The sequence below is a fragment of the Crocodylus siamensis genome, chromosome 14, assembly GCF_052110815.1.
Source record: "Crocodylus siamensis isolate JL-2025a chromosome 14, ASM5211081v1, whole genome shotgun sequence".
NCBI classification, from domain to species: Eukaryota; Metazoa; Chordata; order Crocodylia; family Crocodylidae; genus Crocodylus; species Crocodylus siamensis.
The window spans coordinates 1,399,508-1,891,736 of NC_143408.1; the positions used below are offsets into that span (position 1 = coordinate 1,399,508).

General features: G+C 59.2%; 32 protein-coding genes and 1 pseudogene across 78 annotated transcripts in view; 15 read left to right on the plus strand and 18 right to left on the minus strand.

Annotated features, from left to right (window-relative positions):
• HAPLN4 (hyaluronan and proteoglycan link protein 4) overlaps positions 1-7,695 on the minus strand; it is an 8,035-nt gene extending 340 nt beyond the window's left edge. The window contains exons 1-4 of the mRNA XM_090027902.1: positions 7,569-7,695; positions 6,545-6,907; positions 4,779-5,081; positions 1-1,674 (exon numbers count right to left, since the gene is read on the minus strand). The exon at positions 1-1,674 is cut by the window's left edge and continues 340 nt beyond it. Of these exons, the coding sequence (XP_089884028.1) occupies positions 1,337-1,674; positions 4,779-5,081; positions 6,545-6,907; positions 7,569-7,695 (1,131 nt within the window). The 3' untranslated portion in view covers positions 1-1,336. The remainder of the gene's footprint in view (positions 1,675-4,778; positions 5,082-6,544; positions 6,908-7,568) is intronic.
• A 3,271-nt stretch (positions 7,696-10,966) lies between these two features.
• Positions 10,967-16,163, minus strand: TM6SF2 (transmembrane 6 superfamily member 2). The gene is made up of 10 exons (XM_090027297.1): positions 16,000-16,163; positions 14,799-14,902; positions 14,377-14,474; positions 13,922-14,025; positions 13,330-13,412; positions 12,972-13,096; positions 12,652-12,753; positions 12,435-12,527; positions 11,669-11,788; positions 10,967-11,301 (listed from the first exon to the last, which is right to left on the minus strand). The coding sequence occupies exons 1-10, from the start codon at positions 16,089-16,091 to the stop codon at positions 11,095-11,097; spliced, it is 1,128 nt and encodes a 375-aa protein (XP_089883423.1). The 5' UTR covers positions 16,092-16,163; the 3' UTR covers positions 10,967-11,094.
• A 4,497-nt stretch (positions 16,164-20,660) lies between these two features.
• On the minus strand, positions 20,661-49,091 carry SUGP1 (SURP and G-patch domain containing 1). Its single transcript, XM_090027296.1, has 14 exons — positions 48,911-49,091; positions 41,362-41,533; positions 40,514-40,617; positions 39,856-40,083; positions 37,799-37,922; positions 37,010-37,113; positions 35,158-35,281; positions 31,809-32,152; positions 26,882-26,988; positions 26,036-26,213; positions 25,609-25,715; positions 24,436-24,581; positions 22,843-22,972; positions 20,661-21,755 (listed from the first exon to the last, which is right to left on the minus strand). Exons 1-14 carry the CDS (start codon positions 48,933-48,935, stop codon positions 21,729-21,731), a joined length of 1,920 nt encoding a protein of 639 aa, XP_089883422.1. The 5' UTR covers positions 48,936-49,091; the 3' UTR covers positions 20,661-21,728.
• Positions 49,092-49,282: 191 nt separating this feature from the next.
• MAU2 (MAU2 sister chromatid cohesion factor) lies at positions 49,283-76,736 on the plus strand. Its single transcript, XM_090027274.1, has 19 exons — positions 49,283-49,678; positions 50,834-50,851; positions 51,315-51,380; positions 52,066-52,161; positions 53,488-53,582; positions 54,442-54,469; positions 55,042-55,197; positions 56,147-56,293; positions 57,449-57,539; positions 58,190-58,293; positions 59,588-59,665; positions 60,295-60,360; positions 61,259-61,342; positions 62,380-62,429; positions 62,889-62,966; positions 63,461-63,572; positions 64,724-64,814; positions 70,347-70,474; positions 71,763-76,736. Exons 1-19 carry the CDS (start codon positions 49,298-49,300, stop codon positions 71,835-71,837), a joined length of 1,944 nt encoding a protein of 647 aa, XP_089883400.1. The 5' UTR covers positions 49,283-49,297; the 3' UTR covers positions 71,838-76,736.
• Positions 76,737-81,840: 5,104 nt separating this feature from the next.
• On the plus strand, positions 81,841-166,467 carry GATAD2A (GATA zinc finger domain containing 2A). 11 transcript variants are annotated; one of them, XM_090026760.1, is made up of 13 exons: positions 81,841-81,991; positions 122,584-122,661; positions 130,717-130,860; positions 134,171-134,442; positions 150,051-150,180; positions 150,941-151,072; positions 153,212-153,301; positions 154,287-154,418; positions 155,683-155,850; positions 156,796-157,075; positions 158,718-159,007; positions 160,779-160,965; positions 161,927-166,467. In XM_090026760.1, exons 4-13 carry the CDS (start codon positions 134,180-134,182, stop codon positions 162,055-162,057), a joined length of 1,803 nt encoding a protein of 600 aa, XP_089882886.1. In that variant the 5' UTR covers positions 81,841-81,991; positions 122,584-122,661; positions 130,717-130,860; positions 134,171-134,179; the 3' UTR covers positions 162,058-166,467. The 11 variants fall into 11 exon arrangements, with proteins under 11 accessions (XP_089882886.1, XP_089882885.1, XP_089882882.1 ...); XM_090026756.1 differs by lacking the exon at positions 81,841-81,991 and adding an exon at positions 82,504-82,633; XM_090026758.1 differs by lacking the exon at positions 81,841-81,991 and adding an exon at positions 99,790-99,938.
• A 2,805-nt stretch (positions 166,468-169,272) lies between these two features.
• On the plus strand, positions 169,273-171,574 carry NDUFA13 (NADH:ubiquinone oxidoreductase subunit A13). The gene is made up of 5 exons (XM_090026764.1): positions 169,273-169,507; positions 169,578-169,656; positions 169,744-169,815; positions 170,703-170,772; positions 171,348-171,574. Exons 1-5 carry the CDS (start codon positions 169,414-169,416, stop codon positions 171,465-171,467), a joined length of 435 nt encoding a protein of 144 aa, XP_089882890.1. The 5' UTR covers positions 169,273-169,413; the 3' UTR covers positions 171,468-171,574.
• Positions 171,575-176,062: 4,488 nt separating this feature from the next.
• YJEFN3 (YjeF N-terminal domain containing 3) lies at positions 176,063-187,679 on the plus strand. The gene is made up of 6 exons (XM_090027644.1): positions 176,063-176,133; positions 181,062-181,170; positions 183,894-184,004; positions 184,144-184,257; positions 185,671-185,821; positions 186,853-187,679. The coding sequence occupies exons 1-6, from the start codon at positions 176,078-176,080 to the stop codon at positions 187,050-187,052; spliced, it is 741 nt and encodes a 246-aa protein (XP_089883770.1). The 5' UTR covers positions 176,063-176,077; the 3' UTR covers positions 187,053-187,679.
• A 798-nt stretch (positions 187,680-188,477) lies between these two features.
• On the plus strand, positions 188,478-222,729 carry CILP2 (cartilage intermediate layer protein 2). 3 transcript variants are annotated; one of them, XM_090027776.1, is made up of 9 exons: positions 188,478-188,624; positions 191,523-191,648; positions 212,149-212,415; positions 214,745-214,927; positions 215,178-215,336; positions 215,934-216,248; positions 216,593-216,701; positions 216,892-217,049; positions 217,548-222,729. In XM_090027776.1, exons 1-9 carry the CDS (start codon positions 188,564-188,566, stop codon positions 219,857-219,859), a joined length of 3,690 nt encoding a protein of 1,229 aa, XP_089883902.1. In that variant the 5' UTR covers positions 188,478-188,563; the 3' UTR covers positions 219,860-222,729. The 3 variants fall into 3 exon arrangements, with proteins under 3 accessions (XP_089883902.1, XP_089883903.1, XP_089883904.1); XM_090027777.1 differs by having other exon boundaries at positions 191,526-191,648; XM_090027778.1 differs by lacking the exon at positions 215,934-216,248.
• Positions 222,730-225,711: 2,982 nt separating this feature from the next.
• LOC149853093 (uncharacterized) lies at positions 225,712-231,688 on the plus strand. Its single transcript, XM_090027903.1, has 5 exons — positions 225,712-226,035; positions 226,427-226,497; positions 229,726-230,488; positions 230,567-230,649; positions 231,132-231,688. Exons 1-5 carry the CDS (start codon positions 225,712-225,714, stop codon positions 231,355-231,357), a joined length of 1,467 nt encoding a protein of 488 aa, XP_089884029.1. The 3' UTR covers positions 231,358-231,688.
• Positions 231,689-231,835: 147 nt separating this feature from the next.
• CCDC194 (coiled-coil domain containing 194) lies at positions 231,836-235,436 on the plus strand. 4 transcript variants are annotated; one of them, XM_090027735.1, is made up of 5 exons: positions 231,836-233,619; positions 234,068-234,164; positions 234,336-234,468; positions 234,792-234,872; positions 235,306-235,423. In XM_090027735.1, the coding sequence occupies exons 1-5, from the start codon at positions 232,342-232,344 to the stop codon at positions 235,313-235,315; spliced, it is 1,599 nt and encodes a 532-aa protein (XP_089883861.1). In that variant the 5' UTR covers positions 231,836-232,341; the 3' UTR covers positions 235,316-235,423. The 4 variants fall into 4 exon arrangements, with proteins under 4 accessions (XP_089883861.1, XP_089883862.1, XP_089883860.1 ...); XM_090027736.1 differs by lacking the exon at positions 234,792-234,872 and having other exon boundaries at positions 235,306-235,436; XM_090027734.1 differs by lacking the exon at positions 235,306-235,423 and having other exon boundaries at positions 234,792-235,245.
• A 1,446-nt stretch (positions 235,437-236,882) lies between these two features.
• PLVAP (plasmalemma vesicle associated protein) lies at positions 236,883-243,020 on the plus strand. The gene is made up of 6 exons (XM_090027738.1): positions 236,883-239,581; positions 240,303-240,399; positions 240,849-241,492; positions 241,702-241,840; positions 242,217-242,307; positions 242,539-243,020. The coding sequence occupies exons 1-6, from the start codon at positions 239,201-239,203 to the stop codon at positions 242,543-242,545; spliced, it is 1,359 nt and encodes a 452-aa protein (XP_089883864.1). The 5' UTR covers positions 236,883-239,200; the 3' UTR covers positions 242,546-243,020.
• Positions 243,021-245,422: 2,402 nt separating this feature from the next.
• On the minus strand, positions 245,423-248,938 carry GTPBP3 (GTP binding protein 3, mitochondrial). 4 transcript variants are annotated; one of them, XM_090027531.1, is made up of 8 exons: positions 248,385-248,938; positions 248,241-248,302; positions 247,784-248,050; positions 247,625-247,697; positions 247,342-247,485; positions 246,769-246,934; positions 246,210-246,494; positions 245,423-245,905 (listed from the first exon to the last, which is right to left on the minus strand). In XM_090027531.1, the coding sequence occupies exons 1-8, from the start codon at positions 248,797-248,799 to the stop codon at positions 245,674-245,676; spliced, it is 1,644 nt and encodes a 547-aa protein (XP_089883657.1). In that variant the 5' UTR covers positions 248,800-248,938; the 3' UTR covers positions 245,423-245,673. The 4 variants fall into 4 exon arrangements, with proteins under 4 accessions (XP_089883657.1, XP_089883659.1, XP_089883656.1 ...); XM_090027533.1 differs by having other exon boundaries at positions 247,907-248,109; positions 248,216-248,302; XM_090027530.1 differs by having other exon boundaries at positions 247,784-248,109; positions 248,216-248,302.
• Positions 248,939-251,560: 2,622 nt separating this feature from the next.
• ANO8 (anoctamin 8) lies at positions 251,561-267,950 on the plus strand. 2 transcript variants are annotated; one of them, XM_090027528.1, is made up of 18 exons: positions 251,561-251,797; positions 258,077-258,187; positions 258,358-258,490; positions 258,575-258,713; positions 258,882-258,978; positions 259,444-259,560; positions 259,775-259,902; positions 260,041-260,202; positions 260,316-260,468; positions 260,832-260,958; positions 261,199-261,254; positions 261,492-261,566; positions 261,930-262,073; positions 262,604-263,326; positions 263,497-263,688; positions 264,199-264,330; positions 264,665-264,775; positions 265,070-267,950. In XM_090027528.1, the coding sequence occupies exons 1-18, from the start codon at positions 251,701-251,703 to the stop codon at positions 265,748-265,750; spliced, it is 3,378 nt and encodes a 1,125-aa protein (XP_089883654.1). In that variant the 5' UTR covers positions 251,561-251,700; the 3' UTR covers positions 265,751-267,950. The 2 variants fall into 2 exon arrangements, with proteins under 2 accessions (XP_089883654.1, XP_089883655.1); XM_090027529.1 differs by lacking the exon at positions 261,930-262,073.
• Positions 267,951-272,955: 5,005 nt separating this feature from the next.
• Positions 272,956-283,461, minus strand: DDA1 (DET1 and DDB1 associated 1). Of its 2 annotated transcripts, XM_090027535.1 has the most exons (6): positions 283,324-283,426; positions 278,677-278,752; positions 277,018-277,098; positions 276,455-276,506; positions 276,016-276,077; positions 272,956-275,199 (listed from the first exon to the last, which is right to left on the minus strand). In XM_090027535.1, exons 2-6 carry the CDS (start codon positions 278,707-278,709, stop codon positions 275,089-275,091), a joined length of 339 nt encoding a protein of 112 aa, XP_089883661.1. In that variant the 5' UTR covers positions 278,710-278,752; positions 283,324-283,426; the 3' UTR covers positions 272,956-275,088. The 2 variants fall into 2 exon arrangements, with proteins under 2 accessions (XP_089883661.1, XP_089883663.1); XM_090027537.1 differs by lacking the exon at positions 278,677-278,752 and having other exon boundaries at positions 283,324-283,461.
• A 4,538-nt stretch (positions 283,462-287,999) lies between these two features.
• On the minus strand, positions 288,000-288,745 carry MRPL34 (mitochondrial ribosomal protein L34). The gene is made up of 2 exons (XM_090027538.1): positions 288,595-288,745; positions 288,000-288,508 (listed from the first exon to the last, which is right to left on the minus strand). The coding sequence occupies exons 1-2, from the start codon at positions 288,648-288,650 to the stop codon at positions 288,229-288,231; spliced, it is 336 nt and encodes a 111-aa protein (XP_089883664.1). The 5' UTR covers positions 288,651-288,745; the 3' UTR covers positions 288,000-288,228.
• Positions 288,746-289,144: 399 nt separating this feature from the next.
• On the plus strand, positions 289,145-300,378 carry ABHD8 (abhydrolase domain containing 8). Its single transcript, XM_090027534.1, has 5 exons — positions 289,145-292,277; positions 296,181-296,913; positions 297,804-297,974; positions 298,212-298,428; positions 298,669-300,378. The coding sequence occupies exons 2-5, from the start codon at positions 296,189-296,191 to the stop codon at positions 298,819-298,821; spliced, it is 1,266 nt and encodes a 421-aa protein (XP_089883660.1). The 5' UTR covers positions 289,145-292,277; positions 296,181-296,188; the 3' UTR covers positions 298,822-300,378.
• Positions 300,379-300,395: 17 nt separating this feature from the next.
• On the minus strand, positions 300,396-309,218 carry ANKLE1 (ankyrin repeat and LEM domain containing 1). Of its 4 annotated transcripts, XM_090027524.1 has the most exons (9): positions 309,147-309,218; positions 307,922-308,074; positions 307,257-307,362; positions 306,843-306,939; positions 302,752-306,603; positions 302,066-302,228; positions 301,563-301,722; positions 301,119-301,277; positions 300,396-300,951 (listed from the first exon to the last, which is right to left on the minus strand). In XM_090027524.1, exons 1-9 carry the CDS (start codon positions 309,197-309,199, stop codon positions 300,571-300,573), a joined length of 5,124 nt encoding a protein of 1,707 aa, XP_089883650.1. In that variant the 5' UTR covers positions 309,200-309,218; the 3' UTR covers positions 300,396-300,570. The 4 variants fall into 4 exon arrangements, with proteins under 4 accessions (XP_089883650.1, XP_089883649.1, XP_089883651.1 ...); XM_090027523.1 differs by lacking the exon at positions 309,147-309,218 and having other exon boundaries at positions 307,922-309,114; XM_090027526.1 differs by lacking the exon at positions 309,147-309,218 and having other exon boundaries at positions 300,633-300,951; positions 301,119-301,248; positions 307,922-309,114.
• A 406-nt stretch (positions 309,219-309,624) lies between these two features.
• Positions 309,625-314,675, minus strand: BABAM1 (BRISC and BRCA1 A complex member 1). The gene is made up of 9 exons (XM_090027492.1): positions 314,554-314,675; positions 313,943-314,300; positions 313,731-313,789; positions 313,139-313,259; positions 312,793-312,871; positions 312,128-312,152; positions 311,461-311,590; positions 310,765-310,851; positions 309,625-310,280 (listed from the first exon to the last, which is right to left on the minus strand). The coding sequence occupies exons 2-9, from the start codon at positions 314,216-314,218 to the stop codon at positions 310,080-310,082; spliced, it is 978 nt and encodes a 325-aa protein (XP_089883618.1). The 5' UTR covers positions 314,219-314,300; positions 314,554-314,675; the 3' UTR covers positions 309,625-310,079.
• Positions 314,676-315,166: 491 nt separating this feature from the next.
• On the plus strand, positions 315,167-322,618 carry USHBP1 (USH1 protein network component harmonin binding protein 1). 2 transcript variants are annotated; one of them, XM_090027491.1, is made up of 15 exons: positions 315,167-315,800; positions 316,443-316,600; positions 317,419-317,519; positions 318,002-318,150; positions 318,358-318,618; positions 319,239-319,370; positions 319,744-319,880; positions 320,124-320,264; positions 320,349-320,431; positions 320,548-320,671; positions 320,783-321,056; positions 321,238-321,444; positions 321,592-321,683; positions 321,905-322,027; positions 322,258-322,618. In XM_090027491.1, the coding sequence occupies exons 1-15, from the start codon at positions 315,792-315,794 to the stop codon at positions 322,430-322,432; spliced, it is 2,166 nt and encodes a 721-aa protein (XP_089883617.1). In that variant the 5' UTR covers positions 315,167-315,791; the 3' UTR covers positions 322,433-322,618. The 2 variants fall into 2 exon arrangements, with proteins under 2 accessions (XP_089883617.1, XP_089883616.1); XM_090027490.1 differs by lacking the exon at positions 315,167-315,800 and having other exon boundaries at positions 315,839-316,600.
• Positions 322,619-330,518: 7,900 nt separating this feature from the next.
• NR2F6 (nuclear receptor subfamily 2 group F member 6) lies at positions 330,519-339,757 on the plus strand. Its single transcript, XM_090027498.1, has 4 exons — positions 330,519-330,994; positions 334,938-335,032; positions 337,151-337,675; positions 338,296-339,757. Exons 1-4 carry the CDS (start codon positions 330,723-330,725, stop codon positions 338,568-338,570), a joined length of 1,167 nt encoding a protein of 388 aa, XP_089883624.1. The 5' UTR covers positions 330,519-330,722; the 3' UTR covers positions 338,571-339,757.
• A 2,963-nt stretch (positions 339,758-342,720) lies between these two features.
• OCEL1 (occludin/ELL domain containing 1) lies at positions 342,721-359,059 on the minus strand. 10 transcript variants are annotated; one of them, XM_090027406.1, is made up of 9 exons: positions 352,996-353,392; positions 351,707-351,803; positions 350,454-351,207; positions 349,011-349,169; positions 346,798-346,955; positions 346,159-346,368; positions 345,784-345,955; positions 345,172-345,213; positions 342,721-343,655 (listed from the first exon to the last, which is right to left on the minus strand). In XM_090027406.1, the coding sequence occupies exons 3-9, from the start codon at positions 351,147-351,149 to the stop codon at positions 343,554-343,556; spliced, it is 1,539 nt and encodes a 512-aa protein (XP_089883532.1). In that variant the 5' UTR covers positions 351,150-351,207; positions 351,707-351,803; positions 352,996-353,392; the 3' UTR covers positions 342,721-343,553. The 10 variants fall into 10 exon arrangements, with proteins under 10 accessions (XP_089883532.1, XP_089883535.1, XP_089883531.1 ...); XM_090027409.1 differs by lacking the exons at positions 351,707-351,803; positions 352,996-353,392 and adding an exon at positions 353,858-353,949; XM_090027405.1 differs by lacking the exons at positions 351,707-351,803; positions 352,996-353,392 and adding an exon at positions 353,423-353,535.
• Positions 359,060-360,725: 1,666 nt separating this feature from the next.
• KCNN1 (potassium calcium-activated channel subfamily N member 1) lies at positions 360,726-388,017 on the minus strand. Of its 5 annotated transcripts, none has more exons than XM_090027364.1 (9): positions 387,779-388,017; positions 374,235-374,708; positions 373,340-373,435; positions 370,962-371,380; positions 366,501-366,642; positions 365,959-366,069; positions 365,641-365,768; positions 363,080-363,149; positions 360,726-362,854 (listed from the first exon to the last, which is right to left on the minus strand). In XM_090027364.1, exons 2-9 carry the CDS (start codon positions 374,625-374,627, stop codon positions 362,555-362,557), a joined length of 1,659 nt encoding a protein of 552 aa, XP_089883490.1. In that variant the 5' UTR covers positions 374,628-374,708; positions 387,779-388,017; the 3' UTR covers positions 360,726-362,554. The 5 variants fall into 5 exon arrangements, 4 of the variants coding, with proteins under 4 accessions (XP_089883490.1, XP_089883489.1, XP_089883487.1 ...); XM_090027363.1 differs by lacking the exon at positions 387,779-388,017 and adding an exon at positions 380,464-380,799; XM_090027361.1 differs by lacking the exon at positions 387,779-388,017 and adding an exon at positions 376,397-378,905.
• Positions 388,018-389,359: 1,342 nt separating this feature from the next.
• On the minus strand, positions 389,360-403,762 carry CCDC124 (coiled-coil domain containing 124). 2 transcript variants are annotated; one of them, XM_090027504.1, is made up of 5 exons: positions 403,612-403,762; positions 401,862-402,033; positions 391,784-391,967; positions 391,444-391,558; positions 389,360-390,909 (listed from the first exon to the last, which is right to left on the minus strand). In XM_090027504.1, the coding sequence occupies exons 2-5, from the start codon at positions 402,018-402,020 to the stop codon at positions 390,705-390,707; spliced, it is 663 nt and encodes a 220-aa protein (XP_089883630.1). In that variant the 5' UTR covers positions 402,021-402,033; positions 403,612-403,762; the 3' UTR covers positions 389,360-390,704. The 2 variants fall into 2 exon arrangements, with proteins under 2 accessions (XP_089883630.1, XP_089883631.1); XM_090027505.1 differs by lacking the exon at positions 403,612-403,762 and adding an exon at positions 402,491-402,846.
• A 966-nt stretch (positions 403,763-404,728) lies between these two features.
• On the minus strand, positions 404,729-410,401 carry SLC5A5 (solute carrier family 5 member 5). Its single transcript, XM_090027092.1, has 15 exons — positions 410,048-410,401; positions 409,453-409,518; positions 409,249-409,300; positions 408,741-408,808; positions 408,093-408,247; positions 407,531-407,671; positions 406,979-407,108; positions 406,657-406,745; positions 406,455-406,567; positions 406,286-406,356; positions 406,113-406,199; positions 405,762-405,967; positions 405,566-405,666; positions 405,340-405,455; positions 404,729-405,153 (listed from the first exon to the last, which is right to left on the minus strand). Exons 1-15 carry the CDS (start codon positions 410,399-410,401, stop codon positions 405,004-405,006), a joined length of 1,899 nt encoding a protein of 632 aa, XP_089883218.1. The 3' UTR covers positions 404,729-405,003.
• A 2,480-nt stretch (positions 410,402-412,881) lies between these two features.
• JAK3 (Janus kinase 3) lies at positions 412,882-423,035 on the plus strand. The gene is made up of 25 exons (XM_090027089.1): positions 412,882-413,582; positions 413,795-413,917; positions 414,257-414,459; positions 414,655-414,778; positions 414,968-415,079; positions 415,285-415,430; positions 415,564-415,849; positions 416,128-416,250; positions 416,355-416,512; positions 417,122-417,233; positions 417,453-417,639; positions 417,783-417,904; positions 418,046-418,177; positions 418,411-418,495; positions 418,852-418,985; positions 419,168-419,306; positions 419,575-419,726; positions 419,803-419,953; positions 420,116-420,255; positions 420,508-420,697; positions 420,792-420,916; positions 421,285-421,457; positions 422,073-422,190; positions 422,272-422,382; positions 422,487-423,035. The coding sequence occupies exons 3-25, from the start codon at positions 414,270-414,272 to the stop codon at positions 422,601-422,603; spliced, it is 3,327 nt and encodes a 1,108-aa protein (XP_089883215.1). The 5' UTR covers positions 412,882-413,582; positions 413,795-413,917; positions 414,257-414,269; the 3' UTR covers positions 422,604-423,035.
• On the plus strand, positions 416,686-416,770 carry LOC149853110 (U2 spliceosomal RNA; annotated as a pseudogene).
• A 558-nt stretch (positions 423,036-423,593) lies between the features above and the next one.
• Positions 423,594-425,278, minus strand: INSL3 (insulin like 3). The gene is made up of 2 exons (XM_090027904.1): positions 425,104-425,278; positions 423,594-423,781 (listed from the first exon to the last, which is right to left on the minus strand). The coding sequence occupies exons 1-2, from the start codon at positions 425,276-425,278 to the stop codon at positions 423,594-423,596; spliced, it is 363 nt and encodes a 120-aa protein (XP_089884030.1).
• Positions 425,279-426,238: 960 nt separating this feature from the next.
• Positions 426,239-429,354, minus strand: B3GNT3 (UDP-GlcNAc:betaGal beta-1,3-N-acetylglucosaminyltransferase 3). Of its 2 annotated transcripts, XM_090027091.1 has the most exons (2): positions 429,323-429,354; positions 426,239-427,977 (listed from the first exon to the last, which is right to left on the minus strand). In XM_090027091.1, the coding sequence occupies exon 2, from the start codon at positions 427,969-427,971 to the stop codon at positions 426,817-426,819; it is 1,155 nt and encodes a 384-aa protein (XP_089883217.1). In that variant the 5' UTR covers positions 427,972-427,977; positions 429,323-429,354; the 3' UTR covers positions 426,239-426,816. The 2 variants fall into 2 exon arrangements, with proteins under 2 accessions (XP_089883217.1, XP_089883216.1); XM_090027090.1 differs by lacking the exon at positions 429,323-429,354 and having other exon boundaries at positions 426,239-428,912.
• Positions 429,355-435,028: 5,674 nt separating this feature from the next.
• Positions 435,029-450,504, minus strand: FCHO1 (FCH and mu domain containing endocytic adaptor 1). 7 transcript variants are annotated; one of them, XM_090027445.1, is made up of 28 exons: positions 450,484-450,504; positions 449,332-449,390; positions 448,016-448,100; positions 444,582-444,673; positions 444,166-444,240; positions 443,672-443,813; positions 443,268-443,420; positions 443,060-443,164; positions 442,833-442,931; positions 442,569-442,665; positions 442,449-442,493; positions 442,143-442,215; positions 442,025-442,046; positions 441,784-441,841; positions 440,473-440,651; positions 440,320-440,344; positions 440,166-440,216; positions 439,945-439,999; positions 438,714-439,678; positions 438,202-438,326; positions 437,683-437,788; positions 437,457-437,568; positions 437,196-437,351; positions 436,985-437,117; positions 436,595-436,794; positions 436,133-436,197; positions 435,869-436,033; positions 435,030-435,720 (listed from the first exon to the last, which is right to left on the minus strand). In XM_090027445.1, the coding sequence occupies exons 3-28, from the start codon at positions 448,040-448,042 to the stop codon at positions 435,698-435,700; spliced, it is 3,348 nt and encodes a 1,115-aa protein (XP_089883571.1). In that variant the 5' UTR covers positions 448,043-448,100; positions 449,332-449,390; positions 450,484-450,504; the 3' UTR covers positions 435,030-435,697. The 7 variants fall into 7 exon arrangements, with proteins under 7 accessions (XP_089883569.1, XP_089883568.1, XP_089883567.1 ...); XM_090027440.1 differs by lacking the exon at positions 450,484-450,504 and adding an exon at positions 449,505-450,000; XM_090027444.1 differs by lacking the exon at positions 450,484-450,504 and having other exon boundaries at positions 435,031-435,720; positions 438,714-439,379; positions 439,587-439,678; positions 449,332-450,000.
• Positions 450,505-452,862: 2,358 nt separating this feature from the next.
• On the minus strand, positions 452,863-464,919 carry MAP1S (microtubule associated protein 1S). The gene is made up of 7 exons (XM_090027485.1): positions 464,770-464,919; positions 462,326-462,427; positions 459,932-460,014; positions 459,646-459,786; positions 455,748-459,003; positions 455,012-455,229; positions 452,863-454,660 (listed from the first exon to the last, which is right to left on the minus strand). The coding sequence occupies exons 1-7, from the start codon at positions 464,891-464,893 to the stop codon at positions 454,505-454,507; spliced, it is 4,080 nt and encodes a 1,359-aa protein (XP_089883611.1). The 5' UTR covers positions 464,894-464,919; the 3' UTR covers positions 452,863-454,504.
• Positions 464,920-469,073: 4,154 nt separating this feature from the next.
• LOC149853115 (uncharacterized) lies at positions 469,074-472,045 on the minus strand. 2 transcript variants are annotated; one of them, XM_090027958.1, is made up of 3 exons: positions 470,441-472,045; positions 469,947-470,030; positions 469,074-469,730 (listed from the first exon to the last, which is right to left on the minus strand). In XM_090027958.1, the coding sequence occupies exons 1-3, from the start codon at positions 470,909-470,911 to the stop codon at positions 469,623-469,625; spliced, it is 663 nt and encodes a 220-aa protein (XP_089884084.1). In that variant the 5' UTR covers positions 470,912-472,045; the 3' UTR covers positions 469,074-469,622. The 2 variants fall into 2 exon arrangements, with proteins under 2 accessions (XP_089884084.1, XP_089884083.1); XM_090027957.1 differs by having other exon boundaries at positions 469,074-470,030.
• A 161-nt stretch (positions 472,046-472,206) lies between these two features.
• Positions 472,207-476,171, minus strand: LOC149853116 (survival motor neuron protein-like). Its single transcript, XM_090027954.1, has 9 exons — positions 476,017-476,171; positions 475,457-475,528; positions 475,108-475,311; positions 474,670-474,867; positions 474,299-474,490; positions 473,905-474,039; positions 473,024-473,140; positions 472,725-472,814; positions 472,207-472,406 (listed from the first exon to the last, which is right to left on the minus strand). Exons 1-8 carry the CDS (start codon positions 476,062-476,064, stop codon positions 472,731-472,733), a joined length of 1,050 nt encoding a protein of 349 aa, XP_089884080.1. The 5' UTR covers positions 476,065-476,171; the 3' UTR covers positions 472,207-472,406; positions 472,725-472,730.
• Positions 476,172-480,591: 4,420 nt separating this feature from the next.
• On the plus strand, positions 480,592-482,267 carry GADD45B (growth arrest and DNA damage inducible beta). The gene is made up of 4 exons (XM_090027962.1): positions 480,592-480,751; positions 480,835-480,936; positions 481,065-481,281; positions 481,525-482,267. The coding sequence occupies exons 1-4, from the start codon at positions 480,708-480,710 to the stop codon at positions 481,636-481,638; spliced, it is 477 nt and encodes a 158-aa protein (XP_089884088.1). The 5' UTR covers positions 480,592-480,707; the 3' UTR covers positions 481,639-482,267.
• The last annotated feature ends 9,962 nt before the right edge of the window (positions 482,268-492,229 follow it).

Below are 492,229 nucleotides of genomic sequence, written 5' to 3' on the forward strand. Positions count from 1 at the left end.
GAACCCAGAGCCAGACCAGGTGCTCTTACCACAGGCCCTTCGCTTCACTGTCTGCCTGGCACGCTAGGTCTGGGCCCGCAGCCCCTGGCAGGATGGGCTCCCACACGACAAAACCCCGTGGTCCTGGTGCTGGCTATGGCAGGGGTCTCAGAGCTGGAGCCAGGCAGATGGACCCAGAGCAGTGACTGACCCTGCAGAGCTGAGCCCCATGCAGGCCGTGCCCTTGGGGCAGGGAGGCTGGTGCTGTGCCCGGCTGTCACGGGGAAGTCAGACCTGATGTCCAGCCCTTGGAAAAAGCTCTGTGACCCCTGGGTGTAACTCGGCCCCAGGAAGCTGCAGCCAGGCCACCTGCATGGGCCTCCCCGGCGGTCATCCTCTGGGTCCTGCTCTCCGGTAGGGCAGCACTGGGGAGACGGGTCCAGACGTGCCGAGTCTGCACCAGCGGGCAGTGCCCATCCCCCTCGGAGAGGGGGCAGCAGGCTGAGCTTCTGCCATGGCTCTGTGCCCCCTGGCAGAGCACTGGCCTGGCATGAGCACACCCAGGGTCTTCCTCTCTCTGGGCCTCAGTTTCCCCCTCAGCTTCCTTTGAAGAGTGCATGGTGCAGGGCAGAGGCACGGGGGGGGAGGGCACGGGCAATGTCCCAGCGGGGATTGTGCCACGCACGCTTCTCCGGCTCGTCCATCCGCGCGGCATGTCTGGCCTCCAGGCCACGCTCAGTGGAGGGTCGTCACCAGGGCATGGCCCAGCCCACCAGGCCCTGACCCCACAGGTCTCTGAGAAGCACAGCAAGGTCTCTGCCAGCCCCAGCCGCAGCGCTGCCAGGTCTGCCCAGCCCAACCTGGGGAGATGAGGGGGCTTGGGAAGCTGCAGGACAGCGGCCGGGGCCAGCCTGGCCCCTGTGCAAGCAGAGGACGCCTGGGAGGGGTCCTCCAGGCCCCAGGGCAGGAGCGGGCAGCCGCAGAGGAGTCTGGCTGCGCGGGCGATGCAGGGCAGGGCGGCGAGGGGCAGCGGGTGCAGAATGACCCCCCCGCCCCACGCGTGGCACCTCGCGGCCCTGGTGCGGGGCGAGGACCCCCTGCCAGCGCCCTCCTTGGCCTGCTGTGCCCGGGACCGCCCCTGCCCCGGGAAGCGGGAGGGGGCTCCCATCGTGCGTGCAGTGCTGACAGCCAGGAGCCGGGTCCCACCGCTCCGTGGCCAGGGCCGCGGTCCTCCCGGCTGGGGGCTGGGGGCTGGGGGCTGGAGGGGGCAGTTGCTGCGGTCGCCGTCTCCCACTGGAGCACGTGTGTGGTGGCTGCAGGAGCAGCGCTGTCCGGGCTGGGGGGCAGCCCCTGCCCCTCACACCCAGAGAGGCCTCCCCTTGCTGGACACCTGCTTGGGGGCCACCTCGCCCGCCTTCTTGAAGCAGTAGACCCCGAAGAGCTTGTACTTCTTGTCCGGGAAGCCCAGGTTGCGGACGCCGGGCTCACGGCCCCCGCAGCGCGCCCGGGGGTTGACGATGGGGTAGCGGATGCTGCCGTCCTCCACCCAGCCGGCCTCGCACCTGTCCAGCAGCTGGATCTTCCAGGCGGCGTAGAGCTGCCCCACCTTGGCCACCACTGCCCTGTTGTCCTTGCAGGCCTGCACGGCCTCGGGGTAGCTCAGCTTGCGGTAGGTCTTCAGGAAGTAGACTTTGCCTGCAGGGGCGAGAGCAAGCGGCTGTGAAGGGGGCTGGGGGTCCTCACACCAGGCTGGGGCACCAAGCCGCCGGGGCCTGAGCCCACGTGGCCTTGTGCCTGCTGCCCTTGTGCGGGAGGCACGCGCGAGTGCCTGATGCTGCCAGGGCCGTAACCAGCCCCCCTGGGGCCCAGAGCTGCCGAAGGAGCGGCATGGGTGGCTCATCTGCAAGCAGCCCCAGTGCTGGGAGGAGACGACAGCACCTGACGCCTGGCACGTCCCCCCTCCAGTTCGCACCCAGCCCCGGTGCCCACCCTCCCCAGGGATGCACGGGGCTGGGAGGGCTCTGCTGGTTTATTTATCCGAGCAGGAAAGAAACACCAAGTCTCCCTGTGGTGAGTGATGAGCATGTGGGAAGGAGCCCAGGAGCCGGGCAGGGCTGTGGAGCGGTGTCGCGTGGCTGGCGCCGTGCCTCAGCGGTGCAGGGAGCAGTGCCCATGGGTTGCTCCGTGGGAGGGTGCAGGCCATCGCTGACCGCCCAGCCTGGGCACAGCTGGCGGGCGCGTTCTGGGCTGACCCCACGCCCATCTCTGCAGCCCCACGGCCCATACAGGACCTCCACACGGTCCCCGAGGCCCCGTCTGGGCCCTCCTCCACCCCAGCATCACCCGCACAGGTGCAGCCTCCCAGCGGGTGGGCCGGAGCAGCGCGGACTCTGCCCCTCGCCATCAGCCTGGGCAGGGGCTGGGGAGGGGCGCAGAGACCCCGGCCGGCCTGGGTGCACTGCAGCGAAGGCAGGCCCGCAAGCGCACGCCTTGCTGCAGCAAGATTGATGGGTGCCGTGGCACCGCGGCCTGGCCTGTGGCTGCTTTGCCCGCGATTTATCCTGCCTGCCACGATTAAATAAACATCTGCAGAGCCCCCACGGTCGCCCGCCGCCCTCCCCCACGGTCCCGCCAGGCCGAGTAATCTGTGCGCAGGGGTGGTCCCCCCGGCTCGGATTTGTCTTGCTGGGCTCGGGCCCCATCCATCATCCCTGGCCTCTCCACCGCAGTCCCTGCTACTGCCCCTTCCCCTGCTTCCAGCCGGGCAGGCAGGACCTTGCACTGACTCGAGCTGGGCAGGTCTCAGCCCAGTTCCTGCTGGGACCTGGTGCAACTGGTCTCCCAGCGAGACTGGGGCTGAGCTGGAAGGGGGCATTTGTCATGGGGGCAGGGAGATGAGGTTAGTGCAGAGAGAAGCCCAGACATCAGGCAGCTCCAAGGTTGGATCCTGGTGCCCCCGGGGCGACCCTCCAGCTTCCTGGCCTCCCCCTGCTCCAGAGAGGGGGCTGTGGGATGGGAGGAGGGGTCCTTCCAGAGCCCCCAAGCCAGGGCCCTGCCTAGCTCACCTCTGCACCGACCTCTTGCCCTTCCTGCCCTGACCTGTGTGGTCAGGGATGATCAATGCTGATCACATTCACCCCAGAGACATTTGTAACGCGGGGATTTGCTCGGTAATAATTGATAGTGCTTGTGGGGGGGGGCGGGGAGGCTGCCCTGGCAACTCACCCACCCTGGGGGCAGCTGGGGAGGAGCCGGCAGGGACTTCCCTCTGTGCATGGGGCAGGGGTGAGGCAGGCTGCACCCCGAGAGCGCAAAGGAGGGCCCCCTGGGGTGCCCATGCATGGAAGGACCTCACGTGTCCCCTCCATCCTGTGAGCAGTGCATGCAAGGCTGGGGTGTAACCCTCACCTCAGGGGTCCCCATCACTGCTGCCAGGCCCCGCTCTGGGGCACCAGGTCCCCCCCACCTGCTCTTCTACTGCTGCTGCCCTGCAGCAGCTGGGCTGAGACCCTTAATGACCCTCCTCCACCTTTTAGCACCTAATTAATCCTCCACCACCCCTTCCTGAGTGCCCGGCCCTGGGCCAATGAGCAGGGAGGTCACGGCCTCGCCTGGGCGCCGGGTGCTGCAGGCAGGGGATAAAGTCCCAGGGGCCTCCAGGCTTCTGTAATGGGGATGAAGCATTTCTGGGGGAAGGTGGCTATGATGCAGGGTGGTGGGAAGCATAGGGCCAGGCCAGGCGTGACATGCCTGATGGGTAGAGGCAGGGATGTGATCCAGTTCAGTAATTCCTGCAGCCCTGGGCAGAGCAAAGCCGCAGAGAGATGAGCTAGCGCCCACGCGGCACGCTATGGGGCCATGTGGGCCTGGGCAGGGCAGCCAGGGCTCTCTGGGGAGGGGGAAATCACCAGCATATGCACGCGTGCACACACGCGTTTGGGGCTGGAAGGGAGCCGGTGAGATCCACCCCCTGCTCTGGGCAGGAAAGACTGCAGGGGTCAAATGCCCCCCGCACGGTGTGCGTGCACACGCTACCTGCCGCGTGCCGCTCCCTGGCAGTGCCGAGCTGGGCCTGGCTCTGGGGCGAGGGGCTGACTTGCAGCCTCTTGCCTGGGGCTGGGACATGCTGAAGCCAGGAGCTGAGGGGGAGATTTCTGGTTCTCCCAGAGCAGGATCTGCTGCAGTGAGCAGCACTGTGGCGGGGGGGCGGGGGGCAGGGGGCTTGGACACCGGGAGCAGGAATCACTCTACTCTTGGCAGCTCCAGGGGCTGCTTCTTCCTACGAAAAGTCTTGACGTTTTCAGCAGGAGCAATCGCCGCCCTACTGCAGGGTCCTGCCGGTCGGGAGGGAAGGCAGAGGTGCCAGCCTGGGCAGGGACTGATGGAGAGGCAGTGCTGAGCGGGGTTTGGGGCTGGTCCCAGCCCCTGGGACCCACTTCTGCAGGCACGGAGGGCCCTGAACCTCCCTGTGCCCTGCTCCGTGAGCCAGGCACCCAGACATGCCCTCAGCAATGCCAGGTGCAGGGAATCGCCTCCCTGCAGGGTCCATCCCCATGCTCAGCGTCTGGCAGGAGTTTGTGCATGGTGCCATTCCCCCATGCCTCAGTTTCCCCTCCCTACCATGACCCTTCCCCACCGGCACCTCAGTGAATTAAGCACCGTATCTGCACTCAGCCTCCTCCCTGGGGTCCCTCCAGCCCTGCCTGCCACCCGAGAACAGTCCCAATTACCAAAGCGTTGCCCTCTGGGCCCAGACATGGGCCCTGCCGCCCCAGGCCCAGCGAAGATCAGGGCCTTACCGTTGAGGTTGGAGGTGAAGCAGAAGGCGTCGTAGCGCTCGTCGTCCTTGTGCCGGTAGCCGTAGTTGCGGACGCCGACGGGCGTGTCCTTGCGGCCGCACTGCTCCCGGGGCCGGGAGATGGGGTACTGCACGGAGCCGTCGTCCAGCCAGCCCGCGTTGCACCAGTCCAGGCCCTCCAGCCAGGCCTGGTGCAGCTGGTCGTAGGAGGCCAGGATGCCGTCCTGCTCCAGGCATGCCTGCTGCGCTTCGTGGTAGTTGAGAGAGTAGCGCCCGAGGCGCGGGTGGTAGGGGAAAATCACACCTGCCGGGGACACCGCACAGCCATGGCGGGGGGCGCTAGCGCCGGGGGCAGAAACCAGCCCCTCAGACCCGCTGCCCGGGGTGCGCTGTGCTCCCCCTGCTCAGCTGCAGTGCGGGACACCTGCCCAGTGCTTGCCCCTGCCGGGGGCACGATGCCAGACTATGGCGCCCCAGGGGCAAATGCACCACATGCTTTTGCTCCAGGGGGTGCAAAATAGTTGTGCCCATACTGCATCAATGGCTCTGCCACCACAAACACCAGCCAGCAGGCAATTGCCCACCTGTCCTCGCACTCTCAGCCTTGCACCGCGGGCTGGCCGTGCAGGCAGGCTGCCGGCTGGGTGAGGAAGGAAGATTTGCGTGGGGGGGGGGGGGGGGACTTGGCCCCCTCCCCTACTCTTCTCCCTTTGGGGGCCAGGTCAGAGCAGTCTCCTCGTGGTCCTTCATGGCGAAGCCCAGAGCTCAGCTCCATTGCAGTTGGGGGAGACAGCTCAGGGTGGCAGGGCCAAGGCTGCGCACGGGACACCCTCATCCCCACCCCCTTCCCACCAGCCGCAATTTGCTCCACACTGCCCGCTCTGGCAGGTGCTTTATGAGCCTGCGCCGTGATCTGTTTCTGGCGTTTATGAGCTGCTTGCCCATAAACCTGGAGCGACAGTAAAAGCCAATAATAGGCTCGATAAACCACGCCGCAAGTGCCCGAACAGCAGCCTGCCACGATGGAGGGCACGTGCTGCCCAGACATCGCTGCTCACTTTGCCCCAGCTGTGACGGGGCGCTGGGATGCCAGCTCTCTGTGCCTAGCTGGCTACTTGCTGCCGGGTTAGGCAGGGGGGAGAGAGCCTGACCCAGGAGAGTTTGCAAACCTGGAAGGCTCAAGCGTGCGCAGGGCAGGACCTGGTGCGGGGAAAAGCCTCGTAGTACTGGGACACCAGGGTGGAGGTTGTGACCTGCCAACTTTGGGGTCCTCAGCCCCACACTCCAACCTGCCCCGCATGGGGCTGGGGCTCCTCTGCCTGGCAGCCCAGGCTCGCGCTCTCCGAGGAAGTAGGCCAAGGTGAGCAGCGAGGCGCCTGCCCGTGTCCCTGGCACTGTTGTCCTCCCATCCCTGGGCCCCACTCCTGGGCCTGCCAAGGGCTGAGCAAGAGAGTGGGGATGGACCGCGGGGCTCCCAGGAGCACGGCAAGGGCTTCTCTCCCCCAACAGCTCCCTGTCCCTTGGCCTTGTGACTGTCCCGGCCCCGGAGACAAGGCAGCCCCAGGCCAGGGGCTGTCACCCTGCAGCAGCTGCTCTCGCCCTCTGGCCCCAGGCTCTGCCCGTCCTGCCTCTCCATGGACCAAAAAATCCTCCCCCGGGGATCTGCCTGCTGTTGTGTCTGGGCACATGCGAGGCATTCGGCACCGGCTTTGGGCCTGCACATGCCAGCTGTACGTGCCACGGGGCAGGCCCGGGGACCCCCAGTACCTTCCAGGTCCAGCTTGACCATGCCAGCGTCGTCCTCCAGCTCGTTGGTGACCTCGCACTCGTAGCGCCCGTAGTCCTGCAGCGTGACGTTGCGGATGATGAGGGAGGCGTCGCCGGGGCCGTCCTCCTGCAGGGCCGTGCGCCCCCGGTAGCCCCCGAAGGCGCGGCGCTCCTTGCCCATGGCCACGAAGACATCCACGAAGGCCATGGGCTCCGTCACCTTGGTCCACTTGAGGCGGATCTCGTCGGGGTCGTGGGCCGACACGTCGTAGTGGTAGCGGCAGGGCAGGATGATGGTGCCGCCCCGGTGCGTCACCACCTTCCCCGGGGCCGTCTGCACCACCACTGCCCCGCTGTCGTCCTCTGGGAGCACAGGCGCCCGTCTCAGTGCCCCAGAGCCCTCCTGCCCAGCACCCGACCCGGGGACCCCGGTGCTCTGCGCTTCGAAGCAAAGTGGGACCCCTCCGAGTCCCCCGCGTGCCTCGGCCCCTCTGCTTTGCAGGGTCGGGGGCTTCCCCAGGGGACGCCTCTCACCTGCAGCCCCAGCCAGTGCGGGGGGGGGGGGGGGGGCAGGGGGCCCAGGAGTCCGGGTCCCACGCTCTGCGCCATGCAGCCAGTCACTGCAGGTCACAGGGTTTGCAAAATGCTGCGACGGACACTGCGGAGCAGGCCAGGGCTGCAGGCCGTGCTCGACCCCCTCTCGCCAGGCCAGACTCTGCGAGCAGAGCAGCCCCTGCTCCCACGTTAATGGGGGTGAGCGCTCGGTTGTCTCGCACTGGTGCCAGGGGAGGGGGCAGAGCAGGCTGTGCCCAGGGGCGGGGGAGCAAGCGTGGCCCTGCACCAATTAGGGGCACCCCCCAGCTCCTCCCACCCATGTGCTTTGGGGGTCAGCCGCCCGCCCCCTGCCTCAGTTTCCCCGCTCGGTGCAGCCAGGATGAACTTGGGCTGGGCTGTTTTCACGGCACCCGCAGAGGTGAGTCGGCAGCCCCCCCGGGCAGGGGTGTGGGACGCGGCCCCCACTCACCCAGTACGTGGACGACCTTCTTGCGCCCCCTCTCCCCGAGCGCGGGGCGGGAGGAGAGGGCCGCGACCAGGAGCAGCAGGGCAGCAGCGCGGCCCCCGGCGCGGGGGCAGCAGCGTCCGGGGCGCATCTAGCACGGGGAGGCGGGGAGGCGGCCGTCAGGTCCCGCCGGCACGGCCCGCGCCCGCGCCCGGGGGTGCGGGGGGTCGCGGTCGGGGGACGGACAGAGGCAGGCGGCCAAGCCGCGGGGAGCAGGGCTGGAGGTGCCGGGGGGCGACCCCCGCGCCCTGCCCCGCCGGAGCCCGGGCCGCCAGGCGCTCGGGCACCGGCGCCGTGAATACTTCACGGCCGCAGCGCCGGGCTCGCTCTCGTCAGTGTTTGATGGCCACGCGGGGACGTGTGTAACCTGCGTGACGGCGCCGGGCTGCGGAGCAGAGCCCCGCCCCCTGCCGTGGCTGCGCCCGGCCCGCCGCCCCCGGCCCCGGGCCCGCGCCGAGCGCCCGGCGCCGGGCCGGGCCTGCAGGGAGCTGGCCCGAGAGCCGCCGCGCCACCGACGGCTCCTCTCTGGGGACGGCTCTGGCCGAGACCCGCGCCCCGCGCCCCGCGCCCCGCGCCCAGGCCTTGAGCCTCCGGCCCTGCTGGGCTGCTGCTCGCCCGCCGGGGCTCTGCCCGCGGCGGCGCGGGACGCGGGGCCGGCCTGCCCCGGCCCGGGGAGATGCCGCGGGGGCCAGCGCCTGCCCTGCGCCTGTGCAGCCGCGGCCGGTCGGGCACGGCGGGTCTTGGCACAGCCTCGGTCAGGCCGAGGGCTATGCAGGGGAGGCGGGAGCGGCTCGCCCAGCCCCTGCCCCTGCCCCTGCCCCTGCCCCTGCCCCTGCCCGGCCATGCGGGCAGCTCAGTGCCGGATGCGCTGCTGGGAGCACAGGGCGCCGCAGCGCCGGGGCCGCGCCGGGGGGCCACATCCGGAGCTCTCGCCCCGGGCCCCTCTAGTGCACGCAGTCCCTGTCGTGTGGCTGGAGCCTGCGAGGGGGGCAGAGCAGGAGCGCGCAGGACCAGCCCCGCTCCTCTCCGCAGACCCCGGCCCAGGCTGCCGGGGGCCTTTCCTGCCCCCCCCCCGGCCCCCGGGGCGAGGACAGCTCAGGGTCCCCAGCAGCCCCAGCGCCCTCCCTCTGCTCTCTGCCCAGGGGCCGTCTCTAGCTCCAGAGCCGCGGGCAGGGAAGAAAAAGTGACTTCATCCCCCACCCGCTACCCGGCGCGCAGCCCCGCGCCCCGCGCCCCGCGCCGCAGCCCCGGGCCGGCCTGCCGGCAGCGCGTGCGGCGCTACATTGCAGCACAGAGCAGGAGCTGCATTTCCAAGGTTACAGTGCGGAGAGCAAGAACACCGCAGCGCAGCGCCCGCTCACTCACCGCTCCTCCGCGGGCCTGGCCGGGGCCGGCGGGCGCAGGGCACGGCTGGCACGAGCCCTCGGCTGGCACGGCCGGGCGCGGGCGTGCACGGCGTTAGGTGCCGCCTTGGCCCTGCCCGCTGGCTCGCTCCGGGCGCCTGGCCCGGCAGGCTGCCTCTTCGCCCGAGTCAGCAGCGCTGGGGGAGGGAGCCCGGCTCCGGAGGGCAAGTGGCGCCGCAGGACGGGGCGGGACGCGGCGCCCAGCCCTCGGTGCCTGGGCAGTCACTGCTCGAGGACGAGGACGGGCTGCGAGAGCCGAGCGGGGGGAGGGAGTGTGGGAGGGATGGGGGGGCAGGCGATTTTAAAGGAGAACAGGCAGGCGTGCGAGCGGGGCTCTGAGGGACGCTGGCAGTGCCGGCTGCTCGGCCCGTGGGGTGGAGGATGCCGTCATGTCCCCGGGGCGCTCGTGCGACGGGGCCGGGGGCCGACGTGGGGGCAGCCAGGTCCTGCCCCCGAGAGCTCGCAGCTGGCACAGGCCGGCGGAGCGGGGCGACCCGTTCTCCCTCCCTGCAGCGGGGCGGGGTGGAGAGACGCTGGGATGCACCCAAGGGCACACGGGGAGTTGGTGGCGGAGGGGGCACTGAGTCCCTGACCCCAGCAGCACTGGCACTCTGGGTCTGCCTTCCCCAGGGCCCCTCTGCATAGACCAGGCAGTGCCAGAGCACCCCCTGCCAGCCGATGGGCCCCGATCTACCCCCACGCCGCTAATGCTGGAGCATCGTGGCTGCAGTCCCAGGGGCAACCACCGGGGGGCAGCAGGGTCCCCTTGAGGGTGGGTCCAGGTCTGGGCTGGCACCCCCCAGGCAGGGGCTGGGGCTGCCCTGGCCTCTCCCAGCACTTCCCACGGCTGGGCCTGGGGCCCAGGCACTGCCCCGCACTGAGCGCAGCCCGGGAGCCTCTGGGCCGCTGCAACGGCTGCAGCCTTGGTGGGGGAAGGGCAGAGCTGCATTGCAGGGGGGCAGGCCTAGTGGGCAGTGCCGCAGGCGGGGGGCAGGACGCCTGGTCTGGGTGGGCCGGGAGTCGGGCCTCCTGGGATGGGCTGCAGGGCTGCGAGATCTCGCCTGGCAGTGGCGGCCAGCGCTGATGGCACTGGGAGGACTGGCCTGCTCGGCCGGCTGGGCTCCAGCCAGCTGCTCTGCAGCCGCAGGTCTCTGGCCTCCTGCCCCCCCCGGCTGGCGGGCACGCTCACCTCCCCTGCCGCCCACCGCAGGCTTCAAGGCGGCACTCCCTGGTGCTCTGCACCCCTTCCCCCGCGCTTACATAAGGACGTTCAAGGGAAATTCATTCACACATGCGCAGGCACCCAGAGCCCTGCCGGGCACGCAGGCCCTTGTCCTCTCACACGCGCTGGCACATGCACACATGTGCACATACATGAGCACGCGCACATGTGCTCGCACACTTCCCCCAAGGGCTGGCCAGGCTCCGTCTGCCAGCCCCCAGCCCCTCCCATGCCCCTGTGCAACAATCCAGCCACAGCAGGGTTAAAGCAGTTTTATTTGTAAACAGTCTGTTTTGGTAGGGTCCCCAGAGCAGGGAACAAGCCTTCCCCCCGCCCCCCAGGGCCCACAGGCCTTGCCAACAGCCGGGATGGACCAGCAGCTCCTGCGATGGGCAGTCTCTGCAGAGCCGGGGACGCAGCTGCGGCCAGGCTGGCAGGGGCCAGGTCTCCGAGGCGGATCCGACCCCGCAGCAGGCCCAGGCCTTCTGCCTGCACCCGAGCGGGAACCCATGGGGGCCCCCAGAGCCCGACCCTGCGGAGACCCCGGAGTCACAGCCCCATCGCAGCCGTGCAGAGGGGCTGCGCCAGCCCGGAGGCCGGTCCCTCCTGCCAGGGGGCTGGGAGTGTTGGCAGCACTGTCATGGCAAATGCCGGCGAGGGCCTCAGCCAGGCAAGGGGCAGGGCGAAGGGGGCGAGAGCCGATGGGGCGAGAGCCAGCTCTGGGGGGCAGAAGGAAAACCTTCCACGTCCTCGCCCCGTCGCCACCTGGCCCCCCTCCGCCAAACCAGGCCCTGCACGGCATGCGGCCCGCCCGGCCCGGGCTGCGCTGGAGCTCCTCGCTGCGGGGCTGGGACCGGGTCCCTCCTCACTGGCGCTTCTTGTCGGGGGGCTGGGGGCCGGACACGGGCGGCTGGAAGAAGCCGGGGCTGCGGAGGCAGCGGTAGGCCAGGAGGTGCGGCCCCAGCGCGTACAGGCTGTTGGCGAGGAGGACGCTCCCCCAGGCCTCCTCGGGCGTGCGGTACGGGTACGGCGTGTGCAGGTGCAGGGAGGCGCCGACGTGCGAGAACTGGGCCTGCGGGAGGGGAGACGGTGCTGTCCCCCCGCCCCTCACTTTCCCACCCCCACGCACCTGCCCCGAGGACCCCGCCGGGTCAGGGGGCTGCCCTGCACACGCCCCGGCGGGACGGGGCATTCACGGCCCCCGCGGGATGCAGCTATGGCCCCCGCCCGGCCACGGCTCCGTGGACCCTGGGCAGAGTCCCTTTCCATCAAGCTCAGCTCGTTGCCGAGGAAACAGCTCCACGCGCTAACTCCGGGATGGGGACCGGGGCTGGACGCGCCTCGGCCCGGAGCACGGCCCCCAGGCACCAGCAAGGGACGTGCCAGCCCAGCCCCATGCCAGCCGCGGGGCCAACCCCAGCCCAGCCCAGCCCCGGTACCTGCGCGATGGCGCCCGCGAACACCAGGGCCCAGTCTGGCATCCAGGTGCAGCCGGGCCACACCAGCCCGTAGATGCACAGCCCCACGTACGGGAGGAAGTAGAAGGTGTAGACCAGCATCTGGGAGCGAGGGGAGAGTCAGCAGTGCCGAGCAGGATGTGCCCAGGGCTACAGAGGATGGGCCCGGACCAGCCGGGGGTCCAACGTGCCCTGGACGGGGCAGCCACCCACCGCGGCTCTGCCAGGACCCGGGTTACGGCCAACTCCTCTGCCCCGCTCCCCAGGGCACAGGCCACAGCGCCGGGGTGCCTCCCGGCCGGCGGGCCGGGGGACAGGCGGGTCCCCCCTGCAGAGGCGGCAGCAGGGAGCTCAGCGCAGCGGGGCCGTGCGCCCGTGCCAGCAGCTCCCTGCACTGCCGCCTGGCACCGAGCCCCTGCTTGGACGGGGACAGTTCAAGGTCAGAGCCAAGAGCAGCTGCGTCTGCATCCCAATCATTGCCGCCCAGCATCTCGTTAGCAAGGCCCCCTCCCCCCCGGTTCCCCCGACGCCTGCCTCGGCAGCCCTCGCTGGGGGGCACGGCGCGCAGCTGACAGGACCGGGCTTCCCTGTGCCCCCGCGCCCGAGGCCTGACAACCAGCTGCCTGTGCAAGCGAGCTCGTTAGCCAGCGAGCCCAGCCAGAGGCAGCGCCCCCTCCCCTGCCCGGTGCTCAGGACAGGGAGTGCCCGGCGGAGACCCCCCCCCCCCGGCTGCGAGCCCCGCGCTCACCTGCACTTTGGGGTAGGCGACGGGGTCCCGCAGGCACGGCTCGTACTGGTACATGTAGTTGAAGCAGGACTCGGACGGGCAGTCCAGCACCACCTGGGGCAGGAGGCAGAGGGCCCATGACAGTGACACCCCGCACTGCCCGCCGGAGCCCCTTCCCCGGTGCCCCCATGCCCAGGCCGGCCAGCTCCCGCCCCGGCCCGGCTCACACCGTCCCTACCAGCCCTCTGAAGAGCGTGAAGGCTCCAGCCACGAGCAGGAACAGGATCAGGCCCAGGTCCAGGGGCCGCTGGTGCAGGCCTTTGCGCTGCTCCTCTGCCACCTGGGCGAGAGGAGGTGCTGGGAGTGCAGCCGCCAGGTGCCGGCCCCCGAGGGGAGCTTGCAAGGGCCGCCCTTTGCTTGGTCCCCCCCCCGCACCAGCCCCGGCAGGGCTCGGCTGGGGCAGCTCGGCCCCAGCTCCAGCAGCCAGGAGGAGGATGTGGCGATGGGGCAGGATGGGGCCCACACCTCGGGGTGCAAGCAGCCTCCCGCAGCACTTACCTGGTCGGCTGTGGAGCAGGGCAGGGGCTTGGGCTGCCGGAAGAGCCTCCGCCCGGCCCAGATGGGGAGCAGGAGGTAGGGCACGTTGAGCAGGAAGGCAGGGCGGATCTCCGAGCTGTACTTCCCTGCAGGACGAGAGAAGCCCGGGTTGTGCCTGGAGCCCCCGGCCCCAGAGACCGGCGGAGCGGGAGCTGCAGGGCAGGCATCTCCCGCAGCTGGAGCCAGGGCCTCAGCCCTGGGGCCTCTGCTGGCCCCCCAGGCGCAGGCCCGTTGGTGCCGCTGCTGGCGTGGACCTGGCTGCCCCAGGGCGACCTGGACAGGTCCGACGGGCTGGGGCTCGTAGGCAGGCGGCCCTTACCTATCAGGGTCCCCGGCAAGAAGACGATGATGCTCATCACGATGGAGCCCAGCCAGTAGAGACCCAGGCTCCGGTAGCTCTTTCTGGGGAGGCAGAGAAGATGAGACGCCTTCCCAGGGCTCAGACCCTCCCACCCTGCCCCCACTGGCCCCAGCCGCTGGGCTCCTGCCACATCCCCAAGATGCCCCCCACCCCCCGGCGCCGGGGCGAAGAGCAGCCTCCCCTCACACACCCGCTCCGGGATAGGGGCCCCCAGCACTTACGCTGGTGCCACTCGCCGCGGATTTGTGCCCTGATCCCGACTGCCCCGGGATCCAGAGCGGACACATGCCGGCTTACCCCAGAGCAGCGCAATGCCCAGGTGGCAGGAGCAGGTACCAGCGAGGTACTCCAGCCCTTGGGGCTCCGGACACATGAACTTGCCCCGGAGGAAGCTACCCTAGGCGTGCTGGGGGCTGACTTATGGCAGGATAAGGCTCTGTGTCCTGTGTGCTCCACTCTCACCCCAGAGCAAGTCAGATCACCCTCGGGACGCTACTTAACGCCCTGAAGGCACCTCCTCCTCTGCGGGTCTGCCCTCCCCGGCCCCTACCTTTGGTCAATGGCTGCGACCATGGCGAGGTAGAGCAGGTAGTGGATGATGCCGTCCCAGTAGCAGATCATGATGCCGTAGGCAGTGTGTAGGTACGGCTCACCCTGGCGACAGGAGAGGCACGGCGTCACCCCCCCAGGCACGATGCAGCCAGGAGGTCGCGCCGGAGATGCCGCGGCTCTGCTTAGCGCCCAGGACCCGGGCCCCCGGGCTGCTTGCACGCCCCTGCCCTTCCCGAGGGGCGCCGGCAGCGCCAGGCCATTTAGGGGAAGGAGCTGCAGCCACATCCACTTTCTCAGTCCACGCCCCAGGATGAAGCATGGGGGTGGAGGAGCCTGGGAGACGCATCTTGGGGGGGCTGGCAGCGTCTGGCACGAATCCTGCTCGGAGCAGGGTGCAGGAGGGCAGAGGACTGGGACAGGGCAGGGCCCGGCTGGGGGGTCTGGCGGCGGCACCTCCTGCAGGTAGAAGTCCATGTAGCCCTGGATGTAGCCGTCCTGCTCCAGCGCGATGACCAGGTCGATGACGGAGGTGAAGGAGAACACGGTGAACACTGCGGGGCAGGAGGGGCAGGCGGCTGAATCAGCTCCACGGGCGCCTGCCCCCCCGCCCCGGGCTTGCAGCTCAGGGGCACCGCAGCGGTCGCACCGGGGCAACCCCCCCCCCCCCGCGCTTCCCAGGGGCTGCCCAGCAGCCAGGGAGGGGGCCGGCCGGAGGCCGCTGCCAGCTGGAGGCGGTGGGCCAGGGCAGCGGTCCCCGGGCATCTCCGAGTGGCCTGGCCGGCTCTGACGTGGGTTAGTGCTGCGTCCTGGCCCCGGCTGAGCCCCTGTGCAGCTGGGGGCTGTGGGCAGAGGGTGCCAGGGAGGCGCTGACTCACCGTAGTAGAGAGGGTCGTGGCCGGCGCTCCCTCCGCCCAGGACAAGCACCATGCAGAGCGCGGCCAGCAGCACCAGCGCCCCCGTCACTGCCACCGCCGCCGGCCTGGGACCAAGCAGACGGGGCCGGGGTGAGCCTGACCGCGGCGGGTGCAAGCCTCTGCACCCTCAGGATCCCGCGGCCCGAGTCTCTCTGCCAGAGGAGTTCTGGGCCCCACATTGTGCACCTCCCGACTCCGAGGCAGTCCTGGCAGCAGGCGCCAGCCGGGCCGGACCCGCGGGGCCGCAGCGCCGAAGAGCGGGGGAGCCCTGCCGGACTGCGCCGCGGCCGCCGAACCCGGGGCCGGGAGCCGAGGCCGGGAAGGCTGCGCCCTGAAGCCCTCGGCCCGGCCGCCGGAACGAGGGGGCGCGAACGCCGCGGCCGAGCCCGCAAGCGCGGGCTAGCGGGGCGGCCTGGACGGCCCCCGCCCCAGCCCTGCTCTCAGGGCCCCGCAAAGCGAAGGGGGCTGCCGGCTGCCGGCCCGGCCCACAGCACAGGCGCCTGGTGCTGCGCCGGCACCCACGCAGCTCGCCACCCACGCCGCCCACCCGGGCCTCAGTGCCTCGCAGGGGTGCTCCTGCTACAGAGCAGGTCCCGTCCTGCCCCTGGAGCTCCTCCCTGCCATGCGGTCAGGAGGTGATGAGAGCAATTGCCCCCTGCCTCCTCGTCCGCCTGGCCCGGACGGCTCCGAACTGCCCTGGGCACGGCGCTGCAGGACCCCCCCGGGCTGGGGCTGGGCCACAGAGGACCGGGGGAGCCGGGAGCCCCGCGGGGCCTTATCCAGAGCTCCGCCGCCACCCGTCAAAGGTGGGCAGGAAACAGCGCCAGGCTCAGCGAAGTGACATTTAAAACACTGCGGTGAAATGGAATGAAATCTTAGAACTGTTTTCACGGGTAATTGCTAAATATGCAAATAAAGGCAGGCTATGTAACTAAGGCCAGCAGGCGCGCCAGGAGCGGAGCTGGCCTTGCTCCGCCGCGCGGGACGCGGGACGCGGGACGCGGGGATCCGGCCCCGGCAGCGGGCGGGCGTGCGCGGGGCCCAGGCCCAGCTCCTCCGCTCCCCCCGGCCCCGGCCCCCCCCGGCCCCGGCCCCGGCCCCGGCCCCGGGCGGCGGGCGCGCGGCGGAGCGGAGCGGGGGGAGCGGGGGGAGCGGGACTCACCGCGCCGCGCCGACCGCGCCGTCCAGCCCGGCGGCCAGGGCCAGGGCGAGCGCCGACAGCGCCAGCGCGGGCGCGCCCGGGGGCAGCCGCATGGCCGGGCCGCGCCGGGAGCGCCGAGCTCGGCGGGTGCTGCGCGGATCGGCCGCTCCCTCGCCCCGGCTCGGCCCCGCCCGGCGCAGCTCCAAGGCCGCGGACTTTGCCCCGCGCTGTTTGCTCGCGGTTGGGCAAGTCGGGCTGGAGTCCGGCGCGGGCTCCGCGGGCACGAGGCGGGGGCCGAGGGCTGCAGACCGCAGGGCTGCCCCGATCCCCGCGGCCCCTCCCCTCGCTCGCCACGCTCCCGCAAAGCAGCCCCAGTGCCTGCGTGCGGGCGAGCGGGGGGACGCCGGACCACCTCCCCCTCCTGCTGGCCCTGGGGAAGCCCGCCCCGCGGGGTCCTGCGCACCAGCGCACTGCCGGTGCCCGGGCCCCGGGGTGGGGGTGCCACGGGCAAGTTTCCAGGCCAAGACCGTCGCGAGGTGCTGGGCAGAAGGGGCCCCTCCGCGCGCTGGAAAGGAGAGAAAGCCTCTCGCTTTGGAGGTGTCGACACCTCTCCCCCCTTTGATCCGCGTGGGGATTGTCACCCCGTGGGCTTGGAGGATCGTCTCCTTAAGGAACCACCACTCTTTCTGGACTCCCAGCTCCCGCCCTCCGAGACCTCAGTGTCTCCCCAAGTAGTGTCCTTACCTCATTGAAATCTGCCCTTAGAGTTACAGTATTCATTATTGTAACTTCGTCAGGGCTTTGGGAAATGGACCTTGGCTTCCTTTCTCCCCTTTCATCCTCCCTCAGGTGGAGACGGCACGGCAGCCAAGACAATTAGCCTCGTACTATCCTTGACATCCTAGCACTGATGCAGAGCATCTGACTCCATTCCCTTAGCTCAGAGTCATAGAAATGAGGGTGGAAGGGGCCTCAGGAGGTCGTATCTAGACCACCCCCCTGCTCCAAGCAGGAGCAGCCCCACCTACATCATCCCAGCCAAGGCTTTGTCTAGCCAGGTCTTAAAAACCTCCAAGGATGGAGACTGCACCACCTCTCTGGGGAGCCTGCTCCAGTGCTTCACCACCTTCCTTGTGAGAAAGTTTTTCCTAATATCCAACCTCAACCTCCCTTGCTGCAGCTTGAGCCCATTGCTCCTTGTCCTGCCATCTGCCCCCAATGAGACCAGTCCAGCTCCATCCTCTCTGCAGCTCCCCAGCAGGGAGGTGAAGGTTGCTGTTCAATCCCCAGCCTTGGTCTTCTCTCCTGCAGACTGAACCAGCCCCAGCTCCTATATGAGGTCTCCCAGCCCCCAAACCACTTTTGTTGCCCTCCACTGGACTCTCTCCAATTTGGCCACATCCTTTCTGTAGTGGGGGTCCCACAGCTGGACACAGGATCCAGATGTGGTCTCCCCAGTGCAGAACAGAGGGGAGGAATCACTGCCCCCCATCTGCTGGCAATGCTCCTACCAACGCAGCCCAGGATACGGTTTGCCTTCTTGGCAACAAGGGCACACTGCTGATTTTACCGAGAGCACCAGTCACCCCACCAGCTTCTGGCTGCCTGTGAGTAAGGAAACAAGCTACATCACATCGGTGCAGGGGTGTAACCCTCAAAATAGAAGGGGACGGGACAGCAGAAAGGCCCCTGGTCCTGGAAAAGTCTATTCCAGTTGGTCACCTTGTTGGTAGTTCTTGCTGGGATGGCATGGGTCTTTCCTGCATGTCAAATGCTGGGTCCCTTTCAAGCATGGTGCCCCACACATGCACCACCCAGTCGAGGATGTTGCCAGCATGACCCCAGGCACCGCAGCAAGTGGCAGTCCCATAGCTGGGGAGAGGGAGGAAGAAAGAGCCTGGCACAAGGCTGCACAGGGAGGTTGAGAAAGATCCAACTTCCCCTTGTCCCCAGCCAGCCCCTTAACCTCATCCTTCCTCCTTCCTGATTTTCTAGGCCTGCTACCAGCTGTGGAAATACTATTTATACACAATGGGCTTGAGATTGTCTTCTTGAGATTCACATACAGCTGCTGTTATGGCAGAAGCAAATGCAGTCCAAAGGTGTTTGGAAAAGCTCAGCGACTGAACTGCTTTTTCCAATTCATCCTGGAAATCTTAAGCATTTAAAAGAGTCAAAAGAACATGCGTCCTCGGGTTGTGAAGGACAGAAGGGAGGAGGGAGATGGAAAAAGCCCAGGGATACCAACACTTTTCACACATCTTTAATGCACCATGGAGATCAGGAATTTCAAGGTCTCTGTGTCCAGCTGAGATTGGACCATTATCACAGCCTCTCCCTTTTAACCTCCCTTCTCAGCTGCATTTAGAGCCAATGCTGTGTGCGGGATGGGGGTGGGGGGGGCAGCCAGGGCAAGTGGCAGGGCTCGATACGTGCCAGAAGCTTCCCAAGCAATGAAGCACCATTCATCAGCTGTTAGCAGGAACAGAAATGCTGTCATCTGACCTTTCCCCTCACTCACCGAGGCTGCACTGGGGCTCCTGGGCCGCGCTCCCGTGTCAGAGTCCGTGGATTGAATTACCTGGTGCGCACTTTGCCCTGCACGATTTCCTTGCGTCTTTTTGCAGCCGGGCAAGTGGAAGGCACTCCACATGCATCCCAAGGGGGGCTTTCACTGTACTGAGCCATAACACAAAGTGCAGATGGTGGTGTATGCAGGCGTTTCACACCCTTCTCTTTGCGCATGGAAGGAAGGGGCTCTGCCTTCTTGCACATCTGTGTGTGCAAGCACTGCTGACAAGTGCTGGGTTATCAGGCTCAGAGGCCACAGCCCTGCACACCCCACCAAGCACGATTGTGTAAGCTTACTACCATCCCTGCCCTCTCCGTGAACCTCTGCCCCGCAGTGCAAGCTGCACTCTTGAACCAAGAAAGGGAGTGTGTGGTCTCCAGGGCTGAGACAGAGCCTTGACTGGGCCTGCAAATGGAGGACTCCTCACCGTGAGTGCAACATGAAGTGGAATGAAACCAAATGCACTTTGTAAAAGCTGTTGAAAAAAATTCTGTGGAATAGTGTCTTTGCCCCAGCCTCCTCCAGGCCCTCAGCCTCACTCCCTCCTTAATGCCGGCATATCTTCAGCATCTTCGAACGTAACTTCTGTGCAGACAGTGAGCTCTTCAGGGCAAGCACTGGCTCCTGAACTGCAGGTCTGTGCAGTGACCCTGCCAGGGGGCCCCAACCCTGCCTGAGGCCCATGGACATTATGGGCCAAATAATAAAATAATACTGGCTAACTAATAGATAGGAGGCACGTCGAGCCTACAGTAGCATACTTGGGAATGACTGTTCTAGTCACGAGAGGAACTTTTCCTGCCCTCCAAACTTCCATTTAACATTGCAAACTTACCCCGTGCTAGCAAAGTGCAGGTCTTGTCTTCTGGGCCATACAGCCACAGCTGGGGTCACCCGGAGTCACCCGTGCTGTAACACAAGGTAGGCAGCTACCAGAGCATTTGCAAAGAGAATTCCAGGACTCTGGAACTGTCTCTTCTCTGGTCTGAAATACTCCTGCTATGGGCCTACTATGAAAGCCACCTCTGCTTGGTGTGTTTGCGGAGGCGGCCGAGGGTGTGCTCTGCAGAACACGAAGGGACAGAGGTGAAGGTGTTCCTGCGGCCTGGCTGGCTGGGGTCCTGCTGGAAGGATCACTTCATGCTGCTGAGACTTAGCCCTGTTGTTGAAATGAAAAAAAGAGCCAGCCAGAGGTTCACACTGTAATGAGGAGGGCTGGGTTTCAGCCGGCACCGATACAGAGGATGCTGTATTGGAGACAAAGCCATTGCTAGACTGGCCTGCAACAAAACAGATCTATACAGGGCTTTTGCCAAAGGAAGAGCAAATGCAAGCGTCTCTCGCATCCAATTAGCTTTAAAGATTCCAGCAGAAATATATGGGGACCCTGTAGAAGCACCAAGCAATGCCGGTTTTCAAAATGCAGAAGCCAAACAGCTGGGCTTGGAGAGAGAGGGGCTCCCAGCACGCTGCTGCACAGCTTGGAGAGAGTGCCTTGGTCACGCTCCCATGTCTACAGGCAGCTTCACAAGCTGTGGCCATTGGAGGTGGGGTGAGGCACCAGCACACGCAGATAAAGTAACTAACTGGAATTCGTTACTGTTAGGTGCTGGTGGACAGCCCAATGCCTCGCAGTGGACAAACTCTATCCCTGCAGCACTTCTGGTCTTTTCTAACTAAAGACACACAGTTAAGAAGCTCTGCTTTGATTTGCTTGTGACCGAATACCCTGCAGTGGGGTAAAGATCCAAGACCACAGCCACACTCCCCCGAAGCCGGAGGCTCATAAACTAAACAGACTGGCTCCTTAATTCAGCAGGCAAGTCTGACTGTTGCAACAGCCTTAATAGTTTTGGGACAAGCTCAGTCTTACCACTGGCCCTGCCAAATTTCCTACCTTTATTATCTAATGTTTCATGGTTATTGCCCATGCGCTGATTAGCCACAGCAACTGCAATACCCCAGTGTGCAGGCTGTAATAAGCACACCTGTCACACTGGCGTATATCACTGTCAGGAATGGATCACATATTTCTCAGCTGCAGGCGTGACTGCCTGCGTTTCTCAGGGACTCATACATTTTAATTTTCCCATGATGAACTCATATCAAGTTGACCTTTTTTTCCCTTTTTTATTGAAAGCCAAGCCATCGATTCTACATCATTAAGAAAAAAGTTAACAGAAAAGTGAATCACATACTAAATGGCAAGTTTGATATTGGGGCAGGGGGAAATAAACAGTACAAACAAAAAAAAAATCATACAGCTTCTATGAGATGTTCTGAGGGAAGGTGAATGCCACGGCTGTGTCTCCACCCCTGGAAATCTGGCTAAACCACTGTTTCCAGTTGGTAAATGTTTAAAAAAAAAAACCTACTAAGGAGAAAATAGATTTTATTTACAGGAAGAGCAGAGAAAGGTGGTGTTTAATATCACCACCGCCTGCAGCTAACTGGTGTCTGAGGGCCTGATTCTTCACCCTTCCATGGTTGTAGGCCTCTCATATCTCCAAAGGTTGTGGGTGAATTTAGTGTTTAAAAAAGCAGGGAACTCTGCCTCTGGGTTTGGACTAAATTCCCTAGTTACCTCAACCCCCCCATATGATGCTCCGTGCATTGTTCTGGATCTCATCCTCCACTGAGCACCAGTCAAACCACAAGGCTGTTCTTTTGCAATGTTAGCTGGAGGGTCTGCTGGACTGAATACGGTGTTTGAACCCATCTTTTGGGAGGAAAGGCCAAAGAACTCAACAACAGCCCAGAGGTGGGGTTGGGAGCTGTCCCTTGTACATATTCTTTATAAAAACATGAGACAGCCAAAGCTGCCTATCCGAAGAGTGGAGGGATCTGCAAATACACATGTCTTGGCAAGTAACGTGGCACTGAGCAGCAAACAAACAGAGTCCTATTAGCACCCTTCCATTCAGGAGGGAACCATAAAAAACCCTCCATTCGGGCCTGCTCTCCTCTCCCTTATGAATCCCATCCCAGGCCTTGTTAGGATGCGGTTGTCATGGCACTCGAGTGTGCAGCAAGCACACTCACCCTTCGCTCTGGGTGAGAGATGGTGCTGGGACTTTAATAAATTTACAATATTGTAGGGGGGGATGCTAATGCAAATTTGTAACGTTTCACAGTAAAATTACAACGGTATTGAAAAGACTTTGTCCTGAAAACACCATCAGTAGTAAGGTCGCCTCGGATTGTTCTGCAGGAAAAGGATTAACAACAGAAGATTAATTAAAAATTGCAAGCTGAAGCCTTCTGATGAGTGTTTGAGCTCAATTAATATTAATCGAAGGACACCACTGAACACGGGGCTTGGAGAGGTAGAGCAGGAGATTCCCCTTGCGAAATGACAAATGGAATGCACCTTTCTGATAGCGCTGGCCTGCTGGATGTGACGGTGTCAGACGCAAACTGATAACGCTTTTTGTGGTGAGGAGAATGATTATTCAACATAAAACCTGCTGGGATTCAAGGACAACCCGGCAGCATCCTTTGTGTACAGTGCTCAGACTGGGCAAGTACAGGCTCAAGCCAAATGCCAGGAACTTTTCTATTAAAAATAAGAGCAAGGAGAGCTGACTGCCAGGGTGTTGTAGTAATCATGATTCGATTCAGCACAAGAACAGCATCAAAAAGAAAATCTCTGCATGAAGGGTAGCAATCATTTCCTTGTGACTGTTACCTTATTTACTCTATTCAAATGGGACCTTGGGAATCTGAAGGACTATGTGATGCAACTTTGCACTTACGTTGCACCTTTTATCAGAGGACCACTAAGTGCTTTACAAACAGCAAGTACCAGTCACCCCAGGGGTACATAAGCCTCAGCAGCTCCATTTTATGGGCAAAGAAATCAACATGCAGTTTTACCCGAGGTCCAAGTGAGCCAAGAGTGGAGCTGGACACAGCCTTGTGAGGCACATTTCTCCATTGCCCTGCCCTTGCAGTCATTTAACCAAGGCAGAAAAGCACAAAACCTCAGCACTCTGATTGTGCACGATTTCAATCCCATGTTGCGCTACTGTATGCAATTGTGCAAAAGGCTGGCAAAGGAGGCCCCAAGCCCTGACTCCTGGTCCCCCACTCTCACCAGAGCATTCTCCTGCTTGAGAGAGGCTGCGAGGATTAGCCAGTGTCTGGACAGGAAGGGCCACAACACGGCGCCTTTCACCGTTCTTATGCAAGGCAGAATGTGCCTTACAAGGTAAAATACTAGGCACCCCCCTTCTCAGTTATGGGACATGGGCATTGTCAAGAGGTCTACGGTGCTTTGGGAGCCACATTACCAAAGGGTTGGGGCGGAATCTGTAGGCCAACATCATTCTTTTACGGAACGCCTCGTACTCGTCATCCTCCTTGCTCAGCTCGGCTGGACGATCAATTCCAAACCCAGCTCCATCCACGGCAGTCGTCCCCCTGGATAAAAAAAAAAAGCACTCCCAGGTAAGAAAAGGCCAAGAGATTGTCCTCCTGCTTATCAGAAACGCATACCACCTCTCAAGATCCACCTTCTCTGGGGAGCTAAGATTGAGGAACACTGGGGACCCATTCTATACCTGTATCCAAAGGTTAGTCAGGCTGCTGTACAGTCATCTACTTCTGACTGTACAGCAGCACACTATGATTATGTTCCAGCCCCATTCCTCCACTGCCAGCTGGAAATACTCTCTCCCAGAGCAGCAGCAAGTGCAGCTGCAGTGCACATGCATGCTCGCTTAACGCTTTGTTGGATTAGAGCTGTAGCAGGGATAACTATGCTGCGCACTGCCCTGCTGATAAAACTCCAGCAGCCATGGTGGTCAAATGCACTGCACTGAAAGTGCCTGCCTCCCATCTGCCTTATCAGAGGTCCTGGGATGTGGCAGCAGTTTTCTGCATGCATCAGGCAGCTCCCTTACAGGTTGCAAAGTCTGGCATCAGCAGTGGCAGAACCCTAGCAAATGATCCCTTGCACAGCCCTGGGCAGTGGAGGCATGTTCCCCACAGCAGGCCCAGAAGCTCCATTGTTCTGTGCATCATGATCTTTTGCCACATGTTGGGTTTGAGCACCCCCACCCCCCAGACAGACTCCCCAAGAAGCTAAGCTGGTTTGCAGAGACACTTCATCTTTGCCTCACAGTGACGTACACACACACTTGTCACTGGTAAAAGGGACCGCCTGATGGGAAACATTCTGACTTGCTCTGATCATCTGTATACAGTTTTCCTGTAGTTCAGGAGAAACTACTAGGAGCTGATCAATCCAGTCAGTTTGGGATGCAAACGCTGCTTATATCAAACTATTATCCCTAAAATGCCCACAAGCAAGAAAGCATCTCTGCCGAAGAGCCTGATGTCCAGCAGGATTCAGGATCACAAACAAAGCGTTTGGCTTCATTTGGAACTAGGTTTCAAAAGCAGTTCGAGGAGTACCCTCTACTGGCAACTGCACTCTATGCACAGTGTGCCAGAGATCAGCCAGGCTGCAGCAGAGCTCTCCAGCTGCAGAAGGTATGGACTTTATATCCTGATAGCAATTGCATACAGCACTTTACAAACATCAGTTAAATCCTTGCATGGCTGTGTGCAGTAAGCCAGCATTATCTCCATTTTACAAATGAGGGAACTGAGACAGGGAGCAAGACGGTGGTGTCTAAGTCACAGCTCCAGCTGCAGCTGGCTTGTGCTCACATCACAGATATGTCTGGTGAAAACTAACAAGTCCGATCCTGGCAGAAAATAGAAATTATTTTTTCTTTACTGAAAGGATTCCACGCACTGTCCAAATGATGAACTGCAGTCACATTCGTTCCAGCTGCTTCCAATAGGCTGTGATAGAAGCATCAATTATTGGCATGACAGAAAAGGACTGAATCAATAGGAGGAAGAATTTGGCTTACTTGCTGACTGGGTTTTTAATTCCCTGTCCTTCAGTGCCGAGCCCCTCACCCTCCTTCCAGCCCATCTTCATCAGCATCTGGTAGCCGATGTTCTCCACAGTCAGTTTGAATTCCTTGTATTCAGAATAATCTGGCTCACGACCTTCCTGCAGGGCAACAAAAGGTGACACTAGCTACTTCACCAGAGACAGGGACAGAGCAGGTATCAGCTTGTGCAGATTATGGAGAGATCTAGCAAACAATAAGGAAAAGTCAATCGCTAACAGTTTCTTGGGATTTTCTTTCTACTTGACCACAGGGCAGCAAACAGGGAAGGGATGAAGTGCAGCAGAGCCCCGCATATGGTATAATGCAGTCAGCAAGGAGTGGGGAACATTGCTGTGAGACTGCGCTGAGAAATACTAAGTTCCCAAATTCAATGTTGCTAAATGGCTTGGCTCCAGATACAGCTCTTATTTAAGCCAACCTCTCAAGGGAGTTTCAAGCCTTGGGCTGGCTACAAAGAAGCACTATCAAGCATAGCAACACCCAGATGCTGTAGGGTTTAGGGAGGGCCGGCAGTTCTCAAAGGCTCTGCATTAGCTCTTTTGTGAGCTTTATGCTTCTGCTTTACTATAACTGCCTAGATAAAGCCTTGTCTCCCTGCATGCTGTTAGCAAACATGCATCCTGCTCCATGACAAGAGCTGCACACCCAAGGTAAATGTCCAAAAGGTGCATCTGTAATTATGGACAGTGCCCTGCCCTGTTACTGACAGGCTCTTTTATAACTTTGTGCAACCAGGCTTCTGTGGATTGCACAAATTGTGCCCTCCTCTCCTCCCACAGCAACAGCACCCTGGGGAATGAGGCTATTTCCCATTGTCTCCAGCAGTAGAAGAACTCCAGTGTCCTGCAGTGTCCCACAGATGAACCAAACCAGTGTCCTGACTCTTTTTAGGTTCAATTCTAAGCACAGGTATTTCTGATGGTGGGGGGGAAGCTTGCATTGGGCTTGATGCGTCTTAAACAAGAACTCCTCTATAAAGGTATCAGTAAGAATAAGTGGCTCTCAACGTGACAGGCAGACAGCACTGTCTAGCACGAGGCAGAGAATGCTTGAGCTCTACCCCTCCTTGCCATCAGGCAGATCTGAGAATCTCATTGTGGCCTGTGAAACCCTCACTCATGTCACCTTTAATGCCTTGAACGTCTCCATGAATTTCTCCAGCTCATCAGGTGGCAGGAAATCTCCAATGAAATGCTTTCCTCTGCCCATCTGCGTCAGCTGCTCAGCCCACTCTGCTCTCAACATGAACGATAAAAACAAAATGTAGAAACGATCAAACATTGCAGCTTTGATCTCAAAGTGCTTGACAAAGCATTAAGCTTCACAACCCCACATGTAGTGGATATGATCTCCATTCTACGGACAGAGAAAATGGACGCCGCAGAGGTGAAAGGATCTGCCCAAGAGCATTCAGCAAGTCATCAGCAGAGGTGGGAATGGAATCCAAGAGTCCCGACTCATGATCCCCTGCTCTGACCAGAAGACCCACTCCGGAGGTCTCTGCAGAGCAGCAAACTAAGTGCAACCTCACTGCTCCCCCTTTCCCACGCACCTCTGGTCTTGTCCATCTCCATTCGTCGAAGCTGATGTTCCCACGTCCCCAACTCGCTGTCCACCTCCTCATCGCTGTCATAACCATGCTGGTGCTGCTGAACTGCCTTCTCCCACATGATCTGCATTTCCTGCATGGCTCGCTTATGTTTCATGATCATGTCGTACATCTGCTGCATCTAGGGGAAGAAAAGCAGCAGTCTTCTCAGCTAGCCAGAGGTCCCTGGGGTTCTACAATACAGCCTGTGGCTGCCTCACCTCTGTACTATGCAGGCTACAACACTGACAACTCCCAGCAGGCACTGCTGTAACTTGATCCAAGTAGCTGGCTGCTCCAATAAACAGGAGCATCATCTGCTGGCACCTTTGAGAGCTGCATCTCTATCTTAAAAGTTGAAGGCAGCTGCCATCTGATCTTCAAGTAGTTTAACTGAAGCTCTGGATTCCAGCAACTGGCCAATTCTACTACGGCTTATGCTTTCCCTCAAGTTATAGCAACAGCGATGTACAGAAGCAACAATAGCCTTTACAGGGTTTCAGCTGGAAGGGGAACAAAGTCCCACAGGAAACGTGCAAGAGGAGACAGGGCTCCTGATATGTTTAGTGGAGAAAGCGATGGACTAGACTTGACTTGCATCCCTCAATGTCCTAACCAGCATCATTGTTGATGCAGCATCATGCATGTCCGAGGAATGCAGTAAGATTCCTCAAAGTTTGCTGTTCAGGCCTCTGGGAGGAATCTCTGCTTTTGCCACCTGTTTATTCCCACACCCCCCACCTCCAAATGCCCAAATGCTGCAATGCAACAGGCTGGCATACCAAGTAGCTCAGCAATACAGGGCCTTACCTCCTGCTGCTCCTTCAGCTGCTTCTTCTGGGCTTCAGAGAGCTCTGTCACACCCACCAGTCCAACCGGCTTCCATTTCTCATAACCGAGACCCTTGAGGTCCTGAACTGTAATAAGCAAATGTTAAAAGGCTTTAAAAAAAAAAGTGAGGCAGCTGTTTAGGATGGCAGAGCTGTGTCCCAGGATCCCTTTGGCTGAAATCCCTGCAGTCTCTTTCACAGCACAACCCCTGGTAGGACACTGCAGAATTACAGGAGACCCATTAGATGAGCCTCCCCCTCCTGGCAAACTCAGAATTGTTCCCTTCTTCAGTTTCTCTACGGTTTTGTCCAGTTTAATCTTAGGAGCCTGGTCCTCAACTTGTCTTGGGAAGTTATTCCACATTTTTAATCATCATGCTGACAGGAAGTCCCCCTCCCCCAAAAGTCCCAAGTTGTCTCTTCTTCATTTTATCTTATTTCTCCTAATTAAACTCCTTCATAAACGATTTCTCCCCCGACAAAAAAAAGAAAAAAAGAATGATATTTTCAGCATGAAGTCCCAAGCAGATTTCGGCTCATCAGCACACTGTTCAGCCAATCGGCATAGAAACTGTACTGTGTTTCCTATGTAAACAGCTACTTCATTCAGAACGATAGGCAAATGACGAACAAAGAGAGAGAGGCAGGCATTATTCTTTCTTGGAAATCACTGTTCCCAAAGGCGTTTTACTTTCTAATTTACAGAGCTCAAAGGGAGCAGTTCCAAGCATGTCAGCACTCCTGCCTTCAAAGAGGAGACGCTCTAAGTCTCAGCTCAACGATTCCATTGATGTATTCCTGTTGTGCTGTGCCTGAGTCTGAAGACCCTGCTTTGAAATTATTTTACCTGCTGCTGTATTGGGCAGGCCCCGAAATTACGTTTTAAGCTTATCCAGGCAGGTATCCATCCCACTGATTTGAAATGACCGTGCAGCACTGTGCGTTCGGAGGGGCATTTTAAAGAGTCCTAAATAGGCATTTAAAAAATGTATTGCTGCAGCATGAAATAAAATAATAAAAACATTGCTGGGGCTGTGGAAGAGAGATTTACAGTACAGAACTGCTTGCAAGCTTGCTCCATTTGTAACTCTTGGGGCCAGCAGCTCCCTCTTTGAAGCATGAGAGTCAAGACTAGAATGGTTTAAATATTTAAAGGATTAAAAAAACCCCAAAAAACCCCAAACAAACCCTCACACAACTGCACTTGAAAGTACCTTTAATTTTTCAGTACAAGAAGAAAGATTTCTTCTTCCTAATGGCTGCACAAACCTCAGTTCTAATGTAAGTCCAGGCTATGGCTAAATGATGCTTCATTAATTATTCACTCTCTATTAATTATGAAGCTGGGTAATAACAGGATCATTGTTCGTGACACCAAGTGTCTGTGCAGCATGCTAATTAGGCCCCTAGGGTCTTCTCTCCCTTTCCCTTATCCTCACTTAGGGCAATTGATCGGAGCACTGTTGCCTGCCCTCCCTCCCCAAATGCTCTCTGCCAAGCACATCACAACCTGGAAAGTAGCTGCCTTCATGCTTGCCTCAAATGAGAACACAAAGAGATCTGGCTGTCCATGCACACGCAGCACATGTTATAGGCACTCTTGTAGCCAGCTTCAGCAAGGAACTATGAGAGCAGGAGAGAAGGTTACAGAGCTGGCCGGGCCGGTCTGGGCCTGATCCTGTGAAGTGCTAAGCACCCACTATGCCCAACAATAATGAATGAGAAGTACAAGCCTAGCCATCACATTACTGAGAAATAAATAACCTGGTTCTCCCATACATGGCGAGATTTACAAGGAGCTCCACTGTGGATTTGGGATTTTTTATCTTATTTTATTTGCCTGGGTCCACAAAGAACCATGTTATATGCAGACAAAATTGTCAGAAGGAAAAGGAGAGGCAGGCCCCAGATGTTTCATATCCAGGTGGTTAGGTGGAAGGGCCCCCCCACTTAATAAGCAGGGGGTTGCTAAGTGAAGGACAGGCTGCACGGCTGCTTGCTGCAGCTTTACTTCAGCAGGGAACTGCTTCTCTCCCCAGTTGGAGCTCATGTCCTGGGCAGTTATTGGAAAGCAACACTTTATTTGGAAATAAAAGTTGGAGCACCTTAGTGGAGCTGTGCATTGGTTTGCTTTGCCTCTATATTTTTCTGGATAGCTCACAAACACTCACCCTTGTGGGAGGCTAAGGAACCCAATCCTACAAAGCTTCTGGGTCCTACTGCATAAAAACAGATTATGGGATTTAAGAGTTAGTGGCATCAGGCTAGAGTTATGCCAACAGCTGCCAAAGGACAAGGCACATCTCTTCCACGTCTTCTTTCTAGAAAAATCTGGGAGGCAGGGAAAAAGTGCTTTCATTCTAGGAAAAGCATATCCTTGCAAAATATAACCTTGGGGCACAACAGGGTTAACAGCATGAACGGTAGCCACAGCGCTGGTAGAAGACTATCTGGAGATCTACCACTGCCGATAGACCTGGAGAGAATCTTCCGCCTTCCTCATGCTGGGAGTGTATTCCCATTAGGGGCCAAAGGAGCCCTTTTTGCTACAGACGTAGCTGCCGGACCTTGGACGCTAAGTCTGCAGAGCACGTTAATTAAAATGAGGCAGATTCAAAACAGGGCCCCTCCCCCAATCCACTGCTAGGTTCTGATGAGTCTCGACACTCTTCATAGGCTCTCCCACAATGCAGTGGACCAAGTAACTATATACATATTCTACCAAGCATCTCAAGTACATTAGGCCTGTCAGGATGTAGGAAATTAGGTATTTAAGTATCAATATATTTAAGAAGAGCCTTGTTTCTGTCCAAAAGAACAATATTCCCTGCTCTACATGATATTGATTTACTACGGAAAGCAGACAGGAAAAGAAAAAGAACAGCAGCCATAAGCTAGACATACAATGCTCCACAGCAGCTATGGAAATGGGGCTAGGAAAGTATGGATAAGAACAAACAGCAGCATATCTTGTGCCTCTTGACTGCAGTGGGGCCACGGCTATGATATGGCCCTCCATTCACCTGCCAGGTCAAAGAATGTGAATTCTGGAAAGGGACTATTCCAGCTGACCCAATACTGCACTTCCCCTGCAGAGCATTAACACAACATTAATGGTTGATTTCTTATGGCTGGCAGATTGTTTGCTGTCCTTTCCTTTAAGCTGACACACTGCCCTGTGGAAAGCGACCGTGAACTACAGTGAGCATGTCACTGTCTAATTAAGTGGAAGCTGCAGCAAAAAGTGAGGGGAGATTTCAGCAAGGTGGCACACTGGGGAACACAGCTGCCAGACCCTAGCTGCAGCATAATGAGCTAGGTTGGAATTTGCATATTTTACTTTGATGGTGTCTGCTCAACTTTGGTATTTTACTTCTTAAAAATAATACAACAATAGAGAAACCTAAGGGGCAACAAGCCATCTAAGCCTGACTTTTCCTCACCAGCCCCACTGCAACTGTTAGTAGAGCTGCTAATGGCTGCAAGGAGAGGAGGACTCTGCAAGTCAGAACACGGAGAGAATTCTTCATCTGAAAGCTGGCTCAGTAGGAGCAGGAATACAAAAATCACCCTGGTGGCACATCAGGCTTGGTACCCCTCCTCCTGCATCTCTAGTGAGCCGTGTAATCAATTTTCCTGTCTTGGGCACCAGCCAGTATCTGAAGCTTTAGAGGAAAGAAACCGCTACAATATACCCCATCATGTCAAATGCTGAATACAGGGTACACGCAAGAGAGAGATGGAGGGCTTCTTCCTTTGCCCTTCTGGTGTTCAGCTGCCTCTATGATGCACATCGCTTACCCTTTACCCTGGTTAGGCATAAGGACCAATGTTATTAATAGCCACGCAATTATCCAGTCTCTAAAAACCAAAGCACAGGACTTGACTCAATGATCTGTGTGGCAGTGGCAGCCTGAATTCCAGAGGCTCACCTTGTGCTTAGAGAAGTACATGCGGTCTCACTCTGCACCTCAAAACAAATCAGTTTACTTTCTACCATTTGTCCTGTTTCATATCTTCTCCCTGCCTGTGGCAAGGAGGCACTGGCTGGAAAGCGAGGACTCCACCTCCCTGTTTTTAGACATCTGTCACTACTTCACCTGTAGTTTGTTGGCTGTTTTATCTTTGATCTTTTTCTTCATTTTCTCTCACATTTCCATATCCCTTCCCCTTGACACATTAGCTGGGCAAAGGATCCCAGACAAACTTTCAAACTGTATCTGGAAAATGTCTGCATTTGCCTGTTGTACTTGAAAGGCTCAGATTTATGTGAGCACACCTAGCACAGGCATATATGGGACAGGAGGGAAGTCATGTCCTCTGGTATTTGGTGCAAACTGCACTCTAGAAAGAGGTCTGGGCTGTGATGTTCCAACACCAGAGGGGGATAACGAACCCAAAGTTCAGTCCCACAAACTGAAACGGGCTCTGAAAGTTGGTGACTTGTATCCCTGAGCATGAGGAGAAGAGCTATTTACATGTAGCGACACTTCTGATCAGTTGAGGATGAAAGTGCTGTTTGAGGATGGTGGCTTGCCACAGGGAATAAGCACAGTTCAGACTTATATTTGTTTTCTAAGTATCCCTATTCCTGCAGTGAAATAGATCTAAATAGTGTAGAGGCTGAGACCATAATGAGCTACAGTACAGTGGGGTTTTAAAGATAGCTGAGGGATGATAAGATCCAATCCCCAGTGTCAATGAGATAAAGTGCTTTATCTGGGTTTGCACACAAGGAGAGTTAGCGGCTAGACTCAGCCAAGAGATAGTGGGTTGCTGACTGGGAAGATTACAACAACAGATAGACTTGCTGGGTTTCCTGTTTAGAGATCCAACTGGTCTAGGACAGAACACAGCGCAAAGAAAAAAAAAAAACCTCAACCAGCCCATACTATAGAACCACTAACCTGACAGTGGGGAGGGGGAAGCACTCAGGTCATGCTGGGCAAGCTCTGGTGGGGGCAATTCGACTTTCTCCTCCTCCGGCCCCCACCTGCTCTTCCTTTTCTTTTTGGAAGCGGTCACTGGGGCTGGTTTAGGAGACGTAGAAGCAGCTGACGACAATGATGATGGCAATGATGACGACGATGATGACGATGATGATGATGGCGTTGCTTCAGGAGCGATCTTGCGTTTCAAACTGGATTCCAGAGCAAGTGGTGCCCCTGTGGGGCTGCTCTTGGCTTTCCGGAACTCCTCCAGCTTCTGCCGGTAATACTTGTAGCCTTTGCTGTTTGGCTCATATAAAAACCTATGGAAAAAAAGAAAGTTTGCAGATGAAAGTTAAATTCAGGCCCAAATCCCATTCTGGCCCAGATCTCTCCTCTCTGTATCTTCCTTGTGCTGGGCTGATGCATGTTACACTAAGCTCCTCTGAGCATAGACCTCATCTGTTTGTAAATGGACCACAGCATTTACAGGGCTCTAAATACATGCAATCCTCATAAGATAGTGATTCTAGTTATTATTCTGCTCCCTTTATAACCACACGGTATTGCTTGAACAACAAAAAGTTCATCCTGAGACCATGTTCATGTTGTGCATGCTGTGTTTCAGTTCACAACAGAAGCATGGGCTTCTTTTACAGTCATGGATACTTTGCTGTGTATGCCTCCTGCACACAGGAGCACTTTCCTTGTGGGTGGAGAGTGAGCCCCGTCTGTGGGAGGAATACGAGGTGCCTGCAGTTTGACAGCTACACGGATCAGACACGCTCCAGTTTGCTACAAATGCATTTGCCACTTCTCCCCCAATTTAAGAATCTTAACAAGATTCGTAACAAGAATCTTGCCTCCTTTTAGCTTCTCCCATACCTCATTCAGAGGATCAGCTTAATATGGAATATATCCTCCTAGCAGGAATCTGTCTGTTCTTGCAGAAGAACATGCTCTGCTAGGTAATAGATTTTTACTGCTATGATTTTACACAGGTGCACAGGCACATGATTCCAATGCATTCTGAAATCTACTGGGGGTGTGATCTTCTATTCCTTAACTCAGATAAGAGTGCCATTAACTTCAGTGGGAATTGCAGCAGGACAAAGAATACTGGATTGGGCCTTCCATGAGAAATATCTGAAGTAACCAATAGAAGAGTTAAAGTTTGACCCCAGCAGGGCTTTGAGGGAATTAAATAATGAAGAAGCTCAGACAATAGCATGTGTGTTTGATAAGTCTTTCAACCAAGGGGGGTTACACAGGGCTGGAAAGCAGCCAATGAAATGTCAAGATTTTGAGAAGGAAGAGGCTAATTTAAGATTGGTGAGCCTCACTTCTCTCCCAGGGAACATATTGGAATAATTTATAAGGGCAGAAACAACAAGCTGCTTGAGTGGGCCAGAGAAAGAAGCCAGACAGTTGCCAATAGGGGGTTGTGAGGAACAAGGCCTGTCAGATAGACTGAGAGACATTTTTCAAAAGGTGACTTAACTATGGAGGAGGGACCCTAGGTGAAATCCAGTTTAGGAACTTTAAAAGGTGCTACAGGGCATTCATCACACAGAGGCAGCTCAAACACAGCAATAAATGGAAGGCCTGAATGAAAGCTGGCTGTAGGGAGAGATGCAAAGATTAGAACCAATGTCAGTGCATGTCATGGATTGGGCTAGCTAGTGGATGTACATTTGGGGAGGTGGCACTGCAGTAGCAATGCCAATCAGTTGGTTTTGAGTTGGCATGTACTCCTTTTAAGCAGGATTAGCCTAAAATCGCCATTTTAAAGGCATATTGAGGGTGCATGTCCATACACGTGCTGTTAGTGTGCCTTAAAAATGGTGATTTTAGGCTACTCCCACCTAAATTTGATACGCGATTAACTAAATTACATTAGCCCACGTTTATGCAATTTTCATGGGTGCTTATGCACATTTACACATAGACGCTTTACATGCATTAAATGGACACATACTATGTTAACGTGCATTAGCGCATTTGCATGTGGGCTAATGCAACTTAGCCAATCGCACCTAAAAGTGAATGCGCCTTAATGCACATTAGCGTCCACATGTAGATGTGCACCTAAATTACCTTAATGCACCTTAAGCAAAGGTGCATTAAGTTTAGTTGTGTGTAAACACACACCAAGACATGCCCAGTGTTTTCTACTCAGAAATCTCAGTTCTGGGCTGCGGGTTCTGGGATTGGCCAGCTGTAGAAACACCCTGGAGCAGGCACTGTCCTGTGGGTTCCTTCACTGGCAGCACGGTGGCCTCTCCAGCACCGGGCAGAGCTTTTTATTATTTTTCATTATTTGTAACAGTGGGGAGCTTTTTGTCAGGGATGCCACAAATTAAGCCCCATGTCCTCCCCTAGTGCCACTCCAATCCCTTTCCCTTATCTGATCTGCTGCTTTCTGCTCCCTGTCCTGTCTGCCACAGCATTGCATGTTCCCTCCCTGATGTTGTGTGCCACAGGCAGAGGCTGCCCACAGCACATGTACTGTAGGTTGGCCATCCCTGATTTATAATGTGGCTGATGATGCTAGCAAGGCACACACATATACTGAACAGCCCTGTGGGAGCAACAGCTTCTGCCCCTCTGCTCTAAAATTTTGGCTCTTGATCCTACATAGCTCTGTGTGGGTGGAGCCCAGATGGACTGGGACCTACAACAGATTAAGGGTAATGGAAAGAGATACAATATATACACCAAGCACCCAAACAGAGGAAAGGCATGGTTCCAGTTCCACACCCTCTAGTACAAGTGAAAACAAAATCGACACAGTTCAGTGTCTGCAAGGAACGAGTCCATGATTAAAGATGGAAGCAGAGGAGAGAGTAACAGGATTGGGAAGAGCATTCTGGGCAAAGAAAGTAGCAGGAAATTGAAGTATAGAGGTAGCTGTAGAAGCAATAGACAAACAGGACTTCAGGGCAGATAATGGAAATTGCAAGACAGAGAAGGTCTGGATAAGCAAAGGACAGGACAACTAAGCTACATCAGGCACATGCACAAGGGTGGTATATCAGGTGCCTGCACAAAGGGATGAAGAATTAGGACTCCTGGGTTCCATTCACAGATATAACACTAATTCTCTTTGAGACCTTGAGCCAATTACCTCTCTGAACTACAAGGCTTGATTAACATCTGTAGAGCTCTTCCTGGTGGTTGGATGAAAAGAAGCATGTAAATGCAAGATACCAGTGCAGTGTAATAATTCTGTCAATTGTAACTTAAATCCTACCATGATGGTTTGCCTATCACCCTTTCCAAACAACTAACACGGCAAACATGCTCAGTGCAAGGCTTCATCCTTTACCTGAAAGCATGGTTCTCTCGGTTGTTCTGCAACGCAATAGCTTCCACCTCTGGACCCCCGTCTGCTATGAACCTGGCCAGTTTCTCAGCAAAAGTCTTTGTTTCTTCATCCTCTGGGGGTGAAACTTTAAGCAGGCTGTCAGTACTGGGCCCAACTCACACAACCAACAGTCAAAAGCCTATCTGTTCTAAGAACCCCAAGGGTAGAATAAGGGTAAGAGGAGGAGTTTATTTTTAAGAATGATGTAAAGAAACACAATCAAATTATCAGTAATTCATAACACTAGGAAAGCAATGAGGTCTCAGCTAAGGCAATGAGGCAATAGCTAGGGAACTGGTGGGTAGGTGGGAAGTGGGGCTGCCCAGAACCTTTGCTCATTTTCTTTGTGACAGGGATAGGAAAGAAGGGGTTAATAACAACCCAGTTCTCTCTCTCATACACCCACATTTGTGTTTATCCTCCTGTGTTGGGTATTTGCCCAGAGCACAGAAATATGAGGTGAATGGTCACCTCTAATTTAGGGCTCTGCTTCTGACATCACTAGGAGGTTTGCCCTGATGCTAGGAGTCCTAGGACATGAGCACGGAAGGTAATACCTGCAGAGGGCGTGCTGTGGGTTACTACCATCAGTGCACTTCTCATGGCTGTTTTCCAAGGGGGCAGCAGGCAGTGCTCCAGATGGAGCCCAGGCCCAACCCTAACCCTAACCTGGAAGAGGCAGCTACTGCTGCCCTATTCCAATGGAACTGAGAAGGCTCTGATCATGAATTAGATAGAATTGTCCCTCATGCAAAGCCAGACAAGTTTATTATTTAGCTACAAATGCCTTACACAGCAATTCTGTGCTACTGGCAGCGGAGTCTAGCAGAGCCAGGGAACCTGACTCACTGCACAACCTTAAGCAAGTTGTAACTTTTCCTCTGTTCAGTATTGACTATCTGTGAAGTGTGGAGAATATCACCCAGCCCCCAAGGTGGTGTTAATATCAATTAGTTGATGTTTGTAAAGGACTTTTCAGGTCCAAACTCTATAAAAATGGTTCGCACTGGGTACATGTTAGCTAATTAAATCTCAGCACCCCCTATATGTAGATGGGAAAACTGACACAGAGGGTAAGTCATTTACTAAGGCCACACAGTAAATCCAAGGCAGAGACTAAACTAGAAATGAGGAGTGCCTGGCTCCTAGACAACACTTAGCTCATTAGATTGTTCCTTCCTCCTATGTAATTACATTTTGCTGCACTGGGTGTTAGTTCATTGGCAGATCATCCACTCCAACAGCTTTCCCACATGAAGACGTAATCCCCAATTTGCAACAACCCAGCTGTTCATCATGGATTTAATTATGTAGCAAGCAGAAGGTAATGGGTTCATATGGGACTAAGTAGCAGAACCTGGGGAATGTTCAGACCATTTTCATTCAGACCTACCTACAGTGAAGATAACAAACCAAATAAGAAAAGCTAAGAGAGGAGGCTTGTCCTAAGCCTGTTATCATCCAGGCCTGAAACTCAAGGTAGAATTCTCTTTCTTGTAGCTCACTCAGATTTTGGGGTTGTATCAGAGAACTCTTCTGCTGGGGCAGTGCTGCCATCTCTCTGTATATTGAACTGTCATCAACTTCAGTAGGACTTGCATGCACAGCAAGTTTGATACCATAAGGTATCACATATTCCCCTTTTGGAACACTGCTTTACTCACAGCCAACAAGGAATAAAAGTCACATTTATTCCTCTTAGATCAGTTCTCAATGCATCTACCTAGTAATTATGGAGAACACTGACAAAAAAGTGTCACCTTCATTTTGTGGCTAAGAATGAGATTCCCCAGCCCCTCTGACCCCCATTTACCTTTCTGAGAAGAGGATGTCTGTGAACTCTGATTTTCTTTTCTTATCTCTGCCACTTTCTTTCTGTAGTAAAGGAATTCCCTGCTGTTCTTATCATGTAAAAATCTAGATTGAAAAAGAGAGGAAAATGGGCACAAACCATTTGTTAGTGACAAGTAAGCATAAATATTAAGACTCTGGAATTTAATATCTAACTCTGAATTTAGTTAGAATGTCTATAATCATAACACGCGGAGCCTGTATAATACTTTGCTTTATATGCATAAATCTCACAGCACTTTACAAAAGAATATATGCCATGTTATCCCATTTTACCAGAGGAAATTACTTGTCCAAGGTTACGTAGCTGATCAGTAGCAAAGAAGACGGAACAACATGGCCTTTCGAGTCACAATCCAGCACCTTTATTTCCTCGACCATGCTGGCAGAGACAGTCAGGACTCATGGGTTCTGTTCCCAACTCCACTTTTGATTTGCTATGTATTCACAGCAGTGTGATTGACAAGCTTGGGCCTCAATTTACTCCACTATAACACAAGGACAACTGAGTGGCATTCCTTCAAAGGAGATAATGAAGCTTTAACTGACTAGTGTTTGTAAAGTGCTTTGCAATTTATGGCTAGGAGAGTATTCAGGATACAGTAGAGTTTTCTTAAGCTGCTTTGTGAAAATAGAGGAAACTGCACAACACAGCTCAAAACCACTGAAGAGCTTATGCATACAGGGCCAAAGCTCTTCATGTAAACAGACAGAACAGTGACTTGGAAAATCAAGGCAAGAGCACACTTACGAAAATGCTGGATTATCCTTGTAGTCTTCCATAGCGACCTTCTCTAATTCTGGTCCCCCTTCAGCCACGAACCTAGCCAGCTTTTCCACCACTTTCCGGGTCTCTGCATCCTCTGGGGGTAAAACTTTAAGGAGGCTGTCAGTACTGAGGTTCAACTCACACACCAAACAGGCAACAGGCACATTACCTCTAAGAACCACAAGTGGCAGACAAGAGCAGAACAGGGATGAGGAGAAAAAGGATGAAATGGAGGAACCAGTCTTACACAGCAGCACAAGTTACAAATCTAGACTACGGTAAAGCTTTACAGGTGGGGATGTCCATGCAATATGGAGCTTGGGGCCCCACAGCTCAGCCTGGGGCTGCCTGTGTGGTACATGGCCCTTGCTGGTATAGTCTATGGGGCATGTGGCCCCCACCTGCTGTTGGACAGTCCTGTGCTGGGTCCTTAGTTTCTAACAAGCTTAATGCACACCATGCACAAAGGGATGGAACATTGTTTCATCTTCTCTTATATAAAAATATTGCTCATGAAGGATTACAGAGTTCAGCTCCCAATCCACCATTATTTACCCACAGAACACAGTCAGCCCGTGCAGGGGAAACGTAAGCTCTCCCACATTGCATGTGAATGTGGGCCTCCATCAGAGGTGAGAGGAAAGCTGCTGCTGGCAGCTAACAAGAGCACTGATTTATATCAAATGTGGTGCGGAGTCTGACGTAGGACATGTGTTCACTGGAAACCAGACAAGACCAAACATTTCACAGACAGCTACTATGTGGGAGCAGATGAATTTGTAATCCCCGACTCTGGCTACAGTTGGATTCACAACCTAAGGGTAAAAGACACTGCAATCTAGCACCAAGGTCCTTAGCAGACTGGTCTTTCCCCATACCTATTTTTCAACTGTTGCAGTTATTAATTCCTGCTTTGGGTTCAACTGTGTCAGCATGTACAGGTCTGCTTGAGGTTTTGCTTTCTGGAAGTTCAGAAATAGCCTTAGCAAGACATGATCTTGATGTATTGCAATTTCACATCACTCGCTCACTCATTCACTCACATACCAAGAAGCCTACATAGTGGGTATATAAGTATCCTAAAGTTAATTCTACTCCTAAACAGTTAGCAGATATGAACAGGAATTCAAGGTAGGAGCCAAGAAGCAGGGTTTCTCAGTGAGTCCACCTTACAGAACCTGAGCAACTTTTGGTTATTTGATATGCTCAAGCATTGTTTTTATTATTATCCTTATTGCTACTGAACTCAGCCATGGGGCAAGGAAAGCCACAGTCAAGATGTTCCAGAGAAATGTTCTAACAAAATTCTGGGCAAAAGGACAGAACTTGCTTTTACCCAATTGCCATAACATGGCTTGTGTTTAAACAGCTCTCCCGAAATGGGAACCTTTCATTTTCACCCGATTCAGTTCCATTCTAAATTTAGGGGTTTAAGAGGAATTATGCATCACCCAGGCTGCCTTCCAGCTGCAGAAAGGCAGACTCCCTCTTACCATGAACTGCCAAATCAGTGTATTAAGGACTGGGGGAAGACAGTTATTTACAGGGTGAACTTTGTAATGGTTAAGGGTTCTGGCTTGGCAGCCCTGGAGAAAGAAATCCTCTGTCCACAGACCGGCTGTAACACAGCAGGGGGAAAAGAAGCTTTTCCAATGGCTGTCAAAATTGAAACAGTTCCAAACTGGATAAGCAGCATCAGGCAGTGAATTCCAAGTTCACTCTCTATGGTCCATTCAATCTTTGGCCTAATGAACCTGGAAGCAATGGGGCCCATTAACACCGACTGTGTTTCTATTTTACAGTGCAGATGGCACAAACAAGACTGAGAACCATGGAGTCACAGCACACAGGAAAGCAGGACCTTGACCTTTTTGATGGGAAAGCATCAGGCAGTAACTCTTCCCCATATGAGGATTCTCAGCAGAAATCTGAGGAAGTATTTCATCAAGCCCAGTTTTCCATGTGAATCCCTATTGCTAATCTAAGTGACACTGCATACAAAAATCAACAAGGGCACAGTAGAGCTGCATGTAACTTACCTTTAATTTCTAACCACTGCTCATAATCCTCCTCTTCATCATCGTCAGGCGACTGAAACACACTGAGGCGGTTAGCCACTGGTGTCTGTTTGGAATGGGAGTAGTTCTTCATTTGGTTCAGCATGCTGCTCATGCCCAAGCTGGGACGTTTTCCAAGCAGGATGGGTTTCTTCCCAGCACTTGGTGCAGAGGTACTTGCGGGGACACTGGCAGAACTAGGAGAAGGATCTCAGAAAAAAAAAAGAGGAAAGTTAATTTCTGTATGTTGTTTCTGATTGAGTCTCAGGAAATTACACATAACATATGTAGCTGCATTACTGCAACAGTGGATTCTTTTTAGTGTAGACAAAGATATTGCCAAAAACCTATCCAAGAACAATTGCACCATTTGGTGCAATTTTAGAAAGTACATTTTATGCTCAAATAATATACTTATTTATAAAATTGCATCCTTGCCTATCACAAAGCAGGTACAACACGGATGACAACAATACAGGATTTCCTATTATCATCTGCCTCACTAAAATATCTCAGCCTCCTCTGTGTTGATGTTTAAAGAAATGCTGGTAACTATTCTACAGTCTTGCATATTGAGCATTATAGCATCTCCCATAATGGGAAGGAAGAAATGACTCCTGTTGCTCAGGACTTAACTTACCAATATTTGACTTTTCCTTCTGCAGCTTGAGGAACTGCTGAAGAAAGCTGCCGTCATTGGCAAACTTGTTGGAAACTGAGGCTTCGTTTTCAGCACTTTCATCTCTAAACAGAAGGGAAAATGACAACACTTGATCATGCTTCTCTTGACAGAACACCTGGTAAAAATGAGAGTACTCACTAATCTCTCAGGCAAAAGAGAGGCACTGTTCTTAACTTGTCTTAACATCAAATACTGTTTAAAAGATTTTTGACAGATGAGATGTATATATTGGATTTATTTATTAAGCTATGCCAGAACACTGTTAACGATTTAGCAGATGGAAAAGTGAAGTAAAAAAATTAAGTTACATGCTCCATGAAATTAACAGTCTGAGTAGTGGTCAAAGCTTAGGTTAAAATTTGGGTAGTTCCTTGCCTTGCTGTCCAGGGCTCACACCATGTCTCTCAGCTACATGAGATAACATTTCCAGGCAGCAGAACCATGGAGTTTGTCTGCTATGGAATTACCTACGTGTCCCACCCACGTCATTCCTTGTCCTTCTGCTTGCCGGTTTTCTGTACCACTTTTCTGAGGAGCATGGGCATTTATTCAGAGAACTGTGCTAAGCATAAACCACTTTCATTATACAGGTATCCAACAAAAAGTGCCAGGAAAAAAGATGCCAGACCTGCTTACGACAACATGCTTAACTGTTCTGACTGTTTCTGTTAGACTACAACAGAAAATCCCTATCCTAGCAAACATTCTTGTTTAACTACATTTAAAAAAGGAATGTATGATCCCAGTCACAAATGTAATGATTCCCTAACCAAAATTTAATAATGAGATATGAAGTGAATACCCACTCATTGGGCCGAGGGGGGTGTTGAACGACCAAGTGATTCTGTTTTGCCTGCTGCTCCAATTTAGCCTCAATTTCTTTCTTCTTTTGTGCTATCAGTTCCTCTTGATGGAGGATGTTCATGTTCATCTTGGCAGACTTGGGTGTTGTGACCCCAAACCATCGGCTAGCTTTCCCTGGAGAAAAAAAAGTAGGTTAAAGGAAAGAGTCTTTTCACCTTGAAGTGGGTGCTGGGGATTTCTCACAGTGGATGGCCAATCACTGGAAGGGCACAAGGGAAATCAAACCAGCCACATGTTACTTGTGCCATGCCTGATTTTTATGTGAACACCCTACTCAGGAATGCTGGCTCTGTCCATGAGCAGATCCAGGGGGGAGACAGGGAAGGTCCTAGCGCTTTTCCACCCCTCATTGATTCCTGCTACACCAAAGTTTCAAAGCAACAGCCTGGCAGCAGCAGCATCATTTCTAGTCAGGAAGTGCTCATGGAGTTGACTAACTTCATGGCTCATTGTAATCTTCTGGATCCCTACTAAGCTCTTTATTCCACAGGTGTTAACGGTCCTCTCTTCTTTTAAACCATCTTGATGTTCCCCTAACCCAGCTACTTTGTGTTCTGCCGTCCGTTCACTGCTCCTGCTCACAACACTCCTATTTTACAGCCCTGCAGCTTGTTTTTAACTCATTACAATGATATTCCAATTGGTTTTTGCTTCAATAGGACACCGAATCACACAGCCCTCAGCCCCTTGTGTATCAGTTAAGTTAGATTATTTTTAATTTTACAAACTGGTTGGGGGAACCAGCAGGCATTGGGGGAGTCCCTGTTCTCTCGAGCACTACCAGGAGTGACAAGAAATAATGGTCACAAGCTGGCAGGGGTAGATTTAGGCTACATATCAGGAGGTACAACTTCACTGTCAGGGAGGCTAGGATCTGGAACCAACTTCCAAGAGAAGTAGTGCTGGCTCCTACCCTGGGGGATTTTAAAAGGAGGCTGGATGAACACCTTGCCAGGGTTGTTTGACCCCGTACTCTTTCCTGCCATGGCAGGGGGTCAAGACTGCAAGACTGCTCCGCACTCTTTCCTGCCACGGCAGGGGGTCGGATTTGATGATCTGCTCAGGTCCCTTCTGACCCTAAATCTATGAAACTATAATTGGAGAAAGAACAGGTATAGTTTTATAGGCGATACACACAGCATACCTCACCCTCTCCATCCTCCTTTTCCAAATTCTCCATCTGCCTACAGCTGTGCCCCTAACATTCAACTGCTCACACTCCCCTTGTAGTGTGTGTGTATATATATCTATATCTCTCTCTATACGTGTGTGTGTGTGCGTCTCTCTCTCTATATCTATATATGTGTGTGCGTCTCTCTCTCTATATCTATATATGTGTGTGTGTGCATCTCTCTCTCTATATCTATATATGTGTGTGTGTGCGTCTCTCTCTCTATATCTATCTATATATGTGTGTGTGTCTCTCTCTATATCCATGTGTGTGTGTGTGTGTGTCTCTCTCTCTCGCTCTCTCTATATCTATATCTCTCTCTATATGTGTGTGTGTGTGTCTCTCTATATCTCTCTCTATGTGTGTGTGTGTGTCTCTCTCTATATCTCTCTCTATATGTGTGTGTGTGTGTCTCTCTCTATATGTGTGTGTGTCTTTCTCTATATATATCTCTATCTATATGTGTGTGTGTGTCTCTCTCTCTCTACATATATATCTATGTGTGCGTGTGTGGCTCTCTCTCTCTATATATCTATCTATCTATCTATCTATATGTGTGTGTCTCTCTCTCTATATATATATCTATGTGGGTGTGTGTCTCTATATATCTATCTATATATCTGTGTGTGTGTGTCTCTATATATCTATCTATATGTGTGTGTGTCTCTATATCTATCTATATGTGTGTGTGTCTCTCTCTATATCTATCTATATGTGTGTGTGTCTCTCTCTATATATGTGTGTGTGTCTCTCTCTCTATATATGTGTGTGTGTGTCTCTCTCTCTATATATATATACATCTGTGTGCGTGTCTCTCTCTCTATACCTATATATGTGTGTGTGTGTGCGTCTCTCTCTCTCTATGTGTGTGTGTGTGTGTCTCTCTCTCGCTCTCTCTATATGTGTGTGTCTCTCTCTCTCGCTCTCTCTATATGTGTGTGTGTCTCTCTCTCTCGCTCTCTCTATGTGTGTGTGTCTCTCTCTCTCTCGCTCTCTCTATATGTGTGTGTGTGTCTCTCTCTATCTCTCTATCTATAAGTGTGTGTCTCTCTCTATATATCTCTCTATCTACATGTGTGTGTCTCTCTCTCTATAGCTCTCTATCTATATGTGTGTGTGTGTCTCTCTCTCTATCTCTATGTGTGTGTGTGTCTCTCTCTATATATCTATATATCTGTGTGTGTCTCTATATATATCTATGTGTGTGTGTGTCTCTATATATATATATCTATATATCTATGTGTGTGTGTGTCTCTATCTATCTATATATCTATGTGTGTGTCTCTCTCTCTATATTTCTATCTATAAATCTATGTGTGTGTCTCTCTTTATCTATGTGTGTCTCTATATATATCTATCTGTGTGTGTCTCTATATATATCTATCTATATATGTGTGTGTGTGTCTCTCTCTATCTGTGTGTGTGTCTCTCTCTCTATATCTATGTGTGTGTCTCTCTCTATATCTATCTATATGTGTGTGTGTGTGTCTGTGTGCGTGTCTCTCTCTGTCTCTCTCTCTGTGCGTCTCTCTCTCTCTGTGCGTCTCTCTCTCTCTATGTGTGCGTCTCTCCCTATATATCTATCTATGTGTGTGTGTCTCTCTCTCTCTCTATATCTATCTGTGTGTGCCTCTCTCTCTATATCTATCTATCTGTGTGTGTGTGTCTCTCTCTCTATATCTGTGTGTCTCTATCTGTGCGTGTCTCTCTCTCCTCTCTCTATATATATCTGTGTGTCTCTCTCTATATATATCAATGTGTGTGTGTCTCTCTCTATATATATCTATCTGTGTGTGTGTCTCTCTCTCTATATATATCAATGTGTGTGTGTCTCTCTATATATATCTCTGTGTGTGTGTGTCTTTCTCTATATCTATCTGTGTGTGTCTCTCTCTATATATATATCTATCTGTGTGTATGTCTCTCTCTCTCTATGTATCTACATGTGTGTCTCTCTATGTATCTACGTGTGTGTGTGTCTCTCTATGTATATATATCTATATCTATGTGTGTCTCTCTTTCTATATATCTATATCCGTGTGTGTGTCTCTCTATGTGTGTGTGTCTCTCTCTCTATATCCGTGTGTGTGTCTCTCTCTCTATCTATCTATGTGTGTGTGTCTCTCTCTCTCTATATATATCTATGTGTGTGTGTGTCTCTCTCCATATCTATATCTATGTGTGTGTCTCTCTCTCTATATATCTATCTATATGTGTGTGTGTGTGTGTCTCTATATATCTATGTGTGCGTGTGTCTCTCTCTATCTATGTGTCTCTCTCTATCTGTGTGTGTGTATGTCTCTTTCTCTCTGTCTCTGTGTGTGTGTGTGTCTCTCTCTATCTATATGTGTCTCTCTCTATCTGTGTGTGTGTATATGTCTCTTTCTCTCTGTCTCTCTGTGTGTGTCTCTCTATCTGTGTCTCTCTCTATATCTATCTATGTGTGCGTGCATGTCTCTCTCTCTATGTGTGCGTGCGTGTCTCTCTCTCTATGTGTGCGTGTCTCTCTCTCTACATCTATGTGTGTGTGCCTCTCTCTCTACATCTATGTGTGTGTGCCTCTCTCTCTACATCTATGTGTGTGTGCCTCTCTCTATCTGTGTGTGTCTCTCTATATATATCTATCTGTGTGTGTGTCTCTCTCTATATATCTGTGTCTCTCTCTCTATATATCTGTGTGCGTCTCTCTCTATATATCTGTGTGTGTCTCTCTCTATATATATATCTGTGTGTGTCTCTCTCTCTATATCTGTGTGTGTCTCTCTCTATATATATATCTACGTGTGTCTCTCTCTATATATCTGTGTGTGTCTCTCTCTCTATATATATATCTACGTGTCTCTCTCTATATATATGTGTGTCTCTCTCTCTATATATATATCTATATCTATGTGTGTGTGTCTTTCTCTATATATCTATATCTATATGTGTGTGTCTCTCTCTATGTGTGTGTCTCTCTATATCTATCTATATGTGTGTGTGTGTCTCTCTCTATATCTATCTATATGTGTGTCTCTCTCTCTATATCTATGTGTCTCTCTCTATATCTATCTATGTGTGTGTGTCTCTGTCTATATCTATCTATATGTGTGTGTGTCTCTCTGTCTATATCTATATGTGTGTGTGTCTCTCTCTATATATATATCTATGTGTGTGTGTGTCTCTCTCTCTATATCCATCTATGTGTGTGTGTGTCTCTATATATATATCCATCTATGTGTGTGTGTGTGTCTCTCTCTATATATATCCATCTATGTGTGTGTCTCTCTCTATATATCTATCTATCTATGTGCGTCTCTCTCTATATATCTATCTATCTATGTGCGTGTCTCTCTCTATATATCTATCTGTGTGTGTGTGTGTCTCTCTATATCTATGTGAGTCTCTCTCTCTATATATGTGAGTCTCTGTCTCTATATATATCTATCTCTGTGTGTGTGTGTCTCTCTCTATATATATCTCGATGTGTGTGTGTGTGTCGCTCTCTCTCTATATATATATCTATATGTGTGTGTCTGTGTCTCTCTCTCTCTATTTATGTGTGTGTGTCTCTCTCTCTATTTATGTGTGTCTCTCTCTCTATTTATGTGTGTGTGTCTCTCTCTCTCTATTTGTGTGTGTGTGTCTCTCTCTCTCTATTTGTGTGTGTGTCTCTCTCTCTCTCTATTTGTGTGTGTGTCTCTCTCTCTATTTGTGTGTGTGTGTCTCTCTCTCTATTTGTGTGTGTGTGTCTTTCTCTCTATATCTATCTATCTATGTGTGTGTGTGTCTCTCTCTATATCCATCTATGTGTGTGTGTGTGTCTCTCTCTCTATATCCATCTATGTGTGTCTCTCTCTCTATATATATCCATCTATGTGTGTCTCTCTCTATATATATCCATCTATGTGTGTGTCTCTCTCTATATATATATCCATCTATGTGTGTGTGTGTCTCTCTCTATATATCTATCCATCTATGTGTGTGTGTCTCTCTCTATATATCTATCTGTGTGTGTGTCTCTCTATATCTATGTGTGAGTCTCTCTCTATATATATGTGTCTCTCTCTATATATATATCTATCTGTGTGTGTGTGTCTCTCTCTATATATCTGTGTGTGTCTCTCTCTCTCTATATACCTATCTGTGTGTGTGTGTCTCTCTCTATATATCTGTGTGTGTGTCTCTCTCTCTATATACCTATCTGTGTGTGTGTGTGTGTGTCTCTCTCTCTCTATACCTATCTGTGTGTGTGTGTGTGTCTCTCTCTCTATATATCTATGTGTGTGTGCGTGTCTCTCTCTCTATATATCTATGTGTGTGTGTGTCTCTCTCTATATATATCTATGTGTGTGTGTCTCTCTCTCTATATATCTATCTGTGTGTGTGTGTCTCTCTCTATATATATAGCTATCTGTGTGCGTGCGTCTCTCTCTATATATCTATGTGTGTGTCTCTATATCTATGTATGTGTGTGTGTCTCTCTCTATCTGTCTCTCTATGTGTGTGTGTCTCTATATATCTGTGTGTGTCTCTCTCTATATCTGTGTGTGTCTCTCTACGTGTGTGTGTGTCTCTCTCTATATCTATGTGTGTGTCTCTCTGTGTGTGTCTCTCTCTCTGTCTCTCTCTATATCAATCTCTGTGTGTCTCTATATCTGTGTGTGTCTCTGTGCGTGTTTCTCTGTGTGTGTGTGTGTGTGTCTCTCTCTCTCTATCTGTGTGTGTGTGTCTCTATATCTGTGTCTCTGTGTGTGTGTGTCTCTATATCTGTGTGTGTGTCTCTCTCTATCTATCTGTGTGAGTCTCTCTCTATATCTGTGTGTGTCTCTGTGTGTGTGTGTGTCTCTATATCTGTGTGTGTGTCTCTCTCTCTATCTGTGTGAGTCTCTCTCTATATCCATCTATGTATGTGTGTGTGTCTCTCTCTATATATCCATCTATGTGTGTGTGTCTCTCTCTATATATATCCATCTATGTGTGTGTGTCTCTCTCTATATATATCTATCTGTGTGTGTGTCTCTCTATATCTATCTATGTGTGAGTCTCTCTCTCTATATATATATGTGTGTCTCTCTCTATATATATATGCATCTATGTGTGTGTGTCTCTCTCTCTCTCTATGTGTGTGTGTCTCTCTCTATCTATGTGTGTGTGTCTCTCTATCTATGTGTGTCTGTCTCTCTCTATATATCTATCTATCTGTGTGTGTGTCTCTCTATATCTATCTCTGTGTGAGTCTCTCTCTCTATATATGTGTGAGTCTCTCTCTTTATATCTATCTATCTCTGTGTGTGTGTCTCTTTCTATATCTGTGTGTGTCTCTATATATCTATGTGTGTCTCTCTCTATATATCTATCTATCTGTGTATGTGTGTGTCTCTCTCTCTATATATATCTATCTGTGTGTGTGTGTCTCTCTCTCTATATATATCTATCTGTGTGTGTGTGTCTCTCTCTCTATATATCTATCTATCTGTGTGTGTGTGTGTGAGTCTCTCTATATATATATATCTGTGTGTGTGTGTGTGCGTCTCTCTCTCCATATATCTATCTATCTGTGTGTGTGTGTCTCTCTCTCTCTATATCTATCTATCTATCTGTGTATGTGTGTGTGTGTCTCTCTCTCTATATCTATCTATCTGTGCGTGTCTCTCTCTCTATAGCTATCTATCTGTGTGTGTGTGTGTGTGTCTCTCTCTCTCTCTCTATCTGTGTGTGTGTGTCTCTCTCTCTATATATATATATCTATCTGTGTGTGTGTCTCTCTCTCTATATATATCTATCTATCTGTGTGTGTGTGTTTGTAGTGTGTGTACTGCTCCGAGGTGCAGCTGCCCTCTGGAGATGCTCAAGGCAGGCGCTCGAGTGACACAGAGCAATGGCTGTCCTGTCCCCAAGGGTTGCAGACAAGGGGGGGTGTGAAGGGACCTCGGGAGGTCGCATCTTGCCCAAAGCAAGACCAGCCCCAGCTACATCACCCCAGCCAAGGCTCTGCCAAGCCAGGTCTTGGACACCTCCAAGGACAGAGACTCCCACACCGCCTAAGCCGCCTGTCCCGGCGCTTCAGCACCCTGTTACCTAATACAGCATCGCAGACAAGGAGGGTTGAAGCGATCCCAGGGGGTCCCATTCCAACACCCCCCTCCCGCCGGTTCTTTCTCCCGCTGCGACGCCAGATCCCCACGAGACCAAGCCCCCAGCCCTGGCTCCGTCCGAGGCCATGGATGCCCCGCCCCGGGCAGCCTGCACCAGCGCTCCCGGTGAGCGAGGTCCCCGACATCCCGCCCCTCGCCCCGTCACAACCCGGCCCGGGGGCGCCCGCCCCGCAGGCCGCTCACCTGGAGCATCCCTGGGGTGGTCCATTTTGAGGTCCACGTCCCACAATGCACCGCGGCTGCCCGGCTGGGGAGGGGTGGGGGGGGTATGTTCCGCCGCGCCCACTCGCGTCCGCGGCAGCCCGGGGAGCCGCCAGGCCCAGCTCTAGGCCTGATGTGAGGGGCCGGACTACAACTCCCAGTCGGCACCGCGAGAGAGGAACTAAATCTCGCGCGGCGTGTGGATTGGGGAAGAGGATGAAGTTTCCCAGCAACCTCTGCGCGCCCGGCCTGACTGGCTGGTAGGGGGAGGAAGCCTCGCGAGATCTCGGGCTGAGGGGAAGACTGTGCGTCCCATGAGCCTCTGCGTGCCGCCCCCCGCCCGGGCCCTGTGGTGGCGGCGGCACTGACATGGCGGCGGTGGCGGCGGGCGGCTCGGGCGGGGCGGGCGCCGCGGCCCCTCAGCAGCCCCAGGCGCCGCCGCAGCCGCCGCCGGCGGGCGGGGGGGCGGGTGCTGGCTCGGGGGAAGCAGGCGGCGGCGGCGGCGGCGGCGCGGGGCCCGGGCCCGGGGCGGGCGGCGGCGAGTCGTGGTACCTGGCGCTGCTGGGCCTGGCCGAACACTTCCGCACGTCCAGCCCGCCCAAAGTGCGCCTGTGCGTGCACTGCCTGCAGGCCGTGCTGCTCCGCAAGCCGCCGGCCCGCATGGAGGCCCGCACGCACCTGCAGCTCGGCTCCGTCCTCTACCATCACACCCGCAACGGCGACCAGGCCCGCGGACACCTCGAGAAGGCGGTGAGCGGGGCCGTGACACCACCCAGCCCTGAATTGTGGGCCCTGCCATGACGTGCGAGGGAGTGGATAGACCCCCCCCCCGGCCGGGTTTTGGCTCGAGCTGTTCCAAAGGCAGTGTAGGGCATCTGAACAATAGTAAAAAGTTCTTGTAATATGTCAAGAATAGACCTAGACACAGCCCTGCTGTCATCGTTCCTGGTGGGTTTGTTCCTCGGTGCAGAAATAATCCTAAAATTTCATGAACGTCCATCTTTGTGGATGGTTTTTACCTTGCAGGGCCTAATCGGGTGCTTGGAGGAGGTGGTAGGCGGAGCTCCATTTACCCAGCCGCCCCTTGGGGTTACTAGGCAGGATGGCCATGAACTGCAGGAGAGAAGGTTTAGGTTAGACATCAGGAAAACCTTCTTTATGGTCTGCAATGGGCTTCCAAGGGAGGTGGTGCTCTCCCCTATCTTGGATGTCTTGCCTGGCTGGGGTCGTTGTCCTGCAGGGGGCGGCGGGTTGGACTTGATGACCTACTGAGGTCCCTTCCATTGAGGGGCGAGGCAGCTGCATCGTACTTCTCAGATGCTGAAGGCTGGAAACTGCGAGAGGGGGAAGAGCAAGGGAAAGAGCCTTGGAGGGACCAAGGCAGACAAGGTTATTTTGCATAGATGCTATATCTTTTATCAGAGCAGCTCAATCATTGGGAAAATTGTTCTTTGTGCCTGAAACACCCTTCATGTGCCTGACAGCTTGCAGAGAACAATTTTTCCAGCCTATAAAAGATACCATGTTTACCCAACGAACCTTGTCTGCCTGTGTTTTAGACCCGCAGAGCTACAGCCAGCAGCCCTTGCTCAGACCCAGATCGCTCTCACTTTCAGCATCTCACATGGGTCGCGCAGGCAAGATGGACCTGGTCTGACCCAGTAAATGGCAATTCTCGTGTTCAGGCAGCTGTAGCTCCTTCCCCGCCAGCCATGACAGCCTGTGGGTGTGGGAAGTCATGGGGGTTCATTCCCCTGGGGTAGATGCCCCTGTTTTTAGGGCCCATAGAAGGTAGAGGCCAAAGAAATCAACAGCGAGGGAGCACAAGTAGGCCTCGGGGCAGTTCAGTTCAGTGACTCCCTTGGTGTTGCCAGCTGCCGACTAACCTGTCGTCTTCTTTTGCAGTGGTTGATATCACAACAAGTATCCTTTTCCAGCTGCCTGGTCAATAGCCAACACTCAGGGGCTTCATCAGGATTTAATGCAGAAAGCTTTTGCCAGGAAAACAGGCGGTGCTGGTTCTGATGGGACTGGGGCCTTGGCTACACTGCCAAATTAAAGCTGGGTACAAGCCAGCACATCTTCATGCACTAGCTTTATAGCTGGTTGGCTCTTTTTATAGCTGGAAAGTCGTTTTTATCATGTGATGATTATTTTGGATGTGTGGCTGGCCTGAATTTATTGTGCGATTTACCAGTTAATTGCATAATGTATGTAATGTGTAGCAGGGGCCTGGTAGATCTTGTAGGGAGCTTTGCCTAGTTCCTTATGTGTGGTCTGCTCCCTCAGCCTTCTTGTAATTCATGTTGGTGTTCGGAGCAGGCTGTGGCAGGGTAATGTTCTGTGGTCGCAAAGCCTGATAATGACTTAACTCTGAGGCTGCTAGATTCCACAGTTTGAGGATGTCAAATTTGAAGCAGCGAGCCTCCTGTCCGAACTGTATTGTCAAGAGGTAAGCATGTTAAGGCCAGTTCTAAATCATGTTTGTTGACTGTAAGTGGATTAGCTCTAGAGCCAAATAGTCATTTGCAGTGGTGCTGTACCTCCTTTTATACCGGAATATCTGTGTAAACTTCAATAATGATATCTAGAAAACATTGAGCATGGTCACACTTAAGCACGCTGAACTTCACACATAGTAATATGGGATAAAATTTCCAAAGTGCTTCATTCTGTTAGGCTGTGCTAGTTCTAAAGAGTTAGTTAGGCCGTTCTGTGACAAAGTAAGTTTATTTTCTCCTTATTCCATTAGCAGCAGTGGAGACAAAGGCAGGCCAACTGTTTTGGTGTTTCTTGGGAGGCTTAAGTTGTATGCCTTTATTATTTTGTGTAAAACTTCCTGAATGGCGTGGAGTTTTTTCCGAGCCAAAGCAATTTGCACCATGTAGGATGTGTGTTTCTGCATACATAAAGGGTGTAATGAATGCAGTGAATAACTTATACACTTTTAGAGGGCTGAAGAATGTGGTCACTCATGTTGAATACTTGTTTTCGGTGTTCTTTTATTGTTTTAAGACTCTTGGCTCATTTAATTCCTCCCCCCCCCTTAACCAATGTGGACTTCTTGCCTTTGTTACTGAAAGGTTTTTAAACAGTTTGTTTTTAGCGTTAACCGTAACTTAATATTTCTGTTTCAGAATTCAGTCGATGCAGCAAAGCCTCTGTTACGTAAAGCCATCCAGATTTCACAGCAGACTCCTTATTGGCACTGTAGACTACTTTTTCAGCTTGCAGTAAGTATTGTACAAGGCTTACAGAGCTTCATGAAGGACCGTGAAGATGATCAGAGGGATAATGTGGCTGTAAAATTTCTAGTTTTTTTTCAAAAAATGAGGGGATGTGTTTAGTGGTGCGAGGAAGGGCTCAAACGTGATGTGGTTCTGAGGCTGGAATCAATGCAGCAGTGCAGTGAAACTCTGATATGTTTTGTTAGGGATTATTTGACAACATTCTTGGGATTGGGACGTGCCATTCATGTTTTGCTGTCTTTGCTGCTTCTGTCCCATCTCTTCAGTGCATGCTACTTAGCTTTTCATTTTGATATGATATAAGGTGCGTCTTGTCTTCACTATCCAAAGAGTTAACAGACAAGGCAAGGAGTGAGAGAGGCTGGTTAGAGTGCATTTGTCAACGATACCTTTCTGGCGTGTGCCTTTTCTCTGCAGCCTTCCAGAAAAGCCTTAAACAGTCAGACAAGGATTATTGAGAGAATTAGTTTTTCTTTTGAGGTACTTCCCTTCAAAGTAAACTTGACAAACTTTATCTTCTTGATGGATGGTTTACACTCATTTCTATTCCTTTTCTACCGCCAGCCTGCAAAAACTTAACTAAATGGGGCAAATTTCATGAACTGAAGTTGTTATACTCCTTTGTATTTTTGAGCTGTAGTTTCCCTACTAATTAAGGGAAGTGCTTACTTTACAATGAATAATGGCTGTGTACTTACAAAACATAACCTCCTTGCAGAGCCTCTGCATAGTATTCTTCTTAGAAGCCCAAAAATGGTGTATATTTTAGGTGGATTGTTTACTCATGGTTTTTGTTTAACCAGAGGGCCTGCTGCCTTTATGGATTGGTTTTTCAACTAGAATTTGGAGGAAGTTGCAGAAACTAAGGGTGCTTGATGGAAAAACTCTATACCTCTTCTCTTCCTCCCTGGGGTGCTTGCCGACTTTACTTCCCAGGCTATCCCATGGAACTGCTCCATCCTTTTTTTTTTTTAACTGCATTTTGGTTCAGATTTGATGAGGGCCAGCTCTACTTTGTTGCAACAACCTCTGATTTTAAGTTATGTTTCACATCCATGTGAAAGATTTCCTCTGAAATTTTGAATAGCTTGAATAATCAGCAAGAAAAGATTCCAGAGGAAAAGGGTCTTTATGTTCATGAGAGATGTGAAGAGGTCTTGTACACAGTCCTGTTGCTTAATCACTCAACATTCAGTTATTGCAACAGGAGTAACAGCATCAAAAATGTGAAAATTATTTGTGGCTTTGTCCATAAAAAGTGCTGTGTGGAAAATTTTAGTGAGTTTTCTCTCTTTCTCTCTCCTTCTTTAGCAACTACATACACTCGAGAAAGATTTGGTATCTGCCTGTGACCTGCTAGGAGTGGGAGCAGAGTATGCCCGGGTAGTAGGATCAGAATATACCAGGTACATGTTTCCTTCACTTCATGCCCAGAAAAATATTTTTTGCTTGTTCAAGCGTATACAGAGGTTCAGGTAATATGTAAATCCTGCACTATCAGACCAGTACTTCATGGGAATTCTTTGTTCTGACTGTAGATTCCATCTGAAGCAAGTGTTTGCTTTCTCTTACAACCAGCAATGCGTGCAAAGGCTTTTGGAGGATATTTTTCAATGTTTTCTTGTTTGACACCCTGATCCCCTAAAATCTCCCTACAGACTGTGGTTCCCCTGTACATGGGAGCCTTTTGCAGCCTCAACTAAAGAGACAGATATTAATCCTTGCACAGTGATCAGACTGTTCTTTAAGTCTGCTCCCCTTTAGTTGTGCCAGGGTTCTTGTTGCTGCTTTGAAGGGGGCCTCTGAGGAAGAGAGCACCACATATCTCCTGTCAACGGGCCTTGGATGTTGTGCAGTGTTGTTGAGATGTTGCCACTGCTGGGGTGAAGGACAGCATCCATCCAGTGCATGCAGTGTGGCACAGAGCAAGGAAGGGGGAACTGACCATGGCCCCTGCACTCCAGCAGATGGGTCACGGTGTGGCATAATGAATTTCTTGGTGAGGTCTCATTTGAAAAGACCTTTAGGTGGCCTGCCTGATACTCAGCATACATTTGAAGTGGGGAGAGCTGAGTTGATTCTGTCAGAATTTTGACCTGTTTGCTAATGTAAGTGGGAGGCTTAAGCCTCCTTGCCTGTTTCTTCCAGCATGTGTTTCTTGCTATAGCTCTTTTTTTAGCAGTCCACTACCCTGAATTTTTGCTTTTGCTTATACAGTGTTGTTCCTTCTTAGAAATGTTACAGGGTTTTTTTGTTCTATTTTAGGGCACTGTTTCTGCTCAGTAAAGGGATGGTAAGTTCATTATGTTAAAGTATAACAAGTTACTGTTATTTACTTAGTACATACAGAGCACAGAATAGTGTAAGGCTATTGGTCTTAAAATTAGATGCTTGGTTTGAAAGTCTTTCGTATGCCTACTACCGTGTTAACCAGGTTCTGCTTCATTCTGATAAGAGCATGGGGTTGATGCATACCTCAAGGCACCTTTTAAGGCTGCAGCATTCTTGGCTAGTTGCATCCCTCTTACTTGCTCCCAGCAGTGTAGCACTTGTTGCTTCATGGAGAAAGGATAACCTTACTTGATTATAGTAAAGTTATTCCAGACCGAGGTAATTGATTAGAATTAGCATTGTAGGCCTCCTTTTATTTTTTAAAATTCAGGATGAGAACTCCAGTACCATAAATTGGCCAATGCTATAAAGAAATAAAGGGGGCGGGGGGAGGAGGGGTTCCTTACAGTAATCCCTTTTTCCCCATAATGAAGTACCTAAATAAACCAGCTTTCAGGTCCTGAGCACTTAGCACTTTCCCTGTGCTTGTTCAGCACAGAATTCGTAACTAATACTTCTCTTTCTTTGGTTTAGCTTCTTCTAATGGAGCGAAAGCTGCAGGAAGTGCACCCGCTCCTCACTCTTTGTGGGCAAATAGTTGAAAACTGGCAAGGAAACCCTATCCAGAAAGAATCCTTACGTGTGTTCTTCTTGGTGCTCCAGGTGACACATTACCTGGATGCCGGGCAGGTGTGTGAGAATGGCAGCTCTTAGCAATTACAGTTGGGGCATCTGGGAAAGTTTCCTGGCTTAAAAGCCTGCTAACTTGTAGGCCCCATCACTGTATCTTGCATTTTGTTGGAAATAATGTTGAAAATGTACAGAAGAGTCAAGTGGATGAAAAGGCTTAGGGATTGTTTTGTTTTGTTTTGTTGTGGGGGGGGGGGGGGCGGTTGGCAAGAAACCTAAAATTTTACTTATTGCATGTAGGGAAAATCAGGTACCATGAGACTATCTCAGAGGATCTAGTGCTGTGCATCTTGTCTTCAACTGAGTCATTTACCTCTAGGTGCTTTTTTTTTTCCCCCTGTCATTTTAATAACTAAGTGCCACTACAGTTGGTTCAGAAGTAAGTAAATAGGGAAATCTTGTTTCCCTGTAGGTATGTTACTAGTTACATGGCTGCTTTGCTGAATAAATACAGCTTTAGTTACATGGAAGAAATAGTTTCAGAATGTCAGCTGTTGGGCCCTACCCCTTGGTTCATGACATTTTAATTTCTATCTAGCATCTAAAATGAAACAAAGTGAGCGGACAATAAAAAGGCACTAACGCTGATGCACTCAGGTACACTCAACACTTAATCTGGTACATTTATAATACTTCTACTTTTCTTTCATACATGTTTCCTATGCCCATGGAAACCATAGGTCATGGTCTGAAATATTCCAGCTGTATAGCTGTTTTTCAGACTGGACTTTCCAGGGGATTCATCTCTGCAGGGGTTGAGGATAGGTTATTGGAATACAGCTAGAAGGCCTGTTCTGCAGCATGTTGTGATATTGCTGTAATAACTTATGCATTAAACTCAGCTCTTGCAGGCATGAGTTATAGTTTGGCACATCTGCTGAACTAAGTATTCAGATGGTGTTCTCTCAGCTGACAGTTGCCTACATCTGATACTAATAATCTTTCTCAGGTAAAAAGCGTGAAGCCATGTCTGAAGCAGCTCCAGCAGTGCATTCAGACCATATCAACTCTGCATGACGATGAAATTCTACCCAGCAACCCTGCTGATCTCTTTCACTGGCTGCCCAAGGAACACATGTGTGTGCTGGTCTACTTGGTAAGCAGCTGTTTTACTTGTGTATCTGTTGCTAGCTGGTGAGAGTGAGATGCTGGATGAATGTGCTGCACCATTCTAAATGAAGGGGAGATCCTCTTTTAAGAGCACGATCCAGTGTGCAAGCAAGCTTACTTCTCAAGTGGTTGTGTAGTTTGTCATTGCTCTATATGGGCTGAATGCACAGTGTAGAATGAAAGGAGTTTGTTTGGCTTCCTGCAAACGCATATGTTTTTCTTGTGCTTGATTCTTCATAAAGCGGAACTATGTTGTTCATTCTGTAAGCACAAATTACTGAGGTCAGGGTGTGGGGGTTTACATACCTTAAAATAGTCAGTAGTTTGTAAATGTGATTTGAAAGCATTGGCTAGGAGAGTTTGCTGTCCCCCTGCCCTGTTCTCTGCTTAAATGCATTGTCCTTTTGCAGTATCCAAGTACAGTGTCCTTTTGTTTCTAGACACCAGAGTAAATCCTAGCTCTAGCTACAAGCAAGTATGAATCTGAAGCACTCAAATTTAGTTCTGCTGATCACAGGTTGCCAGGTGATATGCCACAGTTGGCATTTGAGGACTTTGAATAGCAGTGTCTAGGAGACTTGGAAGAGCAGTCAACACCCTCAGATGACATTATAATGGTAGCATCATAGTTATTATGTAAGTGTTCACATTTAGCAGATCTGCAGTCTAAGCATGAGGTCTGAAATCTTGATGGTTTTTAGAACTTTTGTGTCATTAGTATTAACAAAGTATAATTTGAAATTAATGGCTCATGTGTAATGAAAAATAGCACATGGTCTGCAGAACCTATGACAGTTTTTTCATTGCCTTCACTTAGGTTAATATTTGAAGAAGCTCCATAAGAAATCCTGAACAGGACTATATCAGTACACAAGCTAAAGAAAATTTAGCTCATATTTCTGGAGTTATGTTGTTTTTTTTTTTCTTCCCCCCAGGGCTGGCAGTACTCTTTTGCTAAAGTGAACAGATAAGACAATAAGCTATTCTGTTTTTTTTAAACAAACTAGATTCCAAATTGTTGACATCAAAACTCAGTTTGAACTGTCTTCAGTTCTGGAGTTTGGCTCTGGACTTTCATACCCTTCCTTTCAGTAAAGGTTTGTGGGGTTTTTTTCCCTGCCTTTCCTGTGCTCTGTGGCAGGTGACTGTGATGCATTCCATGCAAGCAGGATACCTGGAGAAGGCACAGAAATACACGGACAAAGCACTCATGCAGCTGGAAAAGCTAAAAAGTAAGTGTGGAGGTTAAAACTCCTGGTGATGTGTATGGTTTATCTCAGGCTGACACAGCGGTGAAGCCACACCAGTCTGCTTGCTGAACAGACTCCTTAAAGCTCTTGCTGTCTTTGGGACTAGTTCTCTAAAAACATTCAGAGGATTAATAGCACAGATGTAAGAATCCTTCTTTTTTCTGAGTCCAGAAGTAGATTCTTTTCCATACAGACTTACTACTCTACATGCTGAATTTGGATAATACAGAAGTGAATTTACCAGGTTCTGACAGTGTTTCAACTGTTTAATGGAAACTTGAATGTCCTGATCAGTTGTATGTCCAAGATTGCACTTACCTGGAACAAGGTTGTGTTTCCCAGGGGTCCAGCAACATAAAGCATGGACTCCCATTCTTCACTCCTTAAGAGATGTTCTTTAAAAACATGTTCATCTCTTCTGATGCAGCTTGAACAGTTGATGGCCAGCCACTGACACGCATGGTTCAGCAAAACTTCAGCATAAAGACCTCTGTGCAGAAATCATTGTGCCAGAGTTTTTCAGACCATCTGGCACCAGAGAAGCTGGTTACTGTAGTACCTGGATGGGGGTTGTTAAGGTGTTAGTGCACCGTTTAACTTTGCTTCCTGAACTATTTTCATTCCCTCTTCAGTGTTGGACTGCAGTCCCATCTTGTCATCTTTCCAAGTTATTTTGCTGGAACATATTATCATGTGTCGGCTTGTCACGGGACACAAAGCCACAGCATTACAAGAGGTAACACTTTACTCTGATCTTTTCCCCACTGCTTTAATGTTTTTGGACATTCACAAAACTTTGCAGTAAGAATTGTTAAAAATATGGAAGTTTCATTTCCTAACAATGCATTCAAGCTGTAACTGGAATCATAAGCAGTGTCTGTGTAATCACTAACATGCATAACAATGTCTGGAAATCTTCAGCGGGACATTGCGGGATTCAAGGAACCTTGCCAATAATCCCTGTTCCTTGGCTCATTTGAAAGCACTTTAGTTAAGAAGGTGGGGGCTTTCAAACATACACATCTTGCTAATTAATGCTCAGAAGTAAACTCTTAACATTTAATCCCTGATCTTCCTTTCTGATCGTCTCCCTACTCCCTGTCCCTCAGACTCGTGGCTGGAAGTTTTCTTTAACACTTCCCTTTCCATCGCTTCCAGTTTAGGCATATTTTGTCGAAAGATGCCTGTGCTTTTGCAGATCTTTTCTTTCTGTCCATCCAGTTTTCCTTTCTCATTGACTGACTGCTTTCACCTTCTGTTGTCCTCTGATTATTTATTCAAAATGCAGTTGCTCTGATTATGTCAGTCCCCTCCTTGAATCCTAACAGTGGTTCCTCCTCTCTCTGGTCCTGGATCAGACTTTCTTGCTCTTGCCTTTATTCCTCATCTCTACTCTTTTCTATGTATTTTTGTCATAATTTCACTCTTCTTTCCTCCTCTGACATTAGTACCAACATGTTTTTTCCTTTTGTATAATTCTTCCCCTAGTGCCTTGCACCTCCTTCCTGCCACTTCTTTATTTATAGGATGTGGTCTCAGAATTAGTCTCCTGCCATTTCAGATCCTTTGGTAAATCCCCCTGCTGTTGCAGATAAGAGTTTGATACCTGATAATGGTTAAATAAAAGAGTTTTTGGCAATAGTTCAGACCTTTTTACTAAACACCCGCCCCTCCCCAATTTCCCACCTTTTGTTTGTTGCGTTCTGTCTTAGATTGTGAGCAATTTGGGACACAAGCTATCACTTCATGTGTATGGACAATGCCCAGCATGTGGTGGAGCTACCAAAAAGGAAACAACTGAAAACCAGCTGGTGCACATATGCCTGTGTAGAGAGCAGTGTGCATACAGACCTGTGTGTATTGCTCAGGGTGAAGCAAGTCTGGGCTCTCTTGTGAAGGTGCCAGGCAGGTTAATGTAGACTGGAGCTAAGGCAGCAATATGCCAAATGGCTCTTAGCATTCAGGCAGGTGGGGCCTGAGTTAGCACAGAAGTAATAAAGAAATAATTTTAAATATTCTTCCTCTAACAGATCTCACAAGTTTGTCAACTCTGCCAGCAGTCCCCAAGGCTGTTTTCCAATCATGCTGCTCAGCTACACACGCTGCTAGTAAGTATGGACTAGTACTAGTGAACTCTGGCTTTTGCATGCCACCAAAGTGTCACCTTAATTGTTTTAGATGATTGCTTGAGGTGTAACAAAGCAAATCTTAGCCAGTAGTTTAGACTTCCACTGACCAGTAGAATCTCATGTAATAATCTTGTAAAACGCTTAAATTACAGCTACCTACCTTTTATGCTAACCTACAGTAACTTCACAGAATGAGAGTGACGTATTTAAACTCTTTCTTAAATGTAGCAGATGTGTGTGTGGTAGCACTTAACATGAGAAACAAACATGCAGAAAATAAACTGTGCTTTAGGCAGTGCACGTTGGAAACAGACTAACAAGCGCTAGATTGATTTTTGTTGTGGGTAGCTTTGGTATTAATAATGCTCGGTGGAACAGTGTCTAAGGAAGAATGAACTTTACAATAATGTAATGGCGCAAAGCTGGTATTGCTGCCCTTTGTCAAGTGTACCAAACAAAATTAAAGGTCAATTTTGTCCTGGTAGATGTTCAATTACTTTCCTGCTACTGCTCTCTAATTCCAGGAGATTGTGGACAGCTTTCCTTGTAGGGCTCCAATTTTGCTAGTTACTAGGAAGCTTAATTCACAAGGTGTTTTCCCTTTTCAGGGACTCTATTGTATTTCTGTTAATTGCATGGACAATGCAGAAGCACAGTTCACCACAGCACTGAGGGTAAGATGTATTTTTAAGACTACTTGCTATAGCACTGCTGAATCTTTACGAGCAAAGAGGTAGTGTAAGAGTGACGTCATAGCCATGATGACCTGAGGCAGTGCCTTGCATTTGAAAGCTTATCTTACTCTATCCCAATTACATAGTTGGTCCAATACAAGATACCACCCTAAAAAATCCCTGCTGGTTTGCATAAGAGGGAGGAGGCGGACTTGCTTTCAGTTTCACTGTGGTCTGTCCTCCATTAACCTTTTTACAGCAGGTCATAGAAGTTCCTCTCTCTCTCCTTGCATTATTCCTCATGAGATATAGGCAAATATTTGGGGGGACAGATGTGTGCAGAACCAGAGTGCTTTATTAACTTTAATCAGCCACCTATCCTTACTAGAATGGGTTGTTGTGTACCATTTGAGGCAAGGTCAGTGGAACCAGTGCTCAAAGGGCAGTCAGCGTCCATGCCCATCTATGCTGAGAATATTTTGGTATGAAGAGAGACTTAAATAGCAAAAAATAAATTGTAAAAGTTGGTGAAGTTTGGCATAATTATAAAGAAAGCAAAAGTCTCAAGTTGGGAATGTGTGTAACTGCCATACTTATGTATATCTTGCTCTAAAGGTTTGCATCTTTTACAGACTTGTAGAGGGCAACATTTATTGAGTTTGTTAAAAGCCTGCAGATGAATGCAGTGTAGAACATCTAGTTGGCTTGTGTTGTCTGAGCTGAGCTATTCCTTTATTTGTGACAGATGTAAACATGTTACTTGCGAACTGCTTCAAGTGGCATCAGTTACTCATTTTGGTGTGTTGCTGTTATAAAGAAATGCAGAGTGAACCAGTTCAGTGTTGTAGGCTGGGATATTTTTATCTCACCATGGTTATGCTGTGGTCTTCTGTTTTAGCTCACCACGCATCAGGAATTGTGGGCATTTATTGTGACAAACCTGGCCAGTGTGTACATCAGGGAAGGCAACAGGCATCAAGAGGTATGTGACTGACTTCTGAGCCTGTGAGAGACCTGAGCATTTATAAGAAAGCTTTAGTGCAGCACTTTGATTATTCTTTCCCAGTTGTTTTTCTATAAGAGGGGAAATTTCCTACTTGGTCAGTTTGGTGCCATTTAATATTACTTAGAAGCTGAGGGGTGAGTTGGCTCAGTGTAGATCACTAAAGCAAATGGGAGTATTCTGGATGCCACAGCGAGGTATGATCTCACTGTCTGAGAACGCCAGCGGGAGCCAAAAATGTCCATGTACTAATCCCAAGTCTTTCATCGGTTCCACCTGTGATCGGGAACCAGAAATTCCTTCTGTCCATTTCAGATTCCATCTACCTAAGAGTGATTTCTAGATTGCTTGGATTTGATGAGATGCAATTAAATGTTTGTTCAGGGAACCAATTAATCATCCTCCCAAAGTAGCTTTTATTAAGTACATAACAGTGTATAGCAGCATTTCTGCCTTCATTTTTTCCATGAGGCACTTGATGCATCTTGGCCTTTGTAGTTACATTTTAGAAACAAATACTTGCAAGTGTTTAGTGTCTAGTAAGCAAATTGTAAATGGTCTGTTTCAATAGGCAAAAAACCATGAAGCACACTGAATAAATAAAAAATTGTGGGGAGTGAAAATACTAGTCAGTGTCAATAGTTTTGGTTAGTTTATGGTTTTTCTTAACTAGTAAGTTGGTCACCTTTAGGTTGTAAAGGGGACAACATTGTAGAAGTGAAACCTTTCCAGGGAAGGCTTTGAGGTTCCAGATAATATTTGCTACGTCCAGGAGGAGTAAGTTCTTTTTTTAAACTTGATTCTGGAGCCAGAATTGACCTCTTGGTCTTGTCATTATTTTGAAAATTCCATCTTGTGATCTAGCCAGTCGCAGCAAACTTCTGCAATGTTTATATAACGTTGCAGTATTCTGTTTGACGTGGTGTTCCCATTATGCTGTTTGTTTCCAGTGCTGTAAGCTAATGTTTGCTAGAAACATTTTTTTTTCCTTTTTTTTTTTTTTTCCTGAATTGTAGCTTTACAGCTTGCTGGAAAGGATAAATCCAGACCACAACTTTCCTGTGAGGTAAGGATTCTGGATATCTCCTTGATGCTGATGACTTAGGAGGGTGGTGAAGCACTGGAATAGGTTACCCAGAGAGGTGGTAGAGTCTTTTTCCATGGAGGTTTTTAAGGCCCAGTTTGACAAAGCCTTGGCTGGGATGATGTAGTTGGGACTGGTCCTGCTGTGAGCAGGGGGTTGGACCCTGAGGTCCCTTCAACCCTCATTTTCTATGATTCTGTGACTTCTGCCTCTTAATGTTGAGAAAAAGCATAGCATACAAAAGCAATTGGCTTATTGCAGGGAATGGGTTTGAATGCATCTTAAATATGATTTTTTTTTCTCCAATCCTTGACACTGACAAATCTTGATTTTTGTCATTTGACTATGACATAATGGAAAATAAATGCCTAGAATGTACCTATATAATGTATCTTAATTGCTGTAAAAAGCCTGGATTTAAACACATTGCTTTGTCCCCAGCTCTCACTGTCTCCGAGCAGCAGCTTTCTATATCCGAGGGCTTTTCTCCTTCTTTCAAGGAAGGTACAACGAAGCGAAGTGAGTTTTAAGTCAAAGAGGGATTTTTTTAATGTAGAAGTTCAAAATTGATGCCTTTTTTCAGACCTGACAGAATTCTCCCTTGGATTTAATCTGGCTAGTTTCATAATTAAGGTTTTATCAAATGAGGCAGACTTTATAAATTGGCATGTTCCCAATTATTTTCTGCTTACAGCTGTGAACTTCTGGTAATCACAATTCTAAATTCTTGTAAAGGACTTTTTTGTCAGGAGATAAACACTTTACAGAGGAAATCAAAGTTTTCCCCATTATACAAATGAAAAAAACTAAGGCCAATGGTGAAGTGACTTGCCAAAGGTCACCCAGCAATCTCATGATAGAGCTGGGAGCAGAGCCAAGATATCCTTGTTCCCTATTTGCCTCGTGACCTACACACCCTACACACTTGTTTTTTCTGTACTGGTGTCAACTTGTTGCATGCTGCAAAGACTTCACTATTGTTGTGAATGGTTTCTCTCTGTTCTGTTTTGTAGACGATTTTTGCGAGAGACACTGAAAATGTCAAACGCAGAAGACTTGAACCGATTAACAGCCTGTTCTCTTGTACTCCTTGGTCACATATTCTACGTGCTGGGAAATCACCGGGTAAGCCTATACAGTCTTTGGTGTTCCTACTGGAGATACTGGTTTCATTGTCATTTACCAAAACACTGGCAGATTTGGGAAATTAATTTATATTAAGAGTTCCACGTTTAGCATTATCCTGCCTAAAGCTGGCAGCGCATTGATTTATGAATTTTTCAAGTTGTCATTTGCATGTTTAATGATAGATTGACAAAGCAGTGGCGTTTGTTACCCTATTTTAGAAGCTTGGATTTCCATATTGTTTAAAATCACTTGAAAAGAAGATCTTAGTAAGCCAAGGCACTATAATTAAAGAGGATTATTTTGAAAGGGGTTCCAAATTCCCATCCTCATGGGAATTGTTTTGTTTTAAAATCCTTATGCAGTGGCAGAGTGGTACATGACGTATTTTTTTTTTTCTGTTGTACACAATATAAGCATTTGGTCACTGTCTTACTGCAGAAAGACGCACCATGTTCCAGCCTGATAGTGGCTGATTCATTGGTCATTCAAGTTTTAAACTTGGCAAGAACCAAAAGTGACTAATTTTTGTATTTTGGAACAGTCTTTATGAATAGGTCACCAAATTTAGTTACTGGTCTTAATTGGCCCCTCCTTTGGATCTAGTTCTTCTCTCCATTTGTCCTCTTTCATTCATCTTTAGCTCTTTCAGGTGCTAAAGAGCAGTGCGCGTTCACTTTGATTTCCTAGCTACAGAGTCACAATCTGAGTCCTTCTCAGTGGCAGTATAATACACTGCTTCCCATACAGTGTGTAGGCTACATATTGGTGTGTGCAGTCCTTTCTAAGTAAATCCTCCCATCTGGTGCTTGGATTTAGTTTGTTGTCACAAATTAGGAACAGATTAAATGAGTAAACGGAAGTTCTCAACAAGGATTTTGCATGAGATGGGCTGTTCCAGTCCAGGCATGGCATCACTTGTCATGTCTGGTTGCATTGGTAAATATTGTGCTTAGTGGTTCATACTTAATGAATGAGAACAGCATTAAGAGCGTGGATAGCTGGCACGTGAGGAGCATTCCAGGCCTTGTAGTTAATAGCCTCATTGAAACTCGTCACACACATCAAGTTCTAGAACACTTGTGTGTCTTCACAAGAGGAAAAAATGTGGACGAATAGGAGTTTTGATCTTAATATTTGTTCTTCACCAGGAAAGCAATAACATGGTAGTCCCAGCCATGCAGCTTGCGAGCAAGATCCCAGACATGTCCGTGCAGCTGTGGTCTTCTGCTCTTCTGAGAGGTGAGCTGGCAAAGTGCCCATGTTGCATTGGCTGGAAAAGGAGCAGGAACTGAATTCTTGGGAATTGTAAAGAAGGATGGTGTTTTGGGGAGGAGACTTCTCAGTCCTAATGCTCTCAACAAGGAGGACAGAGTAAATGTCTTACATGGTCATTATCTGGAAGACAAGCAGGAAGGATTTTTTTCTTGACCAGAAATGCTTACGTTGGAACTGCACTGGAAATGGGTACTGAGGACAGAGCGTCTCTGCAGAAGGAGCAAATTTAATGGTCTGATGTTGGACAGAATTTTGTCCAGATTCTCAGAGTTGAGCACGTGTCCAACTTGACTCTTAAAGGAAATACAGAAAGTTCTGAGAACTGTGCTTTGAGAGAGAGGGTCCCATTTAAAAGGCGTCCTGCTGGGCATACAGAATTGCTGGTTACTTCTTAAAGCCTTGGTTGTCTGTGGCACTGACAGTGTGAACAATGTAACAAATATTTTCTAGACTGGCGCACAGACTCTGAACTGTTTCTGCTGTCAGTCAGTTGGTCAGGCAGGTCTTACTTGCTTGGGAATAACACCTCCTTTCAGCCCTTGTCAGGTTTTGTTTGTTTTTTAAAGGAGCAAGGTCAGCCTTGCAAGTTGATTGATGGTAGGAACAGTTGGGAGACAGTGCAAATGGTCTGAAAGAGTGGGAGGAAATATTTCTTCAGTACTTCCTTTCTGGCACTTTGGGAAAATACAGCAGCTTTGGTGGCAGGAGTGATAGTCACTAAACTAGAGACGGTTACTTTCAGAGTCAGATGAGAGTCTAAGATAAAGAGGTGAAAGTAAACTATCAGGAAGAGAGAAAACACAGTCCACTGGCAGAATAGAAGCTATTCCTAGGTAATGGAGGTTGCCAAAGGGAGTTCCTAGAGCCCCTTGATCTTTGACTGGTCTCAGGTATTTTGGATTCTGAGAACTTCCCTGCATGCTTTGTAGTTCTCAAATCATGGGCAGTCAGTCATGTTGCTGCTGCTGTTGTCTTGGGAGCGCTGTGTAAGAAGACTGTGGAGAACACCGTGGATAGCGTAGGAGGAGCAATAATCTAACCCAACGTGGTTGATCTGGTCCTTGGCTGAAAGGCAGGGGCTAGCCCTTTTGCTGGGCTGAGGGGACAATCTGCTTAAAAATCCTTTCTGTATGTAGCTGGTGTGCACACAGCATCCCTTTTTGCCAGGCAGTTGCTATGCTTTGTCCTGTCCTGTGTTCCTGATACTGCAAGCATTTGGTTAAGTTTCACTTAGTTGTTTCTGCCACTGTGAATGAGCTTTAATAAATAGTGAGGGGGGAGACTGTTGGACCACATCATACATAAATATTGCTTAATTTGACTTGCATAGGCCCCAGGATGCTTTGTTCAAATATTGACTAGCTTCTTGGCAGACAATCAGTGTTAATGCTACAATTGATTTCTTCTCACTGGAAAATAAAGCTGCAACTCTACCCTTTCCCAAGAACCCTACCCTGCAGCTCCAATTTAATATAAGTTGTCACGTTTACAGTGAGTGCTGTGTTGCACATTAAACACGGCAGGTGAGAGAGGCTGGGCTTGCATTCTCCCGTCTTCCTGCTGCTTTGGTTACAGATTTCTTCCAGGCAGCTGAAATACTCCTGCATTTGTGCACAAATTGGAGTGTCAGTGTAAGGGGTGTCACTGGCCCTTGAGATGGACTTGATGTTTATCCACAGACGGGGCACAGCATGTTGGTAGCTTCTCCCTGCATCGTCCCATCTGTGGACCCAGACTTATTCTCTGTGGCTTGCTTAATGGCCAGGACTGGAAGTGGCTTCCTAGGTAAGGTGATCAGATCACATCAGGCAGGCACGTCCCATTGTGCTCGTGAATGTATACAGGGCTTCTTGAAACCGCTTAAACAGTTTGCATTTTGCCACTGCTGTTGGGATGCTGTGACCCAATCTCACTGTGCTGCTGGTTAGAAATCTCATTTCTGCCCTAAGCTTCATGTCCAGTTTATTCATTCATGTGCTGTACTCTAATAACTCTGCTCCTCCCTCATGTTGGCCCCTTCTCCAATGTATGGAGAGCAGTTGTGTCCCACAGTTTTGCTAGGTAACAAAGTCAAATGTTTTGGACTTCTCCTGTGAGAGAGGTTCTCTATTCTCTGGTCGTCCTAGGAGCTCTTCTTTGCACCTGTTTCAGTTTGAATTAATCTTCCTTTCACATGGCTGACCAGACTTGTACCCAGTGTTCAGCTGAGGTATTACCAGTGCCTTGTACAATTGCTTTAATTCCCTGTTCGTACAGGAGAAAACCCCTCATGATATGCCCTTGAGTTTTCATTTCCCTTTTTCTTGGCCACAATATAGCGATGGCTCATGATCTGCTAATATGCCCAAGTCTGTCTGCCCTGTTGTTCCCTGCTGAGCCCCTGTTTACAGCAGGAATTCTTGTTTCATTAGTTGCCATGTACATGATGTATAAGTGTCCAGTTCTTCCCGATTGACATTGTGATCCTCCTCTGCATCGCTGATGCCTTGCAACTTTGTGTCAACAGATGTTTCATCAAAACCCTTTTCATTTCTGTGCCAAGGTCACGGAGTAGACTAGGTTCCAAGGCTGATCCCTCTAAGTTTCCTCCAGCCTGATAGAGCCCCCATAGAATCATAGAAGTAGGGTCGGAAGGGACCTTGTAGATCTTAAAGTCTGACCCTCCGCCTGGGCAGGAGAAAAGACTGGACTCAAATGAGTCCAGCCAGGTAGTCATCAGCTTATGCTTTGTCTTTGCTGTTGCCAGTTCCTTGCGCTGTTTCTGTGTCTCTCATTCCCATCTTCTCTAGTTTAATTTCCTGCTTGGCACTGGATCAGGTGCTTTCACCAAGTCTAGATAGATGAGATGTACTGCATTTTCCTTGCCTAGAAAATCCACTATCGTATCAAAGAAAGACAGTAGGTTAATCCCAAATGATCTATGCTCAGTAAGTCCGTATTCCATTTTGTCCCATTTTTCATTTATTTCTAGGTCCTTAGTTGCATTTTTTCCCCTCCAAGATGTGTTCTCAGGCACTGCAGTTACTTCAGTGTTGAGGCTCGTCTGCTAGTACGTGAATGCTGACCCTGGTAATTTATCTCAAACAGAAGTCAGCTGCTTGGCAGTAACATTTTTTTTTTGTCACTAGTGACCTGGATTAAGTTTTCCCCTTGTGTGTGGTTACAGCTCTTTCATGATGTGCTTCTTTCAAGGAGAGAGCAGCCACCTTGAAACAGGTTAAAGCTCTTTGCTAATGGCTTGTACAGAGAGGCCCTTCCTGGGTTAGCATGCTAGAATGTGAGAAGTTGCACAGAAGTGAGGTGAACGCAATGGGAATGTGCAATGGGAATGTACAGTTCTCCCAGGTTCTTTATCTTGGCATACTCATCCTTGGTAATTTTTCAGGCAGATTTAATTAAGGTGCTTGGCAAGCTTTATAGCTAGTAAAGTATATTTACTGTGGGAGGCTGCTGCTGCCACCTCAGGTCTCTGATAGATTATTTAGGACTTTCTTTTCTCACTTAAGCAGAGATTTGGACATTGTCGTGCAGTCCACGCCTTTTCCTGTTCCCTCTACCCATCTCACACTGGTCTCTTCCTCTCTAAGTGTTCATAGTGTTAGCAGGGTTTAGGGGGAGTATCTTCTTCACACTCAAACACCTTCCTATATATCTGCTTCCATGATTCTCTTTGGAAAAATGTATTTTCTCTTGCCTGTACAGCTTCATTGAACTTCAGCTTTGTTTCAATTATGGAACATGGTTGAGAGAGAGAGAAAAGTACCAGAGCTGTCATATGCTGAACTAGTATGGCTTGCTGTGTTGTCTATTAGATACCAGCAGCAGCAGTACAGGCACCTGTGCTGAGTAAGTACCAATATCCATTTTGACTGGTACTTTTAGGACTGGAAGAATCTTCTGCATCAGATGAAGTACTCGATGTTGAAGATCTTTTTTTTAAACCAAAAGTAGGGCAGCACAGAGCATAGCATGGGTTGCGTTTGCTGTTTAGAGGTAGAAGGGAGATCTGGCAAGTTAGGCAGAAAGTGAGCTCTGATATTAGGGAAAGCAGAATGTGGAGTGGGCAATGCCAGGAGCAGGGTGTTTATGTGGCCGTGACTGGTCCATTCAGAAGTGCCAAAAAGAGACTAGTGACATGTGAGGAAAGACCAGCAACTGGCAGGGGCTGGGTGCCTTAGCCTCTGGGTGCAAATAACCTTCCCCTGGTTTGGGGGCAGGGAGCTGCTGTGCTGCACCACACAGTGTTTGTCACTGCTTGAAGTCAAACCCACGTGGTGTTTGTCTGAATGTGTGAATTGAGACTGTCTGAAGGCCTTTGAATGATCAGGTGTTCAGGGCAAGGCAGCAGTGCCTGTTGTGAATTCAAACAGCACAGTTCTGGAGCCCCACAAAATTGGGATCTATACTGAAAACTCACAGCTTGCAAAACCAGCTCTGCTGCCAGAACCACGTTGTGGCTTGCAAATATAATGGAGACCTGCAGTGCTGCCCTCTCCCCACAAGATGGTGCTGTAAACCCACTAGACTAGACCCTCCTTCCAAAACACAGGAGGGATGCTTTCTGGTCTGCTGAGAAGTTTGCCTGTGGCTCCCTGCCGAGGTATTGACCTATTGTCTGCATGGCTGAAAGTTTAAAAAAAAAAAAAAAAAAAATCGGCTTTGAGGAGCATGCAGTTGAAGACTTTGGGGAAGGGGAGAGAGGTCCACACAACAGGACCAGTTTTCTTTTTCTGTTTTTCTTCCTATTGTGCAGAGTCCATAGCACAGAAGTCAGCATGATGTGGTTGCTGTAATAATCCTACTGCATGTGTTTTTAAACACAATTGGTTCTAAACGGTCTCAAATCTGTCTGCTCTGGGATGCATGGGCATGTTTTCCCTGGGGGACCACTGGAAAGGAGTACAAGGGGGGAGAGTAGATGGCATCAGATGTAACATTAAGGAACACATCCAGGCCTTGGTCCAGTTCTGTCTAACGCCAGCCTTTCCATTAAGCAGCTGAAGTAAAAGCACTTGCAGTACATCTTATTGCCATAGACATTATCCCCAAATACATCAGAATGAGTCGCTAACCAAGAGAGGGGGAGGGGGTTTTGTTACTGGCAGTCATTGACTTTGAACTGGCCCTTGTATCCAGCTGCTCTTCTCAAGGACTGTAGCACCAGTATTAGACTGCTATTTAGAGACAAACTCTTTACAGGGAGCAGTCCCTTCATGCGAGTCTTTGGGTTGAGTGTTCCTCAGAGATGTGAGTTGGGAAGCTGCTGGTAGAAAAAGGATTGGACATGAGGCTGTATATGTGACCAAGGGGGCGTAGAAATGCAGGTCTTGAACTAAGGGCTGTCTGGGTCAGTTGGCCATGTAAACTTGCTTGCCACAGTAAGTGATCATACCCATTAGGGAGGGTGGTATTTTCAGCCCTCAATTTTGTGTCAATTTGAAACCAGTGCATGGACTGTCGATAACATGGGAACATATCATGCTCCCTCTCTTCCAGATCTGAACAAAGCCTGTGGAAACGCCATTGATGCTCACGAGGCAGCGCAGATGCATCAGAACTTTTCACAGCAGCTTCTTCAGGACCATATTGAAGCTTGCAGTCTTCCAGAACACAACCTAATCACGGTAGGCAGCCTTCCTTCTCCAGTCGGGTATCCTGTGTTAGAGCAGCATACAGTCTGGCTCCAATAGCTGGCTGATTTTTGTTTTGGTTACAATAACTTTCAACAGCAAGATGATGATGAAGGTCTGCCTCTGCTGTGTCGCTGAGGGGTGGGTATCCTGACTGCCTTGTACAAAACTATCGTTTTCAGATGCACTGCTAGAAATACTGTTGTTTTTGACAATTCTGCTGCCCTTAAATTTTAATTATCTGAAAATATGTTTTTTGGAGCCACAGTAGGTTTTAGTTTAATCTCAAGTTTTGCCTCTGTACACACATTGCTATAAGCTGTACCTTTTTCACTTCTTCACATTACTATCTTTCCACGGTGAGGTGCACTTCTAAGAACTAAATGCAGATTAGGCAGTGTAAAAGGTCTTTTAAGTGGAAGCCAAAGAATAGAAGCATTTGCATGACAACCTAATTTTGAGTGTTTTATCACTCTCAACATGTTCTGACACCTTGAATTATGTTTGAGAGAGGCAAAGTCTTTCAAAAATCTTACAGCTAATTCACTCCTGGGCTTTGTTGTGTTTCTTTGTTTTGTTTTTTTTCTTTTTGAAGGGGGGAGGAAAGGAGAGGAAAACCCGATGGTCGGAAGAAAAGTTTTCCTTGCTTCGTGTGCAGTCAGTCCCTTCAGAGATTTCCCAGGGGTGGGAATGTTTGAGATGCAACCTCTTGTTTATAAAGATGCCCACAGCAACTGTGTGATTCCCAGGTGCATGTGTATATAAATATGAATCCAATCTTAGATGGCCCAGATTTCAGCAAGAGAGCTGTATTGATGTTCAAGCTTTTGATGTCTTTTACCTCCATTGCTGGATTACTTGTAATCCAGGCTAGTTGAATACATAGAATGGAAAAAGTTAAAATACAAAATTATAAATTTGTGCATCTCAGCAAATCTTGAAAAAAGCAGAACTGAGGAAGGGATTAAGGTGAACAAGAGGTGGAGGCCTTTCTTTGAGTTTTTAATCTTGGTCATAACAGACGTTTAAAATTAAATTGGATCCAAGAAAGAAGGGAAGTAGTCTGTGTGAGAGACAGCGTTCTAGTAAGGGGGGAGATCCTGAAGTAAGAAAACAAACCAGGCCTTGACCTACCTGATGTACAGCTCTTCTTGAACAGCTCATTTTTGTTACCTCAAAACAAAAAATGTTGCATGGCCAGCTCCTCTCTTGTGACCTTGGCTGTGATTTGCCCCCGTTCTGGTCGTAATATAGGATTTTCACACTGTGTGTTGTCTTTCAGTGGACAGATGGACCCCCTCCTGTACAGTTCCAGGCTCAGAATGGACCCACCACCAGCCTGGCCAGTCTCCTGTGAGAGAGAAGCTACCAGGACAATGTATAACAGGAAACAAACAAAGCCAAAAAAGGAGAAAAGTTCACGTGGAAAAGTTTTTTCTGCAGAGAAAAGATGGCAAATTTCCGTAGTGCAGACCTTTGTAGAGAGGATGGCTTAAACCCAGCATGCATTTCATACTCGCAAAGTGAAAAGGGCATTTTAAGCTGCTTTTACCTAGTGTGGGAATATACAACTAGCGTGTGTACATACATCCTGGTTTTAATCTGTTCTCCTTTTATTCAGAATTAAGGTTTAGACAGAGAGATACTTTTCTTATTGGTGGAGTTTGTTTTAACAAAAATATATATTTTCACAAAAGATGAAGAGAGCTTGCTTTGATTATAAAGCTGATCACCTGCGAAACATTTAACCCTAGCTGAAATGTGCTGCTTTTTGAATGTGCTTTCTATGCCCCCTCTACTCCCAGGAGCAGGTGGAGTGAATTGTGACTGACCATAGGGTACAGCAAGCTTCAGAGCTCAGTTCCTGCATCAAGTATTTGAGTGCTGGAAATGCAGTCCCATGATGAAGGTGATTAGATCAATTTGTTGACTCTTGCATGTTGATTTAGGGGTAGTCCTTCATGAGTGCAGGAGACCCTCACCCAACCCTGTGCTGAGGGGTTTGGCTTGCACTGCCGCCTGAGGGGCAGGAGAATCCATTTTACCTCCTGGATGCAAAGGCCTCTTTGCATCACTTGTATGTGGGGTACCACCCCACCCTCCCAGCTTCTCTGGCAGTTTCCCACAAGGTAGGGCAGGACCATGACCCCACCTAAGTCCACTACCTTTGGGTGATGTGCACCGATGGAAGACTAGGGAGGGAAAAATTCCTTGGTTTCTGCTTGTTCCTCACAGGGGCTGCCCAAGTGGGAGAGGAAAGCACCTTCTGTCCTCCCCACTTCATCCCAAGAGTCAAGCAGAATCAGTCTCTCTCTCATTCTGCTGAAGAGAGAAGCAAAATATAATGTATATCTTGGAATAAATTCAGCCCCCAAATTCAAATTCGCATATCTGCCTGGAGGAGAAGCTTAGAGCTGGCTAAAGCATTGTGGAAGCTTTGAATTTCCAAAGTTTTCCATGTTAGGTGGCTTCTGGTTTTGCCTCCTTTTAGAAGCCTGTTTCTGCAAAAATGTTCTTTCCTTCTCCAGATGTGCAATGCAGCTGTCTGTCTGAAGAAGAGGGGGAGAGAGCCCCAGATTGTGGCCTCTTCCATTCTGCAGAGCTTGAGAATGGTCAGGGTTGTAGATGGGAGACGGATCTGCGTGGGGGTTGGTATGCAATGTGGTGGAAAGCTCACTAGCTCACAGGGCTCAAGAAATGGTTTTTCGTGTTGGCAGATCTGTAAATGTCATTGAAGAAAATGTCTGTCTGTCATAGTGGGAATAACAGGGGTCTTCTAACCAGATGGGTACTGTGGGCTCTGCAGGCTTTTAGGTGATGCTAATAATTTAGGGGCAGGCCTTTGTCCCTGAAATCTTAATGCTGTTTCATTTTGTAGGAATGTTTGAGCAGTCTGTCTCAGGGGGTAGTTCCCTTCAAAGACTAGCAAAACGTTATGCCGCTGCTTTGCTTCTTATAAGCAATATGACTACTGAGTGATGTGGAAAGGACAAAGGTCCTGCCCAGGTAATAGGCTGAGGTGTGTTCCCTCTGCTGGCCCAGCAGCAGCTGTGTAGAAACCCTGGTCTTGGAGCTGGAGTGATGTGACCCCAAGCAGGTTTCAGGCTCCATTTAGATCTACGTTAGGGAGCTCTGTTTTCTCCAAACTTGATAGAGAAGAGACTTTAATTTCAGGCTTGCAAAAAAAAAAAAAGGGGGAAAAAAAGGGAAAAAAAGAAAGCTTTGTGCAGCTTGCATCTCTTTACTTCTTTCCAGATCTCAGAGGATAATAGCGTTTCTGGGAGTTGTGTGCTGGTGGTACATTTTAGGTATTTTATGCAGATTGGAGCCCTATGCTCCTAACAGATCATTGCAGGTAGAAATTGCTCTGTGACGGTTGGGACCACGCTCATTTATCTGTCACCTGGTCTGAGTGGCTGATGCTGATGTGCCCTTAGAACGCACAGAGGCTTATGCCAGCTGACTGTGGGGCACTCAACTGCGTGACTTTGAACAACAGCACTGCCACTTAGTGCTGTGCAGCACTCCCATGACAGGTGCCAGCGGGACAGGGCTCCACATAAGACTGCCTTGGCAACAGCATTACAAGCTAGTGGTATAGTCTCAGAGGGTCTGTCCAGATCTAGGCAAGTGCTGGCATTTGATAGGATTGCCACAAACTCGTCAGAACATGGACATTAGTAGAGCTGGCAAGAGAGCAAACAGTCATTTTGTATAGATCCCATAGCTGGCATGGCCAGTTGCCATCTGGATTTTGACCAGGGAGACTCAGAAGTGACCCTGCTCCTGAAGATGCCCACAGTCCTATGTAGGGGTGGTGAACTCTAAGGTTGTTTTAACTCTTGGGCAGGAAGCAGTGTCTCTTCACACCCCTACACCCAGCTTTTCAAAGTGCTTGGTGCATACCCCAGGGTAGATTCCTCACACCAGATATTCAAAAGAATTCAAATCCCATTGTTACACTAGACAGAATAGCTATTGTGGTGGTCACTGCTCAGAATCGGAGCTACTTGGTGCTGGTGTTTTTTAGAAGCATGGTGCTAGCTGCAGGTGCTGGTCACTGGAGTATCCTGTGTTTAATGCGTCTTGTTTTAGGTGATCAGTGCTTAGGGTTGGACGGAATATATTACGAAGTGGGATGGGAGGATGCACAGCCTCTGCTGCAGGTAGGGAATGCTTGTGTTTTTGTTCAGAAACTGTCCAAATTAGTGGGGGGGTTTTATACATGTCTTCAGAAAGAGGCACAGACATTTCTCCTTCCCTCCTACGCTTCTGCCAAACATACTCAGCCCTTACTTTGCCCATCATGTGTTCATGCAACCAAAAGAAAATCATTTAAAAAGTTTAGGCAAACTATGCACCCCTCTGGACAACTTACTAGAGGATTATGGTTTGTCAGTGGTTCAAGGGAAAGGTCTCCACAGAAGCCAGGCATATTCAGTAGAGGTCAACAGGTAGGTTGATCATGTCTAGAGAAGCAATCTCGAGGTATTGGTATGTAAAGTTGAGCAGGGTTCATGCAGTATTCCATTGTAGTGGCTGCTTTCTAGTTTCTTGTTGGCAATACCTTAGTGCAGGTGAGTTGCTTTGCAGATCAAATCCCTCTGTGCTCTTTCCCCATGAGGGCAGACGTGGTTTGGGAAAGACTGCAAATTTGTGCTGGCCTGTTACTGGTGTGCATGTGCTTCCCAGTCCTTAACAGGAACCACTGACTAGAAATTGTAGCTAAACTTCTTGTAAGGTCATGGACAACAACTGGGGGGGTTCCTAGTCTATGACTGGCTAAACTGCTGCCTCTGCAAGGGAGGATGGAGCATCTTGTCTTCCACTCTCCTTGGGACAGCAGTGCCCTTGGTCATGTCTGCTGACAGCTGAAGTCACCAATCATACTGCTCTCTTCCAAAATCACCACCCCCCCCTTGCTGTTTCCTGCACCAAATTTCACAGCTTGTGTACATTTGAACTAACCTGGTACTTTTCTGTCTCTGGATCCCAGTGTACATTTGTTACAATGTACAGTGCTTTTTGACTATACTTGTATATTAAATTATTGAATAGTTGTTTGCTTTTCAGAACTTTTTTTATGTAGCACAGATTTGAAATGAGGATCTTGTCAGTGAAGTTCTTCCTAATTTTAATGTGCATACAGTGTCTTCAGTCATCTGTATGTGAAGTTGAACAGAAAACGTCAAGTTTACAAATAATGTTTTCCTAAATGCTCGGTGTGTCCAGCTTAATTTGAATAACACTTCATATTTCCAATTTCATGCTGTCCTTTAATTCTCTGTATGATGCACAAAATCTTTTTGAGTTTCTTAAAAAATATTCTTCTGAAAACGATTTGGAAAACTGTACAGTTTGTCTTTAGCATTTTTAAACGAATAGTAAAACTTAAACAGAAGCATTTTACTCATGTAGATAGTGTAAAAACTTAAATATGTATAGAGAATACAATCTGAAGAACAGTGTGTGCCTGTTATACTTCATTTCCTGCAGTATGAACTTCAGAGAGGTTTGTATACATGGGAAAGACCATTTAAATTGGCTTACAATTTTTTTTGCAGGGGGAAGATGTATGGGGGAGAGATGTGAACTGTAGCCCCCAGTGTGCATGCACACAACATGATACCATGAGCAAAAAAATCTATGTTGGAAAAGTCAAATTAGAGCCTTGAATTATGCACCTATGGACACACAGCATTTGACACAATGCTAGATTGTTTCACTGTTTGGATTTCAATCAGTTTTTCAAGTTACCCAAATGGGATAGTTGATCTTTTTATGATATAAATTCTAATTAATGTTGCATTTTACTTAAATGTACAAGTTGCTGACAAAACTCCCTAACATGTTTGAGTATGTATTAGCATTAGTAACGTGTTGCGGTGCGTGCCACAGTTGTGCAGCTCTTGAGTGGAGAGGGAAAGCAAATCCATGTTTTGGTCTGTACAGAAATCTTTAATGAAATCAGCATGTGAAATAACTCTCATCTGTGCTCTTCTACTGTCTGTTTTAACAAGTGTGTGTTTGCTGCAATGAAACTTTAATGATATGTCAGGTGTGTACAATGTGTTATTACATGTTTGTAGTTCTTCAGTAGCAGGACATGTACCCTCTGCCAGTGCTTTTTATCCCAAACTGTAAATACTGCAACTCATGTAATGAGACTTAACCTTAGGCATTAGCTCGTTGTGTTGGTTCTTCTCATTTTCTATGTTAGAATTTTTAAATAAAGTTCAATTTTGCCTTTTAATAACTTGTAAAATAATTCCTTAGTGGAGCAGGTGATTGCGACTACCTGGGGCCTGTCCCAGTGTCTCAGCACATCCCTTAGATCTACTGTGGAAAGTTGGCCCAGGTGTGGCTGGCTTTGGGACAGGACTGCAGTGTTGAGGGCTACCCACAGGTGATGTAGCAGCACTGTTGAGGGGAGCACGGGCAAGTGTTGTATTGCCCCTCATCCTGCTGCTGTGCTGGGAGCTCTGGTCATGGAGCAAGAACTGAGGTGTTTGTACTGCAGATACTCAAGCTAGTTAACACCAGTGCTCATGCTACAGTGCTGGGATGGTTGCTGGAAAGCGGGCACCATGCTTTCTATTGTGGGTGCACCTCTAGAGATCCTGTAGATGCCTGTGGTAACACAAGCCCTTTCAACATGGAATGGTTCCCTGGACTGGACAGAAGTGTTTTGAGGCATTGCAGTTGATGGAGGTGCGGTATCTCTTTCATCTTCCCCCACCCCAAAGACTAGAGGGAGTCTGATTTAATGCACACCTTTTATAGTCCAAGTTCTTTGTTGTGTAATTTGAATGCTTCTGGCAGTTGCCTGCCCAATGTGACCTTTGGTCAGGCTAGGGATTTCTGTGCTTTCAAATTATAGTTACTATGTTTAAAATAGTTAATTTTAATTTGAAAAATGCATCTCTCTTTCCAGAAACCACTATCAGTGTAAGCTGCTGTCCTCAGTCCCTGCAAAGTTCTTCATTGCGATGCAACCTTCTTAGCTCCTTAAGTTGTCTTTTTGGGTGAGTGTTTTTTTGTTTTTGTTTTTCCCAGTGAAACCCCTAAACCAGAAGGCAGCTTCCTCTCAGATAGCTGTCACCATGAGCCAGGGGTGGTAAATTTGAACCTGAATTCTAGTTTCTTAATTATCCTTGGTTCTCTTTGTGAAACCAAGAATTTTTTTTAACAAAAGTCCTGAGTGACCCTCACTCTTGCTCTTCTGCATCCACCCACCGGCCAATCCGGCTGCAAGAATGACTCTGAAGCATCCCTTTGAGGGCTCTCTGGATGAGTGCTCTTCCATGAAGCAGACCTAGAAAAGCACCTCCATCTCTTGAAGATCATGTTATTGGGCTATGGCAAGCACAGAAGTGAAGGCTTTGGCTTTTCACTTGCTTAATAAACTTCCCTGCAGTCACTTCCAGGGAAGATCCTATTTGCACTCCTGCATGGAGACCTATGACATAAGTTGACATAACTTCATTTAAAGGCCAGTCAGGCACTTTCCACCTGCTATAGGATGGCTTTTCTGTTAGTAGGAGGGATCGTACACACACTTAACTTTTTACACTTAACCTCTTGACATCCCAGATGTCTAGCTATATATATATTTGGTAGTCAGCTAATCTCAGAGACCCTTTAGTCCATTATCTATATCTAATGGACTAAAGGGTCTCTGAGATTAGCTGATTACCAAAGCTACTGGAATGTGCACCTTGACACCTGGAACCTCTTTAGTATTTGTTATATGGGGTAACGACTTGACAAAACAAAAGATACCTTTTGCTGGAAATATTTTTTTCAAACAAATGGTGATAAGTGATCTGGGCTAACGCACCTTGAATATCTATCTTCCTCCTAGCTCAAATGAAAATTAATGAGACTCACAATCTAGGTGAAAACATAACTTATCATTTTTGGTAATTAGCTATAAGGTCCTGTATGATGTGAGGTGAAGCCAGAGGCACCTAGTACTTTAGGAAATAATTAACTATGTTAGCATAGTTGCAAGTGAAATACTATTATTAAATGCTTAATTGTTGTCTCCTGAAAGGGGGAAAGGCTGCTTTAGTGCTACGCGAGGAAAACATGTCCATACTTAAGGCCTATTTTGCAAGAAAAAAAGATCCTGGGTGGTAAAGAGATGAAGGTGGGCTCTTGAGTGAATGGGTGTGTGTTTTGAGCAGAGGCAGAGCTTGTTCAATGTCCTGTTCAGCTGTGGAGCAGTAGATGCAGTCTGATTCAGTAGCTAGATCACCAGTGGGACTGGGGAGGCCTGGATACTGTCACTGGAGCTGTGGCTGGCTTCTTGTGCAAGTCTGAGTGTGTCACTTTGCATTTTTCTTGCTGTCACATGGGAAGACTGCTCATCCACTTTAAGTTCTGAGATCTATGGATGAAAGTTTTTTAGATAAGAGCTACGTATCAGTACTTAATCCTGTTCTTTTGAAACAACACTCAAATAATATGCTATAAAGACAGGTATAATGCCATGGAAGGCCCTGGTGATTGTGTCTGCAAAGTAGTTTCAGTGCATAAAAATAAGAGCTGCTGTCATTTTTCTTGTTGTTGGTTATCTTTGCCTCAACCTACACACATGCTTACCAAGCTCATCAGCCAGTATTTAAAATGCCATGCAGTTGGTCTTGAAACTCATCCATGGGTCTTTTGGGGAGCACTGAGAGCTAGAACATTTACCACTTTTTCTCTGAGCAGTTGGTGTAGATGCTACAGGTGTACAGGAGATCTTGTAAGGGATGGTAGCAGAGGATCTGCCAGACTGGAGAAGACCAGTTGTCTCTAGTCCAGCATCTGGTCTGTAATGGGGACTAGTACCAGGTAGCAAGAGATTAACCTGCCTACAGGGAAAGCTTCTATCTGATGTACAACAACTAGAGGTTGGCTCATGGCCCAGAGCAGAAAGGTTCCCTTTCAAAACTCCTGCTGGAAAAGGAGTGTTGGGGCCCAAATGAAGAGGCATGGCTGACAGTATGAAAATATCTGTGATCCCCTGGCTTGGTAAGAAGAGGACATGAGGAGGGTGAATTGCTAGCTAATGTCAGCTTCTGCAGTCTCAGCTGTGTTTCAGCCCTGTCGAGGGTTGCTGTCCCCCCTCAACCAGTAGGTGTTGCTGTGGACTTGACATCCTGAGGAACATCTTTGAGCTTGCAAGAATACTAGCCACGCCGGCATGATTACCAGCTTTAATGGCTTCCTGAACACTGAAGTAACTGGAGAGAGGGCTTCAGCACTTATAAACAGACCTGTTAATGGCTTGCTACAGCTCTAAAACATTAAGAGGAATCCTATAATCTATTGGGGAAATGCTAAAAACAACTACAGTGCTGAATGACATCCCACTCGATGGAAAACAGGGTTTCTGTGTTGCATATTGTGAAGGACAGCCTCCCCTGAGGCAAGGGACTGATGCCAGCATCTTCCAGATGTGTCCAGAGAGCCACATACAGATTTAAGAAAATCTTACAAGTTACAGTGACAATAACTTTAATTTCCCAGTACAGCTGGGAGATTAACTAGGAATGTGGGTGTCCCAGCATCCACCTCCTGCCCTAACTACTTAGATTCGCTCTCTGTTGTAGTCCAGATGCTGCTCGCTCAAGTGTCTGTCTTTAAAGAAACATTATGGTTATTCAGTCACTTTACCTGAATGTTCACCCAGAGCTGGCAATGGCATGCTGTTAGGAAGAAAGTTTTTCCTGATGTGGACAAAGGAGGATGTACTCTGAACAGGTTTGCTCTTTGCCTGTCGTTTTCTCATGCACTGAGCTTACAGCGTAAGTAGGGGGGGATGCAGTCGGTCACAGGGAGTACAACAATATGCAGCAGTCTCCCAGACAGTGGTCCTAGTATGCTAACAGCCACTAGTAACGACTGTTGAGTTTTCTGTAGGCAAAAATGTAAAAAGCATAATGTGGTGGCTCTGTGGGTGTTTGCTGCATAAGAGAAGCACAAAGGTGCATCTGAAGGAGGTTGATCTTACAGGCTGCTTGAAGGTGGGAACTGACCTGTCAAAGAATGAGGGCATGGAGAAGTTGTGTAAAAAGGCTTTGCAAACAAGGGCAACTCATCATTTTCAAGAGAGAGAATGGACCATGAGGGGTGATATCAAAGTAAGAGGCCGAAAGATGCAGAATGCTGGTGTGTTGAAAACCGTTCTGGATGGATACAAACAGGGCAAGGTGGCATTTGTCAAGGACTGGGAAAATGACATTGCAGTAATCGATCACCAGAGCCTGCGTGAAAGGTTTTGCAGTGAGGATGGACAGGAGATGTGACCATATCTGGGTGATGTGAAACGGAAAGAACCTGTAAGGCTTAGGTTTAGCCAAGATGCGACGGGTGCAGAGTGAGGTCCAAGTAGTAGATGATGCCAAGTGATGGTCTGAGACGATAAGACAGTCTTCAATGACTCGGAAAGGAAGCAGCACAGAGGGCTCGGAGAAGAGGCTGAGGTCTGTAGATGTGCCGCTGGACAGGAGACAGGCGTGCAGCAGAGGTCAATCTGCGAGTCGCTGCCGTAGATGTGATGGATGAATTAGCGTTTTTGGTGGAAATAGAGAAATTAGGGAGGGAGGTAACCAAAAGAAGACAAAGTCACAGAAGCCAAAGGCCTATGAGACTTGGAGAACTTCATCAACAGTATCAAAAGCAGCGAGCATGGAGTACTGGTTTTACGGTCGCACTAGGAAGCGCTCACAAGATGCACGGAGAAGCGTTTCTGCCCCTCGTCCTCCTTTGCAACCAGACTAGAACAACTAGAGCAGCACAACGCCAGGCAGGGTTTTTAAATTAAAACTCAGGTTTCCAGGCACCAGAGGCATGAGACTCTGGAACAGTTTTCAGATGGAATGATGCATGTTAACAAAAGGGGTGATGGGATATGGTAGCATGCAGTGATCAGTGCCTGACGTACTCCTACGGCTACAAAAACTGTGGCTACGGGCCTGGACGAGCCCGTCACGCAGAACGCATTTTTCCTCGTGTAGAGGCAAAGTGCGGTCCTGTTGGAGGCAGGCGTTGATCCTGTCCTGTCGACGTTCAGGGCTGTGATGAACGTGGCATGCGGTTTGCTCGCTCTCGTTCTCTCTCTGGGGCGAGAGTCCAGCGGGTTTTTTGTGAGGATTAGGGGGTGGGGGGGGAGGCTTGTAACTACGTGCCCCTCTCCGTTTGCAGCCAAGGCAGTGGGTCAGAGACACCCGCCTCGCATGTAGCGCAGGGTCTCGGTGCGAGTGGCGCCGTGGCCCAGATCCCGGCACGAGGTAGGCTCCCACGGTGCAGCCGGTGCCTTCACGCTGCTCCGGCAGTGGCCCACGGCCTCGCCCTGCAGGAAAGGGCGGCGGGGAGCAGGAAGTGACTGACTCGCCCGCCGTCCCACAGCCGGGCGGGGGCAGGGCCTGGCCGTGCCGCCTCCTGGGGTCCCTGGCCCGCGCTCGGCCACCACGTCTCCTGCCTGCCGGGGGCTGCACGAGGGACGGCGACCACACGGACGTGAGTGACCCGTGGTGCCCTGGCTGCCCCCCCCACCCCCCACTGCCCTCTCAGGTTCCCCTCCCCCCTCACACTTCCTCCCCCCTCCCCCACCCGCCCCGCCCCGCCCCGCCCTCCGCGCCAGGTTCCCACAAGCGCGCCTGGCACCGCTCCCACCCCGGCGGGAGGGGGGAGGGGTGGGGCCAACTGTTCTCCCGCCCCTTTTCCAACCCCAGCCGCCGCCCGCTCTCCCGCGCCGCCATTGGTCGCTGTCCCCGCCCATTTCCCACCCCGGCCAGGCGGGTCGTTCTTTCCGGCCGGGTTTCGCCCGCTGATTGGCTGGCGGTGCTGTCAAGCTCGGCGCGTCGACCGGCGGAAGGGGGCCGTGCGAAAAATCTGCCTAGCAACCGCGCGGGGGGGCGGGGGCGGGAAAAAACGCGGCGAGGGGGTGACGGTTGGTGGCGCGTGCGCCGCCCTGCTCGTCCCGCGCCGCCGGTGGGGGGCGGGGCTCCCTGCGCGCGCAGCTCCCTCCCCTCCCCCCCGCCTCCCTCCTCCTGTCAGTGGCCACCTGAGGGAGCCGCCTCCCCTCCCCCCACGGCCCCAGTCCGGCCCGGGCCCCGCGGAGGAGGAGGAGGAGGCGGCTCTGAGGGGGCGAGGAGGAGAGTGAGTGATTCCCCCCCTCCCTCCACACCCCACCCCCACCCACCCCCTACCCCGGGGGGTGCAGCGCAGTGGGGGCGCGGGGCCGACGGCGGCAGCGGCGGGAGGAGGAGGAGGGTCCGCGCGGGCGGGGAGGCCACGGCCGGGCCGGGCCGGGCGGGCGCACCAGGAAGTGGAGCAGGGCCGCGGGGGGAGGGGCGGCGGCACGCGGGGCAGGCCGGCCTGAGGAGCGCTGCCCGGGGTGGCCCTCATGGGGGACAGGAGAGGGGGGACTGACCTGGTTGGGGAGGGGGGGTGCGTTAATGGGGGGCTGAGGAAGTGCCAGGGGGCTTTATGTGGGGTTACCAAAGGGGCAATGGGGCTGAGGTGTGGGGTGTTCTAATGGGGGGGGTGAAGAAGTTAGGGGGCCTTGCCCTAATGGGGGGGGCTGAGGAAGTGGGGGGTTGTCTTAATGGGGGGCTGAGGAAGTTAAGAGGGGCCTTGCCCTAATTGGGGGGGAAGAGGAAGTGGGGTTGACCTAATGGGGGAGCTGAGAAAGTATGGGGGGACCCCCTTAATGGAGGGCTGAGGAAGTTAAGTGGGGTTGCCTGAATGAGGGGGCAGAGGGAAGGGTGGGGGAGTGTAGTGGCATGTTGGGGGAGGGAGTGGGGGATGTCCCAAAATGGGGCTAAGGAAGTGCCAGGGAGGAGGGCGTGCAGGGGCAGGGCTGGGGAGTGGGCCCAGGGAGCACAGGGTGGTGGTGACCCAAAAAGAAGCTGAGGAAATGCCAGGGGGGTGGGCACGTGGGGGGGGCGGAGAGCCCGGGTGCATGGTGGGAGTCCCTGCCGGGCATGGCTGCCCCTGCGTGTCGGCAAAGCCCAGGGCTGATGCCGGAGGTGGGGGGGAGGGGGCTGTGGGGGAGGTGCAGGTCCAGAGCATGGGGTATCCTGGGAGGAACTTGGGGGGAGGGGGGATGTGCCTGAGCAGGGGCTAGAGGCACTGGGAGAGCAGGACAGATGGCACTTTTCACTGTGACGAAGGGACCAGGGACTGGCACTGGCTTCAGCAGTGTATGCTTGGTGGGGCGGGGGTTGTACGGGAAGGGGCGGCGCAGGGAAAGTGTGGCTCTAGAGGTGGGGAGAGCTGCCTCCCGGGGCACCAAACCCCGGGGTCTGGGTGGGCGTGGCCACTCCAAAAAGGTCCCTAGCAAATGGGCACAAATACCCGTTGTTTGCTTAATAGTGTCAGACGGGGTGAGCTCGTGACAAAGCTAAAGATGGAGGTATATTGCGGGGCTAATGCCAAGGTTAGTAGCTGCACATGCTTAAGTAGCCATCTACGGACACATGTGCAGAAGTTACATGTGAAAACTAGGCTGCGTTTGTCATGTCGTTTGAAAACCCCTTCCTTACTCATTCGTCTGCTCCTCAGTGACTCTCTTTGGCAGTGTTTATCTCTGTATTAACTTTCAGATGCATATAGTTTGTCTGCAAGGCAAGCTGTTTACAAAATAAAGTTGTATACTGGCCCTGGTCTGCCACCTTCTGAGCCTGAGCTACCGCCGGCATGCAGGAAAATACTTATCAGTTACTTTTCAAAGAGTCTTTATTACATTTTCTGTTTTCTCTCTCTTCCCCCCCCCCCCCCTTTCTCCCCCTCTGTTCTTGTTGCATCAGAAGAGCATCAAGTTATTAAGGAAAAAGATGTTTCTGTATGTCAGGTCTATCTGTAGGAACGGCCATAGTTAAAAGAATACCAGTAACTCGCTTTTTGGGAGTGACTAATTCGGTACCGTTTCTCTCAGTTGAGCACTATATAAACAGCATGCCCAGAACTGAGAAAAGAAAGGTTTAGGAGGAAAAAAAATGTATGAAGGCTTTTCACCTATTCCAATGATGGTTTAAGTCTCTTCAACTTGTATAAACAGGTAGCAAATGAAAAAGGGATTATACAGAGAATTAGTGATACTGTGTAAAAGTGCTGTCAGATGCAAAGTAGAGCTATTAAAATATTTGAGAGTGTTTTCTGATTGCTTCCTTTTTAGTAATTTTAGGAATCATTTGTCATAGTAGGTACAAAATGAGAAGAAAGAAATTAAATTTGCAGGCGAGAGGAGAGTAGTTTTAAGACGTAGTTGCAACTTTTGTTTAGTCTCACTCTTCATACCACAGATTAATTTTTTTGGAGATGTTTGAGGACAAAGCTAATGCAAGTCTGAAAATATGCCCGCAGTCCAAACAGCAACAAGTTCAATCTGCCATGGTATAAGCTGCTATTTTCTCTTACCTTTGCCTGGTAAGATGCTACTTTTTTTATGTTAAAATTCCAACAAACAACTCACGTATGTTTGTTTATACCCACCTGTCAACCCAGAACAAGCTTTTATCCATTAGTTGAGAGTGGCGTTCCCAGCCTTGCAAAGTCTGAATATCACAAGGCACATGTACAGCCTGTAAAAACCAACTGTTAGCCTCTTATTGCAGCAGAAATACAGCTGTACTGGATAGATGGAAGATGATTGGTTGCTTTCTCTGTTAGTGCCTATTGCCTGCATTCAGAGAGCTCATTAAGTCTGCTTGCAGGAAGTGGCTTGTGTGCTATCACAACTTTTTAGACACAGGTAGGAAATTCAGTAGTGTTGGTGGGGCCTGGCTAAGTGGTCCTTACAACCTATTTTAGCAACCCTCTTGAAGGCACCCGGAGAGACCAGGCTAACTTTGTTATTAAGTAGTGGAAACAGAGTTCAGGCTTTTTGCTCCCTAGGTCAGCATGCTCTGGCATTGCAAATCTAGTATGCGTTGCCCCAGTCAAGAGAAGACCTTACATCTCTTGACACTTGAATCTCCACCTCAGGCTTGGAACAGGATTGAGGGGATTAAGCACATCAACAGTATGAAGCATCTCCAAGCAGCATTGTAAGGTAGCATGGGGGGAAAGAGAAGAGAGAAATTTCAAAAATAGTTGGGGAGGAGGGGGAATGTCCTTGAGTCTGGCCTGGTTGAGAGATTTTTCCATTGCCTTATGGGATATTGGAATCTAGTGTTTTGCAGTCCTAGATAAGGGTGTTATGGAGAATAGTTTGCTTCTCACGTTTACATTTCTGAGGTGATTTGAAGCATCATGTCTCAGTCGTGGTACACAAGCTGGAAACCTGAATGGATCCAGGGTGATACTTTATAAGAATAACAGCACTTTTCTGGCCTGTGTCTTTATTAGTTCTTCACCCCACTGAGCAAGAATGGAGGTACTTTCCTGCAAAGTTCCTCAGCCTCGTTAGTAGCCTAAGCCAAAGGAATGAGGGCACAGAAACCGTTGCTGCTGAAAAGGGGGGCTGATAAGAACAACCAAAGTTATCTTTCCTTTGAGGCTCTTTGCCAACACCAGAGGAGTGCCAGTATTGGGACTGAAACTTTACTTGTTGCATTGTGCTGCTACTAGTTTATTTTCAGAGTAGGGAAACTAATGCTTTGAGTTGGGTCCCTTCCAGCCCTAATGTCTATGAAATTGTCAGAGCTGAATCAGCAGACTGTGTTCCCCTGACTTGATCAGAGGAGAAGAAGGGGTTGTGGTGAAGTTGAAGGAGGAATCTCAAGTCAACATAGCGAAGGACAACATTTATAGTTACTTTAACTGAAGACTTCATGCCTTTTCTCTTGAGTGATAACTTTTGGTAAGACAGGTTTCTAGATTAGGGAAAGTAGCAAATGAAGATCAGTTGTGCAACAAGTTCTGTAGAAAACTCCATTCCCCCAAAACAGAACAGAGCACATATGGGACTAGAACATCTAGCACTTGTATTTGTACTTCTATATTAACCATTTCAGTTTAAAACAACGTTAAGTCAGCCATGGCATCAGTTCATCTTCCAGAATTGTGTTGCTTAGGGCAGGTTCATTGCTTTGTTGGCAAAGCTGTCTTCTGCCGCTGCATGTAGGTACTTGGGGGTGGAGGAGCACACTGCTAGTGACAGGTTGAAATACTCGTGTGGTGTCGACACCCTTTGTTTCTTTGTTGCATACCATGGCGAATCAGTGTCTTTCCTGAAAGAGCAATTCGATAATTTGGTTCGTTAAATGATCAGAATGTCTCCACTGTTATTGGGATTGTTACTGGAGCATATTGTAGCTTTTCCACCATCATTCTTGTTGGACAGAAACCTGCATCTTCTGTTTCATTGATTATCAGTGCATTCCTTACTATTCCTTACTTTCATTGAGCTGAACCCTAGCCCTTGGGCAAACAGTGCACAGAAGTTGAAGTTGGTGGGGGTGGGGGAGGAAGAAGTCATACAATATTGTGCCTTGCCTGGGAGAGGACCCCAAGCAAGTAGTGTCAAAGGGGCCCAGGTTTTCTTGTTTCACTCTCACTGTTATCTACCATGTGGTGGACTTGTACCAGGATGAACAACTCATTTTACCTAAGAAATAGTTCTACAATTTTTGTAAATACTGGATATATACATATATTGAAAGAGTCACATAGATCTAGCAGTGTTAAAGTACATAATACATTGTATCCAGTTACTGATAATTTATTATCTGTTACTTCTATATAGATAAGTAGCTCTAAAGACCATCTGAACTTTGTTATAATCATTCAGTTCCTATCCATAGCCCAGTGAACTATCCTTCAACAATCAATTTATACCACTGAAATAGCTGGGGAAGTGAGATATTTCCTTCCTTTTTGGATACAATGCCAAGGATGTTAAATCTCTCGAGACCCATATGATAAGAATATGGGCTGTCCTTTTTTGGAATTATTTAAACAAGTATACAACTATCCATTCAAGAGGGTAGTGAAACTATGGGATTTGATTAGTTTGAAATACCTGTCCTGTATGTTCCTGCCCTCTCCATTTTAGGACAAGGCCTGTTATATGCTTGGAAGAAGGCAAGCATCCTATTAAAAAAAACCTAAGGGTGCTGTAGGACTTGGAGATGCAACAGGTGTTGCTGTGCTCTCGGAGCCAGCATCTCAATATATTATCAGATGTATCATTTTCATAGATTTCATAGACATCTGGTCTATAAGCTTAGTTTTCCCAAGCAAATGCAAGCGAATCGTCTTGCAAGCAAGGGTGCTTGGCTTTGGTGTTCCAGCAAAATTCCAGCTTGGGTAATTACTGCCTACCAAAGTCTGCCTTTCCTGTCCATAACTGTTGTATATCAGTTGCTGTGCTCTGGGAAACAGTCTATTGCACCATGGAGGGGGACTGCTTGACGTGTACAGTTTTATGAAGTGCTAAGTAAGTGTAAGTTCCTGTAGGGAGATGCAAAAACAACTATGGTATCTTTTTCTAGAAATTAATGACTTTTCTAAGCCATGTAGGTTTAGTTTCCATGATTGTTCATAACACCTAATGCAGATATCTAGTTCAGGAGTTCTGTAGCCTCTCTAAGCACTGGTAGTTGTAGTTCCAATGTGAAATCTTTGAAATCTGCCTCTTCCCACCCTGAAAGCTGGGATCAGACATTAGTAATCCTAAATGTAAAAAATGAATTCAATTTATTGTTCAGTGGCTTGTTCTGTCTTTTCTGGGAGGTGACTTTCTAACACTGAAGTAGGTGTGTACTAACTAGTTTTGAAAAGAAGGTAGTATTTTTCCTAGGCTGGTTATGTTATATGTCAGCGATTCGCAGCCAGGGTGATGCATCGTTCTGGAGTTCCTTGGATACTTTCAGGGGTGCTGTGGGGTGCCAGACTATGTTGGCACAGTTAGATGTACAAACAGTTCACACAATAAACCCAGAAATTTCCACTGGGAATCCATAGTGTTAAAATCCTTGTAACTTGTTGCTGGGCTTGCTGAGTTCTTTGCAACAGAATAATTGTTGTTGTTATTTTATTATTTTTCTGTAGTCAAAATCAAAGAGAAAACTACGAGCTGGCATTTCCATGGGTTGTTTTGAGTCAGTCATGCAGTGCCTCAAGTCTGAAAAGGTTGCGAACCACTCTTATACTAGGGAGAATGATGTTGGTAAATTCTTGTGATAAACAGCAGTTTAAGGCTCATATGACCATCATAAAAGGATAGCACTTTTTGGTAGGTAGCATTTTATTGAAGTATGCTCTGTGTCAAGTCAGAGTCTTACTTAAATCAATATAATCTGGCCATGCTTTCTCAGGTCTCCATTTGGATTAGCACCCAACTTTCCTTGATTGTAGGTAAAGTCAATTTTACCATGATGGCCTATTGACTTTTTACAAATAAAGTCCCAGAAAGGATTCACTGTTCAGGCATGACTTCTTTTAAAGTTTAAAGAAGAGCTAACTGGGAAAAGTAAAATTGGAAGATTTAGTTGTTTAATTTTTAAAAAGATTAAATTTATCAGTTACTTAGTTTAAAATGTGTCCTAAACTCTAAGCAGCTTGTTGCCTTTAAGAAAGAAGCCATGGCTTGAGAACTACATGGTTGGGTTTGACCCAATGAAAAGTCTTAAAGTGGTAATTGCAAATAAGGATGACTCTTTGTCATTAAAAAAAACAGAGGCAGCAGGGCTAGTACATGCTCTTGTAATGTGGCAATCGTCCTAAGGAAGTTTGAGTTTGGTGTGACTTCATAGATAAATGTGTTCAATATCGTGCTCCTTGACTAAGAATCCTTGCTCAGTGATCCTAGGGTCTGAGTAGAAGTAGATGAAGCATGTTGTCACCACTACTCCCACCTAAAGAGAATATACACATGGCGGAGGAAGTTAGTTGTTCTCCAGCTCTCCACTCTTTATAACTTGTTCTTGAAGCCTGACCCAAAATAGGATCATATCTATGCTCCCATGTTATTAGTGGGGAAACAGGTTGAGTGAGTTGCACAAACTAACTTATGACGTATGTGACCAAATCCAGGTGAGAGATGCCCACAGGCCTACACTGTCTTGTCAATATGACTTCAAAACTAAGTTTACTAAAGCTGTTTAACAGAGGGGATTCTTCTTAAAAGCATTTCCAGACTATTACTCTTAAGATGTACATGCAGTTTTGATCTCATCTCATACCTTGAAGAGTAGTGCTCGTTATAGCCTTGTACACATCCTCTCAGATGTTAAGCATTTGCGTTCCATTATATTAGAGGGACTTTAAACTATTTACTTTTCAGCTCTATCATTATCTAATTTCTTTTCTCTTGCCTTTTTATCAGTGTCTCTTTTTTTTTTTTATACAAAAGTTTTAACTTGCAAAAATGAAGGAATTAACACATTTCTGAAGCAGAATACAATTCTTTGCTTCACAGGCCAGTTACCCTTGGGCTTTTTTGGTCCTGTTTATCAGTGTAGCTTGATAAAGGTTGGTCACAGTAGGTTCAATTGGTGCCCCTCTTGCTGTACACCCACATTCATAACTGACCAACAGCTTCCATATTTGGATTAGCTTCCTCATTGGTGATGTTGTTTTGGGTTTTATCTGAGCAGACAGCAGTCCATTGATAAATCTTTACCTGATTGATAACAGCACGAATTCAGTTGAGAAGTATGTCCTTAGACTGAGAATAAGCCACTGAGAATCACTCTAATGCATCTATCTTCTGGAGTTTAGAAGAAATTCTTCATTCCACACATGCAAATCCATTTATCTTGCAAAAAAAGAGATGCCAAGAAATCGGAGATCATTGGCTTGCAAGATATCAATCCCAAATAACAAAGGCCTGCTTTGAGTACCTCTTTGCAGCTATGTGCTGATTACTGGCCTTTGACTGAAGTGTTTGCGGTTCCAGTTAAGGATAGTGCTGTACCAGTAATGGCAGCATGGAACTAATAGCACTTTGAAAGCTTCCAAGATGGTGGTAGACCACCTTGGAGCCTGTGAGGGAGCATGTCACAAAACCATTTCAGTTCAGAGTTTGAGATTCTTGAAAGCATTGGGCACTGCCTGGCTTTCAAAACCCCTTTCAGGGCAGGAGCAGATCAGACACCAGTATAAAAATACGTAGGGAAAACCTTATTATTGTCAGGAGAAGCTAATGTTTTGGGCTGGATGCCTGCAGTGCTGAACCAGTATCGGCTCCATTTTGCAGTCTTCTTGGAAAAGTTTCAACAAGAAAACAATAAGCAGCTCAGTTCCCTGAAGGTCACAATGGTTGTATCATTTTTCTAGAAATGGGGTCATCTATGAATATTCTTGCCCTGAAAGATGTAAGCTACTTTAGCTCTAGAATTGGTAAAAATCATGGGTTCCCGACAGTGCCATGCCTGTCTTTTGTCCGTTACTTCTTATTTAGAGGTTCATGGGGAGCAAACAACAACAAGACCCAAACAACATTTAAACTGGAGGTGCTACCCAAGCAATTCTCGGCCCAGTTGGAGGAGGAGCTTCAGGTGCCAGATCTAGGTTCCCTATTGCAAGTCAAGATTCTCTATTTCGATCTCAAATCTGTGACTGTACACTTGATTGTTGTAGATTATGAATTTAACTTCACTGGAAATTTAGAAGAGAATTCTTGGGAGTTAAAAATTAACAAAGAATAGTGTATTCAAGCAGAAGAGTTCATTATTATCCTCAGAGAGGAAACAGCCATCATTACAATTAATTGTATTCCAGCAGCAAGGAGAAGCCCTGTATAGGATCTAGTCCCCATTATGTACGCACATAATGCCATACCCAGCCATACAAGCCTACAATCTAGTTGAGACGAGATGCAGCAAGTGTGCAAGAGGTATGACTGATAAAGATAAAATGGAATCACCTGATTTTATAGTTATCTATTGTACAACTTTGAACCTTTCAAAAGGATTTTCTTAATCTTAAATGATCAACTCCCCAACTCACGCATGACTACAAAACTGCTGGCTGACAGACTTGTAAGTTTTTGTAACTCTTACAGGATGCTCTATTCCTTTACATTCAGAGCAGCCTAAGGTTTGACCTACAAAGGGACTTAATTCCAAAGAAAAGATTTGTAGATAATTGCCAAACCATGTGTTTTATGAGAGAACCCATCAAATAGTGTGGTGCTTTATTAGAATAGTAGACTTCATGGGTTTCTCTATATGCACATGAATGCCAGACTACAGATGAGCCATTTAAAAATATGCTGTCAGGTGTAGATGTTCTAAGTTTGTGCTTCTGAAGTAATGAGGAGACATTAAAATATCTCTTCCTTAGAGGCAATCAGTGATTGGAAGTCCTGCTTCTCATAGGACAGTTCTGGGTAGATAGAATATGTTGGAAATCAGTGCTTCATATGAATTCTTTTGACCTATGGGTTATCACAGGATGTGCTGACGTACTCTTTTTCCTTTAATCGGGATCAAAAGGTGCAAATCCTAACTGCCTAGGTGACTGACTAACCAGAGATGCTTGTTCACTACCATTTTGTCCGAGTGATGGCATGCCGTGATTAACCCTCTCTTTGCTGGCAAAACTTGGTTACCCAAAATAAGTTGCAGACTTCAAGACTAATATAAACAGTCTCTGAGGCAGTGTGATGCACTTGTTTTCAGAATGGGAAGCTGCCTGCAGATCTTTACAGTATGCATCAATGCTCGGAGTCCTAAATTTTGCTCTTAAGTGGGAGAAAATAGAAATTCAATGAAATGCTTATTAAACTAAAGCAAAGAGCTTCCTCTCTCCTTTTCCACTGATAACATTACTGGTGAGAGGGATGAGACAAGGTCCAGGTGACTCTGCTCCATCTTGAGCCAGGCAAGATTCATCCATACCCACGTTCTAGCTCTTTTATGGGAGCCTCCAGTTGCTGGTGGTGATGGACAGTTTTGTTCCAGGAGGACTGCCTCATCTCTTGTCCTAAACTGAAGTCATTTTACTTCACTGCTTGGATTATGGGACACAGATTATTTTTGACCTATCACATCCCACAAGTTGCAAAGTATCTTCTTGCCAGGCAGAAGAGATTTCACACCAAAGTGTTTTATTCTCTTTAGGCATCAGATAGTCAACTAAGTGCAGAGCATAGAGATTGTTAATTGAACATGAAGTGTCTCAGCTCTTCCATGTCAAAACATACCTGTGTTCATCTCACCATATTCTTGTACTCTTTGGCAAATAACTTCTATCTTATGGAGGCCTAGGGTAGCCCACACTTGCACATGTTTTTGGCATGTGATTTAATTCCCCATTGAGAAAATCAGGCAAGTGTTTCTGGTCTAAAGTCTAAGGAATTCTTTTCATGCTTAGCGTAAGCCATCTTAGAGCTGCACTGTTATGATTCCTGATACTGTTTCACTGGTTGCATCATGCTTAAAGTTTTAGGCTTTTTCCCTTTAGCTGTTTTTAGAGGTATCCTGTCAAAACCAGACTTGAATCGTTGGCTAAAAGAGAACATATTTTCCAGTTCTTCACTTGTTTCTCTTAAAACATAAATAAAAGTTAGTTAAAGTTGCCTTTTTATTCCAAAGTCATACAGGACTCTTGGATATCAGTGGCTAGTAAAACTTTCCCAGTCTGTCTCTTGTAAATGTGTGTTGGAAGTGAGGGAAGATCTAATGCACATGAGAGCAAATGAGAAGGCCAACTTCAGAAATAGCTGCATGCCTATTTTTTTGATTAGCTGGACCATTGCATAACTTTGTGGTGCAGTTCCTATCTTTAACAAAAGACTTTTGTGAACCCTAGAGAATATTTTTTCATATCTGTTTGCTGCTAATATTATGTTTCTGGAGTTCTTGTACAGGTAGCTAGTTGTAATGGTGTATTCTTCTATGGTAGATTATCTTAAACCAACCCTAAAACTTTAGCTCTGAAGTTAACACAACTCAAGTACTAACTTTGCATGGGCCTAATTTGATTTAAGTGTAAGTAGTTGGTTTTACCACAGCCACATGCAGAAGATGCTCTTTGCCAGTAATGATGGATGGAAATGGATATCAGGCAGGAGATGTACTTCCTGTTCAATACAGTACTATTTAGGTATGCCTATTTATCCCCTCCTATACAACTACAGTAGACTTTCTTAAAAAGTCACAAATCGGGACATTATAACTGGCAATAATTTTAGAGTAGCATAAGTAATCCTATCTCCCTATGGAACTGTTGCCAATATCTTAAATGTACAGAAGATGCACTCATCGGTTGCATGAACTAAATACTTCAGTTTGAATGTTCTGGAGGGGAGTTATATGGGGTGAAGAGCATCAGACTCCGTGAACATGTGAATGTAGCACATCAAACAGTTCCCAAAAAAAGTACAAACACAAGACATAACCCCTAAAAGCAGCTTAGCTCTGCATAAAAGTAGCAAATGTGCTCGGAATGAATTGGAGATAAATTTGTTATGCTTTCAAATGTTTGCTTTCAGTGTGCAGCCTGCTCATTTCTTGCACTGTCTGCTCTCAGGTTCATACTACAAACTTCCGTGTTCATCATCTCGAGGCCAGTTAGAGAGCCAAATCCTGTCATCCCTATTCTGATTGTGGGGACAGTTCACAACTCCACAGTCCGTAAGCTAACAGGTAAATTGAAGATGCATAGGCAACTTTGGAAGCGGATACATAGAGCAACTGGCTCAGCCTCACTTTTCCTGGTGAAGTCAATATCCCTTAGAGCAACCTGTGGCAGTGGGCTAGTGGTAGAAAGTATTGGTGAGGTAGGGAGGCTGTGACTCCTTCTTTAGTACAGGTATAAGATAACACTTATCTGCACTAGACAGCTAGCCTAAATCTACAGAAAATCCCCTCACTCTGCACTGGAGGCTACTGCAGCACCTGTAGAAGACAGAAGAGTGCAGGTACTTCCACATCCATTCTACTTCCATATTCCCTACCAGACCTAGGGACTGAAATCTAGTTAGCTTACAATATTTGGGGAGCAGGAGGGGGCTGAGATAAACGTGGTCAGGAATCCTAACACTTGTCCCTACTGCTCTGGATTCAGATTAAAAGCCAACAGTAACCTAAACTGGTATAAAGTCTTTCACAATTGTTTTTTATTTAAACCATCCTGTTCTTCATCACCCTTTTTTTTGTTGGAGGGGCAGGGGGCAAATAAGGAATAATTTATGAAAGTATAGCTCTTGAGTGCAATGGTGCCTTGAATTTGACAACTGGCACCACTTGTCAGGCTTACTTTTCATGGGACTTTCTGGGGCTTCATACCTGAAAAAGCATGCACTTTGAATGGCACTGTTAGATTCACCAGCAAATTAGAGCTTGCCTCTGAACTATACGTCTTTCTTTCCAGACCTCAATATTTAACTCTGCTCTTTCTTCAGCAAGAAACGGCTTCCATAATTCAAGATTTGCTAGGATTTTGGCGATGAAATTATAAACTGGCTGTGTAAAATTGTAGTGCAAGTAGGCTGAAATATTGGAAAATAGGGGAAACACTTGTAGCTGATGAGAGCCAGTCTTTAGGCTTGGTGGTTGAAATAGGGGAAGGACCCTGGGGACAGCACTGTTTAACAGCAGGACTTTATGGCCTCAGCAAGTCATTTTACCTTCTTAATTAGGTGCTGAATGGAATCTGGATCATATTGCATCAGGTTTGCTCAGAGTAAATATGTGCCATTTACCCTGAGCTATACCTGCTCAGAAACGAGACTGGCCCGTCTTGCCTTAGCAGCAGTGAGCTGGGATGAATGGGTATTTTAAGATATTTGCTAGTCCTGGTTCTTACTGAGAGCTGGTGATGGCGGGGGGGTCCCTCCTATGAGCTACTTGTCCCACTTGCCTAGCTAGAAAGGTTGGCAGGTAGTGCCTTCCCCGTGGGTGGCTCCATCTATAGCCAATCCATGCACCAGTCCACAAGGGAGTGTCATTAATACAGTGCAGCTGGTGCCATTCCCCTCACAGCATCGTCACCCTAGTGACACACCCAGGACGTGCTAGCCCAGCAACTACAACCCGGATGGGTTGCTCAGTCTCTTCTCCCAGCTGACCACGTACTGCTTGTTCTGCTTCTACTTATTTTAATACATGTTAATAAAGCAGAGCAATTAGGTAATATCTGACTGGCATTACTTTAGGATTTATCGCTAATTTACAAGACCACTGTCTGAAAAATATAGAGGTTTGCTTTACTGAAATGGCCTTTCTGTGGTCTTGTGCTATCGGATTTTAGATGCATCTTAACAGTTCAGATACCAGGTTACAGATACAGTTATCCTGGAAGGATAGTGACAGGCAAAAGTCTAGAGCAGACCTGTCCCGTTCTCTGACCTGTGGGACTTTCATACTAAATCTAAACATTTTGTTTATCCTGAAGGTTCAGACAGTTAAGTTTTATGTAAGGCCAAGTGGATCCATTCACAAAACTTGATTGAAATAAGTATTTGTTAGGCTCGTGCCTTTATGTATTGACCAAAGTACATAGGAAATCAGTGCAGTGGATCAAAATAATGCTAGCCTGGCTCCAATACTGGTTTACACACGGTTTTGCAGGACCTAAACTAAATTCCTGCCAGACGGTGGTTGGTTATAAAATACGATTTGAGTTCACGGCTTAAAACAAGTGACCTTATTTGTCAGGCAATATTTATCACAGATCTCTCGAATGCAGTAAGAAAATGAGAGTCCTGAAGGAAATGTAGTGCTGCAAAGTCTTTATGCCCTTTCCCCCCCACGCAGCTTCAGCAGAAACTTTTTTCGTGGACGTTGTATTCTCTTTTACCCTGAAATATCCCCAACCATATTACCTTTTAGCTAAGCTATATACAAAACATTTTGCTTGTAGCATGAGTGATATGCGGAAACCTCTGCTGTTAAGTTTGAACAGCACGTAACACGTGGCGAGACAAAATTAGTTGTTTCTCTCAATGAAACTGCAGGAGAAACGTGCAAAGGTCAAATACAGTTGCTCAAGTTGAAGTCTGACTCAAACTCTGGAGCTCAAGATCTTTATGGTTGCGAGAAGTACCACAGTTGTGAAAAGGTCGCACATGGATGTGACCTTCGTGTTAATCACAACCCCCCCATTCTACGTACCAATATTAGGTTTAAGTTTGGTAGTGACCAAGAAATGTGGGGTTCGAAACATTGCTGCTTGCACCACTTAGGTGTTTAGAGACTGCTCCGTGTGCTGACTGAGCTCAGCTCTGCGTTGTACGAGAGCAAAGCAGCATGGCTCCAAGCATGAACACTTCACTCATGTGTTTTTAAAGTGCCCGTACAAGAAGCCCTGCTATAAGCAAGACTAACGCTTACAGAAGCATAACCAAAGGAGTTCTTGCAGTGGTTTAGAGAAGTCCCATGTCTCAGCACACTAATAAAGGCTAATGAGTGGTTACGAGCTGAGCTATAATGATTCTAACTGCTTCTATAATAGCGAGGCCAACGCAGAATGACTCTGCAAGTGTCCAAGCGCTCAGTCAGGAGGGCCACAGAGCTAATCTGATCAGAAAGGGCAGGAGTACTGCAAGGAAGTCTACTTAAACATGATGGAGCTTATCATCTGGAGTTTAGGATGTGTTTTGAAACACCAAATGCATGCCTTTGAATGGCTCTCCCTGTTCCACCTGGAAAAGTTATTCAGGTCCCCTAGATGTGGTTAGTTTCTCCTGTGAGTATGACTGGCATTGTTTTGAGGGGCAGTTTTGCCTGCCCTCACCCCCCGAAAGAGCACCCTAAAGGCCAGCAGAACTCCTGCCGCCTTGCTAAGATTACTGAGAGGTATTCAGTCTAGCATCAAATGTTTTTCTTCCCCCTGGAGCTATTTTGAGAGGTATCAGCACAGGTTACATTCAATGCAAGTGTTTGGGTACCAAGTTCTCATAGGTGGATGTATATTTATTTAGCTAAGCTCTAGCTCCTCCTTTTTCTTCTCGTGGGTGTTTCATAAAACTTTCCGACTGATCCTGGCATGTCACTTCCTACCACCACGTGGCCCAGATGGGTTGGGAGCAAGTTATAGCACCTGACTGAAGTAGCATCACTTGGGCACTTGCATTTCACTTCTGCTGAGGGCACAACCAACTTGTAACACTTTTGGGGGGAAGCGGTGTTCTTTAAATAGTGACAGGACAGAACTTCAAATCGTAACTCTGCCTGATCCTGACAATTAGCAAACGTGAAAGAGAAATCCTATTGCTAGTTTGCTTCCCCTACCTTTTTTCATGTGGCAAGAGTTAAGGACCCCCACTTCAAAATGAGAATCTTTCTCTTCTCCCCCACCCCTTACAATGACTGCTAATTAAAATTCAAACTGTTGCCCAAGGGAAGCAGGGCTCTGAAGCATCCATCTGGTCCCAGTGCCAGATTTCCAACACCAAAATCTGGAATGAGAGATCTTCCATTTTGAATGCCGTTGTCTTCCTGGTTCACCGTTCCAAGTCCTTGTTTCTTTCACGCGAGGGGAGTGGTAGTCATGTGAATGGATGTGACCCATTGCTCTTTGGATAGCAAACTTCTTCCGAAGAGTTTGGATTTCCACCTACCTGAGAAACAAGGCTGCCACCACCAAGCTGGCAAGACTCTCTAGCTTGGGAGGTGATGTAGGCTAGAAACCAAATGTGAGTGAGCCATGGGAAGAAACCACATCTCGGACTCAAGTTTTGACCGGTTCTTTGTCCCAACTCTGTGGATTTTGACCTGCCTCAGCATGCAGTCACCAAAAATGCTATTCCTGGGAGAAGCAGGAAGAGACTTGGCAGTGCAGTTAATCGCACCCTGATAAAGTATATTCCCAGAGGTATGTTTCAGGGAAAAAAAAAAAATCCTTTCCCCAAGTCCAGATCTAAAGGCCACTCCTGTTTAGGTTGCCAGGGGGTTTGGATCAGTGAATAGTTAAAAACCCCACACCTTCCAGCCCTGGCACTACAGCAGAGACCATCTTGCTGCCTGATCGGGGTCAGCATGCTACTGAGGACTGGTGAAGTGCAACACGGACCCGCTACTCAAGTCTCCAATCTCCTGTAATCGCTCTCAAAATTGCCCTCTCCCTGGGGTTTTGAAAAACAAGTAGCAGAAGTTTGAACTCAGGAGGAGGACACTTGCTCTTCTGAAGAAAAGGAGAGTCCAGCTGTAAGCTGCTCCACACTGCCTCACTTGGCCCGGTCCATTCATTATATCCTGCAAACAAGGTGCATTCAGGCGCTGAGCTGCCAGGAACAGCAGCAGAAAATTCCCAGTCCAGCAATGAGGTTAACCGGAGATTTTAAGGGCTGTCTGCGAAAACACTAGCGACGTTGGCCTGTCGTGGGAGCAGCGCCTATTCAGGGCAAAGCCAGGTGAATAATTTGTCTGCGGGATGATTGGGTAAGCCTAAGAAGGTTGATTTAGTCACTCCACCAACACAGGCTCTCGGGCTGGCTCGGCCAGCGCTGCAACCCGTCCCGGCAACCATCACAGGGGTGGTGGAGCTGGGCACCTGTGTGAGGGGATGACGATGTTTAGTTGGAGCCGTTACAAAACCAGTTTGAAGTTTCCGTGAAAGCTTAATGCGCGTGACCTGACAGACAGGATTTGGTAGCGTACTGGTTCGCTGGTTGGTGCTTTGGTGTTCCTGGAGTGGTGGTTTCGGCGGATTGAAGGGGCCCGGCCTTCTTGGGGCGGCATCTCTGTAAACCCCGGGCTGGATGTGTAACCAGAGGCAGCTGCATTTTGCACCCTGCAAGCGAAACTGCCCCTCCTTTGTGTGTAAAGGACACCTCTCTGGCCATGTCTCACTTCTGATGCAACAAACTCTGCACATCCCCACGGAGCGAATGACCAATATTGGGCTTCAGTTTGGTGGCTTGAGATCCTCAGGGAGCTCCGATTCCTCGCCTCACCTTAGCCCTAGATCTCCCATCTCCCCTCTGTTCCTCGCCTAGACATCAGCCCTTTAACTCCTAGTTTCACTTGCTGCTTCCCATCCAACAGCTGCTGCTCCCCCAACCTCCTCCTTCACGGTATCTGGGTTTCCTGAGATTGCTGCCGCGTTCAGTTCTCTTCCACCTGTATTTGTAGCTGCTCTTCCCTCTGCTTCTGCTCCCTACCCCCCTTAAAAAGCGACCTTACGATCCCCACTAATCAGCACAGCAGAGAAGGGAAGCACGGGTGGATGATGATCCTTTTTAATGGCAACTTTCAGACGAAGATTTCCAGGAGTTTCTAGCCGGGAGGACTGTGTAAAAGGGGTTTCCGCGCTGTACGGCGGCCGCGTTGCGAACGTCCCGGCCCCGCCGGCAGCCCTGCTCGGCTCTCCGCGCCCCGGCTCGCGCCTGGCCTCGGGCAGAGCGAGGGGTCGCGCGGGGCCGAGCCGGGCACCACGTGGCGCCGCCGGGGTCCTGCGGCGGGCGGGCGCGCCGCTCCACGTGGCCCGGCCGGGGCGGCCCCGCTCGGCTCCGGGGGCAGCGGCGGTCCGGCGCGGGCGGGCGGCGCGCATGCTCCGGGGAGCGACGCCGCGGCTCCATGTGAGCGGCGCCGAGTCGGGCGGCGGGGCGCGGGCTGGGCCCCCACGCGTGAGTCGGCCGGGGGGGCGGTTTTCTTCCGGGAAAGTTACTCCCGCGCCTCCTCCGCCTGCGGGGGCGAGCCCGGGGCAGGGGAAGGCGCGATTTTAAAATGCTCCGGCGGAGGGGCTGCAGCAGGCAGCAATGTGCGTGCAGGGCGCGTTCCCCTGGAGCCGGGGGGCCTGGGAGCGTGCCCCGGGCAGCGTGCGGGGCGGGGCGTGCCCCCTGCCCCCTGCAGCGCGGCGGTGGGCGTCTGGGTGCAGCCCCAGTCGTGGCACTTCACCCGGCTGGCAGCCAGGCCGCCGCGGTGTCACAATAAGAGTCTCTGCTTCCCCCTCTGCTGGGGGGGCACCGCTGCTGCACCCCTCCTCCTGCTGGCAAGCCCCCTGGGGCTTCCAGACCCCGCGGGGGGTAACCATGTCTTCCTTCCACCCCCACCTGGAATGCACCAGCCGCGACTGCACGGATCCCTTTTAAAAAAAATGTGTCTGTCTGCAAGCAGTGGGTCGCTGGTTGCAGCCCTGTTGGTCCAAGGGCATAGGCAGGGACGGCTGCGATCTCCTTTATGGGCCTCCCCGCGCAGCCCCTCGGAAGCGAACGGGCTGCCCCCCACCCTCTGGGGTGAAGCACGCGTTTTAACTGGGTCCAGGTGGCACAGGTATTGCACCTGCTTTGGTGCTCAGCACGGTTTGTGTTCAAAGTGGTTTAAACAAACAAAAACCAGAGTGCTTGAGAGGTGAGGAGCAAGTATCCCCGTCTCTTTTGGGAGGAAACTGAGGCTATGTGGCTTACCAAGAGCAGGGGTGTTGGTTGTACCGTGTTGGTCCAAGGACAGAGGCAGGCACAGTTCTTTGGGCAGATGTGATCACTTTTATTAGAACAACTCAATAACTGCAAAAAAGTTCTTTGCTTTATTTCCAGCTACTTGGTCTAATAAAAGCGATCACATCTGCCCGAAGAGCCTTGCTGTTTAGTCCTGGTCATTTATCTGTGACTAGAGGAGAGGGTTTTTTGTGAAAGAAAAGTGAATCGCGGCTTGCACAGACATTCCAGACGAGCGCGTGCACCTTCATTTCAGGGCAATTAGACTCTTACATTAAAGCCTCCAAAGCGAGGTTCTTCGCTTTTACTTTCTCTTGTTTCTTCCTTGTTCCCCTTCCCTTTCCATTTCTGGGTGTGTAGTAGATTCCCCTTTGCAAAGTAAAAGGTTCCCCAGGCGTTGTCCGGAGTCCAGTGGGGAAGGCAAACCCCACTGAGATTTTCCTTCCAGCTGTTTCTGCAGGTGTTGAGGATTTTTCACACTCACCTTTGCATCTGAGGCCTAGAAATGCAACTGGAAGGAAAGAAACAGCCTCCTGCCTCTGCTAGGGACCACTGCTGCACAGGAAGAGAAGAAACAAGAGCTGCCTCGGGGACAAGAGGGCACCAGTGGGACTGAAGCAGCTTGCCATCGGGAGAAGAGAATGAAACATCTGGGCTCAAAAAGATGGGGGAGAGAGAGGAGGTTGCAAAGTGCCTGGGATGCATGAGGAGGGGGGCGGGTAGCAGGGACGCAGGTGGCCCAGGTGCGAGCAGGCTAGCAGAAGAACAGAGCAGATGGACAAGGAGATAAAACCACACACTGCACATTAAAGACATGACAAACCATCAGGTCTCCTGAGGATCTCGTTTCTCCCGCTCTGCCAGTGTTGTGTGACCACAAGGGTGTTGTGTGCCTCAGGGTCCTCCTGTGGACCCCGTGGCCAGTCTGCCTGCCCAGCAATGGTGCAAATGGGGCAGGCTCCATAAATTTGGGAGTCCCTGCTCCAGATTTTGTGGAAGCGATGCCAGAGTGACACCTACTGGCATTGGGAGGCAGAGATGCAGGCAAGCCCTGTCACTGGACAAGCAGGGGCTGTGCTCGCCAAAATCGAGGTAACAGCTCGGAAATATAGCCGTGCGTGCTGGAGAGAGAACGGCATGAGACTTTACCCCCCGTTCATTTATTAAGTTATGATACTCGCTGCTCTGTGGGACTAAGTATAGTTGAATGCTTCCACTGCTGCTATTTAGAGGTTGTGCTGAATGCTTCATGGGTGCATCTCAAACCACAAAGCAGAACTGGGTATCCTTGTGCCCATTTGGCAGATAACACCCCCCCCCCCCAGTTAAGTGACTTGGCCAGGGTCATGCAAGAAATCAGTGTCGGGGCCAGAGAGAGACCTTCTCTCTTCCATGTCCTCCTCCTGAATTGTCAGTTTTGAATGATGGATTGAGAGGCAGAGGGGCTTGCTTGGCATGTGACTTGGGACTTGAAGTGATGTTCAAAGCTATTCAGGTACCACTCGTGGTGACAACAACCAGCTGGCATTGTGTTAGCTTTGTCTGGGGAGATGCAGGCATCCTGACACCTGGAAACCAACTGAATTCTTGCTGTTGGGAAGGGCGAACTTTGCCACCCAGACTGCCCTGGGGAAGGAGCTGTGTTTGCCCTGATCAGCTGCAGCGAAGTGGGACAGGCAGAAGGCAGCAGGAACGTGCGGGTGTAAGAAGAGGCCGGAGTTGCACTGTCACGTCTCGATGTTACATCAACACACTGATGCAAGCATGTTGCACCCAGACCCTCGGTAACCCGCCCAGCGTTGCAATGCCACGTGGCTGTTGTACAGCCCGCGGATCACCTGTCCACCTGGGTGGCGGGACACAGAGCTGCTCTCCACGCCGCGGGTTCAGCGCGCTACCATGGATGTGGTTACCGTCTGATAGGTCCATGGCCAAAGTGAAGCAACTGGATGATCTCGGATGGTCTCTTGCCAAACAAGGCCTCACGTGACACTTGGCACTCGGGCTGATGACTTCATCACATGGTCGGAGAATTTGGTTGATAAGGAAACTTGCCAGGTGGGGGAAGGGCCGGCTCACTGGCCTGGAAGGTCCTTGGTGGGCTTGCTTTTCTTATCTAAATGGCTTCTCTTGTGGGATCCCTCCTGCACAAGGGTTCGTGTCAGTGGCTGGGCAGAGCGCTTGCATTACACCCTTTTACCTGGTCTGGCTTTTAAAAAATCATGGTGAGCAGCCCTTCTAATAGCACTAAGAGCATTCTTCAGGGCAATTAAAAGCAGGCAGAAAATTGCAAGTATAACAGGTATGCTTTGCACCTCAATAAGGAACTTCAATGAACAGAGCCCAGGTTGGAGCCCATTCGAGAAAAAAACAAAGTTATGGCATATTGTGCCTTTTTGAAATGGTGTCCGTGTTGTGAGGTCCCCAAGGCAGTTGCTAAGCAACTGGAGGAGTCCTGGGTGACTCCCTCTCGAGAAATTTGAAGTCAGAAAGGCTGAGACAACAGGGTGGCCGTGCTTTGAGCACAGCTTCAACTCGCTGCTGGAGTGGGAGAGTGTCTGTCCTCTGGCACTTTGCTATTGGAAATCGCTCCGGTGCGTCCATCCAGCAGAGAGCTCTTGTACCGGGGCATTTGGGCTTGCAGAAGACAGGTGCCACTTGCAGATGCTGTGGATGCCTTAACGGAGCAGATGTGGCTGCTTAATTGTAACGCACGTAGCTTCGGGAGCTCGGGTGTGCGTATTTAGTATCTTTCGTAAAATATATATTTACAATTCGAAGTAAAGAGAAATCCCAGGTTCTGCAATATTTCCAGCTTATGTCACATACAGGAAGGTCGGAGATGCTTTCTTTTCGAATATAGCACAGAGCTGCATTGTACTTGGGCTCTTACAACTCTTCTGCTAGGAGAAGAGGCTTCTCTATCCCTGTGCCATGCTGGGTGGACCCACACAGCAACAAGGTTCGTGGTGCTTTGGTTCCTCCTCTTCCCTTTCCTTCTCCTCCCCACCCCCCTTAAAAAGATATTTTATAAAATTCCTCATGTATAAACCCCATATAATTTGCACAACAGAAAAGCTAGAAGGAAAGCGTGGATATTATGCATTTGTATGGCACCTTTCACATAAGGATATCAAAGAGTTTCTATTACAGAATATTTAAAACTGGTTCAGTGCTGTATTCTGGTTGTGAAACTCTTTTCAGTTTGGTGTAAAGAGGATTGAAATAATATTGTTGGGCCCGTCGTGATCTAGGAAGCGTATGGAAGGCAAGGAATTTTTGTGATCCCTTTTACTGGACCAGCAGTGTAGTTAGGAGAGCTGTTGGCTGAGCGTTCAGGCACCAAGCATCCTTCCTCAGGTGTTAAGAAGAAACGTGGTCCTTTTTTTGGCAGGGTGTATGGGGTTTTGGATCTGTCGAGAAGGACTGGCAGTGTTTCCGAAGGCCAGCCCACGGGGTCTTGGGAATACTTGGTGTATTTCATTCTTCTAATACTATACTGTGATGTCATTTATTTATTTATTTTTAAAGCTTATGAAGAGACCCAAACATTTTCTTGTGTTCCTGAAGCCATAATTAGCAGTGTGTGGTTCCTCGCTGTCTGAAAATAGAATAGGTTTGTCTTTAGACTAAGAGGAAAAAAAGCTTGGTCCTTTCACGTCCAAGGCATTTTGCAAAAACGCCAGTGCAGGAAGCACAATGCAGTAGCAGCCTTTCAGTGTTAGATATTAAAATGCTTTAATGACCGAGGAAATGCCCCCCTCATCCCTCCGTGTGAATGCCATGTTGTGTCTGTTTTATACTAGAATGAATGCTTGGGCATGGGCTTCAGCTTGGTATCTTGTCCAAAAGTCAGCTGCCCCTTTCTCTGCCCCACTCCCAATATGCTGCACCTCTTGGGACGCAATGGGAATGAATTCAAGGGCTGGGCTGAGACTTGATCCTGAAACACAAGTCCTGCTTGACTTCTTTTCTTAAAAAAAAAAATATATATATATTTATATGTTAAATACCTAACAGTGTCTTCTCTTTATGTGCACATGTAATTTTTGTCATTTTTAATGGGAGTGAGGGTACAAGCCAATGCTGAGAGGTGAATTTAACTGTTGGTGCACCACAACTTTTATGTGTAGGTATTGTCATTGGAAAACCACGTGGTTCCACCCCATCACCCAGCTATGTATAAAGTTGAATCTGAAAGGGTTGTGATGACACCCAAACATCCTGTGACACAAGTGTTGTCTAGGCTTCAGCTTCCAGCACTCAGAAGTTAGGAAACGATAGACTCCCGGCTGTACAGACATGCTGAACTCTGCTCCCATATACATATGCATTATGATGCAGTCTTAGGCGATTGTACATTTGTTTTTCACGGTATAATGGCCTCGCTTACTGCACCCTATTCAGTGGCTGCAGTAAACTTATGAGGCTGGAGCGGATCTCCCAGCCCATGAAATCAAGTCCCCACACGTTCAAAAGTAGCTTTTTATTCCAAAGTGTCCACATTGACATCCACTGTCATCCCTTTGCATCACACAGCCAGAAAGCACCTAGTGAAAAAATACCTGACGTATGTGACAGTAAGAGAGTAGGAAAAAAAAGGTGACACCAATGCCTAGGAGATTAGAAATAGGGAGTTTGTTAGATAAAATATGCTCAGTTGGTCCTGAGGAAATGGACCTCATCTAAGCTGTAGAAGGGCAGTCACCCCTCTCCATTGCTCCTCCACAGTCTGGGATACTAATGTGCCCTGATATGGGACTATTTCTTTCTTCATGGTCTCTTTTTATGGCACTTACCACCAAAAATATCCAAATTTAACTTCACCATGAGGGATAAGAGAGTATTATCCCCATTTTTTTTTTTTCAACCAGGAAAGCTAGGACATGAGATTTGCCTGGGGCCTGCTGGTGCATCCCTGGCCCAGCTAGGACCAGGGTTTGGGAAGCTGCAATTCCCCACCGTGTACCCTGTTGCCTGGGTGCTCCTTGACTTCAGCTGCAGCTCATGGGACTTGAGAGGGGAAACCAGAAAATAAAAAACAAGCAGAAAAAAAGAAATATTGGTCATCTGCCAAACTTCTCATCTAAGTGACTTTCCCAGCCCATGGCTAAGGCAGGGATGTATTGGAATTCCTCTGAGCAGCTTTTGTGGGCCTTAAGCATAAGCCAGGTTAGCTGGTATCCACCCTCCCCCACTTGTAGTTCCCTGCATTGTTTGCTGTGCCTCTAACATTGTTCTCTCATCTTCCAGCTTCTAGAGCAAATGAGACTGGGATTTTACAAGTATTCGCTGCTTAGCACTCATTTCCTGAGCACTGTGTCCTGGTCAGTGAGGAAGAGGTCCTGTGGGGAGGAGGAGGCATGTGATTGAAAGATGGTATCGCAGTGCACATCCCAAAGAGGCAGGGTTTAGACTGCCTGTTGAATCTTAACATGGGCATTTCTTTTTAACTAGTCGAGTGTTGATGTAATGCCCGAGTGCCTTCTTCTGCACCATCTGTGAAACTTCTTGTGTGCGTTCCTTCTAAATGAAGAATTCGGGTATGTGCATTTGCAGCTATACCACCGCCTCCAGCCCCATTGTTATCATCATCAGTGACATCAACACTGATGTGCATGCAAGGAGCCACGTGTTCTTTCCAGGTGGTTTGGGGGTGAGAAGGGCATAGAGCTCTTTCCTTCCCTCCTCCGGTGCATCATGTGCTACGGGGCATCTGACTTAGTTCTTCTCTCCTTTTACACCCCAACCCAGGAGAAGTTGCCTGCTTCCTGGCTTTCTAGTGCAGAGGGTTTTTTGTCAGCAGTGGCAGGAACCCCATCTTAGACTAGACTGTTCACGATCAGTTGTAGGATTTTGGGGCCCAGCCAAACATTTCTGACATCTTGAAGCGAGGAAAGGTGAATGACAACTTCCTCCCTGCAGGAACGCTGGTTTGAGATTTTTGCCAAATCTGAACACGATCACGTAGCACAAGTAAAAAAACCACTTATTTTATGTTAAGATTTTTCTCCTTACCCCATTTTTAAATGCGTCTGATGGAAACAGCGGAGGCGTCATCCTTTTTCTCACTCCTCTTCCACTCCCCAAAGTTGTCTGCAGCCATTTTATTATGAGGAGTTTTGGACAGCCTGACTATAGTCACCTGTGTAAAGGATACAGAAGCCATAATAATAAGGCCTTTTGGGAATAAAGGATAATCGGGAAAACTTGGTGACCTGTGGAGAAAGGTAGTGCTACTCGGGAAATTTGGGTTCTCTTGGTTTTGCTACTGACTTGCTATCCAGCCATGAACAAGTCAATTAAACCTCTCCCTGCCTTGATTCTCTTATGTGTAAAATGTTTGATGATTTTATGTGTTATACTAAGGTCATTATAGCATGTAATGACCATAGTAAACCTTAACTATGTGCTGAGAACAGAAATGCTTTCTAACACTGCTTTTTATTTTCTTTAAATGTCTTTTATAAAGGCATGAAAAGTCAACCTGTATCCTGCCATCATACATATACTTTCTGTGGTCCTGGGATCATGAAGGGGTTTTTTGTCCTTCCTTTACACCCCCTCTGAGCAGTAAATACTAGTACAGTTTTCAGTTTTCTTTTTACAGGCTCAATGAATTCACCTTGTAAGCTGTAATGAATAGCTTGTCATCTCAGGAAATTCAGACCCTTGAAGAATATAGTGGAGACATGCATCAAGACCCAATGACTTGAATGTCGTTGTATGTCAAGGAAGCTAAAGCCAAGGAAATTCAGATTGGAGAGGAGGAGGGCCTCCTTCTTAACAGTGAGGATGGTGGGATGATTGTCCATTGTTGACCAAGCAGTCGGTTTTTCAGCACTTGCTGTCATCAGGTCAAGACTGGTGGTTTTATGGAAGACGGGTTTGAGTCCAGTGGTTCTTAAACTGCAATCTCTTGGTCCAGAAACTTCGTAAATCCTTTCTTCGTTAAACAGGTCAACCCAGGGGTCACGGGCTGCATTTTCTTGGCTTCTGAAGGGGGTCAGGCTACATGATTTCATTAAAGCTAGAAGGGGCCATAGCTACGACCCTGTAGCACCTACTGTGTCTCTGGTTGGAGATGACTTTTCCCTGTTTGTAGCCAGAGTCCTGTTTCTTTTCTGGATGCTTGACTGCACAGTCTTGAGTGTTTCCGTATTAAACACTGAGCTACTGAAGCGTTAAATTGTTGGAGATCTGTGGGTAGAAGAAGTGTGCATTCAGACACACCTAATCCATATGACATGTAGAAAGATGAAGTAGTTTATTTGGATGCAGGTGGCATGGTTATGGCATAAAGAAGTTTTCTAAGAAAAAGGCAGTGGCTTGTTTCTCTTGAGGCACAAATGGCTGTTTTGGGGGACCAAAATTCAGGAGGCCGCTAGGAGCAACAGGAAACCGTGACAGCAGCTTCCAGCCCTCTTGATGTCCCGGGGTACTGTGCCAGCTCTTTAACGTGAGGTTGTTTGTCACCTGCTCCCTGGGCTGCTTTTTCCTCTGTATTAAGGCTTAAAAAAATCTGTGGCTGATCTGCATATAGATCTTGTCTCTGTCTCTCAAAGCTTGAGCATGTGCTGCTGACATGAAACACATGAAGCTCCTTCAAGTGCTGATTATGTCTTGGCTGGTTGATAATTGCTGCTTCAGCACTGTTAGCTTGGGGGTGGCTTTTAATGCATACTCCTAACTTGAAAATTTCGCTACAGCAAAAAATGCAAAAGTGTAGATTACAAATCTCCTTCCCAGAACAGTCATTTGATTTTATTTACTGGCATTTAACAATTGAGAAAATTGCTTTATATACTCAAGATATTTTGAACTTTGAGAGATTACTGAATGTACATTCGGTGTGGATTTGTTCACACCACAAAACTAGAAGGATGCCTGTGACCACAGGTCTTATATGCTCGTTTGGGAGTGTTGGATGAAGAATGGCTTTGGAGCATACCCATGTCTTAAGAGAACAGTTATTGTAAGCTATGGAGTAAGTAAGCTTCCTCTCCTCCATGTCCTCAAATAAATACTGTTTAGCGTGAGTAATTAAGACAGGTGTGTGTATCTGCGAGTGATTATTTTTCTTCCATTTGAGTAACCAGCCACTGTAGCATCCCTCTGGAGTACAGAGCTGCTTACAATGTCGACACACGAATTGAAATTTGCTCCAAGTGAAGTTGGAGAAGGAGCCAGGACTTGGGGACAAGAATCAGTTCTTCGTTACAGCCATGTAAAAGTGGCAGTCGTTAGCACATGCTGAGTTTAGGTATAGAAATGTAATTATGCAACGCTGGTCTACTTTCATTTGATCAGCCCTCTCTGCTTCAGTCTCAGCACAACCTGGGTTGCCAGTATTGACGTGAACACTGACCTGCTGCTAGCCCCAAGTCCTTGAGCTGGTAAGCCACTAAGCCTTTTCCAAGTAGTTGAAATGGGGCAAACCAGCCCCATTTACATCATTCTTCTTATCCCGTCTGCATGGCCAGTTCGGCCATTTCTTCGTTCCCTCGGGAGAGCCTGTTTCACATGACCACACTCATCAGCAGGTCTGTCTCCTAGTCTGTTTTATGCCAATAATATTGAGGACTCCCAGAGTCTCATAATGAGATTAGCCTATGAGCTGCTTCATTTAAGTCTCATGCTAATAATTGCTCATCTATGAGTCAAAATAGGAGTAAGCCCATAGCGATACAGTCAGCTCACAAATCAATACGAATAAAGATATAGCACACTGTCGAAATAGTCACGTGGCTAGCTGGCTTTAGATTTGCTTGCAAGAATTAAAGAAAGCATTTATGTTTGTAACAGGATCTCAGCAAACCCTGTCTCAGAGAAAACACTGGGCCTCAAATGTGTGTACAACCCTAATATTAAAGTATAGGGAAACACTTGAGAAACCACTACTATTTCAGTATAAAAATAGAATTTCTTCTCTCTTGTCCTCATCAGATAGTGAGTAAAAGATTGCTGTGCTTGCCCTAGGCAGAGCTATGTTAGATTGCTGCTTCCTAAAATGATACCTGATGTGGCCTTTCTTTTTCACTTTTTCGTTCCACTGAGGTTACCGCTTCTCCAGTTTCTGGACTTTCTTACACTTCTTCACGTGCTGGTTTTCAACCAAGAGGATATTATCAAATGTCTGAAACTTTCATTATTCCAATACAAATGTTTTCAGCCTCTTCAGGTCTAAGGTTCGATTTTTGATATTTGCTTTTATTTGTGAGGGTGGGAAGGCTGTTTAATCCCTTCACCTTCTTTTCATCCAACCTCAGTCTGAAACACTTTTATCCAATAGCTGCGATGGTCAGGAAAACTTTTCAGTTGTTTTAATGCTGTTGTCATCCTCCTATCCTCAGCCACCTAAACTCCCTGCACGTGTTTAAAGAAAGGTGTGTGGGGTTGAAGCCATTTACTTGTATAAATTACTTTTTTAAAAGCATTTTCATCCGATTTTGTTCCTTAGAAACCCTGCTAGTGCTGAGGCTGGGTTACATTGCCTTCTAGATCTGGAGAAGGCAGGGTAGATTTGTACCTTGGAGACTAAACATAGCACGAGCTTCCAGGGGCAGAACCTCCCTTCATCTCATGAAAGCTTGTGAGGTGGACTAACCAGCACATGTGCGCGATGTGAATCTGTCCTGCCTTCTGCTTGGCTTGAGATTACCTGCAAGTAACTGTCTTTCTCCTCCCAGCTCTCAAATATCCTTCAGGGACGGTGACAACTGCCTTGAGGCAGTGTTAGGACATGTCTGCGCTAGGAAAAAGTGCTTTCACACTAAACTGGACAAGAGCCTCAGGAGTCAAACTCACGTAAAACTCACAGAGTTTCCCTTGACCAGCGAATGGCAGAGTTAAGGTTTGTTTGCCCTGCAGTTGTAACACATGTCTTTAATGTACATAGTTTTTTTTTTCCCTTTGTGAAGACAGATTCTTAGCCAGATAATACCACAACTAGTCTTCAGTGGGTCATGCAATATAATGCCTGTGGTTGCTTCCTCAAATGCTTTCTGAAAGGCAGGGCATCAACAAGAGGATGCTATGTTTGCCAATATTAGGAAGATGCTATTGATATAACTAAGCTTTACCTCGAGCTTTTGTAGGAATCCTCCGCGTGGAGTCGGAGGGTGCTGCTTTCGTCAAAACTTGAGTGTCTGTAACTGCATAAGACACAGTGATGCTCGTTATATGGTTTAGGGTGACTCTCATTCCACACTTTTGCACCTTGGGCAAGACTGTCTGTAAAGGGATGCTGCTGATTATCTCCGACAGGCGCACAACAAAAGCGTACCCTCTTCTACTAGAAAAAAGTAGTCTGTAAGCGGTACGGGACCCTCTTCAGTTTGGCTGTGCGTTCGCAGTTGTCGGTGTAGAATGACACTTTGCAGTTTCCAAGTGTTGCTTATGATCCTGGAAAGCTCTTTCTACAGCCTGTCTTGCCTTCATAGACAGCTGTCCAGAACGGGAAAGGAGCTTGCGGCATCTGCGAGAATACCCTCACCGCGAGTACACGTGCATCTTGGCACAGTAAAGGATCTTTCATCTGGAAAAATTAACATTCAGGGATGTGAATTGAAGAGCAGGTTTTACATTTGTTACTGGACTTGGCACTATCGCAGTGAGCACGGTTGCCCATTTTACCGCACCGTGGATGGAGCAGCAGGAGTCAGAAAGCTCCCTAGGACTCCCAGTGTGACTCTTGGCATCCCAGGTGTGTGCCCGCCAGACCTGCTCTGGCAGCGTGGCTCACCATCACACTCAACAAAGCCCTCTGGGTTGTACAATAGTCTAGCGCCTAAGTATCAACTACCTTGTCATAGCAGGATTCAATCATGCTAGGTGGCAGATGGAAAAAGACGTGTGTTTCCTGTCTACCCTGTCACCTCTACATCTGAAGGAGTATCTTGGTCCTTAGCTGGTGGTGTAGATAAAACCTAGCAGTTCAACCGTTTTCCGTGGGTCGGCTTTCTTGTGTAGATGGGGCAATTGAGTCACTTCTGGCAGAAAGGTGCCTGGTAATTTGTTGAAGTTTGCTTTCTGTTTTGTGGTTGGCACCAAATGCCACAACTTTGGTTCGAGTCGTAGTGCGCTGAGCATCAGTGCATTGCCCGTATTTCCCATGAATGTTGCATTTAAATGCTGTCTCTAGAAAACGTTGCCTCGACCTGCAATTCTGTCGTCATTATTTTGAGTCTGACTACCCTCAGGCTGGTCTCTGTAAAGGGACGCTGGCAAGTTTATCGCTGGCAATTTGAGTCTCTCAAGACAAAAATACTAAGTCTTGGCAGCAATGCTGTTGCTTTGGAAAGGAGGGAAGGGAAAAGTGCAGACAGGTGGTCCAGAGGTGACCCCCAGTCCTCCCTCCTTCCCTCTAATCAAAAGGTAATTAATAACACTGCAATATAAAAAGGTAGTGCTTCCTCGTGATATAAAGGAAAGCCCTCTGAATCAAGGTGGAACACTGTCCTGGATCCCTTGTACTAGTGATGGGAGCTACCCTCGGCTTCATTTAGTGCAAATATGTGTGGCCCTCTGGTTCCTGCCAAAATGCAAATTTGACTCCCTTCATTATTTCATCCACCTTCCCCACCCTGCTGTAATTTGAGTTGGAGTTTGCTAAACTAGAAGAGTTGCTTTAACCACCTACAGATTAGTAATTAACCCTCTAAAGTATTCATATACTCATGATGGCAAAATTCTTGATTAATTAATTAATTTATTTTTCTGTAAAGTGCTTAGGCTCGGTTCCAGAAAGCTTGTTACCATGTTTTAAATGACCAGCTGTGGAGCTGGATGGGGGGAGAAGTGCATCGAGCCAGATATCACAAGGAATTGAATGGTTCGTAAAGTTAGATGAAAAGATGGTGACTGAGATTGTGCACCATTTTAACCAGTGTCTGACTGGTTTGTTAAAGCCTTTGCTTACTGAATGCCAAAAGCTGGATGGAGAGCATGGACCCATTGCAGCAGATGTCAGCGGGACTAGTGAAGGAATCTTCTTTGGAGGCATGGGAGTGAAAATCAGTCATTTTACTTGCTGATTTAAAGAAGAAGGAAAAAAAAGGATACTCTGTTAGGCTTTGCAATAAGTCTGCCACCTGCTTTGGATGCTGCCACCCTCTTCAGCCTTGCACTAGTGTAAGAGAGACAAAATAGACAGCTTTTCTCGAGCTCAACCTTGTCTTCCGAATAAGTGATACATTAAACGATTGGCTTTTACACACTGCCAAGTCTTCTGCAACAGCTTTTTATGTCACACTCACAATTGTATGTGTGCATGCTTAAAACAAGATGCACCTCCTTCTGGCAAAAATCAAATGCACGCTCCTGAAAACAGTAACTCAGGTCCCAAAATACATTTCCTCCCCTAGAGCTGCCATGGAGGACTTGTCTCTCTAGATCTAGCAAATGATGCTTTCCTCAGCACAGTGCGGTGAAGTCAGCAGCTGGGCTGGGGTCAGTTATCTAAAATGAATGATAAAAGGTTGGAGACCATTGGGGGTCCCAAGAACAGCGTTGTGGGAGCGTTTGTCGCAGGTGCCATGCTCGTGCGATGAGCCCTGTGCACAGATCCCCCTGCGCACACGCCTGCAGCTCAGGGCGGGATCAGGGTCAGTATGATTTGTAGGCAAGTGCAGAATAATCAATAAATAATCAGATTGACATTCTGGCCCTTGCTTTACATAGATAGCACAGTCCCTTTTTTTTAGTTTCGTCTGCTTTAGCATTGTGTTTAACAAAATACATTGGGATGTCTTTAAATCATTTTTTGCTGTTGAGGTCTATTCATTAGCTCTTAGCTTCCTGAGTCTCGTTTTTGCTTTCATGCAAGCAAGCTACTCGGTAAGACAGCTCAGTGACTTGCATTTCGTTGCGGGTGTATTTGATTGCCCATGTACGTGGCTGTTTGGACCTGGATTTCACCTTTTTGAAGATGCAGTGCAACTTTTGTCTCGGTCAGTGTGTAACTAAGGAATTCCCCCTTTTCTGGGGGCTAATAATAACAGTGAGAGAGTTTTATTCTGCATATTTTACATGTGACTGCATCTTGGTGTGAAACTGTGATTGTAAAATTAGCACTGAGAATAAGACTTACTGTAATTACATGACTCTTAAAAATTAATTTGGAGTCCAACATTTTTGTGAAACGCATAAATGGAGATCTTGGTGTTCCTCCCTCTGGGGGAGAGAGTCCCTTCCTTAGTGATAACCGGGCAGGCTGAAGGCCTCTTTGCAGTTAGTTTTTAAGAACTGGTTTAAATGGAACAGCTTGGACAGAACCAATCTGTGCAAAAAAACAAACAAAAAAGCAGATTGCTGTGAGATTATCTTTGCCTTTAGACATCAATTTTGCTACCCTGACAAGGGGAAGAATGACGCATTTTGCAAATTGTTGTTACTCGTTGTCTAACTTGAGCGTTTTGCAATAGCAGTCACAGTTTCTCATGGACTATTTAGGGGCCAAGTTAGGAGTCCTAGGAAAACTGTTTCCCCACTTCAAGACAACTCGTTTTACGGGTGTAAAACTGATTTCATGCTTTTGTTTCTGCTGGAGCATATGGAGGCACCACCAGAGACAATCAGGGGTGTTTCTATTCATGAGTAGTCAACCAAATGGTGATCTGGGATTTGGAGCCTGCCTGATCTTCTGAATCAACCTGCAAAGAAACGCACTCCATTTTGTGCTGACTTAGGTCTCCATCCAGAGTCCGTGTTGCATTTTTCCACATGGCATCTAAACCCTATCAGTTTCTCTGTGTGCCTCAGCTTTGCAATTTGCTGACCAAAGCAGCAGCCCATGGGCATCCCTGGGTTTCTGGAACCAGAGCTAGGCATGCAAGACTTGAATCGATGAACTTCCAGAGAGCTCCAAGTGTTATTTCCCCTTTCTTTTAAGCTGTGTTTACTCTCTTTCCCCCTTCCAAATACTTTCATTTTAATTTGATTTCTTGGCAATATTTGACAAGCATTCTAGTTAAATACACTGCCCTAAACATTCCTGTTTTAATCGGGTTAGGTACTCTGCACCACCACCGATTTTCAGGAGTATTGTGATTCAGCCCTAAATTCCAAAGGGTTAAATATGACCAATGATCTTGTCCAAGAAAGGCTCCCTGTGAGATCTTATACCGGTCAGTTTTGCAAGTTGTTGGGAATGCAAGGGGCAGGATCTGAACCAGTAACCAGTAGGCACGATCTCTCCCCTCCTAGAGCTAGAAATAAAGGACCTTTGTGCATTATCGCTCATGAGGTTGGCACCCTTGGCATTGAAGCTTATGGGGTTCATGATGGGGAAGTGCCAATGCCAAGAGGGTGAATATGCACAGGTGACCCAAGAGAACAAGTTACCAGCAAGGGACTTTTCTCCTGTCCCTGCTTCCCTTTGCCTAACTCCATGCAGCTGTTAGTGTAGCTGAAGGGAAGGAGTCATATGAAGGTTAAGAGTCCAAAAAATCTGGTTATTTGATGGACAGAAGAAGGTTGTATATGTGTGTATGCAAGCTGTATATTATTTCTATCGTTAGTGTGAAAATCCTGGATTAACTGGGAGTTGACTTCTATATTACAAAATCCTTTTTCTTAGCTGCAGACTTGGATGGGATGTTTAATATTTTATTGTAGCACTTGTAAGAGCAGCTGCTTTCACATGCACACTCAACAGGGTGGGTGGGACAGTTCACTGCTTGATGTCTGAAAGTGAAGCTGAAAGTTGGGATCTTCCCATCTTTTTGCACAGGCAAAATGTCAGAACTTGCCTTATTTGCAAGAACTTGCATTCATGGCGGTGTGACACCAGCACATGTATGGTATCAGGTACTTCACGATATATTCATAAGAAGATTGACAGCCTTTCACCTTTATAGGTCATCATAAGGAAGAATTTCTTTACTGTCCGAGCCCCCAAGGTCTGGAACACCCTGCCATCCGAGGTGGTTCAGGCACCTACATTGAACACCTTCAAGAGCAAATTGGATGCTTATCTTGCTGGGATCCTATGACTCCAGCTGACTTCCTGCCCTTTGGGTGGGGGGCCGACTTGATGATCTTCCGAGGTCCCTTCCAGCCCTGATGTCTATGAAATCTATGAAATCAGTCCAAAATCCATTTTATTAGAGACTAAAGGTCGTTCCCATCTAACAAATGTGGATGTGTAGAGGCCACTGTGACATGAGATGGGATCCTGCCTCCAAGGTTACAAGCCAGCCATTATGCCTTGCACTAAGATGCTTGGGATTAGAGGCTTTTCTCCATTTTGTCCTAGGAGCTTCACAAACAATAAAATAAAACCAAGGGGAGATGGGAGGTGGAGGGGCCACTAGCAAGATGTGCCCCAGAGTCAGAATTGCTTCCCTGCCATTTCATTTTGCCACATTACACACAGCTCTTAACAGCTCCATGTAAGAAGACTTGCACACCAAAAGTGAACAGCTGCCTCGCTTTTCTCCTTTCTTCCAGGATTTGCTCCTTAAGGCATTGTTCATACCTGTCCTGTTGTAATCCAGTTACCTCTGGTCTATACAGAGGACATGAAACTGCACTGCAACACGAGTATTCTCTAGGGAATGGAAACCCTTTCTGGGAGAGACACCCCTTCTTTTCTGAGAATTTTAACAAGAAATCCAATCCTGACTTTTAAACTCCTGAATTAAAAATAGATTTTTCAGATAGGAAGCCAAAAAAATCTTTACCTGCCCAAAATGGAACAAACTGGTTCAATTTACATAAACTACCATGGTGATCACTTACATTATCTTAATGCATTCACAGTAGTTGCACTCTCTCTCCAAAGCGCTCCCACTGGAATTCTGGCTTGAAAGAACATCTCTTTTTTGGGGGGCAGAGGAGGGACTTTTACTTCTTCTTCGTGTGAGTATAGTATATGGGTTAGACTGCAGATCACATCCGAAGTAAGATGGTTAAACTTGATGCCAAGTGTCCCTCTGAGTGCAGGAGAGAGCTCTGAAACGCTCACACAACTGTGAATCATAGCCAAGAAATTCCATCAAAAAGTCATCCAGTCTGAAATCCAAAATTGGGTTAAAAACCCTGGGTAGGCTTACTGTGTCAACTGTCTGTGTGTATTAATTGGCATGTCTGCAGCAACTTTTGGGGAGTCATTTTCAGATGTGCACTGGGACATCTCAGGTGCTCCTGTGTAATAATTGTTAGCTCTTAGTGCATCTGTTTGGAGACTGGAAGTATGATATCCAACTGAGGATTTTTCCCCCTGCTAACCAGGTCCCGTTAGCATTCTGAAAGCTAAGACACCTCTTGTGTAATTTTAATTGTTTAATGGGAAAGCATACATAAGCAGTTTTCCTGAACTGCAGTGCCCCCGTCATGTTTTACTACACTATCTGGTATCATTATTCTTTTCTAGCATCCATAGCCTCTACAAGTTCTGCATTTGAAAAATGCTGCCTTGCCTATTGAGTGTTCTAGGATTTTAAAGATACAACTATGATGTTAACTGCAAATATATATCTTTCCGCATAATGAGTATGAAACCTATGTTTTACCTTCTTAAATCCATGGATGGAGCCTTTGTTCTCTTTGCAAATCCAAGTATTTTTCATTTTGTCGGAAGCAGTAAGCTGGAGATGTCATGTTACATTTTATTCATTTCAACCAACCTGTAAATTATCTCTTTAATGTAGAATTTAAAAATATTTGCAGTTTTTTGTTTCTAAATATCCCGTGTAAATCTTGAGTGGATGGAGCAAACATGATGGCATTAAAACTACAACAAGAACAAGTCAGGTGTTTCTGCTTTCACTGAAATAGTGGTTGCCCTCCTTGTTCATATTATCACTAGACTCCTCTATAGTGTCAGTATTGCTATAGAATTAATGTGATTTTTATTTATGCCTTTTCATATTTGTATTTTTGTTGAGCACTGGGTCCCAACATTTTCAGATATGAGTAAAAAAAAAAGAAAAAAAGAAAACAAGTTCACTTGAGGTTAGCAGCTTCTCTTGATTCTTCCCCCCCCCCCCTTATTTTTCTTCTAAAATCTAAATTCTGAAAAAACTGATGGTGCATAAGCCATGTGCAAAATGTTGTGTGGCAGTTCTGCAGCTTGAGCAGACAATCTGTCCTCCTCAGTTTTTTGGTTAAAAATAAAATAAAACCAAAAATATAGGTACTATTCAGTCCACCTGTCAAACTGCAAGCTAATTTCCATTCTGCTGTACAGTGTTCCTTTCCTAGCTGAAGTAGTACTAAAGATTTACTCCATGTTGTTTAAACAGTATATGTTTGATTCTGATTTTTAACTGCTTCGTGGCTGACCTCTGCAGTTAACACCCACTGGGCATGTCAACACGTGCATTTACACACGACTGAATTTAATGTGGAATAAGCTAATGCACATTAAGTGCTTTTTGGCAGGTGTCTACACATGCGGCAACTTGGCACTAAATCAGTGCCAAGTCCCTGCAGCCTTGCCATGTGTCCCTAATGGCTAGGCAGACCTGGCACTAAAGTCAGTGCTGGGTCAAATCTACATGTGTTAATGCGCTTTAACTAGTGGCGCCTAAATTTAATATCTGTGTTGCAAGTATCAAATTTAGGTGCAGTTAGCCTAAATTCGCTATTTTAACATGCATTTAGGGTGTGCACATGTAGACGCACACCCTTAATTCGCATAAAATTAGGGTAATACACGTAGATACACCCACTAAATTCTACTGTAGTTCTTCTTCAAAAATTAAAAAAAAAGAATTTTAATTAATTGACTTGCAGCATGTTGCTGAGAGGTATCATTCTCATTTTTAGAGCTGAGCAGGTTGGGGGCACCTGAGCCACAAAACAGCTTACAGATTCACCTGAGACTTTGAGGGACCCTTTGTGAAAGCCAGAATCAGATTGTGGACCGCTATGAACCTCTCTGGACACTCCTGTGCCAGCTTTCCCTTGACATTTCGGTGGAAACTTCAGGGTGCCTGTGGATTGGAGTGAGGCTTTCTGTCTGTCCCATGTATTAATTGTGCCATGCAGCAGTGAAGCTGCTAAACTGCTTTATTAGGGTCCTAGCAAGAGGAAACCTAGGTTCACCGTGCCTGCTGGATGGGAGTTTGGTGACAAAAGTCACCAGAGTTGGAGGATCAAGTGAACCAGCAATGTGAATTGGATCCTGGGAAAACCATGCTTCCACGGGGTCGGTGGGTTGGGACTTGGACCTAGTTTGCTCACCTCCCTGTGCAGTTCTCTGATACTCGGGTTGTTTTTGCTTCTTGCAATAAAGACTCAGTGCAGCAGGGTCCGATCTCTTTAAAAGAGAGATGATAATACTGTGTTTCTTCCTGGGATGAACTGTGAGTGGATTTGCACGAAAAGTGAGACTGCATCCACCAGCGCATGCTGTGAAACCCCAAAGACTCTGGGGCATTTCATGCGATGTTTCCTGGTGCTGAGTTGGGCTCTAGTAATGGATAAATGAATTTCTGTTGCCTTGTGACAAATTGTAGCTACCTGTCCTTCATAAATTAACAACTGCTGTTACTATATTTCAAGGCTCTTTCTGTGTCCCTATTGTGTGGTATTGTTTGTAGTTTTTTGAATGCCAAACGATGCTTGTTGCCATCTGAGGCAGATGCTTGGGAAGCAGCATGGGATACTTTCAAATCTTCCAAGGCAGCTGATTTCCCTGTATTTGGTACAGCATTGCTGAAACCTTTGAGAGGCTCGGAAGTGACATGCTAGCAATGATTTTCAATTGGCCACTAATTAGAAAAGCATTGGACTAATTGGATGAGCTATACTTAGTAAGGGTCTGCCTTTTAGATGGTTAGTCAGGTCCCAGAAACAAATAAATGCCTGTCCATATAGACAGGGATTTCTAGCTGTGCTTCCATAGCTGGCTGCTTAAACTGTATGCGTGTTTGTAAGGGTATGCACCCCCCATCCCACGCACACACGCTCCCTCTCCAATTATTAAAGCAATCACTAAGCGCCAAGCTTGGGTTTTCAAGGCTGGGGACCCCTGGGGACAGCTCATTTGCTCATAGACTAATGACGTCTGCGGGTAGGGTCTGTGCAGAAGCGGGCATTTCTTTTCATACCGTCACAGAGAAGCTTTCGAATCCAGGGAGCAGCCGGGACAGAAGAAAATGGGTCTGAAGCTTTTGAGGAGGGAAATGACTCAGAGATCTTGGTGGCTTAGCAAAAATGAGAAGCCGAGCTTCCAAGGAGTTGTCTTGGCATAAGATGTGCATGAATTATCATGCTCCACCTCCAGTCAAATATCGACGTGCTTCGCTTTGGGAACTGATACCAGTGCAGTGCCTGTGAACAGGCTGCTCTGTAGTGCTGTACTCCTGCCTGAATTTGCTGATTTATCGTCTGAGTTTTGTACTGTGTACTTCATGGACTTGAGCTGTGCGTTTATGAGGGGAGGAAGTTTTGATTCAACTCTAATCATTTAGGTGCACATGGTTGCAACCGTTGCCTTTTATTTTCCCTAACTGAAAAATGGGTATTGGTTTGTTATGCTTTATAAACTGTCCTTTTCTTTTATTAGCTGACGGACTCGTACTACGTGAAGGGTGCTATATATATATTTAAAAAAAGACTACCGCAACTGCATTCAGATAGGGCCAAGTGGGTTCTGGAACGAATTGCCTTTACAGAACTTGCTAGGGGATGTTTGCACTGGATTGGGGGGATCCTGTGGCAGTCTTCATATTTAAGGTCTAGGGAGAAAACATTCGTTTTTTGCTGGTTTTACATGGCTAATTCTTTTTTTAAATGGTAGTGGGGGGGGAGTGCAATACAAGACGCTGGTGTCGTCTTTGACCCTTCCCACCTTGCATATCTCCCTGTTCGCTCGCTCCTGATTGACTGACCGGTATTGCCTTCCCATTAGCAGGCTCTACTCAAGTTAGTAGGGAATGCATTAATGTCAGGCCTGCTACTGTTCTGGAAATGCGAGCCCCTCGAAAGGAGCATGAGCTAGCATTTTGTCTTTTCTCCGAGGATGAGGAAGCGTCTGTAAGGAGTCATCCTGTCCACCCCCTCTGTTCTGGTTTGTATGCAATACAGTGGAAACTCCCCCAGCAAGCTGGCCATGGTGCCCAACGTGACTAGTCACAGATAACCTGCATCTGTTTTTGGATGTGATGTCAGGTGAGCCATGCAAGATTACGTTAGCAAATTTTCCTTCTGGTCTTGCAATTGCGTGAACCGTGGCAGGCGGAGAGCTGAGAGAGAGCCTGTCCTTCAGGCTCATCAAGCAACGAAAAGCTGTGCGGTTAAGTCCAGGCTCCCTTCCCTTTTGTTTTGTCCTCAAGAAATTCCTTAAAATCTAAGGAGCTCTTGTTATGGGATGGAAAATTAGCCTATTTTCTACCATGGGCAATGCGGCACCAGCAGAGTCTCCCTCTGCCTGAAGAAGGGCATTTGTGCCTGAAAGCTTGCGAAGAACAATTTTTTCCAACTGTTTAGTTGGTCTAATAAAAGATATCACGTCGACCCAAGGAACTTTTTCTGCCAAGGAACTCTTGTGTCATTTTCAGCCCTTTTCATGTCACAGGCCTCAGTGGACTCAAGTGCCTGGGAGCCCACTGGGCAAGTATTGCTGTGCTAGCTGCCTCTTTCTTACTTGTCTTGGCTATTAAAACACTGGTCTTGTATGTCCACTGGCTCACTGGGTACAAGAAAAACTAAAAGCAGCTGGAAACCTTGAAATCATTTATTGCCTTTTTTGTGGTGCCCGTGCCTTTAACAAGTGTGGTGGTGGTTGGAGGGATGTGCTGTGGGCCCTTTCTGAAGACAAAACGAGACTCCTTTAAAAAAGGGAGCCCCTATCATCTAATACCAATCTTCTCACCCTTACCCCTCTCTGAATTGCCATGCTGGATTAGCCAAAGGGAGGGCAAGCGGCTGGATTGTGACACAGCTGCAGAACGTCTCCACAACAGCTCCCATTGTGCTGGTCGTCGCTGGTGTGTCTTTCATGTGCTGGCTTTTGCACCTCGGGGAAACGGCTGGTCAGAAACCAGGACCGCTTCCAACTGCAACAGGTGTTTGGATGGAGCAGAATTGTCGAAAACATTTGGGCTGCGTGCTGGAATGTTAACTGAACGGCGCACTGCAATTTCTGCAGTACGTGGCAAGAAATAAAGCGGCGTCTAAATCTATATAAGAACTTTTGACTATCGATCTGAGCATAATATCGACGTTGCATCTGCGCTCAAAAAAACAAGATGTGTAATTTCCACTTTTAGAAACTGTAATGTGGGAATGGGTTGGATATTTTTGCTTCCCTGTTCTGTAACACTTGGATCGAGATGGCCGAACCTGAGAATCGCTGCCCGCTTTATGACCATCTCTTATTGCTTGCAGTTAGCTGTATGCAGAGAGGTTAACGCTTCACCACTAGAATTAGAAAGATAAAAGCCGATAAACATGCTTTTGGGTCCTTTGTTTCAAGCATGCAGTAGCCAGCCCTGGGCATGTCTACATGTGCATGATGAATACGCTGTAATTACAGCACATAAAGTTTAGTATCTGTAATAACAGGTTCTAACTGCACTGTAATTGGTGCCGGTGCATGCCTCGTACGTGACATTAATGCGCAGTGGACTAATTCTGCTGCGCACTAGCGCATTAGCACCGCTTTCACTGTGACGTGCTAATGCACAGTAGAATTGGTCTACTGTACTTGTAGCATCTTGTGTAGATGCACATACTTTCTCATCAGCTTACAGGAATGAAAATAATGACTCAGAATAATAGCTTTCAGGGGAAAAACTTATATATTTTTGGTGGGGTCTCATCAAAAAAACATTTACAGTACACCTCATCCAGCATGCACTAAAATACCTTTCCTTCCTTCCAGGTTCCTTTTTGCAGTCATACTTGCCAGCCAGGACTGCCGGAGAAGACTCCCTTTGGAACCCATGAACTTCTCTGACAGGTAAGAGGTTTTTTTATTGTACAGCGAGTTTTCCGCAAGCACCTCTCAAATATTGTCCGCTTCACAGGGGTGTTAAATTCTGTGCGTCTCAGTTCCCCATTAGACAAAAAAAAGTTTAAGCAACTTGTCCCAGGTGACAAAAGGATGCAGAACTAAGCGCTGGATCAGGCTCTTCCCAGTCCAATGCCATGACCATATGGATATCCTATCTCTCTAGCTGTCCTCTCTCCATGGTACAGGAATATCTCTTTTGGACAAACTGAAGTTTCAGTGGTTTGTCCTTTTCTGCTTCTTCCACTTGGACAAACTGCTGCAGTTGCATGGCATATTCTTGTATTAGTAGCATGAGAAACGGGAAAACAGGCACCTAAACCTCCCAGCCCCAGTCTTGATGCATTTTGCTCAGAATAACTGATGTAGGATGAAAGAACACGCAGTAGGACTTCTGGGTTCTTAGCTGTACCGGTGACTTGGCTCTGTAGCTCTGAGCGAGTCATTGAAACATTTTGATTTGTTATTCTCCATGCATTAGGAGCATTCCCCTACTTTTATTTTGTTCATATTAAATTATTTGAGGTTATAAAGCCCTGTTCAGCAATTACTCTTCTTTGTGCAGGAGTTCGGGTTCGAAATGGAGACGTTGTCTTTAAGATTTGTCCATTTTGACGCTTGTTCCCCAATCTGGTTTTGCCGTGTCTAAGATGTTGGTGATTCTGGTTATGAAATCTGGGACTCTGATTTACTGTGAACTACTTCATGCTGTTGGAGTTAGCAACAGGGCCTGTTTTTGTTAGAGAATGTAATCCTCGGCTCTCAGTTACCAGGGCAAACCTTAGCCACTCAGGCTATTGCTAGGTTAAAATGGCTGAGACCTGTCATCTTAAGAAAATAAGTTTCAGGGATTTTTTTTCACACACCTGACTGCAGGTGCATTACAGATCGTTCTGTTCCCAGTTCAACCAAGCACATGCCAGATGCTGTCATCTGTAAAATAAAGATCATTCTCATATTTCTAGTGACTTTAGCTTTGTACCAAAGCCAATTTTAAAGCCAGTGTGATGGTACAAGCAAGCTAACAATCCACATGATGTGATTTCCCCCTGCTGCCTTGAGCTGCCAAATCCTGGAGGAATCTCCCATGAAGGCAGCCCTTTTCCCGGGTGTCTGCACGTCCTCTCCTTTCTGTCTTCATGTGCATCTCCTACAAGGTCTTAAATACACAAACTTTATAATATATAGTGGCCTTTCAGTGAATCCTAAATATGTTACCTACCACAGAGTCCTCGGTGATACTAATGCCATATGCTTGAGTCAGGCAGAATTCACATACGCAGAGAAATCTGCTCCACCAACAGGTTCATTCCCATATTCTCATATTCTAAACTACAGCATGCTAGCACGTTGATATTGTAGTAATACTTTGACTCCACTTTTGCCTTGGCACTTTTGCTATATTTGCCTACTCCTGCAAGAGTCTGTTGAGATGCTAATTGCTTTGATCTCCCATAAAGTGAATGGATGGACATAATGCTCTGTCTTGATAGTGTGCTTCTCCAATAGGGAAGTGTGAGTTTAAAATTGTAGGAAAACATTTGACACTCTTTTTTTTGACATAGACCTTTTCAAAGCACAACATTTTTAGCGTAAATTTCTTAAAGAAGCAAAAACCCAGCTGTTCAGAAAACCGTAATGTTTGTAACCTGTTCTCCTTGGTCATTAAAAGATACTGGTAGGGAATTCCTCATCTTCAGCTTGTGAAAGAGAAAAAGGGTAATCCATTGACACAAATTGGGCAATGTAATCTCTCTCTTACAGTACCTGCTATAGTACAGATTTAGTTTTGATGCCTTCGCTTTTTATCCTCTGCATCCCCCCTTGTAAAATTTGGTTGAATGTGAAGATATCCACAAGATGGTTGGGGGTGAAGTCTTCTTTGATAAAGTTGCTTTCTGCACACTCCTGTTTCCAGCTTCCCGTGCTGTATGATTTTTAACTACAGATATAAAATTCTCCTGGGCATCGTGTATAGAGCGGTGGGCTTGTCCTTGGTGCTTTTACCAAACAGAGAAACAGTATGGGGGTGGAGATGTCCATGACGTGAAAATCATAGGTATGAATCGCTGTCTCAGCGTAGGAAAACCCCCGGCTCATTGCGATCCAAACCAAAGAGTCCGTGTGAGCATGCCAGAGCCTTTTGAGTGTGTGTTTAAAAATGATTGAGTGTTGATAAGATGTCTCTTCAAAACGTCTTGGAGAAATGCCTCTTAATGATGCGAGTTGAAAACTGGATAGCTGGAATATCAAGGCACTTCCTAAAGTTAACATACAGTTTAGCGGGTATCGGATGGATTCTTCAATTGAAATGCAAAAAAATTGCTTTGTCTGATACAGATGCTAAAAACAGAAGAAATCTAGTTTTCTGTTAGCATAATTCCATACCTAGATGCTTGGTAGAGTATAACTGCTTCTCCCGGACGTGAAACCAAACTGTGTTTTCAATATACTATTTCAGTTTTGGGGAGGACGTGCCAGTGCAATATGGAGAACAGAATGGGAATGTGGGTTGTGGTATTGTGAATTCTTCAGGGGTTTCAGCTATATAAGTTTCATTACCACTAGTGGATAGAAATTATACAGCTGAAGATCTGATCTTGATTTGAGAAGATACTACTTAGTGTGTCTGAGAACTTTTATTGTTTTTTGGGAGGGTTTTTGGGGTTTGTTTTACTTGTTTAAATCATCTGCTGAATTGCTTCATATCTGGGCGCACAGTGCTTATTAACAGCCTGCGTCATGTTGCCTAATCACTATGATGAAACTCTAAAACCAGTTCTGAAAATAGAGAAAAGCAAGGTATGGAATGGCTGGATTATCATAGATGCTTGCTCCAAAAATAAAGCAGCGAGGTTACTGTCATGAAGCTTTGGTCTGAATTCTGCCCTAAAAAGCATGCAACCCTGCAGCACGCTTTCCTTTCGCTAATTTGCCAGGCCGGCGTCGCTGCAATGCTCTTTGCCATTATCAAAACCGAATTGCTACCTGCGGGTTTCCTACTTTGCTACCAAACTGGTGGCAACTTTTCTTCTCTTCCCTTTTTTAATGCATCAAATGTGCATGGCAACTTCCTGAGTTGTTTTATTTGGGGGGTTTTGTTTTGTTGTTTTTTTTTTACTTGTAAGTACTTTAATGAGCCTAAACCAGCTCATTTAGCCTGCCCTGAAAACTATCACAATTCCTAGTGCAAAAGGTGCAGCAATTCCCTCAGCAGATGGTGTGCTCACATTGGGCTCAGGCATGCTGGGAGCACGGGGCACAAAGGGTTAAGGTCTGCCATTTTGTTATGTAACACCCTTAATGGACATATCAGTGAATGGCACCAAAATGGCAGGGCTTAACCCTTTGTGCACTGCATGCCTCACACTCAGCTGCATGCTGCTGGCAACTCAGGCTTGCTCTTCCCCACTAACCATGCATTGATTATTATTGGTATTAGGATTACTCTTATTTTAATTAAGAGGAGCAAATGGCCTGCTCCCCGGTGCTTTGGCTTTTGTCACTCCCATGCAAGAACAACTTCACTTGTTTAATTCTTTGTGGTTTTTGAGTTTTTCGAGGTGGCCATTCTCATCCTTATGGCATAGGGCTGAGCAGCTGGTCTTTAGCTGCTACTTTTTTTCTTGCTCCTGAGCTGATAAAATAAGGGACTGGGTTTCATTTACCTGACTGCATCCACACACTGCTGTTTTCTACACTCTGAATGACCAGTATGCTGTTCCTGGCCATGACGGACTGAGAGATTTAAAAAAAAAAAATCCTAATCTGAGTTTTTTTTAATGGTTCTTAAATGTATTTTAAATTAAAAAATAAGCCAAGTCATCCTGTGGTCAGCAGTTTGGCTTTGGGCTTTTTTTTTTTTCTTTTTTAACCAAGTCTGAAAATTAGCTTAATGTGGTTCTGTTCTTTTCTTTTTTTGACATTGCTGTTCATTTGCTCTGGAAATTAAAAAAAAAAATAGTGGTCGATGTATAACAAGAGGTTAAATCAGGGTGAAACTCTGCCTTGCTGCTGTTGTGATTTTCCTAGGTAACGTGTGTGTTGGGGGAGGGGATCCTACTCTCTTTGGTAAATTTTGGTCTTGTAGGATGCACTCCAGAGGACGAGCTTGCTGGCTTTGAGTCCGGGGTCTTGCCAGATTTGGGTCTGGGGTCTATGACAAAATGAAAAGTCCATTCATTCATTTTCATCAATGACTAGTCCCTTTTAGGAACCACTAAGCCCATGTAGTCACCATTGAACACTTGCATTTGGGAATGGAAACCTGCGCACACCTTGACCTTGCTTCTTTTTTCCTGCTTCCCCCTGCCCCTGCCTCCATGAAACGTTTCCAGGGATGGGGCCTGTGCACAGATGGGAAACTTTCTTTTATTGACTGTCAAAAAGAGTAAATTCCACACAACTTGGCTTTTACTACATGCATGTTTTAAAAACCAGCCTGACCTCCTTCAGATCAAGATCAGGACGTTGTTCTCATTTGAGAAGTTGTAGAGTCTGCGTTGCCAGGATCTGGCTATCTTAAGGTTTTATCATTTTTCCCCCAGGAATTGTTTTTCCCTTTTATATAACTGGGTAAGTTGGGGCATTTTATAAAGGCAACACTTACGTATTGGCAGGAGAGACTGTCCTGTGGATAATGTGATGGTACAGCTTGTGGATTTGCGAATTATTACGTGTTTCAGAGATGTGCCTCCAGCTGCAGGAATCCAGTGGTGCAGGGCTGGCCTCTGCACTAAATGAGGGCTGGAGAAAAGGCTGGAAGGTGTCGCACCTGCAACAGCACAAAGAGATCCTTAAAAATGCCAACGTGTTTTAGATCATGGGTGTGTGTAGTATCTACATTTATGACACACTTTTCAAATCATCAGTCGCTGGTGTCATGTTGGTACACAATGATTATGATATATGTACAATTTCAAGTCCTCTGAGATCCTGCATTGAGCAGCTCACTTGTCTAGCCATTTTACTGGCATGCAGGAGTGAAGTAAAGCAGCAGTGTGTTCGGATAAATACTTCTAAAAACAATATGTCATGGCAACTTTGCAAGCTGTTCTCAAGGCATGTATTGTGAACCCGACTTCCTTCGGTGTCCTTCCCTCTGCTCGTTTTAGTCTTGACTTCTTGCTCCAATGCGCTGAGCAACGCTTGGGTCACTTCAGGGAAATGGCAGTGCTCAAAGGGCAAGGTAGGCAATGCACTGTAGGTTTCGTTTTTTTTCATACTTCCTTGTCAGGCAAAGGGTAATGCTTTCCCAGACTCTGCAGGTTGAAAACTAACTTCCTATTTTTCTGAACCTGGTCCTGTTGTATGCTGTGGGCATACACTGGTATCAGTGATGATCTCAATTTTGTTTTTCTGCACCATCTTCTTAACTATCGTTCTTAATGTCCTCATCCCCATCCCAAAAAGAAAAATCCCCCCCCCAATAGCATCAGAAACACGTGAATCCTTTTTTTCCCTGCTCAAATACTGGGAACCCAAACACATTGCTCTCCACTGCAAACTGGTTACTCCAGCTCTTGCAAACCTGGCTCACAATGAAAAGGGTTTGAATGGTATTAAGTGCAGACTTAAAACTATATTGCATCTGTGAACATTTTAAGGATGATTATTTTATACATCCATGTTGGATTCAGTGATGGTTCCTACAGTAAACACCTCTTCTGTCGTATCAAAACATTGGTCTTTGAGGCTAAATCTAGGGGAAAGTTAAAACAAAGTAAAAACGAGTAATTTAAGCAAGGCTTCAGAGCCTTTTAAGCTCCCCCCCAGTCACCTTCATCCTCCAGACTGATGTTACAGGATCAACCGAAGGAGCTCTTAACAGTGAAGAGCCAGAGTTTTATTTTTGGGTTGACAGAACAATGCATTTTGGCTCCAGAATAACTCTTTAGGTTGCATACGTCTGGAAAGGAGGGCTTGTAAAGAAGCTCATCCTCAGCTATAAATATTACATTACCAGGCTTCTCTCTAATAAGTGAAAATAGAAAGTTAGGCTTGCTTCTGGTTTGTCGGTGCGCTTCATTGTATGATCAGAATTTGACCATATGAATTTTAGCCTTGGGCTTATTTTTCTGGACCCCTAAATATAATTTTTCATGGGCTTAAAAGTGTCCCTGAATCAGTGGTACAAGAGGGAAGGGAGAGAATGTATGCCAGACTCTTCCCAATCTTAAATCTGAACCTTCCCAAATCATGATTTCTGAAATACTTCTCAATCTGCAGCTGGAGAAAATATTTTATCCTGAGCAAAAATAAATGTTCCATATGAACTGCCAGATTGCTTCAGTGCCATTCGCTGGATCCCAACCTTCCTTGCATACATCTTTCCTTGTATTTGTTAGTAGTGGGAGCCTCCCAACATTTGGGATGTTTGGCATTTTCTAGCTATCGGAACCACCACTTTTGTCCTGGGATTATATAGAAAAGATCCTTGTTAGACCCTACCTGAAATCCCCAGTGCTAAAGCGTAAATTCAGACGTTCAAGGTAATGTAGCCAGGGGAAGTATCAGTCACTCTTGGCCCTTGTTTTGCTCCCCGTATGTCCTTGGCTTCAGTGGATGTGTGTGGACTTTTTTTCTAGCCTTTGCAAAATCATCGTTTAAAGTTTGATTATGAGCACAGTTGCACAGGGTTAGCTCAGCTGTTCCCAGGCTGTAGTCTTGGAAGAGCTGCCGAGTGCTTTCTGGTGGTCTGCAGGTCATTGCCTGCTCCCATATTGCTGGCCACTCCTTATTTCTAGCTGCTAAAGTGCACTAAAAGACAGCTAAAAACAAATTAAGTACTTTCCTTATATGTTACCGTAAAGCAGTTGCTCTGCTTGCTACAGAGATGTTGTGACTCCCGAGTGGGAGAGGACATGGTCTGTGGGATCATGAGTGTAGACAGGCGGTCGACAGGATGGCGCGTTTTCAAGAGGATCTGCGCTTTGCGGGCAGAAGAGACGGATTTCTGCTTTGACCTTTTGTGACAACCTGCAAACAGCCTCCTCTTCCATCATTAGCCCCAGTTGTTATCCCTTCCTCGCCCTTTTGGTTTAAGCATGCTCCGAACATTGTACATCTAGCTGCTGCTTTGGCCTGACTCCTTGCGTGGACCGGTTACTTCACTTTTTGAATAGGTTTTTCCAAGAGCATCTGGCCCAAGGAATCCTTTGATGCTTCAGAAAGTATCTTTCCATCCCTGTCCTCTCCCAGTGTTGGGCACTGTGTTGATCCCACACTCCTCATTTACAGCTTGCTAAACAAGCAGTGAAAACGGTTCAGGGGTGCTGGGTCTAAAGACCTAGGCAGACATGGTTCTTCGGGTAGGTAGGTGCGATATTTTTTATTAGACCAACTAAATACTTGGAAAAATTGTTCTTTGCAAGCTTTTGGGCACACCCTTCTTCAGGCAGAGGAAGAGTCTACATTTGGGATCCCTCTGCCTGAAAAAGGGTGTTTGTATCTAAAGAACAATTTTTTCCAGCTATTTAGTTGGTCTGATAAAAGAGATCACATTTACCCAAACAACCTTGTCTGAAAATTGTATAGCATACAAAAGCAGCATGACTTGCTGACTAGCAACTTTAAGGTTTTGGGGTGCAGGGGTGTGACACCTGTTTTCAGCTAGTGTAAATTTGAAATCCTCCATTTGAAATGGGCTGTCACCAGGGTGGCTTTTTGCCTGTCACCCGGGAGGCGTAGTTGCTGGAGGTGAGATCTGGCCAAGTCTCCCCACTGCGGACCCAGGTATTCAATGATGTGATCATGGCATATCTTTACTGGACTACTCCGCCGTTCCATGTTGTTGCTTTGTTTGGGGGTGTCGTATAGTTTTGGTTTGTAGTTCACATTTTGCAGGACTTAATCTGTTTGGAGATCATTGCAGACCTGCTACCAGGAACCTGGCCATTCTGGGCTGGACTGCACATCTGGAAAAGCTGGCCTGAAAGAATGAATTTCCCAAATCTTTAACTGGAACTTACCAACTTTTTCCTGTTCTGTAACTTTCCCCTACAGTGGCAAAGGAAAGCGAACAGATAATTGTTCCAGCATCTCCCATCCCTTTGTCATCTTTGCAAATGGGAGGCGTTCTGGGCAGTATGGGATAGGAGTTTGTCATACACATCCCTGTGGGAAAAGACACTGGCTGAATCAAACCAGGTTTGTCTTTTTCGGTTTTGCTTTCTTTTTTTTGTGGGGGTGAGGGATGGGGGGAGAACTTTTTGTTAGGTTTTTGGGGCATTTCTATTGCCACTTTTTCCAATAGGGAAAAAAAGCACCCTGGTATTTGACAGGCTGGTATAGAAAATGACCCAAAAGAGGGTTTTTGGTGGTTTTTGGTTTGTTTTTTTTTGTTCAATTCAAGGACCATTGCATTGCTCTGTGCAAATTTGTGCATGTCATGTACACACGAGCTGTAAGTCTGCATCCCAATATCCTGCAGATCATTATGCTGTTTTCTACTTAAAACCTTCAGTGGCCCCTTACTAGCTTTTGAACCCAACCCTTGCTTTAACCTGCTGCAGGGCTGGTTCGCACTTGTGGCTGTGGGAGTTACCGTTCAGACCAAGGCATTTCCACCCTGACCTCTGCCCATCATGGTAACGAACACTTGTAGGTTATATAGGAGAGTGAGTCTCCCGATGATGTGGGAGAGGAAACCCTAGGACCTGCTTTTTAATGTAGATGTATTGTAGATACAGATGTTGAATTTCATCGCTGTCATCTAGCTAGACCCTGCTGGTCACAGGAGACCCCGGAAAACGATCCGTGTGGTCTGTGTGGGGCTGAGGAAGGGGTGGGAAAGCAGTCATGCTGGGCTGGAATATGGGACCACTTGGGATGTTAGCTGAGTTTTGCCATTCTCTCGCCATGCCCACACATGAACTAAAAACTCGCATCATACATCAGGGCTGTCCGAGTGCCAGCCTGAAAGCAGCATGCAGCCCGCGTGTACGCCCCCCCCAACCTACACCATGTGCTCAGGCTCCCTTTTGGCTCCCCAGGCCATGCCCCCCACCCTCCATTGCTTAGCCTGAACTTCTCTCTGCCTGCCCCCACTCCAGGGGCATGGCCGGGGGCCAAAGGGGAGCCTGGGCACATGATGCAGCTGGAAGGTAGGGGGTGTGCCTGGCATGGGGGGGAGGCGGGCAGCAGGCACACAGTGCAACAGGGATTTTTCAGATAGAGATCCACAGCTGTGGTCTTTCAGAGGGCTTTGCAACAGGAAAACTGCTGTATTAGTTTTCATTCTTTTTTTTTTTTTTTTGACTGCAGAAAAATAAAAGCTGGTATTTTCCAAGGGACTCAAACTAGGGGTTGGGAAACCACTGAGCAGGAGTGTTTCACTTGAGGCCATATTCTGTGCTGTGGGATGGGTAGTCTTTATGCAACTGCTTAAAAAAACTATAAAATTGCCTAATAATAATAATAGTAATAAAGCAACCACCAAGAAAGCTGGCATGTATTTTTTTTTTTTTTAATCCTGGGGAAGGAAAATCTGTAAAGAGGCTGATTCAGTGGGTCACTGACTAGACCTTTAAAGGCGGTGGTTCAAATGGGTCATCAAGGGGTTGGGTAATACTGAGTCTGTTTGCCCGTCACTAAATCATGTCTTGTTATCGTCTGAGCAGCGCTTGGAGGTGTTGTGATGAGTGGGGTAGGGGTACTGTAGGTACGAGCTGCAGTGTGGTGAGGCCCATGGCTGGAATAGCAGGGGCTGCTGCATGTCAGGACTGAGGTGTATTGGCTAAACTATGTAGAAAATCTCAACAGCCCCTGGCTTGCTGCCTAGACAGTGCTATTAGTCCCTCACTTCCATGAGCACCAAAATTAACCCAGCCTGTTCTCCTTTATAAGAGCACTCCCCCCCTCCCCCCCATGGATTTGAATGTTTAAACCTGGCCTCCCCACCTGCCACTCTGCAATTGCAGACGCAACTTTTTTTTTTCCAGCTATCTTATATTTGTCCTAAACAATTGCATGCCAAAGAACCACATTTTTCCAATTATTTTACCTTTTTTCTAAACAATTGCCGCCAAAGAACCACTTTTCCCCCAACTATCTTAATTTTTTTTCTAAACAATTGCACGCCAAAGAACTTCTGTGCTGACTTTTGCACAGAAAAACTTCTTGCAGGTTCTCCTGCGATTACAACTCCTGTTCCCATCAAGTCTGCAAAGCCGAGCCGGCGATGCATTATGGGTCCAATGCCCTTTCCCTCCCTTCCCCCCCCTACACACGTCCACAAACCTATTAAAAAAGCTGTTTGAAACTTAAGTTCAACTCCTGTGTCTCCTCATTTTTGGCCTGCCTCTGAATTCAATGTTTAAAAAAAAATCTTCCCCCCCCCCCTTTTCTTAAGACAACTTTTCCCAAAGTGACAGGGGTGTCGGGGGAGCACACGAGCAGTGTCCCAGGCGCGTGCGGCGTGTGCAAGTGCGGCGCGGTCCCTTTAAGAGCAGGGATGCTCTCCCGGACTTGTGCTCTGGAATGCCAGCAGCCGCCTCGCCGACAGACACTGCTGCTGCTCCTGCTCCTGCGGCTGCTGTCGTGTCTCAGCGAGGGTTAACAACACTTCAGCTTGTTGTCTGGAACCGGTTCAGACTGGTTTTCGAGAAAGTGCTTTGTCTCTCCGACTGAATCCTGGGAAGGGTCATGTGGAGCCCAGTGATGTCATGGGATCAAACCCTGACTCAGCTGTTTGGATCAGATATGTGTCTGCAGGTACAGGCTGAAATGCCAAAGCTCACCCGAAAAGCAAAAGTTTCTGTGACTTTGGCACACAACGAGTTAAGTGCGATCCCGCAGGAGTTAAGCACTTCCTGTGCAGCGAGTGGAAAAGCCTGGCTCATTCATTAGGAGGGAAGAAACTATCAACTTGAATATTACAATGGCAGTGTCTTAATCTCTAGTGGCAGACTATCAGGAAACATGGAAGACACTCTTCACTCAGGGTGTGGTAGTCCTTTTTCCCCGTAACATCAGGTTTCTGAGACTTGCAAGCAGATACAGGTGCTGAGAAATCCGTGGCAGGGAATCCCAGTAAGGTTCTAGTCCAGATGATGATGATTTTTTTAATATATAATTATTTTTTATTTGCATGGGAGGCAAATGCGTTCCACTTTCTTGAGAAACATCCAAACTTTTATTGCAGCTGTGAGTCTGTACAGTCCTGGGTATCCTGCAGGATATTTTTATGGCATGCTTCTTCCAGCTGTAGTTGCTTTAAACTAAAAAGTGCAACTACAGTAATGCTGCATAGCTCCGTAAGACCTGGGTCTGAAGTTCTCTTACAATAGGGTGAGCGAGCAAACTGTCAGCACTTTTTATTGCACCCTCTCAGGATCTCTTCATTTGCAGCGACACCCTACTTTGTCCTATTTTGAGATTAAGGTGATTGGATTTTTTTTTAATTGCTCCCCCGTCCCTTAAAATGCATTTAACTGACTTTTCTCTCCTTTTTTTCCAGAGTCTCACAATGACAGAGGAAGCATGCAGGACACGAAGTCAGAAGCGAGCGCTAGAACGAGAAGTAACACAAAATGACGTGGATAGTAAAAAAATAAAAATGGAGAAAGGACTGTTGGGAGCAGATATAAAGACTGAAGGTGACATGAAAATAAAGGCAGATCCTGGATCTGGAAAAGTGCAAGGATTATTGAAAGGAGGGGAGGTAAAAGCAACCATTAAAGTTGAGGTGCAGACAGGAGATGAGCCTGTGGACATGAGTACCTCAAAAAGGTGAGTGTAACCAGGTGCTGCCAGCACACTTCACTATTCAAGTTATGTGCACACCAAAATTGAAAAGCTCAGTGAGCAGACACTTGGAAAGACCTCCAAGCTTCTCTGCGGGATGGCTGCAAGCTGTAAATACACATGCAAACTGCTGAAGGAGGTGCGGCGTTGTAGCTTCAGTATTCCTCCTCAGATCCAGCTGCTAGTGCTGCATAGTCTCGAAGTAGCTGCTGCTTTATTTTTTCCCAGCTTCGTCTTCATAGCAGCTTCCGTGGGAAATGAACCTCTTTAAATGAGGAGATGTGGTCGAAAGTAAAGGCATGAATGTAGATGGGGTATGTACTGCGCTGCTTACTCTCGAGGTCGCTCTCATATGGTAAGGCCTCTTTGCACCTCATAAGCATGAATGACATAGGAAGGGGCTAAACTGTCCTTGTGACCATACGTGAGAAAGTGGTTTTGATGCATCTTAGCCCTTGTGCACATACTGCTGGGACTTCAGAGAAGTTGGGGGGAAAACCTATTATAAAGGGGCTGATGATTTAAGGTGCCTCCATTTTTCATGCCCAGTCTAACACCTTCAAAGGGTATGGTTTTGTTTGGGTTTTTTTGGAGGTGGGGAGGAGAAGGGGCTGTTGTTTGAACTAAGTTTGATACCCTAAAAATGGAAACATCCAATGTGACCAGCCGTTTTGGGGGAAAATTGCTCTTGGTTTACTAATCAAGGTTGTTTTTTTAAAAAAAAAAAATACAAAACACATGTAGTACTGAGACGCAAATAAAGGACCTCCAGCACATGGAAACGGTGCTTTCAAAACCATCACCCAAAAGTTGGGTTACAGATTTTTCAAGTTTCTTCTGCATATTGCCTGTCCCGCAGTCTGGTCAGGTACCGGGATTACAGGTGGTGATCCTGAAAATTCACTTTTTTTCTTCTCAGAGAAAAGACCTGGAGCAGACTTACTTTGGGATGCAGTGTGGTGTGGTGTTTGGTGCATAGTAAAATAAGTCAGGACTCCGTAAGTGTAAAACTGTTATTCCTGGCTCTGCCACTAATATCAGGGAACTAATGCACCAAAGCAGAAATGATTTGTCCATTTGCAAAATAGGCTAAATATTCCCAGAGTTGTTGAATGTCTTAAGAGTATAAAGTGTAGAGATCCTTGAATAAAAGATGGTTTGTAGCAGTTTAGATTTACTACTGCTTCACTTGTCAGAACAGAAACTAGAAGTTCCTGTTGAGTATGCAAATTTGTATGTATTTAAAAAGCAAGAAAGAAAACTGTAGAGGGGAATAAAATTAATCTACCCTCACTGTAGAACTGTGATGAATTTGAGTTATCCACCTATTCCTATGCTCTGCTTCCGCTTTTTCAATAAGTAGTTTTACTGCTTGTTTTTATTTTGTCTGGTGATACATTATATCACTTTGGTACATCCAGAACAAATTTCTTGCAACAACTTGGACTTAGTACGAATTCCTTGGACCATATTCTTTCCTCTGTAAACTCACTGGCAACCGGGGCATCTTCCAAGGTTGCTCAAGGTGATCTTTCAGTATGATTGGTGATGAAGACAACTTTTATCAGCTATGAGTACATTATTGATGTAGGAAGAGGGAGTAAATTGATAACTCCCATGCAAAAGAATTTTGCTTGTTTCTCAGAGAATGAGGAAAAGGATCCAGATGATTAAAAAAAAAAAAGATGCCCTTTTTAGAAGGCAGTTATGCCTTCTAACGTTATCCCAGCTTGCTAACTAGTGTAACTGCTTGAAATGCTTTCTCCATGGAAGAGAAGATATGTGGGTTCGGTTCCCAGCTTTGCAGCGGATTTCTTGCATTCACCTGGGCAAGCTAGGGTTAAAGGGAGAGTCTTAGCAATCTAGCAAAGTCTTTTTGAAAGCATTAAATGTTGGGGCGCCTCACCCACCCTGAGCCAGCTCTGACCTCACAAGTACAGTTTCCGGTTCTTGTCTATGGGCATCCACTTGCCTCTTGCACTGTGGGACTAGTATAAGCCAGACTTTGAACAGGAGCATTCATGGTTGATTTTTCAAAGAGCCTCCATAGAAGATGCTACCATTTAAAAAAAAATTGAGATGTGCTCCACCCCATGCATGCTGTGTAATAGCTCTGCTTCTGAATCTAATAATTGTGATTTCTTTGTGGGTATGGAAGAAAGTTTACCTGTGTAAGGAGGTTGCAGTCTGTAGTACCCGGATCTGAAACCTAATGAAATCTGTTCTTCGCCTGGCTTTGGATCAGGCCTTTGGTTTCCAGTTGGGGATAGAATTGTGAAATGTCACTTGTATCTGTTACGATCGTGGTTCAGAAGGGGAGGGATAAAACACTGGGGTGCCCTGCCTGCGGAAGAGGAGTGTAAATGATTCTGTGGAAGGTAACTACATCCCCAGGCTTCCCCTCTCTGCTCCAGACTGATGATAGCTCTTTGCTTTCAATATGTGATCAAGTGTTTGGGCACTCAGATGGTCGTGAGCAGCCTGCTTAGGTATATGGATCTCGGCAGAGGCAATAGGTGATGAGATGCATGGGGCCATAGGACAGATTTCATCCCTTGGCTATGTCAAAATCCAAATGTCATTTTTGTTGGTGGCATTGAGACCTTAAAGTATCAGGCTGGGCCTCTTGGTTTGGGACTCACGTTTCCAGACTTTCGATATTTATGAGCCCAGAACACAGTTGATGTAAGACCCGCATCTTTGAAACAGTTGATTTGTTTTGATAACTAAATAGAACGATTTCTGATCTTAAAAAACCTTCTTGCTTGGGTTAATCTCAGTTTAGTATTTTAAAACTTGTGTTAATGAACACTGAATTTTTTCCCCGTTGGGAATGTTATCAGTTGATCACTGAAGCTTTACCCTATCTCACACTGATTATCCATTCATTCCTTATGAATCGAGTTTAAAAAAAAAATTGAAATCTGAACCTGATGACACCTTTGGGTTTAAAGAAAGGAAAACAAAAGAAAAATTTTGGAAGTGTTTCTGACTTCTAATCTCAACGTCTAGAAAAAATTTTAAAAAAGGAAGTTAAAAATAGTATCTGGTTTCCTTCTGGCATCACAGAACGAGCTCAACAGAAGAGAGTCTGTGGCGGTAAAAAGTTTGTGACGAGAGGTCGTACAAGGCCAAACCAGCGTCTTGCTCCTGTGTGTGTTTCCAGCAGCGTAGCTCGTTTTGAGAAGTGGACCAGTAGGCCAGATCTGCCGTGGAGAGTAAAAAGGGACCAAAAGTGGCTTGTGCCTGTGCTCTAAATGATGCAGAAATGTGACGATCATCTTATAAATGATACTAGAGAAATAAGCATTGATGGACGGGGAATTGCTTGGCAGGGTTTGACTCAATTCAGCTCCTTTTTAAACAGATGAACAAAGCAGTTAATAGCACAGTAATTCAGAACAGCTTCTACCTAGCTGCGATCACCAGACTTTTCTCGGATTTCTTTCAGTATTTTTTTGCAGTAGCTTTCAAGCAAAATCAGTAAGGGAGCTGCTCCACTTAAGAAGTGTAAACCCCCACCTCCCTCTTCCCCTTGCAGGGATGGAGACCTGCAGAGGCCCTGCTGAAATACAGCATCTTCTGGATTATCAAACATCAGCTCTCCAGCACTGTGGTACTGACACTGCTCTGATATCACCACCTTGGAAACTGTGCTTCTCTGCAGAGTTTAAAAATACCAGCAAAGAGCATGAGAGCTGAAAGAAGTTAGCCAAAGAGTATTCTGTCTCCTGATCCACTGCTTTTTGGCTCAATGGCATTTTTAAGTCAGCTTAAACTTGTCATGGCCCTTTTAAACTTCCTGGCTCATCATCCTGTAGCAGTTTGGTAGTATGTCATATTCCTGAGTCCCCTTTTCTCTCCTTTGCTGGGAAAGACCTTAATAAACTGCCACAGGGAAACAGTAAAACCCCTTCATAAAATATAGCTTAAAGTTGTCAGTGGCCTTTTTATTATACCCAGGAATAATAACACCATGGACTAAAATAGATGGTATGTGACTGCAAGGACTTCTCTGCCTACCTCCGAACATGCAGTTTTTACAAGGACTGAAACATGTCCTGTACCACGGGGGTCCGACTCTGGGCAGCGTTCCTCCCCCATGCTGGAGTGGCAGAGATAACCAGGTGATAACCTCTGTGCATATCTGGTGTCCGTCTTCAGCATGCAATGAGCCCGGGTCAGTGGTGCCCAGGTGTGGGCACTCCCAAACCAGTACCGTACCCACACTGCTGTGTTCTCGACACTTGCACATGTCTTGGGGTGTCGGGGCCCACCTGTGGTGCAGGCTGAGACCCTGGAGGGTTCATCTCAATCAGTTGTAATGCATTTTATATTTTCCAAAGGGTAAGTTTTGGGTGGGTTCTTTGTGAACCAGCAGCACTCTGCAGTGAGCATGCTGGCAAAAAGTCACAAAGCAGGCAGGTCCCATCCTTTCTCAAAGCCTCAGCCCCTGAATCCAAGTTACAGGGGGTTGTGCACAGCATTAGGGGTGTTTGAAGTAACAGCCTAGCTCATGGCATAGTGAAGATGTACATGAACTAGGAATCCTGCCTTTTTCTGATTTGAAACAAAAAAAAATCCAACATCCTCTGCTTTACCCCCCCCAACCCCACATTTTTCTCTGATTAAAACAAAACACCACTATATATTATTTGAATTGACACAGTGTTTTGTTTAATAACAGGAAAATGTGGATTTGGTGTGGGGAGGGTTAGAGCAAACAATTTTGTTTTTTTTAAATTGGACAAAACCAGGATCCCTGCCGATGACTCTGCCTTTATGGGTATCTCCCTGGCAAGCCCGTGCACATTGACGTAGCCTGTTGTCAGCTAGCACGTGTGAGCTGCCATTTAGTTGCTAGACTGTTAGGACTTGTTGTGCTCCTGCTTGGGACAGCTACAGAGTGACTTCTTCCACAAGGATCCCCTTGCTAGCTAGCACGGACTCTAATGCAGCAAGTCTGATTCCCATTGCCGTGCTGGCAGGTGAAAGAATTCGTGTTGTGCTGCACGCCATCCTGCTCACATAGGATCAGACCTTCATAGTAATGTGTTCAGGTCTCATAGGGATGGTATAAATTCTGTTAATCCAAAATAAAGAGAAGTGTCTGCTATGAGAGATGCTCGGATGCAGTTTGTACACCCAGGACCGTGGCGTGTCAGTCTGACCGTATGTACTGGGGAGAGTTGGAAATAAAGCCCGAGAGAGTCTTTTGGGGTGTGCAGGCAATGGGCCGTTTACATATAGCTCCTCCAGCACATACCCAGCTCTCGGGGATGTTGTTGAATATTCCCTGCTCAGTCTCTCGTTACGCAATCCGAGGCAAGCAAAAGAGAAATACCTTTCTCTTTCAACTGAACTGGCCTACCTCTGCCAATAGCTTCACTTAACACCAACGGAGATGCATCTTAACACCTTTTAGCTCCGTTTTTTGGAGAGGCTGCAGGTGGCCTGGTTTGAAACTAAACCTGGTGAAGATGTTAAGCAGTCTTGTTTCTACGTGAGGCTTTCAGTGGAGTTATTTTGAGATGGGAGAACAAAGGTGGCTGCTTTTGCAGGTGATGCTCTTGGTGGTAGACTAGGGTGCAGCCTCAGGTCCGGATTCTGCGTTCCCGCTCCTGGGCCATGCATTATGGCCAATAAAGGCAACGATGCCGAAGATAAATTGCTGTCACCCTCTCCCTTTTTCATATTTCCCTCTCCTTTTAAATATGCCTGAATGCTGATTTTCCTTCCAACTCCACTCTAGTGGCTTAATCTTAGTTGAGTCCATGTATTCCCCTTGGTCTGAAGAAGAATCCCGCAACCCATACCATTATCAGTGCATTAAAGGCTATAGGGCTTGGCTCTTTCGGGCTAACATCATTCTTCCTCCAGTAAAAATGGGAGAGAGCTAAGCCGTCACATTTACTTGCTTTTGATGCAGTAAGTGATTTTATGGAAGTTGATCTCCTTAGGAGCAAACCTATTTATTATTTAAATTTCCATGGGCCATCCCCATGCTTTTCAGCTCCAGTTCTTTCAAAATTACATGCAGGCTGGCTGGCCTTAGCCACTGCTTGTTTGTTTTAAGTGAAAATTGCCAGGAAAAATGAGGGTGGGGAAATCTGTAGGCTTCCCTAGAACGATGGAGTCTTGCCAACTAGTCTAATCACAGAAAGTTGTTTTTTTTTTTCTGTGCAACTCTTCCAGCATGTGGTTTGGGGAACGTCGCTCTTGTCCCGGAACTACCCATTATGGTTCCGGGAAAATTGCATTAGCAGGGCATCATGTCCTCCTTTTGTTGTACAACATCACTAAAAATAACCACTTGTGTTTTAAACTACTTGTGTTTTAACTCGCCTGTTAAAGTTACGTGCTCTGAGCTGTGTTGTGGGGCCCTTGATGGAGAATTTACCGTTGTCTTTTTCCCATTGGAAAAGGGAAAACTTTTCGTGGTGGTTCTCCCATCCTCTCCCAAAAAAGTTTTTCTGCATTGGCTCATGTGGCTGGGCCATGATGGGAATGTATCTAGAGCATGTTCTTAAATGTGCCTTATTTAATCTAGGATGGGTCGGTTGTTCCTTACCTGTGATGGGTCGGCTGTTACTGCTTTGGCTGGAGCCGTGCGTGAGCTGAACGCAGTGCAGGTTCCAGGGCAGTGTAAATGGGGCTCTGCCACATTTCACGTTTCACTCCAGTGGTCGAGGGGTAGCCCGGATGTGGTGGGGCTCCATTACAAATCAGGTGTGCAGCAAAGGTTGAGTAAAGGCCACTGTGGCAAGCCCAGGGGGCAGGTTTCTTGCTTTTGTGAATTTCTTAACTTCAAAATACAGGCCCAGCTCCATGAAATCCTTCCCCCTCCAAAGCAGCAGCGTGGGAGAAAGGAAAATGTAATCATCTTGTTTCTGTTTCAGTAGTGTACCAAATCTGTCAAGATTTCCATTGATGCTTTTTGGAGTCTCGTGGATATTTGAAATCTCTAAAAGTCTGCTTTCCTTTATTTTCTGTCTTTTCTCTTCTCCCTCCTTACCTTCAGTGCCTTGAGGGGAGAATATATGGAGGTCATTGGATAAAATAAGGAAAAACTTATTCTCACCCACACTCATGTTGTGGGTTAGGGATTAATCCTGCAGGGCCATAGTTCTCATACCTGCTTTACTTCCTAGCAGATGGAGAGAGACTACCTAGATGTCAAAGGATTGCAGCTTGTGGGATGAGGAAGATGAGACGCTACCCAGAGAACCTTGTCCGAAGATTTGTGGAGATGTGATATTTTTTTCCAGCTCTTTAGTTGGTCTAATAATGTGGTATCTTTTGTTAGGCCAACTAAATAGTTGGAAAAAAATTGTTCTTTACAAGCATTCGGGCACAAATACCCTTCTTCAGACTCTCCTTATGCCTCAAGAAGGGTGTTTGTGCCTGAAAGCTTGTAAAGAACAATTTTTTTCCAATTTAGTTGGTCTAATAAAAGGTATCACGTTTACTCAAAGGACCGTGTCTGCCTATGTCCTTAGAGCAATATAGCTATTACCAACATCCACAAATCTTCACACATTATAAGCATGGAAGACTTCTTATTTTTATTTTTTTTTCCAGGCTAACGTATGCCATTGAGATGAGCCCAACCTGGATAACTGTTCAGTTAATTGTGGTTTTTGTTAAATTCCTATTTGGAAAAAAAAAATGCTTTAGCAATTTGTGCTGGCTTTAACAAGATAATCTGTTATATTGCTTCTAAGGTCAGCTAGGCCAAAAGGTAATGAGTCAATGTCCGTCTGAGTGGGGCCAGTCTGTTGACCCAGGGCAGGCTTACTTGCATGGGAGCGCTTGTAGCCTACTGACACTTCAGGAATTATCTTTATAACCACCTCAAAAGTATTACAAAACACAATGACAGGCTGGCGCTCTGCAGCTCAACAGGCAGCGCCGAAGTCTTGGAAGATGCGGTTCACTGTAAACATCGCCAGTTTGTTTTAACACAAGATAACGGGGGGGGGACAGCTGGGAGTGCAGAATCAGGAGGTGGACATTTCACAGCCTTTATGACGAACAAGGGCTGCAAAAAAGAACTATTTGCATCACAGCCATGACACTGAATGATGCTAATAAACTATCCTAGACCAGAGAAGTAGAGAGGCCCAGAAAAGTGAGCTCTCTAGCTGGAGTGCTTCCAGAAAATGTTTTGGGTTGGGGTTTTTTTTTAGTTTCCTTGAATTTTAACAGAAGCAAAACTGCCAGCCAGCTACATCTTAATGGCATAAAACTAGGTTTTTATAGATAACCTCCCCAAAAGCTCCTTTGCAATAAAGTAGGATTGCTTGGACGCACTTCAAAACATGCGACTCGCCATAAGGCATCCTGTGTTTTAAGGCAGGTAATATTGTTAGCCGGCAGGCGATTCTGGTCTCGTAGGTTTGGGAGTTGAGTGCAACCTGCACCTTGCTAATAAAGCTCAGCTCTCCTGTGCTGCGAGCTGGAGCGTCCTGGTTGCTCTTCTGCCTTTCGCCCCAGCTGCAGATGAATGTGTCAGGAGATGGTTAGTTAGAAGAATGATGGTGTTTTATAGCAGGGTTGGGATCTCTGTCGTCCCAGCAGAGTCTGTTTGGGCTTATGCTCCTGTACTGGTGTGGAGAGGTGGAAAGCATGCTTGCTAACTCTTGAGGTGCTGGACCTCTTCCAGCTGCATTTCTGTCACCTCTGGTTCTGGACATAGTCTTGCCAGAGAGCCCTCTCCTGAAAAATAAACTTTCTGCATCAGACCCAAGGGCTCCTACATTTTCTTTCTCTCTCTCCCCATCCCAGCTCCTAGCATAAGCTTCATAGCTATGCTTTTGTTCCTCGTTTAGTCTTAAGGCATGGAGATGGAGGAATTCTAGCAACTCCAAGGTGAGATGGATTTACGTTTGCAATACGTGTTTGTGTCTGCTGCTACACCAGGGCCAAATGAAAGCTGAACTGGGGCAGCTACAAGCATGCTACAGTACCACAGTTCAGCTTCTGCTGTCCACGGGATAGGAGCAGCTCCGTCCATTAATGAAATCTTCAATGAAAAGCTCTAGTACGTGTTTGCTTTATTGCACAGACTTGAGAGTTTTCAGTCTGCAGCCACATGGTTGGAAAGGGTCTGTTCCTGATAGCAGGCCTCTTAGGGAAGTGGACCCATTATGACAGTTGCGTCTGTCCCAAGGTACTTTGGGCCTCAGATGCATCATCTTCAAGACAAAAGCATAATTAATCTTCCTCTGTCCCAACTAAATGGAAGGCAGCCTCCAAGGATAGCCTCTGCCACCTGAGGTCTATTGAATTGGATGACCCCCCCATTTTGTTTTATGTGTTTTTCCTGAAGTCAACAAATATAGGTTGGCCCCAGTGGGAGCTGTGGGTTTTAACTGAAGAGTGGATGTCTACCAAATTCATGCTGGAGCAGACAAGATGCTCCAGGATCTTTAGAGGGAACAACCTGACCTTGTAAAACGAATGGTGCAAGAGGGAGGGTGCCCTCATACTGACGGTACTTGGCTGTGACTTGGTAGGACCAGGATCTCTGCCTCTCTCCGCTACAGACTGACTGACCTTGGGTAGAGCAGTTGATATTCCTGCCTCTTCCCCGCTAGTAAGATAAGCTCTTTACAATACATGAATGCTTTAATGGTAAACTCTTAGATTGATGTTTATCAAGCCTTTTGATTGCTGCAAGTGTTTCTGGAAGTAAGTGAATATGGAGGGTGAATGTCTTGTTTTTCCCAAAGTGGTCTTAGGAAGTTAAATTATCAACCATTATATCTTTGTGCGTCTCTAAATTAACTAAACAGATTGAAAACTCAACTGGAAGCTTCATTCCACACAATGTTAGAGGGCTTTCTTTCAAAGCATTTTAGCAACTGTTGGGATGGAGAGGGGGTTGCACAACACGCAGGCTATGTCCCCATTGCCTGCGTAAGCTGGGAGACTCATACCTGTGTCTGAGCTGTTCGACTAGCTTAGTCCAGGTGTGAACACCCCTGTAGCGAACCCTTACGTTGTCTTTGTCTCTTATTGCATTGGCGGTTTGTGTCTGGAGATGTGTCCTGTGGCTCTTTGTGTAGCAATACTCTAGGGAACTTTCCTCCTCTGTTATCAGTTGCAGGGCTTGTTCTTTGAGAGAATTGCCAGGTGGGGACTGGAGGATGGTCCGCACTTGAGAGAGTCCCCTCCTTCCCCTTTTTACGTCCTCAGTGCAAAGTGGGTAGACTCTAACCAGAGTTCAAACGAAAGATGAGCATGAAGCACCTCCAGTGGTCAGGGGTGCTGGTTGTAGCCTTTGTGGTCTAAGGACCTAGGCAGACACGATTCTTTGGGTAGATATGTGATCTCTTTTATTAGACCAACTCAGTAGTGGGGAGAAAAATGTTCTTTGCAAGTTTTCAGGCACAGACACTCTAGGAGAGTCTCCCTCTGCCTGAAGAAGGGCATTTTGTGCCTGACAACTTGCAAAGAACAAATTTTCCAACTATTGAGTTGGTCTAATAAAAGGTATCACATCGACCCAAAGCACCTTGCCTCCAATGGTCAGAGGTTTTGGTATGCGGATGGCAGGTGTTAGCTAAAATGTAGGTAAGAGCTAGGTTAAATCTGCATAGAAGATACCAGTATATTCTACCATGGTAACCAAACAATTGGGAAGGCACAAGTTTTGGAGGGACAGTATAAAAGTGACCTTGCCTCAAAGTCCTGTATACTCGCAAACTTTCATCTACTAATTATTTAATGAAACGTCCTGAACACTGAATCTATGTTTATAGCCCGTCACATTGCTAGTCAAAAATGCGAAGCAATGCAGAATTTCAGCCTAGTGTGAATGCAGCAATCGGTGCGTGTCTCGAACACATAGCTTGTGAGAGCTTTCTTACAGACATACTGGTGGGCAGCACCTCGAAAAAGGAAAAAAATCTTTTCTGTCATCAGGTTTCCAAAACTGTTCTTCATGTCAATGAGGTAACCCCCTATTTCTTGGTTACTGTGCCAAAGTCTACAGATATCCTCAGTGGTTCTTTAGATGAGTTGATGCAGGTAGGAATAGAGAGTGAGAGGTTTTTTCCCCATCACAAGACTGGCTTTTAATACTCTATCTCTTTCCCATGGACCATATTAAATCCATTTTTTAATTATGATTATTCAAGGTATCTCTTCACAGCAGAGAACCTGTAATGCTTGCTTATCTTCCCATCTTAATCTTGTTAAAGAGATGTTACCCAAATAACCGTGATGAACGTAGACCTCTGCAATAAAGTGTGTTCAGTGCAGGTTTGATCATTCTCAGATCAGCTAACATTGTATGCTAATTAAATTAAAGCTGCTTTATCGTCACATGTCGGATGTGTCTTCTAGGCTGTCCGTCCCTTTCCCCATTCTTCCTCTCCCCTCTCTGAATTACTTAATACTCAGTGGGTGTATCTATATGTGCACACTTACTGCACAGTCATTTAGGTTACTGTGCGGTAACTATGGCGACTTATGCCACTTGGGCATAGATTTGCTACCTGCACGATGCAGGTAGCAAATTTACACCTGTGTGTAATTACTGCGCAGTAACGCATGTGTAGACACATTAGTGCACAATGTGTATGGACTGACTTGGAACTAACTTTACTCCCAAGTTGGTCCACACACAGCGTTACTGTGCTGTAATGCCCGCACGTGTAGATGCCGGCTTAGAAACTGCAGTAACTTACTGTGCAGTAAATGCACATGTAGACACTCCCAGTGTGCTTCAGTTTCTTCTCTGCCTTTGATTTTCACTTTGTTTAAAAGTTGGAAAAGAACCATGCACAAGCAAGCACTGTTTTGGCTTTTTTCACTTCCCCCCTCCCCCCAAGCAACCACTTCTCAGGATAAACTTTTTAAAAAGTTTAATGAACTGAGGGTCCCTTTTTTTTTTTTAGGGCTGTTGAAGCCGACCGGTGCATGCATTTGCAAACTTTTTTAAACTTTGCGAAGTAAAGAAGTTGAGGCTGTCCCGGTGCTGCACTGGGGGTGTTTGCAGGGACTGGCACGAGTGGACAGCTGCTCCAGCAAGCTCCTGCTGCCCCTGAACTTCAGAGGCTGCTCCATTTTCTCACAGTACCTGCACCCTACCTCACCTCACAAAATGAAGGCTATGTGTCACAAACCGGTTGGAACTGGCTGTTGCCATGGTTTTCACGGTGGAAGGAACAGTTAAAGGGTCACATGACTAGCGAGGGAAATGCCTTTGTCACATGACTTTTTGGTGGCCTGATTAGCATACAGGAAGTTAGCTCCCTGCTGCCTGTTATGATGCTGTGATAATTGATGGGGTGACATCACCCGTCTAAACACACACATTGATTATCCTCGGGCTCGGCTGGAACGGTTAAACCAGGACCTTGCTGCCGACGCAGCGCCCCCAATCAGCACCATGGTCTTCAATTCAACTTCCTTTTGACACGTCACTTTTTTAAGTTTCTTCTATTTTAAACACAACAGTTGAAACGTGGCTAATGGTCTCGGAGTGGTGCAGCCAGTTTCGGACTGCTGCCTCCCGTTCTTCCAGCCTGCCTCCGCTTCGTGCCCACATGCGTGCCCTATATTTTATCCCTTGCGGAGGGACCTAGTTGGGATAAGGCCTCTTCCAAGAGGATAAAACGAGGATAATCCTTTTGCAGCAGACTCAGGCGCTGCTGAAATCTGCACTTGGTTCGTACAGGTTCATGTCTCTAAGCCACATTGATTCTTGCATGGAGATTGCATACAAGCTGATGTTCTTGTGTTAAATTTGCAATGGCCCACTTAGAAGCTTAGCTAACTTTATTTCTCAGCTACAGAGAGGGATGAGTCAGTAGCCGGCAGATAGCTTTACAAAACTTTGTTCAACTTGCCAAGATTGTGTGGCTCTTAGGTAGTTTATGGCCTTTTAGAGCAGATAGGGAGAATGTCAGCTCTGCAATACATCATTCGTAGCCGTAGTGAATGAAGCCTACAGGGAACCAGGCAGTAGTGGGGTTTGTAGGAGCTGCTTAAAGCATGCTGCTCCCATACGTACCTTATAGCTTTACCCTCTGCAGAAGCACGGTCTATCAAATACTAAGGGTGGTGCTTGAGAAGGTCCTTTGGACTTGAAAAATGTCAGGTTGGGTTGTCCGTGCAGAAAACTTTACAGCCGGTTCCTATCAATATATACGTTTTGGTAACCTAAGTACAGAAATTAGCTGCTTGGTTAAACACTTCTTTTTTGGCTGATTTTATATATACACATTTTAACTGGTTGGGGCAGTAAATGTTACTGGGGAAGAGGGTATTGTCAGATCTTTACTAAGAGCTTTTTCAGTTGCATTATTGCTGAAGTGTGTATTTCAGAACAGGTGCCTTTTTCCTTTCCTTGTCCTGTTTTACTCCAGGCAGCCCATTTGATGCATTTTAATCAGACAAGTTCTAGCTTTAAAACTTTCACCTGTGCCCCTGGTGTTTTGAAATTCCCTTCCAGAGCCAAGTCTTTCACTGGCTCGCTGTGCCCTCTACAGGACACTTAAATTCACTTTTCTGCTCTGTTGCTGTGGTGGATGCTGCATGAAGTGCAGTATCGACTCTACAGAGATGAGGCTGTTACTTGGTAATATCGTGGAAACTTTGGACTAGCGTGGATTTTACTCTGCCTTTGCACGTGTCCTATAAACAGCACAGGAATAAAGGATACTTTGCAACTGGGAAGTTAATTTTGAGAGCATTAGTACGCCTGGTATCTGTTGCATCATTAAGTAAAACATTACTAGTTTTAAATAAGAGTTACTTGAAGAATCCAGATAGGTCAAAAAAGGGCAGTTAATGCCAGAATCATAGAAATGAAGGGCTGGAAGGGACCTTGAAAGATTATTGAGTCCAACCTCCCTGCTCTGGGCGGGAATTTGTGACTTAATGTTGGAAGAAAACTTCCTGATTTTTTTATGTGCTAACTTACCACATTTCGTGGTTGCGACTACAGTGATACTCGCCCTGCAGTACAAATGAGAGGTGGATAGGTTTGGTTCACAAGAGATGCTTTTTTGAATGGCTGTTTGGATATATACTTCATTTGGCTTTGTTGGTTTTATGAGGTTGTTTACAGACCAATATAGTCAACAGTGCACTTAAGATGGCTTGGTTCACAAAAAGCTTATTACAGTGCTTTCTTGCAAACGTCGAAATTGTAGGCAGGAATGCAAAAAACAAAACGACTTAAAGATTTCTGCTAACGTGATGCTGAAATACTCCATGAGACACAAACCTTCCAGTAGCTGTAGTGGAGGCTGCATTATTTGGGCTTGCCTGCAAAATGCCTCTTAAATCCCTGTTCTTGCAGTGTTGGCAGTCTTGCTGCAAAATAACTTGCGTCTAAAAATCCCAAATCCTAGCATCAAAGGGTTGCCACAATTGCTCCGCTGTGTTTTGGTAAGGTCTGACTTCAGCCTGAGATCTTATTTCGCTTGGGAAATAGCCTCTTCTGGACGTCTTGAGCCAGGAAGACTTTGCAAGCAGTGTAAGTCCAGTCCAAAAGCTGTCCAGCATGGCAGGATGAACGGCACTAGTGCACTGTGGCACTGTGACATGTCTCGGTGCATTGTTGCCAGCGTGGTCGAGAATTCAGTCCTGGTATGACTGGTACGTGATGGAGTTCAAAGGTAATTCACGTCTCTGGATTCAGCATGGGCTCCGGTAAAGCTCAACCAGAACAGCTAATGGCAGGGCTGCACTCTCTGAACACTGTCCTGTTCAAGCTGCATCGGATCTGTCTCTGAGTGTGTTCATTTGTTTTTGTACGATGGGGTATATACCAAATGGAGGCATTTTATGTCCGCTTTAGGCTCTTGCAATTTGAAAGTAATAAGAGGGCACCTGCCAGGGATAGTAACAGGGGTCTTGCATGGAAAAGTCTGTTTAACTGTGAGAGTGTTTCCCATTTGCTGCACTGAAAGGATTGCAGCTGAAATGCACCCAGGATCCTTAGGACTCTGGCAAACAGTCCTCGTGCGCCGGAGTTACTGTTTTAACCTAGACATTTCCAGAGGGAGGGGAAGTACCTAGATTTAAGTGGTATTCATTGAACCCTGGCGTATTGCAGGTGTTGATCTTCCAGTTCTCACGCAAGTGCAACTGGAGAGCGGGCTGGCTCTGGAGATGAGCTCTGGGTTATGGATGGCTTCTTACAACTCCAGGTCGTTGCTTTGCTTTCATAGCCTTGGTCCTCAATGACTGAGAGATGTTATGTTTGCATTTATGAATGAATCGACAGGCTCTGGGCAGTTCCTGTTGGGAACTGAATAAACTAACATCATATTTATCATCTGTGTTTGAGGCTACCAAAGCCAGGGACATAAGGGCTGGTCTCAATTCTTTGATTATTCAGTGTACCATTTCATATGACTTGTTTATTGCTCTCATCATTTTTATTTAGAAATGGGAACTGGAGGCAAACTTTGGCCTGTACTTAAAAACTTCATTCATAGTTGAGGTGTTCAAAATTGATCAGCTAGTAAGAGCTGAAAAAAGGAACTTTTGTTTGCTGCATGGGGGGGAAGTCGTTGTTACTATTATTAATTAATCTGTGTGTGTAACTGGTCTTGCTTCTCTGTTTACAGCGATATAAAGAGAGAAAAGAGAGTCCCCTCTCCTGATGTCATAGTGTTATCTGACAACGAACCTTCAAGCCCTAGAATGAATGGTTTAACAAAAATAGCATTAAAAGAGACCAACACAGAGGCACTCATGGTGAGTCTCATCTTGATGTCATCTAGGCTATTGCCTTTTAAATGTACTAGGATGTAGGGGCTGATTCTTTTGATCGCAACCATTTTAGAGTACAGGATAGACCAGTGATCCTCAACCTTGTTAGACTCGAGGCACTTGTTGGAAAATCGTCACTTGGTTCTTTGACTACAGAAAAATAAAGTAGCTATTTGCAGAGTACTCAGAAAGACCCCAAGAGGGCAGAATGTTTTTAATATTACAGCTTGTTTGAAGTTGCTGGGTTTATCTTGCAAACTGTTTTTCCACACCTAACTAATAGTGCCAACACTGTGCTAACCCTGCAGCACCCCTGAAAGGTACCCTGTGGCACCCTGGTTGAGAATCACCGGCATAGAGTATTCAACAGCTATTTTTACCAACTGGTGCACCACTTTAGGCAGTCTGGTTTATGGGAAGCGAGTTTCTTGTAATTGAGGCTCTACTGAAGATCAAAGTCCGGGCTTCTGTCTGTTAAATGTTCTTCATACCAGCTTCATCAGCCCCTGTTCTTCTCCACAGAAACAAGAAACTTTGTAGAGATCTGTTTGGTATTTAATATACACAGCATGGCACAGTTGAAGTTTTTTGTTTGACAGTTCATTTTGTCATCTATTTCCTCAATTAGAGGAGGGATTTTAGAATATGCTTTTGTTTTTAAGAGCTTTCCTTAGCTTTTATGTCCATGTGTTGTCATATAAGCTATATTCTCTTCTCGCCCTTTAAACCTAACCTGTCCTTACAGAAAAGCAGTCCGGAGGAGCGTGACAGAATGATTAAGCAGCTAAAAGAAGAGTTACGGTTAGAAGAAGCAAAACTTGTTTTGTTGAAAAAGCTGCGGCAGAGTCAAATACAGAAGGAGACCACTACTCAGAAGGTACCTATTTTGCCACAGATGTCTGACAGGTGGCTGTGGTGGGTGCTGTAATCTGTGGTGCTCCACATCATTTTCTAATCAACGTAGACATCTCTTGGAAGAGTTGCTGTTTATTTCCTGTTAGAACTTTCTTTTTAAATTCAGGTCCTTGTGTTTCAAAATGTGCCTGTCTGGTAGATATCTTAAAACCCATTACTTTAAAAGTCAAACCCATTTTGAAACTTTGGTGTTTTGGGTTTGGGGATTTTTTTGTTTGTTTGTTTCTTTTCCTCTCTGCTAAATAGTTTCATATGCCACGTAGGCACCAAAAGGCTCATTATAGGTTTAATGCTATTCCTTGTTTTAAATATAGGTGATTTTATTCTGGAACAGATGGATGCCTCTTTTAAAAGACTATTTAAATGAGTCCTTTATATTTACAGTATACATCCTGCAACTGGTAGCATGCATGCTCCCATACCCTTCCTCATGCACCAAATCACCAAAAAGGGGTTTTTTTTGGTAACATTCATATAGTACCACCCAGACAGCTTTATGGAGGCATATCACAAAGTAGAGAGGCATGCATGTCTGTGCTGTGACTTTTCTTGAATGAGTGCTTTGACTTCTTTCTCTCTACTACTACCGCATTTGAAAGACTTGCCTGATCAGCTACGTGTTAGAAACTAACCTCAAGTTCTTAACGTATTGTATTACTAATTCAATAGTTTTTTCCACAGGTGTTAAACCTCCCCCCTGAATTTAAGTATGCATTTAAAACAAGAATTATGCACTATCTCTCTCTCTCAAATGATATACGGTGGATTGCCTGAACTCTGCTATTGCATATCTGGTTCTTCCAAAACGTTCTTTCCAGATTTTTGATTTCACTGTTGTCTTTAGTCTTCCTGTTCAAGCTGCCAGTCAAATCAGTGTTATGTTTCATTTTGAAGACTTTTTGGCCGTTTAAAAATGTTACGTGCATGTGGTATGCTTAAAATAAGGATTTGCAAGATCTTTTTTAGTCGTTATGCAGCATGCATATTGTCAGAATACATGTAATAGGTCATCCTGAAATGGCTCCTTCACCTGTCAGCACTGAGATTCAGGGTTTCTGACATTAAAAAGGTTTGAGCCATGAACAATCAGAGTTGGTGGTGAAGCACTGTATTCTTTAAGTTGGTTTCAGAGGTGTTAAAAAGCTCTGGCTAGGGACACTCAAAATCCTGAATCCTAGTCCTGGCAGGCAATTTTAAGAAAAATAAATTTAAACTTTTTTTAATTTCTAAAATGCAATTATGGCTTTATGGAAGGTAAGACTTTGTACAGGCTTGTTTTTAAAAGCATTATGGTTCACACTGGAAGCAGATTCATAGAAGTTTTGGGCTGGAAGGAACCTCATGCGATCATCGGGTCCAGCCCCCCTGCTCAGGGCAGGAACGACTTCTGGGGTCAAATAAACCAAATGGGCAGAAGTGTATTGCTTCCCTATTTTTTTGGTGGTTTTTCTTCTGAATTTTTTTTAATAACTCTTATGTGCTGAAACAGTCTCAGTGTTGGGTACACGCATTGCACAAGGAGAAGTAAGAACTTTGGATACTTGAATTAACCAAGGAGAACAAGACAACCTTGCTTTTTGAAAGCCTTTCCCAATATCTTGAAGCATCCCTTTTAATCTTTTGTGATTTCACAATGCAAAACAAGGTGACTTCTTCGACTCCACCCTCCTGGTTTGAGGGATGATTGTACCACAACAAGAGATGATGTGGGTCTTTGGATCCTAAACTTTTCCAACTCATGAAAATGGGGAAGGGGAGTAGGGACATGAATTTAGGAGAAATCCATCCCTCAAACCAGAATGTCCTGTTTAACCAGTTGTGACTAGTCACAGTGGACAGTAAGACCAAATTAAATTAAGCCGTCTCACCAGATTAATGGATTTATTATTTTTTTAATTACCTAATTGCTACTCTGTGTTTTAATCATAGTTTTCCATTCCTGTGGAAACAAGCAAGTCGATACCATCTTATCTACTTAAACATATCTCAAGTGCTCTGTGGGAAGGGGATGATGTCTTGAAAGACTCTCCTCCAAGGCCCAGGGAGGTTACTCTGCTGTACTTCTGCCCTCGTATTCATGCTTTCTGTTGGTCTCTTCCAGCCGGCCGGTTCCTCGGGGAGTGCTGTGGCTACGCCTCCCCCCTTGGTGCGAGGAACGCAGACTGTTCCTTCTGGCAAGCCATCCCTTCAGGTCAGCTCCTCTTACCAAGTTGCGGGTGTGCAGGGGAGCTGACGGTGCATTGTAGCCAAAGGGAGAAAGTTGTCACCAAAATAGTGATTTGGTTCTTCAGATATCTTTCTTGTTGTTTAAATCAGTGGTAGCCTTTGCAATCAGCTTTTTAAAATTAAGACCAGAGGGGAGGGGAAAAAAGCTTATTTTGGTGGGTCATCGTCTCATTTCCTGGAACCAGAGGAGTTAAACAGCACTCTTGAGACCAGCGTGAGCCATGTGTGACATCTTCAGAAAGAGAGTGTGAGACTACAGTCAGTTGTCTGGGGTAGAGCAGAACAGGGAGCTCCTGGATCGCATTTTGTCTGATTGAGATGTACATCTGGAGCGAGTTTGCGTAGCTTCTTTATCTGTTCACTGAAGTATTGCAGTAATTCCTGGGTTTGTTCGGAAGATTAGCTAATAACTGCAAGCTGCATTTGAAGTCTTTCAATGAAAAAGATGTTAGGAGTGGGTAGAGCATTAAGTTCCCCTCACTTTTCAAGCTGTGCCATTTTATTCCCAAAAAATGGGGAAAGCAGAAGTCTTGCGTCTTGTGAGATCCTGAACTCATGAACCACGGTCAGTTTGGGCCTCTCAGATGAACAGGGAGCCAGATGTCCAAAGCTGTGTTACACTGAGTGAAATAAGTTGTTACCACAGGACATGTTGTTAATGAGACCTGTGAATTTTTCTAACTGGAGCAGCTGGAAAACCTTTTTTTAACCTGTATGTTTAGTGCTTGGTGTAAGACACTGCTTTGCAAGAGCTTTCCTGTAGTTACAATCACAAGAACGCTGGAATTGTAGAAAAAGTCAAGAGGAAGAAAGAGAAGACAAAATCAAAAGGAAACAATTATTCATGCAATGATGGGGTATCCAATGCAGTCTCTGGATGTCTCTCTAATTTTGTTAGGCTGAATAAAAGTATGGAAGAATTTAGAAGTTAATGCCTTTCTGTTTTTCAGACCTCTTCTACACGCATACCAGGCACTGTTATCCCCCCTCCATTAGTCCGTGGCGGGCAGCAGGCATCTTCAAAGCTGGGATCTCAGCAGAACACACAGATAGTAATGCCGCCTCTTGTTAGAGGAGCGCAGGTAAGAGGTGGTTCCTTGGTACATCCCCTTGACTTCTCCAGATGTTTCCACTTCTTCCCCTTTGGCCTGCAAATTCTCACTGTTCTCCTCTCCACATCTGCATTCCACCTTCAAGGCTGCGTTTTGGGTACCACCATCCCCCTTGGCCTGAAAGTGATTCTTCTAGGAACTTTGCCTTAATGGACTTGGATGCATTATGACCACAACCTCCTTCTGCCCCATGCTTGCTAATGCAGTCTGTTGTAGCACCCTTAATAGACCAAGAGAAAAGCTCAAACTCGGGTCTTGTGCGGTGGCACAGAGCACTGTCCCCTTCTGTTAACCCTGGTGCTGTGATACAGCCAGTGCTTCTCACTGCAGACAAAGGGACCTAAAAGCAAGACTTGGAGCCTACTGCCTTCGTTCAGCAGAGCAGCATAGAAAACTTAAAGCAATTGTGTGTTTAACTTCTTTTCCCTCCTCCTTCCCTGTCTTGTCTATTGTGACTCTTGTTCAGATGATAACATTGTAGTTTTTCTCAATACCTGACTGGCTTAGTAGGCCAGTAAATGAGGTGACCAACTGGAGAACTAGAAATCTGGTTATAAAATCTCATGCCTACTCCCATTTGCCCCATATTGAGGAGAAGGTAGTGATTCCACTAGGAAAGCAGGGGAGGGGAGGTAGTTAAATCTGATATGATCCATTGGAGACTGTCACCACTGTGCGTTACAAGGGAATATTGATCTGGCTCAGCAGGGATTTATTTTGCAACCATGGGTCTGCTTTTTTAATGTCTGCTTGCTCTTCTGACTGACGTGAAGGAAAAAAGTCTGGCACTCGGGATTTCACTTGCTTTCAGCCCTGATTATCGTGCAGAAAGCATATTCACTGTACCATAAAGTAACAATAGCCACACTAGTAACTTTAAAACAGGAGATGTAGGAACTACATGGTTAAGAAAAGAAATATGGACTTGCAAGCTTGAGCCAGAAGTGTAGCCAGCTTTGGTGTTGAGAAACGCAGTGGCCTCGGATTTTAGCATCTCTTTCTGATGTTGCATTCTACATGGTTTCTCTTCGAATGGGTTTTCGGTCAAAATGAAGCTGCAAGGTTGGGCTTCTCTGTTAATATTTATTGCGTGTGTTTTGTCCCTTGTCATGCTTCATTTCCATAACATCCTTTCATCCCACTTAACCTGCCACCCGCTGTTTCCCATCCCCTAACCGCCCCCATCTCATCCTTCATGGTACCATTGCATCAGCCCATTTCTGTGTCTCCCCAGCAAATCCACAACATCCGACAGCACTCCAGCACGGGGCCACCTCCACTGCTGCTGGCACCACGGGCATCCGTCCCCAGCGTACAGATTCAGGGGCAGAGAATTATACAACAGGGTTTAATCCGGGTGGCCAATGTCCCCAATACCAGCCTGCTCGTCAATATTCCACAGGTGAGCTCCAAAAGTTGATGTGCACCAAACGTAACACGTCTCGAAAGACCAGAGGGAAACAAATACAATTGCTGATTGTCCGGTTGCTTTATCTAATGACTGGTTGGTGCCTGCTCTCTTCTCTCCTAACTGCTTGTTATCGCTACTGCTCTGTTCTTTGTTCTTTCTCTAGACAGTGCTCTCAAGATACAGTGCTCTTAATACATGGGGGGGAGGGGGTCAGTCCCTGCAGTCTTACCTTTCTTATTTTTTTTACATAACTTTTAACAGATTTTTATTGGGTCCAAAAAATTCCAAGTCAGAATTGTATATTTTCTGTGAGAAGACAGGAAATACTTCATGCTTTGAGAGACTTCCTCTAGGACAAGACTTGGACAGAATAGAAACTTCTTCCAGGCTGAATTTTGGAGCTCTGCAACTGTGTGCTTGACATTTTCACATAAATTCATGTCCTCCAGAATCTGCGTTTCTTTTCTCTCTCCTGTAACCTTCTCCCCACTCTTCTCCCTAAACAAGCATTTTATTTTTGCATAAATAGAATGATTACTGCTTTATGCACAATTCAGAATGGCCTTTGCACTCCCTTTTAGGGAACCCATGAACAATAAGCAACTTGTTCATTCTTAATGCTGATATTGATACCTATTCTAGCAGAGGAGTGGCATGTCGGTTTATAATTTGGAAGAAACACAGGGTAAAAGCCAGTAGTTTGACACTTAAGGAGTATAAGAGAGGGAAGGACTTTTAAATAACTTTTTCAAACTTCTCAGCTTTATTGTTCGCTATTTCTGCCATTCGAGTAAACAAGTGTCTGTGTTGCACTGTTAACAAAGTTTATCCTTTTCATTGTCTGTCTTCTTAGAAAGGACAAGTTAGATTAGGCCAGAGGGATTGAATAATTTGGTAGCTGTCATTGACCCAGAATACCATGTTTATTTTTTGAAGGCCTCACCAACTTCAATAAAAGGTACAACCGTGACATCTGCTCAGGCTAACGCCACCACTACCAGCGTTGCTTCTATAGTGAACTCCAATGATTCCCCAGCCAGCCGGCAAGCTGCTGCCAAACTTGCACTGCGCAAGCAGCTGGAGAAGACGCTGCTAGAGATCCCACCTCCAAAGCCACCTGCACCAGAGATGCATTTCCTGCCTAGTGCAGCCAACAATGAGTTTATTTACCTGGTTGGATTGGAGGAAGTGGTGCAAAACTTGCTAGAAACTCAAGGTAAGCTCATGCAGTCGATGCCTGAGGCCTAAATCCTGAAGGTTTTGAAATAAGCTAGAACCATCAATTACTCTGAAGGCATCTGGCTTTTTTACTATGTTGCATCTGCGCCCTACCTCATTTGAAAGCTCTTTAGCATGAGCGTATTAAAGTCGAGACCAGGCACTCTTGCCAGTTCTAAAAGCAGCCTGGCTATTTAGTCACGAATGTCAGTTAATCTTAACTCAGACCTGATGCTCCTTAGTTCCTCCAGCTTTAAAATGAGGATAACCTTTACCTCTTTTGTGAGTTTTAAAATAGAAAGTGCAGTGGGAACTGCTCAAACTGCTTTTATTCACTGGTCTTATACACTGCTGAAAGCCTCCTTCCTCTCGGGTAAAGGTGGCCCTTCCTTGCTGCCTCCTGTTGTTTGCAGCAACAGTACACACTTATTAATTCAACTTCTGGCTAACCAGTGATCTGGTCGTGTCCCCTTGAGAGAACCCCTGTTCAAACCCTATCTTTCTGAAGGGTGGAATGCCTGAAACCCTTCCAAAAATTGCATTTTAAAAACTTTTATACAGAATTTGTAAAGCAGCGTATGCTTCCCCTCCTCCCACCCCCAATAGAGCTATCCCCTCGAGAGGTAATTATAATTCTGATCAGTTGAATGCAAAGAGTATTTAAGTAATACTTTGAACAGGTTGCTTTGGTGTCACAAGTTTGTATGATATTTTAAGGGAGAAGTTGACTGGTCTTGAATAGATCGGACCTACAGCAATAGGTGATCAGGAATGGAAAGAAGCATGATTTTATGCATGTTTTGTTAATTAGCACACTATTTAAAATGAACATGTGCATCCGTGCTTAGAATGAAGGCTGGGGTGGCTCTCAAACAAAAAAGGGATATGTATAAATATACGCTAATTTAACAAACATGTCAGAATGTGCATGGGTCTTAAGTAAGTCTATGACTTAATTAGCAAAACAAAAGGGTATGTTAATTATCGTTCCTTGTAATGACCTGTCTAAAATTGGACTCCAGTCTCCAGGAAGCAGGGACTTTTGGTATCCGTCATATGTCTAACAGACTTTGAGGCATTTAAAATAGTATATTTCTGTTTTCATTTTGAGTCATAGGAAAGGAGCAAGGGGGTAAGAACTTTATCCCCTGGGTAATCATTTGGTCATTAATGGTACTTGCATTAACAGCTCTCAATGCACAAGAGGAGGTGTGTGTGATTTGAAGATGTATTTGATTATAGGAGGGAAGGGGCAAGAATTTATCCACTGTAGTCATTTATGGGTTTTGCATAGAAATATATTTGGAGAATAATCATCCCCCCCCAGTTTAATATTTTTTGTTTTGGGAGGAGAGGGGTTTCTTTAAAGTTGGTGCCTCTGGGGTTCTGCACTACTTGCTGTGCAGTTTGGTTAATCTTGCCAGCAACCCATTTAGACTAGCTCGGTGTGCAGGGATTGCAATGAGCTCAGAACACAATTTAAAATAGTTAAAGAAACTAGGACTAGGAGGATAATTTAAGAATATACCGCATAATAAAGGCTTAAATCACTTTTGGACCCCTGCATAGGGAATGGGGAATAACCTTAACTTCTGCACAAGCCAGTACTGAGTTTGAACTAACTTGGCTGCATGTTGTAGGTAAAGTTGTGATTGCTGCATCATCACGTGAGCCCTACATGTGTGCTCAGTGTAAGACTGACTTCACCTGCCGTTGGAGGGAAGAGAAGAATGGAACCATTATGTGCGAAACTTGCATGACTTCAAATCAGAAAAAGGCCCTGAAAGCTGAGCATACTAATCGACTGAAGGCTGCCTTCGTAAAAGCTTTGCAGCAAGAGCAGGAAATCGAGCAGCGGATACTGCAACAGACTGCCTCTCCTGTACAGACCAAGTCAGAATCCATAGTCCAGCACCACTCGCTCAAACAGGTAAGAGACCTAACGAGTTAGACTTGCAGTTCATTATAACCAGCGAAGGCTCCATAGCTGTACACTCACACTGTGCACGGGCCTTGTCTTTGAAGGAACACATATGAAAGTTGATATGTACTACTTCATTCTCTATAAACTTGTGACAAGGGGCACAGATGTACATAGTCAGAAGGTGAAGGGGGGCTGCTGGTGCCCAGGGAACGAGAGTCGATCATGTGCTGGTTCATTAGAGCCACCTTCTTAGACCCACAAGGCAGGCCTTTTTGATTATGGCACAATGGTAGGGCTCAGCATTGCAGACAATTATAAATAATTTCTGTAACAATAGAAGAGTTTTATAGTCCATAGTTTCATAGTTGTTTAGGGCTTGAAGGGACCTTACAGATCATCGGGTCCAGCCCCCTGCACTGAGCAGGAAAGACTGCTGGGGTCAGTTCTACCCTTGTTAGTTTTCATGTTCATTTAGCAGGACGCTGAGTATCAACAGGCAACCTGGGAAATGCTGATCTTAGTTTAAAAATCTAAATTTCAAATAGAGTTCACAGTTGAAGCAAGGTGAGCACATCAACTCCAGAATGCCAGACCAGGGAGCACAAAGGAGACCTCATTCGTTTAATAATACAGTTGAAATACCTCTGGCATCTGGTAACTTGGACTTGTAATGTGAAAACGAATAACCTTTATATATATAAACCCAGAAGTAAAATTTATTTATTTATACATAATAGATGTATATAAATATGGACTTGTAATGTGAAAGCGAATAACCTTTATTTATTTTTTTATATATATATATGTATATAAATAAATAAAGGTTATTCGCTTTCACATTACAAGTCCGTATTTATATATATCTATTATATGTAAATAAATTGTATTTCTTTATTGACAATGACAAAAAAACAATGCAGAACAGTATGTGTTCAGCTAACTTGGTTGTGGCTGACTTTTTAAGTGGTAGGTACAATAAGTATCACTAGTTTTAAATGAAATAAGGATCTATTTGTTATTCCCAAGCACCGTATTTGGTACAGAAATGTAGCAGGAGCAGAAGATTGTTCTGTTCGATACAGTAGAACCTCTGTGCTTCGTACTGTGCCTTTTAATAATTCAGGACTTATCTAGATTGGAGAAACTTGCTGTGGTGCAAGTGGGTTGGTGAAATTTTATGCCAGTACAGGTTTATTGCATCTAAACAAGTCCGTGCTTGAGGTAATTGCAACTAGTGGACACCTTTAAAAACGTAGTCCAGAGGTGTGAGCTGGGAACTCCCAAAAGCAGGATGTGCAAGTTGTTGGCCATGCGGTGGGTAACGTGTCTGAGGAACCGGGGCCCAAATACAGACTCCTTTTATAGATGACAGTGAGTCACTCGGGCTCCTCCTTGCCCCGTTTCTATTTATAAGCCATGACAAACCACAGGGGCATTAAGAGGGTGCTGCAGTGCTGCCTGGGACTAGAGTAGCCAGAAAGTTGGTGACATGACTCAGGATTGAAGTGTTGCAACCATGTCTGGGGGAGCTTACACACTGTCTCTCTTGCTGCCTTAGTCAGTGAGACTTCCTGCCTCTTACAGACACTTACTTTCAAAAATTGAAAGATGTAGTGATGTACATGCAGAAGGCGGCTTTTATTTTGCTTCAGAGGTGAAAAACTCTTTCCAGCCTTACGACCACCAGCCAGCAGGAGGTGGGGAAGGAGGGAGAGGGACATGGTACAGAATGGCGACACTTGCATTCCAGTGGTCTGATTGCGTGTTCCCTTGCTAGACTCCTAGCCAGATGTCTCGAGGTCCTTCAGGAGCCCCACGAGGAGTGTTGCATGCATTTAGCCAGTCACCCAAGTTGCAGAATGCATCCTCTGCAGCCGCACTTGGTAGTAGGCCAGGTAAGCATGCTGAGAGACCTGTCAGCAAGGGCAACGCTACCAGCTGGAAGAAGACTGCCATCAATACAGGTAGATTTTTCTCAAAAGTTCTTTTCTTTGTATTTGCTAGCTGCCCTCTGTCCAACAATCCTAATGCTGTGGGTAAGAATGTTTTCTCTTTGGCATTTCCCTGCTTGATGGGTAATTTGCCTCTGATGATGCCTTGCCTCCCTCTCTGTATGGTCATTTATACCTGTCGTGTCCAGAGCAAGTATAAAATGCAGCTGTGTGGGGGATAGCACTGTTAGTTGCCTGCCTTGCGTGGGTGTGAATGAGCACAGTGCTCCGTGTATGCAGTCAGTACGGTACTGTAGGCATCCAGCACCACTGCCCTCATCACTCATTCGGTCTCAAGTGTTACTGGTGTATTCGACCTCCAAGGCAGGTGGTAGAGAGTAGATCTTTCTGCCTTAAGTAAGGCTACAGCCTGCACCTCCTGCTGTGCTTCACAGAACGCTCGGCTCTGAACCATAGCTGCTGTTTTGATGCAGACGATGGATTTTACCTGTTTTTTGGGAAGGACCAGAGTTGGGAGGAAAGCAGAAGAGTCTTTTAACTAATACTTAGAATCCCTGAGAGAGGGAGGCTGTTGCAAGTGACTTGTCAACTTTTTATTTTGCTGTCTATTATTGAACATCCCATCTCGACCACACACACCCTCTCCCCCTCCCTCCCCCTCCAGTACAATTTCACTTAAAGTTTATCAATCTTGATTATTTTTCTGGACAATTGCAATGGCTTAAAATTGTCATCGAGCTGATGGGGAGGCAGGGCAGGAGGTGTATATGTTACTCAGACTTTGTCCCAGTTGTGCAGGTGGTCGTGGAAGCTTTCCTTTTTGCAAGGCTCTGGACTGCGATGCGTGGCAGCAGTTAGCTCTTGTTCCTATTCGGAGAGCGGGTGCTGCGTTGAGTGGTATTTTCTCCACTATTCTTTTCCTGTGACCCAAGCGTGTGGTGACATTTGTCTTTGTCTCCTTCTGTCTTGTCAGGCGGAGCTTTACCTTTTGTTAACCCTAGTTTAGCTGTGCACAAGAGTTCTTCAGCAGTAGACCGTCAACGTGAATATCTCCTGGATATGATTCCGCCGCGATCCATCCCTCAGTCTGCCACTTGGAAATAATGCAGAGGAATGCCTAAGAGGAAAGACTTACCTGTTTCTGCCATCCTTTTTTATACCACAGTACAGTGGAATCTGCTTTAAACCCAGCTGGATATGCCCAAGCTTTGTAGGAAGCAAGAAGACCACTCCTCATCCCATCGAGTGCTGCTGTCCTTGCCACAAGAAAGTGACACTGGGAGGGTGGAAACAGACTCCAGCTCGTTTGGCTGTTGAATTCTAATGATTGGCTGATGATGAAGGCTGTCGGGAGGGGGAAGAATAATCCTCTTTATTTTTTTTAATTATTTTTTTTTTGGCTTTATGTATTTAGTTTGGGATTTCTCTTTTGTTTGTCACCAGCACAAAAGGAGGACTGAAAGGACTCGGTCTGCTTTTGGTTTCTTTGTATTAGTAGCTAGCTAGTCACCACAAATACACTGTTCATTGGCAATCAAGGATGCAAGCTGCTGTAAGAAAAGTGGAATCTGAACACAATGATTGCGGATACGTTTAGCAGGTGGACTTCACGTTCGCTTCCCCTCTTCCCCCACCCCAGGAGGGCAATCGACAAATTGTCACGTTTCAAAATCTCCTGATAATGAGCTAATGATACCGAAGTGCAAACTCCAGTTCCAGTTGGGCACATCTTCTGATGGACTAGTCGTTGCCTGAGCAGGGCAGGACGTGAGAGCCAGGATGGGCCTCTCTCACTTTCGCCGGATATAGACTTTGTGAACATTTGATGCTCTAAAACCTTAAACTACTGAACAGTAAACGAATAGCCTTGTTCAGTCTCTCGAGCCCAGCACAGATCAGTCGGCCCTTTCAAAAGTTCCCAGAGATTTAAAACGATTTTTTTTTTGCGGGGGGCAGGGGAATGGTGTGGGCTCAGTGGTTCTTGCCAGAGCTTTTACTCAAACTAGGAACTCCAGATGCCGCGTGCAATCCGAGGGCGAGCGCAGGGAGCAGAGGGGTACAAGGCTGCAGTCAGGCGACAGGTTCTTTCCTCTGTTCCCGCTGGAGAAGCCGTCTTTCCTAGCCTACGCGTTAGTGGTGTGATGACTGGACAAGCTCATGGTGGGCATGCTTCGGCCCCTGCTGCCTAGCCCTGGTCCCCCCCGTTCGAATTCCGTTCTTCCATGCATACCGCGCATGCTCCTCTATCACGTTGCCTCCGTATTTCAGTTTTGGTAGAGCTTTGGCTAACCCTGCTTTAAGGACAGGTCTCTACATGGTTTTCATATATTTGTGGAATCCCCCAAATATTTAGAAGCATCAGGTCTGTTTTTTGGCCCCCTACCCCTTTCGAATTGGTTTCAAGTGGCAGAAATGTATGCCTTACTATTTGTATTGCATATTGGTACTAGAACTAGTGCTGATATGAATTATTTGCAAAATTATATATATATCTATCTATAAAGAAGGAGGGATACTATTTGGGTTCCGCTCTGAATCTGGTATTTTCTTAGCAGCTGTAGTTAGATACTTAATTTAAAGCAGTTACTGTATAGGGTGTCCCTCTTCAGATCCAGCTATCACATAATAATAAAAAAATCATTTAACCCCCTCTTCTGTTGTGTGAATATCAATATTTAGATATCTTTTTTTAAAAAACAAAGTCCAGTAGTGTAGAAGCTGAGTTGTTTTGCAAAAATGGTATTTGTTGGTGTATAAAACCCTAGAAGTTCAATTTGACTTTGTTTTGAACCTATTGAGATAGATCGGGGGTGGGGGGAGAGTGGGTTTTGTTGGGTTTTTTTGTTTCGTTTTGCTTTATTTTCATTCCAAGGTTTTTGGACGGGGAGGTAAGGAGAGAAATCGGAGTGCATTGAATCTTGCACTGTGAAACAATACAAGAATATTTCAGTTCAAGTGGGTTGTTTTTTTTTTTTTTGGTTCTCTGACAAATACCTGCCTTCCCCACACGCTGATGCCTGCTTCTGTTCAACGGCCCGGGCCAAAGCGTGTTTCTGAGTCTTTAAATCTGACCCCTGGAGACAACATTCCCATATCCTCAAATGGCTTTGTGGGAACCTAGGTTATGAACAACACCAAAGGCTGACAGGTGTACCCTTTGCGGTGTTGGGGCAGCCTGGGTTTCAGCCGGCGCTGTAGAAGAAAGGGCAGCAGGAGGGGGAAGAAGCATTAAAATTGCCTGTTAAAAGCTATGTCCAAACCTTTTTGGTAAGTGCCAGTTTGTTCCAGCAGCGTTTAAACTGGCGTTTCAGTGGCACGGATAAAGAGCCAGGTAACTTAACATTTGTATTTGAGGCACACGCTGTTTCTGAAGAGTTTCTAGTTAAAAAAAAAAAAAAAATGCATCAGAAACAGATTGACATGGCCTGCTTGCGTAAGGGTCAGACGAGTTGCTCGGCCCGTATGCAAGCAGTCTAGCCACACGTTCACTTGGTTTGAGTGCTCTACCAGGCTAGTTCAGGTTTCATACATTGTTTAAAATAATAGTTGAAGACACTTGATGCAAAACTTCCCAAATGCCTTCTTTCTCTTCCTTACCTGCCCTTCCCTTCCCTGCCAAAAAAAGAAAAAAAAATCAATCCTAAGCCTAATTTTAACACTGTGGTATTGTGACATAAAGGTAAAATTGCTCGGGGACATTGGAGGAGGGGACCTGTAGGCATATTTGAAGAACAAAACCTTTGGTTTGTATTTCATCCTGTCATGCTTGGTGTTCCTGCCCCCTCCAGGCTGCTGGTTTCTGCTGAGATGTTGCCCCGCGCGGTGCAGTGCGCTGCTTCACTCCTAGGGCCCTTTGAAAGAGGCAGCGTCCTCATCCCTGCCCTGGGAAAGTTGTAGTTTTTGCTTGAAGCTCCCTCTCGGAGCAAAAGACTGAACGTGCTGTTTGACAGGATGGACATGCAGATCAATACCCCATAGGTGGTCCCTCATGCCACGTGCCCCATGCCCTGCTCCTTGTTCCCCCAACTCTGCACTGCTTCGCTGCAAACGTCGCATGAGCTGGTCTGACGTGGGTCGGAGGCTGCTCGTTTCCCCCCCTCTCCTGGGGAGAGGGTTAGAGCAGCGTTGGTTCTTGCAAGCCATATAACCTCTTTCTTTGAGACGTTGCAACTACCAGATTTTATAATACAGTAATAATGAAAACGACTAACTATTGTACTTAGATTTTAGCAACTTGTGAAATAAACCCCAGACTTTTATTTGAACCAGTGTTGAAATTTGGGAGCTGTGTGGTTTTTAATTTTATTTTTTATAACCTAATTTATTATCTATTTTGATTTTATTGGGAGGGGAGGGGGGTGTAGAAGAGGTAACTGTTCTGCTCAGACATGAAAAGTGGCCTGGTTGAACCTTTTAATTTTTTATGGTGGAGAACATTTGGGCAGCTTTCCAGTTTGCATGAAGTTTGGCCTTGCTCATTTTTTTGTTGCAGGGATTCCTGTTAATGGCATTCCAGCTGTGATACGGAGGAGAGGTTTTTTTGGGTAATCGTAATTCAGGATAGCTTTGCTTTTGTTTTTTTACAGATATTTTGTTTCTTGTTTTAGGAACCATTCGTTTACCTCTGAATGATCAAACTGGGTCATGTTTTTGCTTATGGAAAGAAAGGATTTACCAAAGTACAGCTAAGAAAATGGCAATGGGGAGACAGGGACACAGCTTAGAGTCCAGTAGAGGAGAGAAGGCTCATACCGTGGTCTCATCAGAAACCCCCTTTGGCTCATGTCTGGGGGTGTTGGTTTTAGCCGTGTTTGTCCACGGACACAGGCAGGGGAGGGTCTTTGGGTAAATGTGATCTCTTTTATCAGATCAACTTAATTGTTGCAAAAATTGTTCTTTGGATACAATACCCTTCTTCAGGCAGAGGGATCCCAATGTAGACTCTCCCCCGCCTGAAGAAGGGCGTTTGTGCCTGAAAACTTGCAGAGAACAATTTTTCCAATGATTTAGTTGGTCTAATAAAAGATATCACACCTACCCAAAGAACCGTGTCTGCCATTTGGCTCATGTCACCTTCTCCTTTCGAAAGGAGGGCGCAGACGCAGGAAATTACTTTTTTTTTTTTAAAAAAGATATAAATATATATAATGCAAAAAGACCTCAAGGAACCGCAGTAGTGTTTGTCTGCTTAAGGCAGAGTTACGCTGTATATTGCATTTAGTGAAATAACTTGCATTGTGCTTTTTTTTTTTTTTAAAGAAAAAAAATTTATAATCATTTAACAAAGAAGAAAGTGTAACAGAGTAACGTTACGCCAGCGCAGGGTATGTTTTTGTCACTCGTATTTATTGTGACTCTAAATCTTTGATAATAAAACAAAAATTTTTAAAAAAAATGTTCCCACTAAAACCTGATAGTCGATTTCAATGGAAGACGAACCTGAAAAATCAATAACTGTATATTGTATTGTGAGGGATTTTTAGTATTTGAATGACAATAAACAAATGGACAAACTATCAGGTCTCCTTTTTTTCTTTTCTTTCTAAATGCTCCGGTTTTGGGGAGCTGGAAAGGCCTGGCGCTAGGACATGGTGCAGCCCCGTCGGAGCAGGATCCCACCCGTGACCGTGCCGTTTATTTGTCAACAGCCCCGGGATCCGCACGTGCATCCAGAGCAGATTTGGGGCTTGCATGTGTTCGAGACCGTGCATTGCAGAGTCTGGTAAGAGCGACCGGCAGGTACAGCCTGAGGCCCGTCGGTACCACCCCTGTCTGAAACGACCAGCTTTCTTTTGTGACAGTACAGGAGGAGGACCCGGCTTCCAAATCTTGCTGTGGCAAGGGAAACCGTGGCCCATGGGATAAGACCAGGCAGGTGGTGTTTTCCTCTAGCCCCAAAAACACCTCTTTCCCTCCCAGCCCCCCAGGTCAGGTGAGCGGGGCGGAGGGCAGGGCTGGGAGGGAGCGAAGCCTGTGCGGGCTTTGTGAAACAAGGTGCTGTGTATGGAGAGCAACTGGTTTCAGGAGCATGTTTCTCGTCAGCACGTACTGTCCGGGGGGGGGAAGCTTGGGAGTGTAGGGTAGACACTGCAGCCAAACGCATTTGCCACCCAAAACCTCCGCAGCGAGGTGCCAGCATCAAACCGACAGCCCAGAAACACGACGGGGAAGTGCCCCGAGCCTTGGGAAACCTGGCTGGATTTCTGGCCACCTGCGGAGAGGGAAGGGAGCTCTTTCCAGCCTGGCATGAGCATGCTGCCCGTGGGTTTTGCCCCTGATGCTGTACCTGGGCTGGGCTATGCTGAGCTGAGCTGGAAGATGAGGGAGACAACTGTACACCACCTTCATGCCCGCAGGGGTGACTCTTGGTGCCCTGCGCTGGCTCGCTGGGTATCCCCACAAGGCTTGTCCCTGTGCACTCAGCCAAGCTCAGGATTGCAGTGTTTTATCCTAAAAGTGCCGTTTAGTTGGAGAGGCTTTGAAAGAGCAGGAAATGCCACTTAGTCCTTGCTATACAATCCTGTTTAGAACTAGGCAGAAGACGGGGCAGGATGGCACCTTGGAGACTAACTGGTAAAACACATTTGTAGCCATGTACTGTGTGCGTGCGTGTACATACAAACTTTTTGGTTTGATTGTGGCTTTCACCTGAGCCAAACAAAGAAAATACTCTAAGCCCAGACACTCTCCCAGTGACCCCTTGTTTCTGCCTACAGGCGAGCAACTCTCACAAGACTCCCTGCAAAAATCGGCTTAATGCAACAGTGAAGCCGTGTCCTGCATGTCGAGGTCAGCAGCACCTTGATGTGGGGATGCCAAAGCTGGGAGGTCTGCACACAATGCACAAGGCACTTCGAGGCGCGCTTCATCTGTGGTCCTAACCCAGCCGAGCCTTGTCTCATTTACTCCATGGACAGCTTGGCTCGTAGACAGAAGGAAGCATCTCATTTAATGCCACAATTAAAATGGACTCTTACGGCTTTACTGAGGGCAACATATCTGTCTTGAAGTTGCTGCAGCGGAGGAGAAAGGTGGAAGGATGTTTCAGCCATGCCGGATGTCCGTGGCTTCGCCCTAGCAGAACGGCTGCTCTGCAAACCAGGACCACGTGTGGCCCTTCGCCCTGGCCTGCCTGGGGATCGATACTCTGAGAATGGGCTCAGCCTTGCCTGGAGGGGTCTGGTCTCGGCTGTGGGCGACACTTTAAAGGGTGAACCCGTGATGATCTCTAGGAGCAGAAAGCAGCGACGTCCACTCGGAGCCAAGACCATCTTTCAGGCCTGCATCATCTCCTTCCACCCTTTGTTACTCTATGTGCTAAGGCCAGGGGGTGCAAGTCCTTTCGCTGCTCACTCTATTCGGCTTCCAAAAACCCTTCCTTTTCCAGCACCAGGAATGTCTCTCTGACCGGGTCCCTTGACTCCAAAGTAGAGTCCCGCTCGTCTAGTGAGGTGGCCCCGATGCCCACTGGAGAGTGACCGGCACCGCCGCCGGACCTGACGCAGGAGCTGGAGACCCAGCGGCCTGACACAAGCCCGGAGCCGGTCGCGCCGTCTGGGAGCAGCGGAGCCGCCGGACGTGTTTCGCGCACCAGACGCTGTGCCGTCCGGCACCCGCCCCCCGCCCCGGCGTCGTTGGCGGCCAAAGGGCTAAGCCGCAGGGCACGGACAGCACGGGTGCAGTGCCTGCCTGGTGCGTTTCTTGTCCTGCACGTCTGGGACGCGGCGCTGGGAGTTGGGAAATTCGGAGGAGGGCGGCCGCTGCCGGTGTCACCGCAGGTCTTCACCCTCGGGGTTGGGGCCCCGGCGGGGGCTAGGCCTCGCCCGCCCCCCGCAGGACGGTGCCCTCTGGCCCCTGCCCTGGGGGCCGCCCCAGAAACCTGCGGCGGGGCCGGGCGGCGGGAAGCCCGCGGGCACGAGGCCCGGCCAGGGCGGCGGCCCGAGCAGCCCGGCGCCCGAGTCACGGTGCGGCCTGCCGGGCCGGGGCTCGTCCTGACGGCGCTCGGCACAGGCACACGCGCGTGGGTGTGAGCCCATGTGTGACACTGTTGCACATACACATCTACACGCGCTGCGGGGTGAGCGGAAGAAGTGAATTATGCATTACGCGCACACACCGGGGGGGTGCAACAGCCACCCAGCAGGGTTGTCTAGAAAGAGTGCACGGGTGTGTGTACACACATACGCACGTGTACACACTTGCGTGGGCTGTACACACGGCGCGCCGCCCCCGAGGTGCACACCCGCAAGCCGGGGGGGCGGCCCTAGCAGGTCCCCGCCTATCACGTGACCCGCGCCCTTCAAGATGGCGGCTGTCCTGTAACACCCCCCTTTCCCCTTCTGGCGACTGCTTCCGGGATTGGCGCCGTGACGCGCCGGTCGTGACGTCAGGAGCCCGCGCGCGCTGGGGTCGGGGCCGGGCTCGGGTTCGGGTTGGGGTTCGGGGCCGGGCCCGGCTAAGATGGCGGCGGTGAAGGTGAAGCAGGACGTGGCGCCGAAGGGCGGCTACGGCCCCATCGACTACAAGCGGCACCTGCCGCGGCGGGGCCTGTCCGGTGCGTGTCCGGGGGCGCGGGGGTGCGGGCGGGGGCGCGGGGCCGGGTGCTGAGCGCCGCCTCCCCGCAGGGTACAGCCTGTTCGCGCTGGGCATCGGCAGCATGGTCTACGGCTACTACACACTCTTCAAGTGGAACCGGGAGCGCAGGTGAGCCCGCCCGGCTGGCCGCCCGCCCGGCTGGGGCACGGGTCCCTGGGGCACCCGCGGGCGACTAACCGCTGCCTCCCGGCACAGGCGCCTGCTGATCGAGGAGCTGGAGGCCCGCATCGCCCTTTTCCCCCTGCTACTGGCCGAGCACGACCGCAGGTATGTGGGGGCCGCGCGCCGCATCCGCTCGCACCGGGTGCGACGGAGCCCGCAACGGCTGCCGACACGCTCGGGGCGAGGCGGAGTGTGGGGCCGAGCAGGGATGGCAGCGGAGGACGGCGAGGTCTCAGGGAGCAGCGCCCAAGGGGGAGAAACGGCCACCAGCACCTGCCAGACCGATTTGGGCTCAAAACCTCTTTGTGATTGGCATATGGACTATGGAACGAGCTCCCCGTGGAGGGGGTGCAGTTGCCAACCTTAGAAATCCTTGAGAGGAGACTGGACGATCACCTCGCCGGGGTCGCGTGACCCCCGGTTACATTTGCTACTGGGGCCGGAGGCTGCACCCCACGATCTTCCCAGGTCACTGACAGCTATGGAATAACCCCCAGGCGCAACAGGGCCTCACTGCTTCCCTGTGCGCCCATTAGCGCTCCGCACTCTTGGCAAAGAACAGGCCCAAGGGCCGACTCCTGGCACTGCCTGGCCGCGGAGTCCACCTGGGTTCCTTTGGGCCTTGTCAGTAGAGATGAGGGTAAAAGCTTGTGCGGGGTCTCCTGCCGGGCGGATCCCCAAGGTGCTTTGTTCCCGTGCGTTTCTTGCCCCCAAACCAGGCAGCACTGCACCCGTGCTGTCCGTGCCCTGCGGGAGGCACAAAGATGTCTCCCACCTTCCGGGCTGCCCTGCCCGAGCCAAAGTCGGCGGGTGTCTGACCCGCTGTGCCGATGCATGCTTTTTTAACATGCCTCATGACCTCTGGTGCAACAGTCTTGCTGCCAGAGGGACCCTGAGCATGGCTTGGTCTGGCCATCTGCGCAATCGCGGTGCAGAGCCTGGCTTGTGGGTGGCTGCTGCGGTTGCAAGCTCTAGGTTGGCTTCTGTTTCAGGACCCTGCGGCTCTTGCGGGAGAACCTGGAAGAGGAGGCCATCATCATGAAAGATGTTCCGGGCTGGAAGGTTGGTGCCTCGGCTGGCAGCCCAGGGAGGGAGGGAGTGGGGTCTGCAGCCGATGCAAGAGCTGCTGTGATCCCCATGTGCATTGGGAGCACCCTGAAAGGCCCCTGCAGCCTGCTGCTGCTTTAGTTTGCTCCAAACTTTACCAACAGGCTCCAGCCACCCATGTTGGAGGCAGTGCCAGGAGCCAGCTGGTCGCAAGGGGCATCTGAGCCCAGCTTGTTGCATGGGAGCAGGGTCCTGGAAGAGCTGTATTCCCTGGGAAGCAGGAGCCGCAAGCTCTGAGCCCAGTGCGGTGCCACAAGCAATCTGTGCGGCCATGCCTGGAAGGGGGCGCTGATGTATTTTGAGGTCTCCACGTTGCAGCTGCAGCCGCGTGGGGGAGAGTTGCCCCACCTGCATGGGGCAGCCGGTCTCTGCTGCCACTGCCAGTGAAGGGCGGGGGGAGCCACTTGAGGCTGACCGGCCCACAGGGTCTCAAAGCAAAGCGGGTAGTGGGCTTCCCCTCAGCTCTGATGTTGGTGGCAGTGTTTGAGGGGCTCCTGGGCCACGGTAACACGCTTTCTCCCTCTCCGCAGGTGGGCGCATCCGTGTACCACACTGACCGCTGGGTGACCCCGTCTATGGCTGAGCTGTATTACCTCCGGCCGAAGCAGGAGTTTGAGAATGCCGTGCATGGCTTTCACTGGTATGTCTGAGGCCTGCAGGCAAGAGGTCTTTGTGGTGCAAGCAGCAGGGTCTGCGGGATGTGCGCTGTCCAAGGTCTACGTACTGCAGCATGTGACATTAAACAGTCTGGAAACGAGACGTGGTGCAGGTCTTTTGCTAGGGCTGCTTCTCTCCTCGCACCCAGCCAAAGCCTCCTGCTTTAATGGGCTCTGGGCGAAGCAGTTCCAGCTTCACCCGGCCCCTTGCTCTCTCCTGCCAGTTCAGCCATGCACTCCTCCAGGGCAGGGGAAAGGGAGATCGGAGCTGCGGGATGCATCAGCCTTGCTGATCTGGGCCCCAGGACAGGCGCTGACCCTGTTCAGGGCCCTTTGACAAAGGGAAAGCTGCCGCGGGTCCCAATCGCCTTCACTTCTTGACAGGCTTTGAACAGCCCCAGCTCTGGGCTGCCCTGACAGTCAGACTCTGTATCGTTGGGGGGAGCGTGTCAGTAATCTCTGCACTGTTCAAATCATTGTCCAGGGCACTGGGTGAAGCCAGTCAGCTGGAACAACCTTTATAGCTTGAGACCAGAAACTAACAAAACATGAGGGTGGGACGGGACCTCCGGAGGTCACATCTAGTGCAGCCCCCTGCTCCAACCAGGATCAGCCCTAGCTACATCATCCCAGCCAAGGCTTTGTCTACCAGGGTCTTAAACACCTCCAAGGATGGAGACTCCACCACCTCTCTGGGGAGCCTGTTCCAGTGCTTCACCACCCTCCTCGTGAGAGAGCCTTCCTAATATCCAACCTCAACTTTCCCTTGCTGCAGCTTGAGCCCATTTTGCTCCTTGTTCTGTCACCTGCTCCCACTGACACTAGTCCAGCTCCATCCGCTTTGCAGCTGCTGCTGTTCAACCCCCCTTTCCTCACAAGTCACGTCCCCCATCTCCCAAGCCATTTTTGTCCTCTATTGGCATCTCTCCAATCTGTCCACATCTTTTCAGTTGTAGGGGGCCCCCTCAGCTGGAAACAGGACTCCAGATGTGGCCTCCCCAGTGCAGAATGGACGGGAACGAGGTCTTGTGAACTGGGGCTCCCGGAGCCTTGGGCACTGCCAGGGCTTGGTGCCTGCTCACAGCACGGAGAGCATTTGACCTTTGACTGCCGTGAGGGAACGGGGCCCCGGCCCTGGCTGAGCCCATTCTCCAGGGCTGCTGTAGACCTGCAAGGCAAGCCGTTTGGACTGTGTTCATAGATTCATAGATGTAGGGTCGGAGGGGACCTGAGCAGATCATCTAGTCCGACCCCCCGCCCTAGGCAGGAATGAATACTGGGCTGATATGATCCCTACTAAGCGTAAGCTCAAATGACCCCAGCTAGGTAGTTATCAAGCCTTTTAAAGACCCCCAGGGTAGGAGCCAGCACTACTTCCCTTGCAAGCTGATTTCAGATCCTAGCTGTCCTGACAGTGAAGTAGCACCTCCTGATGTCTAGCCTGAACCTCCTCTCCATCAGCTTCTGGCTGTTATTTCTTGTTACTCCGGGAGGTGCTCGGGGGAACAGGGACTCTCCTGTTCCCTTCTGGTCCCCCTGGTAAGCTTGTAGATGGCCACCAGATCCCTGCTCAGCCCTCTCTTGTGGAGGCTGAACAGGTTCAGGTCCCATAGCCTCTCATAGGGCCTGCCCTGCTGCCTCCTGATTGTGCGAGTGGCCTCCTCTGGACCCTCTCCATGCTGTCCACATCCCTCCTGAAGTGCGGCGCACAGAACTGGACGCAGTCCTCCAGCTGCGGCCTGAACAGTGCCGCACAGAGGGGGAGGATCACCTCCCTGGACCTGCTCGAGATGCATCTGTGGATGCATGACAAGGTGCGGTCGGCCTTCCTGACTGCGTCCTCTCATTGGCGGCCCGTGTTCAATTTGGAGTTGATAATGATGCCAAGATCTACTTCTGCCATTGTGCTTTCGAGAAGGGAGTTCCCCACCCCACAGGTATGCTGCTGGCTCTTCCCTAGGAGTCCAGTGTTGAATCCCATCCTGTTCTTATCTGCTCACCCCGTAACCTGTCCAGGTCCAGCTGTATCCCATCCCTCCCTTCTAGCATGCTCACCTCACCCCAGATCTTGGTGTTGTCCTTGAATTTGAACAGTCTGCTCTTCACCGCCTCGTCTGAGTTGCTAATAAAGAGATTGAGCAGTGCAGGCCCGAGGACCGAGCCCTGGGGACCCCACTGCCCACATCCCTCCAGGTCGAAAATGACCCGTCCACCACCACTCTCCGGGTGCAGCCCCCTAGCCAATTTGTGACCCATCTCACTGTGTAGGCATCAATGCCGCAGTCATCTAGCTTTTGAATGCGAATGGGGTGGGAGACAGTGTCGAAGGCCTTCCTGAAGTCCAGAAAAACTACATCCACTGTGACATGTGCGTCCAATGATTAAATATGTCCTCACACTGCGTGGAGGGAAGGGCCTTTCTACCTCAGTCACCCAGGGGGCAAGTCTCCAGGCAGGGGTTGGGAGTGGCTTCCAGAGCCCGCCGGAGGAGGAGAGGCTTTACCTCCCTGGCACCCGGCTCCATTCTCGGCCCCGAGCATTTGTGGATGGCTCGACTGCCTGCAGCGGAGCCCAGCAGGAAGGTGGCAGCAGCCCCAGGGACTGGGGAGCTCTGAAGCCGGCGCGGCAGCCAGCACCAGCTGTCCAGGGCCGAGCGGTGGCACTTGGCTGGGAGCCACCTGGCAAAGCCCAGGCCTTGAGATCCCTGCCTGAGGCTGCGTGCCCTCGCAGGCAGCTGCGTGGTTGCTAAGTAATCCTGGCTGGCAGCACAGGGGCTGCAAGCATGCAAGGGAAAACCAGCACAGGGAAGGGCCCAGCAGGAGCAGCTGCACGGGCCTGAGCCAGGGGCCTCCTGGCTGCCCACTCAGCAGGCAGCGAAGGTGCAACCTGCCCTGTGGCCTTTGGCAGCTACACAGGCTGATTAAACAAGCTCCCTGGGGTGACGAGGGAGCTGAGCGGTGCATCAGAGGTGTTGCTGCTGGAGCCACGGAGCCGCAGCGTACTGCCGAGTGCTTACCAACCCGGGGAAAGCCTTCAGAGGTGTCTGCAAGGGGTCCTGGGGCTTGGGCAGGGCACAGCCAGCCCTGGAGGCTGTGCCCACTGGGGGCGCTCCTGGCCTGCGGAGCTGCACAGCAGCGGGGCTCCTGTTTGCATGCTCCCAGCAGGCAGCTGGAGACCTGGCCCAGATCATGTCCCCTCTCTAATGGGCAGCCACGGCCCCCCTGGGCACGGGGCAGCTTGCTGGGCACAGCAGCCTCTTGCCACCACACCTTAAGGCTACTACTAGAAGAGCCCAGCCCTGCCGGCCCAAGCCTTGGACAGGGACTGCATGTGGGAGCTGCCCAGGCAAGGCTTCCTGAGGGAGCAGGGTGCAGGCCGTGCAAAGGGCATCTGGCAGCTCCTGTCCTGTACGGGGTGCTCCGTGGTGCTGAGCCACTCGCCCCGCTCCCGGGCCAGGGTTCCCTGCGCAGCTGACCTGTGCCCTGGGGCCAAGCGGGCAAGGAAGGGATTGGAGCTGAGGAAGGAGAGCAGGTGTTTGGGGCCAGCTTGGACGCGTCTGCCCTGAGCTGTGGTGCAGCCATGACCCCCAGCTCCGCGCACCCTAAACCCCGGCATCCATCGCACTGGTTGGAGCCTGGCTCCTGTGCAAATGCTTCCGGCTCCAGTTCAGCAGAGTCTCGGGGGCTGGGTGCAGCTCTGGGCGGGCGCGGGTCCGGGTGCAGCATGGCAAAGACCAAGGGAAAGACCCTGCCCTCCCAAGGACCTGACAGCCAGGGTGGCAGGATCAAGTCTTCCTTCTGTGGGTGAGGGAGTCATGGTGGGGATGGGCATTAGAGGGGGGACAATTACAGGGTGCAGCCAAGATTGGCACTGCACGACTGCCCTTCCTGGCAGCTGGCGCGGCTGTGGGGGCCCCGGAGAGGCGAGGTCTCCCCCTGCCCATGGCAAACCACAGGCATGCTCCACCCTGGCATTGCCAAGCTGCGGGGCGTGAGCAAAGAGGTTGTGTGTGCCAGGAGAAGGGTTGCACCCCTGACCCCTTGCATGCCCCCGAGTCCACTGCAGGAGTCTCAGACGGAGCCGAGCAGGGCCCTGAAACACCCACGTGGCTGCCCCAGCCCAAAGGCTGTGCGGGCCCGCCACTGTCTACAAGGGGCACGGCAAAGCGTGAGGGCACCACGGGGCGGTCTCGCACGCCCAGCCGGGCCACGTGCCTCCCCAAGCCAGATGCTGGGGGCACCCCACCATCTCCCCTGCCCTCACCGCCACCGTGGCAGCATGTCTCAGCCTGCCTCAGGAGCGTCTTGGCGCTGTGACCCGCTCAAGCCCCTCCGGGGAGATGATGCCCAGGGCATGCCCCGCCTTCAGCCCCTCTGGCCCTGGCACCTCCAGGCTCCGGCAGCCACTGGCTGGCACTGCAGGCTGCGACGGGTTAACCTGATTCCCCACCCAAGCGCCCCCCCCGCCTTTCGCTGCATGGCTGCTCGCTCCTGACTGGCTCCGGTGCCTGCCAGGCGCTCCTGCCAGGCGGCTGCACGCTCAGAGCTGCCGGGGACCAGCCGGGAGGCAGCCACGCAGGGAAGCGACCCGCACCCCCAGGCAGGATGAGCTGCCCGGGCAACCCAAGCGAGCAGCCACTGGCCCAGCTCAGGTACCTCAGGTGAGCAAGGCGCTGGGCACGGGGTGCCCAGGCTGGGCTGGCACTGGGCATGTTGCTACTGGGGTGGGAAAGTTTCGGCAGTGCTGGTGCCTTACTGTCCTTCATGCTGAGACCCCCCCCCCCCCGCATGCACAGGTGCCAGGGTATGGGCATGACGCTGGGACCGGGCAGCTCCGAGCCCCCGTGGGCACCGGAGCCCTGGGGGCACCTGTGGCGGGGCTCAGGGTCACGGGAGGGAGGAGGGACCCTGCCCCGCTGCTGCACACCCCCTGCCAGGGCCATGCAGGCAGCCTCGCCCCCCCCCTCGCCCCCCGCCACCCTGCCCCGGGACCGTGAGTCTGCTTGGAGCCCCCCAGTGCCTTCTCCTGCGTTTCCAGCCCTGTCTCCCCCCGCCCCATGCAAGCTGCCCTGCGGAAAGGGGGCAGGTCTGTGCCTCCTGCCCCTGCCCTGGGTGTGCAGGGGCTATTTTTAGCACTGATTTCCCAGGAGGTTTTTGGGGGAGGGGGGAGCGAGCAGGGCAGATCCTTCCTGCAGCATCCACCTCACCCCCTGCCCACGGCGGTGCCAGGCGGAGGAGACTGCAGCTCCAGCGCCCGGTGCACCCTGGCACCCAGGGCAGGGCCGTGCCCCTGGAGCTGCATCGATACAGGAGCCTGGACCCCGTTGCGGGGGGGACGACAGATCCCAGCAACTTTCGGCAGAGATTTTTATAATGCATCGCATTCCCGGGGCACTGGCAGCAGCAACCCGCAGTGGGCTCCAGCCTGCCCCTGCCTGGAGGGGGCAAAGAGCGGGGCGTGGGGTATTCCTGTGGGATGTGAGCTGCCCCGTCCCACATCTCCGAGAGGCACCTGTATGGGGAGGGGGGAAGAGCCACACATGCAATCATGCACACATATGCACGTGCACACCCAGATACACAGCGCGTGAGTGTGTGCACATGCATGACCTACGGGCACGAGGATCCAGGTGCCCAAATGCCCATGCCCAGCGCTGCGCTCTCCCTTGGGTCCTTGTTGTGTCCCGGCTGTGCCCGCTGGCAGGGCAGGACGGCGGCTGGAGCCCACTCAGCACAGTGAAGGCTGGGGGCTGGGCCAGGCCCCAAGTGTGAGCTTGGGGGGGAAGCGGGGGTACAAGGGTTTGTCACGGGTGCGTGGAGGCAGTCGTGCGGCACTGCCGCAGAGCAGCCGCCTTGCACGGCTCTGCCCAGGCCTTGCACCACGGCTGTGGCAGGAGGCAGCACTGACCCGCACACAGGACAGCTGGTGGATCCCCAGCAGCTGAGCTAGACCCCCCCCCCATTGTACCTCATCCCCATGTACCCTGGCACTGTGGCCCCCAACCTGCAACCCCCAGCTGGGGGGGGCCTAGGTGTGACCTGTATGGCCATAGCAGGAAGGCAGAAGTGCCCCCCACCCCAGCAGTGCTCACTGAGTCGGGATTCCCCCCCAAAACCTGGGGCAACCCCCCCCAGTGCCCTTTGCCCATGTCCTTGAGGCATGAAGGGGGGGGGGGTGCAGGGATCACCTGGACCCTCATCATTCACCCCAAGCCCCCACTAAAACCGTGTGTGTGTGTGTGTGTGTGTGTGTGTGTGTGTGTGTGTGTGCACCCAGGGGTTGGGTGAGCGGCAGCTTCCAGACCCCCAGCACCTGAGCCAGACACTTCCCCAAATGCCCCCACAGATTTGCATAAGTGTAACCAGGGGCAAATTTCTGCCCCCCCAACAACCCCCCCCTGTTACTGGGGCACGTGCTGGGATGACCTGGCTCCTTGAGCACCCATTTCCCCCCCCACCCCCCCACCCTTTCCCCAGGCAAACCAGTGTCATCCGTTCCCCCGCCATAGCCCTTGTCCCAGTGTGTGGGGTGGCAGCGCTGTGCCCCAGAAGCCCCCCGCCAGCCCCCCGCCCAATGACGGTGCCCCATGGTTGTGCCTTTGTGCATGCCGGGGGGGCAAGTGGGAGGGCTTGGCATGAGGGTGGAGGGGGGCGCTCATGTGCCCCTGGCAGCCCTGCGCCCACTGGCAGATGGCGGCCGTGCAGCTAATTGCCGCGCGTTTAGCTGTAATTGTGGAATTAAAAAGCAATCGGGGGAAGATGGATGGCGGTGGCGGGCGGGCGCCGCCGAGACATCTGCTGGGTGGTGCCGCCGGGGGGGCCTGTAGGCCACAGCTGGTGGGCAGCAGTGCCCGGTGTCTTTGCCAGGGCGGAGGGGAGCAGGACACGGGCAGTGCTGCTGGGCACGGCCAGGGCTGGGGCAGCTTCCCACGCGACAGCCCCTGTTCACGCAGCTGCCCACCTTAGGCAGGTCGGGCTGTGAATGCCCCCTCCCCACCCCCACCCCCCGCTTGAAGGGGGAGGGTATGGGAGACTCCGGGCAAACAGGCACCGCCCCCCACAGCCCAGCACCAAGCTCCAGCTGCTCTGACCCCGGGGGCCGCTCCGCGCCTGGCACCAGCCTGGGGGGGACCGCGTCCAGCCTGGCAGGGGGGCCGTGCCATGGCTACCGCTGCAAGGGCCCGATCCCCAGGCCCTGGAGCCAGAAGGAGGGTTTGGCACCATAGCAGCCACTGTTGCCGTAGCAACTGCATCCCAGGTCTCCATGGAGGCAGCCTGGACTGTCTGCTGATGGTCCCTCAGGGGCTGGGGGGGCAGGCACCCCACGTGGTGCCCACCTCCCCTCCCCATCCACCCCCAAGCCGGGGCAGGGCCTCTCTGGGCCACGTCAGGCCTCAGGGCACCCATGCGGCCACGCGGCACCGGAGCAGAGACGGGCGCAAGCGGGTGACGCCGTTGGAGGCTGGAGGAGGCCTCGTCCCTGCTGGCTGTGTGTGCCAGGCTGCGTGCGGGGGCCTGGGAGGGCCCTTGGGGGAGCGGGCGATGATTGAGGGATTGTTTTATTGCTGACGGTGATGATGACTCTCCCCAGGCGCCATGCAGGCACGTGCGCCCACCCATACACACGCCGCCCTCCTTGCAAGAACGTGTGCGCACAAGGAAATGCCTCATGCACTCAGACACTGGCGCCCCTACTTGCAGGAACACATGCAAATGCTCTCACACCAAGGACGCCACACGTAGCAAGGAATAGCAAATGCCCCACATTACATACACATGGATGTGCCCTGCCTCACATACACATGGGCACACACACGCCCCACATAGCATACACACGTGAGCACAGCCATGCATAGTGCACACACCCTGCATAGCGGGCGCACACGTACGCATATGAACACACACAAAACACCATGCATAGCATAATTGTGGACACACAAAGCCATGCACAGCATACACACACACACACATGCACACAGGCTGTGCACAGCATACAGAAAAAACAGGTGCACAAACACCAGGAATAGCAGACCAGGTGTGGCCATGAAGCCAGGCCTAGCATACACGCATGCATAAATACACACATGCATCGCACCCACCATGGCTCACATGCACGTATGTGCATGCACCAAGCCGTGCACAACACACATGTACACACACACAGCCGCGCATAGCGTAGCCTGGCAGGAAGCTATGCCTATTCTCAGTTATGTATAGTGCGTGCGGGCACACACACACACACGCGCGCGCGCGCGCGCAGGCATCTCCCCACAAAGGGCGGCCCGAGAGCGCGGCTCGCCCATTGCCAGAGCCTTTGTGCCGGTTGCCACAGCAACGGCGGTGGGCGTTCTCCAACTGCCAGCCCCAGACAGCGCGCTCCGGGCCCGGGGGGGGGGCGTGCCCCTGCGCCGCCTGGACGCGGGGAATCCCCCTTGCCCCGGGCGGGCCGCCGGGCGCAGACGGGGGCGGGCCGGGCGGGGCCCGGGGCACGGCCCCCCCCGCCGCTGCCAGCCCGGAGCCCGCTGCAGTCTCGCCCCCGCGGCCGGGCGGCGGGCCGGGGCTCGGGAGGCGCGCGCGTGCCCCGGCTGTCTCGCAGGCTCCGGGGGAAGGGACGCAGGCCTCCGCCCCCCTCGGCTCTGGGCCCGCTCCCTCGGAAACCCCGCGGCGGCCCGCAGCAGAAGCCGAAGGGAACGGCCCTCCGGCCGAGAAGCGGCGCCGTGTGCGGGGCAGCGCCCGCGCAGCCGCTCTCAGCTCCGCCGCGGCACGGGCCCGAGGCAGAGGAGAGGCAGCCGAGCCGCCGCCGGCCCCGAGCCCCCGCAGCCTGCGAGAGCGCCGGGCGCCGCGCCGCTGCCTTCGCGGCCGCTCCCACGGGCGGTGGCCCCGGCCGTGTCGGCGCGCGGAGACCCGCAGTGGGGGGTGCGGTCGCCCCCGGCGTCACGCCGCCCGCGCAGCCCACCCCTGCCCCCGGGGACCGGGCAGCGCAGGCCGGCCGGGCACAGGGCCGAGCCGGGACACGGCCGGGGCGGGAGCTCCGGGGCGCCCGGCCGGGCAGACGAGGCAGCCGGCGGGAGAGCGGAGGACGCGTGTCGCCGGGCCGGGGCCGGGGCCGGGGCCAGCGCGGGACGTCTGCGCCGGCACGTGCAGCCGTCGGCGCGACGCGGGGCCCGGGACACAGCCTTTGGGGCAGGTCCCGGGCGGGGGGGCGCCAGAGGGCACCGGAGCACCGGGAAAGGCCTGGCTCCGGCCGCCGCAGCCCGGCCGGTGGGAGGGGGCCCCGCTGGCCCTGCACACCGGCACCCGGAGCCACCAGGACGGCCCGGGCACGGCGGCGTCTGCAAGCCCGGCGCCGGCCGCGCCCTGGGGGCTGGCGTCGCGCAGGTGCTCGCTCTGCGGCCCCCGCCGGCCTCAGCGTCCCCAGGCACGGGGGGCTGTGCGCATGCAGCCCCCGGAGCCCCCCGCTTCCCCTGCCAGCCCCGCGGGGCCGCAGCAGGGGGGGCCAAGGGCGGCGGCTCCGGAGGCCTGCCCTGGAGCCCGCGAGGGGGGGGCTGGACCCGTCTGCTGGCCCCAGCCTCTGCCTCTTGCTTTGCAGCCGGGAGGAGGCCGAGGCGCTGGAGAAGGAGCTGCTGGAGGATTACCGCTTCGGCTGGCAGCAGCTGATCGAGATCTGGGGCCATGCCTGCGCCCTGGCCGTGACCAAGGTAAGAGCGGGCCGCGCTGGGCAGCGCCCCTGCGGCGGGCACCCGCTCCCGCAGCGCCTGGCGAGACGAGGGGCGAACCTGCCTGAACCCGGCGCAGGCCCGGTCCCCTCGCGGCTCCCCCGCCGCGAGCTCGCGGGGCTGCTGCAACGCCGCCGCGGGGAAGAGTCAAGGCCCACGTCCCAGCAGCCGGTCGCAGCGCCTGGCCCCTGCGCGCCAGACCTGCGGCCACACGACGCCGGCCGGCCGGCCGTGGCACCCCGCGCGCACGGGCTGGAGACGTCGCTCCTCCAGCCGCCGACACGCGTGCGGCCCTGGCGTGCAGCCTGCCTCCGGGCCGGCGCTGCGAGGCCTCCAGGTTCCCGAGTCCCGCGGGCGGCTCCCCCGCGCCTCCCGGCTCCTGCAGACAGACGGCCGCGCCTGGCGTGGCTTCCCGAGTCCGAGCCCCGTGCCTGGGCCGGAGCCGCCCGCTGCTGCCACGGAGCCGGGCCGAGAGCTCGCGTGCCGCGGGCGTGGGACCGCAGTCCTGCCAGGCACCTGCGGCCCGCTGGCCCCGGGCTGCACACCGCGCGCAGGAGCTGGGATGCGAGGACAAGCGATGCCTGGCAGGGGGCGGCTCCCGGCCGATGCCGGTCCAGGTGCGGGGGGCTGTGGCATCGGAGGCCGCGGGCGGCCCAGAGCCCCCCCGGCGCGCGCGGGGGGAGCCGGGACGGGGCCCGCGGGAGCAGGCCACGCCGAGCCGGGCGCTTGGCTGCAGAATCGCTCATCCGCGTGGAAACCGAGGGCGGGAGCCGCCGTTGCTCTTTAAATTAGCAGCAGCTCCCGTCCGGTTTGCAAAGGCCGGGGCCCAAACCGCTTTCACAAGCGGCTCGGGCTCACCCCGCGCCGGGCCCGGCGGCGAGCTGGCGAACACGGGCTTGTGAAGCAGGCGACCGGGAGCAGATGCCGGCGCCGAGCCGGGCGGCTCCGGCCGGGGCAGGATTAGGCGCTCATGTCAAGCGCCGGCAGCGAGGCAGCGCAGGCTCGTCTCCGCTGCACAAGAGCTGGAAAATTCAGGCCCGTTTCCAGGCGGCTCGCCCCAGGCTTGCACCCACTGACGAGCTGCCAGGTGAACTGCTGCGGCCTCGGCCTGGAGACCGCGGGCTCGGCGCGAAGCTCGGAACCCAGAGACGCCCCGCCAGCGCCGAGATGCTCCGGGCAGGGCTCAGCGCCACGGGGTCTCGCTCCCCCGGAGGCTGTTGCAGAGCCGTGCGCCCCCCCCGGTAGGAAGGCAAGGGGGAAACCCGGCCCCGTCGCTCTCAGCAAGCCGGAGCCTTTCCTGAGCCACAAATCAGACAGTCGGGGGCAGCAAGCGGGACCCGAGAGCAGCCCAGACGGGTCGTTTCTCGGCCTTCGCCTTGCCGCGTGCCCCGGGCTGGAGTCCGTCTGGCCGGGGCCGGCGGCCCCCAGCACCGCCGCGGGGCAGCCTCCGTCCGTCCCCCCGCTCCTGGGCAGCAGGGACTCGAGGCCGAGCTCCCGGCAAGCCCACCCTGCGGCGCGCGTCGGCGGCCAGAGCCCACGGGGAGCCGGCCCGGCCGGAGCAGCGGTCAGCCGCCTGCCCCCAAGCCCCGGGGTGCGGAGGCCTGCCCTCTCCTGGCAGCAGATTCACCGGGGGTTGGGGCACGTTTCTGGAGCAGGGCACCCGGGGCAGGCTGGCTCCTGCAAAACCGACAGCCCGGGCTGGATTTAGCAGGTCCTCCGTCCCCTGCCTGTCAGCCGCCTTCCCCCCCGCTGGCTCCCAGGGGCGCGAGTTCAGCAGCTTCGGGCCTCGGGCCCTGCCCTGGTGCCGGCCCCGTGGCCGCGAGCATCACCGCTGGTCCGGGGCTCCTGGTGCCCCCCAGCCAGGCCGGGCCGCAGCGGTGCAGCCGGGCGGGGGCACATCTTCAGCTGCACCCTGCCTCCACGCTGGCACGTGGCTGGGTCTAGCCCCGTTGAACCCGCGCCCCGCGGCGCTCGGAGCTGGACAGGCGGAGCAGAGAACAATTCAGGCCTCCTCCAGCCACTCGGGATCTCAAAGGCTCGGGGGCAGGAGGCGGCGAGCCCTTGGGTGCGGCGTCCCACCCCTGGCCTGGCTCAGCTCGAGTTCTTGCGGCCTCAAGCCCGGGGCCCATGCGCCAGGGGCTGGGCGCGCAGGCTGCCCAAGGCTGCGAGCCGGGGAAGGCCGAGAGACCTGCCCCGGGGAGCTGCCCCGTTACCGTGCTGGGATCCCGCTGCCTGCGCACGGGGAGGGGAGCCAGCGCGGCTCTGCAAACACGGGCCCAGCCGTCTCAAAGGTGGCTTTGTAGCGAGGGCTTGGCCGTGCCTCGGTGCTTCCAGCCCCAGCTCGAGGGCACGGAAACTGTTTCGGGAAGAGGACGGGGAGCCCGGGGGGCACCGGCTCCTGCCAGCGTGTCCCGGCTGCCTGCGCCCTGCTCCAGGCACCCGGAGCCATGCACCCGCCCCAGGCAGAGCCCCCCGTGCTGGTGCACGGGGGCAGGGGTGGCTTCCCAGGTCGCCTGCCCGGCCCCAACGCGCAGGAGCACCCGGGCGTCGCTGCGGTGCCCCAGCCGTCCTGTCCCAGACCGCAGGGAGCCGAAGGGGACGCGTCTCCCCTGCAGACTGTGCAGCTCCTAGGCTGAAAAGCCCAGGGGCCCTGGCAGGGTCTCACCGAGGCCACGGGAGCCCCTGACCCCTCCGTCTGCTCCCAGGCCTTCCCCCTGGCCGCGCTGCCCAGGAAGCAGCCCACGGTGCTGGTGGTGTGCGGGCCGGAGAAGAATGGCGCCATCGGCCTGGTGTGCGCCCGGCACCTGCGGGTCTTCGTGAGTATCCCCGCGGCGCCGGCCCCACGGACGGGCCCGACCCGCGCCCGCGAGCAGCTCGAGGGCGGGAGGGAGGGAGGGAGGGAGGGGGCGCCGGGTTTGGGCGTCCCATGCTTTGCATCCTCCCTCCCTCCCACAGGAGTACGAGCCGACCATCTTCTACCCCAAGCGGTCCCCGACCCCCGTGTACCAGGACTTGACCACCCAGTGTGAGAAGATGGACATCCCCTTCCTGTCCTACCTGCCGACCGAGGTGAGCGGTGCCGTGCGGGGGGGGGGCGCAGCTCCCTTCCCCTGCCGCCCCCACGGCGAGACGGGCCGCGTCCAGACTCGCGCCCAGCCACGCTACAGCCGCCGGAGCCCAACGCCCCCAGCCGGGCCCGGGTGCCGTGGGGCAGGGTTCAAAGCTCAGGCATCAGCGTGGAAGCGGGTTTCCTGGCCGCAGGCCGAGCGCGGACCCGGGCAGGGGCAGGGGCAGGGGCAGGGGCATGCAGTCCTTTGCCTGCCAACGGTGCAGCTCCTCGAGGCCGGGGGTGCCGGGGGCCGCATTTCCACTCGGGCTCTGAAGGCTGATGGCTTTTTTCCGGGCTTCGGATCCAAGCAGCACGATTCCAAGAAGTCCGAGCCGAGCGCGTCACGGGCTCGGCCCTGCAAAAGGCATTACCGCGGCTGCCACCCCCTCCTCTTTCTTCCGTGGAAACCTTGGCCTTCCTCGGAGGAATGTGACCTCAGCTCACTGTCCCGGCCGGCTCCGGCGCACCGCAGCTCGCGGCCCGGGCTTGAAAAGCCCTTTGTTTCCCGAGCCCAGCGCCGGAGCGAGCCCTGGCCCCGCGCCCCGCGGAGACGAGACGCGTCGGGCTGCGAGCAGCGCGCCCGGCGGGGGTGGCCGGAGGGCTCGGGCAGGCCCGCGCCGCCCCCCGCCGCCGGCTGGCGTGGCTGGGGCACGAGCTGCTGCGGCTGCAGCGCCCGCTCAGGCCTGAGCGGAAGCCCCGCCGGAGGCCGCTGGAAGACGGCCCCGCGCATCGGGACAGCTCGTGCCCCGCTCCAGTGCCGGCCGGCCGCGCACGAGCGAGCCGTGCTCCCTCCCCTGGGCGCGCTGTGCTGAGGGGCAGTGGGGGCGCGAGCGTGCCCGCCGGTGCCAGCTCACCTGGCAGGTGGCTGGCAAAAGCCCCCGTGGGCTGAAGTCCAGCACGGGGAGTCTCTGAAGCCCCCGACTAAAGAGTCTGGGGTGGAGGATGCTTGCCTGTAGTATCTGGGGGCACCTCCGGGCTTGGGCCCGCACGCAGGAGGCCTGCCAATGGCTGCGGGAGCCGCTCAAGTCCCGGGGTGATGGCTCGGGGGTGGAGGATGCTGGCTGGCTGCAGCGCCGGGCACGGGTCTGGAGGGACTGAGCTCTGCCTGCTCCATCCGTGGGCTTTTTGGGACAACTGAATTTCTGCTCAGATCGATACAATTTGAAATGGATTTGGCTAATTTGACCCAGAAAACAAAATATATTAAAAAAAACCCCTGCGCTGTGGACTTGGCGAATGGTCCCAGCAACCAGGGTGGGGAGACGGGTGTTATTGGGACCCACAGCCCAGCCCACGACGCAGGCGGGCTGGGCGTCGATGCTGTCCGACAGAGATGGGGCATGGGGCGGCTGATGGGGTCTCGCCCCCTCCAGGTCCAGCTGATCAACGATGCTTACAACGTGGTGATCGACGCCATCCTGGGCGTGGACGCCGAGCCGGAGCAGGTGAAGGAGCCCTACACCGGCATCCTGGCCACCCTGAAGCAGATCCGCATCCCCATCGTCAGCCTGGACGTGCCCTCAGGTCAGGCCCCAGGCCATGCCCTGCGGGGAGGTGCCAGGGCGGGTCCCCGCCGCACCGGCCATCCCTGCGCGACTGGCCAAGTCGAGAGCGGCGCTGGCGCTTGGCTCCGACACGGCTAAGGCCTCCTTCCTTGCCCCCCTGGCACCTGGGCTGTCCTGGGGGCCTGGGGTCCCTCCGCCCAGGGCCAGTGCCCCCACTGCCACCAGCTGCTGCCCCTTGCTGCTCCCGCGGGGCCGGCTCCCGGGGACAGTACCGTCTCCGGACGCGTTCAGGGCACTGCTAATAAATAACACGCTCCCCGAACTGAGACATGATGTCATCTAAAAACACATCGGTGTCTGGGGCCAGGCCTGGGATTGCCATCAGCGTGCACCGAAGGAACCCACCCGGCCCCGGGAAGAGCAAACAGGAGCCCACGCGGCGAACGCCTCCAGTCCCAGCGCGTGCAGCCGGGTGCCAGGCGCTGGCCGAGGGCAGCCCTGCCCCCTGCCCAGGCTGGACGTGGCCGTGTTGCCCATCCTGACCCCCCCAGTTCCTTCAGGGGATGTGGGGGGAGGCCGGCTGCCGAAGGGAGCTCAGCCCCCAGCCTGGGCAAGTGCCGGGGGTCCGGGAGCCACAGTCCTGGAGCCATTTGAGGGCCGAGCCTCCGTCTTGGCGGACTCGTTGCCCCCCTTCTCCTCCCAGCCGGGTGCAAGGTGCTGTGCAAGGGGGGGCGGGCACCTTCCAGCGGAGGGAGCTGCCGTCGGCCTCTCTCAATATCCCCCCAGTGTACACGCACCTTCCTTCCCCCTTGGAGGTGTTGCTGCGAAGCTGCCAAGTCCCACCCTAGAAGCAGCCGCATTTTGGGGGCACAAGGCCTGGCCCCCACCGCCCTGGTCCCAGCCAGAGCTCAGCATTCAATGTGGTCCTCTGGGATCACCGGGGCTCTTGGCACAAGGGCTGGAGCCCCAGAGACTTGTCAGGCAGAGGCAGGATCGGGGCCCCGGGGCCGTCGCCTCGCCCTGACGCCCCCTCTCTCCCTTGTGCCGCAGGCTGGGACGTGGAGGCCGGGAGCAGCGAGGGCATCAGCCCCGACGTGCTGGTGTCGCTGGCCGCGCCCAAGCTGTGCGCCGCCCGCTTCCTGGGCCGGCTCCACTTCGTGGCCGGCCGCTTCCTCCCCTACGACGTCCAGAAGAAGTTCGAGCTCAACCTGCCCGAGTACCCGGGCACCGAGTGCGTGGTCTCCCTCTAGGAGGGGAGCCCGCGGCCCCGGGGGTACGCTTCGGGGCGGCATCAGGGACTCGGAAGGGGCAGGCAGGCATCTGCCCAGCTCGCAGCGTGACCCACCGGCACCGGGGGCCTGGCACTCCCCTCCCCAAGCCCAGCCCAGCCCGGGGCCCACCTGCTCCCTGCCCTCCGGTTCAGGCCGCCATCGCCCTGCACCAGATTCGCAGGTCGGTGCTGTACGTGGGGCGAGTCCCTGCTGCTGTAGCCTGAGGAGCTGGGGCAGGGGGAGAGGGGAGGACAGGAGCGGCTGCCGCTTGCCCGGGCCCCTCCAGCCCTGCAGCTTTGTGGCAGCTTTTCAAATCGGCGCGGACGCCTCCGCCTCCGCTCTCCGCCGTGGCACCATGCTGGCTGGGGTCCGGCGTGCCCGGGCGGCAGGGGGGAGCAGGACGCCGAGGCAGGGGCCGCCCTTGTCGAGCAGGCGGGGCAGTGCCCATCCCCGGGAGGGACCCGAGCCGCCTGCTTGCAGGGGGTCGGCCTCTGGGGACCCGCCGTCAGGCCCGCGAGTGCTTGAGCTGTCGCTCACACGCATGCTGGGAGCAGGCAGCCGGAGCCCCCGGCACAGCCCCGCAAATAAAGAGGGCCTGGCACCATCTGCCTGGTGTGGGGCTGTTCATTGGGGCCACGGAGGTGGCAGGGGGTGCGTGCCACACGCGGCCTGGCAGACGGTGCATTGCTAGCGCTTCCAGCCCCAAGCAGGCAGGTCTCTGCCCTCTCCTCGCCCTCCATGGGCGCTGCGGATGAGTTAGAAAACTCCTGGCTGGGGGTGCGGGGACATGGGGGTGCCCCAGCCTGGGGTGGCAGAGCTGGGCTCCGGGCACTGACAGGCCGGACACAGATGGCACGAGGTAGAGCAGCCCCTGGGTGGCTCTAGCTCACACAGGACGGGCATTGCTGGATGCTGAAATAATCCAAGACCCGGAAGACTTCAGCCTGAGGAAGGGGGAAGGGGTGGCCCGGCAGCCAGGTCGTGCTGAGCACCCCTGGGTCCAGACCCCGTGTCCCCTCCAGCTGCCGCTGGAGCCATTCCCGCTGCTGAGCGGGGCAGGAGCAGGGCTGGGGTCGCTCCCCAGGGCTCCCGACCCCCTTCCTGCGGCGCTTCCCCGGAGCCAGCCTGGCACCACGCGCTCTCGGCCCCCCCGCCACATTCCCGAGCGCATCCAAGTTTAGCAGCTTTGCACAAACACGGCTCCCGGCTCCCTTGCACGGGGCAGCACCTCCCAGCTGGGCTGCTTTTCCTCTCGACATCCCTCCAGCCCAAACCACAACAGCCCGTGTCCTATTTCTGCCGGCTCCCGGCACAAACCAATGGGGGAGCGAGCCAGGGAAAGGCCTCCTATATAGACCCGCGGCGCCCGGGACTTTCCAGTTCCCCATCAACCTGCTGCGGGACTGCACCGAGGAAGGGGAGACGAGGCCAGGCCGGGCCACGGGTGGGACCTGCGCCGCGCCGCGCGCCGAGGCCCCGGGGCAGGCGCGATGGTGGGCCTGGCGCCCGCCCTGCTGCTCCTGGCTGCGCTCCACTGTGCGGGGGCTCGAGGTGAGGTTGCCCGACGCCCAGCGGGGCCTGCCTCCTGCGCCCGCCTGCACGACTGCTTCGGGCTGGAGGGGGCCGTGGGAGCCAAGTGCTGGGAGCTGAGGACTCCTGCCCCATCCCTGCAGGGCCAGCAGCAGACCCCCGCGCTCGGGGCTGCACGCAGCTGTCTGGCTGCGGACCCTAGGGTGCTGTGCACCTCGGCCCTGGAGCCCCTGGCACAGGGCGAGAGGTGGTGCGCAGCAAGGGCGAGTCTGTTTCCAGTGCCACACGCAGTGTCCGGGAGCAGACGGGGGCTGTAAAACAAGGCCAGTTGTCTGCTGGCTCCAAGGGACCCCCGCGGTGCAAGGAGCCGCAGCCAGCCGACGTCCCTGCCAGGGCTCCGGCTCCCGGGGGTGCTCTGCCACACCTGGAAGCCATCTGGGACCCCCCACCCCGAGGAGCTGCACTGGACGCCTGGGTCCAGGGTCCAGGCTGGTCACCCGGCCTGGGAAGGGTCACTTGACCTCCCCAGGCACCTGGACCAGGCTGCAGGGAGCAGTCCCCCGGGCAAGGGCAGCTGGCAGGGCACTGGCATTGCACCTGGCACCGAGAGCAGCCCAGAGACCTGGTGACAGGCCACCCCGAAGCTCAGACTGGGCACGGGGGTGGCTTCCTTGCCCTTCCCTGTGCCCTGGTGTGGAGGGGGGGATGCTGGTGGTCAGCGTCTGGAAACACGAGGACAAGCTGAGGTTATTTAGTCCGGACAAGAGAAGACCGGGGGGGGGGGATTTGACCACAGTCCTCCAGTACCCAACCTGGGGTGACGGAGAGGACAGAGACGGGCTTGTCTCTGTGGCCAAAGGGGACGGGCCAGGAGCAGGGGCCTCAAGCTGCAGCCGGGGAAGTAGAGGATGGGGGCGAGGAAGCGCTTCCCCACTCCGAGGGGGGCCGAGCTCGGGAACAGGCTGCCCGAGGGGGCTCTGGCATTTCCAATGCTGGAAATTTTCAGGAGCAAGCGGGACAGAGATGTGGCCGGGCTGCTCCTGCCTAGACGTGGGCCCCGAGGACCCTGGCAGCCCGACCTTCCCGTGCCGGCGGTTGGGTTCGCAGCGCTCTGCACATCCATGTTCCCCCTACTTCACATCCCTCCTTGTTGCCCCCTCGCAGGCAAAGACCCGCGGGTTTTGCAGGGCGTACTATTTGCATGTCGTATTATTGCATGCATACGACTTCGCGTCGTCCTCTTCGCAGCAGATCCCTGTGGGAGGACACCCGTGCGCACAGCCCGGGGCAGATACTTATTCTGCTCCAGGCTCTCACCTTCTCTGTTTCTTTTGCCCCATGACCCTGTCCGCTTTCGAAGGCAGTTTCCCTGCTGCTCTGCCACCGGGGAGCCGTGGTCAGGGGCTCCCCAGGACTCCCTGCTCCAAGCACAGCAGCCCTGGGGCACCAAGGTCAGCCCCAGCCTGGCCTCGTCAAGGCAGGGCCGGTCTCTGCGGCCGCGCTCAAGCAGCCCCGTTGCGTCGACTGCAGGGCAGCGGAGTCCGTGGCCGGCAGCCTCTCCTCGCCCCTGCGCCAGGCCCCCCCCTTTCCAGCTGGTCCCAAGTCAGGAGTTTTCCCAACTTCTTTCGGGTAGGTTTGGGGCAGGTAGGTTTGGGGCTGCCGGGAGAGCTCAGGGGGTGCAATGCAAGCAGGGTGGTTTCCGGGTTAGAATAAGGTGCTCTCTGCTTCATGCCCCGCTGCAAAGGGTTTCCGTGACTGGGCGCCGTGCTGCTCCTCGTGCCCGAGAGACTGGGCAAGGCTCCATCCCTTTCCGCGGCACCAGCCCACTGGACTCGGCGGCCGCCCCTCTACGGACCGCGTTCGGCCTTTCCTCTTCTGCCCAGGGCTCGGCTTCCAGCCTCCGCCGCTCCTTGTGGCAGCGAGGCCCGCGAGCCGGCTCTTCTGTGCAAAACAGCCCTCTCGCTCCGGTTCGTTTTAACCCCCATCCTTTCCCGTCAGCTCTCCTGCTTCCAGGGTTGCGCGGCACTGCCAACCCACATCCCCCATCGCCCTGGTTGCCTTTCCATGCCCCTTTTCTGGCTCTTCTGTCCTCTTTGAGGTGCGGGGACCAAAGCTACGCACGGTATCCAGGGGGTGGCTGCACCAGAGGTTTAGAAAGGGGGAGAATGAGAGTTTCCGTTCAGTTTGCAATCCCCCGGGATAACGCCCCCCGCGCCTGCCTGCTGCCGAGCGCCGAGCTAAGGGTCCACGATGCCTCCCAGAGCTCTTCCCTGTGCGGTGACTGCTCACGCACAGCCCAGCACCAGGTCCATCTATCTGCGGTCGTTTCCCCGCCCCACGTGCATCACTTCGCACTTATTAGCACTGGATTTCCTGTGCCACCGGGTTGCCCATTCACCGAGGCACCATTCGTTAGCTCTTCACAGCCCGCCCAGGGCTTTACCGCTCTAAATAACAGTTTCATCTGCAAACCTGGCCACCTCGCAACCTACCCCCTCCGCTTCCCAGGTCAGCCGTGACTATATTAGCACAGGTCCTGCAGACACCACCGCTCCCTGTCTTGGGGCTCTGAAATGTGACCGCTTTCCAGCCCGGACCCTGCCGCCCCATCCTGGGGGCTGAGGCTGCATCGCGGCTGTGGCCGAGCTCCCGGGGGGCTGGTGCTGGGGCTGGTCGGCTCATGCTACAGATGCAATTGCTTGTCTGGATTTGAGTGCCGCACCTGGGATCCTGCAACCACATCTTCCCAGGCCCTGCTTTTATCCAGAGGCTTAGCATTTGTGCTCCTGGCTTGATAAAGCCCCCAAGGCCAGGCCCTTCTCGCCTGGTGATCAGATTTTGGGAGGGGGAGAGGGAAAGGGGGGGCAGGGTGCAGCATGGGGGGAAACAGCTGATGCTTTTGCACTCTACTTCCTTCAGCAGAGCCCGAGGAGAACGACTCTCACCTGGCCAAGACCAAGACCAAGACCAAGACCAAGACCAAGCCACTGGGAAAGCACAGGAAAAAGGTGCCCAACGGGACTAGTCCTGACATGGACACAGCAGGTAACCCCCCCACACCTTGGAGATGCTGGCACGATGTGGCGGGTCCGGGCCTGGCCCTGCTACGGAGTCACTAGGCATCCTGGCCAGGGGAGCGAGTGGGCACCAAGAAGCATCTGAGGAGCCCCGGGGCTGGGGGCACCAGCAGGGCTGCGTGGGGTTGGGAGAGCAGGGGACTGAGGGACACCAGCTCCCTCCTACCCCTGCCCCTCTCAATTTAACCTTTATGTATTTAAACAATTGAACTTAAAACCCAGCTCTGAAACCCTTGGGGGCTCCCCGTCTGCAGGGACAGTCCCTGCCCCGGTGGAAAGCCCCACCGCTCCGTGCATGTGGGTGCCCAGGTGGACACTGCTCCCTGGAGCCGTCTGTGCTGCAAGGGGCCCTGGAAGAGCTGTCTGAATGCATCACTTGAGCTGCATTTGCACCTCGAGACGGGGACCCCAGGGTGCTGGGAGAGGGGGTGGTCTGGCCACACCAAGTGGAGTCCCGCTCCCTGCCCCAGAGCGATCGCTGCGTGCACGTGTGCCGGTGGCAGCCCGAACTGGACCGAGGCAGCGGCACGAGCTGGGCTGGGGGTGTCAGAGGGAGGCGGCTGGCAGGGGCATCAGACAAGCTCCCTGGAGTGCAGGAGGGCTTGCTGGGCTGGCACGTTGGCTAGCCAGACCTGGCTGGGTGCTCCACTGCCTCCCAGGTACCAGCAAGAATTAAAAGCACCCTGATCCAATACTAGCATGGGCCCCAGAGATGCCCCGTGCAGACCCATGGGGTCCATGAGTCTCTGCAAGGGGGCCAGCAGACCTGCCCTGTCCCTCATCCCCATTTGCTGCAGCCTGTGCTGGGGGATGAGGGACTTGATGAGGCTGGAGGTCTGCAATGGCTCTGTTTTACCTGGGAATAGCCATACAGAGCTATAGGCAGCACAGAGGCAATGGTCTCGCTACTGCCCTTGCGATGGTCTGGGGTCTGCCACGCCAGCCCCAGCCAGACTGTCTCTGGGGTACCTGGAGACCCCATGCTCCCGGGAGCACTTTCTCTGTGTCACACCTTCCCCTTTTTATAAAATGTCAGACTGAACGAATGCTTTTCAGACAGCAGCCACCCTCGCAGACTCAGACCGTCACCTTTCCATCAGTCTCTTTGGCCATGTCAGCAATCTTCCAGCTTTACTGCATCACCAGCCCCCTTTATCCTTGTCCATATTTCAGTGTGCCCCCAGGTCAGGTTGTGGGTCTCGTAAATGAGTGTCAGCTGGTGTCTCTGGTCCAGTTTTGTTCACATCCTCATGGTCAGGGATTTTGAGCAGATGCTTGTGATGCCTTCATTTGTGATCTCTCCTTTTTGGTTAGCACAGCTTTAACTGGCCAATGTCCGTCTGGCCAAGGTTGCACTGCATCATATTTGACAGTGAAAGAGGTCTTATCCCTTTGCAGCAACTCTGCATCTGACTGTACTTGCCCGGTCCTTTCCGCATCATCACAGATGATTTGGCACCTTCATTTTGGACCCGTGTCAGGGAGCGAGTTTACACACACATTGTAGCGAAGTCCTGTGCGCGACTCTCCACATCACAGGGCCGTAGCGGGGTGGTGCCAAGCAGAGATCCTCTTCCCCCCTTGCTTTGTTAAGCAGGTTCTTCGCTTTGTGCCGGTCCGTTGCACTGGGGATGTTTGGGGATGGATGGTCTCACGACGCTAGTGATACGCTTGAGCCAAGTCTCAAAATTCCCGGGTTTGAACCGCGGCCCATGGCCAGTAATTCCAGCTCTTGGGACACCACGGCACGCAAACGCAGCTGCTGTACGCCAGACGGCTGGTGTCGCTGGGGTACCTCAGGCACCGCTGCTCCTAGGAAATGTAAGTGGCCCCTGTGGCGGGCCAGTAGGGGGCGCTCCTGCGTTGAGCCGCCCACCCCCCTGCGCCCGACCCCCTGCCAGGTGCCGAATGCCTCCCTGGGGCGCCTGATGCTCGGCCGGCCCCTCTCCCGGAGCACGCTCGCTAGCCTGGGGGTAACGTGCCGCCACCACCCCGAGAAGGGACTGTCTTGGCCCTGTGTCCTCGGGAAAACACAGGCCTAATAGTCCGACGGGTACTCGACCCGGTACAGGCACTTGGGGCACTTCCCCAAGTCAGGGGGCAAAGAGTAAAGTCTCCCTTAGTCCGCAGACCTAAGGGGTCTCTTAGGCGTAACTTAGACCCACCCCTCAATAAGTCTCCCATACCAGTCAAAAAGGAGAACTTTATTGATTACAGGGGTAGGGGAAACTAGGGTACAGGGTTGAGCAATATCTTAGAAATCCTAGAGAGCAAACAGTGTGGCTGAGGTAGCCTTTTGATCACGCATCTGTGTTACTGCCTGCTAAATATCTAATCCGATTGAGTAGCTTCCTCACAAGCATCTTCCAGAGCTCTCCAGTTTCCCCTCTGGAGTCTGGGGGTGAGAGAGAGCTCGGTCCCGATGGCAAGGCTCCTCTGTCTCCCCTGCTTTGCTGCTGCTTCCCCTCATGGCCCAAGAGAGAAGCACGAGCCTCCTCCCCCCCCAACCTATACAGCCCCCCTGACCTCACTCACCTGGGCCAGTGGCGGTCAGCCCCAGTTGGCTGTCAGCCAACCAATTTGAAATGCATCACCTGTTACCGGGCAGATCCCAGCTCCCCAGGTAGAAACCCCCCACCCAGGTCATTGATGCCAGTCGCGTGGGCAGAGGGAGCAGGTCCCCCCCCCTCAGGACTGCAGCCAGTTCAAGTTACCTACAGAGACCGGCCAGGGTGCGGTCCCCTCCGTGCTGGCCCATCTAATCAAATGGTTGCTGCTCAGAGATTTTAGTCACAGTGACACAGGGCAGAGATTTTGGGGAGAAACAAGGTGGCTTTCTGCCACACTTCCCCCCCTCCTTTAAAAGCTTGGAGCCGTAGCTTCACAGAGGTATGGAGACAAGCGTGCTTGTGCTGGGCCTCTTCATGCTGGGCCTCCCGCTCCATCCTTTTCTCCTCCTGCTCCGTCCTTTTCAGCTCCAGCTGAGTCTTCACGTGCTCACGCTGGGCCTCCATCTCCATCTCCATCTCCATCTCTGCCTTCTCCAGCTGTGTCTTTCCACACTGGGCCTCCATCTCCATCCTTTTCAGCTCCAGCTCATACCTGAGCTTGCCCTTTCGCTCCTCCGGAGGGGTTGATTTCCCTGAGGACTGCGAACTTGGCGTGCGGCGCTGTGATTCTGGGGAGGACTCAGGAGTTGGCGTGTGTGGAGGTTGCTCTATGGCTGAGTCATTGTCACACAGGAGTTTAATCAGTTCCTCCTTCTTTAGCCCTTTCTTCACATGAAGACCTCTCTCTTTCGCCAGCTCTTTCAGTTCAGGCACGGTCTTTTCAGTGTACTGCTCCGCCATCCTGGCTATCTACACTATCCAGTCGACCCGATGCCAAATTAGAAATTGTTTGCTCAAGGGATTTCAGTGACTCTATTACTCTTCCCAAATTATGCCTGTAAAGCTGCAAGGTATTCAGATCCCTCCCCTGCCACCACATGTGGTGGGTGCAGGGATCCCACCTAGGTAAAACAGCTGGGTATTCGTATCCCACCACTGCCATCACGTGTGGCAGGCCAGTAGGGGGCACTCCTGCGTTGAGCCGCCCACCCCCCTGCGCCCGACCCCCTGCCAGGCTCCGAATGCCTCCCTGGGGCGCCTGATGCTCGGCCGACCCCTCTCCCGGAGCACGCTCACTAGTCTGGGGGTAACGTGCCGCCACCACCCCGAGAAGGGACTGTCTTGGCCCTGTGTCCTCGGGGAAACACAGGCCTAATAGTCCGACAGGTACCCGACCCGGTACAGGCACTTGGGGCACTTCCCCAAGTCAAGGGGGCAAAAAGTACAGTCTCCCTTAGTCTGCAGACCTAAGGGGTCTCTTAGGCGTAACTTAGACCCACCCCTTAAGAAGTCTCCCACACCAGTCAAAAAGGAGAACTTTATTGTTTACAAGGGCTAGGGGAAACTAGGGTACAGGGTTGAGTAATATCTTAGAAATCCTAGAGAGCAAACAGTGTGGCTGAGGTAGCCTTTTGATCACGCATCTGTGTTACTGCCAGCTAGATATCTAATCCGACTGAGTAGCTCACTCACACGCATCTTCCAGAGGTCTCCAGTTTCCCCTCTGGAGTCTGGGGGTGAGAGAGAGAGCTAGGTTCCGATGGCAAGGCTCCTCTGTCTCCCCTGCTTTGCTGCTGCTTCCCCTCATGGCCGAAGAGAGAAGAGCGAGCCTCCTTCCCCCCCAACCTATATAGCCCCCGTGACCTCATTCACCTGGGCCAGTGGAGGTCAGCCAACCAATTTGAAATGCATCACCTGTTACCGGGCAGATCCCAGCTCCCCAGGTCGAAACCCCCCACCCAGGTCATTGATGCCAGTCGCGTGGGCAGAGGGAGCAGGTCCCCCCCCCTCAGGACTGCAGCCAGTTCAAGTTACCTAAAGAGACCGGCCAGGGTGGGGTCCCCTGCCTGCTGGGCCCACCCTAATCAAATGGTTGCTGCTCAGAGATTTTAGTCACAGTGACACAGGGCAGAGATTTTGGGGAGAAACAAGGTGGCTTTCTGCCACAGCCCCTTGTCACATCTTCCCAACAGGTCGATTCCTACTTTGCCCCATGGAAGAGCAAGTCGCTCATGAGGCATTGTTGGTTGTTCTGGCTGGGCACCCCGTCACCCCATCCTCAAGGTCACTATTTATCCAGGGCCAAAAGACATCTCTGGCTCTGCTCATCACTTGGTCATTCCCAGATGCCCTTCACGTATTCATTCAAAATGTGCCTCTCTCTCGCCACGGCACACATTGCAATCAATCTCTGTACTGTTTATGAGCAACTTGTGAGATCCCTGGCAGCTCATTTTTAACGTTGCGAATATGCAGGGGGAAACAGATTTTTTTTTCCTTGTTCACGTACTGCTTGTATCGTCTTTGGCCGTTTCCATCACCAGCTCATCTCAAGTACCTGGAGATGCATTGCATGAGGCTTTGTTCATTTTCACGCTTATGGATTTTGGTCCAGATCAGTCAAGCTGTGGACTCTTTGATGGGCGGCATGCTCTTGAAAGCACGTCTGCTATCATTAAGTGATGTTCAGGTTGTAAGGCCGGGGTCATTTCATAGACATTGGGGCTGGAAGGGACCTCGAAAGATCATCGAGTCCAGCCCTCTGCCCCAGGGGCAGGAAGTCAGCTGGGGTCATAGGATTATCACACTTCTGCAATCTTACATGTAGCCGCTGCAGCATTTCATGCCTGACCAACCTTATTTCCATCTATGATAAGGTGACGGAGTCTGTGGATGGGAGTAGAACAAGGCTTTCAACACAGTTTCCTACAACATTTGCATCCAGGAAATACAGACTAGATGAAAGCATTTGTAAGGTGGACGCAAATGTGGCCGGCATCATTGCATTCAATGGAGTAGTCAGTACTAGTTAGGAGGAGGTATCAAGTGGGGTTCCCCAGGGGTCTGCCTTGGGTAGGGTATTAATATTTTCATTAATGAATTGGACAATGGGACCGAGTGCACACTTCACAAATGTGCTGATAACACCGAGTTGGGTGGAGTTGCAGACTCCGCAGGGTCGGGCTGGGATCCAGGATGACCTGGGTAAGCTGGAAAAAACAATCCACAACCAACCAGATGAGACCCAACAAGTGCAAGGCTTTGCACTTGGGACAGCAGAATTGCAGGTACAAATACAGACTGAGGAGCAACTGGCTGTGCTGCAATACTCCAGAGAAGGACCTGGGGGTTGGTTATAGTAAACCATAAGCACAATATGAGCCAGCAGTGTGTTCTTGTTGCCAAAACCCCAACAGCAAACGGGGTTGTATTAATAGAAGTGTCACTTGCAATCAAGGGAAGTGTTTCTTCCGCTCTGTTCAGCAGTGGAGAGACCTGGGGTCCTGCATCCAGTTTTGGGCCCCAGATTTAAAAAAAAAAAGGTGGACAGCTTGGAAAAAGAGTCCAGTGCAGAGCTGCAAAAATTATTCAGGTCTCGGGAAGCTTGGCTTACGAAAGAAGCTGAACACTGAGGGATATTTAGTCTGGAGAAGAGCATGTGGCACCAACAAATTCTACCAAGGCAAGCAGTGGGAATTTAGACCAGGGGCTGGGAGACACTGTCTGACTCTGAGGGTGATCCAGCCATGGGACAGGCTGCCCAGAGAGGCTGCAAAACCTCCATCCCTGGAACAAGGTTCAGAAGCAGCTTAGACAGACCCTTGGCTGGGCCGATCCTGCCTGGAGCAAGGGCTGGACTAGACATGACATCCTGAGGACCCTGCCAGCCCTGCTTTCCCACCATCTCCAAGTCCTCTTTTGGATATTCCAGCCCAGCGCCGTGAATATCTGGTCATAAAGTCATGACATCTTGTGCATCCATAAGCCTGTCCAATGGTCTCTGTTCAAATTTCGGCATACAATTTCTCTGCAGCCAACTCAGCCCTGGCTGCACACAAGACTGGCTCCCAGACACTGTAATAGCGCTGCTCCCTGTCACGGGCCAGTAGGGGGCGCTCCTGCGTTAAACCCCCACCTCCCTGGGGCACCTTGCATCCATCCGACCCCCTTCCTGGAGCACACTCACTAGCCTGGGGGGAACGTAGCTGCCACCACCCTGAGAAGGGACTGTCTCGGCCCTGTGTCCTTAGGGAAACACAGGCCTAAAGTCTTATGGGTACTTGACCCAGTACAGGCCCTTGGGGCACTTCCCCAAGTCGGGGGCCAAAAAGGAAAGTCTCCCTTAGTCCACAGACTTAAGGGGTCTCTTAGGCATAATTTAGACCCACCCCTCAAGAAGCCTCCTACACTGGTCACAAAGGAGAACTTCACTGATTACAGGGGTAGGGTGAAAATAGGGTACAAGATAGAGCGATATCATAGAAATCCCATTGAGCAAAACAGTCTGGCTGAGGTAGCCTTTTGATCACACATCTGAGTTACTGCCAGCTAGATATCTACCTGGCTCTCGAGTGGCTTATTCACAAGCACCATCCAGAGGCTGTTGGAAATCCCCTCTGGAGGCAGGCCGTTCCTTGCTCATGAGCTATGGGAGAGACAGCCCGTTTCAGATGGTCACCCTCCTCTCCATGCCCGAGTCCCCCACATGGCTGCTGCCCCCTCCTCCTGGGCAGCCTTGATTTATATAGCCCCTGTAACCTTGTTCACCTGGTCCAATGGAGGCCAGCCTCGGTTGGCTGTCAGCCAACCAATTTGACATACATCACTAGTTGCCGGGCAGACTCCAGCCCACCAGGTAGAAACCCCTCACCCAGGTAGGTGATACCAGTCACGTGGGCAGAGGGAGGAGGTCCCCCCTCCCTCAGGACTGCAGCCAGTTCAGGTTACCTAAAGAGAGAGGGTAAAGGGGTGTCTCCTCTGCTGGCCCATCCTAATCAACTTGTCACCAAGCAGAGATTTTGGGGAGAAACAAAGGTGGCTTCCTGCCACACTCCCAATCCACCTTTAGTGGCATCCGTGGATGCCTGCTAAGGGGTCAGTGTATTTTAGATCTTTAAGTTCACCTTCTAGTTAGGACCAAGAAGCCAGGATCAAGAACTAGCACAGCCAAAGGCGATAAGGATCAGGGGACCAATGTTAATCCTGAAAAACTGAAGACACCATTTGTTATGAAGAAATATCAGCTTGAAATGTTGGCAGCCAGAGAAAGCGGGAAAGATGGCAACAGACATTGGGAAATCATGAAAAAAGTGTTAAAGAAGCTGCAGCGAAAGTCTTGGGGAAAAAGTCAAAGGGAGATGAAGACAGCCCTGGTTTAAGGAGGCCGCGGAGACCAGGAAAGCAATGAGGGAAAAAGGCTTGTAGACCAACAGAAATATTACCGCACGTGCAGCTCTGCAAGGACGAGAACAGGAACTGGTGAAGTCATCAGAAGAGATTATTACAGAAAGCCGCTGGATGATTTGGAAGAAGAAGGATAATGGGGGGAAATGAGGGACTTCCTGAGGAGGTACGGCAGGAAAAGGGGTTTTAGAGTAAGGTTAGCAAGATAAGGATGAACCAGGGAAGTTTCTCGTGGAAAAGGGTCGAGTTACAGTAATGGCAGCAAGACTGAGGAGCATCTGAGCCGCGAGGAGCCGGGGGAAGCGCGGGGCAGCGCCACGTCCGATGCAGCTGAACCTGAGAGAGTCTCTGGTTTGGGGTGACGTCTTGGAAGGCCGTTAGCACCTAAAGAATAGAAACCATTGGGGAGTAACAGCATTCGGCCTGAACTCATTGAAGGAGGATGACTTTGGCTAGCTGGGACAATCCATAAAACTGATCTGTTAATCTGAGAGAGAGAGATTGGATGAATGGAAAGAGGCCATTACATGCCCAAGTTATAACAAAGCAGAGTACAGAAGCTGGAGAAAGACAGCTCTGCTCCCAGTTGCATGTAAAATATTATCATACATCTTACTGCAAAAAATATAGAAGAAAATTTAGGGGATTATCAATGCAGTTTTCACAGAGGTAGATCCACAAGAAACCAGATCTTTGCTATATGAGAAATTATTTCATAGATTTCATAGACATTACGGCTGGAAGGGACCCTGGAGGATCACTGAATCCAGCCCCCCACCCCAGGGGCAGGAGGTCAGCTGGGGTCAAAGGATCCCAGCCAGATAAGCATCCAAATGTGTCTTGAAGGTGTTTAAAGTGGGTGCTTGAATGGCCTCCGGGTGCAGTCTATTCCAGACCTTGGGGGCTCGGACAGTGAAGAAGTTCTTCCTTATGTCCAGCCTGAAACGGTCTTGCAGGAGTTTGTGACCGTTCGACCTCGTCATCCCTTGGGGCGCTCTGGTGAACAGACGTTCCCCCAGATCCTGGTGGTCACCCCTGATAAACTTATAGGTGGCCATCAGGTCACCCCGAGCCTGCGCTTTTACAGCCTAAAGAGTCCCATGGCTCTCAGCCTGTCATTGTAAGGTCTGTTTTCCTGACCTCTGATCATGCGCGTGGCTCTCCTCTGGACTCTCTCAAGCTTCTCCACATCCTTTTTGAACTGTGGAGCCCAAAACTGGACACCGTACTCCAGCTGCAGCCTCACCAAGGCCGAGTACAAGGGGAGAATGACGTCCCGGGATTTGCTCGAGAAGCATCTATGGATGCAAGCCAGCGTTTTGGTCGCTTTACTAGCCGCAGCATCGCATTGCAGGCTCATGTTCATCTTGTGGTCAATGATGACCCCCAAGTCTTTTTCTTTTGTAGTGCTATCCAACGTAGCACTGCCGAGCCTATAAGGGTGCTGCAGGTTTTTCCTCCCAAGGTGGAGAACCTTGCATTTTTCGGTGTTAAACACCAACAGGTTCTCGTCCGCCCATTTGCTGAGCTTGTCCAGGTCAGCCTGGATCACCCGCCTGTCCTCTGGTGTGGATGCTTTGCCCCAAAGTTTGGTGTCGTTAGCAAACTTGGCCAGTTTCAGCAATGACTTTCATTGATGGGCTTTTACATGGACCCAGTCTCCAGGCAGGATAAAATGGCATGGCTCATCTGGTTCTTTGGGAAGGGCTGCCCGTACCTGTGAGTGAAAAGCCGTAACACACTTCATTAGTGCCTTACTATAGTCCAGAATGGTATCATGAAGTGAATGTATATCGCAAAAGTGGGAGGCAACAGGTGGCAAGGCGGGAGCCTCATGGGTCTTCCCATTAGACTTTCATGTGGGCTAAGCCCAGTCTTTTGGTTGGCAGTAGATCTCATACTCATAAGGGCTATGGGAAGTGCATCTGGCCATTTTAGGTGAGTCTCAGCACAAATTTTGGCCCGTTTATTTTTCAGAATGCCATTTTGGCGTTCCACTTGGCCCGCGGCCTGTGGATGGGATGGGCAATGGAAGTCCTGTTGGATCTGCAGGACTTTGCAGACTTCTTTCATTATCTGTCCAGTAAAATGAGTTCCTCTCTCAGAGTTCAGGGATAAAGGAATACCAAACCTTGGAATAAAGTCTCTGAGCAACTTTTTGCTTACAGTGATGGTGTCAGCTTTTGCACATGGGTAGGCTTCTACAATAACAATACAATACAAGAACAAGAACATATTCCTAAGAATCACATTTCTGCATTGGAATAAAATCTAATTGTAAATTTACAAAGGGTCTCCAAGGTGGGGGATGTGCTGCCTTCTCTGTTTTTACAGGCTTTCCCACATTACGGGCTTGGCAAACAGGACAGGTGTGGCAGTACTGTTGAGCCACAGATGGAAAAGTTGGAGCAAACCAATCAAGCTTCACCGCTTCTATCATCCCCCTTTGGTCACATGTGTCACGCCACAGTGTATGCGAGCAAGACGAGGAAGAAGGACCAAGGGGCCACCAGGCGGTCCGGGGAGCACCACAAATGGTCAGGGTGTAACAAAGACCCAGCCCGTCTCCACGTGTGTTTCTCTGGTTCTGGAGCCTGATCTTGGAGGAGGGCAACGTCGTGAAGACTTGCCAATGGAGACGGGTCAGTCGGAATAGACAAAACACAGGCGTGGCCTGAGGAGTGGAAATAGCCGCAGCTTTGGCAGCGGAGTCTGCCAGAGCGTTCCCACGTGTAACATCATCATAAGGTTTCTGGTGAGCTTGGCATTTAATAATAGCAAAAGCAGAAGGTAATTGTAAAGCATTTAACAAGGCCATTAACGTGTGGACCATTACTAATCTTGGCACCTCCTGAAGTGAGGAAGCCTCTTTGTTTCCAAAGTTAACTATAACCGTGGACAATACCAAAAGCATAGCAAGAATCAGTGTAAATATTAACAGAGGCACCAGAGGCCGGGGTGCAAGCCCTGGTGAGGGCCACAAGCTCAGCAACTTGAGCTGAATACACATTAGGTAAGTGATGGCTTTCTACAACATCGTACTGGGAACATGCTGCATATCCTGCAACAAGGGAACTTTTTGAGTTTCTTTGACACGATCCATCAACATAGACTACTAGATCTGGGTTTTGCAAGGGGTTGTCCTTTAGATCAGTGCAGGGCATTGATAGGTGAGCAGTAACAAAAATGCAGTCATGGGGTTCACCATCCGAAGGGGTAGGTAACAGGGAAGCAGGTTTAAAACAGAGTACCTAGACAGGGTGACATTTCCAGCAGCGAGAAGCAAGATTTCATACTTAGTTAGTTAATCTAGCATTTGAAAGGTGTTGGGTTGTTGTTTTTAGTAAAAGGGCTGCTTCAGCAGGTAGGACAGCAACAGGAAGGGGAGAACCTAATACAAGGGTGGAGGAAAGTTCAACCGTGACGGCGGCTGCAGCTACAGCACGGAGACATGGGGGAAATCCGGCTGCACCTGGGTCAAGAGCAGAGCTATAATAAGCAATGGGACGGTGCTTGTCTCTACCTGCCTGAGTAAGTACTGCAAGTGCAAATCTGTCCTTTTCATGACAAAAAAGAATAAAAAGTTTAGTATAAAATCGGGAAGGCCTAAGGCAGGAGCTTGCAACAGAGCTTGTTTAACAGAGACAAAAGCGGCTTCGATCTCAAGTCCAGGGTAAAGGCTCAGGGGTATTAACAGGAGTCAGGTTTTGCAATGGCTCGACTATAGAGGCATAGCCAAGTATCCACTGACGGCAGTAGCCAGCCATGCCTAGGAAGGTACGCATTTGGGACACAGTAGTTGGTCTAGGGATTTTAAGAATAGCTTCTATTCTGGAAGAGGAAAGCAGTTCTCCAGCAGAAATATCATGACCTAAATAGTGGACATGAGGAAGACAAAGTTGTAGCTTTTCTTTAGATGCCTTATGGCCTTTTAGGGCAAGAGAGGTGAGGAGAGTTAAAGAATCAGGTTTACAGGCTTCAAGGGAGGTAGGTGCCAAGACCAAATCATCAACATATTGCACAAGCACAGAATTTTCTTTAAATATTATGTCATCTAGATCTTGCTTCAGAATTTGAAGAAAAAAAAAAAAAGAGAAGGGGATTCAGTATAGCCCTGGGGCATAATGAAGTCCTTGACAGGTAAATGCAAAGAGAAACTGGAGATCAGGGTGTAATAGGGAGAGAGAAAAATGCAGAACACAAGTCAACAGCCGTAAAATAACAAGCTTTAGGAGGAAGCTTTTTTTACAGGCCAAGACAGTAGCTGGATTAGGTACAACAGGAAAAGTAGGTAAAACGGCAGAATTTACCTCATGGAGGTCTTGTACAAAGCGATAGGTATTCTTTCCGGGTTTTGTTTTTTGTTTTTTGTTTTTTGTTTACAGGAAGAACAAGGCCTCTTAGTCGGGACAATGATACCTTGCTTTAAAAGGGCAGTTATAACAGGGTGCATCCCTTCTTCAGCTTCTGGATGCAAAGGGTATTGAGCAACTTTGGGTAAAGGCTTAGCTGGGTTTAATCTAATTCTTACAGGCTGGGCAGTATGGATTTGTCCTACTTCATTAGCATGCTGGGACCAGAGAAACGGAGGGACAGCTTTTATGATTTCTTCTTGCAACACAGAAAGGTCAGGGAACTCAGGCTCAGGAGGTGAGCTAGCTAAAGCAGCAAGTGCTGCTATCTCCTTATTACCAGGGCCATCTAAATAAACACCATTAGGAGAGCAATAGATAGTACAGCCCAGTTTATAAAGCAAATCTCTGCCTAACAAATTAACAGGAGAACAAGGACTAAGGAGAAAGGCATGCTGATCAGAAACAGGACCAAGAGAAACATGCCATGGTTGGGAAACAGGGTGAGGAACTACTGGATTTGAAATCCCTACAGCGTTTACAACAGCAGAGGAGAGGGGAGTTGTGGAAAACTCTTCAGCTCGGAGGGTAACATTTTGTAGAGATGCCATTTATCACGCAGGAAACGCAGGGATCATCTTGATTAAGTGGGAGAAGCGGGGCTGTGATGATGATACTATTCCTCAGGCTGGCCTAACAGGAGGCTGCCCGATTCAGGACAGAATTGAGTGAGAGGAGGTGGTAGCAGGTTAAATGGCATCCCGGCTGGCCAGGCCGGCGAGGACATTGAGCCTTGCAGTGTCCTGGTTGGCCACAATAATGACAACTGTCATTAATTTGGGACTGAAATCCTCCTCGTCCCATCCCACGACCACACCTCCTGCCTCTGAACTGTCCTCAGTGGAAACCTCGGCTTCTGTCCCTGCCTAAAGTCTGTAATTGTAACGACAGTAGCTTCGTTTCCGTGGATTCCTTTTTCTTTCCCTGGCAGGTTGTACAGTGATTTGCAGTGGTGCCCAGTTCTGCAAGGGGCTGAGTCTGCCACCTTACAGCACTTGTGCACAACCGTTCCTGGACTTTAGAAAGAAGTCTGTGGACAAAAGCGGAAGCAAGTGCTGCTGGGGCAGTTGCAGCTGCATTTTCAATACCAGAATGTCTTTCAAATACTAGTTTCAAGCGGTCCATGTGTCTGCTGGGGATTCTCCTGTATTTTGTTTACAGTGATGTATTTTGGCCCAGTCAGTTTTCCTGGGGCAAATTTTAAGCACAGCCTCAAGGAGGCATCTTCAGGCATCTGTTAAATGATCTCCTATTCCGGGGTCTTGGGGAGACCGAGTCACCTGTGCGATGAGGCGGTTGCGGACCTCAGAGGGCAGAGCACTTCTCATTAATTGGTTCAAATCTGCCCAGGCTGGATCATAACATTGGATTACAGTTTCCAATTCATCTTTAAATTTCTGGGGTTCCTCCCTGATGTTGGGAAATTGTTTAACAAGGTTTAGGAGATCTCCTGGGGCCCAGGGGACAGGGACTGTGATTGTAGTTGCCCCATTTGGACCTTGCCCTGGACATTGGCGTAAAGGCATAAGCTGAGCCTTTTTAGGTTTTAAAGAAGGGGCTGGACCACACTGGGTACCAGACCGTAACCAAGAGGAGGGGGTTGAGATTTCAGGAGACAGATGCCATGTCTTCGGTGGACATGGGCATGCCCCGGGGGCAGGTGGGCTAATCCTGCCGGAAGAGCCTATTTGGTTACTTCGGACTTCTTCAGGTTCAGGTTGTGCCCAGGACTGATATGGGGGTGGCACATTAAGAAAAGCAATTATATCTTCTGCAGATTCATTCTGTTATTTGTGGATCAAGTTGTGTTGGTGCTGATGGTACTATTGATGGTGAGTGAGTAGTTCTGCAAGCGGCTTAGTCTGCCAACCTACAGCAATTGCGCACAACTGTTCACTTTGTGGTGCACTTTTCTGTTTTAAATTCTTTTTTCTGAGATTTCAGTTTCTCTCGGGAGTCCTTAAGACTCCGAACTTGAGATTCTTGATGTCTTTTCAAAGCCTCTTCATACCAATCAAAAAGTGTCCCACTGAGTCTGTGGTATATTACTACCTCCTACCTCAAGGTCTCTGCGGAGATGAACAATTTTACTTAAATCAAATGTTCCCTCCAGGGGAAACTGCGGGCTAAAATCATCTCTGGTATACCGCTTCCATTTGTCTAGAAACTTACAACGTTTATGGCCATCGTGTGTGTACACGGACAATGCTGGAGTCCCATTTGGCGGAGCCGGTATGTCTTTAGACCCTCCGCTCCCCGTATCTTTAAACTCAATTCACACAGGTCTTTCATACAGGAATGGCTTATTCAGGGTGTCCGGTCATGTTGTGCGATTTGCTCGCGGCACAGAGATGCTGCGGCTAATGTCCAAAGACAAGACTCCACTGCAATAACGGCACACAATGCAGTTCCTCAGGGTTAGACACGGCCCATTATGAGGGTGGGGAAAGGGTAAACCTGTCCACTGGGTTGGTCATGAGGTTCCAGTTGGGCCCCCTTGCGTTCGAAACTGCCCTTCCAGGCAGCCTTGGGGCGGCTGAACCCACCCTTAGTCCCAGACCTGGTCAGTGGCTTGTATTTCTCAATTCATACCTCTCAGTTCACACAAGGGAATTTCTGCGTTGAGGCATGAAGTTCAAGAGCATTTCTTTAGTCTCAGCCTTGGTCAATGCTTATCGTGGAAAACGTTCACACCCTAAGAGTTTCCACCTTGCACCCTTGCTTTCGAAGAGCACACAGAACAAGTCCGGTGTCCTCGGGCCTCAGAGAGACCTCCTACAGACCTTAACACAATTCACACGGGGAAATACTTTCATTGACAACAGCAACACAGAGTCCTTAACCTTAACTCTTTCTACTCACAGTTACTACTTACACAGCGGGTCTGACAGTTCTGGCAGAAAAAAAGTTTGGACAGGGTGAGCCTCAAGCAGTGAATCAGGAAGACACAGAGACAGCCTCTCACTGAAAAGCCTCAATAGAGATTTCAAAAGGTCTCTTCCCGTGGTTTGGTGCCAGGGCTTCAGTGAAGAGATGTCTGTGTCCCAGCTGATCACTCCGGGCGTCTCTATCCGAGTCACGGCACCAGATTGTGGAAGAGATCAAACTTTGCGTTGTGGTTGAATCAGAACTGACAGAGCCAGGTTTTCTTTATTGAGGGCTATACCGTGATCACAGGGAGGATTCATACAGCGAGGGGAATCACCCACTTGTCTGTTCAAAGGAATCCTCCCCCTCCCTACGTTTTCAAGCATTTTTATACTTAAGACAGATAAAGAGAGAAAAAAAATATGACCTTGGAGAAACTAAAACAAGTTGACTTAATTGGACCTCTGTGCACAGGGTAATAAGACATGCAGGATTTCTTAATCTCAAAACATGCAACTGAAATGAGCAGTATCAGCACTTCTGGTCTCTGTCTGTTCTTCTAGTCAAGTAGGCCAGAAGCCCGACTACATGTACTCCTACAGTAGTAGGTAAAATTCATCGTCATGTTCTGCCATCCAGGCCCATCCCATGTCCTTAAGGAAAAGACTCCTTAGGTGCCTTGTAAAAGCTGCATAGTTAGGAGCAAACTTGCTGACATTACCCAACATGCCCAGCAAACTTTGAAATTCCCTTTTTATCCTCAGGCTTCAGCATATTAGGGATAGCCTGAACCCTGGGCTTGTCAGGTAAGGTTCCCTTTGAGGTCAGCTGCTCCCCCAAATATGTCATTTCTGTTGTCTTAAACTGGTATTTGTCCTCATTTGGGTTCAGGCCGTTAAGCTCTTGCAATGCCCAGTACTTTTCTCAGCTGTTCTTGATGTCCCATGGCACCATGGCCCTACATTACTGTGTCATCAGTATAGACCTTCATAGCCACTAGGCCCTCTAGCACAGTCACAGCCAATTATTTCAGGCAGAGGGACGCTTACTGAGTTTTGGCAAACCATCGAGGGCTGCATGGCAGGCAGCCAGGAGCAGATACGTATTAATTTTCTAAATTTTTTAGGGGCCCCTGTGGGCCAGATAGAACGGCTTGGCGGGCCACATCCAGCCTGCAGGCTGCATTTTGCCCACCCCTGCTCTAGCATCTGGCCCCCTGTGCAGTGAAACATTTCTGCAGTGGAGCAGACCGCAAGGCAGACTTAGGAAGCAATACCTCCCAAATGATGCATCAAAAGTGCAGACTTGGTGCCCTCAGGGCATTTGTACACACCACGATCTTTCTCATTTACAGCGTCACAACTGCATTTGTTTGCACAAGTGGGATTTCCCGCCACTTTAAAAATCTTTTCAACGTGTTAAAGTAAAACAGCTCAGACATGTTTTATTTTGCATCACTGATGCTTACCTCACCCTACCTATGGATTCGTAGTGTGTAAACACAATAATGTGTCCAGAAGGAGCTACCAAAATCCTGCTGAAGCATCTGATATGCTGAAGGATTTGGCTTCTGCCATAGCTGACAATAGCTCATTTCTTTTGTGGGTTAGAGAAAGTGCTCTCTTTTTGTGTGTTTGTTCAACTTCTTTGGGTCTACACAGAGCTGTAACCCTCCTCCTCTTCTCTCTGCAATGACCAAGAAATGGCCCCGGCCTGTTGTTTCATCTAGTCCCCTAATGATGCCGTTTGCTGCTATGTTTTGTAGCTCTTCTGGTGGTCTCTCTCTTCAGGCACATATCCCTGGCTCTGCCTCAGCTCTTAACCATATTTTGCATGTCACTGTGAGGCATCCATTCCCTGCGACTACATTTTTATTGATACTATTAATCTCCATTGATGCTATTAGTGCCTTCCAGTTTAGTTCAGTGCCATCTTTCAGCATCTCTTTGGTACACAGCTTCTTTATAAGACCTAGCACCTTGCACATGTACAAGCTTACAGGTAGGTGCTCTCCTCTGCGGGCCATCACACTCATGTTTTGTGGCATTACCTTTGTATCTCGGTGCCAGGGGAGCCTCTCCTAGCACTGGAATCCCTCGGTTATTGCCTTTAGACTCACTTCTGAGCCCCTTACACCTCTCTGTTTTATAGTTTGTGATTATGCTGCCTTGTGTCCCAGTATTTATCCTGCAGGTAATGTAATGCAAGTGCTGTTCCATCTGCATTTCAACTAGCCATTAAAATGGGCTCTTCTTGACTCACGCTTGGAAACGCACTCTTCCTTCTCCCTGGAGGCTGTTCCTATGCTCACGGCCTATACGTTCCTATTTTCTCCACACATTTTAGCACAGCGGTTCAGTGCATCACAGCTATATTTTTACCTGAATGCTGGGACCTCTCTCTACTCATGCAGGTTGGCACAGTGCTGATGGTGTTTATTGCTCCACATGTGACTACTTGCCCAGCTGCAGTTTTGCGGACCGTTCTGTGGCTGGAGTCGGCTCTTGTGAATCTTCCTCTGGGCTCTGTACATGTGTTTCTGCTTGTTCTGCAGCTCGGCATGACACGCTGCCTTTTCTAGTAGCAGGTCCCTCTCAATAATCACTCAAGCTTTTTTCCCCTGTAGCATCCTAGGACTAATCTAGTCTTTCATGAGAGTGCCGGCGAAGGGTCCACGTTCCCAGGACTGACTTACAGTTTCAGGTCTGGGACAACTCTCCCACTGGTTCCCCTTCTTCTGTTCTCATCCTGAACATCGCTTTCCTCAAGTCACTGTTTTTTCTAGGAACACAATGATCTTCAAACATTTTAATTATTTCTTTAAGTCATTCCCCCTTCCCCCTCTGTTTAGTAGGCGCTATACCTGTCCTTTGCCTGTGACTTAAGAACAGTAATCTTCCACTCTTCCTCTTATATGTCTGCTTCTGTGGCTTTCATGTGCAGTGCAAATTGCTCTTTGAACCTTTTCCAGGCAGCTGCAGCATCTCCTTTCATTCCCAAGGGCTGGGGGAGGAGATGGGTGGCAACTTCATTTTCTCTTTCACTGGACCTTGAGGTTTGTGATGTGAAACAGCTCTTTATTATATACAGAAACTTGCTGTCAACTATAGACAGGAAGAGGTAGCTATATCTTCAGATCATGCTATTAGTGCCTTCAAATCAGTGCCATCCTTCAACCTTTCTATGGTACATGGCCTTGTAACACAGTGCTTCATACAAGCCCCAAACTGGCCGCAGTCCCCAGCGTACCACAAGCTCTTATTCTCGTTTTCCCTTTTGATCTCAGTGCCAGGGTGCCCTCTCCTAGCACTCAAATGGTCCCTCCATTATCAACTTTTGACAAGTATTTTTTTTTACTCCTTCACTTCTATAAGCCCCTTATACCCCTCTCTGGTTCGGTTTGTGATCACATTTCCTCGTGCCCCAGTATCTGTCTTGTAGGCAATGCAAGTGCAATGGGCTCAAGTTGCAGCAAGGGAAGGCGAGGTTGGATATTAGGAAAAACTCTCTCACTGAGAGGAGGCTGAAGCACTGGAACAGGCTCCCCAGGGAAGTGGGAGACTCTCCATCGTTGGAGGTTTTTAAGGTCCAACTCAACAAACCCCTGACTGGGATGATGCAGTTGGGGCTGGTCCTGCTTGGAGCAGGGGGGTGGATTAGATGTGACCTCCTGAGGTCCCTTCCAGCCCAAATTGTCTATGAGATTAATTAAATAGCCAGTCTTTTGAGTTAGTCTTCCACTGTTCGCAGGAAAAGCTCTTCCTTCTCACCTGAGCCTGAACCTGCACTTAACACGTGTCCGCTCCTAAATGCTCTCCCATTTTACCATAATAGTTCAGTTTGTTACAGCTTCTACGTTTGGGTCGGAAAGTGGGGCATCTTCTATAGCCCTGCTGGGTGCCTCATTACTGACACCGGTGTTTTGATTCCCATGTGCCTGCGCTTGCCCAGCTTCACCTGCGTGGACTTTGCGGGACTAGCAACAGCGCTCCCGGGTATTTCACATGTGCCGTTTTCTAGGCTTTGTACTTGTATTTCTGCTTCTACAACTTGACATGTATAAATTGCCCTTTATACTGTCAGGTCCCCTTCTTTTAGTAAGAGCTCCCTGGCTTGTTTAGTATAACATCCCTGGTCTCTAATGAGAGAGTCTGAATGTCCCACAGTCGTCTTAGTTTCAGGTCTGTGACCAACTCTTCTATTGCTTCCCTTCTTGGGTTCTCACCCTGAGCAGATAGCTTGGGAATATTTATACACGCAGTACCACGAAGAAGGACCTGGGTGTCGCAGCGGACCATAAGCTGAACGTGAGCTGCCTCTTATTGCCAGAAAAGCCAGCAGCATACAGGACTGTGTTAACTTGCAAATCAAGAACAATTTTTCCACTCCCTTCAGTGAATTTGGTAACTGTCTGGAACTACCTGAAAGGGTGTGGATGGGGATGGGCTTTTCTCCGTGGCTGCAGGGGACGGGACTAGGAGCCATGGCCTCAAGGTGCGGCAGGAGGAATTCAGGCTGGAGACGAGGAGGAACGCCACGACTTGGAGGGTGGTGGAGGGATCTCCAGCCTTGAAGTGATGGGAGCAGGCTGGACAGACCCTTGGCTGGGATGGTTTATTCAGGGGTGATTCTGCCTCGAGCAGGGGGGCTGGACGAGATGCGACCCCATGAGGTCCCTTCCAACCGGACTTCCCTCTGATTGCTTGTAAGCAGTGTTGTTCTAGGAATACAAATGACTCATTATTGCTGCAAGGTTGCCTTCTTTCCCCCTCTGTCTAGTAGACTGTCGGGGAAATTGGCCAGCTACTGCATAGCACCCATACACTGAAGGGTGGGCTCATACACCGATGACCACTGGCCACATCCCGTCTCTGGGCTCGTTCCTAGCCGCGATCAATTAGGCAGAGAACGAGGGAGTGTCCAGTATGTGAGTTTATTACTCTGCAGAGGGTACTCAATGTCCAGAGACAAAGAGAGATCCCCTGATCGGAGTTCGATAGTACTTTTTATGTTAACAGGTCATACATATGCAAATATAAGTATACATAGGCATAAGGCATATATGCGCGCGCATCTTTGGGGAATTTCCACAAGTCTGGGGTCCTTCTACGTGCTGTTGCTGGGTTACAGAGCAAGCTCGAGCTGGCTGAAGTTGGTTTGGTGGTCTCCAAACCTACTGTCAGTCAAGGGGGGGGTTTCAAGCCTCTGCTTTTAAAAGGTCATCTCCTGCTTCCCTTTTTTATTTATGGTTGTTTTTCTTACAAGACTTTATCCCCATCCAGCACTTCCTTGCTTGCAACTGTTAAGAGCAGAGCGGTCTTATCTATCTGCCCCTGTGGCTTGCACATACAGCGCCCCGCTCCCCTCTGAGCCAGCTCTTCTCCCTGCCCCTCAGGCACCAAGTGGACCTCCTGGTTCAACATCGACCACCCGGGCGGGGACGGCGACTACGAGACCCTGGAGGCAATTCGCTTCTACTACCGGGGCCGCGTGTGCACCCAGCCCCTGGCCCTCGAGGCCCGCACCACCGAGTGGGAGCTGCCTGGGGATGTGGGCGAGTTCGTGCACGCCAGCCCACGCAAGGGCTTCTGGTGCATCAACCGAGAGCAGCCCGAGGGCAGGACCTGCTCCAACTACCACGTCCGCTTCTTGTGCCCCTTGGGTGAGTAGGCTGCCCAGCGGGGTCACAGCCATGGGTGCATAAGGGGCACTGTCCCTCCACCCCTCTGCTAGACGCACACACGAGGTGTGCAAATGGGGAGCGTTGGCATTGCCCGGTGCAGCCAGGCATGGGGTCCCCCCCCTCCCGCATGGCTCTGGGCTGACGGGAAGGTTTCCCTGGGCAGGGGGCAGGTCAGCAATGGGGTTGCATCTACAAGGGCTCTAGGGAGGGAGCTTTAATGAAAGAACACCCTGCCCGAGGCCACCCCAGGCTAGCCCGCAGGCCCATCCAGCCCCAGCTCTGGTCTCTTGGGGACAGAGGATTTGTGCAGGGCTTGTCCACACTCGCATGCTCTTGCCCCATTTCCTTCGCAGGATTTAGAGGGCTGCAGCCCTGCTCTGGTGCTTGCCCCCCACTGCTCGGCCTTGTCCCGCAGGGGTTTGTCCATCCCCTTTGGGCCTCAGCCTGGTGAAGAGGCAGCTCTAGGCTGGGTAAAGAAAGAACTTCCCGGGGCTTCTTCCCCACCTGATTGCTAACAGCTTCCAGGTGCACCCTGGGTTTTTCCTGCCTGAGTGTTGCAGAGCTAATCCTCATTTCACCATCAGGTGCTGGCAGTCCTCAAGCCCCCCTTTATTATCTGTGCGGAGCAATGCCTGCCTGTTGATGCACACACCTCTCCATGCCCCAGCCCTCTCCATTGCCTCTCTCCACTTATTAGCACAGTCCTAAGGAGTTAACAGCCTGGGAACATCAGAGCCGGCACCTGGCTCTAGGCCCTGCCCTGCATCTCACCGGGGCAGGGAAGAGATGCTCAGTGCTTGTGCAGGCTTGTCTGGGCAGATGCATCCTGTGCTGCTCTGCCCTGGGCATGCAGAGCCTGGGGCAATCCTAACATGGGGGTGCAGTCCTGGCTGTCCTATTTAATAGCCCATTGACCCTGCAGAGATTTGCCCAGCCCCTTTGCAGCCTGGTGGTCCTCAAGGCTCCTCTCCAGAATTTCTCTGAGCATAGCTACGTGCCTTTCAGAGTCTCTCCTCATTTGTTTTTTTGATTACACAAAACCACTAGAGCAATAATACTTGTGTGGCAAGCAACCATGAGCAGAGTCTGATGTCCCAGGTTCTTACGTGAAATGTCTGGGTTTATCGTGCAAATCATGCATAGGTGTTTGCAGATGCAACCATGTGGATGTTGCACATCCCCTCGTGACACCCTTGAGGAGCTCACAGCAGCCCAGTTGAGGATCGCTGCTCTACAGCATTGTGTAGACTTCCAGGCCCAGAAAGACAGAGCTTGCTAATGGTTTCCTGGTGTGCCCAGGCTCTGGTGCCCTGAGGGTGGTTAAGAGCTAATCCCCATTTGCTTTCTCTGCACCAGGCAGGAGATTTGCAGGCCTCTCTCATTGCAGCTGCCTTGTTTCCAATGCTGCCATTCAAGTCTCTCTCTGCCCCGACCATCCTGGCTGCCCTTCTTTGGGCTTTCTCTACCCCTTAGAAGCAAGTTTCAGTGCGAAAGCATGGGAGCTGCTCCCCAGGACCAGCCCTCAGGCCCAGACAGCCCCTTCCCTGCATCTCAGAGTATATATATGCCAAGGGTCTGCCCCAGACTCTCTCCCCTGAATGCAGAGCCCTACTTTAATCTGCACCCGTAGATCGCCCTGCATAGATCTGAGCAGCCCTTTTCTGCGCTTGGTTATAAGGTCAGGCTATGAACCATAGCCGTGAGCAGCAGGCTTTGCCCCCAGCTGGGTAGGAAGGAGCTTCCCTGGGCTTGTTTCATGTCTATTTGCTAATGGCTTCCTGGCAGGCCCTGGCTCTGGTGTCCTGAGAGGTGATGAGGAGCTAATAACCCCTGCTTGCTTTCCCTGCATCATTTGGAAAGCTGCAGACCTCTCCCTTGGGTCGCTGCTTGCCTAGCCAGCCCTTCCCTGCAAACAAACCTGCAGCAGCCTCAGCCCAGGGCTTTTCTACCCTTCCCGGCCCCAGGGACCCAATCCGAGGAGAGAGGGAGTCAGCCCATCCCCCCCACCTGCCCCTCCAAGGCAGCTCACCTGGGGAGGCAGCCCTGGGAAACTTAACCCCTCGTCTGCCAGCTCAGAGAGCCTGGGCTCCCACGTCTGGGCCAGCCGGTCCCTGGGGTCAAGGGGTCTGGGTGAGGGGTCACACATCCCCCTTGCTATAGAGGCAGGGAAGGGAGACGCTTGGCTGCAGGGCCACAAAGGATCACAAGGTCCCAGGGCCAAGCCAAGCCCTGGGGTAGGCACCAAAGTCAGGGGGGCTTCAGTCACCCCCACACCCGTGACGCCGTTGTGTCTCCCTGGCCTCCCCAGAGCACGCGTACTGGTCGCACTGGTCGGCCTGGAGCGCCTGTTCCAGCACCGCCTGCGGGAGCCGCGGGATCCAGACCCGGCACCGCGCTTGCGCGAGCCCCCAGCCCCCAGCGCCGCCGACGGACAGCGAGTGCGCGGGCAAGGCCCTGGAGCGCAGGGTGTGCAGCGCCGGGCCCTGCACAGGTAACGGGCTGCCCGGGGCTGGGGGGTGACCCACGCTCTGTGCCTTGCCCTGGCATGGCCTGGGCATGGTGACGCCTGGCACAGGCTTGCTGGCCAGGGTCACCCACAGATGGTTACCAGGGCTCTGGCCTCTAGCAGGGCTGGGCTGGGCCCTCAGGCTCGGGGGTAGGTGCCCTGCATCTGCCTCGGAGCCCGCGGGTGCCCAAGGGGCGCATCCGGAGCCTGAGGGTGCCCGGTCCCTCTGCCCCAGGGGCCATGTGGGGCCCGTGGGGCACCTGGAGCCCCTGCTCCAAGACCTGTGGCAGCGGCGGGAAGCGAGTCCGGCGCCGGAGCTGCAAGAAATCCAGGACGTCGCGCTGCGCCGGCCGCCCCTCGGAGGTGCAGAAGTGTGCCCGGACCCCCTGCCCAGGTACCAGCCATGCCGCAGCCCACCCGAGGCCCAGGGCTGGAGGCTGGGCATTGCAGGGCTGCATGGCATGTCCAGAGGACCACGCTGGCTGTTGCACGCCCACAGCTCTGCAGCAGTGCCCAGGCCGTGAGCAGGGTGACGCCCCCACTGCCCCCACTCCCAGGGAGCCCGTCGAAAGGCCTCTGCCCTGCACTCGCGCTGCAGGCAGGGATGCAGTGGGGAGCCAGGGGCTCACCCCTCCGTGGTGACCCATAGCCAGGGCTGAGTCCACTGGGCCTGTCCCTGTCCCTGGAGCTCCTCGACGGGCTGCCTGGCCATGCCCAGTGCCATGCCACCATCCTGCTTTCCCCGCCCGCAGCCCAGCCCAGGTGTCCCCGGCTAAGCAGGCATCATCCCCTGTGCCCGTGGTGCCCAGGCTGCATACGGCGTTGAGCTTGCCCCTCTTCTGGGGTGTTATCAGTTAGCCAATGCCACGGGGCCAGGCCCCCGCTGCACCTGCTGGGGCGAGAAGAGCACCGAGGGCCCCTCATCCATGCCGGGGGGTGCCGTGGGCTGGTGGCCCAGCCTCACCGCCTTCCCCCCGCTGTGCCTGTGCAGCCTGCCAGCTGACCTGCGCCGTGGGCAAGGCGAACCAGGACTGCAGCGGCTGCACCTGCCCAGACCACGCGCTGCTGGGCACCGTGGTCTCCGCCGAGGGGTCGGCCCTTGCCAACGCCCGCGTCGCCCTGCAGGACCGGCCGCAGGCCACGCTGGCCCAGACTGACCAGCGCGGCCGCTTCCGCGTCCCGGGCGTGTGCGCCGCCCGCGCCGCCAACATCACCGTCCAGCTGGAGCGGTTCTCCGCGGGCGCAGCCCCCATCGTCGCCAGCGGCCCCCGGACGTCCACGGTGCAGGTCACGCTCCGCAGGCTGGGTGAGGGGCCCGCGTGGCACCGGGGGCAGGGAGGCGCGGCTCCCACCACGGGGCTAACAGCCTCCTAGACATGCTGGGTCTTGGCTGCAAGCTGGATTTGCTTGCCAGGCTAGGATTGCAGCGGGCACTCAGCTTGGACCCTCAGCCCAGCCCAGCGCGCGCCTCCCTCCTGGCTGCAGGTGCTGAAGCCACCTGGACCCCCCAAACTGCCCGGTGGCCTGCAGCGAATCCCGGGGGCGGGTCACGGCTAAGCCCGGGGGGAGCCTCGAAGTGGGGTAACACAGATGGGGAGGGCTGGGGCCGTGCTGACCTCCCCACACCCGCTGCCCCCTCTCTCCCGGCAGAGAAGCCCTACATGGTGACGCACCCCGACTCGAAGGTCCGGACCGCCGGGCAGCAAGTGACCTTCTGCTGCAAAGCCTCGGGCACCCCCGTGCCCAGGAAGTATTACTGGTGAGCGGCAGGGCAGGCCGAGCTCTGGGCCCCGCGCGCCCCAGGCTGGGGTGCAAGCAGGGCTGTGGGCCATGGGGAGGGAGCCCAGACCTGGCTGGGCTTGGAGGGGCAGCAGCAGGGCTGAGCATGCACTGGAGACCGGGAGCCCCCCACGCCCCCTGGCTCAGCCTCCGGGGGCCGGTCCCTGCAGGTACCACAACGGGACCCTGCTAGACAGGAAGGTTTACCGGTACAACAGCCGCCTGGTGCTGAAGGAGCTGCAGCCGCGGCACGCCGGCGCCTACCACTGCAAGGCCAGCTCCGATGCGGGCGCCGTCAAGTCTGCCATCGCCCGCCTGACTGTGCTGGGTGAGTCCTGGCAGCCGGGACCGTGCAAGCCCTGCCACGGGGGCCCAGCCCCGCCGGGCAGCGAGGGCTCTTGTGCCAGAGGGAGAAGGACCGGCCTGCCGTCTGCCCCCGCCGGGGAAGGGAGAGCGCCCAGGAGCATTCGGGGCAGCAGGAGCCCAGCTCCAGGGCAGGGGCAATGCCACACTTGTGCCTCGGCGGGGTGGCTGCAGAGCACAACCTGCCGGCAAGGCTGCCCCGGGGCTGGTGGAGGCTGCCCAGGGTGCTGGGTCCCTCCTGCCCCTGCAGCCCAGGTGCACGCATCCCGCAGGGTCCCGGACAGCCGTGCCGTGGGATGGGACTGGAGGGCGCAATAGCTCTTGGTCAGGTCCTTCTCCCTTTCCAGGAGTTTGCTTCTGGGCTTGCAAGGGGCTTCTGCCTGGCACTGGGGGGACACGGGGGGCACAACGAGGTTTCCACCACCAGGACCTGACCTCTCTCCTCCCCTCCCCTTGTTCCCAGGCGAGGGGCAGCCGAGCTGCCGGGCCCGGCCGGAGCAGAGCCTCATTCGGCTGCCCGGCGAGTGCTTCCCCGACGCCGACGCCGCCGGCTCGCCCTACTACGACGTGGGCCGCTGCCCCGCCACGCGCTGCGCCGGGAGCCCAGCTGCGGAGCAGCAGTGCCGGGACGACAAGGAGCGCTGCTGCGGGGTCCGGCGCATGGAGCTGCGCGAGGTCCGCTGCGCCGGCTACGTCCTGCCCATCAAGGTGGTGGCCGAGTGCGGCTGCGAGACGTGCGCCCAGCCCAAGGTGCTGGTGCAGGGCCGGGTGGTGGCGGCCGACGACGGGGAGCCCCTGCGCTTCGGCCAGGTCTTCCTGGGCCAGAAGAACATCGGCTTCACGGGCTACCAGGGCGCCTTCACCATCGAGGTGCCCCCGGGCACCCGCCGGCTGGTCGTCCGCTTCGTGGACCCGCTGCAGAAGTTCCTGGACACCGTCAAGGTGCTGCCTTTCGACAGCCAGGGCAGCGCCGTGTACCAGGACGTCCGGGTGATGCGGAAGAAACCCCCCGTGGATCTGGACGCTGCCCAGACCAATGCCCTCCCGCTGGGGGAGCTGCCAGGCGAGGGGCCGGTCGGGGAGCTGGTCATCCCGGCCGGCGCCTTCCGCCGGGCCAGTGGGGAGCCGTATAACGGCACTGTGAAAGCCAGCGTCACCTTCCTGGACCCCCGGGACGCGGGCACGGTGGCCACGGCCTCCAGCGACCTCAGCTTCGTCAACGCCGAGGGCGACGTGCTGCCGCTGCGCACCTACGGCATGTTCGCGGTGGACCTGCGCGCCGGGGCGGGCGGCGAGCGGCTGCAGGCGAGCGGCGTGGAGGTGCGGATGGACGCGGGGCAGGTCCGCATGCCCGAGCACCTCCCCAAGATGAAGCTGTGGTCGCTGAACCCCACGACGGGGCTGTGGGAGGAGGAGGGCGCTCTCCGCCCGGCCCCAGGCCCGGCCCGGCGGCGCAAGCGGGAGGAAAGGACCTTCCTCGTCGGCAACCTGGAGATCCGGGAGCGACGGCTCTTCAACCTGGACGTGTCCGAGAACCGGCGCTGCTTCGTCAAGGTGCGGGCTTACGGCAGCGAGAAGTTCAGCCCCCTGGAGCAGCTGCACGGGGTGGTCGTCACCCTGGTCAACCTGGAGCCGCGGCCCGGCTACCCCGCCAACCCCCGGGCCTGGGGCCGCTTCGACAGCGCGGTCACGGGGCGCAACGGGGCCTGCCTGCCCGCCTTCTGCGACGCCCGGCGGGCCGATGCCTACACGGCCTACGTCACCGCCACGCTGGGCGGCGAGGAGCTGGAAGCCGCGGCCTCCCGGCCCAGCCCGGAGCCCAGCACGGTGGGGGTGTCCCAGCCCTATCTGAGCAAGCTGGGCTACCGCCGGCTGGACCACGACGACCCGCGCGCCAAGAAGACGGCCTTCAGGGTCAACTTAGCCAAGCCCAGCCCCAACAACGTGGACGAGGGCAACGGGCCGCTCTACCCCTACCGCAGCTTGCGGGAGTGCGAGGAGGCGCCCGTCAGCGCCAGCCACTTCCGCTTCTCCCGGGCGGAGGTGGACAAGTACGAGTACAACGTGGTGCCCTTCGAGGAGGGCGACCTGACCTCCTGGACCCGGGACCACCTGGCCTGGTGGCCCAACCCCCAGGAGTTTCGGGCTTGCTACATCAAGGTCAAGGTGGAAGGGCCGCAGGAGTACATGGTGCGGTCGCGGAGCGCGGGCGGCAGCCACCCGCGGACGCGGGGCCAGCTCTACGGCTTGCGGGATGCCCGCAGCGTCAAGGACCCCGAGCTGGAGCGCAGCTCGGCCGCCTGCGTGGAGTTCAAGTGCAGCGGCATGCTCTTCGACCACAGCGGCGTGGACCGCACCTTGGTCTCCATCGTGCCCCAGGGCAGCTGCTACCGCACGGCCACCAACGGCCTCCTGCAGGAGTACCTGGCCCGGCACCCCCCCGCGGCACCCCTCAACGACACCGGGGCTTTCCACATGCTGGCGCCCGTCGACCCGCTGGGCCACAACTACGGCATCTACACGGTCACCGACCAGAACCCGCGCCTGGCCAAGGAGATCGCCATCGGCCGCTGCTTCCACGGCACCTCCGATGGCTTCTCCCGGGAGATGAAGTCCGACGTGGGCACGGCCGTGACCTTCCTGTGCCGGGAGCAGCCGCCTGGCCGGCAGAGCCTCTTCCAGCGCCTGCTGGAGGCCCCCACGCAGGCCCTGACCGCGATCCGCCAGGAGATGGGGAGGAGGGGGCAGCCGCAGGCAGCCCGGCGCGGAGGATGAGCCGGGTCCGGGCTCAGCTGTGAGCAGGTGCGCGCCCTGCCCCGACGCACACCTCCCCCTTGCTCCAGGCTGACCGTCCCCTAACCCTCCGTTTCTCCTCCTGCGCCGTCCTTCGCCAGGTCACAGCTTGCTTTTCCCCGCCCTCCCTCATCAGGGTCCAGCTGGGGTAGGGGGGCCCGCACTGTGGACCGGCCTGGAGGCTTTTTGGGGGGAAGCCCCGTCAGCAGGGGACCATCCCTGTAACCGTCCACCTAAGGCGGGAGCCGAGGTGGCCCCGGGGTGCTGGGAATGGAGCCCAGGGAGCAAGGCTCAGCGTCGTCCCCTCCAGCCCCACGGTGACACCTTTGCCTGGTGCTCTTGGCAGGATGGGGCCGGCCCTGGGCGTAGGGGCAGGACCGGGATGCCCAGCAGCCCCCTGCCGCGGCGTGCTTCTGCGTCTGCTTCCCCGCGCACCCCGCTTCCCTGCAGCCCTGCCCCGCAAAGCTCAGGAGGGAGCCGTCCCGCGCTAAGGGGCCGCGATGCGTGCAGACGCTCGCTCCGAGGGCTCGAGAGTACCTGGGACCTTTCAGCAGGAACAGTTAAGGCTGGAAAGAAGAAGGCCCCAAGCCCTGATGAGACCAAGAGGAACAGACCTGCCCGTCGTACTGCCCTTGCCTGGAGGACAAGAAGCCACATCGGCGTGCCGCATGTCCTCGCTGTGACAGTGACGGGAGGGTGGTTAGGGCCGGATGGGAGGGGATCCCAGCGGCTCCCCCCGGCAGCCCCCCATGCCCCGTGGGCGCCCCGGGACACCCCCGCGGACGCAGGGCAGGCAGGGAAGACGCCTGGGTCGCCAGCTGCCCTGTCCCACAAGCTGGGGAAACCTCAGGATTTCCTCCCTGGGCACGACACCCCGAAGCAGAGCGGTCGTGGGGCCGGCACGGTCCTGCTGGCTACTCTGGCAAAAAAAGGCGGATGTTTTTCTTGCTGGGGTCACTTGATCCCTGCTGACTTCCTGCCTATGGCGGGGGGCTGGGCTCGATGATCTCCCGAGGTCCCTTCCAGCCCCCAAAGTCTATGAAATTTATGAAATCCCATCCTGCGACTCAGGCCAGAGCGGGCACAGAGGTGGCAGATGCAGGCGTCTGGCCCCGAGGGGGGCACCGGGGGCTGTTCGACTTCCAAAGACCGGTATTGGGATTTGTACCTGATTTTTCATATGATTTTTCTTCATCTTCCACCCAGACACCAATGCACGATGGTCTGTTTTCAAAATCCAACTGGTGGGGATTTACCCAAAGACCCTCCTCTGCCTACGTCCATATATCCCCTCAGCGACAAGCAACACCCCCCGTACACTGGCGGGGACACACCTCCCGCAAAGCCTTGGGGTTTGGGTTTGCTTGGCCCTTTTCCCATGGAAGAGAGGAAGGAGCTGGGGGGGGAGGTGGCATCCACTGCCTGGCAAGGCAAGGGGCACAACCCCTGCACAAGCACCGCTGGCCCCTGCCCTGCTGAAGCCTCTGCTCCCATGCTCAAGACAGACGGACGGCGTGGTCCCAGCCCCGAAACAGCCAGGCTGAGACGTCAGACAGATCCTTCCACGGACACAGGGACAGCCACCCCTGCTCCTGCCTCCCAGCTGGAAACGCTGCACCCACTGCCGGACTCAGCCCCCAAATCGGGGGGCCCTGCCAGCCCCGGGGCGTGCCCAGAACGGCTCCCAGCCTGCGGAGCCAGCCAAGGGCATCCCACGGGGCAGCGGCGGGAGCCTCGAGCCCCAGGGCCCGGTGCAGGACGGTCTCTTGCACCAGAGCGGGTCGCCGGCTCCCACGCAGCTGTACGTTATTTATTATAAAATACATGGTTGTTCTCTCTGGTCTGGAGGAGCTGTTTCCCTGCACGGTCCCGGTACCAGGCAGCTGAGCATGTCGTGGGCTCCACTCGCCCAGGGAGCGGGCCCTGCACGCAGCCAGGCATCTGCCCACAAAGGCATCTGTCCCCCCAGACCACGGGCCCCTTTTCACTCCGTGCCTCTGCTCCTCCACCTCCATCCACCCAGTCCAGGGCTAGTTGGTGTGTGCGCCCTGTCTGATATCTCACCACCCAGCCATCAGCCCTGCTCTCCATCCTCCAGGCCAGCTCCCCACTTCTGCAGACACCCCCAGCCCAGAGGGATCATCCAGCACCCCAGAGCCCTGTGCCTCTTCCTGAAGCAGGGGCAGTGCAGCGACTCGCTGGCATCTCTGTGCTGCGTGCTGGGTGGCGAGGGGACGGACCCGGGGAGACAGCTGAGCCCGGCACCAGGGGACAGCCAGCCCCCATGTCTGCGGGGTGCATTTAACCTCACCGGGCCATTTCCTTTGCTGCTGTGACTTGTGGAGCAGCAGTGACGCCGGCGTGCGGCTGGGACGTGCCCCCGGTGGAGCCGAGTCCAGCTGGGATCTGGTTTCCCTGGGCAGAGGCAGCCGGGAGCGCAGCCAGCTCAGGGCACGAGCCCCCGAGACCCAGCCTGGCTCCTACGAGCTGCGGTCGCTGGAAGGTGGCAGGCCTGGCTGCAAGGCGGGAGGGCGCCAGCACTGCGGGGGGCCGGCTCCAGTGGGGCTCGGGCTCTCCTGTGTCCCCAGACGCGGCCGTCCTCACACCCAGCCGGCCACCTCCTTTGAGCAATGGCTCAGCTGAGGTTAGGACCAGGCTCCTCAGCCCCCAGCAGCTCAGGCCCCACTGCCAGCTCTCCCCTCCTCTCCGCCCCACGGGCCAGCCCAGCCCCCGCGCTCTCCGCCCCACTGCCCTGCCGCACCGGGCCGGCACTTCGGGGCGAGCTCCTGCCTTGTTGTGCACGTGGTATTGCAATAAAAGCAGCATGTCACATTGTGGCGCCAGCTCTGTGCCTCTTCGCGGCCTTCGGGGGTGTGCAGGGGCCTTGCGAGCCCTACCCAGTGGGGATTGACCCCATGCGGCGGGCGGGCACGCCGAGGCACGGAGCAGGGAGGCGGTTGGCACCCAGCCCTGCGCTCCGGCCACTGGGCCCGGCAGCCTGATGCTGTAATGCGGGCAGTGCAAGGGGAACCCCCCTTCTCCAGCCCTGCGGCTGTGCCGGGCTGAGGGAGACGGCAGGGAGGCTGCCCCGCAGCTGCCCGACAGCCTTGGGGCACGCCAGAGCCCGCTCCTCCGTGGTGGGCCCAGGTATCCAGGGTCCCCGTCATACCCCGTGCCTCTTCCTGAAGCAGGGGCAGACCCCGGGGCACCTGCCCCCACATCTCCCAGTCAGTCCGCCGCAGCCCCGCGGTGCCAGCAGCTGCCTGGTCATCCTGCCCGGCCCGAGGGGCTCCTGGTGTCGGCTGCTCCAGGCCACTGGGAATGGCAGGAAACCGCCAAATCTGGTGGTGCAAGGGAGCCGGGCAGAGCAGGAAGCGAGGCTGCGGGGGGAGGCAGGATCCGGCCCAGACCCCCGTGCAGCTCAGGAGCGGAGACAGGGAGCCCTTCCTGGGTGGAAGGAGCCTCCTCTGCGTTGTGCCGGCCCATCCCGCCTTCGAGGCAGCTCCGGCATGCGGGCTTGGCCTGGCGCCTTGCCCCTCCTGGCTGGTGGGGGGTCACCGGGGTCAGGCCCTGGGCTCGGCCGGCGCCGGGTGGGAAGTCGGGCAGGGACGGCCGGGGCAGGGCAAGCCCCCTGGGTGGGACCTGGGCACGGGGGTCTGCAACTGATGCCTGCAGGCGGGCTTACCTGGAACAGTGCCCTGAGCACCCCCAAGGCACAGGCCCCGCCCCAGTGGGCTTGCTGATCTGGAGGGGAAAGTGAGGCACAGGGGCCAGGGCCTTTCCATGAGCAACCGGGCTCCTCTCTTCCTGCCCAGCAGGCATCTGCCTCCCGCGGGTCCCTTACAGGGCACTGGGTCGCCTGGCTCACGGCTGAGGTGCGCCCTGGCCCCGGCAGCTCCCTGCGAGGGGCCGAGGATGCTGCGGCTGGTTTGCACTGGGGCCGAGCTGGCCCGGGGCTTGGCCTCCCACCCGCGTGCTGACGCTCTGCTGTCATGCCGCGAGCCAGCGTCAGGTACTAAAATAACTCGCCCCTTTCGCCTCCCCCCAGAGGCCACAGGCATCCCGGAGAGCCGAGCCCTCGCGGTGCAGGCCAGAGCCGCTTGCACGTCCGACCTTGCAAACCGCCAGCCGAGCCGGCTTCGGCGTGCATTGCTGCCAGAAACCCCGTGGCCAGCTCAGAGCTGGCTGGGGCAGCTTGGCCCCTGGATGCCTGGGACGGAGGCTGCCTCGCCGCCCCGCACTGGGGGCCGGGTGGAGGTCAAGGCACCAGCCGAGGTGAGGGAGGAGAAGATGCTGCAGGGGATGCGGTGCTGCCGCCACCCTTTCCCCTGCGTTGTCCTTTTGCCTCCCAGTCTTGCACCCCAGGAGGTGCTGAGCCGGCCTGGACTAGGCCCTCTGGCGGGCACCCGGCGCAGCAAGACCCGGCGTGGCGTGGCTTGCTGCTGGACCTGCCTTTGGTGCCCGGTCTACAGACCCCGTCCCGGGCCCCCTTGGAGAGCATCGCCTCCCGGAGCCGCGCGGCCCCCATCCCAGAAGCAGCCTGGCAAGGCTGGACGCCGGAGCCGGCACGGCGCGCTCTGCACCAGGACGGGCTCCACGAGGCCGCGGTTCGGGGCTGGCTCGAGCCGCCACGGCCGTGTTTACCTGGTGCTGGGGCAGGCGGGTTGATGAGGAAGCCAGGCTGGGCGGCGTGGAAGCGCCAGCCCAGCTGCGTCTCGTTACCCTCCGGCGCGGCCAAAACAGGGCAATAAAACGGGGAAGGGAAGAAGGGAGAGCAAGGAGCAGCTCCCGCCCGCCCGCCGGCAGCGAGGCCTGGCCAGGGCCCAAGGCAAATGAAGAGCTTCACGGCCGCCCGTCTCCGTCTCGCAGCCTCCTCCTCCACTGCCCCCAAACCTCCCCGCCTGGTCGCCGCGTGGCTCCCCCAGCCCAGCCCCACGGCCGCCCACGAGCCCCTGCTTGCCCCGCAGGGCTGGGGCCTTTGCATGGGGAGGGGGATGGAGCTGAGACGCCCATCCCAAAAGACCTGGATGAACAGCCCAGGCCTGGACACCGTGCACGGCTGCTGAGCCCTAGCCCCTCTGGGCTGGTGTCTGCACGTCCCGGCTGTGGGAGCTCTGGGGTCGGGCTGCAGCATCTCCCCGGAGTCGGCACCCCGGGGCTGCCCCTTGGCCTGCTCCGGTACGAGTGCGACCCCCAAGATCGGCTCCCAGCGAAGCCGTCTCCCCGCCATTGCCGTCCCTACCTAGGACAGGCCCGGAGCCGCTGAGGATGCCCCAGGCGGGCGCTGGTGACGGGGAGCAGCCCTGAGCGAGCTCCAGCCCCCGTGCTGCGGGCTCCCAGCAGGGGCCAATCCCACCCCTGCCGCCTGCCCCACGATCCAGCAAACCCTGGCCCAGCTGGGCAGCTCCCTCCTGCCCCCTCGCCGCTGGCGTTGCAGCCCCCCCATCCAGGAGGGAGCGGGTCAGAAGCTCTGCTGCCGCCTTCCTGCAGGACCTTGGCCTGGTCACTTCGTGTCTGAGCACTCCCCTTGGTGGGGGACACAGCCCGGTCCTGCCTCCCTGGTCGGGGGGACGCGACCCCGGGGCTGGTGGGGATCCAGGCGAGGAGAGAGGCAGGCAGCGTCTGGCTGCTCCTAGCCAGCGGCTCCGACCTGCTGCAATGAGCAGGAAGTGGTGCGCTGCACACGAGGGTTTGATTTCATCCCGGAAAACGGGCTGGCAGCGCCGGCAGCTCAACCCCCCCTGGGCGCCGCCGCGCAGCCACGGGCGGCAGCAAGCGTGCAGATTGCCGGGGCCCCGGGCCTGCGCTGGTCCTGGGGAGCAGGGTGAGGGCAAATGAGGGATCGCCGCTCCTGGGGCCCTTCATACACGTCCTGCGCCAAGTCCTGCCCCGGGGCTTTGGCATGGGTTGTGCTGTCCCGTGTGGGCTGCGCTGCAGAGTGGCACCGAGCACATGGACACCAAGGCGATGGCCTCTCCTGCCGCCGCGCTACCCGGGGCCAGCTGGAGGACTCTGCCCTGCACTGCCTGGGGACAGGGCTGCCTCCCACGGCCACGCTGGAGGCGCCGGCTTCATTTCCTCCCAGCCCCGGGACCAAGGCCAAGCCTTTCCCCTGCAATGGAGCCGCGCTGAGCCAGCAGCTTTTGGTTGCAAAGCGCGTGGGTCTGCAGCCCTCCCGAGGGCTCAGCACCCCGGGGCTTCAGGGCCCAGTCCTGGCCACCCATGCTCTGGCTTCCCTGTGCCCAGGGGGCAGCTCCACGTCTCACACAAGTCACCACGGCCCAGCAGCATCTTCAGGACAGGCACTGGGAGATGCACGCACACGGGTGTCCCTCCTGCACTATCCCGTGACAACCGTGTCCCCCCCATGTTAGACGGCCCCCTAACTGGCCTGCTTGGACAGGCGGGCACCGCTATCCGGAGCAGAAAGGGCGCTTCTTTTGGGGGCGGATGCCAGCAGTCTCAGCAAGACTTAGGCCACCCGGTTCTCGCCCAGAGGCCAGCGGCAGAGGCAGGGAGTAGATGTGACATGGGTGTCTTCCCTCCCAGGACCACCCGCCTGCCTTAGCCACATCCGCACGCAGACCTGTGCCCACGCTGGCACACATCCCCCAGCCCCGCAGGCCCAGAGCTGCCCCCCCGCCTCGGTGCAAACAGTCTGGCCTGTCCCCGCACCAGTGCCCTGAAAGGATGCAGAACAGCGTCCCTGTCCTAGGCCTCCATCCTCCCGGGTGATATCGTCTGCCATAAAACCCCCGTTATGTCACGCCCCACGAGCCAGCTGCGAGTCCCAGTAACGGCCTCTTTGTGCAGCCCCGAGCACCGTCGCAGGCAAACAGGGGAGGGTCCAATCCGCAGGCATGTCAACATCTCATCCCGTGCTGCTAAATATCTGGCCCTGGGCCTCCACCTCGACCGCAGCTCGGATGTTAAATAAGGATCTTCTTAATGGAAACACCATGCTGTTTACCCCAGAAGCTCGCCGGCTCCGTGTGGGCGCCAAGCCAGGCAGAGCGAGCCTCCACCCCTCTTCCTCTGCAGACCTTCTCTTAGCAGCGCCGCGTCCAGGGGGACGGAGGCTCGTATTCATGCGAGCTGGCTTAGGCAACAAGTCCCGCGTTTGCTTTTCATTGGTTTTCAAGGACCCACCGCTGTAAATCACGCCCGGGATTCAGGCACTAAATAACAATAACGACGTTTGGAGAGCGCACGATGATGACAAGCCATCAGCTCTGCCCAAAGGGCGGCTCTTTTTTTTCGGTTTTTAAACTTTCCAGATGTTGCAAAGCTCACTCAAAACCCGAAACTCCCTAAATACAGCTTGCTTTTTTAAAATTATTATTATTATTCTTTTGCAGCCGTGATGGGCTGTGTTGCGTGCGACAGGAGAATAAAAATAACAGTCATAAAAGTGCTCGCAGAGTTATTTTAGGAAGTCTTAAAAAGGTTTTATGGCTGCTGGCGCTCCTGCCAGGTGATAACATAGCGTCTCGTTGAACGGAGGCCACACGCACGGCGCTGGCTGCAGGCATGAACCCCGCTGGAGCCGTCTTAGGCAGCCTATTATTATTACCTATTATTATTGGTGCTCGAGCAGAGTGTGGTCTAGCCCTGACGAGCAGCGAGAGCGAGAGCCAGGGCGCCCAGGCTGGCCCGTGTTGCCGGCACAAGGTGCCCGAGGGAGGCAACAATTGGGTTCGTTGCCCGGTGTGCGTCGCGCCAAATAAACACACTGGGGGAGAAGCAGACAGAGTTTATTTGAGCTCAAGTAAAAGGCGCAGGGAGACTGTATGGTCTCAAATCCTGCGCGCCTAGCCCTGCAACAGCGAGATCTTTATACCCCGGTCAGTTTCACGGGCAGTGATTTGCCCCCAGCTGGCCCCCCTCTGTCTCCCCTTTCCCTCCGCCTCTCTCTCTCCGAGCGGTGCCCTTGCATTCCACAGATAACAGTTTTAGCTCGCCTGCTTTCCAGAAGGACAGGAGATTGCAGGCGCCAAAGAAAGGGTTGCAAAGGTTGGGCAAGGTGGGGGGGGGGCTTTGGCTCATCTGAGCCTGGAGCAGAAGGACTTCCTCGACACTCGTGGTCTTCCATCCCTCTGAGTTACCCAGGGTTATGCCCAGTGACACCAACACCCGCATGAGCAGGGTGCTGTTTCACGTGGCCCGGCTGTGAAGGAGGCCTGAGGCAGCCCCGGGAGTGGGAGTGCCGGCTTCTGCGAGGTGCAGCCAGGGCACAGCTTGCCCAGTGCTGCGGGCAACCCCGGCACTGCTTGACCCCCGACCCGCCGCGCTTTTCCTTCTGGCCTGCAATCCTCACTCCAGAGCAGGGAGGGCGCCTTTGCCCTGCTTTTCCCCCAGGACCCTCCCCGAAAGGGCCAGGCCTGTCCCTGCTCTTAAAGCTAGCAGCAAAAGTCCTCCTGGCTCCCAGGGCGCAGAATCAGGACTGAGCCCCGCTTCCTGCCTGACCCTGGCGGAGACCAGCTGGGACCTGGGAACTCAAGGATCCCGAGCCCTTGACACAGGCCCTGTGGCCTGCATCCCTACAAGCCTCCTCCGTCCTCCCGGCCTCTCTGGCTGCTGCACCTTGCCCAGGAAGCGTCCTGCAGCAGTGAGTTCCCAGGAGGAGCGACTCGTGGACGAGCTGTGCAGGACAGGTGGGTGCTGGGGGCACCGCTGCCAACCCCCCAGGAGTGCGCTGGGGCTGGGCGTGACTCTGCCTCAATTTTGGCTCCTCCCCTGCCTCAGCTTGCCCGAGCCGCGCCTGGCCCCCGCAGCCCCTAGCACCGGCTGGGCCACATCACCTTGGGGGTCAGGCTGGGGCAAGTCCCAATAACCAGCTGCACCCCCCTGCCCCGGGGCAAGCAGGCCCCACACTCCCTTCATCCCTGCCCAATTCTCCCCGGCGTTGAGAAACTGGAGCCGTCGGCCCATCCAGAGGCTTGGAAGGGCTCGGCGGGGCTGGCGCCCCGCCCGCCTCCCCGGTGGCCTGGCGGGGGAGGAAAGGGGGCAACACCCAGGGCCTGCAGCATGTCTTGGAAAGGGCGAGGACTTGGGTTTCCCCACGAGCCCCGGGCCTGCCAGCCCAGGCAGGAGTGTCTGCCTTGTATGGCCAACGAAAGCTGGGCTGATGACCCGAGCGCCGGCCCCGTGGGGAGCCAGAGCCGGCCCCCGAGGGCTCGGGCGCGTTCCCCGTGGGGCCACCGACCTTCCCCCGCCCTCGCCCCCGCCTCTGCCCCTGGGAAACGCTCGCCAGCTGGGAAACGCTGTTCCCGGGCGTGTGGCACCCGCTGCCTTTGCTTTACGATGGGCGGGCAATGGGTGTCTGCCACTGCCTCACCACGTGGCCTCGACCAACTCACTTCATCCCTGTCTGTGCAAGGGGGCTGGGGAGCGAGGTGGCTCCGTCTCCTTTGCTCCCTGCTGGGGCCGCCACTGATGCCCGCCCCCCCGCCACAACTCTCAGAGGCTTTGGGAAAGCCCAGAGTGACGTGGGCATGTTGGCCCTGTCGGCGCCTCTGGAGGTTTTACCTTCAGCTGGACAGAAGCTGGTGCTGGCATCCTGCGGGGGCAACCCAAGGGACGGGGCCAGGGCGGGAGGGCAGCTGGGAGGCTGCCAAGGCCTTGGAGCCAGGCCCGGCTGCTCGGTGCCAGCCCGCGCCTCTGTGGTCAGGCGGGGGGGGGGGGGGGGGGGGCTGCTCCCTGCTCCAGGGCACGGCCGGCCCGGGGGGAAGCTGCACGTGCCGGCCGAGGCCAAGGCAGCCCCGGGCTGGAGCCGGCGGACGCTGCGGTGCTCCGCGCTGCACCCGCGCCCGGCTCGTCCGCGGGCCGGCGGCGCCCCCCGGCGGCCCTGCAGGGCCCGGCCCCGGCCCCGGCCCCGACCCCGACCCCGACCCCGACCCCGGCGGCTCCGACCGTCTCGCCCGGGATGCTCCAGCCTCCCCGGGGCCGGCGCCGGCTGCTCCGGGCGCCACTGCACCCCTGCGCGGGCGCCCAGCGCCGCGGACACGGCCGCGCCCCCCCCCCCGCCCCCTTCCCGCCCCCTTCCCGCCGCCGCGTCCGGGGGAGAAACGAAACCGAGCAGAGGCCTCGTCGGGGCTGCGGCCGGGCGGGGGGTTTCCGCGCCCCCCCCCGCGCCAGAGCTCGGCGGCCCCCGGGCTCGGGGACCCGCACCCCCTGGCAGGGTGGCCCCGGCTCGGCCCCCTGCCCACACCAGGTGCCCCGGGCCGCCCCGCCCGGCAGCCCCGGCGCATCTGGGCCCGGCCTTCCCCCGCTCTTTCGGCGCATGATTTCCTGGAAAGGGGGGGGGGGCGGCGACGGGGCGGGATGCTCCCCGCACCAGCCACCAAGGGCAGGGAGCTTTCAGCCGGGCACATGGCGAGGATCTGCTTGTGGAGCAGCCTCTGCGGGAACGCGGTGCTGTTCGCGGCCTTCGTCGCCTGCCTGGCCGTGCACCTCGCCTGGGGTCCGGCGCAGTGCCGGGGGCCGCGGCGGAACGAGACGTCGGGCCTGGAGGGGCCGCGGGAGGGCGCGGAGCTGCGGGCCGCGCTGGCCGAGGCCAACCGGACCCTGCGGGAGACGCTCAGCGGCTGGGAGTCCTGCCAGACCCTGACGGCAAGTGCGGGGGGCGCGGGGGCACGGCGCCCGCGGGCCGCGCTGCTGGGCGGGCACTGACCCCTCGCTCGTCCGCAGGCCGGGCTGCGGAGCAACCTCACGGCCCTGCACGCCGAGCTCTCCCGCAAGGACCAGCAGCTCCGGGACATGCAGCAGCAAAAGTGAGCCCCCCTCCCCCCCCCGCCCCCGCCTCCGCCTGCCTCCCCCGAGCTCTCCGCTCACTGCCCGCTCGCTCGCCAGGGACCAGCTCGAGGCCCGGCTGAAGGAGCAGCGCCGACACGAGACGACGGGCTCCGGCGGGGCCCGGCCCGCGCCCCGCGGGGCGCTCTGCCTCCTGGCTCCGCTGCTCGCCGCACCGCGCCTCTGAGAGCAGCGCCGGGCCGGGTGCGGGGCAGCGCGGGCAGACGCCGAGGCTGGCATCTGCCCCCGCCGGCTCGTGGGGCGGGGGCCTCCGCGGCCTGCCGCGAAACCAGGGCCCCTGCCTGTGCCCGCGGGGGGGGGGGGGCCGACTCCCCAGCAGGATGTGGCCGAGGCGGGGTGCGGGCCCGGCGCCGGCCGCTCGCGCCCCTGGCACCCGCCCCCGTGCTCAGGGCGGCAGGTCCGGGGCGCTGCCCCCCCCGTGACCCCCGCACTTGTGTTGCAGGGCTGGCGCGGCGCGCGGAGCACCCTCTGCCAGCGCCCCCCCCCCCCGCCGCGCCCAGGGGCACTGCTGCCGCCGCTCGCTTGCTGCCCCGCCCGCGCCCCGGCCCCGCGCCGGGGAAGGGCTTGCCCTCTGCGGCTCGGCGCTCCGGGTGACTGAAAGGTGCCAGGAGGCTGGCGCCGCCCCCGAGAGGCCCCCAGGGAGCAGCCCGCGGGGGCCGGGGCTGTAGGCCGGAGCAGGCAGGGCCCGGGGCACGCGAGGCGGCGGCGGCCCCTGCCCCTGCCCCGGGCCCGGGCCCGCAGCCTCGGGGCTGCCGGGAGCCCGAGCACCAAGGCCGGCCCCGGGCCGCGCCCGGCGGGGACGTGCGGGGCACGGCGGCGGGGGGAGCTCGGTGCTGCGGTTTGGCCGCGCCGGGCGGTAGGCTTGGAAGAGCTGGAAGGGGAGCCCGGCAGCAGGAGCCGGGTTGGCCTCGGGAGGGCGAGCAGCGCCCAGGGGCAGGCAGCCCCTCCGCCGCGCGGGGCCGCAGGCGCGGACGCTTGATGCAATAAACGCTCCCGAAACGCGCAGCTCCGGGCTCTTCTTCCTGCGCCCCCCGCCTGCGCCTCCCTTCCTCTCCCTGCAGGGACGAGCGGCACACGCAGGTCACGCCCCCCCCCCCCGGCCGGGCCGGCCCGCGGCTCCCCGGCCCCCTGCCCCTGCCCCTACCCGCTCTCGGCCTCCTGGCCGGGGGGGGGGGGCAGCGCGCAGGTCCGTGGTCTGGGGCCTCTGCGTCCTCCCCCGGGACCAGGCTTCCCAGCCCCGGCTCGGCGAGGGCCTGGCCACAGCCCCTGGACTCCCCCCACGGGCGCCCCTGCCCTTCGGGGGCAGGATGGGGCTGGGGGCAGCGGTGCCCGGGCGCTGGGCATTATTCAGGCCCCCAGGCTCAGCTCTGTCCTCAGCAACTCCAGCTCCAGCCAGTGCAGCTCGGCCTCATCCAGCCGCCTGGCTCGAGCCAGGGGGTCGCTCCTGCCCTCCCCCCCGTATAACCTGGTGCCTGCCATCAGCCCTGCGCTGGGCCCAGCCCCTTGCAAGCGCGCCGAGCCGGGGCCTCGGGGACGGCGCACCGAGCCCAGCCTGCTGGCCCCGCACCCTGCCCCCCCGGGAATGCAGCTCTGGGTCCTGAGCAGGCGACACTCCGCCGGGGCCCCGAGCGGGGAGGGGGAGGGGGAGGGGGATGCAGACGCTCAGCCCCGCGGAAGAAAGGGGCTTTGCTCCTCACTGCTGGGCCCCGCCGTGCTCGGCGCTGCGCCTTCCCCTCGCCAAGCAGCCCCGGCCGCCCCCGTCCCTGTGCGGACACGCGTGTGCGCTGGCAGGAGCCCGGCAGGAGCGGCCGGGTGGGGACGGAGTCGCGCGGGAGGGGGCGCCAGGCAGGGGTGCGAGAGCCCGGCTCCCACGGAGAAGAGCTGTGACGCCCGCCCGCCCCCCCGCCCTCGTGCCCCGGAGCCGCAGTGCTGCGCTGCGCCGCGCCGCGCCCCAGGGTGCTGTGCCTGGGTGCAGGGAACAGCCCTGGGGGCAAGGCACTCGCCTGCGGTGCCCCTCCTCCGTGGGGTGGCCCCCCTTCCCTGGGGGATGCTCCTGCCCCGCGCAGCCAAGGGCACAGGCCGCCGCTGCGAAGCGGGAGGGGGAAGCAGAGCGGAGCTGCCCCCGCCCCCGCCCCCGCAGGGGGGAGCGCAGCTTCCGCAGCGGGGATTCCCCCTGGGCCATCCGCGTCTGGAGACCGGGGACAGGCCGCCCCCGCCGTGCCCCCCCGGGGCGGCGCGCCCTGCTCTGCCCTCGTGGCCCCCCCGGGCGGGCGGTGCTCGGAGCAGGGCGAGCAGCAGCCCGCCGGCAGCCGTGCCAGTCCTGCCCCTTCGCAGTGTGCACGGTGGCAAGGGCTGTGGGGAGCGGGGGGGCCCTGCCCTGCAGCACCCAGCCCCGAGCTGGAAACCTCTCCCCCCGCGTGCTGGGGGCAGCCGCCCCGGCTCTGACCCCTTCGTGCCCGGGGGGAGGCGCAAGCAACCCGCTCCATCCAGGCCCTGCGGGAAACCACAGCCGGGCGCGGCCACTGCCGTGCGTGGGCTTCGCTGCCCAGGCCGCGCCCGGCCCGAGCCGCCTCGCACAGCCGGGGCCGCCGCCGCGGAGCATGGAGCCCTCGGCCGCCCGCGCCGCGCTGCGGGTGCTGGCCCTCTGCGCGGCCCTGCTCGTGCTCGTGGCGGCGGCCACGCTCTCCGTGGCCGTGATGCTGCGGCACTCGGAGGCCGTGCGCGGGCTGCAGGCGTGCCGGGAGCGGGCGGCCAACGAGACGGCGACGCTGCGGGCCGGCGCGGCCGAGCGGGAGCGGGCCGGGGCCGAGCTGCGGGCGCGGCTGGAGGCGGCCGCCCGCGCCGGGACGCTGCTGCGGCGGGAGCTGGGCGAAGCCAGGGCCGAGGGCGAGGCGCTCAACGCCACGCTGCTGTCCTGCCGGGAGCACGCGGTACGTGTCGCCGGGGGCGGGGGCCCGGGGCTCCCGGGGCGCCTCTGCAGGCCCCTCGTGCTTCCCGGCGGGCCGGGCCGGGCCGGGGGTGCCGCGGGCGCCCGGGCACAGCAGGCGCGAGCGCAGCAGCTATTCTTAGCGCAGACAGGGCCGGGCCGCTTCGGACACGTATAATTAGGCGTCTCCGGGCGGGCGGCGCGCCCCGGTGCCGAGCCGCCTTCGCCTCCCGGTTATTCTTAGCGCCAGACTGGAGCTGGGGAAGGGCCCGACCCGGGGCAGGCTCCGCGCGGCCTCCCGCTTCCTGCCGAACAACGGGCCCCAGGGCAGCACCGGCGGGCCCCAGCCCGGGCCGGCCCGGACACGTCCTCTGTGCTCGGCGCTGGGCCCGGCCGGCCGGCGGGTGCGCTTGCGGCCCCGTGAGCCCTGCCTGGCCCCGGCCCCTCTGCAGGCGCTGCTGACGGGCACCGTGACCGCCCTGAGGACGCGAGAGCAGGCCCTGCGGGCAGAAGGCGCCCAGACGCACGCCAGGACCGTGGCCGCGGAAGGTGGGGCTGGCGGGGAGCGCTGCGCGGGGCAGGGGGCCGCGCACCGCACTCTGCTGGGGGCGCAGAGCAGCGGGGCCGGTGCGGTTTGCAGCTCTCCATGCAGCCGCCTGCTCGGGGGGCCGCGGCCCCGGGGCCCCGCGCACTGAGCCTGCTCTCCCTTCGCCCCCGCAGCCGAGCTGGCCCAGGGCAAGGAGACGCTGGCGGCGCTGCGGCGGCAGCTGGAGGCGGCGCGGGGGCAGCAGCGAGCGCTGCGGGGGCTGCGGGAGCAGTGCGAGGCCCGGCAGAGCCAGCTCCACGACAGCCTGTAAGGGACGGGGCTGCATGGCCCGCGGGGACCCCTCCCAGCCCCCGCCTGGCAGGGAAGCATTGCCCCCCCGGCTCCCGGCCAGTCACATTAACCACCCTGCCCTCGGCCGATCCTGCTGTAGACAACATTACCCACCCGGTTCTCGGCCAGTCACCATTTGGAAGAGTATTAGGCACCCGGCTGCCAGCCAATCGCCACCGTCTATTGACCCCACCCCATCGTGCCCCCGCCCGTCTCCCACCCACGCACCTCCTCGCTGCGCGTTGCCCGGTGGCTCCTGCCCCGAGCCGGGCGCGGGCTGACGGGGCCTCCCGTTGCAGGCGGGACTCCCAGGCCGAGATCGACGCCCTCCGCCGGCGGCTGAGCTCCCGCGTGCCCGGGCGCAGGTGCCCCCCTTTGCGGTACTGTGTGCGGGCGCCGGCGAGCGCCGCTTGCTTGAAGTCGCAGAAAGCCGCGGGGGGGGCGGGGGGGCCGGCGTGTCCCGACGCCCGCGTGCCCCGCAGCGCTCGGCGTGCCGGGCTGACACCCGCCCCTTGCACGCGCGCAGGTGCACGCAGGCACGCCCGGCCGGCACGGAGATGCTTTGCTTTCCCGCTCGCTCCTTCCTGCCGCTCCCCGCGGCTGCGACACCACTAAGAGCTCGGCTCGGCTCGGCTCGGCTGCAAGGGTCCCGGGGGGGGGGCACTCACGGGGCCGGATCCCCCGCTGGCACAGCCCTCGCGCCCCAGCCCCTTCCCGCCGCGCTCGGCCGCGGCTTCTCCCTGCGGTGCCGGCAGCTCCTGGGGCCCGAGCCCGTGCAGCCCCGGCACAGCCCTCCCGTCCCCTCCTTTGCAGGAGGGGCTGACACGCGCGGCCGAAAGCACGCGGGGCCGGGCCGGGCCGGGGGCCTCACCTTGCGACGCCGCCAGCGGCTGTGCCACACGCGCCCCCGCCCGCGCCCCCCGGAGGGACCCGAGCGGCCGCATCCCCCAGGCCGATCTGCCCCGAAGATGCCGGGAAACCTGCGTGGCATCTCCCCCCGGGCTGCCCCCCCCCGGCCTGGCCCAACGGTGCAGCGCGGCCGGCCCGGGGGCCCACGCAGCCTTGCCAGCCCCCTTCCCCGGGCCGCGGGGCGAAGGCGACGGCCGGGGGGGCGTCTCTCCAGCCGAGCCGGCCGCGGGCCCGCGCGGAAGTCACGGGAGCGGCCCCTGCCCGGGACCGGCCCCGCGCCCCCCGCTCGGCTCCCGGCGGGTCCAGCCCCCGGGCGGTGCGCTCCCCCGGGAAAGGGCAGCAGGAAGGGCCGGGCCGGGCCGGGCCGGGCCGGGGGGAGCCCGGGGCGGGGGGCCGGCCCGCTCGCTCCTCCCGCCTCCGCCGCCGCGCACCGAGCGGGGCTGTGCGGGGGGCGGGCGCGGGCACGAGCCCCAGCTGCGAGCGCGGGGCGCCCCCCGCACAGCCCCGCGCCCTGGGGTGACCGCAGCCAAGACCCCGCGGGATCCCTGGAGCCCGGAGCCTGCCCCCGCCTCGCCAGGCTGCGGGGCTGGGCTCCAACGGGGGCAGCCCTGCGGGGCCCCCCCTGCCCCGCTGTAGGGAAGACGGGCTCTGCCTCCCCCGGTTTTGCACCCCGCCCTGAAAGTAAATCCTGCGTGGACCCAATGCGAGGAGCCGCCCCCGACGCCCCCGTCTGCATGGGGGGGGCCAGCCGTGCTGCCCCCGGCCCCCTGCTCAGCTGCCGCAGCGGGGGCCAGCGAGGCTCCCGTCCCGGGGGGGGGCTGGCGGGGTGACTCACGGCTCAGGAAGGAAGCGGCAGGACGGAGACCGGGCTCCGGCCCATGCTGCCCATGGCAATCAGGTGCTCGCCAGCCCCCCCCCGGCCCCAGACAACACAGCAAGGAGGTGGGAAATGGAAACCAGAGGCCTCTAAAACCCTGTCCTCTTGTGGCCCCCCATGCCCACACCGCACGCCCCCGGGAGACGGCACCTCCTGGGGCTGCAGCCGGCCCCCCAGGCAAGGCTCGGCCCTACTGCCCTCTGCACAAACCCAGCCGACTAGAGCCAGGGACAAGCTGCACCGACGAGCCCCTTCCTTCCTGGCCCCAGCTCCGGCCCTCTGGGGCCCCTCAGGCGGCTTCTGCTCCCGCCGCAGCGGGGCGGCCTGGGGACCCACCGCGGGACCTGGGGGTGGGGGAAGGCTGCAAGCCTGGGGCGGTTCCCAGCCCTAGCACAAGGCCACAGGACTCGGTCCTCGCCGGGGGAAGAGCTGCAAAATGTCCCCCACAAGGAGCCCGATGACCTGGGCAAGCAGGGAGAGGGGAGGGGAGAAAGGGTGCACCCCAGCCCCACGATACCCCCAAGCCCACGCCGCCAGACTTACCCACAGAGAGAGCCCCGGGGACTCTGGAGGTCCTGCAGCGGGGGGTGGGGGGGGCAGCAATGGGGCTCACCTGGCTGCCTCAGGTGGTCTGTGGCCGGCTCCACGCCTCTGCGGTGCCCACCAGCATCGAAAGCTTGGAGCGTGCCCCCTCCCTCGTGCCTGAGCAGGGAGCAGCAGGTCCAGGCCCCTGCACGGGGGTCAGTCCCCCCAGCCCTGCCGCCCCTGGGACAGGGCAGGGCAGCTTGCACCTGGGCTGGATCCTGCTCCCAGCCGGGAAGCCCCTTGCAGCTCCATGGACACGGCTGCGACCCCGGTCTGCTTCGAAGGAGCCCCTTGGCCTTGGGTTTCAAGCTCTGCCCTGGCTTCAAAGCGGGGCCTGGCTGGACTCGGGCCACGAGGCAGCGCTGCGTGAGCACGGCTGGGGGCGTTTCGCCCCTGCCCAGGTGAGGTTACTCCCTCGCGGCCTGCAAGGGGCTTGCTGGCCCTTTCCTGGAAGCGTGCAGCATAGACAGGCCGTGGCCAGCAGCTGGACTCATTTATCCTCCCCCTTAGTGGGGCCTCGTTAACCAGCCTGGACGCAGCCCCCCGGCTACCAGGTCCAGGCCTCTCCCCGCCAGAGCCAGACGCCCGCAGCCCCCACGCCGCAACGTCCCGAGCCCCGAGCATCCCTACAGCATGCACGGCAGCCCCCGGCCTGCGGCTTTGCGCCTCGGGGGCATCAAGCAGGTCACGAACAAGGCAGCACCCGGCTGAGAGGCAGCGGGGCCCAGTGGCGAGTGCGCTGGACCAGGGTATTGGCTGTAGGCATGTTGGTGTAATAAAAGATATCCCCTCTACCCCAAGAGTTTTGTCTGGACGGCGCTGCAGGACGCTTACACTCTCCGGTGGGCCTGCTGGGTGACCGCGGGCAAGTCACTGCCTGGGCCGGGCCTCAGCTTCCCCCTCAGTCCACGGTCCGGTCTGTGCTGCAGGGCTCTCTCCCCAGGGGTGCTGCGAGCTGGGCCCCCCAGCACGGCCCTAGGGCAAGGAATGGCGCACAGACCGCGGCTGCGGGTGGGAACCACGGACCGACTGCAGGCGGGAGCCTCCGGCCCGGCCCAGCCACGAGGGAGCAGGCCGACTGGGAACGTCCCGCTGCAGCGGGGCCGTGCCCTCCCTCGTTACGTCTCCGTATCAGACGAGGAGGATTTCCTCTCCGCGACCCAGGGGCCTCTTACCAGGTAAGGAAATTCTGCAGACAGCCCCGCTCAGCGGAAAGGCCAAGTGTCTCACCCTTCACACGAGACAGCAATATCCCTAATGTCTATGAAATCTATGAAATCCATACCTTCTACCGCAATATGAGCAGGTCACCACCCTAAAAACAGACGCCCCCCAACAAGCACACCAGCACCGCTGGATCAGCCCGTGACATCTTGTGCGAGGGCTGCCCACGGTCAGTAACTTATGTCACACATCGCTGTAGCAACCGCCTGGCTTCGTTACCAGCTCCCTCCTGTGCGGTTTGCCTGACGCTGGAGGGGTGTAACTGCCCGAGACCGTAGGTTGGTTTCTGTTTTTAACCAGTTTCTTAGTACTCTTAACACATCCCGCCGCAGCAAGCCTGCACTTCATATAAACAACTCCCATTGCCAAGCTGCCGATGTCGAGAGGCCTTGATCTGAGAGCAACAAGCTGCTTCTGTCGAGGGCCCTTTACTCCAGGCTAACGCTGCGAGGGGCTGGGGGCCGGACGCGGGGCGAGCCAGACAATAGGCTGCGCCTGGGGGACGTCTGCGCCTGTCCCCGCTGGGTCTGCTCCAGCAGAGCACTTGAGCCTGTGCGTAGTTTGGATCCGGCCGTCGGGGATGAGTTATGTGCTGGGGTCACGCCTGCTCCGAGCTGTCCTGGACTGCGCCTGGGACCGGTGCTGGAGGTGCCGGGGCAACCGGGTCCGGCGCGTATGGTGCTGGCATGGCTGGAAGGGGCCCGGAGAAAAGGGTTTCCCCGGCGTGCTGAGCACCAGGGCAGTGCCAGGAGCAGGCCTGGCTGGCCCCTTCCTGCAGAGCGGACCCCCGGGACCCAGCTACCACCTCCCGTCCCCCTTTCCTGCATGCCCCGGCCTCAAGACAGGCAGAGGGGAGCTCGGGGGCGAGAGGACCCTGCCCTCAGCTGCATCCTCGTCCATCAAGGCCGGAAACGATAGCCCGTTTGCGAGCAGCAGGCATGTTGTGATAACTCACCGAGCCCGGCACATCCGGCGAGGCAGGAAGGAGCCAGGCAGGAGGAAATATTAAATAGAGCAATATAAACACCCGCCGGGGGGTTGCATGGCCAGCACGCCCCGCCCCGCCAGCCAAAGGGCCGGCCCCGCTGCCCCGGGCCACAGAGCGCCGGCAGCATGGACAAGAGCAGCTACGCCATGGCCAAGCTGGGCCTGGACGCCAAGAGCTCGCTGGCGCCCAAGAGGGACTGCAGCTTCTACATGAAGTACTTCTTCCTCTTCGCCTCCCTCATCCAGTTCCTCATCATCCTGGGCCTCGTGCTCTTCATGATCTACGGCAACGCGCACAGCGGCACCGCCACCCACGTGCAGCACCTGGAGCGCCGGGTCCAAGAGCAGTTCGCCCGGGCCACCGAGCTGAGCGCCACGAACCGCAACCTCACGCTGCAGCTCAACGCCACCGCCAAGCAGCGCCAGGCCTGCCTGGGCAGCTTGGCGGGCTTGCGGGCCGAGCTCACCAAGTGCAACACCAGCCTGCTGTCCTGCGCCACCATCAAGGTATGGCCTTGCCCTCTGCCCCCCGGGCCCATGCTTCTCTCCGCCCAGCCCCAGCCCCTGCAGCTGGACCCAAAGCCCAGGGCTCCTCTGGGATCAGCTGCTGTGCGACCCCCATTGCTGCCTGGTCCAGCCAGGGCTCCGTGCTGGACAGGGCAGTGGCCGGAGGCTGGAGAGCAGTGACCCCTGGCCCCTCCGTGGACGGCCCTCCTCCCTGCATCTCCTGCCATGGCTCAAGCAGCCCTGGTCTCTCCAGGATGGGAGGGGGAGGCAAAGGCCGGGCCCAGCTGGGCAGTGAGCAATGCACCTTCCGCTTGCAACACACCAGCATGTGAATCATGCTTCCCCTGGCCCCCTGGACCTGGCAAACAAAGCCTGCCTGTGCATCCCACCCCACTTCCCCACCCGGAGTGGTGTCTCCAGCTTACATCCCTCCCCTCCGACCGCCGGCTCCTTCCCGTCCGTCAGCCCCTGGCAGCCGAGAGCCCTGTGGGGGGACGCGGAGGCTGAGTCAAGCAGGCTGGGGGATCCCGTGGCTGCAGGAGGGTGCCCATAGCCACGGCGCTCAGAGGGAAGCCCAGGGGTTGCTGGCACCACTGTCCAACGCACAACGCGTCCAACAGGTCTGGAGCTTCTCATGGCCCCAGTGCACACGGCCCTGCCCTGGCCCTTCCCCGTCCATCCAGCCCCTGCCCTGACCCGCTGCCTTCCCTCCCCTCCGCAGCTCCAGCTCCAGGCCACCATGGGCGCCATTGATTACTTCCAGGGGCTGGCCACCCGTTGTCACCAGGCCCTGGAGATTGCCAACGTCACCTGCTACGGTGAGTGCCCAGCGAGGTGGGGCTGGCGACTGGCCCCGCGCCCCGCTTCTCCCCCGTGACATGGGCAGCCGGTGACTTCCTGAAGACCCACCCGCGTGCTGGCGTCTGTCTGACGTCAGGGACTCTGGCCTGTCCGGCCTGGCAGGAAGGGAGCAGGGCAGATCTGTCCAATTCGCTGCTGCCCAGAGAGGGGACGGTCGGGGCTGGGGGTCCTCCCTGGAGCACCCTGGCCCCTCACAGCCTTCTGGCTGGGCTCCAAGGGGTCCGCGCTACCACGAGGGCAGCGCTAGGGGCAGGGCAGGGCATTGCCCTGGGGCCTCCCTCCGCCCCAGAACCCCATGAGCCAGACCCACCATATCCCGACGGGCTTGGGAAGGGGCTGCGGGCTGGCTGGGGGCAGACGGAGGCAGGCCGGCGGGTCCCAGGGAGTGACGGCGCTGTCCCCGCAGCCGAGAAGCTGGCCCTGCGGGACCTCCTGGCGCAGCAGGCGCTGCAGCTGCACTCACAGCGCGAGAACTGCTCCCGGGACATGGCACAGCTGCAAGACAAGGCCCGAGCGGCCCAGGAGATGAACGGCATCTGCCAGAAGGAGAAGCAGAGCCTGCGGCTGGAGCACAGCGAGATGCGAGGGCAGCTGGGGCAGGTGCGCGGCAGGTGCGGCAGGCTGGAGCAGGAGGTGCGGGACGCCGTGAGCGGCGTGCAGCAGGCGCTGAAGGAAGCCACCGGCTATGGGATGCGCCCCACCCAGGCCTGCGACCAGGTGAGCGTGCAGCTCCAGCAAGTGCTGGGCGCGGTGGAGCAGGATCTGCGGGCGATGCGCAGTGAGAACCGGCAGCTGGGCAGCGACAAGGACCGCTGTGGCGAGAGCCTCAACCAGTGCACGAGGCTGCAGGACACCGAGCGGGAAAAGGCCAGACAGGAGCTGCAGCAGATCCAGGCCCAGCGCAAGACGGAGGAGCAGCAGAGGCTGGAGGAGCGGAAGCAGCTGCTGCAGGAGAAGGAGAGCCTCAACCAGCAGCTGCAGGAGAGCCGCAAGCAGCTGGCCCAGAGCAAGGACCTGCGGACCCAGCTGGACAACTGCCTGCGGTTCAAGGTGAGGGGGGTGGGAGACATGCACGGGGGTCTGTCTGGCACCGCCTGTGCCGCCTCCTAGCTCGACGGGGGGGCACAGGTGTGCCCATGCACCGGGCACTGGAGCAGCCCCGCCAGGCGCCCACCTGTGCGGCCAGGGCTCTCTGGGACACGCGAGGGGGGGTCTCCATGTGCAGGGCACCGCTGCCCCCTGACCCTTTTCCCCTGCAGCCCGCGACCCCGCCGCAGAGGAACCCCAACCCCTTCGGGAGCGTCGGCTCGCTGGGCAACCCCGGGGTCTTCGGGAACCCAGCAACGTCCTTCCGCAGCGCGGGGGCGGTGCCGACCTTTGGGAACATGCCCAACCTTGGTGAGTGCCCAGGGGGCTGGGGTGATGCCACGGCCCCCCCACCGGCCTTAGCGCTGCTCCGAGACACCCCAGCACCGCCTGCACCCGGCTCTGCCCATGCCCCGGGGCCAGCCCGCAGCCCCGCTACCCCAGCACTGGGTTCACCGGCCTTGTCCACACCCTGCTGCACAGACACCCCTCACCCCCCAGACACCCCCACGTACATACCATGTACCCGGGCCTCTCGGCTGTGGGTCTGAGGGGCTGGACCCTCGGTCTCCCCACTGTGACACGAATGCTCTGAGCCGGCCCAACACTGGGAAGGGAGGGCTCTTCTCCAGGCGCCCCAGCAGACTCCAGCCGGCACCCGCGGTGCTTCTTGTTCCTTTAAACACAGCCTTTCTGGACGAAATAAGGCGGAAGATGATGGAGGAGGCCAAGCTGTCAAACCAGTTACCCAAGAACCCCCCAGCCGTGGGGCAGCCCAGGTAAGGGGCACAACGGGGCACACGGGGCCTCCTGTGCCGGGTGCTGGGGATCGTCTTGCAGAGGCAGCCCTTGCAAACCAGCCTGCTCCATTTCAGCAGGGCCTGGGCTGGCGGGAGCGGGAGCGGGACGGGATCCGGCCCAGGGATGGGCGTGGGAACCCGGGGGGCAGGGCGAGAGGGAGCTGGCGGATGCCCCAGGAACCCAGCGGCACCGGGTGCTTCCCCCCACAGCGGCTAAGCGCGGCCAGGCAGGGCCGGGAGCTGGCAGGGCCGGAGGACAGAGCGGAGCTGAGACGCGGCGGCCACCGCCAGGGAGACGCGGCCGGCGCGTGGCCTGGGACCTCGCGCACACGGGGACGCCCGGACGCCCGGCACATCCACCCGCTCCCACGGCCCTGGGAGCGCACGGCCAGGCGCCGCCTGCCCCCGCCTCCGCTCCACCTTGCTCCCCACAGGGGCTGGGCGTGCCCCCTCCCACCCCCGCTAGCAACCCCACCAGCCCCCACTCCACCCCCCGACCTCTCACCCCCCCACATATACGCAACCCGTGCCTGCAGGGCAGGGGGCACGATGCCTTCCCTGGGCAATGCCCCCCCCACCTCGTGTGCCGCATGCTGGCTGGTGTCCCCCCCTGCCCCCGAGCTCAGCGCCAGGGGCTCGGCCCTCCCGCACACGGCTGTGCACGTGCACCCCAATACATGCTTTGCAGCAGACTCTCCCAGTAGCCGTGCCTCCTTACTGCCTGGGTGGGGGGCTGGGGCAGGGGGGCATCCTCGCCCCGCCTGGGGAACAGCAGAAATGAACCCGGGTTGCGCTGCATGGCCGGAGCCCCCTGCCACCACCCTGGCTTTGCCTGTGGCCTGACAGCCCACGTAGCAGCAGCAAGACGGGAACAGGGGGGGTCAAAGGACTGTACTCATGCAGCCCCCTCTCCCCATGGGAGCACAGGGAGAGCCCTGCCCCCCCATGCAAAGCCAGGTGCCCCGTGCCCCCAGCTAGCCGTCCTGGCTCCTGCTCCACCCCCCGGCACAGGGAACAGGGCTGATGGCCATGAAGACGGTCAGTCCCGCAATGCTGTTCCCAGTGGGCCCTGGCTGGGACACAGCCGTCAGCACGCAGCTGCCCCGGGATGACGGATTGCTGCCTTCACGAGCTCCTTCCTATGCCGTAAACAGCTCACGGCGCAGGCCAAGACAGCCGGGAAGTCCCCAGGGCAGTCCCCGTGCCAGCGTGGGGAGGCCTGCGGTCCTGCACGGTCCTGCCAGGCAGGTCTCTACCACCCCCGGGGAGGCAGCCAGCTCTGGGGTGGAACAGCATCACCCGGGCAAGGGACGGGAAAGCATGACGCAGCCGGCTGGAGCAGGAGGGGGGAACTGAGGGAGCAGGGCTGGCCCCGGGGGGACCGACTCACCCCACACCCAGCCCCCACCTGGGCCCACCCCTGGCCGGCACCACGTGGCACTGCACCCCTGGGCCAGGGATGGCCCTCGCGCTGCCCAGACACCCCGCCAGCTGCTGGGAGGGCCGCAGCCCGCCGGACCTCCTTCCCGGCCGTTGGCGGCTGGGGCAGGAAGGGGGCCCCGGCACACACTGTTCTGTTTACACCAGGCCCGAGGTCATCCTCAGATAACAAAGCTGCTGCTGAGCGCTGAAAGCAGCACCGTGCCCCCCTGCCCTCCGTGGCAACGCGAAGAGCCCCCAAGCCCCCCCACCGCGAGATCCCGATGGCGGGAGAAGGGAGCGGGCACCAGGGCCCAGCTCCCTGCAGCCGGGCATCACTCAGAGCGGCCCCATGACTGCTCAGCCCCCACCTTTGCAGGTGTGCATCAAGGACAAGGACCGGGCCGCGTGGGAGGGGGCTGGCCGCAGGGCCTTGACCCTCACCCACGCAGGGGGCAGAGGGCCTGTTGTTGGCTGGAGCGTTTCCTGCAGCGCCAGTCTAAATAGCCCCGCAGAAGCCAGGGCTTCCTCCGGCAGAGCCCAGGCGGGGCTGTGCTGGGCCGATATGAGCCCCCGGGGCTGCGCTGGCACTTAAGCAGAGCAGTCAGACACCTCGAGGTGGAAACAGCTCCTGGCGACCAGAGTGGCAGGGCATGGGCACGCGGGGCAGCATGCCTTGGGGAGCCCAGACTCCTGGGTCCTACCTTTGGGGGGGGTGTCTCTGGGGGCAACCCCGTTGCAAGGTGCGAGGCTGAATACTTGGGAGGGGCACCTGCCACCCCTGCTGTCTGGAGCCCGCATTGTACCACCACGTACCATAGACCCCAGGCAACTAAATGGGGATTCTCCCTTGATGGAAAGGGGCTACAACCAGGATCCCAGCACGGGCCAGCTCCCTCCTCCCACCTGGGGGTCACGGAGGAAGCGCAGGTCAGGCAAGTGCTTGCACCCCCCGGGAAGGGCCCTGCTTCCCCAGTGCTGATGGATGGGGGGCAAAGCCACTTCGGGAAGTGAAGTTCAGGCCAGTCCTTCCCTTCAGACCACTTGAGGGCCTTGTTTATGCTCCTGGCCAGGAAACGCAGCCTCCAGGCAGCACACGTGTTTTTCCACTGCTGGGCGCGGGCCCTGTGACTGCTCAAAACACCCCCCAGCCCCAGAGCAGGGAGGGTGAAGCCCCCTGGCCCTGCCGGCCCCGTCCCCCAGCGCGCTCACCAGGCGCTGCCCCCTCCGCCCATGCCAGACAGGTAAGGAAGGGGCTGGGACCCCTTTCTGCCCGGGAAGCAGCAGCCAGCGGCGCTTCCTGATGGTGCCAAGACCTGCACAGGGGGCTGCCGGCCACGGCGCAGCTCCCAACACCCCACGGGCCATGACGTGAACGAGTGACCACAGCCCTGGGCATCAGAGCCAGCCGCTCACCAGGTCGTGGACGAGCCCCGGTGGCGCCAGCCGCTTCCCCCCGAAGCGGCTCCATGTGCACGGCCCAGGGATGTGCCAGGCCTGCCCACTGGCTGCCGTGGGGTGACTGTGGGCTGCAGGCCGTGGTTCTCTGCCCCAGGGTGCAAGGAAGATTGCTCCACCCTGCAGGGCAACATAGGAAGCCCACAGGGTGATGGCGGGCTGGGCCAGGTGCCCGTGCTAGGCAGGAAGGGAAACAGCCAGAAGTCACGGAAAGGGTCCAGGGTGTTTTAATTAATACGGCACAGCACAGCCTGCCCAGAGAGCCGGGGCAGGGGCTTGGTTCACTGCACCCCTCTGGCCTGCCCGCAGGTACCACTTGTTGGCCCTGTCCCCCTCCACTAATGCCCCCCACTTGGCCTCCCAGGCCCCTCGCCTCCACAGCTGAGATTGCAGCGCCTGGAAACACAGGCAATCGCTCTATGGGCACTGCGACCTGGCACTCCCCACCACGGTGCCTGCCCGTGCCCCTCACTTTCCGATGCAGAAGTCCCTGAAGACAATGTCCAGGATCTCCTCGGCCCCGACCTGCCCCGTGATGCGGCCCAGGTGCCGTCGCGCCAGCCGCAGCTCCTCGGCCGCCAGCGCCAGGTCCCCGCCCCTGCCCCGGTGGTACCGGCCCAGGGCGTCCAGGCAGCTGATGAGGTGGAGGCGGTGCCGCGTCTGTGTGAGGCTCGGGGAGCCCACCAAGGGGTCACCGCAGCTGGACAGAGGTGAGATAAGAGGGGGTCACAGTCAAGCAGAGGCACTTGCCAGGGCAGTGGGTCACAGCCCCTTTACTGCTGCCAGCGCATGGGGATTCTCCTCCCATTCCAGGGGCTGGGGCTTGCCAAGTGCCCCCACCCCCACAACCCTCCCTCCCCAAGTCCTTCCAACAGCAAGGCCCCTCCCCATTGCTGGCTCTAGCCCCCTGGGCCTTCACTGCCAGCTCAGTGCCCACTGCCAAGGCAAGGCAAGGCTAGGGGGTCCCAGCTCTCCTGCCCCTGCCCCAGTCCCCCCGAGCTCACATGTGCTGCAGCTGCCCGCTCAGCAGGTGCAGGAGTGCGGCAGTGCCCTCCCCGGTCACGCAGGAAAGCAGGCAGGTGGGGGGCAGGCTGCCCCCTGCACAGGCCTCCTGCAGGGCCCCCCGGCTCTGCTCCGCCAGCAGGTCGGTTTTGTTGAGCACCAGGAGGCAGGGCCTGGGAGGGGGGCTGGGGGGCAGCACAGCCTGCAAGGCTCCGGCAAGGCGCCCGGGTTGCGGGGCCAGCTCCGCTGCATCCAGCACTGCCAGGACCAGGTCTGCCTGCTGCAGCCTGGGAGAGGGAAGGGGAAAAGGGTGAAGCTGGCTGCAACCCCCTCCCCGAAATCCCCCTACCCCATCCCAGAGGAAGCACCACTCCTGGCAGGCTGCAGGCAGTGCGTACTCTTGCTCGATGGCAAACAGGGGGTTAAATGGTGCAGGGGTTAGTAGGGACTTCCCCTGACCCCTTCCCTGCCCCTTTGGGAGCCCACGGCTCCCTGGACTCACCGGTCCGTGCCCCAGGACAGAGCAGCCGTGGGGCCGGTGAAGCCCCGTGCCCACCTCACCTGTCCCGTGCCCGGCTCACGCCCTCCCGCTCGACGGGGTCCCGGGCGTCCCGCAGCCCGGCCGTGTCACTCAGCACCACGGGGTAGCCACCCACATTCAGCGTCGTCTCCACCACGTCCCTTGTCGTGCCTGGCACCGGCGACACAATGGCTGCAGGCCGCTGGCCTGCACAGGACAGAGCGGGGCATTAGGGCTGGACTGGAGCCCTGCTGGGGACCGCTGCTGTGATGGGGGCAGCCACAGGGCTCCTGAGCAAGGGGCAGACCCCAGCCACGGCCCCCAGGACCTGCCACTCCCTGGGATGGAGGCTGGGGATGATGGAGAGACCCCCACCGCAACCACAGCTCATTAGAGCCAAGGAGCATGTAGCCAGGGCCTCCTGGCTGCAACAGGGGCAATGCCAGAGGCTTGTGCTGCCACCTGGTGGGCACCGGGAGCGCTGCTGGGGCCGAGGGATCCGGCCAGGCCACGGCCAGGAGCGTGGCCCCACGGCGCAGGGGCGGCAGGACACTCAAGCAGGGGGTGCCTGGTCTGTGCGGGCAGCCCGGGGGCCTGGGGAGGGCTCCACTCACAGAGCAGGTTGAGTAGGCTGCTCTTGCCCGCGTTGGGGGGCCCGGCGATGACGACGTGGACGCCCCCGCGCAGCCGTTCCCCGCGCCGGCCATCCTGCAGGTGCCCCCGGAGCTCCTGATCCAGCCGGGCCACGGCCGCGTCCACTGCGGGGGCAGGAATTGGAGCGAGAAAGACAGCACAGCCCCACCCCGACCGCGGCCTCAATCCTGCAGCCGGCCCAAGTCAGCATGGGGGGAGCGGGCCCAACCAGCCCAAAAGGGCCAGCGGGTCCTCAGCCCTCACCTCGAGTCAGCACGTCCTCCTCCACGTTGTCATCCTCACTGAAGTCAATAAAGGCTTCGATGTAGGCCAGAGCCTGCAGGGCAGGAAGGGTTAATGGGGGGTCCCCGTGCCCACGTGGGTCCTGCTGGGGCTGGGTCCCCTCTGCTCCCTGAAGCGAACCTCGGCGCAGCGCGTTTGGGGAAACTGAGGCCCAGCGTGAGGGGGCGACTCAGCCAAGGCCACCCGGGCAGGCTGTGGCAGAGGGCAGACCCTGGAGACTGCCCAGGGGGCACCGGCTCTTGCCTGGGTGAGCTCCTGGCTCCAACGCCGGTAGAGCTGGCCCAGCTCGCCCTCCATCTGGCGCAGGGCCTGGCGCCGCTGGGCCTCGGTCTCGGCGTGGATCAGGTCGCCCAGGCCCTCGGCCTCGGTCAGGTCCAGCTTGCCGTTCTGGAAGGCGCGCTTGGTGAAGTCCCCGGGCTCGGCCGGGCGCAGGCCGGGCAGGCGCCCTGGGGGAGCACACGGGCGGCGTGGGCACGGCGCCGGGCGGCCCGAGCGGGGGGCTGCACGCTGGCGCCAGGCCGGGGCAGCCCCGGCAGCGGGGGGGGGTCGTACCCAGGGCCTGCAGCACCCCGCTCACCACGGCCGGCCCCCCGTGCACGTGCAGCTCCGCGCAGTCCTCGCCGGTGAAGCTGCGGGGCCCTGCGGAGGAGCACGCGGGGCGTCAGGCCGCGCGCCCGGCCCGGCCCGCCCCGCCCCGCCCCGCCCCGGCGCCCGCCCTCACCTGGGAACCAGACCACGAGGCCCCGGTCCAGGGGCTCGGCGGAGCCGGGGTCGCGGATGCTGCGCAGGACGAGGGCCCTAGGCCGGGGCAGCTCGTCGCGCCCGGTCAGGCGGCGCAGGGCCGTGGCGCTGGCGGGGCCGCTGGTGCGGATCACGGCCACGCCGCATCTCCCGTGGCCCGAGGACACGGCGAAGACGGTGTCTCTCTGCCGGGCGCAGCCGTGGCGCCGCCTCGCCAGCCCGCCCGGCCACAGGGCACGGCTGAGGCGGGGTGCCCGCAGCAGGGCCGCCCGCTCCCCGGGAGCGCCGGGCACGTCCCGCCGGCTCCGGGGCGCCCCGGCGACCCCCCCCAGCGCGCAGCGCCCCGCGGCCCGCACGCACCAGCGCAGCAGCGGCCCGCACGCGCCCGCCCGCATGCCTCCGCCCGGCCGCGCCGCCGCCTCAAGGGCGGGCACGCGTCCCGCGCCGTGACTGGCCGAGGGTCCGCAAAGGGGCGGGACCAACGGGCGCCGCTGCCTCTGATTGGCCGCGGGCAGGCCTGGCTGAGGCTGCGCAGGGGAGAGGCGCTTCCGCCCTGCGACCCGGCCGGGGCCTGCTCCGAGACGACGGGCACGCGCAGATATGCGCACGCACTGGCACACACGTACGCGTGCATGTGTGCACGCGCATGTGCACACCTATCTGCATGCACGTACATGTATGTATGCGCACACACGTGTACATGCGCACGTACATAGGCGCCCATGCCCATACATGTATGCGTATGCACACAATGAAGGGCGGAAAGCCGGGAGGCCAGGGCTGGGCGTGCAAACGCAATGCTGGGCGCGGGCATCACGAGGGCCTTCTGCACGCACGCCCGGCCGCTGCCGACAGCCGGGTGAGGCCCGGTTCGGAAAGCGCGGGGGGGGGCTGTTGCGCGTAGGCGGGCACCGGCTCCAGGCGGAGGAGTTCATCCAGGACCCCAAACCGAAGCCCGGCCCGGCCCCTGCGGGCCGCAGTGCGGGGCCCGGCGGGCAGGAGGAGCCCCCCACACGCCAGCGCACGCGAGAGGCCGCGAAGGCAGTGAATTATTTATTGCAGCCGAGCCGAGGGACCCGGCAGCTATTTTGATCCTCTGCTGCAAGATGAGATGACCTCACCTCACCTGTCGCGGGGCAGCCGCGGGGAATGTGCTGGGGAGGGGCTGGGGGGGCAGCATGGGGCAGCCCAGCCTCCCCGACCCACCTGGGACCTTTGCTGGCTTCCTGGAGGCTCAGAGCAAGCATCTGGCCCTGCAAGCGCCTCCCCAGGGCTCAGCGAACTGGGTGACCGTGCCCAAGGGACACAGCTCAGTGCACAAGGCCGGCCTGGCTTGCTGCCCGTTCACTATTAATTGCACGCACACACACGCCTGCCCCCAGGAAAGCACTGGTAGCCACTGCACGTACATTTACAAGGCCTGCGCCCACCCCTTGCTGGCAGCAAGGAGAGGCAGGCCTTTTTTTGCTAATAATTCATTTCTGGGCCAAATCCCTTCCGAATTAAGTTCTAAATTTCAACTGAGCAGAGCTCAATCATTCATATCTGCCTGGCACTACCACGGCAAGTCTCCTCCCTCCCAGACTCCGGGCTTGTGATGCTCCCAGATCCATGGCAGGCACCCGGGTGCCTCTGGGGACCTTGGAGCCCAGATACCCGCTAGGCCCCCTTGCCCAGGGCCAAAAAGCAAGCTGGAGGGAAAGTCTGAGCCATCCCCCGTCACCATAAACCACGCAGAAAAGATCATACATGGGGAGGCATTTGTACTCTGCAGTGCAAGGGACAGGCCTTCGCCCTCTGACTGCACTGAGTCATTCAGGGCCCAGAAGATCCCTGCTCCGCTCTCAGCTCATGGGTACCTTCAAACCCTGGCCTGCAGCCAGCGGCAGGGAATCAGCCTCCTGCACAGAGCCATGTCCCCAAGCCGCAGGATGTACCACTCAGCAGCTGGCTGCAGGAGCCGAGGCGCCGTGCCAGCCGGGCCGGGTGTAGCTGCCTGTGCTCTGCCGCACGCCGCGGCCTGGGGGGCCCTTCCCTGCGCCCCACGGCCCCTGCAGCCGCCGCGCTCCCCTCGCTGTCTGCGCAGGCCCGAAGCGCCAGGTAATGTCGCTGAGCAAGCGCGAGGCCAGGGCAGACACTGGACACCCCTGCCCCCCACCAGGCCCTTCCATCCACAGCTGTGACTTCCTCCACAGAGACTCAGAGGTGCTGCACCCAAGTGTCCCTGCTCTCCTCATACGTGCAGCACCCCAGGAGACAAGTGATGGAGATGGCTGGGCCCCCGTCGGCGGGGTCTTGTGCAAGACACACACGTGCACACACACGCAGTATGTGCATACACGCACTCCTGACCCGGCACGCCAGCCTGCCACCACCCCCAGACACACCCAGGGCCTCACGCCCTCCCTCAGGAGCACCTGGCAGGCTGCGCAGGCACATGCGCCCTGGCTCGCTCGGGCTGGGTGTCAGGTGGCTGCTCGGCTCCTGTCCAAGTGTCTTCCCCACCCATGCACAACACGCACACCCATGCACATGCACACCCGTGCACACACTCCCCTGGAGCTTTTCCTGGCACCCATCCCTCCCCTAAAAGGCCTGAATAATTCAGGAGGCGCTGGGAAAGGCTTCCCGCAGGGCAGGGCAGGGCAGGAGGAATTGCTGGGCTTGGATGTGCTGGGGCCGGCCCGGCCGCCTGGCAGGCGAGGACGGCCCGGGTCGGCTGGGGCAGGAGGGGCAGGGCGCCTGGGCGTCAGAAATACCCTCCCGGCCCTCGGCCGGTGCAGGAGGGCTCGGACGCGCCGGGCGGCCGGGGGGGGAGGCGGCGGGGCCTGCGCCCAGAGGCGCCGGGGGTCGGGGCGGCCCCGCTCCCGGCTCGCTGCAAGGGGCGCCCGGGGCTGCCCCCGGGGCGGAGGCAGGGTTATAAATGTCTCGGTAAAGGTTAAGAGGCAAGCAGCAGCCCAGGTCAGATTACCTGCCCGGGTCTAGAAATAGCGGCGTGACCTCCTGGGCGGAAAGCAACAGCCGCAGGGCGAGTGGCCCGCGCGGGGCAGCGCGGGGCGGGGCGGGGCGGGCTGGGAGCCAGGTCTCGGGCCCCCCCCGGAGGCAGCACCGGGAGCCCGTGCCCGCCCCGCCCGCTCGCCGCCCGCCCCTGTCCCCTCCCTCGCGCACCCGCACCCGCAGCGGCGGCGGAGCTCGGCGCAGGCACCGGCCGGCAGCGCCTCCGCGGCGCCGCCTTTGTCCGCCGGCCCGGGCTGCCCCGCGATGCCGCGCCGCCGGCGGTCCTGACCCGCGCCACCATGGCCGAGGCGGCGGGCGGCGCGGCGGGCTCGCCCGAGGGCGGCCGGCCCCGGCGAGCCCCGGCGGACGAGGAGCCGGCCGCGGCCGGGGTGCTGGGTAGGTGCGGGCCGAGGCGCGGGCGCGGGCGCGGGCGCGGGCGCCGCGGCGTGACCTTGGGCGACCCGCTCACCTGCGGCTGCGGGAGACAAAGCGGGCAGCGAGGGGTGCGGGGGCAGGCCGGGACCGAGAGCCGCGGCACTCGGGGTTGGAGGCGCACGCGTGTTCACGGCAGCTGGGCGGGCTGCGTGTGCACACACGATAGTGAGCACATGCAGGAGCGTGTGGATCCGGGCACGCTTGGGCACCACATCCTCGTGCGCGGGATCTGTCCCGCACCCAGCCGGCGCCCGGCCCGCACAGCCCTTTGTCTCCCATCCCGGCTTAGCCTCGTGCAGCCCAACGTAAATAATTCATGGTCGGTGGCGGGGTGAGCTCATCCTGCCTGGTGGAAGGACGGCCGGCGAGCGCGGCGCGGTGCGGCGCGGCGCGGCCTGGGGCTTTGTGCGAGGGCCGCGGGCAGGGCCCAGCTGCATGGCTCCGGGCACATAGCGCCCAGCCTGCCGGCTGTTAGCACCCTGCCGGGAAGTCCCTACTCGTGTGCCTCAGTTTCCCCCGGGACAGCAGCCACCTACTCTGGGAAGCAGCATGCAGCTGCTGCAAGGCCTCCGCAGGCCAGGGCGGTGCCGTCCGTAGCAATGGCCCCCCAGCCCAGAGGCCCTTCCCCCTGCACGAGCTGCCGACAGCATCCCGTTGAACAGGAGGCGCCCGCGGAGAAGTGCATCTGCAGGGCTCTCCCGGGAGGGCACCGCTGGGCCAGCAGCGGGCGAGACCCCCGGAGCGGCGCGATGTGGCGACAACCGGCTTGGACACGCAGCCGGGCAGGGGTGCGGAGCAGGGCAGGCCAGGTGCCGGCTCCGCTCTGCCCTGCCCAGTGGTGCACGTTGCTGCCGGCAGCCCCCGGGGGGCTTCATGTGGGTGCCGGTCTTGGGGCTAGGAATGCATCCCTGGCTCCATGACATCCAGCGGGTGCCGCGTTCCTGGGTGCAAGACGCAGGCCCCACTTCTGCTGGATGGGCCTGGAGCAGCTTGTGCACGTCCCAAGCCCCCTACGCCTCACAGGGATCCTCCTCGAGCTCCTGCGGGGCTCGGGCTGAGGATCAGAGTCCTTCCGGTCATTGTTACCGTGCTCCGGCACACCTGGGTTGTTATGCAAGCCTGACATGTGGGCACCCCACCGGGCATCTGGCCCAGTGTGCCCAGTGCCCACAGCCCTGGATCCCGGGAGCCAGGCAGGCTTTGGGCAGCAGCTGCCACCAGAGGCCTCTTCTGTGGCTGCAAGAGATAAAGGCCCTTGCAGAGGCTGCAGCTCTCCCAGTGCACCCCTCCCCCCCCAGCCCAGCTGGGTCCTTGGCCCTGCACACGCAGCTGGGACCCGGCCAAGCTGGCGCCGACATCCGAGCGTGGGGCAGGGAGATTCCAGCGTGGCACCCTGGAAACAGGTCAAGACAAGGGCAGCTGAGCAGAAACAGGCCCAGCTGGGCCTGAGCGGTGCCCGGCGTGGCAAGGAGCAAGGCAGACAGCGTCCGGGACAAGGGCGGGCCCTCGCGTTTGCTGTTGGGGGCTGGAGCCGGACTGGCCTGGGCGGTGGAGCCCCCGTCCCAGCCTGGACCAGGCTCCCAGAGGGCCTTGCTGCCTCCTGACCCCAGCAGCCCCCGGCTCCTCGCGCCGCGCAGCATCCCGGCACCGGGAAGGCGCAGAGCTGAGCTGGAGACGGAGCAGGAGCGTCAAGGGAGAGCGCCGGGCCATCGCTCCCAGCAGGGAGGAGCCTGCTGTCTGAGGGGCTGCCGCTGCAGCAAGCGCGGAGGACAGGCCTGCGCGCAGGCTGCAAGGTCACCGGGAGCCGGAGCAGCCTCGTTACTGCATGCTAATCAGGTGCCATTCACACTCCTGGCAGATGCTGCCCTCGGGATGCACGGAGACGGCACGCGGCCTGGCCACAGCCTTCAAGGCGACCCACTGCTGCATCCCTGCACCGTGGCTGGCCGGTCGAGTCACCGGGCAGGCTGCTAGGCCCGGCTGCCGGCGGCTCTCCGTCACTTCCTCTGCGAGCGCCGCATCCCACCCCAGAGCTGGCTGCATGCTGGAGTTTGCCAGTCGCTTGCTGGCACCTGGGCGCTCTCGGTGCTGGGGGCCTGGGGTGGGAGGATGCCCTGGCAGAAAGCCCCAGCGCCGCTGTAGGAAGCATCTCGCGTGTGTTCTGCAGCAGGTGATGGCCAGAGTCAGCCCTGGGCAGACAGGGCTGCGGTCCCAGGGGCTGCATCCTGCGTTCCCCGTGGCATGATTCGCAGTGCAGGCGAGAGGTGGGCAAGGCAGGTGGAGCCCGACTGCTCTGCTCAGGGTGCTGGCCTCACACCCCAGTCCTGCACCATCCTCCTGGCTGCTCAGCAAGGCCCAGGAAAACCTCCAGCTCTTTCTCCAACATCGGGTTCCTCGGCTGTTGTTCGCCAGTCAGGCCCGACGGCTGTCCAGCAGTGTGGAGGAGCCAGCCTGCAATCTGTTGCCCCATTTCACAGGTGGGGAAGTCAAGGCACAGGAAGGGGCAGTCACCCAAGAAAGCAAAGGCTGAGAAAATGGACCAACCACTCCTCCCAGTTCCAGTCCGAGCCGCTGTACCCCCAATATCCAGGTCCAGACCACGCAGCTCACATCCAGCCTAGCCCTGTCCTTTCAAGGGACCTCTGTTTCCCCAGGCAGTGCCGGGAGTGCTCAGGGAGGGCTGCGCTGCGTGCAAATCCTGGATCGGTGCCCATGGGACGGAGACAGGAGTAGGCTTCCTCCTAGCTCAAGTACCAGCTTGGTCTCCCTTGTTTACCAGGGGCGCGCCCTCGTCTGTCATCCGGCCCAGCCCACGCAGGAATGCAGCAGCTGCGACCTGCTGCGTGGCAATTGCTGGGTTGTCAGATGCGCCGTCTCCAAGCGCCCCGGGTAGTAACGCGTCCCCTTCCCAAGGGGTGAAAGCTCCGCCGAGTCCCTCTCCTTTCCCTGCCCTGGAGCTCGTCTGTGGGGTCGCCCCGAGTCGGACAGCAGTTTCACCCCAGAGGTGGCTGGATTTCAGGAGCGGGCAGCACTGACAGGCGCCGAGAGCCCAGCCCAGCCCTGCCACCCTGGGAAACTCCCCAGCTCAGCCAGGTAGGCAGCAGGAGGGAGCCCCCTCGCTGCCCCCCAGCCCCACGCCCTGCTGCAGCCATGCCAGGGCAGGCGGGAGCCCACAATGCCGGGCCTGTGCGCGCGGAGAGAGCCCGGCTTTGTTGCAGCCGCGGCAGGCAGCCAGGCCGCCCTGGAATGTCCTCGTGGGCGCTCGGCAGCATCGCACGCCCGGGCGGGAGCATCCGGCCCGGCCCGAAGCTCTCCTGGGCGCTGCCCCGGCTTCTCCAGCACCGAGCACCAGCCTTGGGTGCTGCTTGCTCTGCCACGGCCCCCCACAACCCCAGCACCCCCGGCACGGTTGCACCCAGCTCCAGCCCTGCCGCTGTGGGATGCTCCCTCCAGCCTGGGGATGCACCCTGCTCTGTGGGGGAAAAGCAGTGTCCCGAGCCGGCCCCTCGTTCCTGGCCAGGGATCTGCCCTCTTTTCCCCCACGTGCATCTGCAGGTGGATCCAGCACCCACGGGACCCTTGGGGTCTCCACAGGGAGGGAGGGGAAAAGGGCAACTGAATTATTTGTGCGCAGAAGTGCGATTAAGCCAGTTGTTCGCCCACATCTGGCCAGAATCAGAGGGCCAAGGTGCAGGCCGGACCGCCCCCCACGCCTGCCCTGCGACTGCCAAGGGCGGGGAGGGACCTGTGGCCTGGCAAATGCCACTAGCTCTGGTGCAGGAGATGAGTTTGGGGGGTCTCAGCCGAGATACTGGGCAGTGCCGGGGTGGGAGGGGGGCACAAGGCTGAGCAAGGGGTGGCAAGGGCGGGGGATGCAGCTTCTCTTAACCCTTTTGTGTCCCTCAGGGCAGCTTTTCCTTTGGAGAGAGGCCCCCCGGTGACCGGTGGGTCTGGCCGGGGGGCACCAGCTGGCGAGAGGCCGTGGCCTGGGTGTCCAGCTCTGGATGCAGACCCAGGGGTTGGGGCGAAGGGCATTGCACACTGCGGGGCTGTGTGCACAGGGTCCAGGGCACGTGGGGCTGCTGTTGTCCGTGCCAGCTGCCCCAAGAGCAGCACAGCCCTGGGCAAGGCGAGGGCGCTGGGGCTGAGCAATGCAGAAGGGGATGGCGGGGCGTGGGGAGCCAGCCAGGGCCTGGTCCCTGCACCGGGCAGCTGGGACCCAGAGGCAAGGAGCCCGGTTTGCTCTGGGCACAGAACAGGGTGCAGCAGAAGACCTGCTCCCCCCCCGCCCCCCCCGTGGGGGTGCAGCACTTCCGTGGGTTTCCATAGAGACAGAGGAAATCTAGAGAGCGCACGCCGCCTCTCTCCAGCAGCCGTGGCTGGGGGGGTCCACGCGGTGGGCTGCCATCCCTGCCCGCAGCCCGGGCACCAGCCAGGGCCTGGGGTAAGAGCAGTGGGAGCAGGACTGTGGGGGTGGGAGCAGGTCAGGAGCAGCACAGAAATTCACCCCTCGTTGGCATGGGGGCGGGGGCCGGAGGGGAGGAAGTTGTGCGAGGCCGGGAGGGTGGTCCCCGGGGCTGCAGGGATGGGGGTGGGGGCTCCCCGGGGAGCCCGGCAGAGCCAGCAGCTTGTCCTGCGACCGGGCGGTTGATGGGCAGGGGCCCTTAGCTCAGCACCTGCGGGGCTGACCTCCTCTCCCGAGAGCTGGGGCGCATGCCCCGGGTCACCGGCGCTAGGTCTGGCACCTGGGGGACCCGCTCCGCAGCCGGGGCGCAGGAGCCCCAGAGGCGCGGGATGCAGGCAGGGAGCCGGAGGCCGCCCCGGGGCCGCGGCCGTGCTGGCCTCGGGCTGAGCTCCTCACCCCAGCCAGAGACAGGCCCAGAGACGTGGCGGCCAGCTGGGAGGGGCTTGCAGGGGACCAGGGCAGGGAGGCACGGGGAGGCCTGGGGGGGTCCGCGCTCCGGACCACAGGGCAGTGGGGGGGTACTGGAGAGCTGGGAGCGGAACATGCGCCTGCATGTGCACGTGCACACGTAAGTGTGCACGTGCATTCAGAGCACGGATACCAGCGTGTTGCTCTGCTGCCTGCACCACCGGGAAGCCCCCTCCCCACGGGCCAGGGCACCAGGCGCTGCACGCACCCCGAGCAGAGCCGGACTCCCCTGCACCCCACGGTCAACAGGGACGGGACAGGCGTCTGACTCACCCAGCCCCGCTGCAGTGCAGCCCTGCCTCAGTTTCCCCTGAGCAGGTGGCCCCGGGCTCCTCTCCAGCGATGCCAGGGCTGCCAGGAGGCTGCAGTTCAGCCCCCAGCTGCTTCTGCCAGGGGCACACTCCTTTCCCAGAAGCAAATGGTGGAGGGGGGGGCAGATCACACCTCCTCCTCGAAGCCCAGGGGTCCAAACTGCCCCCGCAGCCCCACCCTCATGCCTGCGAGCTGCCCCTTTCATCGCAGCAGGAGCATCATAACACCACTCCCGCAGCAGCAACTACCCTCACCTCTTGTTGCAACTGCCCCAGCAGCCCTTTATATACCCCACCTGCCTTCCCAGCATGCCTTGCAGCAGCCTGCTACTCCCACAATCCCCTGGGGAACTACATTTCCCAGGACCCTGCTTCAACAGGACCAGTTTGGGGGGCGCATCAGGGATGCCCCTTGCTTGGGCGTGGGGGTGTCTGTGTCCCCAGCATGATGCACCCTGCCGCCAGCCCCAGCCCGAGCCAGGGCCTGCTGCTCTGCCCTCCTGCCACCGCTCTGCTCCCCTCAACGCCCCTGGGCCTGTAGCCGATGCCCCTGCCCCGCACCCCCGGTGCCGCCTCCCTGCCCAGGACCTGCCCCCGAGGGTGCACCTGAGCCCGTGGTGCAGGGCCCGCGGGCACAGTGCCCCAGGCAGGGCAGGATGCAGGGACTGGGCGAGGGCAGTGTCGTGGCGGTTGCCGACGTGGAAACCGGCGCTGCCCGCTGAGTGCCACGCGTGCATGCGGCGTGCTCTCCACGTGTGCCCGACGCAGCCTCTGCCCTGCCGGCAGCTCCGGCCCTCCCGTGCCATGTGGCCCCTGTCCAGCCGGCTGTAAGTGATCCCGGTCACATGCCTCGGGGGTCAGCCTGGCCCCAACTCCCGTGGGCTGGGGCGGGCAAACCTTGCCCCAAATCTCCCGGCCGCTGCATCCCCTCCGCGGACAGTGTCAGCGTCCCTCGCCCCTGTGTCTAACCGCCCCCTGCTCTGGCTCCCTCCGCAGACAAGCTCTTCGGGAGGAGGCTGCTCCAGGCCGGGCGCTACATCATGTCCCACAAGTCCTGGATGAAGACGGTGCCGACCGAGAACTGCGACGTGCTCATGACCTTCCCTGGTAGGCAGCCGGCCCGGCACGTGGGCACGGGGACCCGGCCTGCCGGCCCCTGGGGGGGTCACAGCAGCTCCAGCCCCACGTGCGGTGCCCGGGGGCCGGTCGTCCCGAGGGGATGGCCTCTCCTGCCCGGCGCTGGCCACCCCGCGCTGCCCTCCCTGTGCTTCCCGCAGACACGACGGATGACCACACGCTGCTCTGGTTGCTGAACCACATCCGCCTGGGCATCCCCGAGCTCATCATCCAGATCCGGCACCACAAGCTCACCAAGGTCTACGCCTTCTTCGTCACTGCCAACTACGAGAGGTAGGAGCCCGCCGCCCGCCCTGCCGCTCGCTGCCCGGGGCGGCCCCGGGGCCCCCCTCACCCCCGGCTCTTGCCCCCGGGCAGCTTGCTGCGGGGAGCGGACGAGATCGGGCTGCGGAAGCCGGTGAAGGCCGAGTTCGGGGGCGGCATGCGCAGCTTCTCCTGTGAGGAGGACTACATCTACGAGAACATCGAGAACGAGCTCTACTTCTTCACCTCCCAGGTGGGCGCCCGCTCCCTGCCCCTGGAAAGAGCGGGGTCACAGGGCCAGGCCACGGGGTGGTGCCGCAGACCCGGGTCCTGCAGCATGCCCCGGCGTGGGGGGTGGATCCCGTGGGTGATGCCTTGGGGACCCCTTGGCTCCCCACCCGCTCTCCTCTCCCCCCGGCAGGAGCGGCAGGACATCATCCGGTACTGGCTGGAGAACCTGCGAGCCAAGCAGGGAGAGTCGCTGCACAACATCCACTTCCTGGAGGGGCAGCCCATCAGTGCGTGAGACCCGTCCCCACCCTGCTCGGTGCCAGCGTCGACCCTCCCGGGGCTCTGCCAGGCACCGCGGACGCCCGCGAGGGGTTGGGGGAGGCCCCCAGCCCTGCCCGCATCCCCGGCTAGGATGAGCCTGGCATCCAGGCTCCCCGCACGTGGGGGAAATGCCCCGCTATGCTGGGCTGGCTGGAGCTTCCCACCCGTGCTGTCCCACGCTGCCCCGAGCCTGCAGCATTGCCGGGGTGCGCAGGCGTGGCACGTGCATGAGCATGCATGAAGCTGGGGGGGGCTGAGAAGGACCTCGGGACGGGCGTGCAGTCGCTGCGCTGTCACATGGTCTTGGCAAGCCCAAACTCCCCTGCTAGCACCAGCTCCAGGGTTGGGGAGGCCAAGGGGCCCCCTGCTCCGTGCTGGGCAGAGCGCGTGGCTCGGGCAGCTGAACTCACCCCCTCCTGCCCCCGGCACAGTCTCGGAGCTGGCGGCCCGCGGCGTGATCCAGCAGGTCTTCCCCCTCCACGAGCAGCGGATCCTCAAGCGGCTGATGAAGTCCTGGGTGCAGGCCATCTGCGAGTCGCAGCCCCTCGGTAGGCACCTGGGCTCCAGCCAGGTCCCTGGTGTTGGGGGTGGGTCTGGGGAAGGGGCATGCCCCCCCAAAGGGGCTGGTAGCCAGTCAGGCCCAGCTTTGCCCCCTCCACCCGCGCGCCCAGACAGATGTGAGCCCCTGGGGCTCTCGGGCTTTGGAGCCCGTCTCCAGCGCCCCCCCGCCCCAGCCAGCCCTGACCGCTGCCCCCTCCGCAGACGAGATCTGCGACTACTTCGGGGTGAAGATCGCCATGTACTTTGCCTGGCTGGGCTTCTACACCTCGGCCATGGTCTACCCCGCCGTCTTCGGCTCCATCCTCTACACCTTCACCGAGAGCGACCAGGTGAGGGGCCGTGCGGGCGCAGGCGGGGACCCCCGGGGTCTGCCCTCGGGGGTAGGACGGGGCGGGGGGAGCAGAGGCCGTCGGGACTCCCGCGTCCCTGCGCCTCACCACCGGCTGCCTGTGCCCCCACGGCCCCAGACCAGCCGGGACGTGTGCTGTGTGGTCTTCGCCATCTTCAACGTCATCTGGGCCACGCTCTTCCTGGAGGAGTGGAAGCGCCGGGGGGCCGAGTTCGCCTACAAGTGGGGGACGCTGGACACCCCCGCCGAGTCCATTGAGGAGCCCCGACCGCAGTTCAGGGTGAGCGGTGGGGGTGGCTGCGGGGACTGCCATGCTCGGGGTGCCCCCAGAACCTGGGGGGCGTAACGGGGATGAGCAAAGCCCTGGGGGTCTCATGTTGCCCCTCTCCCCAGGGCGCCAAGCGCATCAGCCCCGTGACCAACGCCGAGGAGTTTTACTACCCGCCCTGGAAGCGGCTGCTCTTCCAGTGCCTGGTCAGCCTGCCCGTCTGCCTCTTCTGCCTCACCTGCGTCTTCCTCGTCATGCTGGGCTGCTTCGAGCTGCAGGTGGGTGAGGCCCTGCCCGGCCCACGGACCCCTTGTGCCAAATCCGCACGGCCCGTGTGCCAGGGGCAGGCAGGTCTGCTTCCCCCGCAGCGGGGCAAGAGGACCCGGAGAGCTCTCTGCGTGTGCGATGCATGCACGTGCATGGGATGCTGGTATCTGCATGTATGTGTGCACGCGTGACCTGCCAGTGTGTGGCCGCAGTGCTCAGCCCCATCCTTCCTGGGGTGGAGGAGAGGCAAACGGGGTCTCTGCGCTGAGCCCCCTGCCCCGCCAGCACCGGGGCAGCAGCAGGGGCCAACGTCTGCCCCCGCGGGTCGGTGCCTCCCGGTCACGTCCCCGGAGGTGACATCCCTGCCCCTGCAGGAGTTCGTGCTGAGCATCAAGGAGCTGCCCCGCATCGTCCGCTTCCTGCCCAAGATCGTCCTGGCCATCATCGTCACCACCTGTGACGAGCTCTACAAGAAGATTGCCTACTGGCTCAACGACATGGGTGCGTCGGGGCGCGGGCTGGCTCCGTCCTCTGCCCTCCAGCCCGGGCTCGCCAGGGGGTCCCCCCTGCGCAGCAACCCCCTCGCCTGGCTGGGACCCCGCCGGTCAAACTAGCTGCGGGCTCGGGGCGGGGGTGACCCAGCCCCGAGGGGGGAGAGGGGTTGGCCGGAGCCCCTCACTCGCCCCCCGCTCTCTGTTCCCCGCAGCCCCGGGCTGAGCGCCTCTCTCCTTTCTGCTCCAGAGAACTACCGCCTGCAGAGTGCCTACGAGAAACACCTCATCATCAAGATCGTCCTGGTGAGTCGGGCCTGGCGGGTCGCTGCCCCCTCCCATCGCCCGGACTGGTCGGCAGCCCTTGTTCCCATTGCATCCTCCCCCGCGGAGCTCCCCCACTAGCTCAGGCTGCGGGGGGTCCCGGGTTCGAGCCCCCCGTGCCGGCGCAGTGGGACTCGCCCGGGGCTGGGGCAGGCGGGGACCGCGTGTGGCTGCCCCCAGGCGCGTCGCGGGCTGACTCTGCTTCTTCCTCCCCGACAGTTTCAGTTTGTAAATTCGTACCTAAGTCTTTTCTACATCGGTTTCTACCTCAAAGACATGGAGCGGCTGAAGGAGGTAAGGGCGGGCGCAGGGCCGGCGTGGGAGCTCGCCTGGCGCAGACGGGGGCACTGCCCGGGGAACCAGCCAGGGTCTTAGCTCCGTCCCGTGCACCCCGCGGCCCGGGAGCGACCGCCACCAGCACGGGTCCGGGGGCCCCCAGCCCCGGCTCCACAGAGGCCTGAATCCAGCGGGGTCCCAGGCTCGTTAGCCTCCCCAAGGGCACCCGGTCTCCCTCTTGGCTGATCCCTGCATCCCTTCCTGCCACCCCTTCCCGCTGCCATCCGCATGCCGTGCCCGCCGGGGCCTGGGGTCGGGTCCGAGCGGCGCCTCCTTTTCATCGTCTCTCTTTCTCTCTCTCTTCTTCTGTCCCTTCCGCAGCTCCTGCTCATCTTCTCTCTGTCCCAAAGCCTCGTGCGTCAGCTCAAAGACGCGCTCCTTCCCTCCATTACTCTCCAACTCCACCTCTTTCTCATCTCCCTTAAGGGCCTCCTGGGGTTTTGCTGGAGACTGGCCGTATCCAAAGTAGGAGCAGGGGGGGCCGGGCCCTGCATGCCCCCGGCTGCATGCGCCTGGCTGGTCCCACATGCACCCACAGCGCAGTGCTGACCCGTCCCCCCCAGACTTTGGAGGCAGGAGAGCAAGGACCCCGCGGGGTGCTGGCAGGTGCCGGGGGATCGGGCACGGGGGTGCCCTCCAGCTCCCATCCGGACCCCAGGCCGCGGGGCGGGGGGCGCGGAGCCTCTCCTGGGTCCCATGGACGGGACCGGTGGGAGGGGGGGGGGGCAGTGTGCAGGCGCTCCCGCATGCGTGCTCTCCGTGGGGTGTGTGATGAGCGCGGTCAGTCTCAGCCCCGGTGGGTCACGCCTGGCCGGATCCCGGGCTGCGGCCACCGCACGGTCAATCGACCCCGTCGCCCGTCTCCCCTTGCTGCTCTGGGTGTGCTCGCCCCCTGCCTCCACCCAAACGCTTGACGAGGCACCGACCCTCGGCGGCAAGGAGAGCTGGGGGGAGCCGGGCAGGCCTGACGCCGCCGCGCGTGTCCGTGCCCCCAGATGCTGGCCACGCTGCTCATCACCCGCCAGTTCCTGCAGAACGTCAAGGAGGTGTCGCAGCCCCACCTGTACCGGCGGCTGCAGCGCGGCGACCTCAGCCTGCAGGGCCTGCGCGCCGCCACCCACGCCGTCCTGCGCCTGCTGGCCCAGCGCTGCGCCCCGCCGCGGGCCGGCCCCGCGCCCCGCGCCCGCCCCGGCGAGGACGACCGCCAGCCCGCGGAAGGGCCCCGGGGCGAGAAGAAGTGCCTGAACGGCGGCTGCGGGGTCCCCGAGGAGGAGGACGAGGAGCGGCGGGAGTCGGACTCGGAGGACGAGAGCCTGCTGGACTGCGGGCTGAAGCTGAAGAAGGTGAGCTTCATCGAGAAGGCGGAGCGGCGCGGCGGCGAGCCCGGCGCCCCCGAAGACGACAGCTTCCTGGAGGAGGGCAGCCCCACCATGGTGGAGAAGGGCATGGACCCTGCCTCCGTCTTCGAGCTGTGCGAGGACGACGACGAGAGCGACGGCCCCTCGGGCAGCCCCCTCCAGGGCCCGGCCGAGCCCCGCGAGCCGCCCGTGGTGCTGCGGCCCCGCCGGCCGCGGCGGGCAGGCGAGAGCCGCGAGGACGAGGACGAGGAGGAGGACGGCGGGAAGCGCAACCGGGCCTCGTGGATCGACCCGCCCGAGGAGGACTACTCTGCGCAGCTCACGCAAGCCGAGGTGGAGAGCTGCATGAAGAAGTACGAGGTGAGGGGGTGCCGCGGGGCGGGGGGCTCAGGCCCTGGCACGGGGGAGCGGAGCAGCCGGGAACACCGTCCTCACCAGGGCTGTCCTGGAGCAGCGGGGACAGGACCACGGCTGGGGTGGCACGGGCTGCGACACAGGTGCCCACCATGCCACCCCTGCCCGCTCCCCAGGACACGTTCCAGGACTACCAGGAGATGTTCATCCAGTTCGGCTACGTGGTGCTGTTCTCCTCCGCCTTCCCGCTGGCCGCCACCTGCGCCCTCATCAACAACGTCATTGAGATCCGCAGCGACGCCTTCAAGCTGTGCACGGGGCTGCAGCGCCCCTTCGGCCAGCGGGTCGAGAGCATCGGGCAGTGGCAGGTGAGCTGGGGCCTGGTCGCGGGGTCCCTGCGGGGTCTGTGCATCCCAAGCTGCTGGGATCCCAACCCTCAGCCTCCCTAACAACCCCCCACGTCCCGCGCTGGTCCCGGCACAGCCTCTCCCTCTGCTCCGGGCTGTTCCCCAGCTGCCGTGCTCCACCCCAGAGGTGGCTGCCAGTTTGCATGGGAGGAGGTGACCGTGTCTGCTTTGCAGAGGCGGCCGGGCGAGGCGCGGGATGCGAGCGCAAGCACTCGGGTTCCTAGGTCACCGCGAGGCCGGGGTGCAGACCCACCCTGCCTACACCCGGCAAGGACAGGGAGGGCTGGTTGAGCCTGCCCAACTCGTTACTGGGGCAGGGTGTCTCCCAGGAAGAGCGTCATGAGGGTGGCGCTGCCTGTCCTGCCCAGCCTGGGGATCTCCCCCCTCTCCAGGGGCATGGGAAGGGGTCTGGGGGCAGCCGGTGGAGTGGGGGATGGGGGCGCATCTCACCCCAACCCGTCTCCCTTGCAGAAAGTGATGGAGGCCATGGGTGTCCTGGCCATCGTGGTGAACTGCTACCTGATCGCCCAGTGCGGCCAGCTGCAGCGGCTCTTCCCGTGGCTCAGCCCCGAGGGAGCCATCATCTCCGTGGTGGTGCTGGAGGTATGGGGACCAGCGGGGGCTGTGGCCCCTGTGCCCCCCAGCACCTGCTGTAGGGCGAAGCCCTGTCCTCACCGCAAGCGTTGCACCTGGGTCCCGGGGCTGCACACGGGGCTGTTGGCATGGGGGCTCCCCAGCTGCTGCCAGCTGTTCAGTTCAAGCAGGCACTGCATTGCCTTGGGGGCGTGGAAGTGCCCTGGGGATGGAGGGCAGGAGGCGGGCAAATGGGGGGGACTCTGCAGTGCCCACGTGGCACTCTCTGTGGACTTCAGGGGTGCTCCCAGGGCACCGTGGGGGCTAACGGGGCTCTCACTCCCCCATCTCCTCGCCCCGGCAGCACTTTGCCCTGCTCCTGAAGTACGTTATCCAGGTGGCCATCCCAGACATCCCGGCCTGGGTGGCGGAGGAGATGGCCAAGCTGGAGTACCAGCGCAGGGAGGCCTTCAAGGTGAGTGCAGAGCCACGGCACGCAGCCTAGACGGGCACCTGGGGATGCACGGGTGGGAGCGAGCGGGGGGGGTGTCGGGGATCCCCAGCTTGGCTACCAGCAGCGGGCAAGGTCAAGTCCAAGCCGACCCTGCCTGAGACCCCCTTGACTACCCCATGCGTGAATGCAAAGGAGATGCCATGATGGGGGCAATGTGGTGGGGGAGCTGGCCGTGCCCCTGCCCCTGCCCCGGGAGCCGAGCCACGGGAGCCCCCGCAGCAGCCCGCAGTCCTGACTGCTTCCCCCCCGCCCCAGAAACACGAGCGGCAGGCGCAGCACCACTTCCAGCAGCAGCAACGGCGCAAGCGGGAGGAGGAGGAGCGGCAGCGCCACGCCGAGTACCAGGCCCGCAAGGAGCGCGAGGCCAGCCGGGACGAGGGCCGGCCCGAGGCCGCCGGGCAGGACCCGGCCCACGACAAGGGTCCGGCCAAAGCCAAGGGCCCCGGGGGCGCCTCCCACGGCACCGACAAGCCCAAGCGGCCCAGCTCCCTGCTGGCCACCAACAATGTCATGAAACTCAAGCAGATCATCCCGCTGCAGGGCAAGTTCCTGTCCGGCGGGGCAGGGGCAGCCAGCACGGCCACGGCGAGGTCCCCCCAGTCCCCGACCGCCAGCGACAACAAGCTGCCCGGCTTCCTCAGCTTCAAGTTCCTCAAGTCCCCGGAGACGAAGCGGGACGGGGGCACGGAGAAGGTGCAGTCGCCCACCAAGCCCTTCAACCCTGGCAAGCTCTTCAACTTCGGCAAGTCCGAGGGGGCCGGGGGCAACGGTGCTGCCGCGGGGGGCACCCCCCTGCCGTCGCGGCCCGGCCCCGCTGGGGAGGGCGTCGAGAAGCAGGTGCCCGGCAGGTCCCACCTGAACGGGGCGGTGGACGAAGGTGGGCGCGAGGAGGCCGAGCTGCGGGCCGAGGAGGAGGGCGCCGGCCCCAAGCTCTAACCGGGGCCACGTGCCCGTCGCCCTCGGGGCTGTTCTTCAAGCAGGGCGCCGGGGCCAGAGATGGAGGCCGGGGGGAGCCGGGCAAGCTGCTGGGCATGGATTCCCCGCTGATCACTCGGGGTTTTCCCCCCGTTTCAGCTGAGCCCCGCGCCGGCTGCACCAAGGGCTGTGTGTGTGTGCGTCCGTCCGTGTCCGTGTGGGTGCAAACCCCCAGTGATCCCCGCGGGCAACCTGCCCGCACGTGGCCAGGGAGGGTGCCTGAGGCTGCCGGAGCAGGATGGGTGCGCCATGCTCCCCTCCTGCCCTCCCTCCCGGGCAGGGGCCTGGGCTTGGAGGCTGGGGCTCCCCATGCCCAGCGCCTCCCCGGTCGCTCCAGGGGCCCCTGTGCTGGGGCGACCTCACCCAGGCCTCGGCCCAGAGCCGCGGCCGTTCCCCAGCGCGGGGACACAGCTCTGCTTGAAGAACAGCCGGGGCGGGGGCAGGACGAGCCCCCTCCCCCATGCATGGTCGACTTTCTTGCACTAAAAGACACCCCCCACCCAACTCTATTCCATTCTTCTTGCCATGGCTGCAGCCGGCCTGCGCTGCTACCTCCGAGGTAGGCGAGGGCCGTGCCGTGCCGGGCCAGGACAAGGCACCTCCTGCCTCCAGGTCTCCACTGGGGCAGTCCCTCTGCCCCTCCTGCTTTTCCTTTTGCTGGGGTTTTTTTGCAATAAGGAGCTCACACCTGAGCCGGGGGTGGGGGGGTGGGATCCGCTGTCTAGGGAGCAGTGCATTAGGAGCAACCAAAAACTTTGGGGGGATGTGGAGCAGGGAGGGAGGGGGGTGGGTCTGGCTTTGATTCTGCTGTAGCTAGTGGGAGCTTTACCGAGGCTGGCAGGGCAGAGTCGGGCCTTGGTGTGGGGCTGGTTCGTCTCACCTGCACAACGCCAGGGAGAGACAGCTCTGCGAGCACCAGTGCCCGGGTCGGTGGTGCCCTGGATGGGGCCGGGGTCCAGTCCCAGGCTGCAGGGCGGGTTGAGCGAGCGCTGCTTATTTCCTTACCGCTGATACGTAGCTGATGCCCCCGTGCCCATTTCTCCCAGGGCAGCAGCGCTTCCAGCCTCCCCCCAGCCCCAAGTTGCTGCGGTGTCTTTGAATGCCCCCCTGCCCCGGACCTGAGCCACGCACCCCCCCACCTGCAGGGCAGCGGGAGCCTTTCTAGACCCGGGGGCCAGGAAACTGTGTGGGGGTTTCTGCGCATCTCCCACCAGCCAAGGGGGCGTTTGTCTGAGCACAAAGCTATGCATCGCAGCAATAACGCGGGCAGGGGCGTGGGAAGGCCAGGGGTCTCCCCTTTCCCGTGCAGCTGCCCCCTCCCACTGGAGACTGGGGCCTTTGGGCCAAGGAGTGCAGAGAAGGGGGAGCTGGATGGGCAGGAGACCCTACCTGGGGCTGCAAAGCAGCCTGGGGCAGGGCATGGCACAGGCTGCGCAGAGGAAATCACGGTGCGCCCAGAAGCGATGGGGAGCCGCTGTTGAGATGCTACAGGAGGGCTGAGCCTGGCTCTTCCCCGCCAGGACTACAGCTCGTGCCCCGCACCCAGCAGGATGCTTTCCTGGAAAGCAGAGCAGAGACATGGTTCCCCCTTCCCCTGCCATGACCCTGACCCCCTCGCTGCCCAGGGGCTCCTGGCTCAAGTCCCAAAGATCCTGCCCTGCAGCTGGAGGGGCTGAAGGAGCCGGTCTGGGGGCTCAGCTCAGCTCCATTCACCCTTCCTTGGCTTTGTTTTCTGGCCTCCCCGAACTCTGGCCACCCACGCTCACCAATCGCTCTGCCATCGCACCAGTTTTCAGGGAGAGAGCTCCCCTGCCTGCCCCCACCGTCCCCGGGCGAAGACGGCAGGCATCGGGTGGGGGTCCTGGCTGCTGCCAGACCCCCAGCCCACCCCAGCCCAGCCCAGGGATTTTTAAGCGCTCCCCTATGCAAAGCATTTCCACCCTGTCCGGCCTGTAGCGCCTGCCTCTGGGGGGGCAGCGACTGTACGCGGGGGGGCGACGCGGTCATAAACAAAGCACCGATTCCTTTCTGCCGTGTTCTGTTTCTTTTCGTCGGAATCAAGGAGACAAAAAGAAAAAGGGGATTATTTATTTCTTTTTAATTTATTTTGTCATATTTTTGTAAAACCTGCAGAAATGCAATAAAAATATATTTCAACAGAGCTGGGTCTCTCCGCCTGCTGCCTCAACCCCCTGCCCCGGGGAGGCCCCACCAGCTCCCATCCCCGGGCCAGTACCACAAGCGGGGAGCCCCAGCTGCTCCCCATGACGCCAGGCAAGAGCTTCGAGAGGCGACAGCACACGTGGGATAAGAGCCCAGGGGGTTGCATAGCTGGAGGGGGTCGTGTGATCACTGCACGAGACCCCTCACCCCCGTGGTAGGGTGGGACTTTTAGGGGAAAGAACAGATCTCATGGGAAGTGGTAGCACCGACCCCTTCCTTTGCCCCATAGCAGGGTCCTGGGGGCTCCAGCCCCAGGGAAGGGCACTTCCCCCTGCGCTCAGCTCCAGCGGGAGGGTTTTGGCCTCCGTGAACCGCAGCATGAGGCCCCAGGGGCCTCAGCCCCGTCATACACAAATGTGATGTTTCTTCCCTGCCCTCTCCCCGGCAGCGCAAAGGCCTCTAGGACCTGCAGATCCCCGGGGTCCAAGGATGGCACAGAGGCCCCTGCGAGCAGCCACCAGCTTATCTGTCTGCCTCTACCAGGACGTTTCCACTCTGAACTTTGTGTTCCCTGACATGAGATATCCCAGATCATGGGGCTTTGCTCAGCATTTCAGATCCAAGTTCAAATGAGCCGGGCAGAAGAGCCGTGCTCGTTTGATTCCTGTTATTCTGCCCCCTGCTCAGATACGTGATCAACAGGGATCCTGGTTTTCTCCGATTTAAAAAGAAAATCCCAATTTTTGTTTTTAAAAAACAAGCAAGCTCAAATCCACATTTGTCCACGATTAAAATTAAACACCACTAATGTATAGATATAGCCATACGTTAGTGGTGTTTCATTTAAATTGTGGAGAAATGTGGATTTGGGCTTATTTGTTTTAAACCAAAACTTGGGGATTTTTTTAAATTGGAGAAAACCAGGATCCCTGGTAACCAAGTTATGGGGTTTAATGCATAGCCAACCCGTACCCCATGCACCGGCTTCTCCAGTCACATTGGCAACCCCCTCACGCTCGTAAGGAAGGCAAAGAAAGAGAGAGCTCTAATCCTCTAAATTCTGCAAATTTATTATACACCGTATCAAACAGGAGTTTAAAAATAAATGCTAAAATCCAACAGCCGTGACATTTGTTGACGACAGTGTATTTACAGTTACCCCTCGAGACCGCAGCCCATTCCCCGCCACAGACAAGACGCTTTTCCAAAGACTACGGGGAAAGGTCGAGCTGGAACGTCCTTGTACAGAAACAGAAGGAGAAGTAGGTACCGCGGGCCCCTAGGCACACACAGGGAGTGGTGGGAAGAAATCCTGGGATTCTGTACTCCAGCCAGGCTGGGCCAGACAGAGAAGCAATTTGGGATGGCTAGAAAGATAAGGCCCAGCCCCAGACATTCAGCTGTCACATGCGACTGATCTAGTTGGCTACGCAGATTAGTCCTAATAAAAAGCCTGGTAAAGCTGTAACAATACATTTTGCACTGCTAAGCAGGAAGAAACATGTATCTGACAGTCCAGTCCAGCTGTGCCTGTATCTCGCACAGGGATACAAGGCAATGGAGCATCACCGACCTCCGCTTCACACTTCACGTCACTTGATATAAACTGTCAGGGGCTGGAACAGACCTCGCAAGATCATCGGGTCCAGCCCCCCAATAATATAATCGACTAGTCCTTGGCCATTTTCACCTGGACTTTTCCACAACCCCAGACAGACACCGTTAAGGAACAAAGTATGGGGCTAGCCAGGGAAATAGCTTTCTCTTGTCTTCTTCCTCCTGCTACGCAAGTGTGTTGAAATAAATATGATGCTAGTAAATATTAACCGCTCAGGAATAAAAATATTCACACGCACATGTGCACATACGCTACTTATTCAAGCCAGAAAGAACAGCTGACTAACTGCATTGTTCCCCACAATGAAAAAAGCATTTTCTTAATGTTGACTAAGATCCTACAACAAGTTACAGCCCCTGCTATGCGCAGGACAGCGACAGGGACCAGGGAGCAATGCAGCGTTTCTGGCCCTGGTAGCAATGAAGACTTGGCTAAGCTCCCAGCAAGATGATTCGGGTTCCCCTGCAAAGGCGAGGAAGCTGAAGCAGTAACTATATCCAAGGATGGCGCCGATTCACCTCCCTGGTATGCACAGATCATTATTAAGGCAGCTTCGTCCTCCTAATGCCTTGGCTCTTGCAACCTGGGCATCCATTTCTCAGCCAAGGGAGCATGCTGGTAGGTACAGGAAAGCTGAGGACATGCATAAAACTCCATTTGCTATTCAGATGGGAACAGGATTCAACCCAGGCCTGGGGAGATGCAGGCTTCTCTCACCAGTCAATTGACGCAGCCACCTCCGCCAGCAGTTCATCTCTTATCTGAATTCAGCTAAAGCTTGCCCATCCTACCTTTGGATCTCTCCTACCAATAAGCCATTCCCAAGTTACAGGGTTCAAGGTGAACTTGCTTGTAAGAAGCTAAATTTCTCAGGGCTCTCTAAAAATCAGTAAGCATTTTCCCATCACCAGAATCATTCTGGATGGCACTGGTCTGAATGGAAGTGCCACAAAATGAGTCCTTCCGCTGGCTGCGCTGGGGGACAGGGCGAGGGACGAGAACGTGCTTTGCCCCGGAAAAAACCATTACTGCAAAAGAGGCTGCGATGGCCAACATCCAGCCGCCCCGTGCACCGCAGTTCCCCGGTGCGGCCTAGGCTGCAGAGGGGACGAGATGCCCGGGAGGCAGAGCTCCCTGCTGCTGTCAATGGTTAACCCAGGGAACAAGAGATCGTGGCATAAGCATACACGCACACTAAGGACTAACGTATGTTCCGAGCGGCAGAAGAAAGTCGTATCAGTGGGACAGCAATGGAAAAGGGCTAAGGGGTACTTCTGCTTGTGACCCCAGCACCACTCAGCCCTGAAGACAAGGTGTTCACTCGAGATGCCTCTGAGGTTAGCCGAGCTACTCCAAGGACAGGTTAGCAGTCCTATTTCCCCAGCCTGCGGCTGAATCCTGGCTCCACCAAGCAAACAGTCCAAGTGCTAACCAGGGAATCGCTACATAAGGCACAGGTCATGAGGGCTGGAGAAAGACCAGCCAACAAGATTATGGCTCTTTGAAACCCTGCAGCCATCACCTTGGTTCAGTAGCCTGGAACAAATCCCCTGCCCGTCACCTGAACGCTGGGTGTGTTGGGGAGCTTGGCATCTGTGACCCCCTCCTTGGCAAAGCCACCCTTGAGTAGTGTTTAGCAGGAAAAGCCAATGCACCGGGCAACTGGCCTACAAGACGCCTGCCCCAGCAGGGTCAGGGAACCGGGAGTAGCCCCCGAGCCTGGTACGGGATCCGCTCCTGTTCAACAGCGCTGTGTCTGCAGTGGGACACAGGCCATATTAGAAATGTGTTACTAATAGACATGGCTCAAGTCCCTTGTAAAAACAGTTCTTTAGGAATTAGCCATCAGGCTCCAGAAGTATTTAAGGTACTGCTTCCTACATACTAGTGTAGCTGGAGCTCTGTAAGCCAAGGCCTGTTTCTAGTTCCACCATAGCCTCAAATGGCTTTTTTGGAGGTTGATTCTCCCTCACTCCCATCCCCTCCTGAAAGGTGCGGCCATGCCACAGATGCCCACAGCAGTCTGGCTTGACACCGCGCTGTTGGGGCGTGTGAATGATACCAGCTACCTTGGCATTCTCCTGTGCTTCCCCATGTTTGCACCAGCAACCGACTGCAATGCTGAACGTGTTACCGCTAGTGGGCTGAATAAGCTTAGCCAGAATAAAGCAACCTGGCTGATTTCAAGGGTCAAACAGAGCTGAATGGGGCCTTCGCTGATCAGATGAGACTGCTTGCAGCAACAGCCATTGGCGGTTTAAAAAATCCCCCCCCGATCTTTGATGCATTTGTGCAGGAGAGAGGAAAGGCCATCCACATGCTCCTCTGGACTCAACATGCCATGTGTAGGGTTAGCTCATTAGCCCTCTTTGGTTTTGCCTGCACATTGGTCACTAATCTTATAGGCACACTGACTACATCCAGTTTCTACAATAAAAAAGGCAACACTTCCAAAGAAAATAAATTAGGTTTACCCAGAGCACACTTAGCTGGGTCCAGTGGTTACTAAACAGGGATAGCACAAGATTTTCTGCTTATTAGGACGTGGGCGGCCTGTCTTGCAGTGGAGGCCGACACCAGCTAGCAACACACTGCGCTGGGGTGGCCTCTTCCTAGGACTTCGCCTCTTCTCGGCACAAGGGCTGCACTCCTGCTGCTCCCCTTCCTGTGGTCACCCCAGGTCATCTACTCTGACCTGCCAAGCTCCTAATGCTTTTATACACTTGTGATACATGCTGCTATGAAAAACAATACAAATACCACTGCAAAGATGTGTACAAAACACCCCGAAGAGGTGTGAAATCCCAGTCACTTTGTGACAAGAGAGTAAGAAACTAGAGGATCTACATGTACAAACTATGTTGGAAAAGGTCCACGGGCTCTTTTTAATACAGACAGGTAGGTTCTCACATGCAGAGTCCCAACCCGATACACTGACCACACGTTTAATAGCACTGAAGGCGTGCCAAAAGCGCAGCAGCTTGAGGATGGCATTTCAGAGCCATTAGCAGCATGGCAAGTGACAATTCAGACTGGATCCCTTTGGAAGCTGAGCAAGACTATCAAAGTTTCAACAGGCTGCAAAGACACCCGTCTGCAAACATCAGGAAGCCCAGCTGGCTTCAGAAGCAAAGTAAGGCCTGATTAAATGGATGCTCAGAGGTTTATAGCACGCTTGGGTTTCTCCCCACTGTTTCAGTTCTGCTTTCAGGGAATCAAGGGAAACTTTTTTCGTCAACTGAAAAAAATAAAATAAAACAAAAAACTTTCCGTATGATTTACTGAGATTGACAACTAGAAAGTAACACTTCATCTGTTACGATTTCAAAGGCTCCCCTTCCAGCAAGGATACCACCAAAGGGAAGAAAGGGCACTTACAACAGGGTGAACTGCCATCTCTCTTTAATAGTGCATCGCTCTTGTCTAGCAGGGAAGTCAGCAAAGCTCAAATCTCTCTGCAGTGATCAGGAAGTATACAGCATTTTACGACTTCAAAGCACTGTACAAACATCAGTCTTGAGGCAGAGACCCTCAAATTAGGCTCAAAACACAGGATGGACACACTTTATCGTCAGCTATATCCCCGACGTCTTCTTTTAGAATTATGATCCTTTTAACGCATCCTAGTAAAAGTGGATGTGGACATGGCATTTTCTGCTTATTTCTTGCATTTCACATGCTGCATCTTTTTGGCAGCACTGCTCTAGGAAAAGAACAGGAGCGCCAGCAGATCATACAGAGAAGGAAAAGTATTTTTTACCTCCCCAACACAGCTGGTATTTTTACCCAAAGCTCAGGTGATCTGGAGGGGTGCTGCCACAGCAAAACAATTTTGAAGGCAGGTACAATTTGAAGTCTAAGCTACTCAACAGTGTTAACTTTAAAAAAAAGGTTAAATTTACACAATGTGTCAGAAGCTTGTGCCTTATATACACTTAAAAACGGTTGCAGTAAGAAATGAGCTGTGCCCTGCTCTTCACAAAGTCCTGTCCCATACGATAAAGCTGTCAGCCACACCGTTTCATTCTCAGTCTTTTTTTCCCCCGGACATATCCCTTCCACCAGTCTCGCAGGCATGGCGCAGTCAAGGGCATGGCATGGCCCTCATCCTCAAGTCTTTCATCTGAGTTTAACCACTATAGTCAGACATGGCTTGAGCCCCTTATAGAATTCATCTTACGCAGGCGTACTGTTCCTGGACTCAGTTCATTCAGGAATTGTGGATGAGTGGAAAGCAGGGGAAGAGCAATTAAATGCAACAATCTAGACTTAAACCTAACACAATGTCAGATCAGCTTCTCCAATTACACCATTCTGGACAGTCAATAGTGAGCGACACCCCTTCTACCAGCCGGTTCTTTTAACTCCCTCTGAACTTTGATTTCATCTAGGCGTCTTTAGGGTTTCTGCATTTGGCTTCTACTGAAGAGTCAATAAAGGGTTACAGGTGACAAGCACTGAGCTGTCATTGTCCAAAAGAAATAGAGTTGGCCTTGAATACAGACCATGGAAGCTCACATTTTTGGTCAGCTACTTTGCATCCAGGGGTCTTGGATTCTGCTCCAGACATACAGACACTCCAGGGCACACACAACAAGGTACCATTTTTCTGAGATAACGGTGGAGAAAGAGGAAAGAGTCAAGCTGTTCCCAATGCGATGTGTGACTTGAGGACAAAAAGCTGGCTTATGCACCCCAGCAGCAGTCAAAGGCAGGCTTACCCAACTCATCCCATCTGTCGTCGTCTAACACGCAGTGCCGATCAAATACTCAGCGTAGGATAAAAGCATCCTTTTTATTCCAATGGAGAAGTTGCACATACCAAGTCCTTCCAAGACGAAAGGACTTATATTTCAAGAGCAACACAAGTAACACATCTTTCACTTGTACTCTCCATGATCACTGATGCATGTGATAATACACGCGGGCTGAACACAGGCTGCGGCCTTCACAGGACAGGCCAAAAGGGATACAATGGTTATATCAAGGTGAGAACACATTTGATAAGATCAGTATAATCCCAAATAACCCCCATGATTTCTAGTATGGTGCCCATTTTGTAAGTTACATTTGGGAGGGAGACAAAGGCCTCCCCCGCCCCAATCGCTGCCAGACTGTAAAGTTAGCCTCTGTCATAACGATGTGTACATGGAGCAGAAAGCCTATGCCACTGACGGTTCTGCTGTAAACCCATGTCTCCTATCCAGGCTTCCATGGCTAGATTGGGCTAGTTAAGGAACAGGCAGCACAAACCCCAGAAGTGACAGGATGTTTTTTAAAAAGGATCAAGGGAAGTTACACTACACTGCTTGCTGACTTGCTCCACCACTGCCCCATAAGTTTCATGGCATAAATAAAAACTGAAGGGGAAAAAAAAATAAATACATTGTCTCCTATGAAGTCAGAAGTGGTTTGGGCTGCATAGTGGAGGGGGGTGGGTGGGGAAGGGACAGAAATTTACACATTTTGAGACAAAACAGGAAGCGCCTGCAAAAGGAGGAGAGGAGCAAGCAAGAGTTTAAGTGTCCTCATTCATATCCTGGCTGTCTGTCCGAGCGATTTTCCGGGGAGGCGCCGAATTCTCACCTTCTATTTCCACTTGCTCTTGATCTCTTTTCTTTGCTGCATTCTGTTTGAAGCAAAGAGAAAGTCACATCAGCAAAATTCGCCACCCCGATCCACTGCGGAGGTGACGACATTTCAAGTGTTGGGCCATACATTCCTGTATGCACAGATCTTAAAGCTCTTTGGGGAGAGGGGCTGGGGGGAGAATGCTGCTCTGTGGGAACTAGCTGGTGAATGCTACCGTGGTCTGCCCAATGCTGAGCTGGTTATAGGATTTTCCTTGCAGACTGCTCTCCTACCCTGGTGGCGATGCTGGCAGGCAAACCTTCATCCTTCGCCTCGTTTAGTCCGGGGATATCAAGTGTTTTGGAAACACTAATAGGATCCTCATTCTCTTCCACTGCTTTGATCCATAGACATTACTTCCTAGACATTAGGGCTGGAAGGGACCTCGAAAGATCATTAAGTCCAGCCCCCAAGTTCATCCAGTCTCTTCAGTTCCATAAACCCCTCTCACACAACCAGTGCGAGGTGGGGAAGGGTTTTTAGTCCCATTCTTAAAAGCTCAGGGACCAGCACAGTCAGGCAGGAAGCCTGTGGAGAAGCGGGGATGCAGGTCTCTTGAGTTCTGGATTAATGTACAGGAAGGCTGGGCCAGCTAGCTTTCTGCTCATATATGTACTGAAAACAGCAGGCCTACTGCAAGCAGGGGTCTTGTGACCCCGTTTCTCTTCCAGCAAAGCAAGCAAGGATTGGATCAAAGTGTTTGTTGTGATTAACTGCAACCCCTAGCAGCCACACCGATGGGATGCATGCAAGACAAACCCCCCCGGTCTGAAACCAGAGACAAAGGTTTACATGGAAAAAAGCAGGTCCGTACCTTTTTGTCCCATTGCTGATGTAAATAACGCAAAAGTATGTTCGTCTTTTCTGTTACTATGACTGTCAAAGAAAGAGAGAAACCCTCTGAAGGCACTTCCAAGGCACCACTGAAAATTGCCAGGTGAACGACTTCATTTCATGTACAAGTCATCCCCCTTCTCAAAAGGGCACACACACGACCACTGGCTTTTCATACCAAAAAAGTACAATAATCATTCAATAAGGACAGAGAAAAACATGCATCACTGGTAACAAGATAAGCACCTTTAATCTCTCTGGAGCTACTTAAATCAAACCCCTACCCAGAAAGCAGAGATCTGAGGTTAAAAACATTCAAGTGAGATTAAGCGCATGCTGGATTTTCCATGCTAAAACTCAGAACAACGTTGCAGTCCACATCATTAGAAACCTCACACGTAAGAGGGGCACACACTCACTTTGTTCAGAAGGATATTCCCTCGTGGGAAGGTATACTGACGGTCTTCTATTCTGTAGAAGAATTAGAACAATTACAGAACAAAACAACAATGGAAAAAAACCCCTCCAGCCCACACTCCAAGGAGAGGTAAAAGCTCTGACCAGGCCCACTGTCGGCAGCAGGTTCATTTAAAGGATAAACACAATAAAGCTGCACATTGCAGAAAGCTGCCCCATTATGTTATAGCATATAGGTGCAAGGTTTATTTATTTGCATGGGACAGAGGTCTCATTTCTGCACGGGGCTCCACGTCACTAAACTAAAAAGGTAGAAATACAGGAAGGAAATGCACCAGAACACCAACATACTTCAGAAAGGTAGGCTGTCTGGGGAGGTCTCCTCCCCTGGGATTCCGATAAGCAATCCCAACTCATAAGGACACCACTGGTCGCTTATTTTGAGGGAAGTACAGCTCAATTAAAAACCATCTCAAACCGCAGCCTCCGCTGGAGCTCTGCATGATTGCGACGCAAAGACCCATCTTCTGAAGCATCCAGGAGACTGAACGTATACGCTACTCACCGACGCTTTACATACAGAGTCTGCATGAAATCTACTGAAGTTGCTTTTGTTGTAGACAGGTAATCCTTTCAAAAAATCAGCCTACAAGGAGACAGAAGACAGCATTGGTTACTGCATTAAGTAAAGAATTATACAGCAGATGAACCAGACGAGCTCAGAGGAGCAGCACAGGTGGGTAAGGTTGGTTTCTTTAGCATTTGGAAGCAGGTTGGCAACAGCTACCAGGTCAAATGCTGGATCTGGAGAATGAATATCTGCTGAACTAAGGAAACAAGTCTGGTGTCCTACCCGCTGTTCTCATTATCTAAATTGCCAGCACCTAAGCACCTTTACAGCTCTCCGGTAAAGACTTTGCAATGATCTACTGCCGTTTTCACAGAGGAGGATTTTTAACAACCCCATCGCCTGCAGCTATGCTGTAAGGTTCTGTTTGTAAAATTAAGTTTGTCGGTGAACTTATTGGAAATTGCTTCCTGAACGGTTTTAATGTGACTGACTTAAAGAAAACAAGCGTCCTTTGCAAGGTTGACGTATTAATCAAAGCTTGAGAATTAGTCGGAGATTTTTGCTATGAACGCTGCGTGTTTTTTTTGCTTTTCAGCCTGAAGGCTGAGAGCAGGCCAGCCACTTTCACTTTCAACTGCCGGCTGCTCCACCCTGGCTCTCACACACTAGCACAGCGCTGCGCTGCACATGATGCAGGGGAAGGTTTCAGTAAAATTAAAAGAAAGAGATCAGGGGATGGCCTCTGCAAATTTAGGTCTGTTGAAGTTTCATAGTTTCTAGGGTCAGAAGGGACCTGAGTAGATCATCTAGTCCAACCCCCTGCCATGGCAAGTTGTGGGACAGCTTGGATCTGACCTTCTGCTTTTGAGTTTGGGTTAGAGACAAAGTACACAAAGAAACCCTACTGCTGCATTGTGTGCTCTCAGCAGATCAAAGGGAACAAATGGCAGACTGTTAGCTTGCCCATCCTATGGCAAGCAGCCAGCTAGCTACTAAGTCCCACGGGCCACCATGCATGCCAAACTCTGACAATTTGATGGGCTACAGGTGTCTGGCAGAAAAAAAAGAGGGGAAAACCTCAAGGAACAGAATTTTTCCTCCTGAGATGTTAGTAACCACAAGGAGGTTGGTTTGTTCAAGTGGGCTCCGAATTAAGATGGCTACAAACTCCTCCAGCAGACGTCACATCCTGGAGTTTACTGCAACGTGCCCCTACGAGTCACCGAGCTGTACACCAGGGCAGCTGTGCTAGTGGTTAGAGCTGCTTCCTCTACACCTACACTGGGATGCACTATCAGCCTGACCGCTGGATGTCCAGGGTCACAGGAACCATGATGGCAGTGTGCCTGACTCACTCCCCAGCCCATGCAGACTAAGACACCTGGGGCAGGCAGTGGCAACAGGATCAGTGACTTAGTGGTGCGCTGCATGACAAAGGACCCCCAAGTCCCTGGGTGGGCACTGGCTGGTCCATCCTTCACGGTTCTCTGCCAGGCTTACCATGGCCAACAATGGCAGCGCCTCATGGGAAGCATCCCACCAACACTACCAGCAGAAGACAGGAGGTGTGCTGCAGCTAAGCGAGCTAAACTGATGCAGGGAGAAGGGGGGTGATCTAGAAACAGAAGGGGGGAGGTCTGTTAGTCAACCCACCGTTGGCCCAGATCCAGAACCACTCTCATTCATGATGTGTCTATAGCGAAAGGATTCCCAGTGACCTTTATCCTTCCTAAGAACGAGGAAACAAAGGGGCAAATAATGCAAAAAAAGGCAATAAGTATGCTCCCTGGGGCAAGGGTGGGCTTTCGGCGATGTGCTTACACAGTGGTTTGCATGCTGGGGTCTCTGCCTGGGGGGTGACATGAACCCTACCACAAACCCAAAACAAGAAGGGAAGACAACAAGGACAGCAAAGCATGGGTGTGGGGAAGGAGTGGGAGCAGTTTAACCCCCTTCCTTGCCCATGTCACCGAGCAGACAGTGCACAGAGGCCTCAGTCAAAGGTCCAGGCACTACACACACTTAACAGAAAGGCAGCACTGGGGCGCATGATCCTGGCTCTGCATTACTTGTTTAACAGCAAGACGCAGAGCGTCTAATGAGCAGTTATTCAACCTGAGCATCACATGCAACAGCGGGAAGGCAGAGCCCTGCTGAAATGCTGCGACCTCGCAGGAAATTAAAAACAAAAACTGAAAAAACTCTTTTAATGGGAGCAATTATTTTCCTGTTGGTTACTGTGGCAGTTTATTCAAAGCAGCAGCCTGTGATGGAAAACGTTATTTTTTTACTCTGTCCTTACTTTTTAAGTCAATGATTTTGTTTTCCAGTTTCAACTCCCTTTGCAGTCAAGCTTTTAGGGGTTACAGGACCAGATTTAGGACTTGTGAGATTGGGTCTTGGCTACCAGGTGTATCACAGGCTCCCCATATAATCACACATGAATTGCAAATCTCTCGCGCGCATCTCTAAAATGGGGACAATACCCATGTGTGCATCACCTGCCTCGACAGAAAACTCTATCAAGGACAGGGACCATTTCTTGCTTGTCTGTGCAAACCCTAACTCAGAGCCACGATCCAACTTTGGGGCTTCAGACTCCAATGCAACAGAAATAAGCTTTCACCCAGATTCTGCTATATTCACCACCATGCTATATCAGGTGCACCTCCTCCAATATGCTATTCTTTTACTTTCTTCTATATCCCCCTATTGTTGGCACTGGGCTCAGGGGAGACATGCTATCTGAAAGCTTTGAAACTGAGAAAGAGCCAGGTCCTTCTGCTGCGACTATAACTGAGCAACCAGGCATCATGCACTCATTCAGGATTCAGCTCAAGTGTGCAACTAGGATTTCTGATCCACGCCGGTTATATTTATCCTCCTATTTCAGATGAACTTTACTAATGCCCCACTACAATGCAAACCAAATGCACTTTCTTCAGTCTCTCGCTGCACTCAAATGCCAGACCTTTTGCACCTAGCCACTTCAGCTGCTCTCTACTAAGCCTCAGCTCATCTGCAGTTTCAAATAATGGAAGGAGTAACTCTCTCTCCCCTTACTGCACCTTCTTGACTCAATGGATATATCCTAGGTGACACAGCCAGCATTTTGCTTTGTGATAGCTTGGGTCACTGTGTTCCCAGAAAAGATTCTGTTATTGTACAATGTGTTTCTGCAGGAAATGTTGAGCAAGCCTGCGTCTCAACATCCTTAAGAGTACACTGAAAGATCTCCTCTTAGAAGAGCTTTTCTCCAAACAGTTGTCCTGCAAGGCACCTGACAGAGAAGGAATCACTTGCAATGTCTAAAGGCTGCTGCAAATAACCCCCAGCTAGTTTCAAAACTACCTGAGAATGCTCTGCTTTCTGGGAGGTATCTAATCATGCTGAATCCAAAGGCACTGCTGTCAAGGAATATTACAAAAGTGTAAATGCCACGCACAGAGACCTGAGTTAGCAGGAGTTCAGGTCAAGACAAGGCGCTTCAGCTCACTTCTACAGAAAGCAGAAAGAACTGGGGTTTTGCGCCTGATAAGTATGCAAACAGCAAGGTGACTTGGTCTATAGATGGGTCAGATGTGGAAATGTTTACAGCTTGGTTTCTCTCCTCCTCCAGCACTAGAAAGCGATGCTGCATCCCTCGACAGGAGCTGTAAGGACTTAAAACAAGGATCCATTTCCTCGAGACACCAAGGGAAGAATTCCTGTGCAATCAGTCCACGGCTGTGCAGTTTACCAGGGGACTGAAAGCTAATATTTCTCTGCTCTGCCAAGCTCCCCAAACTCTGTGTTCTGTTACTGACACGAAAAGGCCCTTTAAACAGCGAAGCCTCCTTTCGAGATATCGCAGTCAGAACCCTGTTTTGACAGACTGCAAATAAGTAGTGATTGAAGATTTTCCAAAAGCTGTCTCCCCCCACAGAAGAGAGGGGATGGCAAACCACCCAGTTATTTACTTTCTGGGTGATGTGTTTCTTGGTGCCTCCTAAAATATGTACAATTGTCCCCACGTTTGGGCATCTCAGCTTACCAGAAGCCAACATGGGATTGAAGCCACTCTAGATATGTATCTAAAGATAAATGAGATACAGGAAAATAATTTTATGATGTAAAAGTGCTTTTCAAAGTGTCAGCGGACTCCACCAGTATCATTACAGCCTTTCCAATTTCAATGACAAAAGCAAGACAAACATCAGTCTCGCCTCGGACCAAAGAGAATTACAGGAATCTCGCTTGTTTGCAACCACACGGCACCATCACAACACCTTAGCTCCAAAGGGAACAGGCAAAGAAAGGCCTGAGTTTCCCTGGTTACTAGCCACAACCCTCTCTTTCCTACACCAGGAATTATTTGAATGATTCAGCTTCAGCCTCACTGGAAGCCTTTACTAAGCATCAATCATAATTAGAGATATGAACAGGAAAACAAAAGCAGTACTAAAAAACCTAGAGCTCTACCTCTGACTGTTCAACCGACCTGCAATGACGCCACAAGCCTAGCTGCAAATTCTTTTTAACTTAAGGGACTGGAGATCACGATGGTGATAACCTTGTCCACACAAGTATGAATTTCAACTGAGCTACTCTGATGGCGAAGTCTCCAAACTCCTCAAATAGACTCCTTGAAGGAATTGGTGGAAGTCCCACAAACCCAGACATTCAAAACAGGATGACACACTGAAATGAACCCTGTGTTGTTGGGTTTTTTTAAATTTAAATCCAAATCATTTCCCAATCTCTTATTGAACAAAGATCCATAACTGTGCCTAGAAAGCTCCACAGAACAAAGATACACCCAGGCCAGTATTTGTTTCTACGGGTCCAGGAAAGAGAATCATCTTGCATTTACTGTGGCCAGGCCATTATCTCTTTCCTGGACCCACAGAAATGAATCACCCTGCATTGACTTCAAGGGATGTGGGCTAGCTCGGAAAGTGTCAGGCCATTCTCATATACATCACATGGGACGTGCTGGAGGAATTATTTGCTGGCCACTCTTGGCCTTCCTGGATGGGGGAGGATAGAAATCCATATAATAATATCGTCTCAAAGGATCACGACGCCCCTTTATAAACCCATGGTGTGCCCACACTTTGCCCAGCTCTGGTCTTTACACCCCAAAACCTGTGGTGAAAGGAACTGGGGGGACATCTGTTCACCAGGGCACTGCATGGGAAGACAAGGTCCAATGGTAACAAACTGCTGGAAGACGGTTTTAAACTGGACACAAGGGAAAACTCCTTGACTGCCCAAGTCTCCAGAGTCTGGAGCAGACTCCCCCAGGAGCACAAACTAGATGCCTTGAGGAAACGTTTGGATGTTTATCTTGCTGGGGAGATGTGCAAGGTGTCCATTCATCCAGTTTGACAGAGGACAGCCCGGTTTTCTGCTGCTCCATCCTTTCAATACAAAACCGGACACCTTCACACCCTCTATTTCCCTCTGCAGGCTTTCACCCATATGACATAAAGGCGTCCAGCTTCATATCAGAAAACTGAGCCATCCTCTATCAAACCGGACGAACGGCCACCCTCGTGATGGGACCCCGGCCGACCCCTGCATCTCAAGCAGGGGCCGGACTGGCCCCAACACCTGCGACTCCTGCTGAGGGCCGCACGACACAGGCCGTGATAGGCCTGGCCTGTCAGACCCCAACAGGGCAAAAATTCGGGGCAATACAGAAAAGGAGGGTGGGGGGGACCCCGCCAGCTTGAAAAACCTCCAAGGGTGGGGACGGCACTGTGCCGCCATGTTACACAACCTGGCTTGTGATCTTAATAATCATAATAATAATCATGATAGTAATGATAATAATAATAATAATGATGATGATAATAACAATAAGGATACCAATAACGGATGGTGATGATAGTAATGATAATAATAAATCATGATAAGTAATGATAATCATGATGATGATGACAGTGATCATAACAATGATAATAATCATGACGACAGTAACAGTAATTATAATCATGACAGTAGTGATAATAATGATGACAATGATAGCAATAATAATAATCATGACAGTAACGATGATGATAGCAATAATATTAATGATGATAACACTACGGAGGACAGTAATAATAACAGATGGTGATTAAAATAAAAGGATGAAGGGAAGGAAAGAAAGAAACAAGGGCGGGGAAGGGGGCGGGAGGGAGGAAGCGGCCCCCCAGCCCGGTCCCTGGGCCCAGCCCAAGCGGCGCGGGGACAGCCGGGGAGGCTGTCGCCCCTGAGAGAGCAGGCCCCGGCCCCCGGGGGCCGCCATTTTTTTTGGGGGGGGGAGGCACCTACCATCTTCCCTGCCGCCGCCGCCTCGGCCTGGCCGCCCCACGACTCCTACCCCTGCTCCTCAACGCAACCTGCTTCCCTCCCGCAGGCCCCGCCCCGCTACCCAGCCCTCGGCGGGCTATTGGGCTCGACTGGAAGAAACGGCACGGCGATTGGGTGGCGGGCCCGTCGCTCCGCGCTGCCCCGATAGACAGTGGGGTAGGTTTAAGCGGGAAAGGCCCGCCCTGCCGGGGAGAGGACCCGGATGGAAGTGCGGCCGCGATGCGTCATGGGAGATGTAGTCCCTGCAAGGGGGAGGGTGCAAGCAGCTTCTGCCCAAGCAGCTGGGTACCAGTGGGCATCCTAGCTGGAATGATGTGGTAGGGGGAGCAGGAGGTTGGACTAGATGTGACCTCCTGAGGTCCCTTCCCACCCTCTTTTTCTATGATATTAGGAAAAACTCTCACTGGGAGGGTAGTAAAGCACTGGAACAGGCTGCCCAAGAGGTGACCTCCTGAGGTCCCTGCCAACCCTCACTTTCTATATTAGAAAAACCTCTCACAAGGAGGGTGAAGCACCAGAACAGGCTGCCCAGACAGGTGGTGGGATCTCCATCCTTGGAGATGTTTAAGCCCCAGCTAGACCAAGACTTGGCTGGGATGATATAGTTGGGGCTGGTCCTGCTTGGAGAGATATGACTTCTTGAGGTCCCTTACACCCTCATTTTCTATGATACTATGGAGCAGCAGGTCATCCTGGCTGCAGCTTGCAACCACCCCCAAACTCTCCCTCTGCCTAAAGGAGGGTGTTTGTACCCAAAAGCTTGCAAAGAACAAATTTTCCAACTATTTAACTGGTCTAATAAAAGATATCACATTTACCCAAAGAACATTTACCCAACCCAGGCAGGCTGGACCCAATTATCTTTGGGCAGGGGGGCTGGACCCGACGATCTTACGAGGTCCCTTCCAGCCCTAATGTCTATGAAATCTTGTAAGGTCCTTTCCAGCCCCAAAAATCTATGAATCTATATTCTTAGACCAACACGGCTACAACCAGCACCCCAATCCAGCCAATTTCTGAGACTGCACCTATTAAAACGTAGCAACAGCTTTCACAGGCACTGGCATCCATGTGTCCTTGCTTATCAGCCCCACAGATGGAGGAGCAAGCCTGCTCTTCTCTTTCTCATTTATACCGTAAGCTGCTGTACGGGCAAAGCCCTGGGCCTGCAGCCCCACCCAGCAGAGCAGGGGCAGACCAACGGAACAGCTGGCAGTGCCAGAAGTCAAGAATAATCTATTAATGAGTCACTGACTGTTAGTAAGTGAGGCAAGTTGTTCATGACGCTTCCAGAATGTGTTATCAGGTCACAACGCAGGCAAGGCCCAAGGCAGGGCCCTGCACCAAACAACTGTGCAGCAGGATGAGAATGACATTAAATGCAAAGCACATGAGTGACAGAGAAGACATTGGAGCTTGCTGCTCTGAATACAAGATGGGGGCGAGGGCGATGGGACAACCTGGACTGTGATACCCCATAACCAGTTTTGAAAAGAGCTAATTTTATAGTCTCTACCTATGCAGAATTTGCAGATAATGGGATCACTTCAGTAGTCAGTGTCTAATAATACATTCTTCCTGCTCTGGCTTCAGGTGTCACGCAATACTGCTGAGGGGTGGAATCACTCAGGACAGGGGCAAAACTAGTATGCCCCTTTTACAGGGTCCAAAATGACCCACATTTTCAGATGAATTGCATTCCACAGAGAAGCCAGTGTTAAAAGACTTTCAGGTTAATGTTGAAAGCAAGGAAGGATGAGTAGAGACAGAAACTTCCTAGGAGCTAGTCTGTACCCTAGAAGTTACCACAAAGGGCAGTGTAAAGTAGGATGGTCGGACTCCTGAAGCAGCTAACGGAGAACTGTAACACAAATTACAGCTGTTGTTGCCTCACTCATGTAAAACCAGGACCCATGAGGATGCTAGACTCAAAGTTGAGGAAAACTCCCAAGAATGAGTAACCCATTATATTGTCTTCAAAGTTTGCGCAGGGGGAGAAACAGTTGAGATTCCATAAACTGAAGTATTTAAGGGTAGGACTGCTGGGGCCTGGTCCTAGAGGGTGGCAGGAACAATCGGGTTGGCTGGAAGGGATCCTGACATGATCCTCTCAATCTCTTCCAGGTTTAGGTTCTCCAAACTCTATATAAAGATCTTCTGAGGAAGTGAGTCCAGAAGGTAGGAGCTGGAGACAGGCAGAACCTGAGCTCCCCCCTCACCAGCCCTTTTTCTAACTCTCTGTCTGGCTGACTTGGAAGGTGGTTTGCTAACTTCTCAGCTGGAAGTTGCCCCATGTGTTATAACTCTGTATGACACGTTAAACACACAGCTGCAATGGCGCTCTGCTGGCACGGCAGCAAAGCATCTCAAGTCAGGTACTACAGTATAGTCACACAGTCCCAGAGATCAAGGCACTGCTGAGTTCTCATGCCGATTTCAGCTGTGGCCTTGCATAAAATGCTGAACACCTGAATTTCCTTTGAAGTGAACAGGAACTTGAACTCCTCAGCAATCCTTAAACAAAACAAAACAAAACAAAACAAAAAATCAATGAGGCCCAGGTTCCTCATCAGAGAACAAAGAATGACACTTACCTGAGGCTCACAACCCCAGTGACAGATTATTAGCAAAGTGCTTTCTACTTTGCATTTTAAAAAATGTATTATGCCCTTGGCTGGGATGATGTAGTTGGGGCTGGTCCTGCTTCGGGCAGAGGGGTTGGATGAGATGTGACCTTCTGAGGTCCCTTCAACCCTCATTTTCTGTAACCCTACAGAGCAGCAGGTCCATATGTGGGCATTTTCTGTATGCTACAATGCTCTGAAATAGCATGTGCAATTAGCAGCCCCTGCCTAGAAAAGTAAAAGGCACCATACACCTGTCCCAACCATCCAATCTCAGCTTGCCGTTCAATATTAAAGTGTGTTTTGAGCACAGCTGATGGCGGCTACCTCATCAGGGAAGAGGGCAATCCTTTTATTTATGAATTGCATTCTGCCTACATGTCTCCAGCTGTACTCAGCTACATACCTTTAACAGAAAGAGTTTGGGGCTGCTTCTCCAGATAGCAAAAGGCTGAAGTCACTTGCTATAAACATCCCCACTCAGCTCAGCCAGCTGCTCCACTACCCACAACAGCTTGTACACTGGGACACCATATTGTTAAATTTCCCTTAGGAAGAGATGAAGACACTTACTGAGACTTCAGTGAGGTCCAGCTCTATGTCCCACATTGTGCTCCAAGTTCGCCCTGGCTCTTTGGAACAGGATCAAACTTCAACCCAATTTAAGAGGGCATAAAAAAGGTAGCAACCACGAAGCCGGATTTCTGCACAATGTCAGTGGATAACATGCGATCCTACGCCCTCCTATATTACTCTTCCCCTGACTGAATGACCATGGTAGGAGAAATCTGAATTTCTGGAATTTTCTGAATAAAAGCTTGAATTTTCTCTTGTTGCTGCACTTGTAGTAGATTTGAACATTTAGCTCCCCCTCAAGTAAGTCTCATTTACTTCTCACATTTCACTACACTTGGACAGTGAACTCACACTTGTCACAGCCTCACAGTTTGCTTCTCATGCCTCTCAGGACAAGGTGCCTGAGCTTGCAAAATGCCAAGGAAGCATTCTCATTAAAAAAAAGTCAAGAAGTATTTTCACTAAGACACCAGGAGAACATTTCATTAGATTTCAGTTTCTGGAATGAACAAAAATCTACTTTGCATTTTAAAAAATGTATTATATCCTTGCAGGCATTCTCTGTTCTCTGTGTGTGTCCATATCCTTTGAGAATCCTGAAATATGGACTGCTGATGCTGTCCTTAAAACCCCTACAACCTCATTAATGCAGTGCAAGCCCCACCAAGGACAGGAAACCTGACCGATGCTTGTGCCCCAGTTTGAGGGACCAAGTAACATTTCTGTGATGCAGGACTTTGCACAGGCCAGGGCCTCAACTTTCATCAGCACAGAGCAAGTCAAGAAACTAATATAGGTTAAGAAAGCTTTTTTGGGTGCTCTTCACACTGGAGTCTTTCCTAAGCATTGAGAGGGAATTCTTTCTAGTGGAGCTGCAGGAGGAAACATCTATACCTATATCTAACCAATATAATTGATATAGACATATAGATATCGATAGATATATAGACTAGATCTATATATCTACCTACCTACCTATACTACTATACATATTTACACACAAATGTATCTATGTATGCAATATATATCTATCTACACTATCCACTAGGATGGAAACAAAGCCTCAGAGAGGACCACAGCTCCAGTCCTGGACTCAGACCCTATAAATTAACCAATCCAGGCTGACCTCGAGGCGCTGTGGAGCCCCACATACTGCACCAGAGCTCTAGTGGGTATAAAGATGTACCCAAGCAGCTTCAGTTGCGGGACCTGGCTCCAGGCTGCCTCAAGAGGAACTTAAAATGCCTGTTTTAGGCCTGTTCATGAGCAAACCAAAGACAAGTGACTGGAGCTAGAGGGACTGGGAACGGGGCCGCCTGGAAGTCAGCCCCGATGGCTCCCTAGAGGACAAGCCAAACAGTGCTCTCCTCGACCCCCGAGAACAAAGGTGAATCAGTCAGGTTTCTGCCCGAGCAGAACGAACACAGGCAGCCGCAGCAGAAGACCAATTCATTTTAATGACAAATCTGGTTTCACAATTTCTCCCTCCGCTTGCGAGACGGAGCGGCTTCACCCTCGACAGTAAGGCTGAGCCGCTGGACAAAATCAGTCATGGGGGAGTGGGGGTGGGAGAAGAAGCGGTGCCCCGATTGGCCGCAGAGCCAAGCATCCTTGGGTCCCCGTCGCGTTTCCCGGATCGTTGTGGAGGTCGGGGCTGGCCTGTCCCTCAGTGGCTCAGTGACTTCCTGCCCTTCAGCATGCGCCGCAGGATCACCCTGATGCCGCTGGCCTCACGGATGCGCTTTATCCAGCCGTGGGTCCGCTTCCGCTTCAAGTTCTTGGGCTGGTACTCGTTGCCGCGCGCCTTGGTGCGCGCTGGTGGGCGGCCCCAGCCGGGCGCCTGCCCCGGGCCCCCCGGGCAGAACCCCGCCGGCCTCCAGGAGCACAGGATGGAGGCCGTCCGGCTCTGCGGGGCCCAGGCCGCGACGGCAGGCAGCAGCGGGAACCTGCGGGGAGAGAGCCGGCGGTGAGGGGCTGCGGGGGCGGGGGCCAGGCCCAGGCCTCAGTCCCAGGCCTCAGTCCCAGGCCCTACCTGCCCCCGGCTAGCCCAGGCCAGAGACGCAGGCCGCGGCCCCACGCAGCCGCCATGGTTGGACCACACCGTCCCCCCAGCAACGCCGACGCTCATTGGCTCCCGCCCCCTCGACTAATCACGGCGCGCGGGGCTGGAGCGCGCAGGGGTGTCTGGGAGGCGGCCGCGCGCAGCGCGGAGGCTTCTGGGGCTTGTAGTTCTACGCGTGTGGTTGCTTGGCTGCTCTGGAGTAGGGGCAGGACCCCTGGGTTCTTCCCCCCACTCCGCTGGGTGAGAGCAGGGGCCTGGTCCCCGGTGGCTGGGGGGTGGGGCGCCTGGAGCGGAGGTCGGGTCTCGTGGGCGCCCCTTGGGTCGGCCGAGATCAGAGGATGAAGTTTTGCAGCCCGGGTTCTCCTAGGTACCGGCTGGACCAGCCCCCCCCCGCGGACGGGCTGCTTTCTCCCCACCCCAAATTTCTTCTCGTCCCACCTCTGCCCTGGGAACAGGGGGAGGCTCCCAGTGCCTTGCCCCCTGCTCAGACCCTCCATGCCCCCCTGCACAGCTCCCAAACTATTAGAAAAACCAAGCACGCAACAACCCCCCGCCCCGATGCCAATGCATTTCCATCCAAGTGCCTGCTGGCAGCCGTTCCTGCTGCTCGCGGTGTTTGTCCCTGGCACCGGGCGGCTGATTGCTCGAGCACGAGGCTGCACCCCCCGAACGCAGCGCGCGCCTCTTGAGCACGCCTGTTGTGCACTGGCACGGGGCCTGCGGCTGGGTAGGGCTGGAGGAGATGCTGCCCCCTCCGTGGCCAGACCTCCTTGCGTCGCCGCTCAGTCGCGCGCTCACTGGAGATCTGCCCGGAGCAGCCACACAGCAGGGCTTTTCACTCCTTTGTCCAGCCAGGGGAAGAATTAGGGTTTTCCAAGGGCAGAGAGACTTGGACAGGCCTCTGAGGCAGGGCTCCAGGATGCCCGGCACTGGCTTAGGCAAGTCACTTTGGTTTTTCCGTGGCTGGGCTCCCCACCTGCACAAGTGGGGAGGACACCACCTGCTTCCCTAAAGAGGCAGAGGAGGTTGGACGTTGGCAAGCTGTTTCCCGTTTGAGGTGGAACGTGCACAAGTCTGGTTCCCCCGAGGCCTCCACAGATACATGCTAATGTCATGTGTATCATAAAATCATCAAAAATGAGGGCTGAAGGGACCTCAGGAGGTCATATCTGGTCCAACTCCCTGCTGAAAGCATGACCCACCCCAACTACATCATCCCAGTCAAGGCTTTGTCTACCCGGGTCTTAAACACCTCCAAGGATGGAGACTTCCCCACCTCTCTGGGTGACTTGTTCCAGTGTTTCACCACCCTCCTCATATTCTCCTAATATCCAACCTAAACCTCCCTTGCTGCAGCTTGAGCCCATTACTCCTTGTCCTGTCATCTGCCTCCACTGAGAACAGTCAAGCTCCATCCTCTTTGCAACCTCCCTGCAGGGAGGTGAAGCAGGAGAGCATCTATTATTATTATTATTATTATTATTATTATTACTACTACTACTTTAGACTAGATGACCTGTGGAGGTCCCTTCCAGTCCTATTTGTCTATGGCTTCACAAGCTGTACAGTAGCTAGGGATCCCTCTGCCCTCATGGGTGGCTCGTCCTTTTCTTTTACTTCTTCTCCAGAGTAAGCTGATTTGAAGACAAGAATTAGCAGTACAGGCACTTCAGATTCAGTCTCATGTGCACTGTGGAGGCCCTGGGACACTGAATAGAGCAGGCAGGCGGGCTGGGAACGGGATGGGGGCTGAGAGCTGCACCCTCGAGGGGTCCTGGTGCAAGAGACACCATGCAAGCAAGTGCAGCTGATGCAGATCTGGGTCAAAAAATAAATGACTGTTGAAATGCTCAAATGTTTAGTAAAAAAAAAAAGGGGGTCTCTGAAAGCCTTGCCTTGTTTCCAGGGCTCTGTTGTCCATTGCAGTGCAGCTCTTACAGCCCTTTTGGTGCATTTGGTCCTTCATCGAACAAGGCAAAGGGAGCAGGAGAAAACCGCAGAAGGGATTCCCCTGCGCCAAGGGAAAAGCTCAGAGCAGTGAGTGTTTGCAAATGGTGCCTGCTTGCTCCCTAAATCTGCTGCCCACGTCTCAGAGCCAGATCTGCTGACTTTGGCCTTGCAGGGACGACTGTGTGAGAGCTGTATCCATCTCTCTGGGGCAGAAGCGGAAGCACTTTCTGTGTCCCACCATAACCCTGCCTGCACCCCCTTCCTCTGGATCAGAGCTGCAGGGGATGGCGTGGGAAGCAGACCCCCTGCAGGCGCATGGAGCATCGGTGGCAAGAAACAGTGCATGCTTTTGTTACTTATAAGCTGAGTGCATTTGCTTGAAAGTCCTTGAGACACAATGAGACGTTAATGTGGCTTGGAAAAAAACCAAACAATTTCCTGCAAACCACTGGCCCGTAGGTGGAAGCTGGACCTGTTTATGGAGAAGCAACCACTACGTGCAAAGAATGGGCAGTGCCAGCCTAGTAATCCCTTCCTCTCACAGGCCTTTGATTCCTCATGGCTACTCCTGAGTTTAGATGCCCCAGGGTTATTATTGTGCAGCAAGATGGGCCACCTTGACAATAAATGCAGCATGATCGAATCTGGTGCTGGGACCTGCCGGTGCACTGAGGCGTGCCTGTGTCTTCTGCCTGGCCATCTAATCCAGACCACCCTGCACAAGAACACTGCTTTACCAAAAGACACCCGAGCCCCTTCTCCTGGGAACTGGTTGCCCCTTGCCCCCGAGAGGTGACTCATGATCCTAATTTTGCAGAGAAGCACAAGGGGGAAATGATGCTCAAGGTCACTGCCAGCCAGGGGCTCTGGGAGCAGAACCCCGAAGTCCCGGCCCTCCCGCGAGCTGCTGTGAGCGCTCGGGCCAAGTCCCTGCCGGGACTTCAGGAGGGAAGGTGAAGCCGCTGCACGGCCGTGGCCCCACATGAAGCAGGCAGCACTGCCAGGTGCAAATCTTTGTTGTCACGTCTCCAATCCAACCTTTCTATAGGGCTCGTTCCCAGTATCCTGCTTCTGGTGTTGGTGTTGCCAGATCTTGTGGTGGTGTTGGTATGGAGGGCATGAGAATCCCCCCCACTGCAAATGAGGGGTTTCCCCACCTGGGTGCCAGAGGGGGATTGTATCGGGCCTCCCCCCATTTCCATGCCCAGTGATGAGGCTAGAAATATCCTTTTCCTTAGTAAGAACAGAGGGTCTGGTGCATTCAGGTGAATCCCAGACCTGAGGTTCCCCAGAGAAGCCCCCCAGCCCCATGAGATAAGATGCAGGGGTTGGGAGGGTAGGACCAGGCTTTGCAGCAGGTGCAGGCCTGGAGTCTCGGTCCCTGCCAGGAGGGGCTGGTCCAGGCATCTCCTCCCTCCTTCCCCCGCCAAGACTCGGCACTGCAAAGCCGGGCTCCTGCCTCCCTGCCCATCATCCCAAACCCCTCCTCGCTAGGAGGGACCTAAGGGCTTTTCTGTGGCTCCAGCAGACAAGGGCACAGAGCCCCCCCCCGGAGCCGAGCCCCGCTCTGCCTGCCTGGCGGCTCATGGGGAGCCGGGGGGCGGGTGGGGAGCGCAGCCTCCTCCCGGTGCCTGTGGACGATGTGATCGGGCCAGCCTCGGCTGCGTGTGAGCTCGCTCTGGGCATCCGCAGCCCTCGATGAGGTGAGCAGGGCCGGCCCCAGGCTGGGAGGGGGATGCAGGGCTGGAGGGCTGCCCCCCGGGAGGGGGATGCGGGGCTAGAGGGCTGCCCGCCCAGCCTTACGTAAGTGGCGGTGGGGGAGATGCCCCAAGCTCTGCCCCCCTTTGGTCGCAGCTGCCCAGCAGGGCCCCCCCAAGCTGGGGGGTATCCGCTGGGCACAGCTGCCCTGCACCAGGCTGGTCCTGGGGGGTCTTTTCCTCCTGCTTTCTGATGGATCCCCCCCCTCCACTGCAGGAAGGAGGGAAAGGCCGCGGGCGCCTTCACCCCGGGTTGGAAGGGGCTCGGGCGCAGGCTCTGGCTCTGCCGCGCTGCGGGAGCTCGGTCCCCCGCAGAGCTGCTCTCCCTTGCCCTCCGTTGGCGCCCGCCAGCCTTCCCCTGCCCGCTGGGCTCAGGCCCCCCGGGGAGTCCTGCAATGCTCCCTGCCCTGGCCCAAGCCCTTGCCACCCGTCCGGATGGCCCGGGGGTCCTGCCTTGCAGCCCTGTGTTGCTCGGCATCGTTTGGAGCGAGGGGGTCGGGGGCACCGTGGCCCTGCCGTGCTGCGTGGGCTCCTCTTCAGCCTTGCCCCCTCCTCTCAGCCCATCCTTGCAGGGGGCGAGCGGAGCCAACTTCTGGCTTTGCAGCAATGCTAATCCCTGGGCCGAGGACCAAGCTCTGGCCTGGCAGGCGTTTCTGCAGGGGGAGCACAAGGGAGCTGTGGGGCCGGCCCTCCTGGGCGAACGAGCCCTGCCTGGCCATCCTGCTGGGGCCACAGCGCTGGCAGGGGGCTCCAGGCACAAGCAGAGCCCAGCTCTGGGCCCATCTGATCCGAGCGGACGTGGGCCCTGTCCTTTGCCTCCCTGCTTCTACCCCTCTTCAGCCGCACACGTTGGCTCAAGGCGTCTCATCCTGCGACTCGAGCACAGCCCCAGGGAGCAGGGTCCCGGGTCTGGGAGGGGACCGGAGCGGGGGATTCCCAGGGTGTCCCCATTTCTCGCTGGGGGGGTCTGGTGGTCGGGTTTTTGTGGAGCGGGACAGACCTCCTGGGTGCCGAGGTGCATGTGGCTTTGCAAGGAGCTCTGCAACATGCAGGGACACCGTGGCTGGCAGAAAGGGGGACCTGGTGACTGCCGTGTACCCGGGGCATCTCTTGAAGGAAGGGGGCTGCCCAGAGCCCCATGGATAACTCCCCCCAGCTTTGCTAGGGCACAGCCAGGCTGGGCTGGGAGAACAACTGGGCACCAACAGCCACCTGGGATTTAAGCTGCTGATGGGCAGGACCAAAAATCACTGCAGAGACATGCAGCTCACAGGCTGCCCAGAGCCAGAGCCACTGTGGTGGTACCAGGACCTTGTGTCAGTACAAGGAGGGGATGGTTACCTGAAAGTAGTTGCAGGTCACATGCATTTGAACAGCTTTCAGGAGACTTTCAGCATGTGGCTAGCAAGGGGGAAGATGTGGGTCATGGATACACAACCTGCGTAAGCACACGGGGGAGGACCCAGGAGTCCTGAGGCCACATCCCTGCTCCCTGCCCAAAGCAGCGGCAGAAGCAAGGAGGCCCAGTTCCCAGCTGCAAGACCCCACGTTCCCCATGCCCAGATGGGACCGCTCCAATCCCCCCGCCGTGTCTGAGCTCTGCCCCGGTAGCCCCATGGGGCCACCAGTCAACACGCCTGGGATGGGGAGGCCTGATCCCCTGGAAACATGCCAGCCCCACCTGCCAGGTTGCAAGGGGAGGGAGAGCAAGGCAGCCCCCCCAATCCAGCCCCACTCTTCACCAGGCTGTGCACCCTGTCCTGCAGCCCATCAGCATCGATAATCCACCAGCCTTGGCTCCAGCAGTAATGGAGGTGCTCCCTCCCTGCAGGGGAGCTGGAGTCTTCCCAGGTCCCCTGCAAGGACAGCCTCAGGCCAGATGCTGCTGCCTGCCTGGCCTGGAGGAGCTGGGCCAGGGTCAGGTCTGACCCAGGCCCCCAGAGGTGGAGCCCAGGCTGCGCTGCAGGGGAATCTCCCTGCCCTGCAGCTCCAGCTTGCAGAGACCCCCTTATACAAGCAGCACCCCCAACCCCAGCCTGCCAGGAGAGCTCCTTTCTTTCCAGCTCCCCACCTTTCCATCAGCCACTGCCCCTTTCTCTCCCTGGCATCAAGCAGCAGCACTTCAGTCCCTGCCATAGCCAGTGCCCTACAATCCAGCAGCCCTCCCCTCCATAACCCCCAGCATCTGCAGCCAAGGCTTGGCGCCTGCCAGCCTTTTATGTAGGTCAGAGCCTGGCGCAGGCCCAGCACCTGTAGGCAGCTCATTGCTTGCAGGTGGGGGGGCTTAGCTTATCATTCATTTGACAGGACTGCTCCAATTTGCCCCCACCCTCACTTCCCATGGCAGGACCCCTGACAGCCCAGTGTGAACTGGGGTGTTGCATGCAGTGCCTGCCCCTTACTGCTACTTCATCGCTTGCCTCAGTTTCCCCAGCCATCTCCTGGGGCAGTGGGTTGTTGCTCCCTGCCTTGGGGAGGGGGGATGGACACAGGAGCCCCTGGTATGGGACTCCCCTCCGTGCAGAGGCTGCAGCCCACAACCCCCCATCGGTGCAAGGATCTGACCACAGCTGGCCTGGAGCTCTGCTTGCCTGTGGGGGACTCCCACCTCCCGGGCCCTGGCTCTTCCAGGCCCCGCTGCAGCCCCGGAGGCCTGAGCTTTGTGCTGGGCTTGTCCGCTAGTGCTCAGTCCCCACTGTCAGTAGAGACCTGCTGTTTGCACGGAGGCAGCAAAGCCACCCCGAGATGGCCTACGTGGCCCCTGCGCGTGCTGCCGGCCACGGACCCTTGCAGTGCCCCCTGCACTCGGCTCAATCCCCAGCATCGTGCCCAGGGGCTGCAGTCCAGATCGCGGTGCTCCTGTGCTAGATGCTGCCCAAGGGGCCCCTGCCCTAAAGTGCTGGCAGGGGAAGACCTCCCCGTGCCCCGTGGCAGGGCGGTGAAGGGAGCAACCCCACTCTGCCACATCCTGCTGAGGCCCGTGGGGATGCCACTGTGAATGGGCCATGCCCCTCGGGGCGAGCAGAGCCCGTCGCCCCCTCCCCAACCTCCCCCACCCCCGAGCACCTCAGGCCTCCGTCCCCGCACCCGGCCGTCTCCAGTGCCCGCTGTCTGCAGCGCTTAGGTGTTTCCTTGCCCACGGTGACACTGTCGTGGCAGCGCCTGGCGCAGGGAGTCACAACGGCCTCTCCTTCCATGCTCAGCCCTTCCCTGGCTGCAGCCGATGCCCAGCCCTTCCCTGTGGTGCATCTTAGGTTGCTCATCCCAAACCCAAGGGCCCCAGGGAGAGCTGTCTGCCCACCCCTTCAATGGGGGTTTCCAACCGCAGGAGATGCACCCCTCCTTTCCCAGGTTTGGAGGGCTGCAGACCAGACTGCCTGCCATGCTGGGCCCCAGCTGTGAAGCCGCCCCCTCTCCCCCTGCTTGGGCAAGGGCTGCATCTGCAGGGTGCCCAGGCACCGGGCAAGGGCAGGGTGCCACTATCCGCTATCCAGGCACCGGGACCTTATTTCCTGCAGGGCCGAGCTGCCAGGCCCGGGCACTGTCTTCTCTCCAGCACCTGTGAGAGTGGGATGGGGCCTGCTGAGCCCACTCGGGGGTCCTGGGTGGGGGTGGAGGCTGCTGGACATGACAGCCGGGCTTGGCTCTGCTGGCACTGGAGGAGCCACATGCACCGCCTCTGAGCAGCTGCCCGCGGGGGGTCTATGCCCATCTCACGCTGCTGCATGGCCTCCCTGGCCTGGACAGGGCCAGATCCGCAGCTGGTGCCAAACCAGAGTGAGTGAGGGGACCTGGGCATGGACAGCAGCGGGCACACATGCCCCGCTAACTGCTGTCCTCTCCCCGCAGGAAGCAGCATGTTGACCAGCATCACCGATGGGATCCTATGTTGCCTCACGGGCAAGGCGACCAGCACGGTGGGGCCCCTGGACAGCGTTGAGTCCCGCGATGGCTTCAGCTTCGTGGAGGTGAAGCCAGGGCGGGTGCTGCGGGTGAAGCATGCCCTGCCAGCCCGGCCCAGAGAGGAAGCGGTGCCCGAGGACCCCGCGCCCGAGTGGGGCACGGTGCATTGCAAGCGTAAGATCACCGTGTACCGCAACGGGCAGCTGGTCATCGAGAACCTGGGCGATGCCCTGCGCGCCGAGATCCTGCAGTGCCCCAATGGCGCCGTGGAGCCGGCTGGCACCGTGGAGCTGGAGCTGGCTGATGCCACGGGCCAGGCCCCGGTGCCCACCCCTACCCGCGAGGCAGTGGGCCCCGGCCGGCACCGCAAGCGCAAGCCCAAGAAGGTGGTGAGCATTGACTGCCAGAAGCGCATCACCAGCTGCAAGGGGACACAGGGCGACATCGTGCTCTTCTTCATCCACGGCGTGGGTGGGTCCTTGCACATCTGGAAGGAGCAGCTGGACTTCTTCACCAAGCTGGGCTACGAGGTGGTGGCCCCCGACCTAGCGGGGCACGGCAGCAGCTCCGCACCGCAGGTAGCGGCCGCCTACACCTTCTACGCCCTGGCCGAGGACATGCGGGCCGTCTTCAAGCGCTACGCCAAGAAGAGGAACATCCTCATCGGCCACTCTTATGGGTAAGGGTCCCCCTGGACAGGGGTGGTTTGGAAGGACTGGGCCCCCAAGGTCACCGTGCCCAGCCCTGGAACCAGGGGGACTGTGGCTTCCCGACTAGATGGGGCCATGGGGGGTCACAGGTTGGATTGACCTCCTGGCCTATCCCCACATCCTGGAGGGTCATTCCTGAGCTGTGTGGGGGGTCTGGGGGCAACAGAAACCCCCCAGGTGCAGGGAGCTCTGTGGGGGCAGAAGAGGAGAGCTCTGCAGAGCCCATCCAAGCCCTGGCTGCTCAGGGGGTATTAGCATCAGCTGAGGTGCATCCACACAGCCCCAGACAACCCTACTGGGATGGGAGCTGGGAGCTCCAGGGGCTGGTCCCCCGCCCTGGGGGAGAGCCTCTGGGGCCCATGCTCAGCTCTGAGCATCCCCTGGGCTCCTGTGACCTCAGGACCGGTGGCACGGAGGTGTGCCCAGCCCTGCTGGTGACCCCTGGTGCAAGGCTGAGCACAGGGATGCCAGGGCTGGGGACCCGCTATAAATAGCCATAAACCCAGGAAAGCCAATTAGGCGAGGATTGAGCAGGGAGGGAAGGAAAGGGAGCTCTTAAAGGAGCAGGTTACACTGCAGCGACCCCAGGGGGCAGCTGGGCTGGGAGCAGGATGGGGATCAGGGCTGAAGATGGGCCCAGAGCTGCTCCCTCAAGGGGTCCTGGTGCAAGAGGCACCGTGCAAGCAAGGGAGTTGCATCACAGTCGTGAGCTGGCCCCACTGTGCTGGGTGGCAGCAGGTCCATGCCCCGCCAAGAGCATCTGCATGAGTCTGAGCACTGCATGCCTGGCAATGGCCCGACCCTGGGGGGAGCCCTGATGCCCCTGGCACCAGGCTCAGTGCTCCCTTCTCCCCTGCAGCGTGTCCTTCTGCACCTTCCTGGCACACGAGTACCCGGACCTGGTGCACAAGGTGATCATGATCAACGGCGGGGGCCCCACGGCGCTGGAGCCCAGCCTCTGCTCCATCTTCAACATGCCCACCTGCGTCCTCCACTGCCTGTCCCCCTGCCTGGCCTGGAGCTTCCTCAAGTGAGTGCCCAAGTGTGGGGAGGACTACTGTGGGGGCTGGCGCAGATGCCTCATCCGTCACTGGGAAGGAGCAGCGATGCCAGGACTGCAGGCTGCCTCCCTGCCCCGGGGGCTGAGAACAGCATCCCTGGGGCAGGGCATGAACAGGTCCTGGGCAGGGTTGGGGCCAGGCAGGACCGTGGACCTAGGTCCACCGCCCAGCTGGAGCTCTGCCCGCCCTCCCGTCCGTCCCCACAGGGCCGGCTTTGCACGCCAGGGTGCCAAAGAGAAGCAGCTGCTGAAGGAGGGCAACGCCTTCAACGTCTCGTCCTTCGTGCTGCGAGCCATGATGAGCGGGCAGTACTGGCCGGAGGGCGACGAGGTGTACCACGCCGAGCTCACCGTGCCCGTGCTGCTGGTGCACGGCATGCACGACAAGTTTGTCCCTGTGGAGGAGGACCAGCGCATGGCCGAGGTAGGCCCCCAGGGCTCTTGCAACCTGCCCCATTGCCCTCCTGGCTGCCTCACCCAGTCTGATGCCTCCTAGCGGCCAGAAGCTGCACGGAGCTCTCCCCGGGGCTGGGGCCGGGGCCGGGGCCGGGTGGGATCAAAGGGCCCATCCCACTCCTGCAGCCCCATCTGGGTGCTCACACGGGAGCTGCTGGCGCGGCACCCCCGGGCTCACGGCTGCGCGGTGCCGTCTCCCACTCCCCAGATCCTGCTGATCGCGTTCCTGAAGGTGATCGACGAGGGCAGCCACATGGTGATGCTGGAGTGTCCCGAGACCGTGAACACCCTGCTCCACGAGTTCCTGCTCTGGGAGCCTGAGACGCCGGCCCCGGGAGGGAAAGGAGGGGAGAAGAAATGAGCCAGCCTGGGAGCAGGGCCGCCCGGACCAGAGGGACTTGGCACGAGCACGGAGGTCTGGCTTGGCCCTGGCAGGGGGGCTGCAGGGGCAGGGCCCGGAGGGCACAGGCCAGAGGAGCCAGCAGACCTGGAGGTGGGGGCAGGCACCCCAGAGCCTCTCCATCCCCTTCCTTGGCAGCATCCCACCCCCCCACCCCCCGTGCCGCAGGGCTCTGCTCCCAGCACGGAGGAGCCCAGCAGCTCCTTCAGCTGCAGAGGCTGAGATCGGACCCGCTGTGCTGCAGTAGTGCAGGGAAGGGGGTCTCCCCTCTTGCACCCACAGGCCAGCCGGGGAAGCGGGTGCCTGTCCCCAGCCTGGGGGGCATTGGCTTCCCCAGCCAGCGAAGCCTTTCCTGGCTACAGCTGACGGCAACAGCAGCAGCCCACCCCCCTGCCCAGGAGGGGTTGGAAGGATGGTTCAGCATGCACGGGTGCTGCAGCTGGCGGGGGAAGGAGATGCTGTCCGACCTTGGGAACAGCCTTGGAGCTCGGGGTTGGGGAGGAGGATGGTCCATCCGTGGCCCTGCCAGGGGCTGGGGCTGGGAGGAACCCCTTGTCCAGTCCCTTCTGTAACCAATGGGGGAGACTCCCAGGAAGCCGATTTGAAGCCCCCTTGCCCCAGGTCAGCCAGGCCATGCACTGAGGATGCAACACCCCCACTCACGTCACCGATCACCATCACCCCAGACGCCAGCGGCTCTGACAGAGACCCTGTCTAGCTCGCTGCCGCAGGGCCCCGGAGAGTGGCGAGGCAGCGTCCTGGCACTGTTGACACTGGAGGTCTCTGCCCGGAGGCGCCAGGAGTGACTCATGCCGGGAAGGGCTGGGGCAAATCACTGCAGAATAATAATAACCACAAGAGACAATCACCTGGCGCCTGCCCACGCGACCTGTGTGCACTGCCCTCCGTCCTGGGCTGTCTGGAAGGGGCAGGGCTGCAGGATGAAAGTCCTGGTCCATGCCTGGAGATAAAACCAGTCTCCCCAGGGGCAGGAACAGGCCTCCCATGGGTCGGAGGAGCCTCCCGCTGGCTCCCAGCACCCAGCTCGTACCTGGAAGCCCTGCTGCAATCTCCCTGCAGCTGCCCTGAGGTGGCCAGTCCTCTGCACCGCACAGCCTGGGACGTCCGCCTGAGCCCGAGTCCCACCACTGGCCCTGCCCATGCCTGCATCCAAGCTGTGCTCGGAGCTGCCCGGCAAGGCAGAGCGTGTGGCCACGGCACTGTGCTGTTGTACAGCTCTTGGCATGCAACCTCGTTGGGAGCTAATGGAGGGGTGCCGGGGAGCCTCATCCTGCCCAGGGCAGGTCTTGGCATTGCACCTTGGTGCCTGGAAGCAGGATACAGCACCCCGAGGTGTCTGTCCACATGCCCAGGGCCTGCTGGCAGCTATATGTGGAGTGGCACCTGGTCCAAGGTTGCAGAGGCTGGGCCCGATGGCCGCCAGCCTTGGGAGGCAGGTGGACAGTGGCCAGGCAGGCCAGCACCGCTCACCGCCTGCCAATAAACAGCGCCGGGTCCTCACTGACAGCCTGGCCGCGGTTTATTGCAGTTTTAGAAACCCCCCGGTCAGGGGAGACATAAAAAAAAGGAGCAGCCCGGTAAAAAGCCGCTGTCCCAGGCCATTGTGCAGAAGAGAGTAGTGCTAGCCTGAGCCCCGCTGACGTGCCCATCTCCAGAGTGCCCCAGGGCCTCGGGCCAGAGGCTCATGTCTTAACGCTTCAAACCTGCCCCTTGCAGACAGGACAGCAGCTGTGGGGTCCTTTGTGTCTGGGGGGCCAAGCACAGCTTGGTGCCGCCCTCCAGGAAGCAGCAGCCCCACGTGCTGGTGCCCCCAGCCCTAGCAGTAGGAAGTGTCCCCTTCCCTGGGGCTGCAGCTGCCCTGGAGACATGGGGTGGGGTATGTGTGGCCAGGGGCTCCTCACTGCCCCACCTGGATGTCGGCAGGACGCAGCTGCCGCTCCCCCTCAGCCAGGAAGATCTGCAGGGCCCGGTGCAGCAGGTGGACGCCCAGGCGCCGGCGCCGGCGCAGGAGCCAGCCGGCCGCCACGCCGTAGCAGTTGCCCCTCTTCTGGTTCGTGAGCATCGCCAGCCCTGTGGTGCGGAGAGGAACGCGCCGGCTGCATCACAGGGCAGGGCCGCCTTGGCAGGGGGCTGGCGCGCAGCCTGCGCCCCCCGCCCATCAGCAGGCCCCCGCTTGGGCAGGCCAGCTCCCCCAGGACGGGGTCAGCAGATTGGCGTGGGACCCCCCTGGGCCTTACCGAGGGCATCCACCATGCAGGCCTCCCGTGTGTACGCCTCCACAGGGATGACGTTCTGGAAGCAGTGCACCGACACCACGCCCTGCCCGCCCGCCCAGATGTCCAGGATGTGCCGCACCTTGGCGCAGGCCTGGGGGGCACACAGGCGACGCTCACCACCTACCGAGGAGGGGCCAGGCAGCCTGTCCCAGCTGCTCTGGGGTCCATTCCTGGCTGTTTTCCGCCCTCCCACAGCCCAGCTCCCAGGACTGGCACATGCCCCACACCCCATCCTGGGAGATGCAGGCTCTGGAAGCTGCCCCGGGCTGCAGTGCAGTGGACAAGCCCCAAGGCAGGTCAGCCCCATGCACCCTCTCAGCTCGGGGTGCCAGGCTCTGCCCCACCCCACCACAAGGCAGCCCCCAACCCCATATCAAGTGCTTTATGTCTGTCCCCGCCCCGTACCTGCTTCTTGCCTCCCCGGTAGTGCGCCAGGGCCTCGTAGAGGTGGCAGTAGGGGCGTGCACGCTTCCCCTTGCCCACGTAGAAGATGGCACGGACGAAGGTCTGGAAGCGCTCGGCCGGGCTCAGCGTGTGGCAGCGGAGGGGCAGGTTCTGGGTCACCCTGCAAGGAACCCCCTGCTCAGCTCCATGCGGTTTGTCCCCAGCTCCCCTTGTCATGCAGCCGTGCCTGGGGACACCGCCACTTCCCAGGGGACGCAAGTTGGGGCACACCTGCTGTGGCTGGCACCTTGCTCCGTGTGCTACCTGGATCTTCCTGATCGAGACAGTGTACGTGCCCCCCGCTACCCCTCCCAGGTCACGATCTTGGGTGGACCCCCACTCCCATCCCGGGACGGGTCAGTGTGAAGCCGGGTCAGACACGGAGCCTGCAAGCCGCCAAGTGCCAAGCTTGGGAGTGGGGGAAGGGGAGCTTTAGGCCCTGCGTGGCCACGGGATGCCCATACCTGGGGTCTAGGAGCAGGTAGTTGAAGCTGGACTTGAGCACGCCCTCCCGCCACTTCCGGGCCTTGTCGGGCTGGTCGAACTGGGCAGCCAGCGCCACCTCGTCTGCCTGGCAGTCGGGGATCTGCAGGGTCTCCAGTGCTGCCGACAACTCAGGGCTGTGTCCTGGAACGGCACGAGACACCCCGTTCCCACCAGTAGAGAGAGCGCGGAAGAGCAGGGAGGAAAATACAGCAGTCACGGGCAGCTCAGGGCCCCTGGGAGCTCTCTATGGCGGGTGCGGTGCCTGCCTGTTGGGGTTGTCACCACCCCAGGCTCTTTCCCAGAGCCGCCGCGGTAGCTGGATCACATGCCCAGGCGCTGCCTTCAGGCCGCTGCACAAAGCAAAGCGCTCCCAGCTGTCTTCAAAGTGGTCGAGATAAGTCTGAACTACATCAGAACGAGAGCAGGTGCCCTGGGGCTTGCTCTGGTTTCACCTGGCCCAGCCCTGGAGAGGCAGCGGCCGTCTCCGAAGTTTCTGGGGCAAAGGGATCTAGTCTGACCCAAGTCCACCCCGGGGCGGAGGCTGCCTGCAGTCCTGGGGCTGCTCCCGTCAGCAATAACTGGGGCAAGAGGGAGCTGTGGTTCGCTCTGCAGGTGATTGCAGCTTCCCCCAGAACCCGGGGCCCCCCGGGGCGGTGGCACTCACCTGTCGCGCCCCTGCCGGCCCGGGCCCCGGGGCTGCTCTGCAGCCTGTCGAGCTGCTGCATGTACAGGTTGCGTGTGGAGTCTGTGACCGGCCCCGGGTCGGCCCCCAGCTTCTGCAGCTTCCGCAGCAAGGCCTCGTCGGAGCAGGCGGGCACCAGCCGGTTCTCCTTGGCGCCCCGCTGGGACGCACAGGCCCTCCAGTCGTAGATGATGGTGTCCTCGGAGCTGGTGTCAGAGCAGCAGGTGTTCTCCGTGGGGGGGACGTGGCGCTCAATGAGGGCATGGCCCTTCTCCTCGTCCAGGTAGAGGTACTCCACCGCCTCGCCGGCCCCGTGGTTCGTGGGCCGCCCGCCGGGGGACAGCGGGATGCCTGGGTCGTCCGTGTCCGGCACTGGGCTGAGCCTCCCGGAGCCAGGCGCTGCCAAAGCAGGCCTCGCGGCAGACAGCCTGCTGAAGCTCACCCGTGAGCGCGACGACGGCTTCTTCCCACCCAGCTGTAGCCCACCAAGCCCTTGTGCCAGGCTCTGGCTGGGCTCCACACTGCCCAACTCGCTGCCAAACCAGTCCTGAGTGGAGGTCGTGGTAGTGGGAGGCCTGACAGGAGCCCCCAGCCCCGGGCACTCACTGCAGTCCTCCTCCGTCAGCCAAGAGCTCTCTCCTGGGCCTGGAGGGGAGCTGGGGGGGCCGGCCGTACTGGGGTGCTCCATTCTGGGTGGGCACGGACCAGTGGTTTCGGGGGCGTGGAGGCGGGTGACCCCAGCAGGGCTCTGCAGCACTGTGGGGCTGGTACTGGGGGCACTGCTCTGCCCAGATGCAGCTGGCAGGCTGGCGGCTGGCAGCAGCACTACGGTCTCATCCAGGCTGCCCGACTCCACTGCTTCGCAATAAGAGGCACGTGTGCTCTCCAGGAGCCCCCCAGCCCGGCTGACTGGCGTGCGGGATGTCTCCGGGGGTCTCCTGACTCTCTGGGTCCGCTGTGGCAGCTCCAGTGTCTCGTCAAAGAGGGAGGAGGAGGAGGAAGAGCTGTTGCCACGTGCCGTGGAAGCGTACAGGCGGCTCTTGGTGCGGGGTGTGATGTGGCAATGCGCCAGGCACGGTGGTAATGAAGAGGACCTCGGCGTCCCGGTTGAGTTGGCAAAGGAGGTGCCTCTGGGAGCTGAGTCAGGGCTGCCCAGGCACTGGAGCAGCAAGGCACTGGCTTCACTTTCTTCCCCATCAGTGTTTTCTCCAGCTCTGCTCATGGGCACCGTGCCCGCCATGGCTCTGCTCAGGGGCACCGTGTCCGCCGTGCCGCCCGTGGCTCTGCTCAGGGGCACCGTGTCCGCCGTGCTGCCCGTGGCTCTGCTCAGCAGCACCGTGTCCGCCGTGGCTCTGCTCAGGGGCACCGTGTCCGCCGTGCCGCCCGTGGCTCTGCTCAGGGGCACCGTGTCCGCCGTGCCGCCCGTGGCTCTGCTCAGCAGCACCGTGTCCGCCGTGCCGCCCGTGGCTCTGCTCAGCAGCACCGTGTCCGCCGTGCTGCCCGTGGCTCTGCTCAGGGGCACCGTGTCCGCCGTGCCGCCCGTGGCTCTGCTCAGCAGCACCGTGTCCGCCGTGCTGCCCGTGGCTCTGCTCAGGGGCACCGTGTCCGCCGTGCCGCCCGTGGCTCTGCTCAGCGGCACCGTGTCCGCCGTGCCGCCCGTGGCTCTGCTCAGGGGCACCGTGTCCACCGTGGCTCTGCTCAGGGGCACCGTGTCCGCCGTGCCGCCCGTGGCTCTGCTCAGCAGCACCGTGTCCGCCATGGCTCTGCTCAGGGGCACCGTGTCCGCCGTGCTGCCCGTGGCTCTGCTCAGGGGCACCGTGTCCGCCGTGCCGCCCGTGGCTCTGCTCAGGGGCACCGTGTCCGCCGTGCTGCCCGTGGCTCTGCTCAGCAGCACCGTGTCCGCCATGGCTCTGCTCAGGGGCACCGTGTCCGCCGTGCCGCCCGTGGCTCTGCTCAGCAGCACCGTGTCCGCCGTGCCGCCCGTGGCTCTGCTCAGCAGCACCGTGTCCGCCGTGCTGCCCGTGGCTCTGCTCAGGGGCACCGTGTCCGCCGTGCCGCCCGTGGCTCTGCTCAGGGGCACCGTGTCCACCGTGGCTCTGCTCAGGGGCACCGTGTCCGCCGTGCCGCCCGTGGCTCTGCTCAGCAGCACCGTGTCCGCCATGGCTCTGCTCAGGGGCACCGTGTCCGCCGTGCTGCCCGTGGCTCTGCTCAGGGGCACCGTGTCCGCCGTGCTGCCCGTGGCTCTGCTCAGGGGCACCGTGTCCGCCTTGCCGCCCGTGGCTCTGCTCAGCAGCACCGTGTCCGCCGTGCCCAGGTCAGAGCCCCTTGCAGATAGACCCCATGCCTGGCTCTGGCCTTCCCTTCTCCCCTGGCCACACCTGGGGCTTGCCCGTGCAGCGGGGCTGTGCTGTGTGCATAGCTGCCTCCCCTCCGGCTGACCCAGCATGGCCAATTCTGCCATACCCAGCCTGCAGTCCCCAGAAGGGGGAGCTCTCCCTGGACCAGAGTCCTCAGTGCCCAGATCAGCCGGGGCCAAGCAACACGGTGCTCGAGGCAACGAGAGGCTCGTGGCTCCATTGCTCCCCTGGCGAGGCCCATGCTCCACAGGCTCTGCGTGCTGTGGTGTCTGGGTGGGACTTTGTGACCCTGCACGGCGGGGACACGGACTGTTCTCAGTGCTGCCTGCATGGAGCACCAAGGCTGGCTTTCCAGCAGGCCTCAATCCACCACTTTCTCCAAAGAAATGGGCACCTTGGCAGACATCCCCTCTGCTCTCTCCTGCCACCTCTGCCAGCTGCAACCGGGAGGGGGGCATGTCCTGCACAAAAGCCCTCCCCAAAGCTGGCGTTTTTAAGCTCTGTCCCTGGGGGCCAAGCACCAGCTGCTTGCCTGGGCACTGCCACACGCTCCTGCCAGTACCCCATGCATCCTTGCTGGCAGACCCGTCTCTCCCGGCCTCCACGGGGTCAGATGCTTCCACAGTGCTGACGTAGCACTTGCTGTCGCAGCTGCTGTACTGGCTGTTGCTGCTCTCCAAGGGCCCGGATGAAATCTCGGGTGCTTTCTCCAGCGATGCAGGGACCATCACCGTTTTGTCCAGGTCGTGGAGGGCGGTGGAGTGCGCCCAGCAGAAGAGGTATGCGTGGTCAGGGGACGTGGCATCCAGTCCCTCCCAGTCCCTGGTGGCCGGATTGAGAAAGCCATCCGGCTGAGCCAGGCTGTGGGGCACAGGGCAGGGTTCCCTTGTATCCTGACTGCTGCAGGAGGGAAGTGGGCCGTGGGACTCGCAGGGACTGGCGCTGCCTGGCGTTTGGCGCCTGCTGCCAGGCTGCCACGGTGAGTGGACAGCCACAGTCTCATCCAACAGGGCTTCCCCCGCACGCAGCGCTGCTCGGGGTCCCAGCCGCTGCGTGCCGTGTGGGCAGTGCCAGGGCTGGAGGGTGCCAAGCTGTGCCAAGCTGTCCTCAGCCTCTGCCGGCTCTTCCTCGGGGGCCGCAGGGAGACTCCAAGCCCCTCCCCGAGGCCCGTTGCTGGTGGAGAGCAGCGTGCTGCACAGCAGCAGCTGGGGCCAGGCCGGCTGGCCGCGGGCGCCCGGGTCCCGGCGGGTGGAGAAGCAGAACCACGTGGGTGGAGGCTCCGCTTGGCTCCCTGCGGTATCTGGAAAGGCAACATCCAGCCCCATCTCTCTGGGGCTCCCATTCGGCAGCCACTTCCGCGTGCTGCTTGGCGGGGCCGAGCCGGCTTCCGAGAGCCAGGAGAAGACGCTGCAGTCCGTGCTGTCGGCGGTCAGGGGCTGGGGGGGGCTCCCGGCTCTGCCCGGCCCATCGGGGCTGACTGCAAGGCAGAAAGGCACTTGCTAAGTGACATTTATGACGCTTGGGCAGCAAGCGGTGACACGTGATGCGCGGCTGGCATCTTCCAGGAATGCCCAGCCGGCTCTACCACAGAGGGAGATTCCCCTTAAATGGCATTTAGCACGTGCTTCCCGTGGCAGCCAGCCACGCTGGCGGGAGCAGCAAACCTCTGGCTACCCGCAAGCCCCGCGCTGCCTCAGCGGCCTAGCTGATACTCACACTCAGGCCAGGCCCGGGCACGCTGGAAGTCCTGCAGGATTTGCACGCACATGGTGTTGCCCTGCTCCATGGCCAAGTCGATGGCTCGGCTTCCATCCTGGCAACAGAAGGCACCGACTGTAAGAGACTCCGAGCCCCGCGCCTGCCCTGCACCTCTGGGATGTGCTGGGAACCAGGGGCCTGCTCGTAGCTGCTCCAGCCCAGCCTAACGCTTGAAGGAGACTCCCCTTTTATGCAGGTGACAGATTGTCCAAGCCAGCTGGGACCTCTCCTATCCCTTTACCCAGGGCCCCACCATCTAGGCCTGCCCGTCTGGGGCCGCAGCCTGGCTTTCAGAGGGACCTAGTCTGGACTAGCGTGCCGTGACAGGGCATCCTGGGGCAGTTCCTGGGGTTGTGGGTGCCTGGCGCTCACCTGGTCTTCGAGGTCGGGGTCCCCTCCTTTCCTCAGCAGCAGCTTCAAGCACTTGTAACATCCCCAGGAGGCTGCTACGTGCAAGGGCGTGAGCTCCTCGGCAGACCTGGAACATGCGGCACCTGGCTCAGGCTTCCGGTGCCGTCTAACGTGCCACAGACCGGTGGCGCCCACCCTTTCAGATGCGTGGTGCGGGGCTGGTCCGTGGGCCAGATCCTGAGCTAAGTCAGCCCATGGGGTTGAGCCCCATGCGCCAGCTCAATCTAGCACGCAGGGCCCCGGCATCCGGCCTGCCAGGGCGCCCCATGGATCCAGAACCGGGGCAGCAGGGGAGCAGCTATTAATGCTGCCACCGCACCCCCGCTGCAAAGCTCTCTGACCCGGGGGGGGACACAGCTCCGCGGGCTGGTCTCGCATGAGATGAATGCCTACACACCCACACGTGGATTCGGACCCAGGGGTGCGCAGCAAAGACAGACGCTGGGAAGCTGCCTGGGCAAAAAAGGCAACTATTTCTAGGGAGCAAAGGACGGCCAGGTCAAGACAGTAATGCGAGGGGGCAGGACTCCCCCCCGTTTCACCCAGAGCCTCACACTTCCAGGTCGCCACCACCCTAAACCCAGCGGCCACGTCGCAGAGAGGGCACGGTGCTGCCCCCGCCTCACCTGGCGTTAGGGTCCCCACCGTACTGCAGGACGAGCTGCAGGCAGCGCACGCCGCTCTCCCGCTCCTTGCCCGCGGCCAGGTGCACGGCAGCGACGCCCTCGGGCAGCACGAGGTTGGGGTCCGCGCCCTGCTTCAGCAGGGCCTCCACCGCCCTGCAGCGGGAGCACGGGGTCACTCGCCGCTCGGGGGAGAGCTGCCGATGGCCCCGCCCAGGGAAAGGGCAGTGTGCTGACGGCCAGGAGCAGGGGCACGGGCACCTCCAAGGACCCCGGGTCATTCCTGCTGAGGTCCTGGTACCTCCCCTGAGCCCCTCAGCCTGCAGGCCAGCCCCGGGCAGGGACCCACACACTGTGCCCACATCCGGGCTGGCATCCAGGGGCACAGCAAGGCCCCCAGCAGTTTGAGGGCAGTGCAGGCAGCCAGGACCACCCTGACCCCACCCGGCAGCACCTTTGCAGGGACAGCGGGTTCTCTAGGCAGGCGTCTGAAGCGTGTGTGTGTGTGGGGGGGGGTCTGGGCTGTGTGGGGGCCGGGGCCACACCTCCCTATGCCCCGGGTGACCCCCAGGCAGTGTTGCCGGGCATATGAAAATTATCGTATTTGTACAATCATTTCAACTGTTGCAATAGTTAAAATGTCCAGAAAGTCCAATCATTTTTGAGGCAGCTCATGCAATCCACAAAACCTGAGTCATTCTTGGGCCTGAGCGGGCTTTTGGATTCACCGTCAGCTTTGCACGATGGCTCGCCTCGAAATAAAGACGGGCTTCAACTGTGGTGACTCAGTTCTCACTCGCTGCCAAGGGCAGAGCGCCATGCAGTGTAAACACGGGGTCTACTTGCATGCTCATCTGCGTATCTTTGCAGCGCACGGTAGCTTTTCAGGAAATGTGATCATTTGGATAATAATACTTTCATATTTAAGGCCCGGCACCAGCTGCTCCTGGCAAGCCCAGGCAGCTCCCAGGCTGTGGCCCCGCCCCTGGCCCCAGTGCAGGTAGCCCTGCATTCCCCCACCCGCCAAGTGCAACGAGACCGCTCCCCAGCCCCGGACCCCACTGTACTTGTGCGGGGCAACACCCGCCTACAATGCAACCCTCCCATGCCGTGCCGTGCCGTGCCGTGCCTCCCCCCATGCAGCGTGTGCAGCGCAACCCCCTTCGCGCCGTTCAGACGTCCCACGCGACGCCCCCCCCGGGCAGTGCATGCGGCGCCCCCCGCTCACGCCGCCTCCTCGCCGCGCAGCGCCCCGCAAAGCTGCGCCGCCAGCTCCGTCATTACGGCCGCGCTTCGAACGTCCCGCCCCCCACTGCGCCCGCGCGCCCCGCCGCTCCTCATTGGCCGCTGCCGCAGCCAATAGGAAGCGCGGCTAGGGGACAGTCCGCCGCAGAGCGGCTGGGCCGGAAGGAGCGAGCCAGCTCCCGCCTCTGCGCTCAAGGGGCCGCTGGTTCGAGTCCCGACGCCGCCGGGCAGCCCCCGGCCTGCCAGCCCCAGGGCGCCGGCCCGTCTGCTCCCCCCGCAGGAGACGCGGCACCAGGTTTTCACGTCCATTCAACGCGATGCAAAAACCTCAGTCGCGGCTGCAACCTGCAAGCAACACGGAGGGGCCGATGCCAATGCACGGACACCTGGGGACACACGTCCCCGCCCGGCCTGCACAGGGTTCGTGACACGCAGGAGCACAAAAGCCGCGCACGCAACGATGCCTTTAAACGTGTTTTTATTCACAGACTCTGGTGTGCGGGCAGAAAGTCGGGTCCTCACCTCCGTTTCACTGCAGCGGCCTTTTACAGCTCACGGCCGTTCTAGCCAGCAAGCTAAAGCTCAAGGAGCACACAGATGTACTTTTTACTTTTTAAAGTTGAGTTCACTCAGAAAAACGCTGCCTACGCTGGGCTAGAACGGAGGACCAGCCCCTCCAGCACCCTTCTCCAGCAAGGCAAAGCTCTGACCTTTTAACTGGAAAAGACAGAAGTTAAAGGCTATTCAGACGGCATCTCCGTGAGGAGCATTTGAGGCGCAACCGGCTTCCTACAGACCTGCCTGCCGTCCTGCAGGGAGTGAATTAAGTGAGAGGCCGTCTGCATTTCATTGCCGACGCCCCCACGCAGGCCCATGACACCATGAGAGCCAGCCTGGCGGGCGCTGCACGACCCAGTTACACGGTGGCTTCGATCTCGGCGGGCTCCTCTTCCTCCAGCAGGCTGTACGAGGCGTGGGTCTGGAACGGCCGCTGCAGGGGATGCGCCAAGAGCTTGGCCATGCAGTTGTGCAGCTCCACGGCAGGCCCCGTCAGGGACACCTCGTACTTGTAGTTGGTGCCTTTGGTGTCCAGGTTGCTGAAGAAGGCGTACATCTCCTAGGGAGGGAAGCAGCAGCCCAACATCAGTCAGGGACACGCTGGGCTGCAGACAAAGGACTGGGGTGAAGGGACTGGGGTGAAACAGGCCCCCGAGATGTAGCGAGGTTGTGTGCAAACTCCTTGGATGCCCTCGCTGTTCCACGTGCAGAGGATCATTAGCTGTTGCTACCTGTGATGCTCACACTTGTTCATTAAGAACGGTGCTGGCTGAAGCTGGACTTGGACTGGCAACTTAGCAGGGCAACATCCATCCCATGGGACCATTTCAGAGGTAAAAGCTTTGGCACTTACTGGCTCCAGGGATCGCTGCACAAAGGGGCTAGAGCTGAGACACGAAACCGTGCAATGCCCAAGAGCACGAGTCAGGTCTGACCCTTGTTCATGCCTTGCAAGCAGAGCCATTTTCAGACACAGTGACCGGGTCTGACACGCAGGGAGGCACCTACATCCTGGCTGCACGCACACCACAGGCCCCACTCACCTTCCAGCTCGTCTCGTCCTCCTTGTCCTCGGCCCCGTTGTGGATGTACACCACGTCAAAGAAGAAATATGGGCACTGAAGCATTTTCTGCCCAGAGAGAAAGGAAATGTCCCACCTCACTGCAGGGCCTCACTGCAGAGATCCAGGGGCAGAGTCCAGGACCCAAGGGGACATGGCTACGACAGACAGCCTCCCAGCCTGGAGACACAGCACCGTCACCGCAAAAGCAGGTGCACAGCCACAATCCACCATGATGGGCCTCAGCCCCCTCCTCCCAGGGGCACTTTGCCCTGTACTGAGGGATGGGGAAGCAATTGGGTCCTCCCCCGGCTGCAGTTGTGGGGGCAGATTTTGTGCCACAGACACATGCCCACAGGAAGCAAAGTAAACCTAAGCTGGATTCAATCTGGCTCTTGTGCAGCTGCAGCTGCTGTTCATTGGGCCACGTTTGGGCAAAGGGATCTACTGCCCGTTACTCGGCCAGAGCTGTCTAGCCCCAGCTCACGGAAAAGTCACCCTCCTCAGGGGACAGTCCAAGCCAGGCTGGCAGAGCTGGGGAGCAGCAGTGGACATCGCTGACTCGTTAGGAGGGCCGGATGACCAGCAGCCCTGGCAGACAGGACAACTGCTCTGTCCTGGGGGGACCCTGCAGGGTACAGCATGGAGGCAGGAGCAGGGAAGCCAGGGAGCACTCGCCTTCATCTGCTCCGTCATGGAGAACTGAGGCTGGCAGGCCGGCCGGCTGTACACCAGGATGGTCCTCACTACATAGGGGGGTGGGATGGTCTGCACGTTCTCCGTCACCGGCAGCTCGATCTTCTGCTGTCTGCGCCATGATAAGACACAAGCTGGGGGTCACAGTGCCCCTGCCTCGTGAAGTCACAGGTTGAGCAAGCGTGTGCACGGATGTGGAGGTCCTGCCCTGCCGCAGGTGCTCGCTGGGTGCCCGCAAAGGCAGTCCCAGACCCCACTCAAGCCAGACAACAGAGTGAAGGAGTCTGAGCTAAACAATGCAGCCCGTGGTGCTCCTCGACAGCAGATGGGAGGACCAGGATATTGGCTGTATGTCACACGGGAGCAGGGAGCCTGACCCTGGGAGGAAGCAGACATAGAGCTGCCTGGCCCTACACTTGCTGCAGTGGCACTCAGGGATTTTGAAGCTGCTGCTTGCTCACAGGAGCAGATCGTTGGGTTCCTTTTTGCATGATACCGTGGATATCCCTAGCACGCTTTGATGCTTCCCCCCCCACGCTAGAAGCTGCCATGAAGTGCCCTGGATACTGGCTCCACCACCGCCACCCAGGGGAACTATACAAGCAACACTGCACTGCAACACCTGCTTCCCCGAGAGCAGCCAACTTACATGAGGTTGAAGAGGCCTTCTAGATCTGGAGTCCAAGATAAGGACTGGTCAGCCCAGGCAAGCATCCCATCCCACACAGACACCCTGCTTTGGGTGGATGCTCTTGGGCACATCCTTGACCCCGGTGCTAGGGGCCAGGCCCGATGGGGGGCTGCCTGGATGGGCACGATCTGCAGAAGTGTGCAGGGCCCAGAGAAGGGGCTGATCAGGGACCAGCACTGACAGAGGAGCTGGCAGCTCTTGCCACCCAGTCAGTCTCTCCGTGCTGGCACCCTACAGGGCCCAAGACTCTCACAGGGGTTAGCGCGTGCATCCTTCCTCCCACCCTGGGGCACACAGATGGGGAAGCTGCACCAGGGAGAGCTGTGACCAGCCCAGGGGCACATCCCCGGTGTTCCTAGCACTGCACCTCCATCCTGGCTCACGCCCCAGGGGACACCTGCAGTCCTTGCTCTGGGAGAGCATGGCGACACGCTTCTGCTGCTGCCTGCTGCCATCTCCTGGCAGAAGAGCGGATGGCAAGGACGCCCCAGGACACTGATGGACTTGCCTGGTTCTACCCACAGCTTCAGTCCCAGGAAGGGGTTTCAACCGCTTTGTGGCCCAGGGTCCCCGTCACCTCCCACCTAACAGCCCCGGGCCTGCCCCCCCTTGCCAAAGGATACTGAAGGATGTGCAGCCAACGGTCTCCAGGTCATACAAACAGCTGCAGACTTCCCTGGGGTCGGAGGTGAAGCCGGAGAGCTGGGGCAAGATGGGGCAAGTTAAGGGAGGGTGACGGATGCCCCCTCCGGATCGCACCTGAGCAGGGTGAGGCAGAGGCAGCGCAGCACCATGCACACGGGGCCCCAAGGCTGCTCTGGGAGACGCCGCACCCAGCACAGAGGACTGAGGCTGGAAGGGGCTCAGGGGGGTCAGCAGAACTCAGGGTTCGTGTCCTCTTTACAAGGAGGGCCGGTCAGTGGGGATCGGGGCCCGGCACGTGGCTGGTGCTGGGATGGCCTCACTCACCCACGTGGCATCGTTGTTCACCACCACCAGCGCGAACTCATGGCACTTGTCGATCTTGTGCTTTGTCCTGACGAACATCTCGATCATCTTCTGCGAGATGTTCAGGGCGTTCGTTTTTGACCTGCCGAGGGCACGCGAGGTGCAGACGTTTGCTGGGACCTCCCTCCCTTTCCCCATAATCCCCCACCACCAATTGCATCCTTCAGGGCATGCTGAAGGGCCAGATCCTGATCCCTGGGGCCAGTCCAGGCCTAACCCCTCTCTGGGTCCTTTTCCTGCCTGCACCAAGGTGTCAGACTAGGCTGTGAGATGCTGGCCTGGCACCTGGAGCCCAACGCAGTCAGACCTGCCTACTCTCACGGGCTTCTCCCGCACCAGGCCCAAGAGGCCTTGCTGTGGGTAGACCCCAAACAGCTTCATCCCCATTTTACAGCTGGGGAAACTGAGGCACAGAGCCGAGAAGAAACCTGCCCATGATCATACAGCGAGTGCCTGGTACAGCCGGGCCTGGGATCCAGGTCCTGGCGTTCTCCCCCCGGTGCACAGCCCACGGCCTGTGCTGCGGGCCTTCCCCGGGCGTGGGGCTCCTCACCCATTAAAGGACTCCAGCTTCGGCAGCGACATTTCCTCGGACAGGTCCAAGCAGATGATCTGCAGCAGAGAGAGTAGCAGGGTCAGCCTGTTGCCACACCCAGCGCCACCCCCTTTCGGTATCGTGCCAGCTGCCCCAAAGGGTCCGATCGGGCCCCCTCCGCTGCGGGACCCGGGGCAAGGCCGCGAGGGCAGACGGGGCCCTGCACTCACCACCTTCTCAGGGCAGTTGACTCTGGGCGTCTTGACCTGGAACTCGGCGGGGGGCGCCGGGACCTGCCAGGCCTTGGCGCTGGGTGCGGCGGTGCCCTGCGGGCTGTCATCGGCACTGGCCGCCTCGCCCTCGCCCTCGCTGCGGCTGCCCACGCTGGCCTGCGCGCTCAGGGCCCGGTCCTCGGCCCCCTCGGGGTTGGAGCGGGTGCGGGGCCGCTGCTCCGACGCCTTCTCCTCCTCCTCCTCGGCCGCGCTGCCTGGCTCCGAGGTGTCCATCAGGGACCCGCGCTCCACCGGCGACTCCAGCCTGAGGCCGCGAGCAGCTCCCTGCGCCCGGCCGGGGTGTCCGGGGCTGGCGCTGCCCAGGGCAAGCAGAAGGGAGGTGTCCTGACGCCCGCGCTGACCAGCACCCCGAGCCCCCCCAACACCCCAGGGCGTGCCCCCCAAGCACCCTGGGACACCCTGCCCCAAAACACCCCAACACCCCAGGGCGTGCCCCCCACCCCACATGCACCCCAGGGCACCCCATCCTCCCCCGCCCCAGCTCAAGGGCACATGCCAACCCTGCCCCCAGGCCCGGCCCTTCCTTGCCCCCAGCCCCCGGCGCTCACCCCTTCCCTTTCCGCAGCACCGCCGGGCCACACGCGGCCGGAAGCCGAGGGGCGGAGGCGCGGGGTCTGCCGGGAGGTGTAGTTTCCCGCGTGCAGACCGTCCCCGGCTTCCGGGAGCCGGGCCTTCCGCGAGCTCCACCCCCGTTCTTCCGTGTCCGCTCCGAGCTCCGCCCCGCCACGCGTAGGCCCGCCCCCTCTGTATTTGCATGCCTACTTGGGTGTGTATTGGGCAAATCTGAATGGCACCGATGTTTATTATATTATATTATATTATATTGGGAACATAACATACACATTATACATATTATATCATATCATATATCAGGAATATTATATTACATTATATATTATATGGAACATAATATCATATATTTGTGGAATATACTATCACATATATTCTATTCTAAACTATATTATGTTGGTGTGTTTATCACACAGCTTTATATTACATCATAGGATATATATTATATGATAATATATAATATTATAGGCATTACATATTATATTATATTATATATTTTGTTGGTGTGTTTATCACACAGCTTTCCAGCTCTTAGACTGTCCCCTTCGCCCCCCCAGCCTCCACCCGCTCAACATGGAAGGTGTCTGGGGAGGTATTATGCAAATCACAAGACAATTAGCATCTAGCAATCAGCTGGTTTCTGTCCCCACGGCTGTGTGGGACTGCATTGGGTTCATGCCTTGCTCCATCCAGCAATAAAGACCTGGGGCCAGGCTCAGGGTGACCCACGGTCAGGGCCGGGACTGCCCCCGCCACGTTCATGCAGCACCTGGCGCCTGGGCACCAGCAGCGATGCGCATGCAACGGCTGCAGGGGGCTCTGAATCGGTGCCTGACACTGATGCCCTCAGCCGGCATCTGAGACCAGTACCCGAGTGGGGCAGCTCCCAGTGCAAAGAGGGAGAGGGGCAGGTGGGAAGAGCCCCTGCCCTGCTGGGCACGCGGGCAGCGCAAGGGTTACAGCGGAGAGGAGCCGGCGCCTGCCGCCCGGGAGAGGAAACGTGCACAGGATCTGGAAACGGGAAAGGCCTGCGTGGCCCCGTGCAGGGGAGCAGAGCGGAGCTGGGGCCCCAGTGCCACATCCCTGCACTCAGAGGGCATTTGGCTGGTCGAGGCTGGGGGGGCGCTGCCGGATTGCCCCCTGGGGATTCCCCCCTGAGCCCGTAGCCCGTGGTTTGAATCAGGTGCTGCAGGGCAAATCCCGTCACCTCGCGGGGATGAAGAAGGCAAGTGGCTTCTGCACAGGGCAGGACGAGGGCACGTGGGTCTCGAGATGCCCCATGTCCTGGCCCCCAGGCATCCCCGCACCCCACTGCCCTGGCCTGGCCCCCCTGCTGTGGGGGGCGTGGGAAAATCCACTGCATCCCCCCTACCCCATGGCCACGGGGACGGGGCTCCGGAGGGATGGGGGGCTATCATGGTGTCTCCATCCCAGGCGCACCCCAGCGCCCAGCCGCAGCAGGGCTGCCAGGGGGGCGCTGGGTCCTGGGGGCAGGGAAATCTCCTCCGCGCTCCAGCCGGACACTCGCCTGGTAACCCCAGGCAGACACGGCTCATTGTTCCCGCTGTAAACAGGATGCGTCTCCGGCCTTCCTGTTTCCAGCGGGACCAAAGCCCCTGCTGCCCGCAGCTGCAAGGGGCACTCGCTGTTGCCAGTGCTGTCCTTCCCTTCCTGCCCTAACCAGCGCCGTGGCAGGCTGGCACATTGCACCCTGCCCTGACCCCCACTGCACAGCCCTCAGGACCCAGCCGGCTCTGCCCTGGCACAAGGGACCGGGCAGGGGGTGCCAGGCCCGTCTCCGAAGCGCAACCGGGTTGAGGGGACGGGGGCGTGAGCCATGCCTGGTTCTCAGGGGTCCCGGCTGCAGGGCAAGCTGGACCCGGTCGCCGAGAGGGCGGAGGAGGCCGATGTGGCGGGCACGGACGAGCAGGACATCCTGCGCTACGAGGAGCGCATCACGCAGCTGCTGGTGACCATCACCCACCTCCACGGCAAGGTCGAGCGGCTGCAGCAGCGCGGAGCCAGGTACCGGCTGGAGGCTGCAGCCCCGTGGCCCGTTCGCATGCCAGGGAGCAGCCCCAGCCCTGCGTGGGTCACCCCCTCTCCATAGGAGCCTCACTGGGCACCCTTCCTTCCCTAGGCAGCTGTGCTCCTCCCTCCTGCATCTTGCCCCCTCGACTGCCTGCGCACGGCCCCTCGCATCCAGCTGGCAGAGGGCGCTGAGGCTGCCACCTGCTCCATCACGGTGGCAGCATCCGATTCCTTAGCCCTGGTCCGAAGGCCGAGCCCTGCCTGCTTCATGTAGCAGGGACCTGGGTTTCCTCTTGGATGCCCGGCGTGCTAAATGGAGGGGAACAAAGCAGGGATTGTCTCCAGGGCCCCCCCTCGTGCCCACGGTCTGGTACAGGCAGGGCTGGCTTGGCCCTGCCACCTTCTTGGCCTCTTGCCCCTCAGTAACTGGAGAAGAGGGCACGGTGTTTTACCTCCCCACACGCCTGCTCCGGAGCAGGACTTGGCTGTGCATTCAGTGTCCTGGGAGCGGGGAGGTTGCTGGTTGTGGCCATGTTGGTCTAAGGACACGGGCAGTGGGTCGATGGGATCTCTTTTATTAGACCAGCTCAATAGTTGGGGGAAAAAGTTCTTTGCAAGCTTTTGGGCACAAACACCCTTCTTCAGGCATCGGGAGGCTGGGAGTGGGAACTCCCTCGGACCCCCTGGCTCCCAGGGTCTCCCCGTCTCAGGGGGATCCATGCCCAAGCTGCTACCACCACGATGACTCTGGGGGACACGGAGTCCCGGTTATGGAGTCGGCCTCCCTCCCCCGGGGCTCGGGTGTCTTGCAGGGAGGACGAGGAGTACTCGGACCAGTGCTCAGAGTACACAGCCAGCCTGCCCAGGCATGCACCGCAGCCCCTGCCTCCCTGGCTCCCGCCCCCCAGAGAAGGTAAGGGGGGTTCTGCTAAGCCCCCTCTGTGCATCTTGCCAGGGCAGTGCCACCCGGGGCCAGAGCACTGGGTTGGGCCCCTCCCAGCTCCACCCCTGGACACAGCTGCGGCGGGGGGGGGGGCTCTGCAGCGGCTCATGCACCTGCTCCACAGAGCCAGCTCCTCCCGGCTCAGGTGCCTGACTGGCCCCAGGGCTCGGGGCCTGCTCAGCCCCTGCGAGGGTCGTGGTGCAGCACAGCCTTGGTGTGGCCTGGCTTAGACCCTGGTCGGCCCTGGGCAGCCAGCTGGATGCAGGGGCCGGTGGTCCAGCCCTGATGGTCTGGGGTCCTCTCCTGCCCCCAGCAATGGTCGGTGCATGCAGGGAACAAGGAGCAACATCCCCTTCCCGGCACAAAGATCCCTGCTGGGACTTGCACCCAGGTCACGGAGGGCAGAAGGGCACAGGCCCCCTTGCCTCCCTGCATCCCCTCTGCCCTTGCAGGCGTCGGCCCCGACATGTTCCTGGCCCTGCAGCAGGTGCTGGCATCTCTGGAGCACACCGTGTTTGCCCGGCGCCGCTGCGTGCTGCGGTTCGCTGGGGCTGGAGCGGAAACGGGCACAGGCAGTCAGGAGTGGGCCCACGTGGTGGAGGTGAGTGGGTGCCAGGAGCCGCCCCCGTCTCCCTGAGCCCCCAGCCCTGCCTGCAGCTCCCCGCTTCCCGCCTGCTTCCTGCAGCTCCATAGGGGCTCCCTCCTCCTGTGACAGGGCAGCTTGGCCCTTGCCTGGTCCTGTGCCCAGGTAAGATCCCCGCTCCTGGCATACTGCAGCTGCTGCAAGGGCTCTGCTGTGTTTCTACAGACCCTGGAAGAGCTCGAGCGAGGCTTGGGGCTGTCCCCGGGGCTCGAGATGGCAGCTGTCCAGGCACCAGGGGAGAGGGTGGCTGAGCCGAGCCCAGAGCTTGGGGCAGCGGAGACCAGCTGGTATGGGAAGGAAGTGGCCACGCTGGCCGAGAGGAACATGGCGCTGCGGGCAGCGCTGGGCAGCAAGGAGCAGGAGCTGAGCCGTGCCCAGGTGACCCTGCAGGCTCTCCAGGAGGAGCGCGACAGGCTCCAGAGGAAGGTGGGTGGCACCAGGGCATCTCAGCTGCCACGGGCACATGGGCACCTCTGGGGGGGACGACAGCAGGAGGCGGGGGAACCTACAGTCGGGTGCAGCGGGTCCAACGTCAGCCCTCCCGAGACAGGCACTGGAGGCTCTGAGACCCATGCAGAGCAGAGGGGCCTGCCCCGGGAGTGTCTGAGCGGGACCGCCCAGCTCCAGGCACCGTGGTGATACCTGCGGTTTGGCCCGAGGTGCCCTGCACGCCAGGCTGGTAAACACCACAGACAAAGCTGGCGCTCGAGCCGTGCGGAGGGCAGCGCAGCGGTCTCGGTGGCTCACCGCTTCCGGTGGGAGAGCACCTGTGATGAGCCAGAGGGCGGCTGCCTGCCCTTCCCTGGCCTCAGGCGCAGGGTGGGCTTGGCCGTTCCCCCCGGGGAGCGGGGCTGCAGGCCCCTCTGGAAGCAGGCCGCTTGCTGCCTCAGCTGCAGCTGTTGGGGTGACCGATGGGGCCCGAGGGCAGCAGGGACGTCTTGGTGTCAGTTGTGAGATCCTGATCAATTTGCCCCGGGGCTCTCCTGGGGAGATCATGGTGCCTCTGCAGCAGCAGGGCAATGAGACCCCTGCCCCTCTCTGCACAGGTCAAGGAGCTGCAGGATTCCCTCTACCAGCTCGAGATGCCCGGCCAGGCCTGGAGCCCTCCCGGCTCAGCCACCGCCCCGATCAGGGGAGCTGGCAGCCCTGTCGGGGAAAGGGACCCCTGGCTGCTCCAGGTGAGGTCCTGGTCCCTCTTCCCCGGACTGTGGAAGACATTCACACCCCCACCCCCAGGAAATCTGCTCCCATCCCCAGGGCCCGCTGGGCATCCTCTGCCCTGGGGACACTCCAGCCACGTCTCCCTCAGGCCAGACAGAGCCACGACCCAGTGGCCGGAGTCTCCTGCAGCTGCAGCGGGGGCCACGTGGCCATGGCCAGCAACAGGTCACCCCCGTGTTGTCTCCTTTAGGGTACGGTGCTGCAGCGCATGCCCACCCAGGGGTCTCTGGTTACCCCCCACCCACGAACCAGGACGTTCAGCCCTCCCCTGCAGCCCCTGCCCCAGCTCCAGCCCTGGCCTGCACGGACCTACCTTTGCTTGCTCCGCAGGACCCACTGGCCAGGGCACGGAGCCTGCTCCAGTGCTTGAAGGACCACCCGGCCATGCAGCCCCTCTGCCGCCTCCTCCCCTCCGCCCCGGAGCTCTCCGGCAGGGAGCTGGATGACCAGCTGCAGCAGCTGCGAGGGTGAGGAAGGGACCAGCCATGCCCATCGAGACCAGAAAGGGCCAAGCATGGCACAGTGTGTCCACCCACCCCTCCCTTCCCCTCCCCATCCCTCCCAGTGCTAGCACTCAGGGAAACTGAGGCACGAAGCAGGGGGGATTCAGCCAACAGAAGCAGGCCCAGGAGCCCTGCCCCGCTACCCAGGGCTGTTAACCCCTGGGAAGCCAGACTGGGCCCTACTGGCAGCACCTTGCGCTCCCCCAGGTGCATCGAGCAGCTCAAGGGCCTGAACCACCTGCTCACGGGCACCCTGCAAGAGTGCAAGAGCGACTCGGAGCGGCTGAGCATGCTGCTAGGGCAGCACGAGTCCAACAGCACCGCCTTGCGCCTGGCCGCCCGGTGCAGGTGAGGGGCCGCACCGGGCAGGGGGAGGCGGGGGCTGCCCAGGCTGCAGAGAGGGCTCAGGCCGCACTTGGCTTGTCCCGACAGCGAGCACCGCATGGAGGCCTTGGAGGTGCTGCTAGCCCTGGCCAGGGCGAAGCTGGATGCCAGGGGGCACGCCCCAAGTGCAGGTAAGTCCAGGCAGACGGGCTCCTCCATCCCTGCTCCAGCCACAGGTTGGCAGCCGGAGCAGGGCATGCCATGGGGCCCCTGTGGGCAATGCCCAGCACGTGCCCTGCCCTGGCAGCCCCCGTGCAGCACGCTTCACAAGACACAGCCGCCGTCCTGGCGGAGGCCAGGAGGTTCCTGGGCAGAGCGGAGCCTGACGGGCAGGAGGCAGCCGGCGAACCTGGCATGTGCGGACAGCAAAGGTACCCGGGTGTCAGGGCATGGCAGGGCCAGCCCCTGGGGAGCAGGATGGAGCCCCCAAGCTCCTGCAAGCGACCCCGCTCCCAGTGCCATCTCCCTGCCCGCCTCTGCAGCCCACCCAGCCCCAGGGAGGAGGAGGAGGAGGAGGAGGAAGAGGGGGTGCTGCGGGAGTATCTCCGGCGGCTGCAAGCGGAGCAGGCGGCCGTGGAGGTCTCCCTGATGGAGCTGGGTTGCTCCGGGCCCCCCGGCCCCGTGACCCGGCCCAGCGACGCCATCCGGGCCAAGGTGGAGCAAGCCGTCCGGGCCTCCCTGGCTGCCCTGCCCGGGGAGAGGCCCTGGCCAAAGCTGGACAAGACGCAGCTGCTGCAGGAGCTGGCAGCCCTCCAGGTGGGTCAGCAGGCGATGGGGAGCAAGGCCCCGGACGCCTGGGTTATATTCTGGGCACGGGCGGGGGGCTAGGGCAGGAGGCCCATGGTGCACAGGGGTTCGGCCCTTGCTTTGGGAGGGGAGTGGGGGAGGCCAGGACTCCTGGGCTCTCCAGCGGGGTCAGTGCCTCCTGCCTGTGCAGGAGTCCATGGCTGACGTGAAGACCCAGCTGCACCTGGCGGAGAAGGACAAGCGGGGCCTGGAGCTGGGCACCTACACGCTCGGTGCGCAGGAGGCTGCCTACCTGCTGCTCATCGAGCACCTGCAGTGGGAGCGGGACGCGGGCTCCGGCCCCCCCAGCCCTGGCAGCAGCACCAGCGAGGGCAGCACGGGCAGCAGCAGGGCGGGGGTAAGCGCCCATCTGCCCACACCAAGGACCACCCCCCGTCCCAGGGGCATCCGTGGCACCCCCCTCCCCAGGACCCTGCAGGGATGGGGGTGCTTGCAGGCACCCAGCCCTACCCAGCTCATGATGCTGTGTCTGGGCTTGCTCTAGGAGGCTGAGGGCTGGAAGGCGGCTGCTGCAGCACCCCGAAGCCCCCAGGACCTGGAGAGGATGACGCTGGAGCTGGCCAGCACGCTGGATCGGTGAGCCCCTGCCCCCCCCCCATTTGCTAATGCCACCCCAGGGTCCCTAGCAGCACCAGGCCTGCCACCCCCCTTGTCCGAGCCCCTGGAGCACGGCTATGCTGGGCACGGCCGGGGCAGCTGAGTAAGGCGGGTCTTGGGCATGGGCTGGGAAGCGGGAGGGATAAGGGGGGGGGGCTCTTCCCAGCAGGATCAGTGCCACCCTCTGGGTCACCTGGCAGGAGCAAGGTGCTGCAGGACCAAGCCCGGGTGCTGGCGGCCTCCCTGGAGCAGCTCAGCGCAGCCAGCCGGGCGCAGCAGGCCCAGTGCACCGGCCTCGCCGGAGACTTCTTCCAGGCGCACAGGTGGGGAGCGCGGCGGCCTTGCCCCCTCCTCAGCCAGGAGTGCCAGCCCCCCCGGCAAGGGGCACCCTCACCTGCACCTCTCCGTGCCTGGGGCAGCTCTCCGGGGTCCCGGGGAGACAGGGGCAGCTAGGAGAGTGGAGCCAGGTGTCCGGGCTTCCCATCCCTTGTCCCCTAGCCCCCCTGCCAGAGGTGTCCTGACCCCCCACCCCGCTGTGCCCCTCTCCCCGCAGCGCACTGGTGCTGGCCTACCGGGGCGCCCGCAGGAAGCAGGAGGCCCAGCTGCGGCGCCTGGAAGCCCAGACGGGCGCCATGGGCGAGCGCCAGGCGCAGCAGGCGCACGCGCTCGCCCAGCGCATCCGGGCTCTGGAGGAGCAACGCGCGGCCGGCGCCGAGACCTGCATCTAGGCTGGGGGGAGCCCCTCTCCGTGGCCTCGAGGCCGCCACCGCCTCTGTGACTGCGGCAGGGGTCCCCGAGGCGTTGAGTTTTCGGCGTAGAAAGCCCACCCCACAGCCCTGCTTCCCAGCGCTGCAGCTGCTGATCCCCGTGGACTCCGGGCCCCAGGCTGGAGAGTAAAGCCGTGCTGGAAGGCTGCTCGGGTCCTTTTGCTTCCTCCTAATGTACTTGGACGCCGCAGGGCGCGTGCCGGGGCACCGCGCCCCCCCTTGGAGCACAGCCAGGCCCAGGGCAGACGCCAGCAGACCCCCCTACCCTAAGGGGCAGTGGGCCGTCAGCTCCTTGCACCCGGGCTGCAGAGGGGAGGTCTCTGCCCAGGGCAGGTGCTGCATTTACCCTCCCCAGATGTGGGGTGCCAGCCGTGGGGCAGGGGAGGGCCCCACTGCAAATAGGTCTGGGCACACAACGGGGCCGCGTCTGCATCTTCTCCTCCGCCCCAGACGCAAGGGGGCTGCGGCCGCGGGGAAGCCAGCTGAGCCCAGCGGCCCAGACGGTCCCAGGGGCCTCGCGGGAGACACGGCAGACGCCAGGCAGGCCCCGCGGCGTGGGCTGGCTCCCAGCCTCCACCCATGGAGAGATGGGGCAGGGCAGTCACTGCAGCTGCCCCCCCGCCCCGCGACCGGCTCCACAGCTGCTCCTGCAGCGGTGATGGGGGCTGGAGGGCAGGAGACATGACCCCCCCATCTTGCATGGCTGCCCCCACATTGGGGGGACCTGAGAGCAAGGCTCATGTGCTGGGAACAAAGACCGTCCCCCTACGGCCGCCCCCCTCTGCCTCATATCTCGTGGGCGCAGATGAAGACATTTTTCCCCCTGACAGTGGGATCAAAGGTGACCGTGGCGGGAGGGCCTCATGCATATTCATGAGAGCAGACAGGCAGGGACCCTGCTGCGGGGCGGTGGTGCTGAGAGCGGGGGGGGAGGCCTGCGTGCCAGTGCGTGTATGCTTGCATGTGTGTGTGCATGCGTGTATGTGCCCACCCGGGGGGCCCTAGGCATGCGTGTATGTGCATGCCTAGGGCCCCCCCAGGGAGACCCCAAGCCCAGGGCCAGGGCTGGGGCGGGGATTGCTGGTGCTCCATCTCCCACAGAGAAGCCAACTCCCTGGACTCCCCCCGCCGGGCTTGCCCTTGCTCAGAGCCCTGGAGCCAGGCTGGGAGCATCTCCCCAGCCCGGTGCACGTCCTTCTCCCAGCACCAAAGACCCGGCGGTTGAGGGTCACAATGCCGGGGTCAGGGGGCAGCTGGCCGGAAGCCCAAGCTTTGATATAGAGACACAGGAAGGGGCAGCAGGGGGGTGATCGTGTGCTGCAGAGCAGGACAAGCCCCCAGCTGACCTGGTGGGGTGAGTGGGTGCCCATATACAAGGGGTCCTGGCTGGGCCGCAGGCCTCGGTGTGCCTGCGAGGAGCGGGTCCCGTGCAGGGGCCCCTGCGGGCTGCAGCGGGGCATGCATATGCAGCAGCCCGTGGCCCCAGCGCATGGCCTGACCCATTGTCTGTGCCGCCAGCCCCCTCCCCTGCCCCCACGTTGGCCCTTTCTTTTCTCTCCGCCTTCGCGGCCTCCCCAGGTGGAGGTTTCCCAGGGGATGCCCCCCCTCCTGCGACAGCCGTGGCAGGGCTGACCCGCAGGTTGAAGGTCAGGGCTCTGCACTCAAGCCCCCTTTCAGATTCAAATGGGGCCCCCGAGCGCGGCGAGCCGGGGTCAAGCTTCACCGAGAGCGCGATGAAAGGGCCAGGGCGGCTGATGCGGCTCCTAGCCGCCCCCGGCCCCTGGCCTCCCGGCGGGGGGGCAGGAGGGGGCGACAGGGTGGAACAGCCCCTTGCCCTCCCGTGAGCCGCCCCCCCACGCAAACCCTGGGGGAAGTTTGTCGCCCTGCGGGAACGGCTGCCGGCACAGAGATGTGGCCACCTCTGGGGTGGGACACCACCAGCGGCACGGAGGAGCAATGGGGCAGGGCCAGCAGGGGCCACGCTGGGCTTGGCGGGTGTCTGAGCTTGCCTGCAAGGCCTAGGTCACCAACCTCTGCTTCCTGAGCCTCACCCAGTGCTACCCCCAAGCCCTGCTGCTGCCCGCTGGCCCAGCCAGGCCCCTTCAGCCATCCCCCAGCAGGGCCTCTGCCCTCCAGGGACCCACCCGGCTGCGGGACCAAAGCAGCGGAGAGACCAGGTGTCCCTCCCAGGGCAAAGAGCACTGACGTGTCCTCGGCGGCTTGCACGCACGGGGTGGGGTGGAGGTCACGCCCAGGAGAGCGCTGCCTTGGCAGTGGCTGCCAGCTTTGAGGCAGCATCTCACCTTTGGTAACCCGGGCACCAGGCACAGCCCCGCCTGGGCCCCAGGCAGGGCAAGCTGGGGCAGCAGGCACAGCACCAGAGGGCAGAAGGCGAGAGAGACTGCGCGTGCATGTGTGTGCACCCAAGCCTGGGGGCTGCGTGCAAGTTGGTGACACAGCATGGGTGTGCACATCCCAGGTACAGCTGGGCACACGGATGCCCATGTTCTGCTTGGAATATGTGTGCCTGTGCATGTGGTGGCCTGCTCCCTGCACACGTGTGTGCCCCTCCACAGGCCGGGAGCATGCCTGTGTGTGCATGCATGTGCGGGGGCCAGGCTCCGAGGCTGCAGCGGGGCGGGGAAGGTCACGGGCCCTGCCCCGGCTGAGGAATGCGATTCCTGTTGGCTCCGGCTCCGGGCGGCCTGGGACGCGCCCGCACCTGGCAGATGTCTCATGGCAACGCGGGGCCAGAGCGCGGCCCCCCCCGCCCGCGGCCGCGCTTCCGCCCGGCAAGGTCAAATGTTAAGGCGGGCGCGCGGGATGGGGAGGGCAGAGGTCACGGCTCCAGGGCCAGAGACATGCCGGGGGCTAGGAGACTCCCCCGGAGCATCCTGCCCCCCACCCCCAGCCCACGAGACCACTGGCCTTGGAAGCGGAACTCGAACTCGGGGCCCGGGAGAGGCCGAGGCAGGGGCGGGCGAGTCCGAGGCGCGACCCGCCGGAGGTGCCTAGTGTTTGCACTCAGGAGCCCCCCGAGAAGCCAAGCCAGGGTTGGGGGCGCTTCCCACGAGCACAGACACCCCAGAGAGTGCTAGGAGCAAGCAGACCCGGGGCAGGGCAAGGAATGGCCCCGCCGTGCTGCAACCAGGGCCCGCTTCGTCCCCTGCCCCCCTGGCAGCAGGGGAGGGAGCAGCTGCAAGGTTCCCCGGGGGCCGCCATAAACCATCCATCTCCGTGACAGGTCGGCTGCCCCTCGGCCAGCGCGGAGCAGGGCAGGGTGACCCCGTCAGGCCCCTGCTTGCAGGGAGGGTGGGAGGTGCCAGGCAGGGACTGATTTGCTGCGGGGCAGCCAGGGAATGTCAAGCACTTCCCCTCCCCCCCCCAGCCCCAGCACTCCCCGAAGGGGCGCCGCCAGGACACCCCCGAGACAGGGCCTGAACCCCGGCAGGGAAACCCCTGTGTGGGGCACGTACCCACCAACACCAGCTGTAAGGGCCATGGAGCAGGAGCCGGGTCCATCCCCCCAGGAGAGAACCCCCCAGGGCATGCACGCGTGTGCACACGCACGTGCACGTCTCTGCATGCATACATGGTGTGTGTGTGTCGGTGTGCGCATGAGTATGGACGCCCACGCCACGCACGAGCTGTGTGGGGGTACGCGTGTACCCATGCGTGCGAGACGGGGTCTGAGTGATGCCGGTGCCAGGGGGGCACAGATCACAGCCCTTCCCCTCTCCCTCCCTATCCTCCTTCCTGCTTCTTTGGCCTTGGCTGAGCGAGGGCCCCAGGGGCAGGGCACTGGAAACCTGAGCCTGAAACTGCTGGTGTCCTCTCCGTCACAGCCCAGCGACTACCTCCCCTCCCGCTCCCGAGGGCAGAGCAGCCCTGGGAGCGAAGCCCAGGCCCCTTTCCTTTCCCGCAGCTCCAAATGCCTGAGCAGGGAGCAAGCAACACCGCCTCCCCATACACCCCCCTGGCCCCAGCACAGGCAAGCTGCAGCTCTCCAGGGAGACCCCTGCTCAGCGCACAGCCCCAGGGGGGAGCGATGCCCTGCTCGCCCGGTCCCATTGCTCCGCCATGCTGCTGGCTGCGTCCCACCCCAGAGGTGGCCGTATCTCGCAGGCAAGCTGCAGCTCTCCAGGGAGACCCCTGCCCAGCACACAGCCCGGGAGGAGCAAGGATCGGTCCTGGGGGAAGGAGACAGTTTGCAAAACACTGGCACGGCAGCGTTGCTTTTTGGGGAGGAATCGGTTGGCCTGGGGAACCCAGAGCTGAGGACCGGGCCCCAGCGCCCGTGCTGCAGGCAGGAACTGGTCTGTCCTGTTCTCTGGCCGGTGCAGGCAGGACTCCAGGTGCTTCACGCCCTCGGGCATCTCTGCGCTAGAGCTTTGCACCCCTGACCTCCTCCCCCTCGGCCTGCTTGCCAGGCCTTGGCCGCTCACAAGCCGCTCATTTTATTGGGGGGGGGACCTTTGTGGGTCTGGAGCAAGGGGGAGCAACCTGCTGGCGGAGGTCCCGGGGGACTGGCATGCCCGCGGCATGCCTCTGCGCCCCGAGGACTGCATCTGCCCTGTCGAAGGCCTGAACAAAACAACAACAAGAACAACAAAAGCCCCCCGCCCCCCCCCGTGGCAGCCCGAGCCGCTGAGCAGCCCCTTTGTGCCGCCGGGAGCCGTGGGGAGAGGAATGCCTCCGCAGAGCAGCCGCCCTCGCCAACTGGACACCGATGTCAAAACAAACAGGGCGGGGGGCGCGGAGAAGATCTGATTTCTTCCTTTGTTCCAGGATTATTATTTCGGGGGGGGGGGGGGGGGGGGGGGGGGGGACAGTGGGAACCTGGGGACCAGCCCATAAATCACGCTGACAGCAGCATGGAGAAGGAGCTGCCCGCTCCTGCCATCCCGGCCCTGCCAGCAGAGCAGCTAGAACCTGCTCCCCAAAACCCCCCTCACCCTCCCCCCCGCCAAATGTGACCATCTTGCCCTTGGCAAGCAAAAAGATGCCCCTCTAGGTTTTGGGGCTTTCTTGCTTTGCAGAGGGGGGCCCAGCCCTGCAGGATCAGGCAGCTCCTGTGCTCTCCGCGGGCTCCCCCCTGCCCGGGGTGGGCACTAACATGGCGCCCACCTGCACGGCTTCTCCATCGCCAGGGCCCGGCTGGGCACCCGCCCCCACCAACAATTCGGGACAGCGCAGCGAGGCCGGCTCTGCCCGGCTCCCCAGCCCCAGCAGGCTGGAGGCCACCTTAACATCTCCACCTTAAGCCCAGCGCGGCCTGCTCAGCGCTGTAGCTTGCAGGCAGCGCCGAGGCTCCCCTCTGCCCGAGCAGGTGTCTGGTTAAAAAGGAGCTTTTATTCCTGCTCGGAGCCATTGCTCAGCCGGGCGCTGGCTGCAGCCTGGGCCTGCCGTTGCACGGAGGTTGGGAAAGCCAAGGGCGCTGGCGGGGGGGCTGTGCGAGTTGCTCTCTTCCTGTGCCCTTCAAGCCTGACCCTCCCCTCTGCCGGCCAGCTCAGCCGCACGCCCTGTCTGCTTCTGCTTCTGCTCCAGCGGCGCTAGAGGCCCCGGCTGCCAGGCAGGGCCTGCCATGCCAGGCGCTGCCCAATGCCCACCTCCCTGCGGCAGAGCGGGGGGAGCACGGCGAGCGGGCAGGGAGACGCGCAAGGTCACACACCCTGTGGGCAAATCCCGGCCCGTGCCGCCAGGCCAGAGCAGTGCCCAGAGGCGACGTGGAAGGCGATGCCACAGAGGGACCTGCTCCCCGCTCACCCCTTCCCTTGTCGGCGACTCGCAGTTAATTATTAATGGGTCAGCAGGGTGCAGAACGGGCTGCCATCCTTCACCTTGCCCCTGCTCCCGCAGGACTCGCAGCTGATCTGTTCCGAACAAGGTTTTCCTGACCAAATTAAAACCGGAGTGTGCCAGCTAATTAGCAGGCCTGTCTTTGCAGCCAGCCACCTCCATGGCTGCTCACCCGCAGCCCCACTCGCTGTGGCCAAGTCCCAGGGGCGGGAGGGGGCTGCTCTGCACCAGCTCCACCCTGGGCACTGTGCTGACACGGGCCATGCCCGGTGGAGGCGAGGGCCTGGAGACTTGCGCTCCTTTTAGCCGCTGCAAGATCCCACGGGGGTTTCTTTTTCTCTTTGCAAGAGGAGGGCATTGTAATCCCCGAGTCCTGGCCGCCGTCCAAGCGGGGGTAATTACTTTCTGCCTCCCTAGACCGGCTCTGCTGGAATCCTAGCGCGACGCAGCAACCCCCCGCGCGACACAGATGCCACGTTCGGCTTCAGAGGTGGCTGCATTTCAGGGCTGGCTGCAGTGAGCCTGGCCCAGCTGCGGAGAGCAGCCTGGCCGCCAGGGAAGGCGCAGCCATCGCAAGAGACCCTCCAAAAGTCACCCAGCGGCTCTGCTGCGGAGGCTGGCAGCTGCCCCGATGCACCCGGGGTGTCTGTGGGAACCAGTCGGGGCCAAGGCGCAGTATCGCGTCTCAGCCAAAGCGAAGGCACGTTGCTGGCCCCCAGCTCCAAGGCTGCCGGATCGCGACAGCCCACTCGCCCCGTGGGGGAAGTGTCACGGCACCCCACCAAGCCTGCCCGTAACACGGCGGGTTCTGTCCTACGCACCCGAGGAGGCAGGAGACCCCGACCCGGCTCCTGGCTAGCCACTGCGGCTGGCCTGCACCCCGTCTCCCCTGCCTGCACCCACCTCGGCCTTCCAAGGGGCCCCAGGGACCGCTGGTGGCCCTCATGGGAGCCTGGGAACGGGGGGATAGCCGTGGCCACCCCCTAACCCTGGGAACGAGCCTGGGGAAGGGGGACACCCCGGTCACCCCTTAACCCTGGGAATGAGCCTGGGAATGGGGGATAGCCCTGGCCACCCCCTAACCCTGGGAACGAGCCTGGGGAAGGGGGACACCCCGGTCACCCCTTAACCCTGGGAACGAGCCTGGGAACGGGGGATACCCCCAACCACCTACTAGTGCTGGGATGGGAGCCTGGGAACAGGGGGCACGACACAGCCACCCCTAACGCTGGGAACGAGCCTGGGGAAGGGGGACACCCCGGTCACCCCCTAACCCTGGGAACGAGCCTGGGGAAGGGGGACACCCTGGTCACCCCCTAACCCTGGGAACGAGCCTGGGAACGGGGGACACCCCCGACCACCTACGAGTGCTGGGATGGGAGCCTGGGAACAGGGGGCACGGCACAGCCACCCGTAACGCTGGGAACAGGCCTGGGATTGGGGGACGCCCCGGTCACCCCCTAACGCTGGGAACGAGCCTGGGGAAGGGGGACACCCCGGTCACCCCCTAACGCTGGGAACGAGCCTGGGAACGGGGGATACCCCCGACCACCTACGAGTCCTGGGATGGGAGCCTGGGAACAGGGGGCACGGCACAGCCACCCCTAACGCTGGGAACGAGCCTGGGGAAGGGGGACACCCCGGTCACCCCCTAACGCTGGGAACAGGCCTGGGGAAGGGGGACACCCCCGGCCACCTACTAGTCCTGGGATGGGAGCCTGGGAACGGGGGGCACGGCACAGCCACCCCTAACGCTGGGAACGAGCCTGGGAACGGGGGATACCCCCAACCACCTACGAGTGCTGGGATGGGAGCCTGGGAACAGGGGGCACGGCACAGCCACCCGTAACGCTGGGAACAGGCCTGGGACTGGGGGATGCCCCGGTCACCCCCTAACGCTGGGAACGAGCCTGGGGAAGGGGGACACCCCGGTCACCCCCTAACCCTGGGAACGAGCCTGGGAACGGGGGACACCCCCGACCACCTACTAGTCCTGGGATGGGAGCCTGGGAACGGGGGGCACGGCACAGCCACCCCTAACGCTGGGAACGAGCCTGGGGAAGGGGGATCCCGCGACCACCCCGCAGCCCCGGGAAGGAGCCTGGGCACGAGCGAGGCCCCGTCGCCTACTAGTGCTGGGACTGGAGCCCGGGAACAGCCCCCCCCCCCGCCCCGCGCTGGGAGCGGGGCCGGGCCGGGCCGGGCCGGGAGCGGAAGGGGAGGAGGCCGAGGCCGAGGCCGAGGCCGCGGGCGGGCGGGGAGGAGCGAGGCGGCGGCGGCGGCGGCGGCGGCGGCGGCTGAACTTTGCTCCGCGGCGGCGGCGGCGGCGGCTCCCGCGGGGCCGGGCGATGCGGCGCCCGCTGCCCGCCCCGTAGGGGGCTCGGGGCCGCCCCGCCCGCGGCCGCGCCGGCGGGCAGAAACTTGCCCGAGTGGGAGCCGCGGCGGCGGAGCGATGGCCATGGTGGCCGGCGGCTGGGGCGAGCCGGGCGGCGACACGAACGGCCTGGACAAGGGCTACCCGCGCGGCTCCGAGGAGGAGTCCGTGTCCCCGCCCGGCGGCGCCAGCGACCCGGAGCACGGCGACGAGGACAAGCCGGGCGTGCAGGTGGACTGCGTGGTGTGCGGCGACAAGTCCAGCGGGAAGCACTACGGCGTCTTCACCTGCGAGGGCTGCAAGAGCTTCTTCAAGCGCAGCATCCGCAGGAACCTCAGCTACACGTGCAGGTGAGCCCCGCCGCCCCACGCGTGCCCCCGGGGGCCGGCTCCCGGGGGCGGGTCCGCTCGGGGGCGGCCGCCGCAGCCGCGGGGCAGCGCTGGGGCGGGTGTTCCGGGGGGCGGCCGCCGCCTGGGTCCTGCGCCTGGCTCTGCCACTGGCCCCGGGGTGACCTTGGCCAAGTCACTGCACCCCTCCGCGCCTCGGTCGCCCCATCCCCGCTGCAGGGGTGACTGTGGTGACCTCCAGGCCAGGCCTCGCTGGTGAGCGCCGCGGGAGGGAGGGGCCCCTGGCAGCGTGCTTCCTTCCTCCAGCTGCTCTCCATTTCCGTGGCCTAGATTGCCAGCCGTGCCCTCCCTCCCTCCCTCCCCACGGCCCCGCTCTTCTGGGGCGGGCGGTCGGGTCCCCAGCTCCTAGCACCAGGGAGGCCGGCTTGGGACACTCGCCCGCGGCCTGCGCGCACAGGTCTGGTGGTGCTGGGTGCAGTCCCTTCCCAGCCCCCAGACTTCGAGGCAGGGAAGGTTGCAGCATCCTCCCAGGCGTCTGGGAGCGCGGGCAGCCTTTCATTATCCCCGCTCCCATGCCTCAGTTTCCCTGAGAGAGGACCGTCCAGGGTCTTCTGTGGGGCTCTTGTAAGTCTGCTGAGGCACAGGTGCGGGTCGGAGGCAGCGAGGGCGGGTTTGCATCCCACAGAGGCAGGGCTGGGGGTCAGCGAAGGAAGATGGTCGTGGGGACCATCCAGGGACGCAGGCGTGAGGAAAAGCAGACCAGCTCCACAGCCCGGGCCTGGAAATCCCAAATGCAGCTGCCCCTCCCTTGCTGCCCAACACCCTTGTGTCCATGTCTGGGGTGTCATCCGGCACGGGGGGAGGGATGACTTAGTGTTACCCCTTTTGCACTGGGAGCGAGTTTGGTGGGATGTAGGAACACGCGTGTCCTCAGCGCAGCGACTCTGTGCCAGCTGCCGAGCGTGTTTCATCGAAAGGCTCTGAGCAGCATCTGGCCCCGATTGCCCTCATTTGAATATTAAAAGGTGTGTTGGATCCCGCTTAGATCCGGCACTCAATAATTACATGTTCTAATTACGCAATTAGCACAATGCATGCCTGTCGGGTGCTCCCGTTTCCCCATGCAGCGTGCACGCGTCCGTGGAGGGACTCGGTCGGAGCCCCTGGCTTGCTGTGGAGCCGTTTGGGGTTTCCGAGGTCTACGGAGCTGCAACTGTGGGTTCTGCTGCAATCCTAGGGTCGGATGCTCAGCAGGGCAGATCAGGAGAGCGCTGCAATGCTCTGGTTTTGGCCTGGAGCTCTCCGAAGGGACTTGCCTAAAGCAGGGGTCGTAGGCAGGGCCGTGGGCAGATCCCGAACCGGGCACACCGCCGGGTTTGCCATGTGAACGGTGGCAAGGCCTCCACCCCCCCCCCAAAACCCCGGGAAGGCAGGCAGGTGATGAAGATATAATCTGACATTTTGATTAGCTCTCACCTCTCCACTAGAATAACTTTTATCAGCAACACGTTTTCAGTGTGTTAAACACAGTGGCGATGTTCAGGGTAAATTAATTCCGGTTTGAGCTGCTGCCGAATCCCAGCGCGGCTCTTCTCCAGAGTCATGTAAAAACCAGGATATTCATGTCAGGATCCAGAGGCCCGGCCAGGCCGAGATGCTGCGCTGGAGGAATGGCTCTGCAGGTGGCTTTGCCTGGCAATCGCCTGGACTGTGCCCTATTCTGCTAGCGACGCCTTCACTGGCAAGCCCCCGGCTCCATCTGCACCTCCGCCTGTCTCACCGCTTTGAATTTGCTACCGGTGGTTTCTGTAAGGGCTCCTCACCCAGGTGCCCCAGCTGGGATGTGCAGCAAGGCCGCTGGCCTGGGGCGGGGGGCCAGCCTCTTCCAACAATTGGCAAAGATATTTGAGGGTGAGGGGTATGCAAGCCTTTTCCTAGCCCCATCCTTGACTTCCCTGGAGTCGAGCAATATCTCCCGTTCCCCGCTTAGCAAACCTCTCGAGTCTCAGGCAGTCCCTGGTTCCCGGGGCTCGCTCCAGCCAACGCTGGGTTCGGTGCTCCTGACTGCTGCACTCAGTAGGTCGCCTGTCTGTGGTCGGCCCCGAGTCGATGGGTTTAAAACCCTCCCCCGATGCAGCAGGACTTTGAAGCACCTCCTCGCCTCTCAGGGATCCCAAAGGAAGTCGGGAGGCTGGCTGCCTCGTTCAGAGAAGCCTAACGGTTCTGCTAGGCTGGTGTGGAGGGGTACAGGACCCCGGGGCAGCTGGGGGTTATACGGGCCTGGATCGCAGCCCCAGGGCCTGTTTGCTCCTCTTCATTTTCCAGTCCATGTCTTGCCTGGGATGGAGGCAGCCCAGGCCAGGCAGCTTTGCCCTTGCGCACGCTTGCCTGAGGCTAGCGGAGCGGGCCGCGCAGAGGCTGGGTCCCCGCCACGGGTGAGCCGGGCTCCTTCCTCTCTCGCCGGGCGCCCCTGCTCCGTCGCAGATGAGCCCCGGGGAGCAGAGCCCTGCAAGCCAGCCCAGAGCCCCCTGCTCCCGAGCTGCTTTGTGGCGGGGGCAGCCTGCTCCCAACAGCGGCAAGGGGAGCAAATCATGCCAGCGTGTCCCTGGCCACACCTGGGCATCATGCTTTTCCCCCCTTTCACTTGCCTCCTCCTGCACTCGGATGATCCTTGTCCCATCCACGCACCCCAGCTTCTGCCCCGAGCCTTGCACAGCTCCTTGGCTCCAGGAGAGCCCAGCGGCTATCCAGGAGGAAGTCTGGCCTTGTGATTTTTTCCAACAAGGCATGTAGGAGCCTGAAGCACCAAGCGAGCCCTGTGCTACCCCTGCGTCCCCTCCCTGCCACCCTGGGCTGGCGGGTCCTCTCCCAGGACCACCCATCCTATTGCTGCGTGCATCACCAGCAGGCTCAGGGCACTGCCCCGGTACCACAAAGCAGAGCCGCCCGCGTGCCGGCTCATGCCTGGTTCGTGGCGGGATGGCGGGACCGGGGCGGATCGCTCACACAGGCCCAGCGCGAGTAATGGAGGCGAATGCTGCAGGGACCCGCAAACATAAATCTGCAAGCGCTCAGTGCCTGGCAAAGCAATCGGCCGCTCGCTCGCTCTCCCGGTTACTGTTTACTTAGCGCTGCAGGTAAATGAGCTGTGTGTGCTGGGCAGAGATATGACCCTGCCCCTCGGCCGAGGCAGCCGCCCCGCGTCCTCATAGGAAATAGCTGGAATTCTTCGGGCTGCCGGGCAAGGCCGGGAACAAAAGGCCGGCGCACTCAGCTGTTTCCAGTTTAACTCCTCTGCCCTCTCCTTGCGCCTCTCCCGGGGAGGGGGGCCTGGCCATGCTGGGGGAGCAAAGCATTGTGGGATGGTTTTGCTGAGCGACTTCTTGGAGCCTCCCCCCGGCCAAGGCCTGGGCCCCCGGTCAGGAGGACGAGCACGTGCCCGCGCGGGCCGGCCAAGCTGGCTCCAGGGCGCGGTGGGAGGGAGCCGAGGGCAGCGTGGAGCCGTGTCCCACATGCATTTGCCCTTGGCGGTGGTTCAAAGGCATCGCCCCCTCCCCTTAGCCTTGCATGCTGCCGTGCAAGGTGCTAAGAGCCCAGCTGGCCTCAATATGCTTGGAGCCGTGGCGATACGCCAGCCTGCAGCCACTGTGCCGGGCTCCCCCGGGAGACTCGCAGCGCACACATGGTTCGCCAGAGCCCTCCCCTATTCATGCCCCTTCCGGGAGGGCGGGAGGCACCTCGCGGCATCGCCGGGCTTGGGTCCCCGGCCCAGCCCGCCACCCTCTCCACAGGATGGGGATCCCCAGGCCCCGGCGGTGCCCTGCCAGTCCTGCGTGGAGACATGTCTTCTCCAGGATGCTGGCTGGGGGTGGTCCATGTCCTCGGGGAGGCCACGGGCGATGCTGCCTCCCGCCCGGCGGCTCACTGCCACCCGATTTCCCTGCAGGTCGAACCGGGACTGCCAGATCGACCAGCACCACCGCAACCAATGCCAGTACTGCCGCCTGAAGAAGTGCTTCCGCGTGGGAATGAGGAAAGAAGGTAGCGGGGCCGGTAACTTGGGACGGGGAGAAACTTAGAGCCACCTCTGAGCTGCTGTAATGTCACGGAGTGAACCGGGCCAGTGCAAATGCACCGGGGGACTTGGCCAGGTGCACGGGGGTCCTGTGCCCCCGGCCAGCGTGCAGTTCAGGCCGCGTCGGTACCAGAGCACGCCAGCCTGCTGGGGCTCCGGGCAGCTGGTTCACAAGGGAGCTGGGCTCCCCTCAGCTTAGCTGAGCTCGTTCCAGGGTGTTGCTCTGTGCCCGGCCCAGGGGACCTAGTGTTTAGGAGCTGCTGGATTTGGGGGGCACGGTGGCACCAGGCTAAGGATACACAGACAGGTCCCGGCATACCCCACCGTCTGCAGCACGGCTGCCCTCCCCTGCCCACATGCACCGAGCCTTCCCTGCCACACTGGGGTAGGCACCGTGGCCACAGCGCCCATCACATCCCTTCTCCGGCCGAGCGCTCGGGGCAGGCGACACTGGCAGAGCAGGTGCTGCGTGTTTGGAGAGCCAAGGGCTGGCACAGATAAGGGGACACACCTGGAGCCACGGATGCGGCCACGTGACGCAGGCGCCTGAGGTCACAGATGGGAGCTCCCTCGCCCTCCAGCATTGACTCAGCCCTGTGGCTGCTCCTCCTGCACCGGGACCTGAACCCAGCGCCCTTCCAAAGCGCCTCCGGGCTCCCGGCGGAGTCCGCGTCGTCTGGACCTGCCTGAGCCTGGGGGCAGCTTGTCTCTGGAAGCCGGTTCTAGGGAGACTCTGCCCGTTCTGCCTCATTAGAGAGGCTTATCAACACCCCCGGCTCTGCAATGGTGAAGCCTCGTGCTCCAGGGCAGGGCAGGAATGAAGCCTCCCTGTGGTTCCTGGCCTTGCCTCCGGACCAGCTGCCAGCTCCAGCCCGGCAGGTCTCGGTGCTCCTCGCCCCACAGGGTCTTTCCAAAGCGGCAGCTTGGGCCAAGGTTTTCAGGGCCAACTCCTCTATGTGAGCCCCCTCCCTGCCCGCTGCGGTCAGGGAGCTCTGGGGCCACAGGTGAACCCGGCTGGTTGCTCTGGATCCCCAGGAGGGCTCCTGGCATCGGGGAGCACGCCCATCCGCGCACAGCGTGCCGAGAGGAGCTGGGAGAAGCTGGTAGGAGGGACGGACGCTGCAGAGGCTCCTTCCACCTCGCGTGTGCCCCTACCCCTCTGCAGCCGCCACACTTCACGCCCAGCCCACGGTGGCGTCAGCCCACGAGAGGCAGGGCCCCGTGGCGGGCGCTGGATGCAACGGGGCAGGGGAGCAGCGGGAACGGCCGAGCAGAAGGACGGCGCGCCGTACCCTCAGCTTCCCAGGGCTGCCGGTCTCTGCTGGCTCTCCACCCCGCGCTGCTTTTGCAAGAGGACCGAGACATCCCTCGCCCCTCCAGTGATGCCCTGAAGCAGGCGCACCCCGGCAGCTCTCCAGCGCGGTGGAGTGGGCCCACCACATCCCCTTCTTCCCCGGTTGCTTTGAGCAGGGAGAAGTTGGGGCAACTCCAGAGCCTGCAGCAACCAGAGGGCTCCGTCTTGGACCGCACCCAGCATCACGGGGCTGCTTTGGCCCTGCAAGCCCTCCGGTACCCGGCACGGCAGCCGGGAAGCCCTTACTCAAGCTGGAGCTTATTAGTGCCTCTGCCCCTCCCCCAGCTAACGAGTCCGGTCTGATCACCAGGAGGCTAAACAGATTCATCTTGTTTGCGGAGGCAGCAAGCTGCCGTGTGCGACGGGCAAAGTGCATGCCGCCTCCTGCGCCAGCTCTCGCCTGCCCCCGCCGCCTCGGCTCCGGGGGTGGGGAGGACCCAGCTGGGCACCGAGGGACCCCGGTTCATAGCCCCGCCGGCAAGAGGGGCCTCATGTAGCATGCTGTGGGTGTGTGCATGCTCCCGCTGGCTGTGGATGGGGTGGGGACCCCTGGGTCCTTTGCCCTGCTCTGCCACCTGCCTGCTGCTCCGTGCCTCAGTTTCCCCAGCCACGTGGTCCCTCGTTTCGAAGCGTCGGGTTCGTCGGGGCAGGGCCGTATCATACACCTGTGCTGACGGTGGGCATTTGAGGCACCGGCTCAGACTCTCACCTGCGCCCTTTGCCTCCCCAGCCGTGCAGAGGGGCCGGATCCCGCCCACCCACTCGAGCGCCAGCCCCACGGCCATGCCCAGCGGGGAGTACTTCAATGGGCAGCCCGTCTCCGAACTCATCTCGCAGCTGCTGCGGGCTGAGCCGTACCCTGCCGCCCGCTACGGCTCCCAGTACGCTCAGCAAGGCAGCATCATGGGCATCGACAACATCTGCGAGCTGGCCGCCCGGCTGCTCTTCAGCACGGTGGAGTGGGCCCGCAACATCCCCTTCTTCCCCGAGCTGCCCGTCTCGGACCAGGTGGCCCTGCTGCGTCTGAGCTGGAGCGAGCTCTTCGTGCTGAATGCGGCCCAGTCGGCGCTCCCGTTGCACATGGCACCGCTGCTGGCTGCCGCCGGCTTCCACGCCTCGCCCATGTCCGCCGACCGCGTGGTCTCCTTCATGGACCAGATCCGCATCTTTCAGGACCAGGTGGAGAAGCTGAACCGGCTGCAGGTGGACTCGGCCGAGTACAGCTGCCTCAAAGCCATCGCCCTCTTCACCCCAGGTGAGCGGCACCTGCCTGCAGGTCGGGGCCCACGCGTGCTGCACCATTGCTCCTGGCTCATAGGTGGGGAACTGAGGCCTGGAGAGATACCAGAGCCAGGCTGGCGAAGGCATTTAGGTGCCTCAGACACACAAATGTCTTGGCGGGGGGAGTTTTGAAAGCACCCAGCTCCCCTGGGCTTTGATACATGCAGAGCAGGGGATCAGGCTGCATCTCCTGCATCCCAGTACTATAGGAGAGACCCCAGCTCTGGCCTGTGATACTGAAGACCCCTTGCACTAAGCAAGCAGGAAGGAGGGGCCAGGCCCCCCCTAGAGACCCCCCCACACGAGCACCCTCACTCTGGGGCTAAGCCAGCTGTGCACTTACCCTCTCCCCACCCCAGAGGGAAGATGAAGAGCCCCACGGGTTGGGCTTCGTGCTGGGGAACCGCACTAGTGCATCCTGATGGCGGGATGGCGACCCCCACGCGGGGCTGGAAGCCTTTGGCAGGAAGGGCAGGGTGCTGGAGTCCAGCGCACCCGGCTCAGCACCCTCCGCCAGATCGGCGGCCAACCTCTTGTGGCTTGCCACCTTGTTTCACGGCACCTGCTGACACCCCTTCCTTCCTCCCTCTGCAGATGCCTGCGGCCTCTCGGACCCGGCGCACGTGGAGAGCCTGCAGGAGAAGGCGCAGGTGGCGCTCACCGAGTACGTGCGGGCCCAGTACCCATCGCAGCCCCAGCGCTTCGGGCGCCTGCTGCTGCGGCTCCCGGCGCTCCGGGCCGTGCCCGCCTCGCTCATCTCCCAGCTCTTCTTCATGAGGCTGGTGGGGAAGACGCCCATCGAAACACTAATCCGGGACATGCTGCTCTCCGGCAGCACCTTCAACTGGCCCTACGGCGCGGGGCAGTAGGGACGGAGAGGCTGGCGGAGCCGCAGCCCAGCCCGGGCACTGCTGCCGCTTGCTCGGCCCCCGGGCCAGGCGTGTGCAATGTGCCCTGGGCAGCCCCCGCAGCTGCCAGGCCTGGGAGCGAGACCCGTGCCCCCTTCTTCTCCCTCCGATGGAAACCCACAAGCAGCTTCCCCAGGCGTCGCCCATCCGCGCAGCGGGGATCAGCCGTCCGGCAGGGTGCTCCGTCTGTCTGTCTGCCTGGGACACAGGTGGGGACAGCAGGCCAGGCTTTCCGGTTCCTAACTGTTTTTACATCTCTTTCAAGATGAGGAGACCCCCTGCCCCGGCTCCTGGCCTGGGATGGGATGGAGCCCACGGCCCCGGGGGAGACGCGTACAGGGATGAGAGCGTGCTGCCCTCACCCGCCTTTGCAGTTCGTGCAGCACCGAAATCTCTGGAGCCAGGAGGCATCCCCCCTCCCCTGTCAAGGGGTAGGAGAGGAAGGCGGTGCCGATTCCAGGGAAGGGAGTGGGCCTAAATCCAGCCCCGTCCCACTGCAGACACAGACTCAAGTGGGCACTAAGGGCTGGGAGAGGGAGGTCCCACTCTGGCCCCTCTGGGCCCCAGGGACCTTGCACCCAGCGCTCTGCCCAGCTGCCACCCACGATGCAGTCCTTTGGCCCTTGGGGGAGAGGGTGTCCCCATCCCGCCGGGGCATTTCTCTCCCCCCACAACATGCATGAACCCCCTGCCCCCCTCCAACTTGTCCCTGGATCACGCAGGGGAACACGAGCGGCTCCGGCGGGCGTGGGAAGAGCCTTGCCGTTCTCATCTGCCACCGCCGCCCCCTGCTCCCTTCTGCCAAGCTGTGCGGAGGCAGGGAGCTCTGGGGGGGCCTGGCATCTGCCGGAGCAGAGGGGCTATTGTGGGGAGGGGGAAAGCATTGCTGCCTGGCCAGCTGGGGACAGGGTTGCGCACGGAGCCCGTGCCGGGGGCAAGCCGGCTTCCTCCTGCCCCAGCTTCCCCTTGCCAGTCACAACTGGAGCTGCCCTGGCGAGAGCCAGCGCCGGGTCAGCGCAGGGGCCCTGCCCGGCTGCACCCAGGCACGAGCAGCGCCCGGGGTCTGCCACGTCCATTGATCCTCTGAGAACGCCGTCCCTGTCGGATGCTCTGCAGAGGCACCCCCTCAATAAAGGCGTTTCATACAACGCGGGTGAGCCGGCGTGTGTGGCGGGGAGGAGGGAGGGGGCAGTCCGGGTGCTCCTGACCCCTCCTAGGACACCCTGTTTCTCTGCCCGCGACTGAGGCTGCTAGTGGCCCAGCACCTGCCTTTTGGGAAGGGCTGGGTCAGCCTGCCTTGGCCTGGGGGGGCTTGGGGAACCGCGTGCCAAGCATCTGGGCTTTTGCACCAGGCTGGCAGCGTGGGGGGCAGGAGCCCGTGACTTCCCAGAGCCGGCAGGGACAGTGGGGTGTCGCAGGGTGCTCGAAGGGGGCAGGAGCTGGGTACCCGCGCCTTGAAGAGCCACTTGTTTGCGGTCAAGAATTCAGGCCCTGGCCTCCGGTTTCCCGTCCGAGGGCGTGGGTCGGACACGGCAGCCTGGGCGAGGAGGGGGCTGTCTGTTCCCAGGGGCTGGAGAGGGGGGCAGGACACACGGACCATGCCCACGGCCGACCCCGCTCAGCAGGGAGCCCTGCCCCCAAGGGATCCAGGCCCCAGCGCCCACCCCTGCGGCCGCAGGGCCCTGCTGCAAGGCAGGTTTGCTGCGCCTGGAGGGGCCTGGCCTGACGAGGGCTTGGCCAGAGGGAAACAAGGAGAGCAAGCATGCGCCGAGCCCCGCTGCACGCGTCCGTCCCCCACCCCCGCCCCGGCTCAGGCGCTGCAGCGGCTCCCCTCTAGCGGCCAAGCCGCTCGCACGCAGGCCCCTGCGTCTCCCAGCACGGGCGCTCTGCCGGCCCGAGCCCCGGGCTCCTTCCTCGCCCGGCTCACCAGCCCCAGCAGCCCTGGGCTGACAGCGGTGCGGCCCAGTGCCTGGAGCACGGGGCGGGGACTTAGGAGCTATTCCTGGCATCGCCCGAGCCCTGCGCCTCGGTTTTCCCAGCTGTGAAATGAGGGCACGATCCCGAGCTGGGGGGTGAAGAGTCAGGGAGCATCGTGCAGCCATCCCGAAGGCTACAGCGGCTGTGCAGGCACCACAGGGCTCTTGTGACCGGTGCCAGCTGTGCCGCCGGCCTGCACTGGGCTCTATTAATGCCCCCCCGCACCCTCGCGGGCATCTGCCCTCATGCAAAGCCCCTGCCCGGGGGTGTCGCTGCTGCCTGCTCTGGAAGTGGGGACAGGTGGCCAGGGACTGCCCCCCACCCCACACAGCCCCCTGAGCCAGTGTTTCTAAGGCAGGGAGGCTGGGGGCAGCAGGGGCATTTGCTACCAGGACGTGGCTTGTTCTGCTTTCCCCGAGTCGGTGCCAGGGCCGAGTGCGAGACCCCGCAGCGCCTGGACTGTGGTGTGAACCCAGGGCTGGCGGGGGGTGCACACGGATTAGGACGCCTGCCCTGTTCACGCTCCAGTTCCTTCACGAGGATTAGGGGAAAGGCTGTTTCCCAGCGCGGCCCGGGGCAGGTTGCTGGCAGCTCCAAGATCTTCTCCGCGTGTCTGCCCGCTGGTCTGAGCCCGGAGCGTGGACCCCCGCGCCACCCCAGCCGCGAGGCCACCTGCTCACAGGCGCAAGCCCCCGTCTCGTGCAAGGTCCTTGGTTGGGCCCGTGGCTGCAGCAGCAGCTCCGGCCACAGGGACTGACCCCTGCCCCTGCACGGTCCAGCACCCCCAACTACACAAGCCCATGAGATAAAGCCGACCAGGCAGGGAGAGACCTCTTTCTGAGACGCTGCCACAATGCTGGTCTGCAGACCCCTTCCCTGCCCGGCTCATCCCAGGACTCCCAGCCCTGGTGCTTCGCGCCACAGCCGGCGTCGCGGCGCCCATGAGGACACAAGGAGCTGCCGTGACCCCTGCTCACCCCGTCCAGGGGGTGGCCAGGCACTCCTGGCAGCTGAGCGCCCTGTCCCGGAGGCACGGGAGGGGCCGTGGGGCAGCTGGGAACCCCAGCAGAAGTCAACCCTCACCCCCAAAAAGAGAGGGTAAGTACCCCTCCACCTCCAGGCATTGCCTGCCCCCAGCGGGATCACCCCCATGCCTCGAGGACAGGCGTGGAGGACTCTGCTTGCTTGGCAGGTACTCACCAGCGGGATGCAGGCGGCAGCAGGTCGCAAGGTCGCTATAGGGCTCCAGCAGCCCAGCTCTGCCCAATTTATAGGGCCAGCCCCTTCTCCTGCAAGGCATGCTGGGAAAGGTCTCTGTGATGGGGCAAACCTGCCTTACCCCAGGCTAGGGGCACCTACAAGCCACCAAGGCGAGGTGGCACTGGGGTTAAGGCTCTGCCTTGCTAGCCCAAGGTGCTGGGTTTGAGTCTAGGTCCTGGCCTATTGCCTTGTTGGGATATGGGGTGCTTTTGCTCTCCTGGCCCCGATTGCCAGCACTGAGCTTTTTTGCACTGAGGCAACCCCCCTGCCCCAGCTGATGAAAGGGACAGAGCTGCACAGGGGCCCAGCCAGCAGCTGGCGCGGCTCATTTCAAAAGAAGAATCCAGGCCCCGGCCCCGCACGGTCGCACCGCGACACACGGGCACCGGTGTGCAAACCTGCGGTGCTGCCCAGCCAGGCACGCCGAGGGGACGCAGGCTGCTTGCATGCTTGGCAGGGCAGAGGACTGGGGCACTGCAGCTGTATTATCGACCCCCAGCTCAGCTCTGCTGCCCCAGGCCTACAGGGATGCCTGTGGGGGGCGAGGAAAGGGCACCAAGCCCTGGCTCTGCCTGTGACCTGGGGTGCACCGTGTAGCCCCTCCTTGTGGGAGATGCATTTGCTTGGAGCCCCTGCCCAGCGCCTTGCTGCAGCCTCCGGCCAGGAGCAGGGCAGGGGTGGCAGGGCATGGCCCGGGGCTCTGGTGCATGGAGGGGGGATGGTTTGGCTCCTTGAGGCCGTTACCACCTGGCTCCCCTGGGCCATGGCAAGGAGAGGCCGTGATCCTGGCTGGGCCCTGTGGCCATCACCTTGGGGCCCTGGGCCCCCCAGGGCCGTGCTGATCCACATCCAGAAAGAACTGGGAGACGGAGGAAAACGCCATGGGTTTCTTTTGAGCAAGTAGAAAATACAAAAACCAACAGGAGGGAGGCTGGGGAAGGGGGTGCTGGCTCAGCTGGGTAGGGATGGGGGTGCTGGCATGGAGCAGGGGCTGGCACACGGGGTCCTGCCCTCCTCCAGGCTCAGGATGACACTGGACATGGGGGCAATTCTCAAGGGGGGAATGATCAAGAGGGGGAAGCCCCTGGTAGCCGCCTTGCTCCAGAGCGGGGTCGCGGCCCGGCTCATCGGCCTTTCCTGGGCGATCCATGCAGCTCCCCAAGCCAAGACCCTCGTCCTCGCCCCCGGGACGGAGCTGATGGCAGAGCTCCCGTCATGGCTCCAAGGGGAGCAGTGCCCATGCCTGGGCTGACCCCAGCCCCCTGCGTGGGGTGAGAGACTTGCACCGAAGGGTTGCCAGCACTTGGCCAGGAAGGCCCCCAGGATCATGGTAAAAACAGGCTCATTTACACGTATGTACACATTTACAGGTGAAGGCACGAGCCAGCGCCAGGGCCTGGTGCCCTCAGCCGCTCCCAGGCTCAACGTGGGCAGTACTGGTGCCCACCGGGATGCCGTTATAGACTGCAGGGGTCACGGTCATGCCCATGGCCACCCACAGAGCTGTCTTGAGTCTTGCCCTGGCCCTGCTCAGCTGGGCACGGTTTGGAAGTGGCACGAAGGCAGAGGCTCTGCTTGTCGAAAACATGTACAACGGGGCACAGTGTCCAAGTCTTTGGCATCTCTGGGATGCGGAGGCTCATCCTGGCACCGGGCAGCTGCTACCCGCCCCCGTCGGGGTCCGGCTGCCCACCCTGCCCTGCCGGGCTACCCCCGCAGCTTGTCGTAGTCGCTCACCATCCGCTTGATGTGGAACAGCTTGTTGCGCAGGGACTTGCTCTCCAGCTTCTTGGTCTGGTAGTCGGGGCTCTGGAGGAGAAGCCAGAGGAGAGAGGAGGGGGTCAGGGGGTCCTTGTACCCGAGGGGCTGAGCCATGGAGGGGGATAAAAGCCTCCTACTGCTCCTCGCTCCCCAGCTGCAGACTTGTGGGTAGAGGACCGCAGGCCTCGGTACCCACCAAGGTCAACGGTTCTCTGTGGGTTTGGCCCACTGGGTGCTTGGCTCTAGAAACTGGCCCGTCTGCACCACGCAGCCCCGGCTCAGACCCACCCAGGTTGCAAACAGGCTGCGAGCCCTGGCTGCCAGTGCCACGGGCACAACCCGCCAGGCTCTGCCGGCTCCAAGGAAAGCGCGTTTCTGCCCCCGAGCAAAGCTGGCCTGGCTCCCGTGCCCCGGGGGAGCGGGCAGCGGAGCAGAAAGGGCTGCAGCTGCACCCCGGGCAGCAGGCGGGCAGGGCTGGCGCTGGGCAGAGCCACGCAGGCCTCTCTGCAAGCAGGACGGTGAGCTGGAGCGTGCCGCTTGCCCGGCGCTGCGGCACGGCGTAACCGGACACCGCGGCGGCCGGCGCAGAGCCGTAACCGGAGCTGGGTTTGACCGCCGGGTCACGGGTGTGTATGTTCCCGTGTCATGTGGATGCACAGGGAGCGTGGGGGCGAAGGGGGCTGCTGCCAGGGCCACAGGGTCAGTACAGGGCCCTCATCCTTGCCCCGCATCCACACTCACTGCCCCTGGCCAAGGCACTTTGCTGCTAAGAAGAGGGGGCTCCCAGCCTCTTGGGGGGCCGTGACATAAGGTTTGCTCCGTCCTAAAGCTGCGGTGGGGGAGGGACCCTGGAAAGGCCCAGCCAGCAGATGTGGATGGCTCCAGAGGTGCCGTGGAGGTTGCATCCCCAGGCTGCAGAGCCAGAGCAGGAGGGGCCAGGGCTTTGCAGCAGTTCTCCCCAGCCTGGGCTTTAGAGTTGGTTTATGGGACACGCTGGGTGCTGGCAACGCCCCGCGGAGACACGGGGACCACCGTTCAGGGGGTGAGAGGCGAAGGGGCACCACGGTGCACGGGCTGCTCTGTGCCACGGCCCGTATGCACGCAGCTGCTCCTGGGTAACTGGAAGCTGCACCGCAGCCCATGGGGGAAGAGGGGCACAGGCCTGGGCTTTAGTTGCCACTTGCCCCAGGGTAAAAAGCAGGCATGCGGGTATGTCCTGCTGAGGGCCCTCCGCTCCACCACGGCTGCTTGTGGGATCACATCCTAGACCTCATTAAGATGAATGGCCGTGCACCCAAAGGCACCGGCTACAGTTGGGGGGGCCCCCAAGGGCAGCCCCTGTGTGGGGCACGGGGCAGAGAGGAAGGGGGACAAGCAGCACACAGAGCAGGGAGCAGAAAGCAGAGCAAAGGACCGGGTGGAGGAAGGGGATGAGAGCGGCACTCGGGGGGAGCAGGGCTAATCTGTAGCAGGCCTGCCCAAGAGCGTGGCCCCCGCTGGGCTATGGGACGCCACCCAGCCCTAGGGCAGAGCAGAGACAGACAGGAAAACCGGGGGAGCTCACCCGCTTCAAGTCCTTCAGCCGGTTGTACTCCTCAGCAACGCCCTGCGGGAGACACGCGGGAGGGACACGTCACGCGCTGGGCCACGGAGCCGCACCCACACCCACGGCCCTGGCACAGCACAGCGCTGCCTGCGGACGTGAGCACGGGCTGGGGCACAGGCTCCAGGAAATCCCCTTCGGCGTCCATGGGAGCAGGATTGGGCCCCGAGGCAGACCCACACGGGGCGATACAGACCCCGAGCCACGAGGGGCTCTCACTGCGGGTGCCTGCTGCAGCTGCTCTCCCCCGGCACAGGTCAGGCCTGAGTCCCCCGGGGGCAGCAGTCTGGTCGTGGCTTGGGAAGGCGCCGGCCTGGGAGCCCAGTTCAGCTCCTGGCTCTGCTGCCAGTTCCCCCAGGCATGGCGCGGCCTCTCTTCAGGCCTCAGTCTTGCAGCTCTAAAATGGGCGCGACGCCCTCCCCATGTGTACACTGTTGGTCCACGTAGGGAGCAGGAGCAAGGTTGGTCCATGCAGGTGCTGCGGGCCCAGCCCCGAGGTATTGCCTGTAGCTAATCCACCCCGGAGCACGCTGTACCCCAGGGCCTCCCCGAAACCCCGGTCTGGCCTGGTACCTGGTACTGGGGGCTGTCCTCCGAGAGGCTGTCCAGCTGCTTGTTGAGCTGGTTCAGCTGGTCGTTGATGTTGTCCATCTCGGCGCAGAGCTGCTTGTAGTGCTTGAGGTCCACATCGAACACTTGCTTGTACTCTTGCCGGGCACCGTCCGAGGTGATCGGGGGGTACACGCTGCCCAGGGAGGAGAGACAAAGACACGTCAGACACTGGGCCTCGGGCACGCGGCGCTCGGCTCAAGCAGGGCACAGCTGCGGGATCGTCAGGCCCAAGGTGCCCCCAGCTTCGGGCAGACAAGACCTCCCCCAGGCCAGCGGATCCCCGCGGCCCAGGGAGGGAAGGATGGAGCCCGCACGCCGGCCGGCCGCCCCGCTCACCTGCCCCACTCGTCCTTGTCGCGCTCGTCGCTGGACTCCATGGCCGTGGTGTAGTCCGTCTCGTACTGCGACTCGTCCAGCTCGGGGTTGCGCCTGCGGCGCCGGCCCCGCCGGGCGGATGGCCGGCTGGTGCTCTCCCGACCCTTCTCCTCCAGCGTGCTGGTGCTAAACATCGTAGCCGGCTGGCCCTCGCTCACGGGGGCAGGGGAGCTACCGGGGGAAGCCACGGGTCACGCTAGATCCTCCAACCCCACCCCACCAAGCAGGAGGCCCCGACCCAGGTGCAAGCCCCCCACATTAGTGGGTGGCAGCATAGCCAGGCTGGAGCGAGACCGGGAAGCCCAGCTCTGGGCCTGCAGCCTGTGGCCCCTGCACCCCAAACCCAACTCTCCGGGCCCCAGCCCCGGGTGCTGGCCCTGCAGCCTCCCTGGTGCCTCAGTTTCACAGTTTCTAGGGTCGGAAGGGACCTGAGCAGATCGAGTCCAAGCCCCCGCCCTGGCAGGAAAGGGTACTGGGGTCGTTATCCGCCAAGACAGGGCCCCCGAGCAACACACCCCAGCTGCATCAGGGCACAACATCTGCCCGTGGGACAGGGTGGGGGAAGGATTCGGACACAGGCCCCCGTGCCAGGCAGCCCACCTGGCGACGTGGTAGCTCTCAGGGGCGTAGTAGGTGCTCGGCGGGGGCGGGTAGATGTAGGCGCTGGGCGCGGCGTGCACGGGGCTGGTCAGCTTCTCAGAGTAGGCCAGCGTGGCCGTCTCGTCGTGGGTGCTGGTGCCATTGGCGACGTTCTTCACCTGGGAAGCGGCGAGGGGTGGGAGGCTCAGACCGTGCCTGGCCGAGACCTGGGGCAGCCTCTGGGACCAGGGGAAGCAATGCCACCCCTGCCTGAGGGAGCTGGGGGGGTGGACTAGCTGGGGCACCTGGCAGCTCAGAGGGGTGGTAGGTAGTGGGGAATCCAGGGCTGGGCCCAAGGGGATGGGGGTGCAGGCTCGCTGGCCCACCCCGCCCTGCTGTGCACACAGCAGTGGGAGAAAAGGGGCCCGTGCGCCTGGTACGTGCCCCGTGCCCGCAGGAGCCGGACGCACAAAGGCACTTCCCCACCGAGAGCCCTCTTATCAGGCTGGGCGGAGGCGTGATAAGCTCGCACACCCCCTAGGCAAACAGCCCCTGCCACTGAAACTGCCCCACCCCGTGGAGGGGGCCAAGGGGGAGCTGGCACCACTCCTCTGGCCACGGCTGCAGCATGGACCATGCCACGTGGTGGGCAGTCGGGTTGATCCATGGATGGGGAAACTGAGGCATGGGGCAGCTCCCCCCAGCCCAGTCTCTCAGCCACCCTTTGCCACTTCGGGACCTCGCTGCTGTGAGACAGGAGGGAGCGGGGCCCGTGGCCGCTCTGGGGGAAGCAAGAGACTGGAGCCCGGGGGTCCGTGGCTCTGATCGCACCCCAGCCCCCCCTTCTCTGCTGCGCCAGGCATGAAGGGGGGGAGGGGTGAAGGACGCCTCTGCTAATGGCCCTGCCTGGGAGGCAGCAGGGGATGGGGAGGGGGCGCTCCCGGGCACAGGGCAGGGACGGGGCAGGTCCAGCCCAGCCCAGCCCCGGGGACACGTCCTCATCCTCCTGCACAAGCCCCCCACAGCGGCTGGTCCCACCTCCCACCAAAGGCATTTCCTAGCCCTGCCGGAAAGGCGCCGGGGGCTGCAATGGGATGTGCATGGGGCTGGGCCTGGCCACGGTCATGTCTCGCCCTGAGGAGGCCAAGGCATCTTAAAGGCTCGGATGTCCCCCCACTGCTTCCTTCCTTCCTTGCTGGCCCTTTGTGGCCTGCCAAGAGCAGCCCCGTGCTGGGAACGGGAGCGGCAGCGCTCCTCCTCCCACGTCCTCGGAGAGCCGGGACGGAGGGTGCTGGGGCCTGGGACCAGCGCTCACTTCCCCCTGCCCAGCAGCATGACCTGGAGCCAGCTCCTGACCCCAGCTCCAGCCGGGCCCCTAGGCTGATCCCGCGGCTCCTGGAGGACAGGCCGCCCTTGAGCGGCGCTTGCCGTGCCCACGCGCCAGCGTTGACGCCCTGTCGAAGGTCGCCCGTTTATCACAGCCCGGGCGATAAACAGGGGACAGGACGTGCTGGCTGCATGGGTGCTAAGGACAGAGCCCGGGGCTGGAAGGGGACCATGCCCTTCCCCAGAGCCCCCCAGCCCTGTTTGCACCAGGGGTGGCTCGGGGCTGCTCCAGACTCCCCCCAGGCCAGCGATGTGGGTGCTAGCAGCAGGGTCCCATGGGGAAGGTCACCGGACCTTGGTGCCGAGGCCTCGTACTGGGGGGAAATGGCTTCACGGCACTGCCCCTTTCAGCTGCCTGCAAACCCCCCAGCCCAGCGCCACCTGCACCACGGCCGGCCCCGGCCACGTGATGCTGCCAGCCCCGCCGGGCAGGGAAAGCGCTGTAGGTTAATCATTGACCAGACCGAAACCGGCCGTGTGCAAAGCAAACACCTGTGCACGGGGCAGGCCGAGAGCAGAGCAGAGAACCGCGTGCCAGGCCCACCTGACCCGACCAGGTTGACTGGCCCAGCCCTGCCCTCGACAGCCTTCCTCCACAGCCCAGCTTGGCACCCGCCTGCAGCGGGCACACGTAGGATTTAGTGCTAGCCCCCTTCCCGTCCTTACCTGGCAGCAAACAGCTTGCGTGTGCATGCTCTAGGCTCGCCCAGGCCACCCCACAACAGGAACCAGATCCCTCAGCCAACCTGAAAGCCCCCGAAGCTGCGAGGAGGTGTTGACGCTGGAGCCTACTGATGACAGGCTGTGTGCCCATGCTTTTAACTGCTTCTCTGCTGGCTGGGACTCACCCACTCCTCCACATTGGGGCCCTCCTGCATGGCCAGCGGCTTGTCCCAGTAGATGTTCGGCTTCCCGTACTTCCAGATCTTGCTGCGGGTCTTGTGAGCGAAGACACAGATGACGCAGAGGATAATGACGATGAGGAACCCACAGACGATAGCGATAGCCTGAAAGACAGCAGGGGACCCCCCTCCATTAGCTGGGGGATCTGTGCCCCGACCCCCGCCACCAGCAGGGACCAAAGCCAGGCCGCTCCCAGGGAGCTAAAGGAGGAGCTCCATGACATGCTAGCAGCAGTAGGTTGTTGTCCACTGCTCAAAGGACCAGGCACACACACCTAACACAGCTGGAGAACTTGCTCCACTCCATATGGAAGGGCCAAATGGGCATGACTTCAAACACGACTCAATGAACAGCCGGCGGGTGGGGGCATGGGGGCTGCCCAGACCCCTGGGAAACACCCACTCGTACCTCTTCCCTCTCAGAGGTCAGCAACGAACCCAGCTTCGAGGCACCTGGGCCGAGGGCCTGGGCCACGACGCAAAATAGCCGTGATGTTCCCCCAAGGCAGCTGGGAGTTGCTCGTTCTACGTGTGGGGAAACTGAGGCACAGAGGTGTGCGTGTGCCCAAAGCCCTACAGAGCCAGGAAAAGAACCCAGGAGTCCCGGTGACACACTAAACCCGCCGGCCACCCTAAGACGACGTGGCAGAGAGCAGCCGAAAAACACACAGCTTGTTCCTGCCGCGAGTGTGCATGTGCGTGCATGCAAGCGTGATTACCCAGGGTTCCCAGCAAGGATGAGTAAGTGCAAGGGGCTCTGGGGAAGCCCCCGCATGGGTCCCCCTGGCCCTGGCCCTGCCTGGGCAGCAGCAAAGGACCCAGCTCCTCCTGGCTCAGGAATGTGGCGGGGCCAGTCGGTCCTGCTGGGCGCAGGGCGGTGCGAGCCGCCCCACCCGCCTGCTCCGATTGTTTCTCTCCCTCCCCACCGGCCGACCGAAACTGGCTCCAGAAAGCCTGGCTTGTTTTTTTCATCCCACCGCCTGTCCCGCTCCTCCCTCCCCGGCTCCGAAACTGGCTCCCGGCAGATGCAAATACAGGGGATGACATAGATGGATGCACCAGGAAGCGATAAAGGGAAATCAGTGACCCAGACAGAGAGAAAAACAGGGAGAACCAGGGAAATCTCAACTCCAGGGGTCAAAAATCTCAAGCTAAATAAATGGGGGGGGGGTGCTACTTTTTCCTACAAATCCCACTTCGTTTCTATCCAGGTGGAAGATGGAAAGAGAAAGAAGGGGACAGAGAGCAGCGGGGAAACCCCCGCTTTGGGGTCACAACTGAAGGAGAAAGAGGGACCCTCGGCCAATGCTCCTCCTCCTTATTCCAGGCGGCCACGAAAGGATCAAATGAAGAAGAGGAAGGAGGGAGGAAGGAGGGACCCGGGCTCACCTCCTGGGGGTCCACGGTGCAGTAGTGGTACATGTACTGGTTGAGATAGGCGCCGCCGGTGGCATACATCTGGTTGCACATGGTCAGCATGGGGCTGTAGGAGTAGCTGCCCGACATCTGGGCCTGCGGGTTGACGCCCATGATGTAGACGATGGAGGCGATGAGCATGAGGAAGGCCATGATGGCGCAGAGCACGATCACCACCAGGTAGAACTTGCGGGACCGCGACCCGCTGCCCTTGGTGAGGCTGGCCACGAAGAGCCCCAGCAGCGCCAGGAAGCACAGCACCGACATGGCCATCATGAACCCGTTGGCCGCCCGCGGGTTCGTCACCCCGCCGTAGTAGCTCCCGTAGCCGCCGTAGCCTCCGTAGCCCCCGTAGCCCATCGCCCCGCCGTAGTAGCCTGTCCCGCCGTAGTAGCTGCCCATCCCGCTGCCGTACAAGCCGGCGTAGCCCAGGCCGTACTCCCAGGCCAGGGTGGAGGCCACGCAGGCAAAGATGGCGACACAGAGCAGGATGGCCATGGCCTCCAGTATCCGCACCACGCCGGGCGGCGAGCTCCACTTGTAGAAGTGCTGGGGCACATCCTCAATGTAGTAGGAGCCGGGGGGCGGCGACTGGGCATCGTAGCCGTACTCGTCGCCCGGGGGGCCGTAGCTGACGGGCGCGCCGTCGTAAGACTTCTTGCTGTACATGGCGTAGCACGCGGCAGGCACTCAGCGCCGGGGACCAGGGATGCGGGCGATGCCGAGCCTAGGTGGAAGCACAAACAGGCGGTGAGGCCGGCGTCGCGCCCTGCCCTGATCTCCAGGGAGGTCTGGGGCACGTCGCCCCGGAAGGTGCCAGCCACAGAGAGGAGGCGCGAGGCAGCCCTCCCCGGGGAACTGGGACACAATCACAGCGGTATCGAGAGGCGCTGCCGCAGGGGCCTCGGCATGGGAGGCACTTTCGCCTTGCGCAAGCTCAGCGTTCGGGAACACGGAGGTGGTTTCCCGTGTTGGTTAAGGACACTGTGAGGTGCCGTGCCCGCCTGAGCTGCCCAGGTCAAGGTGCGTGCCCGCCGGAGGGACTCTGTCCCCGCGCCGCGCCCCATCGGCGCTATCCATAATCCTTCGCTTGCTCTCACCCGGTGCTCCCTGGAGGGAGATCACTCTCCTCACAATCTGCCAATGGGGAGACCGAGGCACAAAGCAGGGCAGAGCCAAACCAGAAGCCTGGAGGGCCGGGTCCCCAGCCTCCCCCAGGAACAAACCTGAACAACAGATAAGGAGGAGGAATCAAGGCAGCCTCAACGTGTGCCTGCGCCCCCCGCGCGTCCTTGCTGCAGCCTCATCAGGTGGTTTCAAATCCTGCTGACGGGAAGACCCTGACTGTTTTATTCCAATTAAAAATCTCCCGCTGGGACAGATCAGCCGGTACATCTGGCCGGGAGGGGTCTGTCTTGTTTTACGGTTGAACCCCCAGTGGAAGTTTTCATGTACGCGGCATCAGAGACAAACGGGGGTGGGCACACGCACCCCGACCCCTTGTCTGAGGCCAGACCGTCCCCATCCAAACCACCCCGGACACGTCCTTGTCTGATCTAGTCCTGACACTACGCAACAGGCCTGCACTCAGCAACCAGGCGCAGTGCCCAAACCGCCCCCGAAGTCAGAAGAAAAGCAGCAAGCAAGGAAGAGAGCTTGCAAAAACCCCACTAAACTGCTGAAAATCAGATGAGGAGGAAGGAGTAAAAGGATGACAGGGCTGCGGCCCGGAGCGTTGCTGCTGCTGGCCCTGGCTCTGTGCGCAAGCCCACAGGCAGGGGAACCTGCTCCCTCTGCCAACTGCTAGGGGTAGGGGTCCAAAACTTGGGCCCACCCCCACTGGGCACTGCCAGGCACCCTCGGTGGGCATCAGCTGGGCTCCTGGCTCCTACCCCGAATCCCAGCCCTGACCCTGCGGAGACCCTCACCCACTTCCACAGTGCCGGGGTCGCCTGTCGCTGCGGCCGCTGGAGCAGGAACGGGGCCTGGGCCTGCCGGAGGAGGCTGCCCCACACTGCTGCCCCGGCTCCCACCTTGGTGGCTGCAAGGCTCCCTCCCTCCTCCTCCTCCTCCTCCTCCCCTTCCCGTCCCGTCCCAGCCCTGGCTGCCTGCCCATTCCCTCCCTCGCCAGGACAGAAAAACACAAGCAGGTCGCACCCATCTCCAAGCCCTCGACTTCCCGCAGCCGGTTCCCTGTTGACCTCCTTCCCCGCGCGAGGCTCTGGGGAGGTCTCCATGCAACCCTCCGATTCAGCAAAACCACGGCTTTTCCCAGCCCGGCACCCTGGCCGGGATTCGGCTCTCTAGGGAAGGGCTCCTGGGCTCGGGGGGAGGGGGATTTCAGCCGAGACCAGCAGTGGCTTGGTGCCCGCCGGGCACGTCGGGACACAACAGAAACCCGCGCCTGAGCCCTTGGCCCTAATCTGCCCGAGCAGGCGCTGGAACAGCGCTGCCCTAGCCGCGGCGCGGGGGCTGCTGCCCCCCGGCTCGGGGCCTGGAGACGCAGGCTGCCCACCTGGTTTCGAAACCAAAGTGCAAAACCTTCAGCCTCGCTTCTTCCTTCCCGGGAAGCAGCGTCCTCTGTTCCAGCCCCAGCCGCGGCGCCGCGGGCCGCAGACACGCGGAGGGGGCGGCCCGGCGCAGAGGCGAAGGTGTGCCGCCAGGCCCCCCCGCGCCAGGCCCGGAGCCCACACCCGCCCCGCGGCCGCCCGGGCCCCGAGGAGAGCCCGCAGCGCCAGGCCGGGGGCTTCCCGCGGGCTCGCCCGCCGCCTCCAGCCCCGCGCACTCCCGCGCTCACGGCCTGGCTCGCGGGGCAAGCCCCAGCCGGGCCCCCGCCGCCGGACTCCGCCCCCGGGCCGGCCCGGCCCGTGCCAGCCGCCGCCCGCGCGGAACGCCCGCACCGGACGGGGGGCGACGCGGCCCCCCCGGCCCCGCGGGCTCACCTGCCCGGCCCGGCGGCGACTGCGGCGCGGCGGGCGCACCTGCGGCTCCACCCCGGCGGCGGGGGGCGGGGCGAGGGGGCGGCGCCGGGGTGGACGCCGGGGGGGGCGGGTGTCGCGGTTCCTCACCCCCGGCCCCGCTTTGCCCCCCGCCAAACACTGCTGCTGGCGCGCGTCCGAGGTCAGCTTTTATTGCGCAGCGGACCAGCGGCCGGCCCCAGGCGGCTCCGCGGGGCCGATCCGGGCCGGCGGGGGTGACCGTCCGCCTTCGGGCCCGCCGGGGAGCGTGGGGCACCGCCGCCCAGGGCCGCGGCCGCGGCCGCTCCGCGCCCCCCAGGCCAGCTCGGCCGCTGGGGCCGGGGCCGGGGCCGGGGCAGGGCTGCTCCGCGCCGCCACCCCGGCACCGGGGGCTCAGAAGTACACGGCGCCCTCTTTCACCCTGCAGTCATAGTCCTGGATCTGCGCCTTGAGGTGCGTGAGCTTCTTCTTCAGGTAGGCACAGCGCTCCTGCTTCTCCAGGAAGGCAGGATCCTGCAGGGCGGGAAGGGGCAGGGCACAGTGAGGCCTTGGGGAAGCTGGGATTTGGCTCGCCCCAGCCCCAGCCCCAGCCTGGGAGAGCTGAGCCCCATTTGGCCAGGGCTGGGCCCTAAACCGCTCATGATCCCCACAGCGCAGAGCGGGAGCACTGCTCCAGCACCCCTCCCCAAGCCCTGAAGGCACAGGGGCTACAACCAGCCCCGCTCCCAGAGGGGAGCCTCCGAATGCAGAACAAGGCTCTCCCAGCTCAGGAGAGCATCCACGCTAGGATTCGTTCAAGGAGAGCTCCTGGGTTCCTCAGTCCAGATTCAATGTTGAGCGGAGAAGGGTCCCGAGACCCGGTGCAATGTGCACCTTCCCAGCTCCGCTCTCCCCTTTCCCGCCCCTTTGCCAGAGGTTGCAGCAGGGACTGGGGGGAATCCAGGCCCCTACTCACACTTCTCTTCTTCTTGTACTCCTTGCAGACATTGGAGACCCGGCTCTGCTCCTGCAAAGCACAAAGCAGCACGTGAGCAGAGGAGCAGTGCCCCGTGGCCCAGCCGCACGGAGCAGAGGTCTGGGGCCTGGAGCCAGGAGGAACCTGCCTCCAGCTGCGACATCGCAATACTGGCAGGAAGGCTGCTCCGTTCTCTAGTAGCTGCCAGCTCAGATCTCGGATGCCAGAAGACTAAAGCACTTCCCGTTAGGCAGCAGCTGCTCTTGTGAAAGTAGCTAGCAGCCTTGGAGGGGGTCAATACCACGGGGGTATCAAAGCAATGAAGGGAAAGGGTAAATTCTCCATAGATTTATCCCAAAAGTGCTGTCAGGGAACACACTGCACACCAAGTCCAGGTTAGTAGGTGCACACAGACACACGTGCATGAAAGCTGGACTGCAGGAGAGTGGGCTCACACACACGAAAGCTGGGAGTGCATTAGTGACCCAAATCACCAGCCTCAAGTAGTTCCCATTGCTCCCACGAGCCTGGGTTGCCTCCCCGAGCGCATATCCAGCCTCCAGGGCCAATAATGACCTGGGGGGGGGTTGGGTCGCAGGGGTTTGACTTGCACCAGCGCAGAGCCCAGCAGCGCCAGTCCAAGCCAAACTTCCCGAGCGCCAGCAACCCCGTCCGTGGTCTCTTGACAGCCGCACGAGCCGCGGCTGCTCCCACTCCGGTGTAGGGGTCCTGCCCAGGCCACCAGCGCCAGGTCTGTGGGCGGGGGGCCAGCTCGCCGTGCTGACCCACCACAGGTGCAGACCAGAGCCCTCGCGGGGGCTTCCCCGCCCGGGACCCAGCAGGAGGCACCGACCTGCCTGCTGCGCGCGCGCCACGGCAGCCGGCCCATCATGGCGTCCAGCTCCTGGAACTTCTGCAGTGCGGCGCGCACCTCGCCGTGCAGCTCCCGGTACTCCGCGTGCTGGTCGTAGAAGACGGCCTTGTACTTCTCCCTCTCCTCCGGGCTGCTGATCGCCGGGTACTTCCTGCCCGGGGGTTGAGAGGAAAGAGTCCGTTCATCCGAGCCGCGGTTAGAGCCTGCTAACGGGGCCAGGGATGGGAATAAATCCGAGGTGTGTGGCAGGAAGGGAGGTGCCTGCAGCTTGGTGGGGGCTCAGCTCTGGGAAGATCTGGAGACCCCCAGAGAGACTGCAGAGACCCATGGTAGAGGCAGCCCCTGCCCCACACCCCTTCAACAGGAGATGCCGTCCTTGCTGTTACCCTGCTTTCCGTGCCACCCAAGCACCCCCCAGCCGAGGCCAGGCCAGAGCTCTACAGAGCAGCAATGCACCTGGGAGAATCAGCCCTAATGAGAAATGGGGCTAATTAACCAGTGGAGGACTGCACCAACGTGGTGCCAGGACCACGGTGCTGCCCTCGAGCCATGCAGGCCCGGGCAGAGGCGACCCCTCTCTAGCACCAGCACCCAGGGTAGATTAGCCGTCGCCTGCTCCTGGGGCAGGAAGCCACTACTTACACCACGTAGTCTGGGAGGACGTGCGGCTTGGGCATGTGCCCCGTGGGGATGGAGCAGCTCGTGGTGGCCGGCTCGCCGCCCTTCTCAGAGAAGCTGATGCACTTGGTGACCTTTGCCCGCTGGCTCCCGGGCACCACCTCATCCTGGAAGATGATGCGCTTGGGCCTTGCTGGCAGCAGGACTGGGCTGTGCTTCAAGACAAGAGGGAGGCGTGAGGCTCAGTGTCATGGGTGTGAGGCCACACCAGTGCTGGGGAAGGGCTGAGCGTGCCAGTGCCAGAGGGGGCTGTGGGCAGAGCAGAGGCCGGGAGGAGAGGCAGGGACCCCCTGCACAATAGCTCCTCTCTCCAGTCCCGAGGGGGCTTATCTCCCGGCGCATCAAGAGCCTGGCTATGCTCCGACGGAGCCACGTCTCGGTGCTGTGGAGCTCCCGCAGCCCCGGGTAGCTGGGATGCCGGGAGGGCCGACCTTGCAGGGAGGCACGAGAGGGCGAGGGGTCTCCCAGTGGGGACTCACCGGTGCCTCGGTGGGCTCCCGGTGCCTACGCGCCGTCTCGTGCCTCCACATCTTGAGGCAGACCAGGGCGCTGGCCAGGTATAGCAGGGCCGTGATGAAGAGGAGGGCGAGGGCGGCCACCTGCCCCCCTGCCACGCGGCACAGGGCAGCAACGAGGGGGCCGCGGGAGAAGAGGGAGTAGCAGAGGCCGCCGCGGGTCACGTCGTTGACATAGACGATGGCGGCTGCCAGGTAGAGCAGGAACAGGGCCAGGCTGATGCCGAACTCGGCCAGGGGCCACCAGGGCGAGTCCAGCAGGACGGAGCGGTAGTACCGGGTCAGGCCCAGGCTGAGCAGGGTGACCGTGGCCAGCCACGCCAGGCCGGCCGCCGTCAGCACGAAGGGCGTCATCGGCTGGTAGTAGCCATCCCCGTAGCCCGCCCAGAGGAGCCCGCTGTCGACCAGGCTGGCCCCGGCGTAGTCCTTCTGGATGTAGGCGCAGACGCACGCGAAGACCATGCCCCCGCACAGCAGCTGCAGCCCCGCCAGCAGCCGCAGCAGCCCCGGCCAGGACTTCATGTAGGCGTACTTGCGGCGATAGGCCTCCAGCTTGGCCTCCTCGCTGCACCAGGCCGGGGGGCTGCCGGGGGGAGGCATCACCCCCACCGGCTCTGCCTGCAGGCTGCACCAGGAGGGCTCCTGGGAGCCGCTCTCAGAGGCGGGTACGAGCAGGGGACTTACGGGTGGGGAGCGCGGCCGGGCGGCCAGGGCGCGGGTCAGCGGGGGACGCGGCTCGGGCGCCCTCCTCCATCGCTGGAAAAAGCTCTTCCAGGACCGCGGGACGAAGCGCTGCACGGGCTTCAACGGGGGTCTGCGCGAGCCACGGGGAACGTCTCCCACCGCTGGCTGGGCTGGCTGGGGGGGTGCTGAGGAGCCGGGCGAGTCGCTCCCGGTGGGGTAGGGCCCCCCAGACACCCCAATGGAGGCTGGCGAGACCCACGTCAGCCCCGCGTTGCTCAGCAAGCTGCCCGAAGCCAGGACCGGCCTCCTCTTCTCTCGGTCGGCCGTGGCTCCAGGGAAAGCAGCATTCGCCATGTGTCCTCGGCTGCTCCGGCCCAGCCACGGCCGCACCGGGGTCCTGCTCCTGCCCCGGCCCGGGCCCAGCGGAGCTGGAGGGAGGAAGGAGGAGGAGGAAGTCAGTGCAACTGCAAATGGGATCTTTGCCCGCAGCCCCTGAAGCCTGTGCTCTTCTGGGCAGTGCGGCCAAGTGGCTGGAGCAGCGGCCAGAGAGCCCTGGGCTCAGTCCGAGCCCCGCCACTGACCGCGTGGGGTATCCTGGTATGCCACTGCCCCTTTGTGCCTCAGTTTCCCCCTTGGCTGGGCTGACCCAGAGCCCTTCTGAACCGGGGTTGATCTCCCTGCACACATGGGCAACACCAGCACGAGGGGCCCCGATCCTGCCCTGGGCCTCTCGCTGCTGGTGACAGGAGCCACGAGCCAGGGCTTAGCCTGGGCCCCATCGCACCTCCCCTCCTGCCCCTGCAAACGGCTTCCAAGCCTCAGACGCTGGCAGAGCCCCGCGGCTGCTCGAGGCAGCCCTGTGCCCCACGTGCCCCTTCCCTGCACGAGCCCAGCGTGGACTCCCCCCCCCCCCCCCGCGCACGGGTGGAGTCCGTGCCCCCAGCCCCACCAGCACCCCAGGGCTGGGCGGCAGCAATGCTGCAATTTGGCTCCCGCTGTTGAAAGGCGAGCAAATTCCTGGGATACTTGGAATGGCTCCCAGCGCTTCGCCCAGCCCTCCGGAGGGACCGGGCCCCTGGCACATCGGCAGGGAGCAGCCCTGGGCCAGCCCCACGGCGGCAAGCAGCCCACTGAGCCAGGGGCTGGGGCCAGCGTCTCCCCATGCTAGCTGTGGTCACGCTTCTGCCTTCAGCGTTGCACGAGGCAAGCAGCGCCAGGGTCCAAAGGACGGGTTGCTGGGTGTCCGCAACGTGCGTGCAGGTCACGAGCTAGCGCGAGGGAGAGGCCTCGGCCCGCCCTCGGCCCCCAGCGCCATCCCGAGCCCCAGGGCCGTTAGCCCGAGCGGGGGGACCGTGCTGCAGGGACCCTGGACCTGCTCACCCACGGCTCAGGGGCTCCTGCGGCCGCTCCTCATCCCCAGCGCTGGTCCGGGCACCGTCGGGCGCCGTGCGCGTCCGGCGCAGCTGGGATCTGCCTCTGGTTAAACATTACCTGCGCAGCCCTCGGCCCCGGTGCCAGGAAACGCTGTGTGCAGAGCCGGCAGAGCCTGGCTCCCCGCGTCAACAGGATAAGGCCTGTGTGCGTGCGCAGCCCGCTCCTCCCAGCCAGGGCAGCATCAGGCGTGGCCCCCGGACCGCCGCCCCCCGTGCAGGGCCCGCCGGAGGAGCGTGGCCAGCCGCTGGCGGCGGCAGTGGGCGGCTGGTGCTGGGCACTGCCGTGAGCCGGCCAGGGCGTGGACGGCCGCTCCCCGCTCGTCAGGCTCCGCGCAGCTCCAACATGTGACGGGGCAGTGGCTAACGAGGGGCCTTCATTAGCGGTCACAGGGAAAGGACCTCAGGAGGTCCCATCCAGTCCAGCCCCAGCCATCTCAGGGGCTCATCTAGGCAACGGCGGTCAGAGCCAGTGTGGCAAGGGCACTGCGGAGGGGCAGCGCAGCAGAGTGGTGTCAGGCTGGTGCCCGGGGCCCAGCACACGCCCTGGCACCAGCCGAGCAGGGACCACCAGGGCTGCCCCGGGGGCAGGCCCTGGCGCAGAGGCCCAGACCCCAGTGCCTGGCTGAGGTGCGGGGTCCGCCGGCAGAGGGTGCTGCGCCCCCGCGCTTCTCACGCAGCCAGCCAGCCAGCCAGCCCTGCAGCCTGCCCGCCCTGGCAGCCGCCCGCCGGCAAGGCAGCAGGAGCCGCCAGGAACGGAGGGGGAAGCAGGAGCGACAGCTGCAGCCGGCGCCGACCCCCTGCCCGGCTGGGCCTCAGCAGCCAGCCTCCCCCACGCAGCCCCGGCGGGCCCGAGGCTGCATCCGAGCACCGCGCGGGCAGAGATGCCCAGCTGGAGTCACTCCTCTCCCCATGCGCGTTGCAGCTCCCTGCCCCAAGCCTGCCTGCGCTGCTCTGCGCCTCACCCCCTGCACCCTCCCTGCGAAGGCTGAGCCCTGCCTGGCCTCAGTAGGGACCAGCTGCAGGTGAGTGTGATACTCTCCAATGCATCTCCTACACCTGCTGTGCACCTGGCCTGCCTGCTTCACCCCTGCAGAGGGGCAGGTCCTAGTGACCGAGGGGGCTGGGCGGTGCGGCCCCAGGGCCTCGCTCTGAGCGCTGTTTGAAGGAAGCCGTGGGGCCTGGCAGGACATGCCCATCCTCAGGGGAGGTCTGCGCCTGCACAGCAGGTATTTCACTCTTTTAGGGTCACAGCTGCTGCAGCGAGAGGTGGGGAGTGCTGCCTGGGGCACGGCCTAGCCATAGGCCCCCAGCGAGGCCCATGGCCCTCCATCCCAGCCCAGTCCTGGGCTCTCCTGATCCACGCTGTGCTTTAGGAGCTGGCTGGAGCAGGGCTCTGCCTTGGGGCCTGGCACCCCGTGCATGGACATGCCACCTGCCCAAGGCAGCCCCGGCTCCTTCTGCATGGCTGATGGGTGAGGTAGGTGCCCAAAGCCTGGACCTAGAGGGGAAGGTGAGCTCAGGGGCACAGGCGGTTGCAGCGTGATGGACGGGCCAGGGACCATGGGGGTCCCCAGCCCCATCAGCAGCCATGGTTCATGTCATGCCTCGTGGGCGCCACGGCTCTGGGCTACCCCAGCTGCAGCCAAGAGCCCCTGCCACTGGGCTGGCTGGGCCCTGGCAAAGGGCAGGGTGGGGGGGGCAGCCCCTGCGGCCCTCTGAGACCCCAGCCTCAGCCCCTCTTCCTCTGGGGCTGCCCCCACCCCCCAGAACAAGTGTGCCCCAACTTGGAGGGATGAATGGGGGTTGCAGAGGCTGGAGGGATGCCCCTGGGGCTAGGGGATGCTATATGGACTGTGCAAAGGCCCAGATCAGGGGAGGAGGGGGCTATCCCCACCTGAGCCAGGTGTGCACTGGACGGGGACCCCCGACAGCGCAGAACCCAAGTGTCCACAGGGCACAGGGGAGCAGGGCTTTACCCCACAGCTTCCCCACGCCTTCCCAGTCCACCTCCTGCCCCAGCCCTGCTCAGCCCCAGGACAGCAAGGCAGGGGCCCAGTGAGCCGCAGGCCCCAGACCCGACAGGGCCTGCAACCCGCCCCGGCTTCCTCCACCTCGTCCGCACCACGGAAACAAGACGCTGGACACAGCGTTCAGCTCTCGCTTTATTAGGTTTCCCTTTCTCAAGTGCTCCCCAAGCCGTTCCTCCAGGGAGGCTGTCAAGTCCCGGTCCTGGCCTGGCCCCTTGGCACCCGGCTGCCCGGGGAGAGGATGTCCGGCCAGCCCTGGAGCGAGGCAGGACCGGGGGCCAACTCCCCGCGTTGCAAGCCGCGCTGGCACCAGCCCAGCGGTACCAGGACGCACCAGCGTAAGCTGTGGGCCCTGGGCATCCTGCCCCCGCGCCCTGGCCGGGGGGTGGAAATCCTAGCACGGCTTTGCAGCTGCTTACAAAAGCACTTCAAACGTGCCCCCCCACAGCCCTCCCGCCCGCCCTCCAGTAAATCACAATGGAACGGTCTGTCCTGCCATGGGAAAACAGGTAGCCCAGCGAGGCCTCTGATTGGCTGCGCCGGCCCTCGACACCATGGGTTATTCCGGATAGAGCAGGGTGGGCTCCATTCATAAATACCAGGGAGCAGCCCAAGGCGGACGCGGGCTGCTCCCTTTGCCCTCCGACACGACCCCCGCCCCGGACACACAGCACGCCCCCCGCCCAGGCCACGGGGGAGCTCTGAGTCCTGGAGGGACCAGACCTCCCCCCCACCCCCCCAAATCAGACTCCAGACCCAAGGTGTCCAGCGGGCCCCTCCTGCCGCAATGAGCCCGCAACCTCTTCCCTCCCCCCCGCCCCTGCATCTCCATGCACTGCAAGACGTGGTGCTCACGGCTGGCCAGGGTCCAGCTAAGGGCCTCGGGGCTGGGGGCTGTGCCTCGCTCCAGCCTTCTCCTGGATGGGTCCACCTGTCTCCTGGGGGGGAGGTGGCCACGAGCCCCCTGCTCAGCCCTGCAGGCCCAGGTCCTCCAGGTCCCTGACTGCACCCGTCTGTCTTCAGGGGCTGTAGGGTCACGGCCGTGGTGCAGGGGACCCACTGCCTGTGCCCCGCTGCAGGGCAGACGGTGCAAGGGGAGCAATTTCCTTCCTTCAGCCTGGGACAAGGGGGAATGCAAGGCCAGGAACGCAGCCCCCCCCAACTCCCAGGCCCCCATGTGAGTCTGGGTGACACTCTTCTCTGCACCCCAGCTCCCATCCCCTGGCCCCTGCTCCCCCAGGAATGCAGGGGACCCCCTCGCCCCCCACAGTAGGGCCCAGCTGGACCACGAGTCAGCCTGGCTCCCAAACGCCAGGCGGCCAGGAGCTGCTACCTGGGCCGGACCCCGTCAGCCCACCCCGCCTGCAGTCCGCAGGGGTGTAATATTGCATCCGAGAATCTCACAGCATTAGATGGCGGTCAGCATCGTTGCCCCCATTGTACAGATGGGGAAAACTGAGGCACAGAGAGGTGAAGTGACGTAGCCAAGGTCACTTAGCAGCAGAGCCAGGGGTACGGCCCCCATGTCGGGGCGCCCAGGCCTCGACTGGCTCTCACCACTGGGGAACCGTCCCCGTCCTGGATCTGGGCACAGGAGTCCTGGCTCCCAGCCCCCCTGGCTCTCACCACTAAACCCCCGCCCAGGAGTCCAGACACTGCCCTAACCACTGGACCCCGCTGCCGCTCGTCCCACCGACGCCTTCCAGAGCCGCGGCAGCTCTGGCTGCAGTCGGCTCCCTCCCCTTCCCCCCCCAGCCCTTCACCCCAAGAGAAGGGGGGGGCCGGGGCCGGAGCCGGGGGGGTCCCGGCTGTGGGGCAGCACCAGGCGGCGGCCACGGCGTCACTCCAGCACGGCCGACTCGAGGAGGTTGACTATACAGGGCTTTACAGAACAAAGCTACCAGGATCAGCCACACAATGGCCAGACATAGGTGGGCGCTGCGCCCGCCCATCACCCGCTGTCCGAGGAGGTGTGGGGTGCGGTGGACGGCGACTTCCTCCGGCGCGTGGGGGTCCATGAGGAGCGCTCCGAGCCGTTGGAGCCGGGGCCGAAGCGGGCGGCGGTGCCCGTGCCTGGGCCCTGGCCCCGTCGCTGCTGCTGCTGGGTTATGGCTTGGGTGATGAGGCCTGGCAGGGCGTGGAGGCTGAGGCCCAGGGCATCGATCTTGCCCTCCAGGGTGCTGATGCGCTTCTCCAGGTCCTCGTTGCGCTCCTGCAGCTCGGACACCAGGTCGTACATGATGTTCTGGGTCTGCGGGGCACGAAAGGGCGGCGCTGAGTGGTGCCCGGTCGGCAGCTCCGCCGGTCCATCCCGGACCCATTTGCTGGCGGCAGAGGAAGCTGCCCCCGAATGCACCAGACCCGGGGACTGAACCCGCGAGTCCTGGCTGCTGGAACGGCTACAGACTCCTCTCCCCGAGCTGGGTGCAGAACCCAGGAGCCCCGGGGTGCCTGGCGCCGACCACAGCCCGCTCACCTTGGCCAAGTCCACCAGCGTGTTCGCCTGGTCGTTCAGTTTCCGCTGCTCCATTTTCACACTCCTTAATCTAAAGTGAAGCGAGAGGCAGGGGGTCAGTGCCCTCCCAGCAGGAGGGGGGTGCCCGGCAGTGCAGGGGACCCCTGCGAGCGCATGGGGCTCCACTCCTGATGGGCTGCCCCCTCGGGAGCAGGGCGCCCTCGCCAGAGCCAGGGGATGGGGATGGGGGCCAGGGGCAGGCTTCTCTCTGCACCCGGCAGAGATGGCGCCCCGGGACCCCGGAGCCTGCAGCCCCGCGGCTTCCCTCTCTCCTCTCCCTGCCCGGGCAGCAAACCCGCTGCCCACGCCGGGCAGGGGTCACAGCAGCTGGCCTGAACTCTGCCCAGCTCATATGCCCCTCGCCATGTCCGTCCCCACTCCGCTGCCCCCGTTCCCAGCTCCTTCCTTGCATGCCAAGCCACACCACCACCAGCCACGGGCTGCAGGGTTTCGACTTGGGGGCTCCAGGCAGCTGGTGGAGGGGCTAGTGCCACGACGGCTGGCTCCAGCCTGGCCTTTGCCGGACAGCCGCATGGCTGCGAGGCTGATGGGAAACCTGGGGCCACCCGGTTGGAGCCCCTGGATTGACACGGCGGGACGAGGAGCTGCTTCCGGAGCGGCTCCGGGGAGAAGCCCTGCGGGGCGGGCGAGGGGGCAGCTCCCCTGGTCCCTCCCGCCCGTGGCACCGGACGGGGCAGGATCCCCCAGCACGCGACATGAAGCCATGCACACACAGGGTCACGTTAGAGCCCGGCAGCTCCCGCGGGCCACTTACTTCTGAGCTCTGGAGGGGCCGGGCAGAACAAAGACAGAACACAACACAGGTTTAATAACACATGAGCCCCACGCACGCGCCCGCGCCCCGCTCTCACACAGAGGCCCACCCGGTCCTCCGCGGGCCTGGCGCCGCCGAGCTCCCTGCGGGGGCCGAGACCTGGCCAGCACCCAGCTGCCCGGGATGCAAGGCCAAAGCATGCACGTGGGGTCCTGACCTCCCTGGACGATGGTTTGGGGGGTGCACAGCTGAGAGACGGGGCAGGGGCACGGGGAGGCTGCATCCCCGCGGGAGGGAGAGCTAACTGGTGCCTACTGGAGAAGCCAGCAGGATCGGGCCCTAGTCCTGGCCCTGTCTTGACACCTAGGGAGGCCTGGGTGGGTCTCGGAGGGCTGGGCTGTCCCAAGACCCCATGCAGCTGGGTGCAGAACTGCTGCGCCTGCGACTTTTGGGGGACCCTGCCTCCGTTCCTCTCTACGTGGGTCAAAAAGCAGACCTGCGCCCTCCCTCTTTGGGTCCTGGGCCACCTACCCACCCATCTATCCCCATGCACACCCCCCTGCCCCCCTGCTCCAGACCCAGGGGACAGCAGCAGCAGCAGCAGCAGCATCTCCCCTGCAGCCATGGCTCCCCTCCCCACCCCCGTGCAGAGCGGGGCCTTTCTGTATGAGCATGCACGGGTGTGAGGACACGTGCATGGGGGGGAAGGTGTGCGACACACATCACACTTGGGAAAACAAATTGGAGAAAAGCCAAGCCAGCTTGCAGACAGAGACCGGGCAGACACGGGTGCCCCCCACCCTGCCCCCTGCCCGGACAGACAGATGCAGCAGTGCCCCGCAGGGTGCTACGGGCTTTGCTTTCGGGGCGGGAGGGTCCATCCTGCATCCTGAGCCCTGCCCATGTCACATCGGTGCTCAGGCTGCGATGCAGCTGCGGGCGGTAGGATGCCCCTGCCAGCCCCACGGCTCGCAGAGGGACCCCAGCCCACCAAAGCCCTTTGGCCCGCAGCGACCAGGCGTAGGGACCCGGCAGCTGGGGGGGCCCCTGCTGATTCCAGCAGGCCCTGACCATCCCCGGGCCTCTTGTCTCTGCTTCCAACCTTCTTCCCACCCTGCGGCACGGCACCGCCTCGAGGGGCTGAGGCAAACCCCTTTGGGATCGGGAGAGGCCGGGGGTATCTTTAGGGAGGAAGACGGAGGTGCTAAATTGGGCGACGGGAGACATTTCACGCGGAGCTGGTGGAAAAGCTGGAGGGGGATGGAGAGCAGTGGGAAGAGGACTTCTCCCTCATTTGGCAGCTCAGCCAGTCGGCGGCCAGGAAGAAACAAGGGCCAAGCTGGCCAAAGCCCCTGGCTCATCAAGGACAAGACAAGCGCGAGACCCCGGCTGCTTCACCCCGTTTCCCCCTCGCGATGCAGCCGATGCACGTCAGCCGGGCTGGAAGAGCTCCGGGCTGGAAAGCCGTGCAGCCGCTTCAAGCGGAAAGGGGAAAACTCCTGGGATAAAACCCACTGCGCCGCATTTCCTTCCGAAGAAACCTTTGGCAGGAATTAATTCCCCCGCACGGCCAACCCGAATCACAAGGGAGTTGCATCTCTCCAAAATCCCGTTTCCCGAAGCGTCCTCCTCTCTCGCGGCCGTGCCCCAGCCACTGCCTGCCGCCCCCCCACCTCGCTCCCCCAGCGCCCCAGCCGGCAGGCTGCGGAGGGGCTGAATACGAAGCAGGTAAAGGTGTTGGACTTACTGATGGATGGCTTGGAGGAACTTACGCTGGTGTTTCCGAACTTTGGCATGGTCGATCTTCTTCACCAGCTTGGTGTGTTTGTAGATGAGCCACGTTTCCCTGAGTACGTTAGCAGCAGCGTTTTTCACCTGCGGGAACAGGAATCAGCGTGGCCGCGAAGGGGCTGAGCTGGGACGCCGGGCGAGGAGCCCGGAGGGGGAGAGTCACCCCGTAGAGGCGCCAACGCAGGGCCCTTCCAGCAAGCCCCCCGAGGGGCGGAGGTGCCCAGGGCATGGAGGCTGCGGGCAGGCCAGGCTGGAGGCTGTGGGGAGGCCTTACCCGCTTCGTTAACTGTGTGTCCATCATGAAGTTGTGCACGTGTTTTTCAGCTTTGGTGAGTTCCAGCTTCCGGGCGACCACAGCGACCACCAGCGCCGTGCACCCGGCACCCTGCGACCGAGACGAGAGCGGGGCCGGGTTAAGGGACTGCAGGGCTGCAGCAGGGAAGGGGATCCAAGGAGGGCAGAGAGGAGCCTCCTGCTTAGGAGATGAAGGGGACAAACCCCACCTGACTGCAGTGGGGAGAGGTGGGGCTGGATGAGCAGGTGCCCCCACTGGGGGCCACAGCGCTGGCAATGGGAGCAGGGGCCAAGATCAGCTTTGGCAGCCTCTCCAGGCTGTTCCCTAGCAGAGGATACCAGCCTACTGCTGCTGCCAGCGGAGGAAGGCCCTCCTGCAGCTCCAGCTCCAGCATGGTCCCCCCCCCAAAATAGGGGGTGTTGGGGCTGGAAAAGCAGCAGCGTCACTCCCACAACTCGTCCCTGCGCAGCATGCTCTGGACGCAGCGTCTCTGTCCCCGACCCGCGCCCATCCAGGCTTACCATGATGCCGGTGAGCAGGCAGACGCCCTTCCCGCAGTAGGTGTGGGGGACCATGTCGCCGTAGCCGATGGAGAGGAACGTGATGGAGATCAGCCACATGGCTCCCAGGAAATTGCTGGTCACCTCCTGCTTGTCGTGGTACCTGCCAAGGGGCAAGAAGGCGCGGGTCAGTGCTCGCCGGGGGCCTGGCACCGTCCCCCGGGGCAGGATTTCGGAGGTCGCGCATCGCATCTTAATCCAACGTCAGGCCACGCCGTGGGGCTGCCTCCGGCACGCTCTGGGCAGCGGACGAGCTGGGGACCTCGTCCACCAGCCCGAGCATCCATCAGAGACCCTGGAGCTGGGAGTCTCAATGATTAGATGTCTCCTCTCGCCTTCTTCCCAGGGCCTGCGAGCGCGACGCGAGCTCAGGCAGGCGAATGAGCCCAGTCCAGCTTGCCAGGCCGGGCAATGCTGCAGGGGTTTCCCTGAAGCCCGTGGGGGTCACGCACACCCCCCCAGAGGAAACAAAGCCGGCCCAAGGGCTGGAGCTCCAGCTGCAAAAAGCAGCCCGGGAGCACCGGCGGGCAGCTCCCCAGTCCCCACCGAGAGCCGGGCAAGGCATCCCGGGGCAGGACAGAGCACAACAAGGCTAGCGCCAGCATCTCCCAGGCTCGGCTGGGGGTTTACGGCCTCAAAAAGCCAAATGGCTGGCCCCCTCCTGAGGCTCCTGGGGCCCGTTGCCCTTTGGCCCGGCTGGCTGGCACGGAGGAGGCGGCCTGTGGCTGACCCGTTGGATGAAGATCGGTGGCACCCGCGTTACGGGGAAGCACTGATTCGGGGTCCCGCCCACTGGGGGGCACACGGGGGATGTGCAGCAATAGCTCAGGGGACCCCTCCCCACCTTTTAGGGCATGGAGGGGTGGGGGCAGGTGCGAGGGATCAGCCCAATGTCTGTGCAGAGCCTGGGTATGGCATGGCAGGGATGTGCCAGGCAATGGGATGATGGAGCCAGCCAGCCACACGCCTCGCATGCTGCGTGCCAGCCTCGGCAGAAGGGAGAGAAGCCGGTGCAGGACCCGGGCACCCTCCCCGCATCCCGGGGACATGCTGCAGGTGAGCTGAAGTCTGCACCCACTGGATATGGAGGGACCCTCCCGGCACCTTCTGCTTGTGCCTCCAGGGAAGCTCTGTACGTCCCCAGGGCCTCGGAGGGAGCCATCTGCAACACACAACATCCCTTCCCCCTAGGGATCTCCAAGCCCGGGAGGCTGCAGGGTGCGGGAGACTCGGCCCCAGCGGAGAACGGGTCCGTGCCCAAGCCCCCAGATCTGCGGGCCTGGGCATGTGCAAGACTAGAGAGCAGCTGGCCCCGGTGGGTCCCAGCCCCGGGGGGCACAAAGGTTGCAACAACACCGGTTCTCAAAACGGGCCGAAGCTCCCAGCTAGGAGGGCTGCCGGTCCTGCCAGCACCGAGCCGGGGCACGGCCCTCGCCCTCCCAGGCCCACGGAGCCACAGCCGGTGGGGTCCACACCCCCACCTCCAAACTCTGCTGTGGGCTGGCGCGAGGCTCTGGCCCGCCGGTTTCTGCCGGCCCCGGCTCCCTTGGCATCCACGAGACCCCGTTCCTGGGCACGACACGGGGGGAGCACGGAGAGTGGGTGGCATTCGTTCCTGTGCAAACTGGCACTACCCAGGGCACCAGATCCACCCTCCTCGCTAAGGCAACGGGGTTGGTGTCGTGCACTGGCCTCTCGGGGCTGGGCTTCCTCCTAGTCCCCCCCACCCCTGGCTACGGAGACGAACCAGGGGCCACAGGCTCAGAGGCTGCCAGGGGGGTCCCCATGAGGCTCTGTCTGGCTCCGCTGCCCCCCACCCATGTACCCACCTTGGGGAGCAGCAGACTCAGCACCGAGGGCCTGCACGGGGGGACCTTGTGCCCAGGCCGGAAACCCCGCAGCAAAATGAGTGAAGGACGGGGTGGGGGACGGACCGACGCAGAGCAGCTTTGCAGGGCCCGGGAGACTCGGAGCTGTGCAGCGGGCGACGGAGGCATGCAGGGGCAGGGAGGAGAGGAGAGGAGGGGAGAACGGGGCCATCCACCCCCAAGCGGAGAGCGAGACAGCCAGACCCGAACACGGCCGGACCCGGACGCAAGCACGAGACTTTGAATTTAGGATTGCTGCGTTCCTCCAACACCCCCCGGTTCAGGCACTGTTCCCATCTCCCCCCACCGCCCTGGCCACAGGCACGGGTGAGCCTTTGAAAGTGGGGCTTGGAACCTCGGCCGGGGTGCAGAGGTGACACCTCGCACGCGCGCACGTGTGTGTGTGCGCGAGGGGGACCGCAAAGCACTATGGGTGGAGCAGGTGAGGCCAGCGGGGGCCGGCGGATGGATGGATGGATGGCTGAGAGCGCAGCAGGTTAACTCGCACCGGTGAAGCCTGGGAAAGTTGGGGGGGGGGGTGTGCACCTGTGCACGTGTGTGTTCCCACGTACATCTGCACGCACAGAAGCATGTAGGCCCCTCGCCAATAAAGGCTGCTAGACCGAAGCCTGGCTTCGTTCAGCCACAGCCGTGGCCCCCGTGACCAACGATGACAGATGCCCCTTGCCGTCCCAGAGGACATCCCCACTGAGCTCCGGCAGCTCATCACACCTGCTGAGGTGAGCCCGGCACAGCAGGGCCCTCCCTGCGGCCTGGGAGCCAGGCCACTCCGGCTCCAGCCCCTGACCTGCCGCGGGGGCGTGCTGCCCGTGCCTCAGTTTCCCCACTTGCACAACGGGGCTGACAAGTCACCTAGTTGGCCAGGGAGCCTGGAGGCCTCAGGTTGCCTGGAAGCATGCAGAAATCTCTGCGCAGGGGGTGGCGGCTGAGCAGCAAGGGGGTGTTTCACAGGCCAGGTGTCCGAAGCAGCCACGGAGGTGCCAGCCATGGGGGCCAGGGGGCCTGAGCCCACCCTGCGAGCGAGGCATGAGGAGGGGGAGTGCAGCCCCTGCAGTGGGTGAAGGCGGGATGCCCTGGGCAGGGATCTGCCTGCCCAGCACCTGGGAGCCATGGGCCAGCCTGTTTCTCGGGGGGCCCCGGCTGAAGCCCATGCCAACGCGTGCCCGCGCTCCCACCCGCCCAGGACGCCCGGCTCCTACTGCCAACGGGCCCGCAGCTTCCTTCCCGCCCAACTTTGGCTTGCACGGCGGGAGCAGGAGCCCCGAATGGCCACGATCCGCTCCAGCAAGGCACGAGGAAGCCAGGCTGGGGTCTGCTCAGCTGCAGGGGCTAACCGGGCGGCCCCAGCCCTCGACCAGGCGGAAGGGGTGAGAGAGCCGGGCTGGGGCTGGGGCTGGGACCGGGACCCCCGCCACACGCCAAAGGCAGAGGTTCCAAGGGAAAAGGCTCCAGGCTCCTTTCAAAGTTCACAGCCCCTTTGCTACCGGCTGCACCCTGCTACTTCTCAGCCCCCCTCCCCGCCGCCGGCCGCAGCTCATCTTAAATTCTGGGCGGGCACAAGCCTGGGGCAGGGGTGGGGGGTGAGGGGTGGGGGCAGCGTCCCGTGCAGGAGCGTGGCTATGGGGTTCTAGGAACCAGGACTCACAGTTTGTCCCTGCGAGCAGCAGAGCAATCAGAGAGGGAAAACAACAGCAGATTAACGAGCAGTCCCACTGCTGGGGGGCAGAGGGTGGGGGAGAAGACAGCGCTTGCGGGTGGGTCAGACGCGGGCGCCAGCCCCCCGCCGGGTGCAGGCAACCGGCAGCCGGAGCTCCCTGAGGCAGCGCGGGCTGATCACCCCCGCCCCGGCTCCAGTCGAGGGCAACGGACCCCCAACTCCTGCAGCGCCGGGGGCAGCGCGGCCGCCCTGGCACGCACTCGAACCCGGGGAGTAGCAGGGGGAACGGGGTGCACAGAGCTCTGAACCAGGGGGGCAGCTGAAAAGCCAAGTCCCCCACGGGGGCTGCGGGCAGCTCAGCCTGGGACCGCCAGAGACCCTTTGTCTTTGGCCCGGGGTGGGAACACACCTTTGTGTCCTGGCTGCAAAGGGGACTCGAGGGTGCTGTCCAGGCTCCCCTCGCCCCTTGGTTTCTACAAGGGAACCCCGAGTCCCACGGGAGCCGCCCGGTCAAACGGGGACGCGTGGCGCCCGGGCTGGGTGCAGTACAGCCACGGCTTTGCACGCTCTACGGGGCAGTGGCAAGCGCTGGGCACCCAAAGCAGTCAGGTCAATGCCGACACCAGACGGTCAGGGTGGCATGGTACGGCTGGAGCCGCCGGTCACCACTCTGGAGCCACCCAGCCGGGGGCAAGGGTCCGGTTCTGCCGCTACCACCGGGGAGGGGGTCAATACCGGCTGCCCGGAGGGTTGCTGCCCCGAGGGGTCGCCGGCCCTGCTCTGCCCACAGGAGCTCAGCATGCCACCAGCTGCACCGCACGGCCTGCCCCCCAGCACCGCGTCCCACCCGCCCCCGGGGACGCGGCGCCGGCTCACCTCTCGCAGACGCGGACGGTCCAGGCGGCGATGATCCAGGAGGAGATGCTGAACACCAGGAGGACAGTGCCGGGGCAGATGGTCATGAGGGTCTTCATGACGAAGCGGGTGTTGAAGTTGATCTTGTTGAGGGCCCCGATGCTGCGGGACGAGGCGTCGGTGAAGAGCTTGCTGTGCAGCAGCATGACGCGCCCGATCAGGTAGAGCCGCAGGAACATGGGGATGGACAGGATGATGTCCACGTCGGCGTCCGCCACCGAGGTGGTGTAGGTGAAGGCCAGGCGCGCCGTCCACGTGAAGAGGTACTGGCCCGGCACGGGGTGGATGGCGCACACCAGCAGCTCCAGCGTGATGAAGAAGATCCGCTCGTAGGTCATGGCTATTCTCCAGTCGTCCACCCCGTTGTCCACCATGAAGAGCTGTGGGGGGAGCAGAGGAGGTCGGTGAGAGGCCAGAGGAGGGACACGACACCCCCGCCTGGGACGCAGGAGCCCTGAGATCTGTCCCCAACTTCCCCACCCCCTTTGGGGTCTTCTACAGGCCAGATGGTCCGAGCTGCCCCTTGCACCACAGGGCCCTGATCCTGGCTGGGGACCCACTGGGGCCAGTGCAGCATGAGCAGCTGGTGCTCCCCCCCATGGAGGGTGTGTGGGGGGGTGAATATTCAAATGAATGGCCCCTCACAACTCCAAGAGCCCGGGCTAAGTGATGCACCAATGGTCACCCAATGAGTCGGTGGCAGAGCAGGGCACTCTCCTCCTGGGGCCAAGCTTGCGGGCACCAGGGGACGGAGAGGGCAGAGGAGGTGCAAAGAGACAGGGGCAGGATGGATGCGTGAACTCTGCTCCCCATCCCTGCCAGCCAGGCGCACACGGTGACGACGCCAGCCCACGACAGAGTTTCCACGGCAATGGCAGCGCCGCCGGGACTCTGCCGGGCCTGGCTGGTGCTGGGAGCAGCAGCAGGATGCGAGCGGAGCCCGCGGGAAGATGGATGCCTCTGCGGCGTCGGCAACAGCTGGAGCTGCTGAGCTGAGTAATGAGCGCGCGCCCGCCCGGGCCGGAGTCGCCGCGCGCAGCTGCTTCTGCGCCAGCAGCCGCGGGCTGCGTCCCAGGCCCCAAGCGGGGATTTTCCATCCTCCCTGGCGCTCGCCCGGGCTGCAGGCAGCTCACCGGCTCAGCCCCCGGAGCCCCAGGGCGGCATGGGGGGGCCGCGGCAGGGTCCCTTGGCAGCCGTCCCATAGCAACCGCTCCCTGCGAGCCCCCACGGACGGACCCATCGTCTCCGTGCTTTGCACCCGGGGAGCCCTCAGATGGCAACACACCTGCATCCCGGGGGCGCCAGGGGAAGGCACTGGGGCACCAGGACCCCTGAGCTGCTTCCACACTGCACACACCCTACAGGGTAGTGGTGGCGGCGGGGTTACAAGCCCATGGGAAAGGGGCCCCATGGCCTGGATCCCAGGCACGGTGGGCTTCACGGGGGATTTACGACTCAGGCAGGCCCAGGCTCAAAGTCAACGGAGACGGGGCAGAGAGAAGCCCCCTCGGCTACGCACTGGCTCCAGGCTGCAGCGCACGAGTTACAGACGCTGCAGGAAGGAAGTGGTGGGAAAGTCTCTCAGCGCAGCCGCTTCGCTCCCAAACAGCTCTCAAGCTCCTTTAAAAAGCCCCCAGACCGAAGTCCTGAGACTCAGCAGACACGGACACGGCCGTGCCCAGCGCCTCGTGCAACCCGAGCCTGCGACCGGCTGGGGTCACTTGCTCTTTGCGGGGGGAAATTCAGTGTCTTACTGCAGCAGGACTCTGCTTGGAGTCCAGTAACTCTAGGAAGGAAAAAGCACCGTGTAATTGTCCATAAATCCTCCTTAAATGGCTGGAAGAACCTTTCCAAGGGGCGCTCGTGGCATGGAAAGGAGCCAGCTTTAGAAAGCTCTGAGTCTGACGGTAATGGCCTGAGAAGCATTAAAAATGCAAATGGAGAGAGGGCCGGATCTGCCATTTCTGCAAACCCTCTACTCACAGGGCCCAATGCATTCACCTGTGGGCTCTCAACCAGGGTGCCACAGCACCCTGGGGTGCCTTGAGATCCTTTCCAGGGTGCTGTGGGGTGTCACACACACATTGTGCTAGGCGTGCAAGCATGATTCACGGGAGAAGCCCAGGGATTTCCATGACCTTGCCCCTAAGTACAGGCCCCACAGCCATGTGACCCCGGATCCCAACACCCTCAAGCTCCAGGTGAGATGGGAGCAAGGGGGGCCCCGATCCGGAGTCTGCCCTTGCCCACTGCAGGAGGATTTGCCCCCGGGTTTCACACTGCCCCCAGCCTTGCCCGGGCCCCTCCCTGCCCCGCTGGGGGCCAGAGGAGCCACTCACCTGGATTTCCCTGGCGTGGTACATGATGATGAGGCCCAGCAGGATGAGGGTCGACAGGCTGATAAGGCATTTCAGTGCAAATGAGTATGACGACTCCTGCGAGACAGAGGGCAGCTGTGTTAGGCTGGGCTTCCCGGCCAGCCTCTCCCTCTGCCAGCGCACCGTGGAGAGCGTTCCATTTCGCAGATGGGGAAACTGAGGCACAGAGGCTCGCCCCAGGTCACACAGCGGATCCCAGCTCCCGCGGATCCAAGCCGAGCTCTAGCTTCCTCCGCAGAGAGAGCTCAGGGGCTTTGGTCGGGCGAGGCCCGGCCAAGAGGGAGCTAAGCCACGGTGCCACTCAGATGCCACGGCATCCATTGCACCCAGGGCTGTGCTGACCAGGGAAAGGTCTCCACAGGGAGCCACTGGCACAGCCCAGGCCTTCCCCAGCGACCTCCTGGCACCTGCTTCGACCCTCGTGACCCCAGCGTTGGGGCTTGGCAGCGCCGGGGGGATCGGTGCCCCATTCGCTGGCCACGGCAAGGAGGGAAGGAGCAGCCCCCAGGGCAGGCGGCAGGAATCCCAGAGGAGAGGGGCAGGGACAGGGGCATGGGGCGATGGAGGCACACGCATGGGCCTGCGGAGGCCTGTTTCCCCGTGTTCGTGCCCACACGAGACCTCTGACACTCCAGCCTCCGGCCCGGGGATGCAGCCGGCAGCCCCTTGGACGCTCTCAGCACCCCCTTCCCCAGCCGCCCTGTCGCACACCCACGCGTGGACCTGCTCGGGCAGGTGCCTCCTCCCAGAGGGCGGCCGCCCGGGGGACACTTGCGTGTGCAGACCCCGGGGCGACGGCTGCGGCCCCAAGCCTGGGCACCCAGAGTCTGGCCCCACCCCGGCTCCCGGTCCGTACCTTGGTGTAGACGCCCCAGGAGAGCTCCGTCTCGGTCACCATGACGACGATGCCGAACATCCCAAAAATGAGGGCGTAGTCGCTGAGGCGCTTGCGCTTCTCGAAGAGGGCTCGCCGGTGGCCCAGCCGGTACCCGACGTTCTGGTTCTTGCGCTGCCGCCGGGCCCGCTCCGCTCCTGCCGCCGCCTCGTCGTCCTCGTCCTCCTCCCCGGCGTCCACGCTCGTGTCCGACACCTTGGCCTGCTCCGGCTGGGAGACCACGGCCTCCAGGCCGGCGCTGTGCAGGGTCCGCAGGGGCTGGGTCTCAGCCTCCAGCTCCGGGAGGTGGCGGGGGGGGGCGCTCAGGCTGCCCAGGGGCCGGACGACGCCTCCATTGTACTTGCAGCTGTTCATGGCTATCTCGGGGAAGGGGCTGGGCTCGCTGACGGCGCCCGCGGAGCCAGCATGGTTCAGAGCCCACGAGCCGGCATGGACCTGCGGGGAGACAGCCAGGGTCAGGGCCACGCGCTCGCCGCTGGAAGGAGTCGGGCTGGGCTCAGCTCGGGGCGGGGAGCCCGCCCCAGAGCCCCGCTGGAATCAGGAGCCTGCAGCAGGGCGGACGCGCAATGGGGACCGTCTCCGCGGCCCCTGGGCCCGCACAGGTGGGAGGACCCCGGAAAGCAGCCAAGGGATCCCCCCGGTGTTGCAGGGCAGGTTTGGGCAGGGCCCGGGAGGCGCAGAGGAGCCGGCGCAAGGGCTTTTGCACCCCGCTCGGTGCCGGCTGCGGTGCAGAGGAGCTGGGCAGCGGGAGGGCAGCTCTGCGCAGCTGCTTCTCGAGGGTGACGGCAGCTGCCGGAGATGCCCCCGGGGCTGCGGCTCGCATGCAAACCCGTGCCGAGCACCCTGCAGAGAGGCCAGGCTGAACAGCGACCCGCCGACACCACGCCCCAAGCCCTGGCACGGGTCTCCCACCCAAGCACGGGCCCTGCCGGCCCTTGCTGAACTTCTCCAGCCTGGGGGCAGCCAGGGGCTGAATCCAGCCAGGCATCCCGAGACCTGCCGCTCCCCTACGTCCTCCCCAGCTGGCGCGAGCTGCCCTCCCCTCCGGGCCGGGCCGGAGAGGCGGCTCTCGGGGCCCTTGGGAGGCCGTTGTTTACTGGGGCAGAGCCGAGCGCGTGGGGCTCATGGGAGCCCAGGCAGGGGGGCGCCAGCCTGGAGCCACCCGAACCCAGCACACACCTGGGAGGGACTCGCCTCCAGGCACACGCAGCTCGCAGCCACACACATGCACCCTCTCTTGCACATGCACAGACGCCCTGTGCATGGAGACGGGCGTGCACGCAGGTGCTCACCGCCCCAGGAGCACGCACGTGTGCCCAGGTCTCCTCCGTCTTTCTCCTAGCCCCCGCAGGTGGGGGGCCACGCTATCAAGACACCCCGCCTGCCGCTGGCAGCGTGGACTCAGCCCCGCTGCGTGCCGCCCGGGGTGCCCTGCTCCCCCAGCGCCATCCACATTGCTCCTTCCCGCCCCGCTGGAGTGACGCTCCCAGCTGGGCTAATTACAGCCCCGGCGCGCCCGCCTCCAGCACCCGCTCTCCCGGTGACAGCAGCCGCGGGCCTGGCAGCAGAGCCCACCCCCGGCGCGGCGCTGGCGCGGTAATTGCAGAGCCGAGCGGGCGAGCTGCCTCCCGGCACGGGGGAGGAGGGGAACAGGCCCAAATTACCCTGTCCCACTGCCTCCGCATGGTGGGAGCAGGGCCATGCCTCGGCAGAGCGCGTCGCCCCGGCTCGGGGGTAACACCCTGCTACTGCCGGCAGCTCCCGGCGCTCCCGTGCCCAAGGGCCGTGGAGCAACAGCCCAGGCGCCCTGCTCCAACCTGCCCGGCAGAGCAAGACCGGGGCAGACCCCACAGCCGTCAGGTCAGCGGAGAAGGCTTTTCCAGGGCGTTTCTGGCTCGGGTTTGGCCACCTGGGATGCAGCCTCCTTCCAACCAGCCCCGCTGCAGACTCCCCGGGGAGGGACGGGAGCAGCAGCCGCGACGGCTTTCACTCCGGTTCGTGCTCGAGGCGCTGGGCCCGGGGCTCGGGGAACGGACCTCCCAGGCTGAGCAGCCCTGCGCACCCACCACAGCCTCGGCACCAAGCATGACCCCAGCATCGAGACCTGCAACGCGGCCCCTTACCATACAGGATCCCCCGGCTGCCTCACGCCTCCCTGCTCCGGGGCCGCGCCGCCCGCCGAGGTCTGAGCCCGGGTGCGGAGGGAGGCGTTCGCGGGTTTGCCGTGCTCGGTTCCTCTGCCGCTCTCTTTATTCCCCGGCGCAAAACCTACCGGGAGCAGGGCATTAAAAATGGATAGCGCCGTGCCCAGGTCACTGCCTCCATTGTGCGCGCGAGCCGGGAGACGAGTCCTTGGGCTGCAACGATATTGCCGGCAGCCTCCGGGCCCCAGGCTGTGCGTGTGTGTGGTCTCCAAATGGCCTTGGAGACCAGCGCGGCGGTATATGACGCCCCCTCCCCGCCCCCGCATGCACACTTGCCCCCTTGGCACAACGCACGTCTAGCAACTGGGGCGCCCGGGCTCTGCTCTGGTGTGGGAAGCTGCACGTGGCAGTGGCTAGGACGACTGGGAGCCATGGCGTGGGCTTCCAGTGCCAGCTCTGCCACTGCTTGACTCGGGCGAGCGACCTCACCTCTGTGCCTCGGTTTCCCGCCGCATGGGCAAGAACATCTGCAAGGGGCGTTCGGCCACGGGGGCCCTGTCAGCAGCTAGGGTACCCCTGCAGCATTTCCACAGGGCCGCTCACCTGGGCCGGGGTGCCAGCCCATCGCCGTCACTGCACCGCGCTCCACGTCAGCGTGCAGCTCCAGGGCTGAGACACGGCCTGGCCTTCCCTGGAGCGGGCACCTACCCAAAGGGACTGCAAGCAGCACTGCTCGCATCCAGACAGCCCAGCCCATCAGGGCAGCACTGCCCGCTGAGCAGACCTGACGCCGCCGCAGGCCCTGCCCTTCACCGCGTCCAACACCGTTGCAGCAGTTACGTCCTGATGTGGACGGCAGCTGCAAAGGAACCAGGCAGATCCCGGATGCCGGGGACAAGATCAGCAACGGGCACAACCGGAGAGCTACACAGATGGTGCTCTCGGGCACCTGCGTGGAGCCGGCCGCCTAGATAGCAGACGCCCAGCTAGCCCCTCCTGAATGTCTGGTGCTCACTTGCACGGCGATGCGATGAAGCTGGGGCGCTGGCAGGGGGATCCTCTGTAGAGGGGAGCGGAGAGGAGCTGGCTGGGGGTATACATGCACCGGTTATACAGGCCAGGAAAGGGCTGGCTTTGGCCCCCATGAGCCCCACACTGCTACCACTCCCCCCATCACCACCCGGGGCAAGGAATTAAACGGAGAAGCTGCAGATCCTGGGGGTCAGCAAGCAGATGCTGGTCTGGCAGCTGCAGGGAGCCACAAACTGCTCCCATGCTCCTGGGGGTGGCACGGGCTGAGCTCCCATGCAGCCCTGGGGGTGGCACTGCCTTGCCATTATCGGATGGTGCCCTGGCACCTGCTCCCAGCCACCTCTGCAGCCACGGGCCTGTGAAAAAACAGCGCTTGGGGATCCTAGTGCCCAGCTCCGTGCTCCTGTGCCGGACCAGGGAGGGGCAGCTTGGCTGGGGGCTCGGCTGTGGAGTCCCCCCCACAGCCTCCACTGCCACGGCTGCATTGCAGCCGCTCCCACAGGCTCAGGGACCCGCTGGGCCAGCACGTGGGGGACCGGCGAGGCCCCGGCGGAGCTGCGGAGCAGACACAAGCACCATGCTGCCCCCCCCGCCCACACTCCCTACCCAGCCCGGGCGCCGTCCCTGTGGCACGGAGCCGGGCTGCCAGCGTGTGCCAGCCAGCAAACGGGGGAGCCCTGACCCGCCGCGGCTCTCGGGACTACCGGGGAGGCGCAGCGCAGCCCGGCCTCACCCGCTGCCCTGGCCTGGGCGGCCGGAACCCGAAACCGGCCTCTGGGCTGCAGACGCTGGACCTCCAGCCAAGGTCACGGCCAGCCCCGGGCTCCTCCGTCTCCAGCTGGGCCGGCCACGAGAGGGCAACCGAGTGCCACGCTGCACCCCCGCTCCCAGCCCGGGAGGGAACCGACTAGTGGCCTGCTGGGCTCTGCCCTCCGCCCTCCCAAGGGCCCTGGGTCCAGGGCACGGCACGGCCTGATGCACCGTGGAGGACAGCCATGGCCGGCCACCACCGGGAGAGCACGCTGGGCATGTCACCGCTGGAGAAACTGAGGCCTGGAGCAGAAAAGCGACGCCCACGAGTGCTCACAGAGATGCCAGGAGCCTGCACGGCTTTCCGCATGCCCCCTCTCCGCCCCCGTTTTCGGGCAGGGGCTCCTGCTAGGCTGCAGTGGTCTGCACCATCCCTTCCGGGTTCCCTCTCAAATGCTGGCTGCATACATTTGCATGCATTAGGCCTGACTTTGCATGGGGGGGGCACAGATGAGGCCCCCAGCTCTAGCAGAGCGAGACGCCTCCCATCAGGCGAGCGCGGATGAGTCACGCAGCGCGGCCGACAGGAGACGGGAGCGTCGCGACGCGCCACACGCTCCCCAGCCCAGGGCCCCCTCAGCCCCGCCGCACGGCTCCAGCCCAGGCCGATGCCAGACCTTCGGCCCCACGCTGCATCCCTGCCTGCACCAGAGCCCCCGGACGTTCCCCGCAGCGCTCCAGGCCCGGGCCTTCAAGGGAGGGACCCCGACTGACTTCAGCTGGGGATTTGGCCCCTTTGTGCACAGGCGGGCAGCGGGGCATACCTGTGGCAAGGGGGCAAAGCCTAAAAAGTCCCTTCTACTCCAAGGGATGCCTCCATGCACCGCGCGCAACCGTCCGGGGCGGAGCAGAAGCGAAATCTAATCACGCAGGGCTGGGAATCCGACGCCCTCGTCCCCGAGCCCGTGTGCCCAGCGCCCGTGTCCTGCAGCGTGCTGGTGGCACGGCTAGCCCCCGGCCCGCATCCCAAGCCTTGCCCTCCAGCCGGCCACACAGTCCCACGCACACGCTGCCCCCAGCACCGTGAACCCCGGGAGCTGGAGGGAGAACTTGCAGCGCCCGCAGATTCCCCTTGGGCTTCCGGGGGGGTTTCTAACTCGCCCTTACTCCGGAAAGGCCCCAACCTCACACTCCCGGCTGCAATGCCCAGGGCGGGGAGCCCTCCTGGGAAGCGATAAAAGGCGAACGAGCACAGATTGTGCTGGAAAGATGGGTCCATTTCCTTCTCTACCCTCCTTGGGAAACTATCCAGGACCTTTAGTCTCTGCGGGAAAGAAAAGCTTGCAGTACATTGGAAAAAGAAAGAAAGGAGGAACAGGCAGGCTCTGAAGGGCAGATGCCGGGGAGGTGTTGGGGCTGGGCTTTAAAGACCTAGTTGAAACCCAGGGAACCTGGATCAGAGCCAAGCTCGCTGGAAAGGGAGCTCGGAGCCCCACTCACCGCGTTTGGTCCTGTGGAAAGTCCCAGCCCCGCAGCAGCCCCTCTGCCCCGGGCATCAGAGGCCGGGGAAGGCTGGAGAGAGCCAAGGTTGAGGGAAGGGAGAGGCAGGACCCCTTCTGCCCCCTGCAAAGGCCCCGCTCCCAGCCCGCACGGCGCCAGGGGCCCGCCAGACCCCAGAAGCGGCGAGAACTGCTGGGCGAGGACACAGCGAGGCCGTGCCCCGGCGCGGGGGGCGGCGGCGGCCCGGAGGACACCAGCGCGAGGTGCGAGACGGCAGCAGAGGGAGGAAGGACAAACGCAGGCCGTGCCCACCCCCCAGCCCCAGGCCCGTGTACGGGAGAGGGGCTGCAAGGAGCCGGCAAAGTTTGAAGGCAAGGCAGCGAGCAGAGGGCCCGGCCGCCGGCAGGCTGTGCGGGGAGCAGAGCCCCGGGCCCCGCTGGCCCAGCACCGGAGCCAGGGCCTGGGGCGGCACAGCCCCGCCCGGGGCTCGGCGCGACCCCCCCGCCCCGCGCCCGCGCGGCTTCCCTCGCGGTGCTGCATTGGGCCGGCTCCCCCCCAAGTCACGCCCGCACACACAGGCACACGCACGTGCACTCCCAAGCGTGCCCGCACACGCACACCGCCCCTCAGGGGACACCCAACTCAGCAGGATGAAAGTGAGGAGTGCCCAGGCCCTGGACACACGCACGCACACTCGCACTCGCTGCCCCCACCAAACTCCGTCGGGGGGCGGGGGGGCGCCCTGGACCCGCACCCGGCGGTACCTGCGGGCCGGGCGGCGGCGGCGGCGGCGGCGGCGCTGCGGCGCGGGCAGTCGCGGGGCGGCCGCGGGCGCTGCGGGCGCGGCGGCGGCGGGAGGAGGAGCGGGAGCGGGAGCGGGAGCGCGGGGCGAGGACGCGGCGGCGGCGGCGGCGGCGCGGGGCCCCGCGGTCCCTGCGCCCGGCAGCCCGGGCCGCCTCCCCCAGCGCCGCGCCGCGCCGCGCCGCGCCGGGCCCGGGTCGGTGGTGCCCCGCCCACGGGGACACGCGCCCCGCCCCGGCAGGCGCCCACGCGCGGGGGGCGGCCGAGACCCAGCCTGCTGCGCCGGCGATTTCCCAGGCCTCGGCGCTGCCGCGAAAGGCTCGCGGCACACGCGCAGGGTGGGAGCCGGCTCGCCCGCCTTGGCCGTTTCAGTGGGGGGCTCGTCCAGCTTCCCGTGCAAAACGCCCGTTGTTGTGTGCCCGGCGGGTGCCAAGGGCAGCGGGGAACAACCCTGGAGGAGCTTCCGGGGGGGCCTTGGCCAAAGGTGGGTGAACAGACAACGTTTCTGCAAGCCTCTGTGCAACAGATCATGCCCTGCCCCACTGGTGAGGACCTGGGCAAAGCCCCGCTCAGGTGGGAAACCCTGGGGGAGACCCAATGCCTGTTCCACCCCAGAGGGTCTCGCGCGTGGTCCTGGGCACAGGCTGAGGCAGGAGCCCACCTCCCATGCCCTCAGCTACTCCCATGTCTGTCCTGCCAACCCCTGCCTCCCCCCACAAAAGTCACGTCCCCCAGAGAAGGATGTGGGAAGGCCACGGCTTTAACTCATTGCAAGGAAATTGCCTAGAGAAGCCTTTGGCTCCTTCAGCCCCCGCAACCGGGGGGAACCGGGCAGCTCCCCAGTGCTCCCCCCGCTTCCCGAAGGAGCCGGACGGCACGGGCAACAAGAAAAATACATAGCATGGGCCGCTCAGCCCCCGCACGCTCCTGGCTTGCCCTTTGCCCCAGCCCCCCGAGGTCCCCGCCCCAGACACTGGCAGAGCCCTGGGTACGGTTACAGCGGCCCCATTTGAGTTGCTAAACAGGAGCAGACGGGGATCGGATGGCTTCACCCGCTGCTAAACCTGCAAAAAAAAGGCCAAGGGTCTGCCCGGGCAGAGTGGGCTCTGGCCTAGCTGGCGGCACATGGAGGAGGGATGCGTCCAGTGTCCCTCGCTCCTGAACCAGAACGACCGGGTGCCTTTGGCAGCAGGTCACCGGGGGGGACAGTCCAGAGCAAGACGTGAGCGGGCGTCTGAGCCAGGCACGGCTGTCAAACCGGGTGGGTCAGGCCGCCGAGACACCAAACAACACGCCCCATGCAGCGGGAGCGCCGCCTGCAACGCCCGAGGGGCTGCTCCCAGGCCCAGGCTCTGCCGGGCTGCAGGACACCAGTGAGGCCCTGCAATGAGGCACTCCCCGAGAGCCGGGAGTGCAGGGCTTGATTCCTCTCTTGCAGTAGCCAAGGCTTTGTGGATTGAAGGCCACCAGGGCAATAGGAAGTCACCACATCCCTCCAGGAGCGGGCCCAGCTGTCCACTCCTGTCCCCGGCAGCCAGCTTGGCTTCACTAAAGACAGACGCAGGGCCCAGCTTTTTGCTCCCTTGCACTGGGGGGGATGCAGCCCCTGGGAGCAGTCTGGGTGTGGGCTCTGTGTATCCGGGCCAAAGTCTCACACGTGGGCCTGCAGGGGCTTTCGAAAGGGCCAATTTTGCCCAAGTTCCCCACCGGCTCTGGGTGGGAGAACACCCTGCAGCCGGGAAGCTCAACCGTGGCCACAACGGGGAGGGGACAGTGGGGACTGCCCCTTCCAGACCACCTCCAAGTATCCGTGCCTGGGGCACGGGACAGCGGGTGGACTCTGGTGCCCCATGCCCAGTGGCCAGCCCGTTGCTGCAGCTCAGAGCAGAGGGCTCGTGGCAGCCGGCAGAGGACACGGCAGCCGGCACGTGGCACCTCTCCAGCACTGGCCGCTCCGGGCTGCGTGGCGCAGATGGCTGGGCTCCAGAGGCAGATCATTTTCTCTCCATTGTGCCAAATTTATTGCAGGAAAATGGTCTCCAATTTCTTTTTAATACTTTGCTGGGGGGGAAAAAAAAAACAGCAAAGGACAGGACAGCCCCACGACACCGGGGGGACGGCTCCAGGGCCCCTCCGGCCACACCTGGGCACGGCAGGTGCAAAAGGCCAGCACAGGGGCAGGCCAGCTGCCTGCTCCCAGCCCCTTCCCGTTTCCTGATCCTTAAAAGCAGGAACCTTTCACTTGGAGAGGGTCAGGCCCCTTTGCCCTGCAAGGCACCCAGCTTGCCTTGCAGCAGGGCAGGAGGGCTGCAAGCAGAGCCCAGGGTGTCCGCAGCACATAAAGTAGCTGTCTCCTGTCCACCCCTCCTCACCCAAACGTAAGAGCTTGTAATCCTGTTAGGAGTCCTCGGGGATAACCCCAGTTTCTAAGGTGGTGTCGGCAGCCTCCCAGCGGGGCCTGGCCCTTCCCAGGGCGGCCTCAAGACCAGGGGACCTCGAGGCACGACTCGCCGGAGCTGGAGCAGCCCCTGAGCTGGGCGGCAAACTTTAGGCTTCGCAATAAGGTGCACGAAAGCCCCACACCACCCTCCAACAGGAATTACCGGTAAATATTTTATTAACCATCACTTAGTGGTTGTTCCACTAATAGGTTCTATTGATGTCAACATAAATGGGCTTTATTAAATCCTTCATCCTGTCAATAAAAGCATCTCTGCCGGGGAAAATTTATTGCCCTGCTGTGGAACGAGAGTTGATTAAAATGCCCTGCCTGGCACCGCGAGGATTTGCACGGCTCTGACGGGTCAGAGTCCAGGGGGAAGAATTCCCTTGCAAACGCATGCAACCCCTCCCGCCACCGGCTCAGGCTTCACCCGGCAGGGCCCGGTCAGCTCCTGCCCACCCCAGCCCTGTGCTGGCTGCCCCTCGGGCCCAGCCAGAGCCCACGTCTGCCCCCACCAGCGCAGCCCAGGCCAGCTCCACGCGCCCCTCCTGGTCTACCCAGCGGCACCAGGGAGGAGGCCGCATCCTGCACGAGTGCAGATAGGGAGAGAGATAGTTCCTTAGCAAGCGTGACGCTGATCTCCGGCCCGGCTTGCTCGTTAGCACAGAGGCAGCGGGTAAATCAATCACAGTCACAGGCGTTGGGACGGAGCATTTTTCACCCCAAGAGCTGCCAAGGGCTTGGCTTCCTGTTGCAAAGCCTGGAGAGGGAAATCTGCCCTCCCTCCTGATGCTGCCTCCAAGACGGGGCTGGCGGCTTCTGCCTACCAGCGACGCAGGCGAGGGAACCAGAAGCACAGAAGAGCCTTGCACTGGGGGGGCTGCATTCAGAATAGGCACCACCCAGCACACGGCCCCCTGCCCCCCTGCACAGCACAGGCCCCCCAACCCCTCAAGCACCTGCCTCGGGGTCTCCCAGCCTGACGCCCGCCCACCCCAGCCCCGGTTAGCTTGTCAGGGCTGACAAGGAGCCCAGCCACCGGGCGCTTTCACCGCAGACTTGGAGCGGGGTGGGGGAGACAGCTCTCCCACCCCCCGGTCCGGGCCTGGTCCCCATCCAGCACGGGCGTGGGGGCAGGAGGGGCAGCCGGCAAGTTCCTTGAACAACAAAAGGACAAAAATATCCCCCGTGTGACTAGGAAAAGACTCTGGACCCATGAGGCTGGTGTTAATTATAGCCCGTGGCTGGGCACAGCCAGGCGCCCATCGTGGCGCAGAACAATAGCTCTGTATCGACGCGGAAACAGTGGATAAACACTGCCCAGCCCGCTCGCCCAGCACCCCCGGCATCTCTTGTGTCACACGCGCAGCCTGGCGCGCGCTTCATTTCACACACTACCAGCAGCCATCTCCTTGCACATGGGGGGGATGGACGGGATGGGAGAGGATCCCCCGACCACTGCACCAGCCCCGAGAAATACAGGCCATGACTCTCGCTGTGCTCGGATGTAGCTACAGCCTTTCCAGGAAACACCTCCAGCCCTGAAGACCTGGGGAGGCACCTGCAGCAGCTCTTCATCCTCCCCGTGATGACTGGGACCTAATTTTCCCCTCGAATCCGCCTGACGTCCAACCCCAATCAGCCCCATGGACATGCACACGCACACGCACACCTCCGCCCAGGGACCCGCAACAAGGACACAGCATCATTGCGTGGCACACCCGTGGCAGCAGGCGCAGGGTCCCCAGCCCATCTCAACCTGCGCCGTGCTGGAGTTAGGTCCCCGTTTCCCTAGCCCTGGTGCCTTCCTTTGGAGACACCTGCCAGCCACCGGCCCCATGCCCCCGTGCCCTCCAGGACAGGAGCTTTGCTCCCCCATCTCAGGCCCTGCTGAGCTCCAGGATGGCCTCTGCAAAGAAGCAGCTGGCTGGGTACAGGAGCATGCTAGGGGCAGGGGGTCCAGGGCGCGCACGGGTGCCCTGCCCCACGGGCAGCGGAAAGGGCACAGGCTTTAAATGGTACCCAACAAAGGAGGGGAGCTCCCGCATGGCTTCTGTGGCACCCGCACGGACCTGGACTGTCCCCAGCTTGAGCTGAGTGCATCTGGGCTGGGATGCTCGTCTGCAAATGGTTGCTCCCTTTTGAGCTGGGGTGGGACATGTTTGCAGCCAGGGGCCAGGGAGAGTTGGGGGAATAGGCAGGATCAGTCAGGAGGGAGCTGGGTGGGTGGGTAGGTGGAGGCAGGAGAGCGCCAGCCCAGCGCCAGGCTGATACTGGGACCGAGGCTGCAGGTAGGGCTGGGCATGTCTCCTCGGGAAGGCAGCTGAGAGCACGGCTGGGGAAGCCCTCTGCACCCCCACCCCAGCTGCACACACGCACGCATGCCAGGGTGTCCTAGTGAATTATGCATCCTCTGCTTGGGTTTTTCCTGTGCCTGGAAACAGAGGCTATGCAAGGGGGAGTGGGAGAGGGGCGTGCTGGGGAGGAGGGGGGCAGTGCCGCCGGCCTAGCTGCGTGCCCTCATGCACCCTTGCCAGGCCCAGGAGGCAGGGGGATGGGGGGCAGCAAGGAGGGGGAGCTGGGACAGAGCAAGCCAAGGGCTTCCCCTTCCCCTGCAGCCTGGCAACCTCCAAACAGGGCAGCTTGGAAAATTCCCTGCTTGGTGCCAAGGGCAGTATCGGGTTCCCTGCCCTGATGTCACCGGCTCCAAACAATGGGGCTGGGATGCAGCGCAGGTGGCAGCCAGCGCCCAGCACTCCCTGCCCCAACATGGCTTAACCCCTTCCTTCTGGGGAGGCGGGTTGGTGAGGACCCCCCCCCTTCCCAGGGTCAGACCAGGGGATCTGGACGATGCCAGGCTGGGGATGGGCAGGGCACACTAGCAGGGGGATCTGGACGATGGATGCCAGGCCCGGGGTGGCCAGGAAACACTGGCAGCTTCTGCCGGAGGGAATGCGAGGAGGAAAGCCACAGAGAAAAGCCCCTGGGGCCTGCCTTGCTCTGGGAAACAAAGAACAATGGGAGGATTAGGAACAGCCGGGCTCCCCTGCAATCCAGGCGGCTCCGGGAAGCACGTGCTTGCAGGGGACGGCTGTGGGCAGTGGGGAGGAGAGCCCTGGCACGGCGAGTCCTTCGGGGTGGTGAGCCCCCAGTGCCAGGGAGCAGAGTCAGGCAGGGCCCCAGGAACCAGTCATCTCCCCGTTCTTCCAGCTGGGTCCCTCCATCGCTGCCCCCCCACAGCATTGCCACTCAGCCCCACCCCAGAGGTGGATGCATTTCACTAGACCTGCCCCTGCAGGGCTCCTGGGGTGAAACCTGCCCCTGGCAAAGCTCCAGGGAACCAACCGACCTCGGCTACTGTCACGAGCACACCCGAGAGACCAATGCTCGCCTGCCCCTTGACTATCTGTTAAAGGGAAGCAGGCAGGGGAGGGCTGCCTGCTGCTCCCAGCACATGGGCCATGCCCGCTGGCTGGGGCCCCCCTGGCTCCCAGCGGGTTTGGCCAGTGGGCTGCACTGCCTGCATCTGCACCGGCATTTTGGAAGCCAAGAACAGCCTGCGCTGGGAGCCAGCTCCTCCCCGTGTGGGCACCCGGCAGTGCGGCTGGAGGCCAGGCCAATTGCACTGCACTGTAATCGCCTCCAAAGCGCAGGCCGTTAGGGAGGCTCCAGCTCTGCCCTTTGCACCGGCCTCCTCACGGGAGATGCCCCTACGCGACCCTCCTGGCCGCTCCCCTTAGCCGTCAGTCCCCGGCTCAAGACACCCACCCAGCCCCGCTGCAGGGTGGGGTTGGGGGAAACCGGTCCCTCTGCAGCTGGCACTGCTTGGGTGCATCACACCCAGCCCAGCCAGGTCCTGCTTGTATTAATAGTCACAAGTACCCCTAGCAGCCAGGCCCTGCCATGAGCCACCCGACTGGCCCATGCGGTAGAGCCGGCACCTGAGTCCGGGCCTCCAGGCCACCCAAGCGGCACTTGGAGCTGCCAGGAACCCACTGAGCCTGGGCCGCTCACATGACCTGGTGGCTCGGGGTCAGTGGTTGTCTCTGGTATGTCCTCCCTCGGAGGTCTATGTTGAGCAGGTTCTTTTTGGTGTTGGGCGGTGGAACCGGAGCGTGCTCCATCCACTCCATGCATTGACCTGGTATACCAGTGCTTCCAGGACCGGTGCAAAAAAAACAGAAAAAAAAAAGTGGAAACAGGGCACCATCTCCCACCTGGAAGGAGCTGTGCTCCGCCCCAGACACAGCTGCATTTCCAGAATCAGGTGAACAGCGCTTGGAGCACAGTGGAGGAATCGGATGCATGGGGGGGGCAATGGAGCCGTTAAAGGGTTAAAGCAGCCTGGCAAGGACCAGTGCAAGCGACTAGCTAGTGGGCAAGCCCTCAAGCCCCCCCCCGGTCCCTGGGGGTGGAGTGTCCCCCCCCCCAGCCTGCAGAGCAGCTGCTGCGGAGGGGGCAGCTAAAAATAGCTGTGGGTGGCCAAAAGGTTGCGGCCGGTGCTTTATTCACTCCCCTTTCACTATTTCTTGTCTAGCAAACAGGGCAGGATTGGGGGGCAACGCTCAGTGCCCCAGGCCTGGCTGAGCCCCCCGCGCCCCCGAGCGCAGAGGCGGGACTGGGCCCCTGCACCCCCAGACCCAGGCCCCCGCGCCGGGGGCTCCGCCTCGCCGCCCCCGGCTCTGCCCCGGCCTCAGTTTCCCCGCCCGCGGAATGGGCAGCCTGCCGCCCCGCCGCGGGGCCGGGGAGACAACAAAGAGCCGGCAGGAGCGCCCTTCGAGGGGGCGCGCCGGACACGTGCCCGCGCCGCCCCGCGCCGCCCCGCGCCCCCTTACCTCGCGGGGCGCCGCCTGGCCCCGGGGCCGGGGCCGGGGCTGCGGGCGGGGGCCCGCGATCCCCCCGCCCTCCGCGGGCCGTGACGTCGGGGGAAGCCCCGGCTGCCCGAGGATTCCTCGGCGGGCGCGTGACGCCGCCCCCACGCGTGTCCCCCGCCCCCGCTCCGCCGCAGCGAGGATGCCCCGTCGCCCCGGCAACCGCGGGGGGAGCGGGATCCCCGGCGCCCGGAATAGCCCGTGCGTGCGGGGGGGATTCCCTGCGCGGGGGGGGCAAGGGCAAGGGCGGGGTCTGCACAGCCGCAGTGGTGGGGAGGGGGCGGGGGAGACCCCCGGGATGCCGCAGGGAGGTTCCCGCTGCGGAGATGCGAGGGGCCCGGGCTAGCGCGCCCCCCCGGCTGGGGGGAGGGGCTTCCCCTCCCCCCTGCCAAGGTGACATTCAGCGAGCCGACGGGGTGGGGGGGGGGCCGCAGCCTGCCCCGACCCCCAATGCAGCACGGCCCCGATTCCCCACCCACTCCTGCAGCGGGAAACCTCCGCCCCCCCCAGCACGGCCGGGGGGCACCCCCAGGCAGCCCAGGTGCACCCCAGCGGGGTCCTGCCCTGCACCCTGCTCTGGGGACAAGGAGCTGCCGCCCCCAGGGCGCCCCTGCCAGAGCCCACCAGGTCAGCGCCGGCAGCTGGCTGCAGCAGGGAGAGCAAGCAGGGAGGGGCAGGGGGCCCTCAGGGCCGGCGCCCGGGGAGCAAAGGCACAGCACGGTGCTCCTAGAGCAAACAGCCCGGTTCCTACCCCGCAGGGAAGGGGCAGGAGCCCCCCCAGGCCTGAAAGGGGCCCCTACTGCAACCCTGCTCGCCCGCTGGTCCCAGCACCTGGCACCTGCCCCGGGGCAGCTCCTGAGTCCCATCAGGTTGCGCTGATCACAGCAGCTACCCCCGGCCCAGGGGTGGGCTCCTGGCAGGGTTTGGCCCAGGTGCCAATAGGAATCACCTATGCCCATAGCCCTTTCTCCAGCTTGGTGCTCGACCGCTGCAGCCAGAGCTCTCCCTGGGGTCAGGCAGCTCCCCCAAGACAGGGACCGGAGGGCAAAGACCTCTCAGCACTGACTACGGGGCCGTGGGTGCAAGGATGCCTGGCCTGAACTGCTCACCAGCCCCCTCCTTGCCCTGCTCCTGGGACCCACAGGGGCAGACCCCAGCAGCTACCAGCCCCCCCAGAGCCAGGCTGAGCTTTGGAGGCAGCAGGGGTAGTGGTGGGGCACAAGCAGCGCTGGGTGTGGGGAAGGAATAGCATCCTCCTGCTCAACAGGGGCGGGGCGTGGGAGCAAGGCCTGGGGGAGGACATGGGCATGGCCCAGCCAAGCCCCACACCAGGCCTGGGCGAGCCTGCTTGGAGCAGCCAACAGCCTCTGGCTTCAAGTAGGATCAGTTTGCTCCTGGAAGACTCCAGGGCCAGGCAGGCTCAACCACCTGCTCCCAGCTGGGCTTGGCCCAACATGACTCCCCAGAGGCAGATCCAAGGGGCTGGCTGCTGCAGCAGGGCTGAGACCAGCAGCCATGAAAAGAAGGAAGAGAAGCCAGTGCCAGCACGATCCAAACGCTTTATTCCTCCAGCAGTCACAAGCTGGGCTTGCGCTGCACCGAAGTCAATCAAACCCAAACCGAACACAGCGTGCACCGAGGAAGATGCCCAGCTGCCCCCTCGTCCCGCCAGTCGCGGGCCCCCCGTGGGGAGGAGCAGGCCCAGTGCCCTCAGCCGGACAGTCCGGCGCAAACAGCCAGGGCAGGGGGGTGGCAAGAGGGCAAGCAGGGAGAGAGAGGACACAGAAGAGCACCAGGAGGCCGTCAACAGCTTCTGTCCCCATGCCCATCCTGGACCCCACTGCTACCCCAGTGCAAAGGCAAGGGCCTGGCAGACAAGCCAGATTTTGGGGGCCTACAGGCGGGAGAGTGGGGCCCAAGGCGCACGTGAAGGGAGAAGGAGGAACATCCGTGACCGTTTAACACAGGATGAGGACTCTGGGCCCTAGCACTAACTTCCCTTTGCAGCCACCCCAGGAGACCTGGGAGAAGTCTCATACCAGGCTGCAGCCCTTAAATACTGCAGGGAAGGGAAGGGAAGGGAAGGGAAGGGTAGGCACGGGGGACTGGGCCAGCCAAGAGGCTGGGACTGCTGGTAGGGCAGGGCCTGGCCCTGCTTGTGTCCCCCCAGCACCGTGCAAAGCTCTGGGACCCACGCACGTGGCAGACGCAGCACTGAGCTCCATGGAGGCGGGTGCTAGGACAGGCAGGGGGAGGGCAGGCAAGTGCTGGGCTGTGCTGACACAGCTCCCTCTGCTCCCTGCGCCTGCCCCAGAACTCACTCCCCCTGCCCAGCACCTGGCGCAGGGCCCGCGAGCACTGCTGGCTCACATGTAACCCACCGAGCCCCTCCAGCCTCCCTGCAAAGGAGGGTGTAAGGCAGAGGCCAGAGCCAGGGAGGCTTCGTCTCGGGGGCACTGCACACACGCTGGGGCCGGGGGCTGCCCCGGGTTCTCCCCAGGGCTGGGCAGCACCAGGAGGGCCCAGGTCTGCACAGCGGCACCGGCTGCAGGTCTACGCTGACGGCGGTGGCTCCAAGGCATCGAGAACTGTTGGTCCGCCCGGGGCGGTGCCTAGGAGGGTCGGGACCCCGTGCTGTCGAAGGGGCTGCACACGGGGGACTGTTCCAGCCGGGGTTGGCAGTGGGCCAGGCGCCAACTGCCCGGGGGAGCGGGAAGCAGCCTGGAGGGCCCCGGGAACAGCTCTAAGCGCTGCGCGTTGAATCAGAGTCCGAGCAGGAGGCAGGAGGGGTGGGGAAGGGCACGTGTGAGTGTGAGAGAGGAGGGTCCCGCCTTCGCTTGGCTTCTGCGGGCATCTGCAGAAGCCCCAGCTCAGGCTGCTGGGTCCAGTCCTACTTCTGGCAGTTGTAGGATGCGTGCCTCTGGTTCATGGGGTTGTCTGGGGACTTCATCCACTCCTTCTTGAGGAGCTGCTTGAGCTGGGAGAGGCGCATGTTGGGGTTCTCCTGCTTCAGGCGCGGCAGGTTGATCTCTTCGAAAGCAGTGAAGGCAGCTTTCATGCGGCGCTCCGGGTGCCGGTCCAGGTCGCTGGCCACACTGGTGGGAGAGAAAGGGACCTTGGTTGCAGCTGGCTAGCACCCACCCAGCCTGGATGCTCTGGATAAGCACGAGACCAGGGGCCAAAGCTGCCCCAGCCATGGACGGATTGGGTCCCATATGGGCCACACGCAGCCAAAGTCCCTGCACAGCCCCACCCAGAAGGGAGCTCCACCACGGGGAAGCTACAGTGAGGAGGAGGGCGTGCATGGGGGGAGCAGGGGACTGTGGCCCTGGCAGCTGTAAGGAGCCGTGACGCCAAGATGGATAAACATGGGATTACATGGAGACCAGTCAGACCAGCTCCCACGCCGCTGTCCCCGTCCCAGGTCCCTGTGTCTAGGGCACCACATGGCAACGCACTTGCTTCGTGGGCAGAAGGGACAAGCGGAACAAGTGCCCGACCATCCTGCTCTGCCTGGCTAGGAGCAGTCGGCCCGCTGTTAGCATCACACAGCCAGACATGCCAGGTGTCCCTGGGAGCCCCCCGAAAGACCTGCTGCGCCCCCAAGCCAGCCAGGCACAGCTGCCTACCTGAGCACAGCAATGGCATCTTCAATGGTTCTGGCTTCCACGGTGCCCTCCTCCACCACCCGCCTGTTGATGTTTTCCTCCAGGGGAGTTTCCAGGTGGCTCTTCTGCTTCTCCACTGTGAGGAGAGGGGGAAAGGGGAAGGGTCAGGGGTAGCCCACATTACCTGCCTGGAGTATGGTTGGGCTGGCACTCAGGGCAGGGGCTTTGGTGGGGACATGATGACCAGCCTCTGGCACCCTGCTACAGGGCCCGCTCTCCCTCACCAGGGTGGTGCCACTCATGGGGCTCATCTGTGGCCAGCCAGAGCATCCCGGCAGCGCGCGCCAGGGCAGCTCCGCACCTGCGTCACCGTCCTCCTGCTGCTGGTCTTTCCGCAGTGTCTCCTCGATCTGCGCCCGGGTGACCTTGGCAGGAGCCGCCTGCTTGGGCGCCTTCCCCTTCAGCTTGGAGTCCTCCTCCTCCAGCAGGCGCTGCAGCTCCTTCTTCCGCTCCAGCTGCTCCAGCCGCCGCTTCTCCCTCTCCTCCTGCCAGGAAACAGAGGGGATGAAGCCTCCTTCTGCAGCGTGCCCCCCCACCCGCCCACCACCTCCCGCAAGCCGCCCACTCCCGGGTGGCGGGGGAGAGGGAGAAGGGGATGGAAGAGACTCACTCCCATTGCACCCAGCAGTGCAGAGAGCCCAACAGGCCCCATTTCTTTGGGTGCCTTTGACAGCCCCAGCCCCCACCCTTCTCTGCACCAACACCCTCCCGCAGCCGCATCCAGGGGGGTGGGGCAGGGCTGCAGCAGGCAGGAGCCATCCTTGTTTACACCCCGACATCTTCCAGCTGCTACGTGGCGCGCCAGCCAGTGCACGATGCGCTTGGCCTGGCGCCACAGGCTGCTGGGCAGGCCAGGGCTGCTCCTCCAGGCAAACCGAGGGGATGCGGCCTTGCACTAGGGAGGTGTTCGATGGCAACAGGTCTCTGGGGGCTCAGGAAGGGATAAACCTCTTTGGGGAGGAGACATGAAAGCATCCTGGTGGCTCTTCTCCAGGTCCCCCTCGCAAAGCCGACTTCTCCAGGCTGCGGCCCCGACTCCCAGGCAGAGTTGGGAGCTTGCTGCGGGCAGGTCTGGCGGAGGCTGAGGCTCACCTGGCTGCACAGGCCGAGCAGGTAGGACAGGGGCCAGCAACACCCCGTGCAAATGCCACACGCGTTCTATAAACCGGGATGCCGCGCTACGGAAACACGTGCCGAGCAAGAGGCACTAGCCAGCCCCTCCCTGGAAAGCCACCCATCACGCCAAGATCAGCTCACAGCGGTCATTTCATGCACCCCAGGCCATTGCCGGGACCTGCATCCCCTCCCCGGGACCACGATCTGTAATCGTGCACTGGTGATGTCAGAGCGGTGAAACACAAGCCCCCGTCAAGGAAGAAGCGCGCAGTGCCGAGCAGGCCCACAGACAATCGGGGTAAGTTTTCCGCCTTTAATTTTAAATAAGAGCGAAAGGGTCAGAGTTGGAGAGTTCAGAAGTCCCGGTGCTGAAGTTAAGCCAGTCAAGAAGCCAAACCAGCGTCTTGGATTTCTTTCTAGAGCAAGACACAAGGGGCCAGCCTGAATTTCCACCCTCCGGCGCTTCTCAAATAAGACTTGCACACAGACCACCCCACGATGCTTAACGGGAGCAGCTGGGAGACCAAATATGCCCAAACCACGGCTTCTGATTTCCCCTTCCAAGCTAGCTTTCAGGGCCCGCCGCGGGTCTTGCAGGAGAGGTAACATCACCCTGCCCGGGCTGATGTTATCGCCGTGTTGCCGAGCGCGCCCACTCACAACGGCAGCCTCGTTCTTAGGTTAGTTACACGGCACTCTTAATTATGGGGCTCATCCATTATTCACCAGGACCGCGCAGCGAACTGATGGAGCGTTAACACAATGGCTTTCGCTCTCAAAGACAGCTGTGCAGCAAAACACCCGGAGCGGTAACGCAACCTGCCCTGTTCAGCTGTGTTTAAGGAGTATGGTATTACGCAGGGCAGGGCAGGGCCCGTTTCTGGGGCCATGAAGGCAGGCAGGCAGGGTTTTAGGGTTACTTTGAAAGCACAGCCTGTGATCCAGCCCCACCCCGGCTGGAGACCGTCAGGCAAGGAACTCGTCCCCACAGGATATGGTGGCACTGTGGCAGCAAACACAACTGGGGTGAATCCTTTTGAACCAGGCTGGAAGAAGGAACATGCATCTTGGCCGTGGAGCGGTTGGGACTGGGGGGGGAGAAACAACACACCACCCTTACTGGGAGGAAGCCTCCACTACAACTGGCAGGCCTCCTGTTCGCGGTCAGGAAGTGCTCAGTGTTGCTGCCTTCAGAGCTGACCCCCACCGGCTAGCAAGACCAGGCATGGCACCAGCGTGGGCTCCTGTGGATCAAGGCAGGTTTCCCCAATGGCCAGATGGTTTCAAGAGAGGTCTCTCCCATTCCTGCTCAGAGCGAAGGGGGAAAAAAGCAGAAGCTGCTTGCAGGCTTTTGGGTCAAAATCAACCCTGAAAGGAGACTCAGTGCCTCCAGATGCAGCTAGTGTGGCCCAGGGCAGAAGGAGCCCTGTTCAGCTTTGCCAGGGAGGTTGCCAGCAGGCACGACGCAGCCACGTAGGGAAGCAGCAGGTGGTGTTCTGCACCCAAGCAGTGCTCACGGGCCCAGAGAAAAGTCACATACCAAAAGCAAGGCCCTGCGTGTCCCACCACCCTGTCCCCAAGGTTTGCCTGCTCGCTCAGGAGCCGCGCGCCAGCAGGATCTCGGGACGCAGCCCCATCCCCGAATGGGCGCTGCCCCAACACGTATGTTCCTGGACAGCAAGAACCGGCCTCAGGGAGTTTCCTGGTTGGGCCGATCTGGAGGTTTAAGTTAAAAAAGGAGCAAAGAACAGGCTTCCCCTCAAGTTTTGTTGAGTGCAGCTGCTGGAACGGCACAAAGCAGATGCCACAGACCTGCTGGCTCGATGGGCGAGAACACCCGAGCTCTAGGCCTGGCGGAGATGAGCGATGGGGTCAGGGGCTCGGGGCAGGGTGGAGGACCACCTGCTGCAGAGTAACGGGGCACTGCAGCCTTGTGTAGAGCAGGGTCACAGTCCTGCCTGGCGCAGGTGGGAGCACGGAGACAGTGGCAGGATCATCTGGGCAGCTACGCCACGTGCCAGGAAGGGAGGGCTGGAGCGAGGCAGCTCCCACCTGCTGTCTTCGCCATCTACCAAAGAAGCCCCTTGGCAGCTGGCACCCGGTAGCATGCTAGGGAGGACTCCTCCTCTGAGAGTTGCCCCCAAGGGAATCACGGAGCATGCGGTGAGCGGAGAGAGAGATTGTAAGTGCTTTAATGAGCCCGGCAGTCAAGAAGGGAGCAGCCGTGTGCGGATGTGCGACCCAGGTGTCACATGTCTGGGACACGGATTCCTGTAAAGAGAACCCGCGCTCGCACGGCTCTATATTGCAAAGGCTCGAGTGTGACAGAACAAGGTAACCAGAACCCCCCCACCCCACCACTAACGCCTCCCTGCTACTACAGGCCGGGTTGTAGGTTTGAATAATTCAAGAGGCAGATCAGAAGTGGAGACAGGAGCGCTAATGATCTAAGGGAGGGGAACAGGTCCTCGGCAGAAACCTCTACCCCCCAGACTCCCTTCAAAAGGAATCAAAGGAGGGAAAGCGAGGGGGTGCAGCTGCCCACAGTCCTCACTGCAAGGCTCCATGGGAAGGCACATCGTTGACTGCAGAGCTCCAGTGGCAAAGCTCTGCATTTCCAACAGGGGATCTCCCAGGAACAAGCCACCGGTTTGGTTTCAGAAGGGAAACTGAGGCACAGTGAAAAGCAGCTAAGAGAGCCCTTTTTGCTCCAGCTCAGGCCACGGACAGAGGCAGAGAGCGCAGACTCCCCAGGCCCTTACCCTGACCCTGCTTCTCTCTGGCATTTACAATCCTGTTCAGCTATCTGGGGAAAGTAAAGAAGTCCCAAGCCCCCTGGATCAAACCAGGTCCAATCGGGTTTTGCTTGAGGCATGCTGCTCCTGCCTCCCTGGAGCTGAGCCAATGGACACTGCCGCTGCTCCAGGACATCTGCAGCCGTGACTACAGAAACCACAGGGATGGGCAGCACGGTGCAGGTGGCTGCACCTATGACAGAGCGCTCGAAAAGCAACGCTGCCCAGCCCGTGCCCCTGAGCACGTGACTCCTTCACGTGCTGAAGCCAGGTGGAGAGATCGGGCAATAGCCACGAAGTCAAAGTGGCTTTACCAAAGCGAAGCCAGATGAAATTGCAACCCGAGCCACGTCTGCTGATGGTCCTGGGGACATCTACCTGCTGCCTGTCCGGTAAGAGCAGCCCACTCCATAGGAAGGAGAATGGATACTGCTGCTACTGAACTGCAAGGACTCCATAAGGCACCACATCACGGACCTCCTCCTCCTTGGGCTGGGCCAAGACAGACGAGCTCCTGCCCACTGCCGTCACGCTTTGGAGGAGGGGAGGAAGCTTTGGGCTCGCCTGGTTGCACAGCCAAGCCAAGCACCCGGCCAGCTTGGAGAGGAACCCGAGCAGCACCTTCCCAGCGGTCACGCAATCATGGCATGGAGGAGGGGGCTCTCCCCAGCCAGATGTTCTGTGCTCGTGTGGTCTTATTTGGAAGGGCAACAGTTTCCAGCCTTGCAGAGGCTGGGCTGAGCAAGAATGGACTCATCTGCTTTCACAGTAGAGTCCCAGCTACCAGACAGAGAGGGAAGGAGGGACAGAAAGAGGTCTCACCCCCGGGACTCCAAGAGCAAGTGGTCACTGAAACGCCTTGCTTCCAGTCAGTGGCTTAGCATGAGGCTCCTCGGTGGCTGCAGAGGTCTCAGCAAAAGGACCTGGCATTGCTGCAGGGCGGAGCAAGGCTGAACATGACGCTGGGAAGAGGCACGTTCCGAAACGCCGCTAACCCCTTGCATCGGCCCTTTGCTCTTCAGCCCCATCAACTCCTTAGGGGGCCCACAAGGCAGAGTCTGACAAAGCCCTGGGACATCAGGGCCTTGAGCCCTTACAGAAAGGCCTAGTGTGCTCACGATGAGAGCCTGCCATCTCCCAGCACTTCTCCCTCTTTCCATTCAAGTCCAGCAGGGTTTCGCTGGGGAAGGGGATGGGGTGCGGGGGAGAAGGCATCACCTGATCCATTTAGGACTCCACTGCCTCTTAAATACAAGATGGGGCTCACCGCCTAGAACACCGCACCAGGAGAGAGAGAAGGATCCTCACGTTACTTTCCCCCGCAACTGCATCTCGACTTCCCAAGCCCAAGTTCTTCCCCAGAGGTGACGTTAAAGATCCTCTCCATCTGGACAGAGCGGTGGACACCAGCCTTGTTCCTCCAGCAGAGCCAAGGCAATTGGGCTCGCTTCCAGCCCTTTCCGGCCAAGTGCCCAAGTTGCCAGCTCTTCCCAGCGCTTGCCTCTGCCCGACAGTCTCCTAGCCCTCCGAGCACTCATTAGCATTCGGAAACGCTCACAACCAGGCTGCACTTTAGCTAATTGCAGAGCGGAAAGCGAACGCACGGCACTTTTGCAGAGCTGGGGGAGGGCACGGCACAAAGCCAGGCGAGCTGAGGGGGTGGAAAGTGGGAAGGATCACCGGGTGAGCGCCTGCCTACTTCCCTGCAGCCTGGCAGTGGGGCCCACGGGCAGGAGCACGGTGGAGACATGACAGTGGGAATGCAGCCACGTCAGGGTTAAACCCATGGTGGCAAAGATTCATTTGGTGGAAGGAAGCCACATGTCCAGCATCTATCCCTAAGCACCCAGAGGTCCTGGTTGAGATGGGGGCTCTCATGCTAGCCGTGGGACGGGGTGCAAGACAAACCTCTCCCAATGGGGCACTGTCTAACAGCACTGTCTGCCCCATGGTTGCACAGCATGGCACCAAGTTCCTGGTCCGGCTGGGACCACGAGAGTCCCCTTACGTGACGCACACCTTGATTGACCATGTGAGAAAAGGTGTCTGCAGTAGGCAGCTGTCAGAGAGCGGGCACAGGGTGGTTTCCTCTGCCCAGGGCTCAGATGTCCCCTGACACAACATGACCCCGAGGTGATGGCTGGTTTCCCTTAGCAAAGCTCACCCAGTAACCCACACATCCGGGAGAGGCAAGGCAAAGGCAGATGTCCCAGGAAAGTTGGTGCCTGAGGGGGACATCCGGTCTTTCCAAACGCACAGATAGCTGCACGCCACCATATGGCCAATGCCGCTCTTGCTTAAGCGAGACCAGATTGCTGCAGGCTAAGGTTACTGAACCCTGAAGTGATGCTGGAAGAAAACAGCGTGCTCCATTCGCATTCACTGCAAGGGAACTGAGGGCAGCATCTGCTGGGGGAGGGTCAGGAGAGGGGGGGCATGCACTTCAGGCACCCAGCTGTGCTCCATCCCAAAGGCTGCCGGACCATCCTTGTGCACGGGACAGGGACTGCGCTAGGCAGGAAGCCAGAGCCGCAGCACAGGGCTCACGCACCGGCTGGCTGATCCCTTACTGCCCTCACCTGGACAGGCTGGGAAGAGCCGCCGGCGCCCGATATATAGAAGCCACTTGCAGAACGTCACCCATACGTCGTGATGTCCTCCTATAGATGCAGTGACTGGTAGCGGTGCGCTGTCTCCTGCGCAGACTGAGGGGTGTGAGCATGCTGGATTCGTTATTCGCATTGGGAACCATAGCGGAGCCAGCTGCCTCCTCCACTGCCTGCCATTCGCCCACGGGGCTGTGCTGGGGAGGGGCGAGCCGACGAGTCTTCCCCTGGGTCTGCATCCTCGGGGGGAGCTCCGGCCCACAAGGCGCTTTTGAGACCGTCGCTGCCTCTCAGCCCCTCGGGGCGAGGGACACAGCGAGCGAGGGATTCTGCCCCAGGGTGCACGGTGGAAACCGCAGAGTGCCAGCGCAGCTGACAGCATGCAGAACCAGCACGGGTCTTAAAGCAGCACGTAGGAGGTCGGGCTGGAGGCAGCAGGATGTCTGTACGTGGGACAAGGAGTATTTTTCTGGTCTCAGACAGCAACGTCTGCTGGCGTTGCAGGCTTCCCACTGCAGCAGGCGGAACAGGCAGACAGGGCCGCGATTCCTGATATAAGCCTGCCTACAGAAGCCGCAGCGTCAGCACAGCGACACTGCCTGGAGTCCTGCTACCCTATGGCTCAAGCCACTTGGAGGAGAGAGTCCAGCTACCGCAGCCAAGAGCCCTCTTGCTGACAGAAACAGCGACTCAGCTAGGGGGTGCTGCCAGAGCGCAGACAAACCAGACCTATTCAAGGGCAAACAAACAAGGACACCGCGCCGGTCATGAGGCCAAGATACTGGACTGGTGACTCAGGAAGTTGGGGTTCAGCTCCCCAAGACGCGGTGCTGGGAAAACCTAAGCGGTTCAATAGGGACGGTGCTTCCCTAGCTCAGATGAGCATTGGCAAGATCCTCCTGGCTACGGGCCGTTGACTGACGGGGCCGGCTTCTCTGAAAACACTGGCCAAATGTGGGAAGGGTCCCCTGGGTCAGGTGAGGCGGTTAGCTCCACCATTATCCATGAGAGGCAAGACTTCTGCCCCAAGAGCAGAGCCCTCCAGCCACATGCACAGCCATTTCCTGCGAGAGGAGAAAATTCCTTAACATGGTGCAAGACATCGTCAAAGGGAGGGGACTTGTGGGAACGGGAAGAGTGATGAAGCGGGGACCAATTCACACCCCCCCAGTCAATCTGCCCTGTCTGAGGAACCAGCCCTCCGAGCACAGGGCAAGGCAGGCAAGTCCTGGGAGACACTGGCCTCCTGCCAGAAGGACATGGCTCTGTCATCACAGCACCCGTAAGCGCGTGACTATGCCTCTCTCATCTAATAGACAGGTGCCTATCAAATGAGAAGGACCTGGGGATCTTTGGCAGCTCTCCAGCTAGGAGGTGGCTTGAGCCCCCAACGTGTCTCCCCCAGGTCATGAACCACCCAAACTTGGGTTATAAAGAAATCCCCAGGGAGGAACACAGCACAACATCCAGAGGTCATTCAGGAAAACCCTGAGACGCCCTGGCTAAAATGGGGCAGATGGCTCCGTGCCATGGACAACTACCACAAGCCACAGGCCCAAGGCACAAATGCATCCTCCTCCTGGCCCATTTCCCAAGGACATTCCCAAAGTCCCGGTAAGGAAAGGTCGGCAAAGCCACCCCGGGGAACCGGCACTGGCTCCTTTGCCTCCAGACAGAGAAAGGGCTGAAGCCTCCCCGCCTCCGGTGCTCCATCGCCAATCCAGACACTGGCTTCGATGTTCACAGCTGATTAGCCAGGTCCTAAGCCAGTGCTGGGGCAGCGTTTTCAGTCTCCACTTGCACAGAGCAAGATGTGACGCAAAGATTAAATTAGGCAAAGCTAAAGCCTGCTTCGGAAGGCGAAGGGAAGACGAGAAAGGGAAAGGCAAAGAAGCCAAGAGCTTCCGTCTTCTGTCCAATGCTCTGCGCGTTCAGCTGAGGGAGATCGCATCTCCTGGCCATGTCCTCAGCCAAATGGGCTGTGGCGAGAAGCTGCCCCAGGCTACGATTACTCTAGTAACAAGGTTCTCTCTCTGCAGAGGAAGGAAAAACCACTCTATATGCCAAGAGCCGTCGAGTCTGCCGAGTTGGATAAGGTCAGACCGTTCCTGCTAGCACTTTGTTACAGGGAAAAAAGCGGTGCTTATAAATAGGTTCCTCACGCCTCCACCTTCATTAGCACAAGGGGCTTATTTTTCATCCCGACACCCCATGTGCAGCCTACCGCAGAAGGCAATGGGGAAGAGCCCCTAGAGGAAACACCAGGCCTGAGATGCCAACAAGCTGTTATCCCAACAGAGGCCCCAAAAGGGATCCTCTGGTATTTCTCACCAGCCTCAGGATCCCCAGATCCATCAGACAAGGCCCACCTTGCCTAGACAGCTGGATGTGGCCTACCTCCACAAGGATCTGCCCTAACTCACGCTCTCCTGGTCATATGAAGAGCCCAGTCTGCCTGGGGGCTGAACAGGAGCTTGGCAGCAGGAGTCAGGAACATCAGGTAGCAAGAAGTCGAGGATGCCAATCCCAAAGCCTAACAAGCCAGCTTAGATGTGGCACCTTGGGCACAGACTGTCAGCAGCGGGCAAGCATATGGAAGAATCCCCCACCATACCAGGAGCTCCAGCACCTGTGCCTGGGAATAAGATCCTCTCTCAGTGTCTGCCGTCATGGACAGCAAGACTCCCCTTGACTGAAGCAAATGGAGACAGGGGTCCAAGCTTCACCACCTCCTGGGCCCATTCACCTGCAGTCACTGCTGTGGGCATCAGCTTGGCCTACTAGCCAGGCTTCAACTACAGCAAAGCCACCAGCTCCTTCCTTCCCTCCATCACCTAAAAGCTCCCTGTCCCAGGCACAGGCAGAAGGCACTGCCAGGATTGGTGCAGTCACTGGGACAGCAGGTGACCCCAACAGGGCTCCATGCTGCACACAGGATTGCTGCTGACGTGCAAAAGTGCTGACCTGCAGCCCATAGATGCCTGCCAAGCTGCAAGAAGCTGAGCCTTTCTGGATGGGAAGTGACAGCCAAGGCACAGCATGCCTTTAGTTGCCGGCATGCAGAAGCTGGGCTCTCCCAGAACCTGCCCTGTCAGTTAAGAGGACCCCTCGTTTGGGGGAGAGGAAATTTTCAATTAGGTCAGAAAGCATTAGGGGACATATAAAAACCATGGAAGAGACTCATCCCATGTGGCTTAACAGAGAAAGGAGCCACCAGCCCTATGGTATCAGATCCAGCAGCCAACTTCACCACAGGGAAAGGTGCCATAGCCACAATGCAAAGCCCCTAGAACAACCCCGTCTGCAGGCAGAGCCAGTCCAAGAATCAATACAAAGAGTCTTTTCTGCCTGACCACAGTGAGAAGCCCAGAGCCTGCGGGTTAACACGGAACGGTTCCATGTACCGAATGGCGGAGTGCGCAGCAGGCCGGGCGGGTTAGACAGAGGGGAACAGATCATTACTTTCGGCCCACAGGTTTTTGCGGCAGGACGGGGAGGGATAGATGAGACGAGGGTTATAAAGCCCCTTGATACAAACCCAGCACGGGGTATAAAACCCCTTGATTTCAAGACGGAAAGAGGCGTGGGGTCCCTGGGGCCCAGCTCTGTGTGGCAGGGTCTTCAGAGCTTCCCACCTCACGGGGCTTACCAAACCTGTGGTCCAACCCCTCCATAGGGCACACATCGCCCCAAACACCCTGCTGCTTCCCATTCCCAGAACAGCAGCAAGCTGCGTCTCTGCCCAGAGCCGAGCACAGGGCGGCGTTTCTAGAACCGGGGAGACCAAGGGAAGCTGGAAGCCTCCCATGTGAGCACGCAGCCTAGCCATGAGGTCCCCGGCACCACTGCCCCTGCTACATACCTTCCTCTGCTCTTTCCTCATGACGTGTTTGTCTTCATCCTTCCAGAAGGCATCCTCCAGCTCCTGCTGTCGCTTTGCATCGGCTGCTGCCTTCGCCTCAGCCTTCCTTGCCCGGGCAGCAGCCGACTTGGTGTTCTCGCCCTGGAACTTCTTGGGCATCCCTCAAGGTGCTCTGTGGGGTGAACAGGGGGAAAAAGGGGCTGCTGAAGCCAGAAGCATGCTGGGATCCCCTGGCACACAGAACCTGCCCCAGGCCCAAATCTTAGAAGGGCTCTTCCGCGACTGATTTAGAAAGTTTCACAATGCTGGAAAGGCCAGGTCCAGCAGCCTGTCAACCAGTTGCGCCACCGGCTGCCTCTGCGATAAACCCCCCTGCACACAGGCACCACGCAGGGGTTGGTTACCACCTGCCACGTGCTGGGGCTAGATGCTTCGAAGACTGAGACGGAAGTTGGCAACCCCCCCGCAAGCCAGCACCTCCAACGCACATAGCAGGCAGGATCTCTGCTCTGCCCTTACCGCCGCCCACCTCTGACATCAAAGAGCCAGCCCTTCTACCGGGCTGAAAATTAAAATCCAAGTTTTTCCCCCCAAGAGACTCTGACCCCACACAGAGAACCCTCAATTACCCAATGGTGCCTCGGACCTGCTGCAAAGAGAGTATCCCCCTTCCCAGCTGTTCCTTCACTAAAGGTCTCCTCCGCGTGTTCAAAATACCAGCGTTTTCCCCCTGAGCAAAGCACAGCTCATGAGACACCATTCGCTGGGGACCCACAGCCGTTGAGTGACAGCAATCAGAGGGCAACTCCAGTCCAAGGGATGGGCACGCAGGCCTTAGCCACGATTAAGCCCGTGGTGGGGAACTCTCCGATTAGTCACTGGGTAAGTCATGACAACTTCCTCATCCTGCACAGCATGTCCCACAGAACAGCAACTTACACAGCGGAGCAGAGCACCGTCCCTCTGGCCCAGCGCCTCAGCGGCAGGGCACGCAGCCCGAATGCGCATGGGGCCGGAGGGAAGGGCAACTGCTCAGTCCTAGGGGGGCTCCTTCGGGCTACATAGCAGTTTCCCGCCGCAAGCTCACCCACCGCTCAGCAAACGCAACCCTGCACCGCGAGATTCGGGGGCAGAGCAGCGAAAGCACCCGGGTCCCATCGTCCCCTTGGGGATCCCGCACCCCGCCGTCCTCCCTCGCTCCCATTCAGGGCCCTCCTTGGGGCTGGTGGAGGGGCTGGCTGCAGTTCAGATGAGCACCCCCCTGCCCACAGGGGGGGCTGCGCTAACACCCCTCCCTGCCCCCTTCCAGCCTTGCTGGTGGGGGGAAGCACCCCCTCTCCCCCCGCCCCCGTGTCCTCAGTGGGCACGATCCCCTCCACCCGGCCTGGGGGGCCGCAAGCACTGCACCCAGGGGCCTGCCACGACTGGGCCTGGCTCCCTGCCAGCCCCCATTCAACCCCCCCAAGGGCCCAGCCTGCCCCTGAGGAGGCAGCACCTGGAACCCACCCAGCAGCCCTCTACAAAGGACCCAGACAGACCTTGCCCACCCCCATAAGAGGCCTCGACCCCCAGCTCCCCTCCCCCACAAAAGGGAACCTCCCCCCTAAAAAAGGACCTCAGCTCCACCCCAACCCCTCAAAACGGACCTCGTCCCCCGTTCCACCCCACCCCCTTTAAAACGGATCTCCTCCCCCATAAAAGGGACCTCACCCCCCCCCGGGGAGCCCCCATGCTCCCTTCCAGCCCCTACCTGCCACCTCCAGCACCGGCCGTCGCGCGCTTTATACGTAACAGGGGCGCCCACTGCCTGCGTGAGTAGGGGAGGGGGGTGAGAAGCGGCCCTGCCGCCGCAGGGGGGGACTAGAAAGGGAAGCCCCGCTGGGGGGAGGGGCGGGAATGACGGGCCGGGGGCGGGGCCTAACCGGGGAGGCCGGGATCTTTCCACAGTTGCGTCGCGCGGCGCCATCTTTGTGCGGGGCGCGGAGCCCTCTTTGTGCGGGGCACCTCTCTCTTTGTCTCCTTTTTCTTCCTCCTGCCCCTTCCTCTTCCTCCCTTGTGCAGGAGGCATCTCCCGACCGCTGCAAGCACGGGGAGAGCTCGGCTCGAGGCAGCTGGGGAGGGGGGGTTGCCATGCACAAAGATGGCGCCGCGTGCCTCATTCTACCCCCTAGCGCCGCGACGCGCCAACATGAGGGCCGAGCGCTGCCCCTCACCAACATGGCGGCGCTAAGCCCCGCCCCTCCCCAAGATGGAGGCCCTACGCCCCGCCCCCTCCCCAACCTAGCCCCTTGCCCCCATTGCTAGTGTGGGGGGGTTCCCCCTAATATCTCCCTTGCTGCAGCAGGAGCCCATTGCTCCTTGCCGTGGTTCTGATCATGGCGGTGCCCAGGGGCCCGGGGCTGCATGTCAGGATGGGGGCGCAGGCTGCACGCTGGGGAAGGCCCAGCCACGCGGTCGCAGGGTGCAGCAGGGAGCCCATGCGACAGCGTCCGAGGACATCACACCTCAGCTGCTTCCTTCCTTCCTGTCTCGTAGGGTCCAGGGTGCTCGCAGCCGCCAGCATCGCTTCCCCTCTGCAAGCCCGGGGGGCAAAGTGACATGGGAATGGCCCCTGCATGGGGCAGTGGTGGAGGGCAAGGGGCATTGGCAAGGGTTTTGCTCCTGTCTCCTCTCTCTCCATCGTGTGCGTGCAACCACGCGGACGTGCAGCCCCAGCAGAAGCAGCGTGGCGATGCCAGGGTCAGGGAGGGGGAGGTTGGGGGTCCCGAGCTCAGCCTGGGGCACTGGGCCGGCGCTCGCCCCCCACACGCAGGCACGGCACTCGAGGTACTGCAGGGAGCTCTTTATTGGGCTCCTGGGACGGAAGGTGCTGCTGGCCCCCGCTTCTGCTGGGCTGGCCCCAGAGGGGAAAGCCGTCATGGGGGAGCTCGTACCCCAACCTGCCTGCGATCCTCTGCTGTGGGGTGTGCGGGGCACCCCAGGGGACAGGCACAGCCAGCCCCATCCAGGTCGCCATAAACGCGTGCACGTGTACATAGGTGTGCGTGCACACTCGTGTTGCATCCCTCTTCCGCTATCCCCGGAGCAGTCGTGGTTGGTCAGACCTGTGTCGTGGAGCCTGGCCCCACAGGAAGCCCCAGCTCTACACCTTGGTCTCCCTGAGCAGGTGATCCACGGAGCTGCAGGCCCAGAGGGGCTCCCTGGCGCCCACCTCCACCTGGCTGAACAGCAGCGCCCGGCAGGGCTCCGAGCTGCGCCCAGGCCCCAGGATCGGGCAGGTGGATGAGGGAACCTGGGGAAGGGGAGGGTGGTCATGTGCGGCACAGCGGGGTCTCCGCTGCCTGGTCCTCATCGTGCCGGCCAGCCTGCCCCCCCCGGCCGTGAGTTGCCCCCTAGGAGCAGCTTTGCTCCCATCCTGCCAGCAATGGGAGACCCCCAGCTCCCCCCAGAGAAAGAGGCATCTGCTGTCCCTGGTCACCTTATCTGGGCCGTGACCAAGAGGGCTCTTCCCGCTGGCGGGGGCTGCCAAGGATGTCTGCTTCACGATGTCCCACCACAGCACCCCGGGCCGCACGCAGTGCTGCGTCGCAGGACCTGCCGGGTGGTGCGGCCGATGAGACGCTGCGGGTGGATGCCCCTCGCTGATCCCCACCCTCGCTGAGAGCCCCCCAGCACAGCCCCCGGGCCGGCCTGGCTCCCCTCACCTGTCAGGTAGCTGGCAAGCACGCCCACGAGCACCGTGGACAGCGTGCCCAGGGCGCCGTAGTACAGGTAGGACACGGCATAGAAGTCACCAGCGGCCGGCCTGCTAAGCAAGTGTGGCGTGGCGGAGAGGCAATGACGGTCGTGCAAGGAAGCGTCAGGGCCCACAGCTGCCAGGACCCCGGCCCCACCACTCACCTGTCCGTGGGCATCGAGACATTGTGGGGGGGCAGCGGCCCCAGGACGACGGTGCCGTTGGGGCCGTGGCTGGCGTTGTAGAGTGGGCAGAGGCTGCCGTACGTGGGCAGCACCCCCATGGTGGCGGCGCTGGGGGGGTACAGGGTGCCCCCCACGGCCACCCAGAAGGACAGGACGAAGCCGGCCCCCAGTCCCGTGAACACTCCCTGGGGGCAGGATGGTCGGCACGCTTTTTCCCCTCCTGCAAGACCCCCTCCCCATCACCCCAGCTCACAGGCCTTCCTCCTGGCCCGGCGGTCACCGTCTGACTTGACCGGGGACCCCTCCCCTCCAAGCAGGCACAGGACTCACGGCCGTGGTGCAGGCTGGGATGAACATCCCCAGCACGAAGGCGCCCAGCAAGGGACCGCTGATCACCCCCATGACGGTAAAGGAGGCCTGGAGGGTGGAGGGGGGCACAGTCAGGCAAGGCCCGGGTGCCCGGGGTGGGGGGCACAGCAGGGCAGTGGGTTCGAGGGGTGCACCTGGAGCACGCCGCCCCCCAGCAGCGAGGACAAGGCTGCCACCGTGATGCACGCGGTGCCGTAGGTCAGCGCTGCAACAGAGATGGGAGGATGGCTTCAGATGGGGCCGCCGGCATCCCCACCCCCCTGGCTTGGACCTAGCCTGGCTGCCCCCCACCCCCAGACTCACACAGCCCCCTGGAGATGAGGATGAGGGTCCGGGGGGACAGGGCCGGCATCCGGGGCTTGATGAGGTCCTCCACAGTGACGGCCGCCATGGCGTTGATGCTGGTGGATGCCGTGCTGCAGGGAAGCAGAGCTAAGCCGTGCCCCGGGGGGGAGGAGGGGGCGGCAGGCTGGGGGGGAGGGGCTGGGCTACACCCCAGGGTTACCTGAGGGTCCCGCTGTACGCACATGCCAGGAAGAGGCCGGGCACACCCGGGTACCGCTCGAAGATGTCCAGGACCAGGTAGGGCATGTACTGCAAGAGACGGCTGCGTTACACAGGCTGGCCCACTCCTCCCGCCCCCTGCGGCCTGCTCCCACCCGGGCCCGGGCCGTGGGCCAGCCGCCCCCCGCAGAGCCGGTGACGCACTCGGGGTCCACGCCAGGCAGCGGGTCCCGCTCCCACGGTCTCGCCTCTTGCCTTTCGCCGCTCGAGTGCAGCAGTTCCCCCTTTGCACCCCCCGGGCTCGCCAGGGCAGGGGGGGGCACCTGGTCGGGGGCAGAGATGTATCCGGCCAGGAGCGGGTCGCAGTCCTTGTACAGCGCAAACATCACAATGCCGCAGGTCACGGCGCTGGACACGATGCAGCAGAGGCCCACTTGATTCACCAGTAGAGCGCTGCGGGCACGGATCAGAGCCCCAGCGGGGCGTGAGGTCCCAGCTCCCCCACCAGCTTGGCAGCCCCCTGCCCTCCAGGGCCCCTCGGACAGCTGCTGACATCTGTCCTGCTGCCCCATGGCACCCGCCTTGGAGGGGGCACAGGGGCCGTTTCCCACCCCTCCTCCCCCACGCAGCCAGCAGCTCCCTGCATGCACCCAGCCTGGACCCTTCTCACCCCAGGACTCACGGCCAGACCACGGCTCTAATCCCTGCCCTGACTCTGCACCCAAGTGCATGCGGTCCCCCTGGTCCTTGTGCCCGGGGGTGGCTAGGGGACCTTCTGCACTGCCCACGGCTGTAGTGGGGTGGCTCGGACAGGGTGCTTCCTTCTCCTGGCCCCTGCCTCAGTTTCCCTTCCTCCATGCGGGAAGCAGACTCACAGCTTGGCTTCTCGCTCCGTCTGGCAGGCCACGTAGCGCTGGACCTGTGCCTGGTTCACGCCGTACATGGACAGCCAGACCAGCGTGCCCCCGAAGACGAAAGTCCAGAAGGTGTAGCGGCTCCGGGGGTCGGGGTCGAAGCTGCAGGGCACACAACATGATGAGTACACAGCCCCGGAGTTCACTCCAGCAGGCGCGTGGACCTGCTCTCCGGGGCCGGCAGCACATGGTAGTGTGCACAGAGCTTATCCCGGGATAAACCCGACGCGGGGAGCGGAGCCCCCACAGGGAAGCGAGGCGCAGCCACTGCCTTCCCAAGCCCGGGGTGAGGCCACAGCACGCGGAGCCAAGTCCAGCTACGTCGGAGTAAAGGCCTGGTGCGTGCACACTTGCTCCATCTCCCCGTCTGCGAGTCAGGACTCCTGGGTCCTCCTGCCTGGGGGGCAGGAATTGGAGCTACAGGCCTGAGCACGTCCGAATACCCGGCTTGGCCACGGATGCAGACATGGACGCCCGTGGGGTTTTTCCAGACCGACCGGATCGTGCTGGGAAACCAACGTACTCAGCAAAGTTCACTCGGGAGTGGTTGTACGCGGCACTGAGGACCGCTCCAGGGCTTCCCACCATCAACGTGCCCTGGATGGCGATGGCGACAAACCCGGAGAGCATCACGAACACCTGGAAGACGTCCGTCCAGACCACCGCCTTCATCCCGCCCTGGGAGGGGTGCACAGCGGGGTTCAGCCCCTCGGGCAGCAGACCCCAGGGAATCAGTGGGCACCGTGCTTCCCCAGGGCCAACGACAAGGGCTGGAGCAAACCAGCCTGGAGCCAACGGAGCATCGCTGCCTTCTCCCCCCGGCACGAGACCCCACGGGCGGACCAGGCTCAAGCTCACGGCCTGCCTCACCCCCTTGGTGGATCCCTGTCCCTGGAGAAGGAGTGCATGGGAGGGAACCCCCCCACCTGCGCTCGGAGATGGGCACCCGGGCTCTGATCTGTCTTGGGTGCACCCCGGGCTCTGCTGGTGGAGCTCTGGGAGCAGCTCCCTCCCGGGGAAAGGCTGCCCAGGCTGGCGAACGGAGATCGACCCATGCAAGACATCAGCCGGCGGGGGCACAGCCACGCCAAGGAGAGCGACCGCCGAGGCTGCACCAGCATAGGGTGACCTGGGGGCAGGGGAGGGGGGCACGGGCGCCTGTGGCACTCACAATGGTGGTGTAGAAGGTGCAGACGGCTCCCGTGGACAGCAGCGATGCCCAGATGTCCAGCCCTGTCACTGAGATGCCGGAGGAACAAAGCCGCTGAAGCAGGTGGTGCTACCAACCTGTGTCCCCACCCCCCGGGAAGAAACAGACCCCACTCCGGGGACCGCAGGGGTCCCGGGCTCCGCTGCCCGGCCCCAGCCAGTTGGCGCAGCACGCGGGGCACGAGCCGTTGGCCTGGGGGTGGCGGGGATCCGCAGGCTCAGCCTGTGGGCATTGCCCCGAAGGACATGGATGGGCTGGTGCAGGGGGGATGCAGGTAGGTGGGGGGGGGTCCCATGCCAGGCCCAGCCCCAGGCTCCTCCAGTCGCCTCTCCCCCGCTTTCCCGGGGGTGTTTAAGCCCCGGCTACACAAAGCCTTGGCTGGGAGGATGTAGCTGAGGCCAGACACGTGGTCCCTCCAACCCTCACCATCTACCACTCTGCTCTGTGCTGCGCGGGGCCCGCAACGCACCTTGGTTGAGGATCAGGGCCGGGGCGTAGATGACGACGCCCGTGTACAGCACCTGCAGCCGGAATGGGACGCGGGGGCACCGTGACTCCGGGGAGAGCCCTGCCCTGCCCCGCGCCACCTCCTGCCCAGCCCCATGCAGATGCTTTGGCCGAACCCCGCAGACCCCCCTCGCAGCGCCCGGCCCGCGGCCCCCCAGCAGCGCACCGTGGCCACGATGTACTGGACGGTGCCGCACAGGCGAACCCCCTTGCTGAAGCGCAGCTCCAGGTACTGCCGGGGGGGACACGAGGGCGTGATGAGCACGGCATTGCATGGCACAGCCTGGCCCCCCAGTCCCCCCCACCCCTGGACACAGGGGGCAGGGGGGTCACACGTGCCCCTGCAGGACAGATCTGCTGCTCCGGGGCCCCAGGCCGGCGGTGTTTGCTAACGGGTTGGGCCGCCCCTGAACGGCCACAGCCAGGGACTCTGGACCCTTTCCCCCTCCTTGCAGTGGAAGGTGGTCATGCCAGGGTGGGGGTTGCAAACTGGGGTGAAAGGTCATCAGTCAGCTGGGGGGGCTGCAGGACTCAGCAGATAGGAGCTGGGATGGAGGGGGCTGGTGGAGCAGGATGGGGAGGGCAGAGGCCGAGACGGGGTCGGGGGGACATGGGGCTGGGGGCTGGCCGCACTGCCGAGGGGCAGAAAGGAGAGAGGCGGCAGAGCCGTGCAGGGCACACGCAGCCCCTGCACCCATCGCACCCAGGTACGCCCTCCCGGGACCTGCCCCCCGCCCTCGGGCCGCCCCGCGCCCCCTCACCTCGTACGTGCTGGTCAGCCCCAGGCGGTAGAAGACGGGCAGGAAGACGAAGGCCGTCAGCAGGGTGCTGAGCGCCTGCCCCAGGCACATCCAGAGGAACTTGAAGCCGTAGCGGTAGGCTTCGGCCGGCACACCCAGCACCTGGATGGCCGACATGAAGCTGGCCGACAGCGAGAGCCCCACGGGCACGGCCGGCATCTGCCGGCCCCCCGTGAAGAATTCGTCCGAGGTCTTCTGGCCGCCCTTGGCGAGGGCGTAGAAGACCCCGATGCCCATGGAGACCAGCAGCATCAGCCCGAAGACCCCGTAGTCCCAGAGGCTGAACGTCAGCATCTCCGGCCTGAACACCTGCATGCCGCCGGCCTGCGACGTGGCTGCGGCGACCGCACGAGTCGTGGCCCCACCTGGACACATGCAGCTCCCTGCGCCGCGGGCAGACCGACCCACAGCCCGGCCGGCCAAGGGACAGGGTGCAGTAAGACCTCGCCGTCCCCCCGAGCGACTCCGGAGCGGCCAGACCTCGGAGGCAGAGCCGAGCGGTCAGATGTAGGACCCGAGCCAGGCTCCGGGCGGGCGCGACGCAGCGCCTGAATGAGCAACCTGAGCTTCGCTGTGGAAAGGTGGGAGGGGGGGTGGAAATGTTAATATTTCCAAGCCACAAGCAAAGGGGGCGAGAATCGCGGCACACAGAGACAGAAGGGCCAAGTCTGCGAGACCGGGCCAGAGGGCCCTGAAGGGCTGGTTTCAGCTGGGGGAGGCAGAGAAAAAGGGGAAAAGTCCCGTCCCCGAACCCAGACCAATAAACCCCGGAGCAGAGCCGCCCGGACAGGACGACGGAGGATGCGGAGGCTGGAATCACAGCCCAGCCGGGCTCACCCCTCGCCGATCAGTGCCGCAGAGAGACCCTCAGCCCCGGAGCCAGCCGCTTCGGGACCCCGATCGCGCCGGCCCAGCACGAAGTCACGGTACAAGAGACCCTGGAGGCCAGTGCAGCGGGGAGGATGGGGCGAGGATGCTGCTTCGTGCCAAGCAAAAGGTTGCCCTTCGTGCTGGGGGGAGAAAAAAGCAGGCGATTATTCTTGCTAGGAGACGAGCTTTTCCTGCAGTAAACGCCGGAGCCCCGCTGACGGCTGGAAGCAGCAAAGCAGCGCAGGGGCAAGGGGCTCCCCCCAGCCGCCACAGCCCCGGGAAAAGGCGGTCACCCAGGCGAGGCAGCTCCGGGACTGACCTGAGCAGCTTTGATTGAGGAGGCTTATAAGGAGGCAGCCGGTGATAAGGGAGGAGCTGCTCCTGGCTCTCCCAGACCAAGGGAAACCAAGGCTACCCATGCACAGGTGGGTGCAGTGCCAGGCACCAGGCAATGCAGGGAGTGCCTGGCAGGGCACCAGGCAGTGCAGTGCCAGGCAATGCCTGGCCCAGGGGCCCGAGCAAGTCCCTGAAGGGATGCTGCACCCCCGAGGGCAGGGAGCGGTGCAGGGGGCACGGACGACCCGGGCCCTGGAGAGGGTGGGACACAGAATAGGGGGCACCGAGGACACACACGTGTTTGCTCCCAGACACACACACGTGCAGGAGCTGGCAGAGGTGCACAGGATGCTGCTGGGGGGCTGCCGGGCTCTCCCCTCCCTCTGCTGCCAGCCCCCCACGTCCAGGGCTATGGAGCCAGGGGCTCCCTGAGGAGACCAAGGGTCAACTCTCCCTGCAGCCAGAGAAGCCCTGGGTTAAAAGGAACCGGCCGCGGGGGCCGTTATCTGTGTTTGGGCTACGGGAGGGTGGGTCAGCCTTGAAACGGGGCTGCCTGAAGGCCTCCTCCGCAGACGCCAGCCCTGAGCTTCTTATCGACCCCGGAGAAAAACGGGCTGGGGTGACAAGGGGCAGCAGGCTGGGCTCCGGTACCCCCAAGATAGGGTAGGTGGCTTCCAGCAGGTTTGGGACCCTTCCCATTGTGCCACCCCGGCCCCCACGTAACTTCCAGCAGCCCCAGGACTGCCCCAACCCTCAGCCCCCTCCCGGTACCTCTCGATCCTCCCTACTCCGTCCTGGCACCTGATTTCTGAGCACAAAGCAGCTGCTGGACCCACCCGCACTCCTGGACCCACCGCCTTCCGGGTGCAGTTAAGTCCTGAGATGACAGGAGGGCGCAGATATGAAGAGCTAGTGAAAGATGCTTCTGGGCAACGTGCCGCGGCGCCCTGCCCTTGTCAGCACCTCTCGCTCTGCAAGCCAGCTGGGACAACCCCCTGGCAGGGCCATACCCCATCCTGGCAAACACAGAGCCTTCGAGCACCTCAAGGAGAGACACGTGCTTGCACACACCAACACCCCGCAATCCCAACCCCTGTATCAGGTACTGGCGATTCAGGCCCAAGCTCCCTGGGGCGCAGGGCCAGGCTGGGACAGGCCGTGGGCCAGCACATGCCTCGCAGAGCACAGCACATGGAGCACCATGGCAAATAAACCCCCCGTAAAACCCCTGCAGCCACCAGCGCCCTCCCTGGTAAACAGGAGAGACAAGGCGGGAACGCAAGCAGCGTGGAGGCCCCAGCACTGACGGCCTCCTGTCCTGGGGGAGCTCCCCTGCCTGCAGGCAGCCCGGTGGTCTGCATGCAATCACCGCCAGGTGTTTTAAAGGCTGGGCTGGTTTGTGAACAGTGGGAAGCAGCCAGGGTAATAAATCTGCCGGTGGCCTGTTTTGGCCAGGGCGTAGGTCCTGCTCAGTCAACATCCTCTGCTCCACCCAAAGTGCTTTGCACAACCACAGGTGCCTCCAGCCCCCGGACAAGGAAATGTTCCTGCAACGAGGAGCTCCGCGTCCACCCACTTCCTGAAACCCAGAGCCCTGCAGCCGCCGGCCTGCTGCACTCGGGCCCGGGGCGCTGGGGGCTGAGCGCGCTGTGCACGGATCCGGAGGCTGCCCCCATGCACAGGGACCCAGCACGCTCCCCGGGCTTGGGGTGCCCCGGCAGCCAGCAACGCCATGCAGCCGTGCAGGAGCGGGGCAACCCAGTGGGAAAGCTTCTGCTGAGCTGGGCCCCCTTGCTGGGGGCCAGTTCAAAGTGTTTTTTGCGGGGAAGCAGACGGGTTTCACTGCAGTAAGACACCAGGGCTGAGTTTCCAGGGGACGCACTGGTGGCTTGCTCTCGGAAAGGCCCCACGGCTACATGCCAGCCCGCACGCACCACGTCTTGGTCCTCTTGCCCACCCCCACCCCCCACGGCACAACTGGGACCGGAGCCAGCCTCGTCGCCCACGGGAGCCTGGCTGGGTGCCGGGACCCTCCTGCGCCCGGCAGCCCCTGCGCGCCGTGCTCCCAGGCCCGCGCGGCAGGAAGTCTGCGCAGCGCCGGGGCAGGAAGGAAGCCGGGAGGGGGACTTTTCTCTCTCCCCTTTTTAATCTCCATCTTCTACCCGACGCCCACGCAAGGCCGGAAATACAAGCAGCGAGCGCCTGGCGGCCTGGTCCTGCCCCATCACTGAGGCGTTGCCTCACCTGCCCCCGGGGTGGGCTGGATCGAGGACCTCCCAGCCCTTCCCAGGTAACCCCCCAGCCTTGTGCCCCAAGAAGGCGCGGGCAAGGGGTCTCCAGGGCTTAGCACGCGGCTACATGGGCCCTGCCACGGCCTGGCACCAGGGACTTGGGCACCCGTAGGGGAGGATGGGGGCAGACGGGTGTGCAAGCAAAAGGCAGGGGTGGCGGGGGGCTGGGGCTCAGTTCCTGTGCTCCCGCTAACCCCACTTCTCCCCCCAGAGCTGCGGTGCTGCAGCCCGATGGCTGACCCGGGGCTTTCCTCGGCAGCGCCCTGAGATGCGCTGCGGACCAGGCGCAAACCGATAGCACGAGTGCCCCCGAGCAGCGTGGAGACACCCCCGGGTAGGCAGTGCCTCAGTTTCCCCCCAGGGCGTCCAGCCCCAGCTCCCAGGAGGCTTCGGGGGCTGGCAGGGCACGCCGGTCTCGGCTCAGGAAGTCCCCCCGAAGCTCGGCGCCGTGCCGCGCTGGCAGGGCCCCCCGCCCCGGGGAAGGCGGCGCAGGAGCTGCACCCCCCACGGGCCGCGAGCTGCAGCCCCGATGCCAACCGCAGGCCGGCGCTGACGCGGGAGGTGCCTTCCTGAGGCCGGGGCCAGGGCAGGGAGAGGCTCCGCAGTGCCCCCGGGGTGCTCCCCTGAGCAGAGGGGTGGGGGTCCCGCCGGGTTAACCCCCCTGTCCTTGCAGTGCCTGCCCCGCCATGGCCCCGCTGGGCGAAGACACCCCGCTGATGGGGCACTGCTCCAGCAGCCTGTCCTCCACCGAGGCGGGCACGCTGCAGGTGCACATGTACCACCAGCCGGGCACCCCCAACTCCAGCGGCACCCTCACCTTCTCCTTCGGCGAGTACCTGGCAGAGGAGCTGTGCGTGGCGGCCGCCAAGGCCTGCGGTGAGGCCACGCTCCGGTCCCTGGGTTAGGGGGTCAAGGGCAGGGGCTGGGGTCTGCAGTGCCTCCAGCATGGCATGAGGAGGGGCTGGTTTCTCCCCTGCCTCTGCCACTGCCCCCCCCCCCGTGCCCCTGAGTGACTCACTCAATGCCCTGATGGGGCAATGCCCGCCGTCTTGCACCCCTGCGCCCCTCCAGGCATCCTGCCCGTCTGCCACTGCCTCTTTGCCCTGGCCACCGAGGACCTGAGCAGCTGGTTCCCCCCCAACCACGTTTTCACCGTCAGCGATGCCACCAGCCTGGTCGTCGTCTACAGGATCAGGTACCCACCCCCACGAGCCCCAGCGCACGCGGGTCCAGGGGCGCTCGGACCACGCCGCAGGCCCCTGGCCTGAGCACGCAGCGGCTCTCCCCGCTGCCCGCCCCAGCCCCTGCCCCTGCCCTGGGGTGCACGTGCAGGGGCGATTGAGGGACCCTGGTGCCAGCTGTCCTCCCCCCGCCCTCGGGCCAGGTTCCTCTTCCCCAACTGGTGCGGGCCGGGGAAGTCGCAGCGGTTCCAGCTGCTGCAGGACCGGGCCAGCGCCGTCCTGGACCAGCCCGTCATCGACTACCTCTTTGCTCAGGTGAGCAGCGCCAGCCCGACCGCTGCAAGATGGCCCCCGACCACCAAATCCCGCCCCCGCCCCGTGACCTTGACCCCTCCACCACTGCACAGCTGGGCCTGCTGCAGAGACTCACCCAAGGCTGCGCGGGGCGGCGGGGGCGGGGGCCCCATCCTGGCGGGGCAGGCAGCCCCTGCCCCCCGTGCTGACCCTGTGGGGCACCTAGTCCCGCAGCGACTTCCTGCGGGGGCTCGTGGTGGGGGCGCTGAGCTGGCAGACGCTGGAGGCCTGCCTGTGCCTGGCCGTGCTGGACATGCTGCGCATCGCCAAGGAGAGCCGGCAGAGCCTGGGCCGCACCTTCAGCTGCGTCAGGTGAGGGTCTCGGCTGGGCAGCGCCCTGCAGCCTGGCAGGGGCATGGCCTGGGGCCGGTGACCGGGCAGCCCTGCCCCCTGTGCCCCAGGGCGGGGACCCCCCGCCCTCACAGCCCCCTCGCCCGCCCCGCAGCTACAAGTCCTGCCTGCCCGAGGGGCTGCGGGACCAGATCCAGCAGCGCGGGTTCTTGACCCGCAAGCGCATCCGCCGCAAGTTCGGGCAGTCGCTGCGGCGCCTGGGCGCCTGCCAGACGGACGCCCGCTACCTCAAGATCAAGTACCTGCTGGACCTGGCGCGGCTGCAGGGCGCGGGGGCCGAGGAGTGCTTCTGCGTGCGGTTCCCCGGCGCCCCCGCGCCCGAGACCCTCATCCACGTGGCGGGGGAGAGCGGCGTCTTCTGGAGCCACAGCGGGGACGAGGTGAGGCGGGGGCCGGCCCCGCCGCGGGGTGGGCACGTTGCCTGCTGCCGCCAGCCCAGGGCAAGGCCGAGGGGCTGTACGGTGCCCCGTAAAGGCTGGACTCCGCTTGCAGCCTCCCCGGGGGCCCGTGCCGCGAGGACCGCTGTGGCCCCCCGCCCAAGCCCGGCGGCGCTCTTGGTGCGGGGGTGCATGCTCTCGCCGCGGCCTGCCCCGGTGCCTGCAGCCCCGGCCTGGGACCCAAGGCAGCCCCCAAGAGCCCTGTCACCCCTCCACCCCAGACCCGCCAGCCCTTCTGCGACTTCCCCGAAATCGCCGACATCGGCATCAAGCAGGCGAGCCGGGACAGCCAGCCCGTGGAGAACCGCGTGGTCACCATCACCAAGACCGACAACCGGATCCTGGTGCGCGGGAGCGGCAGGGCCGGGGCTGGGGGCACTGCGCTGCGGGTGGCGGGTGGCGGGTGCGGGCTGGGGCCGGGCTGAGCCCCGCCTGTGCCGCCCCGCAGGAGCTGGAGTTCCCCAGCCTGCGCGAGGCGCTGTCCTTCGTCTCCCTCCTGGACGGCTACTACCGGCTGACGGCGGACGCCCACCACTACTTCTGCAAGGAGGTGGCCCCCCCCCGGCTCCTGGAGGACTTGGAGAACCGGTGCCACGGGCCCATCAGGTGGGCACCCCGACCAGGCAGCGCCCGGGGCTGGAGGGGAGAACACCCCAGCAGGGGCAGTGTGGGTAGGGTCTCCACAAAACGTGGCCTGAGCAGCGTGACCACGTAGGCGAGCCCCCCAGGGTAATTGTCTCTGATATGTTCTCCATAGGAGGTCTATATTGAGCAGGTTCTTTTTGGTGTTGGGTGGTGGAACCGGAGCGTGCTCCATCCCCTCCATGCATTGACCTGGTATTGCAGTGCTTCCAGGACCGGTGCAAAAAAACAGAAAGAAAAAAGGCCTGCAGCACCCCCTGCTGGCGCTGCTGGGTACTGCACCCCCCAACCCGGCCAGGCTGGCAGAGGGTTGCCAGGCAGGGCTCCCAGGCCCCCGGGCTGTAGGGGCGCCAATGCCCGGCCGACGAGCGACTCCCTGCCTGGCACTGGGAACACCTGTCCAGGGCTCCCTTCCAAGCCACGCGAAACCGAAAGGCAGGGAGAGTCCCTGCAAGGCTGCAGGGCCTTTGTCAACCAGCCCACCCCGCATGTGCGCTGGGGCCAGGGGTCAGGGCCGAGGCCCGACCCCTGGGGCTGGGACCCACCGGCCCGACACGGTCCCGGCTTTCGCAGCTCGGAGTTCGCGGTGCACAAGCTGAAGGCGGCGGGGAGCAGCCCGGGGCTCTGCCTCCTGCGCCGCAGCCCCCAGGACTTCGACAGCTACCTGCTCACGGTCTGCGTGGAGGTAGGCTGGCTCCTGCTTCCCGGCGCGAGCCGGGGGTGGACGCGGCGGTCCCAGCTCCTGTGCTGGAAAGGGTCTGCCGGCGCTGGGAGGGAGCCTCGGGGCTGGCATTTGGGGCTGATTTGCCCTGGGGGGGCGCTTGGCCCATGCTGCCGCCCTTGCCCAGCCCCTTGGCTCGCTGGCTGGGGACCGCAAGGCCTCTCTTGCTCTGTCCCGGTGCAGACGGCTCTGGGGATGGACTACAAGCGCTGCCTGATCCGGAAGGACCCAGACGGCGGCTACGGGCTCTCCGGGGTGGCGCGGCGCTTCGGCAGCCTGCGGGAGCTGCTGGGCACCTACCAGCACTGCAGCCTGCAGGCCGACGGCGTGGCCATGCGCCTGGCCGACTGCTGCCCTCCGCGGCCCAAAGGTACGGTTAAGCCGGGCACGCCGAAACCTCCACCGTGCCCCGTGGCAGGGGCTGTCTGCCCAGCCCAGCTCCGCGTTAGGGAGCATCCAGCAATCACCTGCTCATGCCCCCCCCCCACGCTCACCCTGTATGCGCCCCCCTAGAAAAGTCCAACCTGCTGATCGTGCGTGGGGGCTGCTCCGCGCTGCCCAGCTCCCCCGCCGCCCCGCGCCGCAGCCCCAACCAGATGACCTTCCACAAGATCCAGCTGGAGAGCCTGACCTGGGTAGGGGCCGGGGAAAGCTGGGGGCTGGCTGGGCTGCGGGGCACAGGGGCCGGATGCAGCTGGGAGGATGCGCGGGGGTCGTCCTGGGCCAGGGGAGGGAGGGGCTGGGGCCCCACCCAGCGGCCCGTCGCTCCCCCGCAGGGCGAGAGCCTGGGCCAGGGCTCCTTCACGCAGATCTACCGGGGCGTCCAGCGGGACCAGGAGGGCGGCGAGCAGCACCAGACCGAGGTGTTGCTCAAAGTGCTGGACAGTGGCCAGCGCAACTACTCCGCGGTGAGGCCCTGCGCCGGCCCGGGCCACCCCACAGCCCAGCCTCGGGTGGCTGGGGTGGGGCAGGCCTTCCTTCCCCACCCCAGCGCCCTGCCCCTGCCCCTGCGGTGCCTCCGAGAGCAGCCAGTCCCTGCTGGGGTCTGGGGGCACCCTCCCTTCCCTGCCCCCAGGACCCAGGTGGGACGCGGGTGCTTGGCAGGGCATGAGCCCTGCCTCACCTGCTCGCCCCCACCCAGTCCTTCCTCGAAGCCGCCAGCGTCATGAGCCAGGTCTCGCACAAGCACCTTGTCCTGCTGCACGGGGTCAGCATCGGGAAGGACAGTGAGTATTGCCCCCCGCCCCCGGGTCAGAGGCGCCTTAGGTAGGACTCAGCCCCACGCCCGCAGGGACCCCGGCTCCTGCCCTGTGCCGGGCGCGGGGAGGCTGGGCCAGGGTGTCCGGCTTTGCCACGCTGCAGGATGGATGGAGTCAGGACGCCTGGGTCCTTCGCCCCACTTGGGTGCCGCTGCGGGGAAGGCGATGGGGAGCGCGGACTCCTGGGTTCGGCCCCCAGTCCCAGAGGCGGGAAGCAGTGCCCTGCCGGGGGCGCCGCGGGGGTTTCAACCCCCTGGGGCAGTGAGGGGCAGGGGAGGGGTCTGCAGCCCTGCCCGGCCCCAGCCCCAGCCCCACTCCTGCAGGCGTCATGGTGCAGGAGTACGTGCGGCACGGCGCCCTCGACACCTACCTGCGCCGCAGCCAGGCCGAGGGCAAGGTGACCACCAGCTGGAAGCTGCAAGTGGCCAAGCAGCTGGCCTACGCCCTCAACTTCCTGGTGAGTCCCTGGAAGGAGCCATGCATGCATGAGGGCGCGTGCACACGTGCGTGCACACATGTACAGCCCCTTGCTCGTGCATGCCTACACGCGCACGCCCCGTGCAGCCCCCGGGCTTGGGGCTCACAGCTGGCAAGCTCCCCTGGGACGTGCAGCTGACCCCCGGCCCCCTGCCCCCCCAGGAGGACAAGAAGATCGTCCACGGCAACGTCTCGGCTAAGAAGGTGCTGCTGGCGCGGGAGGGGGACGCGGCTGGCGGGAGCCCCCCCTTCATCAAGCTCAGCGACCCGGGGGTCAGCATCACCGTGCTGGCCCCAGAGCGTGAGTGCCCAGCCGCGGGTGGGGGCTGGCCTTTCCCTGCCCCAGCAAGGGGGGGCACCCTTTAGGGCTAGGCATAGGAAGACCCCCCCCGAGGGACACAGCGCCCCCTCCCCTGCAAGGCAGCCCTACGGGGATGCTGTGGCGGAGCCAGGCTTGGAAGCCCGGCCTCCCTGGTCCCAAGCGAGCGCTGTAACCGCTAGGCCGTCCTGCCGCCCCGCGGGGGGACAAACCCGGGGCAGGCCCCGGCTGAGCAGGCCCCTCCCCGCAGTGCTCGTGGACCGCATCCCCTGGGTGGCCCCCGAGTGCGTCCGCGACCCCGCGGCCCTGGCGCTCGAGGCGGACAGGTGGAGCTTCGGCGCGACGCTCTGGGAGATCTTCGGCAGCGGCGCCGTGCCCCTGGGCGCGCTGGAGCCCTCCAAGGTGAGCGGGGCCGCCCAGCCTGGAAGCGGGGGCCGTGCAGACCCTGCGGCCCCTCACGCCCTGCTTCTCCACCCAGAAGCTGGATTTCTACCTGAGCGCCCTGCAGCTGCCCCCTCCCAAGTGGACAGAGCTGGCCAACCTGGTGGCCCAGTGCATGGACTACCAGCCCCGCGGGCGCCCCTCCTTCCGCGCCATCCTCCGGGACCTCAACAGCCTCATCACCTCGGGTGGGCGCCTGGCGGGGCGGGGGGAGGATGCCAGGCTTCCCGGGCAGGCGGGACAAGGCGGGGAGGTCCCTGGGCGTGACAGGGTTCGGGGGTCTTGCCCGTACCCTGGGGGGCTTGCTGCGAGGACCCAGACCCGCTGAGCTTTCCCTCCGCCACGCTCAGACTACGAGCTGCTGTCGGACCTGTCGCCCAGCGACCCCCCAGCCAGGGACGGCTTCTGGGACTACGCCAACGCGCCCCTGTGCCAGGACCCCACGCTCTTCGAGGAGCGCCACCTCAAGTACATCTCCGTGCTGGGCAAGGTGAGCGGGGTCTCGCTGCCCCACACCCCGCTCCCCTGGCGCCCCGCTGCCGCAGAGCTGTACCCGGGGACGCGCTGCCAGGGCATCTGTGCCCAAGCCGGGGGGCATTAGCACCTCTCTTGGCCCTCCTGCTCCCGCTGGCCCTTCCACCTGGGGGGTCGCCCCTCCACGAGCACCTGGCCCACCCGGCGTCTCCCTGCGGGTGCGGGTGCGGCTCCGGCTCCGCTCATCGGGCCGCGCTGCCGGTCACAGGGCAACTTCGGCAGCGTGGAGCTGTGCCGCTACGACCCGCTGGACGACAGCACCGGGGAGCTGGTGGCCGTGAAGCGGCTGCAGCAGAGCTCGGCCGAGCAGCTGCGGGACTTCGAGAGGGAGATCGCCATCCTGCGCGCCCTGCACAACGACTTCATCGTCAAGTACCGCGGCGTCTGCTACAGCCGGGGTGAGCCGGGGCGCGGGGGGGCAGAGCCCGAGCCGCGCCGCAGCGGCTCGGGATCTGGCCCCGGCAGCCGCGGCTGAGCCCCCCGTGCCCACAGGGCGCCGGAGCCTGCGGCTGGTGATGGAGTACCTGCCCAACGGGTGCCTCCGGGACTTCCTGCAGAAGAACCAGGCGCGCCTGGACCACCGCAAGCTGCTGCTCTACGCGCTGCAGATCTGCAAGGTGCAGGCCGGCTTGGGCGGGGGGCACTGCCAGGGGAGGGCCTGGCACGGGCCCCACAATCCCAGGGGAGCCCCCCTCACGGCAGCCCCAGGGTCCCAGCCCCTGCAAAGCCCACAGCACGCCAGGCTGAATTCATTCGCCCCCCGCCCCGACCTGTCCCCTGCTGCCCCACACCGCTCCTTGGCAGGGATGGGCCCATCCCCGTGCAGCAGGGCAGGAAACTGAGGCGCAGCAGCAGAGGGGGTGAAGCCCAGGGGTGCGGGTCCAGATGCCCGGGGCGGGTGAGGGAGGGCGGCGAGAGGCTTTCCTGGGCCAGGCCCCCCCACAACCCTGCAATGCCAGCTGGGGCTTGCGGGCATGTCTGGCAGGGCATGGAGTACCTGGGCGCCCAGCGCTGCGTGCACCGGGACCTGGCCAGCCGCAACATCCTGGTGGAGAACGACAACCACGTGAAGATCGGGGACTTCGGCCTGGCCAAGCTGCTGCCCCAGGGCAAGGAGTACTACGTCGTGCGCGAGCCGGGGCAGAGCCCGGTCTTCTGGTAAGGGGCCCGAGTCCCTGGGGCAGCCCTGGGCGCCGCGGCGGGGCCCAGCCTGCAGGGCAGCCAGGAGGCCCGGGTCCCCCGCCACACGCTCACCGAGTGGCCTCGGCCTGGTCTCTTTCTCTGTCCGTGCCTCAGTTTCCCTCCTGACGCCACGCTGCAGGAAGCCAAGCGTGGTTACATCTGGCACAGGCGGGTGCAACGTGGCACTACCCCAGCCACAGGCATGCAGTTAGCTCGGGCAGCGCCCCGGCCTCTCCCTCGTGTCCAGCGACATAGCGGGCGGGCCAGAGACCCCCGGTCTCCGCTCCGCCGGGTCAGCCTACCCCCTCGCCCCATGCTGGCGAGGTGCCCGCCCCTGGGGGAAACTGAGTCGCAAAGAGCAAAGGGAGCGTGCTGCAGGCTGCGGGCGCCCGAAGGCGCTGGGTGGAGATCTCCAGGGCTGAGGTCTCCGCTGCAGACCGCTGGCCAGGGATGGGGGGCAGGAGGGCGGCCGTGATGGAGCGTGTCTGGCTGTCCGCGCCCTCCCCCTCTTTCCCAGGGCCCCCCCCCCCCACGATCCCCCTGGGCCCAGGCCCGCTGCCCCCCCAGGCTGCCCAGACACCCCCCCCGCAGGTACGCCCCCGAGTCGCTGGCTGACAACGTGTTCTCCCGCGAGTCCGACGTCTGGAGCTTCGGCGTCGTCCTCTACGAGCTCTTCACCTTCAGCAGCAAGAGCCGGAGCCCCTCGGAGGTGAGCGTGGGGCCGGGGAACAGCCATGGCCTGGGGGGGCGGCCCCTGCCCCGATGCTCACGGCCCCCCCGCCGCCCGCAGGAATTCCTCCGCATGATGGGGCCGGACAAGCCCCCGCAGATCATCTGCCCCCTGCTCGACCTCCTGAAGGACGACAAGCGGCTCCCGGCGCCCGCCGGCTGCCCCACCGAGGTAGGGGCCTGCCCTGCCCCGCCCTGCCCCAGCCCCCTCCCTCCCTCCCTCCCTCCCTCCGTCCGTCCGTCCGTCCGTCCCAGCGCTGACCCCTCTCCTCCCAGGTGCACGGCCTCATGCTGAGCTGCTGGACCTTCACCCCCGGCAAGCGGCCCACGTTTGGGGAGCTGGCAGCCAGGATCGAGGCGCTGCAGGACAGCCGCAGCAAAGTCCGGGGGTAGCACCCGAGGCGGCGCTGGAGCGGGCCCGCCTGCGACCCCCGCCACCAGAAGCAGCGCGCTCTCCCGAGGTCCCCGCGAGCTTTGTGCCAGGACGGCGATGCTGCTCAGTGCCAAGGACGTGCAGGCAGCTTGCAGCGAGCCCTGCCAGGCTGCCCCCATGCCAGCGCCTCTCTGCCCCCACCATCGCCATTTGCCAGCCAGGACCTGCTGGTTGAGGTCTCTCTAGTGGCTTTTAACCCCCCTATTTTTCCTTGGGGCGGGGGGGTGGAAACCAGCCCCCCTGTCTGCGCAGGGGCTTCCCAGAGCCTGCAGAGGGGCTGAGCGGGGTGGCAAACGCCCCAGCCGGGCTGAGCTGCCGGCAGGACACGCTCCGCGCTTGCTTGTGCCTGATACAGACCGCGAAAGGCGTCGCCTTTACATTAAAACCCTGGAAAGATCAGTGTCTCTTGGGCTTTAGGGCTCTTTGTTGCCAAGGCCTGGGTCGTCCCCCCGCAAGCCCCGCCAGGACAGCCCCCTCGTGGCATGGGCCAGCCAGCTCCAGTGCCAAAGGCACAGGGTCTTTCAAATAACCAAGTGGTTGGGTCTGAGAGGCGGCAATGCGCAGCCTTGGGGCGGGGGTGCCAGCCGACCCCCACCCCAGGCGCACGCTGGAGAAGCGAGTGGCGGCGCGTTGCCGCAGACACGGCGAGACTCGGTGCAGGGCAGCGGGGCTGTTTATTGCAAGCAGTCGCCGTACAGTCGTGTTCGAGCTCGTGGCGGCAGCCGCTGGCATGCGTGGCACCAGCTCGGGGACCCTGGGACTTGGACATGCCAGCCGCGGCTTTGCTTAATCCCGTGGCTCAAGGGGCTGGGGCTTTATGCAAGAGCAGGAGGGAGGCGAGGCCAGCTGCTGTGCCCGCGGCGCCAGACCGTGAGCGGGGCAGGCAGCTGCATGGCTCCTCCTGGGCCCCCGAGTCCCGCGGGCACGGCCGGGGCTTTGCTGCGCAGCGCCTAGCAGAACTGCGTCATCTGCCGCCGGGTGCAGCCCCGGGTGCAGCACCCGCCGGCGAGGCCCAGGCTGGCAGGGACGCGTGCCATGGCCCCCAGAGGCTCCCCGGGACTGGCCTGGTCCGCCGGGGCGGGGGGGCGCGCGCCGGCCTCTCTGGACACGCCGCCGTCCAGCCAGTCCAGCAGTTCGGCTGCAAGGGGAGAGAGGGGGTCAGCCCCCAGCAGCCCTCTCTCCCCCCCGGTCGTCCTGCAGCTGCCCCGCACGCAGGGACACTGGCTCAGCCCGCCGCGCTCCACCCTGCCAGCAGGAAGTTCTCCTTTTCTGGGCTGGGCAGCAATACCTGATGCAGGGCAATACCCTTGGAAAGCAGGGTGGTGCCGGGGCTTTTAAGATTCAACTCCCCACCCCCTGAAAGTTTCATGCCAGAAAGAAGCAGCTGCTGCAGCCCACACCCGCCTTGCCCCACACACACGCTTTGCATTTCCTCCTTGTCCTAAAGCCAAAGGGATCGGCTGGAGGGTGCCAGCGGGATTTTGCCCTTTCGTGCAGGCTCCAGCTCTTCGTGCCACCAGACCCGCACAGGGAGAGGAGGGAAGTGTCGGAGGGACAAAATGTCCCCGCGGCTCCTTTGCTCTGCACCTGTCGGGGGAAGCACACGTGGGAGCGGGGCGTCCTCACCTTCTGCTCTCACCCCACCCAGCCCAGCCCAGCTTAGCTGGAAGATGCGAGGCACACTCCCAAGTGGCAGCTGGGTGTCTGCGTCTTTGTCTTTGCACGTCAGAGGCGCGAGCAAATATTAGCGTTTCGGATGCCAGGCCCAGCACTGACCTCCCCTCCCACAGGAAGCAGTAGCCTGGGGCAAATTGCACCTGCTGCGAGGCGATGAGAGCCCAGTGGAGACGTGTCCAGCATTGACGCCTGCTCACGCCCCCGGGAGGGAAAGGGCAGCTCCTTGCCCCACCGGGGAGGGCATGAGCTTGCTCCAGAAAGCAGCACGGGTGCCCCCACAAGCTGGCCCAAAACCTGCATTTATCCCAGCAGCTTGCATTGATGGCTGCGGCCCCCAGGAAACCCCTTGGCTGACACTCAGCACAGCCCGGCCCCCTCCTAGCCTTGCGCCCCCCGCCCCAGATGCTGCCCACAGGCAGCTGCGAGAGCAGGCTGGTTTCCCCGGCACTTGGGCAGGGAGAGCTGGCAGGTCTCTCCTCCCAGCCCGCGTCCCATCCTGGTCCCCATGGCACGGGAACGGGAGAGACCCAGCTTTGCAGCGCTGTGGGTCCGCCCCGCGCAGCTCAGACGATGCCCGTGCCTCCGAGTACCCCGGCTCCCCGTCTGACATGCTCCGGCACCCCAGAGGACCCCCCCCCCCCGCCCTTGCTTCGGCAGGACCGAGCATTGCCATGCATCCCTTTAGGGCAGGAAGGGAAAGGGGGGGTGCATCCCTCTGAAACCACAGCCCCCAGCAGAGCCCGGCTCCCAGCCCCAGGGACGGCGCAGCCACAAGCTACTTACCAGAGGACGTGCCCTTCCAGGGGTAGCGCTTCCACCGGGACCCTCCGCAGACGATGACGATGGCTCGGATGAACTCCCTGCCGCACAGCTTCACCACGCGGTCGTCCTGCGCCATGGAGCCCACGTTGGGACCCGCCATCAGGGCGACGATGGCCAGAGCCACCCAGCAGCGCATGGCTCACGGCTGGCCAGGGCACCGCGACCGGGGGCAGCTCCGCTGGGGCCCGAACGCCTGTCCCTGCAGCTCTGAGCTTCCCTGCCGGCCGCTCTTATCCTCTCTCTGGGAGGTGCAGCCGAGGCAGCCTTGGCCCTGGGCACGGCCCGCCACCGGGACATCGCTCTGCTCCCCAAGGCAACGGGGGCAGGCCGGGGCCGCAGGGGCTGAGCAAGGGCGCGGGGTGAGACTGCCTGTTCCCAGTGGCTTCCTGGCTGCAACACCCCCTGCACACAGCCGCACGGCTCACGTCCTTGGAGCTGGCGCAACCGCTTCCCTCCAACAGCCTCTCCCTTGGTCCCCACCCGAGCTGCACCCCACGTCCCCGCTGTGATTGCGCCCCCCTTCCCAGGCCTGTCCAGCCCAGGCCCCAGGGGTCTGGTGCCCTGTTGCCCGGACCCCCCACCCACACCACAGGGTCCCATCTGGGCTGCGAATCTGCCAACTTGCTTTGCCTTTGCAAGCACCCGCAACCCTGCCCCGAGGGCTATCGCCCGGCCTTGCGCTTCACGCCACACCACATCCCGTCCCAGCTCACGGCCGGCCCTTGCAGATAGGACCTTCCTGCGGGCCAACTCCGGGCTCCTCGCCAAGCCCAGGCCCCGCGGACTGCTGCCCGGGGGTGTTGGGAGCAAATCAGGATAGGGGCGAAGCAGGGACCCCTGAACACGCCGTGCAGGGTGTGGGGACCAGAGCCCCCAAATTCCCAGGCTGGGCCGTGGACAGCTGCAATACTCTCTGAGCCTGCAGCTGCCGCTGGGATGCACCTCCCCTACAGGCAGGACGGGCAAGCAGCGAGCAAGGAGCACCGCCAAGAAAAGCGCTCCGAATTCCTTCCCTTCACCCACCCTCATGCCACCAGCCCCCCTTGTCCCCTAGCCAGGAGGAAGCCAAGCTTGGAGCTGCTCGTTACCCAAATAAGTCCTTTATTAATTCACAGTGGCCAGACACGGCACAAAGGCACGGGGGCTGTTGGGAAGTGCAAACGCCTGTCCGCGCTGGGGACGCGCGGGAACGGGCTCCAAGGTGCAGCAGTCGGCGCCCCTGGGATGAGCTGGCCCGCCGAGCGGGGGGCAGCGCCGTGGTTGGGGGTCAGCCCGCGGCCCCGCTGAGCAGCTGCCTAGCCACTGAGCCCCGAGGCAGCTCAGGCGGTGGAGGGGGGAAAACCAAAATCACCCTTGAGCACAGCAAGGACAAGCCTGGGGGCTCAGAGACGAGGTGCCGGCTCAGAGGAGGGGCTGAAAGCCATGCGGGGCCTGCCCCAAAGCCGTGCGAGCTCCCCCAGGGTGCAAGGCAGGGGAGGACTTCAAGGGACCCCAGGTCCAGCAAACATGCCCACACCCCAGGCGCTTTCTGCCCACGGATTTTAGGGGCAGAGCCTTGCCCGGACCCCGGAAAGGCCACGCGGGGCGGAGCCGCAGGGGAACACGGCTGCCTGGGGCCAGCACCCGACTGGCCTCCACCCCAGTGCCCCCTCCCCGGGAGTCCTGGGGTCCCCCTCAGTCATTGCGATAGATCTCCAGGTTCCTCCCGCATTTCAGGCCCGGCTGGTGGAGGGCTCGCCACATGACCAGCATCTCGTAGGGCACGAACCGGTGCACAAGCAGCAGCTCCTTGTAGTAGCACGGGTCAAAGGCGGCCAGCTTGGCCGAGGGCAGGTGGAAGCCCACCGTCCGGATGCCCATGTGCGAAGCCGGGACCAGCCCTGCCTTCTCCAGGCACATGCCCAGGTAGACGTCGTCGATGGGGAAGACCTCAATGTTCAGGGACTCGCGGTAGATGGCGTGGGTGGTGAAGCCGGACATGACCAGCCCCCCGCCCCCGCAGTAGGGCGGGTAGAGCCTGGCGGCGGTGACCTGCTCGGGCACGTAGTACTTGCTCCACTTGGCGCGCACGGGGCCGACGTTGGTGATGAGCTGCCCCACGAAGAGGTGGCGCTCGCTGCCCTTTTCCCCCATGCCCTGTAGGTAGTGCACGATGTTGTCGGTGTGCGCGAAGACGTCGTCGTCCCCGTTGAAGACGAAGCGGACGCCGGGGCAGCGGGCCTCCAGCCAGGTGTGGAACAGCACCTGCTTGAGCGTCAGGTTGAAGAAGCTGTCCACGAAGCGCCACTGCAGCACGTCCCCGTGCTCCGCCGCCTCCAGCTGCAGCAGCTGGTCCAGCTTCGAGGCCTCGCGGGGGTCCAGGACCGTGCCCACCAGGAAGACGCGGCGGATGCGGGCGCCCGCGTACGTCCGCTCCGCCCCCCAGGTCTTGCGGATGATCTCGCGCCGCTCGTAGTTCGCGGGGGCCGATTTGATGGCCAGGATCAGGAAGACGCCCCGGGATGCCTCGGGCCCCCCGCACTTGCCAGGGACGTCCAGGACCTGCGGGAACTCGCGGCAGTGCCTGTAGCGCAGGAAGTCCTTCACGTGGGCCGGCAGGCCGGCAAAGCCGGAGAGGTTGGCCACGGAGGCGTTCTCCCGGCACACCGGCGTGGGGCGCGGGGACACGAGGGTGGGCTCGGGGCTCGGCTGGGCGCTGGGCGTCACGGCGGGCTCCCCGGCCTGCCACGGCATGGAGCTGTTGCCGGTGGTTCGCAGGAGGAAGAGCAGTGCGGCGGTCCCGACGGTGACCAGGACCACGGCTTCCAGCTTCTGGCACCTGCGGGGCATCGTCTTCTGCAAGACAGGCCCAGACAGGCTGAGGAGCCGCATGCGGGCGCCGGATACTCTGGGCTTCTTTGGGCCCAAAGTTTGGCCCCAAACCAGGCTCTTGGGGGCTGCGGGGACACCCACAGGCAGACCCGGGCCAACAGCACTGGGCTCCATGTAGCTCAGGATCAGGCCATCCTGGGCAGGTTGGGACCCCTCCCCGGGGGTCAGCAGGGGATGCTCAAAGGTGGCACTGGAGGCAGGGAGGCAGGGGCAGGCGGGCCCGGGCACTAGCAGGTCTTTGCTGGGGAAAGCACCGTGGGACACTAAAGCACCAGTAAAGCAGGTGCCTCGGGGCAAGGTTGGGAGGCAGACGGGTTGAGCTGGGTCGGGCACAAGAAAGGAGGGAGAGGAGCAAAGTTTTGGAGACAAGGCGAAACTAGCTCCTGGCAGCACCCGCCCGACTTCCTCGGAGCCGAGGACAATGCCACGTCACTCGTGCCAGTGACACCTCCACCTCGGGGCCTCTTCACCGGCCTCCCCCGCGCCCCGGGGCCGACACCGCCCCAGCAAACAACCTGCGTCTCCCCCAGCCCGAGCCAGGCCTCCCCCCTGAGAGCTGGAGGGGGAGCCGCTGGGGGTCAGCTCCCAGTTCTGCTCCTGTGGCCCCCACTCCCTGGGGTGGGGGGGCTTTTAGCTCGGGGAGCCCCCGGAGACCCCGCTCACTGGCAGCCCCCAGGAGATCAGGCGCTGGAGAAGCCAGGTAGGCACTGGCAGCTCTCTGGACGGCATTGCACTTTGCTCTTCCACCCTACCCACCCCGAACGGCTGGCTGGGGGACGTAGGAGGAAGCCTCTCTCCGGGCATTCAGATCTGGTGGGCTGCTACTACCCCCAGCCTGGCCACAGGCAGAAGGGCTCCCCAGTCCTAGCCTTTCGCCCAGACCCCTGCCCCTGAGCACCCAAACCTCACTGTAGCCCCACCCCACCCCGGCCCCGTCACCTACCACCCCCTTCGCACCCCATTTCAGCCCCACGGGCATAATGCCCCAGACCCCCAATAGCCCCTTAATGCCCGTGGCCCCCCATCCAGCCTCTCAAAGCCCCCCAGGACGCTCCCAAAGAGGGTCCCCCCCAGCCCCAACCCCAGCCCAGGCTGTAGCTGTGCCAATAGCCGACTTCCACCCTCGCCGTACGAAAACCAAGACCCCGGGGCCAGGGGACACTCGCTGCAGCCCCTGGCAGTGCCACTCCCTGGGGAGACCCACCCTCCCAGGATCTGCTTGTGCTCGGCGTCTGTGAGCAGGTGCCGGCACCTGAAACCCAGGCGAACCAGTAACCCAGGTTCGGCTATTCCTCTCGCAGGGACCTACCTCTTCACCTCACCTTTGCAGCTCCTTCCTGCTGCCGAGGGCTGCATCACTTGCAGCTCGATCTTGACTCAGCCCGGCCCCTCCCCGCCCGTTTCTGATTTGTTGTGGGTTTGAACCCAAACCTCTCTGGATTTGCCCCTGCAGCCTTTGGGGACTGCAACCCTCCCCTGCGCCAGCCCTGCCAGCTGCAAGCAGCAGGCAGCTTCTAGCCCTAATACCCTCCTCTCCCCCAGGGACGGCATCAGTGCAAAATGCCAGAGCAACCCCACATGTGGGCGAGCCGAGGTTACAGCAGCCCCGGGGCTGCTCCCACTTGCACGGGCAGGTACCAGCCTCTGGCAGACCAGGGATATGCTGTAGCCACCCCTGGAGCCCCCCAAGCTGACCCCAGCGGCAAGGGAAAGGCCTGGACGGGGATGCATTTACACTGGCAGAACTGGCCGAGATCCTGGTGCAAGACCCTGGCCACCCGGTGCTGCCGCTCTCATGAGTCTCAACCGTGGTAATAACGAGGCTGGCAGCCACTCTCCCTGACCCAGGCACTGCGACCACACGTGGTGCCTCGACTGCCACCCGGCCCGGCTCCTCCGGTGAGCTCTGGGCCCACGACAGCCCCTCACGGCTGCAGGGAGAGGTGGCCTGGGACCTGCAGTCTGTCTCCAAGCCCGCATCATGGGCCAGGTGGGCTCTGAACAAGCCCCTGCCCACCCCCAGCTCACTGCAACCAGCTCCGCGAAGCCACGGCAGAAGTCGTGGGTGCAGTATTTACACTGCACACCGTCTTTCCAAGTTCTCCAATACCTGCAGTTTCTGCTATCTGGCATGACACCATGATCAAGGGGCAAAAGTAGACTTGAATGTCATTGTGTAGCGGAGAGCACGTCCCTGCCAGTCTTATAATTAGCTTCCCGCTGGCCAGTTTCCAGTGGGAGGATCTGGCTATGCACCGACTTTATGGCAATTAGGGACTCCTCCCCAGCTTGCTCCTGTGACTTTTGGTGAAGGGCAAGTGAGACTCACGGGGCATCCAAACCACAAGCCTCCGTACATGTAGGACGCCCACCTGCAGACTTGGGAGTGGCGGAAACGTGCTGGTGGTAACACCACGTACGGTCCTAGAACGACTGAGCATTGCTCAATCGAAACGATTCGGAACCGATTTGGCTAATTTGACCTGGAACATGAACATTTTCCCAAAAAACTCAAAACAATGCCTGAGGTTTCCCACGACACCCCAGGGCCCAGCCCAACCCTGCACCCTGCAGCCGGGATGCCCACCCCCAGGCCATCCCGGCTGCTTGTGGCAGGGTCTAGCCCGGGGGGCTACGGAGGAGTTTAACACGGTGACCAAGCGCAGCAGAGAGCCCGAGACACCAGCACAGACCTGCCGCAGGGCAGGCCCGGCCGCACCTGCCTGGGTCAGCAAACCCACCCCTGCAACGGGCCCTCCCTCGCGCCCCCAAGCTCCTCCCGCAGGATGGGGGGGCTCAGCCTGCTTTATGCACCCCCCTCCCCAGGACCCGCGGCCTCTCTGGGAACCAGAACACTCACCAGTCTTCTCCACATCGTCCCCCGAGGACCAGAGCTGGGCAGGGCAGGGGGGAACCAGGGGCTGGCATTACCTGGGCCCCAGGAGCTGCATCACAGGCGGAGACTTCCAGACCCTGCCAATTCCTGCTCGCAAGGAGCTGCCTGTGCAAAAGGTGCCCGCTCCTGCAGGCAGAATGCCTCCCCGGGCACACCCCTCAGGGCCGTGGGGCACTGGCTGCCATGCCGCGGTGCCCGGGGGGACAGGCTTGTTTTGCTGGGAGAGCGCTGCTGCATCGAGCTGCTCCCAGCTGTGTCACGTCCCTGGAGTGTTTGCTGAAGGCAGGAGCTGGGCGGCTGGGACTGAGCCGGACGGTGACAGGCACCAGTGGAGGTGAAGGAGCACCTAGCAAGGTGCCAGCCGGCCCGGGCTGCCCCATGTCCGAGGGAGCTGGGACCGCAGCCCTGGGACGCGCCTCGCTCCTCCCCAGCCCTGCCGGACACGCGGCCAACAACGGCCCCTGCCAAAGGCTCCAGCCACCCCAGAGGCACCCCCCAGAGCTGGGCAGGGGCCCGGGAAAGCCAGGGCCAATGCTTGCCCATGCTCCAGCTGGGCCTGAGCTGCCACGGTGCAGACACAGGTATGGTCACATGCCAGGCACACGGGCGAGCTTGGCCCCTGCACCCGCCTAGCTGGACCCCGTGTCTCTTCTCAGCATCGGCACCGTGCCCCGGTCACTACAGCTCACAAGGACGCCCCAGCCCCGGGGCAAGAGGATGCGCCCAGCCGGGTTAGCCGACGTCTGACCGCCTGGGACAACACAGAGCAGCTGGCAAGGCCGCTCCAAACAAAAGCCCCTTGTTGGACACGTCAGAGCCCCGGCAGCCGTGCCCGAGCGGCACGCACCCCACCGACAGCCCGTCAGGCACCGAAGCAGGTGGAAGCGGGGTTTGGCGGGGAAGGGGCTCCAGGCACGTCCAAAAGGCCCCGTGAAGCTGGGGCTCCTGGCAGCCCCTCGCCTGGGGGCCAGGAGGAGGAAGGAGCTGGGCTCATCCTGCTTGGCACGGCCAAGGGGATTTCTCAAGAGGTCCACCGCTCCTGCGGTGGCCCCGAGACTTCCCGCTTGGCTTGCGGGAGCTGCCAGGGCTGCAAAAACTCACCCATCGCCCCAAGTGCTTGCTCAGAGCGGGGCGCTGGCGTTACCCGCTACTGGAGTGCCAGGCCATCTCCCCACCCTTGCAAAGAAGGCGGCGCGCCGACAGCCAGCCCTGCCCCTCCGAGGCTGGGGCAGCCGGCTCTGGGGATGGGGTCTGCCCTTGCCCAGAAACCAGAGCCCCCAGCCCTGGAAATGCCTCTGCAGCCCTATCCCCACAGCTGGCTGGTGCGGGAAGGGGATGAACCCAGGGCTGGGCTGCAAGCCTGGCACTTACCTGGCTCTGGGGGTAGCAGCACCCTCCTCCAGGCCCCGGCCCTCCAGGATCTGCTCCAGGGCTGCACAACCGCCCCCAGCTGTGCCCGCACCTGGCCAGGTACCAGGGTAAGGCAGCCAGCTCCTTAACCCTTCCCTGCCCTGCCTTGGCTCTGCAGAGGGGGGGGGTGGATCCCAGCTATGCTGCAAAAGCTGGCGCCAGATGCAGGGGAGGGGGCTGGCTCCCACCCAGGCCCATGCCAGCTCATTGCTCCCAGTCTCCTCTGACCAGGGGAGCAGCACCCTGCAGCCTGCCCCGCGAGCCCCGAGCTTTGGATCCTGGGTCCTTTTGCTGCCCATCGCCCGCACCCCAGAGCTCCTGCTTTGCTCCCCACGATGAGGGGGGCAGAGCGGTGGCACCTCCCTGCCTCCTGGAGGGCGCAGGTCGAGCCCCAGGCGGTGGGAACCAGAGCCGGGAGGGCTGGGGAGCCTGGGAGAGGGCAGAGCGGAGCTGTTCCCAGCCGCAGGGGACACATGCTGGGGGTGGTGAGGGAAGAGGAGGGCAGGAGGCCGGAGAGCAGCCCATCTCGGCCTGGCCGCACCTTCCTCTTGCCTCAGGACCGAAGAAATGCGACTCAACCAGTCTCTGGGCTGGGCCGCGGCAGGCCAGCTGCCATAAATCAGGGTATGAGCGGCGGGAACGACGGCAGCCGGGAGCCAGGTGCCTGGAGAGCAATGCTCCCAGGCTCAGCCAGCCCCGAGCTGGGGGTAGGACCCCAGGGGAGCCGGTGCCTGCACCCTGCGTCCATCCTGCACGCTGGGGGGGACCTCCACGAGCCCAGCGTGGGAACAGCACGGGGCAGGGACCCAGCCATTCCCCCCGTGGACAGGGCCAGGATCAGGGGCCCAGGCAGCCAGGGCCTAGGAAGCGCCCCCAGCTCCGGTACAGCCCCCCTCTGCCCCAGCCCTTTCACTTTTTGCAGGGCAGAGAGCACGTCCGTGCTCAGAGTGGTGGCCTCCCCTGCATGCACACCTATACACGCATGTGCAAATCCCCGCCACCCAGTGACAGGTGCTCCCAGGGGCCTGAGCCCTCCCTGTAGCCCCCTGCTCCCTTGCACGAGGCTTTGGGGGAGCTGAGAGCAGCCTCCGCCCTGGAGCCAAACCCACCGGGCAGCACCAGTCCCCTGCCTTGGGACCCGCGAGCACAGGCTAACAAACGAGGCTGCAGCTAACAAGTGGATGAGGCAGGGCCGCACTGCGGTGGGTGGCTGGAAACTCCTTACAGACACGAAGTGCCGCAGGGCCATGGACAGCCCAACGGCCTGGGATCCCGTGTGAGGTTAGAGCACGTGGTCACTTGGGCGCTTTTCCACCCTTGGGTGGCAGAAGAAAGGGTGCATGCACTTTCCGGAAGCACGGAGCAAGGAGCCTAATGGCAGAGCCCTTGCTCCCATGCGCCTTGGGGGGAGGATGGGCAGGAAGCACCGGCTGCAGGGGGAGGAAACTGAGGCACAGAGGGGTGTGGCAGAAAGCCACCTTGGTTTCTCCCCAAAATCCCTGCCCTGTGACAATGTGATTAGATGGGCCAGCACGGAGGAGTCACACCTCAGCCGGTCTCTTTAGGGAACCTGAGCTGGCTGCAGTCCTGAGGGAGGGGGAACCTGCTCCCTCTGCCCACGTGACTGGCATCAGCCACCTGGGTGAGAGGCACCTACCTGGGGAGCTGGGATCTACCTGGTAACAGGTGATGCATTTCAAATTGGTTGGCGGATAGCCAACTGGGGCTGACCGCCACTGGCCCAGGTGAATGAGGTCACGGGGGCTGTATAGGTTGTGGGGCGGGGGGGAAAGGAGGTGCGCTCTCTTGGGCCATGAGGGGAAGCAGCAGCAAAGCAGGGGAGACAGAGGAGCCTTACCATCGGGACCCAGCTCTCCCTCACCCCCAGACTCCAGAGGGGAACCTCAGCCAGCCTCTGGCTGGTGCTTGTGAGTAAGCTACTCAGTCGGATTAGATATTTAGCAGGCAGTAACACAGATGCGTGATCAAAAGGCTACCTCAGCCACACTGTTTGCTCTCTAGGATTTCTAAGATATTACTCAACCCTGTACCCTAGTTTCCCCTACCCCTCGTAATCAATAAAGTTCTCCTTTTTGACTGGTGTGGGAGACTTATTGAGGGGTGGGTCTAAATTATACCTAAGAGACCCCTTAGGTCTGCAGACTAAGGGAGACTTTACTTTTTGCCCCCGGACTTGAGGAAGCGCCCCAAGTGCCTGTACCAGGTCGAGTACCTGTCGGACTATTAGGCCAGTGTTTCCCCAAGGACACAGGGCCGAGACAGTCCCTTCTCGGGGTGGTGGCGGCGATGTTACCCCCAGACTAGCAAGCGTGCTCCGGGAAGGGGGTCGCCCGGACATAAGGGAGGCATTTGGAGCTAGGAAGGTGGTCGGGCGCAGGGAGGTGGGCAGCTCAACGCAGGAGCGCCCCCTACTGGCCCACCACAGGGGGAGGACCCTGTGACCAGAACCCAGGAGTCCGGCTGCTGCCAGCTCCCAGCCCGACGGCTCCACTGCGACCTGGCACCTCCTTCCCTTGCCCCGCTGCCAGCCCGGGGGCACCTGCTCCAAAAGCTGACACCCAAGCTCAGCAACTGCCCCCATGCAAGCAGCTCCCAGGCCCCCCCAGAGGAAAGCCCAGTCCCTAGTTTACAGTGTGAGGCTGGGTTCGCTCCAGAGCTTTGCATTCCCTCTCCCCTGACCCGACTGCCTACTCCTGCTTGTGTAGACAGGACCCACTGCGCTTCCAGCGGGGCTGCAAGGCAGCTGCTCGCTACTGCCCTCTCACGGGGCTGGGGAGCATGGCGCCTCGGCCACAGCTCGGCCACCTCCCTGGCTCCTTCGGACCCTGACCCAGCACCCTCTGCTCGCTGGCCCAGATGCAGCCCTCTCTGGGCTCGGGCACCTGCCCAGATCTGCTCTCCCAGGGCCCGGGGCACATGACAACGCCCCTCGGCCCTGGGGCAGGCACTGGGAGGTGCCGGCTCCCGCCCGCAGGCCCAGGCCGATGGCACAGAGGACGCTCCGGGGCTGTGGTGAGTCATTTTATTAGAAAATAAAGTGTTTATTAAAAGAGCAGCCCCAGGCCCGTGACTCCCCTTCCGCAGTGGCAGGGCAGCAGGGCACCTGTTTGGCCCCAGCAGGAATTTGGGCCGCACTGAAGGGAGTAGGGCTGCGTCCAGCCAGCCTGGCACCGTGCCTGGACTGCGGGGACACATGCCCCCGTGGAGCCCCCGAAACCGGCCCGGCCCCCTCCCGCCCGCACCCTCCCCCTCCAGCCGCTTCCAGTGCTTAAAACCCAACAACAAACAGAGACACCCACGGGGGAGACACCAAGGGACGCGCCGGCAGCTTCGCGGGGCTGCTGGAGATGGCACCGCTCACGAGCCAGCCAGGTAGATCCCTAGGGAGGAAGCAGTGAGAGGCAGGTTGGACACATGGGCTGGGGCCACGGGAAGGCCAGGTGCTGCACGAGCTCTGCCCCAGTCCAAGCAGATCCAGGGGAAACTGGGGCACTGGGGGAGGGGGCGCCGGGGGGTGGGCGGCAATACCTGTAGCGAACCTTTTCTTCACCAGCGACATGCGGTACCCGCTGCCCACCAGCTCCAGCTCCACCCCCGACAAGGTGCTGCCCTCGCTGGTGAACTGGGCGGCCACAGGGCTGGGCCGGCTGGGCCCGTCCAGGGGCTGCCAGCTGGCCGAGAGGCGGCCGCAGCCTGGGGAGGAGGCGGGGCTCAGGGGGCGGTCGACTCTGGCCACCCACTGACCCCCCCAGCCCGCTCAGGTAGCCCGACCCCTCCCTTCCTCCCACCCACCTCTCTGGTCCGGGGCGCTGGGCACGTCCAGCAGCCGCCACAGCAGCCGCTTCTCCTCCAGGTTCCTGCGTGGACGCAATGCTGCAATCACCGGGCCGGCCCCAAATCTCGGGGTCCGGCCCTCACCACCCAACACGCCGACGCCACGTGAGCTCGGCCCCTCCTGCGGCCCGGTGCTGCAAGGAGCCCCCCACCGGCTGCTCACGGGCAGGGGCAGGGGCCTGCCCCGAGCTGCTGGGGTCCTTCCGGGGGAGCAGCATGGGGGCCTGCGCTTGTGGGGTGGGGGTCCTGCCCAGTGGGGCAGCCCTGATTGGCTGCTCTTCCTCAGGAGGTGGGGCCGAATCGTGAAAAAGGGGGCAGGAGCAGCCCCTGCTCTTGGCAAAGATGCCCCCCACCTCCCAGCCCCCGGGTCACTCCTCACTTCCCCCTCCCGGACCCCCCTGCCCTGCGCCCCCCTCCTACCAGCTGGCAGCCGGCTGCAGCCGGATGTTGGCGACCGGCTCCTCCACGGGCAGCAGCACCTGGACGTTGGCGAGGGGCGCAGGGGCGGCCATGGCGCCGGCGTTGTAGGCGTACTCCACGCACACCTGGGTGGCGGCGGCCGCGCAGTCCCAGCGCACCGAGAGCTGCAGGGGGGCCGCGCTGGGGCCCAGCCTGGAGAACTGGGGGGTGTGGGGGGAAGGGGCTGCAATGCAGGCATGCCAAACCCGCCCCCCCCCCGAGCTAGAGCTGGAGCCCAGGCGTCCAGGCTCCCGGCTGCTCCAGCCCAGACGACCCCAACTCCCCTCCCAGAGCTGAACCTGGGCATCCTGGCAGGCTGCCCTGCCCCGGGACCAGGCCGGTGCCACTCACCTGGTACTTGAGCAGGGCCACGTTGTAGTAGGAGGCGGCGGGGGCCTGCTCTGCCTGGCGCTGCAGGTGCCCGGTCAGCGCTGCCATGTTCAGCCAGAAGTCCTTGGTGCTGGGGTCGCTCTGGGATGGGTCACTGCGGCCGGCAGGGGCGGGTCAGACGGGCCCGGGGGCCCCCGCTGGAGCCCTCCTTGCCCCCCGGCCCCCCGGATACCTGTAGAGCATCTCGGCGTTGGGCAGGAACTGCTCGATGGAGGCCGTGCGCAGCAGGCGGAAGCTGAGCACAGGCGGTGCCAGGTTCCCGCTGAAGACACGGACGATCCCGGCGGGGAAGGACATGGTAAGCTCCCCCGTGACCTTCACCAGGCAGCTGCAGGCGAGAGGAGTCCGTGTCTGCCGGGGCCACGCTGTGCCTGCAGCCCCCGGCGCTGCCCAAGGCTTGGGGGCTGCCCAATGGCATCCACCTGCCTCTTACCTGTCGGGGTCCCGACCCTTGAAGTAGGCATGGATGTACTCGGTGAAGGCGGTGGCCACGGGCAGCGCGTCCTGGGAGCCCAGCACCACAGGGCTGGGGCCGCGGGAAAGCCCTGGGGTGGAGTGGGGGTGCTGATCAGATCTCAGCCACGCGCCCCCTGACCCTGCTCAGGCCGACGCGGCCCCCCGCCACGGAGGGACCGCATCCCCCCCTGCCCCACACGTACCAAGGGCAGGCTGCATGGCCGTGAAGAAGCCCCTCTCGCCCAGGCTGGCTGGCGCGGAGTGAGACGGGCCACAGCTCCACAGTGGGGATGGGCTCAGGGAGCGGGACTGCAAGACACGTGCATGGAGGGTGGGCATGGGGGGCTGGCCCCACTCCAGGCAAGGAGAGCACTCGGAGCGGACCCAGATCCCCACTTCTGCCTGGCTCGTCTAGCATCACCCACTGCGTGCCTCAGTTTCCCCCTCCAGAGCCTGCCAGGCGAGAGGCCCTGAGTGCCCATCAGCCCACCGAGATGATCCAAGGATCCCCGGTGTGACCCCACCTGCTGGGCCCTGCTCTCTACCGCCAGCACGCTGCCGGGGCCCCCAGTTGGGATCGAACCAGTAACCCCCAAATACGGAGCCTCCAGCCTCTCCTGCCTTTGCCCAGGGCCGCAGCTGGCTCATTAACCAGGCCACGGGACTCGGGCACCCGCCGGTGCTCACGCTGCCCAGGCCCCGCGTGGGGCAGGGGCACCCACCAGGTCGCTGTTGCTGCCGAGAGCCTGCCCAGCCGACGGCCTCTTGCTCCGCACTCGCCGCGGGGGGGCCACCACCGGGACATCCTTGGGGGCAGTGCAGGGCTGGGTGGGGGCGCGGGGAGGGTCTGCCAAGAGGAGGCCGGAGTCAGAGGGAGCGCGCGCAGCCTGCACGGGGGGCTGGCAAGGGACCCTGTGGCCTCGCTGACGGGAGCGGGAGCACGACCCCGACCCCAGCCAAGCCCTGGCCTTGGCCTTGGGTTCACTCCAGCAAGAGCCAAGCCCTCAGCATGGGTCACCACTGCCACGAGTCTGCGGGGCCTCAGCTGGGACCCGCAGGAGCTTGTTGGCTCCGAGCTGAGGGCAGCGGTGTGGCTCGTAGCATAGGGGTGGGGGTGCGGGGACCCCAGGGCCCAGGTCCGGGGGGCTGCAGGGCGATGTCTTGCTCCTCCCACCTCTGCGGGGACCAGCTCAATACCAGTCGCCCCAGCCCTCTACCCCATGCCCGCACTCACCAGCGTGGGCCGAAGGCTCGGGCGCTGCCGGCACGGTGCCGTCGCACAGCCGGATGCCTGGCGCCGGGCGAGGCCACGGGCAGGGGCTGACGGACTCCCTGCTGCCGGCAGGGGCCGGGGAGGGCGAGGAGGAGGAGGACGAGGCCGAAGTGGAGGAGAGGCAGACGCGGGGCCTGCAGGGCTGCGGGGCCGGGTCCGAGCCGGGGCTTGCCGACCTGGCCCCCCAGGCCCGGGGATCACCAAAGGGGTCGGGGGAGGGGACCTCCCGGGGGGCCGGGGCGCTGGGGCAGCGAGCGCGGCACCGCCCGCCCACCGTCGGGTCCTCCCAGGCGCAGCCAGCCCCCGGGCCGCTGAACACGGCGAAGGCGGGGGGCTCGAGGGGACGCCCCCCGGGGCTGCCGGGCCGGGGCAGCCAGGCGCTCTGGGCCTCAGCGGGGGCGGCCGCGGGGGCGGCGCGCCGGCCGTCCGGGAAGGGGGGGGAGTCCTTGGACGCCTGGCGGGAGAGGGGGCTCTGGGGAGTGCCGGGCCGCGGGGTCCAGGGCCGGGAGTCGGGCGAGGGGCCGGTGACCGGGTGCGACGGGGAGTCCAGCCCCGAGTCTTCCACGTTCTCTGGCGACGAGGAGGAGAAGGGCGAGGGGCTGGAGGTGAGGACGTAGGCGCGGGACGCTGAGGAGACACGGGCGCGTGTCACAGCCTCCGGCGAGCACCCGCCCACCCCAGCTCCTGCCCTGGGGGCCCGGGGAGCCCCCGCCCGGACGCCTGGGTTCACCGACCTCAGCCACCCCCTTCCCAAGGAGCATCCCCTCCCGCCCCCCACGGAGCGGGGCTGGGGCATGGCGGCCCAGGACAAAGCCGCCCGGCCCCCTCCGGTACCCGGGAAGTCCTCTGCTTCGAAGGCAGACTCCAGCGGGGGCCCGAACAGGGCGGTGGAAGAGGCCGCATCCAGCCGGCGTTTCCCAATGTAGCTGAGGAGAGAGCAAGGCTGGACAGTCAGGAGGCCCAGGCACACGCTGCCCGTGCCCCCACCCCCACCGCCCCGGGGTGGGCCGTGCCTGGAGCCAGCAGAGCCGGTGGCAGGGAGCGTGGGGCCAGCTGCACCAAGGGGGACCCTGTTCCTTCCTCACCGGGCAAACGCAGGGAGCCCCTACACCCCATGTTGCCAGCCCCCAGCCACCCTGCCACCGGGCCCAGAAAAGGGGCACAATGTCCCCCATGCCCAGGCTCCCTGTACCTGTTGATCCGGGCCGCGGGGTGGCATGGCTTGGCCTTCCCAGTGGGCTCACCTGCTGGGAAAGGAAGGGGGGCGAGCCCTGAGCTGCCAGGAGGAGCCACAGCCCCCTTGGAGCCGCCCCGCCAGCTCTTGCAGGGCAACCGGAGCCGCTGGGGACCCCCGGTCACGCTGGGCAATGCCGGCCGTGCCCACCCCCCGCCACCGCCCCACTCTCGCCTCACCCGCAGCCAGCGCCACGTCCGCCGGGGCCGTGCTCAGCGCAGACACGTGTCCTGGGGAACGACCAAAGGGGCAGCATTAGTGCAGTGCCGCCGGGTCCAGAGGGGCAGCACAGGAAGGATCCCAGCAGCCCCCGCCACCCCCGTGCCCACTTACGGGACGACTGCCTCTTCACTGTGCCCTGTGGGAGGAGGAGGGGGCAGGTTAGCATGGGGCAGCCCCACAGACCCCCAGCCCTGCCCTCACCCAGTGGCCCACCCCGCTGTGCTCCTGGACCCCTCCCTAGCTCCCCCCCAGTGCTCGTCTCACCCCAATGCTGGGGGGCAGGATGAGGTTGCCCACCGTGGCCTTCAGCTGCTCGTCGGTGGCTTCAGCGCTGCCGCCCGCCTCGCGGGGCTGCACCGGCTTGATGTGGATGTAGAACTTGCGCGGCTCGTCGTCGTCGTAATCCGAGTCGCTGGACGAGCAGCCGTGGTTCTCGGCCTCGTCTGCGGCACCGTCAAGGCCAAAGCCGGGAACCCGCTGCTGTGAACCCTGCTGGCCGCTAGGAGGTGCCCCTGCCCCGTGGCACGACAGGATCTGGCCACGCCGCCGCAGCCCATGCCACGCCAATGCTCCCAGCACTGATAGCACCACCGAGGTGCCCGGCGTGGGCGGCCCCAGCATGACCACGGGGTTGGGGGGGGTCATGCTGGGACACAGGACACGGGACCCTGCAGCTATGTCTGCCATGGCCTCACCCCATTTAGAGACCCCGGGGGCTGGCAGGGACCTCTTCGATTTCTCCTGTGCCTGGTGAAGGGCGTCTGAGCCCGGAAGCTTGCAAAGAAAACTACTTTCTTTTGCAACTATTTAGTTGGTCTAATAAAAGATTGTCACCTCTGCCCCAGGAGTTTTGTCTGCCTAGACTCTTAGACCAACACGGCTACAACCGAGACCCCGGCAGGGGAGAGGCTTTGGGGCTCAAAATGGCCTTGCAGCAGCTGCTCCGTGTCTGCCCCTTGCAGCCAGGGAACGGGTGCTCTCCTCCTCCCCCCTCCAGCCTGGCACGGAGCAGGACGCTCTGCTCCACCAGCCTCAGTGACCCCATCCTCGTCCTGCCCTTCTCCTGGCCAGAGTTTCCCCAGCCAGGTCTACCTATAGCAGCTTGGGAGCTGGGTGTTGTAGCCTCCTGGCTCAGGCCAGGCCCTGAGGGCTGCCCCATGGGTGCTAGCCTGGGGGGGGGGAAGCCAGGAGATCAGCCGAGCCCAAGCACTGGGTGTTGTGCAGCCACATCAGGGAAGGGGGGCGGGGGGCAGATGTCTGGCACCTCCAACAAGGCCCCCCCACCCCGGCCTGCACAACAGGAAGCTGCCAGATCTACTCAGCAGTTTTTCCCAGCCAACAAGATAGAGCCAGGGGGGAAGGAAATAGCAGCCGGGGCCACGGGATGCGCCGCTCGCTGGGGGGCGGATTCCTCCCTGGGTCACCCCCCGCACTAGCAGGCACGAGGCCGGGCAGCACGTGGAGCCGCAGACTCCCTGGCGTGGCTCAAACCCTGGCTGGCCCCAGGGCATTTCCCTCCCTGCCCCCATGACTCCTGCCAGCCACGACGCCCGCCCCCAGCACGGCCAAGGATACTGTTCTGGTTGACGCTGGGGCGCACAGTGAAGCCCTCCTCATCCACCTCCGGGCAGGTCTGGGGGAGATGGCACCATATGGGTCCCCCCACCCTCCTGGCCTGGCCTGTGCCAGCATCCACGCAGACTAGGGCCCCCACCCCAGTGCCCTGTCCCCACTCCCCTGGCTAAAAAATAGCTGTGGGCCAGGCACGGGCAGAGCAGACCCCCTGGACCCCTCCCCAGCTGGCAGAGCTACTCACCAAGTCAGCGTCCGTGGACTCCCTGCGGGCAGAGGTAGAGACGCATTAGACCCGTGGCCCCAGCTGGGAGGGGGGAGGAAGGGCAGGGGGAGGCCGGGGGGGGCTCAGGGGGTCTTACACAGAGTCGCGCTCCCGCTCCTTCCTGCTCAGCCCCGGGATGCGGAAAGCTTTGCTGCGGCTCCTCTTCGGCCCTGCAAAGGAGGTGGGAGGGGGGCAGAGGGTGGGTGAGGAAAGCCCCCTTGTGCCGCGGATCCAGCCCCAGGATGCCCTCTGCCCTCAGCCTGGGAGGGGTCTGCACCCCCCCAGTGGAGGCAGGGACGCCTGCACTGAGAAGACCCTCCTGCCCACCCCACACCGGGGCGCTGGCCCGGGCAGTGCCCGCATTGCGGGGGCCGCAGGCCGCCAGCTGCAGAGACGTACTTGCCTTCCTGCAAGGGGGCCATCCGGTATTCATCGAAGTCCAGTGCCCCTGCAACGAAGAGGGGGTGAGCGCCGGGGGCACCAGCCCCTGCCCACCCCCCTGCTGCCCCCCAGTGCCCCGCACCTGGCCGCTCCTGCCCGGTGCCCTTGCTCTCGGCGAAGCGCCGCAGCAGCAGCTCCACGCCGATGTTCTCCACGTTCTGCTTGAACTCCTCATGCACCTGGGGGGAGAGGGCAGGGGTCTGAGACTGGGCACCCAAGGCCTGCCCCATGCCCCCCCACAGACACCCACATCCACCTGCCTCCCATCCCTTGCCCCAGACACGCCCCCCACCACACAGGCATACAGAGCCAGGGCAGAAACCCCATCCCGGGGGGGGGCACCCACCTGCCCGATCTGCACATGCGTGTCCTCCACGGAGTGCGAGTAGGAGCCGATCAGCCCCTTCATGTGCCGCAGATGAGACTCCTCGATCTCCTGGAACCGCTGGGGAGATGGGGGGGAAGGGGGTGTCAGGCCAAACCCCCCAGGATACCACTGGGGCATCGCCCCTGCCTCCTCCATCACCCCCCACGCCCAGCAGTGCCCTGCACCCCAGCTCCCCCCACACCCACCACGGCAGAGTCCAGCATGCGCTGCTCGAAGTCCGCCCGGGCTGCGTTGTACTTCTCCACCGCCCGCCGCAGCAACTCCGACGCCTTCTTCGACTTGAGCTCTGCCTGCATGGAGGCCGAGGCGGGGGGGCAGAGGGAGTGAGCTGCAGCCCAGGCATTGCTGGGGGCCCATGCAATGCCCAGCAGTGCCTGCCCAGCACCCCGGTACCTTGTCGATCTCCTTCTGGCTGGTGCCCTCGCGGCGCAGGCGCTCGTACTCCTGGCACTTGCTGTAGTAGAGCTCCTTGGACTTGGGCAGCAGCTGGGTGACGCCGTGCAGGTGCTGGACGGCCTCCAGTGTCCCCGACACCTCCTCCTTGGACTAGGGGCACAGAGGGGTTGGGTGCACAGGGGCTGTGGGTCTCCCAGTGCCCCTCCAGCAAGTGGGGGGAGCCCTTGGCACCTCTGCGGAGGCTGGGCACGGGCAGCTCTGGGGTCCCCCCACACAGGGGAGCAGGCGGGAGACCCAAGGGGTCCAGACCAGGGTGGGTGCTGGGTGCAGGGCACTGGAGCTGTGCTGGAGGAGGGATGAGTGACCTGGGGGCAGGGAAGGGAGGGGAGGGGGGTCCCTACCTTCTTGTGCACGCGGCCCTGCTCCTCGCCGTAGCGGGCGATCTCCTTGATGAGGTCGTGCAGCTTGCGCATCAGCTCCATGTGGCACAGCGCCAGCTTGTCAGAGGAGATGCGGAAAACCTCCCAGAGGGGTGCAAAGGTCCTGGGGGGGCGGGGGGGGAGGAGGCTGAAGGCAGGCACTGCCTCCGTCCTTGGGGCTCCAGCTCCTCCCCCTGCAAAAGCCTTGGGCCCATCAATATCCCCCCCAAAGGGGCCAGCAATGATGCGGGGCAAAGCAGGGCCTCTCCAGGAGGATGAGGGAGGATGGTGGGGGGCCATCCCTGTACAACTGTTCTGTGCAGGGTCCATGCAGCAGGAAGGAGGGCTGGGGTCACATGCGTGTGCACGTATGTGTGTGTGCATATGCAGGCATGTGCATGCATGCATGGGGAGGCACGGACAGGGGGCATGGGGGGCAGCAGGAGGGGAGGGGGTCCATCTCCAGCCCTGCTTACCCCAGCTGGGTCCCATTGGTGGCCATCTTGGACAGCTTGGCCATGGACTTTGCGTAGTTCTCCTCGATGGTGGCCCTGGGAACAGACCAAGGGAGGGGCATGAGCAGAGCGACCCAGTGCCAGGCTGCACCGAGGCCTAGCCAGGCAGCACAGGCCTGGCCCCCGGGGCTCCCCTCCTCAGCCTCTTCATGTGTGACGAGCAGGACAGGACAGGCCTCAGCCCCATTCCCAGGGATTGCTCAGTCCCCGTCCTCACTGCCGGGGACCCTGTGGGGACAGGACCTGGGGGGCAAAGATGAGCACCCCTGCAGGAGGGCCCTGTGCCAGGTGCCCCCGTGGCTGGGAACCCAGGCATCCTAAATGTCCCGCTCCAGCCCTGGGGTTACCCTGCTCCCAATCCCCCGCATCAGGGCTACCTCTCCCGGATGAAGTCGGCCAGCTCCTTGGTGGAGATCTGCCCGTGCTTCATGTTGTGGTACAGCACGTCGAAGCCGTGGTTCTTCTCTCCCTGCAAGAGGGGGGCAGGGGGCAGAGAGGTGAAGGGGGGCACGGGCCGGACCGGGCTCACGGGACCAGCTGAACTCGCAAGCCAGCAGCACACACGTGGACATACCTCCCACCCACATGCAGCCCAGCTGTGAGCACACACATGTCCATGCCCACAGCCCGTCCATGCACACTCACCCCACATACCCCTGGTGGCACACACACATGTGCATGCCCATGCATAGCCCAGCTGCATGCACACAGACACATGCATGCATATGCATGCACACACAGACGCACACAGAGACGCACGCATAGCAAGTCCCGTCCAGGCCAGGCTGGCAGCCACGCCTGTCACCCCAGGGCAGCTCTGGCCCAAGCTCTGCAGCTCTCCCCCACCCCTGGGCCGGTGCCAGCCTCTAGCACTGGGTAAACAAGGAGGCGTGGCAGCAGTGCCACGCGGGGAGAGGGCCTGGGCCCCTGCTCTGTGCCAAGCACCGCGAGGACGTGGTGCCAGTCCCATGAGGGGGGATGGGAAATGCCCAGGGCCATCTCTACGCCCCTCCTCCCAGCCTGGCGGACACACTCGGTGCTGGGCAGGGAGTGGGAGTGCCTCAGGGCAGCCCCTGCGCACGCCCGCACCACATGCGGGGGCAAGACAGAAGAGGGCCTGGGGTGCGGGGAGAAGCAGGAGCTCGGGTACTACCCTTGATCCCACCACCGCCCCCGCAGGCAGGGCCCAGCCAGGCGATGCCCAGGAGAAGCTTCTGCCTGCTAGGCCGGGCTGTCCAGAGCACTGGACAGCAACTCCGAGCCCCCTGCTCCCCTACCAGGGGTCGGCCCTCCTGCCCCCTCCCCTGAACCCCTCTGCCTCCCAGCCCCAGGGGCAGGGGGAAACTGAGCCACAAAGCACCCAGGAAGCAACCTGCCCCCTGACGAAGCCTGGGATAAGACCCAGGCACCCAGACCCCCAGGATCTGACACGGACACTCCCAGCCGGGTGCAAGATGCTCTGTTTTGCAATCCACCCCCACGGTCCAGCCCTTCCTGGCCCCCCGCTCCCCCATGCACACACGGTGGGCACAGCCCGACCCCAGCCCACCCTGTGTGACACCGATACGGGCCGTCCCCGCCTCTGCCCTCCATCCCCCTGCAAGGCACTCCTCTGCAGGGCAGCCCCGGGGGCAGGAGGGGGTGCAGGGGGCGCTGCGGCTTTAAGAAAGAGGAGCCGCCCGCCTGAAACAGATCCGGGGATTGTAAGCGGAGAAGAAAGTGCCCAGGCGATGGAGCTGCCTCTTGCAGCAGGACCGTTGCTACCGGAGACGGGTTGCCTGGCAACCTCTTCCCCCTCCTGCATACAAATTTTGGACCGGTGGACGTGGCATGGGGGGGCTTGGCTCTCCCCAAGACCCCCCAGCCCCAGCCCCCAGGCAAAGCAGGAAGAATGCCCCCGGGATCATAGAGTCACTGAGTCGGGAGGGACCTGGACAGATCATCGAGTCCGTCCCCCCGCCACGGGCAGGAAGGAGCACTGGGGGCGGAGGGGTCCAGGCTCGATCCCCAGGGAAGGGGAGAGCACCCCCTCTCTGGGAGCCTATTCCAGGCTCTGGCCACCCTCACAGTGAAGTCGTTCTTCCTAATATCCACCCTAAACCTGTCCTCCCCCAGCTTGTGGCCATTGTTGCTGGTGACCCCAAGGGGGGCCTGGTGACCAGGCTTCCCCGAGACCCTGCTGCTGGCCCCTGATAAGGCTGTAGATCCCCCCTCAGTCTCCTCTTGCGGAGACTGAGGAGATTCAGGTCCCTCAGCCTCTCCTCATCGGGCTGGCCCCGGAGGCCCCCAGCCACGCGAGTGGCCTCCTCTGGACCCTCTGCAGGTTCCCCACGTCCCCCCGAAGTGCGGCGCCCGGAGCTGGACACAGGACTCCAGCCGCAGCCAGACCAGCGCCGCACGAGGGGGAGCCAGACCTCTCGGGACCGTTAGTGCTGCCCCCGTTGATGCAGGGCAGGGCAGGGCGCGGTCGGCTCTGCCTACCGCGTCGTCGCATCGGCGACTCGTACTCATCCTGGAGTCGATCCTGACGCCAAGATCCCTCTCGGCCTCTGTGCTGCCGAGAGGGCAGCCCCGAACCTATCACCATAACGCTGGTTCCCGCTCCCCGGGTGCAGCACCCTGCCCTTGTCCTCGTTGAACCGCATGCTGTCCAGATCCGCCCACGTCTCCAACCTCTCCAGGTCTGCCTGCCGCTGTATTCGCTTTACCCCCCAGCTCGGTGTCATCAGCGCACTTGAGCAGGGTGCTCCCCACCCCCTCGTCCAGGTCGCTAACGAAGGTGTGGAACAGCACTGGCCCCAGGACCGAGCCCTGGGGGACTCCGCTGCCCACACCCCCCAGGTCGACATCGAAGGCCACCCACAGCGGGATGGGGCCAGGGGCCAAAGTGTGATGCCCAATCCTGGCAGGGGGAGAGGGGCAGGGGCACCTCCCTGCCCTGCCAGCGACCAGCGGAGGGGTCTCAGCCCTGCTCCCCACTCGGAGGGGGCAGCAAGGCCCCACGAGCCGGGCCCAGGCGGCTGTGTCCTGCTCCCCGCACTGCTTCAGGCCTCAGTTTCCCCATCCTAGCCTCTGCCCGCTGCTGGGCTCAGGCCTGAACTGCGCCCGCTCCCTCGAGGGCACATGGACCCCGCCAGGCACCGGGGCCTTTGGGCTTGCAGCTGGGCTCCCACTGCTCCCACTTCCCCTTCCACCCACGCCAGCAGGCGCCAGAGCTGGAGATCCCCGAGGTGCCACAGTGGGAGGAAGGAAAACTTCCCCAGGACCCGGGCGCTGACCTCCCTTCCCCCCCAGCGCGGCGAGACATCCCAGCAGAGCACGTGCCAGCCCAGGCCTGTGCCCAGCTCAGTCCCCCCGGCCGGAGGGCCCCGGGGGTGCCGGGCCAGCCTGGCAGTGCCAAGGTGCTGCGGGATGGGAGCGCTGCACACAAAAGCTTCCTCGGTCCCCAAAGCAGCTTCTGGCAATTACCGAGGTCCTTGTGTTTAGCTACCAATTACTCCTGAGCGCTAATGAACCCGCCGGGCCTCCGAGCGTCTAATTAATTAACGGCAGGCAAGGGTCCCCTCGGCCGGGCTGCTGGCACCAGTGGTCACCAGCTCCCACCCCGCTCCTGGGAGGGGCAGGTGCTGCGGGATCAGGGCCACAACCCCCACCCATCCCAGCTGGCGAATCCTGCACCCGGGCTTTCTTGGCCCCCGGGCAGCAGCAAGGAAGCTGGAGAGGGGCGGGTGGGAGACCTCACCTCCAGCAGTGCATGCTGGGAGGCACAGCTCCCCCGACCTCCACAACCCCCCGGGAGCGCGGCCCTTACCCAGAAGTGCTCCATGAAGTAGGACATCTTGGAGCCGGCAGGGACGGCACCCCGCTGCGATCCGCGCCGCTCAGCTCTCAGGGCCCTGTGGGGGGGAAGAGAGCCAGGCCGTGAGCCCCAGCCGCCCCTCCCGGGAGCCAGCTCCCCCGTGCCTCAGTTTCCCCACCCACAGGACAGGGGGACCAGTCATTTGGAGGAGGGAGGTGTGCCCGGGGGCAGGGGGTACAGCCTTGCAACAAAGGACCGGGACTCCAGAGCCCCGGGGGCCCTGGCAGGCTCTGCCCCAGACCTCAGGAGGGGCCCGCAGCCGTGTGCCTCAGTTTCCCTGCTGCAAGCAGAGACGAGGCCCCTTGCCCCGAGGCGACCGCTTGCCGCCCAGGCAGGGGGAACAGGGGCAGGCCAGTGCCCGGGCAAGCCGCAGAGAGAAACCGGCTCCGAGCCTGGCGCGGCCGTGTCCATGGAAACGGGGCTCTTCGCCGCAGATGCACGTGGCACCGGGAGGGGCTCCCCCAGGCTCGCGCACATGCCAGGGACACGCGGGCCACCCCCCCACCACAGGGGGCAGGGGGCGAGTGCCCCTCTCTACTGGGGTCAGAGGTGCACCAGACGGGGAAGTCGCTCCCCCACCCCGGGCAGGGCGCACATGGGCCGATCCCGATCGGGGGCAGATGCCCCAGGGGGGATCCTGGCATCCCTGGACCAACACCGGATACACAGGTAAATAATGCATGGGATGCCACCCCCCCCCAGCACGTTTGGTGCAAAGCCAGCCACTTCCTCGCACCCCTCGAGCAGGCATCTGCACCCTGGAGGGAGGGAAACTGAGGCGCCGAGTGGGGATGAGAGATGCCCCAATGCCCAGACCCCCTCCAGCCCGAGCCACTGAACCCCACCGCTGTGCCAGGGGCTGGGAGAGAGCCCAGGAGTCCGGACACCCCGCTCCGACCCGGGCCAGGAAGTTCTCCACAGCCCCCGTCTGCAGATGCATCACCCCCCACCCCGGGTAAGGGCCCAGGGGCACAGCAGGGCTGGGGGCAGGTTGGAAACTGCCCCCCACCACTGCCCACTCCCCAGGCTTGTGGGGCAGATCCAGGGGTCCAGGCCCCTCATGCCAACCCCTGCCCCCCGGAGCAGGCCCGGAGCCTGCCCTGCTCCTCCCCCCTGGCCCGAGAGAGAAAACAGGAAACCCGCCAATCTTTGCACTCCCGGGCTCCTTCCGTTGCACAGTTTTGGGCCCGGGAAGGGGGTGGGCGCCCTGCCGGCCCCCCGGCACCACAACGGGCATCGCTGGGGCGCCACGGCACAGCTGGACTCACCCGGGGCTCCTGGGTGCGTGGCCCCATTGTTGGGCGCCAGCCTCGCTGCAGGTGGGGACCTGGGGGGTCAAGAGAGGGAGCAGCCGTGAGCCCAGCGCCACATCCGCAGGGGCACCGCGCCGCCCCGTCCAGCAGAGCTGCCAGGAAGCCCTGCCACGGCGCAGACCACGTACGACACGCGTGGGGCGGGGCTCAGCCGGCACGCATGCGCCCAGCGCCTCGCTCCTGCTGGGGGGGAACGTGCCCCACACACTCGGTGCTGCCGTCTGTGGGGGAATCACCTGCTTTGGGGGCAAAGAGAGAAGAGGGGCTGGATGGGGAAACTGAGGCACCGGAGGAAATCCCAGGAGTGGCAGCCTGAGGCACCCCCGCTAGGTCACGCTGCCTCGGGCCTAGTCAGCGTGCACGCCCGGGCACCTGCCAGCCGCCCCCAGACACTGCCGGGCCCTGGGGCGGCACGGAGGAACCAGCTGCCCCCAGAAGGGAGCGGAGGGGCTGGCTGGGGAACTGAGGCACGAGGCGCCGCAGAGCAGGCCAGGAGGCGGCCCCGGCTCTTTTCAAAGCCAGCCGGCCCCATCGCCCCCCACCTGGGAAGCCTCCAGCGAGCCCCCGCAGGGCGAGGGTAACAGCCTGCCGCCGCGGGTGGGCGCGAGGAGGGGCGGGGGCCGAGCGCCCGGGGGCGCCAGGCCCAGGCCCTCGTGCCCCGGGGAGGATGCGGCTCCTCGCTCGCACGAGCCGCGCCCCCGGCACCCGCCTGCAGGGGGGCCCGCACGGCCCGGGGGGAGGGGGAGGGGGAGGGGGCAGCCAAGCCCCCCGCAGGGGGAGCAGGGGACGGCGCGGGACACGCCCGGCGGCTTTCGGCTCTGCATCGCACGCATGCACGCGCGTGTGCGGGGGGGGGGGGGGGCGTCAGCAATGACCTTGACCCGCGCCGGCCGGGGCAGGCGGCTCCGCACGCGGCCGGGGGCCGGAGCGCGGGCGGGAAAGGCACGGCCCCCCCCGGCACCTGCCCGCGCCGCGCTGCCGCGACAAGCCCCGAGCTCGGCAGCGGGGCGGCCCGCGCCCCCGGGGCCCCGCACCGCAGGGAGGATGCGGCCCCCGCTCGGCCCCGCGGGGGGATGCGGCCCCGGGGCCCGCGCCCGCCGCACTCACCTCCGCCGGCACCTGCGGGCTGCGGCCGGGAGCGGCCCCGCCCAGCCAGCGCGGGGGGGGCGGGGGGCGGGGCCTGCGCCGCCGCCCCGCGCCCATTGGGTGGCGCGCCGGGCTGCGGCTACAAAAGGCAACACTGCCGGCTCCTCATTGGTCCGCACCGCGGGGCTGTTGCTCTCCTATTTGCATATTTAAAGAGGCAGCGCCTCCGTCCCTTCCCCCCAGAGGACCCAGGCGTCTATGGGGGGGGGGGAATGAATCCATAGTAGTGATGTCATGGTCATGGTCATGGTCATGGTCATGCACCCCCCTCCCCCCCATCCCCGCTCCGGATGTGCCAACTCCAGATGTGCCCTGCGGCTCCAGACACGGCGGGGACGGGGCAGCGCGCGTGGGCAGGCGTGCAAGGGCGGGGGAAACTGAGGCAGGAGAAGGGCAGGCGAGAGGCCCCGCCCCCAGCGGGAGAGCAGAGGGGGCGGGCGCGGGTGTTTCCCGGGGGAAACCCGCCGGGAACCCCCGGCAGCAGCAGCAGCTGAAGCCCTTCCTGGGCGAAGCCGCCCCTCGGCCCCATCCTTCCCCCAGGCCTTGCCGACGCCAGCCAGGCCCTCCCCCGGGCAGCGCCAGCCCAACCGGGTGGGCACCCTCGCTGGCTGCCCCACTGCTCCCCCGCAGCCAGGGGTCGCTCACGCGGTCCGGCGCCTCGTGGTTTTAGTCCCAGGGGCCTCCTCCTGCCCGGGGTCTATTTTTGTCCCCCGCTGCGCCGGCCTGGGGTGCCCCCCACCTCCCCGGGCAGGGAGACCCGGCACAACAGGACGTGCTTTGGTTGGAAGGGGCACAGGTCGCCGGATGCCCTTGGGGGCAAGGCTGCCTTCTGCCCCCAGCACCAGCACAGGGCGCGCTGGGGGCTGCAAAGCCTTGCGGAGGAGAGGGGCCAGCCGAGCAGATGCAACCGTGCGACCCTGCCGCAGGCCAGGACGCCCCCGTCACGGTGTCCGCTCGCTCCCGCCTGCAGAGGAGCTGCCCGTCCGGCCCGGGGGCTTGGGGGAGCACCCTCACGTGGCACTTACCCCGTTGGGGCCCTGGTTGGCAGCAGGCAGCCGAGGGCAGGTAGGGGCTCAGACGCCGGGCGAGGGGCTGGAGGCTCTGCAGCCCTGGGCAGCTCTGGCCACACCTCGGTCAAAGGTCCAGCTGAGCTCTGGTCTCCTGGAGGCAGTGGGGAGGGGTCAACTCGGCCCCTAGGTGCCCGCCCCTCCGCCTTGCCTGCCACGGCTGCATGAAACGGGGGTTGGAGCAGTGCCGGAGTGGGACCTGCCCCTACACAGCGCCCAGCCGGGGCAGGAGCCCTGTGCGCTAATGGAAGAAGGCCCCCTGCCCCCCCCAGAGCAAGGACGCCTGGGTTCCCCCCCTCGGGGTGGGAAGGGAATGGGATGCAGCAGATCCAACTGAAGACAGGAACTGGGGCTGCTGGGTTCGACTTGCTGGAGACCGGGGCATCTCCTGGCCCCCCGAAGCTGGGAGGGGGCAGAGGGGTGCAGTTTAAGTGATGGGACAGCCCCCTAGAAAGTAGGGTCCCTCCTAGGGCACCAGCTTGCACCCCCCCAGCCCCGGCCCCAGCACCCCAGGCACAAGCGGGTGCAGCCCACCTCCTTGCAGTAGGGCGGGGGCTGGGGGTGCAGCCCACCACCCCGGGCACAGCAGGGCTGGGGCACGGAGCCGCTCTGCAAGGAGCTTGACTCCAGTTTCCAGGCGGTTGCCATGGTAACTCCTTACCCCATCCACAGCCATGTCGCTAATGGCAACTGCAGCAGTGGGTGATGGGCTGGTACCCAGAGCCCGGGCCCCCTATTTCCACCCCCCTCGCAGCCTCCCAGCCCCGGGCTCCGCGCAGCCTGGGGCCCTCCGTGCTGCAGGGGACATGCATGGGGCCTGCCCCCGCCCTGGGCTGGAAGGAAGGGGCTGCCCCCCACCTCCCGCAGCAGAGGCTGGGTGGAGCCAAGCCGGGGGGCAGCGGGCTGGAGGCTCCAGCACTGAGGACACGATGCCCTGGGTGAACCCCCCGCAGCTGGAAACCCAGTACATCCCAGGGGGTTTCGGCACCCGTTCTAACCCAGGGGAGCCAGGCCTCAGCTGCTGCGAGACCGAACCTGCAGGTTTCCATCCATCCACCTGCCCCACAGCTGCTGCTTGCTCCCAGCACCTCAGGGAGGTTGAACTGGGCGCCAGCACCTGGCACTGGGAGCAAGCACAGCCCGGCTGCCAGGGGACGCACCTGCCCTCCCCCGCCCCTTGCTCCACGCATGCCCACACCGGGGCTGAAGGAGCAAGCCGGACCCCCAGCACCTCCCCCCCGGGCCTGGGACGCAGGGGCGGAGGCGTGCGGCGGACAGAGCTAGTATCTCTTTAATGCTTGTTCCAATACACTTGCCAAACCGAAACGTCGTGTGCAACATGGTGAGGGATGTGGGGGTGTCTAACCGTCGGGCAGCCTCGGCCTCCCGGCAGGGGCATGAGATGAGGATGGGGGGCTCCCCCTGCCCCTCATGCCCACCCTAAACCAGTTTCCAGCTAAGAAGAATATATAAAGCACTAAAGGTGAAACATTCAGTCCCCGACACACACGTCCCGAACACGCAGCACAAGACAAATTGGGTAGGGGAAGGCGTCCATGACCCAGCTCCTCCATCCCTCCCACGCCAGGCAGGGGCAGGGTGCAGCCCCCCCGCCAGGCTGTGCCCAGGAGCCCTGCTGCTGCCATGGAGCACCAAAGAGCTCACAGATAAATAAGACCCCCGGGGGTCGAGGGAAGGGGGCTGCTCAGGGTCACTGCCTGTTAAAAGGTGTGGGGGGGGGGAAATGGCATTACAAAAAGGCAAGAAAGAGCCTCTGTAAGACCTGGTAGTGTGGGTGCCCTGTGCCCAGCGGAGCCGAGGAAGGGGGAACGGGACCCTCACGCTGGATTCGGGCAGGAGGGCCGCAACTAGCAAGCCCCGGGCCCCTTAGTTTGGCCTGGGCTGAGCACCCTGAGGCTGCAGCCCACTCCCGTCCTCCCCCCCCCGGCCAGGGCCCCGGCCGTCATGCTTAAAACCATCTTTAAAAAGAAAAATCATCCCAGGGAATTTGGTTTTTTAAAAAAACATCCAGCAGCACCTGGGCTCGAGTCCACACTGGGCATGGGGGGCTGGGGAGGGGGCTCGAGCAGGGGCTGCACCCCCAGACTCAGGCACGGTAGTGCCAGGGGCAGGGGGTGCTCCCACAGCCCCAGCTGGCCTTCCTGGAGCCCTGTGGGCTCGCGTGCAGCTCTTCTCCCAGGTGGGAGGTGCACACAGGAATCCCAGGACAACAACTCAACACAAGAAGCAGCTGGGGCAAGAGAGCCCTGCCACCCTCCCCACCCCGCCGAGGGACAGCAGCCCCTAGCCTGCGCCAGGGAGAGCACTGGCAAGCTCATGTCACTTGTGCCCAAGGCCAGGAGCAGCCTGGGAGCTGCAGACAGCCCCAGTGTGTGCCCGGCTATCCCAGGGGATGCTGGAGCCCATCCGGCTGCAGGGGGGAGGGAAGGGGGGCAACAGCTGCCTCGTCTCACCTCATTCAGGCACCTGTTGGGGGGAGGGGACCGGTCACCGCCTTGCTGCAGACCCCCGTCCCGGGTGGGGAGGTTAGGAACAAACAAATTACCCTGTAACTCGAGTATGGCTCATGCCCGGGGCAGCCCCAGCCCCTCTGCTGGGGGGCGGGGCAGAGAGGATCCCCCCCACCGTCACCCCTGGGGCAGGGGACAGCACAGGGACTGTGTGCGGCTCTCGCTGTGGGCATGCAGTAACCAGGTGGTGAGTGACGGAGCGGGGGGGCATGATCATGCCAGGTAACCCTTTCCAGTCCAGGAGGGGCTCCTCCCCCCCCCCCCGGCTCAGGAGTGTTTTGCCAGTGCGGGGGCGTCAGGTCCCAACCCCTGCAGGGGGGCCAACAGGCGCCCGAGTCCCTCCTCCGGCGCTGGGCTGGAACGGGTTAACCCCGGCCGGCACCCTCAGAACTCCACCTTGCAGGCGGGGAAGGTCTCATCCTGCATGGCCACGGTGCTGTTGCTGCCCAGCACCGTGATGCCCAGCTCCTGCTGGCGCTCGTGGGTCTCCTGGTACCACTCGTGCATCACCAGCGAGTCGAAGGTGGGGATCAGGGTCACCTGGAGGGAGAGAGCGAGCAGGCACCGACGTCACGACCCCGCCAGGGTAGTGCGGACCAGGGGACGGAGCACCAGGGCCCACGTCGGGGCGCCTGGCTTCTGCGCCCAGCTGCCCATCGGACCCATGGGGCTGCAGGCTCAGTCTTGCACCAAGCGCTGGGTGGGACACGGACACCTGGCACTGCTCTCCGTGGGCGTTTGCACCAGGACGGTGTCTGGGCCCCGCTCCAGAGGACGGGCAGAGGCCGCAACCAGCTCCCTCCAGCCTCCACTGGGCAAAGCCTCCAGGCCCTGCTGCCCCACGGGATATGGACCCTTCCCCTCCCCCAAACACCTTGCCGGGGGTCTCACCTGGACGTCGCTGCCCCACTGCTGCTTGCCCGCCAGAAGGGCATCCAGGATGGGGCGCATGACGCCCTCCTTGACGTGGTCGTCGCCGCTGATGACGTAGCAGAGGGAGCGCACGCGCCGGAAGAACTCCTCGTCCACGGTCCGGGCGCTCCACGAGCCGGGCACGTACGCCAGGTCCACGTAGACCGGGGGGCCAGGGGGCGAGGCCGGCTTGGAGCCTGGAAGCGGAGACACGACGCCCTTGCAGCACCAGCCGCACCACACGGGCTTCGGGCCCATGGACTCAGCCCCCTGCTGCAGCAGGCGCAGCCCCAAAATGAGATATGGTCTGGGGGCTACGTGCCCTTGGATGCGTGGAGGTCGCTGGACCCCCGGCCCGGCTCTCCCTGCTCCTGGACGCTCTTGGTCCCTGGGGCACGTTCCAGCAGCCGGGGCTCTTCCCCGCTCTGTGCATCCCGTCCCCCCGCCCCAAATTTTCAGCCCATTCTGAGATGGGCGTCTTGTTCCCCCCCCAGTGGCGTTTGCCCAACCCAGATGGGAGCAAGCTCCTGGACCCTGCAGCCAGCTTGTGCCTGGGTGCCCCAGTCCTTCCCTCCCACAGCGCGCACGGAGCATCTCCAAGCCACAATGCCCACGGAGCCACTTGGGTCAGGCCCAGCTGCCTGAGTGGGTCCCACTCACCCCTACTCAGCCCATGCCAAGGGGCCGGTGCCCGAGGAAAGCAGAGGCCCCTCACCTGCAGGGGACGACCGGCCGGCGCCCGAGAGAGGTCGGACTCCAGCGCCCCGGGTCGAGGACAAGGGGGCTCGGACGTCCCCGCTGGCATGCAGCCCCTTCTCCAGGGTGTTGGCCCTGCCGAGGGTGGGAGGCCGGGCCTTGTCGCCGATGTCACGCGCGGAGCCCCCGGGGGCCTTGGCCTTGAGGGTGGAGTGCTTGGGGGGGGCGGCCCGCAGGGGCGTGGGGGCCGAGCCCGGGCGGGACGGAGTCCTCTTCAGCTTGCCGTCCGGCTCCTTCTTCCCCGAGCGGGCATGGTCCACGGGCAGGGCCTCAGGGTCCACCATGCAGATCCCGGGCTGGGCGGGGAGGGGGCAGGGGTCCTTCATGGGGGCCGGGAGTGGGTCCCGGGCCCTGGCGGGGTGCACGGCTTCCTCATCCGATTCCAGGCCGCCGTCGGCCAGGACGCAGGCGCAGTCCTCGGGGGCCGGCGGCACGTCCGAGTCGGAGAAGGTGGGCAGCGACTCGCTCAGCGAGGTGGGGGGCGTCTCGTCGCCCCCCGGCCTGTGGGCTGGGCCGCAGCGCCGGGCCAGTGGCTTGGCCAGCTCCTGGGAGAGGTCGCTGTCGGACAAGTCCCGGGGGCTGAGGTTGAGGGAGGCCGAGCGCTCCGACTTGGGGTGCTCGAACTCGCAGGGCGACACCAGGCACAAGTCCACGTCGTGGGGCGAGTCGGAGCGGCGCCCGTGCCCATCGCCCTCGGCCCGCGGGGCACGATGGCAGGGCCGCAGCGGCAGCGACAGCCCGCCCTTGCCCGGCGCCGGGTCGGGCTCTGGCGTGGGCCCCGCCGAGCGGCCTCGCGCCAGCTCCTCCTGCGGCGACTCGCTGACGGGCGGCAGCACCTGCTCGAAGGAGACCGACAGCGACTCGTCCACCTCGGTGGAGTGCGGGGAGCCCACCTCGGCCGGCAGGGAGGGCGTGGTGATGGTGGGCGACACGTCGGGCAGCTCCTCCTTGAAGGGGCTGAGGGACAGGTAGCCCGTCTGCTTGTCCTGGCACGAGCTGTTGTCGGGGCCGGGCCGCGACGCGGCCGCGGGGCCGTCTGCCCGCCAGGCGCCGAGCTGCCTCGTGTCCTGCGCGCCGGGCGCCGGCTCCCCCGCGGCCAGGGCGTCCTCCACGGGGGATTGGTGGAAGGGCGTGTGGCCCACGCTGGCCGGCCCCGAGCTGGCCGGGGACATCATCTCCAGGGTCTTCTCCTCGGAGCTGCCGTCGGGGCAGTGGTTGAGGAGCCCCGTGGGCGTCACGTCGAAGTTGACGCTGCGGTCGCTCTTGGGCGTCTTGGCCAGGGGCGAGGGGGGCCCGATGCCCTTGAGCGGGCTGGTCTCCAGGTACCGGAAGCGCTGGGGGCTGTCCACGTCCTCGCCCGGCAGCCCGTTCTCCACGCAGCCCGGCCCAGCACTCGCCTGCGCGCCGGCGCCGTGCCCGGGGGTCCCGTTCTCCAGGGGCGACGGCTCCAGCTCGCTGTCCGCCATGGTGATGCCCTCATCTGTGGACTCCGCCCTGGGGGCAGCCCCACCGCCTGCCTCCCCCAGCACAGCCTCCGGGGTGGAGGACTTGGAGCCCTCCGAGGCGCCGGCCTCCTCGGGCGTAGGCGGCCGCCCACCATCCGCCCCGGCCTCCTTGCCTGCTTTGGCCTTGGGCTTGTCGGGCTCCTTCTTGAGGGTCGACTTCTTGAGGCTGCCCGCCCTGGGCGCCAGCTTGCGGGTCTCTGGCCCCGGGGTCTTCCGGGCGGGCAGCTTGGGCGCCGCCCTCCCCTCCACCTTGCTCTCCTTGGCGTCCTTCCGCGGCGGCTCCGCTTTCAGCTCCTTCTTCGGGCCCTTCGCGTCCTTCTTGGCCTCGGCGCCGCCGTCCTCCTTCCTCGGGGGCCGCTTTTCCTCCTTCCGGGCGTCGCGGGCGGGCGGCTCCTTTTTGGGCGCCGCCTTCTCTTTGCTCGGCTTGGGCCGCGCGTCCACCTTGAGCTTCTCGGTGGACGCGTCCAGCTTGGCCCTGGGCTCCTCCGGGCCGGGCTTGGCCGCCTCACCCGGTCCCTTGGCCTTGTCCTTGGTCCCTGGTTTCGCCTCTTTCTTCTCGGCCTTGAGGGTCCTCTCCTTGGGGGCGCCGGCCTCCACGAGGCTCAGCCTGGAGGCCGATTTGAGGCTCTCCTTGCTCTCGGCCCGCTTCTGCTTGAGCGGCCGCTCGGGCTGGCCTGCGGCCTTCAGGTCGTTCTTGGTGACCACCGGGCGCTTGAGGAACTCCAGGTGCTTCACCTTCTCCAGCCCCTCCAGGATGCGGCTCTGGGGGGCGCAGCCGGGGAACAGCACCCGGATGATCTTCTCGGCGGGGCTGGCCGGGTGCCACGCCAGCAGCACGCAGACGGAGGCCAGGCACTGCAGGGGCAGCTCCTGCTCCCTGGTGCAGCCGCTGCCGGACCAGTGCTGCAGCAGGAACTCCAGCTCCTTGCTGCCCTTGGCGGGGTTCAGCACGTACATGTCCAGCCGTCCCACCCCCATCTTCTGGAACAGCACGGTGGGCTCCACCCTGGGGCCGCCGTCCCGCCACAGCGGGTGAGGCCGGATGCCCAGGCGCTCCAGGGACCGCAGGGCCAGGCTGGCCTCGTCGCTGCTCTTCAGCACGCGGGAGTCGCCCTCCGCCTCCTTCAACTTCTCGGAGGCGTTGAGGAAGACGACGCCGAGCTCAGGGGAGATGAGGTTCCTCACCCAGTCCTCGCCGGCCTGCGCGCCTTGCAGCGGGTCCTCTTCCAGCTCGGCCAGCTTGCGCTGCAGCAGGCTGTTGACGCCGGGCAAGCTGTCGGTGCCCACGTGGGTCACCAGGATGGCGTCCACGCGGTCCAGGTGCCGCACCAGCTTCCAGAAGGACGACTTGGGGTTGGATCCACCGTTGACCAGCACGTTGAAGCCGTTGACAGCGAAGAAGGCCGAGTCGCCTCGCCCGCCGGGGAAGATGTAGCAGCAGGGCTTGGAGAGCTTGAGGAAGCCCACCATGGTGGGGGGCTCCAGCAGGTCGAAGGGGGACGGGGGCTCCAGCGACTCGGAGAGGTACTCCACAAACTCCTGCAAGCCCTCCATGGCGGGCAGCACGCAGCCAGGGTTGAACCGCAGCTCGATGAAGTCCTGCAGGTTGTGCTGCTCCAGGCCCGAGTCCTGCCACTCCCCGAAGTCCGGGCAGCTGATGGTCAGGCGGGCTTTGGCGGAGGGGTCGGCCGAGCTCAGGATCTCCCCAACCTGGCAGGAGACACAAGGCACCATCAGGGCTCAAGAAGCGGGCAGACCCCTGAACGTCTCAGCACCCCCCAGGCACGTGCTCTGCACACAAGCAACCCTGCCCGCAGCCGGCTCCGCCACGGGACAGCGGCTGGGGGCGGCCAGGGCTGGCTCCCTGCTCCCACCCGCCACGCGGGCACCGCTGCGGCCTGAGCCCGGCAACCGCTCCATCAGCGACGCTTGCATTCGGAGCTGGTGCCCGGGGCAGGGAAGAGAAGTAGCCGCCGGGGCACAGAGGCAGCCACGCTGGCAAATCCTCGAAATGGCGGCCACAGCCGGAGGCAGCCACACCGGCGAGGCCTAGCCGGGAGGAGATGGATGCCTCCGTCTGCAGATCAGACAGCAGAGAGCCGGCGAGCGCTGCAGCTCCGCGCCACGGCCCCGCGGGGAGACAGGACGACGTGAGCAGACAGCCGGCAACTCCCTCCCTCCCCCCTCCCCCAAGGCCGGGCTCCCCAACGCCTGCCCCTTCCTCCTGACCAGCGCTGGGGCACGGCAAGGCCAGAACCTCCGGCCTCCCCCAGCTGGATTTGAACCCAGGTCCCGGGGGGCAAAGCCTCTTCTGCACCCCCCCAGACACTGGGCCCTGGGGCTGGCAGGCACCTCTTTATCGGCGAAGATCTGGATGAAATCCTGCAGAGAGAAGCAGCCCGTCTGTAGCATCAGCTCCCCGGTGTCCTCCACGCAGGGGCCCGCGAACACCAGCAGCTTGTGCTGGGACACGTCCGTGACCAGGTTTCGCAGCTGCAGGGAAGGGAGGGGGTCAGGGTCAGGCCCCCACACCAGGGGGTCTGCTCCCCCACGCAGGGCACAAATGGAGCCCCCCCGGCCACTTGAACCAGGCGTGCTCCACAGAGGCTGGCAGCCCCGGGACGTGCCCCCCCCCCACCTCATCACACAGGGACTTGTCCGAAGGGTTGAGCAGCACCAGGGTCTCCAGGACATCGCTGCGGTGGTGGAGGGTCCGTTGCCCTGCGGAGAGAAAGGCCGTGGCATCAGGATCCTTCCCGGAGAAGGGAGGGGACCCCAGACCCGTCTGTCTGCAGGGAAGGGGCTCCCACATCCCAGCTGGAGCTCCCTGCAGCTCCTGCCTGAGACAGGATGCCAAACTTAGAGGATGCCTCCAGCCCAGCGGGCTCTGGGCTTGGGGCTGCCCAAGGTCTGGAGGGGCATGAGGGTGCTGCACCCTGGCCAGGTAGGCAGTGCCAGGCCCCTTGGAGGCACCTGGACGGATCCAGCCCCCAGAGCTGCCTGCTGCCCCCCCACGGTGCACGTGCGGGGACAGACACGGCCCCCCGCCACGCAGGAAGCAGGGCCATGAGCCAGAGGCCGAGATTCCCGGCTTCCTTCCTGCGGTGGGAGCAGGGAGGTGGGAAGGGAAGCTGGGACCAAGCGGCAGGTCCGTGGTAGGGAACCCAGGTGTCTTGGCAGGGTCGCACCTTCTCCCCCAGGAGCAGGGACTTGCCCCTCTCGCCCGTGGGCAACTGTCGGGAGGCTGCCGCACGTCCTGGGGCGGCTGGAGAAGCCATCTCCGGTCCCGGGGCCCAGGGGCTTCCGGCTCTGGGCAGGAGGATACGTCCGTAGCTCAGGAAGGCGGAAGGGTGGGGCCAAGGCCGGCAGGAAGCCGCCTTCCAGAGGGCACCACGACATGCTCGGGCAGACGCCGGGAGCAGGGACAGGCAAAGCCATGCCAGCGGTGCCCACACCCCTCACGGGGCCGGGCACCCAGCAGGGGATGCCTGCTGCAGCCTGACTCAGTTTACCCAGCTGTGCAAGGGAGCCACGCTCCCCCTCCTGCCCACAAGCCTCAGCAAAAGCCACCTCTGACCCAGTCTCACATCCCTGCACAGTTCCACGTCCGCCACCCAGCCCGGGAGGGGTCTGGCCAGCCTGCCTGTCCCTTCCGGCCACCCCCAGCGCTGATTCTGCTTTGTCACATGGCTGGGGGGGGAGGGAGAAACCGGACACCCCCCTCCCACACATCATGAGGGCAGAGCAGCTGCCAGGAGCATGACAGCTTGGCCCCGTGCAGCCAAGGGTGCGATGACCACCCCCGGTGCACGGGGTGGGGGAGCCTGCGGGAGGAGGCTGCACAAGGGGTGCAGATGGTCCCCCCCAGGCGCCCGCAGAGAAAATGCCTCCTAATCCAGCAGCACGCCCCCGGGGGGGGGGAGGGGAGGGGTGCAGGACAGGACCTCGCCAGCCTTTGCCTGAGCCTTGTCAAGCAGCTGCTTGCAGGCTGGGGGGAGGAGGCAGGAGGGGTGTTGGCGGGTGGGGGGCAGGACCCTCTGCCCCCAGCTGCACAAGGGGCTCCGGGGCTCCGCACCCCACACCACATGCCGAGCTGCCCCCAGGCTGGGGCAGGAGGTCGCCTCCTCCCCCCACACCCAGCAACTGCCTCCGGCAGCAGCTGCCTGCCACAAAGCCAGGCCTGTTCCCTGGCAGAGGCTGCAGGCTCAGGGAAGGGGCCTCCAGGGCAGCAGACCCAAGTCCATGGGCACTGTAACCCCCAAGGAACCCCCCCAAAAATCACTCTTGCCATGCCCCAGCCCTGATTTGCAGGTTGCAGCATCAGAAAACCTTGCCCCTCCCTATCCAGGCAGGAGCCTCAGAGCCCCTGTGACAAGCCCACAGCCCCAACCAGCATTGTGGGGGACCCCAAGAGCTTCTCCCCCCAGCACGGGGGTCCAAAGCAAGGGGAGCTCCTGCCTGGCGCTGCGGGGGGTGGGGGGGTGCAGGCGTCACGAGCCGGACACAAGCAAGGCGGTGCTGGGCCAAAGCCCCGGGGCTGGGAGCTCCCAGAGAGCAGGGCACAGATGAATGAGAGCATCTGGGCGCGCTGAGGAGCACGGCCGCCACTTAGCACAAAGGCGGCTTTATGGCCCCAGCTAAATGTTTGCCCAGGCTGGGCCAACGCGGCCGGAGCGAGGGGGTCCGCTCCCTGCGCCGAAGGAAGGGCTGCGGCAAGGCCTTCCTCGCTCCTGCCTGCGCCTGGGGCCGGCAGGGCAGCTGAGCCACGGTCCCGTGGAGGAGAGAGCTCGAGTCTGGAGAGCCCTCCTGCCCTGGGAACGAGGCCTGTCTGCCCGGGGTGCTGGCAGCAGTCCGAGCTGTGCCGCCCGAGCCCAGCGAGGGCCCGCAGACCCTGCCAGGATGCCTCCCCTAGCCCCGCTGGCTGCCCCAGCCAGGCGTAGCAGCAGCCCAGGGGCCCGGGGGGTCCCTCGCGCCCTCCCAGCGGGGAGACACAGCTGCAGGGCTCTGCGCCCGGAGCAGGCGCCAGCCTCACCTTTCACGATGCTGGAGAAGGTGGCCGAGTGGCGGGACACAAAGAGCTTCAGCTGCTCGTCGAGGTTGCAGGCAGCCACGTCGATGTCCCAAGAGCGGATCCCTGCGGAGAGACGCCCGTCAGCACCAGGGGAGGGCACACGCGACACAGTGCCAACGCCAGCTCTGGCTGGAGCCAGTCCCTCGCCCGCAGCCCAGCCCTGGACAGAGAGGGGATGCGAGCCCCAGAGACCCTCTGCCTGGAGGTTCAAGCCGCTGCTCAGGCCTCTGGCCCCCTCCTCATCCTCCAGGAGCCTGCTGGATGCTGCTCCAGTGCCCAGGCCCTGCAGCTGTGGGCGGCGCAAGGATAGCAACCCGGGCACGCAGCCCAGGGCACTGCCACACAGGGAAGGCAGCAAGGCAGGGAAGGGAAATCTGGACCTCCAGCACCTGGGGTCCCAGGGGTCGACAGCACAGCTCCCCACCAGGTGCCGGGCAGTGCAGACGTCCAGGGCAAACAGGGCCCAGCACACGCTGGCCCCAGAGCACCTGCCGGGGCACCCATGCACCTCCCATGCCCACGCTGGCCAGATGCCCGGCCAGGCTCTGACTCCCTTCCCTTGCACACGCACACAGACACACTGCAGGCTCCGGAGCTGCGGCACGTTCCAGGGACGGGGGTGAGGAGACGGGCTCACGTCACCGGCTCTAATCCCCAGCCCAGCGCCGGCTTACGTAAGGCTCCGGCAATCCGAGCGGGGCAGGGGCAGGGGCAGGGGCAGGGGCAGGGGCAGGGCGGGTGGGAAAGCAGCTGCAGCTCCTGCATCCACAGCCCCTGGCCCTGCCCCGGGCGGGCGTTGCTTGCCCATCCCTGCAAATCCATCAAGCGGCAGGGCCCTCTGCACAGCACCGTGCAGGGCAGAGCAGCTCGTGGCACCCTCCTGGCACAGAGATGGGCATCCCCCATGCCCTCCGGCCTGCCTGCGCAGGGGCTGGGCACGAAAGGCCAGGCCGCGCCGCTCTGTAGTGACCAGGGAGAGGAGTTTCTGCCTTGCAGGCAGGAAAGGCAGCGCCACCCCCACCCCTCCACCCCAGCTTCCTCATTTACTACCGGGCCAAACAGCGCGCGTCGGCGGGGTGGGGACCTTCGCTGTCTGCATGCGCCGCACCAGAGCCCTGCACGCAGGGACCCGGCAGAGGTCCGACTAGGGCGAGATGTTGCCAGGCCGGGGGGGCACCCCGGCAGCTCTGCTGGGCCACCTGCCCCCAACGCCAGTGGCAGGGCACGAGGCCAGGCCGGCTCCGGCTGCAGGACTGGCACAGGGCCGCCGGGAAGCGAGTCAGCCTGCGGCCGGACACAGTCAGCCCCAGTGACTCAGCCCCAGCGACTCGGCCGAAGCCCCGGGCAACTCACGCGGGGCAGCCAGCCTCCAGAGCGGGGCTACTGCGCACAGGCAGGGCCGGGCCAGGCAGCCCCAGCTCTGGGGGACCGAGACCAGGGCTATCGCTCGCCCACTGCCCGGCTCCTGCTCCACGCACCCAGCAGCCCCTGGCAGACACCCCGGGTCACCCGGAGCTGCCCCAAAACCCCGCAATGGGGAGACCACGGGCGGCAGGAGGCAAACGTGCAGGCCGGCAGCACTCTGGCCTGGCACGAGTCTGGACACGCTGTAATCCTGCTCCTCCAAGCAGCCAGCCGTGACCCAGCGGCCTCCCACCGCCGCTAAGCCATTAAGTCCATTTACGAGGCAACCACAAGCCACCTGGGCAGCGTCCCCGCGCCTGCAGCCCCCAGCCCGCTGCAGCCTCGTGCAGGAGCCCCCGCCCGGCCCTGCGCCCGGCTCCCCTCAACCGGGACGGGGAGCGGAGCCGGACCCGCCGCGCCTGCCTGGCACGCGCCCGGGCCGAGCCGGCACGGGCCCTGGGCGAGCGGGCGTGCCGCGCGGCTCCCCGGCGCTCCTGCAGCAGACAGGTGCCTGCCCGCACGCCCCGGGGCACGCGCCTTGCACGCGGGCGGCCAGGCGGCCCCGGGGCGTCGGAGCCACCCCGCACGAGGCCACCGAGCGTCGCGCCCCCCGCCCCGCGACCTTGAACGCCAGCCAGCTGCTCCCACCCGCACTGGCTCCGCTCCGGACACGGGCCCCGAGCGCCGGCCGCCGCGTGGCAGCGAGCACAGCCGCTCCGGGAGCCCCCCCGGCCCACGGCCGGCGCGGGCCGGGGCACAAGAGCGGCCTCCCCGCCCCCGCCCCCTCGTGCCCGCGGCCAGCGGGGCCGGGGGGCCGGGGCACTACCCCGGGGGTCCAGAGGCCGCCCCCCTCGCAGCACCCGGTGCGTCACAGCCGCGTGGGGGGCAAGACCCCCAGTGCCTCAGCCCCAGCGGGGGCCAGAGACCTCCCCCCGGTGCAGCCCGCGCCCCGCCCCGCCCCGCCGCGCCGCGCCGCGCCGCGGGGGCCGGGCCGGGCTCACCTCGCTCCAGCTCGCCGAGCACGGAGCCCAGCAGGCCGGGCCGGCTGCAGCCGCCGCCCACGATCACGAGCAGCGAGTGCCGGCGCGGCCCGGACGCGCCCCCCGCTCCCGCCGCCAGCGCCATCTTCGGGGCCCCCGCGCCCGCCCTGACGTCACCGGGAAACCCCGCCCGCTGATGTCACCGCTGCCCTTGTATGGGCCGGGGTGGCGCCGCGGCTCTTAAAGGGGCAGGACTCCCGCTGCACCCCGCTGCGTGGCGGCCCCAAGGGGGCTGGAGCCCCGCCTTGCTGCCCCCGTGGATGCATCACCGCCCAAGGGGGCCGGCGCCCCCTAGCTGCAACTCCCGCGGGACGCGCGGGAGCCCCCGGGGCGCAGAGCCCCCAGGCGCGTCGCGGAGCCGCGGGTCCGCACGGGCCCCGCGTGGCTCCGGGGCGGCACCGGGCTCCGCTCCCCTGCACGGAGCCGCCGGCTCCCGCCCGGGCTCGGAGCCTGCCGCCGGGGGAGAGAAAAGGCGAGGCCCGTGGGGGCGCCTGCGCCTGCCCCCAGCCCACAGGGCACCAGGGGCTGCACCTCCTCCGCAGCGGGGGTCACGCCGGGTGGGCCCGCGCCCCTCGTGAGAGCCGCTGTCCTGCCGCGCGGCCTCAGCTGCCCCTGCTGCGACCTGGGCCCATTGCTGCCTCCGCCCCCGCCGAGGGCAGCGCGGTGCGGCCTGCAGCGAAAGCTGCCCCCCGCGCCCCGGCCTGCGGTCCGCTGGGGCTGGAGCAGGAACCGGCAGGAGAGGCGCGGGGCCACTTCTGCACGCCCGCCGCCCGGCCCGCAGCGCGTCTCAGGTGTCACGCAGGGGGTGCAGAAAGGCGCCCCCCCCCGCCCCCCGCCCGCGCGCATGGGGTGAGCCTGGGTCCCGCCCTGGGGAACGGCGCCGTGGTCGGCCCGGAGCGGGCGCTGGACGGGAGTCAGGCGCCGTGGTGCCCGGTGCCCCGTGGGGCCCCCCCAGGCGCTGCCCTCGGACCCGTGTTGTTCAGCATCTTCACCGGAGTCGGGAGCGGACTGGCCAAGCTCGCCGATGGCACCGAATTTTGGGGCAAAGCGTCCAGGCCAGAAGGCGGGCGGGCGATCCGGGCTGCCCTGGACGGGCTCCGCAAATGGGCGGGCGAGAACCTGACGGCGTTTACCACCGAAAAATGCAAGGTCCCCCACCTTGGTCTGCTTTGTCTGCCGGGCCCACCTCTGTGCATGCAAACGTGCAAGCTCTAGTGCAGATGGCTCTGGCTCCTACTGCAACGCCCACGACACGAGTGTGACGACACTGCTGTGTGACCTCATGCAGCAGCCGTGAGGTCAGATCTAGATGCTGCGTGCTCGCTGTGCCCCGGGGAAGTGGCAGCCCAGCAGGCGGGGAACACGGGTGGCTTTTTAGTGGCCTTGTTCCTGCTTGCAATGGGCAGCAAAGTGGCACCTTTGTGGCCGGGCCAGCAGAGCCAGAGAGCCAGCTGGGCCGTGGGGATTGACCTCCTGACTGCGACTCCGGGGGGCCAACATGCAGCACAGGGTGGGCAATAAGGGGGACAATTTGCAGGCTGAACTCACCAGTTATGGGGTGGAGATGGGTCCAGCACAGGTCCCAGCTGCTGGGCGCCTGGGGCATGATCTGTGCAACTTCAGTTTAAGTCTTGGCGACATGGAGAAAGCACTTACAGCACTTACTCAGGGAGGGGCCTGCACCCGGGGAAGAAGCTGGGGACGGAAGTAGCTAGAGCCACCACCGGAGACCAGCCAGGGACCACCATGGGACGGCCTGTCCAGAGGGGCAGCTGGCGGCTGGAGCCCTTAGCACGGAAAATGCACGGGGCGGCTGCCACCTGCCGATGTGACCGAGCACTGGAGAGAGTCTCGAGTATGTACACGCACATGCATGCACGCACGCACGCGTGCACACAGCTCCCCGGCACAGAGAAAGTTTGCTTTCATCTATCCCTCACCTTCTTCTTCCTATTTTACAGATGGCAAAACCAATTCCCAGGCAGGGGACAGGACTTCACTTACAATCACCCCACAAGGGGAAAGAATCAGGATCCAGGGAAGGGCCGGGCAGGGAAAGGAGACAAGGAGTCCACGCACGGGAGGAGGGTATGAGCGGGAGAGGGAAGAGCCCGTTGAACTGGGGTGGGCACGGCTCTATGACCTCCTTGCACCCTGAGCCGTGCAGAGACCAGGAGCCCCCCCAGCCCCTGAAGCCTTCCCTCCTGCTCACCCTCGGCATCCTCGCTAGCCCCCAAGGGACCCCCTCAGTACCAACCCCCTGCTCCCCCCCGCCAGCCTTGATGTGAAGGGTGGGGGGGCACCCCCGGTTCTTGATGGGGGCGGGCGAGGAACCTGCAGAGCCGTGGGCCCAGGAGCCACAGGGCTGCAGCCTCCTCTGGTGCCCCAGCAGCTGCTGCCAGCTGCCCCGGGAGGAGAGACACGGATCACATCGCAAAGCCGCCGAGCCGTCCCGACAGGCTACCGGGAGGGGAAATGCCAAAGGATCCGGAGTGCTGCCGCCCCGGCCCCGAGAGGCCCGGAGCGACGCGGCCCCGTCGGCAGCAGGGCTGAGCGGGGAAGGCGGCTGCCTGGAGGAGCCGACCTCATCCTCCTTGCTCCAGTGTCGGCGGGCGGGCGGGGGGGGGGGCGCTCGCTCCCCTCGGCAGAGCCTCTGGCGGGGGCGGGGGGCTGCCGGCCCAGAGCTGGGGGAGGCAGCCCAGGCCTCGGGACCCCGCTGGCCTGAGCAAGCCGGACAGCAAAGGGGGCGGAACAGCCAGGGACCACCCCTGGGCTCTCGGGGAGACTTCTGGAGGCAGGAGGGGGCAGGTCTCCCAAGAGGGAGACTGCCCCATTGCCCCCTCCGGAAACGTCTCCCCCAAGGCCCGCGCCGTCTGGAAGGGCTCCGTCATTGCCTGCCCCGTACCACTCCCAACCCCTGCATCCCCCAGCAGCCGGACCGCAGCCAGGGCCGGAGCGTGGCAGCGACGCCGCACAGCCCCTGCCCCGCGTGCCCCAGGGCGGGCTGGCGTGCCTCAGTTTCCCCCTAAGCCAAGCCTCCCCGCCCTCCATCCGGGGGGCGGGCCCGGCCGGCAGCGCTACCAGCCGGCGGAGGTTGTTGGTCGGAGGGGACCGGGCGGGAGCGGCGCGCGTGCCGGCTTCGTCGTCTCTCCCCGCAGGAAGCACTCGCTGGGGGCCGGCGCCGGCCCCGGGGCGTGCGGCCCGTGCTCCCGCAGCGGCGGGGTGACGTCACGGCCGCGGCTCCATCCCGGCCGGCCTGTGCCGGGCCCGAGGCCCCCCCGCAGGCACTTCTGCGCGGGTGTGGGTGCCCGCCGTGCCGCCCACGAGGCCAGGGCACAGAGCCCTGTGCAGGGCATCTGCCAGCCTCGCCAGCTCTGCCGCGCGGCCCGGTGAGCCGCTCGCCCTCGCCCGCGGCCCGCAGGGGAGCAGCCGGTGCAGGGCCCCTGCCCCCTGCTCTGCTCCTCGGGGGCTCACAGCCAGGGCTCCGCGCCGGAGGCTGCGCCGCTGCCTCTGGAAAGGCAGACAGCAGGGCCGAGCAGGGGCCGCTCCGGCCTGACCTCGGCTGGCCGCCTCTTCCCGCGGGGAGCGCGCTGGCGCGGCGGGGGTGCGGGCAGCTCCCAGCCGGCTCCAGCCCCGGGAGCCTCACGCCACTCCCGCGGATTGGGATGCGGGCCTGTGCCGGCAGCGGGGTCCCAGCCACAGCCCCGGCCGCGGGGAGGGGGCAGCATGCAGGCCTGCTGGTCCCCGCCTGCCCACCCCTCCTCCCCCTACCACGCCCTGCCGGGCGGGGGGCCGGCGGGACGCAGGGCCGTGGTCGTGGGAGCTCCGGTCGGGCCGACCCGCCTCGTCTCCAGCCCCCGGCGCCACGTGCACCACCCCGGCTGCCCTCAGCGCTGAGCGCTCGCCCCTCGCCGGCAGCCCCGCGCACCCCGCTGCGCACCCGGCAGGCCGGAGCTGGGCCCGGGCCCAGCCGCCATCTCAAAGGCGTTTCTGCCCACAGCGCTGGCGGACAGGAGCCCCGCGGCATCTCTCCCGGCCGCTCCGTGCCCCGCTTCCACACCCGGCTCAGCCCTCACTGCAGGCCCTTGGTGGCACCCGCTGGCTCGCCCTGCGCCCAGGGAGGCTGTCACTCACCCCGGGAATGCAGCCCCATCCTGTTTGCGCGCTGCAGCGGGGCCTGCCCCGGGCTTCATGCTCCGGGCCCCTCGGCCCCCCACCGCCGTACCCAGAAACAGGACCCGCGGAGACAGCACTGCCAGCGGGGAAACAGGCTTTATTCGGAAACGACTGTGCTGAGGTACAGGAGGCAGGAGGCGCCACACGCGTGGCCAGAGCCCCGGTCCGAGGGGACACACGGTCTGAAAGCGCGCGGCAGGGAGGCCCCGCGGCGCGGGCTGGAAACGCGGGGGGCAGTGAGATGGGGGGAGTCCCGCCCCCACCTTCCTGACAGCCCTGGATGGGACCCTGGCGACGGCCGCTGATCAGCTCGTGTCAGAGGCGCCTGGGCGCCCAGCCGGCACCCCTGGCCCCGGGGAAGGGAGACGGGCCAAGGAGCCAGGCTGCGGGTGGCACTGAGGCCCCGCGCCACGGGCAGCCCGGTGCCTTCGGGAACCGGCTGCTTCTTGCCTCCCCCGGGCAGCAAGGACGGGCTGGGGTGGGCTCTGTGGAGGGTGCTCCTTCCAGCCGGAGCTCCCGGGGTGCTGGAAGGGGGCACGGGGAGATGCTTCCCAGAGCCCCCCCCCCGCCGGGAGCCCCCACAAGGGCAGGGCAGGACCGGGAGCCCCCCGCATGGCTCTCCCCCCAGCCCGGGGCCGTCACAGGCACTTGAGGATGTAGAAGTTGCAGGCCGTGCCGCGGGGGCAGTTGCAGAGCTTCCCGATGCGGGCGCCTTTCCTGACGGCGCACTGCTCGCCGGCGTCGCACTGCGGGGCGGGAGTGGGGCCCGGGTTAGTACCGCGCCACGCACGCGCGCTTCTGCAGCCCCCAGCCGCAGCATGGCCATGAACCACGGCGGGGGATGGCAGCAGTGGGCTGCCCCCGGCGTCACCGGAGGGAGGGAGGTCAGGACTGGGGGGGTTACACTGGGCGAGCGCCGGGGGTGAAGTCCAGGCTCCGCCGCGCTCCCGCGAGGACCTTACCGAGGGCACCCAGCCCAGCTTCTTCTCCACCGAGGGCAGGCGCTTGCTCTTCAGCTTCTCCAGCACCTCCTGCAGGGCCACGATCTGCAGGCGCACAGCGGGGAGGGGAGAGCTCAGCCCCGCGCCCGCCCGAGAGCCCGCCCCGTCGGCCCTGGGCAGCAAAGCCCCCCCGAAGACCAGGACCTGAAAGCGCCTTGGGACGAGGGGGCAGGGGCTCTGACTGGCTGGGCTGGGGGTCAAGAATTGCACAGCCTCGGGCGCCCCGAGGCTGGACGGCGGCCCCTCTCCCCTTGCAGCCCCCGGCCCGTGGGCTCCCCGCAGCCCTCCCCTCGCCCCCGGGGCACCACGCTGTGCTGCCCACCCCGCCGCCTCCGGTGCCGCGCTCGAGCGGCCGGCCGGGCGCCGGGGGTGGCAGGGACGCGGCGGGCGGGCGGGCGGCGCCCCCAAGCCCCTTGGCCCCCGCTCGGGGCAGGCAGAGGAGAGCCGCCCCTTACCAGCTCCTTCTCCTCCCGGCTCTTGGGGGCCAGCCCCTCGGCCGCGCGCGCCTCCAGCGCGCCGTGCCCGGCGCCCAGCGCGCACAGCAGGCAGCAGCCGAGGCCGAGCAGGCAGAGGCGGGCGCTGGCCATGGTGCTGCGGCGCGGAGCTCCCGCGCCCGCCCCGCGCCGCGCCGCCTTATAGGGCCGCGCCGGACCCTCCCCCGCCCGCACCGCCGGCGGGCGGCGCCGGCCTGACGGGGGCACGGCGGCCGGGGCAGCCCGCGGCGGGGCGAGACCCCAGCAGCAGCAGCCCGCGTCGCGTGCGTGCGCGTGTGCGGGGGCCGGCCACTTGCTCCCAGGGAGACCCCACCCCAGCAGCCCCCCGGGGGCGGGGGGGCAGGCCTGCGCCCACGCAGCGGAGGGAGCGGCGAACCAAGCCCCGTGCCTCAGTTTCCCCCACAACACAAAGGGCTGGCAGCCCCCCCCCATTGCAGCCAGGCTCTAAGTCAGGCAATGACTCAGGCCTCCAGCTCACAGGGGCTCCGGGAGGGGGGCAGGTGCCCGGCTCCGCGCTCAGCAGATTAAAGGCAAAGCTTGGAAAAATCGATGGGAGACGAGCCAGGGCCCGGGCTGCTCCCGCCTGCCGCGGCCAGCCCCCCCCTTGTCACCAGGCAGCAGGCGGCCACTGCCCCGGCCCCCGCAGCGGCACAGGGGGAGCGTCGTGCTCAGCCCTGGGGGTCTTGGGGGGCCGGGAGGCAGCAGGGACCCTTGGCCAGGGGGACCAGCCCCACCAAGCCGAGTTGGCTTCAGGCCCTGCAGCCCCTCCGCAAGCCTCAGGGCACCCAGCAACCACCCCGGGCGGGCAGCGTGCCCGGAGCCCCCTGGGGCAGCACGCACGCGCGGGGGCAACGGGCACCCCTTCTTGCACCATGGAGGCAGATGCTGCTTCTCCAGCCCTAGGGCTTTAGGAGAGCACCGGGGAGCATTCACGGGTCCAGGTGACCCTGCTCCATGATGCCACCGGGAGCTCCTGCACCCCCAGCCCCACCACGTAATTGCTGTGACCCCCATTTAGGACCTGCTGGGCCTTGTGGACCCCTAGAGCTTTTGAGGCACCTGTTGCTGGGGTCAGATCCCCACTTTGGGCATCCCCCTGGGCTCCACCTTGCTGGAGGTACACCCCAGCACCCGCTCCTCGCACCTGGGGACCAGGGACGGCACTCCCAGGCCAGACAGCCCCCCTTCCCCGCCTGTCTGCCAGGGGCCAGCAGCCGCCCCCTGCTCGGCACGCGATGACGCAGGCTCCCTCTCCTCATCGGCTGGAGCCCCGAGCCGCCACGCGTCACAGGGCAGGGGCCAGGCGCCTCGTTCCTCGAGCAAACATGACTCACGCCAGCTCGCCATGGCCAGCACCTGCGCCCCTGCCCCCTCCCGCCCAGCGCCTCCCCGGGGGGGACGGCTGCCGCAAGCACGCCCCAGGAGCGGCAGGCTCCGGCCAGCGTCAGCAGTGCCGGAGCCCGGCTCAGGGCAAACCCCTGCAGCATCGCAAGGAAACCCAAGCCCCTGCCCTGAGGAGGGAGGCCATGCCTGCCCGCTGGCTACCGGGCTCCTGATCGGCGGCTACAGCTGGAGCCGGAGCAGCCCGGACCGGACAGCGAGTGCAGGTAGTGGCTGGTACCCCGGGATCGGAGGGGCCGCAGTCCTCCCTCCCACCTCGCACCAGTGCCCCCCTCTCCTGTCCTGAGCTGGGACACGGGGAGCAATGAGTGGGGGGCACGCAGGGCCTGACAAACTGGGTTTATTGGAGAGACAATCCGCGCCTGCAACACCGTGCCCGGGCTGCGCCCCGGCTCAGCCGCACGCTGCTCCCTGGCCTGGTCAGTGCAGGGCTGGAGTCGTGGCTCCAAGACGCAGGACAGATGAACAGTGCGGGGCCAGCCCAGCCTGGGGGCTGCCCCGTCCCCCCCGAGGGGCGTGCAAAGGTCTGGAATTGCAAAGAGGAACAGGTGACAATGAGGGGGACAGGGGCTGCAAAGACCTGCTGGGATGGCCAATTAGGGCCTGCCTGGGAAGGGAACAACTCCCCCGCTTCCCTGGAGGGGTGAGGACCCGCTGTCAGGGCAGGGGAGGGATGGAGCCGAGTCTGCAGCCCCGTAAGAGGGGTTTGCCCGCATCACGACCTGCCAGCCCAATGCCGCCAGCTGGGTCTGCCGTGCATGGGCAGAGGAGGGCGTCAAGGTTGGGCTCAAGGGGCACTGGCAGAGCAGGTGCTTGGGATCACACAGCACCGGGAGAAGCCCACCTGCTCCTAGCTCCGGGATGACGCCTTCTTCTGCCGCGATGCTGGCTTCGGCGCAGACTTTACGGCCTCGGCCTGACCCTGCCGCAGCCCCTGCGAAGCACAGTGGGGAGAAAACGCCGTTCGACACAAGGGAACCGAGTGAAGTGCAGCCCGCGCTGGGCGCCCAGGACCCAAGCCCCACTGCCCTTCACACCCCCAGCACGAAGCCGCCAGCCATCTCCCAGCCCAGGTGTGCCACGGCTCAGCGGCGCCAGCTTGTGCCCCACACACAGGGCACTGTCCCCGGGGCCAGGCCTCACCATGTAGAAGCCGGTGTGGTACCCGCTCAGGTGCCAGCTCAGCAGCATGCAGGCCAGGGCGTCCTCCTCCTCACAGTCTGGGCACAGCGGGTCCTGGGGGGGCGGTGGGGGCATCAGCTGGAACCAGCAGCACAAGAGCCTGGGTCAGGTCAGGTCTGGACCCCTCGCCCCCGCCTGCCCCTCCAGCAGAGCCCCCCACCTTGCACCAAGGCTCGGCTCTGCCCTTTTCCCCCAGCCACGGAGGAGCCCACGTGCAGCCTGCTGATGCCACCTGGCGGCTCCCTGGCGCGCCGGCACCTGCTTCCCCGTGGGCCGGAGCAGGACAGCTCAGCCCCGGGCATCTCCACTGGCCAGGTCCCAACCCCCGGCGCTGCTGGGTTCCTGACAGCTTTGCCCCCCACATCTAAGCAGGGGGCAAGGAACCGCTGGGCCCTATTCTGCCAGGGCTGCAAATGGTGCCCAGGAGAAACGCACACACTCACTGGGGCAAGGGGGTTTGGCACGGAGGGGGCAGGGATAGGCCAGACCACCGGATGCTGCTCTGAAAAGGAGGACTCAAACAGCAGGACCAGCTGGGGCAGGCTGGAGAGGAGCCTGGCACGGTGCGGCCAGCCTCGTGGCAGCAGCTCCAATACATAGCAGGGGAGTGGGGCCAGGTGCCCCCAGCACGACCCACGCCTCCCCTCCCCGTCCAGCCCGGCAAGGATGCGGCCCTGCCAAAAGGCAGCGTGGAAAGGGAACTGCATCCTCAGCAGCTTGTGCTGGGGGTGTGATACGGAGCAGCACAAGTCTCGCTTCTCAGCCCAAGCCCAGTCCAGCTCTGCTCAACTCTGGGGTGCCAGCAGGGCGGACCAGGCCAGGAGGGGTAGGGGGGCACTCACCTTGGAGGACAGAGGCAGGGGAGGCAAGTGGTGCGCCCACTTCCCTGTGGCGTTCGGCCTCCTCCGGCCGTGGGGCAGCTGCCAGGAGGGGAGGGGGCTTGGTCTCCGGGGGACCCTGTGTGCATCCTCTTCCACCTGGCCAAGGGGACATGAGGGTCAGAGCAGCCTGCGCCCCAGGACACACTGGCACTGCCACCGGGACAGGGGAGCCAGCGAGGCTGGGGGCTGTGCAGCCAGGTAGAGAGTGAGCAGGGGGTGGGGAGGGAGGGAGGGAAGCAGGAGTCCCCAAGGAGATGCCAAGGTGTGTGGCACTGCAGGACAGACCCAGGTGCCAGGCTTAGCTAGTGGCCCCGATAGCCCAGGCACCCTCCATGGCATAGCCCTCCCCACCCACCTCGGTGGCAGGGTCCCCACGCGGCGAGCTCTCTGGGGGCAGCAGGTCCTCCAGAGTCTGCTCCTCCCGGTTCCCGTAGCCGTCGAACTCCACCAGGCATGTCCCCGCCGCGGCGTCCACCAAGCGCACCGTGGCCGGGTACAGCAGCCCGTCCTCCGACCAGACCACGCGGCAGGCGTCGCCCGCCTGCCACTGGGGAAAGGGCGCAGGTCACATCAGCCCCCCATCGCAGGGCCTGACCGTGGTGAAGAACCCGGGAGCCGCGACTGCTCCCATTGCCCCCCACCCCCGCCAAGTTTCCCCTTCTGGAGAGTCCTGGGCTCTCACCCCCCACCCCAAACCGAACCCCGCTCCCTTCCACAGGGCCTCACCGTCCTGCCGGGCCGCGGCGAGCTTTCGGGGGTCCGGTCGGGGGGCAGCAGGTCCCGCAGGCTCTGCTCCTCCCGGTTCCCATAGTGCTCGTACTCCACCACGCAGGTGCCCTCGGCAGGGCGCAGGGCGACGACGCGGGCCGGGTACGTCAGCCCGTCTCCCGACCAGACGGCGCGGCAGGCGGCGCCCACCACCCACTGCAGGGGACCAGACACGGGGCTCAGGGGGGGCAGCAGCAGCCCTCTGCCCTGCTACACAGCAAGGGGGGCCCAGCGCCTGCCGGGAAAACACGCAGCCCGGGCCCCCCAGCATGGGCAAAGCTCACGCCAGTGCAAGAGGCTCGCTACTGCCGAAACCCACCGGCTCCCCCGCCACCGCCCCGTCCAGCTCGGCAAGGGGCGGGACCCGGAGGGCCCCACGCCTGGCTCCCCACGCACCTGGGACGCCGACTCTGCCTCCTGCTGCTCCTGCTCCTCCTCATCGCTCGCGCTCTCAGCCCCGCTCGACGTCAGGGAGCTGGAGCTGTCGGACGCCGTGTCCTCGGGGGCTCTCGAGGCCGCCTGCACCAGGGGAGACACCAAGGCAGCTGCTGGCAAGGACAGGGACTGGCCCCCCCCTGCAGGGCTGGGGGAGCCTCGGACCTGCGGAGGGAAGGGGGATCCAGTGCGGGGACGGGGCATCGTGGAGCAGGCGGCCCGCTCCTGGCCCCCCCGGCGAGAGGGGCAGACCCCGGGCAGGGGGGCGCGCAGGCCACGGGGACCCCTGCCAGCGGCCCGGGCCCCTCACCTTGCAGGAGCGCACGGCCTGGTCATAGGCGCGGATCAGCGCCTGGTCGTCGGAGGCGGCGCAGTCCGAGCTCTGCGGGGCGAGACGAGTTTGAGGGCAGGAAGATACGCGGCCTCCCCCCAGCCCCGGTGCCTGCAGCGGCCCCCGCATCGGGCCCACAACTGAGGCCTGAGCCCAGGAGCAAGCTGCCGGGGCCCAGTGCGGGCAGCGGCTCTGCGGGTGGGGGCACCTAGGACCCCCCCGGGGGCATGCACAAAGCCAGCTGCAGGGCATGGGCTCCCCCAAGCCCCTGGCCGACCAGGGGTGGGCACGAGCTCTGCAATGGGGGGGCCCTGGCTGCCCCCCCAGGGCGCAGGCACAAAGCCAGCTGCAGGGCACGGACCCCCCCAAGCCCCTGGCCGACCAGGGGTGGGCACGAGCTCTGCAATGGGGGGGCCCTGGCTGCCCCCCCAGGGCGCAGGCACAAAGCCAGCTGCAGGGCACGGACCCCCCCAAGCCCCTGCCAAGCTCGGTGTGGGCACCAACTCTGCGAAGGCGGGGGGCCGCCCGCAGCCACCCACCTGCCCCCCCGCGCTGCGATACACGATGTCCCCGGCGCACGCAGCCATCGCGCTGCCCGCAGCCGCCCCCGCGGCCCCATGTGCAGCCCCGGCGCGCGGGGCCCGCTGGGGCGCGTGGTTCTCGCGGCGCCCGGACACGGCGCCGCCCGGCCCACGGGACTATAACTCCCAGGGGGCGCCGCGCGCCCAGCGAGGAGCCGGCGGGCAGCGCGCCGCGTTCCAGCCGCAGCGCCCTCTGCCGGCGGGAGGGCCGCGCCGCGCCGCGCCTGGCAGCAGTGCGATGAGCTGCGTCCGTGCTCGGCTGCGCGCGCCGTGACCCGAGGGTCGCGGGGGGGCTACGGGCAGCGGGCCCAGCGCCCGCCAAGGGGCCTGGCTGCCGCGGCCAAGCAAGGCCCGGCTCGGAATGGAGGGCGGGCAGCAGGAGCCTGGCTGCGGTGCGCCTGGGGGCTGGCGTGGGCCTCCCGGAACCAGCCAGCGCCCAGCAGCAGCCCGGCGGGGCTCGCCTGAGGGAGCCGGCCCAGCCTGGCCCGCTTGTGGGCCGCCCCGGCCCCAGCACAGCCAGGCCCCTACCCTGCCGGGGGGCGAGCAGAACACTGGCCGGCCCCGGCCAGACCCCGTTTCCTTGCCGCCGCCCTGCCGCAGGGCCTCGCACGCCTCCCGCACGAGGGCAGGGGCAGCTCCGGGGAGGGTCAGGCCCAGCAGCTTTCCCTGTGCTCCCCGTCCCGGCTTTTCGTTCTGCTTCCTTGCACGGCCTCAGCTCCATGCCAGCGCCAGCCTCGCTTCTGCCCCTTTCCTGCCCCGAATAACAAGTGCCACGGCTCGGAGTCGTGATGCCGCCGCCGCCTGCCAGGCGCTGCGCAGCGTGCCGCCCCGCGCACGGAGCAGATGGCCGCGCGGAGGCTCTGCCTGGCGCCGCACAAGCAGGGAGGGGAGGTATTTTTAGGCCGTGGGAAGCTTTTCACTCCATATTTAGGCACCTGAATCAGTGGCCCGGCTTGCAAACGCCCCGCGCGGGCGACGTCGGTGGGAGCTGCGGGGAGCTGCCGTGGCTGGGAAGCTGCTGGGAGAGGGGGGGCTCCGGCCCCTTGGGGAGGCAGACGTGGAAATCCCCAAGCTCTATCCAACAAGCCCGTTCCCCCATGCCCGCCTGCCCCACGAGCCCCTGGGGGAATCACCTTGCAGGCCTGACGTTGCAGCATCCTTCAGAGACGAGCGTGGCCGGTGCTTTCAGACCAGCTGCCGAGACCCCTCCCTGGAGAGGCTCCCCCAGCCCCGAAACAGCTCTGACCATGCAAAGCAGGGGCTTGAGCGACGGCCGGGGGTGCAGGAGGCTGGTCAGTGGCTTGGCCACCGAAGCACGGTCCCTGTGCCCACGTCCCAGGTGGTCCTGGTCCCCGCGCGGCCTTGGGGCGCCCCCCCCCATGCCACGGCATTGCTATGGCAGCAGCAGCCGCTGCTCCAGCTGGCGGCCCAGCCCCAGCCGCGGCGCGCCTGCCTCCCACGGGGAAAGCAGGTGAGCGGAAGCCGTTGCCTCAGCAACCAGGTGGAGGAGTCGCACGGGCAGCCCCAGCGCAGCGGCCCCTCGGGGCAGGGGCATGCAAGGCAGGGGCACCCCGGTAGGGGAGGTGGAAACAAGCCCCCCGGGACCCGAGGGGGTGCATCCCCGTCACAGCAGGGCTCCGGGAAGCAGCTCCGGCCTCCGGGCCGCAGGACCCTCGCAGCAAGCCCAGCTGCGCCATGTGCAGGGCCAGGTGCCCGCCGCCAGGCCCGAGCCGCGTGGCAGCATGAGCGTGGCAGGCTCGTGGCAGGGCGGAGCGCAGCCGGCTGCGGTCAAAGTCCCCCGGTCATGCGCCGCCCGCATGGCTGCTCAGGAGCCCTGCGTGTGCCCGTGCCCTCGTGCCCCGCACGACTGTGCCCAGGGCCTGCTGCAGCCCGGTCTCCAGCCCCGCTCGCCCTCGCCTGCAGCCCCATCCCTCTCCCAGCCCCGCTGCTAGCCTGCCGGGCCGCCGTGCGGGGCTGGCCCGCTGGGGCAGGCGCTGTCTCGTAAGCCCCTGCGGTCAGAGGCCGGCGCCCCAAGAGCCAGGCTAGAGGTGGGGTGGGCACAGCAGGTGAGAAGCCACTGGCCTTCTCATTCCTCGGCCTCTAAGGGCTCTGGGCAGCATGCCAGACAGAGCCCCTAACCCCAGGTAGGTCCCAGCCCTGTGCCAGAGAGCTCCCAGCTGCAGCAGACTGGAAGAGCAGCAGGGGAAACTGAGGCACGAGGAAGTGGTCAACCAGAATCAGAGCCAGGCGAGAGCCCAGGTGTCCCAAGTCCCACCCCTTCGCACATACTGTGTGGCCTGGCCCGGGGAGCTGGCCTTTTCCCCCAGCAGGAAGGGTGCCCCCCTCACTTGTCCTGGGCCATGCCCTGTGCACGGGGAGCCCACGGCCGCTTGCAAAACAACAGTGTGCTGGCACGGGCTGCGTGCCGCTGGCCCCGGAGCTGGCAGGGAGCCTGCTCCCCGTCCTGGCACACAGGACGTTCCCTGCCCGGCAGCCCCAGGGAGCGGGAAACAACCGCATGGCGCGGCCAACACGGACCGGAGACAGGAACCAGCGGGCCGGGAGCCTGATAGCGCCGCGCCGACGGCAAGAGTGAGTGCGTACACACGTGCAGGTGCAAGAGAGACGTACGCGCGAGCAACAGCGGATGCGTGTGCATGTGTGCGTGTGCATGAAGGAGACCTTTCCGTGCGAGGTGCTGGCAAGGGGGGTCACTCCCGGGCCCTCGTTTCTGCCTCTGCGCGGTGCCTGGCCCACCCGCGGCGCCTGGCAAGGAACAGGGCAGGGTCACGGGGGACCGGTCGGTGAAGCCTGGGGAGGTTGGTGGGGCTGCCTGGGGCTGCGGACCGGCTCCCTGAGGCGCTCTCAAGCTCGCCCCCGAAGTGGAGGCACCCACCTTGCCCCCCCCGCCATGCCAATGTCGCGGTCACCCTGCGGCGTGGCCGGCAGGGGGCAGCAGCCAGCCGCCGGTCCCAGCCCTGGCACACGAGGCCCCTGACCCCTGGCGTGCACGCACACACGCGCCAGCACACACCGGGCGCCTGCACGCCGCCTGACCCCAGGGCCTCGAGGAGCTGCGAGCAGCATGCGCCCTGGGGCGCAGCCGGGCCCCCCCGGGCGACGGGGCCTAGTGGGCAGGGGCCAGGCCTGGCGGTGCAGCCCCGGCGCCCGGGCCCTGCTCCCCGAAGCGGGGAGACACGGTGCCGCTCTCTGGCCCTGCCTGGCTGCCCGTCCCTGTCGCCATCGCCTGGCTGCCCCTGCGCACCACTACGCGTGTGCACGTGCGTGCACGGGCATCCCGCCGCCCCTCCCCACCCGCCTGTCCCCAGCTCATGAAGTGAGCCAGCGCCGGGTTCAGCAGAGCTGCTTTAGTCGGTCTCCCAGGTGCATCCCCCACCTCCCCATCTCTGCCTCCCATGGGAGCCCCGTGGGCTGGGGGGCTCAGAGACCAGGGCACGACTCCCCCAGCCCATGGCAGCGCGATGCCAGTCTGGGCCGCCAGGGGTCAGCCGTGCCCGGCACTGGCCCGCGGAGGGGGGCGGGGGGGGTGAAAGCCCCAAGCTGTTGCAAGCAGCAGCACCCATGACTCTGCCAACCCCCGCCTGATTCACGCAGCCGTCCCCGGCGCTGCCCACGCTGCTTTCTGTGACAGCCCCCGCAGACCCCCCCCGTGCATGCCCCAAGCTGCAGGGCACCCCCAGAGCCCCCCCATGCATGCACCGAGCTGCAGGGCAGCCCCCACGCGTGCAGCAAGCTGCAGGGCACCCCCAGAGCCCCCCCCCGTGCATGCACCAAGCTGCAGGGCAGCCCCAGAGCCCCCCCATGCATGCACCGAGCTGCAGGGCACCCCCAGAGCCCCCCCATGCATGCACCGAGCTGCAGGGCAGCCCCCACGCGTGCAGCAAGCTGCAGGGCACCCCCAGAGCCCCCCCCCCGTGCATGCACCAAGCTGCAGGGCAGCCCCAGAGCCCCCCCATGCATGCACCGAGCTGCAGGGCAGCCCCCACGCGTGCAGCAAGCTGCAGGGCACCCCCAGAGCCCCCCCCCGTGCATGCACCAAGCTGCAGGGCACCCCCAGAGCCCCCCCCCGTGCATGCACCAAGCTGCAGGGCAGCCCCCACGCGTGCAACAAGCTGCAGGGCAGCCCCCCAGCCGGATCCCCCTGTGCAGGGGCAAGGCCAGCGTGGCGTGGCGTGGGGTATCCGCACCCCTTTGCCCTTGCCCTTGCTCTTCCCGCCCTTCCTGGGAAATACAAATCAATCCCTGCCCCCCCGGTGCGAGGCCCCTGCCCGGCACCGCCGCGCGCTGCTGGGAAACGTCGGTCGAAACTCGCCTTCCCCGAGCGCACCCGGCCCGGCCCCACGTGGGGACCTGTCGCCCCCCCAGCGGCCCGCGGACGCTTTAGCCCCGCCCCGCCGGAGACGCACCAATCCGCGCCGCGGGCGCTTTCGCTTTTGTCCCCGCGGCACCAATCCGGAGGGCGCTCGGGCCCGCCCCGCCCCGGCCGGAGCCTACAAAAGCGCGCGACGGCGGCGCCGAGCCCGAGTGCCCGGCCGGCTTCGCGGACCCGCTCGCGCAGGCGCAGACGGCGCTGCCCTCGCCTTTGCTGGATTACCGGCTCCGGCTCCGCTGTGGATTACAATTGCGCCATGACCCTGGAGGAGCTCGTCGCGTGCGACAGCCCGGCGCACAAGTAAGTGTCTGGCGGCCGCCGCCCGGCCCCGGCCCCGGCCCGGCCCGGCCCGAGCCCGCGCTCATGCCGCGTCTCTCCCGCAGGATGCAGGCCGTGAGCCAGGCGCTGGAGCAGCTGCTGGTGGCGGCCCAGAGGCAGGACTGCCTCACGGTGGGCGTCTACGAGTCGGCCAAGCTCATGAACGTGTGAGTATGGGCCGGGGGCCGGGCGTGCGCGGGGGGGCCGGGGCCGGGCGTGCGCGGGGGGCCGGGGCGGGCTGCCAGGCAGCGGGCGATGCCCGTGCCCTGCTCACCGCCGGCCTTGCCCCGCGCAGCGACCCCGACAGCGTGGTGCTGTGCCTCCTGGCCATGGACGAGGAGGACGAGGACGACATCGCGCTGCAGATCCACTTCACGCTCATCCAAGCCTTCTGCTGCGACAACGACATCCACATCCTGCGCGTGTCGGGCATGCAGCGCCTGGCCACGCTGCTGGGCGAGGGGGCGCAGGACGGCGGCGAGCCGCGGGACCTCCACTGCATCCTGGTGACGGTAGGTGCTCCCCGACGCGGAGGCTCCCGTGGGCAAGCGAGGGAGAAGGGGGCGGGCTGCCGTGACGCGGCGGGCAGGGCTTGCGTCATGCCGGAGGCATGATGCATCCGGCTCGTGTGGCCGCGAGCCAGGGCCTTCCCGGGCAGGGCCATTAGGGGATGGCTCAGGGCTGAGCCACGGTCTCGTGGCCTGGGGACATCACCCGCGGGTGGCTCATGCTCGGCACGTGTCCCCCCCACGCAGAACCCGCACACGGACTCCTGGAAGAGCCAGGGCCTGGCCGAGGTGGCCAGCTACTGCGAGGAGAGCCGCTGCAACAACCAGTGGGTGCCCAGCGTGGCCCTGCAGGAGCGCTGAGCTGCCCACGCGTGGACCAGGCAGAGGGGAGCCGATGAGAAAAGAAGGGGAGGAAAAAAAAAAGAGCCGGAGCAGCAGGAAAAAAAAAGCATGAGACCTTTTTTGTTTTGCCCCCAACTTTGCGACCCAGCGGCCCGTGACCCGCGTGGGCAGGGCAGGGCGCCTGCGTGGGAGAGCGGCTGCGCCTGCGGCAGGAGCCGGCCGGCAGGAGCGAGGCTCAGAAGGGCGCCGAGACCTCGGCACGCGTGAGCGTGCGTGCGTGCATTTGGCTGCGTGGGCAGGCGGTGCCACCCAGGGGTGACACGGGACTGGCTTTCTCCCTCCCAGGCCCCCCTATTGTGGGGGGGCCGGACTGGCAGGGGGGGAAGAGAGGCTGGACACCCCTGTGCCTGCTTTGTGCCGTGGATGGAGGACTGGAAGGGACAGTCACAAACGAACTGGTGGTGTTGTTTTTCTCCGCGGGGGAGAGCGTCTCCGTTTGCAAGCGCGACGCAGGACTTGGTGCATGGGGTTTCCTTCGCACTCCAGCCCGGAGAAGAGGGAGGAGAGCCTGGCTCTCCAGCTAGAGCCCTATTCTTGTACCTGATGACACCAAGAGATTTGCAATAAATTTTCTAAAGCCTCAACAACCCGCAGCTTCCTCTCGCCTCCTTCCCCTCGCCCCCCTCTTTGCCCTGCCCGGAGCGGAGCAGAGTGTCCTGTTCCTGCAGGAAGCCTCCCTGCTCTCAGCTCGGCCACCCAGAGCCAGCTCTTGCAGCCTGGCTCTTGCAAAACTGCAGCCTCCTCCCCTCCCTGCTGACGAGGAAGCTTTGCTAAAGGCGCCTGGGTGCTTGCACAGTTCCTGGCTTGCAGAGCTGCAGCAGGGAGGGAGGATTGGGGCTGGTTTCGGGGTGGGGAGAGTATGCCAAGGAAGGGCTCCAGGAAGTCTGAAGGGGCAGTGCAACCTTCCCCAGCTCCTGGCGCCAGCCCCAGCACTTTACAACAAGGGGGTTTTGCAATGAATGCACCCCTACTCCCCCTTCACAGCACCCTGGGGGGGCCTTGAGGCAGCCTCTCCTGCAGCTGGCTCTGGCTTGCGTAGCCTGAGCGGGGAGAGCTCAGCTGCTGGGCCCCACGCGGCTCCTTTCATGTCGTGGGGGCCGGGAAGGGGGGAGTGACTTCAAAGCTGCCTGCCCATCTGTTGGCAGAGCAGCTGGTGGGTGCTGCCAAGCTGCAGCAGACATGTCGCTTCCCCAGCTGCTGAGCAACTGCAGGGAGGGAGGGTGAGCACCGACCTGATGCCTGCCCCATGCACAGGGCCTTACCTGGGGCAGGACTTCCCAGGCTGGAGGCTGTGCACTTTGCTCCAGCTGCTACCTCCCAGCCCTTGCCAGGCTGACTTGGGATAAAAAAAAAAAGTCACTTCAGGTCCTGCTTTGAGCCTCCTGCAGCCCGGAGGAGGAAGCAGAGGCAGCCTGGGCATAGCCTTTGCTCTGCTTCCAGGCTCCAAGCAGCACAGACTTACCCTGCAATGGGCTCAGCCAGCGCTGGGCTGGAGAAACATCCTGCATCCATGCAACAGCCAGCAGTTGTGGCCTGGGCCGCACGGGTCCAGAACTTAGCGGTCAGCATCATGGACCAGGACTTCCAGCAGCCGCATCCAGCCCTCCCTGCTCCAGGCCATGTGTCCTTGCCTGACCCGGGCCTGAGGCTGCACCCCCGGCAGCACCAGAGCCCTTGTACCTGCCCTGGGCAGAGCCAGGGGTGTGGAAACACACCCATAGGACCCAAGGAAGAGGCTGTGCCCCCCACCACAGGAAGGGAAAGCCCCTGGTCTGTACATACCTGGCTCCACTCAGCACTGTGCCCCCACTGTATGGGCTTGCTGCACGTGGCAGAGATACTTCCCCCACCCCTGCACCTAATCCCCTTGGGCCCAAGCCTTGTGTTCCAGACATGGGAAACCCCCCTGACCCCAGGTGGGGGTTGCAGATAAGCAGTGGGTGTTTTTCAGGGCGGGCAGCTCGGTGCTGGGGGTGACACAGCCCTGGCCCTGTCTTGCCTGGAATCCCTGCTGCCCCCTGGAAAGCCTCGGGCCCTGCAGGGCTATTTAAAGGACAGCAGTTCCCACCGCCCCAGCCTGGCCGTAAGGGCTTTGCCAACCGCACCCGACGGAAATGCAGCCACCTCTGGAGAGAGCAGCTGCCGAGACGGAGAGGAAGCTTTGGCAGCTGCTACCCACACTGTTTCGGCAGAGGAAAGCCCCGAGAGGGGACACGGCCCCCCTGCGTGGGTGGGGGAGCTGCTCAGCCCCCGGTTAGGGCAGCGTCATGGCCAGGATGGGGCCAGCGGGCGCCTGACCATCATCTCCCATGCACCCCAGAGCAGAGCTGGGACCTCTCGATGAGAGCTGGCTTCCAAGTGTGCACAGTGCTGTACGTGCATGGGAAATGGAGCTGGTCCTCGCTACCGGGGCAAGGGGCAGTGCCCGGCCCCAGGTCCTGCAGGACTCTGCTTGCCCCCTTCTCCAACGCCCCCCAACCTGGCACGGGATCCTGGCCCGCAGCCCCCGGGGTGGCCTCCGAAGCATCCCCTGCCCCCAGCCTGCACCGCCAAGGCTGAGGAGGAAGGAGAAGGGCTGAGCCCTGAGCAAAAGTGAAATCGAGGCCCAGCAGCTGGTTTCCTGTGGCCTGAGCTCCTGACAGCGCCGGGGAGGGAGGGAGGGAGTCAGGTGCTGCGGGATATGGCTGAAAGGGAATCACAAGCCGCAGGAAACATGGGGTTTGGGACCCAGAATAGCCCCGATCGGTGCAGCAGCTTTACCGTCCGCACCTGCCGCTTGCACACGCACCCCCCGTGTTGCACGGGCACCTCCGCAGCCCGAGCATGGACCTGGACGTACGTGCCAGAGAAGGGGGCACCAAACAAGGCGTGCATGATCACACACCTGGCTTGCACACATCAGCAGGCTCCAGGGAGCACACAGGCACACGCGTGTGCGTGCCCTGGGATAGGCCCTTAGTGCACCGGCCATATGTTGCATGCACACGATGCTGTGTGGGGGCCCCCACCCCCAAAGATCTGCCCCTGCACCCCCTGGGACGGGCGCGGGGCTGCCCGGGGGACTGCCCAGCTCTCCCCTCCCCGCGTGCGTGGGCAGGAGGCAACTCCAAGCTGCCCCCGCGAGGGTTTGCCTTTCCCGTCGCAGGCGAGGAAACCCCCTTCCCCCCCAGCCACATCCAGGGGCTCCAGGACACCCCCGCAATCCCCGCCGCTGCGGTCGGGCCCCGCTGGGGGCACGAGGTAGCCCGCTGATGAGCTCAGTAGAAACCCCCCCGCGCCTCGTCCCTCCGCCCACGACGGAGCAGAGCGTCTCGCGCAGCAGTCGCCGCGCCACAAACCGCGCCGGAGGCAGCCGGGCCGGGCCCGAGGAGCCTCTCCCCCGCGGAGCTGCCCCAAAGCCCTGGTGGTCCCACGGGTGGGGACAATGGGGTCTGGGTGGGGGTGTCCCAGCACCCGGGGGGTCCCTCAGCCCGAGGGGTGCTGTCTAGTGGCCGGAGCTGGGAAGGGGATCGAGGGGTCAGGGAGGAGACCCCAGGAGTCCGGGCGGCGGGCAGCGACTTCCCGCGCTGTGCCTCAGTTTCCCAGGCGCGGGCAGCGGGCAGCGGGCAGCGGCAAGGCCGTCTGAGCTCCGGGGCACGGTTTGCCCTCTCCCTGCGTCCCAGGCCTGCGCTCTCCCGGAAGAAGCAGCCGGGGTTTCCCCGGGGAAGAAATCCGGAGCAACAAAGCCGGGAGGGAGCTCCCAGCTGCCGGGCGGCAGGAGCTGAGCAAACAGGGCCAGGTGGCTCCCGGGCAATAAGGAAGCGGTGCCTGCCACGGGGTCAGAGCCCCCTGGGCCACTGCACCCCGGGGCCGTCCCCCCCGCGCCAGCCCTGCCCGTCTCAGCGCGGAGGGGCGCGTGGCTCGGAGGCAGCCCCCTCCCAAATCAACCCGGAGGCCTCGTGACGTCAGCCCTGGCGTGCAGCAAGGTGCACAAGCGCTCACAAGCACCTGCCTGCCCATGCAGCCCCCCAGTTGTGCACCGGGTCACGCCTACGAGCGTGCACTGCTGGGCCGCGCATGCAGGATCCGCGGCTGGAAGCAGCCCCGTCCCCGTCCCCGTCCCCGTCCCACCCCGCAATAAGCAGGCTGCAGGAGGTGAATTTGGCCGAGTCTCAGCCACGCAGCTGTGGAGAGCCCCCTGCTCCTGCCTTGAGCAGCTCCCGGGGGTCCCAGCCCTCTCCCCAGGGATCCTGGCGGGGAGCACGGAGCTGTACTCACAGCCAGGAGGGCGGCCGAGCTGGGCGCTCCCAGCGGAGCCGGGCTGCCTGGATCCAGCTGGGCTCCGGCCCCGCAAGGCTCCCTGGGGCCGGGCTGATTGGTGCCAGCTGGGGGGGGAGAGCGGCCCCAGGGACTCGCGCCTGCTGGGGCCCGGCGAGAAGAGCCCTGCTCCAACCACTAGGCCCGGAGGGGACCCGGAGCCCCTGCTCGACGTGCGGGCACGCGGAGGCTGCCCGGGCAAGGGGCTTTGCACCCCGGGAGCAGGGCTGCGGGAGAGCCGGCCCCGTCCTCCTTCACGCTCACACGCCCTCACAGACCTGCGCATGCCCCCTCGCGCGTGCATGTGACCCCTTGCACGCTCCTATTCTGCGTGCACCCCGCTCACACGCACGCCGGCACGTCCGGGGCACATCCCCTCTCGCGCACAGCCCCGGGGGCTCTCTCACGCCGCCTTCCCAGGGTCAAGGCCCCCGCCTCCATCACCCGCAGCAGGAAACAGCCCCCGAGCTCCAGGCCCCTGCCCGCAACCCTGCCTGCCAAGCACTGGCCGCGCGTAACGGGGGCACCAAGGCGCACCCCTGCACAAGGCCATGCATAGAGCCCTAATGCCCCCCAAAGGTGCGGCTGCATTTCAGCTTTGCGGCAGGGTACGAAGCCCATGGGAGCCCCCTGGGGACCCCCTGGATTCCTCCCTGGCAGCCCCCGGCGCCCCCGCCCCAGGCAGCCAGCCCGTGGGGACCCGCGGGGACGGTGTTCGCCGGCCCAAGGCGACGCGCTGCTGAGCTCGGCTTCCTCGGAACCAGGGCGGTGGATCTAGCAGCTCCGGGGGGGCTGGCAGGGACACGTGGCATGCCGGGCACCCTGCGGACGCCACGCGGAGGGGATGGGGGGCCGTGTCAGGGTCACAGTGAACCCCCTTTGGTCACTCATCCAGTACCCAGGTGTGGGAAAGCAGGGCAGGGCAGGGAGCCCCCCCAGCAGGGACATCATGAAGGCTGGCACACGTGTCCCAGCCGTGATGGGGTCGCTGGGGCTCCCCAGCGCCAGCCTGGGCGCGTGGCACTGAGCTGGCGCCGCCGAGGACCGCGAGACCACCCCCCACCCCATGCACACACCCGCGGGAGCCGCTGAGCCGTGCACAGGGGCAGGCTGGACCCCGGGGTGCAGAGAGCCAGCCCGTATCTGTGGTTGCGCGTGCATGCGTGAGTGCATGCGTGTGCAGGCGGGGAGGAGGCTGCACCCCTTCGACAGCTCACACGCTCGTTGGCTCAGCTCCGAGCGCAGGCGGGGACCGGGCTCGTGTCCTCCCTGCTCCGTCTCCAGCTGCCGGCTCTCCCGCTGCGGCCGTGTCCTGGCTTCACCCACGGCAGCTTCGCACACGCACGCACGCACGCACAAGCAGGCGTGCGCGCACACACACAGGCCATGGGAAAGATGTCTCCTCCCGTCGTCAGCTGGCCTCCAGGTCCACCGAGGTCGGCACGGCACATCCCTGGCACCGCGCGGGCCTGTTCCTTCCCCCAGGTGCTCCGGGGAGGCTGCGTGCAGGGAGCTGCCCACGCCCGCAAGCGCACGGCACGTCCCGGGACAGGGCACACGTGCGGCTCCAAGCCCCGCCGGACCCTGTGCGGGGGCGATCGGCCCCGCTCTGTGCACATCAGCCCCGACGCGAGGAAACTCCCCTGCGCCCAGCAGCCGGGGCAGCAGTGCAGACCCTCGCCCACCCATGCTAACGTGCGGGCAGTGCCCAGGAGATCCCCCTCCCTCTGCAGTCGGTGCCCCTCGAGTGGCAGCTGCTGCTAGGGCGGCGCGTGCCCAGCGAAGCCCGGAGCAACGCCAGCAGGGTCCGGGGCTCGCCCGAGGAGACGGGCCGAGACGGCGGAGCAGGGGGCAAGCGAGACGCCTTCCTGGGGCTGCAGCCAGCAGGGTCCCAGCCTCCTGGCTCAGCCCAGGGTGGGATGAGTACCTGCCCCTCGTGCCCCCTGCCAGCACCGACATCGGAGGCCCCGGCCTGGGGGACACCCCGTGGCTGATCCCCACGGCGTCCGGCGTGCAGGGAGTGCGTGTGCGAGCCGGGCTCTGCAAACACCCACGGGCAATACAGACACGGCGTGCTCGGCTCCGCCGAACCGCGCCAGCGCCAGCCCCAGCCCCGTGCACATCGCGGGGTTACCTGGGGTGAGGCCACCTTTCCGCCCCGGGACCAGCTCCCTGCTGCTGGGCGAGTAGAGAGACACCCTGTCACACACGCATGTGAGCTTTGCATGCGTGCACAGACACACGCATGCAAAGAGCCACTGCTCCACCCAGGCGCGAATGCACACGCAGGCACAGTCGTGCAAATCCAAGCCTCGTGCACGTCCAAGTATGCATGCTGGCAGGCCCAGATGCACCGGGGCCCATGATGCACACGCACACGGCCACATGCAGCTTGTACGCAAACGGTCGCGTGCACGTGTCGTGCACACAAAGGTGCAAATACTCTCCCAAAGAGCGGCAACAAACACGTCCACATGGGCACACGTGCCCAAGGACACACGCACAACCGCACGGGGCTGCTGTGTATAAATGCACGCAGACCTCAGGATGCCCACGCTGCTCCGTGCACGCTCCCCTCTGCCCCCATGCTGAGCCAAGGGGGACCCCACCTGCTCCTACCCAGCCCCCCCGCACCTTCCTGGCGTTCCCCTGGAGCCCAGCCAAGCCACCCCCCCAGTGCAGCTGCATCAGCCCGGGCCCCCCAGGGAGCCGGGGGGAGGGGCTGGGGCCGCGGTCCAGCAGGCTGAGGTCAGGCCGGGGTAGGAGCACGGAGGTGGGCTCCAGATAAACCAAAAAAGGTCAGGAATGCGGGGCCGGATCTGCCTCTTCCTGCCCCGACAATGTCCCGGGCCTTATCACGGCTGCTCAGGAGCGGGGGCTGGGGGCGGCCGGCTGCAGCTGCGGGGAAGCTGCAACCTGGCAGGCCAGCCCCGGTCTGGGGGCGGGGGCCGGACCCCGCCGTGCTCAGCGGGGGGCTGCGGGGGTTGCTCCGCGCTTGACTTACACCCGGGCAACAAGCTCCCTCCCGCCCAGCTGCCCTGGCATGGGGGAGGCCCCCTTGCGGCGCCCCCTCCTGCAAACGGGGGTCAGCAGCGACGGGGTGAAAGGGCCGGCGGAGCGGTGCCCCCGAGGCCGGCGAGGCCGGCCCACGTGCCAGGCCCCCGGGGCGAGGCGGGGTGCACGGCCAGGCTGGGGGCCACGCGCCACCGGCTTTCCGGCTGGCTGGCCTGCCCAGTGACCCCTGGCCCCCCCGGGAGCCGCGTCACCCCGGGGGCGGCCGGGGCTGGACCTCATTTGCTGCCTGTAACGAGCGGGCTGGTCTCGGCAGCAGCTTGGGTGGGGGCCCCGGCCTCCGCTGCCCCGGGGGTCACCGGCGGGTGCATGCCCCGGCTGCAGGGAGGGGCAGGCTGAGCTGCACCTGGGACGGATCTGGCCCCGTGGGCACGGGCCGGGGCGGGGCCGATGGGGACGTGCGCGGGCAGGGAGCGAGCCCCGAGCCGGGCGCGGAGCCGCGCTGCCCCCCGCAAGCGCTCACGTGGCTGCGGCGGGAGGAGCGGGTGCGGGGAGGCGCCCGGAGCAACCCCGGCACCTCCTAAACAGGATGCGGGGCCGCAGGCAGGCCTGGCTAGAGCGGGGGCTGGGCCCCTGGACACCCGGGTCCTCTCCCGAGCCAAGACGTGTGGGTGAGAAGATGCCACGCAGCTTTCCGCCCCGTGCCTCAGTTTCCCCCTCCCTGAGCTGCGGGGGCGGGGGGGTCGGTGCCCCAGAGGCACCCGGGCAATGACCTGAGCTGGTCCCGGCGCTTCACGCTGCCCTGCCCCAGCTCGGGCTGCCCCGGGTTATCCGGCGGCACCAGCGCGGCCCGCCCCCGCCCTGCGGCGGGGAGATAGCGGCCCCTCCGCCCGCGGCGACGGGGTCAGGCGCACGCAGCCTGGCCGTCCCACCGGCCTCCTCCAGCCGCAGGTGCCAAGCTCGCGCCGGGGGTCCCCAAGCAGAGCCCCCCCGACTCGTTGCACCGCTGAGACCCAGGCATCACGGCCAGCGCCGACCCGGCCCGTGCGACGGGCGGGCCCGTGCCCGGCGGCAGTGCCTGGTCCCCGGGAGCGCGGGCACGCAGGGCCGAAGGCCACGCGGGCGTCACCCGGGCGCTGGGCACCCGTCCCTGGTGGGAGCTGTGGGGCGGGAGGGTCAAGCCTGCCCCAAAGGGCTCCCACTAGGACTGCGCTAGGCAGGCAGAGGAGGGGAAACTGAGGCACGGAGCAGGGGAGGGAGAAGCGGGACTTGACCCCAGGGCCCTAGCTGCACCGTCCTCCTCCTCAGATCCCTGGAAAACCTCAGCGGCAGGGATGACATCAGAGTGACCTCACGGCAGCAAGGTCCTGTTTCCAGTGAGAAAGGGGAAGTTTCAGCTTTGCTGACTTCAGGGGAAAACGTGCCGGGGGCCAGGGCGGTGCAGGGCCCAGCGTGCCCCGAACCTGGGACTCGGGGCCAGCGCGGGCTCCTCGCCCCGGGAGGGAGGGCCCGCGGCCGGGGCCGGCCCCCGACTCGCCTCCCGGCGGGGGCATCGGGCCCGCGGCCCAGCGGCCGGCTGCGGGCCGGGCTCGCAGGCGGCGGCAGATCTGGCGCTCGGGGCAGGCTGCACGGACCCGGGCGCGGAGGGACAGGGTCCTCGGCTGCCTTTCCCGCCCGGCAGGGCCGCCGCCGCCGAGGCCGCGGAGGTGCGCAGCGGGCCCCCGGCCCCGTGGGCCCCGGCTGCTCGGCCGCACCGCGCCGCCGCGCTGGGAAGCGGTGACGCGCGGAAAGAAATCGGCCCTGAAAGCAGAAGTGCCGGCGACCGCAGGCGGGGCCGGCGGCCAGGCAGCCCCTGCCCCTGCCCCTGCCCCCGCTAAGCGTGCCAAGTGATTTAGGCCCCGCGCTCTCAGCCCGTGCAAGCCCCCAGGAGCCAGCGCCCTTGGGCCTGATCCTGCACGGCCCCATTCAGGCGCAGGGCGTTGTTGTGGGGGCGTGGAGCCTTGCCCGCGCCGGCGGGGGCAGGATCAGGCCCCTGATGTGCGGGGGCGCGAGGGGCAGGGCCGCGCCGCGGAGGGCCGGGCGGGGCCAGGACGCCTGGGCGCTCCCCGCTCCGTTCAAGCAGGGGCAGCTCCGAGCCTCAGTTTGCCCACCTGTGAAGCCCCCAGCCTGATACGGGCACCCCGGATGGGAGGCTGATGAGGTTACCATGGTTACCGGCAGCGGTGCACACTGGGAAATTCCAGCATCTCAGGAGCGCGGCCGCCCCCTCCACCCGCCCAGCCTCACAGCTGCACGCCCGGGGCCAGGCGGCCTTGTGCACGCACATGCACAAGTGCCACCGTGTCCCCAGCACGGCGCCTTCCCCACGCTGCCGTGCGTGTGAACACGAGCAAAACCACCAGGCCCCAGATGGGACGTGGCCCTCCCAGGTGTGCAACACGGCAGGGAGAGACCAACACCGCCACCGCGGCAGAGACACACACACACACACAGGTGAGCATGGTGTCTCACACACACACACACACACACACACACACACACAGAGGCCTCGAGTGCCGCCCCCCCAGTTCCAGCACACACAGTTCTGCTGCCAGACGTGCCCGTGATTTACACACGCGCAGGTCCGTGCACTGTTCACACCTGGCATCCTCCCGCCGGGCCTGGGCGCAGCGCTCTGCTCTCGCTCTCCCCCGTAACAGCGGCCTTGGTTTTCCTTGCTCGCTGGGCTGTTCCTGCCACCCCTGCCCTCGCCCGCCCCGGGAACCCCGTCAGGAATAAAGCCTCCTCCCAAACCTACACACGCAGACCTCGCTCGCGGTCTCGCCGGGGGGCATGTGCATGCCCACGCTCGTGCAAATCCACATGGGGCAGGGCCAGAGACGCCCCAGGCTGGCGTAAACCCCGAGGCCGACTGAGCTCCCGGAGGTTTCCCCGTGGGGCGGGAGACAGGAGGGGAGGGGAGGGGTCGGCTCACTCAGGCCTCATCCAGGCTGGGGTAAAAGGTGGTTTTCCAGGCCCGGCCTTTGCATCTGCCCCCCGTGAGCGGCAGAGACGCAGCACTGAGCCCTGGGAGCAAGAGCGGCACCTTCTCTGGGCACGTGCCCGGGCGCCTGGGCTCCCCCCTGCCATCCCTGCTCTGCCTGGGGCTGGGGGCAGCGGGGGGCCCCAGCCGGGCACTGCTCTCGATGCCCCCGGCGGGGAGCGATGCCCCGGGCCGGGGCTTGGCGGCCTGCCCCCCCCG

What these genes read in the sequence shown, in the direction of transcription:
- BABAM1 (XM_090027492.1), bottom strand. Translation starts at nt 314,218, where the DNA reads ATGGACACCTCGGAGCCAGGCAGCGCGGCCGAGGAGGAGGAGGAGAAG. An exon ending in AAGCTGGAGTCCTTTAATGG is followed by an intron (nt 313,260 to 313,730) that starts GTGAGGAGCCCC and finishes TGCCCTCGGCAG; the next exon opens with GTCAAAAACGAACGCCCTGA. An exon ending in CGTTGGCTGCACATCCTTCA is followed by an intron (nt 312,153 to 312,792) that starts GTATCCTTTGGC and finishes CTTGGACTCCAG; the next exon opens with ATCTAGAAGGCCTCTTCAAC.
- ANKLE1 (XM_090027523.1), bottom strand. Translation starts at nt 308,199, where the DNA reads ATGACCCGGGGTCCTTGGAGGTGCCCGTGCCCCTGCTCCTGGCCGTCA. An exon ending in TACCTGCTCCTAGACCCCAG is followed by an intron (nt 301,723 to 302,065) that starts GTATGGGCATCC and finishes GGTTCCTTGCAG; the next exon opens with GGTGACCCAGAACCTGCCCC. An exon ending in ACCGGGGAGGCAAGAAGCAG is followed by an intron (nt 301,278 to 301,562) that starts GTACGGGGCGGG and finishes CCTCCTCGGTAG; the next exon opens with GTGGTGAGCGTCGCCTGTGT.
- MRPL34 (XM_090027538.1), bottom strand. Translation starts at nt 288,650, where the DNA reads ATGGCGGCTGCGTGGGGCCGCGGCCTGCGTCTCTGGCCTGGGCTAGCC. An exon ending in CCTGGGCTAGCCGGGGGCAG is followed by an intron (nt 288,509 to 288,594) that starts GTAGGGCCTGGG and finishes CTCTCCCCGCAG; the next exon opens with GTTCCCGCTGCTGCCTGCCG.
- YJEFN3 (XM_090027644.1), top strand. Translation starts at nt 176,078, where the DNA reads ATGAGCTGCCCGGGCAACCCAAGCGAGCAGCCACTGGCCCAGCTCAGG. An exon ending in GCCCAGCTCAGGTACCTCAG is followed by an intron (nt 176,134 to 181,061) that starts GTGAGCAAGGCG and finishes CTTGCTTTGCAG; the next exon opens with CCGGGAGGAGGCCGAGGCGC. An exon ending in CAGCCTGGACGTGCCCTCAG is followed by an intron (nt 185,822 to 186,852) that starts GTCAGGCCCCAG and finishes CTTGTGCCGCAG; the next exon opens with GCTGGGACGTGGAGGCCGGG.
- GADD45B (XM_090027962.1), top strand. Translation starts at nt 480,708, where the DNA reads ATGACCCTGGAGGAGCTCGTCGCGTGCGACAGCCCGGCGCACAA. An exon ending in TGCGACAGCCCGGCGCACAA is followed by an intron (nt 480,752 to 480,834) that starts GTAAGTGTCTGG and finishes TCTCTCCCGCAG; the next exon opens with GATGCAGGCCGTGAGCCAGG. An exon ending in TCCACTGCATCCTGGTGACG is followed by an intron (nt 481,282 to 481,524) that starts GTAGGTGCTCCC and finishes CCCCCCACGCAG; the next exon opens with AACCCGCACACGGACTCCTG.
- FCHO1 (XM_090027445.1), bottom strand. Translation starts at nt 448,042, where the DNA reads ATGTCCTACTTCATGGAGCACTTCTGG. An exon ending in ACTTCATGGAGCACTTCTGG is followed by an intron (nt 444,674 to 448,015) that starts GTAAGGGCCGCG and finishes CCCCTCTTGCAG; the next exon opens with GGAGAGAAGAACCACGGCTT. An exon ending in CAGCGCCCCGGACCAGAGAG is followed by an intron (nt 436,034 to 436,132) that starts GTGGGTGGGAGG and finishes CCTCCTCCCCAG; the next exon opens with GCTGCGGCCGCCTCTCGGCC.
- CCDC124 (XM_090027504.1), bottom strand. Translation starts at nt 402,020, where the DNA reads ATGCCCAAGAAGTTCCAGGGCGAGAACACCAAGTCGGCTGCTGCCCGG. An exon ending in GCAGGAGGACGGTGACGCAG is followed by an intron (nt 391,559 to 391,783) that starts GTGCGGAGCTGC and finishes CTCTCCTCACAG; the next exon opens with TGGAGAAGCAGAAGAGCCAC. An exon ending in GATGCCATTGCTGTGCTCAG is followed by an intron (nt 390,910 to 391,443) that starts GTAGGCAGCTGT and finishes CTCTCCCACCAG; the next exon opens with TGTGGCCAGCGACCTGGACC.
- ANO8 (XM_090027528.1), top strand. Translation starts at nt 251,701, where the DNA reads ATGGCCGAGGCGGCGGGCGGCGCGGCGGGCTCGCCCGAGGGCGGCCGG. An exon ending in CTGCGAGTCGCAGCCCCTCG is followed by an intron (nt 259,561 to 259,774) that starts GTAGGCACCTGG and finishes CCCCCTCCGCAG; the next exon opens with ACGAGATCTGCGACTACTTC. An exon ending in TGGGCTGCTTCGAGCTGCAG is followed by an intron (nt 260,469 to 260,831) that starts GTGGGTGAGGCC and finishes CTGCCCCTGCAG; the next exon opens with GAGTTCGTGCTGAGCATCAA.
- PLVAP (XM_090027738.1), top strand. Translation starts at nt 239,201, where the DNA reads ATGGACAAGAGCAGCTACGCCATGGCCAAGCTGGGCCTGGACGCCAAG. An exon ending in TGTCCTGCGCCACCATCAAG is followed by an intron (nt 239,582 to 240,302) that starts GTATGGCCTTGC and finishes TCCCCTCCGCAG; the next exon opens with CTCCAGCTCCAGGCCACCAT. An exon ending in TGCCAACGTCACCTGCTACG is followed by an intron (nt 240,400 to 240,848) that starts GTGAGTGCCCAG and finishes CTGTCCCCGCAG; the next exon opens with CCGAGAAGCTGGCCCTGCGG.
- INSL3 (XM_090027904.1), bottom strand. Translation starts at nt 425,278, where the DNA reads ATGCGCTGCTGGGTGGCTCTGGCCATCGTCGCCCTGATGGCGGGTCCC. An exon ending in CTGGAAGGGCACGTCCTCTG is followed by an intron (nt 423,782 to 425,103) that starts GTAAGTAGCTTG and finishes CTCCCCTTGCAG; the next exon opens with CCGAACTGCTGGACTGGCTG.
- LOC149853115 (XM_090027957.1), bottom strand. Translation starts at nt 470,911, where the DNA reads ATGGGGGGGGGCTGCCAGCCCTTTGTGTTGTGGGGGAAACTGAGGCAC. An exon ending in GCCGGGAGGAGAAGGAGCTG is followed by an intron (nt 470,031 to 470,440) that starts GTAAGGGGCGGC and finishes GTGCGCCTGCAG; the next exon opens with ATCGTGGCCCTGCAGGAGGT.
- MAU2 (XM_090027274.1), top strand. Translation starts at nt 49,298, where the DNA reads ATGGCGGCGGTGGCGGCGGGCGGCTCGGGCGGGGCGGGCGCCGCGGCC. An exon ending in GACTACTTTTTCAGCTTGCA is followed by an intron (nt 52,162 to 53,487) that starts GTAAGTATTGTA and finishes CTCCTTCTTTAG; the next exon opens with CAACTACATACACTCGAGAA. An exon ending in ATTACCTGGATGCCGGGCAG is followed by an intron (nt 55,198 to 56,146) that starts GTGTGTGAGAAT and finishes AATCTTTCTCAG; the next exon opens with GTAAAAAGCGTGAAGCCATG.
- GATAD2A (XM_090026753.1), top strand. Translation starts at nt 133,357, where the DNA reads ATGTGGAGCCCAGTGATGTCATGGGATCAAACCCTGACTCAGCTGTTT. An exon ending in AGGAGACCACTACTCAGAAG is followed by an intron (nt 151,073 to 153,211) that starts GTACCTATTTTG and finishes GGTCTCTTCCAG; the next exon opens with CCGGCCGGTTCCTCGGGGAG. An exon ending in AAACTTGCTAGAAACTCAAG is followed by an intron (nt 157,076 to 158,717) that starts GTAAGCTCATGC and finishes TGCATGTTGTAG; the next exon opens with GTAAAGTTGTGATTGCTGCA.
- CCDC194 (XM_090027734.1), top strand. Translation starts at nt 232,342, where the DNA reads ATGCAGACGCTCAGCCCCGCGGAAGAAAGGGGCTTTGCTCCTCACTGC. An exon ending in TGTCCTGCCGGGAGCACGCG is followed by an intron (nt 233,620 to 234,067) that starts GTACGTGTCGCC and finishes GCCCCTCTGCAG; the next exon opens with GCGCTGCTGACGGGCACCGT. An exon ending in AGCCAGCTCCACGACAGCCT is followed by an intron (nt 234,469 to 234,791) that starts GTAAGGGACGGG and finishes CTCCCGTTGCAG; the next exon opens with GCGGGACTCCCAGGCCGAGA.
- LOC149853116 (XM_090027954.1), bottom strand. Translation starts at nt 476,064, where the DNA reads ATGGCTGCGTGCGCCGGGGACATCGTGTATCGCAGCGCGGGGGGGCAG. An exon ending in AGGCAGAGTCGGCGTCCCAG is followed by an intron (nt 474,868 to 475,107) that starts GTGCGTGGGGAG and finishes GGTCCCCTGCAG; the next exon opens with TGGGTGGTGGGCGCCGCCTG. An exon ending in CGCCGCGGCCCGGCAGGACG is followed by an intron (nt 474,491 to 474,669) that starts GTGAGGCCCTGT and finishes CCCTTTCCCCAG; the next exon opens with TGGCAGGCGGGCGACGCCTG.
- GTPBP3 (XM_090027530.1), bottom strand. Translation starts at nt 248,799, where the DNA reads ATGCGGGCGGGCGCGTGCGGGCCGCTGCTGCGCTGGTGCGTGCGGGCC. An exon ending in CGGGGTGCTGCAGGCCCTGG is followed by an intron (nt 248,110 to 248,215) that starts GTACGACCCCCC and finishes GTGCTCCCCCAG; the next exon opens with GGCGCCTGCCCGGCCTGCGC. An exon ending in CCCAAACGCGCTGCGCCGAG is followed by an intron (nt 247,698 to 247,783) that starts GTTCGCTTCAGG and finishes CCTGCCCTGCAG; the next exon opens with GCTCTGGCCTACATCGAAGC.
- TM6SF2 (XM_090027297.1), bottom strand. Translation starts at nt 16,091, where the DNA reads ATGCGGCTGCCCCCGGGCGCGCCCGCGCTGGCGCTGTCGGCGCTCGCC. An exon ending in CCACGACCCTCTCTACTACG is followed by an intron (nt 14,475 to 14,798) that starts GTGAGTCAGCGC and finishes CCTGCCCCGCAG; the next exon opens with TGTTCACCGTGTTCTCCTTC. An exon ending in TGGACTTCTACCTGCAGGAG is followed by an intron (nt 14,026 to 14,376) that starts GTGCCGCCGCCA and finishes TCCTGTCGCCAG; the next exon opens with GGTGAGCCGTACCTACACAC.
- KCNN1 (XM_090027361.1), bottom strand. An exon ending in GCCTGCTCACCGGCATCATG is followed by an intron (nt 366,070 to 366,500) that starts GTAAGCCTGGAT and finishes TCTCGGTCGCAG; the next exon opens with GGTGCCGGGTGCACGGCGCT. An exon ending in ACACACAGTTAACGAAGCGG is followed by an intron (nt 365,769 to 365,958) that starts GTAAGGCCTCCC and finishes CTGTTCCCGCAG; the next exon opens with GTGAAAAACGCTGCTGCTAA.
- LOC149853093 (XM_090027903.1), top strand. Translation starts at nt 225,712, where the DNA reads ATGAGGGATCGCCGCTCCTGGGGCCCTTCATACACGTCCTGCGCCAAG. An exon ending in AGCTTTTGGTTGCAAAGCGC is followed by an intron (nt 226,036 to 226,426) that starts GTGGGTCTGCAG and finishes CTTCCCTCCCAG; the next exon opens with GACCACCCGCCTGCCTTAGC. An exon ending in GCACACATCCCCCAGCCCCG is followed by an intron (nt 226,498 to 229,725) that starts CAGGCCCAGAGC and finishes CCCCGGCGGCCC; the next exon opens with TGCAGGGCCCGGCCCCGGCC.
- USHBP1 (XM_090027490.1), top strand. Translation starts at nt 316,413, where the DNA reads ATGCCTGGTTCTCAGGGGTCCCGGCTGCAGGGCAAGCTGGACCCGGTC. An exon ending in GGGACCCCTGGCTGCTCCAG is followed by an intron (nt 319,371 to 319,743) that starts GTGAGGTCCTGG and finishes CTTGCTCCGCAG; the next exon opens with GACCCACTGGCCAGGGCACG. An exon ending in AGGAGCTGGCAGCCCTCCAG is followed by an intron (nt 321,057 to 321,237) that starts GTGGGTCAGCAG and finishes CTGCCTGTGCAG; the next exon opens with GAGTCCATGGCTGACGTGAA.
- DDA1 (XM_090027535.1), bottom strand. Translation starts at nt 278,709, where the DNA reads ATGAATGAGAGTGGTTCTGGATCTGGGCCAACG. An exon ending in ACTCTGTATGTAAAGCGTCG is followed by an intron (nt 276,507 to 277,017) that starts GTGAGTAGCGTA and finishes ATTCTTCTACAG; the next exon opens with AATAGAAGACCGTCAGTATA. An exon ending in GGAATATCCTTCTGAACAAA is followed by an intron (nt 276,078 to 276,454) that starts GTGAGTGTGTGC and finishes TTTCTTTGACAG; the next exon opens with TCATAGTAACAGAAAAGACG.
- JAK3 (XM_090027089.1), top strand. Translation starts at nt 414,270, where the DNA reads ATGGCCCCGCTGGGCGAAGACACCCCGCTGATGGGGCACTGCTCCAGC. An exon ending in GGCGGCCGCCAAGGCCTGCG is followed by an intron (nt 414,460 to 414,654) that starts GTGAGGCCACGC and finishes GCGCCCCTCCAG; the next exon opens with GCATCCTGCCCGTCTGCCAC. An exon ending in AGCTGGAGAGCCTGACCTGG is followed by an intron (nt 417,905 to 418,045) that starts GTAGGGGCCGGG and finishes GCTCCCCCGCAG; the next exon opens with GGCGAGAGCCTGGGCCAGGG.
- NDUFA13 (XM_090026764.1), top strand. Translation starts at nt 169,414, where the DNA reads ATGGCGGCGGTGAAGGTGAAGCAGGACGTGGCGCCGAAGGGCGGCTAC. An exon ending in CTGGCCGAGCACGACCGCAG is followed by an intron (nt 169,816 to 170,702) that starts GTATGTGGGGGC and finishes CTTCTGTTTCAG; the next exon opens with GACCCTGCGGCTCTTGCGGG. An exon ending in AAGATGTTCCGGGCTGGAAG is followed by an intron (nt 170,773 to 171,347) that starts GTTGGTGCCTCG and finishes CCCTCTCCGCAG; the next exon opens with GTGGGCGCATCCGTGTACCA.
- CILP2 (XM_090027776.1), top strand. Translation starts at nt 188,564, where the DNA reads ATGGTGGGCCTGGCGCCCGCCCTGCTGCTCCTGGCTGCGCTCCACTGT. An exon ending in CAGCGCCGGGCCCTGCACAG is followed by an intron (nt 214,928 to 215,177) that starts GTAACGGGCTGC and finishes CCTCTGCCCCAG; the next exon opens with GGGCCATGTGGGGCCCGTGG. An exon ending in CGCCCGCCTGACTGTGCTGG is followed by an intron (nt 217,050 to 217,547) that starts GTGAGTCCTGGC and finishes CCTTGTTCCCAG; the next exon opens with GCGAGGGGCAGCCGAGCTGC.
- NR2F6 (XM_090027498.1), top strand. Translation starts at nt 330,723, where the DNA reads ATGGCCATGGTGGCCGGCGGCTGGGGCGAGCCGGGCGGCGACACGAAC. An exon ending in AACCTCAGCTACACGTGCAG is followed by an intron (nt 330,995 to 334,937) that starts GTGAGCCCCGCC and finishes ATTTCCCTGCAG; the next exon opens with GTCGAACCGGGACTGCCAGA. An exon ending in CATCGCCCTCTTCACCCCAG is followed by an intron (nt 337,676 to 338,295) that starts GTGAGCGGCACC and finishes CTCCCTCTGCAG; the next exon opens with ATGCCTGCGGCCTCTCGGAC.
- SLC5A5 (XM_090027092.1), bottom strand. Translation starts at nt 410,401, where the DNA reads ATGCAGGTGTTCAGGCCGGAGATGCTGACGTTCAGCCTCTGGGACTAC. An exon ending in ACGGAGCGAGAAGCCAAGCT is followed by an intron (nt 407,109 to 407,530) that starts GTGAGTCTGCTT and finishes CCGTGCCCGCAG; the next exon opens with CGCTCTACTGGTGAATCAAG. An exon ending in GTCTCGATGCCCACGGACAG is followed by an intron (nt 405,667 to 405,761) that starts GTGAGTGGTGGG and finishes CTTGCTTAGCAG; the next exon opens with GCCGGCCGCTGGTGACTTCT.
- ABHD8 (XM_090027534.1), top strand. Translation starts at nt 296,189, where the DNA reads ATGTTGACCAGCATCACCGATGGGATCCTATGTTGCCTCACGGGCAAG. An exon ending in CTCATCGGCCACTCTTATGG is followed by an intron (nt 296,914 to 297,803) that starts GTAAGGGTCCCC and finishes TCTCCCCTGCAG; the next exon opens with CGTGTCCTTCTGCACCTTCC. An exon ending in CTGGCCTGGAGCTTCCTCAA is followed by an intron (nt 297,975 to 298,211) that starts GTGAGTGCCCAA and finishes CCGTCCCCACAG; the next exon opens with GGCCGGCTTTGCACGCCAGG.
- MAP1S (XM_090027485.1), bottom strand. Translation starts at nt 464,893, where the DNA reads ATGGCGCTGGCGGCGGGAGCGGGGGGCGCGTCCGGGCCGCGCCGGCAC. An exon ending in GCTCGGCGAGCTGGAGCGAG is followed by an intron (nt 462,428 to 464,769) that starts GTGAGCCCGGCC and finishes GTCTCTCCGCAG; the next exon opens with GGATCCGCTCTTGGGACATC. An exon ending in ACAAGTCCCTGTGTGATGAG is followed by an intron (nt 459,787 to 459,931) that starts GTGGGGGGGGGG and finishes CCTTCCCTGCAG; the next exon opens with CTGCGAAACCTGGTCACGGA.
- OCEL1 (XM_090027403.1), bottom strand. Translation starts at nt 357,497, where the DNA reads ATGGCGAATGCTGCTTTCCCTGGAGCCACGGCCGACCGAGAGAAGAGG. An exon ending in GTCCTCCCAGACTACGTGGT is followed by an intron (nt 355,418 to 355,908) that starts GTAAGTAGTGGC and finishes ACCCCCGGGCAG; the next exon opens with GAAGTACCCGGCGATCAGCA. An exon ending in GGCGCGCGCGCAGCAGGCAG is followed by an intron (nt 354,444 to 355,245) that starts GTCGGTGCCTCC and finishes TGTGCTTTGCAG; the next exon opens with GAGCAGAGCCGGGTCTCCAA.
- B3GNT3 (XM_090027090.1), bottom strand. Translation starts at nt 428,127, where the DNA reads ATGGAGCCCAGTGCTGTTGGCCCGGGTCTGCCTGTGGGTGTCCCCGCA.
- SUGP1 (XM_090027296.1), bottom strand. Translation starts at nt 48,935, where the DNA reads ATGGACCACCCCAGGGATGCTCCAG. An exon ending in CACCCCCCTCGGCCCAATGA is followed by an intron (nt 40,618 to 41,361) that starts GTGGGTATTCAC and finishes CCTTCTGTTTAG; the next exon opens with AGATGAAAGTGCTGAAAACG. An exon ending in CGAGAGAACCATGCTTTCAG is followed by an intron (nt 32,153 to 35,157) that starts GTAAAGGATGAA and finishes TTTTTTCCATAG; the next exon opens with GTTTTTATATGAGCCAAACA.